The sequence below is a fragment of the Arvicanthis niloticus genome, chromosome 3 (genome assembly GCF_011762505.2).
Source record: "Arvicanthis niloticus isolate mArvNil1 chromosome 3, mArvNil1.pat.X, whole genome shotgun sequence".
Taxonomy (NCBI): domain Eukaryota; kingdom Metazoa; phylum Chordata; class Mammalia; order Rodentia; family Muridae; genus Arvicanthis; species Arvicanthis niloticus.
Genome location: NC_047660.1, coordinates 98,405,101 through 98,981,816, shown reverse-complemented (window position 1 = coordinate 98,981,816; position 576,716 = coordinate 98,405,101). Strand labels below are relative to the sequence as shown.

Here is a 576,716-nt window from a genome sequence, read left to right as displayed (position 1 = left end):
GTACTTGTGGTCAGCGTTTTATCACAGCGAACTGAAAACAAACCATGGCACCTAAACTTTATATTCCATTGTGGTAAAAGTTTCATAACACTTTAATAATAATAGCACAAAGAAAGTAATAAATCAAGAAACTTTTCTATAACAGGACTTTCTCAGACCTGCCAGCAGTATAAATAATGATGCAGAGGCTTCTGTTAACAGAAGGCCTTTTACAGTCTCCCAGCTACCTCATATAACGTAACCTGACTATTTTCTATTTTATTTATGACTTGCCATGTGGCTAGGTCTTCGCTTTTCTTATCTCAGCTCTCTCTCTCTCTCTTTCTCTCTCTCTCTCTCTCTCTCTGAATTTCTGCCCCCTACTTCCTGCCCAACTATTGGTCATCAGATATTTATTACAACCAATTAACATCGAGACCATGTCTGATATAACTCTAGATTGCCTTTAGGGATAGAGGGCTGTCTCACTTTCAAGTATCTGAAAAGATGTGGAAGGACATGTATTTACAAACAAATATAAGGCCACTGATAGGCCATAGAAATGACAATACCCTAATCTTGCCAGCATTAGCTTTTTGCCAGTACAGAATTAACAATTGAAAATATAAAGATATTGATATATCTTTACAGAAAGTTAAAAAAAGGTTATCGCTACACTTTTCAAATACATTGGTGGAAATATCAGGTAGGCAGATTATATATAACAAAGGAAAACCTCTGTTATGGGTCTCAGGTACCATGTGATGGCATTATTAGCTTTTGATGAAAACTAATGGTTTGCCACCTTACTACTGTATCCCAAAGGGTTTGAGACACAAGGATGTTTGGTCAGACAGTGAGTGACTAATACCCGTAACATGCCTGCCTCCCCATAGTCAGTGAGGTTCTAGTCATTCAATCAGCCTTGGTAGAAGGTTCAGTGGAGGATACAACTTCTTTCCAAGAACTGTAGTTCATGTTTGCTTACAAACTGAGCTTATACATATGCATGCATGCATACATACATATGTGTGGCGGCCAGAGCTGCCCCACGTTGGGTGTCAAAAAATGTTGAGAACCGAGCTATCCCACGTTTGGGGGCCAAAGTGTCTCAGACTGCTCTATCCATGTTGGAACCCGAACTGCCAAAAGCCTTGGGGGCTAAACTGTTAGAGCCTGTACTTCCTCAAGCCGCTCCAGTCTGTGGGTCGGGGTTCAGGAAGAGAGAAAGTGAGGACGAACTCGAGGAATGGAGACCAGACAGAGTGTGGTTCAATCCCGTTTATTCTTCAGTCTCTCTTCTTCTCTCCAAGTCCCTAGGTCCTAGTCCCTAGTGCCTCCAAGTTCCAAGTTACTTCTTCTAAGTGCTAAGTGCCTAATGTCTAATGATCTTCCAAGTGCCTAATAACTAACTCCAAGTTGTTCTCCAAGTTGTTCTCTTCTGTCTGCCTCTTGCCTTTTACATGTCTCACTTCTAAGCCACACCCTTAAGTCATGCCCTTAGGTCTTATCTCTAAATCTGATTTCTAAGTCACACCCTTAAGTCGTGGCTCTAAATCACAGCTTTAAGTCTCACACACCCAAGGGAAGATCCTGGGTATCTAAAACAAGATGTTATCAGAGTGTGCTCAGCTGTTGCAGGCCATTGTAATCAAATCTGTTGTCAGGGTATATGGCTCAAGATGGTTGTAAGGATGATAGCCGCCTTCTGTAGGCTCCCCCCCCCACACACACATACATACATACATACATACATACATACATACATACATACATGGCTACGTCAGTGAACAGATCTGAAGTGCAGCCTCACCGTCCAGGGCTTAAGAACTCACAAAGACTATAACACACAGTTGAGTTGAGAAGTCCAGAGTTAGATAGAACTCTTCCAAAACATATCATAGAATGGGCCATGTGGGCTTCTCAGAGGTGCCAACCAGTTTTGAACTTTGTATAAAGGTCCCTTATTCTGAGAGATGATAGAAATTAAGAGTCCATAGCAAAGGCAAAGGGATCCTTAGAACACTGAGTGCCTGCAGAGAGCTGAGCTGCATCACCTACCACTGTCTACCAGGAAACTCAAGCTGACAGCCTACAGGATGTGTCTCATTTAGAACGGCCAATGTAAAAATCCCCCAAGGCCCTGTGGAGCCCATTGATGACTACGACAGCCTGGCAACTGGTTGCGATTATGGCACAGAAATAATATTCTTTGTTCTTCCTCTTCGTGCCTTGCTGTAAATGTCACATTTTAGCACTCAAAACGGATGCTTCTTATTTTGGTGGAGTGTCATTTAGCCCAAAAATTCCTGGGTGTGATTCAGGCCAAGAATCATGTCTCTGTCAATGCAAGATACACAGCTTTCTTTTCAAAGGGGATAAGAGATAGTTTATTCTTGAGCCAAAGATGAGTGACCACTGTCTGGGGACACAAACTCCATGACCTAGCATGGCAGCAATTTCATAAAGTTTTCTAAAAAAAAAAAAAAAAAAAAAAAAAAAAAAAAAAAAAAAAAAAGTAACAGAATAAAGACAATAATAAATTAATAAATCAAGGCACTTTTCAAGTGTATTGGTAGAAATCTCAGGTAGCTCGATCCCAGCAGAGTGGGGAAATCTCTGCTAAGCCTCCTGATGACAGGAATCTAGACTGTCTGGGTAGAAGCTTCTTCAATCTGGTTATCTGAGAAGACACAGCCTTAGCCACCAGCAGCAACCCCCCTCTCAAGTTTGCAACTCTGTATTCCAGACAATCACAGTTTCCCCACAACAGCAGCTGTGTGCTCTAATACACAAGGTGGTAACCTTGTATCAGGAGCTGTATTTGTCACAGTATCAAAGGCTCAAAGATTTTTCAAATGCAGGTTTTATCCCTTTCCCCAAGCAGGTTCCAGAGTCCAGGAAGGCTGTGCTGTGACTTCCTCCTCTGCAGCTGCCTGTCCCATCTCAGTGCAAGCTGATGCAACAGTTATCTTGGCAACAGATTAGTGTGGGTTGAGACACTCCACCCAACACGTCATTAATCCCCACTGCTGCCTAAATCAGCAAAAGATACAAAGCTTTCCCTTAAATGGCAGTGTCAGATGCCACAGCTTGCCAGAGGCTTCATATGTGGCTCAGAGGCCACTGAGGAGAGAGGAACAAACCTCAAACACACTGTATTTGTATGGGTGAGTCTAGTGGAGACAGTGGCATCTTGACCTCCATTATTCCACACCTTGTTTTTTTTTCCCTCTTGACAGGGTTTCTCTGTGTAGCCCTGGCTGTCCTGGAACTCACTCTGTAGATCAGACTGGTCTGCCTCCCAAGTGCTGGGCTTAAAGGCATGCGCCACCACTGCCCAGCTGCCCTAGTCTCTTGATATCTTAGAATGAGGGAGTTTTGCTCTTAGCATGGTCCTTATAGATACGCTTCACATTCTGCCCCTAAAGAATGCAGAACTTAAGTGGAACTTTTGCATATATTCCATCAATAAACATCTCCTAGACCTGCGATGTCATATGGAATTAATTATAGACCATGAAACTCTCAATCAAAATCTCCCCATGTTTTAGTATCAAGAAAAAAAAATTTTTTTTTCCATAGGGGGCTGACATTTTTTAAAAGATGTTGGTTCTAACAACTTTTCTTTTTTTTTTTCCCTTTTTAAAATTGGTTGTAATATTTACATATTAGATTTTATCCCCTTACCCTACTTCCTCCCACCACCCAGAAACCTCCTATCCCATCCCCCTCCTCATGCTTCTATGAGGCAGTGACCGCACCTACCCCCCCCCACTATCCCCTCCCCACCCTCACATTCCCCACCCCCTCTGTGTTTATTTTTTTTTTTATGGGACCAAGAAACTCCTCTCCCACCTATGCCCGACAAGGCCATCCTCCCCTACATATACCACTGGAGTCTTGGGTCCTTTCCTATGTGTTCCCAGGCTGGTGGTTTAGACATTAGGGGGCTCTGGTTGTTTGGTATTGTTGCTTTCCTCCTGGGGTCACAAACCCTTTCTGCTCCTTCAGTCCTCTCTCTAAGTTCTCCATTGGGAAACCCTGATCATATCAGTGGTTAACTGTGAGCATCGTCCTCTGAGTGTGTTAGTCTTTGGCAGACCTCTAAGGAGACAGCTATATCATGTTCCTCACATTATGCACTTCCAGCCATCCACAACAGTGTTTAGCTTAGGTGGCTGTACATGGGATGAATACCCAGGTGGAAAGGTCTCCTGATGGCCCCTCCTTCAGTTTCTGTCCCATGTTTTGTTTCCCTATTTGCTCCCTTGAGCATTTTTATTACTTGTTCTAAGTAGAACTGAGGCATCCCCTCTTGGTCTTCCTTCTTCATGAGCTTCATGTGCTCTGCGGGTTGAGTCTTCGCTAATCCAAGCTTTTGGGCTAACATCCGCTTAACAGTGAGTAAATACCCTGTGTGTTCTTTTGTGATTGGGTTAACTCACTCAAGATGATAATTTCTAGATCCATCCATTTACCTAAAAATTTCTCAAATTCATTATTTTTAATAGCTGAGTAATACTCCATTGTGTAGATGTACCACATTTTTTGTATCCATTCCTCTGTTGAGGGACATCTTGGTTCTTTCCAGCTTCTGGCTATTATAAATAAGGCTGCTATGAACATAGTGGAGCATATGTCTTTATTATATGTTGGAGCATCTTCTGGGTATATGCCCAGGAGTGCTATAGCTGGGTCCTCAGGTAATGCTATGTCCAGTTTTCTGAGGAACTGACAGACTGATTTCCAGAGTGGTTGTACCAGCTTGCAATCCCACCAACAATGGAGGAGTGTTCTTCTTTCTCTGCATCCTCGCCAGCATCTACTATCACCTGAGTTTTTGATCTTAGCCATTCTGATTGGTGTGAGGTGGTATCTCAGGGTTGTTTTGATTTGCATTTCCCTGATGACTAAGGATGTGGAGCATTTCTTAAGGTGCGTCTCAGCCATTCGAGTTTCCTCTGTTGAGAATTCTTTGTTTAGCTCTGTACCCCATTTTTAATAGGGTTATATGATTGTCTGGAGTATAATTTCTTGAGTTCTTTGTATATCTTGGATATTAGCCCTCTATTGGTTGTAGGATTGGTTAGGATCTCTTCCCAATCTGTTGGTTGCCGATTTGTCTTATTGACAATGTCCTTTGCCTTACAGAAGGACAATTTGCAATTTGATGAGGTCCCATTTGTCAGTTCTTGATCTTAGAGCATAAGCCACTGGTGTTCTGTTCAGAAACTTTTCCCCTGTGCCTAGGTATTCGAGGGTCTTTCCCACCTTCTCTTCTATTAGTTTCAGTGTATCTGGTTTTAAGTGAAGGTCTTTTATCCACTTGGATTTGAGCTTTGTACAAGGAGATATGAATGGATTGATTTGCATCCTTCTACATGTTGACCTCCAGTTGAACCAGCACCATTTGCTGAAAATGCTGTCCTTTTTCCACTGGATGGTTTTAGCTCCTTTGACAAAGATCAAGTGACCATAGGTATGTGGGCTCATATCTGGATCTTCAAGTCTATTCCATTGATCTTCATGCCTGTCTCTGTACCAATACCATGCAGTTTTTTATCACTATTGCTCTGTAGTATAGGTTGAGGTCAGGGATGGTGATTCCCCCAGAAGTTCTTTTGCTGTTGAGAATAGTTCTCGCTATCCTGGGTTTTTTGTTGTTCCAAATAAATTTGCAAATTGCTCTTTCTATCTCTATGAAGAATTGATTTGGAATTTTGATGGGGATTGCATTGAATCTATAGATTGCTTTTGGCAAGATGGCCATTTTTACTATATTAATCCTGCCAATCCAGGAGCATGGGAGATCTTTCCATCTTCTGAGATCTTCTTCGATTTCTTTCTTCAGAGACTTGAAGTTCTTGTCATACAGATCCTTCACTTGCTTAGTTAGATTCACTCCAAGATATTTTATATTATTTGTAACTATTGTGAAGGGTGTCATTTCCATAATTTCTTTCTCAGCCTATTTATCTTTTGAGTATAGGAAGGCTACTGATTTGTTTGAGTTGATTTTATATCCAGCCACTTTACTGAAGTTGTTTATCAGGTTTAGGAGTTCTCTGGTGGAAGTTTTAGGGTCACTTAAGTATACTATCATATCATCTGCAAATAGTGAAATTTTGACTTCTTCCTTTCCTATTTGTATCCCTTTGACTTCCTTTTGTTGTTTAATCACTCTAGCTAGGAATTCCAGTACTATATTGAATAGGTAGGGTGAGAGTGGGCAGCCTTGTCTAGGCACTGATCTTAGTGGGATTGCTTCAAGTTTCTCTCCATTTAGTTTGATGTTGGCTACTGACTTGTTCTGAGAATTGTATATTGCAGAATACACAGCCTTGGTGTATCTACTCATCAAGCATACTGAGCAGACCTGCCCAAACCTCCAGTGTCCTGGAATTCCATCTGGATTCAGTGAAGACACAGCATCAGAGGCTTATCAACTTACTCTTCCCCCCACCCCTCTTCTAATATCTCAATGCCCGTAATCAGCTTGAAGAAGGTAAAGAAGAGTCAGCGCCCCTATTCCCTGGGCTTGGGGACTAATGTGGTTAATAATGGTCTGTCTTTCTAGGGAAAAATAGTGGTTTTGTTGGAACAGGGAGGATTAGCTAAGACTTATTGCATAGCCATAACCTATTGGTAGAAATCTGTATAATTATCAAGATGAAGTTATAATTTCTTAAATGGTACAAAATTTACTTTGATTTCAAATTTAAGGTTTTCATTGGTACAAGCTTCTTAATATAAAAGTGAGGTGAATATTGATACTCTCATGGGCATTGTGCCTGTATAACACATTTAGGAATACAAGGCCTAGACCCAGTCCTTCTTTAACTTTTTTAACTGATTTGGGATGGTTAACCTATGAGTTAAGGGACTATAGCAAATTCATGGCTTTGAGTTTATTGTTAGGAGGTTTCCCATATTTTATTTAGAAATAGCTGAGAGGAGTTAACAGACAACAGTCCAGGTTACCTTACATGGATAGTTGGTTTTCAAAACATCAGAAGTCCATAGAATTGACATTACAAATATTTATATATTAATGTCCATTCTGATTAGAGACCTGTCTGCTCCTGACAGCTTCCTGTCCTGGATTCTAAGAAGAAATTGAGCATCCCTGGAGTTACTCCAGTTGTGTGGTGACAGCCACTAGGCAAGAATTGCCTCTTTCCATCTACAGACGAATTACTGTCCAGAAAAGGACACACATGCTGAATAGTCGACTGATTATGTCTGCCTAGACAGAGTAATCAGCCCTTAATAATCCTGCATCACTAAGGTCTGTCAGATGATTCTGGGCCAGAAGGCTGAAGATTTGATGCTCCAACGTTCAGTAGTATAGGGGCTTTTCAGGTGTTCAGCAGTCTCTATAAATTGTCTAAGTTTTAGAAGCTATGCTTAGTGCTTCCCATAACTTCAGTTAAGTCAGTCATTCTGGATTTCTGATGGGGTTGAAGACCTATAATCTCATAGCCAATTCTGGCTATTTACTTTGAGAGAAAAGATCTGAGTAGATGATTTTCAGCTGACATTTATTCTAAAGCCCCCCCCCCCCCCCAAAAAAAAGCCAGGATCAAAAGTAAGTGTTTTAGTTAGGAGAGATGACAGAGGTTCTGGTTAGTCCACAAAATGATGGACTGGGTATTAGGACTATCTTGTACCTCACTGGTACAATTAGGAATAAGTATGCTCTAATTGTATTTTGAGAGAAAAGTTTTATTTTAACAGGAAGAGTGATATGTAGGAGGAGCTAAGTGGGAAGGAGTACTGAGAGGAAGAGATGGAGTAAGGAGAGAAGATGAAGGAGAGGAGAAGCTAGGTGATGAGAGAGAGAAAGAGAGGGTGGGGCATGGAGGCAGATATTCATGTGTCTCCACCAGTCAAATATAGTTTTTATATCTAGGTTGGGTATTGGGTTACGCTTCTGGTTGAGCATTACCAAACTTATAAATCCTTTGATTAACATTAAGAAAACTGTATAAAAGCAAAAAGGAAAGGGGGGGGGCATAGGACAGGGGCTTTCTAGGGAGGGGAAATGAGGAAAGCGGATGGCATCTGAAATGTAAATAAGATATTAAATAAAAAAACAAAACAAAACAAAACAAACAAAAAGAAACCTCCCCATGCCTCTTGCCGCATGCTACTGAAGAGCTTGCTGCATATCTAGTCTGAGGGACACATGATGGAGTCAGCCCTCTTTGCCTTAGCTAGAGGACACTGGGCTACTAAGAATTTGGCTGGGAAATATTAACTGTGCTTCATCCTCACCTCCTGTAATCTGGAGATGAAGGTTTTGTTTTTTTCCGCAACAGGCTGATTCAAATTGTATTACATCTCAGTGGGACCGAAGAACCTAGATTTGAGAAGACACACTCAGATTTAAGGAGTTAATCCTGTGGATGTTGAATTCCTTTGAGAATTCTCTCGGCTGTTCCATTCCTTTGAGCAGTGGCAAGGGTGGGAGAGGCACAAGAGGGCAGCCTTAGCTCTCAGACATTTACATAAAAGAGTTTGATGGCACATTCTGAATCCTCAGTCTCATCTCTTAGCATCTGTCTGTCCAGTCCTCCATTTCAGCTTTCTGGATTCTAATCCTGCTGGTTTTCATCTTCAGAGAAATATTTCGATCCCATTACTTGTACTCATTCTGACAAGCCGTGTTCTGCCAGATGCTGTCCTCTGTCATGTCCAGTAAGACTTACCTGATGCTCTCAGGGCTGCTAACCACCTTGCAACTTCATCTTGGTACCTTAGGATCAATTCAAGTACAGAAACATAGGGGTTAGAGTTGTGGCCATTTGCCAGAATCTTGTCTGCACTCCTGCTGTATTGGTGAGTAACAGGCCCAGAGCAATAAAACGACTAGGCGAGTCAATTTCACAGAGCAGTTGTCAATGCCAGAACTTTGAGCACATCATTTTGTGTACCATTGGGCCCAATTGCTCTTTGGTGTTCTTTGTAAAAGTTCAAGAATTGCATTGGCAACGTGTACGTCTGTCTGCTTACACCGATTACACCTTGCCGCTATGTCTCCCCACTCTTTGTCTAATTACCGGCCACTTTCCACTGAGCTGTCATTCAAGGCTCACCTCTGCCTCCTAGCGTTGAATTTATGTTATTGCAGCACGGTACAGCAAAAGGTATGAGATTACTAAATTTCTATTAATTCAAAGGTCAACACAATGAACATATTGTTGTTCATTAATCTTTCTTGACAATCTGAACAGGACTAACGTCATTTCACTGCAGCCTCTGACACTTGGTGATGATAAGTTTTACATCTGGGGCACTTCCAGATCTTATGGTATAAGATATATATATATGGTAGTGGTGAGAAATGAAGGATAAAAGGACATAAATGTTTAAATGCTAGCATTGTAGAAGATAAGGAAGTATCATAAGAAGCCAAGATTGCACAACAAAGTAGCAGAAACCAGGAACCCAGGCTCTTGTACCTGAATTTGCTACATCACTGTAGTTTGGCAAAAAGGCTTTATCAGGAAACTCTTCTACTCTGTACTGGGTGTCTTGTTATCACAACTGCTTGGGGTTAAAGTACAACTAAGCAGTAGATTTTATAGCCACTTATCATGGGAGTCACCAACTTTGGAAGCAGAAATGGGCCCAAAGGCTGCCTGGACATGGGATCCATGAGTCATGCTGTACCCATTAGAGCTGCCTCAGGTACTGGATGCAAAAGACAATGACATCTCTCTCCAGTTGGCTTTATTCCACTGATCAGCAAAAGTTGGCTGTGTCAGAAATACAAATGTCTTGATTGGGGACAAAGTCTTTTAAGGGTACATATTATCTAGACTTGGTAGTGCATGACATTAACCCAGTGCTTAGAAAATGGAGACAGGGGGATCGTTGTGAGTCCAGCCTGCTTTACATAGTGAACTTGCCTGAGAACCTTAGGCAGCATCACAAACTATCAAACATAGATGGGGAGGAGTGAGACGAGTAGAACATTCCTAGACTCGGTGGTCAAGTAATCCCCAAAGCATTACTGTGTGGTTTTCTATCCCCAAAAGATAAGTAGAAGGGAATTTGCAAAGGAAAGGCCTCTGATCAGGCCAATGACTAGAACAGAGCAATCCTGGACTGTAAAATGCTGGAGATACCTCTGTATCACCTGAGCAGGAGTGGATCCAGGTCTTGTAGAAGCTGAAGCTTATGCAATGTTTACATTTAAGAAAAAGAATACTAAGTATGAACACTTAGTATTACTACCATGGATATTTATTTGTAATGGGGAAATGTATGCCAAGTTGTCAGAGTTTTTGAGAATTTCTTTTAAGATGTCACTGAAACTTGCCAAAAATACATAAAATTGAGAAGGCTGTCTCTTCCTCCTTCCCATCCAGAGAATGTAAGGAGAGCTTCCGTTGTCACCAGCCCATGCGAATGAGAGGTCCTGTCCTGGGGTTTACGTTCATCATTGTGTGCAACTGCTCGCATCCTAGGAAATGCCACTCATGATTTTTCTACTCTAGCAAATCTCCCCAAGCCCTCCGAAAGGGAGTATAACATGCATCATTCTCTGTGTAAGGGTGAAGGGCTGGGACATAGCTCAGTGTCAGAATGTTGTCTAGTATGTAGGGGATTCTGGGCTGAATGTCCAGCAAAGCAAACAGAAAAATAAAAGGGAAGTTTCAAAAAATATATTTTTGATGTGTCTCTTGATAGGCAAGGAATTTTTCCCCTATAGTAAGACTGACTAGCCAGGTGGTGGTGGCGCACGCCTTTAATTCCAGCACTTGGGAGGCAGAGGCAGGCGGATTTCTGAGTTCGAGGCCAGCCTGGTCTACAGAGTGAGTTCCAGGACAGTCCGAGCTATACAGAGAAACCCTGTCTCGAAAAACAAAAAAACAAAACAAACAAACAAACAAAAAAAGACTGACTGACTGGAACCTACAGATGAAAAGTTTAATACTTTCGCACATCCGTGGAACTGTAAGGATTTGAGACCAACATTTTCCAAAAATCCTCTCATGCAAAAGTGTATAAGTTCTAAGCCACACTGGAAAAAGCAATGCTTATCAGCTATTCACTGTTTTGGAATGCTTTACCCCTGCCCAGTGACCCAGAGAGGTGGCAACGTAGCCTGAATCCGCAGAAAAAACTGCAAGTGTCAATCAGCACAAATGTGTAGACTAATCTAGAGTCTATTTTCCGTCTGGTCAGCGCCCAGCCACGGTGAGAAGATGAGAACTGTGGCTAACCCCAGGCCTCAGACTGCCACAGTGTGATAAGGGCTATGCCAGGAGCTGTAAAAACAGGGATTCTTCATGCCTTGGAAAACCTCATGGAGATGGCCCCTTCTCAACAGCGAGGTTCATAGTAAGAGCTAGGCAGGAAGGTGATACATTGCCTACTCTTGCATGCTGCTTGCATTCTAATGTTAATTTGGGTTCCCCCAAACTGTTTGCATGAGAAAGTGTGCATGCAAGACACTGAGGGACCTGCTCCCAGTTAATTCTGATTGGTAAATAAAGATGCCAGCAGCTAATAGTTGGGAAGAAGAGACATAGGCAGGGTTTAGATTGCCTGGGCATGGAACCATGAGGAAGGAGGAGGAGGAGAGAGAGAGCCACCGTGCCTTAGAGAAGGGTGTGTAGAGAGACAGAGCCACCATGGGAGAGAGAAGCAAGGAGAGCACCCTGGGCTCTGGGCCAAGAGAACATGGCCCAGGGGGCTGACTAATTGGAGTTAAGAATAGCCAGATGAAACATAGTAAGTAATAATGAGGTTATGGATGGGAGGTAGATTCTAACAGCATGGAGGGTAGGCAGCTGCCCAGCTATTGTGCTACATGAGGCATATGCAAACAAAAAGGCCGAGTGTGTGTCTTTCATCCGGATCATAAATTGTCAAAGGTGGGAAAGAACCTCACAAATGGAAATTACTAAATATTATTTAACAATACCACCTCCCACCCCTCCTGTCACTCCAGGCCAAACAGCTCACAGTTTTAAACCATTGCACAAGATGGGTGAGAAGACGGCTGAGAAGGAGAGGAGATCATAGGAATAAAAAGAGGCTAGAGTTTTAGATTTAAAAAATAATAATAATAATAAAGGGTGAGGAGATAATTTCTAAACTGATTGCCTTGCAAATATGAGGACCTGAGTTGGACTCTTCAGAACTATGCTTTTGTTTGATTTTTAAAACTGGGTATAGTTTCATACTATCGTAATCCCAACATGGGGGAGGCAGAGACAGTGTTGTGATTCTTGCTGCTTATTGGCCAGCTAGCCTAGCCTACTCGGCAAGCTCTAGTAAGAGAAGCTTGCTCTTCCTCCCTCTCCCTCCTTTATCCCTTAACCTCTCCCCAATCTCCTAAGCACTCTAAGATTATCCTCCAGCCTCCTCATGGTGTCTACACACTTGTACATATACACACACAGTTGCATACACACATGTACACAAACACAGACAAATCTAAAGGAAAGGAATGGTTACATTGCTATGTATGGTATATAACCTGGTATGGGCAGTAGAAATATAGTGGGAAAATGCCACTGTTGAAAATTTTCAGTATACCAAGTATCATTCCTGCCTCATTCCAAATTACCCAACTAGATACAAGATAATTTCTAATAAGACCAAGCTTCAAAATTCTCAATTAAATAGAATATGGGAAAAATACTGTAACAAGATGTGTTGACTGATGAAAAATTACACTTGGAATATATGTAACCAAAAGCCATATGTCACCCATTGTCCATTCATAAAAACATCCAAACAAACGAAACCAAACCAAGGTTCGTGGAGAAAAAAAGAAAATTCTCCAGGTTTAGAGTGTCACCAGACCTCTGTTTGTTATAATGACAGTGGCACTAGCTCCCATGGTAAACCTTCAGTAAACAACAGACCCAAACCACCAAGCTCCCAGGACAAGTCCTCAGAGGCCATTCCTCCAGCCAAGGACTCAGTAACACATCTGTGATACTGTGCCCTAGCCTTTCTTCACACAAGCTCCTAAGCCGCAAGCAGGGCTTCCTCTCACTCATGCTCAAACCCGTCTGTGAAGTAGGAGCTGGAGACTGATTTATCGAGCATTTGCAAAGTGAATCGGGTTTGCTCTGTTCATTTTCCCACCACAAATCTAAAAATCAAAAAGGAAAGAAAACAAAACATTTCCAGAAAAGCAAGCTTTACGGCTTTTAAGAGCATACAGTGAGGAGGCACAGGGGCATAGCACAAATTGTCCTATAGAACGCCATTGAGTGTCTTTATGTTGTCTCTCCCATCAGCTATGACCAGGTGGGAAGTCAAGACTTGAAGAGAAGTAGACCTGTCATCATGCTTTGTGGAGACTGTTGCTATGGGAACCTGCCTGTCAATCACATGTTCAGCATCTTTCAGTAATACATCCTACATTCTAAAGTAATCTGGCTACCTCCCAGAGATAAATGCATTTTAAGGTTTTTTTCTGATCCAGGTGTTTTCTTCTGATGCCTCCTGGTCCCTAAACTCTGGGCATAACCTCCACTTCCTTTACACTTTTCCCCCTCTCCTTGCTGGGAAGAGGTTGGGTTCTAATTTTCTCCCCTGTTCAATCATTGGCTGATCAGCTTTTTCTTGACCAATCAGGAAATAATTGGGAAACAATGTTTATACAAAATTGAAATAGGAGATTCTCAAAATAAGGATTGCGATCAGATATCAGCATTTGAGTAATATAATAACATTATGCATGCACACTCATGCATGTGTTCATACATCCACACATTTATCCATCCTTACCCAACCAACCATATGTTTATCCATCCATTCATAAAGCACACATACACTCCTTTACTCATTCTTCATGTTCCAACCACTATACTGACCACTGGGGCAATAAGAAGAAGTAAAATACCCTCAGGAACTCACAGTTTACACAACACAACACACACACACACATACACACACACAATGTTAATTAATTGTAACATAATATTATAAGTACACTAATAGATGCACATAGAAAATTCCACGGTCTGAAAAACTGAGGTCAGCTAATTCTTAGGGCTGATTTTGAGGAGCTGGTAAAAGTACTTCAGAAAGGTTAATAAATAACTGGAGGAGTCTTGATGTTTATCAAAAAGGATAAAAGATAAAGAATAAAAAGGAGACATTGCACAGGAAAACATGACAAGCACATGTATAACATGTTTAAAAAAGCCTACCAAGGACAAAAGGATATATATGTAGTCTGTTCTATGTACTTTATCTTTTATATCTTCAAAGCGGTTGCATAGATTAGATGTACCCGACATTTTACATATCTGTAAACTGAGGCACAGGGAGGTTACAACGTTTGTCCAATATATAATTGATACAGAATGTCAAAACCAGGCTTTTGGGTACAATGATCAGGCTGCTTTTTTTCTTTGATCCTTCTTTCTTTCTTTCCCCTGTTTCTTTCTTCCTGGGATAGGGTATCCTCAAACTCTGAGTCCTGCTGACTTAGCTGCCTAAGTCCTGGGATTGCAAGTCTGTGCTACTGTCACCACAGAAGTGGATCCAGTCTCAGGAGCCTTCGCTAAAGCTTTCCAGGTTCTGTGGAAACAAAAACTTGGAGAAGGACAGCAAAGGGGCTCAGAGAGACAGAACTGCCCATTAGAGAGCATGTGTGGGACTGACAGGATCCCTTTGCACATATCAGCTCCAGTCTCTCTTGCAAGGTCACCTGACATGGTGGGACTTTTTCTCAGGGAGACAAGCTCTTCCTTTGGCCTCAGGATTTTGCTCCTGGCTGCATCCCAGGGCATCACCTTTTCTCCCAATAGGAGATTTCTGGGGAAATTCTAGCTTGAGGGGAGAAGTGTATCTGGTGTTTCAATAGTCTGAGAACCAAAGTGGGGAGGACATTGTGTCTCTGAAATGTTCTCATTTCTGTCAGGCAGGCTGGTTACTAAAACAGTTGGTGCTGTTCTAAGAGAAGGAAGACTGGGGACCTAGAGCAGATGTGTGAATCTCATTGAGATGTGGAAATAAAATAGGTGGGAAAAGGAGAATGGGTGGGGGTATGGTGGGGATGTAAACAGGAGGGAGAGGACAGGTTGGTGGAGGATGGAGGAAGAGACAACTGGAATTGGGGAGGGAGAGCATCTCTGAGACATGCTAGAAACCTAGGGCAATAGAAACATAAAGGAATCTATGAGAGTGACCCTAGCTAAGACTCCTAACAGTGGAGATATGGAGCCCGAACTGGCCATCTCTTGTAACCAGGCAAGACTTCCTTCCAATGGAGGATTAGTTTCAATCCAGCCACAGATACTTTGACTTACTACCTGGCCTGCCTAATAGATGTGCAGGAGTAAGGATGGAGGTGATACTGCAGGAGTGGTCAACCAATGAGAGGTGCAACTTGAGACCCATGCCATGGGAGGGAGGCCACCCCTGACACTGATAATGACAATCTGCTATAATTGCAAACAAGAGCCTAGCATAACTGTCATCAGAGGAGCTTCTCCCAGCAAATGATGGAAACAGATGCAGAGACCCTCAGGCAAACATTAGGTGGAGCTTGGGGAATCCTGCAGAAGAGAGGGAGGAAGGACTGTAGGAGCTAAAGGGGTCAAGAAAACCCACAGAATCAACTAAGCTGGGCCCAAAGGAGCTTAAAGAGTCTGAACTGCCAACCAGAGAGCATGTATGGGATTGATAGTCTCTCTGCACATATATAACAGTTGTGCAGCTGGGTCTTCATGTGGGACCCCTAACAGTGGGAGCAGAGGCTGTCTCTGCTGCCTGCCTTTGGGACACTTGGCACCTTGTCTAGTCTCAGTAGGACATGCTATGCCTAGTCTTACTGCAGTTTTATCTGCCAACGTGGGCTGATATCCAGGGGAGGCCTCCCCTTTTCTGAAGAGAAAGGGAGGAGGAGTGGATGTTCGGAGGGAAGGGAAATGGGGGAAAGGACTGGGAGGAGAGAAGGGAGGGAAAATTGTGATTGGGATAAAAAGTAAATATTAATATAGCAACATTATAGTAAAGTAAATATTAATTAATTTAAAAGAGTTGATTTCTTAGGCACTAAAGCACAACTCTCACATCAAAGGGCATAAAAAGATGATTTTTCTGGAGCCAAATGTAAGTGTCTGTGGCCCAGGAACACAGATTTAGATTGCCACCATATTCCACGTTCCAATGTGCAAGTTGTTTCATGAAGTCTGTTTTTTAAAAAATATTTTTATTGGATATTTTATTTGCATTTCAGATGTTATCTCCTTTCCCTGTTTCCCCCTCTACCCCGAAATCCCCTATCCCATCCCCTCTCCTCCTGCTTCTATGAGGATGTGCCCCCACCCACTCACCCACTACCACCTCCCTGTCCTTGAATTTCCCCCACACTGGGGCATCCAGCCTTCAGACCAAGGATCTCCTCTCTGACCTATGCCTGACAAGACCATCCTCCCCTACATATACAACTGAAGCCATGGGTCCCTCCCTATGTGCTCCAAGGCTGGCGGTTTAGACCCTGGGAACTTGTTTGGTTGGTATTGTTGCTCTCCCCATGGGGCCTCAAACCCCTCAGCTCCTTCAGTCTTCTCTCTAACTCCTCCATTGGGAATCCCACGATCAGTTCAATGTTTAGCTGTGAGCATCCACCTCTGAATATGTGAGGCTCTGGCAGACCTCTAAGGAGGCAGCTATATCAGGCTCCTGTCAGCATGTACTTCCTGACATCCACATCAGCATCTGCCTTCGGTGACTACACACAGGATGGATACCCAGGTGGAACAGACTCTGGACGGCCCCTCCTTCAGTTTCTGTCCCACACTTTGTGTTCATATTTGCTCTCTTGAGTATTTTGTTACTCCTTCTAAGAAAAACTAAAGCACCCATACTTTGGTCTTTCTTCTTCATGAGCTTCATGTGGTCTGTGAGTTTTATCTTGGGCATTACAAGCTTTTGGGCTAATATCCACTTATCAGTGAGTGCATTCCATGTGTGTTCTTTTGTGATTGGGTTATCTCACTCAGGGTGATATTTTTTAGTTCCATCCATTGTCTAAGAATTTAATGAATTCATTGTTTTTAATAGCTGAGTAGTAAATACTCCATTGTGTAAATGTACCACATTTTCTGTATCCATTCCTCTCTTGAAGGACTTCTGGGCTCTTTCCAGTTTCTGACTATTATAAATAAGGCTGCTATGAACATAGTGGAGCACATGTCCTTGTTATGTATTGGAGCATCTTCTGAGTATATGCCCAGGAGTGGTATAGCTGGGTCCTCAGGTAATCTATGTCCAATTTTCTGAGGAACCACCAGACTGATTTCCAAAAAGATTGTATCAACTTGCAATCCCACCAACAATGGAGGAGTGTTCCTCTTTCTCCACATCCTCACCAGCATCTGCTATCACCTGAGTTTTTGATCTTAGCCATTCTGACTGGTGTGAGGTGGAATCTCAGGGTTGTTTTGATTTGCACTTCCCTGTTGACTAAGAATGTTGAACATTTCTTTAGGTGCTTCTCAGCCATTCAAGTTTCCTCAGTAGAGAATTCTTTGTTTTACTCCGTACCCTATTTTTAATAGGGTTATTTGGTTGTCTGGAGTATAATTTCTTGAGTTCTTTGTATATCTTGGATATTAGCCCTCTATCAGATGTAGGATTGGTAAAGATCTCTCTCCAATCTGTTGGTTACTGTTTTGTCCTATTGACAGTGTTCTTTGCTTTACAAAAGCTTTGCAGTTTTATGAGGTTCCATTTGTCAATTCTTGATCTTAGAGCATAAGTCATTGGTGTTCTGTTCAGGAACTTTTCCCCTGTGCCCAAGTATTTGAGGCTCTTCCCCACCTTCTCTTCTATTAGTTTCAGTCTATCTGGTTTTATGTGAAGGTTCTTTATTCACTAGGACTTGAGCTTTGTACAAGAAGATAAGAATGGGTCAATTTGCATTCTTCTACATGCTGACCTCCAGTTGAACCAGCACCATATGTTGAAAATGCTGTCCTTTTTCCACTGAAAAATTTTATCTCCTTTGTCAAAGATCAAGGGACAATAGGTGTGTGGGTTCACTTCTGGGTCTTCAATTCTATTTCATTGATCTTTCTGTCTGTCTCTGTACCAATACCATGCAGTTTTTTGTTTTGTTTTTGTTTTTTTGGTTTTTTGGTTTTTGGTTTTTTTGAGACAGGGTTTCTCTGTATAGTCCTGGCCATCCTGGAACAAGAATTGGGACAAGGATTAATGAGTTAAAATTTTAACTGGAACTGTACAGTTATGAACGCATGTACAAGATATGTATAATTATACATAAAAAAGGTTTTCACAACCAAGGTTTTGAATATTATTATTTGTTAGAAGTATAGCTCTGATAATCTGCACAGTGAAAGAATAAATTTAACAATGTAGTCCGGCATTAATTAACCTTTACATTTAACAGTTTTATATTAAGAATATTTAAGACTCCCATCCCGGAACACTGGTTCCTTCCGGTCTGGGCCAGAGCACTGAGCAGATCTTGGGTGGCAGCTCTGCCCCAACCTCCAAGAACCCAGAGGAAGCAGGGATCCCAGGCGCTCTAACTTGGACAGTGTCTTAGAAACTAGTTCTCAGATCTGAGGCCTGGATCAGACCTCTGCCAGGTCTGCTGTTGTGTGGACCCCGGATTCCACCTGAGACATACTGGAAGGTCCACTCAACCCAGAGCCACAGAGGAACAACTGAACTCAGAGTGTCAGACAACATATCCTGAAATATTCTAGAGGAGACACTGCACCCAGAACAGCAGACACCTAGCTGGACTACTACCTTGGAGGCACCATATCCTGAGGCATCCTAGAGGTACCACTGTACTCAGTGCAGCTGGAAAAGATCACAGAGACATCTGGACCCCTAGGAGATCAGACACAAGCTAGATAACTGGAAAGACAGGCTTCAGTCAGAGACAGCAAGTACAGGCAGCACTAGAGTTAACCAGATGGCAAAAGGCAAGAGCAAGAATGTAAGCAACAGAAACCAAAGTTACATGGCATCATCAGAACACAGTACCCCCATCAGAGCAAGCCCTGAACACCCCATCACACCAGAAAAGCAGGAATCAGAATTAAAATCACTTCTCATGATGATGATAGAGGGCTTTAAGAAAGACATAAATAACACTCTCAAAGAACTTAAGGAGAGCACTGGTAGACAGATAGAAACCCTTAAAGAGGAAACACAAAAATCCCTTAAGGAATTGCAAGAAAATGCAACCAAACGGGAAAAGGAATTAAACAGAACCATGCAGGATCTAAAAATGGAAGTAGAAACAATAAAGAAATCACAAAGGGACAATACCCTGGAGATAAAAAACCTAAAAAAAAAAGATCAGGAGTCATAGACACAAGTATCACCAACAGAATACAAGAGATGGAAGAGAGAATCTCATGTGCAGAAGATACCATGGAAAACATTGACACAACTGTCAAAGAAAATGCAAAATACAAAAAGCTACTAACTCAAAATATACAAGAAATCCAAGACACAATGAGAAGGCCAAACCTAAGGATAATAGGTATAGATGAGGGGGAAGACACCCAACTTAAAGGACCAGTAAATATCCTCAACAAAATTATAGAGGAAAACTTCCCTAACCTAAAGAAAGAGATGTCCATAAATATACAAGAAGCCTACAGAACTCCAAATAGTTTAGACCAGAAAAGAAATACTTCCCGCCATATAATAGTCAAAACATCAAATGTACAAAACAAAGAAAAAATACTAAAAGCAGTAAGGGAAAAAGGCAAAGTAACATATAAAGGCAGACCTATAAGAATTACACCAGACTTCTTTCTCACCAGAGACCATAAAAGCCAGAAGATCCTGGACCGATATCATACAGACCCTAAGAGAACAGAAATGCCAGCCCAGACTACAATACCCAGCAAAAGTGTCAATCATTATTGATGGAGAAACCAAAATATTCCATGACAAATCCAAATTTACACAGTATCTCAACACAAATCCAGCACTTCAAAGAATAATTGGTGGAAAACTCCAACACAAGGAGGGAAACTACAACCTAGAAAAAGCAAGAAAGTAATCTTCCAAAAACTCCAAAAGAAGATAGTTACACAAACATATCTCCACGGATGTTAGCCCAAAAGCTTGGATTAGCGAAGACTCAACCCACAGACCACATGAAGCTCATGAAGAAGGAAGACCAAGAGGGGATGCCTCAGTTCTACTTAGAACGAGAAACAAAAATGCTCAAGGGAGCAAATAGGGAAACAAAACATGGAACAGAAACTGAAGGAGGGGCCATCAGGAGACCATTACACCTGGGTATTCACCCCTTGTACAGCCACCTAAGCTAAACACTGTTGTGGATGGCTGGAAGTGCATAATGTGAGGAACATGATATAGCTGTCTCCTTAGAGGTCTGCCAAAGACTAACACACTCAGAGGACAATGCTCACAGTTAACCACTGATATGATCAGGGGTTTCCCAATGGAGAACTTAGTGAGAAGACTGAAGGAGCAGAAAGGGTTAGTGACCCCAGTTGGAAAGCAACAATACCAAACAATCAGAGTCCCCCAGGGTCTAAACTACCAGCCTGGGAACACATAGGGAGGGACCCAAGACTCCAGTGGTATATGTAGGGGAGGATGGCCTTGTTGGACATAGGTGGGAGAGGAGTTTCTTGGTCACATAAAAAAAAAAAATGAACACACAGTGGGGGGGGGATGTGAGGGCAGGGAGGGGATGGTGAGGGGGGGTAGGTGTGGTCACTGCCTCATAGAAGCATGAGAAGGGGGATGGGATAGGAGGTTTCTGGGTGGTGGGAGGAAGTAGGGTAAGGGGATAAAATCTGAAACGTAAATACTACAACCAATTTTAACAAGCGGAAAAAAAGTCGTCAGAACCAACATCTTAAAAAAAAAAAAAAGTCAGTCCCCTGGGGGTGGGAAATTTTTCTTTTTCTTGATACTAAAACTTGTTCTGAGAATTGTATATTGCAGAATACACAGCCTTGGTGTATCTACTCATCAAGCATACTGAGCAGACCTGCCCAAACCTCCGATGTCCTGGAATTCCATCTGGATTCAGTGAAGACACAGCATCAGAGGCTTATCAACTTACTCTTCCCCTCACCCCTCTTCTAAAATCTCAACGCCCTTAATCAGCTTGAAGAAGTTAAAGAAGAGTCAGCGCCCCTATTCCCTGAGCTTGGGGACTAATGTGGTTAATAATGGTCTGTCTTTCTAGGGAAAAGTAGTGGTTTTGTTGGAACAGGGGGGATTAGCTAGGACTTATTGCATAGCCATAACCTATTGGTAGAAATCTGTATAATTATTATCAAGATGAAGTTATAATTTCTTAAATGGTACAAAATTTACTTTGATTTCAAATTTAAGGTTTTCATTGGTATGAGCCTCTTATTAATATAAAAATGAGATGAATATTGATACTCTCATGGGCATTGTGCCTGTATAACACATTTAGGAATACAAGGTCTAGACCCAGCCCTTTTTTAACTTTTTTAACTGATTTGGGACGGTTAACCTATGAGTTAAGGGACTATAGAAAATTCATGGTTTTGAGTTTATTGTTAGGGTGTTTTCCATATTTTATTTAGAAATAGCTGAGAGGAGTGAACAGACAACAGTCCAGGTTACCTTACATGGACAGTTGGTTTTCAAAACATCAGAAGTTCATAGAACTGACATTACAAATATTTATATATTAATGTTCATTTTGATTAGAGACCTGTCTGCTCCTGACAGCTTCCTGTCCTGGATTCTAAGAAGAAATTGAGCATCCTTGGAGATACTCCAGTTGTGTGGTGACAGCCACTAGACAAGAATTGCCTCTCTCCATCTACAGACAAATTACTGTCCAAAAAAGGACAGACATGCAGAATAGTCGACTGATTATATCTGCCTAGACAGAGTAATCAGCCCTTAATAATCCTGCATCACTAAGGTCTGTCAGATGATTCTGGGCCAGAAGGCTGAAGATTTGATGCTCCAACGTTCGGTGGTATAGGGGCTTTTCAGGTGTTCAGCAGTCTCTATAAATTGGCTAAGTTTTAGAAGCTATGCTTAGTGCTTCCCATAACTTCAGTTAACTCAGTCATTCTGGATTTCTGATGGGGTTGAAGACCTATAGTCTCATAGCCAATTCTGGCTATTTACTTTGAGAGAAAAGATCTGAGTAGATGGTTTTCAGCTGACATGCATTCTAAAGCCAAAAAGCCAGGATCAAAAGTAAGTGTTTTAGTTAGGAGAGATGACAGAGGTTCTGGTTAGTCAACAAAATGATGGACTGGGTATTAGGACTATCTTGTACCTCACTGGTACAATTAGGAATAAGTATGCTCTAATTGTATTTTGAGAGAAAAGTTCTACTTTAACAGGAAGAGTGATACGTAGGAGGAGCTAAGTGGGAAGGAGTACTGAGAGGAAGAGATGGAACAAGGAGAGAAGATGAAGAAGAGGAGAAGCTAGGTGGTGAGAGAGAGAAAGAGAGAGGGGGCATGGAGGCAGATGTTCACATGTCTCCACCAGTCAAAGATAGTTTTTATATCTAGGTTGGGTATTGGGTTATGCTTCTTATTGAGCATTACCAAACTTATAAATCCTTTGATTAACATTTTTAAAAAAATCATATAAAAGCAAAAAGGAAAGGGGGGGCATAGGACAGGGGTATTCTAGGGAGGGGAAATGTGGAAAGGGGATGGCATCTTAAATGTAAATAAAATATAAAATAAAAAAATTATAGAAAAAATATTATCATAGGAAAGGTTACAACATATAAGGGTTTGGGCTTTGGAAGCTATTTAAAATCCATAGCTTCAATTTCTCTTGTAAACTTTGATCTAAGTTTACATTCTCACACAACGAATCTGAGTGAGCTCTTGGTTCAGCCAGTCCTCACCTTTCCTTGATATTACCCTTGTTCACTGCACCTATTTAAGTTACTTGTCCAGAATGATCAGTAGTAATGAACGCTACTGAGTCCTAAGGGACCTCATGCCTAACCTACCTCTATCTGTTTCCGCTGTGAAACTGGAGGTTCATTTCATCTGTTAAGAAAAAAAAAAAAAAGTGAAGTGGATTGATATGGCATTGTAGCTAAACTGAAGGGAGAGGCCATTATCTGTGACCTTGTCCCCAAGGGTGTGTCATTTTGTCATTTTCTTCAGCAGAGATTAGCACATTGGATGTCAAAGTGGAAGACCCAGAAATACTGAAGATGATTTTCATAACACAAGGTCCCTTTTTGGAAAATCATTTCTCAGAATACATGAGTAAGAGCAAGCATGTTTGCTATACTTGGAAAGGGAAGAAGAATTATGTGGTGATTTTATCCTTTTAGAACTATTTTCAAGGAACCAGGGTAGGCTGTGTCAATCTTCTTTGTCATATCATTATGTGGTTTTCTACTTATTTTGACTTACTATGTTCTTATTCTCCTAATTTCTTTGTTGGTCCCCTTGCTCACTAATTTAAGGCATCATATACTTTTAAATATAAACATTTAAAAGTTACAGTTCCCTGTGTTTAATAATAATGCTGACTTCTCTGTACCCCCAAACTATGATGTATAATATTATTATTTTAAATTTCCATTAAAGTTATTTGATTCAGGAAAAAAAAAAGAATATTTAAAAATGAAATCATATGATTTTTTTTTATCTGTTGTGGGTACCCATCAGAGAAAACTACTCAGACATGGGGTTTTGCCAATAGAAAGTCTCTCTTAGCTAGCAGCAACTACACTGGATGTTTGGGGTGCCAGTGTAGCCCCTAGTCTTTCTCAGCATGAGGTTTTAAGAAAACAAAAAAGTCATGGATTGACATACTTCAGTGTACAGTAATAGTTAGTAGCCAGAAGCAAAACAGCAGAAGCCAAAGAACAAGGCTAGTACATTTAGAAACTTTCTCAGAACTGTGGACTTTGATAGATTGAGTCTTTTGTTTTCATTTTGGCAGGTGGTACTGTCTGTGCGCTGAGTTTTACAACCTGAATGGCATGTTCATCATGGAGTCAGTTGTGCTATGGTCTGGGAGCCTATTACTGGTCTTTGTGAATGAGTCAAACTGTGTGCTCCTCCTGCTTTCAAGGGGTGTAGTTGGTTCTAAGGACCATTGATTTTTACTGAACTGATACATAATTGGCCATATAGTTTAAAGTGCAGGGCCCTGCTGCTAATTGAGTCAGAACGAGAAATAAAGGTCCAGTCAGGGCTGATAGCAGAGTAATTAGCCAGGAGGACCAAGAGAACTGAGACCAGGCTGGTAGCAACGATCTGATGTATGTCTTTGTCTCTTTGTGTTTTTGACGTTTCCCCCAATCATGATTGTCTCTAATTACTGCCGAATAATTACCATAGAAACAACCAAAGCCACACACATAAGTTCCCATTATCTCACGAAAAGTCAGTCTAAGCATTTCCAGTTTTATAGGACCATTTCTGTAAGGGAGTCTGTTGTTTTAATTCAGAAGTTGAAACTTTTAAAACCTCCAGGTCCTGATCAACCTGTCTGGTTAGCTTTATAAAACATTTACCTCCACGATAAAGGCTGATATGTCTGTGGCTATTGAGCTGGCTCTGACCATAAACGGGATGAGAACTGGTGCAGGAAGCAAAACCGTGCCAGGAAGTTTGGTGAAGTAGAGCACGTTGAGACCCGGAGACTCGGTGGGCACTCACCTGAGGCTTAGGTGACTCCCAGCTCCCTGCCAGACTCCTGACTTGAAACACATGCTCACATAGAAGAAATGTGTCCTATGGTCAAGAAGGCTCAACACAGAGTTCTCCATGCTAATGAGGTACCTCGAGGCCTGGAGGGCTTAGCCAATAAGCTTTCCTTTCCAGACATTCCTCCCTGCAAAAGGTTTTTAATCTCAGGCCCACCCTGAGAAGTGGGGCATGGTTTTACACATTTATTTTCTGCCATGACAATGAACTTTTAAAAACGATGGGCTGTTTCTTTTCATCAAAATCCATCTTGAGGAGCCATAAAGAAGGACTTCACCTACAGAGCCGCAGCCTACTCTCCCATGGAAGGTTTCTCTGTACTCCCAGCCACAATCACTACTAGGCCTGCATCTGCCAAGTTAAGGACAATCACTCTGGGATGGGAAAAGTCAGAGCTCCCCCTTTCCCCCTGGGCCTGGCCTAGATGTTGTTCCCAGCCAGCCCCCTCCCCCACTCTGTTCTCTGCTCTTCCTAGACTCCCAACAGCACCTGGATGTCCAAGAGTCTGAGAACTCCATAGTCTCAACCTCATGCCAGGCCCCAGGATCCCCAAACCAGCTCCAGTTTTCCCACATCTCAGACTGCACTTTCACACCCTAGAGTGGTGCCTCTGCGATTCCCTACAGCCCAGCACCCACTCTAGTGGTAGTGACAGCGTAGGATAAGTGTAGTCAAACTCCCCATGTTCTGCCTCCCCAAGTGGCCTTGCCCTGTGGCAGAGCAAATGTGAGCCTACAAGCCTACAATCCTACAGACAGAGACAGCTGCTTCTTCTTCTTCTTCTTCTTCTTCTTCTTCTTCTTCTTCTTCTTCTTCTTCTTCTTCTTCTTCTTCTTCTTCTTCTTCTTCTTCTCCTTCTCCTCCTCCTCCTCCTCCTCCTCCTTCTCCTCCTCCTTCTTCTCTCTTCTCCCTTCCCCTTCCCCCTTCCCCTCCTCCTCCCCTCCCCTCCCCCCTCCTCCTCTTCCTCCTCCTCTTCCTCCTCCTCTTCATTCTCCTCCTCCTTCTCCTCCTTCTCTCTTCTCCCTTTCCCTTCCCCCTTCCCCTCCTCCTTCCCTCCCCTCCCCCCTCCTCCTCTCCCTCCTCCTCTTCATTCTCCTCCTCCTTCTCCTCCTCCTTCTCCTCCTCCTTCTCCTCCTCCTCCTCCTTCTCCTCCTCCTCCTCCTCCTCCTCCTCCTCCTCCTCCTCCTCCTCCTCCTCCTTCTTCTTCTTCTTCTTCTTCTTCTTCTTCTTCTTCTTCTTCTTCTTCTTCTTCTTCTTCAAGTCTAGACTACATATTCACATGTGTTTTTTCTTCTTTTCCATTACATTGGTATACTTGGTGCGGACTGTGTACTAAGTCACATAGAAGGGAGTTTCTCAGTTTGAGAAGCTTCAGAGGGTACACATTTGGTCAAACCATCAGTATGTGTCCACCAAATAGTCCCCAAACCCCAGTAATATTGCTAGTGTCTAGATGAGTTAACCCATAAGGCAGAACAGCAGGCATCAGAATAAAGGGAAGTGTCTAGGATAAAAGTTCTAGATATCAGACAAGTTTTTTTAAAATTTAATTTATTTTTTATTGGATATTTTATTTACATTTCAGATGCCATCCCCTTTCCCCATTTCCCCTCCCTAGAAAACCCCTACCCCATACCCCCTTCTCCTTTTTGCTTTTATACAATTTTTAAAATGTTAACCAATGGCTTTATAAGTTTGGTAATGCTCAATATCAATCAGAAGTGTAACCTAATACCCAACCTAGATATATCAACTATCTTTGACTGGTGGAGACATGTGAATATCCGCCTCCATGTCTGGCCCCTCTCTCTCTTTCTCTCTCATCACCTAGCTCCTCCTCTCCTTCTCCTCCTCCTCTCCTTCTCCTCCTCCTCTCCTTACTCCTCCTCTCTGTACTCCTTCCACCTTAGCTCCTCCTACATATCACCCTTTCTGTTAAAATAAAACTTTTTTTTCTCAAAATACAGTTAGAGCATAACTATACTAATTTATGTCAGTAAGGTGCAAGATAGACCTAATACCCAGTCAACCATTTTGTTGACTAAGCAGAACCTCTGTCGTCTCTCCTAAATTAAAGACTTAGTTCTGAGCCTGGATTTTTTTTTTCTTGGCTTTAGAATGAATGTCAGCTGAAAACCATCCTCTCAAATGTATTCTCTCAATGTAAATAGCAAGGATTGGCTATGAGACTATAAGTTTGCAACCCCATCAGAAATCCAGAATGACTGAGTTAACTGAGATTACGGGAAGCACAAAGCATAGCTTCTAAAACATAGCCAATTTATAAAGACCGCTGGACACCTGGACAGTCCCTATACTACAGAATGTTGGAGCATCCAATCTTCAGCCTTCTGTCCCAGGATCATCTGACAGACCTAGTGATGCAGAATTATTAAGGGCTGATTACTCTGTCTTGGCAGATATAATCAGTCGACTATTCTGCATGTGTGTCCTTTTCTGGACAGTATTTTGTCTGTAGATGGAAAGAGGCAATTCTTGTCTAGTGGCTGTCTCACCACAATTGGAATAACTTCAAAGATGCTCAATTTCTTCTTGGAATCCAAGACAGGAAGCTGTCAGGAGCAGACATGTCTCTAATCAAAATGAACATTAATACAGAAATGTTTGTAACATCAGTTCTGTGGATTTCTGATGTTTTGAAAACCAACTATCCATGTAAGGTTATCTGGACTGTTGTCTGTTAACTCCTCTCAGCTATTTCTAAAGAAAATATAGAAAACTCCCTAACAATAAACTCAAAGCCATGAATTTGCTATAGGCCCTTAACTCACAGTCTAACCATCTCAAATAAGTTAAAAAGGTTAAAGAAGGACTGGGTCTAAGCCTTGTATTCCTAAATGTTTTATACAGGCTTAATGCCTATGATAGTAACAATATATTCATCTCACTTTTATATTTATAAGAAGCTCGTACCAATAAAAGCCTTAAATTTGAAATCAAAGTAAATTTTGTACCATTTAAGAAATTATAACTTCATCTTAATAACAATTATACATATTTCTACCAGTAAGTTATGGCTATGCAATAAATCCTAGCTAATCCTCCCTGTTCCACCAAAACCACTACTTTTCCCTAGAAAGACAGCCCAGTATTAACCACCTCAGTCCCCAAGCCCAGGGAATAGGGGCGCCGACTCTTCATTAACTTCTTTAATCTGATTATGGGTGTTGAGATATTAGAAGAGGGGTTGGGGGAAGAATAAATTGATAAGCCTCTGACACTGTGTCTTCACTGCATCCGGCTGGAATTCCAGGACATCAGAGGTTTGAGCAGGTGTGCTCAGCTTGCCTGATGAGTAGATACATCAAGGCTATGAATTCTGCAATATACAATTCTCAAAACAAATTTTAGTATCAAGATAATTGTTTGTTTGAATTCTGGAATCTAGTCTTCTGGCTGCCTGCCTCTATCATGTCTAATCCACATAATTCTGGAAGTTTCTATGAAGGTGTGCTCCCACCATCCTCCCATTTTCGCCTCCGTGTTCTCAAATTCCTCAACACTAGGGAATCCAAACTTTCAGGCACCAAGGCCCTCCACTTCCACTGATGCCTAACCCCTTACCCCCCTCCAATTACTCTGAGGGTATGCTCCCACCACCCTCTCATTCCCGCCTCCCTGCTCTTGAAATTCCCCAACACTTAGGGATATCAGACAAGTTTTAGCCCCCTGTAAGTCCTCTAACATTAATTTGGGCTGCCTCTAGTCATGATGAGTTTTATTAGTCAACTGCCTGAGAGTTTGGTTCCTATCCCTCTGTAATATGGGTGCTGAGAATGTAAGCATGACCACCAATCCTGGCTGATTTCTGGCTGGGAATGATTAACTAAGTGGTGGGCCTTGTCAAGAGTGGAAAATAGGGATGAGGATCCCTCAGCTTCTGAGATAGCAGGAGGTAAGATTCTGCCCCTGGTGTGTTCAGGAAGCCTCTGTTTTACATCCCTAGTTTTTGCAACGGAAAAACTCCCTTGTTCCTGGCAAATGGGGGCCCAACCACAGGTCATGCATGGAACTGCAAACTCTGTATTTCTATCTCAAGAGATAAACTTTTGGTTTTTTTCCTTTTTCAGTTCAACCAGACTGTTAAAGTGAGCATCGGTAAGCAAAGGTCAGGATGAAATATAGGTTGTTGGTCCTTAGCTACATTAGTTAATCACGTCCCCTGTATTTGTTTTTCTTAAGTCCCAGGTCCTGGCCTGAGGGCAGTAGGGGTTGAACCATGACCCTGTATTCATACCAAACATAAAACTCAGGAGGATCTAGAGAGGCAAGGAGTGGAAGGGCTTGGGACCTGATGAAATCATAATGGGTTCATAGTCTGCAAGATAGTTCATTTAGCATTGTCATCAATGACTTCTACTTTCTTGGCCTGGGTGTAGCTGATAGCTATAATGCCAGCTATCTCCATAGCTGTAAGAGTGGGGAGAATTGACATGTAGCACCCTTTTCAAGTTGGTTTCAGTGCCCCTTGGCTACCTGCTTGACTCAGAGGTATCATCAGACTTGAACAAGGAAAAACTGGTGATGGACTTGGAGGTTAGCTGGGTCTCTTGGATGATCTGATGATTAGACTTTATGGAGGATTGGAGGGCATGGGGTGACTTGAAAAAGGAATGATTACAGAGTTCTGCCTACTGCTGCTCTCTGGCCCAAGGAAGCAGTGGGGAAGGTCTTCCAATCATACTCTCATGAGGGTGTAAGTCCCTCCATATATGGGGTACAGCAGACTAAAACTAAGGAAAGGAAGAAGTTCTATCCACCTCTTGCAGGACTCTTTATTTTTCTATTTTATTTTATGCATATGAGTGCTCTATCTGCATGTATGGCTGCATGCCAGAAGAGGGCATCAGATTCCATTATAGATGGCTGTGAACCATCATGTGCTTGCTGGGAATTGAATTCAGGACCTCTGGAAGAGCAGCCAGTACTATTAGCCATTTCTCCAGCCCCATTTGCTGTACTCTAATGAGAACTTTGAGTTGTTTTTTTTTTTTTAAACCTATGTCCTGTTTTTTTTTTTTTTTTTCAGAACAATGAAGTTCTATTAATTAAGAAGTTTAGGCTAAGAAAGGTCATTGTTGGACCCCATTGCTAGGGTGAAGCCAAATCAGGAGACTAGTTCCTGAAGGAGCTTTTAAGCTACTAGTTGAGAAGTTTTAGTCCATATGGGAAAAGCTTCTACTCACCTGGAAAAGGTATCTATAAAAGTTACTTGTATCCTCCTCTAACAGGTCAGGTCTTGGTAAGTTAGTTGTTTTGATCCCTTCCTGGATAAGGGCTCTCTGTTTTGGACTTGAGCACACACTTGGCATCTGGCTGAGACATCCTAAACCAGGCTGTAAGCCTCAAATGCCTCTTGTTTAGTCTCAGTCCAGATTAGAGGCTTACTGCCCCCATTTGTGCTGGTGTACACTGTTTTGCTATTTCCACAAACTCTTACATCCACAGGCAGCAATACCTAGCTATATCTAGGAATTCTCAGTCCCTTTATATGAGTCTTCCTGAATGAGTCAATAAGATTCCTTTTGACCTAAAACTAGGGTATGTTCTGTTGGGTTTCCCTAAGAGGAACAAGTGCTATCTTTATCATCAGGGGGTCATAAAATTCTTAAGCTAAAGGCTTGGCAAGATTGCAATAAACAGGAGGCCACAGAAAAGTACAGATTTGGTTATTTGAGGAGGAGTGTTGGGAGACAAAAGCCAACTGGTAATAAATTAAAGTATTTCAAAGGAAAAAAAAAACCCAAACCAAAAACAAAACAAACAAACAAACAAACAAACAAAAAAAACAACCCAACCAAAACCCCAAACAAATAAAAACCAAGACAAACCAAAAAAAAACTAAACAGAAACCAAGATGCCTTCAAAGGTCTGAGACTGAGCAAATGCTGAACACAAGGTGAAAAGCCTCAGTCGGGAATGCCCTTAGAGTTCTAAAAGCAAGTGAAATACCAGCAAAAAAAAAAAAAAAAAAAAAACCCAACCAAATGTCTAGACCAAAATGTTTTCAAAGCAAACAAACAGAACATACCTTAAAACAAACACTTTGAAAACAAACCCGACCCAGAAAGTTTTCTACTAAATAGGGTCCTTAAATAACCAGCTCAGAATAAATAATGAAGCAGAGTCTAAACCAAAGTAGCTCTAAGAGAGCCCTAGAAGGAGCTCACCACACTCCACCTCAGCAAATAACGCCTGATGTCTTGAACTCAATGGGTCCATGCCAGCACTTCTCCTCCCCATGGTGATCCTCTGGTGAAAGTGAGTTATTCTTGGAACATTCTATTGTGGCACAACTGTCAATATAAAAGATCTACAACTCTCATCTTAAACAGAATTAGAGATAATTTGCTCTGAAGCCAAATATGAATGACCATGACTCAGGAACATAGATTTAGACTACCCTACATGTCCCAATGTGCAAGTCATGTCAAGAAGTTTTTATAGTAACGAAACAAAGAGGGTTGTAAATCAAGACCTTTTCAAAAGCATTGGTGGAAAACAGAGAGAGTGGGGCACAGACCAGTGGAGAAATCTCAGTTTCAGGCCTCAGATGTATGTAAATAAGACATAAGATGTCACAAGGAGCCTGCCTCTTCTTGTCTTGGAGCTGGATCATGGCTCAGACCTCATTTGGGTTCCATTCATCTGTATACCTTCTTTAATAAATTACTTTCCTGTAACTATTCATATGTTTCTATGTAACTCATTGTAAAGAGGCACAAACACCTGGAAACCCAGTAGTCAGTTACCCTCCAGGCTCAAATCTATGCCTATGATGTTTTGGTGAGAAAGACATCAGAAAGGCAAACATGCAATATGTCTGGACTTTTCTTTCTCACAGCATGGGCTCCAAGTGATTTCATCTTTCCTTGAGCACTTGGAAATAAGGTGTAGATTTCTAAAAGGGGGTTGATTATGGCCTAAGGATATCATATCCAATATACGTCTTCTCTTTTCTTTATCAGACTCGCAGCAACCCATGGCTAGGAGAAGAGAGTGTGCCAAGATCCTCTGAGAAATGCAAGCAAGGCGAGGGAGCAGCTGCTGGGTAACTGCCCACGTAATCTGTGATATGCAGGAATCCCAAAGGAACTCACTTCCTTATGGTAGAGTGACCCATGTTATTGTGGAGCTGCCCTTACTACAGGCAGAGAGCAATCACATGACTAACCAAGAAGACAGTGCCACAGAACTGCCTAACTTCCTTGGTGGTATTGAGACCTCAGAGGCTCGTTGTACTGTGAGACGCATTCACACATGCCAATCCTTCTCTCTTAAGTCCTTTCTTCTTTTTCTTATTCTACTCAGATGTCTGTCAGGATCTACCGGGATCACACGCAGGAAACTTCAGTGGGACACCAACATGAGAACATGACACAACCACAGTCTCCAACTGATGGTGCTATTAGGGAAGTTTAGGAGTGTGGCCTTGGAGGAAGTGTGTCACCTGGGGTGGGCTTTGAGAGTTTAAGAGCTCATGCTATTTTGAGATCATGCGCACTGATGGTGCTGGCAGTTCAAGATGTGAGCTTTCAACTTCTGCTTCAGCTGCCATGTCTGCTGCTTGCTGCCATGTCTTCTTACCATGACAGACTCTTCTTTCCTGCCCCTTTCTTCACACTCAGGAAAACTTCTCCAGAATCTCCTCCCCCTGCACAAAGGTTCTGGGTTGGGAGAAGAAGAAAGGTTGAAAAGCAACTGTTGTCTTCATTCCCCGAAAATCTTAGTGCTCTTAGCTGTAAATGTTGATATTGTCCAGTGCCTCCAAATTACATTTTTTTTTTCTACAGGGACAATCATGATGGGGATAAGGGGATGGAACTTGGGGCTCTATTCCAACGGAACCAAAGATTAAAGTATGAGACACAAGCAGTGGTACATCCTGAGATCAAAAACCCAGAGTGAGCACTGTCTGGTACTCCCTGTCTGAAGTCTAAGGATACAAATGATTCAAGTCAGACTAAAGCAATAGGGTTTTCCCCTCCTCAAGGCTTGTATTTAATTACATGTTATATTTACTTCGGTTCTATTATAACCTAACTTCTCTCATCTCCTCGATGTTTGTTTACTGTAGGCAATCCTTTCACTATGAACATGGAGATAATTTGCCAGGAACAAGACATTCCCTTGAGAATTATAGCCAAAGATGGGTGAGGTGGGAGGAAGCACCCCCATAGACTTTTAACTGGAATGGTGATTTCAAACAAGAGCTAAGGCCATCCATACAAGCAAGTCTTTTCTTCTCGAAAATTGACAGTACAATAGTTTAGGCTTTGTCTTTTCTTGTCTTTCCTCCTCTTCCTCCTCCTCTTCCTCCTCTTCCTCCTCCTCCTCCTCCTCCTCCTCCTCCGCCTCCTCTTCCTCTTCCTCCGCCTCCTCTTCCTCCTCCTCCTCCTCCTCCTCCTCCTCCTCCTCCTCCTCCTCCTCCTCTTCTTCTTCTTCTTCTTCTTCTTCTTCTTCTTCTTCTTCTTCTTCTTCTTCTTCTTCTTCTTCTTCTTCTTCTTCTTCTCCTCTCTCTCTCTCTCTCTCTCTCTCTCTCTCTCTCTCTCTCTCTCTCTCTCTCTCTTTCTTTTTCTCTCTTTCCAGTCAGGCCATCCATGCTATCCAAGATCCATTCTGAATACCTAAGTGGGATGGTCTAATGGTTTGAATCAGGTATCCCTCCATAGTCTCAGGTCTTTGAACACTTAGTTGGTCCCTGCCTTAGGGTTTTATTGCTATGAAGAGATACCAAGACCAAGGCAACTCTTATAAAGAAAAAGACTTAATTGGGGCTGGCTTACAGTTTCAGAGGTTCAGTCCATTAACATCATGTCAGGAAGCATGGCAGCCTGCAGGTAGACATAGTGCCAGAGAAGAAGCTGAGAGTTCTGCATCTTGATCTGAAAGCATCCAGAAAAAGACCCTCTTCTGCAGGCAGTCAGGAAGAGGCTCATTTCCACACTGGGTGGAGCTTGAGCATAGGAATTGAAAGCCCACCCCCACAGTGACATACTTCCTCCAACAAGGTCACACCTCATAATAGTGCCAGTTCCCATGGGCCAAGTGTATTCAAACAACCACAGTCCCCAACTGATGGTGCTATTAGAGAAGTTTAGGAGTGTGGCCTTGTTGGAGGAAGTGTGTCACCTGAGGTGGGCTTTGAGAGTTTAAGAGCTCATACCATTTTGAGTTCATGCGTTCTGATGGTGCTGGCAGTTCAAGATGTGAGCTTTCAACTTCTGCTTCAGCTGCTTGCTGCCATGTTTTCTTACCATGACAGACTCTTACCTTTTTGGACATGTATGCCAAATAAACCCTTCCTTGTGTAAGTTCCTTTGGTCCTCATGTGATAAGAGCAATAGAAAAGCAATGAAAGCAAATAGTCAGTTGGTACAGTCCATTAAAGAGGTAAACTAGGCTCTCACAGAAATCCCAGAACTAGGCATTCTGTATACAAAACCCCTTCTTGTTAACTGTGGCAGAAAGCAAGGCCTTATCCTTGGAGTGACTCAGTGTCCTGGGACAGAACTGAGGCCTGCAGCCTGTGTTTTCAAAGAAGATGCTGGATCAGAGTAGATTTGTCTAAAAGTTGTGGAAGCCCTGGCACTACTAGTTGGAGCAGCTTCTTAGCTATCTTTGGGACTATTATCAGAGTGTCTCATATCTCATCAAGCAAAGGCTGTACTTGAATTAAAGAGGCACCCATAGCTAATTGGTAGTATACCAACAAAATGTTAGGTAATCTTCATATACAATCCAGAGATAGCTATCAAAACTTGTGGTACCCTGAATTGTTCTTAGTCCTGTTTCCTTCTTACAAAGATCAATTAAAATATTGTTGTCTTTGCAACTTCCCAGAATGCCACAGGTTCTTTGCAATTACTTTCTCATTTGAATGTTCTGAGACATTTATTAATTTCTAATTCCTTTCCTCACTTGTTTCAAAAATATTTAGATTTTTTTCAGGTATTTATTTATTTATTTATTTAGTCAAATTGACACAAGCTAGAGTTGTCTGGGAAGTGGAACCTCAGCTTAGAAAATGTTGATATCAGATTCCATATAGGCAAGGTTATAGAGACATTTTTTGATTGATGATTGATGTGGAAGGGCCCAGCCCAGTGAGAGTCATTCCACTTCTGGGCAGGTGGTCCTGGGATGTATAAGAAAGCAGGTTGAGCAAGCCATGAGGGCAATCTAGCAAGCAGCATACCTCCAATATCTCTTTTTCAGTTTTCTTCTCCAGGTTTATGCATTGAGTTCCTACCTTGGCTTCCCCTGATGATGGATTGTAATCCGAGAGCCAGATAAACTCTTCTTCCTTAAGCTGCTTTAGGTCATACTGTTTTAACATAACAATAGAATCCCTAAGACAGTCTCCTTTTCTGCATGGTGATCGTAGAAGATCTCAAGGTGAGGGGCCACACACAACACCCTGGTTATCTCAGTATGCTGACAAGATTAGGGTATTTACAAATGACCACTGAGGACACTATAGTTCAGATCTAGTTTTGCTTGTGTGTGTGTATTATCTACCTTTAATAGGTACTCAACATGTGTATACATCTTCAGTTCAAACTTTACACATACTTGAACATGCCTTCTCATTCAAGTCAATGGCCAAATGAGCTTTGTGTGCTGTCTTCAAATCCCCAGAGAGAGTACAATTCTCATGACCAAGTTTGTTGGAATTTAGTGATGAAATGGGTACAGAGACAGACTTGTTGGGTTTGCTCACCCAGTCTCACCTGAAATAAACTGGAATGAGAAACTGGAGACTCATACCAAGAAGAAAGTGAGGTAGGCTGAGTAATTTACAAAAATTGGAGTATGTGCTGCCAATTTATTTTGCTGTACCAACACCAATGTATTTCTGCTGTATCATGAGTACATGTTAGAGCAGAGACACTGGCATAGACCCTGAGATCAATTGCAGAGGAGTTGAAAGGAGCAGGCCAGAGGCAAATGAGAATTTTAATAGCAAATGAAAATGACTCAGGCCCTGGCTTACTTCCTCAGGCACTTTCAACTCTCTGCCCTCTGCCTCATCATGCTTTCTTGCCCAGACACCAGGGAAAGGGCAGAGAAGTGGAGACTCACAGTGGCAAGTATCCACCCTGCCCATTATTATTTTTTCAATAAAGAATTTTAACTGGTACATAAAAATAGAAAGATTATAAACATCAATACAGTACCCAATAATATATCTCAAGAGATATATACATTATACAATCCATTCAAACAGATCTAGTTGTTTAAAACATTACTTTTTTATTGTAACACATTCAAAATATCTTTTTCTATATTTTAAGATGCAGCATACATGACAGTTCTGTAGAGTCACTGTGCAGTCATGCAATATTACACTAGGACTTTATACTCCCAAGTAGCTGCATCTTTAAACTTATTAATCAAACTTCCCCCACTCAACTTCCCCTTCTTACAAAGTTTTTATTTGGTGAAGACATAAAAAATTGGAGCCAAGTACTTTTCTGTTTCTTCTAGCTTGAGTGATTAATGGGAATGAAAAGTTATATTTAAAAGGCAATATATAGTAGACTCAAGATTAAAGAAATTCAATAGCAAGGCCCCATTACTAAAGACAACACCCACACAGCTCATTGAACATCGAGGGGTCAAGCTGGTGCCAACATAGAACCTTCACCTCTAAGTTTTAGAGTCTTTGATATGGGAAGCTACTCTGCATGTTAGCAAAAGAGAAACATACCAATCCAGCCACAAACCCTGAGATCTTCAATGCCATCCTGCCTGCAAAATATCCCAGGACAACTGTAGCACAAAGCTTGTAGGAGTAACCAGTGTTGCATTTGACTGAGTTCACTCCACACATCAGGCTGTGAGAAGCCCCAGGGCTCTGCTTCAGGGTGGAGAGAACACAGTCTAGGGCTTTGCAGGGGCCGGAGCTCTTGGGTTAGGGGTTCCTGGGCCAGGAGGCAGCCGGGAACTGACTGGTCTCAGCTTTTGGGCTCTCAGGCACCTCTGAGAGACTGCAGAAAAGCTGAAACCAGGGGTGGGGTTGAGAGGGGGAAGGTATACAGGCTGGATTGACCTGCAGCTGAAAGCTGAAAGGGGAGGGGAAGAAGCTCTGGTGGGAAGGAGACTCTTGGTCACAGCAACTTGTTTGGCTGGGTCTTGGCTGGCTCAGCTAGCTCTGTGGCTGGAAACATAGAGAGGTCATTGGTGGGAGGTTAGAAGGTGGCTCAGTAGTTGAAGACCTTCTCCACGTTTCTCCACGGTAGACCCCAAAGAAGAGAGGTAGTCCAGATATTAAGATATGGTCTTAAGATCTTTATTGTCCTGGCAGAAAATGGATGAAGCTATATCCCATATTCTTAGGGTGGGCCTGAGGTTAAATACCTTTTGCAAGGAGGAGGGTCTGGGAAGGAATGCTTAATTGGCTGTGCCCTCTGGTCTTTAGGTATCTCATGAATATGGAGATGTCTTGAGGCTCTGTGGCCTGTGTCACACCCTCTATCTGTGCTATGGTGACTGATGGCCACAAACCTCTCTTTGTAGGGTGCTGTAGAGGTCTGTGACTATGTGAAAGCAGCCAGGGGTCCCAGGAGAAAGGCCAAATTCCTATTGTCCCTGAGGGTCTCTGGGGTTTTAAGCCTGCTCAACCAGGTACCCAGCTGCCTCTCACAGCCCACTGCCCCACACTTTACCAGATGACATATACCCCAAACTGTGTGGGTGACCAAGAACCAAAGATTAAATAGCCCAGAGACCTAAGGTAAAAACCAAATATTTTTTGACTTTAAAAAAAAGTAGTGATAAAATGACTTTTAATGATATTTTGTTGTCCTCATAGATGAGAATCTTATTCAGCTGTCATTAGAAAAATCTTCCTCCTGAAGCAGATGGGGCAGCAGATGGGAACAAATACAGAGACCCACAGCCAGACATTATACAGAGAGAGAACACACAGCTCTAAATGGGATGTCTCTATCAAATCCCTTCCTCAGAGCTTAGGGAAATGCATGGAAGAAGAGGATGTAAGAGCTGGAGGAGCTGGAGGACTCCAGGAGAGCAACGTCCTCTAAATCAACTAAGCAAAGCTCATATAAGCTCACAGAGACTGAAGTAGCAAGCACAGGGTCTGCATGAGTCTGCTCCACATCCTCTGTGTAGATATTTTAGCTTTCAGTTTATTATTTTTATGGGACTTCTGAGTGTGTGTGATTCTTGTGCCTTCTCTTGGGCTCTTTTCTCTCTGTTGGCTTGCTTTTGCCTAACTTTGATGTGATGGATTTTGTTTTATATTACTATATCTTATCTTGTTATTCTTTGTTGTTATTCTTTAGAAGCCTGTCTTTTCTTTTTCTTTTTTTAAAATGAGAGACAGAAAGGGAGTGGGTCCAGAATGGAGAAGAGGCGGTGAGGAACTGGGAGTAGTAAAGTGAGAGGAAATTGTAATCAAGATATATTATATGCTAAAACAATCCATTTTCAATAGAAGGGGGATTTCACCAAAATTAAAAATATATATATTTTAAAAGATCTTATGGTGGTCTTGGCCTATAATTTCAGCTCCTTGGAGACTGAGGAGGGGAATCTTCAAGATGAAGTCCAGTCTGAGCTACAGAGTGAGGATCTATCTCTGTTAAAAATAAATAAATACTAACAAAAAGGGGGAGGAATGTAGGTCAGAGTGGGTTTTTACCGACCATGCATGGGTTTGATCCTCAATGGTGGAAAAAAGGTTACTATATACAATAGTAATTCACTAATGGTTTCTAAAGTTTCTTTGAGGAAGGGATTTCAGCAATGGCTGACATCACAATCAGAATCCAATGTGTCTCCTTCTGGTAGACAGTCACAAGCAGTAACAGGCTGGCCTTTCCTGGTATGTACAATGCGTGAGGCCACAGGAGCTCTTTGTATATAAACTTTACTCTACTGTCCCCTTCCCCCACATCTGTGGGTTAAAATGTCTCAATATTCTCACTGAGGTATAGGGGAAATCAGTTCTTGCACTTCAGTGTGCAGTAGAAACTGCATAAGAGCTCAGGATCTTTCCACCCCATACTTTGATCTTCTTTGTGGTGCTTACCTTCTGTGAAATAAAGAGTACCCAGAAAAACAGTTTTTCTTTATACTTAGCAGAAAACCTTTGGAAAGATGTTTCATGAAAGGGACAAAAGTTAAAGTCTTACCTGTTTCCTCAGGAACTCAAGTTATCCAAGTATACATAAGTGGCTTCAAGTGAAGCTTACAGACCATCTAAATCTCTACCTGGTGGTGTGTATCGCCCCGGATCTTGCCTTGTTTCATGCAGAACTCATTCCCAGAAACTGGGGGTTTCAATATGCTTGGCGTAGGTGTAGAGGAGTGGCTCTGATGCATTGATTTAATTGGGAATATGATGCTAAAAGTTCTTGTCCCCAATTGATTTTCTATGAATAAAGATGCCATTGGTCAATGGGTGGGAGGAAGGAAAGAGGTGGCACTTCCAGATTCCTGCAGGCTAGGAGAGAGGAGAGGACAGGGCGAGGAGAATCGAGATACTTGGGGGAGAGAGACAGAACAGACTCAGAGCTGCAGGGGAGATCTTCCAAAATGTAAGCAGAAAAGGGAATGCAGTCCATGGAAGGGCAGCCTGAAATTGTCTTGGGCAACAAGACCAACGGGCTTCACAGAAGGTAACCAGGCAACTAAGTGGAGGGCAGATTTAGAGGTGTTGAGCTAAGAGTAAAGGGAAGGGCACGCTAGCCAGGGGAGGCTTAGAAGAAGAGCCCAGTCAGTGACCCAGTAAGGCGGGTTAAAAATGAGCTTATGTGTGTGTGTCTTTCATCTGCGGATCCAAGAGAACCTGAGCAGGTGGCTGGTAACAAGGCCAGCACAGGAACACTAAAGCAAGGTAGTAAAAACTACATGCTGCACCAGGGAGTAGCACTATTAGGAGGTGTGGCCTTGTTGGAGGAAGTGCCACTGTGGGGGTGAGCTTCGGGACCCTCTCCTAGCTTCCTTGAAGATTGTCTCTTCTTGGCTGCTTTTAGATCAGGATGTAGAACTCTTGTCTTCTCCAATATCATGGCATGCTGCCATGCTTCCTGCCATGATGATAACGAACTGAACCTCTGAAAGTATAAAGCAGCCCCAATTTAATGTTTACCTTTATAACAGTTGTCATGATCATGGTGTCTTTTCACAGCCATGAACCCTAACTAGGACAATAATGGAGGAGAAAGTAATTATCGATTTTGCCCAACTGTGAATAATGTGAGATGCAGTAATGACTGGCCTGGCAAGATGAATGTCACAGGAGTAACCAACTGTTAGAAACAAAAATAAGTAAGAAAGCGTTTTGTGTAATTCAGAAACCATTTTAATGAAACTTAAAAAGCCACATTCTGTGACTTGAGATACTATGATGCCTGAGCTTGCTACCAGGCATCTCTGATAAGGCCTCAGAAGCAAGGCCTTGGTGGGCTACCAAGTAATCTGGCTATGAGCCTAGCCTGAGACTGGTCTTATATACTAATGAACTAACCCCAAGGTAGTCTTGATGTGATAGTTAACTACTGTGAGCTGTGAGCCCTGACAGGGTTACACTATCACCCATTGAAATAACAAAAATAGGAACTTTGGGAACGCTCTGTAGGATGATACTGCTATATTCCAAGACATGGCTCCTCTAGCCTCTGTGTTGATTCCCATCGGCACTAAAGATTGAGGCCCTGGCCTTAATAACTGTTGAACTTCCAATACTGTCGTTGGGCTCATACAGTCCTGCTTGTCACAGAGCGCTGCTGCCCAGGTCTCTTGTGGATCTTCTGGACGTCCATCAGTGCCAGCCTCCTACCTGTCATAGTTGAAGGACTTCATGGCAGACATGGGTAGAGCCTGGCAGCTTCTGAAGCATCCTTACTAGAGAATATGCCCCTGTGGAACCCTGCAGCAGCATTTCTGTCCAAACAACTGTTCCCTGCTTGGTAAGATGTTTAACCTTTATACTAGCATAATATTGTCAGGAATGAGTAAACTGAATGTATTTGAAAGACAAATCTTGTGTGGACATCCTAATTGCTGAGAGCCTCACAACTCATAGGCCATGCTCTCTGCACCTATCACTTTCAGATTGAATTTATATAAATACCACAAAGATGAAATCCATATGTTGGACAAAGAACCTATGGCTAGACTGGTTAAAGATTACAGGGGATCATTCAACCAATGTAATATCACGCTGACTAGTAATGACTTATCATTATGCCCATAGATTAATGCATCTCTCACTTCTTATCTGAGAAGCTTCCACTTTCGGTAAAAGGTGGTCAACATAGAGACCCACAACTGGCCAAAGTGTCATGTGTTTTGAGGTTTAATTAACGTAATTCTTCAATGCAGTCAGCAAGAAGTCTCTCTCCTGCTTTAGACAGTCTAAAAGGGCGAATGTCTGCCACCTTGTGTTCAGAGCCACAAAAGCACCCGCAGCATTTGGAATCAACACGCGGGCTTTTCTTTCCAGTCTAAAGACACTTTTACTTTTCGTTCCCAAGGCCAATCCATAACTGTTTGAGTGAGAAAAAAGTAATATTTATAGGAAAAATGTACAGTTAATTAATAGATAACTTGGATTACAGTGGATTATGATCCATTTATGTGTGCACCTTCTGACTTAATTAATTTTATAAAATATGATACTAAAACACCAAAAGTAAGAAAAAAAAACCCCAAAAACCAAAAAAAAAAAAAAAAAAAAAAAAAAAAAAAAAAAAAAAAAAAAAGCTGGACAGTGGTGGAGCATGCCTTTAATCCCAGGATTTGGGAGGCAGAGGCAGGCGGATTTCTGAGTTCGAGGTCAACCTGGTTTACAGAGTGAGTTCCAGGACACCCAGGGCTACACAGAGAAACCCTGTCTCAACCCACCCCCCTGAAAAAAACCAAAAAACAAAAACTAAAACGCTAAAAGTTCAATGAAGCGTGTAGGCGGCAGGACACAATTTCAACATGAACGTTAGAAGCTTGAGGAATTTTGCTCTGTCTTATAAAGTAATGGAATCATTTTAAGAATAATAATTTGATTTAACTTTTAGTTCTAAGAGACATGGAACAACTAATGGAATGGAGACAGGTATCCATATAATAAAATCAAAACAAAAGAAATCTGAGGATAAATTTTCTCTTAACCCATAAAATTTCACTTCTTATAGTAAACTAAAATAATTTAAGTCTAGTTAATTGTCATAAAGGAGGAAGAAGAGGAAGAAGAGAAGAAAAGATGGCAGAAAATTTTCTTTCTTTTTTCTTTTTCTTTTTTTATTTATTTTTATATTTTATTTACATTTCAGATGCCATCCCCTTTCCACATTTCCCCTTCCTAGAAAACCCCTATCCCATGCCCCCTTTTCCTTTTTGCTTTTATACATTTTTAAAAAAATGTTAATCAAAGGCTTTATAAGTTTGGTAAGGCTCAATCAGAAGTGTAACCCAATACCCAACCTAGATATATAAACTATCTTTGACTGGTGGAGACACGTGAACATCTGCCTCCATGCCCCCCTCCCTTTCTCTCTTTTTCTCTCTCATCACCTAGCTTCACCCTTCCTGTTAAAATAAAACTTTTCTCTCAAAATGCAATTAGAGCATAGTTATTCCTAATTGTACCAGTGAGGTACAAGATAGTCCTATTACCCAGTCCATCATTTGTTGACTAACCAGAACCTCTGTCATCTGTCCTAACTAAAGCATTTAGTTTTGAACCTGGCTTTTTTTTCTTAGAATGAATGTCAGCTGAAAACCATCCACTCAGATCTTTCCTCTCAAAGTAAATAGCCAGGATTGGCTATGAGACTATAGGTCTTCAACCCTGTCAGAAATCCAGAATGACTAAGTTAACTGAAATTATGGGAAGCACTAAGAATAGCTTCTAAAACTTAGCCAATTTATAGAGACCGCTGAACACCTGGAAAGCCCCTATACTACTGAACGTTGGAGCATCAAATCTTCAGCCTTCTGGCCCAGAGTCATCTGACAGACCTTAGTGATGCAAAATTATTAAGGGTTGATTACTCTGTCTAGGCAGGTATAATCAGTCGACTATTGGCAGAAAGTTTTCTAGGCAGATCCTTTAATATTTTATAGGCTAACAAATTCAGAAGAAAAGTAACAGGCTGTTGTTGTTTTGAGTCAGTGTCTTATCATATACCAGGCAGACCTGGAACTCACTCTGTAGCTCAGGCATGGCTCATGATGATGCTTTGAATACTGGGGTTACAGGAGTGAGCTCCCATGTATGGCTTAACAATATATTACTTAACAATATATTACCTCCTCAATACTCTTACTACTTATATTTTTTTTATTTTTGCACACACACACCCCCAAACACACACACACACACACACACACCCCTACCTTTTTAAAGATCAGCTTCCGTAGACAATTTAAAGCTATTCTTCCTACTTCCTGAAGAGCCTGAAGGCTAATGCCAATGGTTCCATGAAGACACAGAGAGCCAGTCAGGAGAACAGTTCATATTCCTCAGTTCCTGAAATTAACTGACACAGATTTATCCCACCAATTCAAGAGAAAGCCCCTACAAGGCAGGACCCCATTATACATTCATCTCTGTATTGTGCATAGTGCTAGAACCTGCAAAACCTTGTACACAGACGTAGGTGAACAGGACGTGTTGAATAAGGGTGGAGTAATCACAACGTGCTTAGGAAAAGATTTTTAAAATTCCACAACATAATTACAAGTGTTTCTAATTCCTAATCTTCCCAAAGATAATAGAGGAACTATATAGTGTAATGGCTCTAGGCATATGTATTTCGGTCTAGTAACTATTTTTGGTCCATTTTTTAAAAATCTGAATGAACACAATAAAATCATCTGAATTACAGGGTTTTGAGAGGATTGAATTGGAAAGTTTCCTTTGGTCACTACCTGTACTATTTATAGATATTGATATCACTGAAAAAGAAACATATTGACAAAAATAGAGCCCATTTAGCCCTGCAAAGGCAGCTAGCACACAAAGGTAAACATCACTGGGTTGACAAAATATTCTGTAAAGAATTGTCTTCTAAACACATTAAAATTCGTAGGCCAAGTCCATAACCCTACGTATTCCATGAAAGCTAATAGATTTTTCAAACAAAACAAAACAAAACAAAACAAAGCAAAAACTAACAGTTTAAAACTAACTGTTTACACTTCATATTTTAAACCTGAAGATTTGTTCTTGCAGCCATACAAGAACTGTGCTGCTTTCGCCTGGTTCTCACTCTGGCAAGGCTCTGATGTTAGTGCTGTAGGTGCTGGTGAATTGAGTGAAGTGGACTTTAAAGTCCTGGGGCAGGACCGGTTTGGTAAGGAGTCTCCAAGGCTGCAAGTACCTGACACCTCCTGCACCTCCATCACCTGCAGTCTGGACATGTCACTGTTGGGAGCCGACTTTTAGCAGAAAGCGGCTAGATTATCTTTGCAGCCATCTGGAACCATATACCCTGATAAGAGATTTGGTTTTCAATAGCCTATAACAGCTGAAGCACACTCTGATAAGTATATTGTTTATCCCACATAGCTTGTTTTGCTGTTTACTGCCCCCAGCTGCAAGGCGCACGTGGTAGTCACGCCTTCAAGGCATGCAGTTCACGTGCTGTTCAGGCCATATATGCCTGTAAGGTGCACGTGGTATCCAAGCCTGCAAGGTGCACAGTGCACGTGCTATCCACGCTAGCCATGCCTGTAAGGCTTACGTCATATTAACACCTGCAAGTCACGTGGTATCCGCGTGCCTACAAGGCACGTGGCAAAAGCATATAAATACCGCAGAATTCCCTTCAATAAATGAGACTAGAGACTTGAGACTTGATCACACCCTGTCTTGTCTCCATTCTTCGTGTCTCCTGCCCCTGCAGCCCCCCCCCCTCTCTTGACCAGAGCACTTAGCCCCAAAGCGTTGAGGCAGAGTAAGGTCCACAACTTTGCAACATTTTGGCCCACAAAGCTGGGCAGTACGGGCCCCGACAGTTTGGCGCCCAATGTGGGGCTCCAGTAAGCAGGATACAGTTGAAGACACCCTGTGCTGGAGAACCAGTCAACTGACAGAGTCTCAACGTTTGAACTCCAGTAAGTGGGATACAGTGGAAGACACCCTGCACTGGAGAACCAGTGGACTGACAGAACCGCAACATTTTGGTCCACAAAGCCAGGCCGCGACATGTCACCACCTGAGGTCAGTCACTATTTCCAGTCTGCACAGCTGCTACGTCTTGAGGCCATTGCTCGTGGTGGTGGGCAGAAGAAGCCCCACAGACATCCCCAGCACATGCAAGGTCTTTACGACTAGCGACCAGTTTCCCGTGTCTGATGGCCATTGTGATGGGGTGACTGCCTAGAATTCTGCTTCGATCTTAGCCAAAGGCTATGCAGATGACCTACAAGCTAGAAGCTAAATTATTACTTAAAAGATGGGATGGCTCCTATGCCACCCTTCCCAGCGCCCAGAGTTAGGGCTGGACCTTGAAATCCTGGAAACCTTCCTCCAGCTCCTCACTGGAGCTCAGATGGAATGGGAGAACTACCATTCTCAGGAGGAGACAAGCCTGTAGGTGCCTGTGGGGCACAGACTGAAAACCTGAGGAGAGAATGCTCAGTTCTGAGAAGCAGCAATTGTAGCCCCAAAGAAGTAGCTTCTCACAATGGAACCCACTGCTTGGATGTAGGGCGTATCGAGAGCACTCATCAGTGGCCAGTGATCCAGCATTTAATTCACTGTACTACTTTCTGTTCCTGGATAAAAGAACAGGACTGAAGGAACTTAAGAATGAGCTTATTTGGTTTCAGAAGGATAAGAAGGTATCATAGTAGGAAAACAGGGTAGCCAGGGCAGGCATCAGAACTCATATCGTCCACAAGCAGGAAGCAGAGCATCGAGACAGCTGTACAGGCTTAAAACTCTCAAAGCCTAACCTCAGTGATGCATTTCCTCTAGCTAGACAGCACCCTTAAACCTCATCCAAACAGCACCAACTGAGGACCAAGTGTTCAAGTGTCCAAATGTCCGAGCCCAAGGAGGATATTTCTCATTCAAAGCACCACACCCACGTATAGCACACAGGTAAGTGTCTAGTATGGGGTCTGGTGGGGTTAGAGATTAGCATCTGTGTTAGCATTAGGGTTATAGTTAGGCTTAGGGTTAAGGTTAGGGCTAGGTTAGGGCTGAGAGTTTCTTTTTCTGGGGAGATATGAAGAAGTACCTAGTTATCCTATATAGGATATGATGGAACAACCAGAGCATTAATTATACCAAAACCCTATTTGGCAAACTAGTGAATTTTTAAGAGTTACAGAACTATAGGCAAGGAGTAAGAATGACTCAGAGGCATGCAGCAGCAAAAAGCCCACTTTTCTAGTTAGGGTTACTATTGTTAGGATGAAACACCATGTCCAAAACCAAGTTGGGGAGGGAAGAGTTTGTTTGGTAGCCTTTCATTAAAGGAAGTGAGGACAGAACCTCAAGCAGGGCTGAGACCTGGAGATAGCCACTGATACAGAAGCCATGGAAGGGTGCTGCTTACTGGCTTGGTAATCAGGGCTTACTCAGACTGCTTTCTTATAGAACTTAGGGCTAGTTCAGGGATGATACCACGTAGAGTGGGCTGAGCCATCCTCCATCAATCACTAGTTAAGAAAATGCCCTACAGCCAGATTTTATGGAGGCATTTTCCCAACTGAGGCTCCTTCCTTTTAGATAATTTTAGCTTGTGTCAAGTTGTCATAAAACTAGCCAGAGCAATTGATCCCTTGTTAACTTGGACAAACAAACATATCACTGTCAAGCCACAATCTTTCTTTCTTGTTCATCTCCAAGATTGCACGCAAGTATTAACATTGCTATGTAAACATTTCAGATTTTAAATGTCCCACTGTTTTTAAAAATTCAAACAGTTAATAATTCAGTCTTTAAAATATTCAATTTCTTTAAAAATTTAAAGTCTTTGTAAAAGTCTAAAATCTCTTTAAAAGTTCAAAGTCTCTCAATTGTGGGTTCCTGTAAAATTAAAAATAAGTTAAATACTTATTAAATACTTAAAAAAAATAAGAAGCAGGGCACAGTCACAGTCAAATCAAATCAAAACCTAACTCCCAACTATGTAAATAACTAAATGCCCAATGTCTGGGACCCACCTGCTGTCTTCTAGGAGCCTCCAAAAGGGCTTGGGTCACTTCTCTAGCTCTGCCCTCTACAGCACATATAGATTGTTTTCTAGACTCCGGTTGGTTCCACCCCACTGTTGCTGTCGTTAGTATTCTTATTCATTCCCTTGTGCTGGCATCTCCAAAATGCTGGAGGCTTCTGCTGCAACTAGGCTACACTTTCACCAATAGCCTTTCCTGGGCTCCCTTCATGGTGCCAAGCCTCAACTTCTCTACATGGTCCCTTCAGTCTGGGACTTCACCTGTTAGTGAGGCTACACCTTCTCCAATGGCTCATCCTGGCCTCTCACAGTGCCACAAGCAACACACCAGTGGCTACATCCTCAAAGATTTCTATTTCTTCTTTAGCACCATGACCCTTCAATAGTTCTTTCAACATGGGCAAGGCCTTAGCCACTTGTTCTTGCTGAACCTGATGCATGCTGGAGTTGTGACTGGCTTAAGATCAAGTAATTCATGTAGGTAAGCATGTAGTCCTATTGACTTGTATAAGCAGCCCACCAGTGACTGCTTTCCACTGTACTGTGATTTGTTTTTGAGCCTAGAGGAGATAATGTAGATGTCCATGTATGGTTAGGTATTGGGCCGCTGTGCTGCATAGTTTTAAGTCAAGTTGGCACAAGCTAGAGTCATCCGAAAGGAGGGAACCTCAGCTGAGAAAATCTCTTCCATAAGTTCTGGCTGTAGGACATTTTCTTAGATAGTGATTGACACGGAGAGGTCCCAGCTCATTGCGGGTGGTGCTATCACTAGGTTGGTGGTCTTGGATTCTATAAGAAAGCAGGTTGAGCAAGCCACAGAGAACAAGCCAGTAAGTAGCACACCTCCATGGTTTCTGCATCACCTTCTGCCTCCAAGTTCCAGCCTTGCATAAGTTTTTGCTCTCCGCTTTTGATGATGAACTGTTATATGGAACTGTGCATAACTCTTTCCACCCCAGGTTGCTTTGGTCATGGCATTTCATCACAGCAGTAGTAACCCTATGACAAACATTATGCTACAGCAACCATCACTTGTCCAGTGTGTTTGCCTCATCACTGGGGAGCCTGAGCACCACCAGCAAGTCTCTAAGGGAATCAGAACACAGATCATGATAGGGGTTTTAGCTCATGTTTTTCCAGGTTAGAAACAGTGGGGTCTGGAATAGGAGCTCTGGTTTCTGGCCTCTTATGTACCTAAACACTGCTGGGGACTACAGGGAGTTGGGAATAGGGGTCTGAGGTCCATGCTTTCCCTATGCACCAGGCAAGAAGGGGATAGCTGAGCCAGGATAGGGACAGAATCCAGTTTGGTTCCAAGTGAGTGCTGAGAGTATGGAGGGGATGGAAGAGAGAAGGCCTTCTCTAGAAGATTTAGGCTCAGCTCTTTACAATGAAGCACTCCCTCTGTGGTAATCCTTGATGAAGGAGATGGTCCTTGCTTGTCCAAACTGCTTTATTTGATGGCAGATGTGAATGCATATTCCTTACTAAGGGTGAACCAGGGATTAAATACCTTTGGCAGGAAGGAGTGCCCATGAAGGGAAACTCATTGGCTAAACACTCAGGGCCTATCTAGATACCTCATTAGCATGGGGAACTTCAGGTTTTTATGCTAATCTAACTAATTGTTATGGTCTTCTCAGTGGGATGTCATAGTTAGTTCCAGATCAGATAGTTTGTCAGGGAGCTGGCCTCATACCTACCATTCTCAATTCTGAAATTTCCTGGGGTTTAGGCTTGCTCAGCCTTACCAGTTCTTCTGTCTGGTGGCACAGGCCACTTGCCCCACAGTCACTTGATTCTCAGGAACTTTACTAATTTTCACCTATCTCTGAAGTTACAGGATCTATTGTGAAAGAGAATTTTCTTGCATGACTGAGGATGATGCAAGTGTGCTGGTTTCTTTGGAGACTCAGTTGTGTCATGTGATCTTTTTTTTGGAAACTGTCTCATGAGAGGATGCTTTTATCGAAGCAGACACATGAGAAGATGTTTTGCTAAGAACAGACATGTGGTGTTTTTCTGGAGGCAGCATGGAAAAAGGACATGTGAGGTTTTGCTAGAACAGATGCTTGAGAGAACATGTGATATTTGGAAAGGATGTGAATATGTTGCAGTTGCCAGTAATTTCTTCTCTGATGGACTGTCAGCAGCAGCAATGTGAGTTTTGCATTACCTGCCCCAGTGTTCTGGGTTCTTGAATGAAACACACACACACACACACACACACACACACAAACATACACACATACAAAAAACTTTTATATGCCTTAAACAGCTTAATGACTAAATCACTCCCAAACCTCTATGCAGATAACACTTCCCCTCTAATATTTCTAAGTTATTACTTACTAAAATCTACCATTTTTGCTGCCCTAGACCATTGGAGGAGGGGGGTTCTTACATGATTTCTATGTGTGGGGAGCCAACAGAAGGTGGCTATCATTCTTTCAGCCATCTTGAGCCATGTACCCTGATAAGAGACTTGATTACATTAGCCTATAACAGCTAAGCACACTCTGATAACATCTTGCTTTAGATACGCAGGATTTTCCCTTGGGTGTGTGAGACTTAAAGGTGTGTGACTTAAGGGCATGACTTAGAGATCAGATTTAGAGACAAGACCTAAGGGCACGATTAAAGGTGTGACTTAGAGGTGTGGCTTGGAAGTGAGACATATAAAAGGTGAGAGGCAGAAAGAAGAGTTCAGAACAATTTGGAGAACAGAGAATCAGACACTTCAGAGAGTACAACTTGGAGTAGGAATTAGGCATTTGAGTCTTGGCACTTGGAGGAAGAGCTTGGAATTAGACATTAGGCACTTAGCACTTGGAAGAAGGAACTTGGAACTTGGAGGCACTAGGGACTAGGAACTAGGGACTAGGAACTCAAGACATGGGACTTGGAGAGAAGAAGAGAGACTGAAGAATAAATGGGATTGAATCACACTGTCTGGTCTCCATTCCTCATCTGTCCTCACTCTCTCTCTTGCTGAACCCCAACCTGCAGACCTAAGCAGCTTGGGGCAGTGTAGGCTCTAACAGTTTAGCCCCCAAGGCTTTTGGCAGTGCGGGTTCCAACACTGACAGAATGGTCCAAGACATTTCTGGCCCCCAAACACGGGGCAGCTCAGGCCATGGCATCTATGCTCTCTCTGCTGCACCTCTCAGGCCTAGTCTTTTCTCCTTTCCCAGAATGGAGGCTATAACTTCCTCCTGCCTTTGCCCCTTGCCCAGGCATCTTAAAGTCCTGCCTCTGTCTCCCTGCCCAGCCATTGGCCTCTTGAATTTTATTTACCAATCAAAACCATCCGGGGGAAGGGTCCTTCAGTGTCTTATATACAGACATGTGAATTACCATGTAATTTTGGGGACCAAATTAACATGATAAAAGTAGCATTAGTGGATGATACTGGATGTTATTGGTATACCTTGCCATTCTTTGCTGGTCATCATTGGGCTTTGTTGACACTAGTCTTTGCTGACAGTGCTGGGGTGGTATTAGTACATCTTACCTTGTTTTTTCTCTTTTTTTCCCCCAAAACACTTTATTTATCAGTATTTGTATATACATACATACTTATACATGTATACATATATACATACATATATGAACAATAATTAAATAAGATGTATTTGAACAGTATTGGGGGTTGGAAAGAGTGGGAGGAAGGAGAGAAAGAAAAAATTATGTAAATACAGTGCTCATATATGAAATTCTCAAAAAGGAATCCATTTTTAAAAAAATGTTCAACAGATTAAATTGCATTTTACAATATGAAAATAAATATGACCTATAATTATGTTGAAGGACATTTTAACTCACTACAAACTTTGAAATTTAAAATGAAATCAATAAAAATTATTTTACCCAGCATACTAACAAAAACCACAATAACATTTTATAATTCAAAGTATTTCTGAGAACAAGAAAATGGATTGTCAGAAGCTAAGTCAGCAGAGCCAGGGGGACACTGTGTGTCATTTCTTTTCTTTTCTTTTCTTTTTTTCTTTTTTTTTTTTTTGTCTTTTTTTATTATTATCAAATCATAATTTTTACTTTTTAACACAGAGGTTATAAACACAAAAATGCAGGATGTGGGGAAGGGGATGACACAGAAACATAGATGTTCAGGGGGAGTACAGATATCTTTCAGAACAGGGTATCAGCTGGGTGAAGGTTCAGGGGTCAGGTCACTATGACTCTGCCTATGCTTCACTTGTCCTTATCTAAGTTGGTACTATCCGCCAAGGCTGCCTATTTACAAGGTCTATACCTACTCAAGCTGGTAGATTTCCACAAAAGCTGCCTGTTTACAATAGTTTATAGACATCTGTTTCAGTGTTTTTCCATAGAGACCCAGGACTTTTTGTTAGCAGGCACGTATGTCAGGCCTATTACTGATTTTAGGCTTATGGCTGATTTTAGGCCTTCAGTGTATAAGCAGGGCTGCCCCTGACATCTCCTCCCTTCTCTAATTATAGAAGGGCTGTGGCAATTCTAATCTTGCCAAGGCGGGGATAGAGGCCTGACCTCCAGTAATTAAAGGGGACCTTGTAATGGCTCCAGTCCTCCTGTCGTTTGTCCAGTGAGGCATGAGGGCCATACCCGTCCTGATGTCTTTTTCCTGGAGAGGGGATACTTTTGACATCAACCCCTATGCAGTCAAGCTTGTCCCTCAGGGAACCCAGAAACATATTTTTAACTTTTATTTATATTCCCTTGCAGTGCTTAGCCTCGAAGCCTAATCAAGAATTCAGATCGCCAGACAGAAGGGGTTCTGGGTGGCCCCTCTCTGCTTGGTCTAGGGGCAGGAGTCCCCTCTTTTAGGTTGGGTGGAGATGGGACTTGGGAGCACCCTGGATAGAGTAACAACCTCATCTAGCGTCTTGTGGTCCTCCATAGCTAACTTATGATAATGTATCTGAATAGATTTTGCTATCAGATTATCTATCTGTTGTTTCACAAAGTTAGCCTATTTAAGGCCCAGGGACCAAAGGAAATAAGCAAAAATAACCCAATTAATGGTCCCAAGATGGAAGGAAGTAGGGTTAACAATCATGGAGAGGTTGAAGACCAATTCTTGTACAAGCTCTCATTTTTCTCTTTCTCCCTCTGTCTTTTCTCAAGACCTCCTCTGGCCTTTTTCATGCTCTCTTTAATCATCCCTGTTTTGTCTATGTAAAAGCAGCATTCTTCTTTAAGGGCTATATACAGTCTAGAGCTGTACACAATCCTTTCTATTGTAAAAGAGAAAATCAAGTCCAATAAAGTCCTTTGCAATTTGGGGGGATTGCATCAGACAGCAAAACGAGGGATTTCTTCAGATTAGTGATGTCAGTCTATAGCTGTTTGACATCCTTGTCAAAGGCCCATTGGAGGTCTGAGTAGTATAAGTCCGGAAGCCAGCGTCAGGATTACAACTCCTAACAGCAGACATCACCAGTGATTAATTTTTTATCTGGAAAGGAAAAAAGAAGGGAATTCTCAGGGAAATTTCTCTTCCCTGGATGTCAATTGTTATTCATCTTATTTATAATTGGGCCTGGTTTTGTGGGGGTATCTATTTAGTTCATTAATCTTTTTGGTAGCCATTTAGCTGTGCCTTCTGTGGTATCAAACATGCATATGAATTCTCGGCCCCATGTAGGAACTGGGTCCTGGCCATTCCATTTAAGAGTAAAAGGGTCCTTCCACATAGTTGTGGCTTAGTTTTTATTGGTCTCAGCGATGCCAGAGGCAATCAGTGGCAGATTTGCCATGAGCTTTCAGTTTTAGAAAGTTAAGAGTAAACAAGGCATGCCCCTTCTACCTACCCTCAGAGAGTCATGAAGACACTATTTAAAGAAATATAATTCTTTATTAATAGTTTCTTTTATCAAAGGACTATTATAAAACAGCTGACAATTAATCAATCTATATCAATCTATATAATATATAAATTAATGAGAGCTTCTTCTACTTTTTGTAAAATTATTCCTCTTTTGTCAATTAATTGTTGAGAGAAATTAGGATTTGCATCTCTCTTGAGAATATTATACAGAGACATAAATTCTTTTGCGAAGAGCTTAAAATAAGATCTTAGCCAATAAGCATCTCCTGGAAACCTTTGAAAATTGTTTGAAATAAGTAAACTATCTTTTTTTTTTTCCAGACCCATTATCTGGTTTTTTTTTTTTTTTGGATATTTTACATATTTACCTTTCACTGTTATCTCCACTTCCTTTCTCCCCCAAAACCCCTTATCCCATACCCCCTCTTCCAATTTTTATGAGGGTGTGCTCCCACCATTCTCCCAATCCCGCCTCCCTGCTCTTGCATTCCCCAACACTATGGATCCAATCTTTCGGGGAACATGGCCCTCCACTTCCACTGTTGCCTAATGAGGCCACCCTCAGTTACCTATACAAGTGGAGTCATGAGTCCCTCCCTTTCTGTTCTCAGACCCGGGGAGCTCTGGTTGAGTATTTTGCTACTCCTAAAAAAAAAAGCACTCACACTTTGGTCTTCCTTCCTCCTCTTGGGTTTCATGTGGTCTATGCATTATGTCTTAGGTATTGTGAGCTTTGGGCTAATATCCACTTATCAGTGATTGTATGCTATGTATGTTCTTTTATGATTGGGTTACCTCACTCAGGATGATATTCTCAAGCTCCATTCATTTGCCTAAGAATTTTATGAACTCGTTGTTTTTAATAGCTGAGTAGTACTCCATTGAGTAAATATACCATATTTTCTGTATCCATTCCTCCAACTTCTGGCTATTATAAATAAGGCTGCTATGAACATAGTGGGGCATGTGTCCCTGTTGTATTTTGAAACATCTTTTGGGTATATGCCCAGGAGTGGTATAGCTGGGTCCTCAGATAATACTATGTTCAATTTTCTAAGGTACCACCAGACTGATTTCCATAGTGGTTGTACCAGCTAACAATCCCACCAACAATGGAGGAGTGTTCCTCTTTGTCCACATCCTCACCAGCATCTGCTGTCACCTGTGTTTTCGATCTTAGTCATTCTGACTGGTGTGAGGTGGAATCTCAATGTTGTTTTCATTTGCATTTCTCTGATGACTAGGAATGTTGAACACTTCTTTTGGTGCTTCTCAACCATTCGAGATTCCTCAATTGAGAATTTGTTTATATAGTGAATTACATTGATGGACTTCCGTATATTGAACCAACCCTGCATTCCTGGGATAAAGCCTACTTGATCATTTTGGATAATTGTTTTGATATGTTCTTAGATTTGGTTTTCGAGAATTTTATTGAGTATTTTTGCATTGATATTCATTTGGGAAATTGGTCTGAAGTTCTCTTTCTTTGTTGGGTCTTTGTGTGATTTAGTTATGAGCATGATTGTGGCTTCATAGAATGAATTGGGTAGTGTTCCTTCTATTTACTATTTTGTGGAACAGTTTGAAATGAATTGGTATTAGGTCTTACTTGAAGATCTGATATAATTCTGCACTGAAACCATCTGGTCCCAGACTTTTTTTTGGTGACTAGATTTTTAATGACTGCTATTTCTTTCAGGATTATGGGACTGTTTAGATGGTTTATCTGCTTCTAATTTAACATTGGTAACTGGTATTTGTCTAGAAAATTGTCCATTTCATCCAGATTTTCCAATTTTGTTGAGTATGGGCTTTTATAGTAGGATCTGATGATTTTTTGGATTTACTCAGTTTCTGTTATTATGTCCCCTTTTCAGTTCTGATTTTATTAATTTGAATACCGTCTCTATGCCCTCTGATTAGTCTGGCTAAGGGTTTATCTACCTTGTTGATTTTCTCAAAGAACCGACTCCTAATTTTATTGATTCTTTGTATAGTTTTTTTTTGTTGTTGTTGTTGTTACTATTTAGTTGATTTCAGTCCTGAGTTTAATTATTTCCTGCTGTCTACTCCTCTTGGGTGTATTTGCTTCATTTTGTTCTAGAGTTTTCAGGTGTGTTGTCAAACTGCTAGTGTATACCCTCCCCAGTTTCTTTTTGTAAGCACTTAGAGCTATGAGTTTTCCTCTTAGCACCGCTTTCATTGTGTCCCATAGGTTTTGGTATGATGTGTCTTCATTTTCATTAAATTCTAAAAAGTTTTTAATTTCTTTCCTTATTTCTTCCCTGACCACATTATCATTGAGTAGAGTATTTCCATGTGAGTGTGGGCTTTCCCTTGTCTTCCTGTTTGTGTATCCAGCCCGTTAGCCTATGTCTTTTTATTAGGGAATTGAGTCCATTAATGTTAAGAGATATTAAGGAGAGGAGATTATTGCTTCCTGTTATTTTTGTTAACAGCGGAGGCATTGTTTGTGTGTTTATCTTCTTTTGAGTTTGTTGGAAGAGACTTACTTTCTTGCTCTTTCTGGGGTATAATTGTCCTCCTTATATTGGTGCTTTCCTGCTATTATTCTTTGTAGTGCTGGGTTTGTGGAAAGATATTTTGTAAATTTGGTTTTGTCATGGAATATCTTGGTTTCTCCATCTATGGTAATTGAGAGTTTTTCTGGGTATAATATCCTGGGCTGGCATTTATGTTCTCTTAGGGTCTGTATGACATCCGTTCAGGATCTTCTAGCTTTTATAGTCTCTGGTGAGAAGTCTGGTGTAATTCTGATAGGTCTGCCTTTATATGTTACTTGGCCTTTTTCCCTTACTGCCTTTAAAATTCTTTCTTTGTTTTGTGCATTTTGTGTTTTGATTATTATGTGACGGGAGGTATTTCTTTTCTGGTCTAGTCTATTTGGCATTCTGTAGGCTTCTTGGATGATTATGGGCATCTCATTCTTTAGGTTAGGGAAGTTTTCTTCTATAATTTTGTTGAAGATATTTATTGGCTCTTTAAGATGGGAATCCTCACTTTCTTCTATACCTATTATCCTTAAGTTCTGTCTTCTCATTGTGTCCTGAATTTTCTGGATGTTTTGTGTTAAGAACTTTTTGCATTTTGTGTTTTCTTTGACAGTTGTGTTAATATTTTCTATGGTATCTTCTGCACCTGGGATTCTCTCTTCTATCTCTTGCATTCTGTTGGTGATGCTTGCATCTATGACTCCTGATTTCTTTCCCAGCTTTTCTATATCCCCGATAGTCTCCCTTTGTGATTTCTTAATTGTCTCTACTCCCATTTTTATGTCCTGGATGTTTTTGTTCAATTCCTTCACCTGTTTAGTTGTGTTCTCTTGTAATTCTTTAAGGATTTTTGTGTTTCATCTTTAAGGGCTTTCACCTGTTTATCTGTGTTCTCCTCAATTTCTTTGAGGGTGTTATTTATGTCCTTCTTAAAGTTCTCTATCATTGTCATTAGAAGTGATTTTAGATCTGACTCTTGCTTTCCTGATGATATGGGTAATTCAGGACTTTCTAATGTGGGAGAACTAGGTTCTGATGAAGCCGAGTACTCTGGGTTGCTGGTGCTTGTATTCTTGTGCTTGCCTTTCCCCATCTGGATCTCCTTGGTGCTACCTGAGCTGTCTCTGACTGGAGCCTTGTCTTTCCTATTATCTTAGTTGTGTCAGAATTATTTGGGATGAGTACTGCTGCTGGGGTTAGAGCTGAGGTCCAAGCTCTGCTCAGTGTTCAGGCGGAAACAGGAAGGAACCAGTGCTCTGGGCCAGGAGTGAATTCCTGGGTCCCTGTGGGTCTTGGTTACTCCCTGTTTGGGTAGAGTATTGATGTCTCCTGACCTGAGATACTGCCCAGGTTAGAACTCCCGAGAGCCCTGCCACCTCTGGGTTTTGTGAGGTTGAGTACAGAGCTGCCTCCTGGGATCTGCTCTATGTTCGGGCCCAGACAGGAAGGAACTGGTACACCCACCCAGGAGTGAATTCCTGGGTCCCAGTGGGTCCCAGTGGGTCTCAGTTACTTTCTATTTGGTGTGAGTGTTGCTGCCTCCTTACCTAAGATACTGCCCGGCTTAGAGCTCTTGAGAGCCCCGCTTCCTCTGGGTTCTGTGAGATTGGGTGCAGAGCTATCTCCCGGGATCTGCTGAGCGCTCAGGCCCAGACCAGAAGGTATCAGTGCTCCTGGCCAGGAGTGAATTCCTGGGTCCCTGTGTGACCTGGTTACTCCCTGTTTGGGTTGAGTGTTGCTGATTCCTTACCTGAGATACTTCCCTGGTTAGAGCTCCTGGTAGCCCTGCTTTCATCTGGGTTTTGTGAGGTTGGGTGCAGAGCTGCTGCTGGTGGTCTGCTCAGTGCTCGGGCCCATCTTACCATTTTTTAATGGTCATCATTATCATGACTTCATAGACAGAAATGCACCAAAAATTTCTGGTGGTGTACTAGCGACTTCTTGCCACTTTCATGGACTTGGGTCAATTGGCAGAGTCTTGCAGTTTCTTCTGATGGACCTGAATGGTATATGTGAGTCTTGCCATTGCTGCTTTGTGAATGGTGTTTGAAAGAGGATTGAGTTGTCACTGCTGACTTGAGTGAACTAAACTGCTGATATCCTGACAACACAGATTGGATTTGCTCCAAAAAAAATATTTCTAAACAGGTCCATATCCTCCTTTGCTCTATTAACCTTTCCTTTCCACTACCCATGGTGGGTGGTGGGCTAGAAGGGATGTTAAAGCATTTAAGAAGCCTTATTAGAAGTGGGTTTGAAAAATCTAAACTTACACTGCCCTGTATATTCATGGGAACCTCAGTTATGTTAACTAAGTATATTTCTGTTGGCTTGTATGAGCAGTCTGCCAGCAACCGCTTCCTGTATTTTGATTCAAGTTATGCAGCCTTCCTCTTAAAAAGGAACAGGCCGTTACTTTGCTGCTTTTCTGCCTACACAGTGTTCAGACTGATCCTATCTCCCTTTATGTCACAACCAGGCTATTGAATAGCCAATTTCATTGCATATTTTAATATCTTTCCCAATTTAAGGATCCTAGCTGCTGAATATTCCATGATCATCAGACTATTGTATTGGCCCACATTTAGGGCCCCGTCTGCATGCCAATTCAAAATTTTCATTTTTGCTCTATTAAAGGTTGAGTCTGAGGGGTATTTCCTATCACTTTTACCATGTTCTAGTCTTCACTCTTATTACATCCAAATTGGCAAATTTTGGGAATCCAGGGAGGACTCTTTAGCAAAATGTTAATTAATATTCTCTTTGCCATTTGTCCTTCCTAAGTTGTAAGAAACAGTAAAGAATTAGGGCTGTATGATTGGTTTCTCCCAAATCATTTTTTCCTGTTTTAATTGGATATTATTTTTACATTTTGGATTTTATCCCCTAACTCCTCTTCCCCCCACCATCCAGGAACCTCCTATCCCATCCTCCCTCCTCATGCTTCTATGAGGATGTGCCCCCACATACATCCCCACTCCCACCTCCCCACCCTCAAATTCCCCCCTCCCTTGGTGCTCATCCTTCATGGGACCAAGATTCTCCTCTCCCACATATGCCCGACAAGGCCATCCTCCCCTTCATGTACAGATGGAGTCATGGGTCCCTCCCTATGTGCTCCCAAGCTGGTGGTTTATACCTTGGGGAGCTCTGGTGGTTAGTATTGTTGCTCTCTTCATGGCCACAAACCCTTTCTGCTCCTTCAGTCTTCTCTCTGACTTCTCCATTGGGAAATCCTTGATCAGATCAGTGGTTAGCTGTGAGCATCTGCCTCTGAATGTGTCAGACTCTGGCAGACCTCTAAGGAGACAGCTATATCAGGCTCTTGTCAGCATGCACTTCCTGCCATCCACATCAGTGTCTACCTTTGGTGACTGTACCTGGGATGGAGACCCAGGTGGAATGGTCTCCAGATGGCTCCTCCTTCAGTTTCTGTCCCACACTTTCCATATTTGCTCCCTTGAGTATTTTTGTTACTTCTTCTCAGTAGGACTGAGGCATTCACACTTGGTTTTTCTTCTTCATGAGCTTCATGTGGTCTGTGTGTTGAGTCTTGGCTATTCCAAGCTTTTGGGCTAACATCCACTTATCAGTGAGTAAATACCATGTGTGTTCTTTTGTAATTGGGTTAACTCACTCAGGATGATAATTTCTAGTTCCATCCATTTGCCTAAGAATTTCTCGAATTCATTATTTTTAATAGCTGAGTAATACTCCATTGTGTAAATGTACCAAATTTTTTGTATCCATTCCTCTGTTGAGAGACATCTTGGTTCTTTCCAGCTTCTGGCTATTATAAATAGGGCTGCTATGAACATAGTGGAGCATATTTCCTTGTTATATGTTAGAGCATCTTCTGGGTATATGCCCAGGAATGGTATGCCTGGATCCTCAGGTAATGCTATGTCCAATTTTCTGAGGAACCGCCAGACTGATTTCCAGAGTGGTTGTACCAGCTTGCAATCCCACCAACAATGGAGGAGTGTTTTTTTTTCTCCACATCCTCACCAGCATCTACTATCACCTGAGTTTTTGATCTTAGCCATTCTGATTGGTGTGAGGTGGTATCTCAGGGTTATTTTGATTTGCATTTCCCTGATGACTAAGGATGTTGAACATTTCTTAAGGTGCTTCTCAGCCATTCAAGTTTCTTCAGTTGAGAATTCTTTGTTTAGCTCTGTACCCCATTTTAAAATAAGGTTATTTGGTTGTATGGAGTCTAATTTCTTGAGTTCTTTGTATATATTGGATATTAGCCCTCTATCGGATGTAGGATTGGTAAAGAACTTTTTCCAAACTTTTGGTTGCCATTCTGTCTTATTGACAATGTTCTTTGCCTTACAGAAGCTTTGCAATTTGATGAGGTCCCATTTGTCAATTCTTGATCTTAGAGCATAAGCCATTGGTGTTCTGTTCAGGAACTTTCCCCCTGTGCCTAGGTATTCGAGGGTCTTCCCCACCTTCTCTTCTATTAGTTTCAATGTATGTGGCTTTATGTGAAGGTCCTTTATCCACTTGGACTTGAGCTTTGTACAGGGAGATAAGATTAGACTGATTTGCATCCTTCTACATGCTGACCTCCAGTTGAACCAGCACCATTTGCTGAAAATGCTGTCCTTTTCCCACTGGATGGTTTTAGCTCCTTTGTCAAAGATCAAGTGATCATAGGTGTGTGGGTTTGTTCTGGATCTTCAGTTCTATTCCATTGATCTTCCTGTCTGTCTCTGTACCAATACCATGCCTTTTTTTTTTTTTTTTTTTTTTTTTTTTATCACTATTGCTCTGTAGTAGAGTTTGAGGTCAGGGATGGTGATTCCTCCAGAAGTTCTTTTATTATTGAGAATAGTTCTCGATATCCTGGGTTTTTTGTTATTCCAAATGAATTTGCAAATTGCTCTTTTTATCTCTATGAAGAATTGAGTTGGAATTTTGATGGGGATTGCATTGAATCTGTAGATTGCTTTTGGCAAGATGGCCATTTTTACTATATTAATCCTGCCAATCCAGGAGCATGGGAGATCTTTCCATCTTCTAAGATCTTCTATTTCTTTTTTCAGAGAGTTGAAGTTCTTATTATACATATCTTTTACTTGCTTGGTTAGGTTCACTCCAAGATATTTTATATTATTTGTGACTATTGTGAAGGGTGTCATTTCCCTAATTTCTTTCTCAGCCTGTTTATCCTTTGAATAGAGGAAGGCTACTGATTTGTTTGAGTTGATTTTATATCCAGCCACTTTGCTGAAGTGGTTTATCAGGTTTAAGAGTTCTGGTGGAAGTTTTAGGGTCACTTAAGTATATTATCATATCATCTGCAAATAGTGAAATATTGACTTCTTCCTTTCCTATTTGTATCCCTTTGACTTCCTTTTGTTGTCTAATTGCTCTGGCTAGGACTTTCAGTACTATATTGAATAGGTAGGGTGAGAGTGGGCAGCCTTGTCTAGGCACTGATCTTAATGGAATTGCTTCAAGTTTCTCTCCATTTAGTTTGATGTTGGCTGCTGGTTTGCTGTATATTGCTTTTACTATGTTTAGGTATGGGCCTTGAATTCCTAATCTTTCCAAGACTTTTAACATGAAGGGATGTTGAATTTTGTCAAATGCTTTCTCAGCACCTAGTGAGATGATCATGTGGCTTTTATCTTTGAGTTTATTTATGTAGTGGATTACATTGATGGATTTCTGAATATTGAACCATCCTTGCATTTCTGGGATAAAGCCTACTTGATCATGATGGATGATTGTTTTGATGTGTTCTTGGATTCGGTTTTTGAGAATTTTATTGATTATTTTTGCATCAATATTCATAAGAGAGATTTGTCTGTAGTTGTCTTTCTTTGTTGTGTCTTTGTGAGGTTTAGGTATGAGTGTAATTGTAGCTTCATAGAACGAATTGGGTAGTGTTCCTTCTGTTTCTATTCTGTGGAATCGTTTGAAGAGAATTGGTATTAGGTCTTCCTGGAAGGTCTGATAGAATTCTGCACTAAAACCATCTGTTCCTGAGCTTTTTTTTTTGGTGGGGAGACTTTTAATGACTGCTTCTCTTTCTTTAGGGGTTATAGGACTGTTTAGATGGTTTATCTGCTCCTGTTTTATTTTTGATACTTGGTATCTGTCTAGGAAATTGTCCATTTCATCCAGATTTTCCAATTTTGTTGAGAATAGGCCTTTTTAGTAGGATCTGACGATTTTTAAAAAAATTTCCTCAGTTTCTGTTGTTATGTTTCCCTTTTCAGTTCTGATTTTATTAATTTGAATACCGTCTGTGTGCCCTTTGGTTAGTCTGGCTAAGGGTTTATCTATCTTGTTGATTTTTTCAAAAAACCATCTTCTGGTTTTGTTTTTGTTTTGTTTTGTTTTGTTTTTTTTTTTGATATTTTGTATAGTTCTTTATCTTTCTACTTGGTTGATTTCAGCCCTGAGTTTGATTATTTCCTGCTGTCTATTCCTCTTGGGAATATTAGCTTCTTTTTGTTCTAACGCTTTCAGGTGTGCTGTCAAGTTGTTAGTGTATGCTCTCTCCAGTTTCTTTTTGTAGGCACTTAAGCTAGGAGTTTTCCTCTTAGTACTGCTTTCATGGAGTTCCACAAGTTTGGGTATGATATATCCTCATTTTCATTAAATTCTAAAAAGTCTTTAATTTCTTTTTTTATTTCTTTCTTGACCAAGTCATCATTGAGTAGAGCATCATTCAGTTTCCACGTGTATGTGGGCTTTCCTTTGTTTTTGTCATTATTAAAGACCAGCCTTAGTCCATGGTGGTTTGATAGGGTGCAAGGGATTGTTTCAATCTTTTTGTATCTGTTGAGGCCTGTTTTGTGACCAATTATATGGTCTATTTTGGAGAAGGTACCATGAGGTGCTGAGAAAAAGGTATATTCTTTTGTTTTAGGATGAAATACTCTATAGATATCAGTTATGTCCAATTGGTTCATAACTTCTGTTAGTTTCACTGTGTCTCGGTTTACTTTTTTGTTTCCATGATCTGTCCATTGCTGAGATTGGGGTGTTGAAATCTCCCATTGCTATTGTGTGAGGTGCAATGTATGCTTTAAGCTTTAGTAAGGTTTTTTTTTTTTTTATGTATGTGGGTGCTCTTGCATTTGGGGCATAGATGTTCAGAACTGGGAGTTCCTCTTGGTACATTTTTCCTTTGATGGATATGAAGTGTCCTTCTTTATCTTTTTTGATTACTTTTGGTTGAAAATCGATATTATTTGATATTAGAATCGCTACTCCAGCTTGTTTCTTGGGACCATTTGCTTGGAAGATTGTTTTCCAAGCTTTTACTCTTAGGTAGTGTCTGTCTTTTTCACAGAGGTGTGTTTCCAGTATGCAGCAAAATGCTGGGTCATGTTTATGTATCCAGTCTCATAGTCTATGTCTTTTTATTGGAGAATTGAGTCTATTGATATTGAGATATTAAGGAAAAATGAATGTTGCTTCCTTTTATTTTTGTCATTGGAGGTGGAATTATGTTTGTGTAGCTATCTTCATTTGGGGTTGTTAGAAGATTACTTTCTTGCTTTTTCTAGGTTGTAGTTTCCCTCCTTGTGTTGGGGTTTTCCACCAATTATTCTTTGAAGTGCTGGATTTGTGGGAGGATATTGTGTAAATTTGGTTTTGTCTTGGAACATCTTGGTTTCTCCATCAATAATGATTGACACTTTTGCTGGGTATTGTAGTCTGGGCTGGCATTTATGTTCTCTTAGGGTCTGTATGATATCAGTCCAAGATCTTCTGGCTTTTATAGTCTCTGGTGAGAAGTCTGGTGTAATTCTTATAGGGCTGCCTTTATATGTTACTTTACCTTTTCCCCCTACTGCTTTTAGTATTTTTTCTTTGTTTTGTACATTTAATGTTTTGATCATTATGTGGTAGGAAGTATTTCTTTTCTGGGCTAGGCTATTTGGAGTTCTGTAGACTTCTTATATATTCATGTACATCTCTTTCTATAGGTTAGGAAAGTTTTCCTCAATAATTTTGTTGAAGATATTTACTCGTCCTTCAAGTTGGGAATCTTCACCCTCCTCTATACTTATTATCCTTAGGTTTGGCCTTCTCATTGTGTCCTGGATTTCCTGGATGTTTTGGGTTAGGAGCGTTTTGTATTTTGTATTTTCTTTGACAGTTGTGTCAATGTTTTCCATGGTATCTTCTGCACATGAGATTCTCTCTTATATCTCCTGTATTCTGTTGGTGATACTTGTGTCTATGACTCTTGATCTTTTTCCTAGGTTTTCTATCTCCAAGTAGCTCTATCTCAGTAGCTCCTCTAGGATGTCTCCAGCAAAGGTGTCTGTTGCTCTGAGTTCAGTGGCCCCTCAAGGATGTCTTTGGATATGATGTCTGCCGCTCTGAGTCCAGTGGTCCCTCTAGGATGTCTCAGTATACACAAGAGCAGGCCAGGTGGGTATCCACTTCAGGCACCAGGCCCAGGCAAGGGATGGAAGGGGGTTTTAGGAATTCTTTAGACTCCTCTTAACAACTATGTGAAGAGAGGCTTTCTATGCCTGGTCCTGGAGTTTTTGTTAAATAGCATATGGTTCTTTGGGAAAACATTATCACCCAAGTGCTGTAAATTCATTAAATACACATATAATATATTCACATATGTTAGATGTGTATTTTTAAGTAAACAGAAAACAATGTTTCTATAGCTTTAAAAAACATCTTTAGCATTATTTGTTCTCTTTCCCTTTCTACCTTTTGTATTTCTCCTTCCTCCTCCCCAGTCAAAGCCCCTCATTTTTTACATTTCCCCCTTGATAACATCTGTGTCCTGCTATTCTCTGCCCATCCCCATCTGCCGTCCTTTTTGTATCCTTCACTCTTGTTCTTTTTGTGATTATTCCAGGTAATATAGTAACATCTAAGACTCAGATGTAGGATCTACAAATCAGAAAGAACATTCAATATTTATATTTCTGGGGCTGGATTACCTCATTCAGAATAATTTATTCCAGTTCCATTCATTTACCTACAGATTTCATTGGCTCATCTTTTTTTTTTCTTTATAGTTTCAAAGAATTCCATTTTGTACATGAACCACATTTTCATTATGGATTCATCAGCTGGAGGACAATTAGATTGTTTTCATTTCTCAGTTGTTGTGAATAAAGTGGTAATGATTATGGCTAAGCAAATATCTGCGAAGTAGGATAGCAAGTGTATTAGTCATGTGCCAAGAAGTGGTATATATTAGTCAAGTGACAGGTATGCTTTTAACTTTATGAGAATCCTCCATACTGATTTCAAAGTGTCTATACCAGTTTGCAGTCTCACCAACAGTGAATGAGTTTTCTCTTCTCCACATCCTTGCCAGCATTTATTGTCAGTTGTTTTCTTGCTTTTAGACATTTTGACTGAAGTAGAATGAAATCTCAAACATTAATCCTTGTTGTATAAGTTATGTTTCTGTGGAGAGCCCTGGTTAATATATCTGTAAAGCTAAAAAGCTTACAGACAGAAATGTAAACAATCAATTGAGTAACATCCAGAGAGTGGGAGAAAACCTTTGCCAGCTATACATTTAATAGAGGTCTAATACCCAGAATATTAAAAATAAAATGAAATAGAAATAAAATCTTAAAAAGAAATTTCTTAAAAAGAAATATCTTTAAAAGTATTCAGCACTCTTAGCTATCAGGGAAATAAGAATAACACAATGAAATTTCAATTTATCTCAGTCAACTAGATCCCACATATATGGGATTTATTAAATAGTTTGCAGGGTGTAGTTCAGCTAGTCCAATAATGGCTGTCTACCAATAGAAGTTTCAAGAACTCAGTAACTTTTCAGTTTATAGGGCTAAGTTTCAGCTGATCTTCAGTAGATGCTGGAATCTTGAAGAAGATTCTAATGCCAGAGAAGGATGGACGTGCTAGCAAGAGTGAGAGCAAGCAGGCAAAATGAAAGCAAGTTTCTTTTTCCGTGTCCTTTATATGGGCTGCCAGCAGAATGTGTGGCCCAGATTGAAGGTGGTTCTTCCCACATCAAAGATTCAGATTAGAAGTGGGACTTCCCACTTCAAAAAATTTAATTAAGAAAAAAAATCCCTCATAGGTGTGTCCTGCCATTTGGGCTTTAGTTAATTCCAGATGTTGTCAAGTTGACACCTAAGAATAGACATTATAATGATGTCCCATTTGTCAAGTGATACCCTTAATTCTAGAACAAATACAGTCTTATCCCGAAAGTCTTTTCCTAAACCTATATTTTGAAGGATACTGCCTGTATTTACTTCTAGCAATTCTAGTGTTTCACGTTTCACATTGAGCTCTTTGATACATTTGCAAGGGTTTTGTTTTGTTTGTGTTTGTGTGTGTGTGTATGTGTGTGTGGGTATGTGTGTGTATTATGTTGGATGTAAGTCTAATTTAATTTTTTTTACATGTGTGTCAACATTTAGTGCATTGGTGTCCCAAGGACAGGGTCACATTAATCAGGACATAGGGATTGCACAGTAACTATGCACCACTGCATACTTTGTTGAATGTTACAGCATTTTTTATAGGCAAGCAGAATAAAAATTTCCCACAGCTTCTAATTCTCAGCTGCTCTGTTTCTCAAGCAATAGTTTATTTAGGTTCAAGGTGACACAAATATCCTTGCATACTGAGAAATCTGTCAGCAGTCCAACTCTTTTATGTGTTGCTTAGTTTAATTAAAAACAAAGTAAGTTTCTAATGAGAAAATGATCATGAAGGCCACTTCCTTATCCATGCAGATCAGTTGGCAGAACATTAGGATTTTGTGCTGAGAAAGTATGCTTTCTTGGTGTCCTAGTGTGCCAGGATTTACAGATACCCATAAGTCACCTCCCAGCTAGAAGGCTGGTAGCCATTTCTCTACACATGTGGCCATTCCATTTTCCAAGTATCATTTGTTGAAGATGCTATGTTATCTGCAACATGTATTTTGATATCTTTGGAAAATATCAGTTGGGTACAGTTTTATGCCTGTATATTTAGGTCTTTTATTTTGTTCCATTAATCTGCATATATGCTTCTGTGCTAGTATTATACTGCTGTTATTACCATATCTCTGTAATATAGCTTAAAATTGGCATGGTAACATGGCACTTTGAAGGAAAATGGCCTCACAGGCTCAGTGAATGGGCCTATAAGAAGGTATGGCCTTTTGGAATTGATGTGGCCTTGTTGGAGGAATTGAGTCACTGGGTGTATACTTGAGGTCTCATGATCTCAAGCCAGATCTAATGGTTCACTTTCTCTTCCTTCTGTCTCTTAGTATGAATGTAGAACACTCACTTCCTTCTCCAGCCTCATCTCTGCTTGTGGACTGTCATGCTTCCCATGACGATAATGGACTAAACCTCTGAAATTGTAAGGTAGCCCCAATTTCAAGTTTTGGTTTATAAGAGTTGCTTAAGTCATGATATGTCTTCACAGAAGTAGAAATGGGGTATTGTTATAACAGACATGTCCATGATTTTGTTTGGATGAATGAAGACTTTGGCACTTTGGATTAGAAAAGCAGTGGAATGCTTTAAGTGGGGCTTAATGGGCCATCCTAGTAGAAACTTGAAAGATAGTTATTGCTGAGGGTGGTGAACCATAAAGGGACTGGCTCAAGAGGTTTCAGGGTAGAGGAATGTTAGTATGTGGCCCTGAGACCATTCTTGTGTTATTTTGGTGAAGAAAGTGGCTGCTTTCTTGTCAAAAAATATCCGACATAGGTTAAATTGAATGGTTATGGATTAACAGCTTTAGCAGAGAGAATTCCAAGACAGCCTAGTATTGACTCTGTTGCTTGGTTATTAGTGGACATGGCCATGGTTATGCAGATTTAAAATGAAAAGGAGCAAGCTGAGCAAGGGAAAATACAAAATGTACCATTTGAGAAGGAAAAGAGCTCCAAGAAGTGAAATGGTGTTAAGTCCTGTGTTCAAGGAGATAAACATATTGAAGGAAAGCCTGATGTTAAATAAAATAATGGGAGTAGTGACCTCAGGGCAAGATCCTACCCAGTTAAGTTGCCAACTTCTGAAAGAAATTTTTTAAAAAAGGCTTATGGCTGGGCATAGTGGCTCATACCTTTAATCCCAGCATTGGGATACCAGAGGCAAGTGGATTTCAGAGTGCAAGGCTAGCCTTGGAGAGAGAGAGAGAGAGAGAGAGAGAGAGAGAGAGAGAGAGAGAGAGAGAGAGAGAGAGAGAGAGAACATTAGTTTTAGGGCAGCCAAGCTTAGGCAGTGAAGGAAATCATCAAAAACAGAAAGCTGAATATGATGAAGATGGGCCATGTTCCAGCCTCAGCAGCAGCAGAACTTGGCAACTTTAGCCACATGGTTCTGGCTTCAGAGTCAAGGACATAAGAAAGGAGCTGTGAAATCTTCTTCCATGACTAAGAAAAGCCACTGATGCCAGGCATGTGTCAGAAGTGTTCTAGTATGGAGACCCAGAGAGAGCATTGTGTGAAGGTGTGAGGGTGAAGCCCGAATTTCCTTGGAGACCCCAAAATGTTGCAGATGCCAGTGTCATGGGATACCTACCAAAGAAAACTATGAACAGGGAATGGAACCAGACCAAGAGAAAAAAGTGTGTTGCAGTCATAAAGTTGAAAGGAGTTAGAGATCTGAAGAACACTGATGAAGACATCAGACATAAAGGTGACAACTTTGAAATTTGCCCAGCTGTTTTTTGGTCTTACTTTGATCTGGGATATGCTCCCTTTATTCTCTTTTGGACAAGTAATATATATCATGTACCATTATATGTTGGAAGTATGTACTCTAGTTTTTGATTTTGATTTTTATAGGGGATTACAGCTAAAAGATTGCCATAAGTTTCAGGAGAGACTCTGAACTTAACAATGATGAGACTATTATAGACTATGGGGCTTTTTGAAGTTTGACTAAATGCATTTTGTATTATAAAATAGCTATAAGCCTATGGGGGTCAGGGATTGGAATGTGGTAGTTTGAATGAAAATGGCCCCATAGACTCATAGGGAGTGCAATATTAGGAAATGTCTTACTGGACTAGGTGTGGCCTTGTTGGAGGAAGTACATTATTGTGTGACTAGGCTTCAGTGACTCAGAAGTTCAAGCTAGGCCTAGTATGACATTCACTTCTGCTGCCTGTGGATCAAGTTGTAGAACTCTCTGCACCTGGTCCAGCACTAAGTCTGCCTGCATGTGGCCATATTTTCTGCTATGATATAGATGGACTAAACCTCTGAATTATAAGCCAGCCCAAATTAAATGTATTCTTTTATGAGAGTTGCTATGGTCATGGTATCTGCTCACAAAAATAGAAACACTAAGACAAAAACTTATCAACAGCCTTATTCTTTTTGCTTATAATTTGTTTAGCTCTCCTGGGCCTTTTATGCTTCTATATGAATTTCAGTATGGTTTCTCTTTTGTGTATGTGTGAAGAATGCTACATGGGTGTTGATTTGAATAGCATTGATTATGTACATTTATTATTTTTAGGATGATCATTTTTATGATACAAATGTATCCATATGTAATTATGTCTTCTACTCTCATCACCAATATCTTTTTTCAAAGATTTAAATTGGGCTTTTGTTTGTTTTCAAATTTTTCTAGAAGCTGTCCATTTTCTAGTTAAGTTTATTCACAATCACTTACTACCACTATCATTAATCTGTGGCTTACGTGAAGTGTTCTTTACGAAATTAGGGGCTCCTGTGTTTGTTACCTATATGTTCAGAATTATAATGTCAATATAATGGATGCTGTCTTTTTGATGAGTATAAAGAGACATTCTTTGTCTTTCATATTTTTAGTTTGAAGTGTATTCTCATCAAGTATTAGAATAGATTCACCTGCTTGTTTATTAGTTTCATTTTCTTAAAATACCCTTTTTTATCCTTTTACCCTAAAGTGGTACATATCTTTGGTAGTGAAGTATGTTTCTTGGAGAAGAAAACATGTGGTTCATGGTGGGCTTTCTTTTGTCTTTTAATTTTTAAATTTGTTGATAATGTCACATATGAATATAATTTATTTGTACAACTTAGGCAACCTCCACCCCAAATTCCTCCACCAACTAACCCCATGTCCCCTTTCTCTTAAATTTATGCCTTCTCCTCTTAGAGTTACATTTTTATGTGTCACACACACACAAACACACACACACACACACACACAGATAACCTACCTACCTGCATACATAGATAACCTACTGAGTCAGTTTAGAGTTCCTTGTGTGTACATGTGATTAGGGATGACCACATGGGATTGAATAATCTACTAGGAGGTTTGCTCCAGCAGATCATTAGTTCTTCCTCCCTCAGTAGCCACTGGATGTCTGTGTCTCATCATCTAGGAGTAGGCCTTGTTAAATTCCACATTGGCATGATGACTGGAATGGCCATTATATAGGCCTTGTTTAGGCAAACATATTTTTGATATTTTATGTATGCAACATATCTCAAATCCTGGTTCTCAGGCTCGCAAAATAAAATTACATTGTCATCACTAGAAAAATCTTTAATTCATATTTAATGTTTTTTGCTATATTTAAAATTAAATCCTCAAAGACTTGGAAAGTACTTCTGGCAATTTCCTTTCAAAGCCTAGCCAGAAAGGTTAGAGTTATTTGGCTGTAGAGTATAAATTAGCATGGATAGAGTTGTAAGCTCCATTACTCCCCAAAGACATTCATAATTAATACAGACACAACATGTGGCCAAATGCTAGACATAATGACAGCAGTACAAGGCACTTCAGAGGGATGCTCTTCTTGCCTGGGAAGCTTCACAGTGTAGTCTGTCCAAAAACACTGGAACATTTTGCTGCTGAATCCAGACAAGACAGTCAGTAATGATGAAAACTCTATGTCTTTGATTTCATATCTCATTCTTATATTTTTGGTTGTAAGCCTAGACTTTAACAGTTGAGCCATTTCTCCAGCCCTCATATCTCATTCTTAAGTGATGATTATAACAGAGTGATTTTGATGGTTGATAATTTTAGATTGTTAAAATGATGCTGAGCAGAACAAAGTGTATTTTACAGAAGGATTATGGCATCCACCCAGGAGTATTGACTACATCCTGCTAGTATTTCTCAGGTGCATGTCTCACTCGGAATCTCCGAGAGGAGGAATGTTTCCTTAGGACTTTTCTTAAAGCCGAGGCCACGTCTCTGTTTCTCAGACTGTAAATGAGTGGGTTTAACATGGGAGTGAGAATGGTGTAAAAGGCAGACACAACCTTATCTTTCTCAGGTGTGTGGTAGGAATGTGGCAGTACATTGGTATAGAATGCGGCCCCATAAAAAATGCTCACCACTATAATGTGGGAGGAACACGTGGTGAAAGCTTTACGCTGGCCTTCGGCAGAGCTCATGTGGTAGACGGTGATGAGGATCCGTGTATAGGAGACTGTGATGAAGGAGATCGGGATGAGTAGCATCAGCACACAGCATGCGTACATCAAGGTTTCATAGAGTGATGTGTCTGTGCAGGATAGCTTCAGCACAGCCGGGATCTCACAGAAAAAGTGATTGATCTCTCGAGATCCACAGTAAGGAAAGCTCATAGTAACAGGTGTCAGCATGAATCCATCCAAAGACCCACCAGCCCAGGAGCCCAGCACCATAAGCAAACAAACCCTGGGATTCATGATTATGGGGTACCGTAGGGGGTTGCACACAGCCACAAACCTGTCATAAGCCATGAGGCCCAGCAGGAAAAACTCTCCCCCAATCAGTGTCAGGTAGAGAAATATTTGCAATGCACATCCCAGAAAGGAAATAGTCTTTTCTTTGGACAGGAGATCTTGAAGCATCTTGGGAACAGTGATACAGATATAGACAGTATCCATGATGGACAACTGGCTGAGCAAAAAATACATAGGTGTGTGGAGACGAGAGTCCACACGAATGAGCATAATCATGACCAAGTTGGCTGTTACAGCCACTACAAAGATGGAGAAAACCACAGCAAAGATCAGCCCAGGAAATGTTGGGTGAGTGATGAGGCCCAGGAGGATGAAGTCAGTGGAGTTCTGGTAAATAGCCTCCATTTCCACAGTGCATGACAGCTTTATCAGCTGTAGAGGCAAAACATTGGTATGTCAACTAATTATCTTTTTTGTGCTATCTATGTTCAAAGAGATATAGGAAGAGAAAAGAATGTTCATCTCAGAATTCTCTTGACTCCTTGCTTGAACATTAGCAGTAAGGCATTATATACCTCAAAATCTAAACTCAAATTCATCAGCTTTGATGGAAAATCATGGATCCAAACTCTAAGTTGGATGAAAGTAGTAAATGTAACCATCAATATTAGTACTTCTTTTAATTTTTTTCTTATTTTAAACCACCTTCTACACAATTCTTATAATCTTATTACTCCATATTGAATTTTCTGTAACATTGGTGACTACGCTATCTCCACTTTATTATCTTGCAACCAGTGTTCATTGCTTTACTAATTTTAAATTTTCTCATCGGATAATATAATTACATGTTAATGTTTTGTACAGATAATGTTTGAAACTAAAGATATTGTTGTGATATGAACACATAAGCATGCTTTTGGACAAAAATAAATTCTTTTTTTTTTTTTTGGCTATTGGAATTACTACACAGCTCTGAATAAGTTTGGAATGTCAGATTGTCATGCTAGTGAAGACAATTTCTTGTGAGAGTTAGCTCCTCAGTGTCCTATCATATGGATTCTTGTCTTAGGTGAGAATACTTCAAGGACTCATTTCTGTTTGTCTTTGCAAGACAGCATGAGGTAAGAGGTCTCATATCAGGATCTCTAGAAACTCTCCTTAGCAAGCAGTACTTTAGATTCCTTATCATGGAGATCATTCTGACTGGCATCATGAACTCAGCAATGTATTGTGATAAATGCTACATCATTGTATTCAATAACATGTTCTTCTCTTAAGTTACTGTCTAATCAAAAGATTAGTAGATTTCCCCGGTAGGGTATTCCAAACCTATGTTAATGTGATCCATTAAGAACCCATTACTAACAGGGTTTTTCTTCCCACTTTATTTTCTTTATTATTGATCTTTAATGTTTAGAAATAAAAACAAGTCCTAAATCAAAATGGGAAAATAGTAAAAGTTTTAAACTCCTTTGAAATGTTTGACAAACATGTTTTCTCCATCCAAGAATATAAATGTGCTCTTCTTCAGTGTGTTCAGTGACATTAGGGGATGTACTGTGAGTTGTTATTATTAAATCATGGTATGACACTTCTTGAGAGAATTTCTAAAGAAACATATTTAAATAAAAAGACACTGGCTATACCTGTACCTTCTAGTTTTACAAGAGCCACATAATTTTCGAAGCACCAAGCTGAAATAAAACTCTTTTACACTAAGCAAAAATTAAATAACAAATGCAACAGAGAAATACTTTTTAACTTTCCTGTAAGATGGATCTTTTCTATAGTTAATGTTTCCAAATAGAAGTGTCAAAAAACAAAGGGAGAAAGACAGAAAAAATTTTTGTTAATATGTGCTAAATATATGTATATTTGTCATCTATTATGAGTCAAGAAAGAAAAAAACCCTGAGTATTAAATATTAATTCATGACAAGATTGAGGAAAACCAGCAATTTTTCTCCTTTAACATATGAATGTAGCTCTGAGGCACTCATATGAAAACTATATTTAAAGCATTACAAAGTGAAATTCTACTGATGGGGCTTCTGTAATGACTGGTTAGAAAACAAAATACTCACCCTCAAACACATAGCATCTACACTACCCTTAAACACAACAACAAGGATTCTGGATTCAAGATTATCTCTTTGTGGCCCCCTCCCCCCTCTGTGTGTGTGTGTCTGTGTGTCTATGTTAGTGTCTGGGTGTCTATCTGTCTGTGTGTGAGTATATGTCTGCTTTAATAAAACTTGTCTGAGTGCTAAAAAAAATCAAAATACTCATGTAGGCAGCCAATATTATTTTTTGTCAAAACTATAGATTTTATATGTTAATTACTGATATTACTAAGTCATCCTCCACTTATCCATTTAAAATTATCTTCTGAAGAAAACAGAAAAAGCATATGACACCAAATTCAAGTTAAAAATAAGCTAAGAAAATAAGAAATTGCTTTTGCATAAGTATACTAGCTAAGAGATTTTGTTTGGTGTAAAGATTCAGATCATACAGTATACTGTATTAAAAAGATTCAGGATCCTTCTAGACACACAACATTCACATACAGTGACACCTAACCACTTGTCATAAGACATCTTATGAAGCCATCTAGCTATGCTTCACAGGATTGATATCCTACTGTCTCCAGTCTCTGTCCATGGTTTGAGCTCAGCATGGTGACTTGGCTGACCTATTACCTGACGTTCCAGTGGTTCAGCCTTTGGCTCTACAACTGCACCTAAAACCAGCTTTGTGCTCTGGCAGGCTTTAGCTTGGGCAGTTTGTGAGTAGGCTGTGACTCACTGGGGTATCTGTATGCATTCTGTTTACATCCACATTGTGTTGCCTTTAGTAAACCTCCTTAGATCAGAGAGTTGTTTTTTTGTCTCTTCCATACTTGTTCTGTAACCTATACCTATGTAAATTATGGCATAAGATCTAAAATTAATTAATTAGCAACTAAGTTAAGAATGGAGTAAAAGAATTCATGATTGGCAATCACCATGAGTACCAAGTTAAATCAAGAATATTTGATGAGTTAAAACTAATAACACTTACATAGTTGGTAAATTTTTTTGTTATTTAATAAAACTTGACACCGTAAAAAGACATAAACTTGACTCTGTTACTCATATGGCTTGCTCAGGACAACAGATATTATTAAGTTGGTGTGTCTGAATTATCAGCGAAGTACTGTGTGAGTTAGTTCTGTTTACATGAGTTCCCAGAGTCCTACTTCAAGGCCAGAGGTGATGTGCTTTTGTAATGTTGCCTTTCTTGCTCTTCCTCTACAAAGCCAGGTAACCCTGCATTCTTGATCATTATTCTCCATTGTCTCACTGTTATCTCCTATTTCCCTCTATAGATATATTCTTCTAAAAACTAGAAAGATGAAAGAAAAGGAAAAAGAGAGAAGAGAAAAGAATAGTAAAAGAGAATGAAAATGGTTTTTCATTTGCAGAGCCCATGGTCTGGCCTTTCTGCTGTTTGGGATCTTGTTAGACCATCTTAGTTGTAACACCAACCAGTGTCACACAGGGTCATCTATTCAAACACTACCGGGTAGAATAGAGGAAGCAAGCCGAATGTGAGGGATGCTGTGACTGCTTGGGTTTGTGGTTAAAAAGAATGACAGAGCCCTGTGACAGGAATTTTACTACCACTGGTCTCCATGGAGAGACGAGGACATGGGTAAGAGAAAGGTCTCTCTGCAGGGCCAAAGTTCAGGACAGCATGCTTGGAGGTGTCTTGGAAGTTCAAGCAATATTAGTGACCCTCACTATACCTTAAAAGGAGTGCCCTTCAAGTGAGATAAGATGATATCCCTTCAGGAGCAATTCAGACCACTCCTCTGACAGACTTCCTCAGAAATCCAGGACTCCAGGAGCAGTGAGAAGTCTTCTGTCAGTGCCATTCATGTGGAGGAAAAGCTGATGATGTGCTTGGCTGGATCATTGTTCCTGGTTCATTTTCAAAGAAAGGTTCCCAGCACATTCTCAGAGGTGGAATGACCATGTCAAACATTTTCTATGTCCAAGGTACTGTATCTAGCACTGGTGAGCTACAGAGATCCATAACCAAGACAGCTTCCCTAAGGAGTATTTGATAACGTTTGAGAATTGCAATGTGTAATTATAATATTTATTAAACAAAATTGTAAATCTAATAAAAATTTATAGAGTCATAGTTAGTGTTATGTTTTTAACAAAAGAAATAGCACGGAAGTAGCTGCTCACGTAGCTAAGCTATGTGGAACTATACAATGAACACAGGAATAGCACGATGGTCATATGTCTCTGGAATTTATTTTTTCAAGAAAAGGATTAAGTTGCATCATGTTGCTTTAAATATAGTTATTAATTTCTGAGTTGGGAAAAGTTAATCAAAGATAGCATTCAGTACACATGTTCACATATGCTTTGGATAAAATTTACAAAAAGAGAAAAAAGGGAAAGATGCAAAGATGCCAAGACTCAAAGAGACGAAAGAAGAATGGAGAGCTGCAGTAGAATATCACTAACCCAGAAACGGCATGTGCAGGTGTGCTAGAAGCTTCACATCTTTATATCATAGAAAATATGGAAACGCTACTTATTACTCATACCGGTCATATCTGCTAGTAGAGGCTTTATCCAAAGGGCTTCACCTAGGACTAGAAGCTGAGATACCTTAAAGTCATGAGACATTTGAGAATGGGGAGATGGCTTTTTTTGGAACAATCACCTAAGGAACCAAGGGAAGAAAGCAGCCAGCTCAACACGGCAGGTTGTGCAAGACCACAGGTGGAAATCGGCCTAGATTAAACTGTGAAATTTTAAAGAGAGAAAATTCCTTTATAGCTAGTGTAACATCAGAAGATGCTTGTGCAGAAACTCTGGCAGACATGTCAGGGAGAGATGGGGTTGGTCAGGTCAAAAGCAGCAGAGAAAGAACCTTCAGATACAGGGTGCTGGGAAGAGAAACCAGGATAAAGGCTGGGGGGCTGTCTCAAAAATGAAGAAGTCAGGTATGGTTATTCCAGTGGGAAACAGCAATAAGATAGTAAAAGTGATATCATAGGTACTAAGTATTAGTAAGTATTTTAGAGCCCCATGAGCTGTGTCTCTTGACAACTTCTGTACTTACTTTTGTTCCCCTATATGTATTACTTTGTATATAATAGAACCCATTTTTTATCCTCACATATCTCCTAAAGTTCTCCCTCCACTGCTATTCTCATTGCCCCGCCCAGAGATTCTATCAGCAGTGTATAGTATTCTCTCTTTTGTGTCATAACCTTCACAGTCGATCTAGAAATTGTCGAAGTAGAAATAAAAGCATGAAAGTGTCAGAAGAGATTTGTCTTACTTCTAAACTGTAATAGTATGCTGGCATGGAGATAACACGTACAAAACACTTAACTGGCCAGGAATTACTTCAGTAAGATTGTGTGTTTCTGTTTCAGATGCTAATTGACCTGAAAATATCAATTAACCTAAGAGGACTACTGCTCTAATACACAGAGGTAAATTTCTGAGCAGCGGTGTCAGCTTGTATACTGGCAAATAGAAATCAAAGAATGATTGTGGCATCTGGACAAGCTGGTCCACCCCACTGATGCTGTAGCAGGATGCTGGAAGGTGAGAGGGAAGGAGCAATTTCACAGGAGCAGCAACGAAGGTGCAAAGCAGAGATATGAGGTTCAGTATACAGTGCCACCGTTGCAGCCTGCATTCAAGCTTCCAGTATGTAACCATACCCCTTGATACTGAATTACTCAGTCAAGTATACTTCCAGACAACATGATATGCCTCCTCGGGGCTTCTTGGTGATGTCATCTATTGATAATGAGAGTGTTTGATATCAAGGTACATATGTATATCATACAAAAGAAGAAAATAAAGCTTAAAAAAAGTAACCAATTGGAAAGAGACAGTATTCAACCTCTGTATCCTGCTCCAAACACACAGAATCATTCTCCACAACTGTCTACACATAAACTGCATTCTAACTAAGATTGTTCCAGGGTCCACTTGTGCTGTTCGTCTCCTGTCAGTTAAGGATGACCATCTGAAAATTTCCACTGATGAATACTAGCTGTACTCTTTTAAGCATTAGCTCTTTAAAATTAAGTTTCTAAAAATATTTGTATTTATGTATCTATGTGAAAGTATGCTGTATTTTGGGGGTTACCAGTGGAAGTCAGGAATTGGAGTTACAGGCAGTATTTAGGTACCCTGTATGGATGCTGGGAACTCACCTTGGGTCCTCTAGAAAAGTACCAAGCATTTCTTGCTGCTGAGCCATCATTCCAGCCTCTTTTATACCACTTTCCTTTGAAGTAATTGCATTTCTGCCCTTATCCTCAGATTCCTTTTATCCCCCATTTGAGCTAAATATTGCTATTTGATAATCTTGCCAAACAATACATGCATACACTTTCTCCTCTTAGTATTAGAAGGGCGCTCCTTCCATTTGCATCCTAAAAGATGAGTCCAGAGTAACTTCTAGTAGCCCCAGTGACACCCAAAAATAGAATCCCAGTACTTTAGATATGCCCTCACATTTTACCATAAAACTCTAAGGTCCTACCTCAAGCTGTCGAGTCCAGGACTTAGTGAGACAGCAGTGGGAACTAGACTTCTTAAATACCTGGCCATGGAAGTGAGGCTAAGTCAAAGCAAACTTTCATTGAGAGTGGCTTGCTCAAGCCCCATGAGGAGGCTCTGGGTCATTAACCAGCCAGGTGCCTTGTGCTTTGGAGGATGTTTTGCCTGCCAGGTTGTTCTTTCCCCAAGTGAGACCTGGCATTAATTCTTGATATTTCATCATAGCAGCTATTTTGGCATCTCTTTGGTTTAATGAAAAGGATGAACTCTGAATGCTCCCCCGCAACTCAGTGCAGTCATGGGTGTGTTACTTAGGTGACTTATATGCAGTGCTGAACATTTAGACACAGGCTTTGTAACATTACCTCTGACATTATAGATGAGGGGGAAAAGCAAATGAGAAACTATGAATATATACCTGCTTATGATACTACACAGCTCATAAACCTTTCTAACAACTATTTTACAAGTCATCCAGAAGTACACAAATCCTTCTCCTAGCTGTTGGATTGACTTGAATACTTGTTCCATATGTTGTTTCTTCTCAAAGAGCTGCAGGTGGGTTACACCTGAATATTTATCCTCTTGGTTCTGCATTGCTGCATCACTTTGGTGATAAGTGTTCTGGTTACAGCCACTGAGGAGTTTAAATTATGGTCACCAGTAATTTCCATATATCACAGAGCACCACACAGCTATGATCATCATACCTTGAATTGGTAATGAAGTGCTTCTGGACCAGTTAGATCAGGCTCTATTATTATCAAAAATTTTGCTAAAGAAAAACCACAAATCACTAAACATATGTTGTGTGTTTGTAAATCACGTCAGAATTTTTTGTCTAGTGTTGAAATTAATTTTTATATAAAAGTATTACAACCCAAGTTTTTGATACACTATGGGCAATTTATGATGCTGCATGCTTGCTCATGTTTCTTGCTTTTTTTTACATTTTTCATTTTTTACTCCCCCTTTTCAGAAGTGTTATTTGTATGGACATAGAAATAGTCAGAGTCCTTATAATTTGAAAATAATTTTGAAAATCAGGTGTTTAGATTATGGTTTCATTTTAAATAATTTTATTTACACACAATTCAAATGTGAATTCTCATTAGAAAAGCAATCCTGTTGTGTATCATGATAGAACTGAAGAAAGTTTTTTATTCATTTCCTCTTGTTACTCTGAAAGAAAGATGCATGTGCCAGTGTGTCTGTGACAAGAGGAAACCATCAAGTTAGTCGTCCTAGGACAAGAAGATTTCACAGAACGACTAGGCTAGCTACTTAGAAACCATGTAATTTACCTCTATCTGTTGATAAATGACTTTTAAAGTCTCAGAGGAAATGCTGAAGGGACTAGAACTTCTGGTGGGTTTATTGAATTACATCTATGTTTCTATCACATTCTGTGTGTCCTTGAATGTATTCTAGGTGTTTTTAGATGTAAATGCTCTTAAATGTTTTCTTACCTGTTGAATAAAATACATTGGTACCTCTGAGCACATTAGAGCCCATTATTGGTGCATGTTAAGTTTAAATAATATGACTTTGTTTTTTATTTCAATACATATTACATTATCATAGTCATTTCTAGTGTGCACTTAGTATTTTTATAAACAATTAAATAAAGAATATAATCTCTTTATTCTTCTGAGATGGTGTTGTGAGATACCAGTGAGAGTAGCTGGCACAACAGACAAAGATGACATGTTGTCACAAGTTGGGAATCTGGTCCTTGCTGTTGTGTGATACTACATGAACAAGCATATGCTCACTCATGACAGGGAATCAACAACAGACCAAAGTAAGAACACCACCAAAGTCCAACTCAGAGAACTAATGACTTTTATTAAAGTTACTTACAGGAGTATGAATAAAAGGTTACTCACAGGAGCAGAAATGGCTTGAGCTGGTTGCATCATCAAAAGTCAACTCATGAAAGCTAGAACCCTGGGACTCAGTGAATAATTTAAAGGCATCTCTATAGGTCAGAAAGTGCCTCTTCTAGGCAGCTCAGTTAGTCTGAGATTCTTCCGAGAAGGTCAGTTGATCTCTGTCTCCTAAGCAACTTAGCTGATTTGCCTCTTCTAGGCAGGAGGGGTCCCAGTACATCTTGTACAGTTCAGGGACTCCCAGAATCTTCTGAGTTGTTTACTTACTGACTCTTAAGGGTCTGCTTTAGAACACCCTGAGCCTTAATAAGCTTCCCTGAAGATTAGAATGTATCAACTTGAAAAAATTGTTAAAGAACACTTTCCCAGATTTAGAAACTAAATTATATCTATTTATCTCATTGTAGGACCTATAAAACCTAAATATTGGGGAGAATTCTATGCTATTTGAGATGAGCTATACTTATACAGATACAGAAAAGCCTAAGTAAAGTATGTACCATGCCCAAGGCATTCGGTCCAATGTCCAGTAGCAGAACACGTAATATGTAATTCTTGTGTTGCACCTCCTGCTACTCCAGGATCATTAAAACCTGCTTCAGAATAAAGACATATTGGATACTAAAGCAATGCTACATCAACATAAACCAATGAGAAGTTGAAGATTTCTAAAATAAAATAAATTTTTGCTATCAGAAAGTTTTAGTATGACAAAATGGTATAATTAAAAGTCTTAGTTGGTTTGCATCCAGTTATGGCAGTAACAAGGGATACACAATATAAAAGCTGCCTGTATTTACCAAAACAATATATTTTTATACTGAACAGATAGTTGCATGTTGGTTTAACAGGAAAAAAAGGGACAATTTCAAGGCACTGTTCTCCAAATTTTAACATACAGTGTGCTGAAAAAAATTCACTAGATGAAATGTTTCATATAGTCAAAACTATTTTTCTCAACAAGTGATAATGGCTTGGTGGGATTATATATTTCTATAAGAGAAATAATCATATGCTGAAACAATATTTGAAAAACAATCAAACCATCTTTGTAATGGTTGGTTGGCAGTGAGATGCCATTGAATGAATGGTAGGACACATTTCCTTTAGCACAATGGGGAATAGCAGAAATAGCTTACAACACAGCTGCTGGGAGATGCACATCTCGTCAGCATCAGTATGACTTCCTAAAACTTCCTTCTGCACCCAAAATAATTCAATGCTCAGAATATATGATCTTTTTAAAAATGACAAAATTACCAGTATCTGACACATTAGAAATTTACCCTAAGACCCGGTGAATGTTTTATACAACAATTCCATGGTGAGGAGGTACAGCAAGGAGCGGAGTTCTCAGCCAGATCAAGACCAAGATCAAATCAGACCAAGCTGATCTACACTACGCTCATTTTTCAGCTTCTTCCTTAGCCTCAAAATAGTGCCAGATTCTGTCCAGGCTGCTCACTGGCTGCTTTCCAGTTGGGCACTCTTTTCTATTCCTGTGTTTTTCTCCCACTGGGAAAACCTAAAGTAAATATTCAGCAGTAGCCCCCAGGCTAGAGGAGATAAATGTTCATCCAGCCCTGCCCCTCAGTCATAACAAGGTCCTTACGGGATTGTGCTCATTATCTCACTGAAGCCAGAGGATGTTAAATGGCCAGTAGAGACCAAGGACACTGACTTTCATTGGTCTGGGGGTGGGAAATGGTAAAGACACAAAGAGAAAAACAGAAAAAAACATCTCCTAGTAAGATCAGCTTTGGTTGCAAATATTCCAGGTCTTGCAACTTGCTAATGAGGGCTTGGAAAGCTCCTCATAATCACTGACAAAGGAAAAAGGATATCTGAGGGCCCCTCAGATTCCTCGGGGTTTAATAGTTTCTTGTTTTACTCTGTTATAGTTGGCTGATGTCCTATATTTAAATATTTATAAAATAATGTAACAAACAATATATAGAAAATAAGAATTTGGCATGAATACTTTTACAGTTACCATATACATTATTACTATATAGATACCATATAGATATGTATATATTCCCCCTTCCTATAGCTGTGTTTCTTTATTGTCATGTGGTAGACCAGCTTCAGTGTCTTAGATCTATATACTAGTCATATATTCTAGTAATTATCCCTATGCATAATTTTAAACTCTAGTAACCTCAAATATTTTATATGCTCAAGAGTAGTTAGTTCACCTCTCCCATATAGGCAGTATGTACTCAAAATAGTCCTACGGTTAAATAATATGATATGTATCTTTTAAGCTGTTCTTCAGTTTGTTGACATGAATGTGACTTACAGTACACAATATTGTAAAGCTAGTGCTCTGGGGATAGGGCATGAAATCTGGTACGGAAGACAGGTTATTAGTCATTAGAAGCTTACCAGTAAATGTTAGGCAAAATCGTTGCTATTGGTTTGAACAACAGTATTCTTGATACCATGCCTGCTACAGAATTTAATAATAGCACCTACACCTTTAAAAATTTGACTCTTTTCACAGTAAAATACATTTTATAAATAGCATTATTTTGGAATACATCTCCATGAATCCAGTGGCCCATTTGTCTTAAAGCCCAGCTAAGGTCATGTTCACCTTCTCAAGAAGACCCAAGTTGATGAGGACTTCCTCATTATTTATTTGTATTTCAGATGTTTTCTTCTTTTTACATTTCTATCTTTATTTTTCTCCTTAAGGAATAATGAAACATCCCACTTAAGACAAAGCTTTCTTAGAAAATATACTACACTTCAGGTCTATTGCTTAGTTTCTTCCTGGTAGATAATCGGAAAGTCCTTCTCAGAGTTTCCTCTTCCATTGGGAAACACTGCATTGGGGGTTCTGAAAGTATACGTTGAAACAATTACAGTGACTAAATCTTTGATTTACTTTCAACAGAACTCTGGTTCTCTTTCTCCCCAAGTTCTTGTGGCATCCATGGCTGGACCTTGCTGGACGCCTCGGCCCTTGTGCTTGACTGCCCATTTTCTCTGTTCATTTCTTACTTTAGTATCTTGCATATGGTAGTCATTTCAAAATGGCCTATTCATAAGTATGGTAGAAACCAGACAGACCACCTTTAGTTGGAGAAATTTCCTAGCCTAATTTATATGAGTGAATTCTTTATAAATTGAATGTTTATAGTACTCTCACTTAAAAAAGAATAAGCTAAATTAATTTGTTACATTTAGATTGTTGATCCTAAACACAGCTGTCACTCCAAAGAGAATTAGTTTATTCGTAGAATTAGAGTTTATTATGAGTGAGTGACCTTGGCCACAGAACAGATTACATTCCAAATGTCACATTCCACCCTGGATGTAGTTACATAAACTTATAACCACACAACAAAAGTTGTAAATCAATGCATTTACCAAACACATTAGTGAGAAAATCCGAAAGGCAGATTATAACAAAGTTGTAAAAATTTATGTTTTCTGTTCTTGAAGCAAATTAACTTGAGTAGAGTTCCTTATGAGAAAACTATAAATCATGATTACATAAAAACATGAATAAATATTCTCTTGAGCGTGTGGTTGTTAATTCTGTTTTGTAAATGACTCCTCTGACTGCTGACTGTTGGTGCTATATGACCAGCTGCATAGTGCTTCTGACACTGTGAGATCCCTGTCGTGATGGACTGGACCCTGGAACTGTAAGACAAATTTTTCCTTAAGTTGCTTTTTGTTAGAATGTTCTGTTCCAATAGTGAGAAAATTAACTAATATAAAAAAAGAAAACCTTGGACGGTAGGTGGTGGCGCACGTCTTTAATCCCAGCACTTGGGAGGCAGAGGCAGGTGGATTTCTGAGTTTGAGGCAAGCCTGGTCTATAGAGTGAGTTCCAGGATAGCCCGGGCTATACAGAGAAACCCTGTCTCAAAAAACCAAAGAAATAAAAAAGAAAAAAAAAAAAAAAAGAAAAATAGCCTTGACAAATTCTACATATAAAAGAGTGACAAATCTTAAGAAGTCCTGACCAATCACAAAATAATTGTATTAGGTACTGAAACAGCACTTTACCATTGTTTTCAACAATAGCTACATACACTGTCATTATACATAAATATAAATAATATTATAAAGAGGTATTATTTTCCATAGAAAATTTGGATGAGATTTTCTTGATAATTTAAAAGAAACTCCTGTGTGTGTTCATGTGTGTGTATGTGTGTCTATATGTGTGTGTGTGCATTTGTGTGTGCATGTGTGTGTTTCTGTCCTACTTTTTCAGCATTGTGGAACTGACAACAAACTGCTATTAAATTTATTTTATATGACTTAGATTTTTCTATCAACTTTTTAAAGGTAGTAAAGCATTTCCTTCCTTCCTTCCTTCCTTCCTTTCTTTTTTCTTTCTTTCTTTTAAAGATTTTATTTGTTTTATGTATGTAAGTACACTGTAGCTGTCTTCATACACACCAGAAGAGGGCATTGGACCCCATGACAGATGTTTATGAGGTACCATGTGATTGCTGGGAATTGAACTCAGGACTTCTGGAAAAGCAGCCTGTACTCTTAACCACTGAGCCATCTCTCTGACCCACAAAGTATTTTCTTTTTTAAGAAAATTTTTACATATTTTTATTATTTTATTTATTTACATTTCAAATGTTATCCTTCCTCCTTGTTTCCCCCTCCGCAAACCCCCATCCAATTCACCCTCTCTCCTACTTCTATGAAAATGCTCCCCTACCCACCCACCCACTCCTGCCTCACTGCTCTAGCATTCCCCTACACTGGGGCATCAAGCCTCCACAGGACCAAAGGCCCCTCCCATTCATGACAGATAAGGCCATCCTCTGTTACATATGCAGCTGGAGCCATGGGTCCCTCCATGTGTACTCTTTGGTTGGTGCTTTGGTCCTTGGGACCTCTGGGGGGTCTGGTTGGTTGATATTGTTGTTCTTCTTATGGGATTGCAAACCCCTTTAGCTTCTTCAGTCCTTCCCCTAACTCCTCCATTGGGATCCCCATGCTCAGTCCAATGGTTGGATCTTCTTTGGTATTGGTCAGGTTCTGGCAGAGCCTCTCAGGAGACAGCTATATCAGGCTCCTGTTAGCAAGCACTTCTTGGCATCACCAATAATGTCTGGGTTTGGTGGCTACATATGAGATGGATCCCCATGCAGGGCTGTCTCTGGATGGCTTTTCCTTCCATCTCTGCTCCATTCTTTGTCCTTGTATTTCTTTTAGACAGGAGCAATTCTGGGTTAAAATTTTGGAGATGGGTGGGTGGCTAATCCCTCAACGGGGGGAAGGGCATACCTAAACTCTGGGTGTGGTCTCTATAGATTCTTCCTCCCCTTTGTTGGTAATGTCATCCCCATTAGGTCCTGGGACCCTCTTGCTTTCCTGGCACCTGGGACTTTCTGGTGGCTACCCCCAGTTCCCTATCCCCCATTGTCACACACCTCTGTTCAATTTCCAGACTCTGTCTCCTCTCATACCTCATCCTGCTTCCCTTTTCCCATCCCCCCTTTCTTTCTTTCTTCCAAATCCCTCCCACTTTCTATCTCCCATGATTATTTTGTTCCCCCTCCTAAGTAAGACTGAAGCACCCACACTTTGGTCTTTCTTCTTGAGCTTCATATAGTCTGTGAATTGTTTCATGGGTATTCAGAGCTTTCCCCCTAATATCCACTTATCAATGAGTATGTACTAGGTGTGTTCTTTTGTGATTGGGTTACCTCACTCAGGATATTTTCTAGTTCCATCCATTTGCATGTGAATTTCATGAAATCATTGTTTTTAATAACTGAGTAGTACTTCATTGTATGAATGCACCACATTTTATGTATCCAATCCTCTGTTGATGGACATCTGGGTTGTTTCCAGCTTCTGGCTATTATAAATAAGGTTACGATGAAGATAGTGAAGCATGTGTGCTTGTTATATGTTGGATCATCTTTTGAATACATGCCCAGGAGTGGTATAGCTGTGTCCTCAGGTAATAAATAGTATGTCCAATTTTCTGAGGAGGCGCCAGACTGATTTTCAGAGTGGTTATACCAGCTTGCAGTCTGACCAAAAATGGAGGAGTGTTCCTCCTTCTCCACATCATTGCCAGCGTCTGGTCTGCTGTCACCTGAGTTTTCATCTCAGCCATTCTGACTGGTGTGAGGTGGAAACTCAGGGTCATTGTGATTTGCATTTCTCTGATGACCAAGAATGTTGAATTTTTAAAAAATGCTTCTCAGCCATTTGAGATTCCTCAGTTGAGAATTCTTTGTTTAACTCTGTACCCTATTTTTTTGTCTTTTTAAATTACCAAAATCTTTTTTAATTGAAAAAAGTGTTTCAGACAATATATTTTGGTCATATTTCTCTCTTCCCCCAATTTCTCCCCACCTTTTTTTAAAAATAATTTTTATTAAATATTTTATTTACATTTTAGATGTTATCCCCTTTTTCCACTTGCCCCCTATCCAGAACACCCCTATCCTATCACCCCTCCTCTTGCTTCTATGAAGATGTGCCCCCACCCACCTACCTACTCCCACATCCCTGCCCTTGAAATCCCCCTCACTGGGGCATCCAGCCTTCACAGGACCAAGGACTTCCTCTCCCATCAATGCCTGAACAAGGCCTTCTACTCCTACATATACAGCTGGAGGCATGAGTCTCTCCCTATGTTCTCCCAGGCTGGTGGTTTAGACCCTGGAAGCTCTGGTTGGTTGGTATTGTTGCTCTCCCCATAGGGCTACAAACCCTTTCAGCTCCTTCAGTCTTATCTCTAACTCCTTCATTGGGAAGCTCATAATCAGTTCAGTGGTTAGCTGTGAGCATACTAGTATGTCAGGCTCTGGCAGAACTCTAAGGAGACAGATATTTCAGGCTCTTGTCAGCATGCACTTCCTGGCATCCACATCAGCATCTGCCTTTGGTGAATGCACATGAGATGGTTACCCAGGTGAAATGGTCTCCAGAGGGCTGCTCCTTCAGTTTCTGTCCCAACTTTGTCTCCATATTTGCTCCCATTAGTATTTTGTGACTCCTTCAAAGAAGGACTGAAGTACCCACACTTTGATCTTCCTTCTTCATGAGCTTCATGTGGTCTGTGAGTTGTATCTTGGGTATTGCAGGCTTTTGGGTTAATATCCACTTACCAGTGAGTGCATACCATGTGTTCTTTTGTGATTGGGTTATCTCACTCAGGGTGATATTTTCTAGTTCCATCCATTTGCCTAAAAATTTCATGAATTCATTGTTTTTAATAGCTGAGTAATACTCCATTGTGTAAATGTACCACATTTTCTGTATCCATTTTTTGTTGATGGACATCTGGGCTCTTTTCTAGCTTCTAGCTATTATAAACAAGGCTGCTATGAACATAGTGGAGCATGTGTCCTTGTTCTATGTTGGAGCATCTTTTGAGTATATGCCCAGGAGTGGTATAGCTGGGTCCTCAGGTAATGTTATGTCCAATTTTCTAGGAACCATCAGACTGATTCCCCAAATGGTTGAATCACCTTGCAATCCCTCTAACAATGGAGTGTTCCTCTTTCTTTGTATCCTTGCCAACATCTGCTATCACCTGAGTTTTTGATTTTGGCCATTCTGACTAGTGTGAGGTGGCATCTCAGAATTGTTTTGATTTGCATTTCCCTGATGATTAAGGATGTTGAACATTTCTGTAGGTGCTTCTCAGCTATTCAAGTTTCCTCAGTTGAAAATTCTTTGTTTGATTCTGTACCCCATTTTTAATAGGGTTACTTGTTTGTCTGGAGTCTAATTTATTGAGTTCTTTGTATATATTAGATATTATCCCTCTATCAGATGAAGGATTGGAAAAGATCTTTTCCCAATCTGTTGGTTGCCATTTTGTGCTATTGACAGTGTCCTTTGCTTTACAGAAGCTTTGCAATTTTATGAAGTCCCACTTGTGAATTCTTGATCTTAGAGCATAAGCCATTGATTTTCTGTTCAGGAACTTTTTCCTTGTGCCCAATTATTCAAGGTTTTTCTACAACTTATCTTCTATTGGTGTCAGTGTACCTGGTTTTATGTGTAGGTTCTTTAACCACTTGGACTTAAGCTTTGTACAAGGGGATAAGAATAAATCAATTTGCATTCTTCTACATGCTGACCTCCAGTTGAATCATTTGTTGAAAATGCTGTCCTTTTCTCACTGGATGGTTTTAGCTCCTTTGTCAAAGATCAAGTGACCATAGGTGTGTGGGTTCATTTCTGAGTCTTCAATTCTATTCCATTGATCTTCCGGCCTGTCTCTGTACCAATACCATGCAGTTTTTATCACTGTTACTCTGTAGTACAGGTTGAGGTCAGGGATGGTGATTCCCCCAGAAATTCTTTTATTGTTGAGAATAGTTTTCTCTATCTTGGGAGTTTTGTTATTCAAAATGAATTTGCAAATTGTTCTTTCTATCTCTATGAAGAATTGAGTTGGAATTTTAATGGGGATTTCATTGAATCTGTAGATTACTTTTGGCAAGATGGCCATTTTTACTATATTAATCCTGCCAATCCATGAGCATGGGAGATCTTTCCATCTTCTCAGATCTTCTTCGATTTCTTTCTTCAGAGACTTGAAGTTCTTGTCATACAGATCTTTCACTTGCTTGGTTAGATTCACACCAAGGTATTTTATATTATTTGTGACTATTTTGAAGGGTGTCATTTCCCTAATTTCTTTATCAGTCTGTTTATCATTTGAGTAGAGGAAAACTACTGATTTGTTTGAGTTGATTTTATATCCAGCCACTTTGCTATAGTTGTTTATCAGGTTTAGGAGTTCTCTGCTGGAAGTTTTAGGGTCACTTAAGTATACTATCATATCATCTGCAAATAGTGAAATTTTGACTTCTTCCTTTCCTGTTTGTATCCATTTGACTTCCTTTTGTTGTCTAATTGCTCTGGCTAGGACTTGGAGTACTATATTGAATAGGTAGGGAGAGAGTGGGCAGCCTTGTCTAGGCACTGATCTTAGTGGGATTGCCTCAAGTTTCTCTCCATTTAGTTTGATGTTGGCTTCTAGCTTGCTGTATATTGCTTTTACTATGTTTAGGTATGTGCCTTGAATTCCTGATCTTTCGAAGACTTTTACCATGAAGGGCTGTTGAATTTTGTCAAATGCTTTCTCAGCATCTAGTGAGATGATCATTTGGTTTTTTTCTTTGAGTTTGTTTATATATTGTTTATATAGTATATTTCATTGATGGATTTCTGAATATTGAGCTATCCCTTCATTCTTGGGATAAAGCCTACTTGATCATGATGGATGATTGTTTTGATGTGTTCTTGGATTTGGTTTTTGAGAATTTTGTCGATTAGTTTTGCATTAATATTCATAAGGGAGATTGGTCTGAAGTTCTCTTTCTTTGTTTGGTCTTGGGGTGGATTAGATATGAGCATAATTGTGGCTTCATACACCAAATTGGGTAGTGTTCCTTCTGATTCTATTTTGTGGAAAAGTTTGAAGAGAATTGGTATTAGGTCTTCCTTGAAGGTCTGATAGAATTCTGCACTAAAACCATCTGGTCCTGAGCTTTTTTTTTTTTTTTTTTTTTTTTTTTTTTTTTGGTGGGGAGACTTTTAATGACTGCTGCTATTTCTTTAGAGCTTATAGGACTGTTTAGATGGTTTATCTGCTCCTAATTTAAGTTTGGTACCTGGTATCTGTCTAGAAAATTGTCCATTTCATCCAGATTTTCCAATTTTGTTGAGTATAGGCCTTTGTAGTAGGATCTGATGATTTTTTGAATTTCCTTAGTTTCTGTTTTTATGTCTCCCTTTTCAGTTCTGGTTTTATTAATTTGGATACTTTCTCTGTGCCCTTTGGTTAGTCTGGCTAAGGGTTTATCTATCTTGTTGATTTTCTCAAAGAACCAGCTCCTGGTTTTGTTGATATTTTGTATAGTTCTTTCTGTTTCTACTTGGTTGGTTTCAGTCCTGAGTTTGATTATTTTCTGCTGTCTACTCCTCTTGGGTGTATTTGCTTCTTTTTGTTCTAAAGCTTTCAGGTGTGCTGTCAAGTTGTTAGTGTATGCTGTCTCCAGTTTTTTGTTTTTTGTTTTTTGGTTTTTTTTGGTAGGCACTTAGAGCTACGAGTTTTCCTTCTAGCACTGCTTTCATGGAGTCCCACAAGTTTTGGTATCATGTGTCCTCATTTTCATTAAACTCTAAAAAGTCTTTAATTTCTTTCTTTATTTCTTCCTTGACCAAGTTATCATTGAATAGAGTGTTGTTCAGTTTCCATGTGTATGTGGGCTTTCCATTGTTTTTGTCATGATTAACGACCAGCCTTAGTCCATGGTTGTCTGATAGGGTGCAAGGGATTATTTCAATCTTTTTGTATCTGTTGAGGCCTGTTTTGTGACCAATCATATGCTGTATTTTGGAGAAGGTACCATGAGGTGCTGAGAAAAAGGTATATTCTTTTGTTTTAGGATGAACTATTCTATAGGTATCAGATAAATCCATTTGTTCCATAACTTCTGTTAGTTTCTTTATGTCTCTGTTTAGTTTCTGTTTCCATGACCCGTCCATTGATAAGAGTGGGGTGTTGAAGTCCCTGACTATTATTGTGTGAGGTGCAATGTGTGCTTTGAGCTTTATTAAAGTTTTTTTATGCATGTGTGTGCCCTTGTATTTGAAGCATAGATGTTCAGAATTGAGAGTTAATCTTGATAGATTATTTTTTGTTGACAGGTATGAAGTGTCCCTCTTTATTGTTTTTGACAACTTTTTACTGAAAGTCGATTTTATTCAATATTAGAATGGCTACTCTAGCTTGTTTCTTACCACTTGCTTGGAAAATTGTTTTTCCATCCTTTTACTCTGAGGTAGTGTCTGTCTTTGTCACTGAGGTGCATTTCCTGTTTACATATCTAGTATATTAGTCTACATCTTTTTATTGGGGAATTGAGTTTATTGATAACAGATATTAAGGAAAATTTTGTTGCTTCCTGTTATTTTTGTTATTGGAGGTGGAATTATGTTTGTGTAGCTATCTTCTTTTGGGTTTGTTGGAAGATTACTTTCTTGTTCTTTCTAGGCTGTAGTTTCCCTCCTTGTGTTGGAGTTTTCCATCTATTATTCTTTGTAGGGCTGGATTTGTGGAAAGATAGTGTGTAAACTTGGTTTTGCCATGGAATATCTTGGTTTCTCCATTTTTAGTGATTGAGAGTTTTCCTGGGTATAGTTATCTGGGCTGGCATTTGTGTTCTCTTAGGGTCTGTATATATCAGTCCAGGATCTTCTCGCTTTTATAGTCCTCTGGTGAGAAGTATGTTGCAATTCTTATATGTTTGCCTTTACATGTTACTTGACCTTTTTCCCTGACTGATTTTATTATTTTTTTTCTTTGTTTTGTGCATTTGATGTTTTTGTTATTGTGTGACGGAAGCAATTTCTTTTCTGGTCTAGTCTATTTGGAGTTATGGAGGCTCCTTGTATGTTCGTGGGCCTCTCTTTAGGTTAGGGAAGTTTTTTCTATAATTTTGTTGAAGATATTTCCTGTCCCTTTAAGTTGAGAATCTTCACTCTCATTGATACCTATTATCCTTAGTTTTGGTCTTCTCATTGTGTTTCCATCAAATTCTCACTAGATTTCCTCAATGTTTTTGGTTAGGAGCATTTTCTTTGACAGTTGTGTCAATGTTTTCCATGGTATCTTCTGCACTCAAGATTCTCTCTTCTATCTCTTGAATTCTGTTGGTGATGCTTGCATCTATCACTCCTGTTCTCTTTCCTAGGTTTTCTATCTCAAGGGTAGTCTCCCTTTGGAATTTTTTTTGTTGTTGTTGTTGTTGTTGTTTCTACTTCAATTTTTAGATTCTGGATGATTTTGTTTAAATCCTTCACCTGTTTGGTTGTGTTTTCTTGCAGTTCTTTAATGGATTTTTGTGTTTCCTCTTTAAGGGCTTCTACCTGTTTACCTGTGTTCTTTCTTTCTTTCTTTCTTTCTTTCTTTCTTTCTTTCTTTCATTCTTTCTCTCCTTCTTCCAAGATTTTTTTTATTTATTTTACTTATGAGTCCACCATAGCTGTCTTCAGATACAACAGAAGAGGGCATTGGATCCCATTACAAATGGGGATGTCTGGGCACCACTATGTGATTGCTGGTAATTGAACTCAGGACCTCTGGAAGAGCAGTCACTGCTCTTAACCAGTGAGCCATCTCTTCAGCCACTCCTCCCCTTTTAAAAGATTTATTTTTTAAAAAATTTATTTATTTTATTTACATGGGTACACTGTAGCTGTCATCAGACACATCAGAAGAGGGCATTGGATACCATTACAGATGGTTGTGAGCCACCATGTGGCTGGCTGGGAATTGAACTCAGGACCTTTGGAAGAGCAGTCAGTGCTCTTAACCACTGAGCTATCTCTCCAGCCCTCCATCCTGTATTTCTTTAAGGGAGTTATTTATGTCCTTCTTAAAGTCCTTCATCATTATCATGAGAAGTGATTTTAATTCTGAATCCTGTTTTTCTGGTGTGATGGGGTATCCAGGACTTGCTATGGTGGGAGAACTGGGTTCTGATGATGCCAGGGATCCTTGGTAATTGTTGCTTATGTTCTTGTGGTTGCCTTTCACCATCTGGTTATCTCTAGTGCTACCTGTACTGACTGTCTCTGACTGGAGCCTGTCTCTCCTGTTGTCTAGCTTGTGTCAGAACTCCTCAGAGTCCAACTGTCTCTGTGATCCTGTGATTCTGAGATCCTGTGTAGAAGAGCTCCTAGGACTCAGGCTGCCTCTGGGATCCTGAAATCCTATGATCTTTGGCATGTTAGAATTCAGCTTCCTCAACTGCTTGGAGTGCAGTGAATTCTCAGCTTCTCTGAGTACAGTGGTTCCTCTGGGATAGGTCAGAATATGGTATATTCACATGAGCAGACCAGCTAGGAGTCCACCCCAGTGGAAAGGACCAAGAAAGGGGAGTAAGGGGAGTGGTATTTCAGTGGGTGGGGTTTGGTTGGGTGATGGGTCTTGAGTGTCCGAGGCTCCTAGCTGCAGCTCTGGGGTATAGGGTTGTGGGGGATAGTTCTTACCTTCTCAACTGAGTACAGTGGTTCCTCTAGGATGGGTCAGGATATGGTGTCTTCATAGGAGCAGACCCTGTACCCATATTTTTAATAGGGTTATTTTGTTCTCTGGAGTTTGACTTCTTGTGTTCTTTGTATATATTGGACATTAGCCCTCTATCAGATATAGGATTTGTAGACATCTTTTCTTAATCTGTAGGTTGCTGCTTTTTCCTAATGAAAGTGTCCTTTGCCTTACAGAAGCTTTTCAATTTTATGAGGTACCATTTATTGATTGTTGGTCTTAGAGCATAAGCCATTGGTGTTCTGTTCAGGAAATTTTCCCCTGTGCTGATGTGTTCAAGGTTCTTTTCCACTTTCTCTTCTATCAGATTCAAAGTGTCTGGTTTTATGTGGAGGTTCTTGATCTACTTGGACTTGAACTTTGTACAAGGAGATAAGTATGGGTCAATGTGCATTCTTCTGCATGCCGACCACCACTTGAGCTAGCATCATTTGTTGAGTATGCTGTCTTTTTTCTACTAGATGGTTTCAGCCTTTTTGTCAAAGATCAGGTTATGTGGGTTTAATTCTGGGGTCTTAAATTCTATTCCATTGATCTACTTGTCTTTCTCTGTACCAACACAATGCAGTTTTTATCACTATTGTTCTGTAGTAAAGCTTAAGGTCATGGATGGTGATTCACCTAGATGTTCTTTTATTGTTGAGAATAGTTTTCCACTATCCTGGGTTTTTTGTTCAAATTAATTTGAGAATTGCTTTTTCTATCTCTGTGAAGAATTGGGATGGAATTTTGATGGAAATTGCATTGAATCTATAGATTGCTTTTGGTAAAATGGTCATTTTTATTATGTTAATCCTGCCAATCCATGAACATAGGATATCTTTCCATCTTCTGAGGTCTTCTTTACTTTCTTTCTTCAAAGACTTGAATTCTTGTCCTACAGATCTTTCACTTTCTTGGTTAGAGTCACACCAAGATATTTTATATTATTTGTAACTATTGTGAAGGGTGTGATTTCCCTAATTTCTTTCTCAACCCATTTATCCTTTGAGTAGAGGAAGGCTACTGATTTGTTTGAGTTAATTTTATATTCAGCCACCTTGCTGAAGTTGTTTGTCATGTTTAGAAGTTCTCTGGTAGATTTTTTGGGGTCACTTAAGTATATTATCATATCATCTGCAAAATGGTAGTATTTCGACTTTTTCCTTTCCACTTTTTATCCTTTTGACCTCCTTTTGTTGTCTAATTGCTCTGGCTAGAACTTGGAGTACTATATTGAATAGATAGAAAGGAAGTGGCCACTCTTGTCTAGTCCCTGATTTTAGCGGGATTGCTTCAAGTTTCTCTCCATTTAGTTTGATGTTGGATACTGGTTTGCTGTATATTGCTTTGACTATGTTTAGGTATGGGCCTTGAATTTCTGATTTTTACAAGACTTTTAACATGAAGTAGTGTTGAATTTTATCAAATTCTTTTTGAGCATCTAATGAGATGATCATGTGGTTTTTTTTCTTTGAGTTTGTTTATATAGTGGATTACATTGATGGATTTCCACATATTGAATCATTCTTGGATCTCTGGAATAAAGCCTAATGGATAGTGGTGAATGATCATTTTGATGTGTTCTAGGCTTCAGTTTGGTAGACTTTTATTGAGTATTTTTGCAGATTTTCATAAGGGAAATTGGTTTGAAATTTTCTTTGTTGGGTCTTTGTGTGGTTTAGGTATCAGCATGACTGTGGCTTCATAGAATGAATTAGATAGTATTCCTTCTGTTTTGTGGAATATTTTGAAGAGTATTGGTGTTTCGGTCTTTGAAAGTCTGAAAAAATTCTGCACTAAAACCATCTAGTCCTGGACTTTGGGGGGGGGGGGGTGAAGTGGAGAGACTTTTAATGACTGCTTCTATTTTTTAGGGGTTAGGGGACTGTTTAGATGATTTATCTGATCCTGATTTAACTTTGGTACCTAGTATCTGTCTAGAAAATTATCTATTTCATCCATATTTTCAAGTTTTGTTGAATATAGACATTCATAGTAGAATATGATGATGTTTTCTTAATTTCCTCAGTTTTTGTTGTTATGTCTCCTTTTTTAGTTCTTATTTTATTAATATGAATATTGTCTCTGTGTCCTCTGTTTTATCTGGCTAAAGGTTTATCTATCTTGTTGATTTTCTCAAAGAACCAGCTCCTGGTTTTGTTGTTTGTTTGTATAGTTCTCTTTGTTTCTACTTGGTTGATTTCAACCCTGAATTTGACTATTTCCTGGTATCTACTCCTCTTGGGTGTATTTGCTTCTTTTTGTTCTAGAATTTTCAGGTGTGCTGTCAAGCTGCCTGTGTATGCTCTCTCCAGTTTCTTTTTTGATGCACTTATATCTGTGAGTTTTTCTCTTAATGCTGCTTTCATTGTGTCCCATAAATTTGGATTATTTTTCATTAAGTTAGATTAATTTTCATTGAATTCTAAAAAGCCTTTAATTTCTTTATTTCTTCCCTGACCAAGTTATCATTGAGTACAGCATTGTTTAGCCTTCCATGTATATGTGGCTCTTCTGTTGTTTTTGTTGTTATTGAAGATCAGCCTTAGTCCATGGTGATCTGATAGGATGGGTGAGACAATTTCAATCTTATTGTATCTGTTGAGACTTGTTTTGTGTCCAATTATATAATCTATTTTGGAGAAGGTACCATGAGCTGCTGAGAAGAAGTTATATTCTTTTGTTTTAGGTTGAAATGTTCTATAGATATCTGTTAAATCTATTTGGTTCAAAATTTCTGTTTGTTTCACCATGTTTCTGTTTTGTTTCTGTTTCCATGATTGTCCCTTGATGAGTGTGAGGTATTGAAGTCTCCCACTATTATGGTGTCATATTCCATGTGTGCTTTGAGCTTTAGTAATTTTTTAAAAGAAATGTGTGTGCCCTTGCATTTGTCACATAAATATTCAAAATTGGGAGTTTATCTAAGTAGATTTTTCCTTTAATGAGTATGATGTTTCCTTCCTCATATTTTAAAATAACTTTTAGTTGAATGTCAATTATATTGGATATTAGAATGGCTACTCCAGCTTGTTTCTTGAAACTATTTGCTTGGAAAAAATTTTTCCAGCCTTTTATTCTGAGGTAGTGTCTGTCTTTGTTACTGGGGTACATTTCCTGTATGCTGCAAAATCTGGGTCCTGTTTACATATGCAGTCTGTTACTCTATGTTTTTTATTCTGATGTGTTCTTTCATGTTAAGAGATATTAAGAACCAGTGATTGTTGCTTCCTGTTATTTTTGTTGTTAGAGGTGGAATTATGTTTGTGGGGCTATCTTCTTTTGGGTTTATTGTAAGAAAACGAATTTCTTGCTTTTGGGGCAAGTAGTATCCCTCCTTGTGTTGTACTTTTCCATCTATTATCCTCTGTAGGGCTGGAAATATATATATATATATATATATATATATATATATATATATATATATATTTGGTTTTGTCATCAACTATCTTGGTTTCTTTATCTATGGTAGCTGAAAGTTTTCCTGGGTATAGTAGCCTGGGCTGGCATTTTTGTTCTATTCAAGTCTCAGTGATATCTGCCCAAGAACTTCTCTTTTTTTAGAGCCCCTGTTGAAAAGTCTTGTGTAATTCTGATAGGTCTGCCTTTATATATTACTTGACCTTTTTCCCTTACTGCTTTTAATATTCTTTCTTTGTTCTGTGCATTTTCTGTTTTGATTATTATGTGGTAGGAAGAATTTCTATTCTGTTTCAATATGTTTTGGGTTCTGTGGCTTCTTGTATGTTTTTGGCCATCTCTTTCTTTAGTTTAGGGAAGTTTTCTTCTATAATTTTGTTGAAGATGTTTACTTGCCTTTTGAATTGGAATGCTTTGCTCTCTTCTATACCTATTATTCTTGGGTTTGGTCTTTCCATTGTGTTCTGGATTTCCTGGATGTTTTGGGTTAGGAGCTTTTTGGATTTTGCATTTTTTGTCTGCTGTGTCAATGTTTTCTATGGTAATTTCTACATCTGGAATTCTCTCTCTTATCTCATGAATTCTGTTGGTGATGCTTGCCTCTATGACTCCTGATCTCTTTCCTAGATTTTCTGTCTCCAGAGTTGTCTCCCTTTGTGATTTCTTTATTGTTTCTATTTCTATTTTTAGATCCTGTATGGTTTTGTTTAATTCCTTCATCTATTTGGTTGTGTTTTCTTGCAATTCTTTGAGGAATTTTTTTTTTGTTTCCTCCTTAAGGGCTTCTATCCTTTTACCTGTGTTTTCCTGTATTTATTTGAGGGAGTTATTTATGTTCTTCTTAAAGTCCTCTATTGTCATCATGAGATGTAATATTAAATCAGAATCTTGCTTTTTCATCCAGGGCTTGCTGTGGTAGGAGAACTGGGTTCTGTTGATTCTAAATAGCCTTGGTTTCTGTTGTTTATGTTCTTGTGCTTGCCTCTCACCATCTGGTTATCTCTGGTGTTAGCTGATCTAACTGACTAAAGCCTGTCTCTCCTGTGATCTTGAGTCTGGGTGTGTCAGCATTCATGTGATCTTAGGTGTGTCAACAGTCTTGGGAGACAAGTTATCTCTAGGCAGAATTGGGGTGCAGAAACCTGTTGTACAGGTCAGCTCTGGAGCACGTATGGTGTCCCTGGTTGCTCTGTCATTCCTGGTTTCTATGGGCTCTGAGCAGGTCCTACTTGTGCCAGTTTTTAGGGCAGCAGTGGTGGTCTCTCTCATCTGTGAGCTTAGGTATATCAGAACTTCTGGGGGACAAGCTATTTCTGGGCTGGCAGTGAATGGAGTGCAGAGAACTGTGGCAAAAGGTCAGCTCTGGGGTGCAGATGGAACCTGGAAGCCAAATCTCTACAACGTTATTTTCATTTATATAATTTGTGGTTATTCATCTCCCTCCTCCAGTGATCTTTCCAGTCCATTTACTTCATCTTCAAAATCATACCCTGTGGGGCAGTGGGCTGTGAAAGGCAGCTGGGTACCTGGTTGAGCACAGACCTTGAACCCCAGAGACCCTAAAGGGATGGTAGGAATTTGGCCTTCCTCCTGGGCCCCCTGGTTCCTTTCACATAGCCATAGCCCTCTGCAGCCCCTCCCAAAGAGAGGTTTGTGGCCATCAGTTACATAGCACAGGGTGTGACTACAGGCTTTAGAGCCTCAAGACATCTTCATATTCATGAGATACCTAAAGGCCAAAGAGTGTAGTCAATTAAGCATTTCTTCCCAGACCCTCCTCCCTGCAAAAGATATTTAACCTCAGGCCCACTCTAAGAACATGGTGTATAGCTTCATTCATTTTCTACCATGACAATAAAGATCTTAAGACCATATCTTAAGACCTGGACTACCTCTCCTCTTTGGGGTCCTCCATGGAGAGAAGATCTTCAACTATAGAGCCTCTGTCTAATTTCCCACAAATGACCTCTCTACATTCCAACCATGGAGGCCACTGACTTAAGTGAGCTAGCCAAGCCAGCCATGACCGAGCCAAGTGAGTTGCCATGACCAAAAGTCTCATTCCTGGCGCCGGAGCTTTTCCCCTCCCTCATTCTGCTGCAGGTCAACCTAGCCCATCCAGCCCACTTATCTCAGTCCTTCCATGGCCACTCAGTGGTGCCTGAGAGCCCAAGGGCTTGAGACCAGTCAGTGCCTGGCCAGCTGCCTTGGCTCGGGGATCCCCAACCCAAGAGCTCTGCCCCCCCGCCGTGGGGTTTCAGACTATGTTCTCCCCATGCCTGGAGTGGAGCCCTGATGCTTCTCACAGCCCGATGTTCACCCAGCATGAGTGGAGTAAGCTCAGTCAAATTCCTGCATCTCTGCTTCCCTGAGCTGTGGCCCCAGCCCCATGGGGGGGCAGACACACGGGACCCACAACTCATCCCACAGAACCCACACCCGCATGTACGCTAAAGCCCAACAATACCCCATTATTATTTAATGTAATATATATTCTAATTTAATCTACCTCTCTGTTTTCCCTTAAGATCCCCTCTGAGGGGGATGCTTGCAACCAACCATTGGACTGAGTACGGGGTCCTCAACAGAGGAATTGGAGAAGGGACTCAAGGAACTTAGGGGGTTTTCAGCCCCATGGGGGAAGCAACGGTGCCAGACCCCCTGGAGCTCCCAGGGACTGGAACACCAATCAAAGAGTAAACATGGAGGAAACCCATGGCTCAGGCCTCATATGTGGCAGAGAATGGTCTTGTTGGATGTCAGTGGGAGGAGCAGCCCTTGAGCCTAAGGGGGTTTGATGTCCCAGTGTAGGGGAATGTCAGGGCTGGATGGCAGGAATAGGTGGATGGGTGGGAGTGAACCTTCATAGAGACAGGGGGAGGGGAGATGGGATAGTGGGTTTCCAAAGAGGATATTGGAAAGGGGAAAACAAAATGTAAATAAAGAAAATATCCAATAAAAACAATAAAGAAAGAAATAGCCATGAGGAAACTCCTCAACTAGAAGAAGAAAAAGGAAAAAAAAAAAAAAGAAAGAAAAAGAGGCCATGAATTTGAAAGAGAAAATGGACTGATATTTGGAAGTGTTTAGAGGACAGAAAGAAAAGGGGGGAATTATAATATAATCTCAATATAGAGAGAAAATTTAAAATTAAAATTATTTATAATCATAGGTGACTCATAAGAGTCATCAACTGATTATAATGTACTCTGTTACGAAGCATATATACATGTATATATTTTCTAAATTAACAAATTCTCTAGCGACAGATTTTACACATTGCAATAAAATTGTTTTAATATTAAAAATAATCACCTCTGAATTTCTCATGGTCTTGTAATGGTTAGTGTTGTCAACTTGATAGATTTTAGAACCACCTAGGAGATAAGCCTCTGGGTATACCTGAGGGAGATTAATTTGATTGTGTTAATAGAAGTAGGTAGTGGGTGACACATTCTACTGTTGACATCCTGGAGTATATAAGTGGAGGGAAAGCTAAGTAGCAGGATGCATTTAGTGTTCCCTTCCTGATTATGGATGGTTTGTGACCCACTCCTTCAAGCTCTTGACTTCCCCACCATACCTCCAAACTGTGACATGGTTTAAGTTGCTTTTTCCAGAGTATTTTACCACAGTGACAGAAAAGTAATGAAGACAATGCCTATTATAATCACACACACACACACACACACCTGTGTGTGTTAATATATAGAAATTTAAATACAGATTTTTTTTGTGCGTATGTAACAGAAAACATGGCATTTGTGTTTCTGGGTATGATTGACCACAGTGAAAGAAAAGTAATGAAGACAATGCCTGTTATAATCACACACACACACACACACACACACACACACACCTACCTGTGTGTGTTAATATATAGAAATTTAAATACAGATTTTTTTGTGAGTATGTAACAGAAAACATGACATTTGTGTTTCTGAGTATGATTGATTTTGCTTAATATAGTGATTTTCTATTCCATCCATTTCCCTAAAAATGGCATGGTTTAAATTTTCTTAATGACTGGATGAAATTCCTTTATGTGTACATTAGCATTCTTCATTTTTTGATTGGGAGTCCAGGCTGGTTCTATTATTCAGCTTTGTGAATAGTGCGTCAATAAGCCTGAGCATGTGAGCTGTTCTGTGATAGGCTTATTTAGGGACTTTGAGTATATGACAAGGAGTTATATACTCATAAGGCAGTTCTACTTTTTGTTTATTTAGAAACTTCCAGACTGTTTTCTTAAGTCATTGTATTATAAACTGGGAAGTTTATGAAGTGCTTAACAACTTACATTTGTTATATCTTCTTGAGGAATTTTCCCCTTTATTAATATGTAATAATCTACTTTATATCTTCTGATTAATTTTGTCTTGAAGTTTACTTTGTCAAATATCACAATAATTACACCAGTTTATTTTCAACTTCCTTTCACTTGAGGCTTTATATCCTAGCACCACGACTACAACATTTTGGTTCCCAAAATGGGGTAAGAACTTACTCCAGCCAAAATTTCAACTTGCATGGCCAATAATTCTTGTTGGCTACAGAGTTCTCATAACTTATTATAGCATGCCATCTTTACATGTGACATGAAGGAAGATTTTTATTGCAATTTGTTTATATGATAAAACTAACATCTAAAGAAAAGACAGTTGTCTTTCAGCTGTCCAAAGAGCAGAAAGTCATCTTCACTTGATCTGTATGCATCATTTGTATATATAATAAGATGGAATAAAACCATTTCATCTTTATAGAACTATATATTGATTATAAAAGCTTGTATGTTGCAAAATGGAAGGCCAATAATGCTGCTTTCACAGGAGTCACCCTTGGGGATGCTGAGATGCTGAAACTTATTGTTCTAGCTTTCTGACTGATCCTGCCTCAGACTGATGCTGTTTCCAGAGACTTGCTTCCAGCTAGCTTTCTTATGGTTACATGACAAATGATTACAGCTAGCTTTCTTAGACTAGTTTTCTAGTTTTCTGGGACCCCCCAGAAAGGAATTCTTCAAACCCAATTCAGCAGTAAGAATTTTTCAAAAGACTCTATTGACCTTAAGAGAAAAGATTTGAGTGGATGGTCGTCAGCTGACATTCATCCTAAAGCCAGGTTCAGAATTAAATGTTCTAGTTAGAATAGATGACAGAGGAGCTGGTTAGTCAACAAAAGGATGGACTGGGTATTAGGACTATCCTGTACCTCACTGGTACAAATTGGTATAATTATGCTCTAATTGTATTTTGAGAGAAGTTTCATTTTAACAGGAAGGGTGATGTGTAGGAGAAGCTAAGGTAGGAGGAGTACTGAGAGGAAGAAAAGGAGTAAGAAGAGGAGAAGAAGGAGAGGAGAAGCTAGGTGATGAAAGAGAGAAAGAGGGGGGAGACAGGGAGGCAGATATTCATGTATCTCCACCAGTCAAAGATAGTTGTTATATCTAGGTCGGTCAGTGGGTTACACCTCTGATTGAACAATTCCAAACTTATAAAGCCTATGATTAACATTTTTTTTTAAAAAAATGTACAAATGCAAAAAGGAAAAGGGGGCATGGGATAGGGGTTTCCTAAGGGGGGGATGGGGATAGGGGATGCCATCTGAAGTGTAAATAAAATATCTAATAAAAAAAATTTAAAAAAAAGAAAAGAAAATTCTATAAGAATTCCACATAAAAAATAAAATATAATTTGTTGAAAAAAAACCAAATTATATCTAAAGGAGACACTATTTTTGATCAGAGAAAGAACTAAGGCTAATGAAGGGTTAATATAAAGCATTGGAACGGAGAAAATTACAGGGTGAAATCTTCCGAGATGTTTATGAAGTTAATGGACAGACAGGGGGCTGGCAATGAATGAGGAGGGAGCTGGAATCCAAGCGGCTATGCAAATGAGAGCATCATCAGAGAAAGTCTATCTACACAAGATCTCAATGGCACAGCAAGGAGTATCCAGGGAATAGTTATACTTGTGAAGCTGAAGACTATGAACATTAAGAGAGGCAAGCCTGGGAATAAATGAGACATCATGGCATTTGGCTGCTCCAAAGCACAAAGGACAGAAAGGCTCTGTCTCTGGTTGGAGACAGGAAGAAAGACCAATTGCAGTAGCCTTCATCTAATGAGGATAAATATCCAGGACATTGTTGAAGAGAGAAAGGATGACAGCAGTAATTCTCAAGGGATCTGGAGATGTTCCAATAGAAGAGACGGTTCGGATGAAGACTGTCATGAAAGTTACATTAAAGAACAATGTCCTTAATGACACCAGATTTATATCAATCATGGGCATGCTGGCCACTTCATTTATCATAGGAGGGATATTTTCTAGAGTGAATGAAGGGATTACTGAGTATGTGCAGAAACAGCAGGCATAAACTGTGCCTATTATTAAATGTAGAATGGTTTTTTTTCCTCCCAATCACAGGTCGCAGTGAGCATGCATATGAGATGTGAAAGTGGAAACTCATTAACTTCTAAACATAATAAATTAATAAATAGGAAAAAAAAAAGACTGTTGTCCTAGTTCCTTAAGTTGGGATGGATGGTTTTGGTCATTTTATGGATTATAGACACATTGTCATTTTAGGAGATGATTCCAAATAATTATGATCTTAGACAGGGAGGAAATGAAATAGGGAGCTTAGATTCAAAGACTCCTATCTTTTCCCTCTCCTTTCCTTTCCTTTCCTTTCCTTTCCTTTCCTTTCCTTTCCTTTCCTTTCCTTTCCTTTCCTTTCCTTTCCTTTTCCCTTCTCCTTCCCCTTTTCCCTTTTCCCTTTCCCTCTTTCCCTCTTTCCCTCTTTCCCTCTTTCCCCCTTTTCCCTCTTTTCCCTCTTTCCCTCTTTTCCCTCTCCCTCTTTTTCCCTTTCCCTTTTCCCTTTCCCTCTTTTTCCCTTTCCCTCTTTTCCCCTTTCCCCCTTTCCCCCTTTTCCCTTTTCCCTTTCCCTTCCCTTCTCCTTCCCCTTCCCTTCTTTTTTCCCTTCCCTTCTTCTTTCCCTTCCCTTACCTCTTCCCTTCCCTTTTTCCTTCCTTCCCTCTTCCCTTCCCTTTTCTCTTCCTTCCCTCTTCCCTTCCCCCTTCTCTTCCCCCTTCCCTTCTCCCTTCTCCCTTCCCTTCCCTCTTCCCTTCCCTCTTCCCTTCCTTCTTCCCTTCCCTCTTCCCTTCCCTCTTCCTTTCCCTTCCCTTCTTCCCTTCCTTTCCTTTTCCTTTCTTTCCCTTTCTTTCCCTTCTTTTCTTTTCCTCTATTATTTTTTCTTTCTTAGATGAAGAGAAGAGTATTGAGAAGAAAAAGGGGGAAATACAGAATTATCATATAAAAATAATAGAATAAAGGATATATTATTGAATCTACTCTTCAATGTAAAGTTATTATTATTCTCAAATAATGTTATTTTGTTTACATCATTATGGATTATAGATTACTGATACAAGTATAAGGTTTTCATTAGTATACATCGTTGTGTATTGACATAAAATTTAAAATTAATTTTGTTACAGGATATGTATGTATACTTCAACTCTTGTGTAGGTATTATTCCTATGCAACTCATGTTAAAATACAAAGTTTAGTCCCAGTCCTTTTAATAGCTGCTGTTACAAACTGTTTAGGATAATTAAGTAATGCAAGCTAATAATCAGTCAATCAAACTTAAGGTCTTATTAGATACAAGTCTGGATTATCACATAAAATACATCCTGGATTGAACAGTTAATAGGTAGCTGGAGACAGGAAATGTTTGCTTATTCAGATATACTATAAATAGATGGTTTTCAAAAACCCCAGAAACTCACAAAATGTGGCATTTAAAGATGTCCTTAGTAATTTAAGGCTTTTCTTGACATTGAGACATGTTAACTCCTGAAAGTACCCTATTCAACTTGGAAGAAGAAGGTGAGGATCAAAAACTTCCATATGCAATTGTTTCAGTTATGTCAAGCTAACCACTGGACAAAGAAAATGCCCTAAGTTCATCTACAGACAGAATGCTCTCCAAAAATGACAAACAGATGCAGAGAAATTTACTGCCAAGCTTGGTAAGACAGGTTAAACAAGTCTTTCGTTAGGTCTGTCAGATATTCTGAGCCAGAAGGCTGAAGATGATACTCCAATGTTTTAAAGAATATTGGGGACTGTCCAAGTCATTAGCTACCTCTGTCAATTCTTAGTCTTGGAAGCTGCTGCTTGCATTTCCTAATTAATCAAGTTATATTTATTTCTTCTCAGGTCTGTGATGTGGTTGAAGACTAGATAATTATAGTCCCACAAACTAAACTTAAATTGTTTAGGATTTTAAAAAGATATTTTTAGGTTTAAGGTGGGTTTTGGGTTAATAAAGCTAATTATGATAAAATTGATTTAGATGCAAAATTCTGAACTCACCAAAATAAGATAGATAATAGAACATGTTCTTTTGATTTGCCAAATACAAACAGACTAGACTTTTTAAATGTAAGGCTAACCTATTAATTTTCATAGTTGTTTCATAATTGTACCTACTTATGTCATTTATTATCAAACAACATACACTCAGAAAGAGCCTTTTTATTTAAATAAAAAAGGTGTGGTTGTTAAGTAACAGTGTTTGTTTTGTTGTTTGTTGTTTTTCTCTAGCTGATTTTATGGTTTTCTTTTTCCCTTAAAAACAGGACTATGAAATTGCTCTGTACCCAGGGAGTGTGTAAGTTTTTGCCACTCATTAGGCACCAAATATTAGTGACATTTTAATAAGTGTGTCAGTTTCTCTCTTAACCAAGATAGCTCCCAAACAATCGAGACTGGACTATTGTATTTATTTAACAAGCTTTAAAGGCACAGTAAATGAGCAGAATTATTCTATTTCAACCCTTTAAGCTAATCTGGCTACCTCCCAGTCAGAATCCCAATGATACTTGAAACTTGCATTTTAATAGTGATATGACTGGGCTTCAGTTATTTTCTCATGGTGCCTCTTGATCTCTGTCCCCTGGCTGTTCCCCACTTCCTCTTTCTCTCTCCTTACCCTCCCATAGCTGGGAGGAAGTCCAGCCCTATTCTTTTCTGCACAGTCACTGGCTGAGCTTTGCTTTGAACTAGATTTATTGACCAATCAAGGGGTGATTGGGAGAAATATTTACATGATATTGAGACAAGAGATTTTTAGAATATTGTTTGCAACCAGATATAAGGGCATAAAAATCACCATTTAAATAATATAAGGATAATCTTTATACAGGGTTCAATAACATTAGCCTACACATCACTGACTAAAGATAGGAAGGTAATAGGTAAACAATAGCCCCAGATTATTCCTGGGTTCTCTACATATCTTTGGGTAGTTGGTGAGACCCCTGGGAATAAGGCTGTAAGACCCATTTTCAGTAGAGGGATGTAGAGAAGAATTCCACTGTCATAACTTAAGTGAGAAAGTAGAAATTCAGACTGACCTTCCTGCTTCTACAATTTCCCATATTAAAAAACTGGAGAGATTTTTTTCTAGCAATTTAACAGCATACCAGAAAGCTTCAAACCAAAAGGAATAAATGGCAAGACATATCAAACTCAGTGCTGAAATAAGTGAAATAGAAACAGAAAGAACAATACAAAGAATCAATGAAACAAAGAGTTCTTTGAGAAAAATCAATAAGATGGATAAATCTTTATCCAAATTAACAAAAGATGGTGAGAGAATATCTAAATTTAAAAAAATCAGAAAAGAAAATGTGCACATACCACAGACACAGAAGAAATTCAGAGACTCATAAGTATATATTTTTAAAATATGTACTCTACCAAACTGAAAAATCTAAAAGAAATGAATAATTATCTTGATAAGTACCATTTACTAATTTAAACAAATCCATAGCCCTTAGTGAAATGGAAGATACTATTAAAAGTCTTACAATCAGATATTCCTGGAGGTCTGCCAGCACCAGGGACATCAAAGTGAAACCCTCAAATCAAAATTCCTGCCTTCTGGGTGCCCCTGGGGTACAACCAGAACTGTCAAGTTGCACCCTATCTCCTGGGCTCCATTTCCAAGCTCACAGCTCTGCTGCATTCCCAGAGGCTTACCAGTACCAGAGACAACCAGGTAGGATTCTATCCAAAGGTCCCTTGCTTGGCAGATCCCCAAAGGGCTCAGCAACAAAGGGCACATTGAACCCTGTCTCTTCCACTCCATTTTTCTGGCACTTAACTCTGGCTGTGTTCTGGAGGCCTGGTGACACCAGGAATAACAAAATAGCTAAAGGCCAGCATAAGAACACAATCAATAAGAGCCAGTGTAATATGGAACCAAGATACTAGAGAAATGAAACACAAGAAAATGACCTTGAGTCTGATCTCATAATATGATTAAAGAGACCTTTAAGGAAGAAATGAATAGAACCCTTAAATACAGGAAAATGCAATCAAACAGGTGAAGGAAATGAACGAAACTGCACAAGACCTGAAAATGTAAATAGAAACAATAAAGAAAACACAAACTGAGGGAATCCTGGAGATAGAAAACATGGGGAAGAGAACAAGAACTACAGATGCCAGCATCACCAACAAAGTACAAAAGATGGAAAAGAGAATCTCAGACATAGAAAATACAATAGAAGAAATTGATACATTGGTCAAAGAAAATCTTAAAAGTAAAATGTTCCTGATAAAAAACCTCTAGAAAATATAAGACATTATGAAAATATCAAACGTTAGAATAATAGAAATATAAGACAAGGAAGATTCCTAGTTTAAAGGTCAAGAAAATGTTTTTAGCAAAATCATAGAAGAAAATTTTCCCAACCTAAAGAAACATATGACTATAAACATATATGAAGCTTACAGAACATCAAATATATTAGACCAAAAAAGAAAATCCCTGCCACATAATAGCCAAACAGTAAGTGTACAGAAAAAAAGAAAGAATATTAAAAGCTGCAAGGGATAAAGGCCAAGTGTATGTCTTTTATTCAAGAGCTTAAATCATTGAGGTGGATAAACCCATGCCTGGATTTATTAATTAATATTTAATGTTACAGATGGTGTCCAACTGTCGGGCAAGAACTCACTTTTAAAAATTAATTGGAGATTCCTGAATGGAAAACATATTCAGTCCCCCTAAGACTAGGAGGCAGGAGTGTTGGTTTCTTAGCTAAGAGTTTAAGCTGTGGGATGTTGAGAGCTCCTGCTGGGATAAGGCAGGGTACAGAAAGCAGGCCTGAATAACATAGGAATAAAGGAAAATTTCATTGTTTTAAGAAAAGAAGGAAGAAATAGTGGTAATTGCCTTATGTGTTTTAAGTAATAAATATTTTAAATGTTTTAAAGAGATATTAATCTCCATAGAAGGGAGAAATAAAGGAAAATTGCATTGTTTCAAGGATAAAAGGGGGAAATAGTGGTAATTGCTTTAAGTGTTTTTAAGTATACGTGGCTCATACAGAAATATAGAAGAGAATTTAAATAAAGTTATATACAAAAGAAAGGATGTTAATCCAAGTTACATAAAGAGAAAAGGCATATATTTATATATCCATAGATACTAATCTCCTTAGAAGGGAAGAATAAAGGAAATTGTAGTTTTATGGACAGAAGGGAGACAGTGGTAAGTGCTTTAAGTGTTTTTTAAGTATACATGAAAAAATAAGGAAATCCAGGTCTTTGATCTCAAATGTAAGAAACAAAGGCATGGAGATAGAGAAAAACCCTATTTCAACAGATAATACTAAAGAGATATTAATCTCTATAGAAGGGAAAAATAAGAAAAATTACTTTGCTTTAAGGATAGTAGGGAGAAATAGTTATAATTGCTTTAAGTGTTTTTAAGTAATAAGGGTTTTAAATAGATATTAATCTCTATAGAAGAAAGAAATAAAGGAAAATTGCATTATTTTAAGAATAAAGGGGAGTGGTCCTTCCGGTCTGGGCCGAGCACTGAGAGGAAGTGGGCTCCTAGGAGCTCTATACACCCCACCCCCCCGCAGTATCTTAGGTAAGCAGACAGCAACTCCACAAACAGGGAGTAACTGGGACCCACTAGGACCCAGGAAGTCACTCCTGGCCGGGAGCACTAAGCAGATCTTGGGCCCTAGCTCTTCCTGTCTGCACCTGGGCACTGAGCAGATTTTGGGCCCCAGCTCTTACCCCAGTATTAACACCCACCCCACACAGTTGTCATACAACCAAGATAATAGGAAAGACAGGCTCCAGTCAGAGACCGGATGGCAAAAGGCAAGCACAAGAACATAAACATCAGCACTTGGCATCATTAGAATCTAGTTCTCCCACACAAGAAAGTCCTGAATTCCCCATATTAATAGGAAAGCAAGATTCATATTTAAAATCACTTCTAATGATGATGATAGAGGACTTTAAGGACATAAATAAGACTCGCAAGGAATTTAAGCAGAACACAGGTAAACAGGTAGAAGCCCTTAAAGTAGAATAAAGGGAAGAAATAGTGATAATTCTTTTAGTGTTTTTAAAATAAAGAAATCCAGGTCTTTGGTCTCAAATGTAGGAAACAGAGATACAGAGATAGAGAGAAACCTTTTCTTAAAGATGATAATAATAATAACTGTTTTAAATTGTTTTAATTGCTTTGAGTTGTTTTAACTATCAAAATAAAGGTAGTTGTGGGTTTGATGGTATTAATAACATTACTAGTTCTCTGGGAGAGATGTCAGAGTAGAGTATGAAAAAAAAGGCTGCAAAATTGAACCAACTGATTTCGGCTTGCTGGACCAAGGACTTACTTTTTTGGGAGAGAGTCTCTATATTTCTGCCAAAAGGAAAAGAGAAAAGGTTTTGAACCCCTTCCAAAGTAACAAGGATCAGCTATGATAGAGGAAGACCACCTGAAGATCTTGGCTACAGACAAGAAAAAACTTCAAGAAGACCAAACAGGTCAGGTAACAGAAATTTGTGATCCCTCCAAAGGAGAACATCCCTGAAACTGGCTTAGACATAAATGTCTCTAGTCAAAACTTCAGCTAAAATTAGCCAATAAATCTTGTTGGTTACATAATTTTTAAAATTCTTTTTTAAAATTTTTTATTGAATATTTTATTTATTTACAATACAGATGTCATCCCCTTTCCCCATTTCCCCTCCATAGAACCCCCTATCCTATACCCCCTCTTCCTTTATGCTTTTATACCATTTTGATTGCATGCATGTAATAAGGTTTGTTCTAGGTTGAGGGTCTAGCAATACGATAGATGCAAATAGTAAAGGAACAAGCAAGACAATAAACACCAATAGTCAAAGAAAAAGCAAGGTATTAAACCCAGTTCCATGAACACTCCCGGGATCACTGTTTCTAAAGGCTTATCAGGATGACCAAAGTATCTGAGCCTACTTCCCTATCCTAGCCCAAGTTCACTTTTGTGTCTGAGGCCTACTTCCTTGTTCTAGCCTAAAATTTAGATTCCTGTCTGAAGTTTCTTCTTTGTTCTAGCCTAATATTTAGATTCCTGCCTGAGATTATTTCTTTGTTGTAGCCTATGATTTAGACTCCCACCTGAAATTACTTCTTTGTTCTGGTCTAATGTCAGATTCCTGCTTAAAGCCTATTTCTTGGTCCTTGGCCAATGTCACATTCCTGCCAAGCAGTCCCTTTCCTTGTCCTTGGCCCATGTCAGCTTCTTGCCAAGCAGCCCCAAAGGCTCTCCACCTCTCCCCCTTTTTTATTTCGCTAACAAGACTGAGCCTGTCTTAGGTCATTTTGACAAGAATTACTTCCTTATCAATCATGGAATATGCATTATCAAAGGCAATGCGCTTCTGTCTTAGGTTGATAAGGCTCTGTGCAGAATCTTACCTGTCCTTGGCTTGCCAGCTTGTTAATTTAATAACTCTGTCTGGGCAGGAGGACCGGAGCCATTACAAAGTCCCCTTTAATTACTGGAGGTCAGGCCTCTATCCCTACCTTAGCAAGGTTAGAATTGCCATGGCTCTTCTATACTTGGAGAAGGAAGGAGATGTCAGGGGCAGCCCTGCTTATAACACTGAAGGCCTAAAATCAGCCGTAAGCCTAAAATCAGCAATAGGCCCGACATACATGCCTACTAATGCAAAGTCTTGGGTCTCTGTGGAACACTGAAACAGATGTCTATACGCTATTGTAAAGAGGCAGCTTTTGTGGAAATTTACCAGCCTGAGTAGTAAGAGACCTTGTAATTAGGCAGCCTTGGCTGACAGTAGCAACTTAGATAAAGACAAGTGAATCATAAGCAGAGTCATAGTGACCTGTCCCCTGAAACTTCACCCAGCTGACACCCTGTTCTGAAAGATATCTGTGCTCCCCCTGAACACCTATGCTCCTGTGTCATCCCCTTCCCCACATCCTGCATTTTTGTGTTTATAACCCCTGGGTTAAAAAGTAAAAATTATGATTTGATAATTAAAAAGAAAAAAAACAATTAAAAAATTATCAAAAAAAAAAAAAACCCCACTCTGTCTGGAGGTCCATTTTCTGGTTTAAGCCATGTACTTTGGCTGCCAACATGTTGATGTTGTTAAAGATAAGCTTTAACACCATGGACAGGAATAAAAGTATTCCCAGGACAAGAAGGGCTAGCTTGATCAAACTATATATGCCATTCCTGAGGTTTGTCCAAAATGGAAATTTTATCAGTATTATTTGCAGCATCAAAGGTCAACAGAGCAGCATTCTTTAAATTCATAATCTCAGTATGCAAAGTTAACACACCCAGAGATGTGTTAGGATTATGCCAAATATCCTACAGGTGTCTTTAAACTTTTTCTAATTATAATGACAATCATTGTGAATTTCAAAAGTAACACTACTCCAATGATACTTGTCATGACACTTGGGATGGCTCCTAACTCTTGAACCCTGAACTTCCTTCAGATAATTTGAATGGGTTATAGAGCATCATTTGTTGTTCCAGATACCTATATAAATCCATTTGTGTACTCAATACATTAGTAACATTTTTTGCTAGATAGTTAACAAAAATTGTTGTCTTAACTCTTTGTGTCAATGCTATTGCAGAAGCAGTGGTGCTATCAATTAATGGAATTAAAACTGTTATACCAGCAATAGTCAAGCCTGCTACCCTCTTGCTTCCGCTTAAAGCCTAACTCACATCTTTCAGCACTTTCAAGCTTTTTTTTTTTTTCAGAGAATCAGGGTTTTCTAATACTCAGGGCAGTGAGATGAAAGCTGGTTGATAGACCCCCATAACAAACAGGCCAGGTTTCAACCCACTAACATAACTAGAAATTATACAGTCAATGCAACTTACAATAAATGCTGTAGAAGAGAGAAAAATAACAATTTTAGCTTGACAATTAAAAGAGCCTTAAAAAATGCTCTAACACTTGTTTGAAATCCAGATTCTGACCCAACATTATCTCTTGCTATTTTAACATCATAGCGAGCTACAGCTAGCTTCCAAATATGTCTCTGACAAAGTCCAGATCCAGTCTTCCAAAAGTAGACTGTTATTTCCCATATTGGATTGATTTCTAGACCAGTACACGATTGAGTCCTAATAGCTGGTCACCTTTAAGAAGAATACAAGAGACATAATTTCACTTTTTGATTCTCTATCCCACAAGGTCTAACAATGTGAGGCAAGGCAGCTTGTGCTATCTGGGATATAATCAAGCAAAGGTGGGTCAGGAACATATGTCCAATACGGCTCCCCAGTCACCCAGTCAGGGCACTCAGCAAGCTCACAGGTCAGCATCATTCTTTGTCTCAGCAACAGTATGTCTCACCAATCTTCTTAAAGTTCCATGGGCCTCTTCCACAATACCTTGTCCTTGAGGATTATATGAAATTCCCGTAATAAATTGTTGACAAAAAGTCTTGACTGCTCAACTACAATTGCCAGATCCATTATCTGGTTTTTTTTTTAAATTGGATATATTATTTATTTACCTTTGTTATCTCCTCTCCCATTACCCACCCCGAAAACCCCTTATCCCATCCCCCTCCTCCTATTTCTATGAGGGTGTACTCTTGCCATCCTTCCATTCCTGCCTCCCTGCTCTCGAATTCCCCAACACTAGGGAATCCAAACTTTCAGGCACCAAGGCCCTCCACTTCCACTGATGCCTGACAAGGCCACCCTCAACTACTTGTACATGTGGTGCCATGAGTCTCTCCCTTTGTGTTCTCAGGCTGGAGGTTTTAGAATGGCTTCTCCAGCTTGTTTCTTAGGACCATTTGCTTAAAAAATTGTTTTCCAGGGTTTTACTCTAAGGTAGTGTCTGTCTTTGTCACTGAGGTGGGTTTCCTGCTGCATACTATCTGCTGGGTCCTATTTACGTATCCAGTCCATTAGCTTATGTCTTTTTGTTGGAGAATTGAGCCCATTGATGTTAAGAGATATTAAGGAGAGGAGATTGTTGCTTCCTGTTATTTTTGTTATTAGCAGTGGCATTGTTTGTGTGGCTATCTTCTTTTGGATTTGTTGGAAGAGGATTACTTTCTTGCTTTTTCTAGGGTATAATTTCCCTTCTTGTATTGGAGCTTTCTCACTATTATCCTTTGTAGTGCTGGGTTTGTGGAAAGATATTGTGTAAATTTGGTTTTTTCATGGAATATCTTGGTTTCTCCATCTATGGTAATTGAGAGTTTTGCTGAGTATAGTAGCCTGGGCTGGCATTTGTGTTCTCTTAGGGTCTGTATGACATATGTCCAGCATCTTCTAGCTTTTATAGTATCTGGTGAGAAGTCTGGTGTAATTCTGATAGGTCTGCCTTTATTTGTTACTTGGCCTTTTTCCCTTACTGCATTTAATATTCTTTCTTTGTTTTGTGCATTTGGGGTTTTGATTATTATGTGACAGGAGGTATTTCTTTTCTGGTTCAGTCTATTTGGTGTTCTGTAGACTTCTTGTATGTTTATGGGCATCTCAGTCTTTAGGTTAGGGAAGTTTTCTTCTATAATTTTTGAAGATATTTATTGGCCCTTTAAGTTGGGAATCTTCACTCTCTTCTATACCTATTATTCTTAGGTTTGGTCTTCTCATTCTGTCCTGGATTTCCTGGATGTTTTATGTTAAGAACTTTTTGCATTTTGCATTTTCTTTGACAGTTGTGTCAATATTTTCAATGGTATCTTCTGCACCTGAGCTTCTCTCTTCTATCTCTTGTATTTTGTTGGTGATGCTTGTGTCTATGACTCCTGATTTCTTTTGTAGGTTTTCTATCTCCAGAGTAGTCTCCCTTTTTGATTTCTTTATTGTTTCTACTTCCACTTTTATGTCCTGGATGGTTTTGTTTGATTTTTTCACCTGTTTGGTTGTGTTCTCTTGTAATTTTTAAAGGGATTTTTATGTTTCCTCTTTAAGGGCTTTCTACCTGTTTACCTGTGTTCTCCTAAATTTCTTTGAAAGTGTTTTTTATGTTCTTCTTAAAGTCCTCTATCATCATCATGAGAAGTGATTTTAATTCTGAATTCTGCTTTCCTGGTGATATGGAGAATTTAGGACTTTCCAGTGTAGGAGAACTAGGTTCTGATGATGCCAAGTAGCCTGAGTTGCTGATGCTTATGTTCTTGCCCTTGCCTTTTGCCATCTGTATCTCCTTAGTGCTACCTGCCCTGTCTCTGACTGGAGCCTGTCTTTCCTATTATCTTGGTTGTGTCAGAACTCTGTGTGCTGGATGTTGCTACTGGGTTTAGAGCTGAGGCCCAAGATCTGCTCAGTGCTAGGGCAAAGACTGGAAGAAACCAGTGCTCAGGGCCAGGAGTGAGTTACTGGGTCCTAGTGGATCCCAGTTACTGCCTGTTTGGGGCGGGTGTTGCTGTCTCCTTACCTAAGATACTGCACAGGTTAAGATCCTGGGAGCCCGCTTCCTCTGGGTTTTGTGAGATTAGGGGCAGAGCTGCAGCCCAGGATCTACTCAGTCAGAATCCTTAAAATTTATCATGCCAACCTTCACATGGCTTGAATAAAGATGTATTGCAATTGGTTATTGATCAAACTAACTCATAAAAAAGACAGTTGTCTTTCACCTGCTCAAACAAGGACCAAAAACTCATTCTTAACTGATCTGTGCACCTTGTACAATCTATACAAATATCTTTATAGGAGTAACAAGTTGGTTGTAAGATTCATATACTGCAGAATGAAGCACCAAGATGCAGCTCTGACAAGATTCATCCTCAAGGATGCTGAAATGATCTGCCGTTTCAGTGCCTAACTCACCTGATGCTATTTCCAGAGACTTGCTTACAGAACAGCTTTAGGAATAGCTGCTGATTTTTAATGACCTCAGTTCGTCCAGTGTTTCATATAATTTCCTGAACTTATAAGTATACAGAAACGAGAGAACAAATGCTAAAATCTAACCATTTTTCTAATTTTCCTACCCTTCCCCACGTCTATAAAAAAATTGTTGCCCCAATTTAGCAGGAAGAAGGTTTGAAGAGTCCTCATCATGATTCCATGGGTTTGGGTGTCTGGTTATGGTTATTTTATAACTTATAGATAGGGATCTTAAGGGATAATTTGGAAATGGTCATAATGTTTGACAGGGAGGAAACTAAATAGAGAGCTTAGACTTGGAGATTTCTACCTTTCCTTTCTTCTCTATCCTTTTTTTCTTAGTTAAAGGAAGAGGGATTGAAAAGAAAAAAAAAGAGGACTGAGTAATATTATAAGAAGTTAGATATATAGATTACTAAATTTACTCTTAAACAAAACATTATATACCCATAATCTTACATTAGTAGAAATTTTTACATTTTGATGTATAATTGAAGTTATATTTTCTTACATTGGTACAGAATTATATAATGATACAGGTTTAATGTTTTCATTGGTGTAAACTTATGTATATTGATACAGAATTTTTATTGAATATTTTATTTATGTACATTTCAGATGTTATCTCCTTTTATCCCCTTTTCCCATTTACCCCTCCACCTAGAAAACCCTTATCCAATCCACCCTTCTCCTGCTTCTATGAAGATGTGCCCCCACCCACCTACCCACTCCCACCTCCTTGCCCTTGAATTCCCCCTCACAGGGGCATCTCGACTTCAAGGGACCAAGGACTTCCTCTCCCATTTATGCCTGCCAAGGCCATTTACCCCTCCACATACAGCTGGCGCCTTCGATCCCTCCCCATGTGCTCTCTTGCTGGTGGTTTAGACCCTGAGAGCTCTGGTTGGTTAGTAATGTTGCTCTACTCATGGGGCCACAAACCCCTTCAGCTCCTTCAGTCTCCTCTATAATTCCTCCATTGGGAACTCCATGATCAATTCAATGGTTAGCTTTGTGCATACTATTACGTCAGGCTCTGGTAGACCTCTAAGGTGACAGCTACATCATGCTCCTGTCAGCATGCACCTCCTGGCACCCACATCAGTGTCTGAATTGGTGACTGCACATAAGATGGATAGCAAGGTGGAGCAGTCTCTAGACTGCCTATCCTTCAGTTTCTGTCCCAACTTTGTCTCCATATTTGCTCCCATGAGTATTTTGTGACTCCTTCTAAGAAGGACGGAAGCACCCACACTTTGATCTTCCTTCTTCATGAGCTTCATGTGGTGTGTGAGTTGTATTTTGGGTATTGTGAGTTTTGGGCTAATATCTACTTATCAGTGAGAACGTACCATGTGTGTTCCTTTGTGATTGGGTTACCTCACTCAGGATGATAATTTTTACTTCCATCCATTTGCCTAAAAATTTTATGAATTCATTGTTTTTAATAGCTGAGTAAATGTACCACATTTTCTGTATCCATTCCTCTGTTGATGGACATCTAAGTTCTTCCAGCTTCTGGCTATTATAAATAAGACTGCCATGAACATAGTAGAGCATATGTCCTTGTTATATTTAGGAGCATCTTCTGGGTATATGCCCAGGAATGGTGTAGCCGGGTCCTCAGGTAATACTATGTCCAATTTTTTGAGGAACCACCAGACTGATTTCCAGAGTGGTTGTACCAGCTTATAATTCCACCAACAATGGAGGAGTGTTTCTCTTTTTTCACATCCTTGCCAGCATCTGCTGTCACTTGAGTTTCTAATCTTAGCCATTCTGACTGATGGGAAGTAGAATCTCATGGTTGTTTTGATTTGAATTTCCCTGATGACTAAGAATGCTGAACATTTCTGTAGGTGCTTCTCAGCCATTCAAGTCTCCTCAGTTGAGAACTCTTTGTTTAGCTCTGTACCCTGTTTTTAATAGGATTATTTGGTTGTCTGGAGTCTAATTTCTTGATTTCTTTGTATATGTTGGATATTAGGCCTCTATTGGATGTGGGGTTGGTAAAGATCTTTTCCCAACCTGTTGGTTGCCATTTTGTTCTATTGACAGTGTCCTTTGCCTGACAGAAGCTTTGCAATGTTATGAGGTCCCATTTGTCAATTCTTTATCTTAGAGCACAAGTCATTGCTGTTCTATTCAGGAACTTTCCCCCTGTGACCAAGTATTCTAGGTTCTTCTCCACCTTCTCTTCTGTTAGTTTTAGTGTATCTGGTTTTAGGTGAAGGTCCTTTATTCACTTGAACTTGAGCTTTGTACAAGAAGATAAGAATGGATCAACTTGCATTCTTCTACATGCTGACCTCCAGTGGAACCAGCAGCACCATTTGTTGAAAATGCTGTCTTTTTTCCCACTGGATGGTTTTAGCACCTTTGTCAAAGATCAAGTGACAATAGGTGTGTGGGTTTATTTCTGGGTCTTCAATTCTATTCCATTAATCTTCCTGCCTGTCTCTGTACCAATACCATGCAGTTTTTTTAATCACTATTGCTCTGTGGTACATCTTGAGGACAGGAATGGTGATTCTCCCAGAAGTTCTTTTATTGTTGAGGATAATTTTCTCTATCCTGGGTTTTGTTGTTGTTGTTATTCCAAATGAATTTGCAAATTTTTCTTTCTATCTCTATGAAGAATTGAGTTGGAATTTTGATGGGGATTGCATTGAATCTGAAGATTTCTTTTGTCAAGATGGCCATTTTTTACTATATTAATTCTTCCAGTCCATGATCATAGGAGATCTTTCCATTGTCTGAGATCTTCAATTAATTCAGCATTGCAGTTCTTGGCATACAGATCTTTCACCTGCTTGGTTAGATTCACACAAAGGTGTTTTATATTATTTGTGACTATTCTGAAGGGTGGTATTTCTGTAAATTCTTTCTCAGCCTGATTATCCTTTGAGTAGAGAAAGGCTACTGATTTGTTTCAATTAAATTTTATATCCACTGATATTGCTAAAGTTGTTTATCAGGTTTAGGAATACTCTGGTAGAAGTTTTGGGGTCACTTAAGTATACTATCATATTATCTGCAAATAGTGATATTCTGACTTCTTAATTTCTTATTTTTATCACTTTGACTTTCTTTTGTTGTGTAATTGCTCTGTCTAGGACTTTCAGTACTATATTGAATAGGTAGAAAGAGAGTGGGCAGCCTTGTCTAGTCCCTGATTTTAGTGGGATTACTTCAAGTTTCTCTTTATTTAGTTTGATGTTTGCTACAGGCTTGCTGAATATTCCTTTTACTATGTTTAGGTTGGTCTTGAATTCCTGATTTTTCCAAGACTTTTACCATGTATGAACAGATGTTAAATTTTATCAAATACTTTCTCAGCATCAGGTAAAATGATCATGTAGTTTTTTGGTTGTTTATACAGTAGATTATGTTGATGGATTTCCATATATTGAACCATCCCTGCATTCCTGGGATAAAGCCTACCTGATCATCATGGATGATTGTTTTGATGTGTTCTAAGATTCGGTTTGCAAAAATTTTATTGATTATTTTTGCATCAATATTCATAAGAGATATTTGTCTGAAGTTTTCTTTGTTGTCTCTTTGTGTGGTTTAGGTATGAGCATAATTATGGCTTCATAGAACAAATTGGGTAGTGTTACTTCTGTTTTTATTCTGTGGAATAGTTTGAAGAGAATTGGTATTAGGTCTTCCTTGAAGGTCTGATAGAATTCTGCACTAAAACCATCTGGTCCTTGGCTTTTTTTGGTGGGGAGATTGTTAATGACTGCTGCTATTTCTTTAGGGGTTATGGGACTGTTTAGATAGTTTATCTGCTCCTGATTTAAGTTTGGTACCTCATATCTGTCTAGAAAATTGTCCATTTCATCCAGATTTTCCAATTTTGTTGAGTAAGGGCCTTTGTAGTAGGATCTGATGGTTTTTTTGAATTTCCTCAGTTTCTGTTGTTAACCCTCCCTTTCACTTCTTATTTTATTAATATGGATACTGTCTCTGTGCCCTTTGATTAGTCTGGCTAAGGGTTTATCTATCTTGTTGATTTTCTCAAAGAACCAGCTCCTGGTTTTGTTGTTTCTTTGTATAGTTTTTTTTCTTTCTACTTGGTTGATTTCATCCATGAGTTTGATTATTTCCTGCTGTCTACTCCTCATGGATATGTTTGCTTCTTTTTGTTCTAAAGCTTTCAGGTGTGTTCTCAAGTTGCTAATGTATGCTAGCTCGAGTTTCTTTTTGTAGGCACTTAGAGGTATGAGTTTTACTTTTAGCACTGCTTCCATGGAGTTTCACATGCTTTGGTATGATGTGTCCTTTTTCATTATATTCTAAAAAGTCTTTAATTTCTTTATTTCTTCCTTGACCAAGTCATCATTGAATAGAGTATTGCTCAGTTTCCACGTGTATGTTGGCTTTCCATTGTCTTTGTTATTGTTGAAGACCAGCCTTAGTCTGTGGTGTTCTGATAGGAGGCAAGGGATTATTTCAATTTTTGTATCTGTTGAGGCCTGTTTTCTGACCAATTATATGGTCTATTTTGGAGAAGGTACCATGAGGTGCTGAGAAAAAGGTATTTTTTGTTGTTTTAGGATGAAATATTCTGTAGATATCAGTTAAATCCATTTGATTCATAACTTCTGTTAATTTCACTGTGTCTGTGTTTAGTTCCTTTTTCCATGATCTGTCCATTGCAATAGTGGTGTTGAAACCCCCCCACTATTATTGTGTGAGGTGCAATGTATGCTTTGAGCTTTAGTAAAGTTTCTTTTATGAATATGGGTGCCCGTGTATTTGGAGCATAGATGTTCAGAATTTAGAGTTCATCTTTGTAGATTTTTCCTTTGACAAGTATGAAGTATCCTTTCTTATCTTATTTGATAACTTTTGGTTGAAAGTTGATTTTATTCAATATTAGAATGGCTATTCCAGCTTGTTGCTTGGGACTATTTGCTTGGAAAATTGTTTTCCATCCTTTTACTCTGAGGTAGTGTCCGTCTTTGTCACTAAGATGTATTCCTGCATGCAGCAAAATGCTTGATCCTGTTTATGTATCCAGTCTGTTAGTTTACATCTTTTTATTGTGGAATTGAGTTTATTGATGTTAAGAGATACTGAGGAAAAAAAGATTGTTACTGCCTGTTATTTTTGTTATTGGAGTTGGAATTTTATTTCTTTAGTTATCTTCTTTTGTGTTTGTTGGAAGATTACTTTCTCACTTTTTTTAGGTTGTAGTTTCCTTCCTTGTGTTGGAGTTTTCCAACTGTTTTCCTCTCTAGGGCTGAATTTGTGGTAAGATTTTGAGTAAACTTGGTTTTGTCATGGAATATCATGGTTTCTCCATCTATAGTGATTGAGAGTTTTGCTGGGTATAGTCGTCTGGGCTGGCATTTGTGTTCTCTTAGGGTCTGTATGATATCTTGTGGTTTTATAGTCTCTGGTGAGAAGTCTGCTGTAATTCTTATATGTCTGCCTTTACATGTTACTTTACCTTTTCCCCTTACTGCTTTTAGTATTTTTTCTTTGTTTTGTACATTTGATGTTTTGATTATTATGTGACAGGAGGTATTTCTTTTCTGGTCTAGTCTATTTCGAGTTCTGTAGGCTTCTTGTATATTTATGGACATCTCTTTCTTTAGGTTAGAAAAGTTTTCCTCTATAATTTTGTTGAAGATATTTACTGGCTCTTTAAGTTGGGAGTTTTCACCCTCACCTACATCTATTACCCTTAGGTTTGGCCTTCTCATTGTGTCCTGGATTTCCTGGATGTTTTGGGTTAGGAGCATTTTGCATTTCCCATTTTCTTTGATAGATGTGTCAATGTTTTTCATCATATCTTCTGTACATGAGATTCTTCTATCTCTTGTATTCTGTTGGTGATGTTTGCATCTGTGACTCCTGATCTTTTTCCTCGGTTTTCCATCTCCAGGGTAGTCTCCCTTTGAGATTTCTTTATTGTTTCTACTTCCATTTTTAGATCCTGGATGGTCTCACCTGTTTGGTTGTGTTCTCTTGTAATTCTTTAAGGGATTTTTGTTTCCTCTTTAAGGGCTTCTACCTGTTTACCTGTGTTCTCCTATACTTCTTTAAGAGATGTATTTATCCTCTTCCGGTCTGAGGCCTGGGCCGGACCTCTGCTCGGCCAGCTTGTGAATGCACCCCGGGTTCCGCCAGACACATTCTGGGGGATCCATAGAACCCATAGCCAGCGCTAGCACTCCCCTTCCGCCGCACGCCCCTCTTCCAGCCTGAGGCCTGGGCCGGACCTCTGCTCGGCCAGCTTGTGAGTGCACCCCGGATTCCACCAGACACATTCTGGGGGATCCATAGAACCCATAGCCAGCGATAGCACTCCTCTTCCGCTGCTCGCCCCTCTTCAGGTCTGAGGCCTGCTGGTGAGTGCACCCTGGTTACCACTGCCAGACACATTCTGGGGGCTCCACAGATCCCACAAACAGCTTTAGGTAGGAAAACCCACATACTACCCTGAGCTCATAGCTGGGTGCCCTGAGTGCCCAGAATCCAGCAGATACCCTCCCCCCCACCGCCCCTGCTGGCTAGCACCCCCCTTCTGCCCATCTCCTGGGTCTGAGGCCTAGACCAGACCTCAGCCAGGTCTGCAGTTGTGTGGACCCCAGATTCTGCCTGAGACATAAAGGAAGGTCCACTCAACCCAGAGCCACAGAGGAACAACTGAACTCAGAGTGTCAGACAACATATCCTGAGATATCCAAGAGGAGACACGGCACCCAGAACAGCAGACAACTAGCTGGACTGCTACCTTGGAGGCACCATATCCTGAGGCATCCTAGAGATACCGCCGTAATCAGTGCAGCTGGAAAAAATCACAGAGACATCTGGACCCCTAGAAGACCAAACACAAGCGAGACAACTGGAAAGGCAGGCTACAATCAGAGACAGAAGTACAGGTAGCACTAGATTTAACCAGATGGCAAAAGGCAGGCGCAAGAACGTAAGCAACAGAAACCAAAGTTACATGGCATCATCAGAACCCAGTTCCCCCATCATAGCAAGCCCTGAACACCCCATCACACCAGAAAAGCAGGATTCAGAATTAAAATGATGAAAATTCTCATGATGATGATAGAGGACTTTAAGAAAGACATAAATAACACTCTCAAAGAACAGATAGAAACCCTTAAAGAGGAAACACAAAAATCCCTTAAGGAATTGCAAGAAAATGCAACCAAACCGGAGAAGGAATTAAACAAAACCATGCAGGATCTAAAAATGGAAGTAGAAACAATAAAGAAATCACAAAGGGAGAATACCCTGGAGATAGAAAACTTTAAAAAACGATCAGGAGTCATAGACACAAGTATTACCAACAGAATACAGGAGATGGAAGAGAGAATCTCATGTGCAGAAGATACCATGGAAAACATTGACACAACTGTCAAAGAAAATGCAAAATACAAAAAGCTACTAACCCAAAATATACAAGAAATCCAAGACACAATGAGAAGGCCAAACCTAAAGATAATAGGAATAGATGAGGGGGAAGACTCCCAACTTAAAGGACCAGTAAATATCCTCAACAAAATTATAGAGGAAAACTTCCCTAACCTAAAGAAAGAGATGTCCATAAATATACAAGAAGCCTACAGAACTCCAAATAGTTTAGACCAGAAAAGAAATACTTCCTGCCACATAATAGTCAAAACATCAAATGTACAAAACAAAGAAAAAATACTAAAAACAGTAAGGGAAAAAGGCAAAGTAACATATAAAGGCAGACCTATAAGAATTACAGCAGACTTCTCACCAGAGACCATAAAAGCCAGAAGATCCTGGACCAATATCATACAGACCCTAAAAGAACATAAATGTCAGCCCAGACTACTATACCCAGCAAAACTGTCAATCATTATTGATGGAGAAACCAAAATATTCCATGACAAATCCAAATTTACACAGTATCTCAACACAAACCCAGCACTTCAAAGGATAATTGGTGGAAAACTTCATCACAAGGAGGGAAACTACAACCTAGAAAAAGCAGGAAAGTAATCTTCCAAAAACCGTAAAAGAAGGTAGCTACACAAACATATATCCACTGCCAATAACAAAAATAACAGGAAACAACACTCATTTTTCCTTAATATCTCTTAATATCAATGGACTCGATTCTCCAGTAAAAAGACATAGACTATCAGACTGGATACGTAAACAGGACCCAACATTTTGCTGCATTCAGGAAACGCACCTCTGTGGAAAGGACAGACACTACCTCAGAGTAAAAGGTTGGAAAACAATCTTCCAAGCAAATGGTCCCAAGAAACAAGCTGGAGTATCGATTCTAATATCAAATAAAATCAGTTTTCAACCAGAAGTAATCAAAAAAGATAAAGAAGGACACTTCATATTCATCAAAGGAAAAATGTACCAAGAGGAACTCGCAATTCTCAACATCTATGCCCCAAATGTAAGGGCACCCACATACATAAAAGACACTTTACTAAAGCTTAAAGCATACATTGCACCCTACACAATAATAGTGGGAGATTTCAACACCCCACTCTCAGCTATGGACAGATCATGGAAACAGAAACTAAATCGAGACACAATGAAACTAACAGAAGTTATGATCCAATTGGACCTAACTGACATTTATAGAACATTTCATCCTAAAAAAAAAAAAAGAATATACCTTCTTCTCAGCACCTCATTGTACCTTCTCCAAAACAGACCATATAATTGGTCACAAAACAGGCCTCAACAGGTACAAAAAGATTGAAATAATCCCTAGTACCTTATCAGACCACCATGGATTAAGACTTGTCTTTGACATAGACAAAAACAACAGAAAGCCCACATACACTTGGCAACTAAACAATGTTCTACTCAATGATAACTTGGTCAAGGAAGAAATTAAGAAAGAAATTAAAGACTTTTTAGATTTAAATGAAAATGAGGACACATATCAAAACATGTGGGAATCATTGAAAGCAGTACTAAGAGGAAAAATCATAGCTCTAAGTGCTCACAAAAAGAAAGTGGAAAGAGCATACATTAACAACTTGACAGCAAACCTGAAGGCATTAGAACAAAAAGAAGCTAATATACCCAAGAGGAATAGACGGCAGGAAATAATCAAACTCAGGGCTGAAATCAACCAAGTCGAAACAAAAAGAACTATACAACATATCAACAAAACCAGGAGCTGGTTCTTTGAGAAAATCAACAAGATAGACAAACCCTTAGCCAGACTAACCAAAGGGCACAGAGACAGCATTCAAATTAATAAAATCAGAACTGAAAAGGGAGACATAACAACAGAAACAGAGGAAATTTAAAAAAATTAAAAAATTATCAGATCCTACTACAAAGGTCTATACTCAACAAAGTTGGAAAATCTGGAGGAAATAGACAATTTTCTAGATAGATACCAGGTTAAACGAGGAGCAGATAAACCACCTAAACAGTCCCATAATGCCTAAAGAAATAGACACAGTCATTAAAAATCTTCCCACCAAAAAATGTCCGGGGTCAGATCGTTTCAGTGCAGAATTCTTTCAGACCTTCAAGGAAGACCTAATACCAATCCTCTTCAAGCTATTCCATAGAATAGAAACAGAAGGAACACTACCCAATTCATTCTATGAAGCTACCATTACACTCATACCTAAACCACAGAAAGACCCAACAAAAAAAGAGAACTACAGACCAATCTCTCTTATGAATATTGATGCAAAAATACTCAATAAAATTCTCGCAAACCAAATCCAACAACACATCAAAACAATTATCCATCAAGATCAAGAAGGCTTTATCCCAGGAATGCAGGGATGGTTCAATATTCAGAAATCCATCAATGTAATCCACTACATAAATAAACTCAAAGAGAAAAACCACATGGTCATCTCACTAGACGCTGAGAAAGCATTTGACAAAATTCAACATCCCTTCATGTTAAAAGTCTTGGAAAGATCAGGAATTCAAGGCCCATATCTAAACATAGTAAAAGCAATATACAGCAAGCCAGTAGCCAACATCAAACTAAATGGAGAGAAACTTGAAGCAATCCCACTAAGATCAGGGACTAGGCAAGGCTGCCCACTCTCACCTTACCTATTCAATATAGTACTGGAAGTCTTAGCTAGAGCAATTAGACAACAAAAGGAAGTCAAAGGGATACAGATAGGAAGAAGTTAAAATTTCACTATTTGCAGATGATATGATAGTATACTTAAGTGAACCTAAAACTTCCACCAGAGAACTCCTAAACCTGATAAACAACTTTAGCAATGTGGCTGGATATAAAATCAACTCAAACAAATCAGTAGCCTTCCTCTATTCAAAGGATAAACAGGCAGAGAAAGAAATTAGGGAAATGACACCCTTCACAATAGCCACAAATAATATAAATTATCTTGGAGTGAATCTAACAAAGCAAGTGAAAGATCTGTATGACAAGAACTTCAAGTCTCTGAAGAAAGAAATTGAAGAAGATCTCAGAAGATGGAAAGATCTCCCATGCTCCTGGATTGGCAGGATTAATTTAGTAAAAATGGCTATCCTGCCAAAAGCAATCTACAGGTTCAATGCAATCCCCATCAAAATTCCAAATCAATTCTTCATAGAGATAGAAAGAGCAATTTACAAATTCATTTGGAATAACAAAAAACCTAGGATAGCGAGAAGTATTCTCAACAATAAAGGAACCTCTGGGGGAATCACCATTCCGGACCTCAAACTGTACTACAGAGCAGTAGTGATAAAAACTGCATGGTATTGGTACAGAGACAGACAGGAGGATCAACGGAATAGAATTGAAGACCCAGAAATGAACCCGCACACCTATGGTCACTTGATCTTTGACAAGGGAGCTAAATCCACCCAGTGGAAAAAGGACAGCATTTTCAACAAGTGGTGCTGGCTCAACTGGAGGTCAACATGTAGAAGAATGCAAATTAATCCATTCTTATCCCCTTGCGCAAAGCTCAACTCCAAGTGGATAAAAGACCTTCACATAAAGCCAGATACACTGAAACTATTAGAAGAGAAGTTGGGGAAGACCCTCGAATACCTAGGCACAGGGGAAAAGTTCCTGAACAGAACACCAATGGCTTATGCTCTAAGATCAAGAATCAATAAATGGGACCTCATCAAATTGCAAAGCTTCTGTAAGGCAAAGGACACTGTCAACATGACAAAACAGCAACCAACAGATTGGGAAAAGATCATTACCAATCCTATATCCGATAGAGTGCTAATATCGAATATATACAAAGAACTCAAGAAATTAGACGCCAAACAACAAAATAACCCCATTAAAAAATGGGGTACAGAGCTAAACAAAGAATTCTCAACTGAGGAAACCCGAATGGCCGAGAAGCACCTTAAGAAATGCTCAACATCCTTAGTCATCAGGGAAATGCAAATCAAAACAACACTAAGATACCACCTCACACCAGTCAGAATGGCTAAGATCAAAAACTCAGGTGATAGTAGATTCTGGCGAGGATGTGAAGAAAGAGGAACACTCCTGCATTGTTGGTGGGGTTGCAAGCTGGTACAACCACTTTGGAAGTCAGTCTGGCGGTTCCTCAGAAAATTGGACATAGCACTACCTGAGGACCCAGCTATACCACTCCTGGGCATATATCCAGAAAATGCCCCAACAAATAACAAAGACATATGCTCCACTATGTTCATAGCAGCCTTATTTATAATAGCCAGAAGCTGGAAAGAACCCAGATGCCCTTCAACAGAGGAATGGATACAAAAAATGGTACATTTACACAATGGAATATTACTCAGCTATTAAAAATAATGAATTTGGGAAATTCTTAGGTAAATGGATGGAACTAGAAAATATCATCCTGAGTGAGGTAACCCAATCACAAAAGAACACACATGGTATTTACTCACTGATAAGCGGAGATTAGCCCAAAAATCTGAAACAACAAAGATTCAACTACCAGACGACATGAAGCTCATGAAGAAGAAAGAACAAGTGAGGATGCCTAGGTCTTTCTTAGAAGGAGTAACTAAATACCCAAGGGAGCAAATATGGAGACAAAGTGTGGGACAAAATCTGAAGGGGTGGTTGTAGGGAGACCATTCCATCTGGGTATTCATTCCATGGGTAGTCACCAAAAATAGACGCTGATAGGGATGTCAAGATGGGAAAGCTGACAGCAGCCTGATAAGGCTGTCTCCTTAGAGGTCCCCCAGAGTCGGACATACCCAGAGACAGATACCCACAGCTATCCATTAATCTGATCAAAGGTTCCCAATGGAGGAGTTAGAGAGTAAATAGAAGGAACCTTAAGGGCTGGTGGCCCTGTGAGGAGAGCAACAATACCAACCAGCCAGAGCTCCCCAGGGTCTAAACCACCAGCCTAGGAGCACATATGGAGAGACACATGACTCCAGCTGTAAATGTAGGGGAGGAAGGCCTTGTTGGGCATGGGTGGGAGACAAGATCATTGGTACCCTGAAGGCTGAGCACTGAGGGGGGGGGAATCTGAGGTTGGGGAGGGGGGCTGGGGGTAGGTGGGTAAACACCTTCATAGAGGCAGGAGGAGGGGGGATGGGATAAGGGGTTCCTGGGTGGTGGGGGAAATATGGTAAGGGGATAAAATTTGAAATGTAAATATTATATCCAATAAAAGAGGGGAAAAAATAGAAAAGTGGTTAGAACCAACATTCTTAATAAAATGTCAGCCCTCTTTTAAAAAAAAAACTATCTTGATACTAAAATTTGTTTTGAGAATTGTATATTGCAGAATGATCAGCCTTGGTGTATCTACTCAACAAGCAAGCTGGGCAGACCTGCTCAAACCTCTGAGGTCCAGGAATTCCATCTGGAGGCAGCGAAGACACAGCATCAGAGGATTGTCAATTTGTTCTCCCCCCCCCCACACTCCTCTTCTAATATCTCAACGCCCATAATCAGCTTGAAGAAGCTAATGATGAGTCAGCGCCCCTATTCCCTGGGCATGGGGACTAAGGTGGTAAATGTTGGGTTGTCTCTCTAGGGGAAAGTAGTGGTTTTGTCGGAATAGAGAGGATTAGCTAGGGTTTATTGCATAGCCATAACCTATTAGTAGAAATCTGTATAATTAATATCAAGATGAAGATATAAATTCTTAAATGGCACCAATTTACTTTGTTTACAAATTTTAAGGTTTTCATTGGCAGAGCTTCTTAGTGATATAAGAGTGAGATGAATATTGTTACTCTCATAGGCATTGTACCAGTATAACACATTTAGGAATACAAAGCTTAGACCCAGTCCTTCTTTAACTTTTTTAACTGATTTGAGATGGTCAGCCTGTGAGTTAAGGGACTATAGCAAATTCATGACTTCGAATTTATTATAAGGGTGTTCTCTATGATTTATTTAGAAATAGCTGAGTGGAGTTAACAGGCAACAGTCCAGATTACCTTACATGGATAGCTGGTTTTCAAAACATCAGAAATCCTTAGAATTGACATGACAAACATTTCAGTATTAATGTTCATTTTCATTAGAGACCTGTCTGCTCCGGACAGCTTCCTATATTGAATTCTAAGAAGAAATTGAGCATCCTTGGAGTTACTCCAGTTGTGGTGAGACAGCCACTAGGCAAGAATTGCCACGTTCCTTCTACAGACAAATTACTGTCCAGAAAAGGACACACTTGCAGAATAGTCGACTGATTATATCTGCCTAGACAGAGTCATCAGCCCTTAATAATTCTGCAGCACTAAGGTCTGTCAGATGATCCTGGGCCAGAAGGCAGAAGAATAGATGCTCCAACATTTTGAAGTACAGCGAGTGTCCAGGTCTTCAGAGGTCTCTATAAATTGGCTAAGTTTTAGAAACTATGATTTGTGCTTCCCACAATTATAGTTAACTCATTCATTCTGGATTTCTGATGGGGTTGAAAACATATAGCTATTGACCTTAAGAGAAAAGATTTGAGTGGATGGTCGTCAGCTGACATTCATCCTAAAACCAGGTTCAGAACTAAATGTTTTAGTTAGAATAGATGACAGAGGAGCTGGTTAGTCAACAAAAGGATGGACTGGGTATTAGGACTATCCTGTACCTCACTGGTACAAATTGGCATAATTATGCTCTAATTGTATTTTGAGAGAAAAGTTTCATTTTAACAGGAAGGGTGATGTGTAGGAGGAGCTAAGGTAGGAGGAGTACTGAGAGGAAGAAAAGGAGTAAGAAGAGGAGAAGAAGAAATAGAGGAGAAGCTAGGTGATGAAAGAGAGAAAGAGGGGGGAGACAGGGAGACAGATGTTCAAGTATCTCCACCAGTCAAAGATAGTTGATATATCTAGGTTGGTCAGTGGGTTACACCTCTGATTGAACAATTCCAAACTTATAAAGCCTATGATTAACATTATTTCTAAAAAATGTATAAATGCAAAAAGGAAAAGTGGGCATGGGATAGGGGTTTTCTAAGGGGGGTGGGGGGGGATGGGGAAAGGGGAAAGGGGATGCCATCTGAAGTGTAAATAAAATATCTAATAAAAAAATCGGAAAAAAAGAGATGTATTTATATCCGTCTTAAAGTCCTCTATCATCATCATGTGAAATTATTTTAAATCTGAATCCTGCTTTTCTGGTGTGATGGGGTGTTCATGACTTGCTATGGTGGGAGAACTTGGTTCTGATGATGCCAGGTATCCTTGGTTTCTGTTGCTTATGTTCTTGGGCTTGTCTTTTGCCATCTGGTTATCTCTATCGCTACCTGCACTCACAATCTGTGACTGTAGCCTGTCTTTCCAGCTATCTTGGTTGTTTCAGAACTCCTCAGAGTTCAGCTGTCTTTGTGATCCTGTGATCCTGAGGTCCTGGGTAGAAGAGCTCCTGGGACTCGGGCTGCCTCTGGAATCCTGAAATCCTGCTGCTCTGAGTACAGTTGTTCCTTTGCTGCTCTGAGTGCAGTGGTTCCTCTAGGATTGGTCAGCATATAGTGTCTTCATGGGAGCAAACCAGCTAAGAGTCTGCCCCAGCCAAAAGGATGGCTTGATACAGAATTTAAAGTTAATCATGCTACTCTTAGATAGGCATTGTGCCTATATAATTCATTTAAGATTACAAGGCTTAGACCCAGTTCTTCCAATAGCTGCTATTACAAATTATTTAGGATGATTAAGTAATGCAAGTTAAAGGGAAGATTGTAAACTCATGGTAATATTAGATTCTGATTTAATTACAACAACATGTTTTCAAGATTATTCAAATACTAAATAGCTAATAGTAATCAATGTTTAGTAACTTAGGCTTTACTTTAAAAACTTGCAAACCACTAAATTGTAAAATCTAAACAAAAGAGAAATTTTTCTTGGTAGATGCCACTTATCAAATTAAATCAAGATCAAATAAACAATTTAATCCCATAACCTCTAAAAAAAAATAGAAAGTCATTAAAAGTCTTCCAACCAAACAAGCCTAGAGTCAGATGACTTTACTGCAGAATTTTACCAGACATTCAAAGAAGAGTTAATATCTATAGTCCTCAAACTATTCCACAAAATATAAACAAGGAAAATTTCCAAAGTCATTCTATGAGACCACAGTCATTCTGATAACTAAACCACACACACAAAGAAAGACTCAGCAAAGATAATTTCAGAACAATTTCCCTTATGAACATTGATGCAAAAATACTCAGTAAAATACTTGCAAATTAAATTTGAGAACTCATTAAAAATGGTGGATAAAAATATCATCCACCATGTTCAAGTAGGTTTCATCTCAAAGATGGAAAGATGGTTCAGTATATTATAGTCCATCAATGTAATCTACTAAATGAACAAAATGAAATAGGAAAACTACATGATCATCTCATAAGATGCTGTAAACATTTTTGACACAACCCAACACCCCTTCATGATAAAAATTTTGAAGAAATTAGTCATTCAAGGCTCATATCTAAATACAATAAAGCCAATATCCAACATACAATTAAAAGCTAAAAGCAATTCCACTAAAATCAGGGCAAGACAAGGCTGCCCACTCTCTTGCATCTATTCTGTATACTACTTCAAGTTCTAGCTAGAGCAATATGATAACTAAAGGGGATACAAATTGGAAAGGAAGAAGTCAAAGTATAATGATTTATAGATGATAAGATAGTAAACATAAGTGACCCCAAAATTTCTACCAGGAAACTCCTATAGCTAAGAAATACATTCAGCAAAGTGGCTGGACCAAAAATTAATTAAAACCAAATCATTAGCCTTTCTTTATACAAATTATAAACAGGCTGTGAAAAAATTATGGAAACAGCACCGTTCACAACAGCCACAAATAATACAAAGTATCTTAGTGTAATTCTATCCAGCACTAGAAAGACATGTTTGACAAGATCTAGTGTTTGAAGAATGAAATTGACAATATCATAAGATATAAAGATCTCCCTTGCTCATGGATCAGTAGGATTCACATAGTAAAAATAGACATCTTACCAAAACCAATATACAAATTCCATGCTTCCCAGTCATTAATTTCAATCAAAAATTACAACATAATTCTTCACAGACCTTGAAAGAGAAACAAAAAAACCCAGCATAGCTACAAAAATTCTATACAATAACTTCTTGGAGGTATACCCATTCCTGATTTCAAGCTGTATAATACAGGAAAAGTAATAAAAACTGTATGATATTGGAATAAAAACATACAGGTTGATGAATATAATTGAAGACTCAGAAATAAATGCACACACCTATAGACACTTGATTCTTGACAAAGAAGCTAAAACCATACAATGGAAAAAAGAAAGCATCTTCAAATGATATTTGTTTAACTGAATATCTGCATGAAGAGCATACAAATAGATCCATATCTGTTCCTGTGCACAAAACTCAAATCTAAGTGGATTAAAGACTTCAACATAAAACTGGCTACACTAAATCTGATAGAAGAAAACTTGGGAACAACCTTGAGTCCATATGCACAGGAAACAATTTCCTGTAGAACACTAATAGCTCAGGCATTAAGATCAACAATTAATAAATGGGATATATGAAACTGAAACACTTCTGTAAGGCAAAGGGCATTGTCAATAGGATAAAACAGCATAAGAATGGGAAATGATCTTCAACAACCCTACATCCAACAGACGACTAATGTCCAATATATATAAAGAACTCAAGTAATTAGACACTAACAAACCAAATAACTGAATTTAAAAATGGGTTACATATCTAAACAGAAAATTTCTGGCAGAGGAATCTTTAATGGCTGGGAAACACTTAAAGAGATGTTCAACATTCTTAGTTATCATGGAAAATGCAATCAAATAACTCAGAGATTATACTTTAAACCCATCAAAATTGCTAAGATCAAAGAGTCAAGCAACAGTACATGCTGGTGAGGATCTAGAGCAAGGGAGAAACACTCTCCCATTGCTACTAGGAGTGCTCACTTTTTTTAAAGCTACTTTGGAAGTCAATTTAGCAGTTCCTCAGAAAATTGGAAATAGCTCTATGTCAAGACTCAGCTATACAATTCCTGGGCATATATCTGAAGGGTGGTCTATCCTACCATGAGGATACTTGCTCACTTATGTTCATACCAGCTTTATTTCTAATATCCAGGAAGTGGAAACAACCTGGATGTCCCTCAACCAAAGAATGGTCGAATATTTCACAGCTATTAATGTAACTCTTTTCTGTACTATGTAAAAGCATTCACCTGTCAATAAAATGCTGCTTGGCCAATAAGTTGAGGCAGAATTAGAGGGTGGGACACACCATCAGAGAAGAGATAGACAGGGAGAGAGAGAGAGAGAGAGAGAGAGAGAGAGAGAGAGAGAGAGAGAGAGAGAGAGAATTCTGTGATTAAGTCAGGCAAAGAAGTGAGGACTAGGTAACTAGTCATGCTGCAGGACTTAGAATAGAATAAACAGGATAATTAAGTTATGAGTCAGTCAGAGAAGAAGCCCAAACTCATGGCCTAAGCATTTATCTATAAGCATAGTTGTCAGAGTTGTTATTTCAATGAACTTATGTACAGTTGGGAAAGCCCAAAGTTACATATTAAAAAAGAACAACATAAAATTTGCAGGCAAATGTGTTGAACTAGAAAGATCATCTTGAATGAGATAATCCAGACCCAGAACTGTAAACATGGTGGTATGTACCCATAAGTGTATATTAACCAAAAATACAAGATAACCATGCTACCATTCACAGACCCAAAGAAACTAACCAGAGGGCCAAGGGAGGATGCTTGAATCTCACTGAGAACAGGAAATAAAATCGACATGGGGAAGTGGCTGGAGGGACAGAACTGGGTAAGGGACAGGATGAGGAGGGAAATAAGAGAGATCAAGTGTGAAGAGGAAAGCGGAGAGAGAGAGAACTGGGATTGGTGGTAGTAGGGGGCATCTCTGGGATGAGCTAGGAACTAAGGACAATGGAAACTCCCAGGAATCTATGAGGACCCTAGCTAAGACTCCTAGCATCAGAGGATATGGAACCTGAAATGACTACCTCTTGTAACAGGGCAAGTCTTCCAATGGAGGGATAGGGACACCAACCTAGGCACAAAACCTTAGATGCACAATTTGTCCTGCCAACATGATGTGCAAGGATAAAGTTGGAGCAGAAATTGAGAGAATAGCCAACCAGTCACTGGTCCAACTTGAGACTCATGTCATGAGAAAGAGCCCACCCTCGACACTATTAATGATAACTATTAATGATATTCTACTATGCTTCCAAATAGCATAACTATCATCTGAAAGACTTTACCCTGCAGCTGATGGAAACAGGTGCAGAGACCCACAGTCACAACTTAGCTGGAGTTCAGGGAATCTTGTGGAAGAAGGCGGGGTGAGATAGGGGAGGATTGAAGGAACCAGACAGGTCATAGACACAAGAAAACCTACAGAATCAACTAACCTGGGCCCGTAGGGGCTCACAGAGACTAAATCACTGACCAGATAACACTCATGGCTTGGACCCAGGCTCTTTATACATATGTAGCATATTTGCAGATTGATATTTATATGGCATCCGTAACAGCAGGAGCAGGGGCTGTCTCTGACTCAGTTGCCTACCTTTGGATCTCTTTAAGCTAACTGGGCTGCCTTGCCTAGTTTCAATAGCAGATATGCCTAGTTCTACTGCAACTTGATAGGCCAAGGGGATTGATATCCATGGCAGCTTCTCCTTCTCTGATTAGAAAGAAAGAAGGAATGGGGGAGGCGGGGGCTGTAAATAGAGGAAGGAGGGGAAGCTGTGATTGGAAGGTGAAATAAATAAATTAATGAATAATATGGATTTTTTTTTCAACCAAAAAATATCCAGAGCCAGATGGTTTTAGTGGAGAATTCTAACAGACGTCCAAGGAAGAGTTAACACTGAAGTAACATTTGGAGGAAAGAATTTGTTTCACATTACATTTTCAGCTAACAGTCCACCATTAGATGTTGTCAAAGCAGGAACTCAAGCATGGCAAGAACCTAGAGATAAGAACTAAATCAGAGGAGATGGGTGATCAATCCTTGTTATTAATGTTTATAAGATTAATCCATGATATTAAGATATAAAGCTTATAGCCTGAGAAAAGTCCTGGGTGGAAGGCAGGGACAAGCACTTCATGGAACAGATGTGGCTTCCTTGTGATGTGATGCAGTCTTTGAGGCAGGCACATGCCAGGTGCAGGGAAACTGCAAGATACCCTTATTGAGTAGCAAAGTGGGCTGGCAGGCTGGCTGGCTTCTGCGTAGAAGTAGGAATGAAGAACCAAATCCTCAGTGCAGGTAACAAAGACCCAGAGAGATAGACTATATAGGACTTTTTTTAACTTTACATTTTAAATGCTAATGAGCAAGAAAACAACAGCTGTTGAGAGATATTGGACCGTTAAAAATCCCTGCTGAGATGCTGATGTGCATGTCAGGAAGTGCATGCTGACAGGAGCCTGATTTAGCTGTCTCCTTAGAGGCCTGCCAGAGCCTGACATATATACAGGTGGATGCTCACAGCTAACCATTGAACTGATCAAGGGGTTCCCAATGAAGGAGTTAGAGAAAAGACTGAAGGAGCTGGAAGGGTTTGTGGCCCCATGAGGAGAGCAACAATACCAACCTACCAGAGCTCCCAGGGTCTGAACCACAGCCGGAGAGCACCTAGGGAGGGACCCATGTCTCCAGCTGTATATGTAGGGGAGGATGGCCTTGTTGGGCAGAGGTAGGAGAAGAGGTCCTTGGTCCTATGAAGGCTGGGAGAATTTGAGGGCGGGAAGGTGGGACTGGGTGGGTGGGTAGGGGCACATCTTCATAGAAGCAGGAGGAGGGGGGATAGGATAGGGGGTTTCTGTGTAGGGGGTAAATGGGGAAAGGGGATAACATCTGAAATGTAAATAAAACATCCAATAAAAGTTAATTAAAAATCGTTGCTGAATTAAATTGTTCTATTTATTATAAAGATGTCTTAACTTCAGAATGGAAGGCAGGAAACATGTTGTATTGGGAAAGATGTCATGGCTTTGTTTCCACAGAGAAGAAGAGCTGTGAGTTACTTAAACATTAATAAAGATTAGATTTGACCCAAAAAGATCTCTTGAGAATGTTGGCTATAGATATGTAGGAAGACACCAGAAACAACAATGAAACAGGTCTGCGGCAAGCTGAGACATAAATATCTCCAGCCAGGACTTCAGCTATGCATAGCTGGTAACTCCTGCTGACTACACAGTCCCTAGGACTTATTATTACATGCCATACTTTTATTTGGCAAGGATTGAAATTTATATCACAGTTTGGATATACAGTCCAGATGGAGTTATAATGTTTGATGCCATTCAACTGCTCACAGAACAGAGAATCATTTTTAACTGATCTGTGTACATCACACATTCCATTTATGTGTTAATGCAGAAATGTATCTTACCTTTAAAGTTTATATGTTTACAGAGCAAAAGGACCAGACACCAATGACTACAAGACAAGTAGGGTGGGTGATTCAGCCTAGAAACTGCCTCAATAACTGTTTCCTCAAAAGTCTGCATCCGGGTAAGCTTCAAAATGACTAGATAAAATGGTCCAACCTTACAAAGTGTTCCAGTAAAGACTTCAGTTAAGCCCTATACTTTCCCATCATACAGAGACTGACAACCAATGATGCTGCTAGCTCTCCTAGGACTTTTGCAATATCCTGATTTTCTTAGGGCTCCCAAAAGATACTCTTATCCACAGAGGGCAGGAAACAATTTAAAGAAAACAATGCCCAATCCCAAGAGATGGGATAGGTGGGCTTTGGTCATCCAATGGGTGATGGATGTTTGTCTTTATTTTAACAGGGGTTGGTCATAAGTTGTTAATGGTCTTGGTCAGAAACAAAGTAAAGGAAGTTAGATTCAAGGATTTTTTTCTCTTTCTTTCTCCTTCCTCCATCCTTCTTTCTCTCCTATCTAGTATTAGGGAAAGAGGGAATGAAAAGAAAAAAAAGGGGAGTGGGTATAGGAATCATAGGGTAAAAGCCTAGATTCTTGAACCTATGTTTAGACTAAAAAACATTAACAAGCCAAAGATCTTACATTGGTATAGATTATTGTATACTGATACATATTTAAGGTTATATTTTATCCCAACATATAGTATATATGTTTCAACTCTTATTGAAGGTATTGTACCTATGCAACTCACTTTAAAATGTAATGTAATGTTCTAGTCCTTGAAAATTACTATTACAATCTGTTTAGGGTTATTAACAAAGGCAAATTATTAGTCATTCCAACTTGTGGTCTTGTTAGGCAATAGTTTAGTTAATTATAGAAATAAGGCTTGTTTAGCCTCCTGCAGAAACAAGCAACCTTCACCTATTTGAATATACTATAGATAGATGGTATTCAAACCGTTCAGAAACCTATAGAATATGGCATTTAAAATGTATTAATAACAAGACTTTTTTGACCATGAGGCAAGTCTGGTCCTGGCAGGACTCCTATATTACTTCAAAGAATAATTGGGCATTAAAGAACCTCCTTATGGAGTTTACTTCAAATGTGGAAAAGATATCCATCAGGCAAAAAATTGGCCTGCTTCAACTACTGACAGCATGTTGTTCAAACCATGGATAAGCAGGACATAGAAGAAGTGGACTTTCAAACTTTGCCAAGACAAGGTAGGCCAGTCTCTTAGTATTCCTGCTTTGCAAATAAGTCTGTCAGATATTCTGGGCCAGTAGGCTGAAGATGGATGCTCTGAAGTTGCCGAAAACCATGGGTTTTCCATTTAGTCAGCAACCTCTGACATTTTTATAGTTTTAGAAGCTTCTTTGCTCTGTACTTTCTGTTCACTCAGGTAATAATTATTCTTCTCAGGTATCTAATCAGAGTGAAGACTAGATAGTTATAGTCTTATAGTTTTCTGTGTTACCAAATTCAAAAAAGAAACTCATAGAATAGATGTCAAGTTTATAAAGGTTGAGAGACAACTTAAGTTGTAAAGGATTGAAAAAATGACTTAAGGTCTAAGAAGATATTTTTAGGTTGATAAATGCAGACTACAATAGAAAATGATGTATGTACAGAATGTTTAACTCACCAAGATAGGATAGTACAGTACTTTCTCTAAGGTTGTCAAATACAGATAGACTGGACATTGTGAATGTAGTTCTTGACTGACAGTTTTTATAGTTGTTCTTATGGTATGTAGCTTGTTGATCTTGGAGAAATAGTCTTTTGTTGGACTAAAATGGGAGATGTTGTGATAATATTATTGTGCACTGTGTAAAGATTAGTCAAATGCTGATTTATGTGCCAGCGGAGAGTTGAGTGCAGACTGGACTTTAGTATTGTTACTCATAGAACTGAATCATATTTTGTAAACATTCCCACTCTCACCTGATTTGTTTTAATAAAAATCTGACAGCTGATAGCAAAGGCAAAAAAAGGAAGTTAGAGCTTCTGGATAGAGATAGGAATTCTGGGAAAGCATCAACCATGAAATTCACCCGCCTGACAATGAGGAAGAAGCAGATTTTGAGACAAGAGACTGACAGGTAACAAACCTTGTGGCAGACATGGAATAAATATAAGTTGTACAAGCTAGTTGGGAACTAGAGTAACTAAAGCTGTTGTAAATAAATGTAAGTATCCGTGTCATAATTTGGGAGCTGGTGATCCCAGTGAAATCCTAGTTTTAGGCAAGGGAATTAATTGTTCCCATGATCATGAGAATGGGAGAACCGGCCATGTCCCTCACCAGGTGCAATACTTAGGAGAGTGGACCACGAACCTCACCTGATCAACAGGGTAGAGCTGGCCCTGGTAGCAGGGGTTGGGTTGCTGGTGAGCTGACCTGGGAGCATGACAGCAGGAGAGCTGGTAGACTGACTAGCTCAGATACTGGGCTTTGAATTGGCACACCCACACATCTACCCCATAAATGAACTGCTGGAGCACATGAATCAGCTAGTCCCACAGACACAAAACTACAGAATATCTATGAACAAGAGGAGTCCCAGTGAACTTCCAGTATAGATAGAGAAGGAGAAGGCAGAGGCCTTATGTCAGACCAAGGAATCATTGCAAAGAACATTTGCAAACAAAGAAGTGGGGACAAAATGGTGTGCCATGGGACACATTGTAACATACTACAGCTTCCACAACAATATTTTTTTTTCTCTGTTGTAAAAGGAGGTTGCAAGGGTGGATGGTAGGTACTAGCAGATTGGGGCACATAATATGAAATTCACAGAAAAAAAACAATAGATAGTTTTTTTAAATTAAAGTATATTAAAATGTATTAAAAAATCTTTAGTGGTGGCTTTTGTTCTGAGTAATTTAATTTATATCATGAGGTGGACACTTAAAATACTTTGCCACATGTTTTGTGAGTTCAGTGACTGGTTGTGTTGAGGGTACAGAAGTAAACTGTGAGCTAATGTCTACTGTGTATCATTCTTTATTTTGTTATCATTTTATCTTTAACTGCATTTGAAAAGTGCTTATCTTATATTTAACCCTCATATTTTTTGTGTGTTTTCTGTGTCTTGAAGCCTTTCATATATTTTAATGATGTCATCACTGGCAACTTCACTTGATTTCATCAATCAACTGTACTTTGTCCTTAAATAGTTTCTTAAAATGTGTTACAAACAAACAAAAGTTAAATACTGATTTTTTTTACTGAACATAATAACTACTTAATTATTTTAGTAAAACCAATGCTTATTTGAAAAAACTATGTTCAGTGGATCTTGCCAACACCTGATGATGACTAGGAACTCAGAGGTAGCTGTATCAGCTCTTGCCAGATCAGAAAGTGTAACATTTTTTGTCTGTTTGATGGTGAGCCAGCATCACTAGCATCCTACTTACCCTGCATCCTAACAAATGCCTAAAACCATCTAAGTCCTGCTCCCCTTGATATCATGCCATTTAAGGTTTGTAGACTTACTCAACTCCAAAAGATAATGCTCAGGAAAAAATCCTCCAGTTTGTATTCCGAGAAGATATGAAGCAAGATATAAGAAAAGAAGAAGAATCAGGCATTGCAGTGTATATCTGTAATCCTAGCACTCAGGAGGTTGAAGCCACAGGACATTCTATAAGTTTAACTACATCCTGGGCTACATAGCAAGCAGAATTTTAGCTAGTTTTATGTAACAAAGTATTGTCTCAAAACTCAGGAAAAATGGAGTGTTGAGGGAGGGAAATGAAGGAAACAAGGGCAATGGAGAAGTTTCATTTTCATATTGATACTTTCCCTGTTCATTCCATCCTTCCTTGCACTGTAGTCCTTCAGCATAGGCCCAGCCATACTGATAATTTTCCATTTTCCATTTATATGAGAAGAAGGTAACAGTCAAAAGTCTTTGGATACTCGTTGAGAACTTCTGATCTTCCCCAATGCCCTCTTCAGAGCTCCAGATACATCCTTGTTCCTCATGCTGTAAATGAGGGGGTTCAGCATGGGTGTGAGGATGGTATAGAACACAGAAAAAATTTTGTCTTGGGATGGGGAATGGTAAGAGTGTGGTACCATATAGGTGTATATGGCAGCCCCATAAAACAAGGTTACCACGGTCATGTGAGATGAGCAGGTAGCAAATGCTTTCTTTCTTCCTTCCACAGAGCTCATATGGTAGACAGTGGCCAGAATCCGGGCATAGGATGAGATAACTACAGAGAAAGGAATCAGCAACATCAGAACACAGCACACATACATCACTGTCTCATAGAGGGCTGTGTCTGCACATGCCAACTTCAGCACAGCAGGTGCCTCACAGAAGAAGTGATTAATCTCTCGTGAACTACAGAAAGGAAAACTCATGGTGATTGGGGTGAGAAGGAAGCCATCCAAAGATCCCCCAAACCAGGAGCCTGCTATGATAATCCAACAGATTCGGCGGCTCATGAGGACAGGGTACCTCAGTGGATTGCAGATGGCCACATAGCGATCATAGGCCATGAGGCCCAGGAGAAAGAACTCAGCTCCCACAAGGGTAAGGTAGAGAAAGTGTTGAGCTGTGCATCCCACAAAGGAAATGGTCCTTTGCCCTAGAAGATAATCAACTAGCATCTTGGGCACAATGGTTGAGATGTACATCATGTCAATGAAGGACAAGTGACTGAGGAGGAAGTACATGGGGGTGTGGAGGTGAGTGTCTGTATGGATCAGAAAGATCATAATTCCATTGGCCACCAGTGCAGTGAGGAAGATGACAGAAATTGTGGCAAATACAAGACCTGAGGTTTCCTCTGTGTTGAACAGCCCCATGAAAGTAAAGTCAGTAGATGTTGTGTTGTACCCTTCCATTGGTCTTATGATAGTGCTATTATAACATAAAGCCTTCTAAGTAAAATGGTGGCACTTCCAGAGAATCAAAATTACAACCTAAAAGTTCAATAAAAACACATTCAAAACTAGTTTTCTTGGTATTTTTAAATTGATACACAATTGACATATAAGAATATTAATATCTACAAAATGAAAGCATGACTTATCCTTATCGATCAATAGTTTCTTAAGTACATTAAGCAAGATGTCAGTAAATGTTACTATATCATAATCATACTCATTTTTATAACACCTAAGCATATGTTATACCATAATTTAGTGTGTCTGTGTACGGTTGGATAAGGCACATCCTTCCTTAAGTGACATTTAGTTGGTATTTTTTATAAATGCATCTTAGCAACAGTAAGCAAAATTACCATTATTAAAACATTTCTGGCCCCAGCTGTGCATAGTATGTCTACCATTTAGCCATGAGTGTGTATAGCCTAACATTTGCACCATGTTATATTACAAAAGTACACTTTGCATCTGTTCACACATGCAACAACACGTGTGTAGGGTGAAACACACTGTCAGGGCAGTGTGCTCATGCAAACTCAGACATCAAAGGACCTGAAAAACATTCTTATTTTTAAGAATAAGTTTTAATTTTAGGACGATCAAGAATTAATGTTAATTTTAGGATATAATAACAACATGTGAAGGTAAGATGCATTGGCAAGGCAGAGTGCTCTTGCAAACTCTGACATCAAAGGGCCTGAAAAACATTCTTACTTTAAAAATATGAATTCTAGTTTTAGAATGATGGGGCAATGGAGTTATCATTGTGAGTATCATAAGTATTAGTTACTGGGATTAATAATTAGGATTTAGAGGAAAGAGCACAAAGAAATACATAAAATGTATATTGAGCTATAACCCATTTTTTTGAAATTTGAATTTTTTTAGTGTTAGTAATTGACAAAAACCCACTACCTGTGTCTCCCATAATTTCTGATTTAGATAAGGAAAAAAATTACCACAGCAATATATATAAAAAATCAAGAACAATCTTTTATGTGTCTTATGGCTAAAGTTTCAGGAAACATTTCCCAAACTGCCTGAATTAATTCTAATCTAATGCTCCACTAACTGTTCTAAACCTATAACTATTTGACATGATTACACAAAAAACAACAGTGGTGACTTTGTGAAGAGGCTGTGTATCCATTGGTTACCTTTACAGTATACCAAGAGTAGGGGTCAGTGATAATCACTTTTGCCAGGTCTGGGAGCTGTGCCCCTTATTTGCGTGAGATTTGACCAGGAAGTCTCAATTCATTCTGGGTTCTCACATCTTCCAGAGCTGCAGCTCAAAATTTACTATAGCCATCACATATGTGTCAAACATCTGTAGCTGCTTATTTTAGCTATATGTAAACATTAATTTAATTGGTGAAAATCATTTAAATGGGAAAATATAATCAACTGTTATAGCCATGAGTGATTGATTTAAGTGATTAGGGTTATCATAATTTATTTTTCTGATTTCAAAAAATTTTTGGTACTAGAAATTAGTAGTTTACTTAAATACTGTATAAGATTTAGTTACTACTTACAATATTCCTACTTACTTTACTTTTTTGTTTATTTATCAGAGCCCATTAAGATCTGTAAATACAGAGAAAAATATGTTATGGAATAGCATACACATTATTCACATTCCAATCGCTTGCATCCTTCATAACTCTAACATTTATGAAGTCCTCTGGCCTTGACAATACAGGCTAGCTATGCGCTGTTTCTCACATTTAAACACTTCTCTCTGCTCTTCACACGCACATATAAACAGATCCTTAACAATTTCTTCTGTCTTGCATTTTTTTTAGAGCTCATTAGTCTTAAAGTCACAGTACAGTGAAGACTAAATCTAAAGCCTACTTGTCTTCACAGTGTTCCCGCCATCTCCTCCTGTCTGTGCATGAAAGATTTTCCTGGTTTAAGAGAAGCTCCTTGATGTGAACTATGAATCTAAATAAATTATCTGGGCAAGTTTATTTTCTGCACACTTAGTGTAAGGGAAGATCAAGACCCAAATTGTATTTGTTAAATTCGGCTGGCCACAGATGATATCTCTTTATGATGATTTAGTACACAGGAAAATAATAAGAAACACTTGTAATGACTCTGTATCTTTTTACAGAAATTTGACTCTGAGGTGACATAGTAGACATGGAGCAAGACATTAGAAATTTGGTAAATTGAATTTTTTTTTTCTGGTTGTGACATAAGTACGTTCTGACTCTGAGCTTCAATGTGTATTTAAGTTAGATTAATCTAATAAAACAGAATTAATGATAAATTTACAGTTATGTATTTCTCCTAGTTTTGAGTACAGAAAAATGTCACTTTTTTGTTTTATATGAAACCCACCCCACTGTTGACTCAGTATTTATACATAAAGTTTATAGTTAGTTCTATAACAGGGGTTTTTAGACAAGTCAATATAGAGTTTTGCACATTTAAAATTAAATAAGACAACAATGTGATGCATATTACATTTACATATACAATGTGATGTATATTATTACATTTATATATAACATATAATATTATATATATATGTATATATATTATTCCATGCAAAGTTGTGGTAATGTTTTATAAAACAATTGGGAAATATATAAGAATTTTTAATATTTCATTTAAATTATACACATATTCAAGTAAAATCATGAATTTGAATTTAAATACTTCCTGATCATCAGGTATATAAGCCCAGGCATGAAATCCCTTTAGTAGTTAATTTCTGTATCTCTTCAAATATCCCTTGACTTGAAGGAAAGTATATGTAGATGAAATTTTGTGAAAATGAAAGCACTGTATAAAGCCTGCAGAAAGTGCACGTGTCTTTGGGGACATAAAAATGCTTGTATTACAGATTGAGTGACCACAAACTGAAAAATAAATGTTGACTGTAATTAGGTATGATTTTATAGGAAAAAAAATCTTTCTCAAGGTTAACTAGCATTTGATTTCAAATCTCATATCTAGAAATAAAGAGATGCATTTATTTTATACTGAAATATACTAAATAGCTTCTTACTAAAATAGCTTCTGCTTTGGTGAGATGGATGTTTTCTTAAGTATGCATGGTTGCAAAATTCTTCCTCTCACATTGCTACACTATGAGACGAGGGTACAGTCTCTTCCTGTTATGCAATATCTAACTAAGCCTGTCCTGTAAATCAATGACAGCCAACTGCCTGAAGTATAAGTCTTAACCTTCACATGCTTCTGTGTGATCACTAGTGGACTCTTTTCCAAGTGAAAGCACACATGCCACATTGCTCAATAACTGGCCTATGCTGAGGATGCTCTGCTCTGGCTTAGCTTAGACACTGCTGCATGTAGACCTCTTCTTGGTGTTCTCCACCTGTTCAAAAGTCCCCTATACTAGTTTAAAAATACTGAACTCTTCATAATTATTACAGAGAAATTTAAGTATTTTTCCCTCTGACAACACAAGAGTCTGGATTCAAAACATATCTATCTTCAAAAGCTGTCTTGTCATTATATAAAACAGCCCCAGTTCCCCAGTCATCCCTTTCCTTCCCCGCCCTAGTTCTCCCAGTCATCCCTGTTCTCATACTTTCAGTTCCCCAATCACTGCAGTCCTCACATGCCCAGTTCCCAGTCATCCCTGCCCTTTACATGGTATAAGGGTGAGAGTCAAGAACACTTAAATGTGTAGAGAATTAGGATGCCCGTGCACACATGTATTTTATCTGTGACTCTCAAAAGGTTTTTAAAACATCCTGTAATTTTTTGAGATCATATATCATTACATCTCTCCCTTGTCTTTCTTCCCTTCAACCTCCCCCTCCCCAACACCCTTCCTTTCCTGACCAATCTCAGCAGAAAGCTCGTCAATAAGAGGGTGGGATAAGCAAAGAATTTGTCTAAGTATAGCAGAGAACTCCTAGACTGTTCACTACATTACTTAATTTAATCTATACTTTCATATTGTTTAAACAAAATCACAAATTATTCATCCAATAATTTTAATTTCTGAAAGCCTTCAAACATTTTTCATATCACTTACCATACAACATAAATACTGCATATTAAAGGCATCATGTTATATATAATTTTTAGTAGAAAATATTGATAAACTATGCTCCTCCTAAGTGAGATCATCCAATACATGAGGTCAATTCTCTGCTTCATCCATTCAGTGTAGAAGACACATTTTAAGGATTGGAAGAGTTACACATGATTTAACAAGACAGACAAGACAGATAAATTCCAGCAAACTACTATAACCTTGCATTACTAAATAAGTGTTGGAGAGTAAAAAGAGATTCCTTTTTTAGAGGATGGAAGGTATTCAGTTTCTAAAGAAGAATATTGCTACATTTAATTGACCTCCAGTTTGTACCGAGATTGAAATACACCAAACAATCCACAGTCATGAGATACCATAACAGGATATGGTTCACCCGTGTGAACAGCAGTTGCCAGAGCATTACTATACAAGATCCAACACATGAGGCCCTTTATATTTACTTAAGGAATAGAGGTGTCCTTCATGTGTGATTAGCACATAAAAAGATGAGCATAGAGAGATGCATACAATGAATTCCGAAGTCTCTAACTGTAACAACAGATAAAAGACAGTATTGTTAAAGAAAAATAATGCATACCCCAAATCCCTAAAACACCATGTAATACAGGAACAAGAACACAGATTCTTCAGACTCCAAGAAAAAATGTGACATTGCTTGCTTCCAGTTGCTAGAAGGAAATTATTTGTTACTGAAGAAGAAGAAATACCCTTGAATAACACCCTTTTATGCTCCTTTAGGAGGAAAACTCAGCCATTAAAGGATACTGGATCCATTTAGGTTTGAGAACAATGGTAATATAGGAAGCACCCAGAGTAAGAAGATGAGGCATTAAATAGTTTTTGGCAAGCCACAGACAGAAACAGACAGAGCAGGTCTTTTACTAGCAGTCCTCAGGAGACTTTGCTGATAGGCGGACCTCATCTAATGAGAAATGTTCCAATGGAAGAAAATGTATCTAAAATCACATGGGCTTTGAGAAAATACTTTCTACTGCTGGCTTCAATATGCTGACAAAGTATATGATAAAGTCATATGGGGGAATTCACATAAGAAATTAAGATTTTCTTCAGAAAATGTCTGCCATTTTCTCACAGAGAAATCTAGAAGCATATGTTACAAATAAGTGAAAAATAGTCAGATTTTTGTTATAATTTACCATTTTCTAAGTGGTTAAATAATTATTGCTTTAAATAGTACTAATGACTATGTACAAGAGAGGTATAAAAAAGCATAGAAACTCCTCCCTTTCTATAATACCAAAACTATTCATAAAACACTATATGGATAGCTATTATTACATAAAGATATACATATTTAGGTTTAGGTGTAAAGTTTTTTATGAGTATGTGTGTATACATATTCTAGTGCTAATTAATATGCATCAACATAGATATAAAATTGCTTCTGGATAATGTCACAGCTTCCAACATTCTTTGGAGATACATCCTTTCAACATCCAATGGACAAAATATAAACTTTCCCATTACAAAGAGAAAGTAATAGCAACATAAAAAGAAAAATGGTTACAAAACAAGACCAAGATCCAGAAGAAAAAAACATTAAACTATATATTTCTATGACTAAAAACTAGTAATAAAAATAAAATAATATTACTCAGGATTATTGGTATGTATATTAGTGGATGTTTCTTCCCACATGTTTGAGGTCATTGAGCTTCAGCTCCAAAAAATAAAACAAGACAGACAAAATCCATTAATTATGTGATGATGGCCATACATTCAATCTTCAACCATGCAAATAAATAAAAATTACTCCTGTGGCCTATACCTTTCCAATTTTTATTTCTTTTTATGCTTGTATTTCCATAGTGCAGATGGCCATAGAGACCATGCCACCAGTTAGGAAGAAGAGTGCTCATTCTTAAGGGGAGTCCTGCATTGGTTACTGAAGGTCATTAGTCTTTGTGAGCCAAACAGTTTCAGCAAAGTTTGTGATGGAAGTCAAGATTACAACCAAGTGATTCATTGTGTGTGTGTGTGTCCTCATTGATGTTTTGATTTTCTTTTTCAAAAAAAATTAAATGTTTTTGAACAACTTCAGCACAGTGGCTGAATATAAAATTAACTCAAATAAATCATTAGCCTTTATACAAATGATAAATGGGCTAAGAAAGAAATTAGGGAAACAACACCCTTCACAGTAGTCACAAACAATATAAAATATCTTGAGGTAACTCTAAGCAAACAAATGAAAGGTCTGTATGACAATAAGTTCAAGTCTCTCAGAAAGGAAATCAAAGATCTCAGCAAATGGAGACATCTCCCATGCTCATGGGTTGGAAGAACTAATATAGTAAAAATTCTTTAAATATTTCATGCAATGTATTTTAAAAATAATTACCCTTCTTAACTTCTCCCCTTCCATCTAAACCTTTCAATTCCTTCCCACCCAACTTTGATGATATTTAGTTTCTTTTCTCTTTTCCCCATTGAAACTGGTTAGTATTGCTCAGCTAGTCTTGGCCTGGGGAAACTACCTGAATATGTTGTTGACCTACCAGAATTCACATCATTCAGAAAACAACAACAACAACAACAACAACTGACTTTTCCACTCCAAGTCCTTATTAAATGCTAACATCTCCTCAGCTAGTATTGGGATTATGTGTCTATCTGCCCAGATGTTGTCTGAATGGAATTTGCATAGGTCTTGTGCATACTGTCATAATCACCATGAGTTCATGGCTGTGTCTGCCCCGACTGTGTCTAGAAAGAACTGTTTCCTTGAAGTTCTCTTTGTCTTCCAGTTCTTAAAATCTTCTGCCCCCTTTCCATAAAGATATCTGAGTCTGGGGAGAAGAATGTGATATGAATGTTTGATTTAGTCCTAAGCACTCCCACTCCATAGTCTTTTGTTTTCAGGGTGCTGAGTAATCACTAGTCTCTGTGTTAATTTCTATCTATTGTAAAAAGAATCTTCTCTGATGAGAGTTGAGAGATGCTTTGATTTATGAGTACAACAATGTCATTAGGAGTGTTAATATTTTGTCCATTTAGTGAATAATATTACTGGTTTCTTCCTTAGGCCCTATGAACGATATAGCCACAGGTTTTAGCCCCATTAATGGTGCCAAGTGTACCATATCATAGAGTGGAGCTTTGATCCAATCAGGAAATGATTGATTCCTTCCAAAACATTCATGTCACCATTTTTCTTTGTATTTTTATTTTGAAAACTCTGTGTAGATCCATTCTTCATTTTTAATTTGGGTTGTTTTCTTGATGCTCAGATATTTTTCTTTACTTTTTTTGGAGTTCCTTATATATTTAAAAAATTAACATTTTGTCAAATGTAGAGTGGATATGGAAATTCCTCCCCATTCCATGGGCTACCTCTTCACTGAGTAATGGTGTCCTTTGCTGTAGAGAAACATTTAGTTTCACAGGGTTCCATTTGTTAACCGTGGCTCTTAATGCCCAGAGTTCTTTCTTGTGCCTACAAGTTCCTGTGTATAACTTCTGTTTCTCTCTATCAGATTCATGGTTTCAAGATTCTTGATTTATTTGGAGTTGAGGTTTGTGCAGGGTGAAAGAGAGAGAAGATCTAATTTCAGTTTTCTACAAGTAGCTAGCTAGTTTAACCAGCACTCCTTGTTAAAGATACTGTCTCTTCTCCAGTGTGTATTCTCAAGTGAATATAGAAGAGGGAGTTATATGGGGCTCCTAAATTTTATTCTGCTGACCAATGTGTTTTTGTTATGCCTGCACAATGCTGCTTTTATTACTATAGCTCAGTCTATAACAAGATCATGGATGGTGAAACTCCAGCAGGTCTTTTATTGATCTGAATTGTTTCAGCTATTCTGCAAGTGTGTGTGTGTGTGTGTGTGTGTGTGTGTGTGTGTGTGTGTCTGTGTTTTAAAATTTCTATGAAGACATGTGTTGAAATTTTGATGGGGAATGTGTCGAATCTGCACATTTCTTTTGGTAAGTTAACTATCTGTACAGATATATGTCATCTCTAAAAAAAAAAAAATCACAGGTGCCAATCTAGACTACCATACCCAGCAAAATTCTCAATCACCATAGATAAAGAAAACAAAATATTTCAAGAAAAATCCAAATTCAGACAATATCTATCCACAAGTACAGTGCTACAGAAAATTCTAGAAGAAAAACTCCAACCCAGAAGAATAATGAGATCGAAGAAAACACAGGAAATAAGTAATTTCATACCAGAAAACAAGGAAAGCACACACACACCACCACCACCACCACCACCAACATCAATAACAGGAAATCACAATCATTGGTCATTGATATTTCTCAACATTAATGAACTTAATTCCCCCAATAAAAAGACACAGGCTTACAGAATGGATGCAAAAACAGGATCCATCATTCTTCTGCAATCAAAATACACACCTCAGCAATAAAGATAGATATTACCTCAGAGTAAAGGACTGGAAAAAAGTTTTCCAAGCAAATGGACCCAAGATGCAAGCAGGTACAGCCATTCTAATATTTAATAAAATAGACTTTCAACTAAATTTAATCAAAAGAGACAAAGAAAGACACTGAATACTCATCAACAGAAAAATCTACCAAGATGATATCTCATTTCTGAACATCTATGCTTCAAGCACAAGGGCACTCACATTTGTAAAACAAATATTGCTAAAGCTTAAGTTTACATTAAAAGTGGGAGACTTCAACACCCCACTCTCACCAATTGACAGGTCGTCCAGACAAAAACTAAGCAAAGAAAAAATGAAACTAACAGACATTATGAATCAAATGGACCTAACAGACATGTATAGAATATTTCATGTAAACACAAAGGAATACACATTTTTCTCAGCACCTCATGGATGCTTCTCCAAATTTACTATACAGTTGGTCACAAAGCAAGCCTCAAAAGATACAAGAATATTGAAATAACACCCTGTATCTTATCATACCACCATGGATTAAAGCTGGATTTCAACAACAACAGAAACACCAGAAAGCCTACATCCTGAAGGAAATTGAACAACTCTCTACTTAATGATCTCTGTGTCCGGAAAGAGAGAAAGAAAGAAAAAAAGAAAGAAAGAAAGAAAGAAAGAAAGAAAGAAAGAAAGAAAGAAAGAAAGCAAGCAAAGGAACAAAGAAGGAAGGAAGGAAAGACTTTCTAGAATTCAATGAAAATGAAAGCACAACATATCCCAATTTATGGGACACAATGAAAGCAGTGCTAAGAGGAAAGCTCATAGCACTAAGTGACTCCACAAAGAAATTAAAAAGTTCTCATACCAGCAATTTAAAAATACACCTAAAAGCTCAAAAAAGGAGTAGAAGGCAAGGAATAATCAGAATCAAGGCGGAAATCTATCAGTTAGAAACAAAGAAAACAATACAAAGAATCAATGAAACCAAGATCTGATTCTTTGAGAAAATCAACAAGATAGACATATCCTTAGCCAAACAAATCAAAAGACAAATAGGCAGTATGAAAATAAACAAAATCAGAAATGAAAAGGTAGATATAACAACAGACAATGAAGAAATCAAAGAATCATTAGGTCTTACTTTAAAAGTCTGTATTCACAAAATTAGATGATTTTCTAAATAGAAAGCACTCACCAAAGTTAAATCCAAATTAGGTAAAATCATCCTATAACACTTGAAATAGAAGCAATCATTAAAAGTCTCCCAACCAAAAAAAGCTATGTCCTGATGATTTTAGTGCAGAATTTTTATCAGGCTTTCAAAAAAAAAAAAAAAAAAAAAGAATTCCAATACTTCTCAAACTAGTCTGCAAAACAGAAACAGAAGGAACACTGACAAAGTCATGCTATGAGGCCACAGTTACTTTGTTACCTAAACCACACCAAGACTCAACAAAGAAAGAGAACTTCAGACTTATTTCTCTCATGAACATTGATGCAAAAATACTCAGTAAAATACAAACCGAATCCAGGAACATATCAAAGACATTATTCATCAAGACCAAGTAGGTTTCATCTCAGGGATGCAGGGATAGTTTAATATACAAAAATTTATCAACATAATTCACAATTTAAACAAACTGAAGGAAAAATCACATGATTAACTCATTAGACACTGAAAAAGCCTTTGATAAAACCCAACACCCCTTTAAGTTAAAAGTATTGGAGAAATCAGGGATGCAGGGCATATACCTAAGCGTAGTCAAAGTAATATAGAGTAAGCCAATAGCCAACATTAAACTAAACAGAGAGAAACTTAAAGCAATTTCACTGAAATCAGAGACAAGGCTGCCCACTCTATCTATTCAATATAATATTATTCAATATAGTTCTTGAAGTTCTAGCTTGAACAATAAGACAACTAAAGGAAATGAAGAGAATACAAATTGGAAAGGAAGAAGTCGAAGTATTACTATTTATGGAGGATATGACAGATACATAAACAACCCCAAAAATTTTACCAGAGAATTCCTACAGCTGTTAACACCTTCAGCAAAGTGGCTGGAGAAAAATTAACTCAAAGAAATCAGTAGCTCTCCTTTATACAAGTGACAAAAAGATCAAGAAAGAAATTATGGAAACAACATCCTTTAAAATAGCCACGAATAATATAAAATATCTTGGTGTAACTCTAGCCAAGCAAGTAAAAGATCTGTCTGACATGAACTTCAAGTCCTTGAAGAAAGAAATTGAAGAAGATATCAGAAGATGGAAAGATCTCTCATGCTCACGAATAGGTAGGATTAACATAGTGAAAATGGTCATCTTACCAAAAGCAATCTACAGATTCAATGCCATCCCATCAAAATTCCAACACAACTTTTTATAGATGTTGAAAAAGCAATTCTCAGCTTCATTTGGAAAAAAGAAAAAAACCCAGGATAGCCAAAATCATCCTGGACAATAAAATTACTTTGGGAGAAATCACTATTCATGACCTCAAGCTGTACTACCGAGCAATATTGACAAAAACTGAATGATATTGGTATAGAAATAGATATGTTGATCAATCAAATCAAATGGAAGGCCCCAAAATAAACCCATAGACCTATGGACACTTGATCTTTGATAAAGAAATCAAAACCAAATATGGAAAAATGAAAGCATCTTCAACTAATGGTGCTGGACTAACTGGATGCCTACATGTACAAAAATGAAAATAGACCCACACTTATCACCTTGCACAAAAATCAAGGCCAAGTGGATCAAGGACATCAACATAAAACTAGATAGAGCAAATGTCATAGAAGAGTAATTGGGAAATACCCTTGAACTCATTGGTACATGGGACAATTTCCTGAACAGAATACCAATGGCTCAGGCTCTAAGATCAACAGTTGATAAATGCAACCTCATGAAACTTCAAAGCTTCTGTAAGGCAGAGGACACTGTCAATAGGACAAAATGGCAGTCTATACACTGGGAAAGTACCTTCATCAATTCTACATCTGATGGACAGCTAATATCCAAAATTTACAAAGAATTCAAGACAGAAACCAACAAACCAAATAACCCAGTTAAAAGATGGGGCACAGAGAAAAACAAAGAATTCTCAACAGTGGAACCTTGAATAGTCAAGAAGCAATTAAAGAAATGTTCAAAGTCCTTAGTCATCAGAGAAATGCAAATCAAAGCAACTCTGAGGTTCCATCTTACACCCACCAGAATGGCTAAGATCAGAAATTCAAGAAATAGCACATGATGGCAAGGATGTGGAGCAAGGGGAACACTTCTTCCTTGCTGGTGGGAATGCACCCTTGTACAACCACTTTGAAAAGCAATTTAGTGGTTTCTCAGAAAACTGGGAATAGTTCTACCTCAAGACCCAACTACGCTACTCGTGAGCATATCCAAAAGATGCTCTGACATCCCACAAAGACACTTACTCAACTATATTCATAGTAGTTTATTCATAATAGTCAGAGACTGGAAACAACCTAGATGCACCTTAACTTAAAAATGAATAAAGAAAATGTATATCTACACAATGGAATTCAACTATTAACAGACATCATGAATTTTGCAGGCAAATAAATCAAATTGGGGAACATCAGCTCAAGTGAGCTAACCCAGTCCCAAAAGGAATTGCATGATATGTCCTGACTTATAAGTGTTTATTAGCCATAAAATGCAGGTACAATACTACACTCCAGAGATCCAAAGAAGCTAAACAAGAAGAAAAACCCAAGTGAGGAAGCTTGAATCTCACTTAGAAGGGGGAATAAAATAGTCATTAAGAGGCAGTCAGAGCGAAAAACTGGGAGGGAGTGGGAATGGGGAGGAGAATAGGGGGAGTTCAGGATCAGATGTGAGGAAGGACAACAGAGATGGCCAGATGGACATGAAAATAATGGAAGTCTGCAACTGAGGGGATGAGGAGGTGGTAGGCATCTCCAGGAGAATACATGGTCTGGGACAACAGAGATGTGCAAAAATCAATGGGGGTGACTCACAACATTGGAGATCTAGAACCTAAGGAAGTCACTTCCTGTAGCCAGGCAGGAATCCCGGAGAAGCAACAGAGACACCAACACACCCTTAAGGGTTTAAACCCAACGTTTATCCTGTCTTCAAGAAATTTAAGCATGGGGGATGGAGACTAAGGGAATGGCCAACCAAAAACTGTCTTAACCTGAGACCCATCCCATGGGCAAGAACCAATTTCGGACACAATTAATGATACTCTGTTGTGCCTGCAAATAGGAGCATGTTGTCCTCTGAGAGGCTCCACTCAGCAGCTGACTCAGACAGATACAGATACCCACAACCAAACAGTGGATGAAGCTTGGGAACTCTTATGCAAGAAGGAAGAACTGAAATCCTGAAGGAGATAGGAACTCCACAGAAAGAGCAACAGAGTCAAATAACCTGGACGACCATTGGGGCCTCTCAGAGTCTGAACCATCAACCAAAGAACATACACAGGCTGAACCTACACCTCCCTGCACATATACAGCAGATGTGCAGCTTGGTCTCCATGTGGATTCCAAAAGTTTGAGTGGGAGCTATCCCAAAAGGTGTTGCATGTATGTGGGATATGTTCTTCTAGCTGGGCTACCTTGTCTGGCCTCAGTGGGAGAGGAAGCACCTAGCCTTACAGACTTGAAGTGCTAGGGTAAGGGGAAACGAGGAGGTCTCCACCTGTGCAGAGGGAAAGGGGAGAGGGGATTGGTGAAGGATTGTAGAAGGGGTGACCAGGAAGGGACCAGTGAATGAGATGTAAAATATAAAATAAAAACTCTTTAAAGTTTTTTTTGTAAGACTTTCACTTCCTTAGTTAGACTTTTTGAGACTGTTGTGAATGTGATCGGTTTTCTCATTTCTTTTTTGGTATGCTTGTCATATTTATATAAGAAAATTATTGATTTATATATGCTAATCTTGAATTTGGCCACTTTGTTCAAGTCATTTATCAGATGTAAGAATTTCTGGATTCTTTAGAATCTTTTATGTATACAATCATATAGTCTACAAATAAGGGTAACTTGATTCTTCTTTCTCCATCTCCTTTATTTCTTTTACTTTTCTTATTATTCTAGCTAAGACTTAAAAACACTGTATTTAACAGAAATGGTAAGAGTGGGCATCCTTTCTTTGTTCTTGATTTCAGTGTAAATTTCTTTAGCTTTATTTTTCCATTTAGCAAGATGTTGTTCATGGATTTCGTGTATATTGCCTTTATAATATTGTTATATAATCCCTGAATCTCTGAGGTTAAACCAAATTGAACAAAGTATATAATCTTTTTTATGGGTTCATTAATTTTATTTTTATTTTATTAAGAATTTTTGAAGAAAGGGAACAAAAAACTGAAGCAGAGATTGAAGGAAGATGAATCCACATGGGGATTCATCCCGTCTGCAGAAACCAAACCCTACATTGTTGCTGTGGTCAAGAGTCACTTGCTGACAGGAACCTGATTTGGCTGCTCATTGGGAGGTCTGGTGAGCAACTGACCAACACAGATGTGGATGCTTGGAGCTAAACATCAGACTGAGTTTAGGGACCCTGTGTGAGAGCTGGCAGAGGACTGAAGGAGCAAAGGGAGATTTCAACCCCATAGGAAGAACAACATTGGCTGGCAAGAATACCCAGTGCTCCCAGAGACTAGACCACCAACCAAGTAGTGTACAGGCTGGGATCTATGACTCCAGATACATATGTAGCAGAGAATGGTCTTGCTTGACAGCAATGGGAGGGAAGGCCCTTGGTCCTGGGGAGGTTTGATGGCCCAGTGTAGGTGGAGGCTGGAGAGGTGGAGTGGGAGAGGGTGGGTGGGTCGGGGAGCACCCTCACAGAGACAAAGGGGAGAGGGTGGATGTGGAATGGGAGGTTTGTGGAGGGGTAACCAGGAGGTGGGATACCATTTGAGATGTAAACTAATAAAATGATTAATTAAAAGAAAAGAAAGAAAAAAGAAGAACTTTTGTATCTGTTACTGAGCACAAATTTTCTTTTTTGTTGGATCTTTGTCATGGTAATCTCAGTTTCATAAAAAAATACTTTGTAACTCTTTCTTACTTTTCTATTTTGTGAATAATTTAAAGAAATTTACTGTTAATTCTATAAAGATCTGATAGAGTCTTTTAATGTCTCCATCTGGACCTAGGTTCTTTTTACTTGGGAAATTTTCAATTCTGGCTTCTATCTCATTGGTTGTTAATTTCAACTTCTATCTTACTGGTTCTTCAAATCTTTTCCATCATCTAAATTTATTTTTAGTGCTCATGTGTATTGAGAAATGTGTCTATTCCTTTTAGCTTTTCTAGTTCAATGAAGTAAGGATTTTTTTTGTTGTTGTTTTTTGTTTTGTTTTGTTGTGGTCATGTAATTCTCAGAGTTTCCTCAGTATCTACTGTCATGTTTTACTATTCATTTTTATTAATTTAGATCTCTCTTTTCCTTTGGTTAATTTGAGTAAAAGTTTATTAACCCTGTGAGTCTTTTCAAAGAATCAACTCTTGGTTTCACCTTAAAATTTCCTAAAGATTTTAGCTGACAATATTTGGACATGTGGGGGTCCTTATTTTATTTATTTATTTATTTATTTATTTATTTACTTATTTATTTATTTAATTGGATGATATATTTACATTTCAGATTTTAACTCCTTACACCATTACCACCTCCACCCAGGAATATTTTATTCCATCCCCCCCTCATGCTTCTATGAGGATGTGCCCCCACATATACCCCCACTCCCAACTCCCCACACACTAATTCCCCCCCCCACTCAGTGTTCAACCTTCAGAGGACCAAGGATCTCCTCTCCCACCTATGCCCGAGAAGGCCATCCTCTCCTATATGTACAGATGAAGTCATGGGTCCCTCCCTATGTGTTCCCAGGCTGGTGGTTTAGACCCTGGGGAGCTCTGGTTGGTTGGTATTGTTACTCTCCTCATGGGGCCACAAACCCTTTCTGCTCCTTCAGTCTTCTCTCCAACTCCTCTATTGGGAACCCATGATCAGATCAATGGTTAGCTGTGAGCATCTGCCTCTGAATATGTCAGACTCTGGCAGACCTCTAAGAAGACAGCTATATCGGGCTCTTGTCAGCATTCACTTCCTGCCATCCATATCAGTGTCTACCTTTGGTGACTATACATAGGATGGCTACCAAGGTGGAATGGTCTCCAGACATCCCCTTGTAAAGTTTCTGTCCCACACTTTGTCTCCATATTTGCTCCCTTGAATACTTTGTTACTTTTTCTAAGTAGAATCAAGGCACCCACACTTGGTCTTCCTTCTTCATGAGCTTCATGTGGTCTGTGAGTTGAATCTTGGCTATTTCAAGCTTTTGGTCTAACATCCAATTATCAGTAAGTAGATACCATGTGTGTTCTTTTGTGATGGGGTTAACTCACTCAGGATGATGTTTTATAGTTCCATCCATTTACCTAAGAATTTCTCAAATTCATTATTTTTAATAGCTGTGTAATATTCCATTGTGTAAATGTACCACATTTTTTGTATCCATTCCTCTGTTAAAGGGCATCTGGGTTCTTTCCAGCTTCTGGCTATTATAAATAAGGCTGCTATGAACATAGAGGAGCATATGTCCTTGTTATATGTTGGAGCATCTTCTGGGTATATGCCCAGGAATGGTATAGCTGCATCCTAAGGTAATGCTATGTCCAATTTTCTGAGGAACCACCAGACTGATTTCCAGAGTGGTTGTACCAGCTTGCAATCCCACCAACAATGGAGGAGACTTCATATTTCTCCACATCTTTGCCAGCATCTACTATCACCTGAGTTTTTGATCTTAGCCATTCTGACTGGTGTGAGGTGGTATCTCAGGGTGGTTTTGATTTGCATTTCCCTGATGACTAAGGATGTTGAACATTTCTTGAGGTGCTTCTCAGCCATTCAAGTTTCTTCAGTTGAGAATTCTTTGTTTAGCTCTGTACCCCATTTTTAAATAAGGTTATTTGGTTGTCTGGAGTATAATTTCTTGAGTTCTTTATATATATTGGATATTAGCCCTCTATTGGTTGTAGGATTGGTAAAGATCTTTTCCCAAACTGTTGGTTGACATTTTGTCCTATTGACAGGGTCCTTTGCCTTACAGAAGCTTTGCAATTATATGAGGTCCCATTTGTCAATTCTTGATCTTAGAGCATAAGCCATTGGTGTTCTGTTGAGGAACTTTTCCCCTGTGCCTAAGCATTCGAGGGTCCTCCCCACCTTCTCTTCTATTAGTTTCAGTGTATCTGGTTTTATGTGAAGGTCCTTTATCCACTTGGACTTGAGCTTTGTACAAGGGGATAGGAATGGATTGAGTTGCATTCTTCTACATGCTGACCTCCAGTTGAACCAGCACCATTTGTTGAAAATGCTGTCCTTTTTCCACTGGATGGTTTTAGCTCCTTTGTCAAAGATCAAGTGACCATAGGTGTGTGGGTTCATTTCTGGGTCTTCTATTCTATTCCATTAATCTTCCTGTCTGTCGCTGTACCAATACCATGCAGTTTTTATCACTATTGCTCTGTAGTATAGTTAGAGGTCAGGGATGGTGATTCCTCCAGAAGTTTGTTTATTGTTGAGAATAGTTCTTGCTATTCTGGGTGTGTGTGTGTGTGTGTGTGTGTGTGTGTGTGTGTGTGTGTGTGTGTTTGTGTGTGTGTGTTATTCCAAATAAATTTTCAACTTGCTCTTTCTATATCTATGAAGAATTGATTTGGAATTTTGATGGAGATTGCATTGAATCTGTAGATAGCTTTTGGCAAGATGCCCATTTTTTTACTAAATTAATCTTGCCAATCCAGGAGCATGGGAGATCTTTTCATCGTCTGAGATTTCTTCTATATCTTTCTTCAGAGACTTGAAGTTCTTGTCATACAGATCCTTCACTTGCTTAGTTAGATTCACTCCAAGATATTTTATATTATTTGTGACTATTGAAGGGTGTTATTTTCCTAATTTCTTTCTCAGCCTGTTTATCCTTTGAGTAGAGGAAGGCTACTGATTTGTTTGAGTTGATTTTATAACCAGCTACTTTGCTGAAGTGGTTTATCAGGTTTAGGAGTTCTCTGGTGGAAGTTTTAGGGTCACTTAAGGATACAATCATATCATCTGCAAATAGTGAAATTTTGACTTCTTCCTTTCCTGTTTGTATCCATTTGACTTCCTTTTGTTGTCTAATTGTTCTGGCTAGGACTTCCAGTACTATATTGAATAGGTAGGGTGAGAGTGGGCAGCCTTGTCTAGTCCCTGTCTTAGTGGGACTGCTTCCAGTTTCTCTCCATTTAGTTTGATGTTGGCTACTGGGTTGCTGTATATTGCTTTTACTATGTTTAGGTATGGGCCTTGAATTTCTGATCTTTTCAAGACTTTTAACATGAAGAGATGTTGAATTTTGTCAAATGCTTTCTCAGCATCTAGTGAGATGATCATGTGGGTTTTTTCTTTGAATTTGTTTATATAGTGGATTACATTGATGGATTTCTGAATATTGAGCCATCCCTGCATTCCTGGGATGAAGCCTACTTGATCATGATGGATGATTGTTTTGATGTGTTCTTGGGTTCAGTTTGTGAGAATTTTATTGATTATTTTTGCATCAATATTCATAAGAGAGATGGGTCTGTAGTTCTCTTTCTTTGTTGTGTCTTTGTGAGGTTTAGGTATGAGCATAATTGTAGCTTCATAGAGCAAATTGGGTATTGTTCCTTCTGTTTCTATTCTGTGGAATAGTTTGTAGAGAATTGGTATTAGGTCTTCCTTGAAGGTCTGATAGAATTCTGCACTAAAACCATCTGGTCCTGATCTTTTTTTTTTGGTGGGGAGACTTTTCATGACTGCTGCTATTTCTTTAGGGGTTATAGGACTGTTTAGATGGTTTATCTGCTCCTGATTTAATTTTGGTACCTGGTATCTGTCTAGCAAATTGTCCATTTCATCCAGATTTTCCAATTTTGTTGAGTATAGGCCTTTGTAGTAGGATCTAATGATTTTTTTTTTTAGAATTTTTTGTTGGATATTACATTTTCATTTCAGATTTTATCCCCTTACCCCATTCCCCCCACCACCCATCCCTCCTCCTCATGCTCATATGATGATGTGCCCCCACATACACCCTCACTCCCACCTCCCCACCCTCGAATTCCTCTGCACTCGGTGTTCAGCCTTCATGGTACCAAGGATCTTCTCTCCAACCTATGCCCTAAGGCCATCCTCCTCTACATGTACAGACAGAATCATGGGTTCCTTTCTATGTGCTTTCAGGCTGGTGGTTTAGACCCTGGGGAGCTCTGGTTGGTTGGTATTATTGCTCTCCTCATGGGACCACAAACCCTTACTGCTCCTTCAGTCTTCTCTCTAACTTCTCCATTGAGAAACCCTTGATCAGATCAATGGTTAGCTGTGAGCATTTGCCTCTAAATGTGTCAGACTCTGGCAGACCTCTAAGGACACAGCTATATCAGGCTCTTGTCAGCATGCACTTCCTGCCATCCACATCAGTGTCTACCTTTGGTGACTGTACATGGGTTGGATACCCAGGTGGAATGGTCTCCAGACAGCCCCTCCTTCAGTTTCTGTCCCACACTTTGTCTCCATATTTGCTTCCTTGAGTATTTTTCTTACTACTTCTAAGTAGGAATGAGGCATCCACACTTGGTCCTCCTTCTTCATGAGCTTCATGTGGTCTGTGAGTTGAATCTTGGCTATTCCAACCTTTTGGGCTAATATCCCCTTTTCAGTGAGTAAATACCATGTGTGTTCTCAACTGAGGAAACTTGAGTGGCCAAGAAGCACCTCAAGAAATGCTCAACATCCTTAGTCATCAGGGAAATGCAAATCAAAACCACCCTGAGATACCACCTCACACCAGTCAGAATGGCTAAGATCAAAAACTCAGGTGATAGTAGATGCTGGCAAGCATGTGGAGAAATATGAACTCTCCTCCATTGTTGGTGGGATTGCAAGCTGGTACAACCACTCTGGAAATCAGTCTGGTGGTTCCTCAGAAAATTGGACATAGCATTACCTTAGGATGCAGCTATACCATTCCTGGGCATATACCCAGAAGATGCTCCAACATATAACAAGGACATATGCTCCTCTATGTTCATAGCAGCCTTATTTATAATAGCCAGAAGCTGGAAAGAACCCAGATGCCCTTTAACAGAGGAATGGATACAAAAAATGTGGTACATTTACACAATGGAATATTACACAGCTATTAAAAATAATGAATTTGAGAAATTCTTAGGTAAATGGATGGAACTATAAAACATCATCCTGAGTGAGTTAACCCCATCACAAAAGAACACACATGGTATTTACTCACGGATCTGATGATTTTTATATTTTTCTCAGTTTCTGTTGTTTTGTCTCCCATTTCAGTTCTGATTTTATTAATTTGGATACTGTCTCTGTGTCCTTTGGTTAGTCTGGCTAAGGGTTTATCTATCTTGTTGATTTTCTCAAAGAACCAGCTCCTAGTTTTGTTGATATTTTGTATAGTTCTTTCTGTTTCTACCTGGTTGATTTCAGCCCTGAGTTTATTTCCTGCTGTCTACTCCTCTTGGGTGTATTTGTTTCTTTTTGTTCTAAAGCTTTCAGGTGTGCTGTCAAGTTGTTAGTGTATGCTCTCTCCAGTTTCTTTTTGTAGGCACTTAGAACTGTTGGGGGCCGACTTTTAGCAGAAAGTGGCTATCAGCTTTGCAGCCATCTTGAGCCATATACCCTGACATGAGACTTGGATTACAATAGCCTACAACAGCTGAGCACACTCCGATAATCTTGGTTTAGATACCTTGAGATTAAAGGTGCGTTAGATTAAATCTCACACACTGTGAGATTAAAGATGTGTGAGATTAAAGGTATGTGACTTAAGAGTATGACTTAGAAGTATAGAGATCAGAGTTAGAGACAAGACCTAAGGGCATGATTAAAGGTGTAACTTAGAGGCATGGCTTACAAGTGAGACATATAAAAGGCAGAGACAGAACAGATCAGAACCAGACTACTGAGATCAGATGAATCAGACACATCAGACATTAGGTAGAGTCTGCCCTCACCCTCACTCTTGCTGAACCCCGACCTGCGGACTGGAGCGGCAGCTTGGGCCGGGATACAGTGGCCGCCCAAACGTGGGTCGGCCCGGGCCTCAACATTTTGCCTGGGCTGTGATGTTTTTGGCCGCCCCAACGTGGGGCTAGTGTGGGCCCCAACAAGAACTATGAGTTTTTCTCTTAGTACTGCTTTCATGGAGTCCCACTAGTTTTGGTATGATGTGTCCTTCTTTTCATTAAATTCTAAAAAGTCTTTAATTTCTTTCTTTATTTCTTCCTTGACCAAGTCATTATTGAGTAGAGCGTTGTTCAGTTTCCATGTGTATGTGGGCTTTCCATTGTTTTTGTCATGAGTAAAGACCAGCCTTAGTCCATGGTAATCTGATAGGGTGCAAGGGATTATTTCAATCTTCTTGTATCTGTTGAGGCCTGTTTTGTGACCAATTATATGATTTATTTTGGAGAAGGTACCATGAGGTGCTGAGAAAAATGTATATTCTTTTGTTTTAGGATGAAATGTTCTATAGATATCAGTTAAGTCCAATTGGTTCATAACTTCTGTTAGTTTCATTGTGTCTCTGTTTAGTTTCTGTTTCCATGATCTGTCCGTTGCTGAGAGTGGGGTGTTGAAATCCCCCACTATTATTGTGTGAGGTGAAATGTATGCTTTGAGCTTTAGTAAAGTTTCTTTTATGTATATGGGTGTCCTTGCATTTGGGGCATAGATATTTAGACCTGAGAGTTCATCTTCGTGCATTTTTCCTTTGATGAGTATGAAGTGTGCTTCCTTATCTTTTTTGATTACTTTTGGTTGAAAATCGATTTTATTTGATGTTAGATTTGCTACTCCAGCTTGTTTCTTGGGACCTTTTGCTTGGAAGATTGTTTTCTATTCGTTTATTCTGAGGTAGTGTCTGTCTTTTTCACAGAAGTGTGTTTTCTGTATGCAGCAAAATTCTGGGTCCTGTTTATGGATCCAGTCTGATGGTCTATGTCTTTTTATTGGAGAATTGAGTCCATTGATATTAAGAGATGTTAAGGAAAAATGATTGTTGCTTCCTGTTATTTTTGTTATTAGAGGTGGAATTATGTTTTTGTAGCTATCTTCTCTTGGGATTGTTGAAAGATTACTTTCTTGCTTTTTCTAGGTTGTTGTTTCCCTCCTTGTTTTGGAGTTTTCCATCAACTATCCTTTTAAGTGCTGGATTTGTTGGAAAATATTGTGTAAATCTGGTTTTGTCATGGAATATCTTGGTTTCTCCATCAATAGTGATTGAGAGTTTTTCTGGGTATAGTAGTCTGGGCTAGCATTTGTGTTCTCTTAGGGTCTTGGGGTCATTTTATTTTAGGAGCTCAGGGTAAGGTGCTATAGTCATGACCCTGTGTCTGCAGCTGTGTATCACTTGCACCTTCTAGAATCTTTAACACTCTATTACTATATTTGATAGAATCCAGAGTGAATGGGTTGCATGGTTTATCTTTTGGATTTCCTTGAGTCTGGAGCTTTCTGTCCTGTGGATATCAGAGGAAACAAAGATTATAATGGAAGATGAGTCATATGCCTTTGTAAGAATTTTGGTCTTTCTGTGTGTGTGTTTTTTTTTTCTTGACTGTTAGGTTATTGAAGCTGAAGGTCTTGGCCGCCTGAAAATCTTGCTAAAGGCCTGGCAGTCTATGTAGAATCACTGGGCTTCAATCTATACCGGAAGACAAAAGAACTGATTTCCAATTTCTGCAAAGGTGGAAGCAGAAAAAGAGTGGATGCACTCACCATCAAGTGGCAAAGGCAAGCAGGCAAAGCAGCCCTGCTTGCTTTCACCTTCCATTATCTAGGTCACAGCCAGAAGGTGCTCTCCACTCCAAGTAAACATCTTCCTCTTTCAGTTAATCAGTGAATAAACACTGACAAAACTGCACAGAGGTGTGTCTCTTAATGATCTCAGATCCAATCAAGTTGACAACTAATTTTAACTACCACATCCTTAAGAGGTAAAGATTTCTTGTTTAGACTGTAGAAAAGACTTGAATGTATATTATGGTGGTGTGCTTGTATCATGATTTTGTGTATTAATGTCACTGAGGAATGATTAATGGTGATGGTGCACAACTGCAATCTTGGTTCTTGGGAGGCAAAAGTAGGAAGATCAGAATTTTAAAGGCAAGCCTGGGCTACATCATAAAATGCCACCTCAAAAATAAAGTAAAACAAAAAATATAAATCTTATATACATTTTCATGGTTAAACAATTAATTCCCCCAAAATGTTCTCATGAGAATATCTTTCTAATACATAAGCTCTCCTTATAATGAGTTTTCAATAATAAAAAATAAAATTACAGACACTTATGGTTTAATGGACTAAAATTTGTTTACAATTTTACAGTGCTTACCTGGGAATCAAACTTCCAGAATGAGTTTATTCTGGAAAAGAGTTTTAGCACGTCATATCACGGTTAAGTGAGTTCCTCAGAGTGTGTTCTTAGTTCAATAAAACTGGCCTCTTAATAAGAGGTGAGTAGGTATATACACCATTGAATGAGAGTAAAGAACAGTAAGAGGATAGTTATCGAAAACCACAAAATAATGACATAGAAATGATCAAACCAATCATGGATACCTAGCCTCTGAACCTTGTGAAAGTGAATTTCTATGTTTAAAATTGCCCAACTGGCCGGGCAGTGGTGGTACACACCTTTAATTCCAGTACTTGGGAGGCAGAGGCAGGTGGATTTCTGAGTTCGAGGCCAGCCTGGCCTACAGAGTGAGTTCCAGGACAGCCAGGGCTACCAAGAGTAACCCTGTATGGAAGAATTTTTTTTTTATGAAAAAAATGCCCAACTGTGTTTTTTCCTGTAGCAGCAACCTCATTCCTATGTAGGCATCACATACTGCTGATTTTGCTTCTGTTGTTGTAGCAGTACTTCAACAAACTTAGATAGTAGTCTTCCTTTGTAGAAATGAAATGTCTGCAGTCACAATGATGTTTTCTCTGTTGCAGACTCATATGACTTATCTCCCTGAACTGAAGATAAATTGAAAATATATTCTTACCTTGTACAGTTGCCTTGAGCAACTACTCCTTTTTTGAAGTCAAGACCACTCTTTTGATGTAATTACAGTTTGTATTCATAATCTAGGTTCAGGATTTGGTACTTTTGTGCCATTGAGTCACTGAGGTCATCGTGTTAATTTTCACTACAAGACAGATCAGAGTACTTCTATATAACATGGTGGTGACAACAGCCAAGCAAAGTAAAAAGGGGCATCGAAACATCTCCCTGTACACATTTCCCTCTCTGCCCAGACTCAGAAAATCCATAGAAGTCTTATTAGCCTGTCTGGTGACTTAGAACAGCTGGTGCTGTTCTGCCAGATACAGTATAACTACTGTAAATGAAATCCCAAAGTAGTTTTGATTTGAATTTCCCTGATGTCATCTCTATCAGATTTTCTCTGGCTCTTATAATCTTTCCCCCTCCTTTTCTGTATAGTTCCCTGAGCCCGAATGGGGAGATTTTATTAATATATTCTATTTAGGACTGTGTGTTCTATTCTGTGGAAACATTTAATCTCAATCAGGGACTTCTACCTCACCATTGATCATTCAGTTCCCTGATAAAAGACACACAACTTTAATATTTATATTTTGTTGTTGTTGATGTTTTATTTATTCACATTCCACATTCTAACAGTTCCTCATTCCATTTCTCCTCCCCCTTTTCTCCAAGAGGGTGCTCCCTCCAGTCTTCCTCCTTCCCTAGAGCCTCAAGTCTCTCAAAGTCTAAGTGCACCTTCTCCCATTGAAGTCAGACCATGCAGACCTCTGCTATATATGTGCCAGCCTGTATATGCTCCTGGTTGGTGCCTTAGTCTCTTGGAGCTCCTCGCGGTCTGGGTTAGTTGAGTCTGCTGGTCTTCCTATGGGGTTGCTCTCCCTTTCAGCTTCTTCAATCCTTCCCCTAATTTAACCATAGGGGTCCCTGACTTCAGTCCAATGGTTGGGTGTAAGTGTCTGCCTCTGTCTCAGTCAGCTGCTAGTAAGACATCGAACACCAAATTGGTTTCCAGAGTGGTTGTAACAGTTTGCAATCCCACAAGTAATGAAGGAATGTTCCTGTTTCTCTACATCCTCCTCAGCATCTGCTGTCACTTGAATTTTTGATCATTTTGATTTGTGTTTCTCTAATGACTAAGGATGTTGAACATTTCTTTAAGTGCTTCTCAGCCATTCGAGATTCTTTTGTTTTAAATTCTCTGTTTAGCTCTGTACCCCATTGTTAATTGGGTTATTTGGTTTTTCTGGAGTCTAACTTATTGAATTATTTGTATATTTTGGATATTAGTCTTCTGTCAGATGTAGGATTAGTGAAGATTTTTTTTTCAATATGTAGGTTGCTGATTTATCCTGTTGTCGGTGTCTTTTGCCTTACAGAAGCTTTTCAGTTTTATGAGGTCCTGTTTATCAATTGTTTTTCTTCAAACATGAACCATTGGTGTCCTGTTCAGGAAATTTCCCCCAGCACCAATGAGTTTGAGGCTCTTTCCCACTTTTTCTTCTATTAGATTTAGTGTATCTGGTTTTATGTTAAACTTTTTGATCCACCTGAACTTGAGCTTTATGTAAGGTGATAGATATGGATCTATTTTCACTCTCCTACATACAGACCACCAGTTAGACCGGCACCATTTATTGAAGATGCTTTCTTTTTTCAACAGTATGGTTTCAGCTTCTTTGTTAAAGATCAAGTATCTATGGGTGTGTGGGGGTTTATTTTGGGGTCTTTGATTCTATTCCATTAATTGACTTGTCTGTTTGTGTACCAGCACTCTGTGGATTTTATCACTATTGCTTTGTAGTACAGCTTGAGATCAGGAATGGTGATTCCTCTGGATGTTTTGGCTATCCTGGATTTTCTGTTCTTCCAAATGAAGTTGAGAATTGTTCTTTCCCTTTCTGTTAAGAATTATGTTGGAATTTTATGAGGATTACATTGAATCTGTAGTTTGCTTTTTGGTAAGATGGCCATTTTCATTATGATAATCCTACCAATTCATGAGCATGGGAGATCTTTCCATCTTCTGTGGTCTTCTTCAATTTCTTTTTTTAGGAATTTGAAATTGTTTTTGTACAGATCTTTTTACTTGCTTGGATTGAGATATACCAAGATATTTTTTTACTGTTTCTGACTACTATGAAGGGAGTTCTTTCCCTAATTACTTTCTCAATCTGTTTATCGTTAGTATAAAGGAAGGCTACTGATTTGAGTTTGAGTTAATTTTATATCCTGCCACTCTGCTGAAGTTTTTTTTTTATCAGCTGTGGGAGTTTTCTGATGGAATTTTGGGGGCATCCCTTATGTATACTATCATATCATCTGCAAATAGTGATACTTGGACTTTTCCAATTTGTATCTTCTTGATCTCCTTGTATTGTCCAATTGCTCTAACTAGAACTTCTAGTACTATATCAAATAGCTAGGAAGAGAGTGGGCAACCTTGTTTTGTCATGGATTTTAGTGAGATTGCTTCTAGTTTCTCTTTATTTAATTTTATGTTGGCTGATGGTTTGCTGTATATTGCTTTTATGTTTAGGCATGTGTCATGAATTCCTGATCTCTCCAGGACTTTTAACATAAAGGGGTATTATATTTTGTTAAAGTCTTTTTCTGCATCTAATGAGATGATCGTGTGGTTTTTATTTTCTTGAGTTTGTTTATATAGTGAATTACATTGATAGATTTGTGTATATTGAACCATTCCTGTTGGGGGCCGACTTTTAACAGAAAGCGGCTATCAGCTTTGCAGTCATCTTGAGCTGCAAAGCTGATAGCCGCTTTCTGCTAAAAGTCGGCCCCCAACACATTCCTCCATTCCTGGGATGAAGCCCACTTGATCATGGTAAATTATACTTTTGATGTGTTCTTGGATTTGGCTTGTGAGAATTTCATTGAGTATTTTTGCATTGATATTCATAAGTGAGATTAGTCTGAAGTTCTCTTTCTTTGTTGGGTCTTTCATGGTTTAGGTATCAGAGTAATTGTGGATTCATAGAATGAATTGTGTAGTTTTTCTTCTGTTTATACTTTGTGGAATAGCTTGAAGAGTATTGGTGTTAGGTCTCCATTGAAATTCTAGTATAATTCTGCACTAAAACCATCTGGCCCTGGGCTTTTTTTAGTTGGGAAGTTTTTGATGACTGTTTCTATTTCCTTAGGGTTTATGAAACTGTTTTAATAGTTAACCTGATCTTAATTTAACTTTGGTATCCGGTATCTGTCTAGAAAATCATCCATTTCATCTATATTTTCTAGTTTTGTTAAGTATAGGCTTTGGTAGTAGGTTCTTATGTTTTTTTTTTAATTATCTCAGTTTCTGTTATGTCTCCCTTTTCATTTCTGATTTTATTAATTGGGATATTGTGTAGGTGTCCTTTAGTTAGTTTGGCTACGAGTTTATCTATCTTGTTGATTTTCTCAAAAACCAGCTCTTAGTTTTGTTGATCCTTTGTTTCATTGTCTTTATTTCTACCTGGTTGATTTCAGCCCTGAGTTTGAGTATTTCATGTTGGGTGTTGCTTCTTTCTGAGCTAGAGCTTTCAGGTATGCTGTTAAGTTGCTTGTATAGGATCTCTCCAATTTACTTATGAAGGGACTTAGTATTGTGTAAGAATGGCAGGTCATCAGACAGATCACACCAGGCCAACACAGTTCCATAGGAGAGGTTTATTGAAGGAGAAAAGGACAAATGGGGGCAACAAAGAAGAAGGAAAGAGATAGTAAAGTTAAGGTCAGTGGGCTCTGCTTTTATTTGGGCTGTGACATGATTACATGCAATGCTGCACACAGGTAAGGGTGGCCAGGTGGCTGGGAATGCATGGCAATTGCCCTGGCAACAGATGTGAGGGTCCTTTTGTGATGGTCTTTTAGGGGTGACTTCATTATCATCACTGGATTTGGAAGTGACGAGTGACCATAAAGCCAGTTTTTGGCTGTAAAGACAGTTCCTGATGCCAACATACCTCCCTTTTTCTTATCATAAAGAGAAGGAAAAAAGGGGGGAAGTTGATGGTAAATGAGGAATAGGGGTATCAGATCTATTAAACTGCTCCCTGCTATCTAGGGACATTGTCAATTTCAGGCTGTAGCTGACTTTCACCATTGAGGTCTACTTGGTAAATGTTTGAATCAGGCTCCTCTGTGGACAGCAGCTGGTAATCCTGTAACAGGAACTGATTAATTGTTTGGTGGGGGTTTTTTTGGAAATGGGCTGCTTGGCAGGAATCTGACATTGGCCAAGGACAAGGAAATGGGCTTCAGGCAGGAATCTGACATTAGGCTAGAACAAAGAAGGAGGTTTCAGGCATGAAAATGACTTTGGGCTAGGACCAGGAAGTAGGCTCAGATATTTGGTCATCCTGGCAATCCCTTAGAAACAGTGATCATGAGAGTGCTCAAGAAACTTTGTTTATTGCCTTGCTTGTTCTTTTGACTATTTGTGTTTATTGTCTGGCTTGTTCCTTGACTATTTGTATCTATTGTATTGCAAGTTCTTCAACCTAGAAGTGACCTTCATACTTGCATGTAATTAAAATGGTATAAAAGCAGATTGGGAAAATAATTTTCTTTGGATTGGTCATTGAAGGAATGTATAAACAAGATTAACGAGACAAGGAGCAAATAATAAAACCAGAATAATGACTAGAAAGTGTGTTATGAAAGGGAGTATCTTCCATATAAGGTTTTCAAGAATCCAGGAATTGGTGGCCTCATGTTCCCTGAGGTTCTGGATGTCTGATTGTAGCTTCTACATTCTATTTCTCACTATCCCAGATTGGTTGACATAGAAACAGCATGGCCATAATTTGGTTTACATTAGTCACTGATACTCCTTTTGTTGTAAGTAACCCATGCTCCTTCCAGATAGCAGCATTGGACAGGAGGATACAGAAAGCATATTTGGAGTCTGTGTAGATGTTGAGGGATTGTCCCTGTGCCAGTTGAAAGGCTCAGGTAAGGACTATTAGTTCAGCCTGTTGGTTGGTGGTATGAGCAGGAAGGGTCTGTGCCTCAACCACCTCTGTATCCTTCACTATAGCATAGCCAGCTCTTCTGGCCCCTTCATGTAGAAAGAAGCTGCCATCTGTATACCAGGTCTAGATGACCTTAGGCAATGTGCCCTCCTGTATGTGTGAAGGATGAAGTAATAGTTCCTCTAAAGTTTCAGTGCAGGAGTGAGATAGGGAGTGGTTAGTATTTGGTCAAGGAAGAAGATTAGAAATATTAAAGAGGTGGTCATGATTGTAAGGTGAGTATGGAGTCTTCTGGTAGTGCTACCTGAAAAGAAAGAACCCTGAAGGGAGGTAGAGTCTGTAAGCCTTTGTAAGTTAGGAGGTATGACAGTTTATGAGAAGATAAAACAGTTATAGGAGACCCTAAAGTTAGCCTTTTTGGCTCTCGAATAAGGAGTTCAGTGGCTGCTAAGGTATGAATACAAGGTGTCCATCCCTGGATGGTTGGATCTAGTTTTTTTTGACAGGTGTGCTACAGGTGCAAAAGAGGGTCCCAGGACTCCAAGGACAAATTCCTCTTTTTCAGTTACATCGAGAGAAAAACAATTAGTTAGATCAGGGAAGCATAAACTTGGGGCCTTAAAGAGAGCCTGTTGAAGCCTTTGAAAAGGCTTGGTAATATGTTTGAAAAGAGGTTTGTGGGTGGGGCCTAACACCATTTCATATAAGGGGTGGGAAAGGAGGGAAAAGGAAGAAACCCAGGATCATAAAAAACTAGCTATTCCTAGGAATGATAAAATCTCTGCCTTTGTAGAAGGAACAGTTAGAGACTGAATCAGATTCTTTCTATATAAGGTGGGTTGGGGTCATTGTTAGTCCCAAATAGGTGGCCTGAGGAGTAGACAATTGGACTTTAGAAGGTGAGACCTTGTAGCCTCAACTGGAAAGTAAATTCAGAAGAGCAGAGGTGTCAGTTTTTAGAGAGGGGGCTACAGAGAAGAATGTTGTCTATGTAATGAACAATCTTAGATTTAGGGAGAGACAGAGAAAGTAAGTCAGAAGCCAGGGCCTGGCCAGATAGGTGTAGGCTGTCCTGGAATCCCTGAGGTAGAATAGTCAAGGTAAGTTGGGTAGAAATTTGGGTGTCAGGATCTGTTCAGGTAAAGGCAAATATGTTCTGTGACTGGGAATCTGGAATAATAAAGAAAAATGCGTCCTTGAGATCTAGGACTGAGAAGTGGGAAGTCTCCAAGGGGATAATGGAAAGAAGTGTGTAAGGATTAGCCTCAACAGGATGAAGGGGGAACTACTGCAAAATTAATGTGCCTTAGGTCTTGAACTAGGCAATAGGTTACATTAGGTTTCATAACTGTTAGTATAGGGATATTAAAGGGGGAAGAGGTAGGGTGAAGGAGTTTTTTCCTTAAGAGGTCAGAAATGATAGGCTTAAGTTGCCTGAGGCTCTGGAGAAAGAGAAAGAGAGTATTGAGCTTGGGTGATATACCTGGTAGAGTCCAGTAATTTGATGACACCAGGAGAATGATGTTTAGCAACAGAGGCATTCTGGATGTCCCAGACTTGGGGGTTCTACCTGAGAAGCTGGTAAAGGAAAGGTGTTAGGGTTAATAGGTTGACTGGCTAGGAGAAGGAGCAGAGGGGCTGCTGGTGAGCTTGGGTTTAGGTGAATGTGGGAAAGAAAAGAAATAAAAGCTCCCTGCTTAGCTAGAAGATCCCTTTCCAATAAGGGGACAGGATATGTTGGCACTACTAAAAAGAAATGGGTGAGAGGAATACCCCTAAAAATGCAACTAAGTGGTGGGGTCTGGTGAAGAAAGTAAGGTTGTCCTCCTACCCTGACAATAGGGGAATGAGAGAGGAAAGTGGGTCCCCAAAACTCAGTCAGAATTGAGTAAGTGGCCCCAGTGTTCAAGAGGAAGGAGTTGAGCTGCCCACATACCATGATGACCACCCAAAGCTCTCTGCTAGTGATGGCAGTAGCCGGGTCAAGGTAGCTCAGGCCTCTTCAGTCATCCAGAGCCAAGCCTAGGAGATTGACTGGAGGGTTACCTGGGAGTGATGTCCTTCTGTCCTGCATGACATGAGGGCAATCAACAGCCCAATGTCCCTCCTGATGGCACCTAGGGCATCTCCCCTTTGCCTTGTGGGAGTTAGGGCAAGCCAGCACCAAGACTTCTGTCTGTGGAGTTAGGAGCCCCTTCTCCAACCACCTAAGTTTAGTTTTTATGTCAGGGTAGCTCTGGGCGGAAAAGTAGGTTATCAGAAGTTGGCTACCTTCTGGGTTTTCAAGGTCTATATTAGTATATTGTAATAAGGCTGTTGTAAGGCATTCTAAAAACTGAAGCAGATTTTCTTGTTTGCTTTGAATTACCTCTTGGAGTTCTACAAAATTTACTGGTTTTACTACCCCACAGAGACCAGCTAGGAGGCAGGTTATGAATCTATCTCTGGCTAAAATACCACCTGGGGAATTTTAATTCCATCGAGGATCTTGGTCAGGTACTGCCTCAGATTCTATTGGATATGTTCCATCTCTTTGATGAGTCTCGTCTGCATGTATTCTTGCCGGCTCCCAAACTTGCCCCCCTTTGTCAGGAAGTAAATTATTACTGAGTATCATATGTACATCAAGGAAGGTCAAGCTATAAGATCGAATAATGTACTGAAGTTCTTTAATAAAGGCAGAGAAGTTAGAGATATAGGAACCCAGTCTGCTTTCTATTTGAGAAAGTTCACTCATTGAGAAAGAAACATGTACCTTGACAAGGCTATCTACCCCAGCAACTTACCTTAAAGGAAGGACCAATGCTGGGTCAGGAGTCCCAGGGGGAGAGTGACTTGGGGGATTGGCTGTGGCCTTAGAGTAGGTGGTGGGAGGGCTAAAGGTAGTTGCCAATGCAGGCTGATTGGAGCTACCTGAAGGAGCTGGCACAGGAGGAAGGAAGGGGTCTGAGGTGTTGATCAAGGAGGCTCTGGGCTAGTTTGGCAAGAAGAAACTGAGGTGGCAGTTTGGGTTTTTTGAAAGTGGAGAAATAGGTCTGAGGTGGGAAGGAGGCAGTTCGTTAGCTGGATCAAGGGTTGTAGTGACATCTGGTGAAGGTTTCATGGCTAGGAGAAGTTGGGTTGGGTAACAAGAACAGAGAGAGAGGTTGGAGTGAAGATAGGTAAACATGTCCCGAGACAAAGTTCAATAATGAATTACAAATGTACAAACAGGCTAGATGTCAAGGTCATCAAGTGAACATTAAGGGGCTATGATGAGTCCTGAACTCACCAGAAAGCATCTCTGCCTAGGCCGAAGCTTTTCTGAATGGCTACAAGAGCCCAAGAGAGGGTTATGAAAACTGCTTTTGAGTGGGAAGTCACCCAACGGTAGAAGTCTTATCTTGTAAGTCGGCTAGGAGGCTGGCCATAGGGACCATGGCTGTGAAATGCTGACAACTCCTTAGCCCATAGAGTTTGGCCAGACCTTTCTGGGGGACTGGGGCCCTCCTCTCTGACTGGAGGGAAAACCCAATCCACCTGCTCCTGCAAGAATTCTAGTGGTCTGATAGCAGAAAAAGAGGAGCTGCGCAGGTGGTGGGCTTATTCAAATGAGGTTTGGCCCCGTGTGGCTTAACTCATGTGTCAGAAGTTAGCCCATACGGTGGAGGTGTCCCGTAGCTGTATCAGCTCACGTTGTGGAAGTCTGTGTGTCCCGCAGTGGTGGGTGACAGCGGTCTGCAGCTGTAGTGGCAGAAATCCACGTGGCAGCATCAGTGGCTGCGTCTGTGTCTGCTGTCGAAAGTCACAGCAGTGACTTTGGCTCACGTGGTGGTAGCAGCAGAGGCAGGGGTGGAGTAGCGGTCCATGTGGCAGCAGTTGATGTGCCCAGTCAGTCATGGTCCCCTGCGGTGATAGCCAGGTTGCCGCGCACACTTGGGTCTAGCGATCCCCGAGTCTCAGCACCAAATATTGTGTTAGAATGGCGGACTGTGGATGCTGGGAATGTATGGCAAATGCCATGGCAACAGGCACGCAGGTCGTTTCGTGGTCGTCTAGGGGTGATATCACCATCACCGTCGTCGTCATCATCATCGCTGGATTCTGTGGTGACCTGCAATGATAAATCCGGTTTCTGGCTGTAAAGCCAATCCCTGATGCCAAAACTTAGTGCTATGAATTTTCCCCTTGACACTGCCTTCAGTGTGTCCCATAAGTTTTAGTATGATGTATCTTCATTGAACTCTATAAAGTCTTTGATTTCTTTCTTTATTTCTTCCATGACCAAGTTATCGTTGAGCAGAGCTGTTCAGTTTCCATGAGTATGTGGGCTTTCTGTTGTTTTTGTTGTTATTGAAGTCTGACCATAGTGTGTGGTGATCTGATAGAATGCATGGGATTGTTCAAATCTGCTTGTATCTGGGGGGGCTTGTTTTATGTCCAATTCTATGGTCAGTTTTAGAGAAGGTTGAGAGAGAGAGAGAGAGAGAGAGAGAGAGAGAGAGAGAGAGAGAGAGAGAGAGAGAGAGAGAGAGAATAAAGAGAGAAACTTGGTCAACAATGTCCATTGCTGCTTTATTCTCAGTAGACAGAATATTCCAGGTGGTGATACTTTCAGCAGGTCTTTTAATATTTAGTATTGATTTATCTATCTTGACTTATTTTGTACTTTTATAGGAACCTGTACAGAGTTGTGTTGAAATTTTGATGAGGATGGTATTGTATCTGTAAGTTTATTTAGGCTTCGATTTTTCAAAACCTACTTTTATAAAGGTGCTCACATGCTTCAATCTTCCTTCTAGCTGTCCAAATATAGGGGAGAAAAGGCGATAAATAGGTCAGGGGGTTGTGGACCTGCTCAGCAGTAGTTCTTAGGGGGCGAGTCCTCTCTCTATCATCAGGATACCAGCAGTCCAGATCAGTGGTGTCAGGATACCAAACGTGAATCAGCAGTGGTGCCAAGATCCAGCAGAAACATCCAGGCCTCCATTTAATCAGCATAAGTCAGTGGGAACCACCAGAACCAGTCAGAATACCAGGAGAAGTTCTCTGCTATAACTCTCTCAACAAAGTCTCTGTTGTTTCTGTTTCTGAAGATTATTTGAGACTAATGTCTGGTTCTAGTTCTGGCTCAGTCCCAAGATCCAAATCCTAGCTTCAGTTCTGGGTCTCAGTCCTCTGGCACTGCCTCTGACTAATTTGGCCCTGGATTTTGCTCCAGATTGGTCTCTAGTCCTAACTGTGACTTGATATCTACAAATGACATGTCAAGTGGACTCAACTTTTGGAATGAGTTTCTGACACTCCTGCATTGAGGAGGCTTTTGAATTACTGCTCAGTGATCCCTTGGCTAAAGTTGGTCCTAGGTGCTGTGTAAAGTTTAGTCAGAAAAACATTTGGTACTGATTAGTGGGTGGGGTAGCTGAAGTCATCCAACATAGCTCTGTGTCACGTTTGGTCTCACTGGAATGTTCAGAAGACACATAGGATTGTGAGTGCAAGTAGCAGAAACCAGCAAGCACACTGTCTTTGACCTCATGGGGATGCTTCAATGTCATATTTAGTGGTGGGTGTTTAGGAATGTGTGAGTTCATAGTCTCTGGGTGCATGTTTTGAGATACACAGAGAAAAATGGGAGCTGGAGAATGGACAGTTATATAGTCTCTGACATCCTTATTTGAATTTTTATTGGCTTTTGCAATAATTTGCTTTTAGATATACAGAAACATTTTTTTCTTATTTAATGTATCTATAATCCACAAGTAGATTTTATAGAAAGGAAACAGTCCACATTTTGTTTGCTTTTATTTAACTCTGGAATTTAGAAACTATCAGTGACATTTTTGCCAATATAAGTATTTGTACAGATTCAATAAAAACACATTATATGAGGCTGGAGGGTTATCTCAGTGGTTAAGAATACCTGTTGAAGGCCCAGACTCAAATGCCAGAGCCTACACATGGCTCATAACCATTTATAACCCTGGTTCCTTGGATCTGAAACCCTCTTCTGACGTGATGCACAGAGACAATATGCAGGCAAAATACTCATACAAGTAAAATAAAATAAATCTAAAATTTAAAAAATAATCCATTATATTTGTAAAAGTATGGAAATTGAAAGGTGGTTATATAAACCAGGCTTGATTGGGGCATCATATTTGATAATGTTAAAAAATACTGGCTTCTGGAACATTGTCACTTACAAAGAGTAGAAAACAATCATTAATCATTGACCAACTTCCATCAATGAACAGATCCAGACAAAACTTAACAAGGAAACATTGGATTTGTAATAAGATGCATGTTACCGTAGAAAGTTAGTGGTTTTCTAATAGTAAACTATTGGAAATTAATAGAAATTCTCTTAATAAAAATTAAGAGAATAAACTTATTAATGAAATTTATTTAAAAAGAAACTTCCTAAAATTAACTCATGCAAGATCCCTACAAGAAAATTTTATAGAACATTAATGAAAAAAATTAAAGAAATAAAAATACAGCTCATGAGAAGTGTTAGAAAGCATTAGTATAAATATTCATCTACTACACATAATATACAGATGAAATATAATGTATAAAATGCTAATATCACAATCAGATAAATGTGTTGTAAATATAATAATTGTATGACTTCATAAAGAATCTATATAACCAATATACTAAATAACCAAAGAACTAAATCTATATAATCTATAAGATTTCTATATGAAATCTTACATAAAAATTACAAAACTTGAAGTTTCACACTACTTGACTTTAAAAGACTAGAAAATCATAGACTAACCAAATTGATATGTTGCTAACTTATAAGCAGAAAAATAGAATGAGCAAGAGTTCAGAATTAAATAAACCAACTGATGCTTCACAGAAATGTGAAGAAAACAAAATGAGGAAAGAATAAATTCTTCCACAAATGTTATTGAGAAACAAAGATATCAATATGAAATAAAAGAATGAAAGTAGATCCCTATGTCTTATTATATACACAATTCTTCTTTGTATAGGCAGAATTCTCAAATAGAAAATCTTAAGCTATCAAACCTATGTAATGAATCACAAAAGAAGCACTAGAGGATACCATGGAATGTCTTTTGTTAAGAGGTTTACATAATATAAATATAAATTACAATATATATTTATAATTAATATAATTGTTAATTATATAATTGTTAATTATATTAGTTATATGTATTATATAATATATATACATAAATTCAAATATAAATTACAAAAAGTAAAAATCAATTACTAGCATTACTTCGAACTAAAGCAACTTTGCCATAACAAGGTAAAAATGGAGAAAAAAGAGACAACCTAAAAAATACAGATAACATTATCAAACCAGACATGACAATGAGCTAAAACCCAGAATGTGTAGAGACATTAACCAAATAACAGAACATAAATAATTTAATTTAAAAGTGAGCAAATGACACAAGTAGCTATTTTTAAAAGAACATATGTGAATGGACAAAAGATGCATGAAAATAATAAAATTTATTAATAATGAAATACAAATCAAAATCGCAATATATATCTTAACAATAATTACCACAGCCATGAGGAAGCAAGAGCTCTTCACATACTTGGTGTAGATGCAAGTTAGTACAGCCAGTGTGGAGAATAGTATGGAAGTTCCAAAAAAGAAATATAAATTGACTGAAATAGCAGATAATATGACACTCTGGATGTATATTCAGAGAAATTAAATCAAGATATCGATGATATATTTGTCACATTGTATTCATTGCAACTATGCTTAACTGGCAGAGGAATAGAATAAAGTTAATGCTCTTATCACGTGATTGGATAGAAAATATTTGGAACCCACTCCTGTTGTAATGGAATGCAATTTGGCCTTCAAAAATAAGGTATAAACCTATTTTAAACCTATCATTTGAAATTACATGGATGATATGGTAAAAAAAAAACTAGGATTAATGTGTCATTGTAAGACAGACTTAGGTGCTAATTATCAGCCTATTCATTATATTAACTATGCTCTTTTATGTATACCTGAAATATTTTAAGACTAAATTAAAAAGTTATTTTATTAAATTGTTGTAAATTTATAAGAAACATAAACGTAATTTAATTGTTGATATTGATAAAATACAAAATTGTACAGTTAGATTCTCAGTCTTAAAGAATGCCTAGAACAAATATGCATAAAAGTGCAATTATCCTTCATAAAGTAAAATAATTAAATATCTTCTCTTAGCATATTTAGAAGACACAGATTTTACAACGTGTGCTTTATACATGTACCAAATTCATTAGAATAATACATATACGAATAACATTTTGAAGTGAGGATTTGTTTTTCATGAGTCTCATCTCTTTTACACTTGTGAGTTTAAGTTACTGTATAATATCATGAGTTTGTATTAGGACAAAAGAAGTTAATTTAATATTAAAACTTATGATATAACTACCAATCAGTGCATAAAAAGTTAAGGCTGTCTAGCACTCACTTTGATGTTTGGTTCATAGAAAAGGAACTCTGTCTAGTGTCACTGCACCAAATAAAATTTTGTATATTTTAACTTTAATAGTAAAGGGTCCGTATTGTTTTGAGACAATTCACTACAGTTCCTCTAATACACTAAGGATCCAGTTAGCCACAGGTCATAAGGGGAAAAAAATAAAGTTTTAATTCTTGATAATTGGGAAGCTATTTAGCAAGACTCTCTGGGAGTTCAATGTTGTCACTCATTAAAAGTTTTCTGTCAGAATCCCCAACACACAACATAATGGGTCTCTGAGAAAATACTCTCTTATTAAGAACTTTCTCTTCCACAATTCACACAGGGACATATATGGTTTTTGGATTGATGCCTTGCCGCCTTTGTTAGTGAACATCTCTATTCCTATATGCGTAAAATTAAGAAACTAAATTCTTGGTTGTTGAAGAATTTGTTTTCTCTGTTAAATATTCTTAGTATTATTGTTGAATATAAATTAACTTATTATATGGACCCATGATTTAATGTCCTATACTCTACTCATAAATATATCTTTTAGGAACATACTATAATGTTTTAATTACTACATATTTACAATGTAATCTAAGTCAAGTAATTTGGTAATTCTGTACTTTTTGCTCTACATTGTTTAGACTCTTTTGTGGTTCTGATGAATTTTAGAACTATTTTTTTCAATTTATGTATAAATTTGCATTGAATTTCTTTATATTTAATACATTTTAACATTATGTCTTATATAATTTTACACACATATACGTATGACTTTTGAATCAACTGCTGAATACAATTTCATAAAGAAATAAATACTCTCTCCCTTCATCTTCCCTCTTCCTGCTCCCCTCCCTATCCCAATCCCCAACCATCAAGTCCAGCCCTACCCATCTCTTCAGGATGCCTATTTCTCCTTCTCAGTGAGATTCATGCTTCTCAACTTGAGCACTCTTTGTTGCTTAGCGTCTTTGTGTCTGTGGATTGTAGCCTAGTTATCCTTTATGGCAAGGCTAATATCCACTTAGAAGTGAATACATACCACGTTTGTCTTTCTAGGTTTGGGTTACCTCACTCAGAATGATCTTTTCTACTTCCATCCATTTGCTTGTAAATTCCATGATGTAATTGTTTTTTAAAGCTGAATAACAACCCATTGTGTAAATGAACTAGATTTTCTTTATTCATTCTTTGTTGAAGGACATCTTAGGTGTTTATAGCTTCTGGATGGTTACAAATAAAGCTGCTTTGAACATAGTTGAGTGACTGTTTTTGATGTATGATGGAGTTTCTTTTGGGTGTATACCAAAGAGCGCTATAGCTGGTTCTTTGGGTAGAAATATTTCCAATTTTTAAGAAACCACCAGATTGATTTTCAGAGTGTATAAATCCCACCAGCAATGGAATAGTATTTCCCTTTCTCTACATCCTCATCAGCATGTGCTATCCCTTGAATTTTTTATCTTACTCATTCTGATTGGTGTAAGATGGAATCTCAGCATCTTTTTTTTTTTTTTTAAAGAGCATTTCTTTATGGGCTCAGACATTTGAGATCCCACTGTTGAGAATTCTCTGTTTAGCTCTGTATCCCAATTTTAAATTGAGTTATTTAGCTTGTTAGAGTTTAGATTCTTGAGTTTATTTTTTATTTTAAATATTAGCCCTCTGTTGGATGTAGGATTGGTGAAGATATTTTCCCATTTTGTAAGCGGCTGTTTCGTCCTATTGACACTCTCCTTTGCCTTACAGGAGGCTGTCAGTTTTGTGAGGTCCCATTTATTAATTGTTGATCTTAGTGACTAAGGTGTTGGTATTCAATTCAGGAACTTGTCTCTTATACCAATAAGTTCACAGCTATTCTCTACTTTCTCTTCTATTAGATTTGGTGTATCTAGTTTTATGTTGAGGTCTTTGATCCACGTGAACTTTATTTTTTATAGGGTAATAAATGTGGATCTATTTGCATTCTCCTATATACAGATATCCAATTAGCCTAGCACCATTTGGTAAAGATGCTTTATTTTATTCCATTGTATAATTTTGGCTACTTTGTCAAAAATCAAATGTCCACAGATATGCATATATACTTTTGAATCTTTGATTTATTCCATTGATCAACCTGTCTGTTTTTATGCCAATACCATATAGTTTTTATTACTATTGCTCTGCCATGCAGCTTGAAGTCAGGGATGGTGATACCTCCAGAAATATGTTTATTGTACAGGATCATTTTAGCTATCCTGGGTTTTTGTTTCTCCATATGAAGTTTAATAGTGTTCTTTCATGGTCTATTAAAACTGAGCATGAGAGATATTTCCATTTCTGATATCTTCTCCAGTTCCTTTCTTCAGAGACTTGACAGTCTCTGAAAGAGAGTGGACAGTTTTGTTTCATCCCTGATTTTAGTGGAATAGATTTAAACTTCTCACCATTTAATTTGATGCTGGCTATTGGCTTCATGCATATTGCCTATATTACATTGACACTCTTCCCATATGTGTCTTTCCTTATTGGTTAGAGTTGCATCAATATATTTTATATTAATTGTGGCTATTCTGAAGGGTGTTGTTTCCCTAATTTTTTTCTGAGTCCATTTATATGTGTGTGTGTGTGTGTGTGTGTGTGTGCGTGTGTGTGTGTTTGTGTGCATGTGCGTGTGCGTGTGCGTGTGTGTGTGTGTGTTAAATTTTTATCTAGCCACTTTGCTGAAGGTGTTTATCATCTCTAAGAGTTTCCTGGTAGAATATTTGGGAACACTTATGTATAATACACTTATGTATCATATCTGCAAATAGCGATACATTGTTTTTTTCCTTTCTAGTTTGTATCTACTTGATTGCCTTTGGTTGTCTCATTTCTGTAGCTAAAACTTGAAATGCTGTATTAACTAGAAATAAAGAGAGTGGACAGTTTTGTTTCATCCCTGATTTTAGTGGAATAGATTTAAACTTCTCACCATTTAATTTGATGCTGGCTATTGGCTTCATGCATATTGCCTATATTACATTGAGTATGTGCCTCATATCTCTGATCTCTACAAGATTTTATCATGAAGGGCTGTTGAGTATTGTCAAAGTTTTTCAGCATCATGTGGTTGCTTATATAGGAGAATACAATGATGGATTTTCATATGTTGGATTTCATATGTTTCATCCCTGGGATAAAGCCTACTTGATCATGGTGGATGATCTATTTGATGTGTTCTTGGATTCAATCTGTATGTATTTTAATGAGTATTTTTGCATAAATGATCATGAGGGAAATTGGTCTGAAATTCTCTTTCTTTGTTAAGTTTTTGTGTGGTTTAGATATCAAAGTGACTGTCACCTTATACAATAAATTTGGCAATGTTCTTTTGGTTTTTATTTGACAGAATGATTTTAGGAGTATTTTTATTAGCTCTTCTTTGAAAGTGTGATTGAATTCTGGATAAATCCATTTGACCATGGGCTTCTATTGGTTGGGAGACTTTTAATGATTGCCTCTATTTAAAAGTTATAAGACTGTTCAGAATTTTTTAATCCAATCTTTATTTAACTTTGAAAGTTAATCCAGAAAACTTTCCACTTCCTTTAGATGTTCCAATTTTGTGGAGTTCAGGTTTTTGAAATATTACCTAATAATTCTTTGGGTATTTCAAATGTCTGTTGTTATGTTCCCTTAACATTTTGGATTTTGCTAATTTGGATATTCTCTCTGCCATTAGTTAGACTGGCTAAGGGTTTGTCTATTTTGTTTATTTTCTCAAAGAACCAGTTCTTGGTTTTGTCGATCCTTTGCATTATTTTCTTTGTTTCTATTTTATTGATTTCAGTCCTGAGCTTGATTATTTCTTGCTGTCTACTCCTCTTGGATGTGTTTGCTTGTTTTTGTTCTAGAGCTTTCAGGAGTGTTGTTAAGTCCCTAGTATGAGATCTCACTAATTTCTTTCTGAAGGCACTTAGTACTATGAAATTTCGTCTTAGCACTGCCTTCATTGTGTTCTATAAGTTTGGGTCTGATGTGCCTTTATTTTCATTGAATTCTACAAAGCCTTTGTTAACATTTCTTCTAGAGTGTGCCCAACAGTTACCTAGCAACAGCCATGTCTGAGCCTGACTTGCTATAAAAGGACTGTTTGGCCTCTCTTGAGTGCTCTGACCCTTTTCTCTCCTCTTTACCTCCTAATTTCTCTATGAGTTCCTAGCAAGCTTTTTTTTTTTAATTTCTCCCCCACTCTCTGTCCTTCCATGTCCCCTCTTTTTCTCTGCCTTTACTCTGTTTCAACCCTCCCTTTTCATGCCCCCCAAATAAACTTTATTTTATACTAGGTCTGTCATATGGCTGGTACCTCAGCTGAGAGAATGTCTTGACATGGGCCTGCTAAGGTACCCCCTCCTGCTGCATCATAACACATTTTAAAAAACATATCAATCTTTAATTTATTACTTGTTTTTTCTTGACCCAGTGGTCATTAAGTAGAGAGTTGTTCAATTTCCATGAGTTTATAGACTTTATGTTCTTTCTGGTGTTATTGACAACCAGCTTTAATCTGGTCTGATATGATATAGGAGGTTATTTCAATTTTATTTTATCTGTTAAAAATTGTTTTATGACCAAATATATGTTTTATTTTGAAGAAGATTCCATGACATGCTGAGGAGCAGTTATATTCTTTGAGTGAATTGTTGTGTAAATATCTATTATGTCCATTTGAGTCATAGTTTCTGTTAGTTCCATTATATCTCTGTTTAGTTTTTGTCTGTATGACCTGTCCATTGTTGAAGTGGGGTGTTGTTGTAATGGTGTCTCCTCATTACTGATATGTGAGGTTCAGTGTGTGATTTAAGCTTTAGTAATGTTTGTTTTCAAATGTGGATGCCCTTGCAATTGGAGCATTGATATTCAGAATGGAGACATCATCTAGACAAATTTTTCTTTGATGAATATGAAGTGTCCCTTCTCATTCTTTTGATTAATTTTGATTGAAGTCTGTTTTGTTAGATAGTAAGATGGCTACACCAGCTTGCTTCTTGTGTCCATTTGCTTGGAAAATCTTTGTCTAGTCTTCTACTCTGAGGTAATCACTATCTCTCATATAGTGTTGTCCTTGTATACAGTAGAATGATAGAACCTGTTTTTTCATCCATTCTGTTAGCCTGTGCCTTTATTGGAGAATTAAGACCATTGATATTAAGCAATATTAATAGCAAATGATTAATTTCTGTTATTGTGATTTTGGTGGTGGTGGTAGTGTGTGTGTGTGTGTGTGTGTGTGTGTGTGTTGTATTTCCATTCTTTTGGATTTGTTCATGTAAAATTATTTCTTGTGCTTTTGGGGGGGGTAGTTAATCTCCTTGGGTGGGAATTTTCCTTCTAGTTTCTTATGTAGGGCTAGATTGATTGATAGATATTGTTTTAATTTGGTTTTATCATGGAATATTTTGTTTCCTTGAGCTATGGTGATTGAGTTTTGCTGTGTAGTCTGGGCTGACATCTATGGTCTCTGAGAGTCTGTATGACATCTGCCTTTGACCTTCTGTCTTTTAGAGTCTCCTGTTGAGAAGCTGAATATATTTGTAGTAAGTCTGCCTTTATATGTTACATGGCCTTTTTTCATGAGGCTTTTAATATTTTTCTTTGTTCTGTACATTTTGTGTTTTGATTAGTATGCAGTGGAAGTAATTTTTGTCTGTTCCAATATGTTACTTAGAAGTAATAGTATTCCCCCCCCCCCAAATCCATAGACTATCTTGCAAAACACCCTAGCCTTGCATGGAGAACTTCCTTTCAAATTGTTGATCAGGGTGTCCAAGAGACTCCCAAAACAAAACAAGCTATTGCCATTGCCCTTGGTAGTCTCAAGTAAAAGATGGTAAGATGATAATGCTAAAAACACTATGCACTCCGGACATAGGACTTGGAGGAATTGGTGTGTGCTTAGAAGCCTTCTCCCTGAGAACTAGCTCTCATAGTGTCCTAAGAAGCTATGCAAAGTACCAAAGGAGAAAAGCAGCTGATAGTTGTAAGCCTCCAAACCACTGCAATGACCAGCATAACAAGATATTCTGAAAGGTATAGGTAGGATAAAAGGTAGTGACACTTTTATCCTGGGGTAACCAATTCGACTTAAGGCCCACTCAGCAGGAGGGAAATTATGGATAATACTGTAAACTTAGCCTGAAGTATGGCTGGTGATGCCATGGAACGTAGAGAGAAGCTACTACTGGCACTTCCTAAACTAGTACCATTTCTAACTGCATTGTAAATAATTATTCTTATACCTATAGGTTAGTATGGTTCTTGCCTCTCATCCAAACAACTTCTTTTTTCAGCATAGTAATGTCACTACAAGAAAGCCACAAATGTTCAAACAGAAAGCAGCTGGCCATTGAGTGTCTGCCCCTAATTAATACAGTTACAAAAACTTCTACAACTACAACTACAACTACGGATCAGGCGACATTGCCAAAGAGAAGAAAAGGGGGTTGTTAAGAGCCAAAGGACAAGGGCATCTATTTTTAAAAAAATACAAAGGGGGCATAAAGAGAAGGAAGTGTGGGTCTAGGAGGAATCTGGGGTAAATAGGATTAAGATATATTGTATGAATGTCTCAAAGAATTAATAATGTAAAAATACACTAAACACACTTTACAATTGCACAGCATTCTTCCTGAGACATTAATTATTTTATACCTTGGTTTAAATCTCATACCACTTGTGTCTTAACATATTAAAGTAATTATTGCTTTTTTTTATTCAGATTTTTTTATTCAGAGCAAAGGGGATTTTTTTATTCAGAGCAAAGATATAAATTGTGAATGATTAATGTTTTAAACTTGACAACATTCTAATTTCTCTTACTAGTAAATTCTGTGCATTCCTGTGCTGTCTCCATATTGCTTAAATTCTTTTATTCAAGACTGACGAATGTGAACATTTTTATAGGACAGATTTGCTGGAGGAGTCTTTTATCTGACTTTATATAAAATATTTATTCAAACTTTCTCTCTAAAAAATAAATTTCTGGGCACTCTATGATCAGTTGGCAGGATTTGATTTTCATTTTCTTTTATTATTCTAAAAATATTATGCTCCCTTCTTCTGACTTGTAAAGTGTTCCGAAGTATTTCATGATTTTAGAGGTTATTGTGAATATACCTGTTATTACCATAAGGTTACTAATTATTGTATTGATATCCTAACACTTTGCTGGAAGTGTTCATCAGTTTTGAGACTTTTCTGGAGAATTTAGGGCCTTTATCTTAGTGTCTCTTATTCACAGAAGAAAAACATTTGTAAATAAGTGAGCTTTGATTTCTTCCTTTGTTGTTTTGTTCTTTTTATTTGTTTTTCTCTTGTTCTAGGTATTAAGAAGTATAGAGAAAAGCAGAGAAGGCACTTCGTAGATTTAGATTTTCCTCATTTTGTGTAATGGTGATTACAGGTGTCTTAGTTAAGGTTACTATTGCTGTGTAGAGGCACCATAGCCATGGCAAATCTTTTGTTTTTTTTTTTAACTCCAGATTTTATTCCCCTTGGTCAACCTCCGACTGGTATACATCCCATAACTCCTCTCTGTGTATTGTGAATGGGATCATATTCTCTCATTGTGTCTGTATGTGGTGGTTTGAATAAGAATGGCTTGTATAGTTTATGTATTTAATATTCATTAAGGTGTGACACTACTTTAGAAGGATTAGGAGGTGTGTCCTTGTTGGAGAAAGTATGTTACCTGAGATGAGCTAAGAGCTTTCAGAAGCCCAATCCAGGCCCAGTGACTTGCTCCGTCTTCCTGGTGCCTGTGTATGTAGAACTGTCAGCTTCTTCTCTAGTACCATGTCTACCATCATGATGGTAACGAGTTAAACCTCTGAAAATGGAAGCAAACTCCAGGCTTCATTTTTTTAATTAAATTATTTTATTTATTTACATTTCAAATGTGATTATTTTGTTCCCCCTTCTAAGTAGGATTGAAGCATCCACACTTTAACTTCCTTCTTATTAAGCTTCATATGGTCTGTGAGTTGTATCATGGGTATTCTGAACTTTTGGGCTAATATTCACTTATCAATGTATCTAGGTTACCTCACTCTGTATGATAATTTCTAGTTTCATCCATTTGCCTGCAAAATTCATGAAGTCATTTTTTAATAGCTGAATAGTACTCCGTTGTGTAATGTACCACATTTTCCATATTCTTTCTTCCATTGAGAGACATTTGGCTATTATAAATAAGGATGCTATGAACATAGTGAAGCATGAGTCCTTATTATATATTGGAGCATCTTTTGGGTATATGGCAGTAGTCATATAGCTGGATCCTCAGGTAGTATTATGTCCAATTTTCTGAGGAAGCACCATAATGTTTTTCAAAGTGGTTTTGCCAGCTGGCAATCACACCAACAATGGAGGACTGTTCTTCGTTCTCCACATCCTCACCAGCATCTACTGTCACTTGAGTTTTTGATCTTAGCTATTCTGATTGGTGTGAGGTGGAATCTCAGGACTATTTTAATTTGTACTTCCTTGATGACTAATGATGTTCAACATTGCTTTAGGTGCTTCTCAGCCATTTGAGATTCCTCAGTTGAGAATTCTTTGTTTAGCCTGGTATCTCATCTTTTAATAGGGTAATTTGATTCTCTGGAGTCTATCTTCTTGAGTTCTTTATATATATTGGATATTAGCCCTGTATCAAATGTAGGATTGGTAAAGATCTTTTCCCAATCTGTAGGTTGCCTGATAACAGTGTCCTTTGCCTTACAGAAGCTTTTCAGTTTCATGAGATCCCATTTGACAATTGTTGATCTTAGAGCCTGAGCCATTGGTGTTCTGTTCAGAAAATTTTCCTCTGTGCCAATGTGTTCAAGGTTCTTTCCCACTTTCTCTTCTATTAGATTCATCATATCTGGTTTTATGTGGAGGTCCTTGATCCACTGGGACTTGAGCTTTGTACTAGGAGATAAAAATGGATCAACTTGCATTCTTCTACATACCCACCACCAGTTTAACCAGCACCATTTGAAGATACTCAGAGTGATGAGTTTTTCTCTTAGCACTGTGTCTTATAAGTTTCAGTATACAACATCCTTCATTTTTATCAAATTCTAAACAGTCTTTAATTTCTTCCCTAAGTTATCACTGAGTATAAAGTTGTTTAGCTTCCATAGGCTTTCTGTTGTTTTTGTTGTTATTGAAGACCAGCAATAGTTCGTGGTGATCTGATAGAATGCATGGAATTAATTCAGTCTTCTTGTATCTGTTGAGGCTTGTGTCCAATTTTATGGTCAATTTTAGAGACAGTATCATGAGATGCTGAGAAAAAGGTATATTCTTTTGTTTTAGGGTAAAATGTTGTATAGATATCTGTTAAATCCACTTGCTTTCTGTTAGTTTCACTGTGTCTCTGTTTAGTTTCTCTTTCCACAATGTGTTTATTGGTGAGAGTAGAGTGTTAAAGTCTCCCAGTATTATTGTGTGAGGTGCAATGTGTGCTTTGAGCTTTAGTAAAGTTTCTTTTAAAATGTGTGTACCCTTGCATTTGAGTCATAAATATTCAGAATTGAGAGTTTATCTTGGTGGATTTTTCCTCTGATTTGTATAAAGTGTCCTCTTTTGATAACTTTTGGTTGAAAGTCTATTTATTGGATTTTAAAATGGCTAGTCCAGCTTGTTCCTTGGGATCATGGGATCATGTGCCTTCTACTATGAGGTAGTGTCTGTCTTTGTCACTAAGGTGTGTTTTCTGTATGCAGGAAAATACTGGGTCCTGTTTATATATCCGGTCTGTTAGCCATGTCTTTTTATTGAACAATTGAGACCATTGATATTGAGAGATATTAAAGACCAATGATTCTTGCTTCTTATTATTTTTGTTGTTAAATGCAGAATTATGTTTGTGTAGTTTCTTCTTTTGGGTATGTTGTGCTAAGATTAATTTCTTGCTTTTTCTTGGATGTAGTTTCTCTCCTTGTGTTTGCTTTTCCTTCTATTATCTTCTGTAGGGCTGGATTAGTGAAAAGATATTGTTTAAATTTGGCTTTATTATGGAATATCTTGGACCACTTCAAGTGCTTTCATGCAGGCAAACAAGGATTTAGAAAGAACAGCATCAGGATCATGTGCCAATCCTGCTTCAGGAATAGTAGGTGGCCCCCCACATAAAATATCATAGGGTGTAAGCTTAAGTCGTCCCAGGGTGTTCCATACACAGAACAAGGCAAAAAGGAAGGAGGGCTGTCCAGTCATTTCCACTGGTCTATAAGGCCAGTTTAGTCAGGGTCTCTTTAATGGTTCTATTTATCCTCTCTACCTGTTCTGAACTCTGGGGTCTATAGGCACAATGTAACTTCTAATTAATATTCAGTTGAGCGGCCAGTCCCTGACTTACCTGGGCAACAAAGGCAGGTCCCTTATCTGACCTGATTACCTTCAGTATCCCAAACCTTGAGAAGATTTCTTCTAGGGTCTTCTTAGCCACCACATTGGCTGTTTCAGTCTTTGTAGGAAAAGCTTCTACCCATTCTGAAAATGTGTCTATAAAGACTAGAAGGTACTTGTTTCCATACTTAGCCAGTTTGATTTCTGTAAAATCCACTTCCCAATAAGCTCCGGGTCTGTTTCCTCTGAGTCTTCTTCCTGGAGGACACCTTGAATACCCAGCATTAGTCATGGCACAGTCCCTGCAGTTTTTTACTACTGCTTCAGCTATATCAGACAAGTCCAGTACATAAAATTCTGAAGCCTTAACTAGAGTCTTTAAATGTTTGGATCCCAAGTGAATCAGGAAATGTAGGTTTCTCAGGTATTTTTGTCCTTCCTTCTGTGGAAGAACTATCTTACCATCTGTGGCCTCTACTCTCCCATAAGGAACTTCAGGTTGAAACCCTAACTTTCCCATCTTTACGTGGTCATCTGAAGTGTATCTGAAATTGATGGGTTGGATGTCAAGGGGGCCTTCAGAGGCTCTTACAGTCAGAATCATTTTCCTTTGGGCCGCCTGCTTGGCTTCTAAATCTGCCATCTGGTTCCCTTTAGGCACTGCATCCTGTGTCTTCTGATGTCCGAGGCAATGAATAATAGCCACTCTTTTGGGCAAATGTATAACCTCCAGGAGGCTCAAAATCTCTTCTTTATTTTTAATGTCTTTTCCTGCAGATGTCAACAGCCCCCTTTGTCTATAAATTGCCCCATGTATATGGGCAGTGGTAAAAGCATACCTGCTGTCAGTGTAGATGTTGACACACTTCCCTTCCACCATTTGTAGAACCTGTATCAGGGCAATGAGCTCTGCCTTCTGGGCAGAAGTTCCTTCTGGCAGGCTGCTGGCCCAAATAACTTGTTTCCCATCTGCTACTGCTGCTCCCACCATCCGCTTACCTTCAACCACAAAGCTGCTTCCAGCAGTGTACCAGTTTGGACTTCCTGGCCAAGGTTGGTCCTTTAGGTCACTTCTGGGACCTGTCTCTTCTGCCAGGATGTCAAGGCAGCAGTGAACAGGAATGAACTCATCAGTCTCAGGCAGCAAGGTGGCAGGGTTCAGGATGGCCAGGGAGCAAAGTTCACCCATTCAGTTAACAATAAACTCTGATAGTGCGTTATGCAGGCATTAGTCATCTATTGGTCTGGGGGCTGCCGGATAATGCTCTCAAGAGAGTGGGGTGCCACAACAATTATCTGCTGCCCCAGAGTCATTTGTCAGTATCTTTAACAAGCAAGGCAGCAGCAAAGGCTTTCAGACAAGTAGGCCATCCACTGTCCAGTTTCTTTGACAAATAGGCCACTGGTCTCTTCCATGGTCCTAGAGTTTGAGTAAGGACCCCTCTGGCGACCCCTGCCCTCTCATCTACATAGAGAGTGAAAGGGTTTGTTAGGTCTGGCAAAGCTGATGCTGGGGCTGTTAGCAGGGCCTTTTTGATCTCTTCAAAGGCTTTCTGATGGTCTGGAGTCCATGTGAACAATCCCGCCTCTTTTGTCATGGGGTATAGTGGGGCTGCCATTGTAGCAAACCCTGGAATCCAGAGCCTGCAAAAGTCAGCAGTGTCTAGAAATTCTCTCACCTGGTGCGGGGTGGTTGGGACAGGGATCTGGGCTGAAGTCTTTTTCCTGGCCTTTGTTAGCCATCGCTTCCCATCTTGCAGGATGTATCCCAGTTATGTGACCTCAGTTTTGCACAACTGAGCCTTTTTAGCCGAAGCCCAGTATCCCAACTCACCCAATTCTGCCAGCAGTCTCTCAGTCCCTTGGAGACACTCAGATTCGGTTGATGCTGCCAAAAGTAAATCATTTACACACTGAAGCAAAGTTATCTGAGGATTTTCAGCTCTGAAAGAGGCCAGATCTCGATGGAGAGCCTCATCAAAGAGGTGGGAGAATTCTTAAACCCCTGAGGCAGCCTAATCCATGTCAGCTATCCCACTAGTCCAGTGTCAGAATCTCTCCATTCAAAGGCAAAAATAGGCTGGCTGGACGAATGTAACTTTAAGTAGAAAAAAGCATCTTTTAAATCTAACACAGTGTACCAGTTACTGTCTGGTGGAAGCAAGCTAAGAAGGTTGTAGGGATTGGGCACAGTTGGATGAATATCTTGAACTCTCTTATTGACTCCTCTTAAATTCTGTACTGGCCTGTAATCGTTAGTGCCTGGCTTCTTTACCAGTAACCGGGGGGTGGGGGGGGGGGTGGGGGGGTGTTCGATGGCAACAGCAAGGAACCAGAATTCCCTGTTTTAATTCCCTGTTTTAATTCCCTGTGAATGTGAGGCCTAATTCCTTCTCTGGCTTCATGTACCCCAATAGGGGAGGCATCAGTTTTTAACCCCACCATGATGGGAGGGACTCTCTCCATTTTCAGCCCAGGCCTTTGGTTAAATTCTGTTAACCATTTACTGATGCTTGAAGCTTCCTGCTGTTCTAGAAGCTCATAGAGCTGGTATTCTTGTTCTAATCTCAAGGCCAATATCATAGTAGTGGGAGTCCCCCAGGTTACTTCTGGTCCTGCCTGAGTGAATTGAATCTGTGCTTTCAATTTTGTCAATAAGTCTCTTCCCAGCGGAGGCATAGGGCATTCAGAAATAACCAAGAAGGAATGGGACACCTGTCCTTTTCCTAGGTTGACATTCATGATGTAGTACAAGGATATTGTTTCTGCCCAGTTGCCCCTACAACTATGGTCTTTTTGTCTTTCAATTTTCTCAGTGGTTGTTTCAAAACTGAATATTCTGCTCCAGTATCTATCAAAAAGTCTATAGGGGTCCCCTCCATGCTCAGGGTTACCCTAGGCTCGGGGAGAGGGTCCAAGCCCCATCTCCTCTAATCATCTTCTCCAAGAGCCAGGACCTTAGGAGTCTTGTCTTTCTTCTTTGGGCAATCTCGAGCCCAGTGTCCTTTTTCTTTGCAGTAAGAACACTGATCTTTCTCTAGCAGGCATCACTGTCTCTCTCCACTTCCACTTGGTCTTGGTCTTCTGTTGCCCAGGTTCCCTGTCTGCGTAGGTCCTGTTTTCTCTATCTCTATCTCCTACCACTGTGGCCAGGATCCTAGTCAAGTTCCTTTCTTGTTTGTGATCCCGCCTATCCTCTTTCTCTTCTCTTTCTCTCTTCTCTGTTTCTTGCTTCTTTTCCTCAGTCTCTCTTTTGTGACACACTTTCTCTGCCTCTTTAACAAGATCCTGTAAAGTATAATCTTGCAACCTCTCTATATGCTGCAAATTATTAATGTTAGGAGCTGACTGTCCTATAAAAGTCATAGCGACAACATCCCACTGCCCCTCTGAGGTTGGGTCAAAGGGAGTGTACTGCCCGTAGGCCTCTATCAGCCTCTCAAGAAACATGGATGGTGGCTTGATAGGTCCCTGAAGTATTTCTCTTACCTTAGCAAAATTGGTGGGGCACTGAGCTGCCCCTCTGAGACTTGCCACCAGAACCTGGCAGTAAACTGTTAGCCGCTCCCTACCTGCAGCCATGTTGAAGTCCCAGTCTAGTTGGTTAAGGAGAAACCCAGCATCTATCTCATTAGAGAGGTTGGTAGGTTGCCTGTTCTCACCAGGAACGTTCTTCTGGGCTTCTAGCAAGATCCTTTCTTGCTCTTCTGTGGTAAAGAGAACCTGCAAAAGCTGCCGACAATCATCCCAGGTGGGCTGGTGGGAAAACATTAAAGACTCTACAAACCCCATCAGGCTGGCAGGGTTATCTGAAAAGGAAGGGTGATTAGTCTTCCAGTTATATAAATCAGCAGAGGAAAAAAGCCAATATTGTAATGCCTATAGAGTCTCAGGGTCTACAGGGGGAGGTCCATAGGCATGCATCGACAAAGCCACAGTTGAATTGGGCCCCTCCAGGCTCTGTCTTCTCTGACCCCTCATTCCTGCCGCTGGCCCACCTTTTTCCGCTACCTGTGGTGCCAGAGCTGGCAGCTCATTCCCTCCTGGCTGAGGAGGCTAGGGATAACAGGGAGGTAAGGGACCTGGCCATTGGGGGGGGGGGTCCCTTGATCTTGGGAGGGGCCAAGGGCTTAGTCTCAAGCGATGTTTTTGGTTTTGGCTTGTATAGTAATGTATGGCTGTTAGTCAGGATGTGACCTGGTCCTTCCTGAAAAACAACAGCTTTAACTTCAAGTATGATAGTCAAGTCAAAAATCCCCTCTGGAGGCCAGCTAACATCAAAAGTCGGCCACTCAGAGGCACAAAAAGTCTGCCATGGTCCCTTCTTGACCTCAACTGACAAATTATGTGCTTTAGGTCTCACCTCAGTCAAATGGTCTAGAGTCAAACTTAAAGGAGTCGTCACAGTCTGTCCCATTGTCACAAGTAACACAAAACAGACAGAAAGAGACTAATAAAAATCCTTCTCAGCCTTGAATGCCAACACCACTCTACAGAAACAGATGGCTTGGAGGTCCCTCATGTCCCCTCTTCCAGGAGGACCACCGTATCCTCCTCAGCACCCAGATGGGAATCTCCCAGGCATCCCTGGGGTCCCTGTCCTCCTGGAACGTCTCCCAGGGATGCAGCCAGTGATCCACCAGGTACCTAGCCAGGTAGGACTTAGCTGACTTTATAAAAAAAAAGGTAGCTGATTAAGAGCAAGAAAATGACCCAGTAGGCAACAATCCTCCATGGTCTCTGTTTAAGTTCCTACGTAGAGGTTCCTGCACTGAGTTCCTGCCCTGATTTTCTTCAGTTTTTGATTGTGACCTGGGCATTATAAGATAATAAATCTTCCTCTCTTTAATTTGCTTTTAGTCAAAGTGTTTAATCACAGCAACAGGAAAGCAAATTAAAACAGTGTTTGTGTTGAGGGAATGGAAGCGTATGTGTGTGAGTGAATGTGGGTACACAAATCTTACATGTTGTGCTGGCTAATTTTATGTCAAGTTGACACAAGCTAGAATCATCACAGAGGAGGAAAACACAACTGAGAAAATGCCATCATAATATCAGGCTGTAGGCAAACCTGTAGGTCATTGCTTCAATTAGTGCTTGATGTGGGAGAGCTCAGTCCATTGTAGGTGGGGACTCTCCTGAGCTGGTGGTTCTGGGTCCTATAAGAAAGCAGGCTGAGCAAATTATGAAGAGTAAGTAGGAAGTAGCACTCCTCTATGGCATCTGTACCAGCTCCTGCCTCCAGGTTCCTGCCCTATTTCAGCTCCTGTCCTGACTCTCTTCCACCATGAACAGTGATATGGAAGTGAAAACCAGATAAACCCTTTCATTCCCAACTCACTTTTGGTCATATTTTCATTCTTAACTAGGACACCTGTGGGTGTCAGAGGACATCTCTTAGGTGTTGAGTCTCCCCTTCTACCATGCTGAGGCAGGGTCTCTCTTGTTTCCAAGATGTACTATGTACTCCAGTCTAGCTGGTGTTCAAGCTTCCAGACAACGTCCACTCCCCCTCCCATCTCTGTGTTAGAAATGAAGAAAATCATAGATATGTGCCACCACTCTGACTTTTTATGTCAGTCTAGGGTTGAACTCATCTGACATGTTGTGGCAGTTTCAATAGGTATGGCCTCGTGTGCTTGAATGGCTTGGCCCATACAGAGTGACACTATTAGGAGGTGTGTGCTTGTTGGAGTAGATGTGGCCTTGTTGGAGAGGTGCATAACTGCAAAACTGCAAAACTGTGGATGCAGTCTTTGATGTTACACCCAGTGTGGTACACAGTCCCCTTCTACTGGTTGAGGATCAAGATGTAGAACTCTCAGCGCTTTCTCTAGAACCATGTCTGCCTGTGTACCACCATGCTTCCTTCCATGGTGATAATACACTAAACCTCTGAAAATGTAAGCCAGCCCCAATTAAATGTTTTCCTTACAAGATTTGTCTTGGTCCTGGTGTCTCTTCACAACAATAAAACCCTAAGTAAGACACTTGTGAAGCCAGTGTCTTTACCCACTAATCCATCTCTCTCCCCCAACCCCCTGCCTTTAAGCCCTTACTGTATTTTAAGAGCAAACATCTGAAACATCTAAAATAAATTCAGGATTTATTGAATTACAATAAACGGATGTCTCACAATCAACTGACAGATTTAATAAAGAATTTTCTGGTCCCTCAGAAGCTTCCCAGGTATTCCACCCAGTGGAAAATGTATCTTCTCCCACCATGAGAAACAACTACACTGAATCTTATACTAATCACATGTCTGTTTATTGTCACCCAAGTGTATGTCCCTAGTCCCTTTCTTATTCTTGAAGTTTATTGGCTTTGCCATAATCCTCAGAACCCACAGATTTCTCTTCTGTCTATTGATTTCCTTGACATTTTGCCTGCAATGTAGAAGAACTCTAACTCTTTGTTATGTAGATCTTCATGGTTTGGGTTTTGTGACTGCATGTTCACAATGAAGTTCAGCATGTCTATCATATGCCCTGCACATTGGCAGCTGAATGTAAGACAGTGATCACTTAGCTGGACAACACAATTCCAAACCCCCAACAGGACCAAAGTTTATGTATGCTGTTATTTCTCAAGAAATTCCTGATGTTGCAGATGGTGAACATGTTCAAAAGTCAGAGAACTGAGTATAAAAACAGTTTTGAATACTTCAACCTTTAGTTTACATGTAAGATTTGTACTCTAGAATTTTTAAAGGCGTATAATGACTTTACATTTGAGAATATTCTATATATAAAGAAGAAAACTATCTCACTTGCCTATATTGATACATGGAGTTCAGAGGTAAGGCTTTGAATTTTGAATTTTTGATTATCAGGAACACAAGTGTTAATAGTAGCACAACACTAATATTGTTAGTTTTTAAGCATAGCATATGCATATAGTAACAGAGATGAGGTGAAATACAAATAATATGTATGGTACACCTAGTGAAATTAGTATTGTGTCAGTAAAGTGATTTAAGATTGTACATGTGGAAATAAGTTAGTAAACACACAAATTCGTCTTTGATTCATCTTTGATTAAAATCAGAGTAACCTCTGAGAGGAGGCCACATGATTCCAAACAGGACTTTTCAGGAGAACTCTAGGAAGTTGTGGCTCAAGGTGTTTTATGAACTGAAAGCGTGGTGCTGCCAATCAGCTTTTGTGTAGGCAGATAAAGAAGATCTGAGTAAATATTTATAGTGCCATTTGCCACACAGTATGAGCTGAATCCATTACTCTGCCTCTTGACATACGCTGGTATCTATGTCACGCAAGTCTAATTACTAAGGTGAGCAAAGCAATTCCTCTAATATGTGAAGTCAGTATTAACAGGTTCACAACTTCTCAAGAATGAATATTTGACAATCGCATTGGGAATGAGTACTACAGAAAACTGGGTGCGTATAGGACAGTGAAAGGCAGCCTGGTTCCTGGTTGAGCTAAGGTTGGAAACCCCCGGTGAACCTGAAGGACGGCGGCAGCCCTGCATAGATTTGTAGCCATCAGTCACCTAGGGACAATGCCCCAAACCCCTCCACAGGTAGAGGATGTGACCGCAGGTTATGCAGTCTCAAGACAGATCTCCATTTTAATGAGGTATCCTTGACAATAAAAGCCTTAAAACCATGGACTGTCTCCTTTTCATCGAGATCCACCGTGGGAAGAAATGGAGAAGGCCTTCACTTATAGAGTGGTGTCCGCAGAAGGCTTCTCAGCACTCCCAGCCATGGCTTTCACAAAGCCAAGTCGTCCACAGACATGCTAAGGACTCTATCACCAAGGGACCCAGCCGGAGCTCCACCCTTTCCACTTCAGCGCCCGCCACCTCCCAAGCTGTAGGCCTCCAGCCTGTAGGCCCCCTACTCTCTTCTCAGCTCTTCTACCGCATCCAGCAGTGCCTAGGTGCCCAAGAGCCTGAGAACCGGATAGTACCGGGCTCCCTGCAGGCTGTCCCCAGGCCCTCAGACTGTGCTCTCCACATTCTGCCTTCCTGAGCATCAGAGCCCTTGGCGGATCAGACGCGAGACCCCACTTAACCTACCAGGTTTGTTCACGGAGAGCTATAAACTGTGTGTGGCATAGAAGGCTGTTCCTGTCCTGGATATATTTTGACTGGCTAACCAAGTGACTCTAAAATCACTGTCCTGCTATTTTTCAAATAAAAAGATGATTTTAATATATACTCATAACAAATACACCACCTCCTCTTTCCTATGAACTGCACCACATAGCAAAACGTACTTTAGCTTTCAGATATCAAATGCTATCAATGAATGTTAACTTTATATTAGATATGTAAGGTTTTCTACAAAGATATAAGTTGTAAAATGATATGCTGATTTACCATAGTAAATTTCTGGCTTATCTTCTGTAGAAAATATTTATGCTATTTTATAATAACAGTGAAGCAAATACTAGAAAACATAGCTTAAGGAGAGAAGTGTTTATCCTGGTGTGCATTTTTAGTGACTTCAGTCCATGGCTGCTCAAGTCCTTTGGCTCAGACTGAATATCACACTAGGCATATGTGGTATACGGGAGCTCTTTACCTCATCACTGAAGGGATGCAGAGACATAGAGACATGAGGAAGCCTGACAAGAGATAACCCCAAGTATCTCTCTCCTCCAAGATTTACTTCCTTTAGCTAGGCTTTGCTTTCTAGAGTCTCTGGAACCTCTCCACAGGCTCAGCTCATGCTTTGAACAGATGTCCTACAACTGTTGATGAAGATTGTTCCAGGGAGTTGTGAGAATCTTAGCAAGTGGGGCTTAACTAGGAAAAGCAGATCACTAGAGGTGTGTCTTTGAGCAGTGGAGCCTAGCTTCTACTTCTGGCCTGCTACTTTAAGCCTTTGGGCAGCTTCTTGGTTCACTGCAACGGAAACAGCCTAAGCCTCACACCTTCACCAACCAAACGTCTCCACCTGCCTTCTCTGCTGTGATACAATGAGCACTAACAACCCTTCCCTTCCCTAAGCTGTTTCAGTTCAGTATCATGGTGACAGCCATACAAAACCAGGAACTAGTGCAGTAATTGAGCTCAGTACCCTGAAAGCTCCAGGCTCAGACTTTTTCATAGCTAAAGCCTAAATTCTATTAAAATGTAAAGAAGAGATAATCCCTTAAAAATATGGCTAGATCTGCCATGTAACCCAAACAGACCTAGAGCTCTCTATGTAGATCAGGGAGGCGTCAATGTTACAGTAATCTTTATCTCTACCTCCAGAGGGCTGGGAATCCAGTCTTGAGCCAGTGTGTCCAATTCTACAATGGCTTTTCATAGCAACCCATAAAGAGAAAAACAATCTAAGCTGACTATATATAAAATTAACCTTTTGTGAATAGGATTTGATGCCCAAAGTGAGCTTTCAACTACAGAAAGAATAATTTAAAAGGAATTATATCAGAAAATGGAACTATTTTTTTAAATAGTGACAATAAGCCCAGGGCACAAAAAAATATTATTATAATTTAAAAAATTATTATTATAATTATAAAAAAATTATTATTGATAAATTTGACTTCTTGAAACTCCTTCTGGAGGCTGCAGAGTGGTACCTTTGTGTTGCAGCCTGCTCCACTCTGCCTAGCTAGAGACAAAAGACTTAACAATGCCTGAATAGTTACTATAACAAAAATGTTGCCACCTGTTCCGCTCTGCCTGGCTTGGCCTCCCAAGTGCTGGGATTAAAGGCGTTTCCCACCACTGCCCGGCCCAAACTGCCATTCCGGTCTTCGGGTCAGGGTCTAGAGGGGAGGGTGATAAGGGGAAGAGACGCACAGAATTGAGACAAGACAGAGGTTCTGATCAAGTCTCATTTATTGAAGGGAAATCTGGGGTCTTTATACACTTTTGCCACATGCCTTGTGGGTGCGTGGATATGACGTAAGCCTTGCAGGCATGGATAGCACGTGCACCGTGCACCGTGCACCTTGCAGGTGTAGATGCCACCTGAGCCTTGCAGGCACGTATGGCGTGGATAGCATGCAGATAGCTGCTTTCTAGCTGCTTTCTGCTAAAAGTCGGCAGTCGGCTCCCAACACCTTTGACCATTCTGTGTTTTAGAGGAAGAGTTCCTACCAGAAGCACTACCCCTTGCTACAGAGGCTAGGTCCCAAATAGAAACCAGAGTTGCTAAATTGGATGCCAATGCTTGTGTTCTATAGAAATGGAGGAGTCCATTCAGCCATGATCTAGAGAGGCTGTATCCCATTTTCAGAGCCACAGATGTCACAAGCTCCTAAAGCAGCATCAGCCCCACTGTCTGACGCCAGTATTCTCTGCCTTGCCCACATTCACCATGGCAGTGTCAGTCGTGAGCTCTGCACTGTGATTTGTCCCTATTTCCTGGTGTTGCTGCCCCACAAGCCTGCTCTTCTGCCCGAAAGAGAAATTTCAAATCATATAACAAGCAGTTTTTGCTTTGAAAGCCATTGGATGCTTACTGGTTGTGTATAATGAAGAGCCCACTGCAGTCTTCCTGGGGTCTTCTTGCTCTAGGAAGAAAGGTTTTGTTGTCGTTGTTCGTGTTTTGTTTCCTTCTCAGGATTCATGGAGTGAGCTCAAAGTGATCAAGTGCAAATTCATGACCTGGAAACCCTGATCTGACAGGTCCAGTGTGTTTGCTGTATTAGGCTCCTTTTCCTTTGTCTTTAAAGGCTACCCATTTCCCCTCTCTTAGAGCCCTTTCCAGCCACAATTACTGCCAGATATATAATTATTGAATTTCAATTCTCCAATTGTAGAGAAAAACAAGATTTTTTTTTAAAAAAAAATGGTTAACTACTCTGCCTCTTTCAAAAAAAAAAAGGGAGGGGGGGGGTTATTTAGTTCTATTAGAACAATTCATGGCGAGAAAGGAGTCATTCAAAAGTCATCATGACCATGAGATCTGGAGCTAACCCAGATGAATATTTTGATTAAAGCCATTTCTTCCTTTTGATCTTTTAGTGTACCATTTGCTGGAGAATATTAGTAAAGAGGGGAATACGACTGTGATGGCTATTCTCGTTGTCAACTTGGCTTCATCTGGGATTGACTAAAAAATAGAGGGCATATCTGTGAGGGAATTCTGCTTAATCTGAAGTAGAAAAATATACCTCTTATCTGGATCTTTGGGATAGGAAATCATATCTTTAACTCAGAACTTTAACTTAGATATAATCTGAACCATGCCTTCTGCTGAAAGCCTGTATAAAGACATGGAGGAAAGAAGCTTTTGCTTTTTGCCTACTTGCACTCACCTTGCTAGCAAGTCTATTTCTTCACTGTCATTAGAGCCCACTTCTTCAGGATTCCAACAATACAGAATACTAGCTAAGACATCCAGCCTCCGGTGTTGAGCAACTACTGGATTCTTTGTTTCCATTAATAGTCAGCCATTGTTGAATTAGCTGGACCACAGCCTGTAACTCATTTTAATAAACCCCTTTTCTCTATATAGAGATTTATTGTATAGTTATGCCCAGATCCAAGGACCAGAACTCAAATTTGCATGAAGAGAGTCTTTATATAAGCTCGATCTCAGACCCTCAGGCTCCTCCAACACATTGTGGTAGCGCAGAAGTCCCTCGCAGCCCCAGCACCTAAGGTTTAGCCTTTTAATTGTGGTTACAGCAGGGTAAGGAACTTTCTACTTGGCCGTTCTGTGGTTGGTTGACATTTAAAACTACAATCATGTTATAATATCATTGGTTAGGAATGAGGTAGGTAAGCTTGGGCAATCTATCTACAACATCTGGAACTTTAGGTACGTTCTTCCTAAGGGCAGATTTGCTCCGTCTGGGAGTGGAGATATTCTTGGAACCATTTACAGTTTTTCCAGTAACTGAGTTCAGGATGAGGTCAGGCCTAAGTCTATCTAAACTGGAGCCTGTTCTAAAATGGAGTTTGTCCAGCTAGTGGGCAGGTTTCCTCAGAACCCTGACTAATACACTAGGCATGTAGAGAAGACCTCTCAGAGTTGTTTGTGCTTCATAAGCGAGTCAACTCAGTCATAAATTCCTAATGGTCACATTTCTTAACCTGTCTTTCATGTGATGCTGTGATGCAGGCCTTCTTAGCTTCTACAGGTTCTTGGCAAAAAAATTAAAATAGCAAAAAAAAATCTCTAAAATGAAATACCCAGTAATATATGTATATGGGTGCATCAGATGGAGAGATTCCAGCATGAATGAGGAAGGGGAAACAAACTGTCTTAGTTTCTGTGGGCCAAGACCTGGCATCTCCAACTACATGAAAATCAGAGAATAATTTGTGGGAGGTTTGTTTCTTCCTTCAGTCATGTGGGTCCCAGGGAAGGAGTTCAGGTATGTAGAGCTGGCAACAAATTCCTTTAACAGCTGAGCCATCTCACCAGCTGATTGCTGTAGTCCTGGAACTGAATGAATTCCATATCTATATTGATGTTCTGTGTGTATCTCTCTCCATCATTCATAAAGAGTAGATTCTTCTTACCCCTAGTTTGACAGCACCAGTCTGGGGACCCATGGGATCACTTTCCCCACCCGTTAACTCTGACACATGGTCAGTCTCTGCGTCATATCCATTCAGCAGAGCGTCCCAAGAACCACTCACTCATCTGGATGAAACTCTTCCTCTTATACAATGAGATCTACTATGGTAACAGATCAGCATCAACCATCCTTCTCCCTTCACTGTCTTGAAAGGAAACATTCTCCACCAGAGGTGTGGGGTCTCTGCTGCAGGCTCTCTCCACTGAAGCTAATCTGAACCTTCCTCTAAACACTGCTTAACTGGTGTACCAACATGAACTCCTTACCACCTCCATCCCTCTGACATTCTTCTCAATTCTTCATTTAATCAGATGGGCCTAATCTTCATTGTCATCCAGGATGAGATTGTAGAGATCGGTTCTAATCCTGACAGTAAGAAATGCTGAGGCATGATCCTGAACCCAATAATGCCCTACCCAGATGCCTGGAAGTTTAGAAGATTAGCATGCACATCCCATGTATGTGTCTGTGCATATCTCAAGAAATTTCTCTCTCTGTCAATACAGCACACAAAAGAGGACAAAAGTCCAGGGCAGGGGCTGGAGACATGGCTCATCATTTTGAGAATTTGCTTCTCAGAGAACCTAAAGGACAGTCTGACAATACTCAGTTTCAAGTGGAATCCAATGGCCTCTTCGTGCCTCCTGGGGATTTGCATGCATTTGGTGCACAGTCCTATAACAAGAAAAATACTCACACATGTAAAAGAAATAAATAATAAAAGAAAACTCACCAAGAACCAAAAAGGTACCAAATACATAATCCAAGCCAACAGCAAAAACATCAACAAACAAATAAACCACGTCCCAACAGCTCTTGGAGCTCATTATCTCTGCTATACAGTTATCACTGGTGCTATATTTTAAGGAAACCAGAATCAGAGAGCTCTGCATTTGATGATTTCTTTTATACTCCTTTAGTTAATGTTTTTATTTGCTGGGAAGCATTAGAGCAATACTGTTCTGTTTCTCATTCATTTGATCCATATGCTCAGCCACAGAGTACTGTATGTTAGGGGCACCTAAATATCTGACCACAAGGATACAGCATGGATATTTTTCCATCATGAATTTGGTATCCACCAAGTTGTGCACACTATCCACATCAAAAGTACAACCTCTCTGTGTAGCTCTGGCTGACTGGGAACTAATTATGAAGCCCAAGATCCCTTTTAGAGATCCATCTCTGCCTGATAGTTCTGGGTGTACAGGATGGTGACACCACACCCGACTAAAGAAAGTTAAACGTGAAGAGTTGGAGATCACTTTTTTATTCATAAAAATACAATTATTTTACTCAATAGGTGCTTAAAGGGGGCAGTCATTATATACATTGAATAGCCTTTGCAATGTAGCAAATTACAAGTAACAAATTAGCAGAACCTCAAACCAAAACAAAGAAAACAAAATGCCCAAACTCAAGCCAAAAACTCAGCAAAATAATAAAGCTAAGCATAATTCTCTTGCTACATATTTAGCAGCACAGACCTACAGTCTCTGGCTGGCCTTGTAAACATTGTAGAATAGCAATCACTGCTTGTAATGGTTTTTTTTTTTCAAGGTTAGTGTAGTCATGACACTTTTGAGGATTTGTAGGTCAAGCCCTCCCAAGGCTAAGGATGAAACATGTTACAGACTTTGGCTCAAAGTCTTTAAATTCTCTTGGCTGATCTCCACTAATGTATTCTTGATGACCCATGAGGACAAGCATGAATTTGCACTCTCGGACTCCTCCTGGATGCCCAGCAGCACTTGGTGTGCATCAGCACTTCTTTGAAGCCCTGCCAGGTGCATATTCAGCAAGAGGGAAATTCCAATCTCTGTGGAAATCTGCTTTTCTTGTTTACCTGGCTCACAGCACTCACTCAGCCCAAATCTTTCCACTCCTAAGGAGATAAACATTTCCAAACTCATCTTCTTGATATATTACATAGCATTTCTATCTCTCAACGTCTTCCTGATGCTTTGCTCCGGAAGCTCATAGCTTTTTTCATTTCCTAATATGTCCTGAATATAGCAGTGCTTGTTTGGATTCAGTGGGTTTTTTTTTTTTTTTTTGGCTCTGAACTGGCTGCTCAGTCAATAATGCTTTATTGATTCACAAGTTTGTGCTTTTCACATTAAGCTTCTGACAGTGAAGTTTCTTAAGATTCTCAGCTTGAAGAACTGTCAAAGCTCTTACTGTCCTTACACAGTTGTATCCAATAATAGCCTGGTTCAATCTTACAACCTTGATAGCTGAGCAACTGCAGTCTCAAAGGGTCCAAATTGAGCCAGTAGACATCTCTGAAATGCTTTTTTACAGTGGAATTCAATTGTTACTGTTTTCAGGTCATTCCTCTTAAACTTTAAAACATAAACATTCATCATTCATAGAATTCTTGGTTGAAAGACAAATATGAATTCTCAATTCTCTCATTGACATTAGGTTTAACTTACTTGTGGAGTATACACTTTATATTCTGGATAAATCTTACATCAACTCACACACAACAAAGAAAAAGCCACTAATTTATAGGATATGTGTGGGTGTCTAGATGAGTCCATGGTAATTAATGCTCCATAATTTAGGAACATACATCTTCAAAGATATGATGACCTCTTCTCTTTTACATGCTTTATTAGCACCTAATTACCCAAATTTACACATTTTCTGATACCCCTCAAGTAAACATTAACCACATAATATCACCATTATTCTTTACACTGGAATTCAGGGCTACATGGGAAATAATTTTTGGAGTCCTCAGACTCTGCTTTTTTTTCCAAAAACACACCAAGTATTGATTGTTCTGAAAACTCAATTTATCTTTGACCTTGAATTTTGGCCATCTGAAAGTAACGTCTTAACCTCATCAGCTACAGGCAACACTAATGGCAAGCATGGTCCATGATCCCTAAAGGTCTTATTTGCTGTGACTACCTAGTTGTACTATCACATGATGCAAAAATGAGTCCCATGTTGTTTTTCTTTATACTCAACTGGATCTGATCAGAATCTATGGGGCTTGGAGTCAATGTCTTTGTGCTAGATGTAGGATACCACATTGCCTCTGGATAATTTTGGAATGGCATCTTCTATAACATGCTTTTTAGTTGATTTCACAGCTAAACTTAAATAATACCTAGTTGTTTTTCTTATGGAAGAACTGTTATAGAAATTATAAATCCCAATCCAGGGTTTCTATCCTACCTTTAACCATTTAGTTCCCAAATAAAAGAGACATACAACCTCAATATTTACAATAAGCCTTAATCAGCACTAGAGCTGGGCAGATATCAACCCTGTATGCTAATAAAATTGAATTCATTTATAACAATTATAAAAATTATAAGGCATGATATACATTTATAATGTCCAGTACATTATATTTGGCAATTTAGATAAAGTATTTTATCATCTACTTAATGAGTTTACAATTCTGTACCTCAATCATCTTTGACTTTAACTTGTATTACCATCTGGAAACCATTTTTTACATCTAGAATACCTTCTTTAATGTTAAATAACTTAAATTTAATTATGAGGCTATATCTAGTATTCAAGCACATTAGAGATTTGAGAAGAAATAAATATTAGGGCACGCATCAAGTGCAGGAACACAGCTTCCAAAATTTAAGCAATTGGAAGAGACAGCTGACTGCCTGGAAAGTCCCCAGTATTCCTTATAATGTTGGAACACGTATCTTCAACTTTCTGGCCTAGAACATTTAGCAGACCTTAAGTGAAGCAGGAATTTTGAAGGACTAGCTTACCTTGTATTGGCAGAGCTTAGTAGTTGACTATCCTGTGTCTGTTTGTCCATTTTGGACAGCATTTTAGCTGCAGATGAAGTTGGGGGGGGGGCATTTTTTGCCCAGTGACTAGCTTGCTACAACTGAAGCAACTCCACATGAAGGTATTGATACTCAACATCTTTCATGAAGTGGAATGAGGGTCCTGTTAGGAGCAGAACTGTCTCATAGTCAAAAGATCTTTTAATAATGAATGAAATAGCCTTAAATGCCATATTCTGAAGGTTTCTGACACTTTTGAAGATCATCTATCTATATATAGCATAACTGAATTGTTAAACACTGATTTTATCTATTTATTATTTAAATAACCTTGAAAGCATTCTTTTTTCTTTTTTTCTTTCTTTCTTTATTAATTTTATTGGATATTTTATTTATTTACATTTCAGATGTCATTCCCTTTCCCCATTTCCCCTCCCCAGACACCCCCTATCCTATCCCCCCTCCTCCTTTTTGCTTTTATACCATTTTAATAACATGTAGGTATTAAGGTCAGTTCTAGGTTGAGGAAGTAGCAATACAATAGATGCAAATAGTCAAGAAACAAGACAATAAACACAAATAGTCAAAGAACAAGCAAGGCAATAAACAAAGTCCCTTGATCACTCCAGTGATCACTGTTTCTAAGGGCTTATCAGGATGAACAAAATATCTGAGCCTACTTCCCTATCCTAGCCCAAAGTCATTTTTATGTCTGAAGCCTACTTCTTTGTTCTAGCCTAAGATTTCATTCCTGCTTGAAATTATTCCTTTGTTGTAGCCTAAGGTTTAGATTCCTGATGGAAATTACTTCTCTGTTCTAGCCTAATGTCAGATTCCTGCTGAAGCCCACTTTCTTGTCTTTGGCCAATGTCATATTCCTGCCAAGCAGCTCATTTTCTTGTCCTTGGCCAATGTCAGATTCTTGCCAAGCAGCCCCAAAAGCTCTCTGCCTCTCCCCCTTTTTTATTTCATTAACAAGACTGACTCTCTCTTAGGTGGTCCTCACAAGAATGCCTTCCTTACCTGTCTTGAAATATGCGTTATCAAAAGCAAGGCTCTGCGCAAAATTTTACCAGTCCTTGGTTTGCCTGCCTGTTAAATTAATAACTCTGTCTGGGGGTCCATTTTCAGTTTCAAGCCATGTACTTTAACTGCCAACAAATATGGAAGGGGCCCATGTAACTTTAAAACAATATCTTCATAAAATAAAAAGGGGGAGATATATTCTTGTACACCACAAATTTATTTAAATCATATTCTTTTTATTTTAAATTTTTAAAAAATTTGGATACCAAGGAACTTTCTGCTGACTGTCTATGGCACTCTACAACTAGTTATACTTATGCCTAGGTGAAAGAAAAGTATCCACTTACTGGCATATGACATGATCCCAATCAGGTATTTAATATGGGGAAGAGGGCATGTTTGTGGTTTTTTTCTTCTGGATGCTGAAGGAGCAGGGTGGCTGCCAGAGTGATGGGTGAGACATTCCAGGACAAAGAATGATGCTGACCTGTGAGCTTACTGAGTGCCCTGACAATGGTGACTGGGAAGCTGTATTAGACATATGTTCCAGACCCACCTTTGCTTGCCTATATCACAGATCGGACAAGCTTCCTTGCCTCAGGTTTTTAGAATTTGTGGAACAGAGAATCAAAAAGAGAAGTTACAATGACTCTTGTAGCTTTCTTAAATGTGACCAGTTATTTAGACTCAATCATGGACTGGTCTAGAAATCAATCCAATATTGGAAATAACAGTCTTTATTTGGAAGACTGGTTCTAGACATTTTCAGAGACATATTTGGAAGTTAGCTGCAGTTTGTTATGATGCTATGTTAGCAAGATATAAAGTTGGGACAGAATCTGGATTTCAAACAAGTGTTAGTACAAGTGTTAAGGCTTTTTTAATTGTCAAGTTAAAATTACTTTTGTTTCTTTTATAGTATTTAATGTAAGTTGCATTTGTTGTACACTATCTAATTGTGTTCCCAAGAAAGAAGGTTCCAAGAAAAGTCTCCAGCTAGGTCCAAGTCGACCCCTCACTAAACCTCCCCAGACTCCAGTACAGACCAACTTGGTAGCACCAGAGAAAGACAAAGACTCATGATCATTACCCAGAAGCTTTTCAACCCATCACAGGTCATGTGGTATAAAAATAGCCCCAGTGTCAGTCAGAAGGATGCTAGTGAATTAACCCTCAGTGCTATTCTGATATTCAGCAATCTGCAAAAACTATGAGTGGGAATCTGTATTGAGACACAGTCCTGTACATGATGTAGTCAGCAGCACAATGTCAGCACAGTGATGCCCTGTAGGAGTCCATGTTGGGAGGTCCATGACAAACTGGAAATTACCAGGGATGACATCTGAGCAGTGTAAGTTAGGATACCTACTTTTTATTTTTAAAAAAGCTGTATTGCTTGACTTTTGCTATTTATTATAAAACATTTTAATTACAAAACAATAAAAATGAAGAGACAGCCACCATGTTGTTTTCTCTAAGTAACTGAAACTTGTTGCAATTAATTGGGACAAAACAAGACAGGGAGCACCACCTGGGAGGGACAGGAGATCCAAAGATTGCTGGCCAGCCAGCTTTGCCAAAACAGAAAGTTTCAGGTTCTCTGAGACCTGGGTTCAAGGAAATAAGCAACAAGACAACACTGCATTTTGTTATCTGGCCTCCCAACATATCCACCAAGATATAGGTTGGCACAGAAATTCATATACCTCTCTCTCTCTTTCTCTCTCTCTCTCTTTCTCTCTCTCCTCTCTCTCTCTTTCTCTCTCTCTCTCTCTTTCTCTCTCTCCTCTCTCTCTCTTTCTCTCTCTCTCTCTCAATCATAAGTGAGCAGAAAGCAATGAGGAATCCATCATGCTGAAGGAGCAGTTGAATTTAGACAGTGCATAGCAGGTGTTTCAAGAGAAACCCACAACTCTGCTATCCAGCCCTTTGGGACTAAAACTGATTAGGTAGCACACTGCTTTGTCAGAGTAGGTTGAGGTAGTTGAAATTTTTTTCTTGAAGTCTCAAATCTCTCACACCAACTCCCATCATGTCAGAAGCTTTTTCCACATCCCTGTAAAAAAAACTCTTCAGCAGACTCACAGAAACAGGACTGACAAGCGGCTACTTAGTCTTTGTCAGTGCTCTCCAAGATCTAGCCAGGGTGAAGAGATCACCTTGAGATGCAGGAAACAAGGGGGAGAAAGGCCATATACTGTAAGGCCCACCAGGAAGGGAGAAACTCCCTCTCAACCCACGGGAATTCGCAAACACTCCAATAACTGCAAGACACCGAACTTGATGTAATTAACAAGAGGTACATTTGATTGAGGTTGTACTTCATTGCTTGCCTCTGTGTAGGACAGGCCTGAAGTGCGGCCTCAACACGTTGAAATCAAATATACCTCTTGTTAATTACATCAAGTTCGGTGTCTTACACTTATTGGGGTGGTTGTGAATTCCCATGGGTTGAGAGGGAGTTTCTCCCTTCCTGGCGGGCCTTACATCACCACCTAAAAAGATGACAATGAGAACTGCTCATTTTGCATTTCTACTAGGCTCTCATCTTTGCAAGTTGCTTCCTACCCATGACCTCACATGACCCCTGCAAAGCAAATGAGCTCCAGTCTCTGACTTCATCATGCAAAGCTCTGTGCTACTCCCTCAGTGGTTCGCCACACAACACCCCCTGTAACATAATGACATGTAGGTGTGTGGTGTGTGATCAACCCAGCTCCCTCAATGGACTTCAGCTTTTAGCAGAACAGGAAGGTTTGCTTGCCAGTCATCCAGTGTCTTGAAAGAGGGCAAATCCCAAGAAAGCGTTGTAAATAATCACAGAAATGAACAATTGGATGAGACATAGGTGAGTGTCCATATAAGTGGGTGGTTACATGGGTTTGTCTATGTTTATGGTTGGACAGGTGGACAGCCTGCCCCTCATGCCTCATCCTACCTGCTACTGCTTGGCATAAGTCCATAGATCTCCTCACAGGCCTCCTCACAGAGCCTTCTCACAGGACTCTTGCAGTGCAATCTGCTCCCCTAGCAGATTTCTGTTCTCCTTCTTCAGTAGGTTGACTTTATGCTTCATCTGAGTATACTCAATCAGAAGCTGTCTGTGAATGATGCTGAACCAGAACCAAAAAATGGCCTCCATCTGTCTCCCACTCCTTCAAGTACCATCATCCATGCAAAGGTCTTGATCCCCAGAGAGTCCCAGACTGGAATCAACAGTAGCCATGCCAGCATCACCTAGGGGCAGCCCAAATCCAAAAAAAAACACCCAAATTCCAGAAATACTCAAAGTACTTCTGAAAACCCTGACACAAAAAGTGATCCATGTACCTCCAAAAGCAGGAAGTGGCCCCCCACCTGTGCTTATCTGCCTAGGGTATTGGAAAACATCAGTAGGTAGAGGGCAAACCCCCTCTGAGAGAGGACAGAAAACAGAAAAGGAATACAATCCATCTATGTGTCCCATGGAACCTAGCTCTGTAAATCTCCTGAAAGAATCCCAAAGGGCCAGGGCTGATTGATGTCCCCCTAATGATGCAAACCTTTTCTATTTAGAGACTCTTGGATTAGGCAGGATAATGCTTGTAGGAGCACACCAACTCTTGTGCAAGTCCAGCAGCCACAAGGAAGGCTGCTTACTCGTTGGGAGCCGACTTTAGTAGAAAGCGGCTAGATCAACTTTGCAGCCATCTGGAACCATATACCCTGATGAAAGACTTGGTTGTCAAAAGCCTATAACAGCTGAAGCACACTGTGATAAATATATTGTTTATCCCACATAGCTTGTTTTGCTGTTTAGTGACCTCAGCTGTATGGTGCACGTGGTAAAATGTTTTCACCTGTGTTCTCCTGCTTGTGCTTATAAATACCTCAGAATTCCCTTCAATAAGAGAGACTTGAGAAAATAGAAGAGACTGAATCACACCCTGTCTTGTCTCCATTCTTCGTGTCTCCTGCCCCTGCAGCCTCTCTCTCTCTCTCTCTTGACCAGAGCACTTAGCCCCAAAAGTGTTGAGGCAAAGTGTTGAGGCAGAGTGTGGGCCTCAACACTTACTGAGAGGCAGACAGGGTAGAACCAGAGCCTTCACTTTGGCTCAAAGAAAAAGAAGGGCTGAAGAAGTCTGTGCCAAGTGCTGGGTTCCCAGCCAAGCCAGTCACTTACCAGCAGGATTCAGTCTCCTCCATCAGCTCCTTGCACTTGTCCAAGTCCTCACTTAACTCCTTGGGCAATTTCTGCATGTCAGAAGCAAAGAACCCTATGAAAACAAGCCTCAAGGATCACATGAATTCAGGCTGCCTACTGGAATGCTCCAACCTAGAAGAAGCCACATCCTGGCTCTTCCTGGTGCTTATTAAGCTTATTATCCTGGCCCCAGGCCAGCAGAGGTAAGAGGACCAAAAGGAGGGAGCTGGGCTGTATGAGCTTCCTCAGTGAGCCTGAAGGAATAGACTAGTTCTACAAGAAGTTTTCAGGAGTCTGTGCCACAGGCAGGGGCTCACCAGAAACCTGTGAGGACATCTCTCCTGTCATCAGAGTAGGGATTCTTGATTGATTCCTGGGTTCTTATTGTGATAGGAAAACCTCAAGTGCATAATCAGTGTTTCCAGGGAAAAGGGTTTGTAAAATCTTCAGAAGACACCAGTGTGCCACCAAGGTGAGCACAGAGGCCAAATGTTGTGCTGATCAAAGTGGGGCTTCCTAGACTCACTGCGGGCATCACCTAGAAACTCTAAGTCAGGCCCTATCACTGACTTCTGACTCCCAGTATCTGGAGGGACACACATACACACACTTAAAATTAGAATCCTAAAGAAATATAGGGAGGTGGTATTGCCTCAGAATATAATGAACAAGACCAGAGAGAAGCAATGATGAGCTCCAGACTTTCAGACATGCACCGAGAAGCACCAAGTGGGATGTGGCCCCTCCTGCTGCCTCCAGGAGCAATCAGACCCCAAGTACCTGCTGAGCAAGTGAAAAGACTCACCATAAATCCACAGCACCTAGCATCTCCCACATTCAATACCTGTCAACAGCCTCTTAAAATGTATGATGAGAGCTCACTACTGCAGGCATCCCCATACTATGGCTGAGAGCTCACACACTGCTACCCCTATCCCTGGACCTTTGACTCAGACCACAGGCTTTGCTTTTCATTTGGAGGAAGCAAAACAGCTTGTGTCTTCATCTCACTTCTTTCAAGCCTTCAAGTTCTGCCTCTCACATGCTCTCAAGAAAATAGTTTGAACTTGAGGACACACTGGAGGTGCAACCTCCTGTGATATGTAAAAAGTTGGAGTTAACTCAGAGGCTCATGACAGTTAACAGAGAACTGGGCATGCCTACCTATTGTTCAAATCCTTCTTAGGATAAGCCAGGATTACACACAGTTCATCCCTCTCACAGGTCATCTTCTGGAGCTGAATGGTCAGTTTCTCCAACTTCTTCATCTGCTGCTCCTGCTCAGTGATAGTAGATGGTAAGGATGTCTTCCCAGTAGATCCTGCAGGTAGACAAACACAAGTGAACTTGCACAGTTGAGTGACACAGGGCCAGGAGAGACCATGCTGAGTCCCAAGAAGAAGCCCAAGCAAGAGTGAATGGTAAAGACACAGTGAAACCCTGAAACTGCAGGGAAGCATTCTTCAAGTTATGCCTATAATAAGCCATGTTCCTGGCTCAACCACTATGGCTAAACATGTTTCTCACTTTCCACTTCAGTCCCCATGACCTTGGAAGGTATGAGCTGTCCCAGACATGAAGATTTAGAGGACAATGTCAGCTCATATATGATGTGATTTGGGTAAGTCCTGGAGTCTCTAGTGCTTAGCACCACCACACCCTGATTATGTGTGTTCAGGACCAAAGTGTCTAAATGTCTGAGACCTTGATACATACCCAGGGGAGTATTCCTCTCTGCTTTTGGCAAGAGGTATCCATGGAACCTACATGAATCTGCAGAAGATGAAGTGCTTCAATACAAAGGGACACTTTGTTTGTCTCCCTGAGCCTCCTGCTGACCTTCTTTGCCAGAATGAAACTGAGGAGCTCCCAGCACAGATGCTACAGCCCTGTCAATTACTGGCTCTCTGCCAAACTAACTATCACAAATATTTTTTTCTGGGTCTGCTCTTTAGTGACCCAAAGGCTTCAGCTCCTGGAAGGCCCAGTTGAAGCCTACCTCCTCCATGACACTCATCAACCTCTGCCCAGGACTCACTGTGCCTTCCCCAGGACCATTTATTTTGTGAACTTTTACACCAAGATTGAACACCAACTTCTTTCTGACTCTCTCTGGTCTCTCCATGCTCTCCATTTTCTCTGCCAAAGAGCCTGTTCAGCTTTGCCAACATGTCTGTGAGCAAAACCTTTAGGCACTGACTGAACATCCTAAGAACAGTTGATGTTGCCACAATACTAATGACATCACACATAATACCAAAGGACTCTCTAGGATACAATAGAATGTCCAGAAGAAGGGCATTGTATAGTGCAGTACACACCTACCTGCTAACTAGCTCTTCCCCCAAATACCAGAACCCAAGCTGCCCTTTCCAGGAAGCTTCCCTGAGATACAAGGGAAGACCTTTAACCACTCCTCCTTCAGAAGCCAGAGATCTCTCTGCTTCATTAGAATCTTTTTACTCCATCATGTATGGATAGTGAAGATTCACTTTTCAAACACAGACCAGGAATGATTCTTTCCCTCCTCAAGATCTCTAATTAATATGATGATAAATAAAGGTGGCTAGGAAATTAAGTGAGGATTATGAAGAGGAAAGATCAGTGCCCACAAGTGAACATCAAGGTAGAGCCACAGGGCTGTTACAGTGTGTTGGGGTGATGGGGGTTGTGGGTGTACTGCCAGATCAAAGATAAGTCCTATAAGCAATGGTAAAATTTCAAGTGCTTTAGCAGAATGTATTCCAGCCATTAGGATGTTAGCAAAGGTGTGATGACCTAATGACAGGTCAAGCTAGAGATACATAGAGACTTGGGCTCCCCAGATGAGTCCTCCGATACCAAGAACACTCACTGGAAGAGTGATGACCCATTTCTGCACTTGAGTTTGGGGAAAGATGACTGGCTAATGAGAGGCCATCCAGGGGTATGTAAAAGCATTCTCAGTGGGAAAATCCAACATGTCACACTCAGGGGCAGAGTATATGGTGTGTCACTGCCATGATGCTTCACTATGAATACACAAAAGCCAAATTTCGTGATCTACAGCCACTTGTGACAACACACATGCCTTAAGGAAAGGTGACATAGCCAGCTTTAAGGACAATATCACGAGCATGAGAAGGGCAGGCAAAGGGCACAAGAGAACAGATTATTAGGGCTCCTTTCCCTCAGAGCTTTACCAGAGCCCCACATTACCCTTTTAAATTTACTGACAGCCCTGGAAATGAAGAGCTGGCACCATGTTGAGCCTGGATTGCAAATTCTCCAGAACTCTAGAATGTGGCTTCAGAAGTGTACTTGGTGGACCTCAAAACAAATGAGTGATATGAAATACATTGTGTCCTTTAAGATGTTGTATAACATTGACAAGACATGCTAGACAATGTTAGTCTTCTCTGGAATACCCAATTCTAGAAGTCAAGGGCCAGCAAATGCCCTACATGCTACTTCATCTGAGGCCAAACCTGACATACGGAAGGGCACACAAGTAACTCAACACATGAGACTGCCCTCGATGATTCTGAAAACCCATTCTTGTGTATCCCCCTTATGGGGATGTTAACTCTCCCATATGTCTATAGACAGGTGGCTGTTCTATAATAAGTTGGTTTCTTCTGCCACCTTGCACAAACTGACGGTGGGGACAACCTTCTCTGACTTGTTCACAGCTGCACAGGATGCAATTTGGCCTCACAGTCTTCAGCCATGTTCTTTCGGAAGCCAAGAGAAAATTGATACTGTTTATAAGCTGTCAGGTAGTATAGGGATGCCAAAGGCACTTGCTGGATTCTTCAGACTCATGTTTTTTTTTTTAATTTTATTTATTTATTTTACATATATGAGTACACTGTAGTTGTCTTCAGGCAAGCCAGAAGAGGGCGTCAGATCTAATTGCAGATGGTTGTGAGCCACCATGTGGTTGCTGGGAATTGAACTCAGGACCTCTGGAAGAGCAGTCAGTGCTCTTAACCACTGAGCCATCTCTCCAGCCCCCCAGACTCATGTTAATAGATAAGCAACACAAGGGCCGAACATGGTTAAAGTGGAAACTTTGGGGTTCTTTGGAGAGTCAGTTGTGTTGAATGGTGTTTTGCTGTGGAAAACACGTGAAGAAGTGTTTTCCTGAAGTGTAGACACAAGTGAAAGACGAAGACAGACTCATCAAGAAATGTTTCACTGAAGAAGACACAGGAGAGAGGATATTCTGCTAAAACAAACACATGAAAGGACACATAATGAAGGATTCTTTGCTAAAAGGATGCATGTATTGGTCTGTACTTGAGCTCCATTTGTCAGGCTGATTGGATGCACATACTGAGGCAAGATACATGCTAAGGCAAGGCACATGGAGGCCACGTGATATCTGAAGGTTATAAATAGGACTCCGAGAAGTAATGGGAGAAAGAGCTTGGCTTGCAGGTACAGCTAACAGTACAATGCTTGTGGGTCTTGCATCTTGGCTGATCTTCACTGATCTTTGCTTCCCTGAGAGAGGCACAGCTGAGATCGTCTGCCATTCTTCCTGGTCCCTCCTGCTGACTTGAGCTGAGGCTGAGGCCTGGCTGTCTCTGCTAGGTCATGTCACCTCTGTTGCTAACCCAGGTCTACTGTTCTAGACTGCTGGTGTATTTATAAAGTGTTTGCGAGTGGATCAAGCTGCTTCTGCCTGCTGACCTGTGAACTGAACTATTGGTTTCCAGACAGCAGACAGGGGTTGCTCCAAAGAACTTTTCTAAACAGTCCACTTCCCTTGCATACTTTCTTTTCAACTACCTCTGGTGGGTAGTGAGCTAAAGGGGGGTTGAAGCATTTAAAAACCATCATTAGAAGGACGATTTGAAAAAATTAAAGTTACACATGATCACCAGATTCACAAACCCATCTTCACTGACAACCCAGGAAAACTCAACGCTGTCAGGATGGGGTTGGCTTTTTTAGAAACTCAGAGAAATAGAATAGGCCTCTTGCTTCACAGAAGCTCCCATTCCTAAGCTCCACCTCTCAGAGTCCCAGCTCAAGCTGATCTCCTACTGGAAGCTCTGTATCCTGTGTCCAGAACTCATGGCTCCTTTTTCAGGACCATGTATTTCTTCCTTTTTTTAAAACATTTGTCCCATATATTTCATTTTCTTGACTTCACGTCACTGTTGTTATAATAAAAATTTTCAAATAATTGAGTGTTATCAATAGTGATTTTATATTAGATAAAATTTCTTGAGTAATTAAAGTTTTAGGATTCTTTTAAGTTTCACTCAGAAGAAATTGCTCTGCTGAGGCAAAAATACTAGAACTGCTATTGATCTCTCAAAGCAACAGTCAGATTGGAGACAAACCTTTAAATATGCATGCCATACTCACACATTACTGTTGAGGACCACTCTGCCCCATGCTTGGGGGCCCAAGTGTTGTGGCCTGAACTACCCTATGTGGGGTGCCAAAAATGTTGCGGCCCGAGCTGCCCCACATTTGGGCGCCAAAATGTCGGAACTGCTCTGTCAATGTTGGAACCTGCACTGCCAAAAGCCTTGGGGGCTAAACTGTTAGAGCCTGCACTGCCCCAAGTTGCTCTGGTCTGCGGGTCGGGGTTCAGCAAGAGAGAGAGTGAGGACGGACACAAAGAACGGAGACCAGACAGAGTGTGATTCAATCCCGTTTATTCTTCAGTCTTTCTTCTTCTCTCCAAGTCTCTTGTTCCTAGTCCAAGTCTCAAATCTCGAGTTCCTAGTCCCTAGTTCCTAGTCCCTAATGCTTCCAAGTTCCAAGCTTCTTTCCAAGCTCCCTTCCAAGTGCCCAGACTCAAGTGCCTACTCCTAGTGCCTAATGCTTAATAATCTTTTCTTCTATCTGCCTTTTGCCTTTTATATGTCTCACTTCTAAGCCACACCTCTAAGTCACACCCTTAAGTCATGCCCTTAGGTCTTGTCTCTAAATCTGATCTCTAAGTCACGCCCTTAAGTCACACACCTTTAAGTCTCACACACCCAAGGGAAAATCCTGGGTATCTAAAACAAGATGTTATCAGAGTGTGCTCAGCTGTTGTAGACTATTGTAATCAAGTCTCTTGTCAGGGTATATGGCTCAAGATAACTGCAAGGATGACAGCCACCTTCTGTCAGTTCCCCACATGTTACAATTTGGACATTGTCAAATAGTTACTGTAATAAAATGCTTGATCAGAGCAGCTCAAGGAAGAAAGGGTCAATTTTGGTTTGCAGTATGGGTGCATGCAGCCCATTATGTTGGGAAAGGTGAAAGAGTCAAAAATCTTTTAACAAAATAAGATAAGAGTTCAGAGCTGGGAGTTTAGGTCAGTGTGACCAAGTGCTATGGATACCAGGAGAGTTTGAGTTGTGCACCCTGGATACCAGGAGAGTTTGAGTTGGGAGTTCTCAGCGTGCCCGTACATCCTGGATACCAGGAACTTGGTTGATTACGTATAGGCTCTTAGAGAGTAGCCTGTTCCTTGTGCCCTGTCACAAACTGAATAATGGGCTGAAACTTTCCACAGGTGCTCTCCAATAGCCCTCCCTTACTCCCCCTGGGTTGTGGTTCCTTCCTGAGTTGTGGTTTTGGGCTTTAAATTCTGTCTCCAAAGCCCCGGGGTTGGACCCCCACTGCCCCTGCGTGGGCTACAGGTCTTGACCTCAGTATACTGATTAAAATATGCCTCTTGCTGATTACATCAAGTTTGGTGTCTTACAATTAATGGGTGGCCGTGAATTCCCGGGGCTTGGGTGAGGTCCTCCATTCGTGGTGGCCTTACAAAGGTATCATTCAGGAATAGAAGGCTGATGTTCAGGACTAAGAGAGACATAAATGCTGGTGGTCAGCCCACTTCTCCTTTTCATTTGTCTGGAGGTTAAAGTGGAATTTCCCACCTGAACCAAGCCAACCCAGAAAACAGTTCTCAGACATTCCAAGGATGTGTCTCCTTGGGGATTACAAATACTGCCAAACTTGTAATCAGTATGATGTGTTACAAATCTACTGTCAACTTGACATGCAAATATATCACTTTGATGCTATAACATTTCATCATCCCTAAAAGCTCATGACCATCTCATAATTTACAGTGCACTTAGTTTTCTCTAAAATTCCATGTAGACTTTAACAGTCCCAACACTGCTTAAAATTCCAAAATCCAAAGCCTGTAGGCCAGCTTCCTTCTGCCTCTGTATGGTCTCCCCACATTCTCCATTCTTGCTCCCAAATAGCCTGATTAGCTTTGATTACATGTCTATGGGTGAACCCTGCCTTGGTTGAGGGACTCTAACAGTTCTTTGTTAAGTCACCACTGTCAGAGAATGCAGTCAGAAGAACTCTGCTGAAAAACCTGAGAATATAGGATCTTGGCCAGAATCACTTTTCTCTCCCAGTTACTAGTGTTAGACACTGACTGCACTAAAGAAATTCAGTGGGAATGAAGTGCAGAGATGTCCTGCCTTGAGCTGGGGTACCACAGCAGTACCTACCTTCTTCCAGATGAGACTTGTGCCCTCCACAATAAGAGTAAAAGCCAAGAGCTCCCAGCACAAAAGCTCTGCCCTTCCCAGCTCCTGGCTTTGGGGATAGACAAACTAATGTTCTAGAATCTCTGACTTTCAGGACACATAACAAGCAAGGAAGACCAGTTGCTCCCCAGAGGCTCCTAGCTCCTGATTCTCATACTTGGAAGGTCCAGCTCAATCTCACCTCCTCCAGGAATCTCCCCTTCCCTTGCCCAAGATTCACTATACATTCCACTGGGACATTTATTTCTTCCTTTTTAAAACCAAGACTGAAAGCCAGCTTCCTTCTACCTCTCTCTGGTCTCCTTGTATTCTCCATTCTGTCTCTCAAAGAACCTGATCAGCCCTGGTGAACTCTATAGACACTGAAGGAACACCTCATAGGCAGTTGGTGCCACCACAACACTGGTGACATCACAGAAGATGCTAGTGTTCTCCAGGATACAAGAGAACGTCCAAGATAGGAACTTCTGCTGCTGTCACTGGGCAGTTCCCTGGCCTACTGTTTTGAGTCACATCCAGCTTGAGGCTGGGAAAAAGAGACAGAGACCAGATACCCTTTGATCTAAAGGCTTATTCAGTAGAATGACCAGCATCAGTCCATAACACCTGCATGGGGTACCTGACTCAGAAGCAAGTGTCAGAGAGGCTCACAGGCAAGGCTCCTACTACAATGATAAGCATCAGTCTACATCACATACATTGGATACCTGACTCAGAAGCAAGTAGCAAAGAGGCTCACATGCAAGGCTCACAATCTGTCCATCACTTGGATGTTTTGGGCAGCAGCTCCTTCCTCTAGATCCTTTTATCTCGATGCAGCCAGGGTGGCAGTCAGTTGTCCTCTGGCTGGAGAACCAGAGAGCACGACAATCTTTACTGTCGCAGTCTCACGGTCTCTGCCTGCCTACTGTGAATCTCTGCTTTTGTTAGCTACAACAGGCAGTCACTCTCTAGCATTACATCATGGGGTGGAAAGAGAACCAGACACCATGAAGGTCTTCACAGTTACAGCATCAGGATCTCTACCTGCTGGCTGTGAACCTCTACTTTTATTAGAGGTGGTCACTCACTAGCCTGAAATTATTGCATAATATTTTATCTGCTACACACAGAGCTTACATGAGCTGGGTGCTCCTTCAACTCTAACTATACACAGCTGATACGAGCTAGCGGCTCCTCATTGTAACTTACAACTCACTCCTGTTCTTATTTCTTATTAACATGCTCTCTACACCTACCTGCTAACTGGATCTCCACAAATTGACCAGATCCTGACATGTCCTTTCCAGGAGCATCTCCTGTGACACAGAGGGAAACCTTTCAGCACCTTCCAAAGCTAGAGATGAGGAGGTCATTTTTTATATCCCATTTTATCTGCACCAGAAAATAGGCCACAAGCTACTTGCTAAATGACTTGCTCTCTCACAGCTAATCTGCTTGACTGAGTTCCCTTAAGGCTGGAAGCTGCAGCCTCAGATTAGCACCTCAAAGTGACACAGCAGAAGACTAGAGAAAGCAGCCTGCAGGAAAGTGGCTCTATGTTAAAACATGAGGAGAAAGGGGGGAGCACTTATCTCTGCCCTTTGTTCTCAGTACTTGTACGACTCTCAGAGCATGGGTTCACATGGTAAAAAAGCTCACATATGCCTACATACATATACATTTATGTTATATGTTATGCCAGAGCATTTATCTGGCTTAACTTTCACTATGTGTTACTAGCTTATGGGGTCATGGAAAGTTTAAGACTATAACTTAAGTTAAAGTTTTGTTTAAACAAACACAATATCTTACCTCCTGTTTTTGCACCTAGGACCCTGTGGTGTTTCTTTATGATCTTCGGTTAATGGTTTCTGTAACCCCTTGGAATGTGCCCTAAGTTTTAGAAGTCCGCTGTTCTGAAGTCGCAGAAGCAATTAAGCAGTCCTGTTATAAAAGGGACTCAAGTCTCCATCTCCATTGCCATTCTGAATAATGGTAAACCTTGCATGCTAGATGTTTCTGCAGCATAAACGCTCTTTGTCTTTACATACTATCTGAATCTGGGGTCTTCCTTCAGGGATTAAGACCCTTACAGAGATTTCTGTTTCATTAGAAACTTTTTACCATTTTACTCATGGAGAGTTGGATGCTCACTTTCCAAACACTGTGCAGGAGTGACCTTTTGCCCCTTTAAGATTCATACACAATAAGATAAGAAGTAAAGGATGCTGAGATGGTCACGATGATGGGGAGAGGGGATGATGATTCCTTTGAAGTGTGCAAACACTTGGGGAAGATCCTCAGACTGTTACAGTCTGTGAGAAGGAGTCAAAACCAAAGAGAAATCACATATATAGTGAAGAAAATTTCTCCCAGAACCTCAACAGAGCTTCCTCTAGCCATGGAGCTGTGAGTGAAGTGCCAAGTGAAGATGTAATAAGCTATTCACTAGACAAGCTGGAGATACCTGAGCACTGGGTCAACGCATTTAGTTCCTAAGACATCAAAAGGAAATGCTCACTGAAGGTATAATGCTAGCACTTCTTCTAGGCTCTGTCCAACAGTTACCTAGAAACAGCTGGGTAGGAGCCTAGATGTTATTAAAAAAAAAAAAAAAGACTGTTTGGTCGGTCTATCTATCTATCTATCTATCTATCTATCTATCTCCTCTCTCTCCCTCTTTCTCTCTCCCAACCCCCACCCCATGTGTTCCTGACTTGCCTCTTCCATTCTTTCTCTTTCCTCTCTCTGTTACTCTCAGTCTCCTCTCAAGTTCTCTGCCTCGACTCCCCTGTCAACCTTCTTTCTCATGCCCCAAACAAACTTAATTTTATACTAGACTCATTTTATGACTGGTATCTCACAGGGGGATGCCTCAGCACTAAGACACCCCCTTTCCATCACATCATGCCACCACAACACAAACCATATATCAGGGGGCTTAGAAAAGAGTAGGGACAGGTAAGAGGTAAGCTTAGGCCATGGAAAGGTATCACGAATGGTAAGAATACACACAGACACACACGAAACAAAGCAAACAAAACAGCACACAGACGTGGGTTAGAACATATTGTATATCATTGCTAGGAGCTTCAGTCAGGGAACAAAAGCCAGATTCCTTGGCCCAGAGCTACATGTGACAACTGACATGCTCTTGAAAAGGTGGCACTTAAATAAATAAATAAATAAATAAATAAATAAATAAATAAATTTGAAGGGGACTGAAGAGATGGCTCAGTGGTTAAGAGCACTGATTGTTCTTCCAGAGGTCCTGAGTTCAATTCCAGGCAAATACATGGTGGCTCATAACTATCTCTAATGGGATCCAATACACTCTTCTGGTATGTCTGAAGACAGGTATAGTGTACTCCTATATACAAGAAAGAAAGAAAGAAAGAAAGAAAGAAAGAAAGAAAGAAAGAAAGAAAGAAAGAAAGAGACACTACTAGCTTTGGGGACAACATCCATTATCAGAGCAGAACACAAGGGCAGAGAAGCAGCAAGCAAAGGGAAAGACACAAAGTTCTTCTAGCACACAGCTTTATTAAAAGACTCACCTCACCTTCCTATTGATCCTTACAGTCCTTGTAAAAAGGAAACAGACAGCCCATGGTCAGCCTGGAATGCATGTTTTGCAGATCTCTGAATATTTTTATCCAAAACATTTTCCTGGGACCCTATGTCTGATGAGGGTGATCCGTATCTTTTCAGGTGTCGAATTCCTAATCCAGTAAAGTTGGATGTCAAATATATTTCTAAATAGAATCTTGGGGAGACCAGCAAGTTGAGGCCACACTAGAGTTTAAAACAAAAGCATGTTCATAAACAGATATGAAAAGTGTCTTTATGAGCATAGAAGAGTAGGAGAGAGGAAGACAGACAGATAGACAGACACACACACACACACACAGAGAGAGAGAGAGAGAGAGAGAGAGAGAGAGAGAGAGAGAGAATATGCCTTGTGCCAGAACATGAAGCCAGAGATGAAGCAGCGGATCTAGAAAGCAATGTATGGAAGATTGCCTGCAAATCCCAGCAACTAAGGAAGATTAGAGACTTGGGTCCAGTTGTGTCATCGGGATTTCAGACAGCTTGGCCTTTACAACAACTGTGAAACATCATACTTCCATGAGCAAAACCTCAGCCTGGGAGATATGGTTATGGTAACCCAGACAAAATCATACAGAACCAACTCATCTATCTGCCTGCCCCTTATATCACTGATCTCCCATAAAAAAAGATGGTATTCCAAATATCCTGAGATCCAGCTGACAAAGGACAGCATCTGTCTTCCACAGTGCTTCATCTCAGCATACCCTTGGCACTTCCTGGGTAATCAGGAAGTGAACTGACAAATGAAATTTCAAGTAGCTGGTTCTCAGAGTTCAAACTTCAGGCTCCCCTTCTGCGAATGTCAACTCTCCCATGTCTCGACAGGAAGAGAGGTATCTCAGTGGCCAGCTGATGTAGTCTCCCTCTGTTCAGAAAGCTTATTCACAGCTCCATAGGATGCAGCTTAGCTTCAGAGCCCTCAAGTCTGGCCTCAAAAGCCAGGAGAAAATGGCACAGTTCATGAAGATAATGTAGACATCCCAGGGTATTTCCTTTAAATCCTTGCTTTCAAGTGCATTCATTTATCATATTTTATGCAATTCGTTTGAGAAGAGTACCTTGTGGGTAGAACATTCTGACTCTACCCCATTCACAGTTCCTAGCTTTTGTGAACAGGCTCCTACGGAATTTTAGTAGCAATGTGTCCCTAAACTTACATGAAAACACACACACACACACACACACACACACACACACACAGGGTAGGAGAGATAGGGATGTGCATGATGAAGAAAGAATAGGACAGTAGATGTAGAAGGTAAAGTGTGTAGGGTTAAAATCTCAGAACCTAGGAGGGAGGCTTGGAAACAATTGTCCTCCTTTCAGACAGTTTGGCCATATGAACAAATAAAGTGTGAGATAACGCACCTCCATGGCCCAAGCCCCAGCCCAGAAAAATACAGCGCATTGCACTTGATGGTGCTCACCTCTCTGATCTGTCATGGGACAGTTCGGATGTCTCCCACAGACACTGAGATGCAGCAGCTGAAGGACAGCACCTGTCATGCACACTACTTCATCATAGTCCAACCATAGCACACTGAAGGATGTTCAAGAAGTAAACTGAAAGATGAGAATTTACCCTAACTGGTTCTTAAAGCTGAATCTGTGAATGTCAGCATTCCCATAGCTTTATAAAGAGGTGGGTACCGGTTTCCTCTGGCTCCCTTAGCAAGCTTCAAGACACCAAGAGACAGCCTTCTCAGGCATATTCACAGCTTCCCAGTAAATGTGACTTGGCTTCAGAAGATTCAAGCCTGTGGTTTCAGAAGCTAGGAGAAAAACAACAAAGTACTCAGGTGCTCTGGAGATGTCCAGATTCTCTGCTAGACAACTCAAAGCCCATGGCTATAAATAGAGAAGCCATGTAGTAGGGGTAGAACACAGTCATGAGATTTATCAAGTCACCCCAACTACTGACTAGGACACCAAGAGTTGTCATGAAAGAGTTAGTCCCTGCGCTGGTTGACTCACTCCAACAGTTCTTTGCTGCACTAGAAAACTGACTTCCAACCACACCTGCTGATTCAGAAATCTAAATGGACCACTGTAAGGGAATGCAGTCAGAGGAATTCTGATGTAAATCTGATATATGGTGTTGCTCACAACTACTTTTTTTTTTCTCCTAGTTACTAGTGACAGACAGCCACTGCACTGGAATCCAATGGAGGTGAAGTGCAGTGATGCCCTGCCTTGAGCTGGGGTACCACAGTAGTACCTCCCTTCTTCCAGATGAGACTTGTACCCTCCACAATAAGAATAAAAGCCAGGAGCTTCCAGCACAACAGTTGTGCCCTTTCCAGCTCCTGGCTTTGGAGACAGACAAACTAATGTTCTAGAATCTCTGACTTTCAGGACACATATCAAGCAGGGAAGACCAGTTGTTTCCCAGAGGCTCCCAGCTCCTGATTCTCATACTTGGAAGGCCCACCTCCTCCAGGAAGCTCCTCTTCCCTTGCCCTGAACTCAACTCATTACACATCTTCTGGACCATTTATTTCTTCCTTTTTTTAAACCAAGACTGAAGGCCAGCTTCCTTCTGCCTCGATCTGGTCTTCCTGCATTCTCCATTCTCTCTCAAATAGCCCAATCAGGCTTGACAATGTGTACATTATTGAACCCTGTAGACACTGAAGGAATATCCCACAGGCATGTGGTATCACCACAAAACTGGTGACATCACAGAAGGTGCTAGGGCTCTTCAGGATACAAAAGAATGTCCAAAGAAGGTACTGCTGCTGATGTCACTGGGAACTGCCCTGACCTACCTGCTAAGTAGCTCTCCCCAAACTGACTAGATGCTGAGGAGCCTCTTTTGTCACAGAGAGAAACCATTCAGCACCTCCTCTTGTCAAAGCTGGAGGTTTCTCTGTTTCATTAGAAGTCAAGTGCTTTACATGGAAAGAGTTGGCAAGGAACGTATCATGGGTAGGAGATCTTTATTAGAACCCAAAGATCTAGAGACCTGGATAAGTGGAAGGTTCTTCTGGATAATAAATCTATCTCCAGGGTCCATTCTTGTGATATACAGGCCAATTTCTCAGGTTTTTCCTGTTTTCCAGAAGACAGTGTCTTTCTTCCAGACCTTTAATTTTATATCCATTGGATTGCATTTTCTTATTGTGTATTCCTTGAGAGGGGGCTTTCTTTCTATATGTTCATCCATGTGTTTTCAGGTAGCCTTTGTTTTACCATCCCAAATTTTGCAATGAACACTCCGTTGTTCTTGGCAAACATAGGGGGCCCAGCTGCAGGACGAATATAAATTGTAAACTTTTTGTTCCTGCTTCAAAAGATAAACTCCTACATTATCTCCAATACAATCAGACACTTTAAGTAGGCATCAATGAACAGAGGTCAACATGGAATGTGGGTTGCTGGACTATAATCATATTAGCTATCAATTCTCAAATATCGATCTTCCTAGTTCCCAGGTGCAGGCCTGAGGATTTGGGGGGCTGGACCCTAATCCTGTATTTATAACAAACACAAGACTCAGGAGAACAAGCAGGGAGTGGAAAGGCCTGAGGTCTGATGAAACTTCAATTTAAATGTGTCCATAAGTTCAGGAGGCTGTCCATTAGCATTGTCATCTGTGCCTTCTTCATTCTTGACCTGGGTGTGCTGAATTTATGGTATGATGCCATCTAACCTCATAGTTGTAGGAGTGGAAACAAATCACTCTGTATATCTTTTGCAAATTGAGCCATGCAGTATCACTATCGCCAGTCTCAAAGAAGGAAAAAATGATGTATAGACTCAGAATCTACTGAGTCAATCAGATAACCCATTGAATAGACTTTATGAAAAAGGAAGGCATGTATAATGAGAAGGTAATGGTTAGAGATTTCTGCCAACTGATGATCTCTGTGCCTGGGAAGCAATGGGAGAGGTCTTCCAAATGTATTAGAGAGATGAATCCTTTCCTATATGGGACACAGGAGGCCCAAATTAAGAAGGAGGTTTACCAGACTCTAATGAGAATTTTGTTAATGTTTCCTCTAACATCCTGTTCATTATTTTTACCTGCCCATAACTCTGAAGTCTGTATGTACAATGAAGTTTCCAATATATGCATAAATTTTTGACTATTAATTGAGAGGTTTTGGCTATGATATCTGGGCTATTGTCTGACCTTATTCCTAGGGAGTGGCAAAATTGGAGGACCAGTTCCTAGAAGAGCTTTTTAATCTACTATGTGAAAAGTTTCAGTCTAGTGGAAAAAGCTTCTACACACCCAGAAAAGGTGTCTATAAATCCTACCAAGTACTTTTATTCTCCCCTAACAGGCTAGATATTGGTGGTGTCAGTTTTCCATAATTCACAAAACTGTTGATCACTCATACGGATCCCCTTCTGGGTAAAGGCTCTTTGTTTTGTATTTATTGAGTACAAACCTGACATATGGCTTAGACATCTTGCATCAGGCAGCCCTGTCTAGGTATTACATACATTGGTCTAAACAACTCAGAAAATTTTCTGTACCCCAGTCAAATAGCTTGGTGAAGGATAATTACCAGAGCCCTTAAAATTGTTTCTGACCCTCTCATGTCCACGGCCAACCTATAGTTCTATGCTATCCATTCCTTCTTTTTGCATCCTTTATTTCTTGATTATACCATGAAGTCCCAGGCAATATTAGGTCTGGGTATTTCACCAGAATATTAATAGGCCTCACTGGCCTTAGGGCACTGGTTGGGCAGCCAGGTCGATGTCCTGGTTAACTCTTGCCCCAAGGGAGTCGTCTCTTTGATGTCCTTCAAAGTCTAGGATAGCAACTCATGGGGGAAGCCAAATACCCTTTAGGATAGCCAAGATTTCTTCTTTGTTTTTAATGTTCTTTCCCCCAGCAGTGAGGAGTCCTATTTCCCTATAGATCATACCATTGACATGTGCAGTAGCAAAAGCATAGTGACTGTCCATGTATATGGTGATAGACTTTCCTTTTTCTCATCTGACAGTCTGAGTCAGAGTAATTAGGAGCTCAGCACCCTCATTTGTGCTGGTGTGTAGAGGCTTTGATATTTCTGAAAACCCTGGTATCTAGGGAATGCAATGTCCAACCATATTGAGAAACTCTACAAGCCGTCTCTTAGTTTTTGCAGTTGGAATGTGAAAAGTGACAGCAATCCTTCTCTAAGACATGTTCCTTTTGCATCCCCTCAGTTGCTAGCCAAGATATGTAGCCTCTGATGTACAAAGATGGACTTTCTTAGCTGATACTTCATAGGTCTGTACCTCTTGCAACAGTCCTTCAGTGACCCCTTTAAAATCTATTTAAGGTCCAGAAACTAGGAGGAGGTCATGTACACATTATAAGAGTATGGTTCTGGGAAACTTCTGACAAAAAGTCAGGAGGTTAGTACTTCCCTCATCAGACAGCTAGAGAATTTTTAAATCCCTAGGAGAACCTGGTCTATCTAAGTTGCCTACTTTAACCTTTCTTTGATTCTGTAAATCAAAAGTAAAAATAGATTTTATCACCTCTGCCAATGGGAGATGGAAAAATGCATCTTTTAGGTCCAGGATAGTCTACTCTTTTTTCCTCTGGAGGATCACACTCATGAGAGTATACGGGTTTGGAACTGTAAAGTGAATAATCTCAGCTCTTATTCACTTCCCTCAGATCTTGCATAGGTCTATTGTTGGGGATTGGTTCTAATGCTTTGTCCTAATTTGGCTCCCAAAATCGTATGGAAATCTGCATGTCCAGGTCCTGAGGGTTGCTGTCTGTAATTGGTTTTTGATTAATCAATAAAGAGCCAATGACCAATGGCTGGGTACGGTGAAACAGGTGGGACTTTTAATATTCCAAGGCAAGAAACACAGGGGAGGTGAAGAAGGATTCCACCATGAAAGGGGCATAGATTTAGAAGGTGTTAACTTAGGAATACCAGAGATGAGTGTGTATAACCCACAGGAAGATTTGTAAGTGCTCAACCATTGAACTAATCAAGGCATATCAAAATATGCATATACAAATGACATTATTAACAAACTTTTAATCCCACTACTTTGGATGATTTTCTTCTTCAACACTTCCTTAACAAATTCAGGTACCACTTTTAGCAGATGCAGCTTAAGATTATTTGAGCAATGAACTTATTACAGCCTTAATCTTTACCACTGTCCATAAAACACAATTATTCATAGCTATTTGCATGCTCAGTTGAAGTTGTAATTAAACAAATAATTGCATCTTTGTTCTGATGTGTGTGTGCATGTGCACGTGTGTGCACATGAGTAAACAAGTGCATACGCATGCATGTGTATTGTATATATGTTTATTATTATACATAATTGTAGTTAAACATAAAGTGATATGATTTCCTATGACTTTTTCCAATACCCTTAGTGTTATTTAGCATTCTTTCTCCCTCTCCCTCTGCATTGTCTTTCATCTTCCAGCTCCAATTAAAGCCTCCTCATTTTTTTTCATTTTCATCTTTATAGTACCTGTATCCTGCTAATTCTTCTCTAAGTCTCTCCCCTCCCATGGTGTTTTTTACTTTTTTGGTTTGTATACTTACTCCTGGTTATATACATATATGTGAAATTCTCAGTAAATAATAAATTCTTCCAAATAATAAATTTCTTCCAAACAAGAAATTAACTTAAGACATGTACATCTTGGAAATAGAGCAATTGTCAGCAATCAAGTAATTTTCTGATCAATGAAAATATGAACTTTCTTGTTCAAGAAAATATGAACTTGTATCCTGACTTAAATACTTTATTAATTAAATGGTATTTTTATGGCATCCATGAGAATCTCTTTATACATGTTAGCTTACTTCATTCCTTTAATTCTTATATTTGGCATTGTACTGTTCATTTCCTAAAGTATAGGAAGTTGGAAATATAGCTTAGTTGGCGAGTGCTTGCTTAATATGTGTAAACTCCTGGTTTCAGGTCCAAGAATTGAATAAAATTGGAAAGATAGATATAGGAGGATAAGAAGTTTCAGCATTTTCTCTGCCTCCTACTGGTTATCTTATAGCTGAGATTTCCTCACTTGGGGTTAACCAGTTACTTACTGTTGGACTAGTATATTTGAAAAGTGTCTTTTGATCTATGATATTATAATTTTAACATTTTTAAAATGCCAAATAGTTACCATATTAAAACATCTTTCCCAGCACATAGTCACTTCTATTTGGCTTCAGAATAAATTATCTCTTATCCTTTTTAGGTGAAAACTGTGTGTTTTTGCATAGACACTGTGTCCCCTCTGTGGTTGTCATTAGTTCTTTAATTAAAACACAGACTTTCTGGATTTCTTCTTATTGTGCAAGGGGGGAGGAAAGTCCTGACATATGAAGCCCCTCCTGACACATCTCTTTAACAAATTTACTTCTCCAAAGGTTTCTGTTTGTTCAATGGGACCCTACATGAAAAGGAGTTCCCTTAGTTTTCAGCTACTACAAAATTTCTTACTAACTTTAAAAATTAAAAAAAAAAAAAAAAAAACTTTGTAGACCTGGAGAGATGGCTCAGGGAGGTAGCTCAGGGGTTAAGCATACTGGCTGCCCTTCCAGAAGTCCTGAGTTCAATTCCCAGCACCTCTCACAATTCCCAGCAGCTCACAGCTGTCTATAACTGTAGTCTAAAATATGAACTCTCAATCAAGGATATAGTAGGTTTTTTTTAACAACTTAATCTTTGACTGTGTACTTAAAAGGATTCAATAGTAATACTTTCTATAACTTGAATTGTGACTTTAGTTCGATTATTAAACAAAATCTGACCTGATCTGTTTTCTTAGCAGAGTGCTTGTTGTCTCTATTGAACTGATGAAAATATTGGTTAACAAAATGAACACACTAGTCTCAAAAGATGAAGAACAAATGTCAAATAAACACATAAAAACAATGTTCAACCTCACTGGCCATCATAGAAGTTCAAAGGCTACACTGAGATTTTATCTCATCTCAGTCAGAATGTCCCTCATTAAACAAAACAGAACAAAATGACAAATGCTGGTTAGGATGTGGATAAAGGAACCTTACACTCTACTGAATAGTGTCAACTAATCCAGCCACTCATCATGGAAGTCAGCATGAAAGTTCTTCAAAATGCTGAAAATAACTTAACCATATATTCAGCCTCCTCTCATGGATGTTTATCTGAAATATTAACTTGTTTGTCAGTGTTTACTATAGCACTATGAACAAGAATCAACCTTGGTGTCCAATAACAGAGCCACAGGTCATAAAAATGTGATTTGTATGTAAGGCAGATTTTTCTCACTCATAAATAAGAATGAAATTGTTGTGCCATTTTCAGGAAAATGGACACAACTGGAAATGACCATATTAGGTGAATCCAGTCAGTCTCAAAAAGACAAATACCACATTTTCTTTCATTTTGGGATCCTAGGATTTACAAATATATAAAATCTTAAGGGCATCAATGACATTAAATTGGATTGAAACTGTCTAGGGGAGTAGAGGAGTCTAGGGTGAGTGGGAGCAGGAGTGGAAAAGCTAGAGTGGGATGAGAGGTGGGCATGAGGGGTGGGCATGAGAGATGGGCATGAGAGGTGGACATGAGGGGTGGGCATGAGAGATGGGCATGAGAGGTGGGCATGAGGGGTGGGCAGGAGGAGTGGGCATGAGAGATGGGCGTGAAGTGCATCATACACTTGTTCGGAAAGAGCCCCATGCTACCCACTTAAAGTCTGTAAATAAAACTTTACTTCTTTGTATTTAGTTAATGAATGATGTGATTGGGAAGCTACTTCATAGAAGAGGAAAATGGGGGCACTAGAGTCCTGACCCTAACAAGACTCAGTACATGAACTCCTTTCTTTCCTTGGCAACATTCCAAATACCACTAAGTTACACTCTAGAGAAATGAGAGACATAAGGATTCTTATGATGAAACATCTAGTAAACAGTTATCCTCAAGCTGTTAATTAAGAGTGAAGCAGCTGAAGAGAAGATGGTCCAGTCACCTGCTTCAGAGACCATTCTCTGCTTGTTGTCTGACATTGTGAGTGAAGGGTCTGCATTCAGGCTGGGCCAGTTTAATTGATACCCACTGGATTCTCAGACATTTCTCCTGGGAGACATCTCAGGCTTATTAGGATGGTGTTTTCTAACTTATTTAAACTTTCCTTTCCTTGGTTGCCTAATGCTGTGTGCCCCAACTTTGTGTGGTGACCAAGTGAAAGATAATGGCTCAGGTAAGTGGCCATCTTCACAGGTCCTCAATAACTTTCTCCTTCCTCAATGCTCATTTCAGCCTGCATCTCCATTATCGTGTGTGTGTGTGTGTGTGTGTGTGTGAGAGAGAGAGAGAGAGAGAGAGAGAGAGAGAGAGAGAGAGAGAGAGAGAGAGAGAGAGAAAGTCAGAGACAGAGACAGAGACAGAGAGAAAGACAGAGAGAGAAACAGAAACAGAGAGGAGAGAGAGGGAGAGATAGATTCTTTTATCTCTTCAATTTCTAACATCATATGTCTTCTGAAGTTTATCATAACTGCTTTTGGCTTTGATTAATATTCCTCTTTCGAGCTATCTTATACCCATAAGTAATTCATTATCATCATCCTCCACCTCCATTTTGAATGTGAGGTCATACATCTGCCTTGGATCATGTCTAGGCAGAATTATGGGTAAGATAGATTGCCCATTTTAAAGTGACACGCACTTTCTCTAAGTATGACACACAGAGATATTGGTGAGATAAGAATATTAATAATAATATTATAAGCAGCATTGAATAGAGCTGTGAAGTGATATCTTTTCTGGTGCTGTAATGATGATCCTCACCTTGTAGAAGTTGTGGGGGAAGCGCTCAGAAACAGACAAAGCACATCCTAGAGTGCAGAGATAAATTGTCTGGATTCAATACAGCAAAATATTCAGTCCAAAGCCTGATTCTCAAACACAGAAATGATTTTTTAGCTCACTCAGATATACTTCTAATAAAAATGTAATATTTACAGTCATCAGTAGAACATAATAGTATAAAGATGGGAAAAAGTTTCAAACGTTCTGGTGCTTTATGTACCAAATGAAGCATTCGTCTGTCTGTGAGGCAAACCTGACCTCACCGCACAGTGGCTGGACTCGACACAGGTGGATCATCCAGCAGGCTTTGAGATAGTGAAAGCTACAATAATGGAGACATATTTTACTTATTGCTTTTGACTCATTCACGAGTCACCAAGAAGTGGATTTGGAGAATAGGAGCTCACCAGATGTGGTATAGGCTGGTCAGATGTCATCAGTTATACTGCACTGAAACAACAGGCTTGACTTACTCCATGGAGTTAGAAGAGAGTAAATGGGTTGTACATTTTTACTGCTGTCAGCTTTCTTTCTGATCTCAGGGTCACCTTCTTTCCAACTCAGGTTAGTCCTTTCTGTGATGTGAGGTCATAGAGGAGAACAAGATAAATATATGCATCATTAGGTCCTTGTTCTCTAATTTAACAGTACCATGTCTGGGGTAGAAAATGATTGCCTACATTAAATTCTAAAAGTTATCAGTGTATTGACTTGCTAAAGACTGTGGGTGCAAAGACCATTTAAAGAGGACTGCATAATCAAACACAATGAATGCATTTAAAGATGTATAAACATGGAATAAGTAACCCAGGACATCAATATGACTTGTAGATGAAATATAAAGGTGTATCCTGAGGACAGGGGCAATAAGGATTTCTCTCGGACGGAAGTCAGAACACTATAAAGAAGTGGAAGGTGACCTCATGACCACTGTCAAGCAGCAGCATCTAGTTTTATTAGGATTCAGCACATAAAATATAGTTAATAGCATACAGCTAGGTAAATCACCTACGATGCTTTGGGAAAGTTTATTCCTAACTATTCTACCTCTATCCATTTCAGCGGCTCATTTTATGGCTCATTTTTTTTTTCTTATTTCAGTTTAAAACATGTAGGGGCAAATGCAGAGAGTTGTCATTTTCTATACAGTTACAGATTTATTTCTTGCTCAGACATCTGATGGGCATGTCCACAAAACAACAAATCACCATTATTATTGATAAGTTCAATGGAGATTGAACAATGTTTAGTATAGTCAACTTGAAATACCGTTTAAAATATTTTGAATTTATTTTCACTATTAATTTCAGTGGTTAATTGAATATTTTTTCATATACCTATGCTATGGCTTTATGCTATCCAGTTTATGCTTTAGCATAAATTCCTAAAAGTAAATAAAGCATACATGATCTTCAAATGACTTCAACACATTTTGCTGAATAGTCTCACAAAATTGTCTAAACTCACAGTAGCAATGTATGATATAGCCTACTTCTACTCAAAACTCAAAAATGATGCTGTATTTCACACACAAACATATACAGACATACACCCATATGCATAGATTTAAACACATATGTTCTTTTGTCATTTTGCTATTATTGCGTAGAATATCCTGTTGATAATTGGGCAACATGAAACTTGTTGACACACACTTCCATTAAAATAGTATACTTTGCTAAAGAGATTTAAACAGTATACAAAAAATGTTTTTAAATATATAATTTTACTTTTACAGTTTGAACTACTTTGTCTAAAGATTTTAGTTTTAAAAGTCCTATTCTCCATCATGAAACTTCAATTTTTGTTGCCATCTACATATTGTAAAATCCATCATATGATTTTTAAATTACATATGTGAAGAAAAATCAATATATTAATTATGGGGACTTTGTATAGTTTCTTTGGCAGGTTTAATAATCATTTCTAGACCCTCTTTTCTATCCAGTTGCTTAATTTCTGTCATTTTGTTGCATTCTATGGGCTGTAGTTATGTTTTTAGATCCTCCCAGAGGGGGAAAAACAAACATTATTCTTCAGACTGCATTTTAGAATCATTTTCTAATTTCCTAGAAGAATATCTGTTGGAGTTTAAGACTGCAATTCTATTGGCTTTTAGCTTTATATTTTTCTCCAAGTTTTAGTAAATGTACCAGCTATTTCCATTTGTATTGTTACTGCAATGGCATGTTCTGTTGACACTTGGCTGATATCATTAAAGTGGGCTTGGTGGCATATGATGGAGAACATGGACCAGTTATCTACCCAGAATGGCTTCCTTAAATACATGTAGAGAAGTTTAGCCCTGGAACTGCTCAAATAGATGAGGAGAGGGGGAGACTGTTGTGAGCAGAGAACGCCTCAGTCAGGTTGTTTCCCAAAAGCCAAACATCAGTTATTGAAATCACTGGAGATCCCAAAGCCCTGTGATCAGGTCTCTAACCAACCTATAAACTGCACTCAAGACTTAATCGGTAGTTAACAATTAATGCAGAATGTTGTAAGGAAGATAGAAGGCCAGTGGACATGTATGGGCAGGTTTGTATTTGTATATGTGTCATTGTTGATGAACTGCTGAGATTACACATTATTCATATGTGAGATAGGCTTATAGTTATGAATGATTATAAATAGCAGGAGATCTCTCCACTTTCTTTATGAAGGCACTGAATGCTGTAAACTCTCCTTTTAATGGTGCTTTCATTGTATCCCATGAATTTGGGAATGTGCCTTCATTTTTGTTGAATTCTAGAAAGTCATTAATTTCTTTATTTCTTCCCAGACTCAGTGGTCATTCAGAAGAGTCATTCAGTTTCCATGAGTTTGTAAGCTTCCTGGTGTGTCTGCTGTTATTTAAGTCCAACTTTAATCTGTGGTGGTCTGATAAGATACAAGGAGTTATTTCAATTTTGTTGTGTCTTTTGGGGCTTGTTTTGTGACAAACTATATGATTAACTTTGGAAAGGGATCTATGAGGTACTGAGAAGAAAACATATTCTTTTGTGTTGGGATGAAATGTTCTGTAGATATGTTAGTCCATTTGATTAATAACTTCTGTTTGTTTCATTATTTCCCTGTTTCGTTTCCTATCCACTGTCGTTATAGTGTTCCCTCCTTGTCCCACCCTTCACCATTTGGTCCTCTTCCTCCTCTTGCATAGCCCACCCTCATTTTCTGTTTCGACACTGTACTCGTCATATGAAAAAGGAAGCATTCAGTGCTTGCCTTCCTGGATCTGAACTGTCTCATTTAACATGCTTTGCATTTCATCCTTGTGTCCTGCAAATTGTGTGATTTTATTCTTTGTTGTGATGATAAAACTCCATTGTGGAAGCTAGGAAATGCCTCTCTGTGGTAGACCACTTTCTTGGGTCTTGGGCTGCTGGCTCACCAAAACTGATAAAAATGAAGGTTTCTTCCTATGTTCCACATTCTACCCATCTAACCAGTGATTGGCACCAAGGTTGATTCTGTGACTTCACTCCTGTAACTGGTAGGGTTAAAACACAGGTAGGAATGTTTCTGTTGTGCACTGGCTTTGATATGTGTATGTGCAGACCAATGATATAGCTGGCTCACTCTATAGTTCGACGCTCAGTTTTTTGAGAAACTTCCAGAATGATTTCTAAGGTGGCTACACTAATTTAAGACAAGGGTATCTTTTCTCCTGTGGCTTACCAGCTCCTATGTTTTTAATTTTTAATTTTTTATAATGATAGTCATTTTGAATAGGGTAAGATGGATCTCAGTGTAATATCAGTGTTAAACATTTTTAAAATATATCAGTTGATCATTTTTACTTCCTTTGGGAACAATTTGTTCATTCAATCATTATGATAGGATTATTTGGGGTCTTGGTGTTTGCTTTTCTGAGTTCTGTGTTTGTTCTGTGTATTGATACTCAGTGAGTGGAGAGCTTGCAAAGCCTTCTGTTTGGAAGCTGTCTTCGCTTGTTGTTTCTTCTGCCATGCAGTGTTTTTAATTTGATATGGTATGTTGTTTTGACTTGTGATTTTCTGGGCTACCAGACAACTAGAGAGCCCAAGTCTGTAACTACAAATTAAATTTTCCTCTGAGTAGCTCCAAACCTTCAGATTTTTACATCCGAGTCTTTAATCCATGTTAGTTAATTTCTTTGTTTTTCACAACATGAGAAACAAAAGCTCTAACTTTAATATTAAGGATATTTTCAATTGTTTTCTCAAGTAGTAAATTTGAAAGATCATAATTTCATTATTTAAAAAAATCTCATGTCTTCCAAATTGGATAGCACTTTTAGACTTTATTTATATATGCATGTGTGTACATTGTACCTATATTTAACATGCATGTCATATATACATATGCTTATAACACAAACTTAGCTTCATTGGAATTTCCATCTATATTTATATAAACCTAACATATTTTCTTTAATATATATCTTGTTCTTGTATTAGCTATGGTTTAATTAGTTTATTTTCTTAAATCATTTTTCCAACCATTTTTAGCATGGAGAAATTTGAGTAAATTTTATCCCCATTTCAAAGAAACGTTTTTATTTCATTCATTTTGGGTAAGGCAGTTTCTTTTACTGAAATTGTTAGTGTGAATATTAACATGACAAATGACTAATTTAAGAAAAAGATTGCAGAGGGTAGTGCCAGCTCCACCCACTGTGGACATCAGGAAGGTCTGAATGGAGTCCTTGGAGACTTAGTAAGTTTCAGAGACAGGTGATAACCACCCACCCCAGCTCTCACCTACAGGACCCACCTAACCCCACCCAAAACTACCACAGGGAAGTCACAGTAGCATGCATGATGGCCCTTTTTCCAATGCCTTTTGCATGGCATTGTAAGTGAATGCCATGATAAGGTTAGGCCAGTAAAAGCTGGCTTACAGAATGTACAGAAGTTAGCCTGCATGAACACTTGAGTGTTCAAGCACCCCTGTACTCATGAATATGCTCCTACCCTCCATCTGTTTCTAGTCCTGCCATAGTGGTGGGATTCTGTCCCTTGGCAGGTGATGTAGGTGGTGCATTTTCTCTCTTCCACAAGTCTGATCTCATAGCAACCCATAGTGAGTACCAGGTAGGGATGCAAATCCAGACTCTCTTGAGTGACTTGAGATGAGGTCTGCACTGGTGGACATGGTCCCTTTAAATGGCCTGCACAGCCCAGTATCAGCTTCAGAATTCATCTGCATTTATATTGGAGTCCATGAATGTCTGTTGCATATTTTTAACTTAAAGGCTATTTGTAGAATTTTCTATAAGAGTACTGTATGTACATCATTTCTACCTTTTTCTTCCTCATCCTCAACTCCTATTATGCCCCCCTGACTCCTCTCAAACTCATTAGGACACATTCAGCATTTCAGTACAGAGCAATAGGTTGGTGTATATATATGCAGTGTAGTCACAAAAATCTAAAAATTTCTATTGTCATTCCTGCAAAATGTTCCACATACATTTGTACGTGTGTGTGTGTGTGTGTGTGTGTGTGTGTGATGAGAACATCAAATTCTTCTTTTCCAGGTACTTTGAAATATACAATAAACTATTGTTCACCTTGGTTGTCCTGACATATATTTGAATCACAAAATGTGTTCATCATATACAACTGTACTTCATAACAAAGGTGACCAATCTCCACACCCTTGGACCCTCTCCTTGTCCTTTCTATCTACTAGATCTATCTACTCCAGACTTCTAGGGTGTCAATAATTTTAGCTTCTGCATATGAGAAAAGGCATGTGTGAGTTACTTAATGTCATTTCATCACAGTAATGTCTTAGCTTCATTCTGTTGTGTATGTGTGTATGTATGTATGTATGTATGTATGTATGTATGTATGTATGTATGTATGCATGTATCCTTACTCATTCCTCTTGGACAGTTAGATGGGTTTTATACAGTGACTGTAAGACTGTGCTACAGTGAATATGGGAAAGGTAGCTGTCAGCACTTACCTTGTCTTTATGATATTAACCATTATAACTGGCGATGATACTGCATCATGGTTTTGATTTAAATTTTCCTAATGATTAATGATACTGAGCATTTTGTGAATGCTTTTTGTGGTGCTGTGGATAAAATCTAGGGCCATGTGCATGTGAGGCATTTGGTTGTAAAACATTCCCCAAAACTTGCATTTAAATACTTAGTCTCCAGCTGTTTGTAGGGGTAGGATTTATGGAATTTTTGCAAGGTGGGCACATCTGGGAGTCTGCCCATGAGATGTATATAGTTCAGCTCTCTTTTCTGTACCATCTGTGTTTCCTGACCTGCCAAGATGTGAACAAGTGCTTTTCATCACAGCTGCAATCTATCACCTACAGTCATGTCTTTGCTGACATGATGAATGGCACCCTCAGAGATGCACTGCAATTAAGCTTTCCTTTGTGTTGCTTCTTGGCTGTTTTTTATTCACAGCAGTGAGAGGAGTATTTGATAAACTAGATTCATGCTCTGCAAACAAGGTCATATCCCAGGCTCTGGAAGTCATGTATGATTTGTCTTTTAGAAACAGTTTTGACCTCAATCCTACACAAAGAACTACACGTGGAGAGGGTATGGTGGTGCACACCTTTAATTGCAGCATTCAGGAGGCAGAGACAGGTAGATCTCTGTGAGTTTGAGGTCAGCCTTATCTACATAGTAAGTTCCAGGAAAACTAGGGCTACATAGTGAGACACTGTCTTGAAACAAACAAAAAGACAAAGAAAGCAAACAACCAGAAAAAAGACCTATAGGCAACTGAGAAAAACTTAGAGTTGGGGAGGTGGTCTTCTCTAGGGAAGTGCGTACCAACTGGTATCCAGGGGCAAAGGTCATCCCTGAAAACATACATACAAGTAACATTATGTAGACTGAGTGTGTTATATTTAGAAATATATATATATGTGTGTGTGTATGTGTGTGTGTGTATGTGTGTGTGTATAAACATATACATTTATATATAAATAAATTAATTAATTTACAGACAGACAAAGGGGTATATGAGAAATTGTGGAGAGAGGAACGGGAAGAGATAAATGTTATCATATAATCTCAAAAAAATTATAGAAATAGGTTTAACACTTGTCCTCAATTTGGAGTAGTTTATTGATGTTTTAAAATATATTTTGAGCTTGGCAAGATGACTCAGTGTAAGAGCACTAGCTGCTCTTCCAGAGGGTTTGAGTTCAATTCCCAACAACTACATGGTGGCTCATAACAATCTATAATGTGATCTGATGCCCTCTTCTGGCACGCAGGTGTACATGCAGATAGAGTATTCATAAACATTTAAATAAATAAATCTTTAAAAATTAAAATTTATTTTCATTTTTAGTACAAAAAGTTTAGGTTTTATTGTGACATATTTCACTTGTTGAGTTTTTCAAATTATTTTCTCATCAAGTTTCTTCAGATCCTTATAACATTCTAGATGTTAGGTAAATATTTTTCAAAGATTTTTTTCTGTTTTATAAATGGTTTCTTCACTGTTGATTACTTCCTTTGCTCTTCAGATAATTGTTTCTTTGTTGTTGTTATTATTATTATTAATAATTACTAGAAATAGAGTAGAGCCAAAAGTCTTGTACATATCAAACTGTATCATTGAAAAACAACCCTATCATGGAGGTTTGTAATTTGTTATATTCCAATATATTTTCACTCTTGTTGCCTGTGTTCTGTCATTAAATTTGTGTCCAGCCTACACAATGCTTTGGGTTTTCTTCCTTTCCCTCTATATTCAATCTGTGAGTTTTTCATTCATATAGATTTGCATCCTTCTGGGGACTCTGTGTGCTCCCCCGGCTGGGAGATCCTTACGGCTTTTTGTCACATCACCATTTCTAAGACTTATGTCTGTCTCAATAAATCAAAAAACTTTTGAGATCAAAAATGTCTCAGATGTTTAAGGAGACTGGTGGTGACACAGGTAAGAAGACATCGCTGGCACTGTGGCAGTCTAACCTAGACATGTGCTTTTCTCTTGCAAACCTTTAAGGTTAAGGGAAATGCTAAAGTAATAACTATTAATGTTGATGATGGTGATGGTGATGGTGATGGTGAAGATAAATAACACAAATGCTGAAAAGGGGAAATTTCTTAAAAGATCAGGATAAATATGTTAAACGTTCTGTAAATATGCTAAAATATGATGCTATGTAATCATTGAACTGCAGTTCATTCCATAGGTAATACTTAAAAATTAATTTGAGCTCCATACTCTGGCCCACTTACTTTGAGAAACTGACTGCCTAGCCCTCACCATCTATTTCCCAGCTGTTTATTTGTTTAATATGGTGCTAAAGATGGACCCAGGGCCTCATGCATGTGAAGCAAGGGCTCTACCACTGAGCTCAGCCCTCAGCTCCTCCTCAAAGTCAGTTCTCTTCCTGAGTTGGCTTTTGTTTCCTCAATACCTGAGCCCTGTTATGCTTTACAGTATAATCCTGTCTTCTATTCTATAATAAGAGCCCATATTCAAATCTATTAATGGTAGTTTTATGTCCATCCTCTTTTACTGTCTATGATAACATTTTCACCAAGGGTCTTATTAACATTATCCAAACATATTTCCCTCTTCTGTTACTTCTTTCAGTGTTTCTCTTCCAAGGATATATTAAATTGCAAAAAAAAAAAAAAAAAAAAAAAAAAAAAAAAACCCACTCCCTGATGTCTAGTACAGTATCACCAAAATTATTCAAACCTGTCAGTGTATAAACAGGATATAACAGTAGATTAATGAGAAATTGGCTAACAGTCATAGTCAATAATGAGCTATTAACTACTGCTTATTATAGTTTTCAACAGAGTCCACAACTTCATGATTATTTCTAGTGGAATTGATAAAGTCTTTTATATTTCTTTTTAAAGTATTATTGCATCTATTTCTTTATCATATATGGGAGTATATGGTAAATGGCATGCACGGCTGCATCAGAAGACAGCTTTCAGGAGTCAGTCCTCTCCTTCCATCGTGAGTTCTGATGCTCAAACTCGGGTTATCAAGTTTGGTGGTGACCTTCTTTATCTGCTGAGCCAAATTCATTTCCAGCCTTGAATCATCACATTTTTAAAGTGTGAAGAAAATTTACAATCTGATCAAATATTGTTCTAAATTACTTGGTTGTGTAAAATTAATTTAAAATATTTGTTGTTTTGCTGCTGAATACACATTTTAAGCAATCAGACTATACTCAAAAAGAAGAGAAGAAGGAGAAGAAGAAGGAGAAGGAGAAAGAGAAGGAGAGAAAGAAAGAAGAAGAAGCCACCTACAGGACCCAAATACTATGCAATAATAATAAAAAATTTGCATTAAAAATTGTTTATCAAATATCCACTCAATTTCATGCCAGGAATCCTGACTTTCAGGTTAGTCTTTAAGAAGACACTGCCAAAATAGAAGCTACAATTAACTTCCCAGAAAGCACTTGACATCAGACACAGGAGTCTAATTTAAGGATCTCATTCATACATTTGTAATGATTCCTCTCACCTTTGTAATTTTCAATAACTCCTCCTTCTCTCTTTATACTTCCAGCTCAGATACAAACATATGGATGGAAACAAAACCTTTCCCAGTGACTTCACCTTTGTGGGCCTCTTTACTCACAACAAAGCCTCGGGATTCCTGTTCAGTGTTATTTGTGCCACGTTCTTCATGGCCATAGTGGCTAATGGAGTCATGATCTTTCTCATTCACGTAGACCCTCACCTCCACACCCCCATGTATTTCCTCCTCAGCCACCTCTCCTTCATTGACATGATGTATATCTCCACTATTGTGCCTAAGATGTTGATTGATTACATCATAGGCAAAGGGACCATCTCTTTTGCTGCCTGTACAGCCCAGTACTTTCTCTACATGGGCTTTGTAGGAGCCGAATTCTTCCTGCTGGGACTTATGGCTTATGACCGCTACGTGGCCATCTGCAATCCGCTCCGTTATCCTGTCCTCATGAGTCGGAGAGTCTGCTGGTTTATTTTGACCAGTTCTTGGTTTGGTGGGGCTTTGGACAGTTTCCTCCTCACCCCCATCACAATGAGTCTCCCGTTCTGTGCATCCCACAAGATCAACCACTTTTTCTGTGAGGCTCCCACGATGCTGAGACTAGCCTGTGGTGACAAAGCCATATATGAAATGGTAATGTACATCTGCTGTGTTGTGATGCTGTTGGTCCCCTTCTCTGTGGTGATCACATCCTATGCCCAGATACTGGTCACAGTACATCAGATAAAGTCTGAAGAAGGGAGGAAAAAGGCCTTTGCCACCTGCTCATCACATGTGATTGTAGTGACATTGTTCTATGGGGCTGCTTTGTACACCTATATGCTTCCCCAAGCCTATCACACCCCACTCAAAGACAAAATCTTCTCAGCCTTTTATACCATCCTCACCCCCTTGCTCAACCCTGTTATTTATAGTCTGAGGAACAGAGATGTGGCAGGGGCTTTGAAGAGGGTGATAGCAAGACGTAGAGGGGCCTGTAGTGTGGAAGGAAAGTAATTACAAGAAGCTAACACACTTCTGCCTGTCTGGGATAAAACATGGATAATGTGGATGGATAATGCTACAGCAATCTCCAAAGCCAGTTCCATGAAAAGATCCATCAGCAATGTTTCTATCGAAGATAAGAAGCCGTGACAAGTTTTGTGTATAAATGGTGCTAACTTCCCATCCATTGGTGCCACTGGTTTTCTCCTTCTTTGTTTCCATAACATGCTCTTGGGAGTTTTCACACTGCCATTCATGTACATAGAGGTCCGAAAGTGTGTGGTTAATATTACATATCAACCCTCGGTGAAATTATAAGAACCTGTGAAATGCTTATGAGTGTCAACATTCAAATGACAACAACATGTTATAAGGTGCCACAGGGTTCAGCTACAGATACTCAACAACAGAATTTATAATGTCCAGACATCTCTTTCCAGAGTAACAATTGAAAAAATTCTGCCTTATCTAGAGTTGAAGGTGGAAAAAAGGACCACATGTATATGGCGATTCAAATATCAAATTATTGCAGAGCAGGATTCTATTGGATTTCTTACTCAGTATATTGGGGTATGTAGCAACAGATATTTGAGAAAGAAATAGTTCATACAAGAGCAGTTCTACAATTGTGCCCCAGGGTCTTTTCTAAATTATTGTGATTCTTAGACTCTCAGTGTAGATGTTCGTGATAAGAGAAATAATGCCAACTTCTTTCCACTTCCAGAGAAATGTTGGATAAAACATTTTTTTCTCCATCATTTTCATTGCATTTAACATAAAATGAGAAAAAACATAACTCAGCTTTACATTTGTAAGTTACAACTAGAAAATCCTTTTTGGAGACAAACTAATATCATTTCTGTTTTAGTAAATTAAAGGTTGGGAAAAATATTTAGGGTGGACCTAGTCATAAAATCTACCCGTACTCCTGGACCAACTCTGTGTGGTATAGTGTTGGTCTTTGACTTCCGCCTGTTGGACAGAATTTAAGTTGCATCTGATGATGCCCATCTGCTTCGACAACAGTAGGAGAGCTGGACAGAGACAGAATGCCTACTGGACTGAAATGCTGCTGGGACTTAGATACAAAATTTGTCAAATTGGGCAGTCTTCTCTGAGTTCTAGGGTGGCCTGACTGGCTGATTTGGGAGGCAGATCTGTAAAAATTGCCACTGCAGTGTGATGTCCAATCTAGGAAACGAATTGAGAATTCTAATAAATGAGAAAGGCTGGAGGGCACTAATGCATGGTAGCTGTGTATCAATCCTGGTATATATTTGTGTTAGGTAGAGTTCTTTACTGAACAAAACCAGTGTGTGTGTGTGTGTGTGTGTGTGTATGCCTCTGTGTGTGTGTGTGTGTGTGTGTGTGTGTGTGTGTGTAATCATACAAAGACAGTTCATTAATTGGCTTTGATTATTGGGGCTGATGGCTCCAAATAACAGTAAGCAGAAAATTATTTTAAAAAGTAGATAATTCAGGCAGGTTTTCATTTCATATCAGGTCTCTTTTCCAAAAGCCACATACAGTTGGGAGCTGTTTCAAAAGCATCTCAAGGAATCAATTCTGGTAAAAGATGCTAAAAAAAAAAAAACCTAGGAACTGTCTGATTGCCCATCTTGAGAGCTGCTTCTGCCATAGAACTGTCGGTAAGGACGATTACAAGAACTAGCTGGACTCTCACCAGTGCAAGAAGACAATAACCATGAACAATGCTGCTTTGGGGAATGAAAGCACCATATCCAGACCCTGTTTGACAACATTAGGAGATATTCAGTGTACAGAGAGCCAGTCCAGACTGCAACAAGTGGTATGCCTTCTTCCCAGGGCTATCTCAAGTAGAGACTGGTATCCACATGAAAAGCTAAATCAGGTTTTCTAGAAGCCATGCAAGTATAATATTTTATCCAATAAGTAATGGGAAGCCATCTTCAAAGAGTTGTGGAAGTTTAGAAAGTAGGGTAGACCTGGACATATCAAAAGTTGGTTCATAAAACTAGGCTTGGGCTTATGAATATATAGCTGAGGACACTGCAGCCAGTATTTATTGAAAAGAAAATGTAATTAGAAAAAAATAGAATAAGTTTTAGCTTCCCACATTGAATATATATTAGTATTATATTTTGTAATCTATGCTCCAAATTAGTTTTGGTACTGGTTGTTAGTGCACTGTCTTTGTACAGAGGGGAAACAGGTGGTCTATTTGGAGAGAGTAAAATATTCCACCTGAAATGTTTCTTGTCAGATTTCAAGTTTTTCAGATGATGAAGATCTCTGAGGACAGGGAATGGTTCTAAATATCTGTCTATTCATAAGAAGAAATTTGCATACATCTGCATTAGGACGGCAAAGACAGGTGCGTCTTACCTGCTATTACCACTTCCACTCCTGCATAGCAAGGGGCTGCTGTGGCCCATATACACATTTCCAAGGAGAGGTTATCTGGACATCTAACTGCATAGTGATGACAACTCTTACTGTACACATTCTCCGCACACCTCCATAGCTCACCATCTTTGCTCTGGAGACTTAAGGCATCCCTTTGCTCAAACCTACACAAAGTTAAGTGACCACTTTGTCATATACATTTTTTTTTACTGTTAAGTGACCACTTTGTCACATACATTTTTTTTACTGTCATCTATTGTCCATTTATTTTATGGATCAAAATTATTTAACCTTTAAGGGGAAAATAGTACATATAAAACATAAAATACCCTGCAGTGTACTTCTGTGAATTCTATAGTTTTCTTCTTACCAAGGTAATCAGCCTTTTGAAACAAGGTTGTTACAGGGAATAACCTTTTCAAATTGAGATGACCAGTCTTCTGTCTTTGTGTAGAGGTGTTTCATACTGCAGTCTAAGTCTTAACCCCTAAAAGTTCTCTCAAAGGATTATGTAGTTTAAGTAACTGTAGCTCTAGAAAACAACACAGGATTTTAGATTGGCCTATTTTTTCCTCTCTACCACCATAGGAGAATTTAAGCTCCACTGCATAAGATGTGCTTCCTGTGATCTGACATGGCAGGCACTGCACTGTGAACCTTTTAGCCATGCCAGAAGAAATAAGACACTTCAGTGTGAAAATCTGTGAAAATCTGAGCATTTTGTGTTCTAGTAAAAATGAGCTAGTGAAAGTGTAATTTGTGGTTACAGAAGAATCACTGAAGAATGGAGAAAGTGTAAGGACATTAAATTGACAGTACCACTGATACATATTTGCGGTCTTTTACTGTCTATATTCTCTACTCTAGCCCCTAATATCTAGAGTAGAATGAAAGAATCAAAACCTGGCAATGATACAAGAATGCAGAACTATAGAACACCAACCCAGTGAGAGAAGCAACAGAGAACAAATCAGAAAGATCAAATTTGCCGTCCTAATGCAGATGTATGCAAATTTCTTCTTATGAATAGACAGATATTTAGAACCATTCCCTGTCCTCAGAGATCTTCATCATCTGAAGATCTAATAGACACTAAGGACTTAGTTTCTAAGGCAGACTGGAACTTCCTTACTTCCTTGCAGATTATATATATATATATATATATATATATATATATATATATATATATATATTTATCCCTGATCAACTATGCTGATTCACATTACCCACAGCAAGATATAATTCCAATTAATTTTATGGCATATGTACATAAGAAAGAAATCTGTATTTCTTATTCAAGTCATCCAATGACAAGTACCAAGAGCCTGACATTGTTAATAGGGTGTTTACATGTGATCTGTTCTCTCTCATGTATATTCCTTCCAACATGCATGTGAAAACACCTCCAGAGAACATGTAGCATTGTTTTCAGCTCAACACATCACTGGTAGTGCTCAAGCAAACCATATGAAGAAAATGTAGACAAGATACTGAAGAATCTATGTAAAAATAAAATTATAGTATTCTAATAGAATCTTTTTAATGCTTAGTTTTCAGTTATGATTTTTCTATGACTATAAATTAATTTGGAGTATGGACCTCCTTTTCAATTATGGGGTAAATACTTTACCTATTTGAAAGTTTTCCCAAGATGCCAAATCCTTGCCCTCTCAGGACCGATGGAGTAGCACCCTTTGCTGTCAAGACATCCTGGTTCCCCAGTTCTTCTGACATTGACCAACTCTCATAGAAGAATACCTCTTATGACTCAAAAAGAGATCATTCCTTTTTTCCGGTTTTTCGAGACAGGGTTTCTCTGTGTAGCCCTGGTTGTCCTGGAACTCACTCTGTAGACCAGGCTGGCCTTGAACTCAGAAATCTGCCTGCCTCTGCCTCCCACATGCTGGGATTAAAGGCGTGCACCATCACTGCCCTGCGAGATCTTTCTGATGACTCTACTCAGGGCAGTATGATAAGAAATATTTTCTGTGTTGTTTCATGATTTTACAGATCACTACTGATCTTCAGGCTGCTGAACACGTTGTTCTCACTAGCCATAGTTTCCAGTAGCAGACATGGTTTTCTTCCTGTTGTGCAAACCCTAAGTACAATCAGACAGGTATCTGTGGGTCTCCCTTCTCCTCTAAGGTCATTACCCACTGGCCCACAAGGGATAAGGAAGCAGCATTGGCAACCAGGGTTCATATGCCTATGAGTATAACAGAAGGACTTTCAGGACTTTTAGTTTCCATGAGACAGCAGTACACTGTTTTTCCAGGGGAGGGCATATGAAGTCTGTTAGGAGTAGGAGTTGAAAGACTGATTGATTATAACACAGCACCTAATTATCATAAAGGCAAGAAACTAGAGCAAATCTTGTGTGCTGAATCAATGTTGCTCTTAAAAGAGTTTCCTTGGTCATGTTGTCTCTTCACAGCAATGAAAACCTTAACTAAGACAGAAGTGACAAGAAGTGATATTATCATTAGACTACTTCCTGCTTATTAGGAGTATCAAGTTCCTTAAGGCAAGTTTGATAAGCACTGTCAGGGTATTTAGTTTCTTCTTGATGTCTCTTTGTGCTTGACTACTTAACAAACCTCAACCAACAGCAACCAATCAATAACAAACCCACCAACTCTCTCAGGACCCTAGCATTTATATACTATCTGAAAAGTCCCCAGAATTCCAATCATCACACAATCACAGAAATTGTCTGCTGTTGGCAAAATCATGCCCTTGCTAGAGCACAAGGAAAATCACAACTGTTGTGGACAATCTGCAGCAGTTCAATATCCCCACCCCTGGGATTAAAATGAAAACATATGTTTATAACATTTCTGTGATTTTAAAGAATTCAATATTCCAAAGTTTTCATTACACTGTTGTAGTCCAAGATTTTCCTCAACATTTGTTGAAGGCTCTATATTTTCTTCAGGGCATACATTTTGCTTCTTTGTTAAAAATCAAATATCTTTGGCTTTATGGACTTATATCTGAGACATACATTCTATCCCATTAAGGTATACATCTGCTTTTATGACACTAATGTGCTGTTTTTATTACTATGGCTCCAGGATTGTTTTGGCTATTGCTGGTCTTTTGCGTTTCCATATTAACTTGAAGATTTGTCTCTGTGTCTGCCAAGAATATCTGTTGGATCTCATTGGCATTGTATTGAATCTGTAGATTGACTTTTGCAGCAAGGTCCATTTTCACAATATTGATTTTTTTTGTTTCCCCCTTTTAGCACTGGCAAAGATTTGTTATTATTATTATTATTATGTAAAAGTATATTGTATCACATGCATGTATCCCCTGGAAGCTAGAAGAGGAAATTGGCTCCCCTGGGATTGGATGGATGTGAGCCACAATGTGGGTGCTGAGAACCAAATGCTGACTCTCTATAAGAGAAAGTGTTCTTAACCACCAAGCCATTCATTATGAACCCCCAGCCCATTAGCAAACACACATTAATGACAGTGGGGAACTGGTACTACCGTTTTCTTAGATCCAGATTGCGGCAAGAGGAAGCTGTGGCGGACTTTCTATACTGACTGCTGAGTAGAATGAACTAGAACTCCTGCTCCATTTAACGACCCAGCTTCATGGCACTAAGGGAGGTAAGCAGCTAACATTAGATGTATTTGACTGAGTCTCACTGAATTAAAAGAATTAAGCAGTCTAGACCAGGAATCTCAAAGGTGGCAGCTGCCAAACAAATGCCAGTCTCAAGGAAAGCTTTGAAAAGAGCTCATTACGGTACCAATGCAGTGATTACAAGTGGAAGACTGTGATATGACGCTCCAGAGTCTGTCTCTCACTGACCCAATTCAGGGCCCTGAGAACCGATGTTTGAAGCCAGCCACTTTTGGGATACCACCCATTTTCAGCATCTTCTTACTGAACAGCAAGTCTACTCAAATACGCTTCCCAGGCAGCTTTTCTGTACATCTCAGCTGCTTCCAGATGGTTAGCTGCTGCAAGTATTCCCCTGCCTACAATGATGACATCAGAACCGCGTTTACCAATCACTTTTTGTGGACTATTGTACTGCTGGCCAAGGTGATCCCCTCCTGTTTCTAATTGAACTCCTGGGGTCAAGTGAAGAAACTCTGGTTTCATGCTTATTCGGGAGCCAGAAATAAAGCCAATGACAAATTCACAGTGTTCCTCAGCCATCCCAACTGCTGCCTTGGTGTAGTTTCCCGTGGCCAAGGAGCCAGGAGAGCTAATTTCTTTAATGAGCAAGCACCCTTGATGTAAAGGCAGGCCCACTTCCTGTAAGCCTTTCACAACTCCTGAGCCTGGTACCACGTGGGCATTTACTACATCTGCCCAGGAAGCTATTTTAAAGATGCCACTTTCATACTGCTTTTTAACTGTGTTTCCTATATCAGCAAATTTCCTGTCTTCAAATATTAAGAACTCGTGGTGTTTTGCCAGAACGGTCAACTCCTCCATCACATCCAGAGTAAAATCATTCAGAATATCGACATGAGTTTTGAGCATGCAGATGCTGGGTCCCAAGGCATCTGCTAGCTGCAGCAGCTCTCTGGCCTCCGACACATCAGCGGACAGACACAGATTGGTCTCCTTCTTCTGCATAAGCCTGAGGAGCTTTGAGGCAAGTGGGTGGATTCCAGGCAGCTCTGCTCGAGCACCAAAGCTGAGTTCTTTGCATGCTTTCTTCTCAGGAGGTGGAAAACCATTATGATTAGCTGATGAAAAAACATTCTCTTGAATGAACCTCTTCACTTTCCCGACCATCTCAGCGTCAATTTTTTTCTGCTGCTCCAGAATCTCCAGCATTTGGGACAAGGTGCACACTGCATGGAGACGGATCCCCTGGGCCTGCAGCTTGTCCTGGCCTCCCTGCTCTCTGTCCAGCAGCACTATGGCATCAGTCACCTTTAGACCCTCCTTCTGAAGAACTTCAACAGTCTCCAAAACACTGGCCCCACTGGTGAAGACATCCTCAATGACGAGACAGGTCTTCCCAGGATTACTCTCTCCTTCTACAAGGCGCTTGGTACCATAATCCTTTGTTTCCTTCTTCCTAATGAACATGGGAATGTGATTGGCTGAGCAGATAACTGTTGCTACTGGTAACGCTGTATAAGGAACTCCACACACACTGTCAAAACTGATCCCGACATTTTTGGCAGTTTGGAATAAAATGTCTGCGACCTGACTGAGAAGACATGATGCCCTGCAGGTCGATGTAGACTGGGGAGGAGAGCCGGCTTTTCAGTACAAAGCTCCCGAACTTGAAAGCCTGCACGTCATACAGCTAGGTGACCAAGGGGCCCAGGGCTGGGCAGAAGACCTCCATTCTCGAACGCTCAGTTCACTCTGGAAGCCGAGGGCAATATTGATTATTCTAACACATGAGCATGGGAGGTCTTTTCATCTTCTAGTGTCTTCCTCAATTTCTTTCTTGGGTGTCTTCATGTTTTTATTGTAGAAGTTTGTCATAGAAATCTCTCATTTCCTTGGTTAAATTTATTTCCTTGTGTGTGTGTGTGTGTGTGTGTGTGTGTGTGTGTGTGTGTGTGTGTGTGTCTGTGTGTGTGTGTGTGTGTGTGTGTGTGTGTGTGTGTGTGAGTGTGTTGTACATAGGGTAGCTTCATTGATTCCTTTTTCAGTATGTTTTTACCTGATGTATAGAAAGGCTACTAGTTTTTGTATTAACTTTGTGTGGTGCTTTGAATAAGAATGGTCTCCATAGAACCTTATGTTTGAACAATTGATCACCACTGCAGAAGCTGTTTGAGAAGAATTACTAGGTGTCACTGTGTTGGAAGAGTTATGTCACAGGGACGGGCTTTGAGGTTTCAAAAGCCTCCTCTTGTCCACAGTGTACTCTTTGCCTCCTGTCTACAGATTAAGAAGTGAATTCTCAGCTGTTCTTGTCTCTTTGCCAACATGGATTCAAACCTCTGCAATCCTAAACTCAAATACTTTCTTTTATAGGTTACCTTGGTCATAGTGTTCTGTCATAGCAATAAAAGAATAATTAAGACATTCTGTATCCTGATGCTTTACTGAAGGACTTTATTTTTTATTTTTATTGGATATTACACTTACATTTCAGATTTTATCCCCTTACCCCATTTGCTCCCCTGCCAGGAACCCCCATCCCATCCTCCCTCCTCCTGCTTCTATGAGGATGTGCCTTTACCACCCACTCCCACTTCCCCACCCTCGAATTCCCCCACATTCCAGCCTTCATGGGACCAAGGATCTCCTCTCTCACCTATGCCCAACAAGGCCATCCTTCCCTACATATACAGCTGGAGTCATGGGTCCCTCCCTATGTGCTCCCAGGCTGGTGGTTTAGACCCTGGGGAGCTCTGGTTGGTTGGTATTGTTGCTTTCCTAATGGGACCACAAACCCTTTCAGCTCCTTCAGTCTTCTCTCTCACTCCTCCATTGGGAAAACCTTGATCAGATCAGTGGTTAGCTGTGAGCATCTGCCTCTGAATGTGTCAGACTCTGGGAGACCTCTAAGGAGACAGCTACATCAGGCTCTCGTCAGCATGCACTTCCTGCCATCCACATCAGTCTCTACCTTTGGTGACTGTACATGGGATGGATACCCAGGTGGAATGGTCTCCAGACAGCCCCTCGCTAAAGGACTTTATTAGCTCTAAGATATTTTGATAGAGTCTCTAGGACATTTTATGTATAGGATAATATCATCTGCAAAATGGAGTACCTTCACTCCTCTTTTCCAATTTTTCATTTTATTTCTTTTTCTCTTAATGTTCTATCTTAGGTTTTAAATACATTGATTAGTAATGGAGAGAAAGAACAACTTTGTCTTGTTCCTGATTTTAGTGGAAATACTTTGCGTTATCCTCCATTTATTATGGTGTTGGCTATATTGTTGTGATATATAGCCTTTCCCATGTTGATATTTCTCATGGGTGCAGCTTTCCTGTAATATATAGAAATTTGATCTCAAATCAATGGCCTGATTTTCTGAATAAGACAATTTACATTCTTCTTTGACAATGTTTACTGAGCTTCCCATGTGTGGTTCATGTTATAGATATATAAAACAGGGTTGGACTTCAAAAAGTCAGTTTTGTTTTCTGCACTTTGACCAGTTGTAGCAACAGTTTTAGAGTTTTGGGTTCTGTGAAAAGCACAGAAATAATATAAGAATATATTTTTGTTTGAATTCAGATGTAGTGTATAGTGATTCACTGAAGAATGATATCCCAGATTCAAATAGTATATAAACACAAACAGTGTTTTATTCTTCAGAAATTCAGCATGATGTTGGATCTCATTACCAAGATAGAGAGAAAACGAAGATAGTTCACAGGGCCAAATTTAAAGCATATTAGGAGATTTCCAGGGTAGGTGACCTTTATCCTACTCCATCTCTAGAAACATTCTAGAACCATTACTAGGTTGTGGAGGCAGGAAACTGATGCTGAGGAGGTCTAGAAACTGTTGCTGAGGAAGACTGGAAACTACTGCTGACCCATTGCTCTTGGGTCATGCCAGGTGGTCAGGTCAGTTCTGAGGCCTGGACTTGCCTGAACTTGCCCAGTTCTTGAAAACATTAGGCCTTGTCTCTTGAACTGCCAATTTGAAGCCTGTCATGGAGTCAACCTAGCCTCATTTCCCTCTTCAGTTTTGAGCCATCCCAAATCTTTGAGATGTTTCTACGGCTGGTATTGTTGTTTGAGAATAAATCCATTCCATATGAAACCTAACTAAAAAGGGGCTGGAAAACTATTTTTCAAGCAAATAGTCCCAAGAAACAAGCTGAAGTAGCCATTCTAGTATAGAATAAAACAGACTTTCAACCAAAAGATATCAAAAAGATAAGGAAGGACACTTCATACTCATCAAAGGAAATCTACCAAGAAAATCTCTCAATTCTGAACATCTGTGTTCCAAATGCAAGGACACCCACATTCATAAAAAATGTTACTAAAGCTCAAAGCACACATTGCACCACACACAATAATAGTGGGAGACTTCAACACTCCACTCTCATCAGTGGACAGATCATAGAAACACAAACTAAACAGAGACACAGTAAAACTAACAGAAGTGATGGACCAAATGATTTTAACAGATATCTATAGAACATTTCATCCTAAAACAAAAGAATATACCTTCTTCTCAGCACCTCATGGTACCTTCTCAAAAATTGATGACATAATCAGTCACAAAACAGGTCTCAACAGATATAAGAAAATTGAAATAATCCCTTGTATCCTATCAGATCTCATGGACTGCGCTGGTCTTCAATAACAACAAAAACAACAGAAAGCCCACATACACATGGAAGCAGAACAACGCCCTACTCAATGATAACTTAGTCAAGGAAGAAATTAAAGACTTTTTAGAATTTAATGAAAATGAAGGTACAACATACACAAACTTATGGGACATAATGAAAACAGTGCTAAGAGGAAAACTCATAGCTCTGAGTGCCTCCAAAAAGAAATTGGAGAAAGTATACACTAGCGGCTTAACAGCACACATGGAAGCTCTAGAACAAAAAGAAGTAATACCCAAGAGGAGTAGAAGGCAGAAAATAATCAAATTCAGGGCTGAAATAAACCAAGTAGAAACAAGAAGAACTATACAAAGAATCAACAAAACCAGGTACTGGTTCTTTGAGAAAAATCTTTCCTTCTTTCCTTCTTTCCTTCTTTCCTTCTTTCCTTCTTTCCTTCTCTCCTTCCTTCCTTCCTTCCTTCTTTTTTCTTTCTTTTGCTCATTCTTTCTTTCATTTGTTCTTTCTTTGTTTTTTTATATCAAATATAGTCTAACAGGAGTCAAACTGAAAAAGGAAACTTCAGTGGAGAAAATGTCTCCATCAGATTTTCTAGTAGGCAAAAGATCATTGAGTATTTTCTTGACTGATGATTTACTGTTGCAAGTGCCATCCCTGAACAGCTGGAATAAAAAAATCAGTCTACACAAGATAGTAATCCTATTCCTTTATGATCTCTTATTCAGTGCCTGTCTTTATGTTCATGTTTGATTTCTTGTCCTGACTACCATTCATAATGTACTGTAAGATATAAGATGAAATAAACTCTTTCTTCCCCATTAAAAGAAAGAAGAAAAGAAATCAAGAAAGAAAGAAAGAGAGAGAGAGAGAGAGAGAGAGAGAGAGAGAGAGAGAGAGAGAAAGAAAGAAAGAAAGAAAGAAAGAAAGAAAGAAAGAAAGAAAGAAAGAAAGAACCTAACTAAAGCATTGATTATGCAGGGACCATAAGTCAAAGCTAACATCAGCTGGCTCTGTCTTGTAATCTCTTTCTAAAGCCATAAATTCTTTGACCACCCCTGAGTGATCAATACAGAAATAACATTACTCACCTGAGGCAACACAGAGTCCTCCCTGCTGGAGGAACAGCAAGTCTAGGCCTCTTCTGTTCTGTAAGACTACTTCTGCCAGGGAGAATAGGGAATCCTGCAGGGCCATTATAGACTTTTCCATCTCCTATATATCTGCATCTATTGCCATCCATAAGTCCTTGTAGGGACTTATGCCAAGGAAAGAACCTAGTAACATAGCTTGAAATGGCCACCCTTTTAACTCAACTGTTTGGAGGTGCTAACTGGTTGAAGACATCCTCCTCACAGTAATAAGTCGCTGCGTATAAGCTGTACTAGAACATAAAAATGCTCAGTTGTATTTACAACCAGGCCATAAATGCATGGAGTAAGCCCCAAAGTACATGCACACAAAGCATTCTTTGGGAGCAGCATATATCCTGCAACAGTAGAGGTTATAGTGTAATTGCAGAGGTGTGAATAGGCTAGGGATACCTTATTTCCAATGCAGAGTCTCTGTCTAGTAACCAACAGTTCTGTGTTAAGTCCAAGGAGAGGGGAGTTAAGAACTGGCAGTCCAAGCCCTCCTTCCCTTTGCCTTGATCTGGGTTATACTTTAAGTTAACACCTTATAAGATTTTATGTGGGGGGTCTCCACCACTTTCTGAGATAGATAAAATATATCATTCTGATGTTGTTCTTTCTAAATCCCTGTTTGTCCACATGAAAACACTACACTTGAGATGGTCCGACGTGGGGTCTGGGAGCAGTTAAAAAAAGCTTATGAGACTGGAGACCTGAGTGTGCCTCATCAGTTCTAGGTTGGAGATGCTGTTCTCATCTGCCACCACCGGGTTGAGAACCTTGAGCCTCACTAAAAAAGACCATACCTGGTGCTCCTGACTACCCCCACAGTGGTGAAAGTCAAAGACATCTCTAAATAGATTAGTTACCTTTGTTAAAAAAAATAATAATAAGTGCTGTTCAGATTTTGATGTTATGCCAAGTTTTATGATTAAAACTCTTACATCAGAAGAAATGGGGAAATGAAAGGGTTAAATTTTTTCAAAAACTCCTAACAGGCAAGCAGAACCAAGAGTACAGGTCAGCTTGGTCGTGAGCTCTGTGTTTCAGGAACTTGGCTGACCACAAGATAGATGGTTGATTATGAATAGCCTCTTAGAGAATAGCCTATACAAAATGTTCCCCATGGCTGTTCCTTGGACCCTGATACAAACTGAATAATGGACTGGGACTTTCCACAGTTATGCTCTCCAATAACCCTCCTTCACTCCCCCTGGTTTGTGGTTTCCCCTCTTGGGTTGTGGTTTTTGCCTTTAAATTCTCTCTGTCTCCAAAGCCCCGAGGTCAACCCCACTGTCCCTGCATGGGTCATGGGTCTTGAGCTCAGTATACTGATTAAAATATACCTCTTGCTGATTGCATCAAAAAACAAAAAAAACAAAAAACAACAACAACAAAAAGAACTGGCAGTCCAATCAGCCTTCTTTCCAACCACTGTGAATTTGATGATGTAAGGCCCGACAGGTAGGGAGGAAATCCCTCCCTGCTCTTGGGAATTCACGGCCACCCCAATAACTACAAAGACACCGAACTTGATGTAACAGCAAAAGGTATATTTCAATCAACGCGTTGAGGTCACACTTCCAGCCTGTCCTACTCAGAGGCAAGCAGTGAAGTATGACCCCCACTTAGGGAAAAGATAGAGTTTTTATATTAAGAACCGCAACCCAGGGAAACAAGGGGGAAATATCAAACACTATTTAATTTGTCTTGTGGTTCGTTTTGTTCCTGGTATCCAGGATGCATGGGCACACTGAGAACTCCCAACTCAAACTCTCCTGGTATCCAGGGTGCACAAGAACGCTAACTTGAACTCTCAGCTCAAACCCTATTCAATCTATCTTATGGTCAGTTTTTAGTTCCTGGTACCCATAGCACTTGGTCACGCTATCTTGAACTCCCAGCTCTGAGCTCTATTCAATCTATCATCTATTTTGTCTTGTGGATAGCTAGTTTCCTAGGACCCAGAACGCAGAACAAGCTGATCTGCACTCTTGACTCCATCTGTGGAAGGTTTAAAAATTTTTAACCCTTTCAATGACAAAGTTGTTGCATTACCTCCTGGGGGTGCCCATATAGTAGGGGGCTACTGGCTGGTGCAGCAAAGTATAAGCAGAAAGCCATCAGGATTAGGAGTACTGGAGTCACAGTTTCAGCAGATCGACAGAGTGTGGGGTAACCTTTCGTCATTCTTGTGGTGGTTCACTTGGAAGTCTCCTCTACTGAGACTTCAACTGTTGGATTGTCTCTTTCCTAGCAGGCTTAATGTTGGTGTGGTGTATCCACTACTTGACCCTATCCACCTTCACAGTCATTGGAATGGTCAGGATCACGGTGTATGGTCTCTTCCATCAAGGTTTCAGAGTCTTACGGTTATGTCTCTTGATCCAGACTTCATCATCTGGTTCAAAGTAGTAGAAGCTATGGGGAGGTGTTATATAAAACTGCAGGTCCTGGGTCCTCCCTACCATGGGGTTAGAGCTGTTCAGGGAGACACAATGCAGGAAGGTTGACTGTGCTCTCTCTCTATGAGGCAGGCAGGAGTTGGCAGTGGAAGCTTGGGTGGCCTCCCTTTTGGCTTTATCAGCTAGCCTGTTCCCTTAGGCTATTTTTGATGTCCATTTCTGATGTCTGGGGCAATGATTTATGGCCACTTTGAGAAGAAGCCATAATAAATCCAATAAAACAAGTATTTCTTCCTTATTTTTGATGGTTTTCCTTCATCAGTTAATAATTCCATATGCTGCTGTCAGTGTAAATGTTAGCTATGGTTCTTTTTTGCCTGTTTTAAAGCCTGGGTTAGAGCTTTCTGGGCTGAAGTTCCTGGCAGCAAAGCAGTTGCCCAAATAATAGAGTCCAAGTCCATTACCACCACCCCTGTATATCTAATTCCATTCTAAATGAAGCTGCTCACATCTATGAAGTAGATACATTCTGTGTTCGGCCAGTCAAGTCCAGCATAATGTTCTGGATGTGCCCCAGAACTATAGAGCAATCATGTCACACATCTGAGGATGGGTCTGGTAGCAGTGTGACTGGGTTTAGGGCAGGTGATGGGTTATATCTTATCCAAAGGGGATTCAAAAGTAGAGACTGAAAGTACACCAGTCTGGAATTGGACAGCCACTGGCTGGGTGGAATCTTGAGGGTCCTCTCAAAAACATGGTGAGTGGTGATAACAAATTCCTGCCTCATGATTATTTTATCAGCATCCTTGACTAGTAGGGCAGTGGTAGCTATGATCCAGATACAGGCTGGCTATCCTTGGGGCACTGGGTACAGATTCTTAGATAATTAAGCCACAGGTCTTTTTCATGGTCTCAAAGTTTGGGTAAGCACCCCCTTTGGTATCTCCTTTTTCTGATCTACATACAGGTGGAAAAGTTTGTGAATGTCCAGGAGAGCCAGGCTGGAGCCTCCAATAAGGCTCTTTCTAGAGTCTTAAAAGCCATGTCCAGCTCAGGGGTCCATTATATTTTGTCTTCATGGCCCCTGGTGGCTACATATAATGGTTTAGCTATCTCAGTGAACTCTGGCACCCAAAGTCTACAACACCCAGCAGATCCCAGAAATTCCCATACTTGCCTTTGGGTTGATGGAATTGCTAAGGATGGTTTGCTTCTGTGTGTCTGCAAGCATGCATTGGCCCCCAATAAGTATGTACCCCAGATAGGTGATCTCAAGTTGACAAAGCTGGGCCTTCTTAGCAGACACTAATTTGACTAGGTTGACTCAGCTCCTATAGCAGGTCTCATGTGACCCCCTGACATGTCTCCAAATCAGGGGCTGAACTCAGGATGTCATCTACATCCTGGAGCACTGTTATTTTGGGGTGGGATCACCGGTACTCACTCAAGTCCTCATGCAATGCCTCATCAAAGAGAATGAGTGAGTTCTTGAATCCTTGAGGCAGACATGTCCAAGTCAGTTGTTCATTGAAGCCTCCCTTCAAGTCTTGCCATTCAAAGGCAAATAGAGGCTGGTTTTTTGGGTGCCAGGGTCAGGCTGAAGAAGACATTCTTCACGTCAATCACAGTATACATTGTGTATATGGGAGGGAGGCTGATCAGCAGGGTGTATAGGCATGGAACTGTGGGATGGATGTTTTCCACCTGCTTATTTATCTTCCTTAAATCCTGCACAGGTTGATAGTCATTAGGATGGGGCTTCTTAATCAGGAAAATGGGAGTGCTTCATGCTGATTGGCAAGGAATCAGAATCCCTGCCTCTCAGAGCTGATTGACATGAGAAGTGATCTGTGTTTTGGCTTCTCTGGGCATTAGATATTGCCTGATTTGGAATAGGGTAGCCTCGGCTTTTAATTGAACTAGAAACTGGGGCCAGATGTTGGATGAGTCCCATTGGATTTTTTTCTGCCAATATTTTGAGGACTTTGCTAGGAACCTCTGGAGTAATGGGCTTGGAGATGGGTGGATTGAGGTAACAGTCTATATTCCTTTCTAGAGCCAAGGTCAGAACATGGATAGGGCCATTCTTATCCAACACTTCCATTCCCTCTGGGACAAAATGGATTTGGGCTCCCATTTTGGTGAGAAGGTCTCTTTACAGCAGAGGATATGGGCACCCAGAAACAACCTTAAATGAGTGAGTTACCAGTCCCACTCCCAAGTCCACCTTTCTTGGGTAGTCTATGGATAGGGCTTAGTGCCAATTGCACCTTGCACCCACATTTTTCGATTTGACAATGGCCCCAATGGTTGTTTCAAATAGAATGTTTTACCCCTGTGTCCACCAGGAAGTCTATGGTTTTCCCCTCCTCCTTTATGGGTTTCTGAGAGCTCATAGAGAGGGGGTTGAGCCCTAACACCCTCAGTGATCTAGCTCTTCTAATTCCATAACCTTTGGCTCTCCCTTTGATTTTTATTCTTCCAACAGCCTTTCCCTTACAATAGATACAATAGGTCCCTCTCTAATAGAGGACAGTTTTTTCCTTCAGTGGGGGCTGGCTTACCTTTGCTGTTTCCACAAGATGGGTTTTTCAGCTCTCTCTTATCAGGACAGCTATGGCTCATGGCATCAAGTAGCACCTTTACCTACTCTCTGGTATGTTAATCCTGGAGGGTTTCCCAGTAGCTGAAAGCCTTCTCAGCTATGACTGCTAACTCAGTCAGTTGCTTACCCCCAAAGCCATCCAGGTACTGAAGCATCTGATGGATGTCAGGAGAAGCTTGGTTAACAAAAGCCATGTTCACAGTTGACAGGTGCTCTCTGGCTTCTGGGTCAAAAGGGGTGTGGGTCCTATAGGCTTCAAAAAGTCTTTCTAGATATTCCCCGGGGCTTTCTTTTTTCCTGGCATCAACTGACTCACCTTAGATAAATTTACGGGCTGTCTGGTGGCCTCTCAGAGGTCCCCCCATCAGAATCTGGCAGAATCTTCAGTAGTGTTAAGATCTCAGTCAGGTCTAGTCAAAGGAAAGGTTGATTAATATCAGCCTGGACTTGACTGGGCAGGCCATTGGATTCCAGAACCAATTTCTAGTGTCTCCTAAAATTCTCCCTCTCTTTCTCCTCTGCCATGAAGAGAACCTGGGGGAACTGCTGAAAGTCATCCAAGGTAGACAAGTGAGTCAACAAGATTGAATCTAGAAGACCAGTGAGACCCGATGGTCTTCTGAAAATGGAGCATTCTGCTATTTCCAGTTGTAAAGATCATTATTGGAAAAATGGCACATATGTTATGCCCTGAGCATCTGGGGGTCCTGTAGCCTGGAGGGGTGTCTTAGGGTTTTGCTGCTGTGAATAGACACCATGTCCAAGGAAAGTCTTATAAAGAACAACAAAATTGGGGTTGGCTTACTGGTTCAGAGGTTCAGTCCATTATCATCAAGGGGAAAACATGGCAGCATCCAGGCAGGCATGGTGCAGAAGGAGCTCACAGTTCTACATCTTCATCTGAAGGCTACTAGTAGGATACTCACTTCCAGGCACTAGGATTAGGGTATTAAAACCCACAGTGACACACCTATTCCAAAAATGGCCACACCTCCAAATAGTGCCACTCCCTGGGCCAAGCATGTACAAGCTATCACATTCCACTTCCTGGACTCCATAGACTTTTTCAAACACTTGAGTTATGAAGGAGGGGCATACCTAGCCATAGAATAATAAAAAGAAGTACATTTAGTTCAACTTTCAAAGTCCTGATAGTCTATGGCAGTCTCAACAATGTCAAAAGTCCAAAATTCAAAGTCTCTTCTGAGATTCATCCAATCACTTAACTATAATCCCCCAAGGCAAGACAGGAAACCAGCTGGGCACACTCCAAATTCTGCATTTCCATGTCTAATGTCAAAGTAGTCTTCAGATCTCTATTCTTTGTTGACTGCAACAAACTTCTTGTCTTGGGCTGATTCCACTCCCTGTTAGAGCATTCCCCAGGAGATATCCTATGGCTCTGGCATCTCAATAATCTTGGGGTCTCCAAGGCAGCTTCAATGTTACAGCTTCTTGTTTCAGTGTCTGGGTTCCACAGATGATCTTCTGGGCTCCTCCAAAGGGCTAGCATCATTTCTACAGCTCTGCCCTCTGAAGGACTCTAAGCTCAGGTTGATCGACTCCACTGCTGCTGCTGTTCTTGGTGATCATCCCATGGTACTGGCATCTCCAATACACTAGGGTCTTCAACTGCAACTAGGCATCACCAATAGCCTCTCATAGACACTCTTCATGGGACTAAGCCTTAACTCCTTTGCATGACCCCTTCAGTCCTGAGCCATCAACTGAAAATGAGGCTGCATCTTCACCAATGGCCTTCCATGGCCTCTCACAGAGCTAAGCTTCAGCTGCTCTTCATAACCCCTTCATGCCTTCAAAACCAGTACCACCTGGGTGATTCTTACACATTTCCAAGTACAGCTAGTAGCAGCATGAGATATAACCTTGGCTATCTCTGAAACACAGCTTCTTTGTACTCTCAGAAAACACTTCCCAGAAGATTTTACCTCAGCCATGCTGGTCTCTTCTTAATCACATCTAATTTTTTCACTCCAGCTAACCAGAATCAATTGCCCCAGTAGTTTCTTCTATTTTTTTACTTTAAATCCAAAGCCACATGGTCAAAGCTAGCATGTTCTGCTGCTTTCTGGGGCTGGAACATGGCTCCCCTTATTCTTTTACCAGCTCTCTGTTTCTGTTTTTCTATTCTTTCTCTGCCTAAGCTTGAATTTCCTGGAACTTGCTCTGTAGATTGAACTTGAACTCAGAGATCTGCATAGCTCTGTCTCCTGTAATGCTGGGATTGAAGGTGCATAACACCATGCCTGGATCTAAACTTAGCTGGGTAGGATCTTGCCCCAAATTCCTGCTCCCTTTTTCTGTTATCTCTTAGAACATAGGATTCAGTTCCATTTCACTTCCTGGTGCCCTGTTAATATTCAAAGCATATATTTTATATTTTTTCTTTCGCAGCTTGCTACGCTTGTTTAAAATGTTCTTCATGAGACTCAACCCAAGAACAAAGTCTATGATGGGTGTTTCTGAGACTTCTTTTGTCAATGCAGTTAATCTGAGTCTCTTCACCTTAGCCTCAGACAGACTCTTCAGACAATGACAAACAGTAGCCACATTCTTCACTGAAATACCACAAAAACAGTCTCTAGGCCACATACTGAAATTCTCCACTGAAACCTCTTGGGCACAATTTAAATCACTCTCAGTAACAAAGTCTTCCATATTCCTACTAGGATAGCCCATTAAGTCCCATTTAAATCATTCCATTTTTTTCCAAATCCAAAGTCCCCAAATTCACAATCTTCCTAACAAAAACATGGTCATGCCTATCACAGCAATACCCCACTTTTGGCACCATTCTGTCTTATGGTTTTACTGCTGTGAACAGACACCATGACCAAGGTGACTCTTATAAACACCACCATTTAATTGGGGCTGGCTTACTGATTTAGAGGTTCAATCCATTAGCATCAAGGTGAGAACATGGCAGCATCCAGGCAGGCATGGTGCAAGAGGAGCTGAGAGTTCTATATCTTCATCTGAAGGCTGCTAGCAGAGTACTCACTTCCAGGCAGCTAGGATGAGGGTATTAAAGCCCACACCCACAGTGACACATCTACCCCAACAAGGCCACACCTCCGAATAGTGCCACTCCCTGGTTCAAGCATATATAAGCCATCACAACAGGTAAGGTCTTCTGTGCAGTACAGGCCCCAGTGGGAGGTGGACAAACATTAGTCTCAGCTGTGAATGAAGCCATATCAGACATTGAAGAAAGATAGATGTTGGTAGAAACCTTGATGTTTGAAAATTTGTTATCAAATATAAAAGAGTTACTAGGCCATTAAAGGCATTGGCAGTGCCTATGAACAAGGGGATAAGGTTTATGACCAATATTGATTATAATATGTACCATGATAATATCTTAGGTCAAGCTATAGCTAGAGGTCTTCAATATAAAAATGTCTGGTGGTTCAGGTGTAGAAAATTCAGTTATTTGTAAAAAGACTGTGACCAAGCCACTAAAGGTTTCAGATCTCAAAATGCTTGCTGCCTTAATTTTAATTGAGAAATATGGTCATTAACAACAAAATCATGAGCAATTTTTAGGCATTTCTAAAGGTAATATTTTTTTCTAAATATAATCCAGGAAAAAAAAAGGCCTAGGCTTCTGGGGAGTGCAGGTGTTATGTTAAGGACTGCGATTAGATCAATGAATTTAGGTCCAAGAGAGATGTCTAAAGTAATTTATTCTGTTTGTAATTTCCCACCACACACAGCACAATTAATGGTATAAAACAGAAGAGGGGAAATATAGTGACAACTTTAGAGTTTGGGATTCTTTAAAAAATACAGAAATTTTATAAGAATATATTTTTGTTTTAAACCCAGGTATGGTGTATGGGGCTGCTTCAGATTCTACAACAGTTAACTATGATTTGCCTCATGCTCTACCAGAAGCATGATTTTTCCAGCTGCAGACAGTTTCTACAGTTGTGTGACTTTTGGAATTCTGGGGACTTTTCAGAGGGTATATAAACTCTCAGGCCCTGAGAGATGGTGGATTGTTGTTTGTTGGGTGTTTGCCATTGTTTGTTGGTGGTCATGGTTTGTTAAGTAATCATGCACAAAGAAGAAAGAAGAAATTAGATATCCTGACAGTGAAGATCAAATGTGCCCCAAGAAACTCGGTGCCCCTAATCACCAAGAAGTATTCTAACAATAAGGTTTCCTTTCTATTTTGTTTTTATTTCCTATCTAGCGTTAGGCAATTGAAAGAATGGAAAAATCATGGAGAAGGGTGGAAGAAAAGAGCCCACAAAGTAGCCAAAGAGGTTACAACCAGTTGTGTCTTTCTGTAATGTTCTCATGCGGCAAAAGAAGCTTCTTTGATGAGAAGTAAATATCCCTGCCCGCTCTGTCCTACTCCTGGGGGCCAAAATGTCCTAGCCTGAGCTGCTGCTCCAGTCCTCAGGTCAGGGTCTAGCAAGAGAGAGAGTGGGGATGAAGGGGAAGAGATGCAAAGAATGGAGACAAGACAGAGGTTCTGATCAAGTCTCATTTATTGAGGGGAAATCCAGGGTATTTATACACTTTTGCCACATGCCTTGCAGGTGTGGATACCACGTGCACCTCGAAGCTGTGGGCACTAAACAGCAAAACAAGGTATGTGGAATAAACAAGATGTTTATCAAAGAGTGCTCAGCTGTTGTAGGCTGTTGAAAAACAAGTCTCTTGTCAGGGTATATGGCTCGAGATGGCTGCAAAGCTGATAGCCTCTTTCTGCTAGAAGTTGGCTCTCAACAAGTAAGAGTAATGCTTCTTTTAGCTCTTTCATATTACAGAAAGTTTTCTGTTATATTCAAATGTGATAGATAATTTTGGTGGGTTCTGTAGTCTAAGATCCCCGGTCTTCAACAACTTAAAGTGCATTGCTCCAGACTTTTTTGCTTTTCAATCTTTCCAGTGAGAAATCAGATGTATTCTGATGGTTTTTCCTTTGTATGATTTGTGTTCTGTTGGGTTTTTTTTCAGTACCTTATTTTTGTTCTGTATATTTAGTGTTTTAACTATAATATTTCTGTTTTCTTACACATTTCACAGGAATTTATTATGATGCTTAAGTTCATTGGGTCATTTTTGGATTGTGTTCATTAAATTCCTTGAATTATTTTATGAAATTTATTTAATATTTTAAATTCTGAGACTTAGGGTTCATTTGCACAATGATCATTGTGCTAGTCTCTATGGGACTAGCAGGTTTGAGGGGGTATACATTGTCTTGATATTTTATATTGTGTTATGGGGATATGACTTGGGCATGTTACTTTTTCCTTTGGTTATGTGCTTATTTGAGAATCTAGCCTGTCTTAGGCTGGGTTTATGAAAGAGCTTTATGTGTGAAGCAAGGCCAGGGACAGCCAGTGCATGAGCTTCTGAATTGAAGGTAGGCCTCTGAATGTGGAGATAGTTTGAGGGTCAGTATGAGTCAGAGCTTGGTATATTCTTGGATTCTGTTTGCAAGTATTTTATTGAACAGTTTTGCATTTATATTCAATAGTTGATAATTTCTTCTTATTGAAGGTGTCTGGTTTTGGTATCAGGGTAATACTGACTTCACAAAAGGAATTTTGAGTGATCCTTGCCTATTTTGTGGAAAAAAAATAGGAATATTGGTATTAGCTCTTTGAAGATAGTAGAATTCTACAACGTATTCATGAGGGCCTGGGATCTTTTTTTAATTTTATTTTTTAATTTGTTGATTGGGGTGGGCATGGAAGACAACAAGCATATGGAAGGAGTTAGGAATAAATTTAGCCAAAATACTTTGTATGAAATTCTAAAAAAATTAATGCAAATATTATCTCTAAAATTAAATTGAAGATGATATGAGAAGGAAAGATCTTGTCTATTCATTAAATGGAAAAATTAATAATACAATGTATATATTAACAATATATAATATTATATATATTATGCATTATGTATTATATATCATATAATAAAATAGCCACATTATAAAAATAATCTATATCCATCCAATATCCCGTTTTGTTTTGCTTTGTTTTGTTTTTTGAGACAGGGTTTCTCTGTATAGCCCGGGCTGTCCTGGAACTCACTCTGTAGATCAGGCTGGCCTCCAACTCAGAAATCTGCCTGCCTCTTGCCTCCCAAGTGCTGGGATTAAAGGTGTGCACCCCCACTGCCCGGCTCCAATATCCCTTTTTGATATAAAATATATTTTATTATAAAGGTTTGAGAGTATTTACAGGGTTAGGTGCATCTTCTCTAACTGAGTCCAGACCTGCAGTCCTCTGTTGTAATATGTTGAGAGCCTCATATCAGCTGGTGTATGCTGGTTAGTGGCCCAGTATAGATCTTGGGGGTCCAAGTTAGTTAAGACTGCTGGTCCTCCTACAAAGTTGTTCACCCTCTTCCTCAGCTTCTACCAGCTGTTCCCTAATTCAACCACAGGGGTCAGCAGCTTTTTTTCATTGATTGGGTGTAAATATTTGCATCTGACTCTTTCAGCTGCTTGTTGGGTCTTTCAGAGGGCAGTCATAATAGGCCCCTACTTGTGAGCACACTATAGCCTCAGTAATAGCGTCAGGCCTTGAGGCCTCCCCTTGAGCAGGATCCCAATTTGGGCCTGTCATTGGACTTCCTTTTCTTCAGGCTCTTCTCCATTTTTGTCCCTGCGGTTCTTTCAGACAGGAACAATTATGGGTAAGAGTATTTGACTGTGGGATGGCAACCCCATCCCTCACCTGATCACCTGTCTTTCTGCTGGAGGTGAGCTCTATAAGTTCCCTCTCCCCACTGTAGGGCATTTCATCTAAGGTTCTTCCCTTTGAGTCCTGAGAGTCTCCCACCTCCCACATCTCTGGTAAGTTCTGGAGGGTCCCCCACCTCCTACCTCCTGAGGTTGCCTGTTTTCATTCTTTCTGCTGGCCCTCCAGGCTTCAGTCCTGTTCCCCCACCCAATACCTGATCATGTTTCCCTCTTTCCCTGTCCCCTTTCCCACCCAGGTCCCTCCCTCCATCCCCCATTCTGTAATTGCTTTCTTCTCCCTCCCAAGTGGGACTGAGGCATCCTCACTTGGGCTCTTTGGCTTGTTAACCTTTTTTGAGTTCTGGGTATTCTGTACTTTTTTTGGCTAATATTCACTTATTAGTGAGTACATAACATGCATGCCATTTTGGGTCTGAGCTACCTCATTCAGAACAATATTTTCTAGTTCCATCCATTTGCCTGCAAAACTCAGTATGTCCTTGTTCTTAAAAGCTGAGTAACATTCCATTGTGTATTTTTGTGTTTATAACCCCTGTGTTAAAAAGTAAAAATTATGATTTGATAATAATAAAAAAAGAGAAAAAAAGAAATGAAAAGAAATTAAAAGAAAAGAAATAACACACAGTGTCCCCCTGGCTCTGCTGACTTAGCTTCTGACAATCCATTTTCTTGTTCTCAGAAATACTTTGAATTATAAAATGTTATTGTGGTTTTTGTTAGTATGATGGGTAAAATAATTTTTATTGATTTCATTTTAAATTTCAAAGTTTGTAGTGAGTTAAAATGCCCTTCAACATAATTATAGGTCATATTTATTTTCATATTGTAAAATGCAAGTTAATCTGTTGAACATTTTTTTTAAAAATGGATTCCTTTTTGAGAATTTCATATATGAGCATTGTATTTACATAATTTTTTCTTTCTCTCCTTCCTCCCACTCTTCCCAACCCCCAATACTTTTCAAATATATCTTATTTAATTATTGTTCATATATGCATGTATATATGTATACATGTATAAGTATGTATATATATACAAATACTAATAAATAAAGTGTTTGGGGAAAAAAAAAGAAAGCTCATGGATGGATCTTTCTGTGTATTCCAACTCTTATATTTTACACTCCTTGGCTGTAGTATTTAATTATATTTGCCTTTTATATTTGCTTTAACTTTTGTCACCTAGTCTATATTTTTGTAATTCCTTTCTTTTAGGTTTAATGCATACATGCATTTATAATACGAATACCCATATAAATTTATATTATCAATCATGCAGAAACTGCTCATTGTTTTTATTTCTTAGAAGACTATACGTATGTTTATAACATAATAGTGAAATTGGTGCAGTGTGTATTCAAATATCAGACAACTATTTATTGCAAACAAGCCCTACAACAGTGCACCTCCAGTGTTCTACTCATGCCATCGTGTTACCTTCTGGACATGTTTCCTTCTCTCTACATCAGGTATTTCACACTATTTTGTGATTCATCTTTTTTGATGCCATCTGATAATCATTTAGGTAAAGAACACACATAAGGAAGCCCACCATCATGAATTCTCACGCTTTTCTTTCACTCATGTACAAATGTGCTTCAGTCTATCCTTATTTCCTTAGGGGATTTTCTTTAGCTTTTATTACAATTCAAGTTTAACCATTAATTCTTTCTTTCATTACTTTGAAAAATTGTGATTTTGCCTCTGATTTTGGAAAACATGCTTCGTGAATACAAAATAAAAATGGTTTAGGAACATTACAAAATGCATAGCTTTATTTCTTTCTTGTTTTATTTTTCTTCTGATGAGAACCCATGGCCATTTTTATTTCTGTTTCTTTGTGTGTAATTAAATAAAAAAAAAAAAAAAACCCTAGCTTAAAAAAAAAAGCTGAGTAACATTCTATTGTGTAAATGAACCATATTTTCTGTATCCATTCTTCTGTTGTGGGATGTCTGGGTTGTTTTCTGCTTCTGGCTATCACAAACAAGGCCACTATGAACATAGTGGAACATGTGCCCCTTTGGCATGGTGGGGCATATGCCCAAGAGTGGTATTGCTAGGTCTTCAGATAGATCTATTTCCAATTTTCTGAGGAATCTCCAGATTGATTTCCGGAGTTGTTGTACCAACTTGCAATCCCACCAGTAATAAAGAAGTGTTCGTCTTTCTCCACATCCTTGCTAACATGTGTGTCACCTGAGGTTTTGATCTTAGCCATTCTGATTGGTGTAAAGTGGAATCTCAGGGTTGTTTTTATTTGCATTTTTCTGATCACTAAGGAGTTTGAACATTTCTTTAAGTGCTTCTTGGCCATTCAAAATTCCTCTGTTGTGAATTCTCTGTTTAGTTTTATACCCCATTTTTAGATTGGGTTCTTGACTTTTTTGGTGGTTAGCTTTTTGAATTCTTTATATATTTTGGATATTAACCCTCTATCAGATGTGGGGTTAGTCTTCACCCCACAGTCTGTAGGTTGCTGATTTGTCCTATTGCCTATGTCCTTTGCCTTACTTTTTATGCAAATACAACTTGGCTTTAAAACAAAGACAAAAGGTTATGCAGGTTAGACAGTAGAGTAGTTACTGAATTCCAGGTTACCTGGCAATGCTTTTACAGTCTCTTTGTTGTTAGACAGCACAGGCAGGCCTTCAACAAAAGAAAGAGTGCATTTAAGTCTGATTATAAGCAAATGAACAGCCACTCAAGAATGAGTTTTCACCTTACACAGTAAAAACACAGAAGACTGCCCAGTGAGGCAAAATTGTTTCATCTTGTAAATGTTGGTCAAGCATGCTTTCCAGAACAGAAGGAAGTTATGACCTACCATGAGGAAAATCTGCTTAGGAACGTTCTTTAAAATTACTGTTCACATCTGTTGTCTGAGAACAATTGCAGACATAAGTAGAAAGTCTCCTGGAAAGACTTCCAGATGTACAGTACATCTTAAATGGCTTAGACATTTAAAAGAGATTAGGGATATATGCATGGGCTCAAATCCATATTTGAAATCTATAAATTTTAGCAGCTAATCTTGTGCTTCAACTTCATTTAGCCATGTGGCTATTTTGAGAATAATTTAAAGCATAAAACTTACAATCAAGAGGTGTTCCATAATGTTTCTGTTCCTTCAAGAACATTTTTTAATTTTAGATAGATTGCTGTAGCAGCTCATTTGTCATCTGTGAAGGCATCTTCATCTTGCTTAATTCATCTTGAGAACATTTTTTCTCTGCTATATCAGAATCAGTGGTAATTGACAACACTGACTTTCCAGATTGTCAGAAACATTCACACGTGCCTGTGCCTGATCTTCACAGCCACACCAAGATGACAGAAGTAAGAATTTATGATCTTCATTCTACAGACTGAGAAACTAAATACTCAGAAAAGCCATCACCTGCTTATCCCCAACAGACTTAAAAAACAAAGAATGTAAGACTTAAACCCGGGTTTTCTGACTACAAATTTTTTCAGTGCAAGAAAACAAAACAAAACAAACAAAACTTTTGTGAGTGACTCCTGAGGAATGAAGAAACAAAGAATAATATATTTCTCATGAAAAGGTTGTTCTGTATCCTTACTTTTCTTTCTTCAAAGCACAGAATGAATTCTTTAATATTTCAATGACATTTATAATAGAAAAAAATGTCTAAAATATATGCAGAAACATTAAGGGCTATACATAGCCAAAGAAATCCTAATGAGAAACATGATATCAAAAATATAGTCATAAACTATATACTACAAACCCATAGTAAGAAAAAGAGATACAGAATAAGTCATATATGAATATAATGGATTAAAATATAGGACCCCGGAGTAAATTCACACAGTTACAACCACCTATGTTTTGAAAAAGTGTCAAAAGCATTCATTATATATTTAAAAAAAAAAAGCAGCCTTTTCCAGATGTTAACATGTCTTCACCAGTCAAAGATAGTTGATATATCTAGGTTGGGTAGTGGGTTACACTTCTGATTGAGCATTACCAAACTTATAAAGCCTTTAATTAACATTTTTAAAAAGTGTATGAAAGCAAAAAGGAAAAGGGGGCATGGGATAGGGGTTTTCTAGGGGTGGGGGGAGACTGGAGAAAGGGGATGGCATCTGAAATGTAAATAAAATAGTCAATAAAAAAGGGAAAAAAAGCAGCCTCTTCTAAAAACTATTCTTGGAAAAGTAGATGTATCCATGTATAGGAATGAAACTAGGCATGTATATCTTACCCTATAAAAAAATCAACTCAAATGGATCAAAGTAGTTAATATAAGACCTGAAGTTTAGAAAGTGCTAGAGGAAATTGTAAGTGAAATAATTAGAATATAGGCAAGAACTTTAAGAAAGTTAACCAAACAACACAAGAAATACTCCCCCAAACCGACAAATATGACTTCATGAAATTGAAAAGCTTCTATACACCAAAGCAAACCATCAGCAAAGTGAAGAGACAGCCTACCAAATGTAAAAACTTTGTTTTCTAGCAGTATGTAAGACAGAAAATCAGTATTTAGAATCAAAAAGGACCACAAACATTAAACAGCCAATCCAAATAACAAGTTCATCAGCCAAGAACTGAAGACACCGATGCCATAGGCCACGCCTACAGCACTAAACCAGACAACTGGAATCTTATTCTGGAAGGGATCTGTTCTCCCGTGAGATTAACAGTAAGCCGATTCTTAACCTTGCTGTCCTGGACCAGCAAGCCAAAAGAACTGGGTGTATGCTGTGGGCAGACACCGGGGACAAGCAGCAGCTGTGGACAGACACCAGGGGCAAGCAGCTGCTGTGGGCAGACACCAGGGGCAAGCAGTAGGTCTGAACTAGACAACAGTAGTTCCAGCATTAATATACATATCTCTTACATGTACTGATCACATCTGAACAAACCTCCCACCAGCATATTTACTCATTTTGGTTATTTTTTTTTAACTTGAGCAAAATGCAAGCACACAATAGCTACATTATAGATAAGTTTGCTTAACAAATATGTGCAAGTGTAATTTACATTTCACCTCCTAGCATCTCTGAAATCAAGTTGCTAACCACAGACTAAGGAAGCAGCTCAGTTGGTAACTGCCTAACAAGTACAACAACCAGAGTTTGAGCATCAGAAACCACATATGAAAGCAAGGTATGGCAGCACACACTTGTCAGACCAAGCAGAAACGAGGAGGTCCTGGCTGCTCTGGCTTATACAGCTTAACCTAATTGGTGATTTTCAGGACAATGAGAGACTGTCTCATAAAACATGCTGCACGTTCCCAAGGAAGAACATGTGAGGCTGACTTCTAGCATTTACATTTACATGCATTAGCATACATATGCAGCCACATGAACATGTACACACATACACATATACACACCATAGTGCTAACTACTTAAGTAAATTAATTATGCATTAAAATGCTTGGAGTATAGGAAACATTTATTTTAACAGAATTATGTTTGTGTACATATATGAGACATTCCTCTTAAAGCCATATATGGTTTGTAGCTCATAAGAATGTGGTGGAGGCAGGGGAGGTACAGGGAGGCATTTTTCAGGCATTAACCTGCTGCCTAGATCAGGTATGGATTAGCTGTTCTTGAAGCTGGAATCCCAGGAGGAGAAACCTGTGCCCCATCGAGCTTTCCCAATGCTTGCCTTTAGAGTAGGAAGGGCTCCATCTACTTTCAGTAGTTATCGAAATCTGAGAAGCTTCACTTTTCTTCTATATTTGAGTTAGATTTTATCCTTCAGACTCATGTCTATCTTGTGCAAGGAATGTCGGGTATTATAGGAAAAAAAACTCTCACAAAGAGGTCTACTCAGCATTGCTGGTTGTTTCTCAGAATATTCAATTTTTCATTTAAGAGACACAATATAATCAGCCCTAAAGGATGCCCAGTCCAGGGTGCATGGGTCACATGGGCCAGCACCAATGAGACTGCAATCATTTCAGAAGTTCTGCTGCCTGCTAGCCCTGTGACATTCAGTGCCTACCCCCTTCAGAACTCACTTCTTAGTCTTTGGGAATTGTGACTAAAGGTAACTGGACATATAGCAAATGTTTGTTAGAATTATCTTTATTTGGGAGCATTGCTATTATTTTTATAAGATTGACTTGGGGAACTGGCATACCAATTGACAAAATAGTGCTGAGAAAGACCATCTATTAAGACAAGCTGAGAAAATAAGATACTGAGGATTTCCCTATTACTATTTCTACAGATTCATTTCCCCTCCACACAAGCAAAGAAGACTAAAACAAAGTATTTAGGTTCTACACATGAAGGCTACTGCCTGCCTATAGCTGCAATATTCTATTCTCTCATCTTTATCTAGAATCACATTCTGTAAAATTAAACATCCTTCTGTTTTCTATCTGCTCCCAGAGCTTATACTGTGCCATAGCTGTCCATACTCAAATACCGCCAGGAGATTGCTTATATCCCAGGAGTGCTGACAGACCTGTGACCACCACTTCTGCTCCAAGGGACGCACCCAGTGCCCTCAGGACACAGGAACCAAGGAGCAGCCTGGGACAGGAACCTTCCAGTTTCTATCTGCGCATGGAGCTGACCCTGAGCCACAGCTCTCAATACCCAAATTCTTCCAGGAGAAAACTGTGTGTGCTGACACACAGGACTGCAGGAAGGATAAGCCACAATCAGAGACAGCAAGGCCAGGTAATACCAGAGATAACCAGATGGGGAGAGGAAAGGGCAAGAGCATAAGCAACAGAAACCAAAGCTACTTGGCATCATCAGAACCCAGTTCTCCCACCACAGTGAGCCCTGGATACCCCAATACACTGGAAAAGCAAGACTCTGATATGAAATCACATCTCATGATGATGATAGATGACTTTAAGAAGGACATAAATAAATTCTTTAAAGAAATACAGGAGAACACAGCTAAACAGGTAGAAAACATTAAAGAGGAAATGTGGAAAGCTTCTGCTGCGCCCTAAAGATGGTGCCTACTGCCTTAGCCCTCTTGGGGGAAGAAGTCCTTATTTGGTGAGGAGGTTGCACTTTGCCGGTAGCCTGATCTCTCGTCATGAGTGTGAACCTATGGTGGAGCAAAACGTAGTATGGGCTGATGGGCAGTCCACTGGAGGCTACTTAAGCTGCACTCACGGGAGGCACGGGGGCACACCCCTTGATCTTGTAACTGAAAGGCAATTCCTGAGTAAAACTGTCTCTGGAAGGAACTGGTGTGCTAGTCTTTCTTCCCTGCTGGTCAGGGTGGTCGGCGCGGCACAATTGGTGGCCCGTACGGGGAGCTTCTCTGCGTGAGTTCCCGGAGTTCCAGAACCAGGGACAGACAGGGCAATCGATCGGTAAGTGGCCGGTAAGTGGGGCCCTTCAACAGACAAGGTCCTCGGAAGGAGGCGGCATTTGTTAAGGTCCTCGGAAGGAGGCGAATAAAAGTGAAAGTCCAAGAGGGATCCTTTTCTTAGCTGTGGTTTTGGTGCGCGGCGAGCGTAGCCACTAAAATGGGGACCTCGCCGTCTTGCCCAGTGAAGGTAGCTCTTCATGAGCTTCTTGATAGTAAGGGCTTGAAATTTAAAGATCGAGCTTTGGCTCAATTTCTTAGCGAGGTGGAAGCGGTGGCTCCGTGGTTTGCAGTGTCAGGAAACCTGTCATTAGCCTGCTGGGATAAGTTAGGAAGGGATCTGGACCGAGCATGGGAGGAGGGTACTCTACAGGACAAAAAGGGAAAGACCGGGGTGCGAGGGATCTGGAGGGTTATTCGAACCTGCTTGACTAGTGAGGAGTGTGTTCCTGCCATTCAAGCAACAACGGAGGCGTTAGAGCAAGTGAAAGAGATGCGGTCAGAGACTCGATCTACCAACTCAAGACAGTCAAAAGAGAGAGAAAAGGGAGAGTTACCAGGGCTATACCCAAGCCTGAAGTCAGGGTCAGAGGATAGCTCAGAGGATGAAATAGAAAAATTAGAAGAGGCAGTACAAGGGCTGCTAGCTAAGATGGAGGATATTATAGCCAAAAGGAAGAAGAAGCCACCTAGCAAGAAAAAAGTGGAAGCAGGGTGGGACAGGGCAGACAGGATAGAACCGAGTGCGCCGCCGCCTTATGCGGAACAAGAAGGTGCACAAGGCTGGACAGCTCCAAAGTCATCCTGTACGTTTTGTCCCAAGACCTGGCGGGAGGCGGCAGCCGCCTTCCCTGTCTTTGAGGATGCTAATCATGTGAGGTCTTATGAGCCCCTAGAATTTAAGATTCTCAAAAATTTATCTGAATCTGTGCAGACATATGGTGTCAATGCCTCTTTTACTCAGGCGCAGATAGAAAGGCTTACTAACTCAGCCATGACACCGACAGACTGGATGTCTCTTGTGAAGGCCTGCCTGTCCATGGGACAATACCTTGATTGGAAGTCCTTATATACAGAATTTGCTCAACAGCAGGCTCGAGAAAATGCAGCTCAAGGTCAGGCTGCATGGAGCCTTGATATGTTAATGGGGCAGGGCCAATGGCTGAACAATCAGACAGCATATCCACCACAAGTATATGCACAGATAAATGCTATGGCAGTGAAAGCATGGAAGGCCTTACCAAATAAAGGGGAAGTATCAGGTAATCTGACAAAGATTGTCCAAGGGTCTACAGAGCCTTTCTCAGATTTTGTAGCCAGAATGATGGAGGCTGCAGGCAGAATATTTGGGGATCCTGATACCGCTATGCCCCTGATACAACAGCTCATATTTGAGCAGTGTACTAGAGAGTGCCGACAAGCAATAACTCCATGGAAGTCTAAAGGTTTGACAGCCTGGATGAAGGCATGCAGGGAATTGGGCGGTCCTCTCTCTAATACTGGCTTAGCAGCTGCAGTGGTACAGGGGATAGTGCAGCATTCTAAAAGCAAAACCAAAGCTCCTGGAGCTTGCTTTTCCTGTGGTAGGCAAGGACATTTGAAACGTCAGTGTCCTGATAAAGGAAAAGGGGCCACAACACGTCCTCCTGGGCTATGTCCTAGATGCAGGAAAGGTAATCATTGGGCAAATGAATGCAGGTCAGTGAAAGATATCAATGGACAACCTCTTGGACAGATAAATACTTATCCTGTTTCAAAAAACGGGATGCAGGGCCCCAGGCCTCAGGGCCCTCGAATATATGGGGCCATGGAAGATCAGAGCAGTCCAGAGAGCAACTTGCCCAATATGAAACCCCGAGGAGGGCCACAGCGGGCTCTGCAGGATTGGACCTCCACTGCACCGCCAGAGTCGTATTAACACCACAAATGGGAGTGCAGCTTATCCCTACAGATTTTAAGGGGCCTCTTCCTTCGGGATCAGTAGGATTATTAATTGGTAGATCATCATCAGCCCTGAAAAGATTAGTCATTCATCCAGGAGTTATCGATCCTGACTATGAAGGAGAGGTAAAAATTTTAGTCTCCTCCCCTAGGGGAGTTTCGGCAATATCTCCAGGAGACCGAATTGCACAACTTCTCATTTTGCCCAGCCTGCATGATATGTTTCCTTCTAGAGACCAAAAAAGAGGAAATCGAGGATTTGGATCCACAGGAGTAGATTCTGTGTTCCTTAGCCTTGATATGGATCAACGCCCTTTAGTGGAGCTTCAGGTAAATGGCAAGGCAATCTTAGGATTGCTGGATACTGGAGCGGACCGCAGCATTGTGGCCTTAAAGGATTGGCCTAAAGGCTGGCCTGTTCAATCATCCTCACAAACATTGCAAGGGTTAGGTTATGCCAAGACCCCGGACATGAGTGCAAGAGAGCTCCCTTGGAAAGATCATGAAGGACATGGAGGCCGTTTTCAGCCTTATGTGTTGGAACTGCCTGTCAGCCTTTGGGGAAGAGATCTTTTGAAAGACATGAATTATTGCCTTACTAATGAAGGGTATTCCTTGCCTTCTCAAAGGATGATGAAGGACATGGGGTGGTATCCCTCTAAGGGCTTAGGAAAACATCTGCAAGGGAGAACACAGCCAATAGAAAATGTCCCAAGGAATGATAGAAAGGGCCTGGGTTTTTCCTAGGGGCCACTGAGGAAGGCATTCTCATAATCTGGAAGACAGAGGATCCAGTGTGGGTTCCTCAGTGGCCATTATCCTCTGAAAAGTTACAAGCTGCCACACAATTAGTTCAAGAGCAACTCTCTTTGGGGCATATTAAACCATCAGTATCACCTTGGAATACGCCTATTTTTGTAATTAAAAAGAGGTCTGGAAAGTGGAGATTATTACATGATCTGCGTGCTATTAATCAACAAATGCAGATCATGGGCCCTGTGCAAAGGGGATTGCCATTGTTATCGGCATTGCCTGCTTCTTGGCCTATAATAGTTATTGATATAAAGGATTGCTTTTTTTCTATTCCATTATGTGCCCAAGATAGTGAACGTTTTGCCTTTACTGTTCCATCCTGTAATCATGAAGAACCAGATCAGAGGTATGAATGGGTGGTTCTGCCCCAAGGGATGGCAAATAGTCCAACTATGTGTCAGTTATTTGTAGGAAAAGCCATTGAACCATTGAGAAGAGAGTTTCCAAAAATGAGGTGCATTCATTATATGGATGACATTTTGTTGGCTGCTGCGAATGAAAAGGTACTAGAATTGGCTTTTGGAAAATTAATTTTATTATTAGAGAGTAAAAGATTGTATATTGCCCCAGAGAAAGTACAGAGAGATCAGGTAGTGAATTATCTTGGAGCCAGGATACATAATATGAAAGTTGTACCACAAAAGGTTGAAATTAGGAAAGATCATTTAACAACTTTAAATGACTTTCAAAAATTATTGGGAGATATTAATTGGATACGAGGTTATGTAAATTTGCCAAATTATGAATTAAAGCCCCTATGTAATATTTTAATTGGTGATTCTGCTTTGGACTCCCCCCGCCAATTAACTCCAGAAGCTAGATTGGCCCTTATTAAAGTTGAGGAAAAGTTGCAGGGTGCCTTTTTACAGAGATACAAAGAAGGGCAATTAATTATGTTGTGTATTTTGGCCACATATCAGCAACCCTCTGGGGTGTTATGGCAGGAAGGTCCATTATTATGGATTTATTCACATGTTTCTCCAAGCAAAGCCATTGAGCATTATCCAACAGCTGTTGCCACTTTAGCCATGCATGGTATTCAACAATGTGTGCAATTTTTTGGAGTTGTACCAGGAAGCTTAATTATTCCCTATTCCATTCAACAAGTTAAAGTATTATGTGCCACAATAGATGATTGGGCAATATTAAAATGTAGTTATGATGGTGATATTGATAATCATTATCCCAAACATCCCCTTTTGTCCTTTTTTAAGGAACATCCTGTTGTTTTTCCAAAGATTACAGCTAGTGCTCCCCTTAAGGGGGCATCTAACATATTTACAGATGGATCAAAAACTGGCTGTGGAGACTATATGGTAGAGGGTCAGAAACCAGTTTTATGTCAGTTTCAAATCACTTCTCCTCAAATTGTTGAATTGAAAATAATGATAGAGGTCTTTAAACAATGTAATTTCCCCTTTAATTTGCTTTCAGATTCGCATTATGTGGTTAATGCAGTTAAAGTTTTGGAATTGGCTGGTCCCATTAAAAATACCAGTACAGTGTGTAATTTATTGAAACAACTACAAATGTTGATTTGGCAGAGACAACATCATTTTTATGTCTGCCATATTAGGGCTCATACAAATTTACCTGGTCCATTGAGTGCTGGGAATGCCGTAGCAGATGCTTGGACCAGAATGGAATGTATATTTTTAAATTCTGCCGTTGATCAAGCTGTTCAATTTCATAAAGATTTCCATGTTAATGCTAAGACATTACAGCAAAAATTTCACTTGACTCGAGCTGATGCCAGACAAGTAGTTCTTAATTGTCCTCAATGTGTGATTTTTCACCACCCCCCAGGTGTGGGAGTCAATCCCAGAGGACTTTTACCTTTGAAAATCTGGCAAATGGATGTGACTCATCTTGCTGAGTTTGGAACATTGAGATATGTTCATGTTTCGGTGGATACTTGCTCTGGCATTATTCATGCAACTCCTTTGAGTGGAGAAAAGGCACGCCATGTCATAAATCATTGCTTAGAGGCCTGGGCTGCGTGGGGGAAGCCACAGCAGCTTAAAACTGATAATGGCCCAGCATATACAGCTCAGCAATTTATGAGCTTCTGTAAACAGATGGATGTATATCTTAAACATGGATTGCCCTATAATCCCCAAGGGCAAGGCATTGTAGAACGTGCACATCGCACCCTTAAAGAAAGTCTGCAAAAACAGAAAGGGGGAATTGGCTATGGCCGCACCCCAAAAGAAAGATTATCCCTTGCCTTATTTACTTTAAATTTTTTGCAACTAGATGTGGACGGCCACTCGGCAGCGGAGCGTCATGCCACCTGGAAGCCTGTAGCTCAAGGCCTTGTTAAATGGAAGGATGTGCTTACAGGCCTATGGTGTGGCCCGGATCCAGTGTTGGCCTGGTCCCGAGGCTCTGTTTGCGTTTTTCCGCAGGACCGTGAAGATCCGGTGTGGGTACCAGAACGTTTGGTCCGCCGGTGCAATGTTGCTGATTCTCCTGCTTCTGCTGCCTCTGGTGAATCCTGTGATGACGGAATTGCGATGGGGGATCCTATCAGCATTCCTGATGCCGATGCCCATAAGGCATGATGCTCAAGTATTTATATTAATGTATAATCAAACAGCTGCCACAATAACAAGTAGATACCCTTTGGCAGTTGGCTCAATTGGGATGTGAATGGAAAATGACAGACCTTTGAATTATAATAATATGTCCAGAGATGCCAATTTATCTATACAATTATCTCAGTGATTGCTAGGAAATTGGTCAAGGAGGTTTGATTCCCTCATGCAGGAGTTTCGTGTGTCCATCACCATGGTGAATTCGACCAGAATGGATCTATCATTGGCAGATGGCTTGATCCTGCAAGCAGTTCAACATCTGAAAGAGTATGCGGGGATAGGAGTGTTAGCAGTTGCCCTAGTGGGTGTCTGTCTGCTCTGCTTGTTTTGTCTCTGTCGTATGGCTAGATCTCAAAGACGAGGGAGAGCCTTGGTGGTGCATGCCTTTCAAGCCATTGAGGCTGGTGTCTCACCTCAAGCTTGGCTGCCGGCTTTGAAGCAGTAACTCTCTATAACCCCTTATATTCAGGATTGGACAGCCCTTGTACCCCTGGAGACTTGTGATCTCATTGCACATGGGATGGGTGTCCTACCTGTTTGTGTAGACCTCAGCTCTTGCACCTGGTGGGTTTGACCCATTGCACCCAGTAGAGTGAGTGTTCTAGTCTTAGCTGCTTGCTTTCGATCGTGAGCTCCTACGGAATGGAGCCTGCTTGATCAAGCAATGCTTGCTTTTGCAGTAAATAAAAAAAGGGGGAGATGTGGAAAGCTTCTGCTGCGCCCTAAAGATGGTGCCTACTGCCTTAGCCCTCTTGGGGGAAGAAGTCCTTATTTGGTGAGGAGGTTGCACTTTGCCGGTAGCCTGATCTCTCGTCATGAGTGTGAACCTATGGTGGAGCAAAACGTAGTATGGGCTGATGGGCAGTCCACTGGAGGCTACTTAAGCTGCACTCACGGGAGGCACGGGGGCACACCCCTTGATCTTGTAACTGAAAGGCAATTCCTGAGTAAAACTGTCTCTGGAAGGAACTGGTGTGCTAGTCTTTCTTCCCTGCTGGTCAGGGTGGTCGGCGCGGCACAAGGAAACACAAAAATCCCTTAAAGAATTGCAGGAAAACACAAACAAACAAGTGAAGGAATTTAACAAAACCATTCAGGATCTAAAAATGGAAATAGAAACAATAAAGAAATCACAAAGGGGGAAACCCTGAAGATAAAAAACCAAGAAAAGAGATCAGGAGCCATAGACACAAGCATCACCAACAGAATACAAAAGATAGAAGAAAGAATTTCATGTGCAGAAGATACCATAGAAAACACTGACACAACAAACAAGAGGCAAAACGCAAAAGCTCCTAACCCAAAACATCCAGGTAATCTAGGACACAATGAAAAGACCAAACCTAAGGATAATAGGCATAGAAGAGAGTGAAGATTCCCAACTAAAAGGGCCAGTAGATATCTTCAACAAAATTATAGGGGGAAAGTTTCTTAAACTAAAGAATGAGATGCCCATAAACATACAAGAGGCCTACAGAACTCCAAACAGATTGGACCAGAAAAGAAATTCCTACTGTCACATAAGAGTCAAAACACCAAATGAACAAAACAAAGAAAGAATATTAAAAGCAGTAAGGGGAAAAGTCAAGTAACATAAAGACAGGCCTATCAGAATTACACGAGACTTCTCACCAGAGACTATGACAGCTAGAAGATCCTGGGCAGATTTCATACAGACCCTAAGAAAACACACATGCCAGCCCAGGCTACTATACCCAGCAAAACTTTCAATTACCATAGATGGAGAAACCAAGATATTCCAAGACAAAACCAAATTTAAACAATATATTTCCACTAATCCAGCCCTACAGAGGATAATAGAAGAAAAAGTCCAACACAAGGATCCAAAATCACTCAAACAAAGCAAGAAATTAATCTGTTTACAACAAACCCCAAAGAAGAGAAACACACAAACATAATTCCACCTCTAACTACAGAAATAACAGGAAGCAACAATCATTGGTCTCTAATATCTCTCAACATCAATGGGCTCAATTCCCCAGTAAAAAGACACAGGCTAACAGATCGGACCCAGCATTTTGCTGTATACAGCAAATTCACCTAAGTGACAAAGACAGACACTACCTCAAAGTAAAAGGCTGGAAAAAAATTCCAAGCAAATGGTCCCAAGAAACAAGCTGGAGTAGTCATTCTAATATCAAATAAAATAGACTTTCAATCAAAAGTTATCAAAAAGATGGGGAAGGACCCTACATACCCATCAAAGGAAAAGATCCAAAATGAACGCTCAGTTCTGAACATTTATGCCCCAAATGAAAAAGTATCTGCATTTGTAAAAGAAACATTACTGTAGCTCAAAGCACACATTGAACTCACACAAAAATAGTAGGAGATTTCAACACCCCACTCTCACCAATGGAAAAATCATGGAAATGGAAACTAAACAGAGACGTATTGAAACTAAAAGAAGTCATGGATTTAACTGATAGCTACAGAACATGTCACCTTAAAACAAAAGAATATACCTTCTTCTCAGCACCTCATGGTACCTTCTTAAAAAAATGATCATATAATCAGCCACAAAACAAATATCAACAGATACAAGAACATTGAATGAGTCCTATGTATTCTATCAGACCACCACAGACTAAGGCTAGTCTTGAATAACAACAAAAACAACATGAAAGCCCACATACTCATGGAAGCTGAACAATTATCTACTCAATGATAACTTGGTCATGGAGAAAAATAAAGAATTAAAGACTTTTTAGAATTTAATGAAAATGAAGGCACAACATATCCAAACTTATGAGACACAATGAAAGCAGTGCTAAGAAAACTCATAGCCCTAAGTGCCTCCATAAAGCAATTGGAGAGAGCATACACTAGCAGCTTAACAGTACATCTAAAGGCTCTAGGACAAACAGAAGCAAATACACACAAAAGGAGTAGACAGCGGGAAATAATCAAACTCAGGGCTGAAATTGACCAATTAGAAAAATAAAACTATACAAAGAACTAACAAAACTAGGAGCTGGTTCTTTGAGAAAATCAACAAGATAGCCAAATTAACTAGAGCACACAGAGACAGTATCCAAATTAACAAAATCAGGAAACAACAGAAAACTGAGGAAATTCAAGAAATAATCAGATCTTACTACGAACGTCTATATTTAACAAAACTGGAAAACCTGGATGAAATGGATGATTTTCTAGACAGTTACCAGGTACCAAAGTTAAATCGGGAGCAGATAAACCATGTAAACAACCCCATAACCCCCAAGGAAATAGAAGTAGTCACTAGAAGTCTCCCTACCAAAAAAAAGCCCAGGGCCAGATGGTTTCAGTGCAGAATTCTATCAGACCTTCAGCAAAGGTTTAATACCAATACTTCTCAAACTATTCTATAAAATAGAAACAGAATGAACACTATCCAATTCTTTCTATGAAGCCACAGTTACACTGATATCTGAAACTCACAGAGACCCAACAAAGAGAACTACAGACTAATTTCCCGTATGAATATTGATGCAAAAATACTCAATAAAATTCTCACAAACAGAATTCAAGAATACAACAGAAAGATCAGCCACCGTGATAAAGTAGGCTTCATCCCTGGAATGCAGGGATGGCTCAATGTTTGGAAATCAGTCAATGTAATTCATTATATAAACAAAGGCAAAGAAAAAAACCTACATGATCATCTCATTAAATGCTGAAAAAGCCTTTGACAAAATACAACACTCCTTCACGTTAAAAGCATTGGAGAGATCAGAAATTCAAGGTTCATACCTAAATATAGTAAAAGTAATATACAGCAACCCTTGGCCAACATCAAACTAAATGGAGAGAAACTTGAAGCAATTCCATTAAAATTAGGCACAAGACAAGGCTGCCCACTCTCTCCCTACCTATTCAATATAGTATTTGAAGTTCTAGCCAGAGCAATTAGACAACAAAAGGAGATCAAAGAAAAACAAATTGGGAAGGAGGGAGCCAGGATATCACTGTTTGCAGACGATATGATAGTATACATAAGCAATCCCAAAAATTCTACCAGAGAGATCCTACAGCTGATAAGCAACTTCAGAAAAGTGGCTGGATATAAAATTAACAAGTCAGAACCTTCCTCTACTCAAAGAATAAATGGACCGAGAAAGAAATTGGGGAAAGAATAACCTTTATACTAGTCATAAATGGTATAAAATATCTTGGTGTTACTCTAACCAAGCAACTGAAAGATCTGTATGACAAGAACTTCAAGTCCCTGAAGAAAGAAATCAAAGAAGACCTCAGAAGATGGAAAGATCTCCCATGCTCATGGATTGGCAGGATTAACATAGCATTAACAGCCATCTCACTGAAAGCAATCTACAGATTCAATGCAACCCCCAACAAAATTCTAACTCAATTCTTCATAGAATTAGAAAGAGCAATTCTCAAATCCATTTGGAATAACAAAAAACCCACTATAATTAAAACTATTTTCAACAATAAAAGAATTTATGGAGAAATCACCATCCCTGACCTCAAGATGTACTACAGAGCAATAGTGATGTAAAAAAAAAAACAAAAAAAAAACAAAAAAAAAAACAAAAAAAAAAAACCAAAAACAAACAAACAAACAAAAAAAACAAAACAAAACAAAACAAAACAAAAAAAAACCATGCATGGTTTTGGTACAGTGACAGGCAGGTAGATAGCTGGGATAGAATTGAAGACCCAGAAATGAACCCAAACATCTATGGTCACTTGATTTTTGACAAAGAAGCTAAAACCATCCAGTGGAAAAAAAGACAGCATTTTCAATAAATGGGGCTGGTTCAACTTGCGGTCAGCATGTAGAAGAATGCAAATTGATCCATTCTTATCTCCTTATACAAAGCTCAAGTTCAAGTGGATCAAGAACCTCCATGTAGAGGTTGGCTCCTTATTAGTGATGAGCAGGAATGAGTACTATTGCTTCTAGGGTCTTTACTCACTATGAGGTAGGGATATCCTACAGCTCTTGGTGGGGAAGCACTGTCAGCCCAAATGGATAGATTTCATTTCTTTGTTCCACTTAGTTTCTTAAAAAGTATACTACTGGGATTAAAGACACACATCAGCATCAACCTATTAATAGTAGGTGATTTCAATACCCTAATTTCTTCTATAGACAGGTCATATGGACAAAAATAATCAGAGAAACATTAAATAAATAAATAAATAAATAAATAAATAAATAATCCTCCACGTAAAACCAGATACACTGAATCTAACAGAAGAGAAAGTGGGGAAGAGCCTTGAACACACGGGCACAGGAGAAAACTTCCTGAACAGGACACCAATGGCTTATGTGCTACAATCAACAATCGACAAATGGGACCTCACAAAATTGCAAAGATTCTGTAAGGCAAAGGACACTGTCAATAGGACAAAATGGCAACCAACAGATTGGGGAAAGATTTTTACCAATTCTACATCCAATAGAGGGCTAATATCCAATATATACAAAGAACTCAAGAAGTTAGACTCCAGAGAACCAAATAATGCTGTTGAATAATGGGGTACAGAGCTAAACAGAGAATTCTCAACTGAGGAATTGCAAATGGCTGAGAAGCACCTCAAGAAATGTTCAGCATTCTTAGTCATCAGGGGAATGCAAACCAAAACGACTCTGAGATTCTACCTTGCACCAATCAGAATGGCTAAGATTAAAAAGGTGGGTGACAGCAGATGGTGGCCAGGATGTAGAGAAAGACTCCTCCATTGATTATGGGACTGCAAGCTGCAAAGTGATTAAAAAAAAAAAAAAACACTTTGGAAATCAATATGGTAGTTCCTGAGAGAACTGGAAATAGTTCTACTTGAAGACCCAGCTATACTGGGCATATACCCCAGAAGATGTTCCAACATATAACAAGGACACATGCTGCACTATGTTCATAGCTGCCTTATTTATAATAGCCAGAAGTTGGGAACAACCCAGATATCCCTCAACAGAGGAATGGATACAGAAAATGTGGTACATTTACACAATAGAGTACTACTCAGCTATTAAAAACAATGACTTCATGAAATTCACAGGCAAATGGATAGATCTAGAAAATATCATCCTGAGTGAAGTAACCCAGAAAAAAAAAGGAATGCACACGGTATATACTCACTGATAAGTGGATGTTAGCCCAAAAGCTCATAATGCCCATGACACAACCCACAGACCATATGGTGCTTAGGAGGAAGGAAGACCAAGGTATGGATGCTTCAGTCCTGCATTGAGGGGGAAACAGGATGATCATGGGATTGGAGGGAGAGGGAACTGGGAGGGAGAGAGGAGGGGTAAGTAACATGGTGATCAATATCAGGTACTGGAGGGGATTGGATAGTGGTACAGAGTACCAGGAAATCGAATAGAAATATGTAGCAGTATGAGATGAGGAACTTGGGATAGCCACTAGAAGGTCCCAGACTCCAGGGAAAGGAGAGGTTCCCAGGACCCAATGGGAAAGACTTTCATGGAAATGTGCAGAGAAGGGGAGATAGAACCTGTAGAGACCACCTCCAGTAAATAAGCACAGCCCACTGCGAGGGATCAGGCCACCCACCCATCTCAAAGTTTTTAACCCAGAAATGTTCCTGTCCAAAAGAAGAATAGGGACAAAAAATGGAACAGAAACTGAAGGAAGGGCCATCTTGGAATTGCCCCACTTGGGGATCCATCCTGTCTCTAGACACCAAACACTGTTGCTGTTGCCAAGAGGCACTTGCTGACAGGAACCTGGTGTGGCTCCTCCTTGGGAGGTCAGGCCAGCAACTGACCAATGCAGACGTGGATGCTTGGAGTCAACCATCAGGCTGAGTTCAGGGACTCCAGTGGGGGAGCTGGTGGAAGGACTGGAAGAGCATAGGGGAATTGCAGCCCCATAGGAAAAACAACATTGGCTGGCCGGATCTCCCAGGGAGTAAACCACCAACCAAGGAGTGTACAGGGAGGGATCCATGGCTCCAGCCACACATGTAGCAGGGGATGGCCTTGTCTGACATTGTAGACCCCCACAAAGGGAGGACCTCACCCAAGTCTCAGGAATTCACGGCCACCCAATAACTCACAAGACACCAAACTCGATACAATCAGCAAGAGGTATATTTCAATCAGCATGCTGAGGTCAAGACCCATGACCCATGCAGGGGCAGTGGGGTCTGACCCCGGGCTTTGAAGGCAGAGGAAATTTAAAGGCAAAAACCACAAGGAAAAAAACCACAACCCAGGGGGGAAACCACAACCCAGGGGGAGTGAAGAAGGGTTATTGGAGAGTATCTGTGGAAAGTCTCAGCCCATTATTCAGTTTGTGACAGAGTCCAAGGAACAGTCATGGGGAACATTTTGTATGGGCTATTCTCAAAGAGCCTGTATGTAATCAGCCATCTATCTTGTGGTCAGCCAAGTTCCTGAAACACAGAGCTCACGACCAAGCTGACCTGAACTCTTGGTTCTGCTCAGCCTGTTAGGAGTTTTTGAAAATTATTAACCCTTTCAACATCAATGGGAGGAGAGGCCCTTGGTCCTGTGAAGGACTGATGCCCCAGTGTAGGGGGGGGTGCTGAAGTGGTGGGGTGGGGGAGCACCCTCATAGAAGCAAAGAGGAGGGAGGAGAGGGCGGATGTGGGATGGTGGGGTTGTGTTGTGGTAACCAGGAAGTGGGATATCATTTGAGGTGTAAATAAATGGAATGATTAATAAATTTTAAAAGGTTTTTTTGTTTGTTTTTGTTTTGCTTACAAGTGAATTCTGGGCACTATTTTATTCATATTTCATGCATAGTATGAACCCAATCTTGAAATGTCTCGATACTGTGCTTGATTTAAAGCTCTAGTTACCCCAACCTAAACCCATTCATGAATGTCTTATGATGCTCTCTCTAGAACCCTTCTTGTGCTGGTTGATGATCAATTTTGATACAAAGTTATAACATTCTGATAACATAAAATAGCACCAATTCCAGCACATCTTTGGGGTGTACTCTCCCGAAAGTCAGACATATGGTAACCATCACATAGAGTGTGACTCTTGGATCCGTGTATCCTTCATGGGACATCATATCTCAGGACTCAGAAGAGTTTTAGGCCAGCATAAGAGATATACTATAGAAAAAATTCAGCTTGTGTTCAAAGTTAAACTTCTAGGAGAAGTCTATGCTTTAATGTGGAATTCAACATCTAAGATGAAAATCCTGGCTTTAAGTCTCTGTGGGAAAGATTCTCTTGGGGTAGTATTTAAAGTCATCACAATTGCAGGGCCTAATGAAAGGAAAGGAGAGCAAGTCCATGCAGTGGGTATATTTGTTACATTTTCTTGCTGTGATAAAATGCCATGACCAAAAGCAGGTTATGAGTTTAATTTGGCTTGCACTTTCCAAGAGTCCTTAATAGTGGCAGAGGCATGGAAACAGGCTGGAACAAGAACCTAGGAGATCACATCTTCAACCAAACAGAGAAAACAGAGAAAGAATTGGAAATAGGGTCAGGCCAGAAATTCTCAAAGCTATCCCCACAAAGCTATTTCCTACAGCAGAGATTACACCTTCTTATGGTTTCTTAATGTATCCAAACAGCACCACTAATGGGGACCATGTGTTCAAGTTCCATACCTCAGTGGGACAATTCTCATTGTGACACCACAGTAGAGTTTATATAACCATTACCCATTCTGAAGACTCCTCTAACATGTGCACACAAAAATAAATAGTGTAAATCATTGAATTGATAGTAAGAAACATGGGGTACTCTTTTCTTAGAACAGGGAAGAATGTGTATTTTAAAGGTAAATAAATAAAATAGGCTTTACACAGGCCTTGCCATGTAGCTGTTATGTAGCCTTATCTGATCAGTCTTTCAAACCTCTTTACGTCCCAGTTTGCTCTCCTACAATCTGTACTAAAAGAATTCCACCCTGTTCAAGAGTATTAAAACAAAGATGGCCCTGGAAAACTGGGGTTTTTTTTTCTCATCTGTAATATATTTTCAAACTGTTAGCGAATTTCTAGATCCTATCCCTTTGCAAATGTAACAGAAGTAAAATAGTTAAAAAGGAAGAAAAAAGATACTCAAGAAATGAATGTTGGGTCCCACTCTGACCTCAGAGGGACCTAAAGAAAAGCTGACAACGCCAGGTGCTCCCGACGGTGTCCAGCAGGGGGCGCTGCAGCAAACGGAGATAGAGACGCGACCGGAAGTCAGGCTGGCAGCTCTGGACGCCTGCGACGACTCCTCCCGCTTCCGCTGGTGGCCCAGGATTGCGCTCAGTTCTCTCAGCTTGCTGTTGTGCCGTAGCCATGCCGCTAGAAAACCTAGAGGAAGAGGGTCTGCCCAAGAACCCCGACCTGCGCATCGCGCAGCTGCGCTTTCTCCTTAGCCTGCCGGAGCACCGCGGGGACGCGGCGGTGCGCGAGGAGCTGATGGCGGCCGTCCGGGAAAACAGTGAGGCCCGCGAGCGCCGAGTCAGCGGCCTAGGCCGGGGCAGTCTGGGTGCCTGGCTGGGCGTCTCCGGTTGAGGCTATTTGGAGAACCCTAGGGAGTCCTCCTGGCGCCGAGAGGGGTTTGCTTTAGTGGTTTCTTCCCCGCCGCGAGATGTTCGTGGAAGCCTCGGGTGCTTGTCGCGGTTAGACTCCCAGCAAAGGCTCCGCGACATTAGTTTTGACAGTATGTCTGTCAGTGTTTCGCTCCCTGCCAAGGGACAGTTAGGGTTCTGTCCCTAGCAGTACACGTCGAGTAAGTGCCCTTTCCCTGACACGAGGACTCCTTTGGAACAGGACCCCACCAGAGCAAACTGATGATGCCCCCCCCCCCCCCCCGTAGCCTTAGTGGCGATCAGTCCTGCTAAGATTGCCTCTCAAGCAGGCGTCCCAGCTTCAAAACCTTAGTTGTGCTATCCTGGCCCGCAGTTGGTAGGCGTCGGCTAGCTGGCCTTTGGTGGGGTGGGAAAAGCAAGCAGCACTAACAAGTTACCTCACAGTGCGTGATTTATGGCTTTTAGATATGGCTCCATATTATGAAGCCTTGTGTAAATCCCTCGACTGGCAAATGGACATGGATCTCCTCAGTAAAATGAAGAAAGCAAATGAAGAAGAGTTGAAACGTCTGGATGAGGAGTTGGAAGATGCAGAGAAGAATCTGGGAGAAAGTGAAATACGAGATGCAATGATGGCAAAAGCAGAGTACCTCTGTCTGATAGGTGACAAGGTCAGTGGAGATGCTCTGTCCTTTCTGGATAGGTGACAGAGTCAGTGAAGATGCTCTGTCCTCTCTGGATAGATAACAGGGTCAGGGAAGATGTTCTGTCCTCTCTGGATAGGTGACAGAGTCAGTGAAGATGCTCCCTCTTTTCTGGAGGTACAGACCAATGTTGTACCTCCGTGCAAATGAGTACTATCTCACAGGATAAATGAGTCTTTTTTTTTTTCTTTTTAAGTAGAAAGATAATCATTTATACCTGTACCGAAGAGTCAGTGCAAAGACAGTAGATACATGATAATGTTGCAGCACCCAATTCCCTGCTCTTAACAGTAGCAAGGTGTGTGTTAGTCTTCATTTTTGTGTCCTTAAAATCATACCCATGAGGCTAGGGAGAGATGACGCAGTGATTTTACAGTACATGCTGCAGATCATTTTGGTGGACCTGAGTTCAGTTCTCACCACCCACATCAAGAGGCTCACAACACCAGCTCCCAGGTATCTGATACCTCTAGCCTCCAGGGACATCTGCCTTCGTGTACCCATATCCCCAGTCACACACGCATACACATACTTCTCCAGAACAAAACAAGGGTGCAGAGGTTCTACCCCCTCTGTTTACAACATTGGGGTCATTCTCAGTAGTTCACTTACTCTGTTGGGAAGCATTTATTGTACATTTTAAAAGGTTTACAGTAGGAGGCTGGAGTGATGGCTCAGGTTCAGAGTGTTGGTTGCTTTCAAAGAGGACCCAGGTTTGATTGGCAGCCTCCATATGACAGAGGTATCAGATAACCTGGGAGCTGGTGTTGTGAGCCTCTTGATGTGGGTGGTGGGAACCGAACTCAGGTCCACCAAAATGATCTGCAGTATGTACTCTAAAATCACTGCGCCATCTCTCTCTAGCCTCGTTAGCCACTTTAATTCCAGTTCTCGGGGATCCAGTACCCTCTGCTGGCACCTACCTGGCAAGCACCGTCATGCACAGACATATATTTAAGCAGTATACTCAAAGACATAAATCTAAAAGAATTTACACTAGTAACACTTATCATTCAAGGGTTGTAGTTGTTTGGCTACTTTGGTCTGTACCTTGAGAAAAATCAACTCGCATAGCTCTTTGATTGTGCAGTTACACAGTTGTGTATGTGTGTCTTGTATTTGTGTGCGTGAGCTCACTGTATGTTCCACGTAGCCTCCTCTTCCGTGCATCTGTCATGGCATCTGAGAGAACTTTGTTCTGGTTTGCTGCTGCCGCATCCACAGCCACTGTTTGAGTAGGTTGTCTGCTCAGCTGGTTTTGCTTTAACCAGCTTTAATAGTTGATTTTTCTTAAATTGCTGTGGTGAAAACCATGTTCATACGTCTCCTAGTGTTATATGCTAGTGGTTTTTTTTTTTTTTCTTTTCCATATGAGATAGATTTCTTTTTTTGGGGGGGGGGGGGGGGTGGAGGGGTAGCCTTAGCTGTCTTGGAACTAGCTCTGTAGACCAGGCTGGCCTCAAAGACACAGAGGTCTGCCTGCCTCTGCCTCCCAAGCTCTGGGATTTAAAGGTGTGTGCCACCACTGCCCAGATACAATACTGTTTAGTCTGTGAGGTGAAATTGCTGGGACAGTGAACATTTATTTTCCTCTGTGTGGCCATTTGTTCTGCATAATCGTAGTGTTGGATCTGCTCTTTCGTATTTGGATGTAGGATGATATGGTTCCAGTATTTAAGACTAGTATGAGCTCTTGGATCAGATGGCCTGGGCTGTATTTCCAGCCTAAATAGTCAGGATTTACTGCAGCTTCAGTTTTCTCGTGTAAAATAGGATGATGTGTTTTCTACCTACTGCTGATTAAAGATACAGTTTAGAACTTCACTAGCCCAAAGGAAGGGCTTAAATTATAAACTGTTGAATTTTAATTTAAAACATTTTCTTTAATTTTAAATTTAGTAGTGGTCATTTTTAAAACTTAGAAATAGGGGGAAGTAGTATAAGTATGGTTTGGTTTGAAAGAGTAATCAGGATTTATGTAAGTGATTTGAAGGTTTTGTCTCAGGTCTTGAATTTAATCAATATGGCTTAGTCAGCATCAGGTGATTGTGCTTATATGTTAATGCTATATTTCTTCTATGTTGGCTCACAGCATTCTCCCCAAAAGAAAGTTCAATTTTTATCTTTTACTGACGGTTTCTAAATGTTTAATGGTTGCAGTGGTTTTATTATTACTTGTATTTATCATCAATGTTTTGATGCTTAGTTCATTGCAGATGTTAGTGGAAGTCCCTTTAAGACAGTCTTGTTACCTTTTAACTCGATCTCATAATTACCTTTATTTTTGATACAAAATGGCATAAACATACCTACTCTTTTAACTTCACTCTGCAAACTTGCAGTCATCTATTCCCAAATCCCTGGTTCCCTAGTGAGGAATAGTATTGTATTTCCAGGTCTGGGTACTAGACATACCTGCTGCTTTTCTGACAATTCCTTTTACACATTTATGAAGTGTGACTAATAATTGTGAAACATGCTATCCAGTCATGGTCTGAAGAAACACCTAAGTATAAAAGGGATTTTTATCAGTGTTCTTGCAAAGCAGCAGAATCACTTTTATCTCATTTGAGATGAGATTGCATACGCATCTATTCAGTGGTCTAACCAGTGACACAAGCCTCTTAAAATGATTAAAAATTTATAGTGAACTTATTTGGAAGTAGTGTTGGTACAGACAGAAACATGGTGTCTATTATGTGTGTTTCATATATTGTTCTCAGAATGACGTGTACCCCAGGCATTGTCTACACTTTCCTCAGCTGAAGAAACCCTTGGTCTTTAACCCAAGCACAGCAGGGACCCTTTCGATGGCATCTTACTTCATCTCTACTTCCTGTGTCGCCAACAACTCTCAGGAAAATCCAGGAAGCTGATGGCTTTGCTAAATTGTGTATTGTTCACCACTTTGGTCTTGAATTTGACAGGAGGGAGCTCTGACAGCCTTTCGCAAGACATATGATAAGACTGTGGCCCTGGGTCACCGACTAGATATTGTATTCTATCTCCTAAGGATCGGGCTCTTTTATATGGATAATGACCTCATCACTCGAAACACAGAGAAAGCCAAAAGGTACAGTTAGTAGTGGATATGACCCTGGAAGTTATGGGCTGTTAATAAGTTGGTGGGCCCACATTTCCCCATTTTGTTTTGCCTACAACTGTGGAATTTGGTCAAATAGTTGATATACTTACTGAATGAACTACTTAACTTAAAATTTTTTTCTTTAAAAATCTTTTAAGAATTAGCATTATCTGTTTCTTTTGTGTTATCTGCTAGCCTAATAGAGGAAGGCGGAGACTGGGACAGGCGAAACAGGCTGAAAGTGTACCAAGGTTTGTATTGCGTGGCTATCCGTGACTTCAAACAGGCAGCAGAGCTCTTTCTCGACACTGTTTCTACATTTACATCCTATGAGCTCATGGATTACAAGACATTTGTGACTTACACTGTTTACGTCAGTATGATTGCCTTAGAAAGACCAGATCTCAGGGAAAAGGTAAAAAAACCCTTAACATTCTTCTAAAAACCCTTTCATGCTTGCTTAACTTAAACACACAAAAATCATTAAAATTGTTGTTGTTTGGTTGATTGATTTTTGTTTTGTTTTGTTTTAATGTCCAGGTTATTAAAGGGGCAGAGATTCTTGAAGTGTTGCATAGTCTTCCGGCAGTTCGTCAGTATCTGTTTTCTCTCTATGAATGTCGTTATTCGGTTTTCTTCCAATCATTAGGTAAGGATTGACTATCCAACTTCACCTTTTGGTCCTTTGGGCACATAGCACAGCTGGGCTTTCTCTCGAGTAAGAGAGGCAGTGGCTTGAGAGCCGCAGGTCTTTACTTAGGTTCTGCCTATTGTGCTTAGTTAAGGTCAGCAAACTTGGTGTATTTTATAAATCCCCAAATGTGAGAATGATGTGTGTGTTGGATGCATATGTGAAAGTCAGAGGACAGCTTTCAGGTTGCTTCTCTTCTATCATGTGAGTCCTGGGGATTGAACTCAGGTCGTCAGGCTTGGGAGTAGATGTCTTTATCTGCTGGCTAGATTTTTTTTTTTTTTTTTAAAGTAGAGCCCAAAATAAGAGGAAAAGAAAGCATGACAAAGAGCTATGCGGTTGGCAAAGCCAAAGAATTATATGTTGTTTGGCCCTTTGGTGTGGGAATTTGCCTGACCTGGGGTTTTGTCTTAGGGAATAAGGTAGTGTGAGCAGATAGTTTAGTAATAGGTGTATAGTGAAGGATGTAGGGAATAAACCATCGCTGCATTCAAAGAGGTTTTTTTAGATCTGTGAATTGAAAACATAATCTGTGGAAAACGCTTGTGTTCTTTCACGGATAGTTTACAGAGCCCAGTGTACAACAGTTTGCTTCTCTTAGGACTGTGCTCCCTCCTGGCCATTTGGTTTACTACTGGTGACTAAATTACTAAGGTGATAGATAGATGTCATCCTTCCCAAATTATTTCCCTAAAACTTACTCAGGTACCTAACATGCATTGATGTATTCTGTTGTTTATGCTACAGATTTCAATAGGATGGCGAATGCTGCTGCTGTTTTCCTAGGGAGGCGTAGTATCTTTCCAGTGAAATAAGTGAATGGCTTTGGTAGTGTGAGGTATTCAGCCCTTCCCACTCACCTCACTCTTACCATCAACCTTTTATTCATAGTTTATATATATAGCTACTCATATATAGGTTTGTTTATAGTTCTGCATGGAAGATTTTAGATTTAAAAAATCTGTACGCTTCCCAAGTGTTCGAAATGAAAAAGTTCTTTTATTTGCACTCCTGATCCATATAAGGCTTGTTGGTTTTGTGAGATTAACTCTCTAAGTATTCATAGACTAGTGTGTTTAAAGTAGAATCCTCTGCCAGAGAGTGGGTGATTGTTTCTAGGAATTGAGTATAACTGCACCTGAAAAGTATTGTATCTCACAAACCACACACCTTTATTTACACAATCCTTCCCGGTACTTAATACTTTAACAAGTAAAAAAAATAGGTACAAACTACACAACTGTCTAACAGGCTCCTACAAAGCAGTTAGCAGTTCTCACTAACGTGGTGCCACAGGCGCTTCTCTTCAGGCAGCAGTCGCCAAGTTTCTGGCTCTCCTTCAGAGGCATTGAGAAAGTACTCAGTAACACCCACATAGCATAGCTACATTTCATATTCTGCTCTCCAGCTTGCTTTTTCTTGTCACACTGTAGTATGAAGAAGCTTTTCATGTCGCTACCAATAGTGGGCTGTTGCAATCAAGTGGTTGTAAGTAGCTCTCATGGACTAAGTATGTAGATTTTAATCCAGTGAAGTTCCTTAGAGCTTCCAGTTGTTGAAGGGATGCTGAGTGAGTGTACTGTGTCCCTGGATTTATTATATCCTGATAGAAAGTTTCTAAGATTTTAGCTCAACCTTGTAAAAGTCATCCTGGTTTGAACACGCAGGCAGCACTCTTATCCCACTTCCTTTCACAGGTAGTCTAAGACATTGAACTTTGTATAAATACCACCATAGGTGGTCTAACACTCATCAGTACACCTTGACCATGCTGCCCCTAGGAACACTGTACCAGTTTATAGTATTTGAAAAAACCCAGCTCCACATTTTTATAAAACTTGGCAGTTTGAGAAGAAAAACGGAATTTTATTAGTCATGTGCACTTTATTATTGGTGAAATGACAGCCATCAGTTTAGTGGTGGCCTGCCCCCTTTCATCCTGTCTCACAGTCACTGAGCATACCTCAGTTTTCAGTTTTGTTTGCTTTGCTCCGTTGCAACATATGACTTCTTTGGGGCTTCCCTTCTGTGAGACCTCTCAGTGACTGAGTGCTTTGGGTTGCTCATGCCTGGTCTCTATTATCTTTGGGGTAATATATCTGGATGGCTGTGCAGCCAAGATTCCTAGTTCTAGTGCTAACCCTACACCTCCTTGGTATCTTTGAGTCTGGTAGGCAGATCCACTAGAGCAGTGTCCCAGCCTGTTTGCACCTCAATATTTCCCCTCATAAACTAACTGCAAACACACTACCCTTGTTCAACTTGTCTCTACCCTGTTAGATTTTGCAGTCTTTCTATTTCTGAACTTAGTTATAACTATTGTGCCTTGGGACTATGCTTTACTAACATTGCTGTCTAATAATGTTCTCTGCTTAGTCAGTTTGTCAGAATTCTTTCCTGCCCACTGCCTCAGGGAGGGCTTCCCAAACATGCTGCCTCTGCCATTTTCTTCATAGAACTTGCATCATAGTTTAGTGACCAGAGCAGAAGCATAGAGTATTTAGTGAGATAATTTATATTCCTGTAGATTACTCATTAATATCCTATATATACTTTACTCTTCAATTTTGTTATCAATTCCTGTTGCTACATAGCCTTGTTAAAAACTTGTCCTTAAACTTTACATTTTTTATAATAGGTTTCATCACTCTTTATTGCTTATTTTGTGACTTTGTAACAATGTCTTTTTTTTTTTTTTTTTTGGTTTTGTCTTTATCACTGTCCCTGTTTGTTAAAATTCTGAATGAATGAAAGTTACAGAATTTTGCTTCATTATATAAAATGCTCTTAGTTGTTATGTCATGATCTGGTGACAGTTCCATTGTCACCCTGTCTTTTGCTGCTGTCCATTGTTGTTGGATGGCGTGAGAGGACATCGATACATAGAGTTCAAAGCTCCTTGGGCGAGAGGACAATAGTCATTTGTCATCTTATTTATTGTAGCGATTGTGGAACAGGAAATGAAAAAGGATTGGCTTTTCGCACCTCATTACCGATACTATGTAAGAGAAATGAGAATTCATGCGTACAGCCAGCTGCTGGAATCATACAGGTCATTAACCCTTGGCTACATGGCAGAAGCATTTGGTGTGGGTGTGGAATTCATTGACCAGTAAGTTTAACAAATTTATGCATCCAAACTGCCTTTTACTGTGTTTTCTACATTTTCTGAATTTACACTGCTTCCCTCAGTTTTAAGGAAGACAATTTCTGAAGTATTATTTTAACAGTAGCATCTGTCCTTGTCTGCCTTCATGATAGTCTCCAGTGAGATGAGCAAAGCATGCCATGGAAAGTGCTTTGCTTGAGTAATTGCACCAGTCTGTCAGGGCTGCAGATTTTATATCTTATATTTAGTGGTTTTCCTCTGATAATGTTCAGGTTATAATTTATATTTATGGCATTTCCTCTGATAATGTTGGAATTACAATTTTCATCAGGTTGGTGACAAAATGTGCTACTTTAACACTGCAATCATTGGTTCAACAAATACTGAGCTGTTCGTTTTTGGTGTTCTTGTAGAGGTCTCTGTGAACAGTACAGGAGTGTAGAGAGAAGTATAGACAGTGGGAATTGTGCCTAGATACAGCATGCCTGAGGAGGGGAAGCTTGCTCTGCTTGAGAATTGTCAGCCATCAGATTTCCATATACAGAAAAGGAAAAATAGCAAAAACAACTTAAGGATGAGTTTAGAAACTGGCAGGAGCTAAATTCTCTCATGGCCGTGCCACAGCTGAGGAACAGCAGTTTACTTGGGGCCTTATAGTTCATGGTATAGACCTTGAATTTTGAGTCTATGTGCTGCTATGTCATTGGAGGGTTTTCACAACGAGAGCAACACAGTTATACCCTTTGTCTTAAACGTAAGGTAACAACTGGGCTGTTCAGTAGCACAGACAATTTTAGTGTGATTAAAGATGTCTGTGTGTGATAAATGTTGATGGTTTGTTCACAATCCAGAATAGAAAAGTGATGGCTAAAATTAAGTTGTTTTCATTTAAAACTGATCATTCTGTCATGTGGCGTATAGTTTTTCATTATATTTTATTAAAAAAAATTCTGAGAAATTTTAAATTGTGTAATGAATTTTGTTTTGTACACTTAGTGTGTGCCTGAGAGACAGTGTCAATTGTTCTGTAGTCCTGGCTGACACGGTCTCATGAAAGCAGTCACCCTGCCAGAGCATCCTGAAATCTGAGGTTGCAGCTGCTCTCCCTTTGCTTTCTAATAGCCTTCACGAGGAGTAAGAGGGATGGATGGCAAGTCTCAACCTAGATGCTTGCAGGTGCTGCACTGCAGTGAGCTTGGCTTTAAGAGCTGCTGTAGCCTTTACATCACACTGAAGTGGATTCAAAGCAGGCTTTATGTTCCATTGTCTTCTAGGACAGCATACAGAAAAGAAGTGAGCGGAAGAAACTAGATAGTGTTGGAAAGGCAATGGGCTGCTTTTCCAGTTCAGGGCTTGTTGACTCTTGCAGTTTATTCCTCTTAACTGTCTCAAGTTTTCCTCTGAGCACTTTGTTTTTTTTTTTTTTTTACTATACTCATGGGTTTTGTTGTTGTTTTTTAAATAACTTCTAGGGCCAGATTTATTCTAGTAGATGACTCAAGCCTGCAATAATCATGTCACTGCTGTGTATCTGGTAGTTGAGGCTTGAGGAGGAAAATGAGTCTCACCTGTAAGACAGAGGTCCGTTTTTCTAAAACTAATGGTGGATTTTCTTTTTCTCAATCAGGGAACTGTCCAGGTTTATTGCTGCTGGAAGACTACACTGCAAAATCGATAAAGTAAATGAAATAGTAGAGACCAACAGGTAGCTTTATTATCTGTCATTTGTTAGTGCTGAGAAGGGGTAGTGTCTGTGTGTACAAGTAGGTCAGCTCTTGTCATGGAACCATGGAGCTGCTAAATAATTCATGTTCTCCCTTTTCTTTATTTATAGACCTGATAGCAAGAACTGGCAGTACCAAGAAACCATCAAGAAAGGAGACTTGCTGCTAAACAGGGTTCAGAAATTATCCAGAGTAATTAACATGTAAAATCATTTTAAAATGTACTCCCTTACAGATGTTACCTGAAAGCTTTTGTAACTTTCTTCACTGTGTGCCCACTGCAACAGCATCAAATAAATATGCCATTTGTTTCTGTTTGATTTTTTTTTCTTAAACATACTGATGCCACTAATTAAACCACTAATGCTACTTCATTTATTAATGAAAAATGTTCTTTGTCTTTTACCTATCTGTGTGGTCCACAATCTGGAGGTTATAGTCAGACTTAGTGACCAGGATGCTGCCTTATTAACAAGTGAGAGAGCTGATGCAGCCATTCTCTCTTGGTTTTAAAGTACAGGATTACTGGTACTCTAAATCACAGTGCAGAAGTGACTCCTGTTTAATATGAAAAGAAGATAAAGTAGTTAAGTTTTTCTTGCAGTCTTATAAAACTAAATACATTGCCTCTCTCAGAAGCTTGCATGAACTAGATTCCAGAATATGACTTAACTAAAGACAGATTCTCAGAATCTTGTAGAAATATCAGCAAAATGAATACTTATTTTGGAAATAGGAGGACAGTGATCATGAGGTAAACAAAATTAAGCTTTCTAAACCAGGTGTGTGGGGGTCAGTGCTATAAAGATATAAAAGGGGTATAGGTTGTGAAGGGACTCTGAGTTACAGGAGTGGGGCATGGGGGGACACGGGACATGTTGAGCAAAGGATGACCAGGTTGGACTTAGTATCTTGTTATGTTATTGTGTATTGAGTGCTCACAGAGTACAGGCAACAATATTTGCTAAAACCTTAGTGAAACAGGAGAGGCTATGAGAAAACGAGTTGAAGATCCCATAAGCCCTTAACTTAAAGATGACCATTATCCTAAAGAGTCTTGAAGAAGGCAAATGATGAATTCACCATAAAAGGCAAGGGAGGTGGAAAAAAGTTTCTGGTGTTTTTAGAACACATTTATTTATAGGAATGAAAACACATCTCACTGACTGAAAATTGGTAATAATTGAGCATTTCTCCATGAAAAAACTCTGCAGTGATCAAGTCACAGTGGGATAAAAATCATGGCAAAATATTACATTATCTTCAAAGTCAAGACCATGTCCTCAGAAAGAGTGGTCTGTGGTATATAGTAAGGGTAATATCATGTATGGCCAGACTTGTATTTGAAAGGAGTTTCTGGATGGTGAGTAGGAAGGAGTCAGCCTGTTGGATGATATTCCTGAAGTATTTAAAAATAGCATGTTAGGGATTTCAAAAAAAAATGCATCTCTTGATTACCTGATTAATTGCTTCTAATATATTTAGAAATAAAAACTATGAGTCACTGAGTGCAGTTTCTGTAAGAACTGTGTTCCTCGAGGCTGAATCAAATCCCTCTCCACTTAAGGCTTAGGGATCTTCTCGGAAGAGCAAGTTTATATAAGCCAGAGAAGATGGGGGGTATGAGAAGAACAAATTCTTCTATCAATATAAACACGGCTCATGAAGTCAGACTGGGAACACGCACAGGGCCTGCACATGTGTATTATGGTTTACAGTTTACTGTTTTTATGGGCTTCCTGAGTGTAAACAAATAGATCTGACTCTTGGGCCATATCCCTTCTGCTGTATGTGGTAGTTTTGTTTTTATCCCTTAGAAACCTGTTTGTCTTCTAGTGAGAGACATAGAGTGAGTGGCTAGGGGGAGGTAAGGAGGAACTATGTGAATAGCTGAGGGAGGGAAATCCTAATCAAGATACATACTATGTGGGGGCAAGAACCAGGGTTCAATTCCCAGCACCCATGGCAGCTCACATCAGTCTGTAACTCTAGTTCCAGGGCTTTTGACACCCTTAACATGGGCAAACATGCAGGCAAAATACCAATGAACATTAGTAACAAGAATAACATATTTAAAAAAGATGTGAGAAAAGAACTATATTCAATAAAAGGGGAAAAAAGACAACTTCATGTCCTAAACTCACACTTGAAATCGACTTGATCTGCTGGGATCACAACCGTGGCTTGAGAGAATGCCCTTGCCCACAGTCTTGCTTAAAATCTGTTTTAACTTCTAAAAAGGGGTATCGATGCTTTTCATGAAAAGTAATAAATGCTCATTGAGAAAGAAATCCAGGCACTTCCAAGTGGAACTACTTTACAATTATCCACTGCCAAGAATAACTTAAGAACAGTTCTCTGCAAATAACTCTTAACGCTATGATTATTCTGTGTTCACCATCTGCGTATAATACAAAACTGGAGGCCTTGTTATATAGTTTAAGATTAGTTAGAAATTATGAGTAAACTCTTCAAGTGTCAGCTTGTGATAAAAATAAATGCAAAATCCAACACTTTTGTGTGTGTGTGTTGGGGGAAGGGGGGTGTTTGCTCCCAGAAGGCCAGTAGTAAGTACTGGAATTGGAGTTACAGGAGGTTGTGACTTGTGGGAACCAAGCTTAGCTGAGCCCTGTCTCTAGCCCTCGACATCTTCCTTTGAAATATGGCTGAAAAACATGAAAGGAACAGTTCCACCACACATATTAACCAGACCAGGCCAGTTCTAGGCCCAGCTCCCTGTGTACTGGCCATCTGATGCCTAGAGAAATTCATCCTTGATTCTGTTTTATAATCTTTGGAAAACATCGAGGTTCATTTTACACTACAAACCTCAAAATCTGGATACGCTTTGAATCCTGCTTCTGTGAAGAATGTCAACAGAGCCACTTTCATATTACTGTGTGGCTAAACTGGCTTTTACATTTTAATACTGATGCCATTGAAGGAATGTCTGTGCCATGTCCCACAGAAAACTAAAGCTGGGAAAGCAAAGGGGGTGTTCCAATGTCACCAAGTTATATGCTGGTCATCCACGAGTTGCACAGGCCCCTTTAGATGTATTCTAAAGGAAAAAAAAAAAAAAAAGTAAGGCCACCATCCAATTTTTAAGCAATCATGGCTAGTTTCTCTAGCAAATGTGGTAGAGAATGCCCAGTGATTCAGTGTAATGCCCAGACTCTAGATCTGGCCCATTTTGGTAAGTGGGTCTCTTTTCCCTGTATGCAAAGATGTGATGTCACCAGCCTATGTTAGAAAAATTTAGCTAAGTAATTCTTAACCCTTGTCTATGATAGCATTAATTATACAGCTTGGTTTTTTCTAGCTTAAAGGCCTTTCACAAAATAAAAAAGGAGGGAAAATAAACGGTAAATTGGCATGAAGTTAAAATAATTAGTTCCTTTTGAATAATGCCTACTGTTAAATACATGGTATACTAAACTTTTTTTTTTTTTTTTTTTTTTTTTTTTTTTTTTGGTTTTTCAAGACAGGGTTTCTCTGTGTAGCCCTGGCTGTCCTGGAACTCACTCTGTAGACCAGGCTGGCCTCAAACTCAGAAATCCGCCTGCCTCTGCCTCCCAAGTGCTGGGATTAAAAGCGTGCGCCACCACTGCCTGGCTTTAAACTATGATTTTAAAAGCAAAATAAACCATGCATAATAATGCCACCTGCTTTTCCCAGGTACATTCAGCCATTTCCATGATGTAAGACAACTCTGTTTCTATTTTCTAGTTCCACCTAAACAGCAGGCACCTGAATATTAACCTGAGTTTCTACTGCCAATGTCACTCTCTATGCACATCCTTCTGTGCAGGTTTCACTTTCATTCAAATCCAGAGATCTCATCAACATAACGAGACCAAGGTCTTTGAAAGATTTCCAGAGTTACTTCCTCTTGCCCTTGGCAGGCTTAGAAACTCAGCATGGATCATGGCAGCCACCTTGCAATTCCCATCTGGCCTAAACTGTCAATTCTCTCTGCAGCAGTCACTGGAGGGGACTGGCAGTGATGGATATTTTCAAAAAGTATGAATAGTATTTGAGGCTCCTGGAAAAATTCTAAGTTGACTGATGGGGAATCCCACTTTGGCCTAGGAGCTTTGACTTTATTAAATGAAGGTAACAAGAACCAATAACCAGCTTTACAAGACCAACATCTAACTTCGTGAACTACTTGCAGCAACAAGAACATCAAGAGCTTCTTAGGAGTCCAGAAACAAAGATGTAGTTTAAAAGACGGCTTTTGAAAGTGTCTTACATTCTGTGCATGTAAGAGAGAACATGCATGTGTGCTTGGTACCTGTGTGGTTGGTTAGTTGACAGCTTGGTGGAGTCTATTACTCTACAATGTGTATCATAGGGATCAACTCAGGTCTTCCAAGTTTGGCAACAAGTGCCTGTTCCCACTGGGTCACCTTGCTACCCCATGGGCAGCCTTTTGATTAGGAACAGTCAAGTAAAAACGTGTTTGAAGAGCCTGACAATGTCAGGAATAGACAAAAGTCTAGCATATTTTGGACTTCCAGGCTGTTGCAATAACTTAAGTGTCCAGATGCACAGACCCAGGAAGTATCTCTGGGCTTTCATGGTTATCTACAAGTCAGTATGAACTCGTTCTTTATGTTCCTAAGAATAAAGGTCCATAACAGCAACAATCTGACCACTTCATCCGTGGCTTCTATGCAGCAAATTTCACGAATAATCTCCCATATTTCGTCACACCTTTTCCCTGATTGTACCTTCTTCAGTGAGATCCCATATGGCAAGATCCAAACTGCTAACTCTGACCTTGAGATGGCTTCTTACCATACAGGGCAGATACAAGAGAATTGAGACTGTAGTGGAGGAAGGGTAAAGCACCTGGTGTCTGATGTAGAGCTGACAGGAAAGGTACTAGACACGGCAGAAACTTTCGTGCAGTCAACCTTATTTATTGACAAGTCCTAATTTTATTGCCCATTTAGTAACATGTTTGTTCAACAAACTAATTTCTCATAAAGCAAACCACAACTTTTCTTATAAATAGTATAAATTATTTTATTTACAGAAACTTGTTACAAAACAAATAGTCTATATATTTCTTCTCTTTTAAATATCCAAAGTAATTTTCTATCCCTTGACATTTGTTCATTTCTATACAGCAGCCAACACAAAGTCCAGCTGAGATGCTCTTGATTATGGGTACACATGTATCAAACTATTCACACATTTTAACACAGGAGATTGCTTTAATAAACAAGCTAAAAAAAAAAAAAAAAAAAAAAAAACAAAACAAAAAAAAAAAAACCCAACTCTTTCAAGGCCCTGCATTCACACTGACAGTATGTAGTGCTCATTTAAGTGATCTGAAAAAGGTAAAATGTCTTACATAAGATGTAAAAATGATTACTCTCTTTTAAACAATGAAACTTTTAACAATCATTTTCAAAGCCTAACTTTTCCCCAACCCAGGACAGAATGGAGACATTAAGAAATCCCTTGGCAACAGAACTCTTACAGGAAGACAGCTGCCTTTATAAGTTACTTTTTTTTTTTCAAATTAAACATTTTTTCAATGTTCTCAGAGGTACTTCTTGTATTTTTTAATACAAAATATTTTAAATATCCTATCTTAAACTCTGTATTACATGAGTGAATAACAAAACAGTTGCTGGCTGACAACAGTTTATAACCCTTGGTGGCACTGGGCAGTCCATTGCCAGTTAAATTACTGTGAACCAAAAGGTAATAATTTTAAAATACCTTATAAAAATTACCAGCCTTTGTGGCTTTTAACTTCTCCCCTAAAACTTTAAGAAATAATATTTAGGTGGAAAAAGCAAACTCCAGAAGTTCAACTCAGCATTCAAGTCTTTAAAGACATCTGTCTGAGCTTAAACTAGGTTCAGGCACTTTCAGTTTGTTTTGTTTGTTTCCTCATTAGTTTTAAACACATCACATACTAGTAACACAGGTGTGCTCAGAGCGCACTCACTCGCTCTCTTGCTCTCTAACACACACACACACACACACACACACACACACACACACACACACACAACTAAACAAAGAAAAGCAGTGTGTCACTTAGCTCCATGTAGTCTATTTGAAAATCAGGCAACTGAGAGGCGCCCGCTTCATCTGTATGAATCCCCTCCCTAAAAGTCCCTAAAAGGGACAGCAACTCCCACACGACAGAGGCATCCCTTAACTGTAAAGGAGACAGGTTCTAAACTACTGGCTTGGCAGTGAACCACTTCAAATTATAAAAAGGTATTTATTTTTATTAATTAATAAATAAATACTAGATGATCTCAATTGTACCAAAACAGGATATCAGAAAAAAAGACCTGTGCAAAAATACATATTTAAATATGTACAATTCATTTTTAACAAAATATGTCTTCTGAAATAGGGATACTTTCATATTTATAATAGAACAAGAAATTCCAAAATAAAGATACAAAAGTAGGTTTTTTATAATTCTTTGTTCATCATTGCAGCACTTTTAGTTTTTTGTAGTTTAAGAAAACTGCAGAAGCTGTCATGAATTCTATTGGAAAGAATATAAAAAATTATCTTGGTTTTAAATTGACACCAAAGTCTGTCTAGAAACAACCCAAGCACTGCAAATTTGGTTTTTGCAAGTTAATCTAATTAAAAAAAATATTTGTACTCCCATATTTTAAATGGTCTTAATTATTCATCATCATAAAAAGTAGTTGTCAGAGAAAATAAAATATTTGAACAGTCTAAACTTTAGTAGCACGGTTTAGAATATGTCTGTTTGTGGCAGGCAGAATCCAAAATGGCTTTTCCTAATCCCGAGGCTCTATGTGTTTCCTGGAGATATAATGAAGTTCAATTAAAATCCCAGCCTAAGAAATCAAATTATAACACTCATTAACTTAAGTATCTACTTTATTCTGAATAAGCTTCCTACTGTGGCTCTTATTCACATCTTTCGGAACAATATCTGTCTATAAATTCCATCACTAAAAGCAACTTAATTTATAACCACCAAGTCCCCAGCTCTGAAAATAAATCTACCCCACACCCCATTGCACTTGTCAGCAAGTAATGACTGTGTGAGCTGGGATCCCTCTCCTGCTTCCCAGCACCGGGAGAGAATCAGATGGCCCTCCTAACTCCCTAACTTCACCACGGGCCCATCCGGCTCTCCTCAGAGCTCCTCTAGCGTCATCTTTACAACATTCACTGACTGATTGCATAATAAGTGAATAAGATTCTGTTTTCCCTTCCTTAAAAAAGTTCAACATTTCCCATTAATTTATAGTTAAAGTATCTGCATAAAGTCTTTGTGTTCTTACATAATAAGAGTAAATGTAGCAATTCACATTATTAGGTTGGTAACCAAGTATTTATTCATTCTACCTGTTGTTGACTGAAATTCCCTGAATCTCAAGTTTGTAATAATCTAAGAACTGTAGGGAAAGGACACACTGACCGGGGGTTGTCCTGTTGGCCACTCTACTATACTCTTCCTAAGCCCGAGGACTCGGTCCTCTGAGCAGGAGCTGCTACAGTGGCCCTAGATCACCCCCAAATTCACCAGTAGATGTCTTTTCAAGCAATGTTTTAACACATTAAACATTCTTTGGGAGCAGGGTACTGAGAAATCTTAAAGAGGGCTTTAAACCTCACAGAGGGAGGATGGCTGTTACTGTCACAGCAAAGAAGGTGAGCACAGGTAAACACGGTTCCCCTCACAAAGTCGCTGCTCTCCATGGGCATGTACCCTTTCTTGGGAGTCTCCACCTCAGCCCACCTGCATTCAAATAATCACCTGACGGTCTGACGAAGCTGTGACACAGACAATGACAGCAGGCCTGGAAGCAGAAACCCACACTTAGTTCTCCAAACACTAGTGAAAGAGGAAATGGGAGTAATGCCTTGGAAAGTTTAAGGACATGATAACTTTTAAAAAGGCAGATCTTAAAAAGCAGACCGAGGAAGACAATCACCCCGTCTGACACACTGTTCAATGAACACAGTGACAATCAAGTCAGTCTCTTTGGAAATCCTACACATTTTGCCTCACTTTAAGATTTTTCACCTCCCCGAATCCAGTGTCCCAACTGGTTTTTATCCCGTGTCTCTCTTTCCGTCTTTCTTTTCTTCATTCTTCCTCTTTCTTTCTCTCTTTTTATCACACATGCTTTTGTACCATGAAAACTAAGCTTCTGAGATCCTTTCACCTTAATATCCAGGCATCACCAGCTTCAAGCCAGTTTTTAAGTCTGAAGAACTTGATAAGCTTCTTATCCCAAATTACTTGAAAAGGGCTGGGCTACTGTGTCATGATGCATTGACCACCATCTTAGTATTCTAGTCCTGAACACTGCGATTAAAAACAAAATCTAAAGTCAAATATCCTCCAGGAGGCGACTCAGGATGCAACTCGATCCCCTTTCTTTGGAAGGCCTCCAGTCTCCAGGTAAGGTGCCTACCTTCTGGAGACTGACTTACAGATGAGAATGTGTTCAAAACCATTCTGGCAGAGAAAGAGGGAGGAGAGTCCACAGAAATGCTCTTGCCAAAACACTTTGTGCCCAGCCAATCTGCTTTACAAGTGGCTCCATGATATGCTCCAGATGAAAAAAGAAAAACAACACAACAAAAAACTTCTCACAGATTGGCAGCAAACAGTCCAGACCACTGCTAACACTGAGAACGCAATCCGGTGGCTGCACGTGATCCAGTGTCCTTCCCGTGTGCTCACTGCTACAGACACAGCTTCTGGAAATCCTTGTCAAACAGCCAGGGCTTACCCTGAAGGCCCACAGGAGTTTAGAAAAAGACACTCAAAGGCATCGTGGAGTCCAGAGTGCTGAGCAGAGGTGTAACTTGTCTTCAAAACTGGATTATTCCGTCCAGTGGTACTGTCAGATGTCAGGGTCGTGCCTTTGGCTTTCAAAACAGAGGGGATGAGGAAATACGTAAGTAAGTGGCTAGATGCTGTGTTCCTGATTCTACACAAGGATATCCCATTCCTAAGTTCCACTGACCTGCTGGGGCCAGGGAGAGCCATCACAGGACCAGCTTGAAGCTATGTAAAGACGCACTTCAAAAAAAAATGGGCAACAAGAGACAGTTGTCTGGGATTCCAGCTCTCAAGTTTTACTTTGAATCTAAGTTGGAGTTTTTGTTTGTTTGGTTAAACTTAGGTCCTTGAAGGTACTCTAGGCTGTTAATTCAGAAGAGTACTCCATGTGCTAACACACAGGTGTGGTGGTTTACATCCAAGGCACTGCCCAAAGCAGAGAGGGGGACTCTGGCCTTCCCGTGAGGTAATTAAAGTCTAGAAGCCAAGCAAACACATATGCAGGGTTGGGGCGGGGCTACACATTGCTACGGCTTGGGCTCCATACTTCACTTCTCTGGTCAGAGACTAGCCAACCCAAGCACTGTGTTAACAGTGTTCTCCACAGGAGACAGAAAACTTGTGATTTCTACTTCTCTGCATAAAGTGTTTATTTATTTTGTTTTCTGACAAGGTCTCTCTGTGTAACCCTGGCTGTCCTGAAACTTGCTATGTAGCCCAGCCTAGCCTTGAACTCAGAGAACTGCCTGCTTCTGTCTCTAGAATGCTGGGATTTAAGACATGTGTCACCATGCCCGGTTTTAGGAACAGCATTCTTTAAAGTGCTTTTAAGTCACGAGTTCTGAGATTTGTATACAGCTGTAAGATTCCTCCCACTGACAGATAAAGTTGAAAAACAGTTTGTAAGGTTCACATATGTCCTCTGATTGCAAGCCACAGGATTCCCAGGATTTGTGAAATATAATTAAAAACCAAAACCAGACTCAACAGAGGAAATCTTTCTATAATGTAATCTTGAGCTGAGATTGATTTTAAGAATCTAAACTTGAAGACTGTCTGGTCTTCTTGGAAGACAAGCCCCAACCCTATCATAAAAGGCAGAGGGAAAATTGGCAGATCACGACCCAAATTTGTCCACCAGGTATGTAGGCTGTAGCAGACTTTTAAAAGGGGGGTAAAGGAGAAAATTCACATGTGAGCCCAGCTCTGCATTTTCTCTTTAAACTGGCGACAAGACGGGGAAGATAGCACTGGATCCTACGTAGCAGCGGACAACACTCCCCCAGACCCTCCCTAAGCACTGCTACTCCCTGCGGTCTAACAACGACCACCTCCACCTTCATCCCTCACATTAGTTACCTGTGGGTACAAGTACGGTGTACACAAACGTAATGGTCTAAAATGAAGGCGGTGTACAATATGCTACAAACGTGGAAAGGTGTTACCACCTCTCCTGTGAGGTCGTAGGCCAACAGGACACTACACTCAGAGGGGGTTTTAAGGGATGAGTATATTGTTTCTTGGTGTGCTTGTACTTCTGCTACACGAATCATAACTATATGAATAACTATAAAATACATAAAAGCAAAGTTCACATCTGCAGCACCCCTGTTCAAAACCCAACAATGCAAGCGGCCACTTCGTAAGTAGCTATCTCCCCCAGTAACTCTGACATTATCAATTTATACAGATATTAGAAAACAGTAAATTACAATAAGAAGCACCTTCACATTTTCTGAAAAAGCCCTAAGCAGTTAGGTTCTGAGGATGAGGAAAGGGGGAATAACATAACAGAGAGCCTCACTTTTTAAGTCAGGGCTCTGGGATGCTGCTGCTGCTGCAATTCCTGTTGGTAAGCAAGGAGAGAAGATGTCCTGATGGATGAAATAACAAGATTCGAGGTGAGCTGGAAGCAGGGCAGAGGAAGCTGGAACACCGCACTGCGTGAGGCAGAAGAAGCCAGCAGGAGGCCAGGAACAGACAGACAGCACACGCAAGTCATGACCACTCTGAACCCAATGAGCCACCTCCTTCTAAGTGGATGTGCAATACATGTCTCCTTAAGTATGCACTTGGAACAGGTTTCGAGCCTCAGCTATGGCAGTACTAAATCTTCTTTCCTGCCTCCCTTGAAAATAGAAGGGGTGTGATTTAACCAGAATGTCTGAAATTGCTCAAGATGAAAAACATTCTAAGCCTTTTTTTTGTCTCTTTTCTTTTTTAAGGTCTTTCATTGCTTACTAGATCGGTTTGATTTCAGCCTGGCTTTCTTCATAGAACATACTAGAATGACTATGCAGACTGAAATGCCCTCTGCTTCCATCTCTAACAGCCAGGGGAGCCCTTCTAATTCTAAGTAACCTTGATGCTTTCCCCAGACCTAGATGCTAAGTGCATGTTTGGTTTCTCTATTCAGGAACATTGTTGAAAGGCATCAGACACTCCATGGAGATTCCCCTTCACACGACACGGGCTCTCCTTTGTTAAAAATTACCATGAAAGCTGGGCATCCATTATAGGCAAACCAACCAACTCAACCACAGTTTTCAGAACTGGCCAAAGTCCTCAAGAAACAGGCAACAAACACTTCCAGATCAGAGTCCACTTCCTACCTGATGGAGGAGGGAATTGTTCGTCAATCCTTGTGCCCCTGGGATGGTGCCTGTGTGTTTCATGTGGACGTTGTTCATAAGTGGCAATTTGGCAACCTTTGTAGGTTTGGTGCCACTGTTGCCAACGGTGCTGGAGCCTGGGGAGCACTTTCTTTTCTTTCCTATGAGTTTGTCTAGAGGAGTGTGTGAGTGTGGGTTGACAGGCAGTTCACTGGACTGATGGATGAATGGGCCAAGAGAGAGAGTGGAGTCGCTGCTGTTCACCATGACACTCATCCTCTTGATGGGCTCTGCAGGGCTCACACCAGCGGGAACCCGGCCCACCTGCTCATGCCGGAGGCTCACCGAGTGTGTTTTATTTGTCACACAGTTGAGGCCGATGCTGTGGGAAGATGGTGCTGTTGACAGGTATGGAGTCCCAGAGTGAGCCACACAGTTTTTCCTAAAAGAGTCCACGGAATGAGAAGAGGAAGAGGAGGACGATGAAGAGGAGGAAGAATGAACTAACAGTGGGGAACTGTTTTTGCGTTTCTTTCCTGAGCCACCACTGGTACTGCTACTGGCATTGTGACAGTTAGTACTGAGAGCAGAAGACTCCTTGGGCCTTACAGACTTGCTAGGTTTCAATTTCTGAGGTTTTCTGGACAGAGGGGAAGAGGGAACTGAAGAAAGGCCAGAGGGTGTGGAGGGGGATGAGGATGAAGCAGATACTTGTCTGGATTGCATACTGCACACAGGATCCATCGCCCCAGAACCAGCAGGCTGTGCATTTAGGGTGGTTCCATGAGCTGGTACCGACTTGCTATTTGGGGAGATGCAGGTGGATGACAGCAGGACTGGAGGTGAGGAGACAGTGGTTGCTGCTAGGTAGCTGATCCCACCTTGTGATGTCGGCACAGAATTTGTCCGGTGAGGAACACGGGCAGAAACAGGTGATGTGGTACAGGGCACTGGTGGGATTTTCCTGTAAAAAGGAGATTATCGTGGGTGATAATTACCATAGCTGGTCACTAATTATAGTAAACATTATTACAAGTGCCATGGATAGTTATAAATGGGCACTCATTTATATTTGGCACTGAGAAACACACTTTCACAAAGATCAATCTAAAACACAAACTCAATTCTGATGTATCTTTCCTTCCAATTCTTTATGCTTCCTGGGGACCATGGAAACCTGGGGACACTGTGTATATGTGGCTCACATGCTACAACCCTAGCTTCAGACCTCCACTGCTGATCTTTAGCAAGCATTCTTTCTTATGCCTCAAGCACAGGTCACAAAGAAAGAACTCTCAACTCACTGAACAAGTCTGCCCTGATCACCATGCCTTGCCTGCATCTGTCTAAGGCCCCTGGTAATAGACTTTGAGGCCTGGAAATGACTTTTAATATGTGACTGTAAATCATCTACTTTGCAGATGTTGTAACAGACACCACATGTACCATTTTGTCCATAAGGCCTGGAATATAGTATTCGAACACTGAAAAGATTCAAGCAAGAATGAGTTACTTGATCAACAGGCGATTGTGACTATTAGCCAGGACACTCACTGCACAAGAGACAAATCCGAAGGGGACTTGTTTGGATGTTATAACAAAGTATTTTGTTTCTAATGTCTAGGCAAAGTACTCTGTAGGGGTTGAGAAATCTATTGGAGAGTCAAACGTAGGACATCTCCCTTTTATTTTAGCTCCAAGTTTAAAAAAAAAAAATGTGACAGCATAAAAGAACAAGAAATTCTAGTATGTCTGACAGTAGCTTTAAAGATCAGGTGGTAACAGCTCGACAGAGGGTGCAGGCCATGATCCCAAACACACGAGGCTTGAGGATGACATCTCTTGAGCCAAGTGATGATACTTATGATACAGGAAATTTCAGGATAGTATACAGATGTTAGTCGGTTTTCAGATTTCCCTAACAGACTGCAATGTGGATCCCACACTGAGAAGCCTGGCTCTATCCTTATGAGACACACAAGTATTGCTTGAGAGGTTTGTTAACAATGTGAATTCCTAGGCCTCAGCCAGATGCTACCGAATCAGTCTCTAAACAAGGTATCCAGGCTAGCTCTGAAGAGTAGGATGGAAGCAGTACCTGACTATGGCCACTAGGTTGCTCATGAGACTCAAGAGTAGGTTGTTCACTGGATGCAGTAACTGACTATGGCCACTAGATGGCTCATGAGGCTGGGATTTAAAAACCAGGCTGCCTGAAATCCTGGGGGGAAAGTCTTCCTCTGTAGGCATCTGAACGTTTTGAAATGATACAACTGCTTTTTCTTTTTAAAGACTCTAAAAAGCTGAGTAAATGTATTCAAGAAACAGTACTCAACAGTACTCTGTGTGGAGACGGGAAGGTAGAAGGCAGGGGAACTGACATTCTGAACTATAAAAATACCTTTGGGTAACAACCCAGGCCATTCCCAGATCAATACAGAGCTAGGGTACACAGAAGTCACAGGAGCATGAGATGGCTTTTGGGTCATGGCATTGCTCCAGAAAAAGAACTGGTCAAACTCCACAACTGTGCAGAGCACCCAGGAGCTACAGGGGACGTGTTTTAGGCTCACTTTCTGTCTCTACTGACACCCGTTTAGTAGAATAAACAACTACAGGATAAGGGGACAAGAGTGCTCCTTTAAGTAGGGCTCCTCCTATCCAGAGTTTCTGCTGAGGCAGTCTGATAGAACCTTGAACACTGTGATAATACCCTGCAGGCTCTCAGAAGTCCTCTGGGCAATCCCTGTCTGGATGAAAAGTGCTAAGCTCACCTGGTATATGAAGGGCTATGGGGATGAGCTGCCTAGAAATCAATGTACAGCACTCCTGGTCTTGGAGGGCATTTCTAAGAACACTTGTGGCTGTGTCCCAATCCGCATTCCTATCTAACTCAAGACCGTTCTGTTTGCTCATCACTGGAACACTCATGTTCCCCACTGCTTCACTGATGTTTAAAAACGGAGGTCATGGAGCTAGAGATGTGTGTAACTCGGTTGGCAGAGCACACAGAAAGCTGGGGGTTTGATCCACAGCGACACATAAAACCAGCCTCAGTGTGCCTGCAATCCTAGCATCCAAAAGGTGGACACTGGGAGAGCATAAATTCAAGGTCATTTGTGGTTTCATGCCAAGATTGAGGCTTAAACAAATAAACCAGAGTTCATGTTCAGAACAGAAGGAATGAATAATGAGGTGGTCATCTTTGATAGACCCTGCTAGAGCAGACAGCCAAATCAAACTCAGAAACCTGCTTTTTCAGAAGTTCATGGCACTTGTCCACACAAGCCACTAGGAACCCAAACCATCTCTGCTCCAGCACTGGCTGTGGACTGCTGACCAGGGTAGGAAGGAGAACTGTTCCCGCACTAAGGAGAGAGCAGGAAGAATGCAGAGCTATGCTGCTACCCTAAGACCTACTTGCCAAATACACAAATTTAGGTCCTATCAAGAGTCAGAGAAATAAACTTTTTGACTAGAGACTAAAGCCCCAACCATTTGTATCTAACTACCAAAATACCAAGCCATGAAAGCAAATGGCCTCCCTATCGTCTATTCAAAAGGCGCCAGCCAATGGTGGTTCTTGTATGGACAGGGGATGACTTGAGAGTCCCTTGCAAGAAAATATCTCACTGAATACAAGCTTTCCCAAACTATTCTCTTAAAAGACATTCCTGGGCCAAAGAGCTTTAGAAATGCTCTTCAGTATACAAAAATATCTCCTGCTTTGACAGTTGCAACATGTCTTAGAGACTTGCTGCATAAAAATAAGCTTACTTGGAATGGTGAATTCAGGTTTTCGTGGCCAAGGAACCCTTCTTATAATCTATTTAGTAAACATGAGGATGCATGATGCTAGTCAAGATATTTCACAGGGCCGGGCGGTGGTGGCGCACGCCTTTAATCCCAGCACTTGGGAGGCAGAGGCAGGCGGATTTCTGAGTTCGAGGCCAGCCTGGTCTACAGAGTGAGCTCCAGGACAGCCAGGGCTACACAGAGAAACCCTGTCTCAAAAAACCAAAAAAAAAAAAAAAAAAAAAAAAAAAAAAAAAAAAAAAAAAGATGTTTCACAGGTGTAGTGATACAGCTAAGTGACAGAGTGCTTAGCTATTCTGCCCACGACCCTACATTCCATCCCAGCATCCAAACCCAAACCTCCTAGGTATAAAGTTCAAGTTCAAGCTCCAATCTTCTCTTATAAATGCTCCCCAGGTTACTGCTGCTGCACCAAGAGTGCCAGCACCTCCTGCTCTTCTGGATTTTGTTATATATTCTCTCTCATTCATTCATTCATTCTCTCTCTCTCTCTCTCTCTCTCTCTCTCTCTCTCTCTCTCTGTCTCCCTCCCTCCTTCCCTCCCTCCCCCCCTCCCCCCCTCCCTGTTGCTGTTTCTCAAACAAGTCATCACCTTTTCTGACAAGGTACACAGTCCTGAAACTCAATACTGCTCACGCCCTAGTGACAGCTTTTCCAGACCCATTCATCTCAGAAAAGGTTTCTCTGAACCAAGCCTGTTGTTTTCCCATCTCAGCTCTGTTTGGAAACAAACTGAAACTAGTGGCTCCATGCTAACCTGTTGTGTGACTTTGTATCAGTTTCATTAACTAAAACATAACAAGGAGAAAAGGGTAATTACAGTCACGTAGCAAACACTTGTGTGTGGGAATAATAGTCCCTAGCATGTGGCTAGCTCCCAGCACTTGTGTCAGTGACAATTTTTTTTATTCCAGTATCTCTCTTACTTCACAGATTTTGTTCCCCTGCATGCCTAACTATATGACAAGGTCTGCCCATGTGGAGACCTTCCAACTAGAGCTCCTGTGCCCAGAACACGATGTGGTTGCTGAAAGACTAAATCATTGTATTAAAGAGATGGTACATTCTTTCTACATTTAGCCAGTGGCCATTTATGTAGATAAGCATGTCATAGTCTTAAAACTACAACTTGAAGCCATCAAGGAAATACATTATTGGGGCAGGTCAGCTCACCCCCATGCTAGCCAACAAAAGACACTTACTTCCATAGCTGTGCATTCAAATGCTTCTCTACCATGAGGTTGAGGGCACAGCGAAGCCGGTTCCACCTGGAGTCAAACACATAATAACCTCTTCCAATCTGCCGGCTCCCAAATGTGCAAAACTGAAAGAGAGCACAGTGTACACATGTGTCATTTCTGCTGCCAGCCCAGAGGTCCAGGTTCTTTCATGTTCAAGAAAGGAAAAAAAAAAACACCAGAGAAAAGGCAGGGCTGGGATGCCTCAAGTGCCAGAAGCCAGAAGCCATAAGCCATGGCAACAGTAATGCAGTTTTCGGGGAGAAGAAACAGTCTGTGAGGTGCAAAATGGACACACAGCACCCTAAGGTGCTACACACAGCCACAGCCAGATATCCGCGCCCTTCAGTAGCCTGCCCATGCTTCACTGGGGAGGCCACTGCGTGTGGATGCAGCAGGATGCACAGCTCACCGATGCTGGCTGAGGGTGACGACCTGAATAATGACAGTCCAGTTTCTCAACAGACTCTTCTCTGTCATCGCCTTCACCCTCCTCACTGGATAACCGAGAAGCTGGCTCAGTGGCAGGCAAGGGCGGGTGTGGAGACCCATGGCCTGGAGGAGGGTCAATGGGGGTGCTCCCTCCTTGCTGAGCTGGGCAGCCTGGAGGCCTAAATGAGGAAACAGTACAGCACAGCTCAGAACAGATAGCACAGCCTACCTCAGCAGCTTGAGCTTACACACATCTCAAAGCACAGAGGATGGAGGAGACAGGGTCCAGCAGCCCTAGGTCAGTGTGCTGGCTCAGGTCAAAGTGGGCACACAGCTCTCCTCAGCATCACTATTCTAAGGTGAATGTCTGTCACACAAAGCCAAAGGTAGCTCAGAACTTTGCCTCTCTCCCAGCCATTTCAGTCTCCCCCAAGAGAGGAACACACATGGAACTGGAGAGGGTTCTTCCATGGACTTCTGGGCACATCTCACAAAGATGTTAAGAGCGTCTGACTTACATAGTGATCACTATCAATAGATAGAGTATCTGACGTATATACTGATAAACAGACTAGGTGACGAAGCATTCTAGCATAACTGAAAGGGACAGGAGGAGAGGGAGGAGGAGGCAGCACTTTTACCTCCTAAGGTCAGTCTGAACATCATTCCTTCCTTCATCTATTATGACCTAGTGGTTTCCAAGTAAATCTGACCTTTCAGATGACTCTTCATTGAGAAGATGCCAAAAGGAAGGACACAGTACAGAACAGTGGTCTGAGACCTGACTGCATTCTTGGAAGCCTCCACTGACCAGTGTCTACTGCCTTGTTTCTGAACTACAGGGCTCATGTCATGCTGTCCTGACATGTCCAAGTATAACTAATCTGACAAAGGATACAAGAGGGTGAAAGGACATAGCAGCAGTCAGGGGTGCCACACCTGCAGGAGCTGTGGCCAACTGCTAGGCAGCCACACGGAAGCTCCGCACATTCCAATCACCTCTGTTCCCAAATCCGTCCAAAGTCTTTCCCTTCAACTTGCTTGAAGGAGCATAAGCACAGATATACTCTCATCATTGTCTCTGGAGTTGTGTGCACAGTAAATCCTTGTTAAGTACCCTGACACATTGCTTTTTGTGCTGCTAAGATGCCTACTTTGTGTTCAAGACAAAGTCCCAATGAGTGAAGGAAAACGCATGTTGATAAATAGATGCTTGTCCACAAACTTTTTCATTTCTACAAAGAGTCAAAATCAAATGGTCAAAGCAATCTGAAGCTTGAAAAGCAAGACCCAATCTGAGCTCTGCTTAACAGGGTTAAGAAAAACCTGGCATAGAATACAACAGGGCAGGCAGTTCTAGCTCTATGCTAGTGTTTGTCTATAATCGTGAGCCCTGATCAAAACTTACTGAAGAGTAAACAGTTTTTCTAGTAAAACCCAATTTAAAAAACGTCAGCTCCATCATGACAGTGATGCAGACCACACTCTTGACCACACAGCTGCCCAGAAGGTGAAGGGGTACAAAGGGTGCGTGCCGTCTCTACAGCCATTCCCTAAAGGCAGAGCACAGGGCTGGAGGCTCAGCTTACCTTGGAAGACTAGGGGTATGAGGTTTCGGTTTACTAGCTAAGAAAGGCTTTGATTCTGCAGGAAGGTGTGGCTCCTGGGGGGTCCTAGGAGGGGTGGGATGCGGGTCCCTGAGTGGATGTGGTAGTTGCTGAGAGTCCGGATGGCGAGTCAGCTCCTTCTCCCTGGCTTTGTTTTTGTGCTCCGCTAATAACACATCAAATCGTTTTCTTCTGCCCTGAACAGCTCTCCGCTGGGTTAAGGAATGTGTCTACAAAGACAGACAAAACCAAGCAGTTTTCAATTATAAGTTTAATATGCTATATATACCCAAACATTTCCCCATAAAAAAAAGCAACCTAGAGCTTTGCAAAGATGAGATGTGTCCACTTTACTCGACAGAAATCTTGTTTCTTCAGTGAGGCTGGACTCACATATGCTAGCTGTAGGACGGGGCACAGAAATGAGTTTCTTTTTCTTTTCTTTTTTTTTTTTTTTAAAGATTTATTTAGTTTATGTATGAGTACACTGTTGCTGTCTTCTGACACAGGAGAAGAGGGCATCAGATCCCATTACAGATGGTTGTGAGCCACCATGTGGTTGCTGGGAATTGAACTCAGGACCTCTGGAAGAGCAGTCAGAGCTCTTAACCACTGAGCCATCTCTCCAGCCCAGAAATGAGTTTCAAGCAGAAAGGGTAGGTGCTCACGTTCTGTGCAACTAAAGCAGCTTACTCATTCAGGCTCTCGTGAATTTCATTTAGAAATGAGATGATTTAAAATTGTGATTATTAATTTAAAACACATATTGGTAAAGTATTCTTTTAGTAACTGAGGACAAAAACATAACTGCTTTTCTCTATTATAATGAAATAAAGTGTAAAGAGAGAGGGGAGCTCAGAGCATTGTAGAGACAGTCTGGGGAAGCCAAGAAAGACTTGAGAAAAAGAATTCAAGGCAGAAAGAAAAAGAACCATAGATAAGAAGAGACAGAGACAAGAAGAGACAGAAATGCAGGAAATACCAGAAACATTGGAAACAGGCACGCAGACCACATGGTATAAGGCAACCCTTAATCATACTGTACAAGAAAACATCTATATACCAAATGTATTTGATAATCACTAATATTTTTAAATATGAATTTTATATTCAATCATGTCCTTGTCTATACATGGGTATCTGCATGTGAATGCAATGCCCTGAAGAAGTCAGAAAGTTTGGAATCAAGTTACAGAAAGCTGAAAGCCACACAAGGCAGGTAGGTGCAGGGGGTCCACCTCAGTCTTCTGGAAGGGCAGTGTGACCTGGGAGCCCCGGGAGCCTCTGAAAGCACATATCCAAAGCCCACCAGTTGACAAAGGTGCTTCAGGAGTGATCAGAGGTAAGTCAATCTCACCGACTATCAAGTCCAACCACTATCAAAACAATCATTCTCCATGGCACAGTTCCTCTCCTACTGCTAATACTACTGCCACTTGGGTCTGTACAAAAGCTGACAGACGGCAATCCTCAGAAGCAGGTGACTCCATTAACTCCAAGAGCCCCACCACCTTTCTGAGTATAGTGGATTAATCTAAACATTTCCATCTTTCTTTTAGCTTACAGAATTCCAAGATTGGCAGTTTCTGTGTATGTGCTTATGACTCCCGGCATTCCTTAAAACAAATGTAGTGACACAGGGCTCTACACAGCATGGCAGCAACAAATTCAAGCTGCGTACAGGACATTATGCCTCTGACTTTCATAGGAGCTCAGGTGACTGACTGCAAATGATCTGGCCTGGCACACATGAAGCTACTTCCCAATTTCTCTCAGACTCTGATAATATGTAATATATTTATAAGAAAGCAACTTAAGGGGCTGGAGAGATGGCTCAGTGGTTAAGAGCACTGACTGCTCTTCCAGAGGTCCTGAGTTCAAATCCCAGCAACTACATGGTGGCTCATAACCATCTGTAATGAGATTGGATGCCCTCTTGTGGTGTGTCTGAAGACAGCTACAGTGTACTCATATACATAAAATAAATAAATAAATCTTAAAAAAAAAAAGAAAGGAAGGAACTTAAATGAAAATAACTTTATTTTGTTCAGTATTATTCCAGATCCTAGAATAGTATCTACCATTCAGTAAAGCTTCATCCAAAAATCATCTAAAGACCTTTGCTGCAGAGGTGACTCGGAGTTAAGTGGCTCTTCCACCGGACCAGGCTCCATTCCCAGCACCCACATAGTAGCTCACAACCATCGGAAACTCCAGTCCCATGAGACTTGACAGCATGGGTGTGGTATACACACAGAAATCCAAATAAAACACCCATACACATAAAGGATTTTAAAAGGCATGTAAAAACAATGGCCCACCAACATAGAAAGAATCAATTCGCAAATACTGGTAGTATCTATTTCCCTAGGGTGATGGACAAATGTCTCCTAATATATGAACATCTTTTGATGCTTAGCATAGTAAAGCCAAACTCAGAAGTAGAAGATGATACTGCAACAGCCCTGTGTGAAGTGTGAACAGGATTTCCATGGAGCTCTGGAGCATACTCCAGATAGAAATGTGGTGACCACCTTTCACCCATGGCAATCACAACTCTGCTGAGGCTGCTTCGGACACAAAGGGTGACTGTGCACATTGGCTGTGAGGAGCCTCACGTGCTCTATGACCCCTGCTCGCTGTTCTCTGCTACTTGAGTATATGCACTACCTGCAAAGACGTTAAAAGTCTTTCTTTCTGTTCAGCTTCCTGGGCATCTTATTTCCTCCGAGCCCTCACTGCCCATATAATCAGAATCCATGTTTCTATGGCTGTGAGGCCTTACGACCTTCATACCATAGGCCTTCACAACTCAAGTCTTTTCCTGTCTGTAAACCATCAGTAGTAATATGCTATATAGTGGAGATTGTACTTATGAGTAACTCAATCTTTGTTTTCTGTATCAGACTGTAAGGTCCATGAGGCTAGAAAACATGCACTGATTGTATTAAACCCTGTCTCCTGTGGTACTTCATAAGGCTTGTGCTTACAGTTGTATGCAACAAAAAAGTATTTGCTATAATAACCAGGTAAGCGGAAGGACAAAAGCCAACAGTTACAAATTCCCCTGCACAAAGTCACACTAGCCTGGCATCAACTTGTGGGCATGGAGGTAGTGTCTTCAGGCATAACTCACAGTACTGGGCCAAAGAGAAAGAAATGAAAATGAGAACATACAGAACAATGGGAGGCAGCAAAGTCCCATGTCCCGATCCAGACCTGTGGAGGTTGGAGTATGCCTAGGGAGGGGCACTGTTAGGAGGCATGGCCTTGCTGGAAGTAGGTGTAGTCTTGGAGGTGGAGGTAAGCCTCTGTGGGCTTGGGCTTTTAAGACCCTCATCCTAGCTGCCTGGAAGCCAGTCTTCTAGTGGCCTTCAGATAAAGATGTAGAAATTTCAACTCCTGGAGGCTGCCATGCTCCCATCTTGATGATAATGAACTGAACCTCTGAACCTGTAAGCCAGCCCCAATTAAATGTTGTCTTTATAAGAGTTGCCTTGGTCATGGTGTTTGTTCACAGCAGTAAAACCCTAACTAAGACATGGCCTAACTGGATTGCACTTTCTATCAGTTTCATGATGAACTGACAATAGGGGCTAAAGACACAATGAATGTGACAATAAGCTTAGCACCATGCTAACAATAGCAGTGACATCCGTAACACAGAGCAACACACACTCTCTGAAAAAGGAAGATGGCATGTATCTATACAAAAGCAGGTCACCCAGCAAGGAAAGCGGAGAGAGAACAGAATGAAACTGCCTGCAGATTCTGTACACCAGACCCTCAGGCAATCTGGGTAGTTATGAGACGAGATGAAACTGAGGCCTTGCAGGGATTTTAGCACTCCCATGTCCATCAAGGTGGTATTTACCTCGATACAGAAGTGAGCTAACATCCCATTAACAGATGAGTGGATAAAGGAAATACGGTACATGTCTGCCATGGGATATTATTCAGTCTTTCAACAGAATGAAATACTAAATTTCTGCCAATGTAAGTTGAAAGAAACTAGGCACAGAAATACACTTACTTCATGATTCTCTGACATGTGGAATATAAAACATTCAAACTCACAAAACTCAAGTTATTCAGGTCATGGGGACAGCAGGGGAGTAACATGACAGACACAGAACTTGAGTTAAGAAGATGAGTTAAGTCCCAGAGGTGTGCTGAACAGCAGAGTGCCAACAGTCAACAACACTGTATTTCTACACTTGGAAATACTAGGAAAAGGTCAGGTAAGCTAACCACAATGCAAATATAAAAGAAAGGAAGAATTCTGCCCTATCATCTGCTTCATGGTTCATTTTAAAGCAAATTTTAGATAAATAAGTAACATGTTTCTGGGCTACCTGAGTGAGTTACAAACAGCCATTACAAGCAGGATGGACGGACAGACAGACAGAAGGTAGAGTTACCATCATGGCATGGAGTGTAGGTAACGAATGCTTTCACTAGTGTATTTAATCACAGCTCAAACTGTGACAAGACTCAAGTGGCTACCTTCAAAAACCAAGAGCAATATACAGTTATATTACTCAAACAGTACTCATGAAAGACAAGCACAGTGAGCCTGTCTTAGAGTTGGCACTCTGCTGTTATTTCTGAGGCGTGAGCTTCTCTGAGAGATCTGAGGGTAGATCTGGACTCAGGTCAAAGGTGTCCACCGACCCAAGAGAGAATGCAGGCATCAAAATACCTGTGCTGTATTTTCCTAATGAGAAATATTTTCCTAATGATTTTTTGAAAATTTAGACATTTAAGGGTTTAAAGTTTCCCAGAACTTCTGAATGTCCTGTTGTGATGGGAACGGCAGCTGCAGGCCAGCAGTCCTGATACTCATGAGGATATCTTAAGCCCAGCAACCCAAGAGCAACCTGAGCAGGAAGACCACATTGCAAAGCCCCACTGCTGCAAAAAGTTATTCACAATAATTAAATCTAAAGTCTAAGTTAAAATAAAATCGCTTGGGCCAGTCAGACAGCTTGATGAAGAAGGGTACCGGGTCTGATGACCAGAGGCTGATACTCAGAAGCCAAATGGTAGCAATGTGGTGGTTTGAACAGTTTAGGCCCCCATAACCTCATGTGTTTGCTTGGCCCATGAGAAGTTCACCATCAGGAATGTGATCTTGTTGGAGGAAGTGCGTCACTGTGGGGGTGGGCTTTGAGGTCCTATGCTCAGGCTCCTCCTGGCTGCCTGTGGAAGACAGTTTTCTCCTGGTGGCCTTTGGATCCAAATGCAGAACTCTCAGCTCCTTCCCCAGCACCATGTCTGCCTGGATGCTGCCATGCTTCCCGCTATGATGACAATGAACTTAAGCCTTGGGAACTGTAACCCAGCCCCAATTAAATGTTTCTTTCATAAGAGTTCCCTTGGTCATGTTGTCTCTTTACAGCAATGAAACCCTAACTAAGAAAGTGGCCAACTTCTATGTTACCCTCTGACCTCACAAGAGCTAAACACACCCAGAAAAGAAGGGGAAGGAGAAAATAAAGAAACAAGCAAAAACCAGTAAGGACACCTAAAAATGATGGTAGAAAATTAACTTTCTGACTTCTGCAAGATGTCCATGGACCTCAATGTGTGTGCTGTGGTCTCAGACACAAAGGCATGCACAACAAAATTAATTAATTAAAAAATAAAAGCAAAGCTTTGCTCACAGGTAAAAGTTATGCTAACTCACATCATGTTTTGTCAAATTGAGAATTTTTTTTTTTATCATAAACAGGTTACTTAATTTACACAACCCAGGGGAGCCAGCAAGCACTGGCTCCACAATGGGTCAGACAGATGTGTGAATGGTATGGTACTGTCAACAACCCTGTACACAACAGCCTTTACTCTTGCCTTCAAAGGGCACCTACCTTGCAAGTCAAAGACCTGGTGCAGGGCTTCTTGGTATCCAGATCAATGACCCCACAGTGGATGTCAGGATCAAACTCTCTTTCTGTCAGGAACACACAAACATTACTGCAGTGGATGTACCGAATACTGCCTTCAGTTTAAGTAAGAGGAAATCTCAAGATACACAAATTATAGCCATAATACAATGTGCCATATTATTAATGAATTCACTGCAGATGAGGTATGAGTATTGTAGTAAACATTATCCTCACTGGAGAGAACCTACTATCAGATGCTTGCAACAATATTTGCTTATTTACTTTGCATATGAGTATCTATATTCAGAAAGGTCATGAGGAACAAATTTCCATACAGAGAGTAAGTGGGTACACACACAAGTAAGTATGCTCTTTAAAACCACAAGTAAAGGCAGGAACCTCTTCCCACGGCTCAAGTCGACCAGCTTTAAGAAGGCCTTTCATTTACAATCTGTACACCCAACTTCCTATACACAGAAGCTTTAAGAGAGAACTGTGATGTTACCTGATAATCTCTTATTTAAAAACTTCCTGTTACTAGAACTGTCTTCAGATTTCTTTTCCAGAGTTGGCATTGCAGGAAGCCCTTTGCCATTCAGAATCTGTCCAGGTGAAGGCAAGGTTGGCTTTGGTATTGAGGGACAGTTAAGGCCAGGCTTGACTGCAGAGCTCACAGTAGCAGGACAGGCTGGCCCCACTGTGGATTTCAGTAGTGTGCCATCCATCTTCGGATGCATCTTTTCCACCTTCACAGAGGGTGTCATGCTGTTGCAGGAAAGTGAGAATGCAATAAATGAGAGAGCCCTGTTACTTCAGGGGGATGGGAGCAGAGCCTCACTTTACCTGAGTATGCACAGGCTCTGGGAAGGCCTTCTATATTTTGTTTGAACCACTAAGAAAAGCTAGGAGAGTTCACAGCTAGCCAAGTTTGTAATCCCTTCTGACAAAATGCCCAGTGTATAAAACTGACCTCTTTTATTCTTTTGGAAACCTTCCCCCATGTACCTATGAGAATCTCAGACCCTACAGTCAATGCAGTTTCTACAAGTAGCAAAGCATGAAGTGTTCTAGAAGAACCAAGATGATGCCACAAAATCCCAGGGGAATCCCTCACAAGAGCCATCACATTAATGAAAGAAATTACTAAACATGAGAGTATGAGTCATGGAAGCCTTCTGTGAACTTAAATGCAGACACCTAACACAACATCGAATGTCCCCTGAAGCCGCTCTGCTGCTGCCCAGTAAGACTTGAATCAGCACATCATGTGTTACCATTTGGGCTCGCCAATCCCTCAACACCGGCTCCTATGATACCAGCTTAGGACCGATGCAACTGGCTACCGGTGGTGAGCAGGAGGACCGGTGCTACTAAAAAAGCAGCTTCTCTTATGATCTTACTGAAACTGTTATTTTGCCTAGTAAAAGTGATGTCAGCAAAACCCTAAGGCTTAACTTGGTCCCTGCTGAGCCTTCACTCGACAATGGATGCTTGGGTAAGTGTTTGCAAAGTCTAGTGGAGTCTGTACTCTAATAGCTGTTAAGCTGCCAAGTGACTTAAACACTGCCCTGTCATTTCTGTGGCTTTTAGATAGCTATAGAGGTGAAAGCCAAGTTTCCTGTCCTCGTTCTCAATGAGCAGGCACTGGGGGCTCAGCGACCAGGGGAGATGGCGGTGAAGGGCTGTTCCTGGAATAGCCTGACAGCAACCCAGTCACTGCAAACTCCTCTGCCCCCCCCCACCCCCTACTTGGCAAGGTCCTTGAGCAATAGCAGGTACTCAACTCTTTTCCCAGATAACCAACGTTATGAGACATTGGGGATAAAATGTATGGCATACCCTCCCAGAAAAAGGGAAGCAGGCCAAGGAAACACTACTTGTCATCAGGCTGTCAGGTATCATGACAAAGCAAAATACAGATACACTTCAACCAGAGTATACTGCTGCTCCTTCACAGAACCTCAAGAAAGCTCCTAGCTCCAGACGCACTTTAGAAGCTTGTCAAAGAAACCATGGAAATGAGACTCCTTCCAGTCTTTTTTCTTCACTGCTGTGACTTAAACCCTGATGTCTTAGACTCCAGGAGAATTAGTGCCTTACTTCCACTAGGACAATAGAAGTAGGATTCAAACCTAGACCTCTATGACTTAAAGACCTCACATAAAGCATCTGCACAAACGCTTCCTTTACCCATGTGAAAAAATGTGTAACAATACATATTTAATGGGATGTTATGGCCAATACATGACATTACAGACGAATACAGCTCATTTTCAATAACTCACACAGGAAAGGATCAATAATATTACTAGCCTTATTAATATTCTGATAACTTGAATAGCTTCCTATCTGAGGTAGGGAAAAGAAAAGAGCTAACAGTGTCCCTGAACTCCCCAATGACTCACAGGCACTTGGATGCTCCCACACAGGACTCATCCTGGCAGCTAAGGTAAGCTTTACAAACCCATGTGGCCATACTCACACTCTTCCATGGGGGACTTTAGTCTGCTGCATGGGATGCATGGGCTTCATGTTCCCCCTGAGCTGCAGTTTCTCTTTGGGCAATCTGAGTAACTTGGAGCTTGAGGATGCACAAAGGACTCCTCCACTGGGAGGCCGGCTACTTCCACCGGCACCACCGCCTTTGCTTTTGGACAGAGAAGGGAAGAGGGAAAATACTGAAGTGTGAGGAACAGCCAAGGAAGGCTTGCTAGATGAGCTATGTCTTCTTTCTGAAACAAAACAAAGACAAAAAAGACCGTGTTTCAGGCAATCCTCAAATGGAAAGCTGGGACTGTTTCCTGAAACCAACCCACACATTTCTGTTAAAACACATCCTTAAGTAAAGCATGCTCTAAATACAGCAGAATTCTTTTGTTTGCTTGCTTGCTTTGTTGAGTTTTTTGACACAGTTTCTCTGTGTGGCCCTGGCTGTCTTGGAACTTGCCCTACAGCCAAGACTGGCCTCGAACTCACACAGATCCCCTGCCTCTGTCTCCAGAGTACTGGGATTAAAGGTGTGTGCCACTGCCGCCTGAAGAAAGCTCTTATGTAGGCCTCAAATACTACTTAGTATCTAGCAACTGGTCCTTCTGTTTCCAGTATATATCAGCATAAGGAGGTTTACCACATAAACTCATTCAGAAATTAAACAAGCATTAAACACGAACAAAATGTCCTGTTGTCTTGGATGGAACAATTCACACGGAGGAAATGATCTACTCATCTGCAGTCCTGCTAGTTGGCACTGCCTGGTGTGCCTTCATTCTTTCTAGCACAATACCTCTCTGATTCTCAGAATAGAAAACTGTAATAAACAGACCCACTAGCCAGCCTGTGACACCAAACAAGAACATTTTTAGGACCATCTTAGCATTCCCTAAGAATCTGCTAAACTTGTTAGGTCAATCATTTCAAACCCCTCCTACCTTTAAAAAAATAATCTCAGTTCACTACAGATGGCATCTTACTGCTTCATACCAGTAAGAAGCAAACCTTCATGCCAAAGGTTTGCTCAAAACAAAAATACCACAAAGACGTAGGCCTGTTTCTTTTCTTTCTGTTGAAACCAGGAAGTAATGTATGGATAAGTACAGACTACAAAGGTATGACTGAGAACAACTTTAACTACCCAAGAAGCAGATGCCAACAACCATAAATCAAGAGCTGCTGAAAACACCCCCGTAAGAAGTGAGTTACTCATTTGATAATGCTGTTTGAGAACATAGCAGCCCTGAAAACTCAGAACTTAAAATCACACATTGTTTTAATTTAAGGCTTTACAAGATTTGCAAACCATCATTATCACAGTATGAAAAGCTGTACGTACACTTAAAACATTATTCATGTTAGAATCAACAAGTAGAAGCATCACTGAAACAGCTAATTTCCAAATCTTTTCGTTATTGAGAAACTCTCAGTGAATCTAGGACCTTACTCTGAAATGGACAGTACTTCTGTAGTCTTTATCACATACGTCAGAGACAGGCTCACACCATGGCAAATGATGCTACGGACAGAAAAATCCATGTTCTCCAAATCAACACCAGGGAGGCTACAATCAAGTTAAGTGCCAAATAGAGAGCCACCTGAAAGTTCCTCCTTACCCTGCCCTTACCCAGAACTTCATCACATGAAACTGTGTACAAGGAATGTACTAAAGTAATTTCAATTTAATATTTTCTTCTATTTGGTACCTTGATTGTTTTGTTCAAAACTTAGTTTTCCTAGCTAGGAATGGTGGTGCTCGGTCCCCACACTCAGGAGACTGAGGAAGTTTGAAAGCCAGCCTATGTTAATGACTAGACCAGTGCTAACTGCACAATACCCCACCCCACCACCACATGCAGACAGTCACAGACAAAGACAGCCGACACATGCACACACATAGACTAAAAATAAGAAAATCCAGTTGTAGCATGTTTGAGGTCAGCTCCTAGCACTGTAAAACTATTTGATTAATTTTTAAAAAGTCAAAAGAGGCCAGTAAAAATTTAGCTTGTCTCTTTTGTTATTCTAAAATGCCTTGAACACATGCCCAAGTGTTTTAGTACTTTTCAGTAGCAATTGGAAAGATATGTCATAATTTTCGCCAGCTGCCCAAGGTAAGCAAGATTTCCAGGAACCCTGTCTCTTATCCACAAAACAGGTCTTAGTTAACATTATTAAGACTGATACAGCTTTTCCTCTGATAAGAAGTGTTTTCAAATGACAGTAGCCCAAGGGTTCTTAACCTTGGCTACCCTGAAATGACTCAAAGAGCTGTCAAAAATCTAATGAGGTTGAGCATGGTGATGTGTAACCTATAAGCCCAGACATGGGAGAGGTGAAGGATGGCCTCAGCTACAACAGGGTCAAAACCAGGTGAAACTGAATATAATGGCAAGCTACAAGATGTGAAGATAAAAAAAAAAAAAACAAACAAACAAAAAAGAAATGTGCTGTTGTGTTCATTTAGTGTGATTTTTCTTCTTTCTTTGGGATAATTACTGGGAATAGAAAGCCCTCAAGAACAAGGCACTTGGAATGAAGATCTATAAATGAGGGATTTCTAAATCAAGAAATGTACAATATAAAATATAAATATATACAATTTAAAAACACAAGAAGTATAAGCAAGTTGACAAACCTCCCCTAAAGGATTGTTACCAATCATACTGAATTTAAAAATTTGAAATGGGGACAATGTTAGTAGATATCACAGTATACTGGGGACATGACCAGTGACCTTTTAGAGGATACAGCAAATGAATGATGTATATGGAAATCTACGACCCAGGCAGGAGTATCCTCAACAAACAAGAAAATGTTAGCAAAATGAATGAGCAAAATAGCAATACCAGGGAAGAAAAGGTAATCAGGTTATTGCAATTGAAAGAAAAAGATAGAAATGCTAGAAATAAAAACACAGGGGAAAGCTTCACCACAGAAGAAAAAAACACACCAGAAGAGAAATGACTGACTGACAAATGGCTATATTAATAAACATGAATTAGGATGACCACACATGGAAAACATCTGGGATATGAACCAGAGATCACTCCTAAGAATCCATGGTCAGAAAGAACTACAATAGAAACTAAAGTCACAAAGACTCTATTGAATGAAATTAGTGATTTCCCACACCTATCCATAGGCATTGATTTCCAAGCACAATAGTATGTAGAGCCTAAAGGGACATGATCATAGAATACAGTGTCTCATGAGATACTGTGACCAAGACGTTAAAGCTACAATGCAACAAACAAAAGAAACAACAGTATCAAGGGGAAATACTAACAAAGTCAATACACCAAACTACAGCCTATCTCTCTTCAGCAACTCTCCAAGCCAGGAAAGCAGGGAGCAGCAGGTGTCTTTATTTATGTGTATATGGGCATGCCATGTGTGTGCAGATGCCTGCAGAACGGTAGGTGGCTATAAGCTACCCAACATAGGAACTTGGATGATACCTGGCCTCTGGAAGAGAAGCAACAGCACCCTACCTGCTGAGGCATCTCTCCTGCCCCTCACATAACATGTTTCAAAATTTGAGAAAAAGTGCTCCCAATAGAAATGGCTCTCCAACAAAACTATCTGAGGGAAACAGACTGGTATTTCAAGTCAAAGCCACTCATGAGTGCCAAGTCAGCATTGCTGCAGTAACTGAAACCAACACTGTACATGCAAAGGACAAGCTCTCCAATCAGAGAGGAGAAACTAAATTGTATTGGAGGAATTGGTAGATAGAGTGGCAAGGAGGCATCGTGTTCAACACGTGTGTGATGTGCTTCACTCAAATTCTTGAAATTCATACAAAAGCATAAATGATCTCAGCAATCCTATGCAGAAAGTGATGCTGGAGGCACCCTGATACTTGATGTCCACTCTTAACTACAGAGCTACAGGAAGAACAAAGCTCGAATGGCCCTGACACAGACGCTTGACTGATGAGAAAGAAAAGAGGACACACAAACATGATCACAGTCACCTAATCTTTGAAAAAGATGTCAACCATCCACTGGAGACGTGATGGCTTGAAAATCCCACAGACATGTGTGAAATAAACGAAACCAGAGCACAGCTCACCTCTCACAAAAATCAAGTCATGTTTAAGACTTGAAACTCTGAAACTGCTAAAAAAGTGTAGGCAAAGTACTGCAAGTGCTTTCTAACAGGGATTTCAACAGGAAGGAAATATCAGCAACAACTGATAATAGGATTGTACAAAATTTAAATACTTCTGTACAACACTGGAACAATCAGCAACTTGAAAAGACTGTCTGGAGAATGGAAGAATATACTTGCCAATCATCTATCAGAAGATTAACATCTAGAACGTAGTATAAAAAAACTACACAACTCCATACCAATACAACTGACTGACTGGTCCATAACAATGGAATCCAAGAACTGCACAGATATTCTCCAATCAAGAAGCACACTAGTAGATAAATTTCTGGAAATGCTGCTCAACATCGGGTGGGGGCCATCAAGGAAATGCATCTACGCTTTTATTTTTGGAATTTATTAGGCTTTAATTTTACCCTAGTCAGAATGGCTGTCAAGAAAACAAGGGTGATGTAGCTCAATAACTAGTGCACTCAAGTCGTATGTTCCATCCCCAGAACACCGAATGGAATGGGTGTGGGGGAGAACACCTGGGATCCTAGCACAGGAGAGGCAGGCCAAGGCCAGCCCAGGTTACTACGTGAGATCTGAACACAAGACAAACAAGTAAATAAAACAAAAATATAACAAACACTGACAACTACATGGGAAAAAAGAAACTCTTCCATGTTGAAAGTGTAAAATATGAGTCTGTGGAAGTCAGGAGGTTCCTCAGATCACTGAAAAAAAAAACCCTCCCACTGACTCCGCCATAACCACGCCCAGGTGTGTCTGCATGAAGGGTTCTAAGTCGGCATACCACAGGGATACTTGTACATCCATGTTTACTATTTAACTCTACACAGTAGCCAAAACGTAAAGCTAGTATAGCTGTCCATCAACTGATTAATCAATAAAAATATACATACATGCACAGTAAAATTTTACTCAACTATAAAGAATAAAATTGTGATATTTGTAGGAAATGAAATATTTTTCCTCTCATTTGTGGAACGTAGATATGAAACACACACACACACCCAAACCCCAAGTATAATAAGTATGACTGGGATAAATCAACTTCTGTGTATGCTACTTTTAAAAGTTAATTAAAAAAAAAAAAAACAAAACGAAAAAAGGCTGGGCAGTGGTGGCACACGCCTTTAATCCCAGCACTTGGGAGGCAGAGGCAGGTGGATTTCTGAGTTCGAGTCCAGCCTGGTCTACAGAGTGAGTTCCAGGACAGCCAGAAACACAGAGAAACACTGTCTCGAAAACAAACAAACAAACAAACAAAAAAGCCCGCATCTCTCTCAGAGATTATGACGGATCTGGTTTGAGGCAAGTCCAGAGCACCCAGATTTCTGTGAGCTTCCTTCACTGTGTGAGGATATGTGCAGTCTAGTTTTCTAGCCTGTGCTAGACTAGACTAACACTTCAACAACCGTTGCCCATGACTAAGTTAAGTCTGAACAGGCTGAGATGCATGCCATATGGCAGTGTAGAGTTTGTGAGACAGGGACCACTGGTACTCTAACTCTACAGTGTTTTCCAACTTCTATTAAAAGCAACTTTCATCCTTCTTACCAAAAGCCACATAAACTACAGGTTTTTGGTTTTTTAATTTTAGATTAATTTTATGTGAGTGTTCTGCTTGCATGTGTGTGTGTAGCCAGTGGAGGCCAGAAGAGCTGCTGGAACTGGAGCCATGAACCTGAGTCTTCAGCAAGAGTAACCAACGTGCTCTTTAATGCTCCAGTCATCTCTTAAGCCCACTGTGTTGTTATTTTGTTTTTAAATCAATATCTGAATGTAAGTTACTTAAGTTATTTTCAATTTTGTCACTTTTCCTTCTTCCTTAGAATAACAAATTTCTCCAGAGAGTATTCCTGGTATCTTAGGACTGATACGTTAAGTATTTCTGGATACTTAGCACTCGTAATCTCTACCACTTAATCCCCAGTAGTGCCAGGCGGTGGTAGACAGCCTTTCCCACTCCTATCATTTCCAAATGGGCAACAAGGTCAAATGCCAAGACTCTCAGCTGACAGCTATTTCCAAGTCAATATATCCTTGAAGCAATAGTGACATTAAAATGACATCTATGGCAATCCACATGTGCTAGTTTGCTTTCTGTTGTTGGGATAAAACATTGACCAAAAACAACGTGTGGAGGAATGAGAAGAGTTTTTGTTTACAAGTTACCAACTATTATCAAGGGATCCTACATAAGAATTTAAGATAGGAAACTGGAAGCAGGAACTAATGCAGAGACCCACTGAGGAGGAACACTGCTACTTACTATCTCGGTTCTTTTGGTTTGCTCAGCCAACTTTTCTAAAGCCCAGATTTATCTGCCTGGGATTAGCACTGTTCACAGTGGGATGAGCTGGGCCCTCCTACTTTAACCAGCAATCAAGATAATGCCTCTAGATGGGCCCACGGGCCAATCTAATGGCGGCCAACTCCTCAAACTCAAGTACTGCAGTTCAAAAGAGAAAGAAACAGCTCCTCTTCTAGGGTACTTGAACTCTTGGTCTCAGTAGGTGGTGTTTTAGAAGGTGTGTCCTTGCTTGAGGCAGCAAGTCACAGAGTTGGGGTGTGTGCTTTGAGAGCCTAAGGCCTTGCCTTACTTCTGTTTTGCCTCTTTGCTTATTGGTGCTTGCAGTCACAAGGTGAGCTTGCTGCCCCAGATCCCATATCTTACCCACCCTCATGGACTCTTAGCCCTATGGAAACAATCATATGCCAAAAGAGCCAAGCTCTTTTCTGTTTGTTTTTCAAGACAGGGGTAATGAGGTTTTAGTCAGAGGTATCAAAAGAAGATGCCCGCCCCCCCCAAACAAAACAAACAAACAAAAACAACACTATTGCCATTCTTCCTGGTTGCCTAAGAGAACTCAATGGTAAGACCCAATACAGAAACACTTTAACTACAGGACATGGAAAAAATCATTTTGGTTCTGAAGAGGAAGCTTCATAGTTTTGGAAATTGCTATGGAAGTTTCTGGAGTAAACTTCTCATCAATAGTCTTACCCAGCTATGAATCCTGTCAGCTACTGCTGTGACTAACACAGTAAGGTATAGGGAATAAACAACTACTTTCCTATTGGATTTAAGGCTAGCTCCACAAAAGGAGATCTATACCTGGTCCTGTAAATCTGGAGAAAAATTCACAGTTGGGGAGCTGTATTAGACAGAGTTCTCTAAAGTCACAGAACTTATGGAATAAATCTGTTTCTCTGTCTGTCTGTCTATCTATCTATCTATCTATCTATCTATCTATCTATCTATCTATCTAGAATTTATTGGAATGATTTACAGGTTACAGTCCAACTAATCCAACAAAGGCTAGCTGTGAATGGAAAGCTGAAGAATCTAGTAGCTGCTCAGTCCCACAGGCTGGGTGTCTCAGCTGATCTTCTGTATATGCTGGAATCCCAAAGATAAGGGCTCCCATGCCAGTGAAGGATAAATGTGCTAGCAAGGCGAGGACAGGCAGTCAAAGAGAAAAAAACAAACAAACAAAAATACCCCTTCTTTCGTTCATGTCCTTCTATAGCTTCCAGCAGAAGGTGTGTGGCCCATATTAAATGTGTATCTTCCAGCCTCAAGATCCAAATCAAAGGCCTCTTGTCCTCCTGCCACCATTTCTGGATCTTAATCCCTCTAGTTACAGTCAAGTTGACAACCAAGAAGCATCACTGGAGCTCACAGGTCCCTAGGTTAGGGGGAGAGAGACCTACTACTTTTATTTTGATAACATTGTATTAAAGTGTTCTCTAAATCAGCATCTCTGTCCACAGAGTAGTACAGTTCTCAGACACCATCAGAGAAACTTTTAGCAGTGAACAGAGATTAACACAGACATTCACAATGGAACAAACTGCAGAGAGTGTCTTCAGAGTTCTGATGGACCATCGAGGAAGAAGGAGGTCTTACAAAGCACTGTGACCTGGATGTGACAAGAGCACCATACTCATAGATCAGCCGTAGTTGTCTGTGCAACATGGACTTAAAAGCAAGCCAGAGGACACTTCCAACATGATGGGAAGGGGAGGGCTCCAGAGCTAAGTAACTATTGATGTTGATGGCTGCCGGAGGAAAAAGAGCCAGTTTTTCTTAAGGGTGTGGTCCCTAGTGAATACCCTGTGAAAGCTCCACTGATGGCTGTATTAGTCAGAGTTCCCTAGAGCCACAGAACTTATAGAATGTCTCTCTATATTGAGGGAATTTACTGTGATGACTTACAGTCTGTAGTCCAACTCCCCAACAATGGTCAGCTGTGAATGGGAAGTTCAAGAATCTATTAGTTGCTCATTCCCATGAGGCTAGTTGTTGTTTCAGCTATTTAAACGGGAGTATATAAGTAGACTCCAACAGACGTGCTGGCAAGTAAATGCGAGCAGAAGAGTAAATCTTCCTTCTTCCAAAGTCCTTATGTAGGTCTCCAGCAGAAGGTGTGGCCCAGATTAAAGGTGTGTACTACAATGCCTGGATCTGGGACTTGTTTTGTCCTAGGCTGACCTTGAACTCAGAGATCTCCTTGCCCTCAGTCGCCTGGGCCTAAGCTTTTCATGGTCACTAAGCCTCAAGATTTCCAAGCCAAGATCCAGGTCAGAAACTTCTGTCTTCCAGCCTTAAGATCTGGATCACAGGTGAGCCCTCCAATTCTGGATTGTAGTTCATTCCAGATATAGTCAAACTGACAACCAGGAATAGCCATTATAATCCACCCCTTGTTAACTTGACAAATAGTATCACACATCCACATGAAACAATAACAAGGTCATGAATATGCCTAACATGATATAACTATTCCTCATAAAATTGCAAATGCATTTGTAAATTTACAATGGGGCAACGTCCCTTGGGAACATTCTTTTAGTATCTCAAATACCAATTGATGTTAAAGAAATTGGAAGGAAGCACAAACAAGTATACAAATGTGTCCTTAGCAAAATACAACAGAAGCACTCAAATTACTTTATAATCCTTGTTTCTGCAACTGGTCACCCGGCCTTACCCATTCTGTACTTCCTCCACCCTCACCAAGTACCTCAGCAGGTCTTGGCTCTTTTCCTGGAGGGGTGACCCATACCTTTATGCCTGATGGGTCTGTGTCCTTTGTCATCCTGATTGGATTAGGCTGTTGCAGTTTCCCTTTGAGTTTAATCACAGTATGTGGTAGTACTAAGAGACACCCTAAGGGATCTCCTGCACTCTAGACATGATCCTGCTTACCTCCATTGTGGAGAGGCAATCCAATTTCCCCATGGTAATCTGGCTCTATCACCACTACTAACACTGTTATTCTTTCCTTAGCCTGTTGGTTTAAGGGCATTAGAAGCCCAGAATGGCCAGGGGGGAAGTCTGAGCTTCCAGTTCAATGGAATGTTTGTTGTGGCTCCTGGTAGGAGTACTCCCCCACTCTGGACCAAAACTTCTAGGCCAGCAGAACCTGTTGTGGGGACGGGAAGCAAAAATTTTCCTAGAGGGTCACTAGGAGTGATATTCCCTTTTCCACCCCTTGATTCCTGGACCTATGGATCCTGGCTATGGGAGAAAGTGTACCATATATCAGTCGCTGATTTAAAGCATATACAACCTTCTGAAGAACTCTGCCCCAGCCCTCCATGCTGCTGCCAACTAATTGGTGCTATAACTGCATCTTCAAAAGGCCATTCCATCTTTCTATCAGACCAGCTGCTTCAAGATGATGGGGAACATGGTAAGACCAGCGGATTCCATGATCGTGGGCCACTGTCCCACTTCTCTGGCTATGAAATGAGTTCCTTGGTCAGAAGCAATACTGTGTGGATATATGACAATGGATAAGGCATGTGGATAGATCTGTGCAAATGGGCAAAGTCCATTCTGTAAGTCTATGGATGGTGGTTTTGGCAGAAGCATTACATGCAGGAAAGGCAAATCCATAAACAGAATAAGTATCTACTCCAGTAAGAACAAAGCATTGTCCTTTCCATGGAGGAAGTAGTCCAAGGTAGTCAACCTGCCATCAGGTTGCTGGCTGGTCACCTGGAGGAATGGTGCCATATCTGGGGCTCTCTGCTGTTGGTCTCTGTGTTGGTCTCTGCTGTTGGCAGATCTGGCATTCAGCAGCAGCTGTAGTGAGGTCAGTCCTGGTGAGTGGAAGTCTGTTGTTGAGCCCAAGCATAACCTCCATCTTAGCCACTTTGTTCATGTGCCCATTGAACAATGACAGGGATGGAGAAAAAGGCTGAGTATCCACAGAACAGGTCATCTTCCACTTGATTACAGAACTCCTCCTCGCTGAAGTCACCTTTTGGTGAGCAATTACATGGGACACAAATATCTTCACGTCCTTTGCCCATTTCCAGAAATCTATCCACATACTTGTTCCTCAGATTTCTTTCTCACCAATTTTCCTTTTTTTTTTTTTTTTTTTTTTTTTTTTGGTTTTTCGAGACAGGGTTTCTCTGTGTAGCCCTGGCTGTCCTGGAACTCACTCTGTAGACCAGGCTGGCCTCGAACTCAGAAATCCGCCTGCCTCTGCCTCCCAAGTGCTGGGATTAAAGGCGTGCGCCACCACTGCCCAGCTCTCACCAATTTTCCAATCGTGGTCTTTCCAAGTCCCTGGCCATCCAGCCAATCCATTGACTACAGCCCATGAGTCAGTGAACAATCATACATCTAATCATTTCTTCTTCCAAACAAACTGTAATACCATATGTACTGCCCAAAGTTCTGGCCACTGTGAAGGTTTTCCTTCACCTGTGTCTTTCAGGGTTGTCCCAGAAAGGGGCTGTAATGTTGCAGCTGTCCACTTGTGTTTGATGCCTGCATAATGTGTCATTCTTCATGATCCATCTGTCTTCTGCACTGGCCAGATAGGAAGGTTAAAGAGAGATGTGGTGAGAACCACCACCCGTGCATCTTTCAAGTCCTTGATGGTGGCAGAAATTTCTGCAGTTCCTCCAGGAATACAATACTGGTTTTGATTCACTGTTTTCTTTGGCAGAGGCAACCCTAAAAGCTTTCATTTAGATTTTCCAACCATAAGAGCCTTCAGTCCACAGGTCAGGGAACCAATGTGAGAATTCTGCCAACTTCTAAGAATATCTATCCCAATTATACGTTCTGGAATTAGAGAAATGACCACAGGATGTGTCCAGGGAACCTACTTACTGGACCTACTGTGAGTCAGACATCAGTCAAAACTCCATTAATCACCTGCCCTCCATAAGCCCCCTACTTTACCTGGAGGACGACAATATTTCTTGAGATCTCCTGGGATCAGCATCAATTCAGAACCAGTATCCAATAGACCCCGGAAAGTCTATTATCCCTCCCCCCCCCCCTACAATTATCCTTGTTAATGGCCATAGGTCTCTCTGGGGAAGTAATAGAGAAAGGCTAACAACAAAACTTTTAGGTGTCTTATCAAAATCCTTCCTCAGGGGAATCTGGCCACTCCTTCATTTAAGGGGTTCTGAATCTGTAAACCAGCTCAAGTCTGAAAATTGATTCACTGGCCGAGATTGCCTTTTGCCACCATCCAATGTAGCCTTTCTTTCATTTGTTTGAGAATTTTTCTGCTAATACAGATAAAACAGATATGTAGTAGGCTTCCTATCTATTTCATGCCTAGAAACACCAAGACTGATTAGCCAGTACCAAAGGTCCATGTCATTCTAAATTTCACCTCTCCTGTGCTGACCATTATGGGCTAGGTCATTATAAACACTGTTTCGTCTACACTGCCCATTATAATAACTATGGCCACCTTGTCTCTGCGATTCACTGCTGCTATTGTCCCTTGCTACCTCAGGGCCCAATTAAACCCACTGCATTTAATTCATCCATCCAGTTGAGCAGCCACATCTCCAACCCTAAGGTCTGGCGCAAGGAAAAGGGCAAAAACAAAACTCTTCAAATGTGCTGGTGCCCTCCTCACCAGTTTGCCTCTTACAGGATTCGTGAAGGACATAGCTTCTGGGCCATCCCATTGTGTTTTAAACAAAGTATCCACTCCAGCACTGCAATTTCCCTGAGCCTTAAAATCCCTTCCTCAACACTAATCCAAGGGATATCAAGTAGGCTGTCTTTTGATAACCGCTTCAGTTAACCATTAAAACAAACTTCTGACACCTTTTTTAACTCTGCAAACTTCCATATTAAACGTAAAATCTCCACTCAAAGGGCCCATGTCAATAAACTCAGCCTGATCTAGTTTTATGTTCCTTCTACCATTATCCCACACCCTTAAAATCCATTCCCACACATACTCCCCAGACTTCTGCTTGAATGAACTGGCAAACTCAGTAAGCTCCTTAGTAGTGTAAGCATTTCCTCATGGACTGACTACACTTTCTACCTCCCCTACCACCACACTGGTCAGCTGTGAATGGGGAGAATCTAGTAGTTTCTCAGCCCCACAAGGCTAGTTGTTTTACCTGGTCTTATGTAGAAAGAGGTTCCAACAGATGTGCTAGCAAGTAAGTACAAACAGAGGAAGAATGAGTCTTCCTTCTTCCAGTGTCCTTATGTAGGCCTCCAGCAGAAGGTGTGGCCCAGGTTAAAGGTGTGTACTACCAAGCCTGGATCTGGGCCTTGCTTTGTCCCAGGCTGACCTTGAACTCAGAGATCTCCTTGTCCTCAGTCTCCTGGGATTAAAGGTGTGTACTACCTTGCCTGGGCCTAAGCTTTTCATGGTCACTAAGCCTCAAGATTTCCATGCCAAGATCCAGGTCAGAAACTTTTGTCTTCCAGCCTCAAGATCTGGATCACAAGTGAGCCCTCCAATTCTGGATTGTAGTTCATTCCAGATATAGTCAAGCTGACAACCGGGAATAGCCACCACAATGGGCCACACCAGTATATATTCGCACCACAAAGTGGAGTCAGTGAGCTATTTAAAAAGGAGGTAAACACAACATTGGGAATAAGTGGGGAAGTGGATCTCGGAAGCACTGCAAGGAGGAATGGGGTGAACATAATCAAAATACTTATGTGCACACATCAAACTCTAAAAGAACAATACAAGTATTTTAAAAGAAGAAACAGGAGATACTACACCTGGGTGAAGTACATGTGAATCCATAAAATGTACAAATCTCCAATATCCACCACATACTCCAGCTCACCAGGGATATTATATGCTATACCCATCCACATCTGGTATCTCATCTTCCTGTCCACTCTTATCTCCTCCGCTATGGCTTCCCAACAATTTTTACGTGGTAACCCTTTCTACAGTCAAACACAGAGGAATGCCAGGTCTTTTCAGAGTCAGTACTGACCATTCTCATGCTCTCTCTGTTTTCATCCTGCAAGGTTTTTATGTTGTGCTATACTCTCCTGTGTTGTTCTTGTACTGTTTACAACGGACTGAGGCCTGCCTTGTCCTTTCAGTGTGCTACATCACACTAGTGTCCTTGTCTTCTCTAATAACAACTGTTCTTGCCTGCTTACTCTAAATAGGCACTGGAGGAGTAGTTCTCAGCCGATCTAATGCTGTAGCCCTTCAATACAGTCCCCCATGTTGTTGTGACCTCCAGTCATAAAATTATTTTTGTTGCCACTTCCTAACTGTAATTTTGCTACTGTTGTGAATCAGAAATACCTGTGTTTTCTGATGGTCTTAGAGGACCCCTGTGAAAGGGCCACTCAGCCCACAAAGAGGTCATAACATACAGGTGACAAATCTCTGCATTAGAAACTCAAGTCTCCAGATTTCTACACTTTACTTTTGAGGGTGTGAATGATGTGTAATTTGTATTTGTAGCACATCTGTGCTCCTGTGAGTACAAGCACACATGTGCCAGCAACATGTACAGAGGTTAGAAGGAAACCTGAGTCAGTCCTTCCTTGCCTTTTGCTTTGAGAAAAAGTGTCTGTTATCTGTGACTGTCTGTGCCAGACCAGCTCCTGTGATACTGCAGGGATTCTTCTTGGCCTGTCTCCCTTTAGGAGCACGAGGATTACAGACATACTCTGCAGTGTCCAGGGTCACACAGGTTCTTGGAATCTGAACTCAGGTGCTCACTCTCTCTCAACAGTCACTTTATTCACTAAGCCATTGTCCAGAACTAGATTTACAAGGTTCAAAGTCTGTCTGCTGATACATATTTCTCAACAAATGTAACTCACAGTTATTTAAAAAGAATCAGGAGCTTTCATTTACTAACAAATTCAAAACACACTGGATCACCGAGTATAACTTAGATAAGGGTAGCAAATGTCAGCTCAAGTCTCTGCATGCTACTGATTTCAGCTGTTCCCTCGAATCAGAAGCTGGCACCTTACTCTGTGGAGAACAGCATCTGGCCTTCTCCTCAAGAGAAACTAAACCAAATTAGGCTTGCATTAGACTCCCCTGGCTTCTGACTGTATCTCCCTATTTTCATAAGATTTTAAACTAGTTATATAGCTCTTTGAAAAAAAAAAAATAGCAGCTGTTCAGCTATCAGAAGAGAAATCCTCACAGGTAGGTTAGGGACTCTGTGTGGACACAGCGGTGGCCAATGCTAAGCATAACTACCATGTGTTTTGCTAAATAGACCAAGTTAAGTTTTCAAAGCACTCCTCTTTCCAAGATCTGTCTTTAGGCCAGAGAAAGCACACTTTGTTTCTGAATGAAGAGGGTAGAGTGAACAGCTCCATGGAGAGAGACTGCCCACCAACACACAGACAGACACAGATACAGGGAGCTTTGGATAACAGTGTCTTAGTTAGGGTTTTACTGCTATGAACAGACACCATGACCAAGGCAAATCATAAAACACCATTTAATTGGGGATGGCTTGTAGGTTCAGAGATTCAGTCCATTATCATCAAAGTGGGAGCATAGCATCATCCAGGCAGGCATGGTGCAGGAGGAGAGGAAAGTTCTACATCTTCATCTGAAGCCTGCTAGCAGAATACTGACTTCCAGGCAGCTAGGATGAGGGTCTTAAAGCCCACATCCACAGTGACACACCTACTCCAACAGTGCCACCCCCTGCACCCAGCATATACAAACCATCACAGACAGTAAAAGAAAAACATTGTAGACATACATGGGGTAGGTGGGGTAAGCATACAGAGTAAGGGATAAAAAAGGATAAAAAAGGGAGTTAGGGAAGACACAGAGGAGTTGGGTAGGAGTGGTCAGGACATCCTCTCTTACATGTGACAACTGACCCCCCAGGACAGAAGGATAAGAGGGAAGGAGGGTGACAGAGGGAGGGGTGTTCCATCTAGTTTCAAAGGGAAGGCAACCACAAACATTGAATTTATAACTCTGAATTCATGTTGAATTGTTTTTGTTCCCTAATTATAAGTATTAAAACCTAGGTATAAATCAAAAGAAATAAAGCAAATAATTACACCTGTTAATCTCTGCTTTAATATTAAATATTTGATATTAAGAATACAGCTTTTGGGCTGGAGAGATGGCTCAGTGGTTAAGAGCACTGACTGCTCTTCCAGAGGTCCTGAGTTCAATTCCCAGCAACCATATGATGACTCACAACCATCTGTAATAGGATCCGATGCCCTCTTATGGGTAACGTCTGAAGACAGTTACAGTGCACTCATCATATATGTATGTACTATATATATATATATATATATATATATATATATATATACATATACATATATATATATAAAAGAAATAAAAATCTTAAATACAGTTTTAAAAAAATTTAAAGGTAGTTTATAAATCCTTAAATTTTGTGAATTTTTAAATGCTAAACAATAGTGAACAGAGTTGACATGATTATTAAATACATACACTTTTTTACAAAAGAAACCCAGGCCTCAAGTGAGTAAAGCACTTGACCCCACCACATGAGGACCGTGGTTCATACCAGAAGAACCTACATGAAATAAGACACCATGCTTCTGCAATCCCTGCACCCTTACAGCAACGAAGAAGGAAACAGGAGCTTCTAGGCAGTTAGCCTGGCTACACACAGTGGCAAACGAGGTGAGAACTGACACTGAGGTGCTCCTCTGACTTCTACACTTATGCTATGGCACATGGACACCCCATACTCACTCACATACACAGAGAGACAGAGACACAGACAGACAGGGAATCCAGACAGAGTTCTTTAAAAGAAAAAAATCTATTTAGAGTTCTAGTCTCAATTTACATATCCAAAACACAGCAAGGGATACCACCATTCATGACCACTGTCCTTTTCTTAGTGGACTTCATGCAAACAGGATAACAGCTTAAAAAAAAAAAAAAGCCTCTTCAACTGGGTTCATTTCTTGAATCTTATTAAACGTTTTACTGTTCTTTTATCATGCAAGAGACCAAGAGATGAGACATCTCAGCAGAGCCAGCAGCAATTTGTGCCAAGCATTATAGGATTTAGGGGACTATCTCAGTCTGATCAATTTCCTAACACTGTAGTAAAATTCACCAGTTTGATAAGGGTCATCAGTGGAACAGTGTTAAAGACAGTGCCTTCTGCGTACTATAGCACAGCTGTACAGCATACTACAGAGTAGCAGTCAGTTCCTCCATGACTATACGGCTGACAGGAAGCTTCAGATTCCTGCTGCTACCCAGGACCCACAGACAGTATCCTTGACCCAGGAGAGGTCAAGGTTGAAACCTTGGATTTGGCTGTGGTGACTGTGCAGGGCCTAGCGGAGCTTCTCTGCTGCACTTGCGGGCAGGAGTCACGTACGCAAGCCCTCTTCAGATAGCAGCATAGGGAAGACTTAGAAGTCACACAAAAGTATATAAATTCACAACAAAGAATGTTTAGTCAACCAATTTTGTTTTACAATTTTAAGATTTAGCTTATTTTCCTGACAAGACTCAAGTAAAACTCAGAAAAAAAAAAAAAAACAAAGATAGCACGGAAGAAGGTAATGGTATACATTCAACCTAGTAAGATTACCAAACCCATGACTTTTCTTTAAATGAAAACTCACACTTCAAGATACTGCCAGGGAAAACTAAACAGCCTGTACTCAGCATCAGGCAATGTATAAATTCATACAGTCTCTGAAAGCCTCACTCCAGAAATGTCCCACCATCAGCCTAACACCTGCTCATAGCATGTCAAGTATATGAAAAACACACACAGATTCTTGGCCAGGCCTATAACATGTAGCAACATATTTTACTGAAAGCTCAGTTTAGAATCTCTCTTTCATTCGTAAGATGCCCCTTCAGTGACTTAGTATACTGTTTTCATGTCCAGGTTAAAAATGCAATGTATTTCTAAAGGGGCTCTCCACCAACCCCAACTGTCACAATTTACTCTCAGTCTGCCAAAGACAACATGTAAACTCATCACCTGTATCATCTGCCCTTCATTATGATAACATCCTTTTAAGGAATATCTAAGACAAAGATCTGCAAAGAGGGGTGAATCATGACTTTCAAACTCCCATTAGTTCTTTCTTACACATCAACTCTGACCTTTACCAGTGTTCTCCCTAAAGTTGTGCACAGCAGAGTCATGCTTCAGTCCTTTCATTAACTCTGTCCCCGCTGGTTTATTACTTACTAGTATACTATGTTACATAAATGTACCAACTGACGAAGACAATGTTGGCTTTAGCACTGTCCCAAGCAGTATTTATCAAACAATGGCTTTAGTTTAATTTAGAAGTTCATATTTATTTTAATAAAACCACATGGCAGCCCATCGAAAACTCTCAGCATGTACTGACTACACTGGGATGTTTCTACTTAACAATGTCTCATTACTTTCACAGGTACCAGCTTTTTCCTGTTACTATCATCTCCTTTCAAAAGTAGTCAAATGTATCTGACTAGCAAGCACAACTAAGTCCCAGTTATTATTATCACAGGTTCACTTCAGTTCTCAATCTGCTTTCTCTTTGATTCTGTTTCTTTTAGGTTCTCCTGGCACATGAGATGCTCTAGAGAAGGTCTGATGCAGTGGAATTGCTGAAAAAGAAGCCAACTGGGGGCACTGTCCCCAGAAAATTCAAATTTCAAGTTGGGAAATCCAGAGCTGACCTCTGGCATGCAGTGGATCAAAGAACAGTTAGCCAGAGTCCGGCTGGGAGGCAGCTTCAGAGTGTGTTTAGGTGGCTTACGAAAAGCACTGGAGAACACCAAGAGAGAAAAGTCTTCACACAAAGCACTTGGCATCATTTCCACTAGAGAGATTTAAATGAAAGGGATGATTTCAATACTGGCTGCCCTAACAAATTAGTCTCCAACTGCTACCTCTGCCAAAGCATTTTCCTCTCCTCTAATGTAGAGGTACTTTTAAAATTAAAACGTAAGTGGAAAGTGCAGAAAAGAGAGTCATTTATAGCACTTGGGCCACTTGAAACAACTTTTCACCAAAGGTCTATAATCAAATTATCAAGCTCCTCAAGTCAGTGCTTTATGAGGAAAATAAAGGCCTCACTAAAGCCTCTGGGCCTCTTGGCATTTCCACATCTCTGGGTAGGGCTCCCACTGCAGCACACCATTCACTCTGCTGCATGAAAGAGAACAGATCACAAAGGGCAGATTACAAGGGAGAATGACTCCGCTGGTGGGGGAAGGGACAAGCGTGAATGGACTGTAAATAATGTTGCTAAGAAAGGAGAAGGAATATGGCAACCTCCAGTAATCCTCCTGCCAGGAATGCTTCCCAAGTGGACTGTCCTTTAACTGTTTTCTAGTATGTGAGAAATAAAAAAACCTTACAGGGCATCTGTGGGTACATCTCCTTTGCCTGCTTAACTTGTAGCTCTCTGAAAGCATTTGTAAAAACATGTTTAATAGGTACCCAATACCCATTACAGCACTGGAAATGACAGGAGTGGTTAGTGTGAGCATCCCTATGACTGCAGCTGGAGTACAGCACCTCTGCCTCTCTGTCACTGCCATGACACACCTTTTCTGAAGGAAAACTGAATGCACACCCTGGATGGCCATCTGGTTTCCTGAAGGCATTCTATGTATACTTCTGCAATCCTGGCATAGACTCAGACTTCTACTTGAGGGCTACTGTCTCCTCAGACAGATGACACAAGGGAGAGAGCCTTCTGGGAAGAAACTGATGTACAGCTCTGAAAAAACCCCAATTGTCCTGATGTTTAAGGCACCACTGTGATCTAGGTGCTGTTGACTACATCCACTGCCAATCCATGAATAACAAGGTGGCTGATGCTTCTATTTGCAAAAGTCATAGGGACTTCTTTCTCTTTCTTTGCCGTCTTCTGGAAACTAGGTGCTATGTGAAGGACACCGACAGACCAAGCACTGTGTCTACAGTAAACTGACCTGTCATCAAGTGGACCTTCTATCACATTACTCCTTTGAAGTATTCCCAATCCTCAAGTATCAATCACAAGAAAAGGGGAAAAAAAAAGTTGAAACTCTCAAATCCATGAGTCTCTAGGTACAACTGTGTGTGTGTGCATGTGTGTTTAAAAAATACAAAACTAAAATAAAATAAGTAAATAGCCTGGTTATCTACACCTGTAATCCCTATATTCAGGAAGCTGAGGTCAAAGACTCATCATGAGTCCCAGCCTACTGTGGGCTACATAAGCAACTTCAGGCTACTTTGCTATAAAATATAAGTTTTATATTCACAAGTGAAAAGAACATTAGAAAAAAAAAAAACCCTAGTAAACCTGATAATTACATGAGTTGATTTGTTTTTATTGCTTTTTACTTTTTTTTTTTGTTTGTTTTTTTTTTTTTTTTTTTTTTTTTGAGGACAGGGTTTTTCTGTGCAGCCTTGGCTATCCTGAAATTCGTTCTGTAGACCTAACTCTTTTTATTGCTTTTTCAAGGTGAAACTTCTGTGCAAGTCTCATCTTCCATGTCAAGGAGGAGGCTCAATTCTAAGAGGCAGCGGACTAAGAGGAGCCCCTGCTGAGTGTTGTGCTCAGTCTGTCTCAACAACCTCCAATCCTGCAGCCTTCTTATTCCCTCTTATTCTGGACAGAGGACAGCAAAACCTAAGGAGCCACAAGATGGCAACAGCAAACCCTCACTACTTAAAAGACGCCCACCTGCACACGCATCAGCGTGGAGTGAGGCTGGGGTGCTTCCTTGGTGAGTCTATGTAAAGCCTTTTTTCCTAAACGGAAAGTGTTTGCTGTCTACAAATGAAAGGCACCAGTGACAGCAAAGGAAACCAGAGATCACAGTGCTAACCCTGACAGTTTTAGACACATCATATCAGCAGCATTTTGATTAAAGTTTCAAGATCTATTTATATTTAAAGTCCTATAACTGGGGACCCATTTTAACCTGAACTGAAACCAGCCAGTCAAGCTCATTATTTGAAGAAGGCATGAAATTTGAGCCCAGTAAAAACTGAAGAACTTGTGGTCATATTCCTCCCGGCCTAAAGACAGATGGATTAAGATAAACAATTAGCAAAGTTCTGTTGGTACTCTAACAACACAACTAAAAACAGTCAGTATTGGAGTCACAAATCATAATTTTATTCACTCCATTTTAGCTGCTAAATGACTTTCCAAGGTTACTGTTTGTATTTTGAATTTGTTCTTCACACAGTCTTCTGTTCGAAATTTACTGTGGATTTGAAGTACTGGACAAAACAGCTTTCAAACACATTCTACAGGAAACACTGTGAGCTGTCTGTCATGAAACCTCACTCACCACAAGATTAAAAAACAAAACAAAACAGAGGGTGTTACAAGGCTCTTCCATTTTTAGAGGGGAGTACCCAATGCTGTCTCAGGGTTTTGAAATCCCGGAGCTGTTTGTTTGGTGCAAACCTCAGCATTTTCTAAGAGTTAATAGCAAACTCAACTCCTGGCTGCATTTGAACTTTGGCCAGATCACTCAAATGACATTTCAGAATGGCTCCTGCCGACAGCTTGCAGCAGCTAATCCCTCTAGCTGAGATTAGCACGGATCCCCAGCACTGCAGAGCTCCCTCCCTGTAGCACTTGGGCAGCAGAGTCCTCCCCTCCAAGCCTGTTAGGAAAGCAGGACAAATGCCAGAAGGAAGAGCCGTTTCCATAAACTTTCCAGGCTCGGCCCAGCTCTAAGCTCCTGAGCAGAGTCCTAACCTACCTTCTACAAGTTTATTCAGAACCAGGCCCCAGGCCAATCCCAGCTTGTGAAGACTACCAAGAAACACTCACCCAGCGGAGCTCCTGGCTCTGTGAAGAGGAAGGGCTGCTCTGAAGAGGCTTCTGGCTACCTTCTCTTCAGAGCTCTGCTTCGGTGCAAACCTGCATCATGATGTGGGTCTGCCCACCAACTCCAAATATGCTCCATGTTTGGGCTTATGTAACATTTGCTACTACTGTAGAAACCACTTGAATTACAAAGGTCCTGGCAGATCAGGAGGAAACAGGGGGTGGAGTCTAATTTCATCTAATATGGTCAAAGAAGGCATGCCAGCTGGTATAAATTAATTCCTCTAAGTCAGTGATTCTCAACCTTCCTTTCCTCATGTTGTGGTGACTCTCCCAACAATAAATAATAATTAAATAAATTAAATAATAAATAAATAAAATAAAAATTTTGTTGCTACTTGTAACTACAATTTTGCTACTGCTGAATTATAATGTAAATATCTGCTATGCAGAACATCTGATATTTGGCCCCTGTGACAGAGTCCTCCAGACCCCAAAAGGTCATGACCCACAGACTGAGATTCACACAATCTGTCAGAACTGAAGATGGCATTTATAAATATAGTCTGCTGAAATGTTAATTACTCACACTGTCGTTATCTGACTGACTTTAGAACAGCAATGTAACTACTGGGATTACTTTTTTAAAAAGCATAGGCTTAATTATAAAATCTGTGTGATTATAATACTCCTATGAATATCAGTAGCCTTTCCCCTAGATTAGCTATACTCACTAAGGGTCCTTCCTAAACCAAGTAAAAATAATCCAGACCCATTTTTGATACTTATTTTCAAGTTCTGCACAATACAGTGTGCTTCTGCCTGCTCAGGCATCCAATCCCTGGAGCCGACACACACAACTCCTTTACTCTCTCTTCTCTTCCTTTCTTCTCTTCCTTTCTTCTCTTCCTTTCCTCTCTTCCTTCCCTTTCTTCTTTCTCCTCTCCTCTCCCCTCCCCTTCTCCCCCCTCCCCTTCTCCCTCCCCTCCTCCCCCTCCCTCTCTCTCTCTCTCTCTCTCTCTCTCTCTCTCTCTCTCTCTCTCTCGTTTTTTTTTTTTTTTTTTTTTTTTTTTTTGAGACAGGGTTTCTCTGTAGAGTCAGTCCTGTCTGTGCTGGCACTCACTCTGTAGACCAAGCTAACTTTGAACTCAGAGATCCAACTGCTTCTGCCTCTTGTGCTGGGATTAAAAGTGTTTACCATATTCTTCTACTCCTAATACAACTGCCTTCTGTGGATTCTTACAAGCAAGTGATGCTGGCTTGGCTGTCGCTATCTGACCACTAATGGCAATCTCCATACAACTAACCATTCCCTTTTTGCCAACTGACAAACCCTACTGTAGAAGAGACATTCGATAGACTGCCAGCTGATCTGAGCTTTAAGGTAACAATGACTCAGAAGCTTGGTACATCAGAATGAGCACTTTTTAAATGTGAAAAGATGGGAAAAAAAAACATAATTCCTGTATGATTGGGTGAGTGTGTGTGAGTGAGTGTGAATGTGTGAGTGTATGTGTGTGAGAGAGAATGTGTATGAGTGAGCAAGAGAGCAAAAGTAAAAAAGTGAGAAAGAGAGAGGGGAGGGAAGTGGGGGGCAGAGAAAGAGACAAAAAGAGAGGGGGGAGAGGGAGTGCAAGAGCAAGCTCTAGCTCTGTTTAACAAAAGTCATATGAATTACTTACTCTGGTGCAAATGGTTTTACCAGAAGGCAAGAGAAAACATGAGACACAAGTTCTAAATTAACTCTGAAAAAAAAAAAAAAAAAAAAAAAAAAAAAAAAAAGAATTGCCACACTCATTACTTTAATCTGGGTGTGAAGTTCTCTAGGTGTGTATGTGCTCAGGAGTGAAACAGTGTGGTCACATGGTAGTTCTTTTTCTTTTCTTTCTCTTTTTTTGAGAAATCTCCAAACTGATTTTCATCATGGCTATCTGCACACTCACCAACAGTGTATTCCTTTCTCTCTTCAACATCTGTTGAGATTTACTGATGACAGCCACTCTGACTGGGGAGAGGTAATGGTATCGAAAAGGAGTTTTAATCTGCATCTCACTACTATCTAGAAAAAATGGACAATTTAAAAACAGCCATTGTCCACTTGTGTTTTTAGTGTGTGTGTGTGTGTGTGTGTGTGTGTGTGTGTGTGTGTGTGTGTGCCTTTCTAATGTTCCCTTCTGTATAAGGTGACAGTGCTAGTAAGAAAAAAAAAAAAAAATCCCCAAAACAGGCAATCTCTGACTGCTCTGGGACTGAGAGCACTGTGCATTACTAGGGAAGGTCTAGCCTGCTTACTGCCTACTTTATTTTGAGACAGTCTTGCTAAGGATGAGGCCAGCCCTGAAACAGAAGACCTCCTACTTCAGCCTTCAGAGCAGCTGGCATGTAGACATGTTCATGCCTAAGAGAAATCATTTGAACTTGTTCTTTCACTATGTTAGAGAAAGCAGGAGGGATAGTGAAGACCAAGGAGAACATAATTTTATACACTGACAAGCTGTACATAAACACAAAACTTAAGAATAAAGTTTGTACTAAAGCTTAAACACTACTTCTCAATGCTCTGGAGAAAAGCCTGTTCCAGCCAATCCCAGCTTTGCTCTTCCTAGAAAGCATTACTATTGCTTACATCATTTCCCACCAGTGTTCAGAAAGCTTTTGGGGGTACTTTTTGTTTTTGATTGTTGCATGTTTTTCTTATGAACATATTAAGTCATATTATTAAAAAGATGAAAGTATCATTTTAATGAAAGTAAATAATATCCTTACAGACTAAAAATTCTACAACTGCCATAGTTACAAGGTCATACGCATTAACATTCTACTGTGGCTAAGAGCAATAGAGCGGCCCCTCTCCTGGGAGCTAGCACTCATAGCAGCCAGAGGGCAGAGAGACACCAGTCTGAACAATTTCAGTTCAAGGGAAAGGATCTGGATTTACCTGGCATCATGCCTCCTCCTACAGGTAGGGAGCAGTAAATCAAACAATGCATGCTCTGCAGTACCAAGTACACAGTGAGGCACTTAGTAAGTCTTCTCTATCACTGATTACAACCACGGTGATAGACAGCTTGTGAAGAAATCTAAGAGGAAGAGTAACATGTAAGTCTGTACTACAGAAATTAGTCTGTCCTTCACAGACCTTGGGATTTCCTAAACAGCACAAGTGTCACCCTGTGTTCTGCAGAACAACAAACAAGCTGTTGGCAGTTATGAAATACTATGCTCCCATCACTGGCAGCAGGCAGTTCTTCATCTTACAAGAACATGGGCCTCCACTAACTCTACTGTCTCAGCAGGCCAGGCGGGTTATAATTGGCCTTAATTGGCACTTAAAGCAGATTTAACATTCCTTAGCTGCTGCCAAGGAACACTTAAAAGGGGAAGAAAGTATTTTCAAACTTGGAAATACCAAGCAATTCATTCAGTCGAGGGCCTCAAAGACTGCTATCTTAGAATCAGGTTAGCTTCACCAAGAAACAGAGCTATGCTATTATGCAATGCTCATTAGGAGAGGTGGGAAATGAAGTTTATATGAGATAATTCACCTTAGGGACTAATCCTACACAGTAGCTTTGCTCTGGCTTACCTCCTCTGATCTTTCAAGAGATGGCTTTTCAGGGCCAAATCACACACTTCATGAATGTAAGGCAGACAAATAATACACTACCCTCATGATCTGACTTACAAGAGTGTGTGAACCACTGTCTGATCCCTGAGTTTTATTATCAATTGATAGACAAACATGAACATTATTAAGAGATCATCAATTACACAAAATGCAAAGAGGATGCTGAGACCAGAAAAACTGTGACGTATTTCCTTGGTCTTGCAATTATTAATCTTGCTGAATGAGCATTCCAACCTTAGGAGGCTGGCTACACACTCTGCAGGAACAAATCCTTTACTGAACGAAAGCAACTTTCTCACCCAAGGTAAAAGCCATACAGAATGTACAGAAATTCCCTACAGTGCTAAGAATTACTTTTAACTGTTTCACTCATTTTGAAATATTTCACTCATATTGAAATATTTCTTTGCCTTATATGATTAAATATTACCTAGCCTTAGAATGTATTTGGATGTACTCGTAATAAGAAAGCATACAAGTTGAGAAATTGTCTTCAAACTCAAAATATAATTCCACTTGTATGTGTGACTCTGTGTGTGTGTGTGTGTGAGAGAGAGAGAGAGAGAGAGAGAGAGAAACAATGTGAGAAGCTTTAGAAAAGTAAATAGAAATTCAGAAAATAAATTCATCACCTCCACCTCTGATAGGGTTAATATTCTGTATGGCCAGTAGCAACAGACACAATGGACGTTCATCCATCTAGTAGCAGCTGCCATCAATGCAATGACTACTAATTCTGATCAGAAACCTTTCCTGAGACCCTCACGCAACATACCATCACTACTTAGACATATGCCCAAGAGTGGCTTTGTTCAAAGGGCCAAAAGCAAAAAAATAATATGGAAGCCCATCACAGGCCATGGACGTGTAGCATGGCCATGCTTTAAGAGTAGCGGGGACTGTTAAAAACCAGAGGACGAGCACCAGATACTGCTGACTAGACAGCAGGAATGTGCATAACATGAGCACTTTGTAACCCTGCTACTAAAGTGCCTATTAAGACTCCTAGTTCTCTATGAGAAAACAGATGCATGAATATTAAGTTCTTTATTAGCTCAGAAGTTAGGATGAACTATTATATAGTTAGAGAAGTCAGAAAAGCAGAAAAAAAGATTGAAATATAAATAACATGTTTGGGATTATTTCATTTTGCTTATTTACATAAAACTGTAACACATACACTTCTTTTATGAGACAGGGTTACACTCTATATCCCAGGTAGCCCTTCTACTCATTATGTATCTTTCCCAAACCTCCAATTTGGAATAATCCTCCTCCTGCTGCTGTTGCTGCTGCTGCTGCTTCCTGAGTGTTGGGATTATAGGTGTGTATCACTCCTCCTGGCTGAGTTTACGTATTTAATACACTCAACAAAATAACTTTTTTTAAAGGTTGTTTAACAATTTCAAGTATAAAAGAATTCATGGGCTGGCAAGATCTCACTCAGCAGTACCTGACAAGTTGACAGCCTAAGTTGGATCTGTGGGACCTGCACAATAGCAGCAGCAAACCCACCCCTGCAAGCTGCTCCTAGACTTCCACACATACTGTGGCTGTGGCACATACACATCCAACACAAACATATACAAAGTAAATAGATTAAAATGTGGTGATTTAAAAAATTCTTTCTAAAGGGAACTTAAAAAGCCTGAGCTGAGTGGAGTCTGCTGCTGCATTAAACAGCTACGTCACTGAGCTACTCAGTCCTTCTGCTGGAAGTACACACAAAGGAACACAAAGGAACACATCAGAACCACAAAACAAAGAGGTCCATTTGCAACTCTGGCAAACCGACAGGTTAACTTTCTAAAGCTCACTATAAATCTTTAATATTTGGAATTCTGACAATTACATAATTTAGCAGTTAAAATAGCAGTTACAAAAAGCAATGAAAACTAATTTTACTCTAGTATTTTTTTAGCATCACAGAACACTGAATTGCACATTTAGTTCACATCAACGACCAGACCCTGGCCATACTGGCCTCTTCCACTAGCCGGCAGGAGGCTCTTCCACCAACGGCTCCCATGGCTTCCACTGCAACAGTTTTCTTCCAGATTAAGTTCATCTCCAGCCTGAAGAATCACCTCTTCTACTTGACCACCTGAAGCAAGTCTTCTCATTCCTTAACATCTGGTTGTGCTTTGAGCATATCCAGTTTCTCATTGGTCATCTGTGTTGTTTTCTATAGGCTGCATGTTTAGGGAAGTGCTTCAGAAGAACAAGAATGTTTGTATACAATATTGTTAGCCTCTCGTGTGGAGTGCCTTACACAGCCAATCCACCAGGTCAGTAGTCTTCGTCAGCACACCTACCATTTTATTTTTAACTCCAAAGACAGTACATGTCAGGCCTTACATATTGTATGACTAGGAACTCATTGTTTGTATTTTAACTAAACAGTTGTATTTATTCTTTGTGGGCACATGTGTGGAGGGCAGAGGACAACTTCTGTCAAATCAGATCTCTTCTTCAACCATGGGTTCCAGAGTTCAAAATCATGTGATAAGACTTACGGATATGTGCTATCTTCAAGGGCCTTTAACTTATTTTACCCTTTAAGTTGATATAATAATTACCACCACCACCCAGCTTTCAAATATACAAGGAGAAAAATATGTAAAAATATTGAGGTTCTTTTGAAAAAGTGCTCTTTTTAGATGCAGTAACACATCTTAACACCGTGCAGAGTAAAAAGGTGCAGCTTAAGGAGCCAGTGTTCCCTTCCTCCCAAGCAGTTTACCTCAGAGGCTAGAGTCAGCATATGCCCTGGAAGGCATGGGGTTGCACAGTATAGAAGCAATGAGCACCCTATCTCCTGGTCACACAATCAGCCCATAGCTTAGCAGGGTTCTAGAAAGAGACCATGGATATTTTAAACAGTCAACTAGCCATGTGAAATGACTGGGGTGGGGGGAGGGGGCACTACATAGAAAACATCCCACCACAGACTTTTCTCCATAATGTGCCCTGTAAAATCTTAAAAACAGCCCATCTTGTAATAGCTAGTGATTTCTATATGTAGTAGGCAAGTCAAAATTGCCACTGAGTTTTGACTACACATACACACATGCATACTTTTTAAAATTATTAGTTTAACATGTTATCTTTATAACACAGGGTTTTTTTTATTCGATATTTTATTTATTTACATTTCAGATGACATCCCCCTTCCACACGCCCCACCCCCCATCCCTCCTCCTCCTTTTTTGCCTTTTATACTGTTTAAATGACATGCAAGTATTAAGGTCAGTTCTAGGTTGAGGAACTAGCAACACAATAGATGCAAATAGTCCAGGAACAAGGAAGACAATAAACCCAAATAATCAAAGAACATGTACAACAATAAACAGAGTCCTGTGATCACTATTTCTAAGGGCTTATCAGGATGATCAAAATATAAGAGCATACTTTCCTGTCCTAGCAACACAGGTTTTTACAAACAGGTTTGTAACCATTTTGACTTCATTATATTGTAACTAATAAACAAGAATTACAAATACCTAAGTGCATGTATTTTGATACAAATGCATTGTGAACAATGTCATGTGCATGCACAAATATTGTCAAAAATTTACATTTGTGTTATTTTAGTGACCCAAATCAGAACTGTCAAAGTAACTCATTAAATCACTAGAGCCAAGTCCTACTGAGTAGCCTAGTTTAGCCACCATGTAGAGAAACAATGTGTTGAAATACTGACAGTTTCACAGAATGATGGTTCTTTGAAAATACTGCATATGGAAACCAAGCACTGAAAAGCCCAATGCTCACTGACAGAGAACTGGTTAATTACAATGTACTAATAAGATAAAATAGACAGCTTTTTAAAAAAAATACAGCAGAGCAATGTCAGTAATAAATAAACAGGTTTTTAAAGAGGTAAATTTATAAGAAATCTAAATGTTCATGGGTGGATATGCAGGCAAATATTCTTTTGATTGGAGTCTAATAAGAACTTAAGAGCTTATTCATCAACTGGACCTCTGAAAAGATGGAGGAACTTGATTCATTAAGATTGCAGTTATGTTACTGATTAATTTTTTTTCTAGCATAATAATAAAATATTAATAATAACAATAATAATAATAACAACAATAACAATAAATTCAATCATATTCTTTTCTCTCCCCTTTAGTGGATCTAGGAATTGAATCCAAGTATTTCTTTTTCTTAAAGACAGGGTCTCACTATGTATCCCTGGCCAGCCTGGGACCCTCTATGAAGACCAGGTTGACCTCAAACTCAGGAGATTGAACGGCCTCTGCATCCAGAGTGCTGAGATCAACAATGTCAACTACCACATCCAGCTGAATCCAAGTCTTAGGAAGGCTGGATACCCTTTAGATAAAATCTTGCTACTGATGAGAGTATGAGAAGCTCTAGGAAAATATATACATGTTTCTTTGTTTTCTGACTTTTATAATTAGATTACTTACTAGGCTTATGAATAAAACAACAACAAAAAACAGTAACAACAAGAAAATAAACACAAAAGAGCTGAAAAGAATAAATCATCTTCCCAAATTTATCATCATGTTTTCCCTACCTCTACAATCTTTAAAAACTCCCTGTCGGCTGAATAAAACACATCAAAGGCTTTTCATTCAAGTCAGCACACTTGGCTAAAATGTGAATGCCCATACACAAACTGAAAGCATGACCATAAGCTCAAGTCAATCATCCAGCTCCTTAAACCAAGGTGCCATGAGTCATTCCCCATGCTTTCTTCCCCACGGGCCCCTACCTTGTCCATCAGCAGTCCTTGCTGGCTTCTACTTCCAAAGCAGATTTCAATTCCAAATACTGTGCCCCCACTACCACAATCCTCATCTCACCGACCTCTTAAACTTAGCCAGTGAAAAACAACATACTGATTCCTCTAGCTCCCTGTATCACTCAAGTCTCACCAAGCAACCAAAACTAGAGCTTGACACTTTTCAACAGTCCTCCAGTGACAATGTTTGTGCACTGTTCAATCTGACTGCTCCCACATCTTGCAGAATCCAAGGCATCACCTGACCTGGTCTGCCTTTTCCAATGTCAATTCAGACTCCTTTTCTTCTTGGTACACTGTTCCAAGAAAGCCTCCGAGACTTTCTGCCAGTCCACTCCCATCCTGAACTTATGTACTTGCTGTTTCTGCTGCATGAAACATCTTTCCTCCAGATATCAAATGACTGAATCTTTTTCACTGCAGAGCTGAAATATCAACTCCTTACAGAAGCTGTCTTCAAACACTCATTTTGCTGTTGTCATTTTTGTCTCTCCATTCTACCTCAACAGAATACATACTGCTTGATATCAGAGTGACCATTCTGCTAACAGTACACAGAAACCCCTGGCATTTAATGGGCACAAGATATTTGTTAAAACATGAATGATGTCACTGATGATTTAATGTCTTCTAAAGTAAATCCCAATGATACAGACATTAATAAAAGCAGATATCAATAAGAGAAAAAAAATCAATACATTGTATAACTAGAAATTAAAATGTCCCTTTCAAATATCATAAAGAACATCAGTGTAAAGTTCTCTACTTATCACATGACTAAGAAAGACAGGTAAGATGACATTATCTAGAATGAGGATACCCTCTGATTTGACACGACTGACCTTGTCTGCAAGTTTTAATCAGCACTATTTGGCTTGTAAAAAAGAATGATGAAAATTTGTTTTACATGTTATTAAGTTGCAAAGAGTGTAGGTCAAACCATCCTCCTAGACTGACTTCCAGAGACAGTAAGTAGAGCATCGAACAAGGTTCACCCTGACACCCATCATTCCTGCTACGTTGCCTGTTCTAGTGAGCTTCTTGTCCCCCTGAAGGCTGGGGAAAGGCCTGGCGCATGATTTCTCTGCTCTACACTTGTTATCCGATTTTTTATCAACAGTAGAAAGATTCTCTGAAGAGCCGCACTATCTCTTCTACAAAAAAGGGAACTTAGCTTTGACTCTGACTTAAGTACAAAGGCAAAAGAGAAATCAGTGGTTTGCTGACTCCAGCCTCTACTTCGGAATCCAGCATCTACCTCCCATCAACTGCATCTTTCAATTGCTAAAAGTCTCTCTGATGTAGTCGGTTTACAGTGCTGATCCAGCTACTCTAAAAAAAATTTTTTTTAAAAATTGACCTGTTACTAATCCTAACAGTCTGGGACATGTAGAGCTCACTATGTCTTCTTGGGCTTGCCTTTTAGAGCTCTCCATCTACAGTATATGCAAGAAAAGTAGGTGGCTTGGTACATGTTATCTATGCCAATGAAATTTAACTTTGGACTTTCATCTGTAAACTAGGAATAAAAGAGAAAATGAAACAATCTGTATAAAAATGCTTTGGAAATTACCAATTACTATTAAAAATAATGAGTAATCGGTGAATATTAGATATTTCAATTAATGTCAATCTTAAAAATATTAGTTAATCAACAAAATTTTAAAGTAGAAAAAGACTCAGATTATAACTATTCATTGGCAAAAATTTTTCTTAAAAAACATTTTTTCCTTTATTCAAAAAGTTACCAAAATATTCCAATAAAATAACACATTAGATCACCCCTAAGTCAGTGCTTCCTAAGCCTAAGTCCATCAGAGTAAAGGAGGTGGCTGTTCTCAGAGTAAACATCATTTTACTGTTGGATTAAAATTCTGTGAAGTCGAGTACCTAGCACAAGGAAGCCAGGAGTGATTTCTCCTGAGTAATTACCCACCATCTGATGAAAAATGACATTTTATTGAATGTAATTTATGCTGGCACCACAAAATATAAAGCACCCAATTTATTAAGCAGAAGACTCAAAACGGAAAGAGCTGTAAGATCACAGCAATGATCAGACCAACACTGCTGGAATGCAGCCAGGAGACAGCTAGTTTATGACTGACATTTGTAAATAGAGGTCTGACAGAGGCCTGACCAATGGACTCATATCCACTCACAATGACAAGTATGAGCAACTGGTAGACAACAAAGATACTGGCATGTAATCCATCCGCAGAGCAACAGAAGAGTCTAGAATTCTGCTTCCAAAGTCTGTTATTTCCAAGGGGTAAACTCCTAAATCATCAAAGGAAATAAAATCCAATAGCATAAGTTGGCATTTCTCAAAACTTGAATATGGTAAACATTAACCTGCACTGTTTCCTTTAGAGTTTATCTTTGTGAATGTTTTATACCAATAAAAACTGGTTTAATTATGCTACTTAAAATATGCTAAGCACAGATTTAAAAAAAACTACTGTCTGATGAAAATAAAAGACAGGATGCTGTTGATAATTTACTTTAGTGTAAAGATGCTGTTTTAGATCCTTCATGTTTGTTTTATTTCATGTACTTCAAGTTCAGCAGGTAATAATCACTAACGTGATGCAATTTCTCATAAAAAAAAAAAAAAAAAAAATGGTTTAAGGAAAAGTAGTGAGTGAAATCAAGTCAGTAAGTAAGTCAAATTTAGTCGGATAGAGCCTGATTAAATATTGGGAATGAATGCCTTAGTCACAAGTCATTACCATACCCTACCTCAGAGAGTCAAGCTGACCCAAAAGGTTAATGAGTAGATCAGCCTAACCAATCTAAAGAAAAATGCTTCAAGGGCTGACATTGGATCAGGGTTTCAATTAATTATAGAGATTCTAAATACGGTACCTGTCCAGGCTGAATTAATCTCTCTCATCTATTTCTGTTACATAAGATCACTCCTTTGTCTGTGTAGAAAGGTGGTAGTGGTGTTTCAAAGCCCTCTTCCTAAACAAAAAGGTCAATCAGCAGGACACAAAGTATAGGGACCTATCTAAAGGCTCTGTGGCAGTCAGTCACTAGGAGGGAGGCATCCAACCCCACAAGCAGGCTACAAGTCCTCCTTAATCGTACTCTTATTTCTGCCTGTGCAGATCCAGAGAAAAGATATGTAGTAACACGTATACTTTATTCAGTAGTATAAGTAGCCAACAGATCCATCACCAACCCACTAAAAGATTTCCCCTTCAAAAGAGTAACACTTTGGGCCCTAGAAAAAGTTACCCTCAGTCCTCTTTCAGATTTACATTTCCAGCAGCAATCAATGTAACATTACGAGCACATGATACAAAGACATTAAAATAAATTTTTGAAAACAGAGTCCCTTTTCCCTCATCATTGCTAGAGTTAACAAATCTGAGTAGGTGTGCACCAGCAATTGTGAATACCTGTAATAGCCCCAGAGGGGACAGTGTTTGTGTGCAAGCACAGAGCACTGGCCAACTTGCCAGTCATAACCAGCCAAGGGAGCTTTACACTGCCAGTGCCTGGGTTGACAGGACATTCTAAGGTGGTGAGTGTGAGGGTACTAGGGACCCTCACACTATATAGTCTATCAGGGACCTCCCTCCAGGACAGGTTTTATTAATCCACTGTCACAAATTATATCCTGTGCTTAAAAACACTTAGTTATAAAATACACATGAGGAATGCTGGAGTATTTCAAAATATTATTTCAAGAAAAGATACCTTGTTATGCAGTTACAAGAAAGAAAATAAGTTATAAGAATGCAGTCAGATATGACGCCTGGGAACATCACAGGGACACTTCAGCCACCATCACCACTAGCTATGTGGAAACCCTTGCTAGTGGCTATTTCCTCCAAAGGCTGGGAAAAATTACACAGCCACTTCTCTGGGCAACAATGTTGTTACCTGTTCACCAATTTCCTCAAAATCTATATCACCAATTGTAAGTAAGTTGTAAGCAGCCACTGTAGTGTCCTTTCTTGTCCTAACTTTGGTAGTGTTAAATGAACCAGTAGGATTTTACAGCAACTGCCCGTTTGTTCCTAAAAGTCATGGGTTAGTATCATCAGCAACACATGAATTCACAGAAAATTACACATTTTTATTAAAGACACACTCACTCCATTGGCAGGTATGACTTTTATTAAGCCAAGCCTGACTCCCAATGCTGAAATCTATAGGAACCCAAACCAATCAACATAGTCAAGGAGCCTAAGTCCAAGATTCCATAACTGTAAGAAGAGGCTGAAGATCCCACAACGCTCATGCTAAAGCTGTTTTCCTATTCCAGGATAAAACCAGATTATGTTAATGACTTCCTTGACCCCACATTGCTGTCAGAGCAATACACACTCAGCAGAAACTAGTCTGATTTTTGAATTGTGCCCATTCTCCAGGCTAGATTCTGAGGCTGAGTGACAGTGCAGCATCAGCCCAGGAGCCCAGCAAGCCTCATAGGAAAAGCTATTCTCAAAGAGTGTTGCTAAACTAGGATTGCTAAATTAGAAGTATTTAAATGCATTTTCTATTACAATAGTTTATCAGTATGTAATCCCACCATCAGTTAGGAGCATCGGTACTGCAATGAACACAAGACAATGGCTGCTTGACAACATTCTGATTTTGAAAATCATTTTTTATCATTACTTTGGAAAGGGAATGCTGAAACTGTCCTCCTGGGATTTCATCAAAAAGCAGAAGGAGAAGGGAAAAAGAAATATTGGTTTCCAAAAACAGTTTTCCTTTTACAATTCCTGTACACAAAAGAAAAGTGACAGGACAGGAGCAGAGGTGGCTCTCCAATGCCCTGGATGCAGCTCCCATGCAGGCAAACAGGATGGAAGCCTCCTCCATTTCATCATGCCCCAGGGTGATCTGTCTCCAACCCCAATCCCCTTCCTAATTCTACCAACACTCTCTTCTGCTGCAGAATCCGAGAGGCCTCTAGGACACTCATTCTCTGCAAGGACCCCTCCTGTAATCTGTAATATTTCCCTCGCCACTAGAGGGACCTCAGCCCCATGCTCAGGTCTTGATTATCTGCACTGGGTGGGGACTGACAAAGAGAAAGTAGACATTAGATTTGAAGACACTTTCTCCATTTCTACTGACAGTCTACAATGAAGACCCAGGAAGATCAAATATTCAGATTGTTTTAGTATTAAAATAGTGGTTTTAAAAATATGTATATGTTTCCTCGGTGCTCTTGCTAAGGGTTCTCCACACTGATCCTGCATCCCTAGACTATGAAAGAGGAAATCAAGGTTGTGTGATATGCTGTCATCACTAGGTCACACAGTTCAAGAAGAGCAAGAGGGTCTTTTTGAGCCTAAGAGGTCCTACAAGAAGCAGCACATTCATGGTTTCTTATGTGACCCTCTAATCTAGTCTATGCATCAGTTCCCAGAAGCATCACTATGTCATATTCTGGTTGTGAGTATCTGCAACAAGTCTCTATTAACACAAAGCAAAGGCCTGTGAGTTACCCTCAGACTGCTTTTGTACAGGGCTCATCTACAAATGAGTACATCAGCTCTGGCCAATGAGAGCTGTCTAGCACATTCCAGACAGCCTGAATGCTCTTGGCTGAGCTCAGTAATTTCACTCTGAAACCAGCCTGGATCCACCAAGCACAGTTGTTTGGTACATAAGTTGTGCAGTTGCATGTATATTCTCATCAAAACACTTTCGATTTCAGGGAGTGAAAGGTTATTAAAATTTACCTTCTAGACATTCCAAAATGGGCTTAACAACAGAAAAACTAAACCTATAGACAGAAAGCAAACAATTTTACTCATGAAACCCTCAGGTGAAGGCTACTTTCTCTTAAGCAGGCTCTCAATTACTCACTGCTGAGCAATCAGGGTTCCTCCTTATGACTTCCTGGTATCTGGAGCTGGACCAAGGTATATCCTACTAACCTCCTCAGATCTAAGGTGCTTAGCAGCACTACTGGTGGCTTTACACATGATTTCTAATTCTCAGTAGAAGCACTAAAGTTGCCACTGCTCCCTGTATTGTGAAGAGCAAACTAAGGATAGGTCACCTGCTCAAGGGGAAAAAAAAAAAAAGAAGAAGAACCAGTGCTTCTTACAGGTTTTAAATTTAAGTCCAATCCAGTCTAAGCTTCAAAGGCCTGAGTTCAAAATACTGGGCAACTGACTGACTGTCTTTTCCAATGACAGGCTCTGTATGGTGGCTTACACCTTTAGTCCCAGCACTTGGGAGGCAGAGGCAGGCTGATCACTATGAGTTCCAGGGGAGCCTGGTCTACATAATGAATTCCAGGACAAACACAGCTACGTAGAGAATCCTTGTCTCAGGAAATCTATAACAATATTGATGTAAAGTTTCAAGAGATAACTCTCTCCTCAGATTTCAGGGAAAACTAAAAATGCAACTCACAAACATAAAATTCAAAAAAAAAAAAAAAAAAAAAACCCACAACATAATAGTTCTTAGTCCCTTCTGCAAATTAAAAAGACTATGTCCTGTAGAGAAAGATGTTGACTCTCCCTGTGCTATCAGTAGCCTGCAGTGAGGCGGCTTTCTTTACCTTCCCCTCCTGTTGATTCTTTTGGTGCAGCACTTACCATAGTGAGATTGAAATGCCTGCGGTTTGACAACTTGGTTGCAGTCGTTACACACCACCAAGTAGAAATCATCATGTGCCGGACAGAGACCAAAGATTGGCATATCTGCAACAAAGAAACACCATCCCTCAGTTATCTGTCAGGACCGAAAGGAAGCATATCTATGTCTTATCATAGAACAGAACACATGAACAGCTTAAATCCTAGCACAACTGAAAGAGAAATCAAACCAGACTAATGGTCTTTAAAGAGGTTGAAATACAAAACATTGTTAGAATGAGATATAACAGAGCTATTAAGGTGTCAACAATGAACATATTGACACAGTAAAATGATTAAAGGTGAACTCTGCTGTGACTGAGAGCAATCTGCAAGAATATGAAATGTTTAATAATTCACAAAGCTATAGTAATCAATGTTTTTATTTGCTTAAATATGTATTCTATTCCAGTCAGCTTATCCCAAGTCCTATGGATCAGATAAGAAAGGTGCAAAGACATCACCAAAGAGTGAAATTGGAACTACCACCATGCCATACAAAAAATTTGTTTTCTACTCATTTTTAGGGCCCAATAACCTTTTATGTACTGGTGCCACCAGACTTGAGTGCAAATATGGGTGTTCACACATTGACTATAGTTACAGGGAGGAGACAATTGTTATTGTTTTTAAATAGAACAGTTAAAACCAAACTATGTGCACATACATAAAAATTCAAAGTAACTTAATTTCTTGTAATATGGTTAAATATAAAAGGATCCAACCATTACATATTGTTAATAATGACCTATGAATCAGCTCAGAGTTTAGATCCAGAATCCAAACTTATAAAAATATTTCAAAATTAACAATTTTAAGCAAGCATGTATGCTACACATAAACAGTATTTTCAATGAGTAGGTAGATGGCATATTTTAAGTTAGCAAATATTTTAGCAGATCAAACTAAGGGGAGGTAGAAAAAGGAAGGTGTCCGTGGATGTAGCTCAGTGGAGGAGCACTTGCCTAGCCTGAGTGAGGCCCTGAGTTCAATTCCACTCCCCACAAAATAGGTAATTAATAAAAAGCAAATGGGGGCCTCTTCTCTTTCCTATAAATTTAATTTCACATTCCCCACATAATGGTACTGGTTTTAAAAGAAAATACCAAAGATGTCAGAAAATGATATCTACACTATCAAATTGGCAATCTAATATTTACAAATGGCTTTAAGCATTTTCTTGAGAGTGTCTATCACAGTAAGATTGCACATAAAGAGCTGTAGATCTGAAATGGGCCAAGGACACAGTGACTCTGGGACGCAGGCATATCACTGAGTAGCAAGCTCTCTGTCCTGTTTCCTCACTGCACTCTGACAGCTGCTGACATAGGTCCATTATGTCACCACTCCACCAAAGACAAGTGAGCTAAAGCCAAGGAGCAGGGATCAACACTGATGTATACAACGGCTTGAACCTAAGAGCAGAGAACAGTTTCTAGGCATTCCATCTAGATTCTAAAGTTAATCATTTGTATTGCTAGGGCTAAATACCTTTTGATTACACAAACTGAACAGACATTGGTTTTTTTTTTGTTTTTTGTTTTGGTTTTTTCAAGACAGGGTTTCTCTGTGTAGCCCTGGCTGTCCTGGAACTCACTCTGTAGACCAGGCTGGCCTCGAACTCAGAAATCCACCTGCCTCTGCCTCCCAAGTACTGGGATTGAAGGCGTGCGCCACTACCGCCCGGCTGAACAGGCATTGTAAGAAAGTGCAGCACACTGTGAATTCCATGACTATGCTTAACTAAATGAAAGGTAAGAACTAAACAAAGCACTATTCTCTTTAAAAGCATGCCCACTTTTCTCTTTAAAAGCATGCCCACTTTTGTCTTTAAAAGCATGCCCACTTTTGGTTAAACATAGTACATACTGGTGTAGGGGTAAAGTTATATTCCATGGAATGATGCACATATAACATGCTACTTTTCTAAGGCTATTGTTTGACACGGAAGTTCCATTACATCCCTGCGCTGAATATACTAATATAAATATGAATAAGAAAAATTCAAATTACTGGAGTGGCAAAAATTTGACTGTTTAAAGCTGCAAAGTATGTCTTTAAATACCAAATTAATGATTTTATTCATGAAAACAAGGCAATTAACTTTATTTAATAAAGTTAAATACCATTTGAAAATAGCTGTAACTTCCTTTAACCTGTGCTGAGCTGTGTCTGTTGTGTCTTACTGTACTCAATAGTAGGCAGCATTATATAATATATATGCTTTAGGTAGGCACAACAGCACATGTTGCAATCCCAGCACTTGAAAGGCTGAAGCAGGAGGATGAGTTTATGGCAAGATGTCTCAATAACCAACATCAAACACAGCTAAACATACATTCAGATCCTTCTACAGGCTAATTCCCTTACCCATTTAAACCCAAGGCAAAATGAATACACAGAGCAGCTTGTCCAAACTGCATGATGCTCTGAGAACAACACCCAGTAATGATAATGATGTCAACAATGACAATAACAACAAAGAAAAGAGAGAAAATGTGTAGATCCTTGCAAGTGACAGTGACTGATGCACACACGACCTTTTCGGAGAATATAATACCTCCTTTTTAACCTGGTTTCCTTCACCATTCTGTAACTAGCAAAATGAAGAGGGAGGCTATTCTGTAAGAAATCTATATTTTTGTTAAAATTTCACTGTTCCCATGTGACCCTTTAATACAGTTCCTGACGTTGTGGTGACCTCTAAACACAAAATTTAATTTTTGTTGCTACTTCATAACTAATTTTGATACCGCTACAAATCTTAATGTAAATATGAAGTATCTGATATGTGACTCCCCACCCCCGACAGGGTCATGTCCCACAGCTTGAGAACCACTGGTCTAGAGTCTCTATCTACCATCCCTACTAGACACTACTCTCTAGCAACATATATCTTTCACAGAACATTCAGGCTCAAGAGAAACATACTGCTGACCAAGCCCTATCTATCTATATTTTGCTTCCAGCAATCTTCCCCACACTGGTTAAATGATGCTTTTTATCCTTCAGTGGCTGAAATTTTAAAGCTTAGGTTTGTAGTCCAAGCACTATGAAGACCTAGGTTCCACAGTCAGTTTGACAAAAACAATGGCAACAAAATCAACAGGTACTATCTCCAGATTCTGCCATCTAAGATACCTGAGGATCCCTAGTCCATTCTAAGACCTTTTGGCAGGGCCTTCTAAACCCAATGGTGGAGGGCTACTGCCATCCTTCCTGTGGACTGTGGACGAATTTTCCTAAGTAGTTACAAGAATACCCTTTTAAAAAGTTCCATTGGAAGACACCTAGCTGGTCTGCTCCGGTGAAGACACCGTATCCTGAGACATCCTAGAAGAGCCACTGCAATCAGAGCAGCTGGAGCTCAGGATCACAAGATCACAGAGACATCTGGACCCTGAGGAGTCCTGACACAAGTAAGATAACTGGAAAGACAGGTTCCAGTCAGAGACAGTGAGTGCAGGTAGCACTAGAGTTAACCAGATGGTGAAAGGCAAGCGCAAGAACATAAGCAACAGAAACCAAAGTTACTTGGCATCATCAGAACCCAGTTCTCCCACCATAGCAAGCCCTGGACACCCCATCACACCAGAAAAGCAGGATTCAGAATTAATATCACTTCTCATGATGTTAACAGAGGACTTTAAGAACGACATAAATAACTCCCTTAAAGAAGTAAAGGTGAACACAGGTAAACAGGTAGAAGCCCTTAAAGAGGAAACACAAAAATCCCTTAAAGAATTGTAAAAAAACACAACCAAATTAGTGAAGGAATTAAACAAAATCATCCAAAATTTAAAAATGGAAGTAGAAACAATAAAGAAATCTCAAAGGAAGACTACCCTGGATATAGAAAACCTAGGAAAGAGATCAGGAGTCATAGACGCAAGCATCACCAACAGAATACAAGAGACAAAAGAGAGAATCTCATGTGTAGAAGATACCATGGAAAACATTGACACAACTGTCAAAGAAAATGCAAAATGCAAAAAACTCCTGACCAAAAACATCCAGGAAATAGAGGACACAATGAGAAGGCCAAACCTAAGGATAATAGGTATAGATGAGGGTGAAGATTCCCAACTTGAAGGGCCAGTAAATATCTTCGATGAAATTATAGAGGAAAACTTTCTTTTCTTTTCTTTTTTTCTTTCTTTCTTTCTTTCTTTTTTTTTTTTTTTTATCTTTGTCTTTAAAAATGCAAGCAGACTTCATACAACCCAGCTTGAAGGTACATGATGGTTTCTTTTTTTTTTTTTTTTTTTTTTTTTTGGTTTTTTGAGACAGGGTTTCTCTGTGTAGCCCTGGCTGTCCTGGAACTCACTCTGTAGACGAGGCTGGCCTCAAACTCAGAAATCCGCCTGCCTCAGCCTCCCAAGTGCTGGGATTAAAGGTGTGCGCCACCACTGCCTGGTGAGGAAAACTTTCCTAACCTAAAGAAAGAGATGTCCATGAATATACAAGAAGCATACAGAACCTCAAATAGACTAGGCCAGAAAAGAAATACCTCCCGTCACATAATAATCAAAATATCAAATGTACAAAGACAAAATACTAAAAGCAGTAAGGGAAAAAGGTAAAGTAACACATAAAGGCAGATCTATAAGAATTACACCAGACTTTTCACCAGAGACTATAAAAGCCAGAAGATCCTGGACTGATATCATACAGACCCTAAGAGAACGCAAATGCCAACCCAGACTACTATACCCAGCAAAATTCTCAATTACCATAGATGGAGAAATCAAGATATTCCATGACAAAACCAAATTTATACAATATCTTCCCGAAAATCCAGTACTTCAAAGGATAATTGATGGAAAACTCCAACACAAGGAGGGAAACTACAACCTAGAAAAAGCAAGGAAGTAATCTTCCAACAACCCCAAAGGAAGATAATTATACAAACATAATTCCACCTCTAATAAGAAAAATAACAGGAAGCAACAATCATTTTTCCTTAATATCTCTTAATATCAGTGGACTCAATTCTCCAATAAAAAGATGTAGATTATCAGACTGGATACATAAACAGGACCCAGAATTTTGCTGCATACAGGAAATGAACCTCGGTGAAAAAGACAGACACTACATTAGAGTAAAAGGACGAAAAACAATCTTCCAAGCAAATGGTCCCAAGAAACAAGCTGGAGTAGCGATTCTAATATCAAATAAAATTGACTTTCAACCAAAAGTAATCAAAAAAGATAAGGAAGGACACTTCATACTCATTAAAGGAAAAATCTACCAAGATGAACTCTCAATTCTGAACATCTATGCTCCAAATGCAAGGGCAACCACATACATAAAAGAAACTTTACAAAGCACACATTGCACCTCACACAATAATAGTGGGGGATTTCAACACCCCACTCTCAGCAATGGACAGATCATGGAAACAGAAACTAAACAAAGACACAATGAAAAAGAAGTTATGAGCCAAATGGATTTAACTGATGTCTATGGAACACTGCATCCGAAAACAAAAGAATAAACCTTTTTCTCAGCACCTTATGGTACCGTCTCCAAAATAGACCATATAACTAACTGGTCACAAAGCAGGCCTCAACAGATAACAAGAAGATTGAAATAATTCCTTGCATTCTATCAGATCACTATGGACTAAGGCTGGTTTTTAATACTGACAAAAACAATGGAAAGCCCACATACACGTGGAAACTGAACAATGCTCTATCTACTCAATGATGACTTAGTCAAGGAAGAAATAAAGAAAGAAATTAAAGACTTTTTAGAATATAATGAAAATGAGGATACATCATACCAAAACTTGTGGGACTCCATGAAAGCAGTGCTAAGAGGAAAATTCAAAGCTGTAAGTGCCTACAAAAAGAAACTGGAGAGAGCATACACTAACAACTTGACAGCACACCTGAAAGCATTAGAACAAAAAGAAGCATATACACCCAAGAGGAATAGACTGCAGGAAATAATCAAACTCAGGGCTGAAATCAACCAAGTTGAAACCAAAAGAACTATACAAAGTATCAACAAAATCAGGAGCTGTTTCTTTGAGAAAATCAACAAGATAGATAAACCCTTAGCCAGACTAACCAAAGGGCACAGAGACAGTATCCAAAGTAATAAAATCAGAACTGAAAAGAGAGACATAACAACAGAAACTGAGGAAATTCAAAAAATCATCAGATCCTAGTCTTGCATTTGCTATATATATGAAATGCCTGGCAGAATCTCACACACTAGGCATCAGCTTAACCGTCATTTCAAATGACCCTTCCTACCTCTTTGAAATTATCTACTCCATCACTGGTATCTTCAGCAAGGTGGCTAAGTGAACGGGCTGCTGCTATCACTCTGAATCTTGGTTTTCTCAAAACAGATATGACCGTGAGCAATTTCTGTGAGTTCTTCACTTGTTAAAAACTGACGACCACTGTGCCTCTCACAGTGAATATCCATAAGGTGGATACATAAATAGAGTAAATACAGGCAACATCAGAAGGAAACCCGGCCCTTGGAAGAGCTCACTCGGTTTTTTCCCAGTGTGTGACGTAGAAGTCACATACCACTGCTGTAGTGGACAGGAAGTAGTGGACAAGCTAGTACACAACAGAACCAAACAAGATTTGAACTTAGGTCTGCTACACTCACTCACACTTCCAGTTCTCTTCCACAATCAACCCCCTCTCCACCAAGCTATTCTCACTGCCAGGGCACAAAGTCAGGGTCTGGTTGCCTCCACACCTGGATACCCAGACAGTTTTGAGAGCCGGGTTTTTTGGGCCGGGTTTCCTTCTGATGTTGCCTGTATTTACTCTAAAATAGAAGTTTGAGATCAACCTGAGCAACTCAGTGAGAACCCCTATCTTAGAAATCCAGCTTTATGTTAATACCCATGAACCTCAGTTTCCTCATATATAAAACGGACTTCAAAGAATATTGGTTTCCTATTACTGTGAAGATTAGAGTAATCTGTGGAGATCACTGGGTACCAAGCTAGAAAACCGTCAGAAATCTCACACAGCAGAAATGTCTGTTCTAAGGGCCGCAGCTCTCTTGGGACACTGATATGCACCACAGAGCAATGGCTATTTTGCAATGTGAGCTGACCCCTACAATGTTCTATAGCTCTCATGCCTGACCACCCTGAAGGCCATCCAGGGGACACCAAGAAGGACATGCCTAGGCTCCAGTTGCAAGGGCCAGTGACTCCACTAAAATTCAGAGAATCCGAGACTTTCAGCAGGGAAGCCACAGTCTGGAGAGGGGAACCTGAGCATGAGTGTGTACCAACTGAAGCTGGTAGGTAGTCACCAAATTGCTAGTGTAGAAATCCGAGCAAGACAGCAAGAGGATAAGAAAAACCTGTGAGGAGGTCAGGAGACTAAGGCAGATGAATGATCCAGAGACAGTGCCTCAGCTCTTTCCACCTTTCATGCAGCTACTGCAGATGCAAGATGGGCAATGAGACCTGGAAAGACTGAAGTGTCTTATAATAGCAGAGCACTGAGGGTTAAGATGAAGCCTCAGGAGCCATGTCAGACATGTTCAAATCCCAGCCTGTGACTTCCTAGCCTGTATTCATACAAAAACATGAGAATAAAACATGTGGACAGTGGCTGCCTCACAGCATATGCTGTAGAAGACTGTAGGTTTTCATCTTCCTCACTACTGTCCTTGGTCTTTGCGCTAAAGTGGCTGTGCTGACCTGGGCCCATTCTTTTCCTGCCCCCCAATCTCCTCCAGAAGTGAGAATGAGAACTAAGATCATAAATAGCCCTTGGCCCAATTAAACCTCCTACTAGATTGCAAATAGTATGAAAACCAGGGTTTGGAAAGCCTTATAGTGCCTGCAGCCTTAAGACATGGCTGACATCTCCCCACATGTGTCTGTCTGCAACTCCCTTACCCCTCAACCCCCATTTCAGTATTTTGGTGTTCTGAAGCTTCCAGACCCATCTCAGGCCCTTCACTAATTTGGTTCCCTCCAAACGGAATGCTTGGCCTGGGTAGCTTTGGGCCTCAGTTTGTGCTTCTCTAGATAATCCTTCTCTCACGTCTAACTTGAGGTAAGCTCCTATCTTTTCAGACAAGTCTCTCCCTTCACTCATTAGGCGATCTCATTTAAGACATAAATACCGTGAGAGCAGAGCTCAGTACCTGACACACAGAACTAGTCTCTGAAGTCAGCTGCTCTAAGTGAAAATCCCAACCATATCACATAAAAGGAGTGTGAAAATGCAGACGGGAAGGGGGTAATCTTGAGAATGGACAGTGCACACAGAGCTCTCACAACTGTCTTGCCTAGAGCATGTCCAAATGTGCAATACTGACTACTTCTTTTTACTGGGAATGGAATATACTGCCTGCTACTCCTAACCCCAGTTTGTCTGCAGCCACCATCCTGCATTTTAAGTGTACACTATATTGTACTTAAGAATGTTTAAGTATAACTGTATGGATAAGTGTAATGTGTAATGGCAAGAATTTTACATGTCTCACTCATTCAGTAAGGCACTGTCTTGGTGCTGGGTATTGATTTATTTGCAAAGGAACCTGATAATCCAACGTGTGAGCTCTGATATAAAAGTAATCAGTTTGTAATTATGAAGTGCTTCCTGTACACCAAGTACAATGTCAAATATTAACTCAACTGACTTCTTGGGAATGACACCCCCCACTGCAGGAAAACGTAAAGCAAGACACAGGAGGCTAGATTGACTGCAGCCACAGACCAGTAAGCTGAGAGCTCAGGGTTAAAAGGAGATGCTGTCCTTCTGCTGATGCTTGCTGATGTCATCTTGGTCTTCCTAAACAATTCCTGCTTTTCTACCAAGCTTCATCAAGTCAGCCAAGGAGTTCCCACGCAGCAGCAAAGTTCTCTGGGTCCTTCTGGATTATACACTCCCAGTGTTCAAAGTTTCCTGGCATTCACAGATTTATAGCCCCATCCTTAGTGGAAATACTTCCAAATAATCTAAGGGCTATGGAAAACTGGTCTCTCCAAAGAGCTTACGTTTTCACCATACTCACAACTAGCTGTTTTCTTCTTTCAAACAATAGCTCAATAGAAGGCAGGTAGAAACTGTAATGTTTATATTTCTTTGCATCATAACCATTAAGACTAGATGATGTTGAACTCAAAGAATATGGGCTCTAAGAATCAGCTACCCAACCTTAACTTCAAGCATTTGGATAAGTCATGACAACAGTGGTGTAGCTCCCTCAGTCAGTTGTTGCATCAAAGTAATTCACATAAAATGCTAACCTATCTATCTAAACAGTAAGTAGTGCATATATGAGAGCTCAATAAAATGGCATCTACTGTCATCATTACATCACTGTGGTCACTTATAATCTCATCATTCCTCCAGCATTACTGCCAGCAGCAACCACATCTACCAAGGTTCTTGCATATGGGATAGAGAACACAAAAACCTCTCATACCGTTAAGGAGAGTCGTCACTAAGGTAGAAGTGGACATTCATCTAGTACAGCAATCTCCTTCATCTAGTACAGCGATCTTCTGTACGACATACACTTTAAGTACTAAACTATTTGTGCATATTTTCTGGATACAAGAGAATTAAACTAGAAATCAGTAACAGAAAGCCAACAGGAACATCTACAAACTTTTAAAACCTACAAGACACCTCAAATAACCCACTAGTCAAACAGAAAGTCATAAGAGAAGCTGAAACAAACCAAAAAAAAAAAAAAAAAAAGAAACTAATGTAGATAAAATTTAGCATTTAATTCATGGGCAAGGCCGGGCGGTGGTGGCGCACGCCTTTAATCCCAGCACTCGGGGGGGGGGGGGGGGGGGGGGGGGGGGGGGGAGAGGCAGGCGGATTTCTGAGTTCGAGGCCAGCCTGGTCTACAGAGTGAGTTCCAGGACAGCCAGGACTACACAGAGAAACCCTGTCTCAAAAACAAAAACAAAAACAAAAACAAAAAAAAAAAAAAAATCATGGGCAAAGCTCTCAAGCTTTAATGTAGAAAAACAAGGAAGTTCTGAATGAGAAACCTAAACTTATGTTTTTGATTTGTTTCATTCCCTTCTGCAGTATTCATTTTTTGAGGATCAATAGCCCAGGCTGTCCTCAACTCCTAACTCTCCAGCTACTTGCTCCTGATTTCTGAGATTTCAAGCCTATAACCCACCATGCCTGGCTTAATCTTACAATGCAACAATAAATTATATCCAAAGTAAACAGAAATAATTTAAATGTAGTTACCAATAAAATCGAGGATCAATAAAAAGGGGATCAATAAAATAAAAAGCTAGTTGTTCTTTAAAACAGTAACACTGACAAAACTCATGTAAGACTAGGCTTAGTCCAGAAATACAAGACAAGCTAGTAAGTGGAGAACTAGCAATGTAACCCATGGTATTAACAAACAAGAAAAAACATCATAACTGTAAATGTATCAACTGATATAAAGCTTTTGCTGAAATTCAACAGTTAATAAAAAATAGAAAAAAAAAAGGGTAAGAATTAAGAATAGAGAGCATGTCCTGTTTGGGGGGGCAGACTATTCACAAAAGCATCCAGCTAAGAGCCTCCATAGCAGAGAACAGGTGCAGTCCTTCTAAGGAATATCCACCCAGAGCTGTTACTAAAGCAGTGCTAGAATCTTAGCCATGAAACTAACAGCGATGTAACTGACTGGGAAGGGAGAAACATGTTAATAAATACATTGTTTTACTGTCCGGTGGGGCACCCCACCGTGTTATTATGTTGCATTATAGGACAGCTGAGTATCATTCAGCAGCCATGAGGATTAATAAACATGGTGAACTAGAAATAACTGCTTAAAGGGTTATTAGCTCATATTAGCAAAGTCCCTCAAAAATAATACCAGAAATATGCCCAAAAGTACAAGAGCACAGACAATGCAATGTGCAGTACAATTCCAAGCACCAGGGGTCATATTCCTCTAATCAGAAGGAAAATTTGTGTTTTCTGTCTTAACAGTCAACAGTGAGAACTAAGGTGCATTTAGTCCTTTGTTTGAGAATAAAGCCTTGTGATTCAAGTTTATTTCATGAACAACAGGTTTCTGTCATCTGGGACCTACAGTCTCAAGCCCTAAACTGAACTTTAAAAAATATTCTCTAATGATTTATATACATTCCCGAAAAGCACAGAACACCACGTTATAGATCAAACATTTGCCAAGTAGATCACGAGGCCCAGGGTTCAAATCCAGCACAGGCCAAAAACAAACACAGAAAAGCTAAAACAGTATCAAACAATCTAGAATAAAACCTGAGCATTACAGATACTAAAATTTCTTCACATCTGTGATCTATATGTCACAATGTATCCATCTACCATGTGCACATCATAGCAAAACATCACTGCTTAAGGCCTTAAGTGTTAGTGTTAACAGTTAGCCTGCCTATATAATCCCTTCATTAAGTCTGCTAGTGTATTGCTGAAGATTTTTGTGCTGGGGTTCTAAAAAGACACTGATCTATAGCTTTCAGCTCTTCTCTGTCTGCTTGGTTTTGTGACCAAGATAACTGGCTTCAGAATCAACTGAAAGTGTCATTTCCTCTTGCACTTTTCACAATGCTTTGGACAATACTGGTGTTGATTCTCTGTACATTTTAAAAAGTAGAGCCATCCAGGCCCGGGCTCCTGATGACATCACTAAGCAAGACTGTGTTTGCTCTGTTCAGACTTTCCAACTTGTCTTCAGTCACTGCAGGAAGTGTGGTAGTCTTTATATGCAGTTTTTTCTGTTTATCAAGTGTCTGGAGAGAATCCTTTCATCTCTATACAGTCAGTAGTAATAGTAGCAATTCCATTTCTAACTGGAGACAGCACATGCAGACCAAGCTAAAGCCTTGACCCTTTACTGATCCTGACAAATCACTTCAACTTCACTCATCTTCCACTGCTGTTCTAGTCTCACTCACCTACTTCCACTTTAATTTATACACCTTTTTGTCTTTCTGTTTGCTCTGGATTTAGTGGTGAAATGCTGTTGGTGACCTGAACTTCCTTGTTTAATAAAGTTTGCATACACTTCTATGAACGTTCCCCTTGAACAAGCACTATTTTGATTTTATTATGTTGTATTTAAATTTCATCACTATAAAAATATTTTCTAATTTCTCATAATTGTTTGTCTGACCCACCACTTACTTAGAAATATAATTATTAGCTTCCATACACTTTAAGATTTTGCTATTTCTTCCCTTTATTAATGTCTCCAATTAATAAGTAGGCAAAAGAGCTGGCATTTCTCAGAAGTAGATATGTGAACGGCCCACAGTATATGAAGAGTCAACATTATCTACGCATCAGAGAAATGCAAATCAAAGCCACAGGAGATAACCATCCCACTCTAGATGTAATACCCATAATAAAAACCTCAACAACGACAAGAACAAAAATGCCAACAAGGATACAGAGGAAGATCAACGATTATACACTGTGTGGGAATCTAAATTAGTACAACCATTACAAAAATTACAGAATGGAAGATCCTTACAAATCTGAAAACAGAACCACTACATCAGTGTTTCTTACCTTTCTTAATTCTGTGATGCACTAATACATTTCTTCATGTTGCAGAGACCCCCACAACCATAAAATACCTTTTGTTGCTACTTCCTACGTGTAATTTTCTTACTGTTATGAATCGTAATGTAAATATCTGTGCTTTCCCAATGATGCAGACAATCCACGAAAAGGACCATTCAACATCTGCCCTCCAATGGGTCTTGACACATAGGTGAGAGCCCCTGCACCCAATGATCTAGCTACTTCACTGCTGGTGGGCACTGAAAAGACAGGACAACAATGTAAAGGGGCACCTGTGCTGGATCCATGCTGATTACAGTACTGTTCACAATGACTATGTAGGGCTGGACAAAGAAAATGTGCTGTAACAGCTGGAGAGTGATGGCACTTGCTTTTAAACCCAGCACTCAGGAAGCAGAGACAGCCAGATCTCTATGAGACCAAGGCTAGCCTGGTCTACAGAGCTAGTTCCAGGACAGCCAAAGAAGATATCACTCATTTTTTAAAAGGCAAAAAATTCTGTCTTTTGTGAGAACTGGAGGATATTGTGTTAAATTAAATTAAGCCAGGCACAGAAAAGGCAATACCAAATTTCTCCCTCATGCATGGAAGGAAAAAATAGTGATTGTTTTTAACACCAGGGTACAGGGAAAATGATGGTCAGGCTATTAAATGGTTTTAAAAAGAATTTCTGAAAGATTTCATTCAGAAAAGGAAGCAATTTGATACCCTAAAAATTAAAAGAAACAAACCAAACCAAAACAACAACAGATCCCAACTCACTGTGCTGTCATTTCTTTGCTGCCTCACTGATCTGTTCCTGAAAGCTGGCCCATCTGAGAGCAGCATGAAGGCAGCCTGCAAACTGCTCTCCTGGTCCCTGTTGGATAGATAGGTGGCCTTCTACACTTCTGTCTGTCATTTTGTGCTGAGCACAATTGTGGGTAATTTACTTACCATCATTGTGTGTGTAGTATTGGGGAGAGTACTTGTGTGTGCCTGGAATGCATGTGCAGAGTTGAGAGGAGATGTGCAGAGCCCACTTCTCTTGTCTGTCCATCATGTGGGTTCCCAGAATTGATGATCACCAAGCTTGTGTGGTAACTCCCTCTACCTGCCTCACCAGCCTCTTTTATTCTGAAAAGTTTCAGTATGCAGCTGAGGCTACCCTAAAATGAAAAATCTTACCTCCCCCTTGTGACAGTCACAAGTCATGCCTTGCTTAGAACACAGCCTTTGCACAAGCATAATTCTGACCAAGAAGGCCAACCAAAGAAATTTTCTTAAAAAGCTTTGAACCAATGAGTCTCTTGGCCTTTGCTAAGAGGCAAGTATAATATCTCCTTGACCTTCAACCTTCATCTTGCATAGAGCTTCAAGGTCAGACACAAATAAAACAAGGTGTCTTCACAGGTCTTTCCTAGGTATGTTTACAGCCATGTAGGCACAGAAGGTGTTCAAGATTCTTTAAAATAAATAAATAAATAAATAAATAAATAAATAAATAAATGTATGGGTGCTCTTTAAAGCCCAGGTAACACTCAATGTCTTAATGTTTGTTTCCTAATTTTTTTTCAATCATCTTGTTAGCTTCAACTGGTTTTACTAGTTCAGGCCAACTGTAATAAAAAATAATAATTGTTTTTTGTTTTGTTGTTGTTATTTTAATCTAAATATATGCCATCGGTACAGAGCACAGAGTAAATTCTGAGCTAGGCCAAATAAAAACAAAGTCAGAGGAATAAAATCTTTGGGAAGTGACCAGATAGTCCTGATTGACAACTCTCTAGGAAATAGCTCCTAGGCTCCTCAGGACCCCTCTGGTATGTGTGACTCTGGTTTCTGTCACTATCACATCTGCAAAGCTATTGATTTTCAGCTCTATGTGGAGGAAGGCTGCAGCTGAGTCCAAATAGCAGTTTTCCTCATTCAGATTCAGTCAGGTTTTTCAGTATACAGATTCAGCCATTTTTTTTTTCTCAAATATTTATCAGATGTTGCAAGCCTTTGGCTAACTTTAAGACTTCTGAAATGCTATGACTACTACTTTAACTATTATTATTGCTTTTACAGAGAGACATATTTGCAGAGGTTCTTCCTCTACCAGTCACAAACACTCAATAGATGCATTTTAAGAGTGGATAGTTTCATCACAGTATCTGTTATTTTCAATACTGCTGAGACACAGTATACAAGGAAGGTGTTCACAGTGCAAATCAGCAACAGAAAAGCTACTCCTAGGAAGGCTAGTCAGGAGCATCTGAAGCAGCACCTGGGAAGGGAAGCTACAGGTGGCTTAGAAGTACGGATGGCATCGAGAAGCTACAGAAAGGATTCGGGGGATATTAAGGAGAAACTGTTGCCATGATTTGATCACAGCCTGGATACAAGAGTGATGAAGCATCATTGTATGCCTTGTTTCCCTTCCTGCAGAACAGGATGGATGAGTGGGACCAGTTTCTGAAAAAGAAAAAAAGCCTGGAAGAATGCCAGGACTGAGAATGAGGAGTATACACTTAGCATGTAAGTTCTAGGGACCCCAGAAGAAACCAAGGAAGTCATCATATTGAATGTTCTTCTCTAACTTTAAGCAAATGCTTTATAAGTCATGTCTTAAAACTATGTCTCCCATATGCAAACAAGTAAAAGGTATATGTGTTAAGTGTCACTAACTCAAAGTGAACCAGGAATTAGACTATGATCTGTGAGCACTGAGAACTATGCACAGACACACACCTGAACCCCCATCACACTCAAGTGACCTACTTCTCCCTGGGGTGGCTTTATTGGAAGAAAAGTCATAATAAAAATAAAAATAAATCCCTGAATCTGAAAGGCTGTTATAATCTCACATGTCAATTTAGTGTTCCTTTGATGCTTCTGGAAACAAAGCAATCATTCTTTACATTCCTCCACTCACCCGATAAACACTCTGCTTCAGAGCTGACAGTACTTGGTCAGACTTGAGGGGGACTGCTGGAAATAAGGTCACACTAGGTCCCTAAAACATGACTTTAGTTTTAATGTTCACTCCTCTCAATATTGCCATTCAGTTTTAGTTAAGTATGCTCTGTAGTTTAACAGAAGTAAGAGACTTGTAAGGACCACTGAGGAAGAGAGGAACCTTCTGCTGATCTATCACTCCTACTCCCCTTCTGTGGCAGCACTACAAAGTCTAACTTCCTCTCTTTATTTGTTTAAAAAAATTATGCGCTGTTTGTGACCACTAGGAAAGTCTTCAACCAAAAACCTTTTGTGCTTAATTCACTTGCTCATTTGTCTCAAACACTTGCAGAATTAATGGAATATACTTAGAAAGTCTGACACAGCCTTCAATGGTGGAGCATGCTTTGATCCCAGCACTCAGGAGCCAGAGGAGTTCCAGGTCAGCCTGGTCTACAAGATGGAGTCCTAGCCAGAGATATACAGAGAAACCCTGTCTCGAGCAAAAAAAGAAAAGGGAAGGAAAGGAAAGGAAAGGAAAAAGGGAAAGGGAAAGGAAAAGAAAAAAGAAAAGAAAAAGGAAAGGAAAAGAACAAAAAGGAGAAAGAAGAAAGGAAAAGGGGAAAGGGAAAAGGAGAGCAGAGCAGAGCAGAGAGCAGAGAGCAGAGAGAGCAGAGAGCAGAGAGCAGAGAGAGCAGAGAAAGAGAGCAGAGAGAGCAGAGAGCAGAGAGCAGAGAGAGCAGAGAAAGAGAGCAGAGAGAGCAGAGAGCAGAGAGCAGAGAGAGCAGAGAGAGCAGAGAGAGCAGAGAGAGCAGAGAGCAGAGAGAGCAGAGAAAGAGAGCAGAGAGAGCAGAGAAAGAGAGCAGAGAGAGCAGAGAGCAGAGAGCAGAGAGAGCAGAGAGAGCAGAGAGAGCAGAGAGAGCAGAGAGAGCAGAGAGAGCAGAGAGAGCAGAGAGAGCAGAGAGCAGAGAGCAGAGAGCAGAGAGCAGAGAGCAGAGAGCAGAGAGCAGAGCAGGAGTCCGATGCAGTCTCAACTGGTCAACATACCTGAGCACATTACTCAACTGCAAATACAAGCAGATGCTGATAACATCTTTAACAGCCACAGTTAAGACTGGTGCTCAACTCAAAGGCCTATTTCTTCCCAAATCTGCTTTATTTTGAGTGTTTCTGAAGAAACAGGTCAGATAAATGTTTAAAATACAATAACAATAGCAGCCTGTGTTAAACACCGATTAGCAGTTAATAGGCCAGTGAGACCCATGCATACATTCCTTATGCTACACAATCCTCACGACAACCTTGTACTACAGGCACTCAACTCAACCCAATTGGACAAGGGAAAAAACAGGTACTGAAAGGTTAAGAAACTTGCTTAAGGTACCACAGCAAGAATGGGGCAAGGCTGATATTAAAGGCTAAACCTGACTGAACCAAATCCCAGTGAGTTCAAGTATTCAGTCCCTCCAGAAAGGAAAGCTGATTGTATTTAAAAGTGGGTAAGACAGTTGTCTGTGAAAAACTTTTGTTATTTTATACAGAATACTACCTAAAGTTTAATATGGATTAATTAACCCTAATCAGTTTAAATTACAGTATATAAAATATATTTAATTTTAATGGATTAAGGGTATAGCTTAGAAGTAAAGTATATAACGTACAAGACCAAATGTTTAATTCTTAGCACCAAAGTATTTAATGACTTTTGTAGAGGGAGGGAGTGGGATACAAATATCTTCAAGTAAGGTAAAAAATAGGCAAATATTTAAAACATGAGGGGAGGAGGAGAAGGGAGGGGAGAACAGGAGGAAGGGAGGAGAGGAAGAGAAGAAGAGGATGAGTGGATGAGAGGAGGAGGGAGAGAAGAGGGGAAGAAACAATAGTACATGCTAATGAATAAAAACAACAAATTATTAATTCCGCACTGAGCTTTTGCCCTGTTCCTTTAATTAACACATTTCTGCCCTTTGTTTCAGGAAAAAAAATGAAACAACAAAAAGCAGCATACATTGCCTTCCTTATTTGTGCCCAAGCTTATCAGTAGCGCCACGGCCTATCTCTGCAAACAGTTAGTGAATTAGGGCACAAATAAAGACAGGAGGCAGGATGGGGCACATTTCTTTTAGACTTCTTACTGTTGGGTTATGGCCTTTCTTTAAGTGGGTTTGTGCTATAGGATACAGACTATTGTCATTAGAACATGATGATGGCTGTTAGCTAAAAAGGAAAACTAGGAAACTGACTAAGCAACAGCTCAGAATCTGGGCTGAAGAGAATCAGGCTTACATGAAGAATCTCGAGATCTGTCCATCAGAGACTCCATCATGGTATAATCTAAGAACAAATATTGACCTAGAACCTCTACTGGCAATCTCTATGTGCTACATAAAACTGTATGTGAGAAAGTCAAACAATAGATTACCTGGAGCCTGTATTTTCCATATGAATTCACAAATCTCTCTCTTTCTCGTGTGCACATGCACGCACATGTATGTACACACACACACACAGAGTGAACTTCAAAGTGAGTCACTCTAAGTCACCTAACATACAAACAAGATCATGGCACTCTGTGTGACTAATGATTTGGACCTCTCTCTATTTTATTTTTTGGTATTTTGTTTGTTTTGGTTTTGTTTGTTTTTCTCAAGACAGGGTCTCAGTGTATAGTTCTGCCTGTCCTGGAACTCACTCTGTAGACCAAACTGACCTCTAACTCACAGAGATCCACCTGCTTCTGCATCTTCATGATGGACTAAAAGTGTGTGCCACCACATTTGGCCAAAGCAATCTACAATTCACAATGGTTGGTAAGTCCTTAAAGTTAAAGTAACCCTTGGAAACATCTCTCAAGCCAGGGCTGAAATTAAACCTGACTATTTTTTTGTTTGTTTCTTTTTTTTTCTTCATATTTTTTTTATTGGATATTATGTTTACATTTCAGATTTTATCCCCTCACCCCATTCCCCCTACCAGGAACCCCCTATCCCATCCCCCCCTCCTGCCTCCACAAGGGTGTTCCCCACCTACCCCCCCACCTCGAATTCCTCCCTGCTCGGTGTTCAGCCTTCATGGGACCAAGGATCTCCTCTCCCACCCATGCCTGACAAGGCCATCCTCCCCTAAGTATACAGCTGAAATCATAGGTGCCTCCCTTTGTGCTCCCAGGCTGGTGGTTTAGACCCTGGGGAGCTCTGGTTGGCTGGCACTGTTGCTCTCCTCTTGGAGCCACCAGGCCTTTCAGCTCCTTCAATCCTCTAACTTCTCCATTGGGAACCCTTGATCAGATCAATGGGTAGCTGCGAGCATCCACCTCTGGATAGGTCAGACTCTGGCAGACCTCCGAGGAGACAGCTACATTAGGCTCCTGTCAACATGCACTTCCTGACATCCATATCGGTGTCTGTCTTTGGTAACTCTGCAACATGACTATTTCTAACATGTTAAGTACAATAAGGTTGTGAATATACAAGATAAAGTATATATAATGGCTGTGTTTTAGCACCTTATTGTATGAATTTAAAAAAAAAAAAAAACCCTCCAAACTTTGTGTAATTAATATTAGAATCCTGAGACAATAAAATGTTTATACTTAAAATGAAGTTTACAGAACTAAGATAGAAATAAAGGAACAGCAAACGATTCTCCACAGTACTGTGGATATATACCCAAGGTATATATTCAAAATGAAGCATCAGTAGAGAGAAAAACCAATCCTGCCCTCATTGAACTTAGAGTATGTTTGCTTCACACCTCTTATTGCAAATATCTGAAAACAATATGTACAGAATAACTAGTAAGATTAGCCACTGAAAAACCTGTGTAAGGTGTAGCACTTATAGTACAGCCGTGCTGTATAAACTCTGGGAAAATCACACCAACTCCATCAAGATGTTAGTTTGCACTGTATTTGCATCTTCAAAGTAAGCAAGAGGCACTTAAGGGGTTAAATGGCCATAGCTATATGCTGCTTCAAGGTCACAACAGCAAGTACTGAGTGGGTGACAACACTGGCATCAATACTAATAAATGACAGAATGCACTGCTGACTGTCCTCGGCCATGTGAAGACACAAACACCACAGAACACAGAACAATACAGGCTGTTCAGGTCTGAGGCTTTATGTGAGAAACTGTGCTGACTCCCAGCAGAAAGAAAAGGCAGACATCCTTTGCCCATAAAGAACTTCAATCCAGTCACAAAAATATTCAAAGAAATAGATTAATGTCAAGGCTGCCATTAAATATAATGGCGTGTAAGTATAATGGAAATGTAAAAGTGCCCTTCAAGTTGATCCTGTAGAGAAAGTACACATTTTGGGATGAATGCTGGCCGGGAGGGGGGTGGGGGGGAGTGCGACGGCTACTCAGTTCAGAGCCACTGCACATGACCACTAAAACTCAGACTGGAAAGATGGGCTTTTCCTCAAAAACACCAGAAAAAATTCAGTTACTCAAGTGCTGTAAGAGACCCTAAGGACAAGTTTCCCAGGGTGTGGTTGCTAGTTAGGATCCTCTTTAAGCAACAAAACTGACACCTACCCACGCATCCCAACACTGACCACTACACAGCCAACATTTCTGTACACTCGGAACTTTATACACATCAAAGCTGTGGTTCTTAAGCTGAGGTAATGTTTACCCCTATTTCCAGGGAGCACAGGTAATTTTAAGTTTTCCCAACTAGAATCTGATAGAGATTGGCTCTTATGCTTTGATTCCATCGGGAATCTGTGTATCCAAACACTAAATGTTCTTGTCCACAACTGATTTTTGAAAAGATCAATAAAGATGCCAACGGCCAATGGCTGGGCACGAGGCAAGACACTTAAAGAGTTGTGCAGCTGAAGACACAGAGAAGAATGGGAGAAATGCCATGACTCAAGAAAGAAGGACAAACAGGAGCAGCAGCCAAGCAGCCATTGAGATTTAGGCCTGGGGGATCAGGAGAAGGCTTAGGAGTGCCCAGCCTTTGAGTTAACCAAGGCATTTTAAAAATAAGCTAATGTGTGTGTGTCTTTCATTGGAGAATCCAACGGTACCTCCTAAGTGGGCACGTGCCATTGATCCACCAGGAGCACAAAGTTGCTACAAGAATCTAGTGGTGGAGGACAGAGAGCATGCTAAACACTACAATACACACAACAGTCTCCCAATGTCCCAGTGTACTGCTCCAAAGCCTAGAGTCAAGAAATCCCTCATTTTCAAAGGGGTCTTATGAAGGAGACACTATTGGAAACATGTCCACTTTTGAAGAAACTGAAACAAACATGTTAAATGCCTTCCCCAAGGTCAAAGGGAAGGAATGGGGTTTATGGTTTAGAAATCTGACGAAACAAACTGAAGTTTCCTGTAGAACTCTTGGTGCTCACAGAAATGTAGCCAAGTGAAAGTCCGAGTCACCACAGAATGTTCATGTCCTTCTCTGTCCCCAGTACTTATACAGGATCTCTTTTTCTGCCCATTACAAAGGACATCTTTCTCCTATCCAATTCTGATCTCTGGAAAGAGGTATAGATAGGCTAATCAATTTGGCATTTGATGCTCAGAGTGGGTCCCATAAACATAAATAAAACCACCCCTAACTTCGGGATTCAGGTCTAATGGATTCTGTCGCTCATCAGACTCTAGTTCCTAATTGGCAGAGGCCAGCACACTGGGGGCTAAGAAGGCAAGACTCAATCACAGCCTTGCAGCAGCAGGAGTGAAGAGCCTGTGGGAGGGGAGGGAGGCTGCTGGTTGGCAAGAAGTATAAAAGGACAGACACATGGGGGTGTTTTTAGACTTCCCCCTTCTCCAGTTCCTGAAGGAATTAGTCTTCAGCCTTTTAAAGCAAATACAGTGTGGGCAATTCCTTGCAGGAGTTAGAACAGTTCATGGTTCTAAAACAAGGATGAACATTAGTGGCCATGCAAAGGCAAAAAAAAAAAAAAAAAAAAAAAAAAAAAAAAAAAAAATTATGAATGAACACCCAACAATTTCTAACCTGGAGAAAAAAACCCTCAAGGTCTCACCTTAAATACATATCATATAAACTAACAGAAGAAAATGAACTAGCCACTCCTATCAAAAGGCATCCACCCACAGGACAGCATTATCTTTACTATACACGCATCAGAAACACTGCAGACCTTCTCTGCAGTCTGCAAGGGCTCATTTCAACTCCTAGTAGAGAAGAGCATTTCATCTAGAAGGGAAACAAGGGTACTACCACAGCTACCAAATCTTGTTAGGATTTTCAGGTTCAGTCGTTGTCTTAGTTAGGGTTTTATTGCTCTGAAGAAACACCACGACCATGGCAACTCATTAAAAAAAAAAAAAAATTGAATTGGGACTGGAGGATTGTTTCAAATAAAACACCATCAAGTGGCCATGGTTTTAGCTCCACCCTAAGAGGAGTGACAACCAGCAAACCATTTAAGCAGGAACAACAGACTGTGGGAGGGATGTCTTAGAAGACTGCTCCAGCTGCCACTGCCTCAAATCCTACTGTCTGTTCCTTATTTCCCATTAACTTACAAACAGGCCCAGTTCTAAAACCTCAGGTAAAATTAAACTTGTCTATTTGGAATGATATTTACCTGTATGCTGTCACTATGACAAAAAAGGGGGGAGTGTCTCAGGCTGGCCCACTTTTTCCCTCACTCCCTCACTGCTAAGGATCACAGCTGTGTGTCACATATGCTAACCATGCAAAGAAAATGAAAGGAAAGAATGCTGTGAAAGTATCAGTCAATCAAAACAAAACAATACAAAAAAAACACAAGAAATTTTAGAAACAGTTTGAACATATGAACATCATCAACAACAACAAAACCTCTGCTTTTATTACAAATAAAATAATAATGGAGGCTGACAATTATCTTTTAAACAGACTGCATTTTTATATGCTGGTGGCAAACCCTAATAGGTCCTGAAAGGCTCTGAAAATCTGACAAATGTATGTTCTTTCTACAAAATAATATATTTGTAATATTTAGATAATAGTTTTATACTACTCCATTATTTAAAGGGCATGCTTGAGAACTTCTGAATTTAAAGCAACCATTCTTCACCACATGAAAGCTTAAGGCTTTCCCCCTTTTACAAAGGCTTCTCAAAGTCATTATTTATGCACATCACCTAAGTCATCTACAGGACATTAACATACATGAAAACTTAACAGTGAACTCTTGAAGAATTAAAGTCAGCAACTTAAAGAGAGGGTAGATGAAGAAAACCATCCACACCAGGAGAAGTACTGTCAAAATTGTTGGAGACAATGGCAAGAGAGACAAGGAGACTACAATAAAGAATTCTTTGTGAAAAGACAGGAATAGAGGATCCTCATGGTATACACAGCAGGCTTGTGCTCTCAGCCCTTGGGACAGTGAAGTAGGAGAATTGGGAATTGGAAGTCAGGAAGACTTTTGTCTTTAAAAAAAATAAAATAAAATATCTCCCAAAAGGGGGTGGGGGGAGCAAATAAGGAAAACAGGAATACTGGGTCAGATACTCAGGATGAGAGCCTTTTCAGCTTGCTTTTCTGCAACCAACAAGGTCCATGACTGATCTCTACAGTCCCCAGGGGCTTCTGCACGCTAGCCCATGAAGTGGTGGGCACACTCTAAGCAGATTCCATATGTAGCTAAGACACCTGGGTCTGCATTAGGCTCCAATTCTGAGTAACCAAGTTTCATGCTTACTTACAAGGTGTTTAAAAGCTAGTTACAGCAAGAAGAGGCACTAAAAGCAAGCTAACCATCCTACTGTAACCGTCCGTTTGGCCCACCTCTCTTTGACTGACTCCTCAGCCGCTTTCTTCAACAGCTCTCTCATACCATGCATGCAATCACTGCCCAGATTTAACACTCAATGGGCAAGCTCTCACATTTGCTATCACACAAGTAGCTATCTGCCCAGTAATCTAGCACAAACACTCCCAAGCTATATAGATACGCCAGAGCCCAACAATTTCTCATAAACACGAGATGGAAGGATAGGGAGCTATCAAGTATGCCCTGTCATCCCAGGAAAGAGGCGTCACACAAATGGATTCCATTACAAGATATTTTCACAAGCAATGCAAACTTCAGTGATGATGACACACCAACCACTGCAAGATATATTACTATATTACTAATTCCCTCCCTCATTACCTGCATATAAAAATGATACTACTTAAAATGTCTTCAAGATTGGGGGGGGGGAATTTTTTCTGGAGGGGGGGCACATTGTTTCTCTACATATCTCTAGCTATCCTGAAACTCATTTTGTACACTAGGCCACCCTCAAACTCAAAGATACCCCTGCCTCTGTCTCCCAAGTGCTAGGATTGAAGGTGTGCACCACCATGCTTAGTCTTGTAAAGTAAAACCATTTCTGGATGTAAACTGCTACATTTTCTTGAAATTAAGCACAGAAGTCAGCCATGACAGCTCAATACTATAATGCCAGCAACTGGGAGATGTCTTTGTTAGGGATTCCATTTCTGTGAACAGATACCATGACCAAGGTAATTCTTATAAAAGAAAACACTGAACTGGGGCTGGCTTATAGGTCTAGAGGTTCAGTCCATTATCATTGAAGTGGGAAGTATGGCAGCTTCCAGGTAGGCATGTCGCTGGAGGAGCTGAGAGTTCTACCTCTTCATCCAAAAGCAGCTAAGAGGGGAGGTCTCAAAGACCACCCTGACAGTGACACACTTCCTCCAACAAGGCTACACCCATTCCAACAAGGCCACACCTAATAGTGCCACTCCCTGGGCTAAGAAGATTTAAACCACTACATGAGGTTAAGGTAAGAGGAACTCTTCATGTTCAAAGACAGTCTGGGTTTCATATACGAGGTTAGGCCAACCTGGGCTACTGAACCAGACCTTGTCTGAAAACAAAACATAGCAGGAAGGAGGCTCCAGACAAAAATTAATAAGGAAGGGAAAATCAAACACTGCCCTCTAAGTGTCATCAGAATTATCTGAGAACACAGTTCTCTTGTTTTAAAACAAAAAAAAAAAAGCTTAGTTTGGAGCTGGAAAGGTGGCTTAGCAGTTAAGAACACTGACTACTCTTCTACAGGACCTGAGTTCAATTCCCAGCAAATACACAGTGGCTCACAACCATCTGTCATGAAATCTGATGCCCTCTTCTGGTGTCTCTGAAGACAGCTACAGTGTACTCATATACATAAAAATTAATAAATCTTTTTCAAAACTGAGTTTCATTTAGTCATTACCTTTTCAAAGTCCTTAATTCCAACAGAGAAAATAATGCCAAATTTAGGGAAAGGAGGGCTCTCTCAATAGCCTTTCAAGTGCTTGCTTGCAAGTAGATTCACTGACAACACCCATCACAGACTCACTGCATATACAGCAAGGCATGATGCTGGCATGGATTCTACAGCCACAAGCTGGCCTGGCCTTAAATCAACTCTACATCCCTTGTGCCAGTCACCACACATAGGCAATACCATAGTAATGCCACATGGCTAAAGCAAAACCAAACTGCATTAGGTTAATATATATTTATTTATTTTCATTTTTGTTGTTGCTTACATTTCCCTTTAGAAAGATACTACCTTCAGGATAAGCAAAATTAGGAAACAAAGAAACAAGAGTCAGATAAATCAGAACATGGTTTAGTATAAAAGACAAAAACTAATAATTCTATTCTCAAAATGAAGGCTCTGGACAATAACGGCTGCAGTGACCTTTGCAGCTCTCCCACCTTTCTTTACCCTCCTGGTGAAAGCCTGTACTAGATGTTGAATTTGCCTGCTAATTCCATAATGTTTAAGAAACTTATTTAACTGTTTTATATAACTTAAGGAACTATTGGCATTTACTTTCCAAGTGTGAGCCATGGTTTCACCACCCGTTATATAAATGGTGTACACAGCAGGTCTTAAATGGATCTTCTCATGGCATCATAGAAGCCTGAGAGCACCTCAGAAATCCAGCTCTGCCTCTTAGAGACTGTGATTCTGACAAGTTATCTGAAGGCACGTGCCTGCTCTGAACTCACGATGTACCTGAGGCTGTCCAGAGACGTTGGACACTCGGGCCTCACACTGAGTGTGCATATGATCGCAGCTGGGATGATTATTGCTACTCAGCACTGAGTGAAGCATCTTTCCACTTAAAATGGGTACACAAGGGGCCAACAAGATGCCTCAGCACATCAAGGCACTTGCCACCACCTTGATGAACAGAAGCATGCTGGTAGACCCCTGGGACACACAAGTTAGAAGGAGAAATGTGACTCCCACAGGATGCCCTCTAAGCTCTATTCATGTGCCTTTATACATGCCCCCTTCGTATACACACAATACAACATTTTTAAATGGGTACTGTATGGCTATCAGGATTTGTCATGTTTTCATAATCCTATATTTAAGAAGTGGTCCTTCCCATTGGCAAGAGGAGGGGTGGGGGCAGATCCTTGTTTACTGTCCAGACTTACCCAGGACTTATATGAATTAAATCTTGTTTTATTTGTTTCCTTGGCATAACTGTCACTACATAAGAATAACACGCTTCATGAACAGATTATAAACTCACATAACAAGATTATCTTCAGCAACAACCACCAGCTTTTAAGAAGATATCCACTAACACAGATCTTTTTGGAGAACAGCTCATTGCAGCTGGCAGTTGACAATGAAAAGCTTTACAGATGAAGTAAGAAGAACAAAAGGGTGGCATACAGATCTACAGTGGACTCTTAGTCCATTTCTGCGCCAACAGTTGATCAGAAGAGAGAGAATGGCCAAGAAACAGGAATAACGTGAAGGCAGAAAATAATTTATTCAGAGGCTAAAGAAAGAAAATAATTTATTTGGGGAAAGAAAACTCCAGTGATGTAAGACAAGACTTGGGCATATTATCAGTTATTTATATAAATACCATTTATCCCTAAAGCAAAATGATTTCTCTTTCTTCACAGCATATTGCTACTCAACCAAAATACAAAGTGCTAAAGCACTGGGAACAGAGGCAAGCAATGATCTCCCAAACTACAATCAGCAAGGGAACTGACCAGCACTCCACTATTATGTCCTTCAGGAAGGTCAGTACTACTGGGTGTACGCCATCCTTATCCCCAGACAGAGAGGTCCTGTTTTATACTGACACCAGATAGTAATAAACACTTTTGGTAAAGGTGACAACGTGAGGTGATGCCTAACTTGAATGTGAGGCAGGAGAAGCACTGACTGGTGGATCAGAGAGGGCAGACAGTGAGGGGAGAGTCTGGAGTACGGAAGACTCCAGTTGTGTGAGAGGAAGATCATCAGGTTACACAGCTTGGTAGGTCCAGACCAGGCAGGACCCAGGAGCTAGGAAAAGAACTTAAGTTCCAATGACCTGTAAGAGCCTCTGCTTCCCCAAGTCTCCTGATCCTCTGGAGCTGTCCTCTTCTCCAGCTCTCTGGCTGGTCTTCAAACCCACCAGGCCCTCACCACCAGACTCTTCACTTGCCACTCTGAAATCCACACTGTTTACACCCTCATGACTATGTGCTTTCTCTTAAGTTTGCTAATTCTGTATCACACTGATTGATATGCTGAACCTGCTTTGTCTTCTGAGATGAAGCACATTTGACTACAGTGCACGGTCTTAACATGTTCATGAACTTGATTTGAAAGTATTTTGTTGAGAATTTTTGTATGTATGTTCAAAGGAATTTTTCAGTAGTTTCTTTATCTGCTGTGTCCTTATGTGATATCAATATGCTTGTTTTGAACTGATTTGGAAGGGCTCCTTTTATTTTGTGGGTATGACACAGCAGTAACGGCATGTACTTGGGCTTTTCTTTGAGGGGGAGATTTTGATTACAGAACAGCTTCAATTTCATTGTTTGACATAAGGCTGAAAAAAAATCAGTATTTTAATTCTTTTTTTTTTTAAAGTTATTTCTTTGAATTTTTATTTATTTTATTTATATGAGTACACTGTAGCTGTCTTCAAACACACCAGAAGAGGGCATCAGATCTTATTACATACAGATGGTTGTGAGCCACCATGTGGTTGCTGGGAATTGAACTCAGGACCTCTGTATAAGCAGTCGGTGCTCTTAACAGTTGAGCCATCTCTCCAGCCCCATTATCAGTATTTTAAATAGTAGTGCCCATACTACCTTTCTCCTTTCAAATTCATCCTCTAACATACATGTTTTTGCTTTGTTTTAATTATTGTTCATCTCTTTTATTAAATAAAAGCTTCATGAAGACTGACATTTTTCTGAAAACCAGAAGAGGTGCACAATAAAAATATAAAGTAAGTGAATGAATAAACACAAGATGAAATCATTATGTGATTTTACCAGGTTGAAAAAGCCCATTTTGAATTTATAAACATATTTTAACATCGAACTTCCTTAGCTTACGCACACCTAGAAACACAGGCATTGCACATCCATTTATGAGCTAGGCTACATGCCCCCTCCACCTGCCTTCTCCCTCACAGACTCCTAGTTCAGTTCCACGTTGATCATAGTCACCCTTCCAGCTCATCCACCACAACGACCCTCCCACCGCAGCACGTTCATGGCCACCCAGTCCCAGCTCCTGCCCTCCAGTACCCATCTTCCTAGTATCTCCAGAAACAACACCCTAAGTCCACACCAGCTAACTCTCCCAGCGCCTCCTCCAGGAGTCCTCTGTGACCTGATTCTGCTCTCCTACTCTAGCTCTCCAATGTGCTGAGACCCATGGTTTTCTGCGCCCACATTCTCACTATCTGGGGACTCCTTCTAGGTACACATGAAGTCTCGAAAGGATGCATAACTACCTGTTTTGTTATCTCTCTGTCCAGATACTGTAGAAAAAAGAAAAAAAAAAAAAAAAAACAGACAAAGTGGCTCAGTGCCACTGAATTCACTGCCTTTTTCCTCTCATTATGAGGGCGGGGGTGGAATTTTGATTATGTCCAAACAACACCTTCTTGTGGCTCCTCTGAGACCAGTGCCTTTTGCCAACTCAAGGATACTCTCATAGCTCTCTGTAGTCTCTCATGGACTCAACTTCTGCACCCTCCCCACTGGCAGCCAAGTACATCAAATAGTGACTGAGTGAAACTAAAATGAAGAAACTCTCCCCTTATTTCCTCAGGCACTATACCTATGTCTCCTTCACTGTGGTCTCATTTCTCCATTCATTTTCAAATTCTGACATGTCCACATGTCCCTCTCCACTTCTGCTCTAGTTCTTAGAGCCTAGCAAGCAGGTATGTGGCTTCTCAACTCTGATGATGGTCATTAGAAACCTACCATCAAAGCAGAGATCAGTTCTCTCACATAATTCTGTTCTACACAGTTCTTTTCATGGGTTTTACATTACCGCCCTCATCTGACTTCCCTATCATCTCACTGCGGACTTCTCCCTCATCCTCCCTTTGGTGTGAACTGACTGACTAGAATCACAACCCTTGCTCCTGATTCCCTATGGATACTAGAACAAACTTAACTTGTTCATGGTGTATCATTTGATGATGCAGACTTGACACAAGAGTTCTACTGAGTGGGCTACATCAAGTTCTAAACAATTCCTTCAGGGCAGACTCATAGCAAGTGGCACATGGATGTCCAATTAATGCATCAAAAATGCAGCTAGTCTACCAGATCTCCAAAGCATTGGTGCCACCATTTCTGAGCTCATTAACTGTACCCTTCAATGGTTCAAGTCCCCCAGTATATCCCTCTGTCATCTCCAACCAACTCTTTACTTACTCATGTGAATGTCAATTCCAATTCTATCTTGAACCTCTCTGAATGTCTACCGTTATCATCACACCTCAACCCACTCTCACATTTGACTTGGTGATGCAGTCAGCCATCCATGCTGGACAGTCCACAAACCTTCTAAAGTGACTTTCACGTAGCACAGATTAAATCAGTCCTTTCCCCTGCAAGTGGGTTCCCATTAAACTTATAATCCACCTGAATTCCTTACCTGAGCTTCTGTGGACTGACCCTCTCAGCCTTATTTCCCTCCTGTCCTCTCCGTCAGACTCCTCCTGGATGACCACTCAGAGACATCCTCCTCCTCCTCCTCTTCCTCCTCCTCTTCCTCCTCCTCTTCCTCCTCCTCCTCCTCCTCTTCCTCTTCCTCCTCCTCTTCTTCCTCCTCCTCTTCTTCCTCCTCCTCTTCCTCCTCCTCTTCTTCCTCCTCCTCTTCCTCCTCTTCCTCCTCCTCTTCTTCTTCCTCCTCTTTCTCCTCCTCCTTCTCCTCCTCCTTCTCCTCCTCCTGGATAACACTGCTTTCTCATCACAATCTCCAGTTCAAATATTAAATCCACTTGATCAAGGAAAAGTCTCCCTTGATCATATTAACTCAAATCCATTAATTAGCCTTCTTAATTGATTGTGCAGCACTCAGACCATGAAAATGTGTATTAATTGTGTTTAACATTGCTACAGAGCAAGGGCTACTTACTCAATTTTCTACACCTATCAGAAAACCCAGCCCTTATAGTTGGTAACTCTAGATAAAGACCTGATTAGTTTAGCTTCCCTGGAAATTACGGCTATGCTTTCACAATGGGTCTGTAATTCTATCTTCAGCTTCTAGCACACTCAAATAATTTGTTTTTCGAACATTTGGGGGATGAAATCTAAGGGCACGGAATAAGGCAAAACAGTCAGAACACTCTCAAGGCAGTATACACACTGATAAAGCACCTAGAGCATTCTGAAAGTGAGATTTGCACTGTTAGGAAGAAGTATAACACCAAGTCAGCATCCTGCCTACCAGTAAGAACCCAAAGTAGCTGCATAGTCTTCCTCAACCAACTGTGAAGAGCCCTAAGTCCAAATCTTGTAATTGATGATTAAAATTGGCCCAGACAAAGGACAAAGAAAACCCCACAAGACACATGATCATCTCAAAGGATTCAGAAAAGGCCTTTGACAAAATCCAACATGCCTTCATGATAGATGTATGAGAATGTAGGGCTAGAGGGAACATAGCTCATCATAGTAAGAGCTGTATAAGAGAAACCCAGAGCCAGGATCATCCTCATCGAGAAGAGTGAGACAATCCCACTAAAGTCTGGAAGGAGACAGGGATGACCACTACCACAGTCCTTCTCATGAGTACATATCCATCTGCTTCAAGTACTAGTGGCAACAGGAAGACAGAGGACATGGTACTATATACTAGAGATCCCAAAGTCCTACCAGCAGAAACAAATTCAGCTATGTGGCAGGATATGGAATCAGCTTGCACATATCAATGGCTTTTCTATATACCAACAACAAACACACAGAGGAAGAAATCATGGACATACTCCCATTCACAGTAGTCTCAAAGAAAATAAAATATCTAGGAATAATAAATATAACCAAGGATGTGAAGAACCCTCTACTCTACAATAAAAACTTTAAACCTCTGAAGAAAGGAATAAAGAGAAAATAGAAAAACACTAAAAATAAAAAGATCTTCCATGCCCATGGATGGGTAGAATTAACATTGTGAAAATGACCATTCTACCAAAACCTATTTATAGATTAAAAGAATCACAATCAAAAATCTAATGCCATTTTTCACAGAGACAGAAAAAACTATCCCAAAACTCATATGCCCCAGATAGTCAAAACAATCCCAAGCAGAAAGAACTGTAATTGGAAGGATTACAATTTCATTTATTAACACACATGACAAAGCAGTGTGCGCACGTGTGTGTATGTGGGGGGAGGGGTGCAATGGTACAAAAACAGACATGTAGACTAAGGGAAAAAAAATTAAAGTCACTTAGTATTTGACAAAGACGCCAAAAACATACATTAGAGAAAAGAGATCATCTTAAACAAATGTTTCTGAGAAAACTAAGATGCCCACATGCAGAAGAATGAAAAAATAGCTTTATCTACCATCTTGCACAAACACTAACTCCAAGTAGATCAAAGAGTTAAAACTTGAAGCACTGAAATTGCCAGAAGAAAACATAGGCAGTGTCCTATATAATACAGGTATAAGAGAAGACTTCCTGAATAGGACTCCATTTCCCCAAGAATTAAGGCCAACTGACAAGTGGGACTTCATAAAACTATAAAAGGCTTCACTTCTTCACAACTAATTTCAAACAATCAAATATATGAAGAGGAAGCCCACAGAATAAGAAAGAATTTTGCCAGCCATAAATCTGACAAAAGATTAATATCCAGAATATACAATGAACTCAAAAAACAAAGAGTAAAAGGTGTGTGTGAGGTAGGGTAGAGGGTGTTAGAACCATGAATAGAATAGAGTTCTCAAAAGAAAAAAAAGAAACAATGGCTAAGAACTATATCAAAAATTGTTCATCATCCTTCATTAACTGTTGCTGGGATTTCTAACTGGTACAGCCACAAAGGAAATCAGTGTGGAGCATTCTCAAAGAACTCAACATCCTACTGCACGTCTATCTGCTCAGTCATGTCCATTGCTGCTCTATTCACAATAGCTAGTAAACAGAAACAACAAGAACCAGAAGTCATACAAGCAACAAATAGACAGTGGAAATGTAATCTGTACTGTGGAATACCACTCAGCTATAAAGAAAATCAAATCATGAACTTTGCAGGTAAATATGCAGAACTAGAAAAAGATATCACATTGAGTAAGGAACTCAGACCCAGAAATACAAATGCCACATGTTCTCTCTCATCAGAGGCTCCAAATCCTCAGATGTGAGCACATAGCCTACAGTAATTTGCAGAAACAAAGAAAGTAAACCAGGACAATTGCCACAAAAGCAGTGTTGGGGGGGATACACGCAGTCTGATCAGGGAACCGGGAAAAGAGGCATTCTGAGGAAGGTAGACAGGGGTAATACAGAAAGAGAAAAGGGTAAAAAAAGGATTAGCAGGATATAAGCGACCTGATATGGGAAACAGAGAGAGGGGCTCTTTAAGGAGGGAGGAGGGAGGAAAATACAGAAAGAGGATAAAATAACAATTATTACGAGTATCTGAAAAAAATCTCTAAGTAATCATATGATTAACTATTTACCCAAACTGCATAGTATATGTAATTCTGTGTATAAACATACATACATACATAGTTTTAATGAACTTTTTTCATCTGAGCTGACAATGGTCCTTCTAAGAACCAAAGAACACCTAACAAAAACCCCACTACTGAACATGAGAAGCTTTCTTTGAACTGTTGGCCAGCACAGTCCAAAAGTCTCCATAAACATACAACCTTTTGCTACTGCCTCTAGAAGTGGAAGGGAAGTCTCTCTGCTGAAGGTACCATGTACTGCAGACACAGGGCCCTGGGACTTCTGACCTGGAACAGAACTGAAAGCCTCCTCTCTGAGGATTAGCTTTCACAGTACCAAGCTGTGTCATGTAAGTTCCCAAAGGTGAGGGGCAACTAATAGTCCTACTCAGCTAGGATGTCTTATTGTGTCTGAACCATATCCACGGCCAGCATGACACAACAGCAGTGCTGGTAAAGTAGTGCCACACAAACCTTGGCAGTAACCAACAGCTCTCTAATTGAACTTACGACATGCACAAGATGGAAATGGTGACGAGTACCGAAAGCCCAGCTAACCACTCAGGCTAGTAAAGCCATGAATATTTTAAGAGAATCTGCAATGACTATTAAATCAGTATAATCTTTACAGCAATCTAATCATTTGTCCTTTGACCCTAAGATAAGTGTAGTCTTTTCACCTCTTATCAAGCTAACTTCTCTTTACAACAGACCACTGTAAGAAAACCATAACCAATCAAAATGCAGAGTTGTGGAGCCAAAGCCCAAAGGATACATCTACACAACAATCCTGTGTGTGAGGTTCAGAACACTGTGGGATAGCAGGGGGTTATAAGAGCCAGAAGACAAGGGAGTTTGTTGTAAGACTGTGGCTTCTAGTAATGTCAGAAGGTACAGCCACAAAGTCTCATCAGAATGGCTGCCTAACATATGCTGAACAAGGATGAGACCAATGGAAATGCCAAAGTAGACGAAGAAAAGCCCAGGAGGCACTCTCAACTTTATACAAAGAACTACAGGTAACTGGGGAATGCTGAGGGAGGGAAGAGAACACCAAGTAATTATCCAATATCAAACTCATGAAAACATACATACAAGTAACTTATGGATTGAGCAGGTCATACGCATATACACACATGTGTACACACAATCATACATACACATATACATACATAACATTATGTACAAATCTGAAAGACAGAGAAGAAAGGAGAAATGTCATAATTAAAACAGACCTCTACAATGATCATGTGTCACTTTTTATAAATATAGTGATATTTTTCCATTATAATAAAACTTCATATACAGTTCCAAAACAAACAGGTTAACTTAAGTGGAGAACTACTAGAAATAAAATAGAAATTTCCAAGAATTGAAAAAGTAATTTTCTAAATTCCCACACTAGGCAGAAAAACTCCAGACTCTCCATATACAAAAGTATATTTACTTTTTTATCCTCTCAGCCACTCTTCAATGCAATGCAGGTGACTTATCCTGTTGTCTATAATTAATATTTTTCTGCCCAGAAAAGGAGGTCTAAAAAGCATTCCAGGAAGGGAGTCTAAACATGTACAAACTAGAAGCATCTTAAAAAAAAAAAAAAAAAAAAAAAAAAAAGGATGTGCACATCTATACAAATAGAAAAGAGAAAACACTCACACTGGGCTTCTCTCTGCATGTCAGAGTAAAGAGAGAGGAAAGGAAAGAACATCACCGCCTAATACTCATTTTTTTTCCCCCTACCATCCAAGGAAGCATAAAACTGACAATAATCTGCTATCCTCTGGCCAGCATCCTAAGACTTGCTGAAGTTTCCTCATACTGCCTACATTTTGTTTGTTAAAGCTGGCAATTCACTTCCTGTTGCTTCAGAAGATATGACTTAATTGAAGGTGATATTTTCATTCCAACCTGCAGCGTCACAACGCTCCCAAGCAGGCACTACCATCATCTGTTCACATGGAGTCAGTCAATGGAGACTTGCTGAAGCAATGCAACTTTCTTTAAATTGTTCACCTGCTAGAGCTGCGATTCGAACACAGATTTAACTCTGTAATGAGAGTTCACTCTTTAAAGGTAATTTTTGGAAATACATTATATGGTATGTCTTTTCTATACGGTACCTACTAACTGCACACATTCCCTCAATATACTTTCGGGAAAAAGTTCAGCACTGAGGTTCTCAAATGTTACACATAGTGATCTTGAGAAGTCCACACAGAAATGAGCAAAATAAAGACAAGGCAGTCATGAGTATTTCCTAAAGCTAAACACTTTCAAAGTTAGAGGACTATTCTTTAGCCCAAAGTGATGCTGCTCTGACTTCACGATACTTTGGGACCACACAGAAATGATATCAATTCTATATATGGGGTTCCCCCTTATCTCTGAAACCACCTTGTTTAAAATACAAAGCCAAAGACTACAAAAAACATGAATAAAACCTGGTTAGGAAAAAGTCTCGGGCTTAAGGATTTTAGTCTAGCTGGTAATAAATTGTCACAATTTCCTTGCCATACACAACAGAAAAAGCATTTCATGCTCCCAGAGTCTTCATTACAGAGCAGTAAGACTGCCGAGCCTAGTTACACAGTTGGTGCTTGAGTCACGCTTCTCTTTCCTTGGCTCATTTATAACAACACCTGCTGTACACGATGAATACAAATGTAACCCTCTGCCTTCCTCTCAAAAGTAGAGATAACTCCAACTGTTAAGTCAACTAATCGCTTCTTCTCCTTAGAACTTCAATCAAAATATCCCTTAATGATCACAGGAGTTCATTTATTAGAACTACTGCCATAAAGTTTGAATATCAATGTGATTAAAAGCAATCTGGCACTGAGCAGATGTTAAATAGTGTAATTTCACTTCTCCAAATTCCTTTAAAAGATTTTTTAATGGTAAAAACCCCAGACGATTATATTTACTATGTGCTACAACCTTAGCTTTAACTTCATCTTTCCTTTAAAAGTTCATCACCTCTAGTGCACAGCTCATCCTCTCAGAAGCTCATCAAGGAGGCAGCTCTGATGGCTCAGGACAAGAGTTTTGGCTCTTTGCTTTGTTTTCAGTTTTACCTGTTCATTTTGTTTTTAAGTAAAGTTCCTGTTTCTCAACAAAATTAATCAAACAAAGGTTAGGCTGACTTGGTCATGCTCATAAGCAGGTATAGGCTCAGCACAGTATGGAGGGCAGGCAGATCAAGGTGAAATGTTACATGCTTTGAGACCTTGGTGAATTATTGCACAGTTCTAAAACTTTTCTCCTCTGTAAAACAGAGAAAACGGTGGTGGCTGAAGTATTACAGTGACAACTACACCATGAACGTACTTGCCACGCCTGCCCTATGCTCATGTGTGTGGGAACACTGTGAGGCTTGGACATCAGGAAGGATGTTTGTATGAAAGGAAGTGGCTGGGGTCTAACAGTACCAATTACAAAGACGCTATGTATCAAAGTGTCATACTGAAGTCCACTGTGAGCCCGGCAGTGGTGGCGCACGCCTTTAATCCCAGCACTTGGGAGGCAGAGGCAGGCGGATTTCTGAGTTTGAGGCCAGCCTGGTCTACAGAGTGAGCTCCAGGACAGCCAGGGCTACACAGAGAAACCCTGTTTCGAAACCCCCCCCCCCCCCCCCCCAATGTCCACTGTGTAGTGTACTAACTTAAAACTGTAATGGAAAGAGCAAGTACAATACTAAGCTGCAGGAAAGCACAACCAAGCCTACATCGCATGCAGACCACATGCTGTTGTGACCTGCACACTGCTCATTCTCTCCTCCTGACAGTTTACAAGAACCTGTCAAAATGAGTGGAGTGCCACTCCAGCAGGTGGTTATGCATAGTTTCCACAAACTGAGTCACTCAAGGAAGGCCTGGGGATCAGCATGGATTATGCTAGGTGTTATGCATTTTAGCAAGTACAAAACTGTAAGACACTGGGATCTACAGAAGCAGTCTACCTTTTTAAAATCAAAACGCACTTTTGCTTTTGAATAAAGCCTTGCTATTCATTCCCAAGACAAAACTTGGGCTTCTCTAAGTCAGCTAAAGGACAAAGAGGCTATGAAGAGTTTGAGTGAGAAAAAAAAAAATTCTCACACAACTTCCATCTCCTGTTCCTGAATATTAGGGGCTATTATAGCAGCACAATAACCTAAGCATCACTATCATGGCCCAATGTTCCTGAAAGCAGACAATGAATGTTCTATTGCTCTCTATGTGAGTCAATCTAGAAAAGCAATGGCACATGAAAAAGTGGACATGAGTTTGGGACTGAGCAAGTGCTTAAATGGTGTCCTTAACTCACTTGTGTGGTGTTTTTATTAGTGTGTTAGTCAGAAGAAGGGAGTTTGAAAACATAAAAATAAACAAATAATTTTAATGTAAACAAGACATAACGGTTGGGTGTGGTAACACACATCTTTAATTCTAGCACCCAGAAGTATAGTCAGGAGGATTTCTTGCTGGTTTACATAGTTCTGGACCAGTCAAGAGTATAAGATAAGACCCTGACTAAATTTCTTTTTTTTTTTTTTTTTTAACAAAAAATTAGGTCTGACAAGGAACCTGAATAAAAGCCTTCTCCCCCTCCATGTATTTCCTTCTATCCAACATTCCTCCAACAGTAAATAAGCTCCTGGCTCAGGAATACTGCTTTCTACTCTTAACACAGAAAGTCTGAAAGAAAATGTCGATCAGGTTCAGTGAGAAGGGTTCACTTTCACCAACCATGGACCTTATGAAGACAAGGTCAGTTGACTTCTCCCAGTAAAGAGCTGAGATCATAGGCTGTACGGTCATTGCTGAAGCCCCACCTAACACTGCTGCTTGCTGCTGTGAAGAGTAGCCACAGATATATAAGTATAAGAGTACCTGTGGCCATGTCCCAACACAATTTTCCTTAAGGACAATGACATACAAATTTCACTAGATTTCACATGTCATGATATCATCTTCAAGGCTTTCTTTCAATTGTTTGGCAACATAAAAAGCCATGGACTGTAGTTTGACTAGAATATCTGTGGTGTTTAGAGGTAGGAAGGAAACCTGGTGGAGGAATGACTGGATCTCTTGTGGTTCTTTCTCCCACACGTGAGTAGGTACATACCCTACAGCTATGGCACTGCTCATGGGTGCTGTCTGACAGCCAGCTAGCTGCTCTTAGCATTAGAGTACCTAGGCTCACCTGCAGAGGGTGCCTCAAATGAGGCACTCAAGAACAAGATCACCTAAGCACTCCTAAGTGCATTCACAAACAACTAGCCCCCAGATGATTTAAAGGCAAAGAACACAGACTTCAGTGCTACCTTAATAGGTTTGGTTTAAATTCCCACTTGACATGTAGACTGTAAGGACTGTCACCTGCAGAACTCTTATACACAAGGGAGATCAGAGAAACAGCAAGCCCACATGCCTTAGAACAAAGGCACAACAGAAAGGCTCTTCTTTCTATAACACAAGGTGAAGCCTAAACAATCAAAAAGAAGATGAAATACTATGAGGCCTGTGACATGCTTCAAAATAATTCACCGTGGGGCAGAGATAAAGCAAGATTGAGCCATGACTCAGTCACTGGAGTCCTGTAATGGCTAAAGGAGGTTTGCCAAAAATATTTTCTTTGTTTTTCTGTGTTTCAAATCATTCGTAAGACAATCTTAGTGGTGGGAACCAGATATGAGAATCTGTAGAGAAAAAGGAACTATTTCAGGGAAAGGATTTGGGGTCTATAATGTGGTATCTTTAACAGTACTGTAACAAACACCTATCCATTTTCAGTTCACTAACCACAAACCATTTTTCCCTACTAGAAAAGAAAAAGGGTGTGTGCTGGACAGTTTTTGACGGCTTGACACAAAGCTAAAATCATCTAAGAGAAGGGAACCTCAATTAAAAAAATGCCTCCACAAGATCTGGCTGTAGGCAAGCCTACAGGGCATTTTCTTAGTGATCCATCAGGGACTGACTGTCCAGCCCATTGAGAGTAGTGACATCCTTGGGCTGGTGGTATCGAGTTCTATAAAAACCCAGGCTGAGCAAGCCATGAGAGCAAGCATGGCCTCTGCATCAGTAGCACCTTCATGTTCCTGTCCCACTTGAATTCCTGTCCTGACTTCCTCTGAAAATGAATTGTGATGAAGAAGTGTAAGCCACATAAGCCTTTTCCTCATGTTGCTTTGGTCATGGTGTTCCACCATAGCAATAGTAATAGTAACCTTGACTAAGACAGTGATACTGCTGAGATAACCCTGTAGAGAGGCTATGCCTCTCACTGGGCTGGCTGGCCACAGCACCAGCTAACCTCCTTTTCCACTGTGCTCAACAGCATTCCTATTACTTAGATAAGGACATCACCTGTCACAGGTAAGGACCATCATTCTGGGTTGCTAGAGTGCTACTGCACTTAAATATCAGGCACAAGAGATAATAGATATCTTTGTTCCTTCTAGAATAGTGTACGTGGGCACTAAAATCTGGGCAAAGCAGTATCAAACACTGACACCTCTGGCCTCTCCTAAAGAGGTCCTACCTCTCCACCTACAACAATGGGCAGTCAGGCATCTGAACCAGGCACTCCATAGCAGTGCAGCTCCATCTTCCCAATAGTCCCAGTCATTTTAACTTTTTTTTAGCAAATGTTTACTGAGCCCAACAGTGCACAGAAGCTGAATATGCCTTCATCAACAATGTCTTTGGCCCAGGAATGCACACAACAAACCCATCACATAAAACATATTCTTAGAGCGACAGAGATCAAACGAATACTCGAGGTGGCTTGTGAAGCTATACCTCGTTTTCCAAAGCGAAGCAAGTGCCCAGCACCACTGCTGTTGATCTCTGCCATGGCCCGGTCTGCAAAGTTGCCATGAAATTAAACTATTTAAAGTGTTCACTCTTTAAGTCTCCCCTATGGACATTGATATCACATTCCTAATTGGTTATTCACATCAATTAATTCCATTTAAACATAAATTTCGATAAATTTCACAAATAAAAAGTCTGTGAAAAATTTTAAAGTAGAATTTTAATTTAAATCTTTAAAGAAAAACATAACTTATGTTTGAGTTTGATTATTAAAAATTCAAAATATATTATCAACCTTAGCTCAACAAACTCCACAATGCCATCAACTAATATTGTAAGTTACAGAGGCGAGCAGTATGAAACCAGGATGTAGATGAGCAATGCGCTAATCTCTGAAAGGTGACTGACTTACCACCCTACCATTCTCCATGTGCTAAAAGGAAGACAAGAGATGATATATTACCTAACTCGAGAGCAATGCTCGTTCCACCTAACTTTACTGTTCCACGCTTCTTCCAAAGCATTAATTTTGGGGTATGAACAAACTGACTAAAGCAAGTTACAGACAAAAGAAAAAAAAAAAAAAAAAAAAACAAACAACACAAGAGCATCTAACTTTGCAGTTTTGAAATTTGGCACTGAGAATCCAGGAAAAGTGTTAGAACTCTGATCCTTAGAAGCCCGCTCAAGAGCCCTAAGGTGAGAAGATGATAGAAAGCAAACTGCAAAGCCAGTTCTGACATTACCAGAGCTGAAAGGGTCAAAGCAGTTACTGTGCAACAAGTCATTTTAAGTTATCTAATTTATTTTCACCTTCTAAATAACCTTGGGAAACAGGTATTATCATCTCCTTTCCAAAATAAAAGTTATTTTCAGAAAGATCAAAAAGCTAATTTCATACCCCATGTTTGCTAACTCTCTGGCCAATAAGTCACATATTGAAGAATTAAAGAATCAGGGTCTATATATTCCTAAAGATCTTCATAATAGAAAATTTCTCACTTTTAGCATTTTATTAATATGTTAAATTATACACATATTTTTTCTCAATTTAACTTTGTTGATGAGAGAAATACATATATATTTAATTCCAAAACATCACTGGCTGGTGACAGACAATCTTAACTAAAGACAATGGTAAGTCCGTCCTATCAGTGTTAATAGAACATACAGGTCTGTCTCATCGCTCCTCTTTTTAGGATGGAGGATGGTGTGTGGGTAAGTGTGTTTGAAGCATACAAGTATGTAGGGGACGGAAGTCAACCTTAGATACATCAGTTCCCCTGGAGCCATACACCTTGTTGTCTGAGACATGGCCTCTCACTAACCTGGAGCATATCAAGTAGATGAGACTGGCTGGTCAGGAAGCCCCAGAGATACAGCACTTGCTCACTCGCTTGCTCGCTCACTCTCCCTCCCTCCCTTCTTCCCTCAGTGGGATTAAAAGCATGTACCAACAGGCATGCTTTTGGTGGGGAGTGGGTGGGTGGTTAACGTAGGGTCTAGGAACCACACTCAGATCTCTATGCTTGCACAGTAAGCACTTCACCAACCAAACCACTTCCCTGAGCCTCTTGTATAATCAAGGTAGCCTCAGTCTTTCAAGCCTGGACTTTTCAGTAACAAATGAAGAAGTGATTGAACTAAAACGTCAGTCTTTACTCAAAATATGCAAGCATAAGCTCCAGACAACCTGACAGCTGCAACATCTTTTAAATGGAGAGAGCAGCTTTATTTAAAAAGATGCAAGGGGCAGGGTGGTTTGGCTGACTGGAAAGATGGCTCAGTCATCTGACTGCTCTTCCAGAGGACCAGGGTTCAAATACCAGTACCCACATGGCAGCTCTCACAACTCTCACATGGACATACATGCAGACAAAACAACAATGCACATAAAATAAAGGTAAATAAAATTTTAAAATAATTTTTTTAAAAGATGTAAGGTGGGTAGAGTAGTGCACACCTTTAACCCCAACACTCTGGAAGTCTGGAGGCAGAGGCAGGGAGAGCTCTGTTAAATTCCAGGCCAGTGAGTTACAGAACAGCCAGAGTTACAAGGGGGCCCCTGCCAAAGTCAATCAATCAAACAACAACAAAAACCACCCAAACCAACCTCTAGCAAGCTGTTTCATAGACTGATAATACAACTAGGTTCATTACTTCCTTTGGCCTTAGGTGTGAGATCTTAAGAGCTTTGTGGAAAATCTGCTAATGACCCTATTCCCATTAGAAAATATCAAACAACAGAAATGGGTTCAGTTGCTAAATATTCTTGAGTCTCAGAGATCATGGCGTTCAGGGAAACAGATTCATCCTCTACAAGGGAATAATTACCAACAATCAGCATCCTGTGTTCAGGGACTTAGGAGCCATTTGAGGGACCACATCCACAGCAGGAATGAAAACTAGGTGCGTGAGTGGATTAGGACCTCTAAAGCTCCACTCTAACACTTCCTACCAGAGTTGCCACTTAGTGACTTTAATTTTTCAAGGCCAGGCGGACTGCCAAGTCACTACTAAAACCGGACTAACAACTGATTTTTCCTATTGCGACATCACCAAGTCCTGTACGCTCTCTCTTTCCTCTCCCCTTAAACAGCAATCCTCACCAAAAATCAGCTCATTTGCCCAGTAACCTGTTCCAACCAGAAGCACTCATGGGGTTGCCATCAGTATTACTCTTCTTGGCAATACCAACAGACCCTGTGGCCAGCTGAAAAAGCCAAAGCAGAGAGAAGGAAGAAAAGGTGAGCGCTAAAACCTGCAGCAACTCTGAGGCCAGCACAGGAAGGAGCCAGTTGTGGATTTAGAAACCCAGCTACCAAAATTCTGCTTCTTGAGTCCTGAACAGAAACTCTGCCAAAATAAATGGCTACAGGTGAGGAATCAAATTGCATGGGCACATGTAAACTCAGTACTCTGAATCCCAAACTCAACTCAAGGCTGTGACCTTTCTCACCACAGACTACCCAGGTAGTCATTATGAATCGAAAAAAATCATAAAAAGGATACTGTCAAAAGGATAAGTTTCCAGATTCCTAACCCGACTTTCATTGATAGTAATACTTTAGATCAACCAAGTACTCTCTGATTTACTATGGTTAGTAAAACTCTGTATTCTTGTCCCCTTACTGGCAAAGCCAACAATCACACAAATCCTGAGTGTACTGCTTGCCTGTGATGATCTTTTGGTAGGTAGCATCCTAACCATTTGCTTTAAATCCTATTCAAACAAGGGTACAGGGAGGTTAAAATACTTTTAAAGTTCAAATGCCCGTCATGGTGGTGCATAGCTTTAATCCCAGCATTCAAGAGGCAGAGGCTGGCAGATCTCTCAATTCAAGACCAAAAGCACATTCCAGGACAGCCAAGGCTACACTGAAAAACCCTATCTCAAAAAGCCAAAATAAGAAAATAATAAATAAGATAAGAAATAATAAATAAATAAATAAATAAATAAAATAATAAATAAAATAAGAAAATAATAATAATGATGATGATGATAATAATTATCATCATCATCATTATCATTATTATTATTATTCAAAATTCACTCTCTTTGCCTTAATAAACCTGAGTTGGTCAAGGCTCTACAGCATCCTCAGAAAGGCACTATTTTCCAATTGCTTAGAACGCTTCCTTTCCCGGATGTTTTCCATAACTAAAGGGATCTAGGTTAAACTCCCTGCCTGCTTCTATGCCCATCACTTTGAATTGCTGTTCTGGCTGCACCCAGGTTTCCAGAAGGGATCCAAGTTGCTGCCCATTACAGAGAGACCCTAGAAATCAAATTTTTTTTTTCCAAATGTTCTGCCCACCCACCTCCCTCCTTTTCAGCAACATCCTCAATGTGGCAAGCAGGGAAGGTGGGCTGAAGCAACAAGAAAACTTCCCCAAGGTTGGGTACAAACTCCACCAGGGGGGCTGGACTCACCTTCCCGACAGAGCCCCATGACTTCGCGGTTTTTCCCAAACTCCTTGAAACTTTCATCCAATTCGGTCCCTAGGAGATATACACACACAGGAGGAGGGGAGAGGCAGGTCAGTGGCCAGGAGTGTGACGCACGCTCACGCACGCACAGGGTAGGTGTGGGCACCTCCGCGAGCGTCCCACAACCCAGCAAAAGATAGCATCTCTGACCCCCGAGGGGGCGGGTCACAGGACACTGCTCGGAGGAGGGGTGCGGGGCCAAAGAAGGGGGAGTCGGGGGGCGTGGGGAACCGGGAGGCGTGGACACTCACCATCCTTCCCAGGAAGTTTGGAAGCTTCCACCCACAGATTCCACGACTGTCCCAGCATCGCTTCGGGACTGGGCAGGGGCCTGCGCTCCCCCACTGTCGCCATGGCGGCGGCCGAGGTGGTGGCGGCCCCGGTGCCGCCGTCCTCCGGCCGTGGGCGCCGCGGCGGCGGGTGCTGCCGCTGGGGCTGCAGAGGCTGTGGCTGCTGCTGCTGCCGGGCGGCCGCTGCTCCGCCCGCCGCGCGGCGCGGCTCCCCCCTGACGTCATCCGCGGCCCGCTCCGACATTCTTTCCGCTCCTACAATGTAACAAAAAGGGGGAAAAGAGTGGCGCGGGGGCCGCTTTTAAGGAGGCTCCGCGGAGTTCCGGCGGCGTGCACGGCCCGCAGGCCGGCGGCGCTGACAGCCCCCGGCCCCCGCCGTCGTCCCCGCCCGGGCGCAAAGTCCGCGGCGCGGCTGGCTTTCGCTTTCGCCTCCCGCGGCCCTCGTAGGGCGCCGGCTGCGGCCGCCACTGCGGCGCTGGCTGCCCAGCTCGGCCCGCCTCGGGAGGCCAGCGCCCGGAGCCGACCTGTCGTGACCTCAGCCCCGCCCGCGCCCCGGCCCGCGGCTGCCCACCCTGCGGGCGCTCGCATCCCGGCCCGGCCGGCAGCCCCGCTCCTTCCTTCCGTCCGCGCGTCCGTCCGAGCGGCGGCGCCCGGCCGGCTCCCTTAAGCGGAGGCGCCTCCTGTCGCCTCCTCCCCCTCGCCGGTCCCTCCCTCTCTGCTCGCTCCGGCGAAGTTTGCACGTCAAGCCCCCGGAGTGGAGCCAGGGCGAAGTCGGAAACGCAGCCACCTATGGAAGAGCCTGCTGGTCGGCCCCGGCACAGCGACGAAAGCGTCGCCCATGCCCTCCCTCCGGAGCCCCGGGCACCAGCACTTCGCTCTGGGCTTGCAGGAGGCTGTACAGTAGCTGGAGCATGAATGGGAAGCCGCCGCTGTGCGGACGCCCAGAAACCAAAGCTGCTAGTGACAGGTGTGAAAATGCCACCCAGGTGTTAGCCCAGGTGTCTGCATCAAGACCCTGCTGCACGGCAAGCCAGGCACGTGTACCTCAGCGCCCACAACTGAAGGACACACTATGTCCTGGGAATTTGAATTTCTTCTCCAGCAAGAAGGGGGCCACAAAATCAGTGTATCACTTTAAACTTGAGTTGTTAGTCTCTCACAATTTATGGTTGTCTTTCCTAGGGTCAGATGAGACCCCATGGCTTAAGGAATATACCAAATATACTGGTCAGATTTGGATCACTAAATTAAGCACTAGCACATAAACTCACCCCCTCCAGGAACATCAAACAAGCATAGGAGTGGACCACCACAAGGAGCCTTTAGTAAATGTTCCTATTATTCTGTTATTTCAGTAAAGGAGCACTTTTCTAGCCTGTTAAAACCCTCTGGCTTACAGGTGCCTTCTGGGACTAGGTGAGGAGGTGAGCTTTCTGTACTTTTGTTGGCTTTTTTTTTTTTTTTCCAAATACCTAGTAAGACAGATGTGACCAACATCTCTGTTGAAATGTCTAACTTACAAAACCCTTTAAAATGTTTAAATGAAAGCAAAAGTGAACACAGAAATGTTTCCATAATATATTAAAGTCAGAACTTGGTGAAAAGGGTTTGACATAGGTGCAAGTTTAAACCCTTGAGCTGGGTATAGTATGCACCCAGAGCCCCTAGTTACTTGGGAGGCTGAAGCAAGAGTATATGTAGTACAGTAATCCAGATAAGATTGAGAAACACAGTAAGCACTTGTCTTAAATAAATAAAGCATAAACACAATTTCTGTTAGACACACTGAGAAATGTATGTATAGGGTTTTTTTCCTGGATTGCACACCAAGAAATCCAAAAAGGGAATCTGCTGAGTGTTTATCAAAGGACAGTTGCTTTCAGAACACTCAGGCTGTACAACTAACAGAAAACTGGAATATATTTTCCATAATTTAAAAACTGTATTCATACTGAATGTTTACATATTTTTTACATTTCCCTAAATACAATCTAACAACTATTTACATAGAATTTACATTTTATGTAAGTACTATAAGTAATCCAAAGATGATGTGATGTAGACTGAGAGATGTGTATAGGTTATGTGTCATTTTATAGAAGGGACTTGAACATCTGTCAATTTGGGATTCTGTGGGGGTCCTGGAATACCAAAGGATGGATGTAATCAAAACTGATTGAGATGACTTTTTTAAATATAAGGTTTTTAAATCTAAAAAACTAATTTCTGTAAACTTTAACTTTCTAATAAAAGAATAACAATGAGCAAGGTTAAAACACATTACCATACTAATTCAACATAGCTTGTATGTCTCCAATGCAGATTTTCAAATTTTTCATTAACCTTGATTCATTGAAACATTTGTATAAATGTTTCCCATGATGTAATATATATGATTTATTAGTTTGGATTTTGTAATTCTACATTTAAGATAAATTAAAATTTGAATTCTACTGGTCCTTGGAACTGCTAACTTATTGCAGAGCTTAGACAGAGGCACCACCATTGAGCTACCAAGACCATAGCTATTGGATACTCAGAACAAACACACTTAGATACCACACTCAGAAGCTTGTATTTTGAGGACAGACATTCTGATTGCTGGACAGATAGGGTGAGAATGAAAAGAAAAGCAAGAATGGAGAACATGACACTTGGTCTCACTTCCTAAAGACATTGCTTTCACAGTTCACTGCTTGATCCTTCTGCTTTTTGCCAACTAATAAAGATCAATATGGCAATTTGATTTCTGCTTGATAATTCTTTGGTTTTCAAAGTTTTTATCTTGTATACCAAGACAGAACAGACCTTAAAATTGTAAGACAAAGTCTCAGCATCATGATAGTTATTAAAACACATCAATAATAGCACCAAGGTGTAAGGGAATATGCCATAGGTACGTTAGCGCATTGTTTGAATATTAACAGTATTATTTATAACTGACAAAGAGGCTAAGTGTGTTAGCACACACCTTTAGTCCCAGCACTGGAGAGGCAGAGCCATGGGGCTCTGAGTTCAAGACCAGCCTGGTTTACAGAGTGATCTCCAGAAAAGCCAGAGCTATATCATAGAACTGTCAAATACAAACAAAACAAAATGAAAACAAAACAACTAACAAGAAAAGGGAAGTGGAGCTCCAAAGTCAGCTTCTTATTCCTGGATTGATAAGGAGTTCTTCCACTTACAGATATGCAACCTTGGGCTCCTTACCCAGTTTTCCAATATGTCAGTTCCCTAATCTGTAAAATGGAGATAAAGCCAGGCTTCTAAGGACCGCAGGGAAAGATCCTTTGAAAACACTTGGTTTAAATTATTATTCTGACTTGCATCAGACTGAGCAATTTAGAGTCCTGAATGCAAGAGTATCTGTAGCACTGCATATCAATGACATTTACTACAAAATTGAAGAGGATGTAGAGACAAGCAGTTCCTGGCATTTCCCAGCCAGGCCCTTTTGTCTTCACCGCCCATCAAAAGTCTTACTGCGTTATAGAAAAGACAGATTCTAGTATTATCTGCAGTTGTTTTAGGACTCCTAATTAGTAGTTTGAAGGAGTTGCCAAAGGAAGCAAAATTCAAAGTTTAGAGAGAAAGAGTTTCTGCTATTCAAATGTTGGCAACCTTTTAAAAGTATTCCTTATACAAAGAACATTGTTTGTGAACAATAATAAAACAGACATCCAAATACTTAGTTTTTCCTGTCAGGAAAGAAACTAATGACCTTGTTTATAAATATTCCATCCTCCAAACCCCCTCTCAAACTATAAAGAGAATGGTCCATACAATGTATACACATTTAATATAGTTATGATATGCTAGTATGTCTTGTACAGAATTGATACTTCAATACTTCAGTACCTGTTGATACTTTAAATGATAGAGATTTGATAATGTTTGAATAAGAAAGTTGCAATTTGCCAAGCAGTTCCTGATTGTATACTCTGTATAAGGCACTCTATCAGGCACCAGGGTTAAAAAAAAAAAAAAAAAAAAAAAAAAATCACGTAATACATGAAGGGATTAACAACTAGGCATTTATCAAAATGTCTATGTTAAAAGATCCCCATATCAATCAGAATGTATGCAGTTTAAAAATAAAACTGGAGACTGGAGAGATGGCTCAGCAATTAAAAGCACTGTCTATTCCTCCAAAGGACCTGGGTTCAATTCCCAGCATCCACATAAAGGTTCCAACTCAAGAGTCCTATGACCCTTATGGCTTCAGTGGATACCAGGCATACACATGGCACATACTTGCCCACAGGCAAAACACATATATACATAAAAATAAATCTTTTGTTTTCCTTAAGAAAAAAATGCTGCCAAATTCTGATCATTTTATCCTTTCAAGGAAAAAAAAAAAAAAAGTCTCTTACTTCACTTCCCAAATTAGGGACATCCTCAGGAGGTGCCAGAGCTCTATCACCAAGATTCTTTCCATGGCATATCACCCACAACATGATTTTCATTCAAATGCACAATAAAACAAAGGCTGGGGTTGGTCTTCCCACCTTGCATATACAGTATATATATGGAGAGAGAGAGAGAGAGAGAGAGAGAGAGAGAGAGAGAGAGAGAGAGAGATAGAGATTGAGATTGAGACAGAGAGAGTCTGACCTGCTAAAAATATTCTACGATTCAAAATCCTACACAAGCATTTTTGTTTGGGGGAAAAAACCCACCAATCCCAATACAATGTTTAATAAACCTGGAAACCAGTAAGTTAAGTATATTTATGTGTGTGGATTCTTTATTATCATCTTCAAAGGACTGAAGTTATTTGGGCAACAAGAAAATCAGATTTGCTGAATTAGGAATGTGTTGGGTTCCTTGGTTGGTTCCTTCCTTCCTTCCTTCCTTCCTTCCTTCCACTACAATTTGCAGAGCCTTTCTTCGTTTGTATGCTCTCTTGTTCCTCTACTCAGACCTCCCTTCTGTCTTCACCAGAGTGCCTGGGCTCTGCTCTGTATGAGGGTTTCTCGGGCCTTTCCTTAACCGTGCTCTCTCTAATGAAATGCTGTGCAGTTTATCACAGATACATCAGTATTCTAGTAGAGAAGGAATGGTGAATAAATTCAACTCACCAGCCCAGTAACCAGAATGTCTGACAAGTACAGGATTAGAAGTAGCAAGAAAATTTACAGCATTGGAGACTTAAAGATAATTATCTTTCTGAAGACTTAACCTGTACATGCTCATTCTACAAAAATGCATTGCTTATTAAGCAGTTCAAAGCTTTTATTTGGTTGGTTTTCTTACTCATGTGTGGATAGTGGTATATTAATTATACCATAGAAACACTCATCAGTTAGAGCTAACTGCTTAAAATAAGAGAAAAACGTAAATGTTTAAGTTTATAAATTATAACATAAAGGTAATTCATAAAATGTAACCAATAATACTCAAATATTTCTTAGATGTTTAATAGCTACCTGAAGTATAATGATAAACCAGATTTGGAATCTTTAAAGTCTTTAAGTTGGGCAATTAAAAAAAAAAAAAGATGACCCAGCACTTGGGAGGCAGAGGCAGGCGGATTTCTGAGTTCGAGGCCAGCCTGGTCTACAGAGTGAGTTCCAGGACAGCCAGGGCTACACAGAGAAACCCTGTCTTGAAAAACCAGAAAAGAAAAAAAAAGAAAGAAAGAAAGAAAGAAAAGATGAAATTATAAAAAAAAGAAATAGAAAAACGACCCAACATTCAGCTATAAGTGAGGCCTACTATATGGAGTTTTAGCATGCCGTCTCCTGTGCAGTTAAATGCAGGGGTTAGCACACTGTTAACAATTCCCTATGTCACTTTTGTGCTTTTAAGGCTTTCTCTGACATCTCACAGCTTAAAGGCCCAGCAGTGAAAAAGTACTACTACTTCCTATCTGCATGGCTCTGGAGAAATCACTTTTAGTTTCTCTGAACTGTTTCTTCCTTTACAGAAGGAGTGAAGCAAAACTAGCCACTTTAGAAATCAGCAGTGCAAGAGCAAGCCAGACAGCTGTTACTCTCGCCAGCACCACATCTGTCCTAAGGTATGCCCCAATTTTATTCTGTCCACGTTGTATGTTTATAGGAGGTTTTTTTTTTTTTTTTTTTTTTTTTTTTTTTTTTTTTTTAAGATTTTTATTTATTTTATCTATATGGGTACACTGTCACTGTCTTCAGACACACCAGAAGAGGGCATCAGATGGTTGTGAGCCACCATGTGGTTGCTGGGAATTGAACTCAGGTCCTCTGGAAGAGCAGGCAGTGCTCTTAACCACTGAGCCATCTCTCCAGCCCCCTAGAGGAGGTTTTGATGAAGTACTTTACTTAACATCAGCCCTTGCTAATTTTGAGGGGATCCCCCCAAAACTATAGAAATAAATAAAGACATATAGTATCCAAGAGCCTCTACAGGCTGTCCTGCTTCACCTCTGCCACCTCTGTATATTAAGTTCCTTCCTGAAAGAACTCTATATCCTAGGGTAAGTCAACACCTCAACAGCTTACAATGTGCTCCTACTTCTAGCTCTCTGGTCCTGTTTGTATCCATACAGGTCACTCCATCTAAAATATACCACCTGACCCACCCTCAGATAAAACTCTCTCAGCCAATCAAGTCTATCCTGAAGTATCATTTCTTTTACAAAATCTGTCCTGATCCTTCTCAGTAAGCACATGGGAAGCTATCCCTACCACTAAGTCATGGGACTTCACAGCCAGGGTCAACAACATAAGCTCTGAAATCAAAGTAGTAATGTGGTAGATGGTTCACTGTCTCAGGGCTGGAGATTTTGCATTTCTGCAGAAGGGAGGGAGCATTAGGAACCTGGGACTCATGTTATCAAGCTGCAGTGTGTAAACTGGTCCCTAAGCCCATTGGAGCTGAACTCTTAAAGACAAACAGTCTAGGTTTGTTAATATGAGATGGATAGAATAGCACAGATATTTCTTCCCTCTTTCCTTAGCAAAGCTCAGGTGTTAAGCCATACCATCAAACCCATGGCACCTTGGCTCTCTGTTTTCTCTTGTACCTTGATCTAGCAAAGGTTTTATTGTTTCTGAAAACACAGACTGTTAAACAAAACTTTCATTCCCTTTTCTCCCTCAAAGTAGCAAATTTCTCTTTAGTAGGGGTAAAAGGACTGCATATTTGCAAATTGGGGTTATTTGTCACTGGTACATGACTATGGTTCCCTGTTTTCTTCTTCTACTAAGTGTGTGCGCGCACACACACACACACACACACACACACACAAATTCTCATATAAAAAGTGTGGCCATGGGCCAGATATGGTAGTGTACACCTTTAATCCCAGCACTCAGGAGGGGGAAGCAGGTGGATCTCTGTGAACTCCAAGACAGCCAGGGCTACATAGTGAGACTATGGAGAGAGGAGAGGGAGGAAAGAGAGAGAAGAAGAGAGAGGTAAGGGGAGAGAAAGAAAAGAAAGAAGGGGAGGAAAAGAGGAAGAGAATGAATCATGAGAGTACCAATAATCCAAATACTTTTCCAGTTGTATTAGTCCCTGACCTTTCTCGACAAAAATACAGTTTTTACATTCCTAAGTCCATTGCATTTTAAATGTTTTAATCAACAGCTGAGAGCAAAGATTCAGACCTTCCTATTTTTCAATTCATATTCTCTTTTGATGAAAAGAAGAACCTGGAGACTTTGATTCCTCAAACCCCACCCCTGTACACCCTAACTGCTCTACATGAAGGACTTTAAGATCAGAAAATGGGAACTGAAAATTCTTGATGAAAAACCTGCCTTTCATGCTTTTCAAAAATGTCTTGCCTCTCTCCAGAAAACAAGCATTCCTCACAAGACATGAACATTTTCCAAATGGTTTCTGGGACGCTGGCAGCAATCATAAATGTGCTAAAGCCTGACTCAAGGTGTTTCTTGGAGAGAACCAAGAAGACATCTTGTATTTCATCAACAGTAAGTTCTTATGATTCAAAAGTATCTAAGAGAAAGTGAGTAGATGATGAACATACAGAATGGATTATTTTGGGGGGGGGGGGTTGTTGTTGTCTTGTTTTGTTTTCTTTTGTTTTGATTTTTCAAGACAGGGTTTATCTGTGTAGCCCTGGCTATCCTGGAACTACTCTGTTGACCAGGCTGGTCTTGAACGAGAGAGATCTGCCTGCCTCTGTCTCCAGAGTGCTAGGATCAAAGGTGTTTTCCACCACCATCTAGCTCACTGAATGGATTTTTATCCTTGTTTTTCTTTTTGTTGAGAGTTTCTTACTGAGAGATTTGTATCTAAAATAGATAACAATTATAATAATGACAGTGCTATAGTGCCCACACCCCACACACATAAATACACCCACAGACTCAGTGTTTAAAACAGTACAAAGGATCGAGACAGAGACTATATATTCAGCTGTATTTAAAAAAAATAAAAAAATAAAAAAATAAACCATTCTCACAAAACAATTCCATATGTTGGTGGTAGGAATAGAAAATTTTACAGCCACTGTGGTAAACAATATAGAAGTTCCTCAAGACCCAGCAGTGGCAGTGCACTCATCTAATTCCAGCACTAGGAGGCAATGACAGGCATGTCTCTGAATTCGAGGCTAGCCTGGTCTACAGAGCAAGTTCCAGGATAGCCAGGGCTACAGAGAAATCCTGTTTTCAAAACAAAACAAAAGACAAAACAAAACTATTGTACTCTATCCATGCAGTTCCTAATTTGTAGCTGAACCCCTAGCACTGGTGACATGGCTCATGAGTAAAGGTACTAGCTGCTGCAAAACTGGGAACTTCCCCAGATCCATACATGTGAAAGTGAACAACTAACTCCTGCTAGACTTCCTGTGACCGCCACATGTGTCATAGCAAATACTCATGTGCATGAGCATGTTACACACACACACACACACACACAGACACACACACACACACACACACACACACAAATAGGTGTAATTTTTAAATGAGAAAAAAAATATATACCAAGTGAAAAACACCAGAGACTAAAAGTTACTGTGTTGCTCTATATACAAACTGTCAAAGGCTTCTGTGTTCCATGCTTGGTCCTGGGGCATCAGAGCTCTCAGAGGACACCGATTAGTGCTGAATGGAGAAGGATGGAAACTATAGTTGGGGGGAGGGGTCATGAGGTGGGTAGTACCCTGGATAGCTTGGCTGATACCTAGTCTCTGTCCTGCTCCCTGGATTCCAATAGCTGAGGAGCTCTGCTTTCCAGCCCCTCAGCTAACCTGCTCCATGTCAGCACAGGCCTCTTCACAATGGACCATGCAGCCATGAAAAAAATCCTTCCACTGTTCAAACTGTCTTTCTGAGGCATCTGCCACAGCAACAGAAAGCTAACATGATCATTATTATTATATGACTCCATGTATTCATATGTGAATTATCCAGAACAAGCAAATCCACGGAGACAGAAGGCAAACTAGCAGTTTTCACCGGCCTGAAGAAGGGAAAACACGGAGTCACAGCTTAATATGAATGGGGTCTCCTTTAGAGATGCTAAAAACATTGTAATGGTTGTGTAAGACTGGGATTATACTGAAAACAAAACATGAACTCTGCATTTTACATGGCTCAGTCAACAGTGTCTGGACTGTACCCCCACAAAGATATTTTTTTTTAAAGCCAACATTTAAATATGGGAAATTTCACAGAAAACTTCAAGATTGCCTTCTGTTGAAAAAGTTCACCGGGCAGTGGTGGCGCACGCCTTTAATCCCAGCACTTGGGAGGCAGAGGCAGGCGGATTTCTGAGTTCGAGGCCAGCCTGGTCTACAGAGTGAGTTCCAGGACAGCCAGGGCTACACAGAGAAACCCTGTCTTGAAAAACCAAAAAATAAAATAAAATAAAATAAAATAAAATAAAATAAAATAAAATAAAATAAAATAATAAAAGTTCAACAGAATCTTCACAACAGCTAAGGGCTAGAGGGAAGCCTAGTCCTGGAGTTCACCTCTGCCACTCCCTGACTTGGGACAGGAGGGGGTTATAGTATCTATAGCAGTGGTTCTCAACTCCTAATGTTGCAACCCAGTTCCTCAAGTTGTGGTGACCCCCAGCCATGATTTGTGTTGCTACTTCATGACTGCAATGTTGTTAGTGTTATGAGTGGCAACTTCAACATCTGTGTTTTCCCATGGTCTTATGCAACCCCTGTGAACAGAGAGGTCTTGACCCACAAGTTAAGAACTGCTGGTTAAGACCAGACTGCTGGTCTACAGAGTCTGACTGCAGTCAGGAGTTGATGAATTAAAAGGCTTACAACAGGAGCTAGAAGGCAGGCTTGGTGAATACAAGGCTTCTGCTCTTCCATAGGTGCTACTTGGTGGTTCTCAATCATCAGGACCTCCAATTCCAAAAGATCTGACACCCTTTTCTGGCCTCCATAATGTGTACATGTGGTACACATACATGCAGATAAAACATTCAAACACACACACACACACACACACAAATAGCAAAATTAAAAAAAAATGTTAGCTGGTCAGTGGTGGCACAAGCCTTTAATCCCAGCACTTGGGAGGCAGAGGCAGGTGGATTTCTAAGTTCGAGGCCAGCCTGGTCTACAGAGTGAGTTCCATAATAGCCAGGCTTGCACAGAGAAACCCTGTCTCAAAAAAAAAAAAAAAAAAAAAAAAGTTAAAGGCCTGTGAATAGTAAATATTGATGATTTTTATACTTTATGATCTCTCTCGTATTTGCCTTTGTTTTTGTTGTTGTTCAAACAGGACCTCAGGTAGCCCAGAATAGCCTTAAACTCACTCTGTTGTCAAAGCTGCCCTTACATTTCTGATGTCCCTGCCTCCACCTGAAACATGCTGGAATTACAGGCATGGCCATCATGTCCCAGCCCCTTGTCCTCTTCTTACAGAGTTCTGAGAATGTACTTTTCTTCTTTTTTTTTTTTTTTTTTTTTTTTTTTTTTTTTTGTTTTTCGAGACACGGTTTCTCTGTGTAGTCCTGGCTGTCCTGGAACTCACTCTGTAGACCAGGCTGGCCTTGAACTCAGAAATCCGCCTGCCTCTGCCTCCCGAGTGCTGGGATTAAAGGCGTGCGCCACCACCGCCCGGCGAGAATGTACTTTTCAACTGCTTTATTGAATGCTTTTACAGATAAAATACAGCATGTGACATTGTAGTCCAACAGCAAGAAATGAAAGACAACAAGACAAAAATTTCAAAGTAACAAGCCAAATATCCTATGCACACTGGTGAAGGTCCTGGAAACACTATGCGCAGAAGGGCGGCCTAAATGACTCTAGGTATGTGGGAAGTGGGAGGCAACACACTTAAAGCTTCCTACTTAGTGGGCCTTATGCATAGAGAACAGCCCAGGTAACTCTAGACTTACAGAAACAGAGGGTAACAAGCTTTACACTTATAATTCCTTACACTTAAAGGGACTTCATATGCTATTTATATTTTAAACAATAGTTTTATAATCAGACCCTTCCAAAAGCTATTTATAAAAGGAGAAACTGTGAAGCTTTGGGGGATGTTCACAAAGCTCTGCCCAGGGACCAGCCACAGCATGATTTCCTAAAATCAGAAGCCCTTTCTTCTGCTCTCAGACATGGATTTTACTCGTACTGTTCCTAAAGACCATTTCTCCCTCAGCTCTGTTCTCCCTTGTACCACAAGACTTCCCAGCTGCTGGCCTGGCTGAGCGCCCTGCCCTGCAGTGTCCCTCACTCCTCAGCCCAGTCTTTCTGGGTCCCTCGTCCGTGCCCTTTTATAAACTGTTCTAGTAAGCCAACAACTATGTCCAGGACATAAGCTATTCATCCATGAAAGATTTTGTAAATACCATTATCTTTTTATTTCTTTATATATTTTTATTCTCCATTGTGTCTTTGTATTGTATCCGTGGTGTATACACGTCTGTGTGCCTTGAAGGTCACAGGTTGCTGTTAGACATCTTACTCTACCAGCATCCACCCTGGGAGGTTTTGAGACAGCATTTGTCACTGAACCTGGAGCTCACCATTTCAGCTAAGACTTCCTAGGCAGCAAACCCCTAGACTCGGCCTGCCAGGGCACCCCAGCACTAGATTCCTGTTGGAACCTCTAGAAGCCACTGCTTCTCCTGACGTTCTGCATGTCTGCTGGGATCCCAACTGAGGACCTCACTCACCAGCTGATCCAGTCCCACAGCCTACTATCACCTTTTATTTATTTACTACTTATTTTAGATTGTGGTAAAATTCATATAAAATAAAATTCACCATTTTAAAATGTACAAACTAAAGGCATTTTATTATATTCACAGTATGGTGTAACAGCCATCACAATGTTCTAAACATTTTACCATGCACAAGGAAACTCCAAACCCATAAAGACATTTTCCAAGCTTCCTTTGTCCCCTAAAAAAATCCTACCTCCATGATGTGCCTATTTGAGGTATCACGTGTGAATGGAGCCATCCAATAAGTAGCCTTTAGAGTCTGGCTTTCTTCATCTGGCACAATGTTTCAAGATACATATGTTGGAGTACATGTCAGTATTTCATTCCTCTTAGGGCTAAATAATGCAGGATTTCCCTCTGGTCCACAGTTTTCCACTTTCTATGGACTTAATTACTAACAGTCAACTTCTGTCTCAAAATAAATGGAAAATTCTAGAACTAAGCCATTTCTAAGTTTTAAATTGTGCATTGTTCTGAGCAATGAGATGAAATCTCCAATCAATCCACAACAGCAGGCCCAGGGTGAGATCGCCGCTTTATCATCTCATCTGCACTGCATATACTGCCTGCCTGCTAGTTCTGTAGCTGTGGGAAGAAGCTACTGGTACACAGCAGAATCTCACAACATAATCTAGTGGGACTCTAATAGCTTCATTTTCTAACATAGGCCATTAATGTTTTACAAATCATGGAGGGACAGCTTACAGTCTGGATTTCATTCCTTATCATTTTGAGGTCTAGCACACTGTCAAGCTAATACAACCGTCACCGTATAATTAGGCTCAACATTTTCACCTTGCTATCTGTAGCCTATCTTACTATATACTACCATAGCTCCAATGGTTCTGTTAACAGAGAGCTGACATCAGTCCTGTACCTCTCTTGGGATACAAGCTAAAGCCCATTCTATGGTCTCTAAAGTCATAGGCTCAGTCCTGTTCCCTGCCTACCTTCATGCCCTTTCTCCTGAGCACTCACTCAGAGGGTGCCTCTCTGTTTCCTAAAGAGCCCGGGCCTACTTCTGCCTTTATCTGCTCCATCAGCTGTATTATCCCCACCAGAGAACTCAACAGCTTACTTCCCCAGCATTAATGGCCAAGTGTCACCTTCTCAGAGTATGACCCTGCTCACTGCCATTTAAAAGGTCAGGCCCCACCTCTAATTGTAATCACCATCTTCCTAATCCTGCCCTGCATTCTTTCTAAACACCCAACATCTAATAATCTAAGAAATACTGTACTGACTAGGTTTGCTGGCTTCTCTCATTTCCCTTCCACTGAAAGGTAAGTATATTGTGGCCATTATAAAAACAAAATAGAGGCTTCTGGAAACACTTAAAAACGAAATTAGCATGTTCCTTAGCAAGACTAAAACCCAGCAGGGAAAACATCAAACCTTGCACTAGCTCCCTGTCTAGCATCTAGGAACCCCCTCTCCTGTAGCCTTGTTACCTGTAACAGGAACCCTCTATCTTACATCAGCTCTGGTCCATGACTAGAGCTTTCCTTAGTGGATATCCCATGATTCTGACATCTCCGAAATCCTGGCACATCCACTGAAACTTGGTCTTCACCTTCAGAGTTTCACAGTGCACTCTCTGGGTCTTCCTGTGGATTCTTAAAGTCAACTGGGTCACATGATGCCTCACCTCAGCAACTCTTTAAAACTGTAACATAAGACTCCATGACCCCCTCAAATCCTATGTCTTTCATGCTTGCGAAACCAGCACCACATAGAAGACACTGCCACATTCTGCTAAAGCTTAGGATGGAGCTAGCCACACTGAAGCAGAGCTGCACCAGCCTTCCTGTGCTAAGCCTGGAGGATTGCTTCCAACAGAGAACCCTCTCTACCACATCCTTAGTCTCCTTCAAGTGGATTTACATTTTCATGAGATGGAGCCTCCAATAAGCAGCCCTGACCTCCTGGCACTTTCCTGTTGTTCCAGTGCAGCTACCAGGCTTCTCTTTAATAATTACAACTCTTTCCAAATGGCCTGGGCCATTAACTATAAACCAGCCACACTCCCTGCTTTGCCTAATGGCAGCATTTTCACCAACTGTCCCACCTGTTGGGCGTTGGGGTTGCCCCCCCCCCCCCACCCCCCCCCCCCCCCCCCCCCCAGACTGAGTCCAGAGCACAGTCTCAACATTATCCTGACTTCAGATTTCTCTGGGATGGTGATTTCGAGACACTAGAAGTTAGGAGCATTTTAGGTTAAAGAATAGAAAACCTTGGCTAAATGAGAAATAAATAAAAAAAAAAAGATCCTATAATATAGGATTTGTAGTTGATGTATACCTAAATATTGCTAAGACAGGGGCATGGTAGGACAGACTTTTAATCCCATCACTCAAGAGCAGCCTAGTCTACAAAGGCCAGCAAGAGCTACATAGTAAGGCCCTGCCTTTAAAATCAAAGCAGAGAGAGGCGGGGGTTGGAGAATGAAAGAACAAGACAAAAAGATAAACAGAAAGCAAGTTCTAAATATAAAATAAAGATCAACCATGTGTGGCAATGTTAACTCAATTTAGTCATTTCACTCTGTATTTCAAAGCAATATACTATATATAACAAATACATGTAACTTTTAATTATTGGTTAAAAATATGAATTCAGTAAGAGGATCTTATATTCTTTTGGATTATCAAGTCATCCCTAGTGCCTAAAAGAGAGCATAACATGTAAACTGCCCTCTATAAATACCGCCTGAGAAAGCGACTGCAGTGAAGGAGCTGCCCCTTGAGACTGGCCCTAGGCCTGACACGTCCTCACAATTCCACCTGACCCCATGACTGATTTCTGTTTGCTCAGTACATCTGTGAGTATACAATTCTTCCTTCGATCCCTGTCCCTTCTTATTAACTTCCTGGAATTGTATCAGTCTTTGCTACAGTATCATACAATGCTTCCATCAGTACCGTATGGTATTCATGTCATGGAAGTTATCCCCTACTCTCCTCTTCTTTCTCCAAAAGATAATCTCTCTGCACACAGCAGTAAACGACTCAGCATTGAAGAGCTTCTCTGGCATTTTTCAAAATGTTTCCCCCCCCCTCCCTCCTTCGACCCTACTACAGCCAGCAGCCAGCCACCATACAGGAAAAGCCCTGTCCTCTCTTTTTTTGGCACCTGCCTAATATTTCACAATGAATACAGTACATTGTGATGACAATCACCGAAGGACACCACTGCATGTCTGGTCCTTCAGCAGAGAGTGGGCAGAGCTGACTAGATGCTTGTTCTTTTACATGCAGAACTGCCACAATCCTAAAGCTCTCACATTTTGGCTTGGTAAAAGTGAAAGTGTTATCTCTGCAGATGAATGCGCGGGTTGTACAGAATGGTTCCCGTTTTTTTGCTACGGTTGCTTAGGACCTGATTGAAGCATACATTTGTTACAGCCTAAGTATATGCTGATCTATTTCTGAGGTTGAAATTTCTTTAGTCCTTCCTGTCTGAATTCTGTTCAGTTCTTCACTGACTCATCTGAAATTGAATTCTAACTCTAAGCCCCCCACCTCCCCACCCTGCTTTCTTTCAAGGATAGACAGAAGGGTGGCATTTTATCATTAATCTAAACTCTTCCAAGGGGCCCAGGGAAGATGGCTCATATTAAGAAAAGCCATTTACCACAAAGCCTGACACCCTAAATTAGTTCCCCAGACCCATATGATGGAGGAGGAGAAGCAAGTCCTACAAGCTGTCCTCTGGCCTCTATGTGCTCCCTTGTGTACATATAAACACAAGTAAGTAACACACAAAGAAACATGTCATAAATAAATGTAACAAAAAAAAAAACCTAAGCTCTTTCAGGATTCCTTACCATTTTCCAAATTCTGTAGAACTCAGTCATCTTCTGTTCAAATGCCAACTACACTTTCTACTGAGAAGCTATGCTGTGACCACTGTTACTGTGAGACTCCAGACTGCCTGGAGTTCCAGAGTTTCCTGACAGTCTGGAAAGGCACCAGGTGCCCTAAGTATGCCTGACTCTTCTGTCTTTACCAGTCTTGCTCAGGATTCTCCCTACATCAGTGGCTGCTTGCTGCTGTGTGGGGTGGGTATAGGCAGAGTTCAAGCTTGGGGAGCTGGACATGGGGATAGAAAACACAAGAGCATACATACCAGACAACATCCTATGGAAAGAGTGGGAACCGTTTAGGAGAGAGCTAGGAGTCCTGTCTCTAAAGAATTCCTGAAATAGGCCAGGAGGTGGTGGTGCATACCTTTAATTGCAGCAAACAGATTCCTGATCTTTGACTAATGTATGGCAAGTGGTGCTGTTCAGTAGTTTTTGAGCTAAGAAGCAAATACCCAACAGCACTACTGTATTTCTCATATCCACTGTCACTTAACACTAAAAAGTTTGTGTTTTTAAAGTTATACTGAAAGTGTAAGATTCTTCAGATACTTCAACTATAAAAATGATCATCCCTTGGTGACACTCAAATCATATTAGAACTAGAAGTGTAACCTGTTAATTCAGCTCTGCTACATCAAAATAGTAGTTACCTTTTCTTTGGGGTGCAGGCCAAGACTCCTGATTCGTTTACCAGTGAATCTTCATCTGCTGCAGCTGTGCAAGTACTTCCTTCTTAATCTGTTCAGATAAAAAAATAAAATAAAAGAAGGCAAAGGACTGGAATAGTGGACACAAAGTTAATCAGAAATCTATAATCTTATTAGTTGTCACACATTTTAAATTATTACATGTGTTCTGAAGAACCAAACAGCTAAAATTTCAGGCACTTTAACAAGTCTTCAACAAATGCAATTTATTTTTATGATGAACTTAAATTCACTGGATTTACAGTAAACCAAGAACAAATAACTATTCAATATGTCCAGAGTCAACATCTTTGGGCTTAAAAATCACTGTGTGAATTTCCACTAATGAGTTCCCACTTAATGTTTACTGTTGCTATTTGAAAGCTTGTGCCTATGAAACCTGTCAAATTATACCTTTAAAATAACAGGCACACACTGACTATCTGGAGTGTTCACTCTGCACTTTGATTCAACAGAATATAAAAGCAATGCAAATTTTAAACAGGAGAGAAAAATTCAGTTCATCTCCTTAAAAAGCACAAGAAAACGGTGCCTCCATTATCTTCCTATATGTGTGCATTGAAGGTAAAATGGGGGTGCTACTTAGTTTGTGGGGAGCAGTGAGGTAAGGAGTCAAAGGATTGACTGATGTTTAAAAGGTGGTACTCAAGAAAGCAGAGGAGAGCAGCAAATAGAGGCAAGGGCCTAGCTGTGAGGTATGTACTGTCAGATAGAAAACAGGCAGTACAGGCGGAGTGGCACACTCCCTTTAATCCCAGCACATGGGAGGGAGATTTTGGTGAGTTCAAGGCCAGCCTGCTCCACATAGTGAGTTCCAGGACAGCCAGAGCTACATAGTGAGACCCTGTCTCAGAAACAAAAAACACAGGCAGGTTGATTTCCTATGAAAAATTTACTATGAATGCACTATAATTTCCACTGGCTATATAACAAGGTCAGTGGTGAGAAGACTGTTTAGTCAGCTTTTATTGTCACACACTTCAAAATGTCCATATTTCTATGCCTTGAGATGCTGAGATACTACTACACTATCCCAGAGAGTCAATGTCTAAAGTTCTCTGTCATACTTTCTCTACTTATTCATAATTATCTTTATAGCTTTTAAATTATTCTTACGTTTCTGTCTTCTCCCCTTCCTTTCTGCACACAGCTTCAGTTTTATTCACTCACAGTAATGTCTAAAGCCTCCTCACTGTCTTCATGGGACACATGTTTTCTTCTCCTGATTTCTAATTCTTCGCCAGTCTCCTTTCTATCTTTAAAAAAAAAAAAAATTGGATTTCCAATTTAGTGTTCCTGCTCTGTCTTAGTTATAGTAAAAAGCTACTCGTTCCTTCAATGTCTGTCTGAAGCCAGTTGTTTTCTTGGCATTGTAAGCAGTTTACAAGCACACCATAATCTTTACTCACAGTTATCTGCAGAGTACCACAACAGACACACACAGTCAACACAGGTGTTAGGTTAGAAGTAGCCCTTCTCCTCTCTGAGTGTTGCTCCTTCAGAACAAACTAGAGCTGGTACATCGGCTCTCACTTGACCTTAAGTCACCAGGCAGAGCCATTTCTCAATTTTCCAGCATGATACTCCAACTATTTTCCAGAGCATCCAAGGAGCCACTGGCTCTTAGGTGTGGTGAAATCTTTTCTGAGATAAGTTTGACTTCTAAAGAATTCACTGTTTATTAGTCAATATCTTTGTGAGTGGTTTTTTTTTTTTTTTAAGGGTAGTGGTGTTTCCTAAAATACGCATTTTAAAATAGTAACTTCCCTGCTTAGAAAAAGCATCATGGATCTTTAGTAGAAAACATACACTTGTTTAAGTTCTCTCAAATGACTCACAACTGTGTGCTCAAAGTGCTGTCATTGTGACCTCCTTTATTAGAGGGAGACAGAGAGAGAACTCATCGTGTGCTCAGATTGCCCAGCAGAGCAATGGTTCAGACTTGGAACTAGAATCTAAGCCCTCGGTATTGGTTTGTTCTCTTTCCAGGACACAAAACTGTTTTAGCATCAACTTAACTTTGTTCTGCAAATCAAATAGTGTAAACAATAGGCTAGAAAGATTTTCTTAGGCCCAAAATCTTCAAACCTTTATTTACTCAATACCTATTTATGTAATAAGCACTTAACTTTTAGTGATTATTTTATATGAAGGTTTGTTAGACGTAGGAGAGGAGAACCGACCAAGAGAAGACAGTGCTTGGGTTTGTTTTGTTTTTCCAAAGTCCTCAGAAATGCAGGCTCCAATTTATTATTCCTCACAGGTGCTGCTCATCTCCAGTGACCCTCTTCTCTAATCATACTGGTATTTTAAAGCTAGATTCCTGTCACAGCCCAAACCAAACACAAGGCCTCAACTCAGGACACCCAACCTGTTCTCCTTGGAACCAGGAACTGGGAAAAATAGTCCAGTTTAGTTTAGACTGGAATAGCCTGTGTACTTACTAGTCGACAGAAAAAGACCAGTCAGTAAGGAGAAGATGAAAGAATAAAAAATACAGTGGTCAGAGTGAATTGTCCTGAGAAGCCTCTGACCCATAGGGACCGAGGCAGCAAGAACAGGCTTGGGTTTTCCTTTCCATAGCATCCTCCCCAAAGTCATCCCATTCCTCAGCTCCCAACACTCCACTTCTACCACACAGGGCCCCCTCCTTACAAGCATGTTTAGTTCTTACAACTGATTTTTGGTCATTGCAACAACAAAAAAAATCTTGTCTAACAAAATAACAAATTTTATAGTAACAAGATTCAGATTTCATCTGAATGCTATAAAACAAACAAAAAGACACTCAAGGGTTCAGCATTCACTTTAAACAAAGAGAAGATCCCATGCTGATACACAGGCAGTGTAATATTGACGTTCCCAGGGAAACGACATATTTTCTATGACTAACATTGCTATTATGTCCCCTTCAAGATGCTGATCACTTCTCGTTATATGATACAGTCTGTCAAAATTACACAACTCTTGACAAAGGAAGAAATAGTAAGCTATACCAAGACAGCGTTGGTTTGAAATATCAACAGAACAAGCTTTCTTTCTGTTTCTTAAATCATCTTATCCACATAGCAAAGCCCAGAATGTTAATATGAGGCAGGTGCTCTATGCACCGGAGGACCCATGGAGAAGCAGACTGTACATGCTGAACCAGCGACAAGTACAGCCAGGATTCCCACCTGATCCCTTTCGTAAGTCAAAGCTAGAAAAAGTGAAACCTTGAAAGCTCACCCTAGTCTTGGTTCTACACAGGAAAATATTGAAAGACAAGAAGTTTTCTCAGACTGACCGCTGCATTCAAACAGATACACTGAGGGTATGTTTCATGTGGCATACTAGTTGTGACCCATAATTCCCAGGTTGTACTTTCTCTCCACCCTTTGATGATGATGATGTTTTTGCTTTTGTACTTCCCATACTCATCTTGAAGGAAAAAAACACAGATTTGTTGCTACCATTTAAACACTGGGAAGGTTCACACAAAATTCATTTTCGAAAGTCCAAAATCTGGCTACAGAAGCAAGCCCTCCTCCAAGGGCTGACTGGCAGTATACCACAGCTGCCTCTTGCAATTAGCACACACTTTGCAAATTACTCACTTGGCTGCCACACTCACTTTTTTCTTAAGTTTGTTCCCCAAAGGAAGCTATGATCTGTACCTCTTGAGCCTACACTTTTTTCTGAGAGTCTTGTCTCAAATGAAAAAAACTACAACCCAAACTTCAGGATTAGGTTTTACATCAGCTGAGGTACAGACATCAGCAGGTACATTCCAGTAACTATGAACAAACATGGTGCCCAACTTACTTTCTTCTGACCTCAATGGCCCTCACTATCACCCTAACTGGATTTTTTTTCTTGGAAAATCAAAGTGAAAATTGAATCATGTACTTTGTGCAGTCTAGAGATTCCCCTTTTCAAAAGCCAAGAAGAGACCAAGTAGACTTAACAGGCCATAGGATTGCTCTCTGATCATTCACTCCTCCAAGCACAAAGTGTAGAAACAAACCATGCCGAGAAAATGAAGTCCATCCATGTGCAAGGATGCAGCAGCCCTGGTCTAGCTCCAGAGGTACAGTTCTGTTTCTGTAGTCTGTTCTATGACCTTCTCTACCCTCACGTAACTTGTTTGGACTTCAGGCCCTTGGGGACAGGGCTGAAAGGACTCTTAAGAGATCCTCCTGCCTCATCCTCTCCAGTACTCAGACTATAGACATAATGACCATAGTTTTTAAAGATGTCTCATTTTCTACAGATTCTACACAGCTATACAAAATTCAGTTGCTCTCGGGTTTCCAACTGATCTCAGGCCTGAGCTCCCACAGATGCTCAGTTCCTGGAGCACAGGCACAAGTTTCTCAATCGTTCCCTCCTCCGAGCAGCAGCGCAGAAGTAACTGGACTCCTATTTCCTTCAGTTGAGAGAGGTCAGCAAAGCTTTTTTTACCCCATCAAGTCTAACTAAAGTATACTATTTTACCCTTACTCTCGAGCACTAAACCTACAATAAATATCCCTGTCATGGAACTCTTTGTCATGTCAGAAGATTACAATTTACGGAAGTATATGGCAATAACAATAGCATCTGTAGTAGCCCACTAAGCACTTACTGTATTACCTGCTTTCTCCTGCATTATCTCACTTAACTCTCTCTCAGAGACAATGGTGTGCAAACTCTTACCATGTTCATTTGCCAGGAAGTTGAAGCTTGCAGGATGGAGAAACACTCACATACTAAAGTTGAGCTTAAAATAACTGTCTCCGATGCCACACAGAACAGCATTTTTTTTTTTTTTAAGATTTCATTTGGGTGGTGGTGGCGCACGCCTTGAATCCCAGCACTTGGGAGGCAGAGGCAGGCGGATTTCTGAGTTCGAGGCCAGCCTGGTCTACAGAGTTAGTTCCAGGACAGCCAAGACTACACAGAGAAACCCTGTCTCGAAAAACCAAAAGAAAAAAAAAAAAAAAAAAAAAAGATTTCATTTTACTTATTGGGGTGTAGGACCTGTGGAAGCCAGAAGCGGGCATCAAAATCCCTTGAAGCTGGAGCTACAGGCAGTTGTGAGCCCAAGTGGGTGCTGGTAATTGAATACCAGTCCTCTGTAAGAGCAGGAAGCACTCTGAAGTGCCAAGCCATCTCTTAAGACCTTCCAACAGCAATTCCTGTTTCTTTTTTTTTTGTTTGTTTTGTTTGTTTTTTGTTGTTTTTTTGTTTTTCGAGACAGGGTTTCTCTGTGTAGCCCTGGCTGTCCTGGAGCTCACTGTGTAGACCAGGCTGGCCTCAAACTCAGAAATCCACCTGCCTCTGCCTCCCAAGTGCTGGGATTAAAGGCGTGCACCACCACTGCCCTGCACAATTCCTGTTTCTTAATATCTGCTGTTTCAAGTGCTTGAATTCCAGTCTTCCTAGATTCTACGCAACTCATTCCCACCCACCAACACCTGCTCACAGCTGGGGCTGAAGCAAAGTGATAGGGTACTTGCATAACATGTACAAGACCAAGGGATCAATATTCAGCATTGAAAACACACACACACATACATACATACATACACACACACACACACACACACACACACACACACAGCATGTCCAGGCTCTGCAACATTTCATCTTTGTTTCCCCAGGGTCTGACATGGTGAGTTTTAACAAGTTCCTTTGAAATTAGATTACATTGAAGGGTAAGCTCTCATAGTTGCTCAATCACTAAAGGTTTTAAATGCCCAGCATAAGATGTTCTTGCCATATAAAGGAATTGAATGAAGCTAAGCTACAGCAGAAAGCAGCTTCTCTGACACTGACTCTCCTTCTTCCTAGGCTACTGCACCTATAGATATCAGCTGTTTACTAACAATTTCCCCCCAGACTGAAACAATCACTTCAAATAAGCTTAAGGAAGTCCCTAATATTGACCAGAGTCACCAGGCTTCTCCCTGCCCGAGTAAACAATAAAAGCTGAGAGTCGCTCTCAGGCCAAGCTGCAAAGCCACTGAGACCAGACCAGCTGCCTGGAAGAAGCAGAAATCAGCTGACCTGCCTAGAAGAGGGTTAGACCAACTGAGACCCCTAAAGGACACTCTCCAACCTGCTAAACTGCCTGCAGGATATACAGTGTACTCCAGGTTCTGAGCTTCTGTGACCTGTCACCAGTGCTGGAGTAGATTTTGGTGATACAGCAGTCTTGAGTCATTTCTGTTCCTGTAGGTAACCCCAATAAAACACATTGGTTCATGCAGTTGGACTTTGGTGGAATCTGTGTGCTTTGGTCTGTTGTAGCATCACTATCTGGGGTGAGTAGACCTATGTTGCCTCTCCCCAGAAAAAAAGCCTTTCCACCCAGCAACACTGAAGAAGAAGGGGTGAGAACTCCAGTTAAATTCCTATACTCACACTAGTTTGTTTGTGACTAGAGTCAAAAAGCTGACTGACGAGAAGGGAGGCTTACAGGCCCAATACACTACCAAAGGAATCCTTTTGCTTTTTGCTGTTACTGATTTGGGATTAAACAATTCTAAAATTCACAGATATCATTACATCAGGTCATTCTTTGCTACTCTTACAAGACTGTTTAGGAAAGAAGTTAAATAAGGATCTGGCAGACATCTCTCTCAAAACCCAAAGTTATCAATGACTTTGACTGAATGCTTACTCTGAAGCGAATACATACATAGTCTTGCTTTAAGTCACCACAACCCTACAAAGAACCTTCATATTTCCTTCATATTCAAAGAAAATGAAGGTCAACGTCAGATAAATGATTCATCCACAGTCACTATCAATCAAAATCTTACAATAAAGGCATTGATAATGCTTGTGGATGATTCTATTCTTCCAATCTTCCTTTTTAAATGTGTTAATCTTTATTTTATGCATGTGTATCTACATGTATGTATATGCTCAACACTGAGTGCCTGGTATACAGAGAGGCCAGAAGAGAGCATAGGATCCCCTAGAACTTACCTTACTGACAACTGTGAGCTACCACATGGGTGAGGAGAATGAAACCTAGGTCCCCTGCAAGAGTTGCAAGTGCCTTAACCACAGAGCTGTCTTTTTTAAGGACTCTGTGTGTGTGTGTGTGTGTGTGTGCACGCGCATATGTGGACATGTGTGTGCATCTGTCCCAGAAGGGATCCTCCACTGGCTCTCCTGGAACTAGAATTTGAAGAGGCTGTTAGTCACTTCATGTGGGTGCTGGGATCCAAGCTCTAGTCCTCTACAGGAGCTGCAAGCACTCTTAACTAAGCCACCTCACCATCCCCTTACATTTTATTTCTAAAAGCAGTCTGAACATCCTATGACAGATTTCTCTTCTCTAAAAGACAAAGGGCAAATCCTGACTCTTCCAGGGAAGCCAGTCTCAGGTTTTGGTTGCTTGGTAGGCTGACTTTTCGTGGTGGTTCTTATTTTAAGAAAAGGCCTCACTCTATAACTAAAGCTGGTCTAGAAATTACAATGTAGCCCAGGATGGTCTTTAACTCACTGTGTGATGGGCCTGCCTCAGCTTCCCAAGAAGTGAACTATCATGCTTGGCTCTGAAACCACAGCTCTTCCTCAGCTCATGATTTGAGTAAAATTCCCAATATTCGTTGCAGCTGCCTGGCTGAGGCATAAAATATGAACTCATGCCTCATAAGTATATATATTAGTTAATAGACATAACATTTTTTACATTTTCCCTCTATATATGAATATATATGTATGTCTGCATATACATGTATGTATGTATATATATATATAATACATATACACATGCACATCACAAAACCATACTTAGGAGGCAACAGATCCTCTAAGTAACCTGACCAGAAAATTGGATTCTTTACTATAAAAACGTTATGTGTGCTGTTTGCTTTGGGTCTGTCATTCAGTGAATGTCCATTAATGTGGTTTTCCCGATAATGATATGAATGAACTTACATAAGCATTTCACATGGTGATTGGTATATAGTCGATGGTCCTTCCCCTTGTGTTCCTTTCTGATCCCAATAACTCCTCAAAGTACTGGCATCATGCTGCCAGGGAAGAACAGCAGGGCTCACAGAGTGATTTCATTACAAAGGGTGGCTTCCCAACTTGGAAGTAAACTATCTGAAATGTTAGAAGCCAGTGTTTTCCCACTCCTAAGAATCTTTGCTGACTGCCTTTCAGATCACGAATTCTGGTCAAGATGGCTCAGTATTCAACCTCTCCTTCTCTGCTAACTAATGAGCTGCTAACAGGCTGGCACTAGGACCTGCCATTTACTTGCCCAGCTCTGAAGTCCCTTTCGCCACGTGGTCTTATATGGAGTCAAGCATTAATGGGCCCTCCTCTACAGATCCAGAATACTTCCTATATTTTATGAGACAACAGATAATACGTCTGAGAAAGATTTGTTCCTTCTGAGACTGTCTGAACAGAAACTTCACCTACCCATGGAATTCCATGTCTTATTCACAAACACAATCAAAGAATTTTACCGCCCTGATTTCATAGTGACCTTTCACGCTAATTATGCAGAGCAATTCCATGACACAAGTTCCATGGCCCAATAAACAATTAATGTAACTATTTTATTGCCATTCATTTAAGTATCACTATGCAAAAAAACAAAAACAAAACAAAACAAAAAAAAAAACCTCTCCTTTGAAGATTTTCCAAGATGAAATGGATCATACTTTATCTCTGTATTATACACATAGTTAAATATCCTTTTGGATTCCTAAATCCTGTTTAACTTCAATCATAATACCCATTTGTTAGCAGGGCAGACTTTTCCTAGAGTACCTTTCCCCTTAACTTTAAAAAGGGTAAAAAAGGTAAGCCAAAAGTTAATGCTATAATTGGCAATGGGCTGGTGTATTTGACTTTACATGCTGGTCAAATATAGCACTGCAGAATCTGGAGTACTCGAGCTAAAAAAAAAAAAAAAAAAAAAAAAAAAAAAAAAAAAAAAAAAAAAAAAAAATCAAATGCTGGGAAACAACTTTAAAGAAATTCCTTTTAAAATTTAATCATAAATGGTCTTTTTAAATGAGATCCTTAAATGTTGAAAGACTAGCCAATTTTAAATGTTATTCAACACCATCAAAATGACAAAATTATAAGGTTGGAAACCAGGTTGGTGGCCAGGAGAAGGTGGGCTTGGAGGTAGTGGGTACAGGACAGCATAAGGGACAGCACAGGGCGACATCTGCAGGGTTAAGGTGGTTGTGCATCTGGACTGGGAAAGTGACTACTTGAAAATACTCAAGTGACCAAATCACACAGGTGCATATAGTGCCACCAAGTTTCCGGGTTTTGATACTGTGCTATGGATAGAAAATACCCAAGCCTTTGAAAACATTTTATTATCTGCCTTTCTGAACCTGAGTGGATTGGCTGACTAGCTTGATGAAGATGTAGAGATAAGGAGGGAGTAGAAACAGAATGCTAGCCTTGTTCTGGCTCTCAGATTTACTGTTGGTGACAATGTCAGTAACACACATTTTGTCAGCCATTGTGGATGTCTCACAAAGGAGCTAGCAATACATACACTGTGTAAGAAATAATTTAAACAATGTTTAAAGGTTTTGTTGTATTTCAAACTACATAAGATGTTTCCATTTAAAGCAGAGAGCCATGAACCGCATATTTTATGGGCTAAAAATAAGAACATATTTGTGGTTTTTATGTGCTACTCAAGATGCCCCTAAGCCTATGATTATGTGTCATTTTCAAGATATATTATTAGAGTTACATGATTACCAAATAATGATTTTGTGTGGACATGAGGACAGCCTTAATAATTCAAACTTGATTAACAACTAAAAATTTTCTATGATGTGACAATGAAAATGTAGACAAAGAGACTTCCTGTAGCTGGTTTATGCTATTTAAACAAATTGAGTATAGAAAGATTCAGATCTTGTTAGCCCTGACTGAAAGCACAACACTCTAGGATGACAACATGAATACAAGCCCCTGGTTCCTGCACCTCATCCTAACTAGGGTCAAGCCTCATTTCTGAAGACTGAATGCAAAGAGGGCTAGCAGCACTTCCTAAATACCTTCCTGTTCACTCCTATCTGTGTGATGCAACCTGACCTACATTTCCTGTGCCCATTGAGACTCTGTGGGAGGGGGAAGAGGAGAGTTCTTCATTTCTCTTATCCTCTGATTAACTAGGACAGCCAGCGCCACTCAAGGGACTGTTGCTGGGCAGAAGCAAGGGAGAAGTCATGCCGGTAGGAAATTCCAGGGAGGACATTTGGGACTGCTGCTTCTTGGGTTCTGCAAACTCACTGCCACGGTTTTATAAGAACTGCCCCGCTTCCCATGAGCATCAGCCGGGAATCTAAAGTGCTATTTTCCTTCCTTCAGGCTCTCAGCAATGAAATTAAACTTGAATTATCAACTCTTATCCTGGACATAATCTTTGCTTTAAACTTAATTTACAAACAAAAAAGTAACAAAGACTGTACAGCATGTTCTCAAAACCCCACAGCCAGTTTCTCCTGGTAACTTCTTTTATAATTTTTTAATATTTATTTTATTGTTTGTTTATTGAGGGCTGGCATTAGGGCCACTTGTGGAAGTTAAAGAACAATTGAGAGACTGAGTTATCTTCTTCTACCATGTTGGTTGGAGACTGAACTCAGGTCTTCAGGCTCTTACTGTTGAGCCATCTCACTGCCCACTCCCCTGAGTTCTTAAATAAATATGGTACATTTGTCACAGCCAGTGAATTATATCAACAAGTTATATGTTATTTATTTTCTTCCTGATTTTTAAGGTCTGTGTGACAAATAGAATTGTATATATTTACTGTGTCATCATGTTACAATTCATGTGCATTTGCTATGATTAAAATGGAACTAAGGAACATATCTACCACCTCCCTGTTCGTCATTTTTTGTATGGTGAGAACACTGAAGATCCTCCCCAGTGACTTTCACGTACATGTTACTAATGGCAGTCACTGTACCTTATGACCACAGACCCTCCGAATGTGTCATGTTCACCAGGGTTGAACCCTGTCAGAACAGAACTCTTGGCATGCTTGCTGCTCCCACTTGCGGAACCTGACAGTGACCATGGTGCTATTTCTATATGTTCAGTTTCCTTATATTTAACATAAAATGAAGTTAGATAGTATTTGTCTTTCTGTGCCTGAACTATTTCACTATCATACTATTCTCTGGGTTCATCCATGTTCTTGGAACAGGAAGGAATCTCTTTAAAGGTAGATTAGTATTCTGTCGTACAAACCCCATATTATCTTACCCACTCATCCAATGATGGATATTTAAGTTGATTCCAGAATTTACTGCTGTTAACACTGTTTCAGTGAACATGCAGGCGCAGATTTTCCATGACATACTGCTGTTGTTGTTCCTTTGGCTATATACTCAGAGTAAGAGTACCATAGAGGACGGCAGGACTTTTGTTTGGTTGGTTGGTTTCTGTTTTTCTTTCTCTTTCTGTTCCTGGAGTCAAGGTTTCTCTGCACAGCCTTGGCTGTCCAGGAACTTGCTCTGTAGACTAGGATGGCCTCAAACTCACAGATATCTGCCTGCTTTAGCCTCTCCAGTGCTGGGAGTAAAGGCACGTGTCACCACACTCAGCTACTTTTGCTTTTATTACAGGACACTTTGAAGTAATTGTTTAAGAAATCACTGCTTAGGATAATATCAAAACTGTGTTTCCCCCATTTCCATATTAAACTCCTTTGAAGGAAGTCACTATGTACAGCTAGCACTTAAGGGACAGGTCATTATATTTTTCCTCCTCAAGAGTACATTATTTGCATAAATCATTTGAAACTCTTGGTATTCTTTTACATGAAAAATATATTCAACATGTTCTTTCTCATATGTGGATATTTCTCATAGTTTAGGTTTATAGAGTTCTGTGTTCAATTTGGAGTATCTGTAAACTTTAGGAAGCCAGAAAGGACACATGAGAAGGGGAGGTTCTGAAGGGTGCGATGACATGAAGGTAAGGGGGATGCTGGGAGTTAAAGGTTTAAGCAGGGATGAGGATGTGAACAGGGAAGAGGAAGGAGTAGGCAGGGTTAACCACAGTTAAGTATGAAAACCTTCATGGAAACCCACTATTTTGTATGCTATTTGAAAAATAAAATCTTAAAATCTTAAAAAGGAGTTAGGATACAGGCATCCCAAATAAGTGGACAGTGATTCCTCCAGAAACCATGGGTTATTACATGGAAAATCTTAGTTTTAGATGCCTCCCTCTGGTTATTGATCAAGGAAGCCCCCAAAACAATACAAGCTGCTGCCATTGCTCTTGGTTTCCTATCAGAACCAGACAGTAAGACACAATCACTGGAGACACTATACACTTTACTGCTAGGACAGAAAGAAATCACAATGAACTTGAAGACAGTCTCACCAATCCCCACTGGATAGCTTTCACAGTGCTGAAACATGCTATCCAGGCTGCTGGGTAAAAAACCATCACTGCTCTTTCCTAGACATAAATATTACATGCTACAATACCAACCTCCCAGGCAAGGTGTGCCATTGGTGCAACAGGGATTAAAGGGGTAACTGACCACTTTTGGATTAGAGGGTTCTTCCATAGGAGTGAACGAATGCTTGTTACTGTAAACCTGATTAAAGCCCATGGTTAGGGAGGTCACTGGCCTCAGGGGAATCCTACTACTGTTGTCCTGTTAAATGGACATACAAACTACCTTCTAAAAGTTTATGTTTACACACATAGATTAGTATTGCCCTCAGCAATGGCCAGAGATGCTTCTCTCTACAGTGGTCAGCAACTAATGATGAAATACAGAACCAGAGACAGTGTTAGGAATATTGAGTATTTAGCCCAAAACTTCCACCCCAGTCACAGGGAACAGTAAGGGAGAGGATGTTAGGAGCCAGAGAATGAAGTAAAAATGCTGTGAGACACCGAGACATGCAGTGGCCACTGTAATCATGAACTCACTACAACTGTTGGAGCCCTGCAACAAGCTAAGGAGAGCAGTCAGCATTTTAGCAGACAGCACTAATTAGACTTACTGGGCTTCCAAAACAAAAACCACAAAGTAACAGAGGGCTGCTAGAGAGGAGAATTAAGAGTGGATCTATCTATCTATCTATCCATCCATCCATCCATCCATCCATCCATCTATTTTGATTTATCTGTGTAGCCCTGATTGTCCTGGAACTCACTCTATAGATCATGCAGGCCTCAAACTCAAAGATCCACCTGCTTCTGCCTCCTGAGTGCTGGGATTAAAGCCCACCACCACCACTTGGCAAGATATTCTGTTTTAAAAGAGAGAGAAGGACTTGTCAATTCTTTCCCATTTCTTCATCTATTTTTTAATCAATATATACTCACCAATGTTTGCCTTACTTTATTAAATGTCTATTACATATATTTGTGCTTGTATTAGTCTATTTTATAAATACAATGTAAATTTATTTGTTTTACATTTTTAGGTTATATTCAAATAGTATGTCTTTTTAGTTGCTCACCTGGTTCCAGCTAAGTTGACAATGTGGCTCAGTGGTAGAACACTTGCATGGCATGAACAGAACATGGAATTCAACTCTCTAGCACCACAAAATACACAAAGGAACTGGAAGCTCCAGCTTTCCCCTCTGGGAGCTCTTTTTGTTGGCTTTCTGCCCTCTTCACACATCCTGTGAGTGACTGTAACGGAGTGTGGAAGCCAGACTCTGGAGGTTTTTAGACACTAGGGCCATGTGGTGTAAGATAAAGATTTCTAGAGGTGAGTACATTGCAGAGATTGTCATTTCTCCCATAAAACATACACTGAGAAACTTCTCACCTCAGACTACAGCCATTTGTCTGTGGTAAGTAGCCTATTCCAAGACTTTCAATTCAATGAAACAAAACATGGGCTGGAGTCAGACTTAACACCACTTTCCTCTGCCTTTTCTTACCCAACCAGACTACAATTAATGATCAGCAAACATTTACTGAGCTGCTTCTCTGTACTGACACACACACACTATACCTTGTGCCTCCAATGAATCTAATAGAGAGAAAACAGCTCCCAGCAGAGCTGCTGAGTGAGTGGAAGGTAAGCCAGTCTGTTAACAAAGGTGTTGGCACACAATGGTTCAGAGAAGCATAATGGTTTGTGTCAGATCTCTAGCTGCCTGATGACATCTTAGGGAAGTTTATGACTTCCTTATCTGCATAACAGATACGGTAAACCATACTTTTCAGGTAGAATATATGAAAGAAGTCCTCACGTATGATAGGCTCTGTAGTATAAGAGTATTTTCATGTTGTCCACTCATATCCAGATAACACTAGTCTTGCCCCACAAAGGCATCTCCAACTTTTTCATTGCCAACTCTACTATCTTTGTATAGCCTAAAACCACATCTTTATAAACAATGTCATTTCCTATGCCTCAATCAAGCTGTCTCTGATAGATAGACAATGCATATTAATTTAAGAGCTGTGAGCCAGAATGGACAGCAGCATTGAACACTACCTGAAAGCTGATCCTACAAGAGGCATTATACATGTTTCATAAGCTCAATGGCAAATATTTCCAGGTGAAGAGCAACAGAGAAGAATCAGTAACAAGCACAAGGGTGCTGAGCACCGGGCCAGCAAACTACTTCCAAAGAAAAGAGTAAGAACAGACTTGCCACAAGCAGCTGATGACTGACCTCCAGGCAGAGTCCTTTCACTGTATGCCAAAGCAGACTGGAGCAAATCTGCCTGTGAGGAAGCCACAGGACTATATCTGAGGGCCAGAAAGGTACTCCAGCTTGAAACGTCTTACTTTCAAAATGTTTTCAGCAGAAAGGAAAACTATCAGGATGTCATACCAGTGTTTAGGGGAAGGAAAAACTCCCTGGCCTAGCCTGCAGGATTCTGACTTCTAGCCCCTAATGTGTAAGGTTTAGTCCTGTGGAATACTGTTTACAATGAATGACAGACACAGCTAATTTCCCCAAAGATTAGGGGTAACCTAGCCTTTGATACAGATGGAGCCAATAACATACTCTGATTCCCTGAACTGGGTTTAGGCTCTAGAACCTGCTCAGCTAGCCAGCACTAACATTCTTAGCATGGGTTCAATTAACACCAGTGTGATGGCTCATGGCCATCTGTAACTGCAATTCCAGGGAACCAACACCCTCTTCTGGCCTCTGCAAGTATCAGGCAGGCAAGTGGTACACAGACCTTCATGTAGCCGAAACACCTATACACATAAAATAATAAAATAAAGTAAGATTTTAAAGACTTTGTCCTTTAGATTTTACTCCTGAGGCAATAACAAAAAGGCATGACTAAGAACCAATGTTTTTGGAATTAGTTCTGTGACCTCAAGCCAAGCCCTTCCAAGTTTAATTGGTTAGATAGATAATGCAAGTAAAGCAGTATCTGGCACATACTAAGTAGTCCATTAGTAACAGCTACCACCATCAGTATCCCCGTTCTGCAGGATACAGAGACTCCATAAAGTTAAACACCTAAGAGGCAGTCCTCCTTTTGCAGTTCCCCACCAAGCAAATGGTCCCACTGAGGAGGCAGATGGCAGACACAGGAACCCTGCTCTTTTGCTGTTTACACTCTAGTAGGAAGACAGCCACAAAACCTTTAAACACTATGAAAATTTGCTTCAAAGGAGACAGGCGGGGTGTCTGAAGACACCTGCATTTGAGAGCAAGTAATATAATCACTAGCTTTTGTTTGGAAGGCCAAGGAAGGCTTGTATGAGGAGATGGCATTTAAAGTGGGACTACAGAACAGAAGCCTTGATAGGGAGGGTTGAGGCAACAAGCACACAAGGCAAAGGAGCCGTCAAGAGAAAAGACTTAGATGGTGAGTCCAAAGAACTAAAGGGCATGAGCAACACATAATGAAACAGAGATGCAAGCAGAGCCCAGATACATCAACCTCAATCGGTAAAGGCTCCGGATGCCCTGTACAATGGGAAGACAGCACCAGAATGACCGCCCAAAAGCACTCATGGACCCCAGCTGCCTGATGGCAGGCGGGGGAGGGGGGAGCAGGCTTATTGTTTCCATTCTGAAGCATAGCAATTCAAAACTTCTGGTAAATACTTGTGAGCTGTCTTAGAGCATCCTTGGGAAGACAAAACTAAAAGTTTTCCTTCTTTCCAACCCCAGCTGATGCTTCATTCAAGTACTTATCTCTCTTACAACTGGTCAACCTTACTATTGTACTGACCTTTAATCTCTGGAGAGCAGGGAAAATATCTTTCCATCTCTCAGAGTCCAGTGTTCATCAAGATGTAGACTAAAATACTTTCTTTTAATAACCTAAAAATATATTATGTTTCTAAATAAGCAGAATAAAATCTTCTTACAGATGTATTCTACTTCAAATAAATAAACGGACAGTATGCAAGGATTTTTAAGTCCCACTTTTACATCTGTATTAGTCAAGGTTCTCTGGAGTCACAGAACTTATGGAATGTCTCTCTATATTGAGGGAATTTATTGGAATGACTTACAGTTTGCAGTCCAACTAACCCAACAATGGGCAGCTGCAAATGGGAAGTCCAAGAATCTAGTAGTTGCTCAGTCCCACAAGGCTAGTTGTTTCAGCTAGTCTTCTGTATAAACTGGAATCCTGAAAAACTAGGCTCCAACAGATGTGCTGACAAGTAAGTGCAAGCAGGTGAAAAAAAGTAGAAGGTGTGGCCTAGATTAAAGATGTGTACCATGGTGCCAGGATTTGGAACATGCTCTATCCCAGGCTGGTCTTGAACTCAGAGATCTGCTTGCCTCAGTCTCCTAGAATTAAAGGTGTGTGCAACCTTGTCTGGGCCTAAGCTTTTCATGGCCACTATGCCTTAAGATCTGGATCAAAAACATGTGTCATCCCATGTCAAGATCTGGCCAGAAGCCTGTGTCTTCCAGCCTCAAGATCTGGATCACAGGTATGCCCTCCATTTCTGGATTATAGTTCATTCCAGATGTAGTCAGTTGACAACCAGGAATAGCCATCATAACACCTTAACCGTAATAACAGCAAAACAACTTCATCAATATGTCAATAAAATTCTAAATTTTATATTTTAAGATACATTTCATACAAAGTGAACATGATTTTATTTGTTTATTTTGGAGACAGCACCTTACTATATTGCAGTCCTGGCTGGCCTAAAACTCACGACATACCAGGTGGGGCTTTGAACTCACAGAGATCCTTCTGCCTTTGTGCTGGGATTAAATTCTATCCAACATGAATATTTGAAATTTTTTAGTTTAACTCTAGCAAGAACAAAATGTACCCAAACAGATTCTCCTGAGTAGTATTTGCATTTGTTTGTTGACTAATTATGCTGGTAAGAATGTTGGAAAACAAGGTCCTGGGAAAGCTCAGCAGGCAAAGGCACCTGCTGCTGAGCCTGACCATGTAAATTCAGTTCCTAGGACCAACAAGGTGAAAGGAGAACCAATCCCCAAAGTTGTTCCCTGACATCTGTATGTGCACTGTGATATTGCACACGCTCGCGCACGCATACACACACACACACACACACACACACACACACACGTTAAATGTAAAATGTAATAATGTCTTTAAAAAGCAGTTTGAACTATTTATCTTTATATTCAAGAATGAAATTGAGTCCTAATCAACAAGCCACATACACTAAGTTTCTTTGCATGTTTAACAAGCTTCCTTAAGGAAGACAATGAGGTAAATGATGAAAATAATGACTGACCCCAGCCCAGTCTCCACCATTGTGAATCTCCTTTGCACTGCAAGAAGCTGACTTCCAAAGTCTACCCCTAGGTTACTTGCTGTCAAGCTACAGGAGGGCCTGGCCAACAGGAAGGAGGAGACCAAAGGAGGCAAGAGGGGGCAGCAGGAGAGTGTGTCTTTCTGCTCCCTCTGCTCTGGTGCGGCTGGTTCCTAGCACAGGCTAACTCCCCCAGTACTACAGCTAGCTCCCTTATAAAGGACCCTACCCTATGTCTACAGCTCCCAAGAGCTGTATCACTGTCCCAGGAGCTTAATCTAAGTGCCACTTCCTTTTATGACCTTCTTTGACCTGAGAAGCCTCCTTCTGTGTGTCTATGAAACTTTGGGTTTCTATAAATACGATCTTTGTAATCAGGAAAAAACTATTATATAAAAACTTCTGTGAGCACTGAGGTTTTCCACAAGACCTAAACTATTCAATTCTTACAGAAATGAAAACTGCAAACTGTCCAATTAGCTGTTGTATATTTTAACACTTTTAAGTTTTTTGCCTGGTCCTCTGGGTGCTGCAAATTGAACTTGGGCCATCTCTCAATTTTATTTTACCGTTGTTTTCAAAGGTATAATCATTTTATGGACTTTGATGCTTAACTCAGAAACCATTCAAAATGTAAAAAGCAATAATGCTACATTACATGTAACATGCTGCCTGGCTTATATTACAGCCTTAACTGAGATAATTAAGAGCTTTAAAGCCAAAGTTCACTATTTTTAAGACTGTGAAGTACTAGGAAAACAAAGAACAAGAATGCAACTGCTTTATTCTGAAAGGGAAGGGTAATGCCAGAGCATATGCAATTAAGTGGCCAAGAGATTAACCATAAAACAAACTAGGGGGTCACTCCACTATAAATGTTAGCCACCAAAATCTGTCCAGCCTGCAGCTGATTGACACTTGCTGCTTTCCTAATGGAAAAGAAGCTACTTGTTGCTAGCTGTCATCTAAGAGAGGAAGCACAGTAAGAGTCCTGACAACTTCCAGATCATGACCACTGTTTACTACCACCACTTGTTTCCAATTCAGTGCCATTTATGTATGGTACTAGACCATGTCTTCCAAACACTGGGCTGTCTTATTATCTGTATAGCTGAACCTGTGCCATTCAATATCTTATAGTGTTGAAATGTGTTAACAGGGAATCTTGGCTTCCATAAATACCTTTACTAGCTTCAGGAAGCTAGTAAACTCAAGCAAGTGATTCCTTTAAACTGTGCTAATGTAATGGCAAGTGGTCTCTTCTAACTTCGATCTACAAATGACTTATAACTACTAGGACTATAATAATCCACAAAGTAGGAGCTGAGGGCACAGAGAAAGCCGTGAGTATCACAGGTTAGTGGAAGCACAGAGCTATTCAAACAGAACAGTAAAATGGCATAGGCAACATGCCAAAACAGAAAAATACCAGTGAACAGGGGAGAAAGAAAAGGCATGTACTTCCCATTATAGAAGTCAGCTAGCATTCTTCTCAGAAGTAAATTCAAGAATTCCACAATTTCAAAACATCTTTAAAAACCATGAGACAAACTAAAAATGAAGCGGGGGGGGGGGGGGGAGAAAGACAGCTTTTCTCACTAGTGCTTATAGTGCTTCAGGCTGCAAAAACCTGTGCCCGAACAAATTAAGAAAAGATGGTTTCAAAGACTAGCATTAAGTGCTAAAATAATTTTTCATCCTAAGCTGCCTCTGATGCAAAGGCTGAACCCAATAAGAACCCTATATACTACTTTCACAGACAGTTTATAGTTCAGATTGCAATGAACTTTAGAAGTGATGGGGAAAAGCCAAATACTCAATCCTTCTGTTCACAGAAAACTATCTGAAAACCCTAGTTAAACAAGTGTCAAGCGCGCCTCTCAAAACCTCTCGTGGAACAGACCTGAAAGCTAGAAAACAGTGAGGGCCATTTAAAAGCGGAGCTCAGAGCCTGAGAGGACATGCGACTACACCACAAGGTGGTAATTACACAGTGAGCATGTAAAAAACTCCAGACTCAAGGGCTCCAAGAGGTACTTCAAAACCAGCTAATAATCACAGCCAGGGACAGGAGAATAACTTTCTCAGACGACTATGAGAGGAGAGTGTTAGGCTCTTGGTCTTGGATTCTCCAGGCTGCAGATTTATAGGAAAAAAAAAAAAGTTTGTTTACAAACTACTTAGTTCACACTTTGTTATTATGCCCCCCCCCCATCAGACAGGGGACCTTGTATGAAGAAGGCCAAATTAATTAGTCTACTTACTTCCAATTCATCTCAAAGTCTTAAGAATCCAGAAAACAGCCCCAACAGTTTTAGCCGATGTGCACGGGGAAACTGCTGCCCTTTCTACCGTATTAACAGAAAACAGGGGCTGTTTCCTGGCTTAAGATGAGAAAACATATGCATAAAAATAGTGTGAATAAAATCATACTAAATGTGTGTTCTATTTGAAATGTGGTTTCACTTGCATTTGTAAGAATGATATATAACTGCAGGTAGTTCCTCCAGCTTATGGCCTGTAAGAGGAAAAATGTCTAAAACATTAGCAATGTTGCAATAAAAGGAGGTAGACTATAGAACAGAAAATGGCTGCAGGACAGTTAGAAAATTGTACTTATTTGAGTCTTGACAAGATCTCTATGCATTGGGTAAGAATGTAACAATGAGGCTGTTACCAATGTCAAGTTAGAAAACATCAGCTTTGTGTCTGAAAGAAGAGAAAATTAGACAGACAGATGAGGAGAAAGCCTAGAATAATGCTGATGGGTAATACCATACACCTTGCAAGTACAAAAGCCTGGAGTTCAAACCTCACCACAGTAAAACCTTAAACCACAGTAAAACCTTGACAACAGGTAAAAGTAAAGGAAACTGGGGAAATGCAAGACTTAGGAAAGCGCCGCCGGGCCGGGCGGTGGTGGCGCACGCCTTTGATCCCAGCACTTGGGAGGCAGACGCAGGCGGATCTCTGAGTTCCAGGCCAGCCTGGTCTACAGAGTGAGTTCCAGGACAGCCAGGGCTACACAGAGAAACCCTGTCTCAACCCCCCCCCCCAAAAAAAAAAAAACAAAACAAAACAAAAAAAGACTTAGGAAAGCTAGTTTTATCACTGAGATGGTTTGCATAGATAAATCGATATGTAGTAGTAACACTTCTCAAACTGGGATGTAAGAACAGATGGAGAAATATGGATGGGTAAGGGGCTCCCCACCCCACCTCTAGTTCATGGCTTCTGGGGAAGGGAAAATAAGGTTTTATTCAGGTTGTGTCTCCTGGAAGTTTGAGCACACTCCAGTGGATGGCCTCACACCCAGAACTATAGGGCTTGGTGGCCTTTTGTTGTTTTAAAAGATTTATTTACTTTTATTCTTTACATACTTACACCCTCTGAAGTTTCCCCTCCCTCCCCTCCTCCCAAAACTCTCCCACCTCCATTCTCCTCTAGGTCCACTCCTTTTTCCCTTCAAAAAAACCAAAAAGAGCAGCCATCCCAGGGGATATTAACCAAACACAGCATGACAAATTACAATAAGGCCAGATGACCTATTAGGAGGAAAGAAGTCCAGAGCATAGGCAAAGGAATCAGAGGTACCACCCCCCCAATTCCCACTGTTAGGGTCCCACAAGAACATCAACTATACAATTACAACATATATTCAGACCAATACAGGGTTTGTGATTGTCGATTCAGTATCTGTGAGCCACTATGAGTCCTGCCTAGATGATTCTGTGGGCTTCATTCTTGTGGTGCCCTCAACACCCTCTGGCTCCTAGAATCTTTCCTCCCTGTCTTCTTTTGGATTTCTCTGGCATCAAATAGTGCTTGTCTAACTGGATGTCAGTATGTAGACGAATGCAAATACAGCTATATCTATCACTCTACACAAAACTCAAGTTCAAGTGGATCAAAGACTTCAACACAAAACCAGATATACTAACCTAATAGAAGAGAAAGTGGGAAATAGCCTTGAACATGTTGGAACAGGAGACAGTTCTTGACCAGAACACCAGAAGTGCAGGCACTAAGATCAACATTAATAAGTGGGGCCTTATGAAACAGAAAAGCTTCTGTAAGGCGAAGGACAGCATCCATAGACAAAACAGCAGCCTACAGATTGGGAAAAGATCCTCACCAACCCCACATGGAATTAATATCTAAAGATTTTAAAAAGGGTTCCATACCTAAATAGAGAATTCCCAACAGAAGAATCTCAATGGCCAAGAAGCACTTAAAGAAATGTTCAAAGCCCTTAGTCATCAGGTAAATGCAAATCAAAATTACTTTGAGATCCCATCTTACACCTGTCAGAATGGTTAAAATCAATAACACAAGTGACAGCTCATGCTGGCAAGGGTGTGGGGCAAGGGGAACATTCCTCCATTGCTGGTGAGAGTGCAAACTTGTATATTCACTTTGAAAATCAGTATGGAGATTTCTCAGAAAATTGAGAGTTAATCTACTTCAAGACCCAGCTATACCACTCTTGGACATATACCCAAAGGATGCTCCCAACTTACCACAAGGGCATTTGCTCAACTATGTTCATAGCTGCTTTACTCATAATAGACAGAATCTAAAAACAACCTAGATGTCCCTCAACCAAGGATTGGTGGGCTATTAAAGTATAAAAAAGGACGGAAAGTGGGGAGGGATATGGAGAATGGGGCTGATATGGGATGTTAGGAGGAGAGGAAGGGAATAAATATGATCAAAATACACTGTATGCATGTATGCGATTATCAAAAATACAAATATTATATTAAAAATATGACGACTCCTCAAAAAAAAAAAAAACCTTGATCTACGTGGACTTGGGGAAAGAGTCAATGAGGGAGCATGCAAGTGTTGCAAATAACAGATGTGATAGACAATGCACGAAGCAACGAACTCCCAAGGGCCGGTCTAATGTTAAAATAACTGGCTACCTGTTGGTTTCCCTGCCCTACATATCTTCCTAGGGCAAGTCTCTCTCGCCTGGCTAGCATCATCACCGTGACTGTATTACCACCATGCCTGTGGAGCCCAGCCTGGGTCTGACACACTCTCAGAGGGCAATGGGGTTAAAAACTACTGGGAAGGTTACTCAGGGTCCTGAGACAGTGTCCCTAAATCCTGCTCCCCTGGTGCCCAGAGCTACCCAATCTTTGCAGTTCTGAGGCTGACCTCTTCAGCAGCAGCAGCAGCAGCAATCTGGAAGCTGTACCAAATCCCTCTCCTGTTGGTTCAGGCAGTCAGATTTCACTTCTAGTGCTTACAATGAAAAGCCTCTTCTTGGTTATCAGCAGATTCATTTTCTTAACAGATTTGAGGTATAAGTTTTAAATTGGCTGGCAAAAACCTAGTAATTTTATGGTAAGATAGGAATGAATCACTGAATTCAAAATTTATGCAAAATTTTAAGGTGTCTGGTTTTTTGAGACTTTTTTAAAGACAGACTTTCACTTCTCCGTCTCATACTAATTACTTAATGATGAGGTTAAGAGGTATACGGCTCAATTGGCCATAATATATAGGACTTGGCAACTAACTAGATAAAATGTGAGCAAATACCATTTAACTCCCCCAGGCTCTGTTTCCACACCTGTATAATGTGATAAGACTGCCTCATTTCCCTAGCCCAGGAGTTAACACCGAGAAAGAAGTATGCAGCACTACTCTCAGAAGCACTCTAGTCACAGCATGAAAGCAAACTGGCAGTCTCCTATTCCCTAAATGACAACAGTGTCTGCTATACCAGTTTGTGGGCCTGCTCAATAAAACTACATCAACTACTTGTAACCCCTGAATCCAGGCTGCCCTTGTGACTTGCTCTGACCAGATCTGGCAGAGTGACACCCTGTGACTCTTAAGTCTAGTCCTCAAGAAGCCTAACTCTTGACTTCTTGGAACATGGTGCCTCTATGTGTGGAAATCTGATCTGACAGCAGGAAGATGAGATCACATGCAGCTAAGAGGTGACCAAGGCTGGACCACCCTTCAAGCTAGCAGCCGGTGAGAGCAGCCATGTGTGGAGTGGAGACAGGTGAGTCAGCAGCTAAAGAGCTTCTTCTCTTCCAGAGTGAATGAGTCTGGTAGTCACACTGGTCACACTGATCAGCTCACAATCACTTGTAACTCTAGCTCCAGGGCATTTATCCAGTGGCCCATGCACTCACATGAACCCTTACACTCACAGGAACCCATGCACACACATAAACATTTTTAGATGTCTTACAAAGAAAATAAATGACAGCTGTTTGAAGCCACAGTGGTTTAGAGTAGTTTGTTAATGGGCAATACAAAAGTGATGGACATGTTTCATGGATTATCTATCATATTGCAGTGTCTTATATTCCAAACATTTCTAAAGTTTCCTATAATAGCTTATTAAATTTGTTGCAATCACAGCCAAATGTGGCTACACTTAACCCTTCATGACTAGGTCAAGGTTTCTAATTCCATATAAACAGTAAACTGTATCTCAGAGGATAAAAATGAATTTCACTCTCAAATTTGACCATGGTTAAGACAGATACAACTTAACTCCAGTGGATGGCCTCACACCCAGAACTATACGGGCTTGGTGGGCTATTTGTTGTTTTAAAAGATTTATTTACTTTTATTCTTTACATACTTACACCCTCCGCAGTTTCCCCTCCCTCCCCTCCTCCCAAAACTCTCCCACCTCCATTCTCCTCTAGGGCCACTCCTTAACTGAAGATAACTGAGTAAGAAATAAAAGATAACAAAATTGTTATACCTCACTTTAAAACTAACAGTCACCCAGTACTCTCTTCCTAGCAGCACCAGAATTTTTTTTAAAGACTTCAAAGAAGTTGAAAGTCACAAAAGTTCAGCAAGCATGGTATAAGTAAATATTCAAGTGAAGTCACCGTTCTCATTCACTCAACAAATTATTTGACGTGCCAATTCCATGCTAGTGAGTTGTTAGCCTATGTGTGTGTGTGTACATGTATGAGCATGCCTGTACACACACACACACAGTTTACACAAAGAGGGTGAAACTAGAGAACGTACTCGTCTTGGTTAGTAAATATGGCCAGGAAAGCTTCTGCCCAAAGGCAAGTCTGTATATGCAAGAGAGAGCTCCATTATCACTAATCAATACTGCTGTTAAACATTCCTCAGCCCTTTTCCTTCTGTGGCTTCTTCCTCTCAGCAACAGCTAAGTATGTGGCCTCTGCTAAGCCTTGTTTCATACTTACACCTTCTCAATAACCATCAAGTGCTACTGCCTCGTTTATAAAAAAGGAAAGTGCACCCGACTCCCATCAAGTAGCAGGGCTGGTGGAAGAGCTCATGCTTCACCGCTTGCTCATGCTATCTCTACAAGAACAATGGCCTGCATCAGAATCAACAGATAAGATAAGGAACAATAAGAATACTCTCCTTAGCAGTGGAGAAATCTGTGCATGTTTTCAGACGGTTTCTTCTGGTCCTGTTTGCATTCTTTTTTTCTATTCAAAGAGTCTGGAAAATATCAGTAATACAGAAAACCCTTTTAAAGCAACATGAGGAAGTATATTTAATTTGTTCGTGACAACACAGACCATCAATAGAATTAGTTATCACAGGGCATGAGAGCTCGTTTAGCAACAAATAGGAAATGTTCTCAATTATTGTGCCTATTTTTCAATAGCTTTATCATTTTTCCCAGGATTATAGAGGCAGCATATGCCAACTGGAAAGAAATAAAAACATGAAAAAGGTCATCCAAAATCTCATGACCTCCCATTGACAAGTTCCTATTGGTACAGATTCAGCTTCCTTACCTGTGTGTTTACAGGGTTTTATCCACATCTCAAAACTCCATTAGACATCCTCTCACCTGACACTCCTTTCATCTAAATACTACTCCACACCAATAAATGCGGACCACATTGTCTTCTCTTAAAGACTACACAGTCCTTCACCCTATGAATGGCCCCTAACACACACATTTTATCTTGTACAAACTTATACTTAGAATATGTTTTATGTTCCAATGCTAAAAAATATATGGAAAGCGATAGTCTGGGGCATATGTCTGTGTATAATTGAACAATCTATTTCTTTAATTTCCTAGAAGTATACTTAGTATTTTCTTAATGGCTTGGGATTTGCATTTTCCAAACTGTCATTCAAAATCAAGTTTAGGCTTTTTCTTTTTTTCTTTTCTTTTTCTTCTTTTTTTGGGGTGGGGGGTCTCATTATATATCCCTAGAATCCAGGCTTTCCTGAAACATACTGAGATCCACCTGCCTCCCCTCTGCCTCCCAAGTGCTGGGACTAAAGGCATTGGCCACTATGACAAGCTTCAAATTAAAATTTAAAAACATGAAAGTCCCTAATACTAAGAGTAAGATATCTTTCACTTAGATACTATCTTTTATCTAGACAGTATCTATATAAAAAAGCAAACAAAATTTCAGATTGTATTCTATCACCAAATATGTAAAATACCAACTCACCTCTCTGATACTGTATTAGGGTTATGCTTGGATAGGAGAAATTTCTAAAATTTCTCATACTGTCATCAAATGATTTACTTTTAGTATCATGTAGCTTTAAAACTTAAGCTCTAAAACAACTTGCTTCAAAACAAGCAGATCAGTAAATAATGTTCAAAGGCAGAAAAAGCAAAAAACCACAACCAGAGCAGTTTAGCATGTCACCGAATTTGCATCCTGTACAGGGCCAGGATAGAACAGTCAGAAGGAGTAAAAAGAAGAACCTAAAAGAAGCTATTCTCATGTCCAATGAGATGGCTTAGTGGACTTGCCACCAAGTTTAATGGCCTCAGTTCAATTCCCAGTACACATATGATGGATAGAAGGAAAAACTGACTCCCACAAGTTCTACTCCGATCTGCACATATACATACACATACTGAATGAATGAACAAACAAATAAATAAATAAGTAAAATTTAATTCAAAAGAAGTTGCCCTCAGAGCATCATGGACTGTCAGATAAATTACACTGACATGTATCTACATGTTCAGGACATACCAATCTGGAGCTAATCTCCAGAGAGTAGAAGGCAACAGGAGACAAGAGACAACAGCAATGTTTTACTTACACACACACACACACACACACACACACACACACACACTCAAATGAATCCAGGTTTCCATAAGTAACAGCAGGGTCTAGTTAGCAGGCCGAGGAGCCATGTTCATTACTTTCCCTTCAGGGCAAAGGAGGCCACAGGAACTTTGTGACAGCATCGAAGACAGGGATTCTCTTCAAGGCCATCAAACATGACAGATTTCAATCATCAAGGTTTGCAGAAAATTGGCAAGGTGAGAACATCTTTAGCAATAAATAAAATTAACTAGTGACACATTGTAATAATGTGCTAAAATAAGAGTGCCGCTGAGGATTAGTAGCAACTTATTGACCGGAGGTTTAGCCAACTGGGAACATAGCATTAAATCAAGCTGCCATACCAAAAGAACCAAGCACGTGGGTAGCACACAGCCGCACGAATGCAGGTAGGCAGGAGACTGTGGCTCAGGAGTGTCACTAGTCTATATGACTCTTCTCTTACTGGAGGAGAGAGGCTGGCATGGGATCTCATGTGGCTCTACTGGCTTTTAGTTTCCTATGGAGTTGAAGTTGGCCTTGACCCTGCTCCCATCTCCGAAGTGCAGGGATTACAGGCATGCACCATTACCAGACCTGACTAAATCTGGGAAAGACAGTTCCAATGGCTATCTACACACAGAACAAATTATGAATGGCTTTTATATTTTTAAATACTGAAAAATAACTATCTTGTGACATATAAAGATGTTGTGAAATTCTGACGTTAGCGTTCATACATGAAGTTTCACTGGAACAAAGCCACAGCCATCCATTTCTCCCTATAATGGTAGGGTTGAGTAAGTAGAGAAAACTAGACAGATGGCAAAGTTCAAAATATTCACCCTCTGATCCTTCACAGATGCTGTTCTTGGCCATAAAACTAAGTAACTTGTAAACAAATTACAACTTCAAACTTGCGAGCTTTTCTTGGTTTGGCCAATACCATAGCCAGAATCCATAACCTTCCAGTCTCATAGAGAGCAACTCCATGCCACCTACAATAAACAAGTCTTGATCGGTCCTAGAGATGCTGAGTGCCAGCCACAGTAACAAGATGGAAAAGGACTTCCTGGATCAAAAGTAAAAGGGTGGTGCTGGCAAGATGTGGGTGAGGATGTCTGGAGTGTCTGTGTCTCAGTTTCATCCCCAGGAGAAGGAATTTCCTCTACTTGTCCTCTGATCTCCACATCCACACCAGGGCACGCTCACATCCACACTCACTTATACACAAGACAATAATTTTAAAAATTATAATACAAATTCTTTAAAAGAAAGGGGCATAGTTTAAAAATGTCAATGAGAGAATGGGGATGATCAAAGATATCCTCTGAAAGGGAGTCTAATATATTTTCTAAAGATGTAATTAATGTCTCTCAAAATGTCTACCACCTTCAGGACACTTAGGGTCCTAAGGAAGAGCAAGTCTTTTGAATCTGTTAGCCTATTTAATAACCATCTTCTCTATTTAAAAATTCTAGTCCATAACTGGCCCAAGGTAAACAAACCAGAGATTTTAGGAAATGAGAGTCAAACGCCAATTCAAGTCTAAAGCCAACCCTGATAATTATTATCCAGTCCAGAAGCAGCAGACAGCAATGTTCTCCATGAATGAGAAGAACAGCCAAAGGTACAGAAGTCATATAAGGATATTTAGTTTTAAAGCCAAAGCATTTTTTGTTTGTTATTTGTTTTGAAACTGTAGAGTGAAAAATTATAAAGGCCATTTTATGAAATATGTGTAGATTTCTCACCTTAGAAAAACTTACTTTCTCAAGAGTACCTGAGCAGGAAAAATGCAGACATTCCTCAAACCTCTCCCACCTATGGGTGGGAGAGGCTCAAGGCAGGAAGACATTCCTGATTACAGATAAAGATGCTACCACCTAGGTGGGGCTATAGCCCTATAGCTGGAAAAAGTAAAGATAGTAACCTGAAATGGCAGGATAGGGCACAATGGCATGGTAAAAACCACATTTTTTAGAAGAATGCAGGGCGATTTCCACATGACACTAATCATTTAGAATGAGTACCTCTGAATTGTTCCACTGTTTTCATGTTTTGTACCTTTGACAACCCTTCATTCCCCTTCCCACTCCCCTGGTTTGTGGTTTTTCCCTTTAAAACCCCCCAAGGACTGGCCGAGGGGGTCGGACCTTGACTCCAGCACGAGTACCTGGTCAGACCACTGGCTGCCAGCTCTTTCCCTAATAAACCTCTGCTGATTGCATCCAGGTATGGTTTCTTGTGATTTTTGGGTGGCCGCAATGTCCTGAGGCTTGAGGAAGGGTCTCCTCCGGAGTTTGGAGCTCTTCAGAAACAAGGTTTTTCTACATAGCCCTGGCTGTCCTGGACTATGTAGACTAGAGACTGGCCTGGAACTCACAGAAATCCACCTGCCTCTGCTACTAGAGCTCTTATTAAAGGAGTGCACCACAATGCTGAGCCCAAGTATTTTAGATAACGTCATCCATACATCTCAAATTCCTTGGATTCCTAATGTCCTTGCTTCCTTCAACATTTAAAGGAAAATATAAACCAGTTCTGTTAACACTTATCCCCAACCCCACAGAAAAGTCAACACAGATAGCCACCTCAGAGGAACTTTTAATGACCAAAGAGCTGAAAGGGCACCACAGTGGTAGACCAACTGCTCACCATGTGTGAGCAATCCCACTCACAGCACAGCAGGGTAGAGAAGAGTGCACTGCACTGAAAGCCCAGAGTTACAGGTGTACCTTCTAACCAGGAACCCATGGAGGACTTTGAGGATTCCAGACAGGAGGAGGTGATGACACACATTTTAGGGATGATGAACTACAACACGCATTCTCAGTTTTTAACTTAGGTTTGTTTTTCTTTTAAACTACAAATAAAACCAAAAATCCTTCACAGAAAAATCGGTGCCCTGCTCCCAGTGCATCAGCCACCTCTTCCGTGTTGTCCAACGTGACACTTCTACCCTTCCACAAGTGCTACAGTATGAGGATCACTCACTCCTCGCCCAGTTTTAAAAACACAGTTTTTAAAGAGCATTTTACATGATGCTAGCTAAGCTGTATGGCAATAATGCTCACCATTAGCATATGCCACGGCTGTACATATTTACTCAGAATGTTTTCATAGTTTTGTAAACTCATCTTGTGGGCTAATCAATGGGCTCAAAACTTCATGCAGAGAACTTCTACGCTGCAGGATACTTTTCCTTGGTAAGCAACATCTAGATAGAAAATTAGAAGACCTGCAAGTAAGGAGACAGAGTAGAAGAAACCAAGCTGGAACTCCATTCTGTTTTAACTCAGAAGTCACAACCCACCGTGTTTTGCTGTCAAGCAAAGGCACAAGTCCAATTCCTCAGTGTCATTATCTCCCAGGCAAACTGCGAAACTGCTACAGAGAAATAAAAAGGTAGAGTTGAATAAACCCTTTATTTAAAGGCCAGCATCAAGCTCAACTCCACTTATTCAATTGCAGTTTACCTAGTACAGATCTTTAGATATAAAAAAGACAGTCACAGTGAAGCCGTATGTAGTAGGTCAGTCTGGCTTGTGAGTACAAGGCTTACCAACTAACTGCCAAAGCTTTGCCACACAAAAAAACAGAAGTGCCTTTACACCTTGAACACCACACAATCAGACTGAAGACAACTTCTGAAAATACTCAGAACAAGGACTGAGTTTGTTGGCATTTTAGGGTCTTAGAAATGATTGTTTGGGGGGCTGGAAAGATGGCTCAGGGGTTAAGAGTATTGGCCGCTCTTCCAGAGGTCCTGGATTCAATTCCCAGCAACCACATGGTGGCTCATACCCATCTATAATGAGATCTGGTGCCCTCTTCTGGCTTGCAGGCATACACGTAAGCAGAACACTGTATACATAACAAATCTTTAAAAAAAAAAAGAAATGATTGTTTTCTGTGGGTATCAGAAAAAGAGTTAACACTCGCTGCTGGTCAGAGTGTGAACTCCTGTAGCCACTATGCACTAAATTTGGTGGCTCCTCAAAAAGCAAGAAACAAACTTGCCACATGATCCACCTACACCACTCCTGGGCAAGACCTTCATCTCCTACTACAGAGAACTCATCCACGTGCACTGTTCCTCTATCCACTAGAACCAAACAGTAGAAACAGCCTAGGTGTCCCTCATTGGATAAATGGACAGTGGAAATGTAGTATACTTCCACAGTGGAGTTCTACTCTGCTATAAAAATGACTGCTTTTTTTTTTTTTAAATTTGCAGCTAAATAGATGAAGCTAGAAATCATTCTTCTGAGTGAGATAATGCACACTGAGAAAGACAAACGCCACACATTTGTTTTCTCCCATACAAGGATGCTAGCTTGGAACCTTTAGATATGTGTATTTAAATTGGACTACCAATAGAAGGCAGGGAATAGTAAGGGGCTGTGGAGGAGGTGGGGTTTCAAGGAAGGGGGACTAGAGCAATGGTGGTTATGAAGGGAGCAAGAGCAGTAAGGGAACGGGGAGTCGGGAGAAGTGAAGATAACACTAAAGATGTTTGTAGAAATGTCCTAGAACACACACACACACCCCACACACGGGAATAAAATCGGGTGGCAGGGAGTCACCTAATAACAGGCAAGGGGAGTGAGAAGGGACTACATCCATTCCCCAGATATCTCAGGCTATCAAATATAAACCCAGAGCCAGGAATGGGTTACTTTTTTCTGAGATGTCGATTTGTGAGTTCCCAAAGACTCCCAAACCCCCAAATTACAGGCTATTACCACTGCTCTTGGTTATGCTTCAGAAGTTGATGGTAATGCCCTATTGCTAAAGACACCATGAACTTGACACACAGAACATAGAAAACCCAAGCTGGTAATGACCTGGAATCTGCACCCGTACCAGCTAGCTTTCATGGTGTTATTAGGTTTTATAGGTGTGTTTGAGGGGGGAGGAAAAATCACCTACAGTCTTACAAGCTGTAAGAGTTACTATAATGACTGGCCTAAGAAAATATGCCTACTGGTATAATAGTGGCATGATCATTATGGAAGCAGCCAACCAATTTCTGTTTGAATTTAAAGTCTGCTCTACAAATGGACCCTATTCCCGATACTGATAGCTGGGACAAAATCCTGGCTTCAAGGTGAAAGGTAGAAGAGAACCTAACACTATTTTTCTGCTATATGGACATAGTAATAAACTGAGCCTTAAGTTCTTATCTTTACACTCACAGAGTTGTGTATTTCTCAACACTCTTCAGAACAGGTTCTTTTTGCAGTAGCTGCTGACTAGTACAGAGACCTAATATGCAAATGAGAGACTGCCATGTGCTTGGATGTCTGAAATAAGGTACTGCATCACTACCCCCAAGGCTTAAGGAACACAAGGAAGGGTGTGTGTGAAAAGATTTTTAAGAGTCACAGAGGAGCTTGTACAAGATCAAACTTATCATGAGAATGTGGGAGAGGTTTATGAAGTACTAACTCTAGGTGAGGCACTATTGGCAACTGACAGCTGGGAGACAGAGGGCCAGTTTTTGTCAAAGATTGAAGCCCAGTGAGGCCATTCTTGCTCAGTAGATGGTCCCACACCCATGTGCATAGAGGCAGAACAATGGAGGAAACCTTGACTTGGGATGAAGGTGTGTCTCTGTACTTTCAATTGTTAATTCTGCACCTGCAGATCTTAAGTGCAGGCAGGATTTTAGTATTGTCATTTCTATGGCCCATTACCAGGTTTTGCTCTTTGTAAACGGTCTTCCTGCCTCACCTGTCTAAAGGCAATCTAGTAAAATACCGGAGGTTAGAATAAACAACTGACAGCCAGTAGCTGGACAGGAAGTAGGGGACTGAACTTCTGGACAAAGTAGTGATCCAGAGAGAAGAGAAGCAGGAGAGGATGCAGAGGGAACAGACAATCACCACAGTGGAACAGAGCAATATAGAGCTAGCCACGTGGTCAGAGGCTAGATAGGTTAAGTTAGACAAGCTAGCTGGGAGATTCTCAAGCAAAAGGTCTAAGCTTTAAACTTTATCAGCAGCCTGTCATTATTTATAATGCTGGCAGGTTAGAGAAAGTCCTGCTATATAGAACTAAATGAATTGAATTAGTATTTTTTAAAAGAGGGGGTTGGAGGGCTGGAGAGATGGCTCAGTGAATAAGGGCACTAGCTAGTCTTCCAGGGGACCCAAGTTTGATTCACAGTTTCCACATGACACCCCATAAACATCTGTAACTCCAGTCTCTCGGGAGATCTAATACCTTCTTCTGGCCGCTGTGGGCATCAGGCATGCACATTATATACTGATTAACATGCTGGCAAAACACATGCAATCAAAATAAGTAAATATTGACGGGGGTCGGAGGAAGAACATCAAGTTAGAGGAAAGTGGGGACAGAACAGTGGAGTGGAGCTGATTAAAACATTGTATGAACATATGAATATTAAAGAAAATACTTAAATGATTGTTCTGTTTTATTTAGTAAAAAGATGAATCTTTTTAAAATTCTGGATCTGTTTTAACTTTATATCCTATCTGGAGAAAAATACACATAAAACAAAAACTATGAGTCACAACGACAGGGAGATCAAAAATTGCTTGATGGGAGGTTGGGGAGATGGCTCAGCAGTTAAGAGCTTGTTGTTCTTGGAAAGGACCTGGTTTAATTCCCAGTATCCATAGGGTGGCTCACAACCATCCATAATTCTAGTTCCAGGGCATCCAATAGCCTCTTCTGACATCCATGGACACCAAGCACACACCTGGTGGTAATGCACATATATACATATATGTAGTCAAAACACACATAAAATGAACAAGTCTTAAAAAAAAAAAAAGTTGGTGGATACTTGGAGAACCCCTAAAGGTCTACAGACCAGAATAACTCTTTCTCTTAAGTAAACTTGAGAAATGCCTACCTTTTTCCCCCCACATCTCATTGTGAGTGGTACCATTTCTGTCCTGAAATGTTTCTCACAGCATGAGGAAGCCTAGCTACAATAAGAAGACAGCCAAACCATTGGTTCTGTCATCAGTCTTTATGAGAGGGAAATGTTAAATAAATATACTAACTTCCTTAATTAATATCTCATATTCTTAAAAAAGGAACTAGTGACTGCAATGAACAAGTAAAACTTAGGTATGCACATTCAAGTGTCAGCTTTCCAGTAGCTTAAAGCATACGACTTCACAATTCTGTGTTTCTGCCTGTCAAGATCCCTGCCCACCAGCCCCAAAGAAAAAAAGGGAGAAAGAAAGAGAGAGAAGCCTGAGTAAAGCAGAAAACTTGAATCTACCCCACTTTAACATCAGCCACAACTTAGCAAATAAAAAGATCATTTCTATAAAATTCATTGCAAGATGTTCTCTCAAGGCATATCATATAATAAAGAGAATCCTCAGATGTTCAACTTATAGATTCTTGTCAATGCAATAATGAATTCCATTATATGATTGGAAGAAAACTCCAGAGACTTCAAAAGGCCCAGATATTTCCTACTACTTGGTCTCCCATTACCTGAGCCAAGAGTCTTCAGGATGTTTGATGTCAAATATACTCCAAGTCTTTTCACTTACTTGTGGTCTTACTATTTAAAAAAAAAAAAAAAAAAATAGCCCTGCCTAAGAAAACTGTGAACAATCAAAGAAACTTATGAAAGGGGTCTGGCCAGGGCTCATCTGTGAAAACCTGACAGAGTGGCTCACAGAAGCTTAAGTTGTAGAGGGCAGTGCTAGCTTCCCATGAAAACATTAACAATTATTTGACGTCACTACATAACCGTTTCCAAGTCAGCAAGATGCTGATAAGATCAAGAAATGCTCTTACAAAGTATCCTTTCACTACTTGGCAGTTTCCTTGTAAACAAGAAGTCTCCTTACCAAAGTGTTGCCCAGAACACAGAAAGAATCAGGTGATATTCCATTTACAATGTTTAATGGTACTTATGATTTATTTGGTTTTGGTTGGTTTGGTTTAGGATTTTGTTGTTGTTGTTTGGTGCATGGGGGAGGAGGAAGTGCCTATGTAGTTCGGCTGACCAAAATTCCATTTTCAGACCCAGATTAGCCTCAACTCAACAGAGCTGCCAGCCTAGATAGGGGTAAAGGCTGGCTACCACACACCACCCTGCTGAATTTAAGATTAATATTATCCTCCCTCCCACACCAAGGAAATGAACAGGCTCCAAAGTCCAAGTTAGGAGGAGCTTTTAGGCCAGCCAATACTTTTTTTTAAAAAAGTCAGCGAGCCACTTTACATTCAGAAGACGTCAGTTATGCCTCAAAATCTTCACTCAGGGTAATTTCTGCCTTTGCGTCAAAAATCCATACTGTATTGACATACACATAGTCTGCCTAGAGGTTAAAAAAAAAAAAACCACCTCACTTGAATGATCCCAAGTTTTCTGCTAAAGAACTGAGGGAACACAAGGCAGATGCATGGATCCCACTTAAGAAAAGAAACCTGAACAACCAAATTGACCCCACACAGTTGCTTTCTGCAGGATCCGAAGGTTCGAGGGACTTGGGATCATGAAAACTGGTCAACAAAAACTTGGGTTCCAAAGTCAACTCTACCCTGTTGGAGGTGAAATCAACTCTCACCACGTACGTGGTTCCATTTAGGAGAACACTCCTCAAAGTTGAATCAAAGTGATGATTTTTTTTTTCAGATGAGATGACACTATAACCTGCAGTGCGCGCTCCAGAAATGTGTACTCCGCACCCCTAAAAAAAAATGTTTTCTTTTTTTTTTTTTCCCAATGAGAAGCACCACCTGCCCCAGCACCTACTTTCAACTTCCCTTTAAGAAGCATTTTTTTTTTTTTTTTGAAAAGCAATGATATTATGAAAATGAAGGCACCCCATCTGGATTCCAGCACCAAGGGAGAATTGAGTGAGGCGGGGTGAGAACGGCAGGGACCTAAGCCTCTAATCCTGAGTGACGTCCCCTAGACAGGTAACCAAGTTTCTTTCGCCGCTTCGCCAGCACCCGCCAGAGTTCAGGAAGGGAGAATGGCTTGCCGCACCCGCCTCAAGTGCCCGGGTTCGAGACCCACCACGGCGCGCGTGGGCGCCACCGCGGCAGCAGTTGCCGCGGCCCCGTCCCACCGGAGCGCGCGGTCCCGGGCGGCCGGGGGCAGAGGTCACCTGGAGCGTCAGGCGCGGAGCCCCGCGAGCGCGCGCAGCCCTAAGCTCACCTGGCGGCTGGCCGCGGCCTCCAGGGCGGCCTGTGGGTGCGGGCCGGGCGGGACGGCGGAGTCTGCGGGCCGAGCCGCCGCCGCCGACCGCCCGCCCGCCCGCCTCGCCCTTCACCCGCCGGCCGCTCCGCGCCCCGGGAGAGCGGCGAGCGCGGGCAGCGCGGGTCCGCGGCGGCGGCGGCGGCGGCGCGGCGCGACTCAAGAGTCAGAGAGGGCGGCCGCGGGCGCCGCCGCCTCCTCCTCCATGACTGTTTACCCGGCTGCATTGTGGGAGTTTGACCTCCGCCGCCAACCGCCGCCTCAGCTCGCGCTGCCGCCGCGCACGCCATGGGAGCCGTGACTGACGGTGAGGCCGCCGCGGGGTGCGGGGACGCGGGGCAGCGCCGGAGTCCGGGCCGTCTGGGGTGGGGGCTCCAGGGGCGGCGCACGGCGGGGAGCGGCGGAGGGCCGCTCGCTCGGCGCGGGCGATGCAGTGCGCCGAGGGGGCCGCCTGGGGGGCTTCCCCGGCCGGGCTGGGTCGGGCTCACCGGCAGCGCGGCGGGCCCCAGGGAGCCCTGGAGCTCGGAGGGCGGTGGAGTGAGGACACGGAGCTGGGGACAGCCTCCAAGAGGAGTAGGGGTGTCTGGAGGGCCGGTCGGGAAGTGTATCTGGGCGACTTACAAGGTAAGGCGCCGCGCCAACACGGGATGGGTCGGCGGCTTGGATCACGGCAACAAAAAGAGGGCATGTTGGGGAGGGTGGGTTGTTGGCCTGAGTGAATTGAGAGTGATAGATTGTGGGCACTTGGTATCTGGGGACTGAGAGCAGAAATAAGGGGACGTTTGGGGGAAGAAGGGACTGATGCGGTAGACGACTGGAGCAACAACTTGGAAGGTTCCGGTGGCTTGATGCTATTTGACGGCCTTGACCAGTAGCTATGGATCTCAGCGGAGGAACTGAGGTCTTCCAGAAAGTGGGAAGAACAAGGATAGGCCCAAATTTGAGGACTGGCCGAGGAAATGCCATTGTAGGGGGATAAATAAAGGCCCTGGAATTTAGTGGGGGGAATTTTAAGCTTGTGTTTTTTGGTTTTTTAATTCTAGTTTCGTTTATTCAAGAGGTATTTAGCTTACTTCCAGACAGTGCATTACTTAACACGTTTGAAACCCAGAACCAACAGGCAAACGTGTTTCCTCTTATATATCATCTGATGTGCATGTAAACATTAAAAATTGGGAGGGTGGGTGAAGTTTACTGTGTGTGTGTCACTGTCTCCCTCCCTCACCTGTTCCCCAGGCAGGCCACCCTTCAAGGGTGCCAGTCAGAGGACACTTGCTGGAGTCACTTCTTTCCTTCCACCAGATGAGTCCTGGGAATTGAACTGAGATGGTTGTTGCTGTTTCTACTGGTGATTAGAAAACTTAAAAAAGTTTGCTTTCCCAGTTCCATTGAAGGGTAAATAGGTGTTTTAAAACTGGAATGGCAAGTGACCAACTACTTGTAGTAAGTCCCAAAATGATGAAAGAAATTACAGATAGCATGTACTAATTAGCTAGAACTTAGAAAAAGTTTATTTTAAGTTCATGATATTTCTAAGGTCAGGGAAAGCCAGGGAAAGGGTTTTTTGTTGTTATTGTTTGGTTTTGAGACAAGGTCCTTATATGTAGCTTCAGCTGTCCTGGAACTCACTTTGGAGATCAGCCTGGCCTGGAACTCATAGAGATTCCCCTTGCTTCTGCCTCCTGAGTGTTGGGACTAAAGGCACTGTCACAGCATCCAGTTACTGAAAGTTTTAAACATTAGTGTGATGTGATCAGATTTGCTTTTATTTAATTAATTGATGTCTTCATTTGCAATACTGAGAGCAGAATCCATGGTCCTGTTCATTAGCAAACTGTTCTACATCCTCATCCTGATGTATCCTCAGCCCCGAATGTGCATATAAAACCCACACATCCATTCTACTTGTTGGAGAATATTGAGGACATGGGAAAGGGGTTGCAGAAATCACTCTTCACTATATGATACCTGCAGCATGTGTTGTTGTACAGTGTTCTAGTTATCCCCATTTTATAGATGAATCTGGTACCCAAAGGAATCAAATAACAGAGTCTTAGTGAGTTAAAAACCACTAGAATGTACAAGAATATCCAGTCCTGTAGAACTGAACAACTTTGTGCTGAATCAAATCCAGGCTAAAGTTCAGTAAATATTCCTAAACACAGAAGTTGTGTTACTAACCTCTTTCCACTCCTCTATGGAGACGTGTGTCTTCATTGAGCGCCCCTTCCTTTGCTTTGGGGAAAGAAAATTGAACTGCAATAAGTTTTAAGTAAGCCATCAACAAATATGAGGTGCTAAGTACAGGAGATTAGAGGGGGTGATGCTGGAGCATAGATACAGCAGCATGAGTGTCGATGTGTGTATATACATGTGACAAGGATTGAACCAAGAGCCCTTTGCATGCTCAGCAAGTACTCTACCACTGAGCTAAGCTACATCCCCAGCACTGTGATTCATAGGGGAGAAAATGGGGATGGGATCCTGGGGAGTTGGTGACTTAGATGGACAGCTTGTCTCTGGCAAAGCCATTCCTGGGTTTTGGCCAACTGAAAACTAGTTAAGATATGTCATTGTTAACTGAAACTATTGAAACAGCTTATATGTTGTAGGTGATCTTTTAATGGGTGCTAAGCTGTGTTAGAACCCTTCTTGTACTTCAGAGAACATTAAGTAGTTATGTTGATATCTAGGGTAACATGGGTGAGATGTGGCTCTACCTTGCATTTAATAGAGTTATTTGGCTATGACAGCTTTTGTAGACATATATTTATTAACACTAAAGTGATTTTAATATGCTCATAAACTGTGGCAGAATAATGGAACTATATAATAATGTAACTGTATACATTTTCAGATGAAGGCAAACATGACACCGGTCATCTGTAAATGGAAGATAATAGCTCAGGCTTTATAGAGTTATTTTAAGAATACAGTGTGATAATTCATGTAAAGCACTTTGAAATGGAATGACTAGTTAATTTATTAGCTGAGCCAGTAGACTTCTCAGTGAGAGGAAACAAATAGGAATAAACAATGTGCAAGTGTTTGCTGCTGCGTTGAATTCAAGTGACCCACTGTTAAGCACTTTCCTATACCAGCCCAGGACCTCTATCCAGTTTGCTTTCTCTGTTGCCTATGGACTAGATCAATATTAAGTAATTTCTCTTTCACTGAGCTAGTTTTTCAAAACAAAGCTTTATCCTTAAATTATACAATTGCCCGATTCTCCTGCTTTAGCTTCCTAAATACTGGAATACCTAAATACTTTGTGAACCTTTTATGTATACTCTGAAGACTGTTGACCTTAAAAATCATCCCAATGACTTTAAACTTCACGAAGGGTGGGGACAGGAGAAAGGTAACAAATGAGCTATGTGTAATTCATCTTAATAACTCATGAGTGGTGGTAATGGAATGATAAATCTAACAGGAATTTATATAAACATTATCTTTGCATGATCATAGTTTCTTCTCAAGTTGCTATCAGTAAAATAGTTTCTAAGCCTCTTTTGCTTGTTTTTATAGACTGGCCCAAGGTCTGATAGGATTAGTACAAGCAAGCAGATTACTTAACAGAAGGCTTCAATATTGCTAACTTTTGAAGTCAAGTGTTTTAGGTATGTTCAGTACAGACCTAAATTATGAGGTGTTGCTAAAAAAATAAATGTTCATGCCATATATGTTAGGAACTATAACAAAATAGGTTATTCACAAACAGAACTGTACCTTTCTGTTGTTAGTGTATATGCTACAAAGTATATGCTGTGGCAGTAATTCTTGTCCATTTTCTAGACAGTGACTGTTCATACAACATTTAAGAAAGAATTATTGTAAGTTTGAGATAAGCAATCACAATTGTGCAAAATTTTGATTATGTGTATCCAAATAGGTACGTAACTGTATATATAAATAAGTATCTTAATTTACTAGTAACATTTTTAGAGTGTTGCAAGTTGTGGGTTATAATTTAACATCAAGAAAAGGATAATATGTTTGAGGGTTTCCTATGGACAGGCATTGTTACTTTCACTTTTGTTTTCAAGATTCTTACTTTACAGAAGTTAAATATTTATCTCATATACTTACATACAAAGCAAACTTTGGGTGCACAACCAAAACCATTGTTCTCAAGTTCTGATTTGTGTGTGGCCTAGAGCTGTGAAGAACTGTGCTTAAAGGATAGGGCTGAAGTTCAACGAGGGTCTGAGTCTTCCTAGATCAGAAACCTCTCCTGTGCAGACTACATCCCACTTTTCCACTCGTGCAGTCTGCTCGTTCCTATCCCAAGTGTGCTCAGTCCTACCCTGCCTTCCAGCACCTGTGATTCCTCTCAGGTTAGGCCACACAGTTCCTAGCTACATGGGGCTTGGCAACCTCCTCACAAGCCGCCTTGCTTATGGGCTTTCCCCAGTTGCAGTCGATTTCGAATGTTGTGTTCAGGTTGCTCATACTAGAAAGTTTTGCCAGCTCAACTGCCCACCAACAAATACCACCCTCCCAGAAGTATAAGCTGTAAAGTAGCATTTGTGATATTGGAGCACATTGTCAGTTTTCTGAGGTTCTAGTCTGCTGTTCCCCAACTCTGCTGGAGCACACCCTGTGGGTGTGGCATGAGCATTCTTTTCTTATTAAACAGAACAGCTAGCAGATTCTGAGTCTTCTGGTACTCAACCCAGACTATACATTCCTCCATCTTCTAGTCTGCCCTCCACTTACATTGACCCCTGTCTTGATAACCCCTTCTGTTTGTTCTTTTATATCATTACAGTGTAGCTAAGCAAAAGCAAGCACATGTAAATATACTTTTCCTTCCCATTTTTATTTGAATGATACTGTAGTATACATTTCTTTGTCTTGTATCTTAATTTATCTCTTTATCAAAAACTATTTCCTCATCCTTGTTTCCAACTTGATAATACTCCATAGTTTTCCTATACCAAATTTACTTAACTTGTCCACACTCTTATAAACTATTGGAGTATTTTCATTTATTATTGCAGTGATAGGGCATATAAATGATATCATATTGCTTAACTCAACTATAGCTAACACTCCTGAGTGAAACCTATGTTAGAAACCTTGAGAAACACTGATAAAGAGCCAGTCCAGTTCTGCCTCCTCTGAGGTGTGTGCTCTTCTAACTAGACACCTCAGTGTGCCCAGTGGGTGCTATTTCTACACCGAAAGTGCCAGGCTTCCTATTCTCAGAATTCACTCATATCTTGTGTACAAATTGCTCACACCTTTTGTAGGAGTAATTGTTGCTATGATAATGAAAACAAGTGCTAGTCTTTGTTAGTGTTTAATTGAGGCGATATTCTTTAGAAGGCCTTTGTAGGCATCAAACCTAATTATAAAATACTGAAGTCAGCCTGGGTGTGGTGGCTCACGCCTTTAATCCCAGTATTACTGAGGCAAAGGTTGAATGAGGTCTGTGAGTTCAAGGCCAGACTAGTCTACATAATGAGTTCCAGGGCAGCCTACAGGGAACGACTCTTTCTCCCAAAAAAAAAAAAAAGATCTTGAAGTCAGTCATAGTATCTCACACCTGTAACAGCAATTAGGAGACCGAGGCAGAAGGCAGAAGAATTGCTGTGAGTTCCAGGCTAGTCTGAGCTACCAAAGGAGATCAGATTGGTTGGGGCTGTTGATTTGGTTTATTTGGCTTGTGGACATTTTGTAAAACCTTTACAAATAGGATGCACAGAACTGAAAGTGTACAGCTGGCGTGATCACAAAGCATAGTCTAATTTCAGTTACCAGACTTAAGATATTGGGTGTGGTAGTATTGATTCCCTCTCTGTTTCCTGCTGCATTTATGTTGACATCTCAGGTGGGTGGTAAGACCTGGACTCCTCAGGAAGAGCAGGGCGCATCCTTAACCACTGAGCCTTCTCCAGCCTTAGGTGTGCCTTTCTTTCCGGCACTTGACACACCAAAGCAGACAAGTGTTGGGAGTTTGAAGCCAGCAAGTTTCAGGGCACAACCTTGTCCCAAATTGTGTAACACACACACACAGACAGAGACAGAGAGAAAGAGAGTGTATGGACTTGTATTGAAAAATTCTGCATTTTAATCTCCTTAAGGACTGTCTTATTTACCTTTTTAAAGCTTGAAAACATTAGTATTTTTTAAACACATTTAAATGATCAGATGAATCTATAGATTAAACAGCTTTTTTTTTTTTTTTTTTTTTTTTTGGTTTTTCGAGACAGGGTTTCTCTGTGTAGCCCTGGCTGTCCTGGAACTCACTTTGTAGACCAGGCTGGCCTCGAACTCAGAAATCCGCCTGCCTCTGCCTCCCAAGTGCTGGGATTAAAGGCGTGCGCCACCACTGCCCGGCTTCAACAGCTTTTCAAAGAAACCTGTTCTAAAGGTGTCTGTCTAAGAGTGTCCTATACTAGACCTGTCTCCGCTGCACCCATGCTTACATTGTTATGCCTACACACTGGAGCTGTTGTCAGAGACTTTGCTGTTGATTCATGCAGGCTTCCAGGAATTATTCATAAATTCGTTACATTTGTATTCAAAACATAATGAATTTGGTTTAAAAGAAAATGAAAGCTCAGAAAATAAACAAAAATGATAAACTGGTATCTAAGAAAATCATTTTTCATTTCTTATCTTAATCTGCTTATCTAAAACAATCATTAATATTGTTCATTACCTATGAATCCCTCCAGAGATATTTTCTGAATGTATGTATGCATATGTACACACATTTTTTTCACACATTGGACAACATCCTCTGCTGCTCAGAAGTGACTTTAATTATCCAAAGAGGTTGTTTTGGCATTATCTTTCTAACATTATTTGAGTGTATCATAATTTAACAAGCCTCAGTGTTTAGGTTTGCAGTCTTTGTTCTACAAACAAAACTGCTAAAACATCTTTTTATGTCTGTTGCGCATGGTGCTGCACACCTTTAACTCCAGCCTCTGCTACAGTTTCAGAACAAGCTCCTTCTCTGTATAGAGAGATCCTGTCTCAAAACTCAAAATACTTTTTCTGGGGGCGGGGCAAAGGTGTATCTATTTCAAGCATGATTAACTATATCCCTGTCTCTACATGTGTAACAGTGTGTGTAAGTACATCTTGGCAACAGTTTTATTACTGAGTTATGATCTGGTAGAAGGAAATTATTTTTTCCCCATTCCCATTTGCCTTTGTGATTATGGCCCAGCATTATTTGGTCCTGGTAAGAACACTAGCTCAGGACTGCCACACAGGCTGCTTGGAGCCCATTTGTTCTCATCATCATTTTGCACTGCTTTTCTGTTCTATTTTCTTTTTGCATCGGGGTAAAAAAATGAGACACTGAAGTCAGGTATAGTGGATCATACCTGTCGTCCTATCCTGTGGACGCAGAGGCTGCATAGTGAACTCCAGGCCAGCCTGCACTGTCTCTAACAAAGGATGACACAGTGCTGCTTTAGAGCATTTAACAACTAAATTATATTACTTCATGAATCATTTCCTTTTTCTCTGACCTGGTACTCTTTTTGTAACCTGATACTACATGCAAAGAAACTTTCTCTGTTCTGTCAGTGCCTCTCACTTAGCCAGAGATTTGTACAGACCTGGCTTCCTTTAGCTTGGACAGCTTTTTTTCTTTTTTCTTCAAAAGTAGTTCTCTTAACAATTATTGACTTAGCCTTTCTGATGTACCTGAAAATTTCCTCTCAACAACCCATAGAATGCCAACTGTGAGGGCAGAGTTTCACCTAAGACCTCAACCCCTAGGACAGGGGCAGAGATATACCATTGACCATCACTTTTCTTTGAAGAGAAAAAAAACAGAAGAAAGATTTTTAATTGTGCCGAGATGCACATTAAATTTACCGTTTTTGTCTGCTTGCTTCTAAGTGACACCTCAGCTGGTGACATTAAATGTATTTATATTTCAGTAATTTTCTTTTCATTGAGCAAATGAATAGTTATATACTGTTGTCTTGAGAGTTGCCCAGAACCAAATGTTCGTTTTAATTCTCATTTATCTTTTTCCTGCAGACGAAGTCATACGGAAGCGTCTTCTGATTGATGGAGATGGTGCTGGGGATGATCGGAGAATTAATCTCCTCGTGAAAAGCTTCATTAAATGGTGCAACTCTGGATCCCAAGAGGAAGGGTACTTTATTCCACTGACGTTTCTGTATTAGTATCCTGGTGGAACCTTATTAAGGCCATGTTAAATAGTTCTGTTCACCTTGTCTGTTCAGTGCGGCCACTTCTTGACTGATAAGAAGTTTTTTGTGTGTTTTTTGTTTGTTTCTGTTCTTCTCTTTGGAGGTCTCCTTCATGATTGTGTAATGTGCAGAAAGGACATTAGTAAAAGAAGTGAAGATCAAACTCAGGCTTCATAACTTGATTACTTTTAGCAGATCAGTATTTGCTAAGTATCTCTAAATGAAGGTTTTTCTTTGTTTACAAGTTAATATTTAAGTTGCTGCAAAAATAATTATCTACTAATTTTATGAAGTTTTGCTGGATTTACTTTCTGCTTAATTATGAAAATTGTGAGAACAGAATTCTGAAAAAAAACTCTTAATTAAAATATTTTTAGGGGTAATTTAAGGTGCAGACAAATTGTTTAGATAGGATGAAAGCAGTAGTCTCATCTTGCCTTTGTAAATAGAACAACTTATAAACTCATGTACTCCATGTCTAGCAAAGGAATAGTAATTGTGGATGTTCTATTTTAAGTTAAACAAATAATTCTGTCCGAACTTGGTTTAGTTTACAGTTCCTTTTGACTCTCATTCTCTTTTTCATTAGCTATAGCCAGTACCAACGTATGCTGAGCACTCTGTCCCAGTGTGAATTCTCAATGGGCAAAACGTTGCTGGTGTATGATATGAATCTCAGAGAAATGGAAAATTATGAAAAAATATACAAAGAAATAGGTAAACATAATGGTTCTATAAAATTGTGTTTTGTGGGTTAAAAAAAAAGCTATCTGATAACAATATGTGGATTGTAGTAAAACATCAGTAAGTACAATAGAAATAAAGTGCTGTCCGCAACCACAGTGTTGAATAATGTAGTATTATAACTACCTTTTTTAAATAGAATGTAGTATTGCTGGAGCACATGAAAAAATTGCTGAATGTAAAAAGCAGATTCTTCAAGCAAAACGAATAAGAAAAAATCGACAAGGTAAGGAATTGAAGGACTTGGGTTGTAGATATTTTATTCCTGATTTCAAATTCCATGAAGTTTTTAATATTGAAAAGTAAATTCTGTAACATGAGTCAGTTTACAAAAAATAATTAATAATTAATAAAATTACACTTATTCTTAAAACTCTGTTATTTAGCCGGGCAGTGGTGGCGCATGCCTTTAATCCCAGCACTTGGGAGGCAGAGGCAGGTGGATTTCTGAGTTCAAGGCCAGCCTGGTCTACAGAGTGAGTTCCAGGACAGCCAGGGCTACACAGAGAAACCCTGTCTCGAAAAACAAAAAACCAAAAAAAAAAAAAAAAAAAAAAAAAACCTCTGTTACTTAAAATAGAGAAGGCGAAGGTATACAGAGCAAAGATTGTAGTTTGCTGAGTTTTATTGTTTATCCAAGAATTTTTCAGTATTTTTTACTATCTTCAGATTCTTTTCCCTAGGCAATATTACAGTTAATCTTCAAATATGAACCCTGTGACAGACTGAGGTATTTATTTGCTAGTTTAATGAAGCTACTTTAAAAGAGAAATAAAAAAGAATTTTAACCTTTTATTATTCACAAAGCAAACAAACGTTATCCACAGAATTACCTAATAGCAAAGTTAAAGTGAAGGGACTACAAGTTGGCCCAGTGGGCAAGAGCCCTTGCCACCAAGCATGACACCTGAGCTTAAGCCCTAAGACCCACATGGTAGGAGAAAAGTGAGTCCCTCATTGTGCCCTAGCCCTCTAACACACATAGTGTACAAAATAAAATAAACATAAACATTTAAAGACAGAACTAAAGTTTAGTTTTATTCTAATCTCTTACGATATTCTTCACTTAGTATCATATCTGGTGATCTGAAAATTTTAATTTTGTACATGTGTCTATGTACAGCTGACTGCAGATGCCCATGGAGTTCATAACTGGCCATGTTATTTCTGGAGTTGAGGTAGTTATGAACTACACATGAGTGCTGGGAACTGAATTAGGGTTCTGTAAAACATTAGTATATGCTTTTAACTGCTGAAACATCTCCAGCCCTAGAAATTATTTTTAGTAGTAGGGACATTGCTCCTCCCATTACATAGGAAAAAGAAAAGATAAAGAGCAATGTTTCAAGTGTTTGTAGTGGTACATACTTGAGCTCCCATCACTTGGCTAAGGCATGAGGATTACAGATTCTAGGTTAGCCTGAGCTTAGTAGAAACTTACTTACTTACTTACTTACTTACTTACTTACTTATGAATGAATATCATAATTGAGTCTAGTAGAAACTTAGCTCTAAATTAAATAGGTAGGTAGACAGATGAGAGAGGTGGGGGGAGGGAATGCTGTATGTTATTTGGTAATTGTAAGGTTTATGGCTTAGATTCATAGAATCTAAGATTTATGAAACTGGTCTAGAAAGATGTATTTTCGTTAGCATTTTTTGTGTGATTGTTTGTTTTGTCGAGGGTATGAGAAAGAGTTAAGAACTTTTTATGGAAAAAAAAAGAACTTTTTATGAATCAGTCATTGATGGTGATACTAAGTCTTGTTTATGCTGCTGCCAACCTCTCATGTCTGTCATGTGACTAAAACAGCAGAAGTGAGAGTGGACCCCTGTTGGACCATGAAGTTGTTCTGATGTGTTTATGACTGAATTAAGGGATTTGGCAGCGCTCTCATCATTATTGCCCTTTTGTGGTTTTTTTGCTTTGATTTGTCTTGTTCTTTGTTTTTATTTTGTTTTGGTTTTGGTCTTTTTCAAGACAGGATTTCTCTGTGTAATAGCCCTAGCTGTCCTGAAACTTGCTATTTATTTAGATCAGATTAGCCTGGAGCAAACAGAGATTTACTGGCCTTGGCTTTTGCCTCTGCCTTCCAAGTGCTGGGATTAAAGGCATGTGCCACCACTTATTGTCATTTCCTTAAGAAAGTGAATAAGAGTTATTTTCAGTTATACATGCTTTTTTTTTTTTTTTTTTTTTTTTTTTTTTTTTTTTTTTTTTTTTTTTTTTTTGCTAATCCAGGTTCAAAAGGTACCTTAATTTGGCAAATATTTTCTTGTCTTTCAGAATATGACGCTTTGGCCAAAGTGATCCAGCATCACCCCGACAGGCATGAGACACTGAAGTGAGTGTAGAGCTTTACAGGGAGCTGGCCTTTATGCCACACACTACATTCTCAGATAAACAGCATATACCCAAAGGAAGGGTCATCTTTTAGTATCACATGGTCTTATGCTGCAGGATCAGATCTCTTGCTGTCTCCGGGGTCACTACCTATTGGTTCAGAATATGTGTGTAATATGCCCCAAAAGGAAATGGATATGTGTACTTTACTCTATTACTATAACAGAGTACTGAATACCAATAAAGACTATGCTGCATACATATCTTTAAAACTGCTGACACATACAAACAGTAAAAAAAAAAAAAAAGAAACCTTAATGAAACATTTCTGACACATTATTTATGAGAATTAAAAGCTCCCTCTCAAATATTTTATACTAACACTATATATTATTCAGAGATACAAATAGATATATCTAAAATTATATAATTATTTTTTTTGTTATTTTAAAATTTGTATCTATAATATAATTTAAGAGCTAGGAAATCATCCTTAGTTTCAAAATCTTGCCACAGGATTATTGGCTTCGTTTTTTTTTTTTTTTTTTTTTTGGATGTTATGCATGCATATCTATGTACCACTTGCATTCCTGGTGCCCATGGCAGCTAGAGGAGGGCATCAGATCCCTGTGACTAGAGTTACAGACAGTTGTGAGCCACTGTGTGGGCACTAGGAATTAGACCTGGGAATTCTGAAACAGGAGCAAGTGCTCTTAACTGCTGAGCCATCTCCATAAACCCTTTAATTGTCAGAATATTACTTAGTAGCCAAAATACTATATTTATAAGTTTTCCTTAAGTAGTAAAATATAACATTGTTTTGTTTTATTTGTTCCCTCAGGGAGCTAGAGGCTCTGGGTAAAGAGTTAGAGCATCTCTCACATATTAAAGAAAGTGTTGAAGATAAGGTATTTGAATATATATGTTAGCCTGTGTGTGTGGGGGGGGGGGGGTGTGGGTGTGTGGGTGTGTGTATTTAGAAACAAACTTATATAAGTTGTTTTCTTAACACAGCTGGAATTGAGACGGAAACAATTTCACGTTCTTCTTAGTACCATCCATGAACTTCAGCAGACATTGGAGAGTAAGTAAAAAACATTCCAAAGTTACTGCTTATGGAGACTTTAAGTGATTGGGGAGTACTTTGGTGAGAGAGTCTACCTCCAGAATTGAGTGGCATATCTGGATGGCATTGGAAAACACTCATCTGTTCAACTTTCTCTATACAAACAGAAGAGCCATGGTTTTTGTGGTCATCTGTGCTTTGCATACATGTCTAGTAATAAGAAACTTTTAAGTGTCCTGACTAATGATTCAAACTACTGTAAGTCATTGGTGTGTTAGGCTGCCTGCATACTTAGCAAATCGGGGCACGCTGAGAAATTAAAGACTTGATCTTTCTTTTGACTGTAAACAAGTAGAGTTTTCTGTGTTCTCTGATGTCTGATTGTTTTTTTAAAAAATCAGGCTAAGACCTAGATTTTAGTTCATTTGTTTTTAATGAAATCTATCAAACTATATATTCTTACTAATATGTAAAAATAACCAAATATATAACATTTATTTGTGTGTGTGTCTGTGTCTGTGTGTGTGTATGTGAGTTTAGGTTCAGGGGGCTGCACACCTAACCATGTTGTGCATGTGGAGGCCTGAGGCCAAGTAGAAGTCAGTTCTCTTCTTCCACCATGTGGTTTCCAGAATCGAACTTAAGTCATAGGCTCAACAAGATGTGCCATTGTTTTAAAACGAAACAATGATGTGGACCATTTCTAGCATAACTTGTCATTTTGCTGTCTTGATTTAAATGTATTTGTTAATGCAAAATAAAACTTTTCGTGCATTGCTAGGCACAAAATGTAGGTGACCTGGTATAAGGTTCTGTGTCTTCTTAACTCCAGATGACGACAAGCTGTCAGAGGTGGATGAAGCTCAAGAAAGCACCATGGAAGCAGACCCTAAGCCATAGATGGGATGACTGTCGCCATTCACAGGGACAGTGGACAGCTGCATGGGCTTCCTGGGTTCCGTGTTTTGTGCTTTTGGGATATTTCAACTTCAGTAGTGAAATACTTTACTTTCAAATATTAATTCATGCCTCATTTGTATTTCTTCACACAAAGGAAATGTATCCCATGTATATGTGTTTTTTAAATGCATTTTTATCCTTAAACCTAGAAATCAGCATCTGAAAATGTTTAATAAAATGTCTCAAGCTGGATCTTTGTGCTCATTCAAAACTCTAGGTAGCTGCTAACACTTGCCTTAGCAAATCAGATGAGGATTCTAAGATGGCATTTGGGATACACATGAGGAAATGAGTAGATTTCTAGAAGATGTTAGTAGCACTTTAGAAAATGGAGTCCATGAGTAGGCTTTAGAGGGGCCATGATCAGGATTTATGGTGTGTGTGTATTGTAGGGGAAGTTTCCACACTGTTAAGAATGGCTGTTGTATGAGGTCAGTCCATCTGTGCTGCTTTTCTGCATCTCTCTCTGCTAGGAGTTGAGGAATGTGCTTGGTAAATGCTTCTTCTCTACTGCTTTGTTCTTTAGGAATCTTCTTTAAAAATACTTATTTTGGGGCATGTGTGCAGTTCGTGGTCCATGTGTTTACATGCTTATGTGTGAGGGAGTGCACCTGCTGTAGCATGTGGTTATTAGGTTCAGATGACAGTCGGCTGCTGCTTGTCCACCCTGTTTGAGGCAGGGTCCTCTTTGCAGCTGGGCTGTGACTAAGAACTCAGCAGCAGCAGCAGGAACATGGGAAGCATGTGCTCCGTAGCTTATACTTCCTTGTAGTTCTCTTGGAAAGCCTTTGGAACTGCTTCGAAGACTGAAGAATCTCAGCCCCTAGAAACTCACACTGCTTAAGCTCAGCGTGTCTTTGTTCCAAAAGCTTCATGGATTTGTCAGTCACTGTTTCTATGAGGTCATCCACCTATGATAGACAGATACAAAGAAATGAAACTGCTGAAAACAAAGACATGCTTGTTTTTCCTAAGAGTGCCAAAGGAGTACTCTAATTCAGCTCATAGCAAACAGAGCTTGAAAACAGATTTACCACACAGGGGTTAAGACGACCTCATTTCTGCAGACTACACATTCTGCCTGTGTGCACCTTGTTTTAATGGAATTCGTTTAATATTTATTATGCACTCAGTGTCATCCTAGGTCTCCTTAGCAGTCCTTTACCCACTCTCAGAAGCCCCCTGCTGACAGTATTTCTTAATGGTAATTGTTAATTAGACCCCCCACTCCATGCTGTCTTGCAGGGCAAGATGTTCAGTTAAGCCTGGCCTCGGGTGCTTCTGAGACAGAAAAGGCAAGTCTTTGCCCACTACCTGCATTTGAAGCTTGCCTACAGTCAGCTCTGATTTCCGGAGGATGGCTTCCATGCTCTGCTTCTTCTTTTTAAGTGCTGGGAAGCGTGGTCTCTTTTTTGATGAATATGGTGCCTATTGTCAAAATGCAAAACAGCCATTAAGATATAAGTATCAGTTCTCCACTAGCAACCAGTAGGCCCCTCGGTCCTTCTTGCTAGTTGGTTTGCCAGGTAACTGTTGAAATTTGCATTCATATTCTCTGCACCCCCTGTATTTCCTTTGTGCCCAGAGCTCTCTTTAAAGAGTTATATAGGGTGCAGAGAAATGAGATTATTGGCTCTGAAAGGATAAACAATGTCAGGTACAAAGCAAGTTGTCAGAAAAGACAGTTTGCTCAGGCTGTGCTCAGTGTGTGCTGGGCTGGTGTGGGCCACTGTTGTAGACAGTTCATTACACTGTATCTAGTTGTTCAGTTGCTCTTGTGTCTCTGGGTTTTCTTAATTCCATGGCAGTCCAGACATAAAGAAGCCTTGCTTGGATTCTTCTTGGCCATGGCTGACAATTTTCCCTTGTCCCTGGCTTACTGATTACAAGTACCTGTCCTAATAGACAGTGTGGGAACTCAGTCCTGGGTGCTGATACCTCCTGGCCTCCCTCTCCATTCTCCTTGTTCTTGATCAGCTACATAGAGAGTGTTCTGAGATCATGTTTAGGCCCTACACTTTGAAAGAGGCTCAGAGCCATCACTGAGTGCCTGCTATTTGACCCACACGGAACTTTCCTTATCCATCTAAGGATCCCATTTGGGTCTTCGGAGTTTTGTTTTGACTCCAGATCTTGCTGTACAGGCTCAAGCAAGCCTGGAACTCAGCGTGTATCCCAGTCTGACCCCAAACTCAACACACACACACACACACACACACGTCTTTGAGTACCAGGAGTAGAGGTATGCACCACCACGTCATGCTAAGTAAGACTTCAGAGCATCTAAGGTAATTGGTGGTTACTAGTGTTCCTGTGCTTTCCCAGTATAATTATTGCAAAGTTGGGTGCTGAGTCAGGTTTTGAAAACCAGGATAAGTGAGGATGAGTGGACCAGACAGAACAGGCCTTCTGTGGAGGGCATCTCTCTACTACTCTACAAGTTCTCTATTTCTGAAGCTTCCTGTTTTCCAAAGAAAGTTTCAAAAGAAACATTTCTGTTTGAAATGTCCTACCTTTAAAATCTGGGCAAGTGATTCATACATAATCTTGGGAGCATTGTGAGGGCTGGTTAAAAGCCTCTATAGCCAGGTGCTAACCCCTGATTTAATGTCTTCTGATACACAGAAATCCTTAATTATAGCCAAGATTTTTCATCTTCTGTTTTTTTGTTTTTGTTTTTTTTGTTTGTTTGTTTTTGTTTTTGTTTTGTTTTTTTGTTTTTTTTTTTTTTTTTTTTTTTTTTTTTTTGGTTTTTCGAGACAGGGTTTCTCCTCTGTGTAGCCCTGGCTGTCCTGGAACTCACTCTGTAGACCAGGCTGGCCTCGAACTCAGAAATCCACCTGCCTCTGCCTCCCAAGTGCTGGGATCAAAGGCATGCACCACCACTGCCTGAGATTTTTCATCTTCTGGTCACTGCCATTTATACAGTGAGAAGACTTCCGTGTAATCCCCAAACCCAGGAATAGCCCAGAACATAGAGGTACCTGATAACCCAGAAGCAAAATCCAAAACTACTATTGTATACTAACAATGACAGTCAAAAGTATGTGGTGGAACCTTCTGCCCCTCTACAAGGGTAGAAATGTTTGCCTGTGATATATAGTACAAAAAGACACTAGCTACATGTGGTTATTGGCACTTCAGTGGCTGTTGTAACTGAGAAACTAGACCTTTTGGGCTTTTTGATAGTTTTTCTGTGTAGCCCTGGCTGTCCTGGAACTCACTTTGTAGACCAGGCTGGCCTCCAACTCAGAAATCTGCCAGCCTCTGCCTCCTGAGTGATGGGATTAAAGGCGTGTGCTGCCACCACCACCACCACCCCATCTAAGAAACTACATGTTTAATTCCATCTCATTTAAATTAATACTGTCACAGGTGGCTGGCTATCACATTGTATATTAAATACAATGGAGCTAGAGAGGGAGAGGAGTTTAGCTCCTTGGTAGAGTACTTGATTGTTATGTGTTAGGTATGAATTCAATTCCCAGAACCACAATGAAAGAAAAAAAATGGGGGAAATTATGAATGGGAGCAGTTAGCTTTTATTGGAAAATTTGACTCCCCCTCATTTTCACCAATTATTAAAGTCCCAGCGTCATCTCTAAAATGAGGCAGAGAACTTAGAGAACTGCAGCCATTTTCTGAGTTGAATTTTTTAAGCAATTAGATCAATCCTGGAATTGAGTGCTACCATCAAAGAAGTGGCTATTGTAAAGTAGTTCAGGGTTCTGTTTTTTAAATAGTCTGAGCAACTGGAAAGGAGGGAGATGCCCACAGACTCTGCTACTCAGGAAGCTGAAACAGGGAGATTGTTGGACTCTGGGAAATTGAAACCAACTAGGGCAACAAAATGAGATCTTGTCACCACACCACACAAAATACAAAACCAAGCTGGATATAGTGGCATACAATTTCACTGTGAGTTTGAGACCAGCCTGGTCTACATAGTGAGTTCGGGACCAGCCAGGACTATAGTGAGACCCTGTCTAGAAAGAAAGAAATAACATTTTAAAAAATGCTAGACCTTAATCTGAGCACCTTGGTCTTACACACTCCAGAGATAAGGGTCAGCCAGATGGATTTGTGGGGACAGGTACCCCGAAGCCTGAGGACCTGAGTTAGAGCCCCCACGACCCACATGGTGAAAAGAGAGAGACAACTAAGGAAAATTGTTCTCAGCTGGTGTACATACCCCTCCCTTCACACAAACGTAATAAAAATATCTGGGTGTGGTGGTACCTGGGAGGCAGAGGCAGGCAGATCACGGAGTTTGAGCCTAGCCTGGTCTACAAAATGAGTTCCAGGCTAGCCAGGAACTCAGAACTCTATCTTGAAAAAAAAAAAAAAATTAAAGATATCTTTGGTTTAGACTCAGGCTTATCCAGTTTTTAAAATTTATTTTTACTTCATGTGCATTGATGGTGTGCCTGCATATGTGTCTGTGTGAAGGTGTCAGTTCCCCTGGAACTGGAGCCACAGACAGTTATGAGCTGCCATGTGGGTGGATTGAGCCCAGGTCCTCTGGAAGATAGCCCTGTGTTCTCAACCACTAAGCCATCTAATTGTTTGACCCTGAGGTATAATCTACAAAGTTTATTTATACTTGAAAACCAAGCAACTGAGGTACAAATCAGTAAATATAACCCAGGTCTGGGAGGGAGTTTGGTAAGTAAATTGCTTGCTGTTGCATGTGTGAGGCCCTCAATCCAATCCTGACAGCCCAGTTTAAAAAAAAAAAAAAAAAAAAAAAAAAAATCCATGCCTTGTGGTACACACTAATAGTCTCAGCACTGGGGAAACAGACACGGGCAGGAGCCACACATACACACAAAACCCTCAATACTTTTAAGTTTACAAACTTGAGTTTATATTCTAGACTACATTCAGCTTGTAGTCTACAGGTTGGACATGCCTGGGTCATCTTAGACATGATAATGTTTCATGTTGTATATGTAACCATTTGAATTAATTCACTTTTGGTTTTCATTAAAAGTAAATAACACTAATTCAGTTTTCTTCCTCTGGCTACATTTCACTCTCAAATGGCATATATGACTAATAGCTACTTTATCAGATAAACCGTGATGCTTTTGCAAAAGCTGCTGTTGGGCAGTTGGTCAACACAACCATCATAGCATCTAGATCAGCCACATTCTTAGTGTGTGACCTCAACTTTTGAACAATTCATTGAGTATCCACAAAGCTCCAAACTAGTGTAGGCAAGACTGGAAGGGCTGCATAATTTGAGTTCAGAAGTAGAAAGATCTGATCTGGAAAATACCCGTATTGTACCTTAAGTTCTTGGTGGAAATGCAAGCAACAGGTGCACAGGGTTACTGTGGGTGAGTGAAGTTAGAACGTGGTTTTGGCAAAACCCAGTGCAGTGGTTTAAATCGGTTTGGCTCCCATAGCCTCCTGTGTTTGAATGCTAGGTGTGTCCTTGTTGGAATGGCTATGATCTTGGGGAGAAGTATGTCACTGTGGAGATGAGCTTTGAGGTCCAATGTTCAGGCTCCTCCCAATGCAGAGGAGATCCTGGGAACCTTTGGATTAAGGTGTAGAATTCTTAGTTCCTTCTCCAGCACCATGTATGCCTGGATGCTGTCATCTTTCCTGCCATGATAATGGACTGAACCTCTAAAACTGTAAGCCAGCCACAACTAAATGTTGTCCTTTGTAAGAGTTGCTTTGGTCATAGTGTCTCTTCACAGCAATGGAAACCCTAAGACACCCAGAGAAACCAATTTATGTAGGTCTTTCAAAGTAACTTGATGCTAGCACCTTACCTTCTGCAGCCCTGAAGGAAGTGATGTCACAGATAACCGCTTGGTGGTTCTCTTGGCTCGGAGAAGCCCATTTCCTCCAGTTACCTCTTCAGTCTCTGCTTCTACAACATCAAGCTGTATAGTTGCTTAAAGAGGAAGAAGAGGAGGAAAGACCGTCAAGATCACAGCTGCAAACAGTCTTCCAGAGCAAAATAGTTCTGGACAGATTGTGTTGTTGTTGTTTTGGTTTTGTGGTTTTTGTTTTCTTTGTTGTCTTTGTTTTTGTTGTTGTTGTTTTTTTTGTTGTTGTTTTGTTTTGTTTTGTTTTTTTTTTTGCTTTTAAAACATTTGTTGTGCTGGTTAAAGAATAAATGTGAGGCCAGGCGTGGTGGCACACACCTTTAATACCAGTGCATACTTTAATACCAGTGCTTCAGAACCAAAGCAAGTGGATCTTGGCAAAGATGGCCAGGATTATGTAAAGAGGTCTAGTCTCAGGAAGCAAGGTTCCGGAAACTAGTTGAGGCGTAACTTGGAGCATATGCCCCCAAATATGTCAGGCCTTGGTTCAATTAGGAAAATGAAACAAGCGAACCTAGGCTGTCACAGACCTAAAACTTCAACTAGGCCCAGGAAGACTGGATGCAAATGGGCCTCACAGGAAAGCCACACCCAGTGAATGGTCGCTTTCCTATGGGCCACCACATCAGCCTTCCACTTTGGAGTCAGGAGGAGAATTTCCTGGTAGAGCGGTGGCAAGAAGGGAAGCAGGTGACTGCAGACTCTAGCCCAGAGTCCTCTCACTGTGACCTAAAACTCAGTGTGAAGCTGCCCTGTGCCTTAATCCACCACGGTACACATTCTGAGGCCTCTGAGTGCCGCCATGACACCGTTCCTCCAGATGGTGTTATATGCAGCTATACTGCCTTGTAAAGTTTTCTTCTCTGGGAATTGAAAATATAAAGCAGATTTGCTTTTCTGGTGTTAGGATTTCTTTCAATATAGTTGTCTCTTGTTGTGGCCATAGTCTAGGCATAGTGATTACCTCTTTGTAACTTTACCCTTCCTAGTTTTCACTTTGGCCAGGAGGGATTAGGAAAAGGGACCTTCCGACTATGAGGGTTAAGTCAGTGTCATGAAGCAGATTTTACATTTGTTCTCCAGAAATGCTACCGGTCACTCACATACCATAAGTATGGATGTCACATATCAAGGAGCCTTTTCTTAAACATTTTTTAAAGATTTATTCATTTTATGTATGAGTGCACCAAGTACTTGCTGAGGCCTGAAGATAGCATCAGATTCCCTGGAACTGGAGTTACAGACTATTGTAAGCCCCCGTGTGGGCACTAAGAACTGTTCGTGGATCCTTTGCAAAGCAGTAAGTGCTGTCAACCACTGAGCCAGCTCTCCATCTCCAAGTAGGAGCATTCTTAAGTGTTTTCTTGTATAAATTCAATCTCAACTCAGTGGATATTATAAAGGCAAATTAAAATGCTACCTACCATAGGGCTAGTGAGATGGTTCAGTGGGTAAAGTCACTTGCCACCAAGCCTAAGTTCAATCCCCAGGCCCCACATGGTAGAAAGAGAGAACCAACTTTTATAAGCTGTCCTCTGACTCCACAGGTACACACACAGACACACACAGACACACACACACAACATTTCTAAAAGATTTAATTATGATTCCTGAGTTCAGAATCAACCTTCGATAGAGCAAATTTAGGTCCAGGTGCAGTTGGAATGGTATTCTCAGGACAAGGTCTCACCCAGCTAAATTTAGAAAGGCAGGCCAATCTCTGAGTTCTTTTGCTATGTTAAAAGAAAAGTGTACTTGCTGTCCTTAATTCCTAAGAGTCAAAGGGTAAGGTCATGGAATGCTGATTTGTGGGATGGTCAAGAGGGAGCCTGGAATAACTGGAATAACTGAATTGATCTGTAAATTAAAGGCTGGGCTTTTGATCTGCATGAAATGAGCTAGCAAAAAAGCAATAGCAGTTCTTCTTTGGAATTCTTTTCTCTGTTGAGAGCACATAGCTCTTTTAGACTTTTTTCTAACAAGATTTCTGACCAAGAATTACTTACAAAGCTCTTTTAGAATGTTTTCTAGCAGCTATCCAGAGAAGGCTGTCTGAAGAGTGAACACAGCTCTTTCAGAATTTTCTTCCGGCTTTCTGCTTTTAATTGAAAAAACCCCAAAATTACTTTTAGAATTTTTCTAGCAAGATTTCTGACTTGGTCAGAAGATCCAAAAAAAAAAAACTTATAGCAGCTTTTCTGACTTTGCTCAGATCTACCATGAACTATCCAGAGAGCTTTTAGAATTTTTACTATCAGAGAGATATCTCAAGCAGAAATCTAGTTCTCTCAACCAGAGAGTTTTTAAATAGAAAGAAAAAGCTTTCTAGAGCAGAGCAGAACAGAGAGAGTCTGGAAAGCCATCTCAGCAGAACCTAGGCTGTCAGCTTGGACCCATGATTTGACTTGGAGTTGTTTGTTTTTACTGCTCCAGGACACTCCTTCTCTCAGAACCTGGACCAAGCCAATTCTGGTTCTTGGCAGATTTAAATGCTTCTGTGAGTTTGACCATTTCCCTGGATAAGGCTTCATTTTCCCCAGTACTTTTTTTTCCCCCCACTCTTTTGGCTTGTCTCAAAAATCCTGGTACCAGGTGACCCATGTGTACTCATGCTCCTAGCACTAGCCCCTGGCTGAGTAATGGTGACTTACCACTACAGCTTGTACCTTCTCTGTTAGGTCCCCCTGGGTTCCTTGGGATTCTGGGTACCCAGGGTTGACACTCATCCATCAGAACTGTGTCCTAGTTCTAAATTTATGGAATCTGGCCTCAATACACTGCCCAAGCAATTGGAAAAACATATATATTAAAAACAAACAAACAACAACAAAAACCCTTCCTTTCTTCTCTTTTTCTATCTGCTTGGTCTCCCTCCCCATGTTCTATAAGTATCTTGCCTCTGTGTATACAACAGGTCTAAGCCTGTTGGGCCCAGGGACTGCAGTCCATACACACCTGCTCTGGCCAATGGCTGCTCCAAGCCAAGCCATTAATCTAACTGCTTCTGAGGTATATACAGATCATTTGTCTGTGAATTTGATTCTGTTATGGAATATAAGCAACACGTGGCTGTTTGGCTTCTTAAGTATGGGATAAAGAAGGTAGAACCATAGCACCATCACCATCTTGATTAAGGGCAACTACAGGACTGGAAGCCATATCTGTTATGGGAAGACATGGCTTCACAGCCATCTTAGCTAGGGGGAAACATGTCTCCAGAGATACTTTTATGTTATAGAATGATACACCATATAAAGGTCAGAAAAGTTTCCAGTCTCTTTATGAACCATATTTATCAATTAAAAGTTTGATTTGGATACTCAAAGAGCTTCAATTCAAAACTGTTGTGTGTGTGTGTGTGTGTTTTTTTAAGGCTCTCAATTTAACAGGGACAAAAACCTAAAGTCTTAGTCTCATGAAAGCTACTTTAATTTGTCAGAAATATATTTGAAGTCATGCTAAGAACTGATGCAGTTAATTGCAATATTAAGCTTTATTTAGCCTGTTGTTTGATGTTTGCAAGGTACACTTTAGAGCAGATAACTAAAAACAAAGATTGTTTAACTCAGTTATGCTTGGTAGGGACTAGTTTTCAAACCAGTCAGAGGATCTGCTGACTATGGCATTTAATATGTTTAAACACATTATGACAAATAGAGACTCCCAAATCCTAGCAGTGACACCCCCCACTTTAGATCTCTAAGATGATATGGGCACAACCACAAGGACTCCTCCTGGATTGTGCTATGTTAACCACTGGCCAAGAATGCCCCAATGCCTCACCTGCTGCTAAGGACCTGGCCTCAACTGTGGACAAACAGGACACTAGAGAATTGACAATTAGTCACATGTTGCTTAAGACAAGGTGAGGTTGATCTCTCCCATGTTCCTTGTCCACAGAAAAATCCTTTCATCTTCTGGGCCTGATGGTCAAAGACTGTCTTTTCCCATGATGCCATGAGCACCACAGGAACCTGGGACAACTCTCTAGGTAGGGTAGTGGACTTTGGACTAGTCTCTGTCATTTTAATTATACATAGGCCATTTAGATTACTATTTATCCTTCTCAGGTCTCTGATCATATTGACGACTAAGCTAACTATAACTTGACAGCTAGAGAACAAGCAACTAGCTCCTTACCCCAAGGTAATCCACTACCATGTTAGTTCATTAGTCAAGTTATTAGCTAGTGGAAACTACTAGTTCACTTATTTTAAAAGTCAAACAGGTTTACCTTGTTCACAGGCTTCATGTTAAAAGATAAACAAGTTTCAGATGTAATCTTTTACTATTCTTTATCTAAAGGAACTCACTTTACAGTGAGTGCTCCCAAAGATCAACCACCCATGTCTCATTCATGGTAAATAATTGGATAGGAAAAAGTTGTAAAGTTTAGATAAGGTCTGAGGATACAAAAATTTAACTCATGAGGACCCAAGAAAGTATTTGAAGGTCTAAGAAGGTGTTTTAAGGTTGGTAAATGCAAGTGAAAGCTTAAATGATGAAGTGATTTAAGATATATAAAAGGTGTTGGGAATTGGTTCTAATGCTTTGTCTTGATTCGGGCCCCCAATCTGTATGTCCAAATGTCGAAGGTCCCTGTCCCTGCCCCAGTTGGTTTTTGATTGATCAATAAAGAGCCAACGGCCAATAACTGGGCAGAGAGAGAGAGAGAGAGAGAGAGAGAGAGAGAGAGAGAGAGAGAGAGAGAGAGAGAGGACTTCTAGGTTTCTGGGAGAAGAAATGCAGGGAGGAGAGAGAGATACTCCGTGAGAAGAAGGGAGTAGAACAGACCATGCCTGTAAGGATCAGGAGGGAGTAACAGCCAAAATGTAGGTACAAGAAGGAAAGCAGACTCCAGAAGGTCTGCCCAGAAGCGCCTTGGGCAGCAAAGATAAGGGAACATCCCAGAAGGAGCCAGGGCAACAAGATAAAATATGGATTTAAGAGGTATAAAGTCAAGAATGCTGGAGGGGAGAATGAGCTGGCTGCAGGGAGGTTTAGAAGTGCCCCACCATTGAGCTAGTCAAGGCATAACAAAATTAGCTGGTATGTGTCTTTCGTTTATGAATCTGGAGAGCTCTTAAGGGTGCAGTGTGAGCATGACCTGACAGGAGCCAAAGTGGATTAGCTCATTTACTGTTACAAAAAAAGAATGAAAAATTCTTTAGGTTTCTTCCCCCTGTTATGCTACCATTGTATTAGGACTTTGAAATTTCAGAGTTCTAACATTAATCAATGGAGTTTTGATAAATTGTTAGTCTACCTCTGGGAAAGCCTTCTACCATATGATATCACAATCACAAGCTCAAGATTTTAAATTTCCCTTAGTTATCTTTAAGTATAGACTTCTGCATAGAAAGAAGCCCCTCTTTCACCGTTTCTAGTCACATTGAAAATGAAGGCCCAGGGAGCTTTGGCCCCTTGTTTGCCAGGAAAGACTTTTGTCCTCCTTGAGCTCGATTTAAGGAGTGTTCACACTCTTCTTTTGGGGGGTGGGGTGGGGAGGGAGGGGTTTCGAGACAGGGTTTCTCTGTGTAGCCCTGGCTGTCCTGGAACTCACTCTGTAGACCAGGCTGGCCTCGAACTCAGAAATCCGCCTGCCTCTGCCTCCCAAGTTCTGGGATTAAAGGCGTGCGCCACCACTGCCCTGCGTTCACACTCTTAACAAAACACTATTTCACAAGTTTCTACTGTGACATAAAGACATGAGTCTATTGCCTCTTTCTAAAATGGAGAGTTCAGTACAGATTACAATGGTAACACTGACATGTCTAAAATAGTTCTTTTTGTAAATGTAAAAACATTCTTGTGAGCTTCAGACTCAAGTTGGATCTACCTCTCATGGGTCAAATGGACTCCAGATAAGTATCCCTGTCAATTAACAGCCTTAGTTTCCCACCTAATGCCTATTCCAGAGGGTGGTACTCCTCTCCTTTTCCTTGGTTTTAGGAGTCCCCTCCCCAAGACTACCAAGAGCATGGATTTCAAATATATACTTAAGAAAAAATTTTTCTCCTTTATCTTCTTCTCTCCTACAATTTTACACACACACACACACACACACACACACTCCCTCTATCCTACAAAGTCCAAGTGTTTTCTTGAGTTCTGCATCAGGACAGCTCCAGAGATGCTTCAACTGGACCTGCACTTTTCTAGCCCTCCTAGCCACAGATATTCTGGACAGCAGTGAAACAGCCAACTATCCCTTGGCCAGCATTTCAATTTTCTTAGGGTCCCCAAAGGTGATGGTCCCCATCAAAGTCAGCAGGACAGTCTACAGAACACAATGTCCTCACTCTTGCCCCATCATCACCCGTTACAAGTTCCTCGTTCTTAGTTAAACAAAAAAGGAGGAATGTTAGCTTACAGGCAGTTCCACTAGGCTCCTCCCATTTGTCCTCTGCACTTCCCCTTTTCTCTGCCCCAAGGCTCTGCTCCCATTTGCCTGCCTGTCTACAAGTCTGCCTCCACCCTTTCCCGGTGTCCTTACTCCTCTTCCTTCCTCCAATAAACCCCCTTCATACCAGACTTGTTACACCTTGGCAAGGGCCTGCCAGGTACTCTGAAGAGGAACTTTGGAACACTTCCCCCCCACACACCCCCTTCTCCCAAGGGAGAGGCTAATTAACATTCCTGATCAGCTCAGGAACTTTAGAAAAGTCATGGGACGCTTGCCAGATGGGAGGGGGTGATTAACATTCCTCAGGACACTGGAGAGAGAACCCACCTGTGGGTGGGGAAGGCCCAGAGCATGTAGACACATTTTGCAGGATGAAGCAACCCTTGCCACCTACAGACAAGAGAGGTACTTGCCACCTCATTCCCTAAAGTACAATCAGTTTAAAAAGTCACTGTTCTACCAATCACATTGTGCCTAATGGCTGCCACCCCTAGAGACTGTATAAATGCCCTGCCCCGCTGAACAAGCTTTGTGGGGTCGCCTCTCCTTTTGGGATGCAGGATGGCCCCAGCATGCTGAAACATTAAAAATTTCTCTTGCATTTTGCAGCAATCTCTGCGTGGTTCACTCAGGGGGTCTCTGGTGAACTAAGGCTCTGCTTGCTAGAGTCTTACAACTGCATTGTATTTCACAGCACCATCTCCATCTAACATGCCACTTCTACCTCTGACTATTACTCTTTGTCCTATCACCAATGCCCTGGAAAATGTAAATGAATGCCTGTCTGCCTTACCATGATTAATTTCACACTTGTTTACTTTTCTCTCTGTATCAACTCTTACTATAATTTCCACACTGTGGCCACTGTTGTCTTTAAAAATGCAAGCAGACTTCATACAACCCAGCTTGAAGGTACATGATGTTTTTTTTTTTTTTTTTTTTGGTTTTTCAAGACAGGGTTTCTCTGTATAGCCCTGGCTGTCCTGGAACTCACTCTGTAGACCAGGCTGGCCTCAAACTCAGAAATCCTCCTGCCTCTGCCTCCCAAGTGCTAGGATTAAAGGTGTGGGCCACATGATGGTTTCTTATCACTCTTAAATGAGAATTATAAGTTCTCAGTGTTGCCTACCATGTGCTCACAAAGTATTCAAACAGCCCCTCCTTGGCTTCCTGCTCTACCTTCTCTGGATTTTTTCAATATCTTAAGCCTGACCTCTCTCTCTCTCTCTCTCTCTCTCTCTCTCTCTTTCTCTCTCCACCCTCTCCTTACCTAACTCTTCAGATCTCTAGTTAGTTCCTTTCTTCAGGATGCCATTTCTGAACTTTAAAATCTCAGAGCTCATCATGTGTTTTCATAGCATGATAGGCTAATGCTTTTGCATCTGCATGCTGTTTAGAAGTCCTTCCATGCTTATAACTACATGAGAGCAGGGACCATGGCTGTTCTGTTGCCTACTTGGTGCTTAATTCTGTGAGAGGCATTTATCAGGCAGTTAGCGGGGGTTTTTGTTGTTTGTTTGTTTTAGTATTGTGGAGTTCAATAGAGGAAAGCAATTGTCTTTCAGTTGCAGAAGATACAAGGTTAGGTAATGTTTGAGCTACATCTTTATTTTCTGGGGAAATCTTACTTGAAGGATTGAGTATTCCAATCAAGATTAAAAAAAAAAAAAAAACCAGTGTGTGAATTAATAGATTAACCTCTGGAGATGCAGCTCAGTGGTAGAGTGTTTAGAAATGTAGTTCTCTATGTCCCGATGGACTCTCCCTGCAGGGTCCAAAAATATTTCTTTACTCTTTGGTATTCATTTTTTAAAAAATGACATAAACTCTCATGGAGTCCAGTCCAGGCTGTCCTGGTAAATTCCTGATTCTCCTGCCTCTACCTCCTTTGTGCTAGGTTTGGAAGCATATTATCACGCCTGCTGTTTCTTTATTTGCCAGGGAAATATACAGGTTAATCCATGTCAGATAATTGCTAGATACTAGACATCTGCAGTAGTGGTATTTTAACAAGAAGATTGCTTTGAAGAGAGGTTGTTGGAAGCAATCAGGTTTTTCTTTTGGGTGCAGGGGAGTAAATCTGACCCCTGTGGTACATGTACGGCAGTGTTTCCAGATATTGTGTTGAAAAGCCCATGTAAAAAGCTATAGAAAGTTTTAGATAACGGTAGTGGTATTCAGGGATAAACTTGGCAAATGCCACAGAACTACACAGCATAAAGAATGGGTCCTACTGGGTGACATGCCTTTAATTTGAACACTTTGAAGGCAGAAGCAGGCAGATCTTTGTTAGCTCTAGGCCATTCAGTGCTGCACAGCTAGACCCTGTTTTAAAAACAAACAAGCGAACAACATCAACAAATCAAACAAACAAAAAGAATGAATCCCAATCAATGTAAATTGTGTTGATTTAAAAGGTATCAATAGGCCAGATCTTTGTTCAAGATCTGAGTTCAAGGCCACGGGTCTACTTTTTGAGTTTGAGGCTAGCAAGACCTTGTCTTGTCTTTAAAAAAGTCCAAAACAACAAAACGAATGAACATTGGCATATCAATCAAGGAAATGTCTTACACATACCAAGGCCAGTTGTTGTCAGTAAGGGAAATTTAGAGGGGGAAGGGAGATGCAAAAATTATGTTTTTCTGCTCAGTGTTTCTATAAACTATAAAATTGCCTTGAAAGTTAAAGTCTATTTTCTTTTAAAAAAGAAACTACAGCTGGACCTTGGTGGCGCACACCTTTAATCCTATCACTTAGGAGGCAGAGGCAGGCAGATCTCTCTGAGTTCCAGGCCAGCCTGCTCTAAAGAGTGAGTTCCAAAGCAAACAGCCAGGGCTTGTTACACAGAGAAATCCTGTCTTGAAAAGTCAAACCAAACAAAAAAAAATAAAACTATAGAAGACAATGAAAACACTGATGTTATTGTATTAATTCCTAGAACCCCGAACGGTAGCTTTACTACATCGCAAAAGACCTAAAGTTAAAGTTAGATGCTGGCCCTTTCACAGTACATTAGAATAGTCAAATGTATGTAGTTTGTTTAAGATTGAGCCCAACAACATTACATTACAGGTTGGGGAGAGGCTCACAACACCCTGGTCTCTGGGGATTACTGGTAGCTAATGGTTGCTGGGAGATGGAGAGTCGTTTTCTTCAAAGGCGTAGGTACTAAGTAAGTTGTCCAAATAAACCTCCACCCCTGCTCATGCAAACAAACCTGATTAAACTCAGCGTTCCCCCCAACACACACACGTAGACATGTAAGTAGGAGGGGAGCTTGTGGGAAGTAGAGAAGGGATTTCAGCAGGAGAAGGATGATGGTGAAAGAGGATGGGGGGCGGGTAAAATAATCACCCAAAGCCATTATATGTATTCATGAAGTTGTCAAAGAATAAATATAAATAAATAGATTTGAAAACTTATATAGATGTTAGGCTGGAGAGATGTCTTGGTGGTAAAGAGTGCCGGGTATCTTTCAGGGGACATGGATTCAATTCCCAGCATGCACGTGGGGGCTCATGATTATCTGTAAGTCAAATGCCAGGGGATCTGACACCCTCTTCTAGCTTCTGCAGAGCACCAAGCAAGCACATGGAGCACAGGCATACAGGCAGACAAAACAAAACACTCATACACATACAATTCAAATTTTTATAAACAAAAACCGAGCCTTATTTATGTCTTGCCAGTTATAAATTTCACTCCTGCAATTCTCTTTATACCCTCTCTTGCTGGAACGAACTATTTGGAAGGAGGGCTTCACTTCCTCTAGAATAAATCCAAGAATGCTACTGTAGCTTGATTTTCTAATATATATGTATATGTGTGTATGTGTGTGTATATCTCCCAATTAATATATATATGTGTATATGCATTTAAATGAAAACTGAGCTTAGAAGTTGAGAGGTGGTGGCACATGCCTTTAATTCCAGTGCTCAGAAGGCAGAGGCAGGCTGAGTGAGTATAGAGTGAGTTCCTGGACAGCCAGGGCTACACAGAGAAACCCTGACTGGAAAAAAACAAACAAACATATAAACAAAAATTAGTTGACAACTTATTAGCGAGACTGAGAGAAACCTTAAAGACAACATGATCTATTTTTCTCAAACTGTATACATATATCAAATTATGTACATGTATGAGTCACTGAGGGGAAGCCCAGTAGAACATAGATTCTTACCAAGCAGACCTAGGTGGAGCCAAAGATTTTACATTTTAGACAAGCTCCTCAGAGTTGCCATGCTAGAGGAGAAGGTTACTTTTGTCACTCTAAGAAACTACCCGAGAAAATTAACTTATAAAGGGGAACAGTTCTTTGGTTCGGGACTTAGATTTTCCAGCCCATGATCTAACAGGTCCAGTGCCTTTGGCCTCTGTTAGATGTGACACATAGCAATGGTGGGTAGTGTGTGGTGGAGCAAAGCTTACTTTATGATCAGGAAGCTGAGGAAGAGGGTTGATGGGGAGGGGGGTGTTTGATCCATATTGCTGAGCTAGGGCATGCTTCCAGTGACTTATAGAAATCTCAGCAGCCGCCACTCCTAAAGGTTCCTAATAATAACAGCCAAAGGGACAAGGCAACACATGGGTCTCTGGGGACATTCAACATCTCAACCACAGTCCATCCTCATTTTACCATTTTTTCTTGAACACTTAATAATAAATTGCCATTGGTTACCATTCTGTGAGAGCTTCCTCATCCTTGGCTTGGTAAATAACCTGGGAGATGGAAGCTCCTTCACAAGTCTAGGCAGCAGGCCCTGTGCATTGGCGGGGGCAGCTTCCTTCTGCTTCACAAAGTCCTCCCTGCCAGCACTGGCTGACTGGCTTCCACACGTGCAAGACAGCATTTTCCCAACAGCGCTCTTCATCTTCTTCACCAGGTTTCTCTTTGGGTTGCTTCGGCTTTCATGAAACCCCAAGTTGCTTCCATTCAATGATTCCTCTTTGGGGACCAACACATTTTGCTTGACTAAGTTGGTAGACACAGCTCTATGCCATCTAAACAAACAACAAACAAAATGCATTAAGTATGTAAAAAAAAAAAAATTGGCCAGAGACATGGCTCAGTCAGTAAAGCTCTTGCTGGGCAGGCATGGGAACCTGACTCCAGATCCCTAGAATACACTTGAAATGGTTGATGAGACCACAGACACAGGAAGGTCACCAGGGCTGGCTGAGTAGCCAGCCTACTGGAAAAACAGCAAGTTCCAGGATATGAGGGACCCTGTCTTAGGGGAGTAAGGCAGAGAGCCAAAAAGGAAGACAATTGATGTTCTCCTCTGGCTTCCTTACTAATACACACATGTGCACACACCAGCACACCCCACTACCCCACATGAACACAACTACTCATGTGTTCTACAGCTGTATTCTTATTTTTCCTTCAAGAATATTGTCTAAATGGATACATACAGTGTATACCATTTCAAGCTTCTAGCACTTGTTTGTTTCTGTTTTGTTTTTGTTCTGTTTGGTGTTGTTGTTGTTGCTGGGGATGAAATCCAGGCCTTGGACTGCTAGAGAAGTACTGTACTAATAAGTCCTACCCTTAGTCCTGGGATGTGTAAGTTTTGCTAATAAAGTCCTCTGGAGCCAATGTTTCCTTTCTTCTCATTGCTGAATAATATATCACACAATATGGATACGTCGCGCTGTATTTACCTAGCCACTCATTGAAGGACATGTTTGAATTGTTTCCATTTGGGGGCTATTATGAACAAAACTATAAACAATAGGGCATAAGCTTTTGTGTGGACATAAATCTTCATTTCCCAAGCATAAAATCCCAGCTATAGCATGATATGATTATTTTGAAAGATCCCAGCATGCTGCTACATTGCCTGCATAGTATGTTTATATGTTATACATTTGGATTAAAATAAATTAATGACCATTAAGATGTACCTCATACACTACTTAATGAATCTCAGGTACCAATATAAAAGTGTTATTATCTTCCAGCAAAACACTGCTTCATCTGCTTCAGAGATAACTATCTTGGGGAAGAGGGCCTGCTGGGCATGTGGTCACTGGAGTCTGATGGTATCAGTCTCACTCCGAACCACACTTATTGACTGTACAACCTTGGGCATGTTATTTATTTTTCACAAGATTTAGTTTTTTCATTTGAAAATGGGTATACTCTTACCAGAAATCTGAGAAAAAAGGAAATTGGATTCTAAACTAATAAACAACGTTATTAGTGACAAACGTTATTAGTCTGAGGATCAAAGGAGAACACACATTCCACCTTCTGGGGTCACTATTCACACTGAGTCCTCATGGTTTTGCACGGCCGTTGCAATATGTTTCTTGTAGGTGGCAATAAAGTACCCTGAAGAAGATGGTCCATTTCCTTACCTGCCCAAAGATAACTTGTCAGTAAGTATCAACTTTCTGTGGACCTTCTGAGACCCTAAGTAACTTAAATGTTTTAATAACTTGTATTGCCATAAATATGTGCCTGGCCACTATGACACACAATAGAAATACATTTCAGAATGTTCCTGAATGCCCTCCATGTAATTGTTCAGGTTAGAAAAGAGAATACACAGTGGTGGCACAAGTCTGTAATCTCAGCACTCAGGGAGGACCGAGCACAAAGCCAGCCTGAGCTGTTACCGAGAGAACCAACCTCAGAAACAAGCAAACACCTATGCTGTGCCTTCTATCCTTTACCTACCACTGATTTATATAACATATTAGAGAACGTCAGTTGTTCCAGGACCGGGGAAAAGGATGTCTGTGATATCTGTGACAGAAAGGAACCTTTTAAAAAGTTTTTCTTTTGTTGTTTCTGTTTGTTAGTACTGAATTTATTTGCTTGTATTGTTTCCTCCTTAAACTCCAGTTTCTTAGAGGGAGTGAACATCTCTGCAGTATTTCACTTGATACAGTAATGTTTAGAGCTTGGTCTGTGACACTCTATCATCTTAGATGAACACCTCATTTGTATTTCCCCAGTCTATGGCTTATGGGTCTACTACAAAAGATGCCCAGATACATTGGAAAGCAAACTGCCAAACTGAACTTCAAAATTCAAATGTGGCATGCTCCCAGTAGTGTATGAGTGTCTTTATGGTTTTGCCTTTGGCAAGAAATACCAGGTCTAGGGCTATTTTGATGTTTCACTGAAGAGGGTTCAGTGGTGAAATAGGATTAGCACACATTTCTGCAGCAAAAGTTGTTTTAGCAGGGAATGGAAACCATTGATACATTTTCACAATTGTGTTTCCATTGGTGTGGGATGTGAGAAAACTACCATACTGATATTGGAAAAAGTATCTTCTTAATACTGACATTAATCTCACCTGACACATTAAAACTCAAACTCAGATGGAAAATAAAGCCTCCTGCCCGTTAAAATGGAGGCCACAATAACTACAAATCATGACTTCGACAGCATTTTGCATCTTGATCTGATGTAGCACTCCCTCCTCCCTGGAACACCCACAGTCTATATTTTTAAATTATGTTTTTTTTGTTTTGTTTATTTTTTCGAGACAGGGTTTCTCTGTGTAGCCCTGGCTGTCCTGGAACTCTGTAGACCAGGCTGGCCTCGAACTCAGAAATCATTCCTGACTCTGCATTTCAAGTGCTGGGATTAAAGACAAGCACCACCACTGCCCAGCTTTTAAATTATGTTTAAAAAGAGACACTACCTTTTCACAATGGATCTTGTTTAATGAAAAACCCCAAAGGTACCAATGGGAAAGGAAATAAGTCTTTGTTACCTACCTCTCTATCCCCTTCCCTTTGAATGAGCCATTTTTCCTTTTGGATTGCTGGATTCTTTGGTACTGGCCAATCTTCCCAGAGGCAAGCTTTAGGAGTTCAGGTCGACAAAACTGAGGGCGCTCCATCACTACCAGTTTCAACTGTGCTAACTGCTTCGGATTTCTTTAGCTCTTGAGCAAAAGGAAACTTCTAAACAAATCATCCCGTGACTGAGATCATGGCCTAATTTTTGGCTGTTTGGAGCAAAACACACAGGAAACATTTGAAACCTCCTCCCTCATTCTCTTCCAGATGTTAGCATGATCGTTTGTGGGACTGGCTGTGTTTTACTTCAGAGTCTTCTAATGATGCATGTGACAGAAGCCTGGGAAATTCCCTAGCACCGTGTGAAATACTACACAGAGAAGGGATATTCAGAATAAGGAAAAACTCACAGCATAATTGATAATCACATTTAGATATTCATGTGTGAGTTTTATAGGGAGGACAGTGCTCTGTGGTCTGAGCTTTTCTGTTCCACCCCTTAGGAAGGTGGATGTTGTCCTGTTGTGCATGAATGAAGAGGCCAGCTGTTGTTTGGCTGTCTCAGCAGTCCCTTAAAGGGCTATTTCACTACATCTTGAGTTTCTGTTGAAGTTTTCTTTTAAAGCACAAAGCTAAAAAAGTTCAGTACATTTGCACATTATTTCTGGATTTATTTAACGGGTAAGAGCAAATCCTGCCTAGGTGAGGACTTTACCACAAGATGGCAGCAGACGCTAGGATATAGGTTAGTCTCAGGTCTCATTGGCCTTCTGAGTAGCTGAGTTGAATAAGACTGGATGCTTAAAAAGGAAGCCTCCTCAGAAAAGCTGAAGAAAGGTATATAAATTACTCTGCTTTCTCTGTGTGTATCCATCAGTCATTAATATCACTTATCTGCATAGAATTTAGTTGAAGGTCTTATTCAAACGCCGCTTTCAACTCAGTACATTAGAAATGGGACGAAATAAACACACGTATCTTAACAACCTCAGGTGATGCTGATGATTTTGGTACATGGGAATTTGTACAGTTAAATATCTGGGAGAAGAACTTCAGATGGAGCAGGAGTGTGGGAGTATGACTTAGAATTAAGCACACACTTTAAGACTCTCAAGACTCGGGGTTCAAAACTCAGCACTTTGAGGAAAAGCAGCAATAAAATGTGTAACATTAAGGTTCTGCGATGCTGTTCAGATGGTACATCTGAGCTCCTGCTCCAGCCTTGGTCTGCAGCCTCCGGCTGAGTCCCGTCACAGTCACGAGATTGTGCCGATGTTTTCATTTCTCAAATGGGGATCCTACGGGTGCCATAGATTTATAGTGAGATTCAAGCAAAGTAGAAACTCTGCAAGAAACGCCCAGTGTCTCAGGAGGCAAGTGATATCCGGCCCACACTATAAGGGCCTGTACTACACTGTGGCTGAGATGCTTTGGTCACATGGGTTAGAGCTCAGTCAGGTCTGATTTTCCTTTTGGCGAGAATCATGGGTATTAGAATGAATAGATATACACGTGAGCAATTCCTTTAACCAGGAGATTTCACATAATGATTGGCACTGTATCTTCATTTTGTTGGAGTCAATCAAATGCATGGTTATCTGTGACCAGTTTTATGTCAGGAAGACACAGATATTTTTATTCATGTGAGTGTGTGTTCATGTTTGCATATGTCTCTCTGTGTGCAAGTCTACCTGTGTGAAATAGGCTGAAACCTTTGTGACTGGGACTTCCAGTAGGGCACCAAACAACAACAACAACAACAACAACAACAACAAATGCCAAGGGAAAAAGAAGCAGGGCACACAAGATAAGAGGTCAGAAGTCAGGCTAGACTTAAAGCCTAGTTTTATACCTAATAAGTTCTGGGACCTTAGGAAAGAGGAGAAAAAACTCTGAGCCTCAATTTTCTTGTGTTTAAATTACGAATAATCAATGACACCTCCCACCAGGGTAGAGTCTGCTTTTCAGCCCTCAACAAATATTTGAAGGCCTAGTGGTTGCTAGGCACTGCTATGGTCATCAGGGACTCTGCAGTGACTCTCTCCATGCACCGCCCCTCTTCTCTCTCTCTCTCTCTCTCTCTCTCTCTCTCTCTCTCTCTCTCTCTCTCTCTCTCTCTCTCACACACACACACACACACACACACACACAACTATCTTAAAGTGCTATGCAACAGCCTGACACAAACACAATGAAAATAAAATTCAGCTGATGCCGGGCGGTGGTGGCGCACGCCTTTAATCCCAGCACTTGGGAGGCAGAGGCAGGCGGATTTCTGAGTTCGAGGCCAGCCTGGTCTACAGAGTGAGTTCCAGGACAGCCAGGGCTACACAGAGAAACCCTGTCTCGAAAAACCAAAAAAAAAAAAAAAAAAAAAAAAAAAAAAAAAAAAAAAAAAATTAATTCAGCTAATTAAATGTAGGAAATGCTACGAAGAAAATACAAAGAGGTGATAAGTTAAAGAGACAGGGTAAAGGGCAATGCTGGAGGGGAGCACCAGGAAAGCCTCTCACTGGGGTCATGGGGCCTGAAAGCTGAGCAGAGAAATACTCAGCTGTGTGAAGATCTTCAGGTTTCAGGCCCATGAAATGAGAGACAGGCTGTGCATATGATAAGCTGGGCCAAACCAGCTTAGCAGTAGAAACCAACTTAAAGCAGTCCCAGCCTGGTCTTCAGAGTGAGGAGAAAGTAAGTTAGCAGAACTTATAAGGAAGTGATCCATGTGTATTTTTTCCTGGGCAATGGGATCCAGTCTGGATAGAAATGACTTAGAATTCCTGCCAGGATTTACAACTCTTGGGGGAGGAACTCACATTCTAGGCGCTTTTGACAAACAAGTTGTTTTAGGAACCGATGAAGGATGCTAAGATAAAACTAAAAAGCCACCATAGAAAAAGTTATCGAGGGACCAAGGAAGGCCTCTTAGAGTGGTGACATCTGAGATAAGACATTTCATGTAAAAGATGACAACCTATGCTAAGAATTGGAAGAGGAATTTAAAGAACAAATAACTACGAAAGCAAGAATTGGGAGGTGGATGTGTTCTAGGCACACGTGGTGGTAAAGACCAGTGTGTCAGGAATGGGGATGTAGGGGCAAGGGAGAACACTGTGCGTATGTCTTAAAAATGACTGCTCAGAAGATGCACTGGAGAGGGAAGACAGCACCTGTAGAAAAGGCATCAGGGAGGTCTCCAGACAGGGGGGGGGAGAGAGAGAGAGAGAGAGAGAGAGAGAGAGAGAGAGAGAGAGAGAGAGAGAGAGAGAATGAGACACAGAGAGACAGATACATACAGAGAAAAAGAGAGACAGAGACAGAAACAGAGAGGGCATTGGCTACACAGCTAGGGTGTTAATATAGTCCATAGACCAAGTATAAGAACAAAGATGTTTCAGGCTATAATGATGGTCAGCTATTAACAAGTAAGCTCACACACACAAAAAAAAAACCAAAAACCCAAAAAACCAAGAGTATGGTAGTTTCACTAAGGAATATCCAGAAGAACTAAAGACAATCATGATTTCCCATAAACCTCGTTTTCTTTTCGACAGCCCTCACGGCAGGCACATGGCATGGATCCATCCTGATGTGAGCACTTCCTGACCATTTGAGGATGTCCCTCTGAAAACCAATGAGCCATCTATAACAGGTCAAAGTCTGGTTCAAACACAGCATTCCTTGCTCTCAACAATATCCTTCTGTTGAACACACATGAGATTGCATAATCCTATTTCAGTAACCATAGCAACAGTTGACTCCTATAGAGATAGCAATCGATTGAATTCTCTAAATTACAGATTGCAAACACGAATCCCTGCAGGGACCTGGAATGGATTTGTGAGAAGCAATGGGGTGTAATAGGGAGGGGTGGGAACTCTGGCAAACTGTAAAGTATTGGACCAATCAAATGTTACTGAATCACACATTTGTGAGAAGCTTTTCCAGTATAGAAATATGATCCTCAGCCCATGGTTAGCTCCGAGGTCTGCACACTGCTGCCCTTTCCAGATATTTTTGTGTGAACTCTCGGAGCAGCCGGGTCTTTGCCATTGGTTGTCTTTGAGCAGGTCCTTCAACTTGAATGTCATAATGTTGGATGGCTCTTGGCCACTTTTAGGCTGGTTTTGCATTTCCTCTCTAATTGCTCTGCTTAGCAACTTGAAATCCCACTGTAAATCTGGTAAACTGGCTCTTGATTTTAAGCTGGGGTGTAATGACTACATCAAGCAGGACAGGACAGTGAGGGGTGGAGTCACTAAGAGATGAAATCCTTTTGAATCTTAATAAAATGAGCCCAGGGAGCACATTTTCTGAAAAGCTCCCACTAATGCTGGCCATCCATCCCCCCACCTCCCTATTTTAAACACCTCCCCTCTATCCTTCTCTGCCTCATCCCAAGCACACCCTCACCCCAAATACCCACCTCAATTCTCTACCACTCACCCCAAACATTCCCTTTCAACCTATCCCCCACTGCCCTCAAACAGAGAATTTTTTTCCTCATGGCTTAAGTAAATCCAATTGCTGGAACTTTAGCCTCATAAGGCAAAGGTGTCACTTTACAGATTAGGGAAGTGTGTACTTGCTGCCTAGAGACAGGTCTCAATAAGGTGACTCTGCAGCAAGAATAAGACCATCTTAGAAGTTAGCCAACTTGAGGGCTGGAACAGTGTCTCTGCAGCAGGCAGAGTCCTTGGAATCAACCATGCTTTCTTCCCATTTCCTCTTTGTATTGCTTGCTGCCTCAGGTTAGTGTTTCTGATGTTGTACTCTTAACTATTTTTTGTGCTCTTAACTACTGAAGCAATAGTTGGATTGTCTTCCTCTGGGCTCCTTTTCACTTGCTCTAGGGCGTTCAATGGGGATGGTCTCTTGAACTCAAGTGCTCCATGGTTGTACCTCACTGGATAATGTACCTTTGTATCAAAATATTTTTACAGATGCAGTTTATAAATGGGCATCAGGGCAAGTTCTGTGGGAAAAGTTGGCCATTTCTACTCATATCTAAAATGTGGAATCTCAGGAGGCAAACTTCCACCAATGGAAGGATTATTTACAGAACTGCACAGGGAAAAAGATATGTGTGGCCCATTTGTAATATCAAGAACTAGGGGAAATATCGCAAGAAGACAAAATTACTGGTGCGTGAATGAAAAAATGATAATAATAAAAGAGAAGGAAAGGACATGGCTGCTGTTAGGTATGGTGGAGAAGCTTTATTATAGATTATATGGGAGAGCATGGCCAGAGTCAGACACATCTGGGAAAGTCCAGAGCGATCATGACCCTAAACAATGTGGGGAGAGGAAGAGGGGAAAAGAGAGAGAAGCCAAGCATAGAAGCCAGAAAGACAAAGGTACAAAAGAAAGAACAAGTAACCAAAATGTCTGGATTATATAGGGAGGAGCCTCTTGGGGGAAGGATCGCCGACCCCTGGTCTAGAGAGTTTAGGGCAGAGGGTGGGTTATGCCAGCTTGAAACAACATCACTATGTCTGTGCCATGGTGTCATGGCAACATACTCTGATACACAGGCAAAATGCATGCTGTGGACTGTAAATGCTTTAGAAGTATGAATTCAAGAATATCTCTTTTAAATGTCTGATTCATAGCTAGGTGGGCACAGACAGTCCTGGAAACTCATATACTAAGAATGTAGCAAGGAGTATTTTGGAGATTATAGGTAGAAATGGTAGAGTTGGAAAGATGGGGAAGGATATATAGTTGATTTAAGTTTTACCCTATTTAATAAATTTTCTTATTGATTAAAGTAACAGATTCCATTTTGCATGAAAAAAAGCATGTAATATATTTTATTCATTCTTTATGTGACATATTGAAATGATGTTTTAAGTACTTTGGATCAAGTAAAATCAACTTTATCATCTTCAAAAAAATTTTTTTTTGTTTTGTTTTTAAGATAAAGTCTCACTGTGTGGCCCTGGTAGATCTGGAACTTACTATGTAATCCAGGGTGGCCTTGAAGTCACTGAAATCTACCTGCCTCTGCTTCCTGAGTGCTGGATTAAAGGTGTGCCTCTCTGTTTTGATTTTTGCGAGCTCATTCTATAGCTTAAACTGCCCTCGAACCCACAGTCCCTGGCATCAGCCTCTTGGCCAGGACAATAAACTTGTGCCAGTCTTCCTTACCCTAGCAGATCTTTCTTAAAATGTATGGAATACTGTGACTGGACCCAGTGACCTTGTGGTACACATACATATGATTGTACCCACACACATGTTTTATAAAATATTTTCCACATCAATTTTCATATTTTAGAAATCTGTGTTCCTAAATTCAAATAACAACAGGACCCACATCCTTACATGAGTTGATAAGCAGGCACCTCTGTGAAGTAGGAGTCCACTTTCAGTTTACCACAGTCCCCAGGAGCCCTCATGAGTCCCTGATGTCTGACAAGGAACAAGGCTGCTTTTCACAGCAGTTTTACTGTGAAACCAAATTCTTTGTTTTTGACACAAAATATACTTTTAAAAAGCTCAGTCAATTAATTTTCAGTGCAATGGGCAATGGGGCATTATTAGGTGCAGCCACATGCCCCAGCCTATAGAATTGGACTGCCAAATCTAACCTAATTAAATGGCACGAATTTACAAGCTTTCAAGTGCATCCAATGTCACATAAAAATCTACATAATTAGCAAGGAAGAATTTCTTATTTACTCTGTTACTCATTCAGTTAAGTATTAACTAGGTACCTACTGTGAGACAGACACTGTTCTTGGAACTGGGCATACAGCAGCAAACAAACAAGTGATTGTCTCTGATTCTTGAAGCTTGTATTTTTGGCGGAAGTAGAGCAGGAAACAAACATTATGCGAGGTTGTAAGAGAAAGTGCACACCGTGAGGGAATATCGTTTTGGGGCCGAGAAGATTTCAGGCACAGCGACTCTTTATCAGAGACATAAAGAAGATGAGTGAGCGGTGATGTCCTGGAAGGATGCATTTTGGGGTTCCGTGGTATGTATGAGGAATAGGGAGGCAAACGTGGCCGAAACAGACTGAACAGAGGTAGGCATCAGGGGCATCAAATATGAGGTCAGACAGCTAAAGCAAAGCCTACCTTGTGGGATTTAACATTCTTACTTCATTATTTTTGTATGTGTGTATGAGTGCTTGCCCACGGTAGGCATGTGGAGGGTAGGGGATAAGCTCTGATGTCAGATCACAGCTTCTCCCTTGTTACAGAAGACGGGGTTTCTTTGCTGTTTGCTGCCACATATGCCAGGCAGGTCGGACTGCTAGCATCTAGGATTCTTCTGTCTCAGCCTCTGTTTAGGAATGGCGAGATTATAGTCAGGAGCTAGCACGGCTGGCTTTCGGTGGGTTTTAGAGAACAGACCTCAAGTCTTCGTGTTTGTGCAGCACGTGCTTGTCTCACTGAACTGTCTTCCTAGTTCTACCAGCAAACGCATGGAAGAGGCCATAGAGGTTGTTTATGTTTCTTATCTTTTGTAAAAACCAGCATCGACTTATCTTTCCCAATGTTTGCAGTGTCTTTTGCTTCCCTTTTACACTTTAAGCATCCGTACAATGGGGTGGGACAGGCAATCCAAGCCAATTTCTTCCTTCTGCTTAATCACAACTTCAGGGTTCATTGTTTCATAACAGTATATTATGTACTATGGGGTTTAGGACCTACATATTCTTGCTAGGGCAAAGGGGCCATTCTGTCTGTCACTAGCTCCAGTGTTACTAAATCACCGCCCCCCCCCACACACTGCCAGCATACACACACCTCTAGAATGCATATTTTAATCATAGAGAAAAAGTTCTAAACCAGGCTATGAAACATACAAAGGGAAATCCTTGGTCGAAACTCCGGGTTGGAATTTTCCAGAAAGGAGTTTGAGGAGACTGACTGAATGTGTCCTAAAGCATGTTCCTGAGAGCAGAAGAGGTACAGGCAGGTGGATGATGAATCACTGATGGCTGCAGAGAGCTTTGAACCATTAGAATCTGTGTCAAATCTTACAAGGGTCGGGAGAGGCCTCTTTGGAGCACAGGTGTGTTAATTCTCTAGCATTTCAGTGCCAGAGGACACCATCAAGCAACGAGGGAGAGGTGCCAGCAGATGGAAGTTGTGTCCCTGTGCACTGAACTAATAAAATCCAAACTGGAGTTTGCACACATCTGCCTAATGCCTCTTGCCTGAGTGATTCATCTTTCCAGTGAGCCTTAGTAACTCGGAGTGGGAATGGAGAACAGATGGGAGATGGAATTCCTAACTTCCCTAACACCTGCTTTATCTCAGCATCAAACACTGGACCAACTAAACTGAAGTGGTAAATCTGTTTACTTGTTTAATGTGTGAGCAAAGTTGATTTCTCTTGTCTTCAAGGGAACTGTTTTTAAAATCATTTTTCTTTTTATTCATAAACTCACATCATCTGTAAGTAAGGAACTCTGACTTCGTTTCCTATTTGTATCCACTTAATCACTTTCCCTTGCCCTATGTATAGCTCAGACCTCAGTTACTATATTGAACAAGAGTGGGAAATGTGATTGACCCTGTAGGATTCCTGCTTTTAGTGGAAACGTTTTGATGTTTTTTCCCATTTAGTATGATGTTGACTGCAGACTTATTGTATATTACCTTCATCATATTGAGATATGTCTTCTGTATTCCTAGATTTTTCTTGACTTTTATTACAGATTTTGGTAGGGACCTTATCTGCCTCTAATGAGGTGATCATGTGATTTCTGTTTTTGAACTCATTTATGTGATGAATTACATGTATTGATGTACATTAGTTGAAACACCCTGCATCTCTTTTGATGCTTCCTTGAATCTGGTTTGCAAGTATTCTATTGAGATTTTTTTTTTTTTTTGTCTCTGTGTTCATTGGAGTGATTGGCCTCTAAGTTTTTGCTCTTGTTGGTCTTTATGTGGCTTTGGTATTATGTTTACACTGGTTTTCCAAAAAGAATATGGAAGTAGTTTTTCTGTTTTTATTTTGTGGTTTTTTTCTTTGAGATTCTGGTAGAATTCTACATTGTATTAATTTGCCCTGGGGGACATATCTACGTCTATGTCTATGTCTACATATATATGCAACTACAACCAATATATGTACATATGCTACTATATATATATATATATATATACATATATATATGTATATATATATGTTATGGTTGGATTATGTTTAACTGCTGGCTTTATCTGCTTGGATGCTATGGGTCTGTTTAAATTATTTACTTCATCTTGATTTCACAGGGATAGATCATATACATCTAAAAAGTTATCCATTTTTTTTAGATTAGTAAGTTTAGTAGAGAATAGATTTTAAAAGTATGTCCTTTATGTTTTCTGAAGTTTTCCCAATGACTGATATAATGTTTACCTTTTCATTTCTAGTTTTATTGATTTGGGTCTTCACTTTCTTTTGGTTAAATTTGACTAAAGTTTTGTTAATCTTGTTAATTTTTTTTTTAAGAACAAATTTCATTTTCACCTCTATTTCATTAATTTCAGCACTAATTTTGATTATCTCTTCCAGGATACAATTTTTGAGGTTTTTAAAAATGCCTTCATCATTAAGTAATCAATTTGATATCTCTCTAATTTTTTATGTAGGCACAGAAGTCTGTAAACTTTCCTCTTAGGATGTCTTCGTTGTTTCATTGATTCATACCATAGACTTTTGTATGTTTCATTCTATTCTAGTAATTTTTAAAGTTTTCTTCATTTTTCTTCTCTGACTCAGTTATCATTCAGTAGTGTGTTGTTTAGTCTGTGCACTTTCTATGTATTCTATTGTTATTGATATAGCTGTGTTCAATGTGCTAATACAGAATACTGAATGTTATCTCAGTTTTTCCCTATTTGTTGAGGCTTGCTTTGTGGTTGATTTTGGAGACAGTTTCATGGAATGCTGAGAAGAACTTGTGTTCTTTAATGTTTGAATGGAATGTTTTATAGATATCTATTAGGTCCATTTAGTTTATGATATCCATAAGTACCCCTGGGTTTGAGAAATCTTCTTCTATGATTGTATTGAGAATATTCTCTATGCCTTTACCATGGTATTCTTCTCCTATATCATAACCCAAGATTTGGGTCTTTTCATGATAGTCTCAAGCTCTTCCAGGTGTATTCATATGTTTATTTAGAAATTCTCATTGATTTGTACTGCATGATTCAATTCTACTTTTTCTTGTAGGCTACTTTCTGTTTCTGACAAGAGCTCTTCTGTTGGGGAGGCTTTCCACTTTAATTTGGCTGGCTGAGTTCTAAATTTCCAGCATCATTTCAGTTTGGACTTTTTTTTTAAAAGCAATTCTATCTCTGTTTTGAATTTAATTTTTATATCTTGGGATGAATCCCTTATTTAATCCAGTTCTTTCTTAGGAGTTGGTCTGATGCTGCTATGTGTTCAAATGCTAAATTCTGTACCCCAACATTTGGTTGCTTCAAGATGAGCAAATTTCCATGTACATCAGCCTTTGTTGTGCAAACCTTACTCTCCAATGTAAAACCATTGGTTAAATAAAAATGACTACAACCAATTACAGAGGAGACTAGAGAGATGGAGTTTTGAATTACCCAATTGGGGGGGGGGGCTCACAGGCAGGGACAGTTGGAGAAGAAAGAGAAGGAGCACAGAAAAAGAGAAGACAGGAGGTCTTCTCTAGTCACGATGGACCAGCAGCACAGTCCGGAGTGAAATGCCTTCCCAGAACACCAGACTGCTGGAGCAGAAATAACCAGGAAGATTTAAGCAGCACATATTTGGGGAGCACAACTGGGGCAGGATCCATTCTAATGTTAGAGAATTAGACAATTATAATAAATAAATCATAGTTTGAGTTTCATTCATCTGAAGGTAGATGGGGATTAGCATAGTTCTTCTACTTTTTGGGATATCCTTTGCATTATTTTCTCATTGTTATGATTATTCTTTGTAAGATCCTCCAGGCCATTTTCAATTGGATTTATTACTATGAGATTAGTAACTTTTGTGGGTGACATACTGTCATTTTTTTTTTTTTACTTACGTTTCTGTGGTAGGCCTTGTGCATCTGAAATATGTGTTAGTTGTTTGTTTCTTTTGCTCAAATCATCTTTCTTCTTTCTGGGTAGACACATACAATATTTAGGACTTCTGTGGGTTGAGACCTTGTTTTCTTATGTAGAACTTGTGCTGAGGATTCCAGGTTCTCTTCCTTGTCTTTCAAGAGTCTTCTATTCTCTGCCTGACCAACATTCAAAGGGAAGCACATTTCTTGCTGGTCTTCTTTGCTGCCTTCTGATGTGGTTCCCAAAGTCTAGCTGCTCTGTGTGGAGTGAGCTCTGTTTAACGCAAAAGGTGGGGACAGCAGACATAGGGAAGTTGGGTATGTAGTCAGGAGGATTGTGGGAGGGATGTGGCTCCTCTGGTAGCCAGACTTCTTAAGAAATGAGTGCACAGGTGGGCTGTGTTACTTGTATGAGGTGCATGGCTCCGAGCCATCTTCAGGTGGTAGGGGCTGGTATTGTATGCTGGATGGCACTAGCTGTATGAGATACACAGATCTATGGAGTTCTCTGCTGGTGGCATGAGTCAACCTGGGTGGGCAGGTGGGTAGTGCCACCTGTGAGGTGTGGCTCCATGAGGGCCTCAGGGGGGTGGCCCTGAAATGGTAATGCTAAGAGTGAAGGGGCAAAGGGTTTTGTTTTCAGGGTGCCAACTTAATCTTGTCGTTTTCCAAGAAGTTCTGAGATTCTAGACAGGCTATGCCTTGGCTAAAGACAAGAGTCAGTTGAAATTAAGGAAATAGAAGGAAAAGGAGGAGCAAGGAAGGCCAGTTCCCTGAGCTGCATAGTGGCTCTTTGCTTTGAATACATCATGACTTTGAGTGCCAATTTCTCAATACTGCAGAGTAAATAATCTTCATAGAAAACAATGTCACTTGGAAAGCCATTTCTATCAACCTTTCACCCAGCATCTAACAAAATAATATAGTGAGTTGTGAGATGAAATCTACAACTGCTGTGACTATAACTGGGAAATATATTTTGAGAATGATGACCAATACATAGCCTCTCTCTTAAGTAATGGTGATCAGATACTCAAGAGGTTCAAAGACATTTCTCACATAATGACAGCAGTTGCTTTCCAGCTTTAGAAGAAATGGGTAGCTTCCCTAAATGTTCATATTGCTACTAAGAGGAAAGAGTGGGACTTGAGTATGTGTGAGATTCAAAAGTGTCCCCTTGATCAGTTCCCTCTGTCACCTTCACCTGTTGCGCTTACTTTGTAGATAGGTGCATTTCCCATATTTGAAATTCTGAGAACTTTTGATTTTCCAACTTTTTAACTCTGATTCATAAAATAGCTTCAATCATTTAAGAGCATTGCATATGAATCTGGAAAGTTTAGGGTTAAAATTCTATCTCTGCCATTGCATGGCTGTGTCACATAAAGCCATTTCTGTACCTTTAACTTTCTTCAGTGCAAAACAGAACTGGCAGTAGTTGTTGCAAGCTCACCTGTAACAAAGGGTCTCAGACCCTCAACAATCCTACCCTGCTAACTCAACTTACTATTCAGAATTAAAAAAAAAATGTACTCAGTGGGTATTGTGCTTTTCCCCTGGGGCTTCACATATGAAAGGTGTTGGGAAGCCTTGTAGAAATCTATATAAAGTCTAATTTTGTGTTTTCTCTAAGGTCTTCAAGCTGCTCCAAATTTTGTTGTGGAGATTGCTGGCCCCCTCCTGGAAAATGCCTCTGATCATACATGGGTTGCCACAGTCACCATGTCTCTCTCATCTCACACTTCTCTGGTTGGAGATCCTGTTATCCTCAATGCCAGCCCCACAGTGCATCCTTTTGTGCTGTCCCACAGATCCTCATATCTGTGGGATGTAAGTATGGAGGCAGATAGTATTATTAGCAAAGCTCAAGAGATATAAATGAGACTGCCTTCTGTCTTACATTTCATTGCTTTTTTAGGTGTGTGTGTGTGTGTGTGTGTGTGTGTGTGTGTTTTATGTAGTTTAGGTTGGGCTTGAACTCCTGATCTCTTTTCTTGGCCTTCTAAGTGCAGGGATTGTAGGCATGTATTAACATGCCTGGACCTCTTGCGTGCTTCTAATTAATTTAACATTTCACTCTTTGGGACTTTATGATGTGTCAGATATTTTCAAATTCCTTAAGGATAACAAAGAGCACCTGTTTTACAGGTGCTTATTGAGGGTCTTGTCAGATGCAAGGAAATACATATTCTCAATGCATTTATTTGCATGTGGCACTACCTGTTAATTAAGTAAATATACACAGAATAAAATTAAAAATATGACTCCAGCAAGGAAATACGAGTTCTCAGATAGGTGGGAGTCCAAACAAAGGCATATGATCTCCTCAGGGTTCCCTGAGGTAGCTTTATGTGGAAAGCAGTCTGCAGATTAGGTAGGAATTGAATAAAAGAAGGAGAAAACATTCCAGGTCATGTCCAAAGGCTATGTAGAAAGAAGGATAAGGAGATCTGAACAAGGGGTGTGGTGAGAAATCTTACTGCAAAGGAGATAAAGGAGAGAGCTTGTGGAATCTGGGAGATATTTTGGGAAGTGCTACTTACTAGCTAGTTCTAATAAAACTCCCCTACTGGGAGAAGTTTACACCGGTATATTACTCATTATAAGAGATCTGAGGTCCCTAAGATGAGAATTACTTAAATATACTGCAAAGCTATTGCATGCCTGGCATTACCTGGTCCTTCTTCAATGGCCCCTGGGATCTAAAAGAGGACTCAACTCAGTGCAATAACATCTTCAGGACAACACAACTGAACTGCCCTAGACTGGTTTGGCTTCAGGCTGTGGTTATCTCTTGTGTCCCTCAAACCTCAAGTCTCTAAAAGCAGTGACTAGGAAAAGCATATTCCATCAGGACAAAAGGAAAGCCAGCAAATACACTTGAGCCCAAGTGTACATTTTAAGACATACATTCACCCATAGGTTACTGGCTGAAGCAAGTCACATGTCCAAGCCATAGGAACTGCAGTCACACGACAAGCATCAGAAACATGGAAACAACTGCAGATCATGGCAGAAAAGAAACATGATCTGCTAATGCTTTAAACAAGGTCACTCTAGCTACTGTGAGCACAAATTCTAGAGGGACAAGGGAGGTATTTAATAGGACCTGGGATATTCGTACCAAGCCATGGGATTGCCAGCTCTTCAAATTTGCTTCTATTGTGAATTTGGTATACAACACTGTCTTGTACTTCTTCTCTGTTCAGTTTCTACTATAAGCCCAGCTAGCAAAATTCTGCTGAGACTCTGTAGTTTTGCTGCTGCTTTTATGATCATGCGGTAAACTGACGAGCCTGCTTTTCCTCTGTGCCTCCTCTGCTTACGAGCACCATGAACTTAGGTAATTGCTTGCTTTTCTGTGTTTCTGTTCTGTTTCCTGTAAAGTGAGAGAAACAGTAACTGTATTACTTCTCTTGGACTGACAAAATGATTTTGTGAGATAATGCATGTCAGGTTTCATGTTGCTGCATAGGCCATAATAAATAGTTGATACCTAGTATTTGTTCTATAATAAATATATTTATAGTTCAATACTCACCTAGGTTATGAATATTAAAGACACAATAGATGAGACCACATTATTAAAATGATATCCACACTAGATGTGGAAGTACACACCTTTAATCCCAGTACTAAGAGCTGAGAATGTAGAATTATGGGTTTGAGCAAGTCTGGAGTACATGTCTCAAAACAAAACCAAACTGCCAAGTATGGTGGCTCACAGTTATAATCCTAGAACTTGAGAGGTTGGGACAGAAGGATTGCTATGAATTTAAATCTGTCTTGCTTTACAAACTGAGCAATAGGGTCTACCTGGGCTATAGTATGAGACCATATCTCATATGATACGGTTACTAACTAACCAACTAACAAACTAAAACAAAAAGTCCAAACCCAAAACAAATAGATAAGTAATCAAACAAGTAAAAATTATCATAGACTAGTTCTAAATAGCATTAAAATCAGTTTGGTTATGAGATAACATCATAGCCTAAAAACATAGCTGCAAGTGAAGAACCACTTTTACTATTGTATAGTAAAAAGAGCATGCTCTGTTTTATTTAGAGCTTTGTATATATATATACAAAGGATATATATATATATATCCTTTCTTCTTTGCTATGTATATGAAGCCAACCTTTTGACCCTCCATCATTGTGCTCTTTTTAATATTTTAGTTACTTATCACTGGAGTACCCAAGCTGGACTTTGAGGTGGTAGCACTCTATTCCTTGACAATATATGCCAAAGACAACCACGGGGCAACAGCATCCCAGACCATTTTTGTCCAGATTGAAGATGTGAATGAGCCTCCTGTTTTCATTGGGTCACTTGCCCAGAAAAATCAAGGTACCAAGGGTCTGTTTTGGGGGAAAGGGAGCCCTGAGGTCACAGATGTAGGTCCTATGCCCTATGTCTTATGTGCTTCCATGGTGCTCTGGCTGTAAGACTAAAGGTGAATGATAATTAACAACACTTGGGCTGGTGTAATGGCTCAGCAGCTGAATGAATTTGTAATGCAAGCCCGATGACCAGAGTGTGACTGCTGGAACACACAGTACAAGTAAGGAACTGACTCCTGAAAATCGTCCCTTGAACACCATACACGTTATGACATATGCATGGCCCCCCTAAACACACACAGGCACATGTACTCATGTGTACGCACACACACGCCAGCTTATATGTATTGGGCCTTGATTATGTCTAGGTATCATCCTAAAAACTTTAAGTGGATTGCTTATTTAATATTCATAACACTGGATGGAAGTTGTTTTATTCCCTTAGTTCCACTGCACAGAAAATAGACTGAAGTAATTTTCTCAGTATTGAAAAGGATCCATGTATCTGTTTCATCACAGTGTACTAAAATCCATCTCTTAAATGTGTCTAGTTGTTAAACTAGAAGTTTCCTGAGACATGTGGTGAGGTCTCTTTTGTTCCTCTTTCTCCCACCTTGTAGGTGGCTCTTTGCCTGGTTCTTGATTCTCTTTCTCATTTTATAAAGTCAAATATTTAATTCTTACTTATGGAAAAATCCATAGTGTTCAGCTAAAACAAAATAGTTCAGATGTAGGTACTGCTACTAACTGGACTGCATTACTTGTCTTGCATGCAGTGTCTTCATTGCTATGTCTTGGGAACTATTTTCCACAGATTCATAAGTTTCAGCAATGGTCCTCAGCTGGTGGCACTGGTTTTGGAGGTCACGAGGACCTTTGGGAGGTGGAGCCTTGCTGGAGGAGGCAAAACACTTGAGGGCTTTCAGGTTTACTTCCCAACCACTCTCTGTTGCCTGTTAATGGAGAAGTGAGAAGGTGAAGTGTTCTTTCTGCACTCTTCCATTGCTATGGAGCCTCCAGCTCCCATCCTTCCTTTCCGTAATAGACTATGTCCTCTCAAAGGATCAGCCCAGACAAATCCATCCTTCTTATGTAGCTTGTTGTCAGGAATTTAGTCATAGCAAGAAGAAAAAATGACTAACAAAACCACCAATTCAACTGAGATGTCAGTCTTACCTTGAAGCATGTCTTAGAGTTACTATTACTGTGACAAAACACTATAACCAAAAAGCAAGTTGGGGAGGAAAGAATTTATTTGGCTTATACTTTTGTATTGTTGTCTATCATTAATGGAAGCCTGGAGAAGATCTCAAGCAGGGCAAGAACCTGGAGGCAGAAGCTGATGCAGAGGCCATGGAGGGGTGCTACTTACTGGCTTGTTTTAAATGGCTTGCACAGCCTGCTTTCTTATAGAACTTAGGACGCCAGTCCAGAGATGGAACCACCTACAATGGTCTGGATCCTCCACCATCCGTCACTAACAAAGAAAATTCTCTATATTAGGACTTATGGAGACATTTTCTCAATTGAGCTTCCTTTCTTAACATAAAATTATCCAGCAAAATGCACTTGGTGTTTAGAAGTGCCAAATAATGTGGGCACACCATCAGTGCTCCATAGACGTTAATGTGTCTTCTTTCTCTTCCCCAAACATATGATGAAGCCTTGCATAGATTCAAGGTCAAATCATGCCCTTTGACTTCTCAAACAGTAAGCCAGCTGTCAGAATGCCTGTGGGTAATCCACAAGGGTTGTATGTTAAAATGTAGGTCTGTGTCCAACTAGGCCTTGAAGACCTCTTTTGTATCCAGAAGTACCACTTTCTTCACAAAATGGGGCAGCAATAGGTATGACGTTTCTTCTGGATTCAAGGATGTCACATTTCCCAGCTTTATTAATTCCCACCAAAGACTTGTAAGCTGGAAGCTTGCAGTTATCACGACACTCTTAAAAACATGTGGCAGCCGGGCATGTGGCTCAGTGATAAAGTATGTGCTTATCATGTGTGAGGCTATGGTTATAGCTCATAGCACACTCCCAACATATATGGAAATAGGAAAAACTTAAGGAGAAAACATTGAAACAATGTTCCTGTGGTGGCTCTATAATCTTGGACTTATTAGTGATTTTTAAATCTCAGTAGAACTAGAATGATAAAAATCATCAATGATGTTAAATGCTTAGCTACCAATAGTAGTAAAATTACTTACTATTGCTGTTATTTAAAATGATAACTCTCCTTCCTGTACGCATGACTAATGATAGATGATACAATGTTGTCTACCATCATTATTGCCACTAGCTTCACTGAAATCACTGTATAAAGCATCTGTACTGAGTAAGTACAGTTCTTTAAGACATTTATTTAATGTATTAATTATATATGATAATGGGTTTCATTGTAAGATGTCATACTTGTACATGATGTATTTTGATAATCTCCACCCCCTCTTATGCTTCAGTCACACATAACTGAATGAGGTGCTTTGGGTAGGTATTGATTAGTCCCATAGACTCACATCTATTGTACTTTTTTGAGCAGTTATTGAGATTTACATCACAGAGGACACGGCCCATGGCACCATCATTTACAGAGCAGCAGCCAAGGACCCAGAGGGTGCTGTGTTGGAGGTAATTTGTCTTTTGGAACAAAGAATATCAGTGCTTGGTAGTTTATATGTGATTACATTTAAATATAAAGGCATAAAACAAACAAGTTATTTATATTCTCCAATTAAGTCCAAAATGTACTTTTGCCTTAATTATCAGGATATTTCAAGTGAAAATGACTGAATTTAAAATGAAATTGAATTTATAGGTAATTGTTTCCATTGTAGTGCATCCAGTTCTGTGTAGGCAGACTTAGCCTACCCCTGAGGTACTTTAAAAGAAAAGATGTTGAGATATTTCATTTCACTGTTAGGGATCTTGGCTGCCCATACAGTAGAGAAACAAATCCAGCAATCTGAGATCAATGTGTAACTCAAAATGTTAGGTCTTGTCCCCAGGCCTCATAATGTCCTAGAGGGGAAAGAAACTTGAATTCAAAAGGCTTCAGCTTACGGTCTGACATCACCGATGGAGGATACTTACCCATCTGCTTTACGATTTCAGCTGTTGAATTGAGGAAATGCCACATGACTGCTTTATCTTCTCTTGTATGGCTCCCTTATAATCAAACACCACAAACAATGTGAAAGTAGTTTTTAAACTGTGAAATTTTTTGTAAGTGGCAGGATTTATAATACTGTTTTAATTTTTGAAGCCATATGAAAAGATTATGGTACTAAGCCAAGATTTTTTTGACTAATGGGTCGATAGGCAAGAATAAGATGTTTTAAAAATTTAATCTTGCATTTCTTTTCCAAACTGGCTAAAAAAATGAGAGGCTTGTTCATGTTGGTACTATATTTTTGACATTTGCTAGTGACTGGATTCTTCTTCAAGGCAGTTGAGTCTTACAAGATTGTGTTTATGCAGTAGATGGCCACTCACACCTGGGACAGTGTCCACAGGGCTTTTAAATTACAATGGAACACTATGGTTGTTTTCAAGATCCCCCACGTACATTTGTCTTTTCCTCCTCTCAAGCACAATGCCACCTCTAGGATGGAACTGGAAAGGTCACAGTTTCCTTTGCAACATGCAATTAAGCAACCTAATCATGCATATTGCTCCAAATGAACACATTCCAGATTATAGTATTAAATCCAGTCCCTAGCAACTGTGCCACACAGAAATCAGATAGCACACAGCAAGTGCTTCCTTGGGGTTCTTCATGATAGCTCACCCACAATGTTGACATTTTACTATGGAAAAAATGTGACAGTCCAATAGGTTTTAGTTGTGACTCTAACATGCAATCTAAATGTCTTACTAGCCAAATAACACAAGTAACTCATTGCAAATGATGGACTCTGTGTAGCTTGCTCATACAGATTCAACACTTCTGGTCCTGGCCCTATACTTTTCTCAGAAGAGAACTGATTTTGGGGACCCATTTGGAAGGCCTATGTAATGTATTCTTTGTGAATTTTACCAAACATGGAATGACATTTAAGTAGTGACATAGGCTGTGGAAACTTCTATTTAGACACACTCCTACACACATCCTCTGACACACTAGATTAGACCAGATGTGTTATTACAATACTATGACTGGATAGCCCCCTTCATTTGTTTCAACCTTTATATTGACTCAGAGATAAACTGGCTCTAATGTGGAGGAGAGTTTGCCACTCTCATGAGGCCTTACCAATAATGATGATAACTATCATGATAGGCATGTATTTATATCATTGAATTTTCATGGTATTATTAAAGGAGGCACTGTGATTTTCTATGCTATAACCAAATAAATCAATAGCAAAAGCACCATGTCTTTAATTTATAGACAAAGCATTTGCTTAAACAAGAAGTTGTAAAACACATTCAAATCCATGCCCATCTGTCTGTAAATCCTGTTTCCTGGACCATTAAGAGTTCCCAAAGTGTATTTCATACTGTATTAATTCTATCACACGAACCATGGGAGAAATGAAAGATCACATGACCTCAGGATCTTAGGGATGTTAACTACATATTTTTTTAAAATTCACAATATGCAGTGTATAAAATAATCACAGGAGTTATTTAATAAAGGTCTGTTTGTTTAAATGAGTCTTGTTTTAATCATTTGTCCGTGGTACTTATAAATGTTTCATGTTTTATCATGCTATATAATGTTTAGGTAGCACTTCACATAGTAGACAGTTTATATTTTGTCTTACTCTAAAAACAGACATAATGTGACCTGTTACTGGCATTGTTATAATGATGAAAGATGAAAATTTGGGTGAGAATATTGTTTGTGGACCAAATATTAATGCAGTGACGCCGCATTTCATCCTCATTCAGGCATACCTGAACTCCAGGCCTTGGCTTCTTACTGCATCTCCATGCTTGCCTAGGCTATATATGTGGTGCAGTAGATATTCTCCGACACAGAAGACATTGGACTACTCAACTTTATAATAAGGATATCTCAACAACAACAACAACAACAACAACAACAACAACAACAACAACAAAATATCAACATTTTTCTTGGGCTCATCTCGGCAAACTGCTATTCTAAGACCTGGAGGAACTAGGAAATCCAGAATATCATAAAAAAAAAAAAAAAAAAAAGAAAAAAAAAGAAAAGAAAGAAAACAACAGGACAAACAAGAAATTTATATACAGTGAAATTACATCAAGTCATCAAGTTGAATACCTTAAAATATACTTGCGTAAAATAAACTTACTATAAAACATATATCTGTTTTAATTTTTAAAAACTAGAAATGAGTTCTTTTTTTTTTTTTTTAATTTTTTTTTGGTTTTTGGTTTTTGAAGACAGGGTTTCTCTGTATAGCCCTGGCTGGTTGTCCTGGAACTCACTCTGTAGACCAGGCTGGCCTCGAACTCAGAAATCCGCCTGCCTCTGCCTCCCAAGTGCTGGGATTAAAGGCGTGCGCCACCACCGCCTGGCTAGAAATGAGGTCTTAAAACCAAAAACAAACAAACAAAAAAAAAAGCAGAAATTCACTACTCACACATTTACCTTTTGTAAAGTGCTAAAGCATTTTAATATGCAGAAGCTCTTCAGGAAGAGAGAAATGACAGACGTAAGAAACATGGATCTATGCTTACGGGGAAGAATTATGGATGCTCAGTTATGTTGCCTGCACCACTTATTAAATGATACAGTATTGCTATCTGTAGAGTATTTGAAATGTATCCTGGAAACTCAGAGGAAACAACTGAAAAATGTTGCAACTGATACACTATGGGAGGGAATAAAGTAATGGAAAATTCTCAGTGAGAGCAATAAAGAGGGAAGAAGAACAAATATAACTCATGGAAAATAATTATGACAATTTTAGATATTCATTCAAGCTATAGAAAAATGCCAAGGGACTGTCAGGGCAAATTAAGCAGAACAAGGACTCAAATTTATGGTGTCTACATGAGACCTATTTTAAATATTCAAAAGTCACTGGTTAAAGGCAAAAGGCCCGAGAGAAGACACAGCTTCCTAAAACCACCTCAGGTGAGGACGGCGATGCTTAACCAAAGTTGGCAACTAAGCCATGTTCATTAGAACAAGCCAAGGAAGTCGTGATTTCATCACGGGTTGATTAAAGACTGCCATAGAGATCCCTCCTCTCTACATGTATCACAGTCACAAAGCTGGAGGCAACAGATGAAGGTTGTTGGCTATCACTTGAGACTGACACTACCCCTCTCTGTGGAGATGAAGATTATCCAGCTGCCTCACTCGTTTTCCTCAGCTGCACCCTGAGACTCTGTATCACACACCTTCCTCACCATAAAAACCTCCCACCACAGCCCATGAGACCTTATCTTTCCCAGCAAAGTGGTACTGGTAGTACTGGTGTTTGGGATCAGCACATACCTTTCTTGGTTATTAAATCAAAAGTTAGTTTGAAAGTCTGAGCACACAGTCTCAATTCCATTCCACCTTAAAAAAAAATTAGAACTAGAACAATGCTCCGGAATAAGGAAGGTGAGAGAGAATACTCTATTCAACATTTATTGGGTCTTCGCTCTTCTTAATGGTGAAATAAATTTGTGACCCAAAGGGTAACTGTCTGAGTAATGTGTCCTGCCTTGTGTGTTTATAGAAACAGTCAATGAGCTTTGGGTGAAAATAGGTCTGGGCTCTCAGATGGTGAGGACAGAGAGTGAGTGGAGGGCAGAAAGAACAACCTTGGCATTATATGTGCATGTGATGAGACTTTTTTCATAGTAAATTTAAACTAATTCAAGATACCCACTTTGAGTGACAAATCTCATCAGGATATATATATATATATATACACACACACACATACACACACACACACACACACACACACACACACACACACACACACATATATATATGAGTAGTTTGCTAAGGTTGAGTTCTAACAACAACTTATTGGAGAGACTCAAAAGTCCCAAATAAGCAACACTTTCTGGAAGTTTCAATATAGGCATTGAAAGTCACACCATTATGTGGTTGCTAAAAGTCTCCTTTTATAGCTTTACTACTTTTGCTTCTTTGCTAAATATGATGATTCAATGTAGCCTGCAGATTATATGATTATATAACAATATTTTCTGTTCAGTCAAGTGTATTGACTGAAAGCTGACAATGATCAGATTTTTATGGGGAAGTGATATTTGGAAATTCTAAGGGGCATAATTAGCGATGGAATCATCAAAAGACTCAACAATTACACTGTAGCCAAGCACTTAATTATGGGTCTGAAGATTTTAATTACACACTTCTATTTTATAACACAGCTGTAAAACAAACATTAAAGGGGAGAAAAAGAGGAGTCTGTTGCATTAGAAACTAGAATATGTAAAATTTCACTTTACAATTCTGCTTTGAATAGATTGTTCTAAAGTATAATCATTTTGGAAAAAAGAGAGGGCCATATCCTTTGAATAGCATCTACAGTTTCAGTTTTTTTATTTCACTAATGGGGAAAACATACGTCAAATAGGTCACATGTGGTCAGCTGCTGGAACTATGAGGCAATGTCATTTCCATTCATTCATTTCAGTAAAAATTAGTGAATTGGAGTTTCTTTCTTACAAGGACCTTAGATTTTCAAAGACTATGTTAAGATTCTTATAGTTTACAATTCATAGAAAATTTGAAACAAATGATCTCTGTGGCTGCAACTCCTGGAATGTCCAGTTGTACAGACTGGGTTTCAGGCACAAGGAATTCAAGGTTGCAAATTAACTGATTGATGTTTACTTCAGAACATACGAACTCTGCCCCGTCTTCTTTAGAAATAGTTTATGAATGCCACATACTTTAATCTCAGCACTTTGGAGACAGAGGCAGGCAAATCTCTGAGTTCTAGCCCAGCCTGATTTACAGAGCACATTCTAGGACAGCTAGAGTTATAAAAAGAAAACCTGCCTTAAAAAATGAATAAAGGAAGGAAGGAAGAAAGGAAGGAGAGGAGGAAAAGAGGAAAGGAGGAAAGAAAAATAGTTGATGATCAAAATCAAGGCCAAAGAACAATAATGGGGATTGGCCCATAGACACTTCCTCCCCGAGATCTCAGTACATCACCATGGCTGCAACTGGCTCACAATCTCATCCTTTCCTAATTGATATGGCAAGCTAGAATACAATATAGAGATCTGTTGAGGGTTAGGCCACATGCTTTACCTTGAGATTTGTGCGAATTCAACTGGAAAGCCACCAGGTCTGAAAACAAGGAAAGCTCTTATAAAGGACAACATTTAATTGGGGCTGGCTTACAAATTCAGAGGTTCAGTCCATTATCATCAAGTCAAGAAACATGGTCCTGGAGGAGCTGAGAGTTGTACAACTTGTTCAGAAAGTAAACAGGAGAAGACTGGCTTCCAGACAGCTAGAAGGGTCTCAAAGCCCTCGCCCACAGTGACACACTTCTTCCAACAAGCCACACCCACTCCAAAAGACCACACCTCCTAATAGTTCCACTCCCTGGGTCAAGCATCTTCAAACCACCACACCAGGAAAGTGTAGAGAATAATAATAATAATAATAATAATAATAATAATAATAATAATAATAATAATACAAGTGAGGATAGTGATAATTGCTAGTGTGAGGGCTGGGGCAATGGACAAAGGCTTCCAGGCAGGGAGGGGGAGCAGTATAAAAACATAGCCAAAGTAGACAGGAACAAAATTTCCCCAAATGCTGGTGGTATTTTTTTTTTTTTTTTAGCAATTAATAGTTATTAGGTACTAATAATTTCAAGGTTGTCTTCTAAAAAGAAAACTTACACAGCAAACGAAGAAGATAAAAGCTTCTTGTCACACAGAGGTAATCCACTGTAGCAGGGAGAGCCACTCTTCTTCAGTATATCACATGCTGCCAAGCGCTGCAGAGGAAAGGAGATAAGCAAGCACACAGGGACTTATCTTAGAGCTTTAAAAATGATAATAATTTTAAATAGATGAGATTTTTTTTTTGACTTGGGAACTTCTTCAATTTTCCACAATAAATTAGGCAAAAGGCCAGGGACAGAGTGGAGAGAGAGTTGTAATGCTAGGAAATGGTGGAAGGTCTCTAGATGAAAGGCTGAATTCCCAAAGGGCACCCTGGGGGGCGGCGATCTGGTGGCTTGAACAATTGTCCTGGTGATAAGGATTGAACTTCGGTTGATGCATGCGTGATGAAACACAACTTGATGTGCTGTGTGGACAGAGGTGCAAAGTATATACTGATGCTTGTGTTTTGAATGGTATCTTGAAAAATTTAGAATTAGCTGGGTATTGCCACTGGGGAGTCAGGGAAGCCACATTGCTGGGAACAGGAAGTGTCTTGGGAACTCCTTCAGAACTGCTGTTGTGAGAGTTAAGAGAGAAGATGTTGGCGGAAGAAACAAGTATCCCAAGGGTTACTATGTAAGAATCTATGATTTAGGGTTACTCATAGAAAAATGGAGATTTTTGCAATGACTTACATGCACAAATCTATTAGCCAATACAACAAAAGAAAATCAACAACAAAATATTTTGATATTTACTTGGATGGTGCCTATCTGCTTACACTTAGTAAAAAGAAGCCCAGTGCCAATCATCATAGTGTTTTAGCCACTTTTCTGTTGCTGGGATAAAATACCATGGCCAAAAGCAGCTTAAGGAAGAGGGAATTTACTGTGGCTCATGGTTCCAGAGGTTTATAATCATCCATGTGAAAGGCATGGCAGAATGGCAAGAGCAGGAAGGTGGCTGATCAGATTTTGTTTGTACACAGGAAGTAGGTCAAGGGACTAAGACTCAAAAGCCAACAGTGATGCTCCACCTCCTAAAGGTTCCATAACCCCTTCAAGCCATGTCAACAACTGGGCATCAAGTGTTCAAATACACGAATCTATGGGGGACGTTTATCATTCAAATCCTACCATCCACAGTAAAAGAATGACTTGCTTATGCCTTGCTGATTTGTAGTGCTGTAGTGTATCAGTCTTCTTGCAACACTGATTGGCTGTGCTTGTGTTCATTTTAAAGTCACAGTCACCTTGTTCTTTATTCCTGGTAGACTTTCAGGAAATGCTTACAAAATCACTGAAAAAATTTAATTTTTAAGTTGTACTCAGTACCTAATGACAATTTAGAACTTTGTTTTCTTGCGATACGAAGGTATTCAGAGGTGGAGTGGAGGCGGAACGGAGACAGTCACATAATAAAGTATTCTCAGAAAGTTCTGATATGTGATGAAATATTTAGTGTAAGACTATTATAGCCAAATGAATTTGAGAATGGAGACAATTATCTGAATTATTCAAGCTAAAACACAATTTTTCTTGAAATAACTATTTGATTGGGGGAAAGTGATTTTAGGAAAAGCTTTAATTATCTAGAAAAAAATCTTTAATTCACCACATGAAAGGCAGATGATTGGAGAAAGCCATAATCATGCTCTTAATACATTTTTGGCTCAGTGTTTACTTCACAATTGCACATCTTATAACATCCTCCACAAGATGGCAGTTTGTAACATACTATAGCCAGCAGTTGCACCGTTGTTTAATGTCATTTTGCAAAAAACAATAAACACCAAACAATTGCACAAGAAATTATTATATTTGTCTTGTCAATTGCAAATGTATAAATTCTGATGATTTTTTTTTATGAATTAAGGCCTTTATCATATAATATCTTATAACAGTTGCCTGAGTGTGACTATCTGCAGGTTATGTGAAGGGAAGGAAAATGAAGATTTGACAACGATTTACTTGCAAAAGGTGTAATAATAATTTAAGTCTATTCATACAAGGCAAATGAAAATCTACTAGTGGTTGGCCTGTTTAAAGTCAACCCTGTATGGTAGGCCAAGAAGATGAGACAAGCAAACACACCTAGGTTTGAAAGAAAAGTAAGAATAAAAATTAAAATACAATGATTATCTACCTTTGGGAGGATCTATTTTTTTAAGGTATTCCTGAAGACAATTTCTGGGACAATTAGGGAATAGTATGATAATTCAACAGTATGGTAATTGCAACAATAGGATCAAGTGGACAATGTTAATAAGTACAGATGCCGGATCTCTTTCTTAGACCAACGGAATCTCTGGCAGTAGGCACAGGCACTGGACAGGTCTCCCCACACATTCTAATGGCACCTTGCACATCACTGATCTCCCCAGGAGTTCTAAAGTCATCTTGCACATCATCACTCCTTGATTATTTTATGATGTCTTGTCATTTGCTGGCAGGAGGCATCATCAGTAGTTGAACACGACAACTCCTTCCAATTGGGCTAACCTTTTTCTCTATACAATGTTTCAGGTGTCCTTGTCTTAGTTTTTGTTGTTGTTTTTTTGTTTTTGATTTTTGTTTTCCTGTTGCTATGCCAAAATATTCTGACAAAAGAAACTTAAGGGGGAAAGGGGCTATTTTAGCTTATAAATTTATCAGTTTGCCATCTGTCATGGCAGTGGAGTCAAGAGAACAGTAAATGCATGCATGCTGCTGCTTCTCAGCTTTACGTTCCCAGTTAAGTAACCCAGGATTTCCTGCAGAGGAAAAGGTGTCACTCACAGTTGATAGATCTTCCCACCCCAAGGCATCTTCCAGATGAGTCCTAGATTCTGACAAGCTGACAATTCACACTAATTATTACAGTTACAATTTCAAGTTAAAATGAAGCCCTTTCCCCCTCATAGTTACTAGAGAACATGGGATAGAAATAAATGTTAATTACATATAAAGTAATTTGTTTCAAAATATAATGACTAACCCTACTTCTTAGTAGGATTTCTGTTTCTGTAATAAAGGAAGTGTCAGGGGGTCCTAGTGGACTGGGACTGTGCTCTTCCCAATCTCTTTGGATATCTTCTGCCACTTTTCTGTGTTTCAACTCCATTCTCTGATCATGATAGGATTAGTTTCCACTAGTCAGAAGAAAGATGTTTTGAAGTATTTTTTTGTGGTTACAACAGCAGAAAACACCCAGAAATTCACAACTCCCTGTGTTAACTTTTCACCATGGAAGAGTTTCACCTTTTGTCCTTGGATGGGGACAGTCCCAAACACTGGAAAGTGTCCAGGCGGAACAGCATCTGAAGGACTCTGACATGGCACTTCGGCTTGAGTTCCCCTCCCTTCTCTGTGTCACAGTTTTCAGTTTTCAGACAGGTGCTAAATCACTCACACATACTTTTCCATCTCAGGATTTGTTTCTGGGTAACCCCTAAGACACATACCAGGTCAAGATACCAAACTAGAGATAATTTATAACATAGACTCTCCAATTTAGCTAGTTATTGGAATAACACATGGGAAGTGCAAAGAAGCATTGAGAAGGAGGGTCTTATGTAATTCAGTAAATACTGGAAAACCATTGCTATTGTTTATTTTTTTCTTTAATTTTTAAATTTTTTTATTAGATATTTTATTTACACTTCAGATGCCATCCCCTTTCCCCATTCCCCCCCTTAGAAAACCCCTACCCCATGCCCCCTTTTCCTTTTTGCATTTATACATTTTTTTAAAATAATGTTAATCATAAGCGTTATAAGTTTGGAATTGTTCAATCAGAGGTGTAACCCACTGACCAACCTAGATATAACAACTATCTTTGACTGGTGGAGATACATGAATATCTGCCTCCCTGTCTCCCCCCTCTTTCTCTCTTTCATCACCTAGCTTCTCCTCTCCTTCTTCTTCTCCTCTTCTTACTCCTTTTCTTCCTCTCAGTACTCCTCCTACCTTAGCTCCTCCTACACATCACCCTTCCTGTTAAAATGAAACTTTTCTCTCAAAATACAATTAGAGCATAATTATGCCAATTTGTACCAGTGAGGTACAAGATAGTCCTAATACCCTGTCCATCCTTTTGTTGACTAACCAGCACCTCTGTCATCTATCCTAACTAAAACATTTAGTTCTGAACCTGGCTTAGGATGAATGTCAGCTGATGACCATCCACTCAAATCTTTTCTCTTAAGGTAAATAGCTATAAGTTTTCAACCCCGTCAAAAATCCAGAATGACTGAGTTAACTATAATTGTGGGAAGCACAAAGCATAGCTTCTAAAACTTAGCCAATTTATAGAGACCTCTGAACACCTGAAAAGCCCCTATACTACCGAACGTTGGAGCATCAAATCTTCAGCCTTCTGGCCCAGAATCATCTGACAGACCTTGGTGATGCAGGATTATTAGGGACTGATTACTCTGTCTAGGCAGATATAATCAGTCGACTATTCTGCATGTGTGTCCTTTTCTGGACAGTACTTTGTCTGTAAATGGAGAGAGGCAATTCTTGCCTAGTGGCTGTTACCACACAACTGGAGTAACTCCAAGGATGCTCAATTTCTTCTTAGAATCCACGACAGGAAGCTGTCAGGAGCAGACAGGTCTCTAATCAATATGAACATTAATATATAAATATTTGTAGCATCAGTTCTATGGACTTCTGATGTTTTGAAAACCAACTATCCATGTAAGGTAACCTGGACTGTTGTCTGTTCACTCCTCTCAGCTATTTCTAAATAAAATATGAAAAACACCCTAACAATAAACTCAAAAATATGAATTTGCTATAGTCCCTTAACTCATAGGTTAACCGTCCCAAATCAGTTAAAAAGGTTAAAAAAGGGCTGGGTCTAGGCATTGTATTCCTAAATGTGTTATACAGGCACAATGCCCATGAGTGTATCAATATTCATCTCATTTTTATATTAATAAGAGGCTCATACCAATGAAAACCTTAAATTTGAGATCAAAGTAAATTTTGTACCATTTAAGAAATTATAACTTCATCTTGATAATAATTATACAGATTTCTACCAATAGGTTATGGCTATGCAATAAGTCCTAGCTAATCCCCCCTGTTCCAACAAAACCACTACTTGTCCCTAGAAAGACAGACCAATATTTAACCACATTAGTCCCCAAGCTCAGGGAATAGGGGCCCTGACTCTTCTTTAACTTCTTCAAGCTGATTAAGGGCGTTGAGATTATAGAAGAGGGGTGGGGGGAAGAGTAAGTTGATAAGCCTCTGATGCTGTGTCTTCACTGAATCCAGATGGAATTCCAGGACATCGGAGGTTTGGGCAGGTCTGCTCAGTATGCTTGATGAGTAGATACACCAAGGTTGTGTATTCTGCAATATACAATTCTCAGAACAAGTTTTAGTATCAAGAAAAAAAAAAATTCCCACCCCCAGGGGGCTGACATTTTTTTTTTTAAAGCTGTTGGTTCTGAAGACTTTTTTTCCCCGCTTGTTAAAATTGGTTGTAGTATTTAAGTTTCAGATTTTATCCCCTTAGCCTACTTCCTCCCACCACCCAGAAACCTATTCCATCCCCCTCCTCATGCTTCTATGAGGCAGTGACCGCACCTACCCCCCTCACTATCCCCTCCCCGCCCTCACATCCCCCCCCCACTGTATGTTCATTCATTCATTTTTCATTCTTTTTTTTTTTTTTATGGGACCAAGAAACTCCTCTCCCACCTATGTCCGACAAGGCCATCCTCCCCTACATATACCTCTGGAGTCTTGGGTCCCTCCCTATGTGTTCCCAGGCTGGTGGTTTAGACCCTGGGGGGCTCTGGTTGTTTGGTATTGTTGCTTTCCACCTGGGGTCAATAACCCTTTCTGCTCCTTCAGTCCTCTCACTAAGTTCTCCATTGGGAAACCCCTGATCATATCAGTGATTAATTGTGAACATTGTCCTCTGAGTGTGTTAGTCTTTGGCTGACCTCTAAGGAGACAGCTATATCATGTTCCTCACATTATGCACTTCAGCCATCCACAACAGTGTTTAGATTAGGTGGCTGTACATGAGGTGAATACCCAGGTGGAATGGTCTCCTGATGGCCCCTCCTTCAGTTTCTGTTCCATGTTTTGTTTCCCTATTTGCTCCCTTGAGCATTTTTGTTTCTCGTTCTAAGTAGAACTGAGGCATCCCCTCTTGGTCTTCCTTCTTCATGAGCTTCATGTGGTCTGTGGGTTGAGTCTTCACTAATCCAAGCTTTTGGGCTAACATCCGTGGAGATATGTTTGTGTAACTATCTTCTTTTGGGGTTTTTGGAAGATTACTTTCTTGCTTTTTCTAGGTTATAGTTTCCCTCCTTGTGTTGGAGTTTTCCACCAATTATTCTTTGAAGTGCTGGATTTGTGTTGAGATACTGTGTAAATTTGGATTTGTCATGGAATATTTTGGTTTCTCCATCAATAATGATTGACAGTTTTGCTGGGTATAGTAGTCTGGGCTGGCATTTGTGTTCTCTTAGGGTCTGTATGATATCGGTCCAGGATTTTCTGGCTTTTATGGTCTCTGGTGAGAAGTCTGTTGTAATTCTTATAGGTCTGCCTTTATATGTTACTTTGCCTTTTTCCCTTACTGCTTTTAGTATTTTTTCTTTGTTTTGTACATTTGATGTTTTGACTATTATATGGCGGAAAGTATTTCTTTTCTGGTCTAAACTATTTGGAGTTCTGTAAGCTTCTTGTATATTTATGGACATCTCTTTCTTTAGGTTAGGGAAGTTTTCCTCTATAATTTTGTTGAGGATATTTACTGGTCCTTTTAGTTGGGAGTCTTCCCCCTCATCTATACCTATTATCCTTAGGTTTGGCCTTCTCAATGTGTCTTGGATTTCTTGTATATTTTGGGTTAGTAGCTTTTTGTATTTTGCATTTTCTTTGACAGTTGTGTCAATGTTTTCCATGGTATCTTCTGCACATGAGATTCTCTCTTCCATCTCTTGTATTCTGTTGGTGATACTTGTGTCTATGACTCCTGATCTTTTTTTTTAGGTTTTCTATGTCCAGGGTATTGTCCCTTTGTGATTTCTTTATTGTTTCTACTTCCATTTTTAGATCCTGCATGGTTCTGTTTAATTCTTTTTCCCATTTGGTTGCATTTTCTTGCAATTCCTTAAGGGATTTTTGTGTTTCCTCTTTAAGGGTTTCTATCTGTCTACCAGTGCTCTTCTTAAGTTCTTTGAGAGTGTTATTTATGTCTTTCTTAAAGCCCTCTATCATCATCATGAGAAGTGATTTTAATTCTGATTCTTGCTTTTCTGGTGTGATGGGGTGTTCAGGGCTTGCTCTGATGGGGGAGCTGGGTTCTGATGATACCATGTAACTTTGGTTTCTGTTGCTTACGTTCTTGCTGTTGCCTTTTGCCATCTGGTTAACTCTAGTGTTGCCTGTACTTGCTGTCTCTGACTGAAGCCTGTCTTTCTAGTTATCTAGCTTGTGTCTGATCTCCTAGGGGTCCAGATGTCTCTGTGATCTTTTCCAGCTGCACTGATTACAGTGGTACCCCTAGGATGCCTCAGGATATGGTGCCTCCAATGTAGTAGTCCAGCTAGGTGTCTGCTGTTCTGGGTGCAGTGTCTCCTCTAGAATATCTCAGGATATGTTGTCTGAAGCTCTGAGTTCATTTGTTTCTCTGTGGCTCTGGATTGAGTGGACCTTCCAGTATGTCTCAGGTGGAATCCGGGGTCCACACAACAGCAGATCTGGCAGAGGTCTGATCCAGGCCTTAGATCTGAGAACTAGTTTCTAAGACACTGTCTAAGTTAGAGTGCCTGGGATCCCTGCTTCCTCTGGGTTCTTGGAGGTTGGGGACAGAGCTGCCACCCAAGATCTGCTCAGTGCTCTGGCCCAGACCGGAAGGAACCAGTGTTCCGGGCCAGGAGTGACTTCCTGGGTCCTTTTGGTTCCCAGTTACTCCCTGTTTAGGGCGGGCCCTACTGTCTGCTTACCTAGGATACTGCCTGAGTTCGAGCGCCTGGGATCCCTGCTTCCTCTGGGTTCTTGGAGGTTGGGGGCAAAGCTGCCACCCAAGATCTGCTCAGTGCTCTGGGCCATTGCTATTGTTTATAAAGTGAGTGTACAGAGGAAAGAAAATGATGCCTGATTCCCATGATTTTCAAGAGTAAACATAGAGCTCCTATTTCAGATAATGCTCAGGGCAGATGGACAAGGAGGCACACATCTTCAGCTGCCATGCTCAGTAGACTGAGGCAAGAGTATCTCAAGTTCAAAGCCAACCTACTGTCTGTACTTATCCTTCTTCAGAAAATACTTCCCTGGGTTAGTCTAGCAAGTAAAAGATGGTACATCAGAGCATCAGCACATTCTGAATTTACATACTTTATGTTAGAATTTGGAATTTCTACATTTTGGCTTTGTGTCTCTAGGCAAGTCTTATAATTTCTCTGTAACTTAGTTTCTTTAATTATAAAACAATTATTAATAATACTTATTTCAAAGTTATTATGAGTATTAAACTAGATGACACATATGAAAGGTTAAGATTGTATGTCTAATTTGTGGCCTGGAGGCTTAATGGATCGCAGGATTTTTATGAGTGAGGTCCACCTCATTTTTAGAGTACACTGTCATGTCATAGTGTCAAAAAGGTTGGACTGATTGCTTGTCAGAGATTACTCCACAAATGTTACCTAATATTAACATTGAAATATAAAAATAGTAATCTTGGTTTTCCTCTTTCTCTATTCTTTTATTTCTATCATTTGGGAATCTCACATATATATTTAATGTATTTTAATCCAATCCACTCCCATTCCCTTTCTTCTAATTCCTCTCTCTACCATGATTCCTTCTCAACACCATGTACTCTTCTTCTTTTAATGAAAATAGATGTTTTTTTGTACTATATATTCTGGCTATGGTTTCTCCTTCCCCTTCCTATATCTTATTAACAAAAAACCAAAACATGTATTTAAAAAATAATAAAATAAAATGAGATATATAAAAAACAAACTAATTGAATTATAACAAAACAACCAAACGAAAAAGAAAGCCCCCCCAAACAAAACCAGGGAATACATATAGATGCAGACACACAACAGAAGCTTGGACTTAATAGTATGAGACAGTGCTAGAAGGAAAACTTCAACCTAAAGAAGATAACCATACCCAAGAGAAAGGAATAAACAATATCAGATAAGCAAGTCAAAAGAAGAGGGAAAAAACCCACACCACAATAACAAAATAGTGAAAACCAGTAGACATTGCTAATTAATAACTCTCACCATCAATAGTTGCATTTTTCAATATAAAGAAACAAACTAACAGAATAGATATAAAAATAGGACCCATCCTTTTGTTGCATCCAAGAAAAGATAACACATCTTAACAGAGAAGATAAACATCATTTCAGGATATAAGGATGAAAAAATATTCTAAGCCAATGAACCTAAGAAGCAAGCTGTTATAGTCATTTTATTATCTGAAGAAATAGATTTCAAACCAGAACTAACCAGAAGACTTAGGGAAGGTCACCGCATACTAACAAAAGGACAAATCCATGAAGAGGAATTTGCAATTTTTCACATTTATGTACCAAACAGAAGGGCAACAAACTTCATAAAAGAAATGCTACGCTACTGTACATCATATCTTGACCCTCACAAAATGATAGTGGGAGACTTCAATACTCCACTCTATAGACAGGTCATCCACACAAAACTCAACAGAGATAACTGGAGCTAACAGACATTATAAACCAAATGGACCTAAAAGATACTGAGAGAACATTTCCCTCCCAATACAAAAGAATACACTTTTCAAGGAATTCTCAGCACCTCATGGAGCTTTCTCCAAAACTGACCACATACTTGGGCACAAAGCAAGTCTCAATAGGTTAAAAAAAGATTTGAAATAACACCCTGCAACCTATCTGACCATCACGAATTCAATCTGTAGATCAACAATAGCAGAAATCTTATAAACTCATGGAAACTAAACAACTGAATAAAAATATGGATTAGGGCAGAAATAAAGAAGTTAGACTTCCAGAAATTGAAGAGAAACCAAAACATAGCATTCATAAACTTATAGGAAAACATTGAAGGAGGTTCTAATAGGGCAAGCTCATAGCTCTAAGAGCTTACAGTAAAAATTTGGAGTCAGGTGGTGGCAACACACACTTTAAATCCCAGCACTCCAGAGGCCAAGGCAAGCTGATTTCTGAGTTCAAGGCCAGCCTAGTGTACTGAGTAGGTTCCTAGACAACCAGCACAACACAGAGAAACTCTGTCTTGAAAACCAAAGAAAACAACAATAATAACAAACCAAACAACAACAAAACCTTGGAGAGATCTCACTTAGTAAATTAATGACATAAAAACTCTGAACCAAAAAACATAATGCCTCAAAGTCCTACATGTCAAGAAATAATCAAACTCCGTGCTAAAATCAATGAGACAGAAACAAACAAAAAGAAATACAAGGAATCAATGAAACAAAGTTTATTCTCTGAGAAAATCAATACAGTTGACAAAACTTCAGCTAAATTAACAGATAGGTGGAAAGAGATGGTCTGAATGAACAAAATTAAAGATGAAAAGAGGACATCACAAAAGACACTGAGGAAATCTAAAAGGACATACTTTAAAATGTGTACTCTACTAGATCTAAGAGAAATGGATAATTTTCTTGATATATATGTCACATAACATAGCTAAATCAAGACCAGGAAACAATTTAAACAGACCTATAACCCCTAGTAAAATAGAGAAAGTCACTACAAGTCTCCCAATCAAAAAAGAAGAAAGAAAATTGAAAGAAAGAAGGAGAGAGAGAGAGAGAGAGAGAGAGAGAGAGAGAGAGAGAGAGAGAGAGAGAGAAAGTAAACCCCAGGCCAAATAGTTTTGGCACAGAATTTTACCACCACTTCAAGCCAGAGTTAACTTCAACCTCTTTAAATTATTCCACAAAATAGAAATAGAAGAAACATTGCTCAATGTTTTTCTCCTCAGTTGCCTGATACCTAAGCCACATAAGACTCAAAAAAGAAAAAGAACTACAGACCAATTTCCCTTATGATCATAAATGCAAAATTACTCATTGAAATACCTGGAAACTGTAGTGGTTTGTATGTTTAGCCAAGTGAGTGGTTCTATTTGGAGGTGTAGCCTAGGAGTAGGTGTATCACTGTGGGCATGGGCTTTAAGACCCTATTCTTAGCTACCTGGAAGCTAGTCTTTTTCTTTTGGGATGAAGATGTAGAACTCTCAGCTCCTGCTGCATCATGCCTGCCTAGATGCTGCCATGCTCCTGTCTTGATGATAATGGACTGAATCTCTGAACCTGTAAGCCAGTCCCAATTAACTGTGGTTTTTATAAGAGTTGCTTTGGTCATAGAGTCTGTTCACAGCAGTAAAACCCAAACTAAGACACAAACCACATCTAAGAACACATTAAAAATATCATCCGCCATGATCAAGCAGGCTTTATCTCAGAGATGTAAAGATGGTTTAACATAAGTAAATTGGCAAATGTAATCCACCATATAAACAAACTGAAAGAAAAAAAAAACCCACATGATCTTCTTCTTAGATGCAGAGAAGACCTTTGGCAAAATCCTACACCCATTCATGATTAAAGTTTTGGAAACTTTAGGGACATAATAAAGGCAGTTTATAGCAAGCCCAGACTCAACTTAAATAGACAGAAACCCAAAGCAATTCCACTGAAATCAGAGACAAGACAAGATTATCCACTCTCTCCAGACCTATTCTTATAGCACTTAGTACTTGAAGTTTTAGCTAAAGAAATAAGACAACCACAGAAGATCACAGGAATACAAGTAGGTGAGAAAAAAGTCTTTATTTGCTTTATTTTCTGGTGATATGCTAGTATATATAAATGACCCTAAGTAATCCAGCATAAAACTCTATAGCTGATAAACACTTTCTACACAGTAGCTGGATACAAATTTACTTACAAAAATCAGTAGCCTCTTTATGTTCAATTTGGGAAACTGAGAAAGAAATTGAGGAAACTACAACTTTACAATAATCTTAAAAGATATAAAATGCCTTGGTGCAACTCTAAACTAGCAAGTGAAATGTATGATAAAAAATAAAGCCATAAAGTACAGAATACCCATGGTGTGCCCCATAGACTCAAAGAAGTTAAATAAGAAGGAAGGACCAAGAAAAGATGCTTGAATCACACTTAGAAGGGGGAACAAAATAGTCATGGGATGCAGAGGGAGGGAAGAAAGTGGTGGGAAGCATTTTTTTTTTTTTCAAGACAGGGTTTCTCTGTATTGTCCTGGAACTCATTTTGTAAACCAGGCTGGCTTCGAAGAGAAGCATTTTTAAAGAAAGAAATTGAAGAAGATATCAGAAGATGGAAAGGTCTCCCATGCTCAAGAATCAGTAGGACTAACATAGTAAAAATGGACTTCCTACTGAAGCAACCCACAGATTCAGTGCAATCCCCATGAAAGCTGCAACACCATCTTCACAGACCTTGAAAAGAAAATTTTCAGCTTCATCTGAAAATACAAAAAAAAAAAAAAAAAAAAAAAAAACCAAGTCAATTAAAAACTCTTGAATGATAAACAAACAAACAAAAAACAAAGACAAGAGAAAGCAAACAAATAACAACCACAAAGCCTCCTGGAGGTATTACCACTCCCCCCTTTTAAGTTGTACTATAGGGTTATAGTAAGAAGCAGCATGGCACTGACACAAGAACATGCATGTTGATCAATGCAATTAAATTCAAGACCCAGGCATAAGTCGACCCATCTATGGACACCTGAGCTTTTGACAAAGAAGCCAGAAATACTAGAGCAAAGATCAGAGTGATCAACAAATGCTGATCAAACTTGATAGCTGCATTAGAAGAATGCAAGTAGATCTATACTTATCACCCTGCATCAAACTCGACTCCAAAGGGATCAGAGACCTTAACATAAGGCCAGATAGATGGGATGTCACAGAAGACAGAGTGGGGAATAGTTTTGAACTCATTGACATGAAAGAAGACTTTCTGAATATAACACCTTTAGCACAGGCACTAAAAACAACAATTAACAAACAACAATTAACAAACAATAATTGACAAAGGGGATCCTTATGAAACTAAGAAACTTCTATATGACATAGAACTCTATCATTCAGATAAAGTAGCAGCCTACAGAACAGGAAACTACATATCTGATAGAAGGCTAATATCCAAAATAAAGAACTAAAAAAAAAGGGGACTTCAAGAAAACAACTCAATTAAAAGATCTAAACAGAGAACTTCCCAAAGAGGAAACTCAGATGGCTGAGAAGCACCTAAAGAAATGTTCAACATCCTTAGCCATCAGGGAAATGAAAATCAAAACTACTTTGAGATTTCACCTTACTTTCACAGAGTGGCTAAAATCACTAAAACCAAAGCTCATACTGGTGAGGACGTGGAGTAGAGGGAATTCACATTAATTGCTTGTGGGAGAGTAAATTTGCACAACAACTATGGAAATCAGTACTGGTTCATCAGAAAGGTGGGAACTCGTCTACCTCAAGATGCAGATACATTTCTCTTGGACATATACTCAAAGGACAATTAATGAGGCACTTGTTCAACCATGTTCATTGCTGCTTATAATAGCCAGAAAGTGGAAACAACCTAGTTGTCCATCAGTGGATGAATGGATAAAGAATATGGGGCATATTTATACTATGAAATATTACTTGGCTGTTAAATGAAATCAGAAAAAATTTAGGCAAGTGGATAGAACTAGAAAAAAAATCCTGAGTGAGATTTATTAGATCTAGAAAGACAAATATGGTATGTATTGCTCATATGTGTTATTACATCACTGATAAGCAAGCTCCAATCTGTAGAACTGTAGGGATTAGTTAGAGAGTAAGGGACCTGGGGGGGGGGAGGTAGGATTTGCCTAGGAAAGGGAACTAGAGTAATATCTATGGATGGATGGAGTGTTGACTGGAATGACAGGCTTAGCCAGGGAAGAGGGGGAGAAAAGAGGAGAACAAGGCATAGGGGACTGCCAAACCAAAGGCCATCTGAGACATCAGATGGAATCCTAAGACAGTAGAAGCCTCCTATAATATGTACATAAACATTGGTGATCTAAATAAAATTGCCAAATATCAGGAGACAAAATGCTCAAAATCTTGTCACCAAATAAAGCTCTAAAAATAGGTTACATATAACCAAGTTATTGAGCAAAGGGGTCCCATAGTAACCCCCAGATAATCCAGGCTAATGTCAAAGCTCTTGCTGCTTCTCCACAAGCTGGCCTTAAGGCCTTATTGCTGACACAACACTTACATAACTCACTGGATGTGAAGAAGCCTAGCTGGAGCCTACATAGAATCTTCACTCCCTGCAGACTCGTGATTGTGTCACAGGCACTCAGCATCCTACCAAACGAGAAAGGTAAACACTAGTCCAGCTACAAACCTTTCAAGCTACAAGAGTGACTTCCCTGCAAGATACACTGGAGCAATGGTGGCCAAAGCTTGTGGGGGTAACCTATTAATATCTGATTTGAGTTAAGGTGAATCCCGTGAGATGGAACCTGTACCCAATGTTGTTTGGGTAGCCTATAACCAGAGAACAGGCCAGGGACCTAGGAGAAAACAAAATACTACTATTCTACTGAATGAATATATCAGTAAAATGACTCCTAAAGACATTCTGCTACATTCACAGATTACTTTTCTCAGCCATTATCAGAGAAGCTTCCTTCTAGATGCAAACAAGTACAGAGACCTATAGCCAGATAGCATGCAGAGAATGGGAAACTTTGGAACAATCAGCTCTAAAAGATATATCTCCATCAAAATTTTCCCCTCTGAGCTCAAAAAATACCACAGAAATGAGGCTGAAAGAGTCTAAGAGCCAGAGGAGATGGAGGACACCAAGGAATCAGGGCTTTCTAGAAAGAACAGGGCTAGTGCATAAATGAATCCCATACACTATAGCAACATTTGCAGGTCCTGCATGGGTCTGTGCTAGGTGGTGTCCTAGAGATGAAAGGAGAAGTGGACACATGCCCTCATACCTAACCCAGAAGTTATCTCCAATTGATAGCCACTTGCAAATGAAAAATCAGATTTTCTCCTCAGAGAGTCTCACTAGAGTAAGAAACTACTCTTAAGGTTAGGCCACATGCCCAGGAGTAGATGGCCAATGGACAAAAACTCCTTTTCTTTTCTTATGCCACAGATTCCACTTAGTACTGAGAGCATGCTCACTGATATAGGGCCATCTCTTGGACTGTGGGCAGCTTCTCAGTGACTCCATTCCTGCAAAAATCAGTCTAACTTTCTCCCTCTCCCAGCAGTCATCAATTGCCACAACCTCCTCAGGTAGGGGAGGGACACCATGAGCTCATCCCCTGTACATGCCAGGATTTTGTCTGGCTTGGCGTTGTACAAGACTTATGTATTCAGCTTCAACATCTGTGAGTTCATATGTGCAATGATGCTGTCATGTCTGGAATATACTTTTTCTTTGGGAGGAGGAGTAGATGTCCTATTTAGGGGCAAGCAATTGAGCACCCATTCTCTGAATGTTTGCCAATTGTGTATCTTTGTATCAATTATGTAATGAAATAAAAGCTTCTCCTATGAGGGTTGGCAGCCGTACTAATCTCTGGCATGAAGATAAGTACATAGGAGAAAGCTTAATATACTGTGTCCATGTAATAGAATAATAGAAATAAATTGCCTCCTATGGCACACCCAGCTTCTGGATTTTGGCCTAGCTAACAGTACCAGGCATAAATTCCATCTAGTGATGCTAGCCTTAAATCCAATCAGAAAGTGGTTGATTGCTTCCATAACATTTATGTCATGCTATGATTGCACCAACGAGCATATCTTGCCAGTCCAGTTATTATTGTAGCTCATAGCATTCACAATTGGGTGAGATTATTAGTTACCTTTCTCCCCGAGGAGCCTGAATAGTACCTTTCACCACTATCAACGGTAGCCCATAGGGATAAGGCTTCCAGGCTTCTCCTTTTCCTGTGGCTACAGCGTGTGGTGTCTTTACTAGTAAAGTCTTTCCATCAAGTTCTTCATGGTAATAAAGAGCAGTTGCAATAACCTATAATGTTTGCAGGTTCTGCAGGATCTCTCACTAACGTTTTGAAAACACTTGGCACTGGGATTTTCATTATTTTGGGGGATTTTTATTTGATAGTCCACGGTGTCTAGAAAAAGAATTGTCCCCGTCTCCCATTGTAAGTAACAAAACCCCCACACATACACACAACGCACACATATGTTGTGTGTGTGTGTGTGTGTGTGTGTATCTATGAGTGACCTGCTTGGGAAGCATTGAAACCTGTAACTGTTCTAAATTTTGGGTCTGATATTTCTACTTCCAAGACTACCTAGAGAACAAATAGTCACAAGCCAGTCTCTCCAACCTACAGTGGACTGTCTATGTGGTTTACAGAAATGTTAGTTGTCTTTCTGCATAGCCACTCCTTTACCTTCCCCTTTCACTCCCACCACAGTTAACTCTTTCTTTGCTTCCTCATTTGCCTCTTTCCCTTATTACTACCCATGTCCAATCTACTCACAATTATTGTTATTTGACTGATAGTCAGGGTGTGTGAAAAAATCCATCCTGTGACCCTGTGATCTGGAAGCATTGAAGCCTTTAACTCTTTGTGAACTTTGCATCTGACATTTCTAATTCCCAAGCCACCTTGAGAACAAACAGTCATGAGCCTCTCAAGAAGAGAATAAAGTGGATTATGAGTAAGTCTGTTTAGGGAGACTGAAGTGTCACTCCCCTGATGGTATACACCTGATGCTGTATACCATCAGGTCCTATAATCTATGCTCATGTCTTGGAATTTGAGAATGGGGAGGCCAGTATTACTTTTATGACCAAATGATTATCCACAAATATATGGCAATCACAGACAAATTATTGATAAGGAAAAGCCCAAGGACAATGAATATAATCTGCCTAGCCTCAGAGAATTAATTTTTCATTCCTCAGGATGATTTCTTGTTCCAGATATTCTTCATTTAGGTGGCTACATAGTGACTGCTCTTGCTGCTTAGCAACCACCATTTCCAGCCTTCCCTGAACATAGGAGGAGTTGCTCATATCGGCACCATCAAGATATTTTTTGAAAAATACTTTATTTTGTAGAAAATCAACCGTGTAAAACACAACTTTCCAATGTATATTGTTTGAAAAAACTGTTGACACCAACGTAACACTTAAATCTGAAGTAGCAGATTTTGAGTAGTTTGAAACAGAAATGTGGGCGTCTTTAAAAAAAAAATCATGCGTATTCGTACATAGGCAGACAGTGTTGGTGAGCTTCTTAGGTCATTTAATTTCCACTCATCCTCTTGTCATTCCCTTATGAATCAGGCCTCATTATTCCTGTGTTTGCCCTAATAGTATGTATGTGATGAATTTGCCTGCCATCCTGGCATGCTAATATTCCACATCATTCTACAGAAGCAGCAACAATCAGCTCAATCTTATTTAGATGAATAGGCATGGGAGGTATGAATTGAAATTAGTCAGAATATGGTGATTCATCAGAAAATCAATCAATGTAAAGGTCACTAATTTCTCCAAATGATTTTTAGTCTGCTTTGCAGTCCTTCTGGGTTTAATTTTCTCTATTAAATTATCCTGGGTATGCACAATGATTAAGTCAGTAGCACTTGGTATAATTAATTCCTGATATTAAGGCTCTTGTAGACTTTTTTTTTTTAATGCTCCTGGCCTTCTCTATAACTTGATTCTCACCTGTATTAGAAAACCTTGCCTTACCTGCTCCATTGGGAAGGAACTTGTCCTAGGGATGCTGGTCAAGGCAAGCCACTGGAATTTTCCAAGCCTTGCATTTCCTGTTTGTGAAATGGGATAACACCAACACACATTGTCACTTTAATTTTTTTCAAATCCTATTTTTAATGATGGTTCTTAAACACTTTAACCTCCCTTCTAGTCCATCACCCTCCAGAGGTAGTGGAAAAGAAAATATGGGGGAAGAGGACCTGTTTAGAAATGGTTCTTTGGAGCAACTCCTGTCTGTGTTGTGAGGAAATTGGCAGTGCAGTTCACAGGTCAGCAGTGGAAGCTCAATCCACTTGTAAACACTTCACAGATATACCAGCAGTCCAGTTTGGTAGAGTTGGGACAGCAAACACGAATCAGCAGCAGTGACATTACCTCGCAGAGGCAGCCAGGCATCAAGTGCCATGTGAGTCGGCAGGAGGGACCAGAGCCAACAAGAATGCCAGAAGTTCTCAGCTGTGCCTTTCTCAGCTCAGTGAAGACAAGTGTTGCCCAGTTAGCTCTATAAGGAAACCTAGCCTAGCCTCCATCACTGTTCATTGAGTCCTTTTTATATTCCCTCTAAACACCACATATCCTCCATGGGTGTTGCCTCAGATTGTGTCTTGGACATGAGTCTGTCTTAGCTGACATCACTCTGCCAGTCAGCCCAGGAAGCGGCAAGAAGCTGTAGCACACCACCAGAAGATTTTCTTGGCGCATTTTTCTCTATGGAGCCTTGACAAATGGAGCTCAACTACAAATTGTAAGGTGGAACAATACATGAGTGTCATTAGTGAAGAATCCTTCACGTGTCCTTTCATGTACTTGCTTTAGCAGAACATTCTTTCACCTGTGTCTCCTTCAGCAAAACATTCCTTCATGTGTTTGCCTTAGCCAAACACTATCCAACATAACTGACTTTCCAAAGAACCTTTAAGTTTTCAGTTCAACCCGTGACTCAGGATGCTGAGACTCCAATGACAGTGTATTTGAAGCACATTAACAAAACAGCTGAAAGGTGGATGAGGTCAAAGGTCAGCAAAGCACAGGAAGACTTAGTAAAGCATTGTCTGTATCTGCACAGGCCAAATCAAATGAGTGGATGTTGAGGATTTCAAGTTTCCTTCTTCTCATAGGTCCTTGATTCACTCCCAGCTTCCAAAGCCTATACTCCCCATCCACATAGATCCCAGTGTTCATTAAGCAATGAAATTCCTTTCTCTTTCCATGTAGTTTTGAGTAGGGATTTTTTTTTTTTCTTTTTAGACACAGTTTCTCTGCGTAGCCCCTGGCTGTCTTGTAACTCACTCTGTAAACCAGGCTGGCCTCGAACTCAGAAATCCTCCTGCCTCTGCTTCCCAAGTGCTGGGATTAAAGACGTGTGCCACCACTGCCTGGCATTAAGTGGCGTATTCTAAAAAATACTCAGGTAATATGAAGAATGTAGAGATCAGAAAAGTGTGGTTTGCTCTTTTTAGCTTTTAAGAGCATGTGTCTGATCTGAAGTCAGTTGTATAGAATAGGTTCATCATCATCATCATCATCCATGAGCTGCTAACATTTTCTGAAATGTCAGGGTTGGTTCTTAGAGGTTGAAGAACCTCGCCAGGGAATCACTTGTGCCTCTGCAATATTTTGTTTTCTCTTTTCTATCCAACAAACAGTACTCCATTTCCCCAGAGAGCTCTGGTTTCACCATCGACAGCACTGGGGCAATTTCCTCGGCAGCAGGTTTCGATTTTGAGAGTGACATGAGAAGGTAACGCTGTGCTGGGTTTTCTCTGGAGATATTAGTCCTTTGGCTGGAAGTTCTCCTTTTGAACAAAAAACAATCCCCCATATCTGCTCTTAATGTGCTCCTCGCATGAAGCTGCTCTTGGTACTGTCTTAGAAATGGAATTAGCAGCCATTTGTAATTGTGCCGTTGCTGCTTTAGATGTTGATGGGGATGCTTGCTATGCCACTTGCTTTCATCACAGTGAAGCATAAAGATTATTTTGGTCGTTTTGTTTGTACCCTGCCAGGGAAGTGGGCAGGTTGCCTCTCCAGATACCAGTAATGCACAATTTCTTTTTAATGTACTAATCAGCATTTTTAGAAAAGTTAGCACACTGCTGCTTTCTTCTCCATCCGCATCAGCTAAGCAGGTCACCATGGGTTGAAGTTAGCATTTTTATTTTTATAACGATTTAATGCTTACCCCTTTCAATTATATAATTTTATCAAAGTGCTTCATAGGAAAAGGAAGTGGATTCTGAAGGGATTCCAATAAAATTTCTCCTGCCTTTCATAAGTGAGTCTTTGCTACAGTGAAAGTGGAGAATGGAAAATATTCAAAGCAGTTTTCTGGATAGCGAAGGCCCAGCAAAGACTGGCCGCTTACACGTCATGTAGGTCAGGTCCCACTGTAGGAGAGTCCACAAACAGATCATTAAGACAATCATTAGGTTGGTGCTGGGGATGTAGCCCAGGTGGTACACTGTTTCCGTTACATGCACGGGGTCTTGGGTTTTGATCATCAGTACTGCATCAACCAGGAATCCTACTCTACACCCATATTCTCAGTACCAGGGAGGGAGATCATTTTTGAGATAAACAGTGAGTTCAAGGCTAGCCTAGGATACATGAGATTATCTTAAACCCAAACCAATATACTATAGATATTTATAAGTCTTAAGATTTGTTAGCAAATTTAGAAGTAAATTTTCATTTTCCTCTTCTCCTATCACCTCTGTGAAATAAAACCCCATTAACTGTGTAACCATCCTGATGTTTCTTACAGTGACTAATCTGGTTTAAAGGCGTCTTCCTGTTTTATTTGTTTGCTTAAATCTTTGATAGCCTTGTAATCTCCATTCATTCCTGCTTCAGCCTCCTGGATGGCAGGATAGTGAATGAGACCTACCACATTTGGACCACTCCTAAGACTTTGTCCTTGGCACCTGTTAGTTTTTAACAAAAGAAATCACTGTTTAAAGGGTACAAACCCATAGCTATTAGGGAATTTTGTACAAAATGCTAAGGAATTTCCAGAGCCCCCATGCCCCCTTCTATAGGAATTCACAAACTTTAAAGAGAAAATTTTAAACAGTTTAGGAATTTGTGCGTCATACTTAAACAGGCACCATGCTAATCTTTGTAATGGTCCAAATACTATTTGTAGTGCCAAAGCTTGCTCTTGGCACACTTTTCAGAATTTACCATAGACTCTTCTGTTAGTTGATTTGACTCCTTTGTTGCTTTACTAAGTGTTAGCCATTTCCAACTGCTCAAATAACTGTGAGTACTGATCTTAACCAAAGAATTCGGTTGTGCGTGTGGCCAGTTAAGTCTGAGAGATCCTGCTTTGGTGGAGGCCTGCTGTTTGTCAGGAAGTCTTAGCTGTCTTTTTTGTGCCCGTGCCTTTAGTTTTTCACTGGTTATTAAAGTGGTTGATCCTGGAGGACTCTTTGCTACTGGAAATCTGAAGATTTTCCTCGTTAATGTCAATGATAAGGACCCTACTCTTGCCTGCAGGTATGGAACATATTACTTGATATGATCTTGAAAATTTCCTTCCTTCTTTTTTTTTTTCTTTTTAGCTGAGAATGAAAATAAGCGAGCATTGAATAAACAATCGACACAGTAAGAGAGTCCAAAGGCTTACTTAAAACTGAAACCAAAAATAAATTTAAAGTATAAAAATATATTGAAATTGCAAGAAAATAAAGTGCTATTCATGCAGTGCACCCTTAGTATGTGACTTATGGCTTAGCCATTATTTCTCTTAAGGGAGATTCTAGCCGGTGTTGTCATCATGGAGTTTACAGAGGCACACTGAGGTGAGCATCTCTGGAAAGCTAGCACTTACCCAGAACAATAAGAGCACAGTGATCATGCACACTCTAGAGCAAAGAGGCTTGTGATCTAACCTTCTCTGGATCACCTCAGTGTTTACTTCTGGAAGTTCTTGAATTTATTCACCTGTCAGTTTTCACATCTATCAAACAGAGATGAACATGGTCCTGACTTCCTGGGGAAGTGCCTTCAGGGAAGAATGAGTAACCCATGACAAGTCTTAGGATTTTGTGTAAACTATAGCTAAGCTATCAGTGTGTGCTTTAGATACTTCTGTCATGAATACGGTTTTCATTGTACCATCCCACCATCCAGTCTGTATACCCTCAGCACCAGAGGGATAGAAAACACAGCTTGTACCACACTAATAACCTCTTCTTTTAAAACAAGCTTGTTCAATATTGAAAACGGGGTCTTGAGTGTTACCTCCACAAACTCAACTCTGCACCACCAAGTCAACATCACACTGGATGAAGAAATTCCAGTTGGGAAGATGATTGCGATGTGCCAGGCAGCTGATGAAGATAACCTGGGAAGTTTAACCTTTGGGCTAGATACAGTGGATGATTATTTTGTAGTGGACAAAGGTAGGTTTAAGCAACTGTATTCCTGTTGCCCCCCCCCCCACCACCACACACACATTGCCCTGCCCTAAGCAATTGTACTTCTTTCTTGCCCACACACGTGGTTTCTGGAGTGGTATGAGAGAGATTTTGGAAATGTCTGATGAGTAATTCTACCGGGTCAGCATCCTACTTATTCCTCTGCTAATGCATGTATCTTCACGACTCTTATGGATATTATTAACTCTACACTTTATATGCCCCTTTAACACTTTTTTTTTTAGACCTAACTCAACTCTATTCTGCTTTAGAGCCAAATGTTTGTGAGGGAGAACCTGATTTGACTTGGTAGAGTTGTCGTTCATTCTTATTCAGTCATACAGTCTGGGGTGAGGCAGTGTAATACCTGTTCAGTGTAGTAAGCTTGGTTCCAACCATCCATCCAGGATTCTGACAGCTTCATTACTGTTCCCCTCCCCCCCCCCAAAAAAATCCCAGGTTGGACATGGAGGAAGTCTGCTATTCATGACTTGGTGTACAAATCCTCCAGCTATTTTCCTTGCTATAGAACAGTTCCCAGTACGATTTATACTGGCTCACAGAATTCTTCAATGATGTGAGGTTCTTGCTTCCAACAGTGGGAACTGGCTTGATGATGAACTTTTATTGTGAGTGTTTTTTCCCATGCCTTTCTTCTCCATGTCACACTGCCCTGGACTGCCTCCCAAACAGTCTGCTTGTACTCACATTCTGATCTGTATGAATCTCTTAGATTGGCTGCCTGTTTTACAGTTAGCTGCTCTGTATTTCCATAAAGCCGCTAGTGAGTTTTTGAATACTCCAACTGGGCCATATGTCTTCTCTGTTCAAAGATCCTCTCAGTTTGCTGTTTGCACTTGAAGTTTGACCCAAACTTCTTATGTTACCTGGGGACGGTTTCTCTGGCTCTTACCTTGTTCTCAACTACTGCTACCCTCCCCCAGCACCCTCATGCTACTCTCCCCCAGCACCCTCATGCTACCCTCCCTCAGCACCCCTATGCTGACCCGATTCTTTCTTCATTCACCTTTTATTCCGAGCCAGCAAATAGGCTGTCGGCCTTGAGGCCCTGCCTTTGTGTTTTCTAAGCACCTGACCATTAGACATTATTATCTGTAAAAAAAGCTCACACTATAGAGCTCATTTCCACAATAACTTAATTTTGTTTTTCTTCACATATTGAGGGCTGTATCCAAGCTTAGAATATAAATTCCATAAATATGGAGATTTTATGTTTTCATACTGAATCTAGTAGCTACAATACATATGTGCTACATAGATGACACTCAGCAATATTTGTTGGATTTAAGTGATGGATGGATAAGAACAGGTTCTGTTCTAGCAGCAGTTTTATCTGTGGTTCTCTCTGCAGGGAATCATCTCCCATTTACTGACATTTTCTTGTTATGTAATCTTCAAGTCCTAGAATAAGAATCTCTTCTAGAGAGTCTTCTCTATTCTCCTAAGCGAAAACATTCTGTTTTCCTACCTATTAACATAATATGATTAATAACACATTTCAGTGATAACTAATTTAACACTGTGCATGCACTTTGAATCACCTCCCTAATGCTAGAGAATAGAGCATAATTTTTACTTTCTCTTTTCTGTAGCTATACATGTAACAAAGTAATTTTAAAAATGACAATCTGGTCCCACTGAGCAGGATGTTCTGTTTTGTTACAGAGAAGGGGACCGTGGTTACGACTAACCGTTTCGATGTGGAGAAAACTGGGTTTCCAAGTGCTCTATCCTTCTCTATTAAGGCTTGTGATGGTGATCAGAGGTGTGCAGTGATTCCTGTGGCTACCTACATTCATGGCATTAATGATAACCCTCCTTTCTGTGATCAGTATCTGATTAGGTGAGCAGACAATAAGCAGAAGCAAGAACTCAGACTGGGCAGAAAGAAAGAAGGACTGTTGTATTTATCAGCTCACTATGACATGTGGTTGATCAAGTTGAATCTTGGTTACTCAGGAATGTTCCTCACAAATAGCTTCGTGGTCCTTTGTGACTAAACATTTAGTTTCCAAGATCTGAAAGTAAGACCTGGGATTGTAATGATTCTACAACCTGTAATGATTAGCCGAAGCCCTTCTGTTTTGCTTTCTAAAATGGCATGCCAATAGATCTCTTTGAAGAATGGTTGTGAAGAATTAGTGGACTAATTTTGGGGACTGTTTCAGCATAGTGCTGAGCAGCTGATATTACATAATATCCTCCCACCCCCTTATCATGCATCTGTGATTATCAATAGAAACCCTCACTACTCAATAGATTTCTGGTTAAAATTTTTGTTCCTATCTCAGTAAAATATTTGCCTTGTAAGAACAAGGATCTGAGTTCAATACTTGAGACACACATAAAAAAGCCAGGTGTGGTAATAAGCTTTTGGATACCTAATTCTTGAGGATGGAGTAGGGGAGACAAGCAGGTCACTGGGACCCACTGGCCAGGCAGACTGGCTTACTTAGAGAGCTCCAGACCAGTGCAGAAAGTCTGTCTCAAAACAAAACAAAACAACAATAAACAAAATGGTGGAAAGTCTCTAAGGAACAGTACCCAAGAGTGTCTTCTGGCCTTCACCTATAAGAACACATGTGTGCATGTCCACACTCATGTACCTGCATACCCATGTGTGCCTGCACACACAGCACAAACACACAGACTTTGCCCTTGATTTTTAAAAAAATGTAACCTGGTTGATGCACCATACATTGTATAACTTTCTAAGTGAGAGCATAGTAGATCTCCATGGTTAAATCACTGTCAATGGAAGGAAAATGATCTGACAGTTTGGACAAAGTTTTGATGAAAAATGTTTTACACAGGGTCAGGATTTGATGCCTAGTACATGATGAAGAACTTTTGGCTTTTGGCATGTAGAGAAGAGGTCTGCATGCCTTTCCATGTGGTTATTCTGCTCTTTCTTCTCCTCCCTCACACCCTGGCCATCTGCCTGATAACCTATCTTTTCTGTTTCTCCTATTATCTCTCTTCTTCCTCAAGACCTTCTGTTGCCTCTAACCCCCCTCCTTATTCATGGCCTACACCTACATCACTCCCTCACATAAGAAGCTAGGAGATTCACATGAGAGAGAACATTTGGATTTCTGAGACTGGGCTACCTCACATAATGAAATAATTTCCACATCAATCTGTTTCCCTAAAAGTTACATAATTTTATTTTTTTATTTACGACTGAGTAAAATTCCACCAGGTATATGTGCCACATTTTATTATTCATTCATTATTGGATGGACATTGATGCTCCTTTAATTTCCTAGCTATTGTGATGAGAGCGGCAATAAATCTGGGTGTGCAAGTGTCTCTGTGGAGGATATAGAGATCTTTGCTCAGAGGTGGCTGAGTCACACAGTAGTTCTATTTTTAACTTTTTGAGGAGCACCCATGCTTATTTACACAGTAGCAATACCAGATTACATGCCTAGGGAATAGTTACCTAAATGATGCTCTAAGGAGGGCCTGTGTGCTCCAGGATTATCAAGACACATACATAGACGTTATTGAAAGTAGTGGATGTTTAAGGGGAAAGAGTTGCATTATAAGTGAATGCCTGTATACATTGATTTTTCTTTTTGAACAATTAAACAGGTACACAGGCAAGGAGGAGATTGCAAAAGACACAGTTGTTGCTAAGCTCTCATGTCATGACCTTGACAAACCTCCTGACACAATTCATTATGCTCCGAGCTCTGGTCCTGTAGGTTCTGGACAACTCTTTGAACAAGTTCCAGATGCCAAAAATTTCATTCAGGTGAGTCCCAGTGGCTGTTATTCCAGGGTCTTTTCCAAGGAAATGTAGTCATGTTATGGTCAATTGGATCAATGCTAGTAGATTCCAAAGGAGGAGTCCTGGTACAGTAGAGGAGAATTCTGGGCTCCTCTGCTGTTTTACTAGAAGGCACTTGGGTAAGTACTTCCTTGTTTCTGCCATCAGTTTCCCCTTTTATAACAATCATAAACAATTCACTTTCTATTTAGCTGGGGAAACAGCATTTGTGATGATGGCTTGCTCTCCTGGCACTGGAAGTCAGTGAAGCCAGCTCCTCTTTGAGAGAATCAAACTTTCTACTGGCAGAGTTTGAAAAGTATAGTTTCTTTTCTTTCTCTACATACAATTTTGCCTTTGAAGAAATTCTTCTTCCTAAGCCCCAATTTTCATAGAATTTATTTCAGAGTGTCAGTCTGTGATAGCTTCCATAGTTCCTTACCTCATGCCCCAATAACACCAACTACCCTCATCCTATTCCTTCTGTTAGCCAGAAAATATGACCAAGAAACCCACAGATGAACCATTTTTTTCTCTTAACCTGACCCCAAATTTTCTTGACAAGGTCTACAGTTATAAGGTAAGTTCTTGCATGACTGTGAAGTTTGGATATTTGGGCACAGAACCAGGTACATATTGTGTTGACACTCATTTTGTACTTTTGTAATACAAACACAAAGTGTCATTATTTAGGCATGCCTTTCCACACATTGTTCATTCAAAATATTTCAATTTTGCCCAGGGCAGCACAATTAGCATACAATATAGGTCATGATCTATATAGTCTTCTATGCTGGAATGTTCCCTCCAAAATTAAGCTACTCTGGAAGGGACTGTGATGCCCTGTTGTTGCACAGAAATGCTCATTTATTTATCTTAGCTGCTGCTGGACCCATACATTCTGAAATGTCATCCTAGGAAATAAAAATGGCCAAAATACTCAGTGTTTTCAGATTCACTTTTTAAAGGCATGTACATTAGAAGGTTTTTTTTTTTTTTTTCTGGGCCAGTGAGGTGGCTCATTGGGTAAAGGTACCTGCTTGGCTATTTAAGTTCCATCCCAGGTATCTGCAATGTGGAAAGAACAGAATCCTGCAAGTTCTCCTCTGGCTGACATACACAAATCATACTCTCTCTCTAGGTCTCTCTCTCTCTGTCTCTGTCTGTCTGTCTGTCTGTCTGTCTGTCTGTCTGTCTGTCTGTCTGTGTGTCTCTCACACACACATGTATGTAAAACAAATTAAAAAATTCATTTTTCTGAAATAATGTTGTTCTGTAAGGTTACCAAAGAGCTGGATTATGAAAACCCAGAGGTGGTTGCAGCAGGACACATGTATGAAGTAATGATTTCGGTATTTGATGACCTACATCCATCTCATACAGGTAATCATTATAGACTGTTCAAGGCTGGTCAGTGTACTGTAAGAATTCATCACACTGGAGGAATGAGATGGACTGATGGTGGAAGTTTCCATCACTGGGAAGACTTTACACCTCTTAGCAGCACCTTAAATAATATTAAAATTTTTTTTTTTTTTGGTTTTTTCGAGACAGGGTTTCTCTGTGTAGTCCTGGCTATCCTGGAACTCACTCTGTAGACCAGGCTGGCCTCGAACTCAGAAATCCGCCTGCCTCTGCCTCCCAAGTGCTGGGATTAAAGGCGTGCGCCACCACCACCTGGCATAATATTCAATTCTTATATCATGGTCTGGCTAGAGATCTTGGCATTAAAAAATGCAAGAGGGTGTGGGTTTTTGTTATGATTCTTGTATATATAAAATATATAATATTAATATTGTATATAATATATATTATTCTTTATACATATCAATTGATCATATATACATATATATGTGTATTTATATACACACATATATATGTATATGATTATATACACACATTTATATACACACATATGTGTATATAATCATATATTTATACACACACACATTATATATATATTTGATTCTTTATGCTAAATAATAGCAAATACATCTGACTTGGAAAGTGCTTGATATCAGGCAAACTGTAGCCCATACATATAGTTAATTATTGCCTTAAATGCATTTTACTTGAATGATATTGCAAGACATAAAGCTGTTATTAACGCAAGTAGTGAGCTACTCACCAGTTTCTACAATATGTGAACCCAAAGAATGTGCAGGGCATGGCTACTGTTCTCTCACATAGTGTTGTTCTCACATAACTTTTACATCATTTTGTGCCAGTCTATGATAAATAAGCCTTTGATGCAGTGAGATTCAGTTTGCCAAGACTGCATGATTATAAAATTCTTGGCACTTAGAGGTTTAATAGTTGCAATTTTGCTGATTGTGAACTACTGTTCTTTTGACATACATGTTTGATTCAGGAGCTAAGGATCCAGAGTGAAATAAGTAGGAGTTGGTGTGCTAAGTAAGCTGCCTGATTCCTATTCTTGGTAAAATAAAAGCATATATCAAGTTTCCTGAGGGGTTTGTACTTGCTCAACAATTACCCATCAGCAGTTTTAGACTTTTTGGAGGGGTACGAGCTATAGAGATTTTTCTATGGATACCCTCAGAATTTTCAGGTTACAAGCATATCACCATTACTGATAAATAAAAAGTCATGGAAGGAACCTCAAATTTAATGGCAGAAAGGTGTTATCTGGTAATAAAAAGCCTAGAATAAAGGAGACAGTTGTTTTTTTTTTTTTCCTCTTGTAAGAACATTGAATCATTGCTGGTGTTTGCCTTGATCACTGGATTGAGCTGGATTCCGAAGCAAGTAAAAATATATTGTCTTTCATGGACGCAGTAGGGTGGAATTATAGAAGACATGTATGTGTTTGCAGCCTAACAGTACTCAAGTGTAAACTGTAGTCAATACACCTAGGATACTTTTAATCCTTCTTGACTCAACGATGTAAAAATTTTTATGAAGCTGCTGTGATTGAATATAAAATGCTCCCCCACAGACAAGACTGTGTTTGAACACTTTATTTCCAGATAGTGACACTGTTTTGGGGAGGTTGTAGAACTTTTGGAAAGTGGTTGTCACTGGAATCACTGGGAGTGGGTCATGGGAGTCATATCTTGACCTTAGTTCCTGCTGTCTTTCTGTTTCCTAATCTGCTAAGACATGAGCAAATGTCTTTGACTTTCTCCTGTCACACTTTCCCAACTTTAACCAAGAGGCAAAATTTTTTTCTCCATTAAGTTGTTTCTTTTGAGTATCTTCTTTATTCCAGTTATCAGGAAAGTAGCTAATACCGAGGCTAAGTTAAAATGGTGGTTTGTGGACTTACACAGCTACCTGGAGAAAGTGCTATTTTGGGCATAGGAATAAAAACATGACAGCTTGCCCAAAAGTATTCTTGAATTTTTTGAAGCTATTGGTAGAGCATCATGAAGAAGTCTATAATATAGGCCAAAGTGACCTTTTAGGATGGATTTTTTGTAGTAGCTAAATAACTTGTCCATTTCACCAGATTTTAACCCTTTTTGAACAGGGCAGAGATAAAACATCTTTTTCAGTAGTATATCTTCTCTGGTCTTCACTCACCAACATATTCACAGTAATTGCAAGTTTCATTCCTTCTGTTTTATAGGCCAGCTAATTCACACAATTTGGAGTTTTTATGGATGCAATAAAAAATATCATAGTGTGGTAAAGCTGTAAATAGCACCTGCTATTGCAACATATACATTTTTATTTTTTAATTAATTTGATTTATTGAACAAGATACATGGGCCTAAAGTAAATGATTTGTTTTAGTAGAACAGTATGTTTTAACCATCTTAGGGATCATGTTCACTGTTGAGATTGTGATGAAAGCTGCAGAGGCTATCCTTGAAAGTGAATACAGTGGTATATGCTAGAAGCTAAAGCATGCTGTTAAGTCTCTGAAATAAAGGTCATATAGATCTCAGACTGAATTTTACTATTTGTCATATGTCATACAGAGTTTTAGGAGAGGCAATATACCAAAATTCTTTTGAACATGAATATAGACAATCTGTTATAGATAAAGCATGTCTGGGAAGAATGTTTTCCTAGAGATCCAAAATAAACACGAGTATAGCAGAAATCCAAAGAAGACTTGCCACAAAAACCTCTTAATTTTTATTTAATTGAGGACTTCCTATTTGGCATATTCATATCTCAGAGATGTTAATGGTCAGTATAGCTTGTTCTGGCATCTAGTCCTTTGTAATATTAGAACTTTCACCTTTATAATATTAGACGATGAATGTAGTTCTGTTCATTTCAGTCTCTTTCCTGTGAAACTGTGGCAGAAATACCAATGTCCTAGTTAGTGTCTTGCATATGATATTCTAATTTTACTTTAAAATACTTTCCTGCTTCAAGTTGCCTCCTTTTATGTGTTAATATCAAAATATTTTTTTAACAACTCTTTAATAGGCTACCTTAGCTCATTAGCCCAAAGTACAGAGATCCTTCTTTTACTGGCAATGTGCAAAAATTGTAACAAATCCTTTATTTTTACTACGCTTAATGATTTGATTGTATGTGTGCGTGCAGAAGGGTAGGACACGCCATAATGTGCATGTGGAGGCTAGAAGACAACCTGCTGGTGTACATTCTCTCCTTCCACCATGTGAGTCTTGGAGATTGAACTCAAGTCATCAGGCTTGGGATCAGGCACCTTTACCTACTGAGCAACCTGGCTGGCCAGTGATAACTCCTTTTGTGGTAACTTGTTATCCTTTGAAAAGAATTTTGATCATAATCTCCTTTGACTTCATATTTATACTGTGATGTAGGAGATGGACAGTGACTTGATTGATTGATTAGTTGGTTGATTGATGAGGAAACTGAGATTCCTAGAAGTGAAAGCTGGCTTAGGGTCACAGAATTTATGTTAATTCTGAACATTAAACATAGAATTTCTCATAAAGCTTTAAAACCATAGTGCAGGACATCACAGACTGATCGGAAAGTCACCTGAGCTAACCAATAGAAGAATTGTTTCAAAGAAATTTGTGATAAACTCTCTTGTAGAAAATATGTACCTATGCATAAATATATTATCTTGTATACATATATGCATTAATAAAATAAAATATAAAACATAATTACCTTAGACATTTTTGCTAAACTGTTTGGGCTAGCCACAGAATTTGTCTGGATATTGTCTTATGTTCCTTGTTGCTGTCACAGCTATCTGACAAGAAGTAACATGAGGGAAGATTGGCTCATGGTTTGAAAAGATAGAGACCACTAGGGCATAGTAAGGGCGGCAGTAGGAGTTGAATGAAGCCAATTACATTGAAACCATGTAGCAGAGACCAAAGAGAAGCCATGTTATAAAATCTCCACCTGCACTCCTTTCCTCCAAGGAAAATCCTCTTTCTAAGGGTCCTACAGCCTTTCCAAATGACACTATCATCACCTGGGAACCAAGTGTTTCAATACATGAGTCTGTGGAAATACCAATCATTTGTAGGTAGAGAGACTCCTGCTGTAGTTTCATAATCCCTCACTAATTCTGATACTGGGGACATGTTTCAGTAGTTTTCAGAGTAAAACAACAAAAAAGTATTAATTAGCTGTTCAATTTTACAGTGACTGTGACAATCCTTGTGGAGATTGCTCCTGACAATGATTTCAGCCCCAAATTTCAAGCCTCGCACTATGTATTTTCAGTTCCAGAAACATCAGGAGGTAAGAATGTTCTAAGTTTTTTTAACATTAAAACATACACAAGGAAACACATACCAGATGTCTGCTGGGGGGCTGATGGAAAAAGACTGTGAGCATTTATAGAATACAGGCAAGTATAGGAGTGTGGTTGGACATGAGACCTTCAGAGGAGGTTTTCTTCAGTGTCGATGCTCTCAAATGTCATCCTGATGACCTCCCAAAGGCTACTTTGAGATTTGATGTCAGTTTTAGGGTTTGTTTTTGTTGCGGACAAATGCACATTATTGACTTTATTTCTTATTCTTTGACTCCAAACTGTGACTAAGTGTCAAGAAGTAGGAACAGTGTGGTTATTATCCATACAACCCAAATCTCAAGCCCAGCTGGGGTAAAGGTTTTAGGTCTAAAATCAAGATGATGGCTAAGGTTCTATCTTTGTTCTAAATTAGATACGTGTTAGGACATAATGGTTAACCTCATTCTATCTGGAAAACGCAGCAATGGTAATAGTGGTGATTCTGTCATCTAAGATGGGAACATACCCCTTCTTCAGATTTTCTGGATAGTGAGTCCTCCAGGCTTGACCTGAATCCTTCAAGTGACAGGACTGACTGACCCAAGATCAAGTCAAACTGCTTTGTAAGCACAGCATGTTGTAGCAGAAAGACCATAAGTACAGATGTCAAAGGAAGCTGTCTTCAAACCTGTCTCTGCTATCAGAAGTTAATGATCTCAGCAATTCATATACTTATGTACCTTTGAGGGGTTTGTTTTGTTATAAATTCATAAGAACAATTTTTACAGTTTAAAATATTTGTAGTAGTCAATTTTGTTCATTTCTTAATAAATAAATTTACTTTCTAAAATGGAAACATCTGAAGTAAAGTCTCCATGCTATTTTGGTATGTTGAAACCAGTACAAATGAGGTGTATCTTGATATATTTATGGGTAAGGTTTTCATTTGTTTTAAAGTACTTCAGCAAAAGAGATGGGTCATTATTCTTTTAAAACTCTACTCCTGCTGGGCAGTGGTAGCACATGCCTTTAATCCCAGCACTTGGGAGGCAAAGGCAGGTGGATTTCTGAGTTTGAGGCCAGCCTGGTGTCTACAGAGTGAGTTCCAGGACAGCCAGGGCTACACAGAGAAACCCTGTCTCAGAAAAAAAGAAAACAAACAAACAAACAAACAAACAAACAAACAAAAAACCCAAAAAAACCCCTCCACTCCTTCAAGGGAAGGGAGAAATTATGTAATTATATTATAAGAAATAAAAGGAAGAAAATAATTCAAGCCTGTGAAACAAAACAAAACAATAAATTTATTCAGCTTGTACATCCTAATAAGGAAGACTAAAGGGTGATTTTGTTGCCTTTCCAAAAAAAAAAAAAAAAAAAAAAAAAAAAAGTTCCAGTGCACTGAAAACTGCCAGCACTCGGGAGACATCAGCAGTAGGACTCATTGGCCGTGGGAAGAAAGGTGTTTGACATCAAGAATCCAGCTACTGGGCTGGAAAGATGGCTCAGCAGTTAAGAGCACATACTGCTTTTGCAGCGAGCCTAAACTCCATTCCTATAATACATGGTTGATGGCTCACAACTGCCTGTAACTCTAGCTCTAGGGAACCTAGCACCTCTGGCTTCTGTGATCACCTACACTCATGTGCAGGTAATACTCCCACACAGACACATAATTAAAAATATGAATATATAGAAAATAAATAAAGATATAAATATTTTAAAAGAATCCTGATATGTGACAACTTAAATATGTACTATGGTACTGAGCATGGGATGTCAGACATGCGCAGAAGCCTCATCTCATCTCTATGATCTAGTTATTATCTTACAGATGAGAACTTAAAAGCACAGGACTTGGGCTATAGTCATTTCCACAAAGCTCTCATCAGTATATCAAACATTGGGTCTATAGACCTTCAGAATATTTAAATACTATGTTAAAGAGCTGTGTATGGTAGGACTTGCCTGTAGTTCAAGCACTTGAGAGGCAGAGGCAGGTGGATCTCTGAGTTTGAGGCCAGCTTGGTTTTCATAGTGAGTTCCAGGCCAGCTTAAAACAGTACAGAACAGAACAGAACAGAACAGAACAGAACAGAACAGAACAGAACAGAACAGAACAGAACACTACATTAATAGAAAAGGTGTTTTTCCCATTCTGAATTAATTACCATTGAGCATTCAAATCTATCTAGTAGATTACATGAAAGTTATAATTATGGAGATCTATAATATTAAAGTAAAACCTGATGATCAGTGAAAAGCTGACAGAAATCTATAGAAGGAAGTAGGTGTAGGTAAAGAACTCCTTTATCGGTAGTGACTTAGAAGAAACATGGAAACTGAATGAGCTGAGTTGTAGGTCACCAGGGAAAATGTGCTCCATTTCCAGTATGTTTTGTTGAGGTTTGGCAGAAATCAGCGTTCCATAATTACTCTATTTAAAATTCAGTTAAAGATGCTCAAGACAACATTTAGAGTTTATTGAAAGGTTAATTTTACACCTTCAGAAGAACATGCTTTCCATTGTGCTTAACCAGGTGTTAAACATGGAAATGACTCCATTATTTTCCAGGTCTGTAAGACAGAGATTAGTTTTACTGGTTTTGTCTTCTCCATGACCATGTATCCACTGCAATACCCTTTATAAATATGATGCTGTCACTCAAGCAATAGACTAGTTCTCTTTTGGAACTGCCATAAGAGGAAATCTTTCCATGAATGTTCTCCTTCTATTGTTGATAAAATCTGTGCCCACTGTCTACTTAATTGTTCATTATAAGAGATTAATATTGATTAAAAGAATGTACCAGGTAGAGAAATATTCTTTGAAGTTGAAAGTGATGGGAATGTCACATGTTCTTTCTTCTTCATCATTGCTCAGGGGAAACACCCAGACGCATCATGGTGAGCTGTATATCATCATGTACCAGAGCTTATGATTTCAGTATAAAATGATTGAAGAATAACCTATCATAGCTGTAATCTACTGACATAAATATGTTATGTGCTGAATCCCATACAGATTAGAGTAACATAGCAATAACTATTTGTAGCTTAGACATCCAAGAATTACATTATCTTTCTGGTCTTGCTCAAACTTGTGAGAGTCGGCTGGTTTTCAGTGCTGTGTCCTGGTGTAGTTGGAATGACTGAAGTGCTTTGGCTCCTCCCCTATCCTCTCCTTCTCAGGCTAAACTCAGCATGTTCTTAAAGTGAAAGAAAATATATAGTTATAACTAGAGTGACTTCTATAGGTATAGTCAGGAGAGCATGTGTGTGTGTGTGTGTGTTTGTGTGTGTGTGTTTATGTGGCAAGAGAAAGTCAATCTAACCTCACAAATACTTCTCATACCTTTGCCTGCATCAGGTTGACTAATATCTCATTGATCAAAGCAAATGACAAGCCAGAGTGCTAGGGTTGCCTGCATGGCTAATAGTGGGGTCACAGGAAGGGTAAAGAACTTGGGGATATGAATTTAACCAATGCACTGTAGTTATTATTCTTCTGAAAGATTACTGGTGAATATTATTAACCAGAAGTATTGTGAAGCAATTTTTAAAATCAGACTGTAGAATTAGCAGACACAGACTTGAGCCAGACTCCATCACAATTAGTTGTGTGGCCTCAGGGTCTCAGTTCTTTATGTTTAAAATGGAGGAAATAGTACTACTGTCATCCAGCTGTTGCTAAGGCTCAGTGAGAGGGTTATGCAAATAAGAAATAATTCTTAGCATTTACTGTATGCCAGGCTTTACTATAACTCTAAGTGCTTCATGTATTTTAATTCATCCTGTCTTCACAACTCGGTATGGTAGATACTGTTACTGCACTTAGTTTTCAAAGAAAGAAAAAAAAATTAAGGGGCCTACAGAATTGTCCACTATTACTCTAGTGAGAGACTAAGATTTGTAAACTGCAACTTCTAGTTTCTGAGTCTGGCTTTTGAAGATTATATGCCACCTAGCAGCATAATGCTAAGATGAAATTAATTATTAGCATTATAGAGTCATTTTAAAATTATTTCATTTGAGTGGGATTTCCTGTAAATCTGCCTGCTACCATGTGGAGTTTTAGTCATTAAGCACTCATTATTACCCAAGAGTGTTTATGTTCTCATCACTTGAAAACAATCCAGGTTATCATTTGAAAAATTATAGACATGGTAAACCTTTATGTATGTACATGAGATAAATAAAGTGTGAAACATTGGCAGCTTTCTACAAAGTTGGACAAGTGACTGCCATTGATGAGGACCACCCACCAGACTGTCTGACATACAAGATAATCCATGGAGACATGCAGCCTGTACAAAAGTTTTGGATTCACCCTTTCTCTGGACTGATTGAACTCACTACTCAGCCGGACTATGAGTCAGTGAGGCAATATAACCTCACAGTGGAAGCTGTGGATTGTGACAGAGATTATCCACGAACTGCAGTGACCACAGTGAGTAAAGAGACATAGTTTTGTGGCTATGTGACTGACCAATGTATTAAGTTCTAATTTATCACATTGGGGTGATCAGGTCACAACAGTGGCTTAGAATGGAGAAACTTGTGAATTTCTTCTCCTTCTCAAGTGTTCCATAACATTTGTATCAACTTACCTTTAGAAGTCTGAATGGTGTAGGCTTAGATTTTTTAAACCCACTTTAATAAGGGATCTTAAATGCTTTAACCTTCCTTTTAGCTCACCACTCACCAGACATAATAGAAAGGAAAGGTAAAGGAAGGGCAAAGGAGGTTGTGGACCTGTTTAAAAATAGTTCTTTGGGATGATTTCAATCTTTGTTGTCAGGATGTCAGCAGTTTAGTTCGCACAAATCAGAAGCAGTTCCTTGATCCACTTAGAAACACCATTTATGAATCAGTAACAGCAATTCAATCGAGAAGAAACTGCAAAACTCCCATCAATAGTCCTGAATCTCCCTATTCTGCAAAAGTGGCAAGAAGCTGAGGGAACACCACCAGAAGTTCTTTGGTGCATTTTTCTCTGTAAAGTCAGTGAAGAAGGCAAGGCAAATCAATGCTGCACAGTCATCAGTGAAGACTAGCATCAACAAAGCCCATAGAAGACCAACAGAGTGGCAAGGCGAACCAATGCCACAGCATTTTCCCCTGTCTGTTGGGTTATACTTATATCCTATCTAAACATCACATATCCTCTCAAACATCTGCTTTAGCAACACATCACATGCCTCCATTCCAGGCAGTTTCTAGAAAAATACCATATGTCTGTTCTCAGCAAAACATCCTCCCACATGTTTGCTTCCGCAAACATTCTCTCATAAGACAGTTTCCAGAAAAACATCACATGACACAACCGAGTCTCCAAAGATATCAGAAATATTCACTTCAGAATGGGGAAGGAGGAACTGGCTACTTTCTCTCTCTGGCATATATGGGTTCTCAAAAAAATAACATGAATATTTTTGGACAAGATGTGAGGTGGTTGATTCTTACTTTAACATGTGAAATGGGCAGTATTATACTCACCTTCACCATACAGAGGAAGAAACTGGGGTACAGAGTTTAGGAAATGTACCTCAGGTTAATATAATATTCACAGACCTAGCATTGCTTTGAAGTAGAAGGCAGCCTGAATTTAGTGTATGTATCTACATTTTTTAAGAACAAAGCCAAAGGACTGACTGTTAAAAGATATCAATAATATATGATGTTGTACTTATTATGGGGCATACATTACTAATAAAGCTAAGGTTTGTTGTTGCATAGCAAACTTCTGGAGTCAGGACTTCTTGAGTTGTAAGACTGCCAGCTGATTCTCAGTGTACTTCCTCCTCTTATGTGAGGTTACTGGGTTTTGTCTTTTGTGTTTTTTGAGTGAGTGTCACTGTGAGGAAAGTAGATAGGTCTTTTGACCTATCTGCATCAATGATTAGAATGACTTTCACAGAGCTGAGCTTACAACGTAATGAGGCTGGAATTATGAGACTTGGCAGGTTTAGAATGATACTCACTAGAGTTATTTTTTTTTATTAGATTTATTGATTTCATTTATATGAGTACACTGTTGCTATCTTCAGACACACCAGAAGAGGGCATCAGATCCCATTACAGATGGTTGTGAGCCACCATGTGGTTGCTGGGAATTGAACTCAGGACCTCTGGAAGAGCAAGCAGCCAGTGTTCTTAACCTCTGAGCCATCTCTCCAGCCCTAGAGTTATTTTTAATGTAAGGTACTTTGGCCAGTTTTTTATAGACACTTATAATTTCTTCAAATAGTGTTGTTGCATGATGTTTGATTATACTCTGAATCCCAAGATTATGTTGTTTACCAGAGAAGCCTGTTTCTAGTTGTGGTATGGCTCAGCCATAACACCTTTAATACCTCTGGTTGAAATACAGACACTCTCTTAGTACATAGCTTTAATCCCAAACAACAAAGGTAAAGTTAGCGTATAGAAGGAAGCACCCTTGTTTGAAAATGATGTCTAATTGAGTGGCAGACAATGTTAGAGAAAGATTTGACAGGATAAGATATGCACATCACTTATGAGAAGAGATGAAAGGAAGAGACTTAAGAGAGAGCAGCTCAGAAGGAGGAGGCTTAGACACTATATAGCATATTGAGGTTACTCCGCTCAAAGAGACAGGTTGAAGTCTGGGTACAGATTCCCTGTCATGTTCCCTAAGTCTTCACTTCAATCCTTCAGGTAATGTATTCTCTATTTCTCACCCATCTCTTGCTAATATCCTAGCTCTGCCCCATTGGTCAGAGCCTGTAATTGGTCAGATGACATAGGCTGCTTTCTAGAACCACACTCAAAGATGTGGTTCTAGAAATGTGCCAGAATGATTCCTGAAAAAGACCAACTCCCCACTATTCTGGATTAGGCTGTAGCATCATTCTCAGGGTCCACAGTACCTGAACGATCTGGACCTGGCTACCTTTTCACCCTTAGCTCAATTTTCTTTCTGTCTCTCCAATACATCAAGACTAATGCTCAAATTATCAACCTGATAACTTAGATAGCTGCTAGTGGGTAAATGGTCCCAGAGGAAAGGAGAAATTAATTCTACAGACAGCAGCACAGACATGGTATGTGGGATACATTATGAGAAATGTGGAAAGGTAGTAAGACTGGCAGGAGAGAATGACATCAATAGAAGAGTTCATAAACTTGAGAGGGAATGAGGCAATGGGAAGAGTTAGAGGGGTAAAGGGAGGGGTGAAGATTATGCAACTATAGTACACATACATAAATTCTCAAAAACTAAAAGTAATTAAATTAAAATTAAATAAAAATAAAAAAGTGTCTCAGGCTTGTGAGATAGCTCAGCAGGTTAAGCCACCTGACATAAAGTCTGGTTTGATCCTCTGTACCCACATAGTGAAAAAAGAAAGTCAACTCTTGACACTTGACCTCTGATATCACACACACTGCTGTGTGCATGTGTGCATGCACACACAGAAACATGCACACAAAATAAATGAAGTAGCCATGTGGCACATACCTTTATTCCTAGAATTTGTGAGGAAGAGGCAGATGGATCTCTGGGAACAAAGACAGCCTGGTCTACAGACTGAGTTTTATGACAGCCATTGCTATGTAGAAAAACTCCATCTTAAAAACAAACAAACAAATAAACAAATTAATTAAATTTAAATTAAAAATCTCAAGTACTAAATACTACATCTAGTTGTATTCAGTCTACAGAGAAGTAACATTAAGAAATTCACGATTTCCTCCAAGAACTTAACTATGTTATTGAAACATTCCATAAAATATTTCGAAAAAGATAATTCTTGCAGATGTAGACACACCAGGGATTCTTCTGCTAATGTTATTGGGGACATTATTAGTCATTGAAGAGGTGGGCAGAAAACCTTTCTAAGCTGACTGGCATTTGATCACTGACATTTTCAAACTCTTGATATTTTGATATTTTCCCATGTAAATCATAGCTTCCTGACTTATGATATTTAATTACAAAAATGTTGATAACACCCCTAATTAAGGTCAGACATACATTGTGCTTGGAGAAATGGTACAGAAGAATCCTTAGTTAAGTTAGAAGGAGCTCCTTCTAGGTGTGTTTGCTATTGAATGTAAGCAATTCAGAGTCCAGGGAACCTTATCTTCAGAGACAGTATTCTTCAGTGTTGCTTTTGCTATAATTTACATAACTACTTTCCATAGAGTTCATCTAATGAGCCCAAAATTCTTCCTAAAGGGGATATCAAATGTCACAGCTGACCCAAGAATAATAAACCAACAACTAGTGATTGACAGATAGAATCCCTATCTCCAAGTACATGTCTGCAGACTCAGAAAGTTTTAGACTTTTTACTTAATAATTCTGGATGATCTGCCCATCCAGATGCTCATTTCTGATTTTGTGTATAAATAGTCTCATGGTGTGGATGTGATGTTTCTTTCCTCTTCATCACTGACAGGTCACTGTTGACATTGAAGATGAGAATGATGAAGCACCTGTCTGCACACCCAATCTATATACAGCAATCATCTCTGACAATGTTATTGCTGGGACAAACGTCAATGGCCTCAAACTAAACTGTCACGACAGAGATTCACAAGATTTTGAAATGCGCTTTGAAATGGCTTCTGGTAGATACTTTAATTATTTCTTTTAATCACAAACATGTGTCAAGTTGACATTAGCTATGCAATGTCAGGCATGATATGTAACCCTAGAAGTGACTGTTATAAGAGTTACACTATCTCATAGCTAGTATTGTTTCCTCACAACACCCTTTCATGTCTATACATACAACCCAATTACTCCTGTGACTTCAAAGAGACTCAGAACTTGGGAAAATACAATAGATTTTAGCACAAGGAACTAAATTTTTTATCCATGGAACCAGCTGAAAAAACAGATGACATCTTTCTATCTGCTGATGTTGTTTCAAGTTCACAAGGCTACATGGTTTTAACTATATTATTGCTAGATCTACACAGATTCACATAAACGTTATAATCACCAACTTGTCTTCTATAGGAGATCTTTTTTTTTGAGACCAACCATGTATTAGACACCTAGAAATTGTTACACAGAACCATCTAAGACAGATGTAGAACATATTCATGGCACTCACTATTCATTTAACTCTGAGTACCATCAACACATAAGATCATAAACCAAGAGAAAGTCTACACAAGAAAGGAGCGTTCTTGAATTCCTCTTGTTCATGACAATAAGACCTTTTCATGTGGCTCAGACTGTTGCTGCTCATCTGAAAAAGGGAGAGTATAGACATCAACAAACACATTATTAATATGCTATGAAGACTAGTTTGACGCTTATACCTATTGCAAAATGATAAACCACATGAAGAAAGGAAAAGTGCTCAACTTGTTTAAAATGTGTCTGTCTACTTGGCCCTGGGTTCATCTACAAGGACATCACTTCTTAAGGACATTACTTATACTCTGTACTGACTAGCTCATTAGATATTAGTCTAGACTAAGTTGAATGTGACAGTCAAATAAAGGAAGAGGAAAAAATCAGGCAGAATAATCAGATAGTAGCATTAAGATTTGCTGGTTACATGTTGGAATTAAAATCATAATATTAGCCTTTAAAGACATTTTTTTCATTTTTTTGAGACAGTGTCTTTTGTAGCCCAGGTTGGCCTTGAACTCTCTATGTATCCAAGGATCAATGACCTTGCCTTTTCCTCCCAAGGCCTGAGATTTCAGGTTTACTCTAACATTCCTAGTTTAAAAACATTTTCCCTTATATGTATTGCTTATTTTATTTCAACTTTATTGTAAGCTATTTATAGATATGGAAATTTATATATACATTCTTGGTTTTAACATCATTTTAAGGTAGCTCGAGACCATTTGATGTATTACAAAATAATTTTAACTTTTCCATTATTTTTTTAAAGGAAATGAAAATCTTCATTTCCAATTAGACCCAACTCGGGGTTCAAATACTCCAAAATTAATTGTGAAGAATCCTTTCAACTTTGAATCTGGAGCCGAACTGCAGCAGCAATATCATCTTGTGGTTCATGTAATCGATGACAACCTGCAATATGGCAAAGCTGTCAAGCCCAAGACAGGAACTGTTGTCATAGATATCTATGTGATGAGAACCAGCACACCACCTCCTCCAACCAGTTCTGAAGTAAGTAGTTACAGAATTTGATTTGAGTCTCTATGTTGTAAATATTTTACTGCAAAGTCAGATATCATATAGAAATGCTTAACAAAGAATCAGGACATTACTATCTCCAATATTCCTTTAGACTTTCACAGTACCTCAAACAACCATACAGCTCCCTCAGGCATTGTGCATCTATGAATATTTATTGTGTGCACAGGAATAATGAAAATTACATGCACATATATAAAGGACCCCTAAATGGCTGGCTGAATCATCTGAAGATCATGTTCAATATAAGGGAGCATTATTCAGTAGATTACAGCCATGAAAATCCTTCTGCAAATGAATGCTTTGAAAGACTATGCTATCATAACAACAGGGACCCATGATGTTCCATGCATTGTACCATGTCTTATAGCCATTATTTTATCTAATCTTCATTCCAGCTCTATAACATATAGCACACCGTTTAGTATCGTATCATTTATAAAGCAGATATGGGAAGCCTCTCCTGAATTACATAATGGTTTATCAGCCACCCAGGAATGAAAGGTCCTATTCGATTGACTTTGGGGTGTATTGTATTGTTCTGTGGCCTTTAACATACAGCATTAAAAAAATCTTTTTCCTTGAGTATTTGATTTTTAAGAATTTACTGTTACTTCAAGCTATACAGAAGGGAGAAGTTAACAGGTCTAAAAGAACCCCGTGTATCATCTAGCTCAGTCTCTTAATTTTATAGGTCAAAGGACTGAGGTGAAAAAAAGAGACATGACTTGCTTTGGAGCACAGAATGGCCACTCTGCAACTCTATTCTCCACATTTTAAATTTGGTGGCTCTTTTATGTCATCATGTTACTCATTGTTACCTGGGTACTTACACATATGGAAGTGTTCATATCCCATTGTCTGTCAAGATGGTGGCTCTGTACTGATGCTTTACTGTGTAAACAGATATTCTTTGAAAACAGGGACTAATGCTCTGTTTGCTCTGAAATACTTTTCCAGCAAAGAAAAGGCCTGACCATTGTGTACACAGCTATCAACACGTACAAAAGCAGTGACTGGTATGTTCCTTTCATCTTCACTCTGACAGCTGTTTTCTTTGTTGGATTGGTTTCTTGGATGTGTTTTCTACTCTGGAGATATGGAAACATTAAAAGCAAGTCTCCGAGAATGGCCAGGGAAGTCGCCAAGTCAAAACCCAAGTATGTGGATTTTCTTTTTCTGTTTAAGTTTTTGAAATAAAGAATTAAAATGAATTAAAGTTTGGTAATCTTAACATTCTGGCTAAGTGTGCTCTAGAGAGACAAAATACTAGTGGTACAGAACTCAATGGTGTCTTTTACTATAGATCCCAAACCCATTCCAACCTGAAATGCTGGGAAGGCTTTTTTTTTTTTTCCCCACATAAACAGCAACATTCCTGGTAGACAGTCTCACAGCAAACTCCCTGATCGCTGGGTTCTTACAATCTTTTCATCCCCTCTTCCACAATTATCACTGAGCATTAGATGCAGGAGCTTCATTGTGGATGTATTACAACTGTGCATTTTGATTGGTTGTAGTTTGGGTAATGGTCTTCGTGGCAAACAGAAGTTTGCTTGATGAAGGCTGATGACTACTCTCATCTGTAAGGAAGGTTAGGGATTATGCTGGCTTAGTAAAGTATTGGTTCATGAGCTGAACTAGGACATGCTGGCTCGGATGGAGACGTGGAGCAGAAGTTCATGAGGCCTCAGCCCCATGCAAAGAACTATAGACAAGCAAGAAAGGTCAAGAGCAGGAGCTATAGTCTTCTCTAGGTGGAGAACACCAATTGTGTATCTAATACCAAATGGTCAGCCCTGAAAACGTATGCATACATACAAGAATCATTATACATACTGAGCAGGTTTTATACAATATAAACACACACATTATGTAACACAATGAAAAAAGAGGTTGTGAATTTGAAAGAGAGCAAGGAGGTATATATTGGAGGGTTTAGAGTGATGAAAGAAAAAATATGTAATTGTAATCTCAAAAAAAAATTAAAAACCATCCACAGAGGTAAGCTTGATGGCATTTAGGAGGCAGAGGCGATAACTATATAGCAAATTTGAGGGTAGCTTTATCTATATGAGACCTTGTCAAACACACACACACACACACACACACTAAACAAACAAAGAAATACATCAATATAGACATGGCTTAGAAGTTAGGAGCACTGACTGCTCTTGTAAAAGACTGGAGTTTAGTAGCTTAGTTCTTAGCACCAACTCTGTGAGGCTGGAAACCCCTTCTAATTCTACTTACAAAGGTTCTGACTTGTAGGCTCCATGGGAACCTACCCACAAATTAAAAATAAAATAATAAACCTTAAAAAAACCCAACCTACCAAACAACAAAAGAACAACAAAAAACAAACTAAAACTAATCCCTGCCCAAACTGAAGATCAGCACTACCTGACCCAGCAATAGAACGTACTGTCTGGGAGAATTCTTTTAAGACAAATTTGTGAGCCAACAAACATCTCATATTATTTTGAGGCAAAGCTATTTCAGGGACAGATGTTTGACAATCACTAGGAATTAACTTAGGGACAGGTAGGTAATAAGTGACAGTTCCCTCTCCACACAATTGATTGGTTTCAAAGTTCATTGAGATCAAAGAAATAAACAAAAAACACACCTGCGCTCGTCACCATTTCTCGACACAGTGCTTCAGGGAGAAGAATGCCATAGCTTCCAAAGTAGAGTTGGAACCTGGTCTGGGGACACAGGCCTATAATCTCAAGTCCATGTTGAGGCAGGAGGAGTGCAGATTCAAATACAGCATGAGTTAGACCATTTATCAAAATAAAAACTAAAATGAAGAAAGGGACCATAAAGCATGCACAGGCTCTGGGTTTAATCTTTGTAACACAGGCATGCGTACACAGACACCACCACATACCACTGTACTTGCATAGAGGGTAACACAAACTTTAGAGTTAAATTTGTGTCTCCATTACCGACACAGGATTTTTTAAAATTGTGTAGTAAAGCAGATGGAAACAGCTAATGAAACCACATTATTACTTCTTTGTAAAAAAAAAAAAAAAAAAAAAGATGTGATAACAGTTACATGTTAATTATTGAATAAAATTATTTTCAACATATATTGTTATAATTTAACTGATGTTTTGTCAAATTTTCTTTTTATACAGAGGAATGAAATATATTGTAGGTAAGATATAATTTGCTTGGATTATATAATTTTAAAATTATATACACTTATTTTAATATAATATTTTGTTAAATTTTTGATTTCTTGAAATATATTTTGATTATAGTCACTCCCATACCACCTTGTAATTTTCCTACCTTACCTTCCTAATTGTTCACTACTTCACAACTTCATGTCCTCTGAGAATAGTTGAGCTACTAGAAACCACACTCTTACCAAAGTTAAAAATAGCTGATACTCCCTTTGCTAGAAGCCATCAACTGTCAGTGGCTTTTTAGTGAGAGGTGTGGCTTTTCAGTGAGAGGTATGGCTTGTGAGCCTCTCCTTTCTCCATCTCTAATACTGAGGGGTTTGTTCTTATACAGGTCTTGCACAGGCACCACAGCTGCCCTGAGCTCATACAATAGTCCTGCCATGTCTAGAAGACACTGCTTTGCCCAGGTCCTCCCTGACCTCTACGTTGTGTCTGTGTATGTGAATAATTTTATATGTACGTACACACATACACAAATATACATACATACACACATGTTTATATGAACCTTACAAAATAGTTTCCATAAACCTTTTTTGAACAGCCTGAGTCTTATTTAACTAATTAAATAAACAAATATAAAGTATATCACAAATTCACAAGTTATCCTTACAGGGGAGCCATGCTGATCACTTCAGTGTCCGTGTGTGTATTGCTGAAGTGACCACACCCATATTTCAAGTTTTATTTTGTGGAAGGTCACAGAACAACTGAAGGGAGTCAGGTTGTTCCTTTCTGTCATGTGGGCATCAATCTCAGGTTGTCGTGCTTGTCAACAAGCACCTGAACCCTGGGTCATCTTGTAAGCCCATACTGCATCACTTAAAAATGTCACCCACTACATACTTACTTACTGTTTATTTGTTTACTCATTTAGTATATTCTTTTAAACAGGAGATAGAAGACAAAAAGAAAAAGAAGTTATCACAGAAACCAGAAACAAAAAACTAGAAGTGTTATCAGTAAGTACATTTTTGTCTATTTTTTGTTGCATATTAAAGTTTTCCTTGTAAACATATGGTAAAATCTATTCAACCATCATAGGAAGGAAATAAAATAATTTCAGTTCATCATTTTTGCTGAATTACTGTGTATGTTACAAAGCTGGGATTTCATATTAAATTTTAGGAATTTGGTGAAGTCAAAATTTACCTAAAATATATGTGCCTTTAGCAAAAACTGAGTGGGCAAATATAAACCTAGCATTATTTAATACTACTTAGAATTTAAGACTATATTTGAAAATACATTATACATGCATTTTTAGTAATTCAACCTTAGAGTCTTTAGCAGATGGTGTATATACCCCCAGAGACAGCATAACAGTTCAAACTGGCCAAAGCATAATCACTGAATAATCCATATAAGTACAACAAGGAGGGCTGGAGCTTGGACCCACAATGTAGCACAGAATAAAAAAGGGCATATTTAGTTTTTATCTTCCACCTTTCTCCAGTTGCTTCCCATGCACTCTGGAGATTCCATAGTGCTGGCTGCCTGTGGTCTTCTTTCACAGGCTGGCTCCCTCTCAATGCCCTCCCCCGACCCCCAGGCCTCCTGTAAGGAGATGAGTGCCATCCAATCATCTGATTGTCTGAGTTAGTTTTCTGGTGTTTCCATAACAGAACACTACAGACAGGGTGGCTTAACAACAGACATTTATTGGGCAGAGTCCTGGAAGCGATATGTTCATGGCTCTGCCCAGTATGCTTGGTCTTGAGGACAGTGTTGTCTGTGTTCTCATTTGCTCTGATAATAGTGGTCCAAATATAGTGGCATGCTGACGTCCTAGAAAGCCAGGAAGCAGCATATAGTGTGACCTATAGTGCCTCTCATACAAAATTCTCATTAAGAGAGGAATCTGAGGTAACAGAGGTCATGGCAGGCAAAACAATTGTGGGGGATGTGGTTGAGAAGGGCTAAGACTGATGGGAAGTTTCAGTCCCTAAGCTGCTAACCTTCTACAGATTGGAAAGATTTCTTGCAAGTAATCATGTCCCAGTCTTATTTCTGTGGATGAAGTAAATATCCTGACCCCCCAAAAAAAAATCAACTTATGAAGGAAAGACGTCATCTTACACTCTGGGCTGTAGTCCATTACTGCCATGGTAGGAGCTCGAAACAGCCAGTCATATCACAGCCAGTCAGCAGCAGTGAATACATGGAGACTCAGGGTTCAGCTAGTTTTCTCCACTCTTACCAGTTTAAGGGCCCACAAACACTTTCAGGCTGGGTCTTCCTACATCAGTGAACACAATTAAGACACCCCTCTCAAAAATGCCCACAGCCCAACCTAATCTAGATAACTACATACTGAGCGTCCTTCTGGGTGATTCTAGGTCATATCAAGTTGACAAAAATTAGAACTAACCACCAAAAGTGTTCAATACATGACAAAAGTAATTTAATCAAGCTGGATTCATTATTAATGTATAATTTTTTTCCCTTTTCCTTCCTTCCTTGCTTCCTTCCGTCCTCCCGCCCTCCCTCCCGCCCTCCCTCCCTCTCTCTCTCTCTCTCTCTCTCTCTCTCTCTCTCTCTCTCTCTCTTTCTTTCTTTCTTAAGGAAACCACTGTGTATGAGACTGTGTTTGATGGAGAAGCCATTGATCCAGGTATGATGCTTCTGAATCTTTTGAATTAAGTTCATTTTGTGGATTTTGATACTAAAAGACACTAATGGATTAATTATTCACCATGCCTTGCAAAAATAACCATGCTGGAGAAAGCTACTTTAGGCTGAGCAGGCGCCATGAGTAACTGAAATGGATCAGATGAAAAGAGTCAGTTGAATCCTTAATGGCATTTAATGCTTGGGAGACATCATCCTTCCTCAGTCCCATCAAATTATTGCCACCTGGAGATAAGGCCAGGAATTTAGAATTTCATGAGTCTGGACATCTACCTTATTATGTATGAAATATGCATCTTTTAAATATGAGTAATGAGTTTAATTAAACTTTATTTAAGGGTAAAGAAAACACAATTTTATTTCTGATTATATATTTCTGTGTACTAAACAGCCCTCCAAGGTTACTAACTTGAAATAACAACCATCTTATAAGTTATACATTAGTGTGCCAGCAATGTGATTAATTGTTGCCTGGGCAGTTTTCTCACTTCTATGAAGATCAGTGGAATCCCTCCAGTACTATTCTTCTGGCAACTGGTCTGATGTGGTGGGTCCAAAGTGGTTATACTCACAATCTGACATCATGGGAAGACATTTGTAGGTTGGGTGTAGTTGGGTGGGTCCTGGCCTCTTCAATCAGTTTCTCTGTCCTAGCTGAACACTGTTTGGGGTCGTTTGGCTCTCTCCAGGGAACTTGTAGTCCTTTGAGGCCCAGGCTTGGAAATCACAAGGCATCACTTCTGCCAATCTATTGGCTAAGCCACCAGTGTATACCCGGGTTCTGAGCAAGTGGCATTTTAAACCTCTTTAAGGGTCAAGCTCAAAGATTCTTTAGCTATCTTTATCAGCTTCCATTTCTCTAGGCCGGCTGGGTCATAGATTCACAACTCTTAATCTATCACTTATCCCTCATGAATCCTAGCATTGCAAAGAAGACCATACCTTCATTTTACAGAACATTCATAAGCTTTACTTCTCATGCAATTCATTTCTAAGGGAAGAAAGGAGACTTGGGGATGGCTAGAGGCTTAGGAGAAGCTAAAGATCTGGAATTAGAAGAATGAGGCTTGAAAGTTGGTGTAATTGGCACCCTTCCATGTGATCTTGGAGCAAGCATTTAGCATTTCACGGTCTCCCTTTCCACAGCGGAAAAGTGAATGATGTAGGCTTTGGTGTTGTGTGGGGGTGTCTGTGCATTTTAAACATGATTACAATAAATATGAGAGTTACTTTGTCAAATACTGTACAACATGAGGCATTAGTTGCAATAGACTCACTGGTACTATGGAACCCTGTGATATTGCTGTGTAACTTAGCTCCTGCCAGCTCTAGATGTCTTGGCATGAAGTTAGTGATGTTTTATTGCTGGCTTCCAGCTTTTCCCTAAAGAATGTCTCCCTTTAAAATATTTTATTAAATTGAAAACTTATCATTCATCCCAACCTGTTGTGTGTTAAATAGGCTGTTAGGAACTTCAAGTTTCAGTAACTCATTAAAAGTGTATGAGGACAAATGCAGAATGTTCACCGGTGCCCAACGTTGCTTGCTGTTCTCATTCTTCACAGCAACAAATGTTGCATTTTATTCCCAGGTTCTTGTGATTGAAATAGCATCATTGTTTCTGCTTAATCAGTATTGAGTCAAAGGCTTTGAGAATGGGTCACGATCATGTGTCTCTCGTTACTTTCGAAGGCAGAGAGATGGAAAGAGTTGAGTGACTCTTCAGGACCAGAGACTGAGTCTTAAGGAGTGAGGCACAGGTAGAGGAGGAGGCAGAGAGATCTCTGGGTATAATAGCAGCAGGTGAGTGGTACATGCTGGACATCCCAGTGTGAGAATAGAAAAGCAGCAGTGACCCCAGGCCTTCAGCCCTCTTCTCTATTGGTGCTATCGTGGCTGCTCTTTTGCATTGCTTGGGATGTAACATGGGATCTAGGTGAGTGTTCCACCACTGAGTTCTTTACAACCCCAGCCCGTTATCATTATTGGAGGTATTTAAAGTTTATTTCATGCCATTTTTTGTTTTCCTCTAAAATTAGAACTATATATGTATTTAATCAACACTTTAGCACCATCATCAGACTTGTAAGTACTCTATAAACATTTATCTATTTAAATTTTCTTATGTTAAATACATATGTTTTTTACCAAAAACTATTTTAACCAGTATATGTTTGTATTTTTGTGTTTTGCCCAGTTGCTCTCTACCTTACATTATTTTATTTTATTTTATTGGGTATTTTATTTATTTATAGTTCAAATGCTATCCCCATTCCCCGTCTCCCCTCCAGAGACCCCTTATCCCATCCTCCCTCTCCCTGCTTCTATGAGGGTGCTCATCCATCCACCCACCCACTCCCACCTCCATACCCTGGTATTCTCCTACACTGGGACTTCAAGCCTTCCCAGGACCAAGGGCCTTTCCTCTCCTTAATGTCTGACAAGGCCATCCTCTGATACATATACGACTGGAGCCATGGGTCCCTCCATGTGTACTCTTTGGTTGGTGGTTTTGTTCTTGCTAGTTCTGGGTGGTCTGGTTGGTTGATATTGTTGTTCTTCCTATGGGTTGCAAACCCCCTCATCTCCTTCAGTCCTTTCTCTAACTCCTCTATTGGGGACCCCATGCTCAGTCCAATGGTTGGTTGTAAGCATCTGCCTCTGTATTTGTCAGGCTCTGGCAGAGCCTCTCAGGAGGCAGCTCTATCAGGCTCTTGTCAGCATGCACTTCTTGGCATCTGCAATAGTGTTTGGGTTTGGTGTCTGTATATGTGACGGATCCCCAGGTGAGGCAGTCTCTGGATGACCTTTCCTTCAGTCTCTGTTCCACACTTTGTTTTTCCTCCCATGCATATTTTGTTCCCCCTTTTAAGAAGGACTAAAGCAACCACACTTAGGTCTTACTTCTTGTTGAGCTTCATGTGGTCTGTGAATTGTATCTTCTGTATGCTGATAGGCTAATATCCACTTATCAATGAGTGCATACCATGAGTGTTCTTTTGTGATTGGGTTACCTCACTCAGGATGATATTTTCTAATTCCATCTATTTGCCTAAGAATTTCATGAATTCATTGTTTTTAATAGCGGAGTAGTACTCCATTGTGTAAATGTACTACATTTTCTGTATCCATTCCTCTGTTGAAGGACATCTGGGTTTTTTCTAGCTTCTGGCTATTATAAATAAGGCTGCTATGAACATAGTGGAGCATGTCCATGTTATATGTTGGAATATCTTTTGGGTATATGCCCAGGAGTGGTATATCTGGGTCCTTAGGTAGTACTATGTTCAGTTTTCTGAGGAACTGCCAGACTGGTTTCCACAGTGGTTGTACCAGCTTGCAATCCCACCAACAATAGAGAAGTGTTCCTCTTTCTTCACATTCTTTCCAGCATCTGCTGTCACCTGAGTTTTTGATCTTAGCCTTTCTAATTGGTGTGAGGTGGAATCTCGGGTTTGTTTTTGATTTGCATTTCCCTGATGACTAAGAATGTTGAACATTTCTTTAGGTGCTTCTCAGCCATTTGAGATTCCTCAGTTGAGAAATCTTTATCTCTCTACCCCATTTTTAATAGGGTTATTTGGTTCTCTGGAGTTTAATTTCTTGAGTTCTTTGTATATATTAGATATTAGCCCTCTATTGGATGTAAGATTGGTAAAGATCTGTCTCACTCTATTGGCTGTCTCTTTGTCCTATTGACAGTGTCCTTTGCCTTAGAGAAGCTTTGCAATTTTCTGAGGTCCCATTTGTTTATTGTTGATCTTAGAGCGTAAGCCATTGGTGTCCTGTTCAGGAACTTTTTCCCTGTTCCCATGTGTTTGAGAATCTTCTCCACTTTCTCTTCTATTAGTTTCAGTGTATCTGGTTTTATGTGGAGGTCCTTGATCCACTTGTACTTCAGCTGTGAATAAGGAGATAAGAATGGATTGATTTGCATTTTTCAACAAGCTGACTGCCAGTTGAACTGCCAGCACTATTTGATGAAAATGCTGTCTTTTTTCCACTGGATGGTTTTAGCTCCTTTTTCAAAGATCAAGTGACCATAGGTGTGTGGATTCATATCTGGGTCTTCAATTTTGTTCTGTTTATCTACCTGCCTGTCTGTTCCAATATCATGCAGTTTTTAGCACTATTGCTCTATAATACAGCTTGAGGTCAGGGATAGTGATTTCCCTAGAAGTTCTTTTATTGTTGAGAATAGTTTTTGCTATGGGTTTTTTTTTGTTGTTGTTGTTATTCCAAATAAATTTTCAAATTGCTCTTTCAAACTCTATGAAGAATTGAGTTGAAATTGTGATGGGGATTGAACTGAATCTGTAGATTGCTTTTGGCACAATGGCCATTTTTCCTATATTAATTGTGCCTACCCATGAGCATGGGAGATCTTTCCATCTTCTGAGATCTTTGTTGATTTCTTTCTTCAGAGATATGAGGTTCTTGTCATACAGATCTTTCACTTGCTTGGTTAGATTCACACCAAGATATTTTATATTATTTGTGACTTTTGTGAAGGGTATCATTTCCCTAATTTCTTTCTCAGCCTGTTTATCCTTTAAGTAGAGGAACACTACTGATTTGAGTTAATTTTATATCCTGCCACTTTGTTGAAGTTGTTTATCAGGTTTAGGAGTTCTCTGGTGGAATTTTTGGGGTCATTTAAGTATACTATCATATCATCTACAAATACTGATAATTGACTTTTTGCTTTCCAATTTGTATCCTTTTGATGTCCTTTTCTTGTCTAATTGCTCTGACTAGAACTTGGAGTACTGTATTGAATAGGTAGGGAGAGTGGACAGCCTTGTCTAGTCCCTGATTTTAGTCGGATTTCTTCAAGTTTTTCTCCATTTAGTTTGATGTTGGCAACTGGATTGCTGTATATTGCTTTTACTATGTTTAGGCATGGGCCTTGAATTCCTGATCTTTCCAAGACTTTTTAACATGAACACATGTTGAGTTTTGTCAAATGCTTTTTCAGTACCCAGTGTGAAATGATCCTGTGGTTCTTTTCTTTGAGTTTGTTTGTATAGTAGATTATGTTGATGAATTTCCATATATTAAACCATCCCTGCATCCCTGGGATGAAGCCTACTTGATCTTGGTGGATGATCATTATCATGTGTTCTTTGATTCTGTGTGTGAGAATTTTATTGAGTGTTTTTGCATCAATATTTATAAGTGAAAATGGTCTGAAGTTCTCTTTTTTTTGTTGGGTCTTTGTGTGGTTTAGGTATAAGCATAATTGTGGCTTCATAGAAAAAATTGGGTAGTATTTCTTCTGTTTCTATCTTGTGGAATAGTTTGGAGAGTATTGGTATTATGTCTTCTTTGAAGGTCTGATAGAATTCTGCACTAAACCCATCTGGTCCTGGGCTTTTTTTGGTTGGGAAACTTTTAATGATTGCTTCTATTTCTTTAAGGATTATGGGACTGCTTAGATGGTTTATCTGATCCTGATTTAACTTTGGTACCTGGTATCTGTCAAGAAAATTGTTGATTTCATCCAGATTTTCCAGTTTTCTTGAGCATAGTCTTTTGTAGTAAGATCTTATGATTTTTTTGGATATCCTCAGTTTTTGTTGTTATATCTTCCTTTTCATTTCTGATTTTATTAATTTGGACACTGTCTCTGTGCCCTCTAGTTAATCTGGCTAAGGGTTTATCTATCTTGTTGATTTTCTCAAAGAACCAGCTCTTGGTTCTGTTGATTCTTTGTATAGTTTTTTTGTTTGTTTGTTTCTACATGGTTGATTTCAGCCCTGATTTTATTTCCTGTTGTATACTCCTCTTGGGTGTATTTGTTTCCTTTTGTTTTAGAGGTTTCAGATGTGCTGTCAAGCTGCTAGTGTATGCTTTCTCCAGTTACTTTTTGTAGGCACTGAGAGCTATGAGTTTTCCTCTTTGCACTGCTTTCATTTGTTCCAGAAAGTTGGGTATGTTGTGCCTTATTTTTCATTGAATTCTAAAAAGTCTTTAATTTCTTTATTTCTTCCTTGACCAAGTTATCATTGAGTAGAGCATTGTTCAACTTCCATGTGTATGTTGGCTTTCTGTTGTTTTTGTTGTTATTGAAGACCAGCCTTAGTCTGTGGTGATATGATAGGATGCATGGGATTATTTCAATGTTTTTGTGTCTGATGAGGAATGTTTTGTGACCAGTAATATGATCAATTTTGGAGAAGGTACCATGAGGTGCTGAGAAGAAAGTATATTCTTTTGTTTTAGGATGAAATGTTCTATAGATATCTGTTAAATTCATTTGATTCTGTCAGTTTCACTGTGTTTCTGTTTAGTTTCTGTTTCCATGATCTGTCCATTGCTGAGAGTGAGGTGTTGAGTTCTCCCACTATTATTATGTGAGGTGCAATGTGTACTTTGAGCTTTAGTAAAGTTTCTTTAATGAATGTGGGTGCCCTTACATTTGGAGCATAGATGTTTTGAATTGAGAATTCATCTTGGTCAATTTTTCCTTTGACTTGTATAAAGTCTTTCCTTATTATTATTTTTTTTGATAACTTTTGGTTGCAAGTAAATTTTATTCTATATTTGAATGGGTACTCCAGCTTTTTCTTTGCAACCATTTGCTTGAAAATTTTTTTTCCAGTCTTTTACTCTGAAGTAATATCTGTCTTTGTCACTGAGGTGAGTCTCCTGTATGCAGCAAAATGATGGGCCTGTTTATGTATCCAGTGTGTTAATTAATGTCTTTTTATTGGGGAATTGAGTCCATTGATGTTAAGAGATGTTAAAAATAAGTAAGTATTGCTTCCTGTTATTTTTGTTGTTAGAGGTCTAATTATGTTTGTGTTGCTATCTTCTTTTGGGTTCCTTGAAAGAAGATTACTTTATTGCTTTTTCTAGAGTATAGTTTCCCTCCTTGTGTTAGAGTTTTCCACCTATTATTCTTAGCAGGGCTGGATTTGTGGAAAGATATTGTGTAAATTTGATTTTGTCATGGAATATCTTGGTTTCTCCATAAATAATCATTGAGAGTTTTGCTGGGTATAGTAGCCTGGGCTGGCATTTGTGTTCTCTTAGGGTCTGTATGACATCTGCCCAGAATCTTCTGGCTTTTATAGTCTCTGGTGAGAAGTCCGGTGTAATTCTCTTAGGTTTGCATTTATATGTTACTTGACCTTTTTCCCTTACTGATTTTAATATTCTTTTTTTTTTTTTTGTTTGTTTGTTTTGTGCATTTGGTATTTTGGTTATTATGTGACAGGAGGAATTTCTTTTCTGATCTAGTCTATTTGGAGTTCTGTAGGCTTCTTGTATATTCATGGGCATCTCTTTCTTTAGGTTAGGGAAGTTTTCTATAATTTTGTTGAAGAAATTTATTGGCATTTTAATTCTGGAATCTTAGCTCTGTTCTATACCTATTATCTTTAGGTTTGGTCTTCTCATAGTGTCTTGGATTTCCTGGATGTTTTGGGTTAGGAGCTCTTTGCATTTTGCATTTTCTTTGACTGTTGTGTCAATGTTTTCTATGGTATCTTCTGCACCTGAGAGTCTGTCTTCTATCCCTTGCATTCTGTTAGTGATGTTTGCTTCTATGACTCCTGATCTCTTTCCTAGGTTTTGCATCTTTAGTGTTGTCTCCCTTTGTGTTTTCTTTATTGTTTTTATTTCCATTTTAAGCTCCTGGGTGGTTTTGTTCAATTCTTTCACATGTTTTGTTGTGTTTTCCTGTAATTCTTTAAGGGATTATTTTTTTCTCTTTAAGGCTACCTGTTTTCCTGTGTTCTTCTGCATTTCTTTAAGGGAGTTATTTATGTCCTTGTTAAAATCCTTTATCATCATCATGAGATGTAATTTTAAATCAGAAATCTTGCTTTTCTGGTGTAACGGGGTATCTAGGACTTGCTGTAGTGTGAGAACTGGGTTCTGATGATGCCAAGTAGCCTTGGTTTCTGTTGCTTATGTTCTTGTGCTTGCCTCTTGCCATCTGGTTATCTCTAGTGCTACCTGCCCTTGCTATCTCTGACTGGATTCTGTCCCTCTTGCAATCCTGGTTGTGTCAGAACTCCTCAGAATCCACCTGTCTCTCTTATCCTGTGATTCTCTGTTCCTATGATCCTGAGATTCTGGGTGTTTCAGAGCTCCTGAGAGTCTGAGCTTCTGGGGTCAAGCTGCTTCTGGGATTCTGAGATTCTGGTGTGACTTTTATAAGCTCCTAAGATTCTCTTGTGTCAGAGCTCCTGGGAGTCAAGCCTTTTCTGGGTGTTGCAGGAGTGGGTGTGGAGTCAGAGCCCTGGGTCTGCTCTGAGAACAGGTGTAAGCTAGAAGAAACCTGTGCCTCTGGCTAGGCAAGGCTTTTTGTTTTCCTGCTTTCCATGTGTGTGTATGTGTGTGTCCTAGTTATACTAGGTGTTGGGAAAGATGTTGTGGCCTCAGTTGTGTTCTTGAGAGTGTCAGAACTTCAGTGACCCTGGGTGTATCTGATCTCCTTGGAGTAGCGCTTCCTCTGTGATCCTGTGATCCTGTGGTCCTAGTCATGTCAGAGCACCTGTGATTCTATGATCCTGGGTGTTTCAGAGCATCTGGGAGTTGGGCTCCCTCTGGGTGTTGTAAGAGTGGGTGCAGAGACAGCACCCCAGCTTTGCTCCAAGTGCAAGTTCAATCCATGCCACTGACTGACTGAGTTCAATTCCCAGCAACCACATGGTGGTTCACAACCATTTGCAATGGCATCCGATATCTTCTTCTGGTGTGTCTGAAGACAGCTACAGTGTACTCATATACATTAAATAAATAAATATTTAAAAAATATCTCTTTATGGAGAGTTAATCATCTGGAGAGATTCATGTAAATACTGAAAGTGTCAATTCACAGAACTGTCTTTCCACCAAAGGATTCATTGGAAGGTACATGTTTTTTAAAGGCTTGTGAAAATCTTGAGCTGTCTTTGTTTGCTCTTGGAAAAATGCAAGACTTGAGAAGCCATGCCAGCCACTGTCTGGACTACACAGCAAATGTTCAATAAACACTTGATGCAAGTTGTCATAATCCACTTTCTCTATGGTTTCCTTTTCTACAGTCTCTGGGAATGTGTATGCATACAACAGCAGAACAGGTGCAAGAAAATGGAAGACACTTGGGCACCAGGAAGAATCCTTTGGGAGCATATACTTCCTCTCAGAAGTCAGTCCCTTGGAGGAGTCAACACCCTTGAAAATTCCCCGGAAACAATAGTTCCTCTGAGTGATGGCGTTTTTGTGGGTGTTACTGGCAGAGCTACCTAAATTTAAGCTGTAGACCTGAGTTCAGCTGCTGTGTGGATGTTTAAAGCTTTCTAGAATCAGCTAGTTCTAGTGGAGCAAGAGATGCCCCTTTAAGTCTTTGGCTATGTTTTGTTGTAAACTAGAAACTAAATCTCTATACATCCTGTGTCCTCCTTGGCTCAGCAGGGTATAGCTCCTTTAGGTCACCATTGTTTTCCTCACTGATGCAGTCCAGCCTATGCTTGGTAGGACTCCATACCTACTTGCTAAATAAAAGCATTTGAGTATATGAGTACATTTCTTGCCTTTGATTCACGTCACTTATTCCACTGTGACTTACAGAACAGGAATGGGAATCATCTTCAGGAAAGGTAATTTGTTTTGTTTTATTTCATTTCTTGTAGTCATAAAAAATGTAGGATCTTACAGAAGTACAATTGATCTTGCTTTTAATTTTCCTTTTATAGATCTCCGGAGGATGACCACCTGAAGACTTTAGTTATTAATGATTTGCTAAGGAGATGTCAGTGTTAAGCTTTTCAAAAGCTATGCACATAGACAGATTTCAAAGATTCATTTGGGCTTTTTTATGACCTCTGATCTGGAGACCAGGAGACACGAGGGCAGGAGCCCACAAGCACTATAGAGAAGCAGTATCAACACTCACTTCACAATGAAATTGGCTTGGAATATGTGTACTCTTAATCAATAATAATCAGAGTAAGATATATACCATGAGCAATAGTAAACTAATATTTGAATCTAAAGATATCAGGGATTCAAATGACCTCAAGTGCCTTAGTATTCATTTCTGCTTATACAAGTTCAAGGTTTGGAAGACCTGATCTCCCAAATGCAAATACCTGAAATAAAGCAGGGTTATTTCTTACTTATGTATGCTTGAGGGTTGATCTTCAAGAGGCATTATAGAACAGAGGCTATCAATGTTGAAGTGTGACAAGTCTTTTCATCTCGCTGAAGTTCAATATTTGTTCTTTTAGAAGATGTATGCTTTAAATTACAGCTTTTTCTGTCATCTATTTATTGATATATGTATCTATGTATCTATCTATGTATCTATCTATCATCAGTTTATCTATCATCATCTATGTATGTATGTATGTATGTATGTATCTATCTATCTATCTTCTATGTGTGTGCTCATGTGTATTACGTAGGCATAGATGTGTGCAAATGTGCAGAGGCCAGAAAATACTGTCAGGTGTCTTCTTTAATATTTCTCATTTAAAAAGTTTTTTGAGACCATTATTTATCCATTGCTGACCTGAAATTCACTATGTAGGTAGGCCTGGCTGAGCTTGAACTCACAGAGATCAGCCAGCTTCTGACTCCCAATTGTGGGGATTAAAGGCAAATGTAACTATGTATGGTTTCCCACCTTGTTTGTGAGACAGGGTCTCTAACTGAACCACAAGACTACTGACTTCACTGGGCTGATTGACCTGCAATCCCTTGGATCCTCCTGTCTCCATGTCTCAGGCACTGGGGTCACAGGCACGTGCTGCTGTGCTCAGTGTTTTACGTGGCTGCTGGAGATTTTCATATTTGCATGGCAACCTGACCTGTGATCCACACCATAGCCCTCAGTGTTTCACTCTGCCTCATACTGAGTTGGGAGAAGAAGAGAAGGAACAGTACAGCAGCTGGAAGTCTTCAGGTGGCAGCACTTCCTAACCTGTAAACACAGGAATACTACTGGAGTGGGGGAGTGGGGGTGGTCAGTACACAGTTCTGGGATTTATAGGTTGGAACCAGTTGGTAATTAGCTTAACAATGTCTGTGAAAGGATCAGCCTGCTTTTTCCAGATGGCAGTGTAATTCTCCTTCAGGGGAAAGACCAAAGACTGTCTGAGAAAGTGCTCTTCACTTTCCAGCTAGCCTCTCTCAGGATCAATTAGGATTTGATGAATAGAGTCTCCATCTGCTGCCACCTGGGCTTTGAGGGGGAAAACACAAACACTTAGAAACTTTGTTTTCAAAGTCTAGCTTGGATCAATTTGTATTGCATGTGCCTGTGCTGAAACAAAACAAATTGTTAAGTTGGTGATTGTTATCCACACAAACAGGTTTGGTAGTTTGGAATTTGGTTGCAGACAAATCAGCAGAAAAGTCCTGGAATGGAAACGTTCCAAGGAGTTGTTTGGGAAAGAAGAGGTACAGTTGCCCTCAGGGCCAGGCCTTGTGGTGGAATCTTTGTGTCTCTCTCAACTTGCCTCCAAACTACACTCATTTGTGATGTCCTTTTGTTTCCAATTTAATAATATGATTTTATCAGTTTCATGAGGTGCCATTGGTACTCCCATAAACTGGGCAACTTAAATTGTCTTTATTATGTTTATGTATGTCCCTTTTATTCTTGATATCTCCAGGACTTTTAACAAGAAGGGGTGTTGGATTTTGTCAAAGGCCCCTTTTCAGTATTGAATGAGATGATCAAGTGTTTTTTCTTTCAGTTTGTTTATATAGGAGATTACATTGACAGATTTTCATCTCTGGGATGAAGTCTACTTGATCATGGTGGATGATTTTTCGATGTACTCATGGATTCAGTTTGCAAGTATTTTATTGAGTATTTTTGCATCAATGTTCACAAGGAAAATTGGTCTGTAATTCTCTTTCTTTGTAGAGTTTTTGTTTGGTTTGGGTATCAGGGTGAGTGTGACCTCATAAAATGAATTTGGCAATGTTCCTTCTGTTTCTATTTTGTGGGATAATTTGAGGAATTTTGGCATTAACTATTCTTTGAAAGTCTGGTAGAATCCTGTGCTAAAATTGTCTGTCCCTGAGGGCTGTTTTTTGGTTGGGAGACTTTTAATGACTGCTTCTATTTCTTTAGGGGCTATGGATCTACGTACATTGTTTACCTGATCTTTTTAAAGCAGTATCTATTAATAAAATTATCCATTTCTTTTAGATTTTTCCAATTTTGTCTAGTACAATTTTTTGAAGTAATGTTTTTGACCTAGTGATTCTTTGGATTTCTTCCATGTCTGTGGTTATGTCTCTCTTTTTGTTTTTAAGTTTGTTAATTTGGATATTCTCTTTCTCTGCCTTTTAGTTAGATTGGATAAGAATTTGTCCTTGTTGATTTTCTCAAAGAACAAACTTTCTGTTTCACTGATTCTTTGTATTGTTTTTGTTGTTCCTATTTTATTGATTTCAGCCCTCAGTTTTTACCTGTTGTCTACTCCTCTTTTTTGTTGTCCACTGCTGGGCGTGCCAGGCTAGCTAGCCTGGAGTGTTCAGGGGTTCTCGTGTCTCTGCTTCTTATCTTGCTGTAGGAATGCTGAGACTAAGGGCATGCTACCAAGCCTAACTTTATGTGGGTTCTGGGGATTTGAACTCAGATCCTCATACTTCTGCAGCTGATGTTCTTCCCACCAAGCCCAATTCCCAGCCCAAGCATTATTTTCTTTTTAACAATAATTTGTTTCCAAAATTCTGTAGTCTTCTGAGATCTAGTGGTCTTGTTTCAAATTACACAAGCTCAGGATTCATGTCCCTCTAGCATTTGGGGTATTTTAATACTCAATTATATAACCACTGTTGATTTGTCATTATCTGCCTCTTTCCCACAAATCGATTCTTTGTATTTTCAAAATTTAGTAGCTAAATCTTTTCTCCCTCTTCCCATGGTTTCAGCTCATTGAGTCTTTGCTCCAACGTTATAGACTCCTTTAATGGATCACTAAATTCATAGCTCATCAGTGACACCCCCAGCTTCAGCTCATATGCTGATTTAAGAAAAGGATTTACAGTCATATTTTAAAAAGAAGTATTCTGTATGTGTGTGCAAACACACGTGGGGAAAAGAAGTGTAGTGTATACATGGATCTGAGCCTCTTTGAATCTGTTCATTGAAGTTGTTATCTGCCTTTTTAAACAGATCCATGTCAGCGGATACCTGTTCTGAATATTTTATTTGCTCTTTCTTAGTGCTTCCTTTTGGGGGAGCCTCTTCCTATTATTCCTATTATTCTGCCTGCTTTAGGGTTGAGGTGTTGGTGTAGTGGTTCTCTCTGAGGTAAGAAGACAGGCACCCTATGTGAGTTGATCATGTAGTGAGGCAGACCATCTGCTTTGTTGTGACAGCTGATCTTCCTTTGCTCTTGCAGTTCCAATAGTAAGGAAAGTTGTCCTATGCCTTATCTGGTCCTTGACTGTCTTTGGCATCAGGCAGACAGAGAGTCCTTTTGTTACTTTATGTCCAGTTCTCTGTTGTGGAGGGGAGGTCCAGTGAACTTCGTATCCCGGAGAGAAAATCTGTTCACTTTCAAGCTCTAGGGTATCCTGTGCTGATCTTTTCAATTACTCTATCAGGTCCCTTCCTATGAACCATCTGCAATATCTTTGACTCCATCTCACCTGTTGATATACACGTCCAATCACTATCAGCAGAAGAGCCCACTAGAATCCAGCCTTGGCCAGTCCTCCTGCAGCCTTCCTTCTTGGGAAGCTCTTGGGAGCTTTAACAATGCATAGTTAGAACCCAACCTCCTGCAAAAAATAACTAATGCACAGCACAAAGAAAGGCAACATGAAATCTTCCTACAGTGCTTTCTGTATTTAAAATTACATACAAAAATAAGTGCAATTAAAATTTGAACCCTCCCAAAATATTTAAAATGGGAGGAGATAGCTGCTATAAATTTTATAAGATGCATTTGTCAGATCTGGGTGAAAAAAGATTCATAGACTATATTTTGTTTGAAGATAGAAACTATGAGTTGCAGGAAGTTCTGTCCTGTAGAGCCTGGCCCAAGTGAAGAGATTAACACATAAATAACCCTTGACCTGTTTCTAGGTAAATCCTGTTAGGCTGATGTGGGTAAAGTTATTTCCCATATAGCATTTCTGTATTAATTTCGTATGTCCTTAATTGCCATGTGGATGGGGAGCTCTCTAATCCCCAGCTGCTTTTTTACTTTGCAAAGCAGCCATAATAATTCATATTACTTTTCTGAAGCAAAGGAGAAATCTAATTCATAAGATATATCATGTGCTACAGAATTGAAAGCCACACTTCCACTCCTCGAATCAAGGAAGTCTCCTTGAGTCCCACAGCCTCAGAGGCTGATGATAGAGAGGCTCTGGACTGGAACATAGGTAGATGAGCTCGCATTCAGTACTGCTACCCATTGCTCCTGACCCACCATTACCCTGATTCATATAGAATAAACAAATTACCTCCAGTTGGAAAAAGTAAAATGATTCCTTTTGGATTAGAATTACCTAGGAATGTAATTAATAGCATTTCATTTCTGAGCTTATCTTTTCAGCTGTCTGTGCTGGCTTTAAATAAGAAACCCTGGCAATTTCATTGTCTTCTTGACCTTTCTCTAATATTGCTACTACCACACACATGACTATCAAACCAGCCTAGATAACGCTAAAACAAATTTAGTTTGTATCGGTGGCAGTGAAAAGTAGCATTAATTATACCCATTTGGGCTGGAGAGATAGCACAGTGGTTAAGAGGTCTGGCTGCTCTAAGAGAGGACTGAGGTTCAATTCTTACTACCCACATGGCACCTAAGAACTTTCCAGGAGTTGTGATGTCTTCTTCTGGCCTCTGTAGGTACTGCATATCCATGGTGCCCAGATACACATTTAGGCAAACTCATACAAGTAAAAAGAAATAAAATCTCTAAAAACATTTAAAGATGCTCATCTATTTGACTGTAGGCAGGCTTAAGGACATAAACAATCAACCGAGCTCATCACATCACTCATCTTTTCAATTTTAAAAAGTAACCATTATTCCATAAAGTGCTTGGCAAAAGTGCTTAACCCATAGTGTTTGTAAACTATCATCAATTACATTTATGTTAATAATAAACAATTGTTACTACTGTTGCAGCTGTTAGCTGTGTGCTTGCCAGCCCCTTAGCCAACACTGGATCCTCAAACACTTCCCTTCTGCACCTCTATTCTCCCTTTCCTACACAGCGTTGGGGTGTAATCTAAGAAACAATATAAGTCTTCCCCTTACCCGATTTCCAAGTTCAAAACTAGGGAGGCTTAGGGATGAAAGCTTGCTGGAATAGCAAAGCTTCATTCATCATGAGGCTTTTCCAATTAGGGCTGTAGACACTGAAAAGTGGGCTGATGGCACACATGAAATTAATTGGGAAAAGCTACTGTGTAAGAAATATCAGTCTGAACTCCTCCGTTATTTATTATCATTTCCTTCACGTATCAGCTTCAGGCTTGTCACATGATGGGCCCTTCATAAGTGCATGTGGAACAAGGGAAAGCTATGAGTTTCCTCATCAGAGGCTGAAAGGATGATCTATGGTTTGAAGTTAAAACATCCCCACATATTCATGTGCTTGAACACTTGGTCCCCAGGAGATGGCGCTGTTTTGCGAAGTTGCAGAACCTTTGATGTGGGAGGCCAGTTAGTAGAAGTCAGTCATTGGGAGTGGGACTTTGAGAATTACAACCTAGCCTACTTCTGGCTGGAGCTACTTCCTCAAGTCAATAGTCATGTGAGAGTGTTAAAACCTAGCTCACTTCTGACCTGAGCTATCTACTTCCTGGTGTTGGTAGTGAGAGACGCTGTTGCTGTAAGTTCCTGTCTACAGACCAGCCCGTATCAGCCACCACCCTTTCCTTACATTCTCTAAAGCTGGGATGCAAACTAAACTACCATCAGGTATTTTGTCAGAGTGATGAGAAAAGCAATTGGTAGAGTGGCTTGGATGCTCTTTTTAGACTTAAGACCCAATTAGTTTTCAGTTCTCCCCATGATACTGCAATTATAGTCTTTACTTGTTGGCCTGTGTTTCTAATGTAGAGTTTGCCAAATGCCTGGTAGAGATGCTCTGCACCTGCTTCATAGCAGACATTACTATCAGATCCTGGCATGCCTTTTCATTGGGAAAGGAAGTATCCGTGGCACTCATGGAGATGTAAAATGTAGAATGCTTTCAGGGAGAGGTTTGCTCTTGAGGGCCAAGGAGTATTGGTAGCTGAGAGTCATGGAGGTCAACTTTAGCTGCACTGGAGTCTCCAACTAAAACTCATCCCTTGCTGTGTCCACTTCCTACTCTGGGTAGCTGTGCCTATTGTGCACTGAGCTTGACTGGAGGGAGGGAAGCTTAGCCTTAGTGGGGCCTGAGTGGGTGGATGCAATGCAGGATCTCAATGGATGAGGAATACTTGGGCAATGAACACACCAGGCAACAGCTTTGAAGAACTGGTTCATTTACTCAGGGAGTAGGTGTGGAAACGGTTATTTCCCTTTCCTGGTGAGGTAGGCAGGGTATCTGGGACAAGGTTCATGTGGTCAAGGGTAGGAATGTTGGAAGATGCTTTATGTACATATTCAGGAGCTATAGGTTCAGGGGGAGAAAAACCTTATTATGTTAAACAATAAGTGAAGCCTGGTAACTGTCAGGGTGATGAGTTCTTACTAGGGTTGATGATGGGGGAGTTGGCTTTATGGCACCAGATTAGGATGGAGGAGGTAGCCAACTCCTGACAGCCTCATGTTTGAGATATCCAGGGTTGAAGCTCCATTGACCCTTCTTCTGTAACTCTGGGCCATACAGTCCCAAAATGCCTTCTCTGGCTCAGTCCTCCTCAGGAGAGTCTGAGCCAGGGTGATGACTAGGAGAGGGCATTTGTAAAGACCCAGATGCTCTAGGCTACTCTGAGCTAGCTCTTTAGGGAAACACTGGCTCCAGCACTGTCCAGGTTGGTGGAGGCTGTACTAGACTTGCACGGTGTTCTTCACCCCAGCCCTGCCTAATCCTAGCTCTCCCCCTTCTATTCATGGGTGTTGATAAAGACCTCATACCTCAACCCTCAACTCTGA

The 576,716-nt window shown here is 40.2% G+C and overlaps 8 protein-coding genes and 2 pseudogenes across 17 annotated transcripts; 4 read left to right on the top strand and 6 right to left on the bottom strand.

Moving 5' to 3' along the window:
- Positions 1–69,690: 69,690 nt before the first annotated feature.
- LOC117705955 (olfactory receptor 2T2) lies at positions 69,691–77,569 on the bottom strand. 3 transcript variants are annotated; one of them, XM_076931580.1, is made up of 3 exons: positions 77,417–77,569; positions 74,631–74,936; positions 69,691–71,270 (listed from the first exon to the last, which is right to left on the bottom strand). In XM_076931580.1, exon 3 carries the CDS (start codon positions 71,241–71,243, stop codon positions 70,275–70,277), a length of 969 nt encoding a protein of 322 aa, XP_076787695.1. In that variant the 5' UTR covers positions 71,244–71,270; positions 74,631–74,936; positions 77,417–77,569; the 3' UTR covers positions 69,691–70,274. The 3 variants fall into 3 exon arrangements, with proteins under 3 accessions (XP_076787695.1, XP_034354636.1, XP_076787696.1); XM_034498745.2 differs by lacking the exon at positions 74,631–74,936 and having other exon boundaries at positions 77,417–77,562; XM_076931581.1 differs by lacking the exons at positions 74,631–74,936; positions 77,417–77,569 and adding an exon at positions 77,085–77,408.
- A 58,936-nt stretch (positions 77,570–136,505) lies between these two features.
- Positions 136,506–144,671, bottom strand: LOC117705837 (olfactory receptor 2T1). Of its 3 annotated transcripts, none has more exons than XM_076931578.1 (3): positions 144,420–144,671; positions 141,333–141,384; positions 136,506–139,830 (listed from the first exon to the last, which is right to left on the bottom strand). In XM_076931578.1, the coding sequence occupies exon 3, from the start codon at positions 139,750–139,752 to the stop codon at positions 138,799–138,801; it is 954 nt and encodes a 317-aa protein (XP_076787693.1). In that variant the 5' UTR covers positions 139,753–139,830; positions 141,333–141,384; positions 144,420–144,671; the 3' UTR covers positions 136,506–138,798. The 3 variants fall into 3 exon arrangements, with proteins under 3 accessions (XP_076787693.1, XP_076787692.1, XP_076787694.1); XM_076931577.1 differs by having other exon boundaries at positions 141,348–141,384; XM_076931579.1 differs by lacking the exon at positions 144,420–144,671 and adding an exon at positions 143,819–144,405 and having other exon boundaries at positions 141,348–141,384.
- An 84,091-nt stretch (positions 144,672–228,762) lies between these two features.
- Positions 228,763–241,287, top strand: LOC117705999 (olfactory receptor 2T6-like). Of its 4 annotated transcripts, XM_076931575.1 has the most exons (4): positions 228,768–228,961; positions 237,322–237,482; positions 238,733–238,921; positions 239,091–241,287. In XM_076931575.1, the coding sequence occupies exon 4, from the start codon at positions 239,106–239,108 to the stop codon at positions 240,054–240,056; it is 951 nt and encodes a 316-aa protein (XP_076787690.1). In that variant the 5' UTR covers positions 228,768–228,961; positions 237,322–237,482; positions 238,733–238,921; positions 239,091–239,105; the 3' UTR covers positions 240,057–241,287. The 4 variants fall into 4 exon arrangements, with proteins under 4 accessions (XP_076787689.1, XP_076787691.1, XP_034354697.2 ...); XM_076931574.1 differs by lacking the exon at positions 237,322–237,482 and having other exon boundaries at positions 228,763–228,961; XM_076931576.1 differs by lacking the exon at positions 238,733–238,921 and having other exon boundaries at positions 228,765–228,961.
- Positions 241,288–246,291: 5,004 nt separating this feature from the next.
- LOC117706084 (uridine 5'-monophosphate synthase pseudogene) lies at positions 246,292–247,767 on the bottom strand (annotated as a pseudogene).
- A 37,704-nt stretch (positions 247,768–285,471) lies between these two features.
- On the top strand, positions 285,472–295,409 carry Psmd6 (proteasome 26S subunit, non-ATPase 6). The gene is made up of 8 exons (XM_034498588.2): positions 285,472–285,692; positions 286,249–286,454; positions 289,415–289,560; positions 289,768–289,987; positions 290,113–290,221; positions 293,207–293,375; positions 295,000–295,077; positions 295,207–295,409. Exons 1-8 carry the CDS (start codon positions 285,548–285,550, stop codon positions 295,301–295,303), a joined length of 1,170 nt encoding a protein of 389 aa, XP_034354479.1. The 5' UTR covers positions 285,472–285,547; the 3' UTR covers positions 295,304–295,409.
- A 4,594-nt stretch (positions 295,410–300,003) lies between these two features.
- On the bottom strand, positions 300,004–454,533 carry Atxn7 (ataxin 7). The gene is given in 15 exon segments (XM_076931572.1): positions 300,004–303,956; positions 303,959–304,003; positions 305,722–305,791; positions 306,530–307,493; positions 311,548–311,669; positions 311,996–312,194; positions 313,605–313,852; positions 319,493–319,575; positions 320,016–320,275; positions 321,993–322,242; positions 358,174–358,278; positions 401,372–401,440; positions 401,680–401,973; positions 418,402–418,489; positions 454,400–454,533. Coding segments are annotated over 13 exon segments (2,757 nt in total). The 5' UTR covers positions 401,963–401,973; positions 418,402–418,489; positions 454,400–454,533; the 3' UTR covers positions 300,004–303,897.
- Positions 348,701–350,760, bottom strand: LOC117705914 (NADH dehydrogenase [ubiquinone] 1 alpha subcomplex subunit 5 pseudogene; annotated as a pseudogene).
- A 22-nt stretch (positions 454,534–454,555) lies between the features above and the next one.
- On the top strand, positions 454,556–467,933 carry Thoc7 (THO complex subunit 7). Of its 2 annotated transcripts, none has more exons than XM_034499210.2 (8): positions 454,556–454,745; positions 462,452–462,569; positions 463,217–463,344; positions 463,511–463,597; positions 465,659–465,716; positions 466,557–466,623; positions 466,730–466,799; positions 467,614–467,933. In XM_034499210.2, the coding sequence occupies exons 1-8, from the start codon at positions 454,727–454,729 to the stop codon at positions 467,679–467,681; spliced, it is 615 nt and encodes a 204-aa protein (XP_034355101.1). In that variant the 5' UTR covers positions 454,556–454,726; the 3' UTR covers positions 467,682–467,933. The 2 variants fall into 2 exon arrangements, with proteins under 2 accessions (XP_034355101.1, XP_034355102.2); XM_034499211.2 differs by lacking the exon at positions 454,556–454,745 and adding an exon at positions 454,852–455,062.
- A 476-nt stretch (positions 467,934–468,409) lies between these two features.
- C3H3orf49 (chromosome 3 C3orf49 homolog) lies at positions 468,410–487,858 on the bottom strand. The gene is made up of 5 exons (XM_034497283.2): positions 487,734–487,858; positions 484,672–484,994; positions 473,528–473,652; positions 469,056–469,169; positions 468,410–468,652 (listed from the first exon to the last, which is right to left on the bottom strand). Exons 1-5 carry the CDS (start codon positions 487,856–487,858, stop codon positions 468,455–468,457), a joined length of 885 nt encoding a protein of 294 aa, XP_034353174.1. The 3' UTR covers positions 468,410–468,454.
- A 4,490-nt stretch (positions 487,859–492,348) lies between these two features.
- Positions 492,349–569,165, top strand: LOC117705022 (cadherin-related family member 3-like). Of its 2 annotated transcripts, XM_076931570.1 has the most exons (19): positions 492,349–492,505; positions 500,434–500,630; positions 502,982–503,153; positions 505,689–505,777; positions 531,429–531,523; positions 533,173–533,280; positions 533,992–534,188; positions 535,890–536,067; positions 537,822–537,984; positions 539,280–539,382; positions 543,571–543,669; positions 547,882–548,114; positions 552,091–552,262; positions 553,552–553,793; positions 554,781–554,980; positions 556,967–556,986; positions 557,915–557,982; positions 559,586–559,634; positions 568,690–569,165. In XM_076931570.1, exons 1-19 carry the CDS (start codon positions 492,463–492,465, stop codon positions 568,842–568,844), a joined length of 2,583 nt encoding a protein of 860 aa, XP_076787685.1. In that variant the 5' UTR covers positions 492,349–492,462; the 3' UTR covers positions 568,845–569,165. The 2 variants fall into 2 exon arrangements, with proteins under 2 accessions (XP_076787685.1, XP_076787686.1); XM_076931571.1 differs by lacking the exon at positions 568,690–569,165 and having other exon boundaries at positions 559,586–559,678.
- The last annotated feature ends 7,551 nt before the right edge of the window (positions 569,166–576,716 follow it).

Bases quoted from the DNA above. Each gene is read 5' to 3' on its own strand.
- LOC117705955 (XM_076931580.1), bottom strand. From the start codon at position 71,243: ATGGAGGCTATTTACCAGAACTCCACTGACTTCATCCTCCTGGGCCTC.
- LOC117705837 (XM_076931578.1), bottom strand. From the start codon at position 139,752: ATGGAAGGGTACAACACAACATCTACTGACTTTACTTTCATGGGGCTG.
- LOC117705999 (XM_076931574.1), top strand. The intron at 238,922-239,090 runs GTTAGTCTTTAA...TTATACTTCCAG, and splicing joins CCAGGAATCCTGACTTTCAG to CTCAGATACAAACATATGGA.
- Psmd6 (XM_034498588.2), top strand. From the start codon at position 285,548: ATGCCGCTAGAAAACCTAGAGGAAGAGGGTCTGCCCAAGAACCCCGAC. The intron at 286,455-289,414 runs GTCAGTGGAGAT...TGAATTTGACAG, and splicing joins TCTGTCTGATAGGTGACAAG to GAGGGAGCTCTGACAGCCTT. The intron at 289,988-290,112 runs GTAAAAAAACCC...TTTAATGTCCAG, and splicing joins GACCAGATCTCAGGGAAAAG to GTTATTAAAGGGGCAGAGAT.
- Thoc7 (XM_034499211.2), top strand. From the start codon at position 454,867: ATGCAGTGCGCCGAGGGGGCCGCCTGGGGGGCTTCCCCGGCCGGGCTG. The intron at 462,570-463,216 runs GTACTTTATTCC...CTTTTTCATTAG, and splicing joins TCTGGATCCCAAGAGGAAGG to CTATAGCCAGTACCAACGTA. The intron at 466,800-467,613 runs GTAAGTAAAAAA...TCTTAACTCCAG, and splicing joins ACTTCAGCAGACATTGGAGA to ATGACGACAAGCTGTCAGAG.
- C3H3orf49 (XM_034497283.2), bottom strand. From the start codon at position 487,858: ATGGAGCGCCCTCAGTTTTGTCGACCTGAACTCCTAAAGCTTGCCTCT. The intron at 469,170-473,527 runs GTAAGGTGCTAG...TTTTGACAATAG, and splicing joins TTCCTTCAGGGCTGCAGAAG to GCACCATATTCATCAAAAAA. The intron at 468,653-469,055 runs GTAGTGGGCAAA...TGTCTATCATAG, and splicing joins TAGGCAAGCTTCAAATGCAG to GTGGATGACCTCATAGAAAC.
- LOC117705022 (XM_076931570.1), top strand. From the start codon at position 492,463: ATGCTTTCTTCCCATTTCCTCTTTGTATTGCTTGCTGCCTCAG. The intron at 492,506-500,433 runs GTTAGTGTTTCT...GTTTTCTCTAAG, and splicing joins TGTATTGCTTGCTGCCTCAG to GTCTTCAAGCTGCTCCAAAT. The intron at 553,794-554,780 runs GTAAGTAGTTAC...ATACTTTTCCAG, and splicing joins CTCCTCCAACCAGTTCTGAA to CAAAGAAAAGGCCTGACCAT.